The 576716-nt window shown below is 41.2% G+C and overlaps 1 protein-coding gene across 1 annotated transcript; it reads right to left on the reverse strand.

The window, feature by feature from the left end:
• Window positions 1-1834: 1834 nt before the first annotated feature.
• MYO16 (myosin XVI) lies at window positions 1835-426803 on the reverse strand. The gene is made up of 35 exons (XM_082675412.1): window positions 426683-426803; window positions 403524-403787; window positions 362649-362719; window positions 351616-351759; window positions 321993-322101; window positions 315201-315325; window positions 307321-307446; window positions 295900-295975; window positions 292447-292600; window positions 277533-277683; window positions 271137-271247; window positions 262413-262478; window positions 255724-255851; window positions 250587-250692; window positions 244786-244903; window positions 234516-234663; window positions 199430-199541; window positions 196266-196383; window positions 195439-195510; window positions 192771-192912; window positions 173002-173074; window positions 155861-156013; window positions 154133-154333; window positions 135619-135694; window positions 130834-131009; window positions 128035-128115; window positions 127539-127744; window positions 91663-91765; window positions 73707-73803; window positions 68804-69050; window positions 66639-66910; window positions 56905-57936; window positions 33662-33820; window positions 20373-20458; window positions 1835-2407 (listed from the first exon to the last, which is right to left on the reverse strand). Exons 1-35 carry the CDS (start codon window positions 426708-426710, stop codon window positions 2180-2182), a joined length of 5559 nt encoding a protein of 1852 aa, XP_082531538.1. The 5' UTR covers window positions 426711-426803; the 3' UTR covers window positions 1835-2179.
• Window positions 426804-576716: the final 149913 nt, after the last annotated feature.

Here is a 576716-nt window from a genome sequence, read left to right on the forward strand (position 1 = left end):
TTGGAATACTACGTGCAAAGCAACTAAAAGAGTCACAGCAAGTGCTCAATGCACATCCGGAACAAGTTCTCACAAGTCGAATGCCTGGACGGTTCACTTTTCATTCTGGTCTAAATAAAAACACCATGTGTGTTAGCAGGAGAAATCCAGTTCCCACTTCTAACGCAGCCAAGGTCAGTGTGAAGGCTTGGCCACGGAAGCAGGTGTCTCAAGGGAATTGGTGTTGCGGTTACTTAGGGACTGGGGTTAGGAGGTTGGATGTCGGCGAGAGTGCGAAGAAGGAGCAGGGAGTGAGGCCGGGTGGCTGTCCACGCGGCCCCCCCGAACTTGTTGGGTGACATCAGTCCTGTCGCCACTTAACCATGTCTCAACTACGTCTTTTAATTTGCTGCATTCTGACGCTTCCACACCTGTCCCTGGCTGAGGCTGAAGGAACTACCCCGCCCAGGGCTGGCCAAGTCCCAGAGATAGAAGACAACCCCGACCCTTCCAGAGCCCACAGCCCATCCACTGCCTTCGTCCACCTCTCCCACTCCAGGCCACCATCCCCCTGCCAGGGGCCAGCAACCAGAGGACCAGGGGCAGCCTCTGTGCCCAAGAGGGGCTGAAACCATCCAAGCCCGTCAGTCCACACATGCACACCCGCCTCGCCCGTTCCTGCCCAAGAAACCCCAGGAAAAGCTCCAGCCCACCAGCTCCCCTGCTTCCTCTGCCTCTGGCCGCACCCAGGTGCTTCTCCGTGTGGCCCTCCCTGGCTCGGTGTGGGATCTGTGAGCGTCACACGCCGTCTTCTCAATGGAAGTCCTCTCCTGATTTACTGGCCTATTAGTTTTCCTAAATAATTGAATAATTGACATATTTTTCCTACAACTGACGTAGGCCCACCTGGTAGTTATGTAGGAATAACCATAAAAATCTTTCTTTCAAAACAAACCGTAGATCCTAAAGTTTGCAAGATGCTGTGAGAAGAACACACGAACAGAGGTCTCCTCGCCCCTACTGATCTGATCCAGGAACGGAAGTGTTTGTGGAAAACAACAGTGGCACATAAATAACACCACAGAAGAACAGAGTTGTACCCTTTTATTGGCACAGTAACTTTGCCAAGGCTGGTATGAAAACAAAGTTCCAAGGAGCAAGACACCGTGGTCTGAGGCCAACAGAAGCACATGGATAAGCAAGGCGGGTGCATCACAGGAGGGTTGAGGACATAAAGTGGGTGAGACATGCAGTGGAGCTCAGAGAGGACAAGCGTCTTGTGGGGCAGCACCACGGCTCGGACCAGCAAATCTCAGCATGCTTATTGGTACTGCGTAGACCTTTGAATGGATACGCCCCCTGCACACCCCCAGCTATGACTCTGAAGCCATATGCATTTAAGGGGGTGCTGCATCGTTTCCTGTAACCTCTACTGAAGTCAGGGGATGAGATTTCAATAAAGAGCTCACAGTCCGTGCGCCTGGAAACACAGGGCACAGGAAGGAACCGTCTCCTGATCAGTGAATGAAACACAAGACATCGGACTCCAGCCGTACGTTTGCAGAGGTTGGAACGGTGAAGCTAAAACAGCAACACAGCCTCGGGATTTTTCGGTACTCTACATTTAAAAAAACCAGGTATGTAGGAAAAGAAAAGTTCTAGAAATGATTTTTTAAAGTCTGTATTTTGAAGAAAGGGAGCACCACCGATTGCATAAAATTATAAAATACAATAACAAACATGTAAATCATTAACAGGATTGTAATTCCAATAAAACGCAAACACCTACAAAGAAATAAAACCTAGGTCCTGGAGAGTGTATGAGAGTAAAATGACTGGAGGGCAAGATGCAAGTGGTCGGACCCTATAAAAACAACTCTGCGGTGTAGGGGTCCCCCTCCTCCATCATCCTCTCCCTGCTCAGCCACACTTTGTCCGGCCTTTCTCTCGCTACCTCGGGGTAGCACGGCCCTAGGACCACAGAGCCTGAAGATCAGAGTGCATCCCCGCAGAACGGATGAGAAAACACAGACACGCACACAGAGACACGCACACTCACACACTCAGGGAATCTTGTGTATTTAACTGGGCTGTCCTGTGCTTTTCGTGTAGATGCGGACAGAGCCCCTAGCATGTACCAGGGGCAGCCTCTGTCTGTGAACCTGGCATCTCCAGGCAGTGAGTCTGCAGTCGGGGCCCATCACAGGGTAGTGTCCCAGAACTTGGGGGGCGGCCTGCCGCAGGAGCCCCCCTCGGGCTTCTTCAGGAGCGTGGGCTTCTTGCACGGAGGTGGCGGAGGTGCCCTGGGCTCCGCGTGGTGCAGGATCTGTGGCCAGTCTCCTCTCTCCTCGCAGAGTTTCCGCCTCCAGTCCAGGAGCTCCCGAAGGGCCACGCTCTCATTCTCGGACAGCCTCAGCTGATGGATTACCTGGGGGACGGAAGCAGGGGGTAAAAAGAGTAGCACCAAATACTGTGAATGAATGAGAAGTATAAGAGCAACACCTGGACGCCAAGGCTCTGATGGGGTGGGAAGAGAGCTTGGACATCCACTCTAGAACCTCCTGGCTCTGCTGCCCTGGGAAGCGGCATCCAATGCAGGTCGGCTGTGAACTGCCGAATTAGGACGATGAATGGAACTTGGAAATCAGTTAGGGTAAGTACCCTGGGGAACAGGCGATGTACCTCCAGTGGTACAGGAAAGACTCACATGTCTGTTTGCCCTTTGCCCTCTCTGTTATATACATTCTTACGACATCTTGGACTTTTTCTTCATTGAATATAGGACGATTGTAATTCTGTCTATAATAGATGTTTCTGGATTTCTTCAGCTGCATCCCACTCCAGGATCCACCCCTCTGTCTACGCACAGTTACTAGTCAACACCTTTTAAGGTCATGTGACCCCAACTCTGACCATCATGCATTAGCCCCAGGAGTCCACAGACATGGGAACTTCAGGGGTCTTTGCAGGAGGGCATCACCGCGTGCAAGTGTATTGGCTGCTCGGTCTGGCTTCCTTGGGGTCCCTGAGGGGAGGCAGAGCTTGCCCCCAGGGACAGCTAGGGCATGTGGCAGGCTGCAGGCTGGGGGCTCTGCGCTCTGCCAGCGGACAGTCATCTGGAGCAGCTGCATGTGGCAGAAACCAAATTGGCCGTCAGTTCCGTAGTGAGTACGCTGGTTTCACAAAATGAGATTCTGGACATCAGAACGGGACCACTGGGGGGAATTCAGAGGGAACGAGACGGCCTCAGGGCACCTACTACTTTGTTCCCACATAACTTCCATCCTTTCCATCAAGATAAATGGGAATAAAACAAAGCAGGGCATGGTGGTTGGCTTATGTGAGGAGAGTCACTTGAAAACAGCAAGGCCATCCGTGTTCCGTACAATTCGAAAGCCAACACCTTCACCGGGACACCCAAGCCTCTTGTTTACCTGAGGAAGAAGATTTTAAAGCCTAGAATCACAGAAATGGGCTGACTGTCAAGAAACGATGTTAAAACACAGAAGCTGGGGGGTCAAACCCATACCTGAAGTGCATAACTGGATTTCTGGGCTGGTTATTAGCAAAAGGAATTTCTCCCAATTGAAGCCTAGACAAACTGTGCAAAACAGGCCTGTGACCGTCCAATCCCCAAAGCAACCTCCAGGCACTGAGAGAAAGTGAGTGGCCAAAGCAGTATACCCCCCCTTACAAGGGGGTTGCTCCCTAGTCTCCAGGACTGCACCGGAATGACCTGGAAGTCAGAATCCTCCTGCTGGGAGACTCTTGTGGAAGCCAGATTGCCTCTACTGTCAGGGAAGTGAGCCAGGAGAGCCGGGTGGAGGGTGTGCATAAAATTAGTTATTTAGTAGACACTTCAGAATGCTAAAGATGCGTCACTACTTTTCTAAGCGCCTTACAAATATTAACTCACGCAATGCTCCCAAGAGCTCTACAAAGTGGAGCTAGCATCTGGCAGGTGAGGAAACTGAGGCACAGAGAGGTTAAATCATTTGCCCAAAGTCACACGGAAAATGGTGGAGCCAGGCGGGCTGGTTCCAGAGTCCGTCTTCCTATTACCCCACAGTGCCTGTCATTTGCCCAACAGCCGGTGTCCAGGACCTGATATATGCCAAAGACCAGCGTCCCTATATCATCTTCCTCTTTACTTCTTTTTCTCATTGGGATTTGCGTGAAATCTGTGTGTTTCTTTCACTAACATCTCTTAGTTCCTCTGTTTTCTCCACCAGTGGATGCTGTGTTGAATCGCCTCAGGTAGAAAACATCATCAGTAGTGTTGGTTTACACACAATGCTTAGCGTGCAATTAGAAATTACTATACATGGGAAGAGACGAGGAAATCTACCCCAAATCAAAAGATAAAACAGATTCACAGATGATCCAGGTTTAGAGTTAGCAGATAAAGACTTTAAAATACCTGTGATTAAATGTTTAAAAGAACAGAGAAAAAGATGGACAAATAAAGAAATAGAAGAGTAGACATAAACAGAAAAGGAGTAGCAGAAGTACTGATGGAAGAGATATAAAGAAAGTGGCAAAGCAATATTCAGAGATAAGTTTCCAAAACTTATGAATGGCACTTACATACATATTAAGAAGTTTGGAAAAGGCACGATAAATACACTCCACCACCAACAATAAGAAAAGAAGGCAGATCATATTAAAAAGGCCAAAGGTCAATGACAAAAAAAAATGTTTTCAAAATCTACAAGAAAAAACGCAATACCTTCAAAGGAGCAACAATGAGAATGGAAGCTGACTCCTAAACAGAAACACTGGAAGCCAGCAAACAATGAATCACAAGTTAAAGTACTGAAAGGAAGTAATTCAACCTGTAGGATTCTAGACTCAAAAAAAAAAAATCCCTTAAAAATGAAAGTGACACAAAATGTTATTGGACAAACAAGAACGAGGAAGTTTGCTATCACAGGTCTTGACTATTTTTTTTAAGGTGAAGAAAATGATCCTAGATGGAAAAAAAAAAAAGGAAATTTAAGAGAGGATTAAGGACACTGGAATTAAATCCATGGGTAAATACAAGTTATGCGTTTGGAAAACGTCTTATAGACTTTAAGTCATATGTAGAACAACGCGCCAACCCTAACTGCAAAAGTCAGGAGGGGTTACATGGAGTTCAGAGGTTCTGAGGTTCTAGCAGTATTAGGGAAATGACAGAAGTAATACAATTTAAGAGGAAAGAAATCAAGGCTTCATGCTTTATTCTCTAGGCACGTACAAAAAGAATAATGATAGGATGTGTCATTAACAAATTATTATGAAATAATAAATTTCAATTCATCTAAAAGAAAGATGCAAGTATCTACATCTGTATCTATAAATGGAGGTCAATTCCGAACAAAACAGTGAAGCGTAAAAACGGAATCCAAACCTCCACCCTGCAGTTGATGCTGCTCGTCTGCAGCCGGCTGGCACGTGCTGTATTTATTCTCATGCTGTCGTGACCACACGCTCTGTCCTCTTATCAAGCACAAAATACACCTATGCTATAGTTATCCTCAACCCTAAACTCTTTTCAGCAGCTTTTCATAATGACCAAAACTATACACTAGGTGTGACCCTCTGCTAAGACCTCCGTTAACAGGAAAGATTTAGAGATTGAGTCACTCCACAGAAGCAGCCCGATCTGCTGAGAGTGACTTTCAGCAGCTGCTGATCTGAATTAGGCTTGTGGGGAGCGATTTTGACATAAAATGTCCCAAATCCCCTGAGTCACGGCTTCGCTGAAAAAAAAAAAAAAATGCTCTCTATCCTTTCAAAGCTTCTCAACGTTTACTAAAAGTATCTGAATTCCCAAGCACATTATAAAAGGTGAAACTTATACACACAAAGCATTAGAAAGCACTTTCTTAATGAGGGTATTGATGTCCTGAATAATGTAGTGGGTAGAGAACACCATCTTTGAATCCACCACCAAGAGCTCTCCAAGCTTCCTTGATAAGCAAAAATTTGACTGATGTTTGCAATAATCAAACTAATGCTCAGAATACACTCTCCTTTTGAGAGATCCCATGAAACTTTGTATTACAGAGATTAATAGGTATTGAGTAAACTCTAATAGGTATAGAAAGATAGTTGCTGGAACGGCATAAACGAGATGCTAAAATATTAACATTATTGATCTCCATTTTAAAAAAACACAAATCTTCACAGGTTATGCTTTAAATGAAGGTTAAAATTCTGTGTAAGGATATTTGATAGGTCACTACTTTCAACACAATGAAGTTCAAAAGGTAGTTTAAAAAATTGATCTGTGAGACAATAAACGGATCAGAAGATGAAGACAGGATGCCCTGACTAATGATGTTTAATCTGCTTTATTTAGGTTTATTAAATGTATCAGGTTATAAGGCACAAGAGTCATATTTGTCACAGGCAGTGAAAGAGTTTTACTATTTTAGAAGAGCGATCAAATACAACTATGAATGTTTTTTAAGTTGTGGTCAAGTAATAAGTGAGGAATAAAAAAGTATCTGCGATATTATCTAGCACGGTAAAAACATCTAAATCAGTGTTTTGTCATTCTTTAAATTTCATGTCCTATTTGTAGTAACAAAAACCATTACAGCTTCCCTTACCATTATTTGTTATTTCACAACAAGTTAAATATTATCATTAAAAAGGCAATAATGATTTTGTAACACAAAATAGCTTTGGTATCAAAAGGGAACCATTTCTTTTCATAAAGAGAAGTGACTCTGGGGCTTAAGGATGCCGCTGGCAGTGTGGGTCTGGAGTCAGCTGGCTTCACCCAGGTCTCATTGATCCTGATTTATTCGGAGATTAAAGGATGTCTTATTGGTGTCTTTTAACTTAAATCGTGCTCCCCATTGCTTTAAAAGGTGTGTATCTACAGCCCATACCACCACTTCAGATAGTTACTTCCTTACTTATTTTCTTTTCTGGCATGTTGTATAGACCAGTGTTTGTACATGAAAACATTCTCTTTCAGAACCAGACGGCAAGAGCTGTAGTTGGGAAAGTAAGAAGTGTTCCACACCTAGGAACCCCTGGGTTCTACGTGGTGCTACCTCTGTGTGCCATGAAAATGACTGAACCCTGCTTTTAAAGGAATTTTTAGACATGCCAATGACGTCAGTGCCTTGACATGCTGCACGGGGCATGGAGATGGGGTAGGTCCACGAGCGGGAGGTTTTTTGAAAAATTATTTTTCACTGTTTACCTGGGGAAGGGGGCTGTATGGAGGAAGGTCTGGAGAGACTTCACAGAGGTGGTAGCTGTGATGTGAATTTTGAAAAATGAAATGGGCCCCGGGTAGAAAGGGGGAGAGAAGGCACTTCCACGGGGCTTGATGTAGACAAGCACCAGGAATGACACTGAACTTCATTCTCTAACAGGGAATCACACACCCACGGGGACTTTGATTCTGGTGTGAACAGGGGTGGGATGGTTGACAAACCAGGACTCTCTAGCCAGGGCGCCCGGGCTGGGATCCTGAATCTGGCACCTAATGGTTGTGTAACCTTGAGCAAGCCCATCAGCCTCCTCACCTGTAAAGTGGGTGCACGGTGATCATCTACCTCAAATTGACGGATCTGGGCTACTTAAGAGTGCCCTAAAAATGTAACGAGTGCTCTATAAATGTGGGCGATTATGATTGCGTCATGGTTAACTCTTTGACTTGAGAAAATCCCTAAACATTCTGAACTATGATTATCCTGATGACTCAATCAGATAATGTTAAAGGAAAGTACTTCTCACAATTTGTGGCCCTATAAAAATATACAGTAGTCTTTTCCTTCCTTAGTAACGAGAAGATTTCAAAATACTGAGCAACACACTAGACTTATAACATAACTAGGATTTATATATGATTTACAACTAAAGAAAGTTATGCAAGAAGAAGATCTAGACGTTTTTTGAATTTCAGAGTAAGATATAAAGGGCAGTAGTGAGTAGTTTAAATAACAGTTAAATGTTTTGGAAACTGGGATTTGTATATGTATTTTCAGGGGTCCTCAAGTTCTTGGGACAGCCTAAAATTTTTTGCTTTTTTATTTGTATGTGCTTTGGATCACTTGAATACCTACTTTTTAAGCTAGCGCTCAGTGAGATTTAATTTTCTGACTTCGTATGTTATTTACAAGCAGATTGACACAGGTAATATTGTCTATATTGTTTCAGGTTAATGAGAAAAAGGTAGATGGATTTGATATTCAAATAAGGCATCTTCCTCCAATAAAAAGCTAAGTGATTTGACATCGTAGGGTAGGCTGCCTAGCAGTTCAAATAGAAGTGATAGACTGGGATTAATCAAAGGTACAAGATGGCAGATCCGTACCAAAGTTCATGGATTTGAGTCAGTACCAGATTCATATTTGCAACAGTAATTCATCTAAAGAAAATCATACCTAACATAAATGCTGTGAATTTTAATGTTTTCTTGCTTTTGTAGGTTTTTGTTTCACTCAATTTGTAAATTGGCTTTGATTTTATAGCTGTAGTAAAAGCTAAAAGGATAAAGAGATTTTACAGTAATGACATGTGTATACACTTAATTAACATTATAGTGAAATAATTTAAGAAATGTTAAGAGTCAAGGATGAATTTTTATTATTTAAAAAGGGTCATATATATTATAATATGCAAGTGGGGGAAAAATGCTGATCTAAGTGGGTAGAATTCCCCGTGAGTAAAATTAGTCCCTGTTTGACAAGACTATGGGTGTCCTTTAGAGTCTAAAACTGGTAAATTAGTAAATTAATCTCTGCCCAGCACAGTGCATTCAATGCACTTATGTAGAGGGTCTGGATGGAGTCAGTGTATGAATGCCAAGATGCATGTTTGAGAAAAGGGACAAATGTCATCACAGTGTATCAGACTTGTGGTTTCACTTTTTTGTAAACTTGGGGGGCAATTGAGCACCACACCTCCATCAGTTCCTGGGAAGGGAAAGGAAGAGAGCGCCTTTGAGCAATGCCAGATGGACTGTGGATGAATTCTCAGACTTGAGATGTAATTCACATCTCACGGATTCAGATAAGACCCTTTCAAACACTGTAAAGCCCTGGGAATGTACTCAAAATGCTCTGCTGCTCTGAAATCACACAGGGTGTGAGGCGCCCCGGACTCATTAGTTACTCTGAATTCAGACCTGCCTACATGGGTTTGAATGGTTGGTGAGAGGGGTCATTGAAGAGCGTGGGACAGTCACCCTAGACTTCAGGGTGGCCAAACGATGCAATGCCTCGAGCCATCAAACAGGCTTATCCTATTCTACTGTCTGAATGTGTGTCCCCCAGATTCACATGTTGGGGTCCTACACCCAAAGTGATGGTATTTGGAATAAGGCTTTTGGGAGGTGATTGGGTCATGAGGGTGGAGCCCTCATGAATGGGATTAGTGCTCTTATAAAAGAGACCTCACAGAGCTCCCTCACCCCTTCTGCCCTGTAAGGACACAGCCAGAAGTCTGTGACCTGAAAAACAGACTTCACCCAACCACTCTGGCACCCTGATCTCAGACTTCCAGCCTCCAGAACTGTGAGAAATAGAATTCTGTTGTTTATAAACCACCCAGTCTGTGGCATTTTGTTACAGCAGCCAGAATGGACTAAGACATCTTATGCCCAGAATTATTATTTTTGGGTGTCATGGGGAAAATGGTACTGTTCTATAACAGGTGCAAAACTCAGGCTTCTAGAAAAGGGCGCACACTATCTGTCAGCTTAAATGTCTTTGAAAACAAATGGTTTGGTGGAGGATCTAATAATACACTTGGAAATTATTCTGTGGTTTTTATTTGAAAATTTGACACCTGGAAGAGATCTGGAAACTTCAGAGCTTAGGGTCCACTTGGATTAAGTATTTCCTGGGAGCTGGGATAATGTGACTCTTCCAACACCACTGGAAAGCAACACCTGAGGCACTGCAGGTAGGCTGCACTTAAGGGGTGGTCAGCATTTTAAATTGACACCCTCCTGTCAGTTTAGACCCCCTAAAACGTGGCCTGGCTTGCATATATAGCCCCACTCTCTCCCTTCTGCCCTTATGGAAGGATCGAGCAAGGGAGAAGCTAAGGCATCCATGTTCAGTAAACAGGCATGCCTCTCATCAGCCCATGTCAAGCTCCCAGAACATGTGAACAGACACACAGATGATCACAGTCTGAAGTCAATTCCCTATGGGCTAGGATCCTCGTCCTGGAACAAAATCCCTTCCTTTCAGCAGATTTTTAACGAGAAGATTCCTTCATTGAAATTAATCCTTAGAAAATAGTGTTACTTAAGACACCGGTGATTACGACCTGAACAACTCAGGATGGGGTTAAAAATAATGTGTGTTTTTTCCCCCTGTTATTGAGAAAAGTCTTGTTGATTTGGTATTTAAAAGACATGAATCTAGACTCCATCCTCTTCACCACCCCCCAACTCCAGGTTTGTGAACTCTTTTGTGTCTTCTAACGTCTAGGAGACGGCAATTAGACGTGAAGATAGAATTTGACTAAGTGACCTCTTGCAAGTTCTACATCCCTAAGTGGGACTTTTATAATCTGTGCACTTACCTTCAGGGGTTAAAAACCACAAAATCTCTCACAACCCAGAGGGAAGCACAACATTATGTAAAGGCTTAATGAGGTTTATTACATATATATCTACTTGCTAATTTTTAATGGTTTTCTATTGTGTCATTAACAGAGTCCTATGACATGAACTAATTAAAAAATGAGATACAAATTTTCTTCACTTCCTGTGGTTATGCATTTCTATGAATAATATTAATAAATGTAAATTAATAATTTGCTGCTGATTTTTACCTTAAGTCTTTCCCTTCTAGGATAAAAATAGTATTTGTTAAATAATTCATATGTAAAATCATGTTGCTGTTCATTTGTCACAGCATTGATTTTTCTATTGACTATTCACCCAAAGGTGAAAAGAGGCATTTACTGACATTTATGGAAATTAAAAGAAGACAGCCTCTTGGCTGACTGAATAGTGAATATCAGTGTTTCAAATGCAAATTCCATTTCCACTCATGCTAACAACATGTTGGAGGAAAAGCATTAAAAAATGAAATTTGAAAATCAGTCTATAAAACCGAAGTTTACCTAAATAGATCCCAATGACATGGCTTAAAATGAAATTTGATTCAAAAAGTCTCTGATTAAAGCGTTGTGTATCTTTAGAAAAAAAAATCAAGAAAATGATCTGAGAGCAAAACAGCATTTCTGGTTTAGGCAGAAGAGAGTTGATCCCTCTTAATTCAGAAATAGTCATTTAGACAGCAATCCAATTAAGTTCTTTCTTGCTATTTTGTCTCCTTTTTCGCCTACGGGTTAAAAAAGGGAAAATATCCCTTAAAAGGAACAGGTTCTATTGGAAACAAGAGTATATCTGGACAACAGGCAGTGAGGGAAGGAAGAGAGGATTTTAATTTTTTCACCTTATCTGTGCAAGTTGATTTCTTTAAAAAAAATTAACCACCGTCCTTTATTTTTATAATAAGTAATATTATATTGGAGCACATTTAATATAATTTAAATGGACAGCTATTTGCATTTTGAGCTGATTTTAAGTCCATAGCTAAGAATAAAAATCGAATCTGATGAGTGGATGCATGTTTCTTCCTACCGATGGAAAGTTATAAAATAGAAATTCATGATTGTGCATCACATGACAATTAATTTGTGACATTTCAGGATACGGATTTTGTATGAGTTCTGGTCTCTTACCTCAATTCACTTAAAAACATGGCAGTACCAGTATTAGTGACTAGAAGATTGTAGCAAAAACTAATAGCATATATTTAGAGTACATTTATAGTAATGACATATTACATTAATGGGTTCAAATACAGAGAATACATGGAAAATATAAATCTATTATAACGGAAACATAGAAAGTAAGAGTATTACAATTCCTTTAAAAGTATTTTTCTTGGGATTATATGGGAGGCTCACTGCAAATACCAGGAGGTATTATTAAGGACAAATAATCTACTAGATTTTCTGTCTCTCAAGAATAAGTCTGTTTATAAAATTTGCTTGTTCAAAAATCTTCAATGCTGCTGCCTTGCTCTAGCCTAAAGAGTCAAGTCCACACACCTTAGCATGTTACAGAAAACCCTGTATTTTCTGACCACAGTAATTATTCCAGCTTCATCATCACTCACCCTCACATAGACTCTATACGTCAATTCAATCAGATGTACCCAGAACACACTCTGTAATTCTATTTATCTTCTCTGTAACAGTCCCAGTTTGTATGCCCAGATACAGAAAGCTCTAAGGTTTCCAGAGCCCATTTCAAGCATCACCTTCATGATCTTGTTTCATATTCTTAAAGCATTGTCACAGGTTATTCTAGTAAAATCTCATAACCATGTGAAATAAGCAGGTTAAGGATTATTAGCCTCTTTCCATAGATGCTGAAATTCATCTTTAAAGCCCAAACTCACTTGGCTAGTCAGTGGTAGAGTCTGGATTCAAACCCAAATACATTGAGTTTAGTCGACCTTCTTAATCACGTTGACTTCCAAGAAGTTTTTCTTGTCTGCTAATCAATGAACACATGTGCTTTCAATGATTATGAGACAGAAAGCGCCGTGATGGGGTCCATGGGACTGAGAATCGCGCGGTATGACCTGCTCCCTCAAGAGGCTTTCATCTGAGTATGAGCAACAGGACATAAAAACGTAAAGAGTCAGATGAACAAACAAGCTTAAACAGGATGTCAGCACAAAAACTTCATGAGGAAGCACAGCATTAACTGATTAATAAATTACAGACGCAATGACTGTTGTTGGGATACAGAGGAGACATGACGCATTTCAAAGTCAGTACGGCCAAGAGATTTCTGTTGGGCTGTGGGATTTGTTTTGGACTAAAAGGATGAGTCGGACACACAAAGAAGAAAGGCAACTTGGGTCGAGTGGGATAAGGAATGGTGTCCACACTTTTGTTCACGTCTACATCGACAATGACCGAAAAACAAAAGAGAGAGAAAACACTGTGCCATGTGGTATACAACTTGAGAGTTAGCTTTGAACTAGTAATGCAGATGTGAATAAGTCAGAAAGGAGATAAGATATAGGTATGAAAGTGAGGAAAGCAAGGGTCACGACCATGGCAGATAAGCACTCCACAGCCTCCAGAGGATGGAGGGTCCAAGTCCAAGGATACTTAACCTCACTGTCCAAATGGCCAGTATCTTCACTTGCATTGCTGTGTAGGGCACAGTTTACCTGTTAACTTATTCATTCCTCAAAATACTTATTTCCGGAAACAATCACAATCTGTGTTATGGTATTAAATATAATTAAATAAGAATGAGGAAAACCACTTCGTGAAACTGAATGCTAATAAAACTATGAGCCCAATCCAGATGGATTTTAAGAATCAACTATATTTAAGAAAGGGGCATAGTTTAGCATGGGGGAAACATCTTCTCTGTCCTCAACCTTGAGTCTCCTCCGAAGTTTAGTTACCAGTTAGAGCCACCTGCTTGAGAATGAGAGATAAGAGAGGCAATTCCTTCTAATCATTAAATGCACAAATAGGTCCTAAGAGTATTAGATAATTTCTTCAGGATGCCCAGTTTATTATAGGGGTCTCACTTCATCCCTGAGTAAAATAAATTCTATTGATTTGGAGGGATTTCTGTGTGACCAGTTGTTAAGAATTACAAGCTTTGCTTTTACATATTTATGACTCAGTGGGAGCACCAGTGATCATTATTTTGTATTAAAATGTCTGACAAGCAACATTCCAATAATCCTATCATCAGAAGACATGAACAGGCATGATTTTTACCACCTTAAAGAATAAAGATGGCTAAATAATAATGGAAGCTAAACTTAGTGAATTAAGGACTATAAATAATGCTCAGTAGCAACCCCTGAAACATTAGGCCAAATAAATGAGAAAGGGTAGCAGTTTACATTACCCAAGATGCTGTAACAGGCAAACCACAAATACCAGTGGATTGACACAAAATCCACCCATTTTAGCCTTGTTCATGTTAAGGCTAAAATGGGTGTTTCTGATCAGTGGATGGATGACCTCCACGTTGTCACAATTGTACTCTGCATCTTCCTGGGTCTTGGAGTATTGTGTATCCAGCTTTCGGATGGGAAAGGGCATAAAGCATTCACAGTCCAAGGGAGGTTTGCATGGGCCAAGGCTGGAGGGAGCTCACATCAGTACTCCTGCTCCATTGGCTGTATCTCAGTCACATGACCACTCCCAATCACAAGCATGCTGGGAAACGTAGTCTAGCTAGGCGCTTCCAAAGAAATGGATTTGGTGGGCACTGTGTCTGCCAGGGGTGGTGCCTAGGGGTCAATGACTGTGTCTTTAAGACACAGTCATTGCAAAGCATGCAGGTACAAACGCTAGAGAAAATAGAGAAAGGAAAAGAGATGTCAGGAAGCATTAGAAAGGAAAATAGACAAGATTCTGCCAAAGTAGGCAACATACAAGAGCAGATCTTTTTAATCAAGACTCCTTTCCCAAAATAGATATTAAAAATCACCTGCAAGTGTATACAATTAATTTAAATCCACTTGGGCTTCAAAATCTAGGCTTTTTATGTCATTGACTTTATGACACTTCTCCCAATATCATAGTTCATCTGTTTTAGAACCTATTTCTGACTCTGTCAGAAATGACAGTTTCAAATAATAGTGTAATCATAGAAATCAGAGAAAAATCAGGTCTTGGAGGTCTACTAAGGTCATAAAATACATTCCTTTACCAAGGTTTGGCTAGATTACATTTCAGCACCATGGAAAACTTTCTGTTCCTTTAGCCTAAATTTTTCTTTCAAAGTTGTCAGGCCCCATTAATGTACAGAGTAGTACACTTAATAAGTCAGAAACTCTGGGGCCCAGGTTCCCAGGTATCAATCTTCCAGTTCTCTGTATCTGGAGCAGGAACAGAGCTATTTGTCTTATATTTTCCACTTATAAAAAAAGGCAAACCTGGTTAACGGTTTTGAAGAAAGACAAGGTAATACAGTCATAACTGGGATTTTACATTTAGCCTCTTGCTGTCGTTTATAACTTAAAAGTTCCCTTTTTCTAGAATTAACACTTATAGCTAATGGTAATTTCTACTGCTCTTCAAGGAGACATCTAGCCATATTGCAGAATGGAGTTACTCCATTCCAGCCACGCTGGCCATCTTGCGATCCAGGCCGGCTCCTGTCCAGGGTCTTTGCTCCTTCCCCACCTGGAGTGCTCCCCTGACCTCAGCCTGCAGAGATATCACAAGACCCTTCTCCTTTTTAAAAACATAGTCACCATGTATACTTCAACAAAACAAACAAACAAAAAACACATAGTCACAATTCTGCATTCTCGTTCCTTTCATATTTCTTAAAATTGATTTTTCCTCATTGATAATAGTCATTGTCGTCACTGGAAAAACATTCTGCATTTAAATACATTTAGGATACACATATGGTGCAATTCTATGAAGGAAAACATACAAACTATAGGATTTGTCTGTGTTATTTTCCAAGCTTCTATATATCTATACAGGACATGTCCCTTTCCTGTTGAAAACACGGCCATTTAACTCTTAACCATAAAATTAATTTACTGCCTTCATTGCTTGCCCATAATATGGAAGTCACGAGTGGTGCATACTGATTTCCCGAAACCTCAGCTGTGGGAAGAGCTTTCTATGATAGATCTCCTTCGGTTTGTAGCTTACAAGTGAAATACACATATTTCCTTTGGAAATGGTTATCTAATTTCTATTCCCCATCATGTGTTTTAGAATTACCCCCTTAACATTAAAGGAAAAGTGTCTACATTTTGTTATTTTATCTAACACACTGTTTCTTTTCCATGCCACAATATAGTTCAAGCAGTCCATGTGACAAATAAAATGAATACAGAAAGAAGGCATTGGGTTTATTGAGTGCTCTGCAAACTCTTCATTTCTTTGATATGTGACATTACCAAAAGGCTCCTTTGATGGTTCAGTAAAACAAACCACATAACAATTCGCTTCTTGGTGTGGATCGACTGCATATTGATTCTGTTAGGGCTTTCACTGGCGGCTGTGACGGAAGGGAGTAGATATTTATTAAGTTCTCAGGCCCTGGATTGCCACTATTTTATCAGAAACCATCCATGATTTCTTACGTTGAATATTTGAATATTACAGATATGAAGAACAACTTTTAGTGCTCTTTTAAAAAGCCAAAGAATATTTTAAAAAGTTTGGCAAGAAATACAATAAATGGCCACAACGAAGATCGAAGATTGTAAACCACACGATATTACTGGGCAGAACAGATAGATGAGAGGAATAAAATGTCAGGAAGTGAAACCTGGTAAAGTTAAAATGAGAATGTAAATACAAATTAACTATGCTCAAGTAAAAAGTAATCTCATTTTTCAATGTCAAGTGTGGACCCCTAAACAGATGTGTAAATAGCGATTTTATGCCGAGGGCAAGCACTGAGCGCTTTATTTCATCCATCCTCTCTGCTGCCCTCTTGCCTTCCGGCCTGCCCTCTTCTGCTCTGCTCAGGCTTTTGCTCTATTTATAATCCGTGGGCTCCCTGTGTCAGGTTACCTGGCCCCCTGAGTCAGCATTGCAGTCTCAGCACAAACACAAATAGGTCCCTCTAGGCTGGTGGGTGTGTTCTCAGTATTTCATTCAGTGCTGAGTCTCTTCTCCCCACTGACTTACCTCTAAGGGACTGCATCATGCCAAATGGTATAAACTTAAAAAACAATGATTTCACATGTTACAAAATGGCAAGTAGATAAATGGCATGGTATTTTTATAAACACTGTCTAATTCAAAAACCAACATGCAGTGGCTTCCTCAACCTCTGCGATTCCAGTGTTGAGAACTGGGAAATGCCACAAAACCCCCCTTCAGGACTAGGATGTGGGATTCCACGACGTCACACCTTCACTGCTGGTTTACCTGTGCCCTGGGGTGCAGAAGGACATGAATAGTTCGCCGCGGTTCACGGCCTGGACCTACCAAGCCTTCTACATAAGGAGCATAAGTGATCACAGCCACGTACTCGATCCGGCTAGTGTCTCAGCTTCTACTAGTTCCAAATATTTTAAGCAAAATTGATTTTTACTACTTTTACATAAAGTCCTTACAGTTTGCAAATTGATTTTAAAAATACGATGGAATAGAACATAAACTACATTTTCTATATTCTGTACCTTGAGAAAAGAAGCTATTTATGGAGGTGCTACCCCTGTTAGAAAATTGTTTACATCTACATTAAGAATAATGCACGCTCTATGTAAAACTTGAAAGATGAATGGATAAAGAAGATGCGGTACATGTATACAATGGAATACTACTCAACCATGAAAAAGAACAAAATAATGCCATCTGCAGCAGCATGGATGCAACTAGAGATGATCATACTGAGTGAAGTAAGTCAGAAAGGGAAAGACAAACACCATATGATATCACTTCTATGTGGAATCTAAACTATGGCACAAGTGAACGTATCTACAAAACAGAAAGAGACTCACAGATATAGAAAACAGACTTGCCGTGGCCAGTGGGGAGAGGCAGAGGGAGAGGGGGATGGACTGGGAGTTTGGGGTTAGTAGATGCAAACTATTACATTTAGAATGAATAAACAACAAGGTCCTACTGTATGGCACAGGGAACTATATTCAATATCCTGTGATAAACCATAATGGAAAAGAAAATAAAAAAGGAGTGTATATATATGTATAGCTGAGTCACTTTGCTGTACAGCAGAAATTAGCATAACATTGTAAATCGACTCTACTTCAATTTAAAAAAATAGAGAATAAAATTTTTAAAAAACCCTTTGATATAAAGTAACTTTTATAGATAATAACAGTAAAATCAGATTAGTGTGTCAGTCAAAATTCTTCTTTGCAAGCAACAGAAACTAACTCTAACAGGTAGAAGATTTATTGGAAAGCAAAATAATTGGACGTGAAGTTAAGGACAGGTTTGGCACATGGGCTGCACCCAAGGTGAACGCGGTGACCGGCGGTCACAGACACAGGCTAACATCTTTGGTCACTGGAGGGAACCACTGTGGCCAGATGACACCCCCATGGCGACATCTATCCTCGTCCCTTCCATCGTATGTCTCTCAACCCATAACCCATGGTGGATAGACAGAGTCCATCTCACATGCATTTATCCAGCTCTCAAAGGAAGGGAGGAAGGTGAAATCTCTCTCCTTATATTATCATGGTGGTAGGCCAGAAACTTAACTATGTGGCCAGCAGCTAAGAATACAAACCACAAATGTCCACTGCAGCTACTTAAGATTTTCACCTTGACCAAAACTTCTTTAAATTTTATGTAAAAGTTGGATGACTCCTCCATTGCTTTTAATGTCATGGTAAGCTCACTTTCAGAAACAAGACATAGGAGCTTGACATCCATTCAAACTGTGGACACTGCGTTTTCCCTATGACCTCTGGCAAATTACTAAATCTATTTCTTGTTTTCTTTATCTACAGTAACACCCAGACATTTTATCTTCCTTAAAGGGATTTCACTAAAATCACTGATGATGCTAATTAAAACATAGACATCCTCAAATAGGAATTCAATTTTTAGTCAACATTTAATTTTATTGCTACATGCCCAATCAGTTCAGGGCTGATTTTATAGAATTCTTATTTAGTAGCATTACTAGAAAGTCTAGAATTCAATATGCCTGTATGTGTCCATATTTCCTATATAAATGTCATACAAGAAGCATTTATGCTGAGAGATGTGTGGCCATTCAAGGCATAGTTCCACATAACTGTTATAGGTCCCCAACACTGACACGTGTGTCCTGCCAGGAGAATGCCCACACCAGGCATGGAAGAAAATGAGCCTGGTTTTCCATTTCCTTGAAAATATGCCCTGTGAGATAACTGGAGATTGTTTGCATTTGAAAACAAGCCCTCATTGAAAACTGGGAATGGAAAATTATTCCCGGTGGTCTTTCCCATCTCTCTTTGCATCTTAGCCAAATCCATGAAAGATCAGAGGGAAAGTTCCAGAGATGCCTATTTTATGCACCTTCTTTCAAAATTAACCCTTTTCTCTATGAACCCTGGAAAGGCTGTATCTATCACTGTGCTCTAACGTATAGGAGACGGTCCTATAATAAAAATCAAGCCAATGTTCTCTACAAGCAGGTTCTCCCGTGAATTATCATAGATAAAGCAGCTGTAATGCTTACAAGGTAAAGTAAATGCATCTCTAAGGAACAGAGGGGAGATTAGGACAATCTATTATTGCAAGCAATCAGCATTTTTTTTTCTATTTCAATGCCTATATATCAGCGTAAGTGATGTCAGCATATTGTCTACTGTAAGATTTATTTTTAAGATTAAATTATTGATTTTTCCCACTAGCTCATCAGTGTTATTTTAAAAATCTCAGCTGATAATATAACCGTGCCTATATAATGTCAAATGTTCAGATGAAAAAAGATCTTTGGCTGGATAATTGGTTTCATGAAAACATCTGAATACTTGACTGAGTTTTTAAACGATTTTAATGTAGATATTTGACAAAGCAAAAGTTGTGCTGTAACTTCATAAAAAATAATCTTGCTGCTAAAGCAATAATCTTTAATATATTGATAATAAAATCTTTGATACATTGTTGGTTGTGTACCACCTTCAAAGCAAAGTCATATTTTTTGAAGATACTTATTGAAGGCAGTATTTTAAAACTCAACATAAAAAGGACACTAAACTATTGATATGAATCCTTTATTCTTTCTACAAACACCAGAGTTTATTTTAAAGTGACAATCCTCTTTATTTTGGCAAAATTTTTGAGGCCAAACACATTGCACATACACGTGAAATTACTGAAGCACATCAGAAGAGTTTTGTGAACTGCAATCTCATTTTGATTTTGCAGTGTTCTGATCATATGATAGTTTACAAATGAATTTGGATTACATGGAATTTGAGGTGGAAACTGAGAGATAATGGCCATGAAACCACAGGGACTTCAAGCATTTTCTTTCCATGTTGTCCTCACTTACAGCCTTCCTATTTCAGCTGAGGTCCAATGCAGGAAATACTAATGCCATTCAGCAGATGCAATATACCCTTCACCTGACAGTGACTTTAAAATGCCACTACATAAATTATGTCAGAACAGTTCATATGAAACCATCTATTAATTTTTATTTGTTTTGAATGTTCTTCTTTTTTTGAAACCAGCAGAAAATAGAGAGCGGTCAGCTGATACAAAGGGAAAGAGAATGTTGAGGTGAAGAAACTCACAGCAGAGTTGAAAATAACTGTGTTCCCTAGTCCAATAAGAACAAACATTCTTGGTCACACCTTCGTGAATCTCTTGTAGGCATTTAACATCAATTACCATAGCAAAGGTAAGCATTGAGGGGTCATTACCTGAGTGGTGTGACTCTCTCTATGTCTCTGAAGGGAGGAGGTCCCACTCCCAGACAACCTGGAGAATCCATCGTCTTCAGGTAAACCTATGGAGGTCAACACAAAATAGCCGTTAAGTTGTGTGTTCTTTCCCCAAACAAAGTAAGTCGTGTACTTACTGAACAAATTAAAATGGTGACATTTCACGGATTGAAATGAAGGTCCGTAAACACTCATTGAAAAATAAATTTCCCAAGGCAGCATGGTAATACCAAGTATTGCTGGAGTTCCATCTAATCAAAGAGGAAATGTACTGACAAAAAAAGCTGAAATGATCATGAAGAAATATGTCATAATAACACAGACGTGGGCAAAGAAGTACTGGAGGGGAGAAGGAAAACTTTTCTAGAGGCTGCAAATAGTCTGATGAAACACTGATGGGGAAAGAGAAGCCTGTGGGCAACGAAGGGTAAATGGGTCCCTGGGGTGACAGTTTGCTTCCCATTTGTGGGGTAGCAGGGTGGCTGAGAAGGGATGGAAGACAGATAAGACACCATCAAGTCTACGTGTCAGATGAATTGTATTGACTATCGTTCATTCTACACCCAAAGGAAAGGAGGAGATTGGGTGAAATTCCACGCAGAAAAGGTCAGGGTAGCTGCCCGATCACAACAGACCAATACATAACCAACCCTATAGGCTCAGTGGCAGGTCTGAGGCAACTTATATCTCCCACGATACAGAAGTGCCCTCGAGGCTCCAACAGGTTATAGTAATTATCCCTCGTGACCCAAGCAGGGTTTTCAATCGTCAGCCTGGCTGACGTTTTGGGCTGTGTAATTCTCTGCTGGGGGTCTGTCCTGTGCATCTCCTACTCAGTTGTGGCAACCGAAAATGTCCCCAGACATTGCCAAATATCCCCTGGGAGGCAAAAATCATCCCTGGCTGAGAAGCACTCTGAGAGAGGGATCAATCAGGTGACTTACTGATAAAAATGAATGGACTAAAGAGTAACAACTGTCCAATGAAAGTTCAACCTAGACAACTTTAGATTCTGAAGTGATTGCTCCTCTCATCTGAAATCGTAATTAATCAGTATGGTATAACGGATTAAACATGTACATGATTCCTGATTTAAACATCATTAGAAAATCACTCATAGTTTTCCAGTTAGAGAGTTAGTTCTGCAGAGAAGTCCACGACATCCTGTTAACACATAAGAAGTCGTCCCAGTTGATCTTGATATATATACAAATACCTTGGCGTGGAAGGGTTAGTTCATTGAGACTGGGCAGGAGACAGCCAGTATCTAGGAAGAGATAGACATACGGATGTGTGGTCATGGGGGGACTGGGTCTTGGTCAAAAGTAATAGCAATGTCTAAAGTTGCCCAGGGGAATACTGTATCGTGATCCGGGTAGCAGGTGTGGGGAAGGGTCCAATCAAGCAGTGAGTGTTAGAGTGATCGGAATCAATACAGAGGAAGGGTGGGTGGAAATCCAAGATCACACACAGGTTGGCGTTCCAGGCAACTAGATAAGCATAGTCACAATAAAATGTATGTCCAGGTAGCAGGGCAAAGCTAAGAGTTTGGGATTCATGGGAGACGGGGATGAAGGGCCCATTGACAAGCAAGACAAATGTCTGCTGCTAGAGAATCCGGTTCACTGGACGTCTTACAGAGACTAGGAACCTGGGGAAGGAGAAGAGTGCTGTGATCCGTTTTTTAAAACGAAATGATCAATTAGAAGATTGCTCGCTGAATCCGAACAGAGAGTCAGCTTAGTGCAGATCCAAACTCAGAGCCAAGTCATTAGCATGAACTGCTCTACACAGTGTCAACTAAATAAAATTAGGGAATATCTAGGTCACCCTCTGAACAAGGCGCTGGGAAATGCGCCAAGACTCAAGAAAAGGTCTGCCTCCGAGGATCTCAAATCTTCACGGTAATGCTTCTTAAGCAGAATACACAACAGAATGACTTAAGGGTTCCACAGGGCACAGGTGGCGTTGAGATGGATCTGGAGAAAGCAGGGATTCACTCTGGGTGAGGGATTAGAGGAAGAGTGACGGTGGAGATGCCAAAGGCTGTGGACCTTCCAGGATGGGGAGGATTTTGAAAGGTGAGCGAGGTTGAGGAAGGTCAGCCTGGCCAAGGGAACGGAAGCGCTGAAACATCGTAACATGGAACACGAGATGTCTCCACGTCCTGGGGGTGGCCTGTAAGATGGCCGAAGTAGGGGGCCTGGAGGGTGTAGTCCAGAAATTAAAGGCGTCACCTAACACTTCACAGAATCTGGCGATATCTGAAGGCAGTGGGTAACACTGTAGACTTCTGAGAAGGGCTGTGGCACCAGGGTACCGAAGTGGTGGGTGCAAAGGCATCTCTTACCTGTCGACTAAAGAAGGGTCAGGACAGACAGAGTCAGTGTCGGGGGTGGGGATGGAAGGCTGGGTGGTGACAGAGAGAGAGTGACAGAGAAGAAAGGGGCACTGGAGAAATTCTGGGAATGTCATTTCCTCTTGGTGATGCAGGAGGTGAGGGGGCTCCAGGGGAAGATGACTCTGGGGCAGCACTGACCCTGAAGGTCATAGCAGGGAGGGGAGAAAGCCCGGTTATGGCGAATACGCATGGGAGTGTGAACCCGGAGGCGCAAAGGAGTAGCTGGAAGCACTGAAGGTGCAAAGGAGATTAGAAAAGGCAGCGTTTCTGTTTTTGGCCAACAAAACCTTTTATTTTGTTGCCATATTAGAAGCAGTACTTTTTAAAGGCAAATGATCTAAAAATGGCACCAAAGACACACGCCATGAAGGAAAAGAAAATGTATCAATCCTTCTATTCGAACCTTAAAAATAAATATACTTTAAAAATATCAAAAAAGTAAATTGCAAATTAAAAAAGAACAACATAGAACATTTAAATACACCAAATAAAAGGCTCTATTATTCTTAAAACATCCTACAAGTCAAAATAAAGGACCTACTTTCATATTTTAAAATATGGGCAAAGGCTCTGTACAGCAAATGAGAGACTTTAAGTGACCACTAACTAATAAACAAGTTTATTTTCATTAAGTATTCCAAGAAGTGCACATAAAACTACAATAATTAACCCATCTTATCTATCAAGACAACAAATATCTCAAGACTTTATTACAGAAATTTCGTACATATAAAAGCAAAGGGAATATGGAGTGAAACTCCATGGACCCATCGCCAAGCTTCAGGATTTTCAGTATTTCAGTCTTGTTTCATCTACTTCTCATTATCTTTTTTAAAAATTACAGAAATTATATTATTTCACCTGTAAATTCTTGAACTCGTGTCCCTCATGTAGCTAAGGGACATTGTTACACAGAGGCATCAGAAGAACCCCAGAGCCTTGGGGTAGAGAATCCCACTGTGCTTTCCCACGGGGTTGAAGACCCCTGATTGGTGCTGGCAGCACATTCAAGGTTCATCTGAAGCCCCTTATTTGTTGACTTCCATCGGAAGTGGGGCGTCCATCACAGAACCATTTCTCACACATACTTATAAACCTGCTCTAGTTTTCTCAGGGCACAGCCCTCTCCCAGACCAGACTCTGGGGCAATAATTCCCAGCAAACACTGTTCTACGCCCCTCCTTCCTCGTACTCTTTCTGCGGCAGCAACAGTGTGCTTCCCTTCCCTTGAACTCTACCCACATACCCCGACTTCCATTCATGCCAGAGGCTCCGAATCATAATGTCTGAACACCAGTGTAGACCATCAAAATGACCTGCGTGTTTGACTATACACACGTGGGTACTTGGGTCTATGTGTAAACGAGTTATAAGGCATTGATTCTAGTATTATAGCCTGTGTGGTCTTGGAGGAATTAATTCACTGCCTTACACCTCATCTATGTCATGTACATAATTCTAGTTTTTATTGGATAAATCCTCAGGGATCTTCTAGCTCTAAAATATCTAAGCCTTTTATGATATCTGTGTATAGGTAATATTTATTATTTATTTAGCTAATTTATTTAGCTAATATTTATTTAGCTAATTTTAGCTAGCATCATCGTACTGATACTAAATCCTCATAACAATCCCACAGGGCAGGTCCTTTGATTGTCCCCATTTTTAAGCTGAGAAAACTGAGAATTGGAGAGGTTAGGTCATTTTCTCAGGGTCATGGAGTTAGCGTGCATCAGCCCTGGGTCCGAGCCCAGGCAGAGAGGAGCCGCGCGACACCGCTAGGAAATGGCAGAGTCAGCAGTTCCGCCCGCCATTTTCAAGCCGACTTCTCGACGACAGTGGAGGACACTGAATTAAATGAAGTCCAAAGTAGAAACTATTCGGTATGACTTCAAAGCATCCTTAAGGAAACGGAGGGGCGGAGCAGGGCTTTCTGAATGCCTGAGGAGCTTGCTTTCTTGACAAACCTACGTTCTGCTGCTCAAAATAGATAATTGCACCAGATTCTAGATTGTCAAGTGAAGACTTGCTTCCCCTGGCGGGTTGGCTCTGAATCAGAAAGCAGTACGAATTCCAGAGAATCTACACAGTTCCTAGAAAAAAGATGAGGTTGTAAAACCTATATTTGAATACATTTCATGGATTCTAACCAAGGGCTCCTTCGCTAGGGGTCTGGATCTTTCTTGAGCATGAGTGGAAAAAGCCATTCTCCAAAGTTCCCAGAGTCGATGTGGTTTGGTTCAATAGCACTAGGTTCAATGTGGCCTTGGAGTCTATACGAATGCAGAGCTTCCGGTCTGGTAAATGGCCTCACCCAGTACTTTATCACCATAGATTATCCTTACAATGCACTGAGGACAAACAGCACAAATAAAGAAAGACAATCTTCAGAGAATGGTAAATGGAAAATCAAATGTAATGACTGTATTCTTTAATTGTCTTTTTTTTTTTTTTTTTTTTTTGCGGTAAGCGGGCCTCTCACTGCTGTGGCCTCTCCCCCCGCGGAGCACAGGCTCCGGACGCGCAGGCTCAGCGGCCATGGCCCACGGGCCCAGCCGCTCCGCGGCATGCGGGACCCTCCCAGACCGGGGCACGAACCAGCGCCCCCTGCATCGGCAGGCAGACCCCCAACCACTGCGCCACCAGAGAAGCCCCTTTAATTGTCATTTTTTCTGAGGCCCAGCCATAAAATGTGTAGTCATCACGCAGCAAGAAAGAAAATCATACTGAACATAAAAATGGCCTGGATAGAATCTGTCATATCCTTACTTCCCCACTAAACATCTTTAGATTCACAATATTTTGTCTGCTATAACTACAACGTTCTAGCACTAAAAACTGTTCTCTAATCTAATGATAAATAACCACAAGTCCAGGGAATAATTAAATATACAAAAAAAGATCTAAGTCTGTGTTCGCATCAGTAAAAGGATGGCAATTAAAGTAAGTGATAGCTATAATTACCCACACATAACTATATTTCAGCAAATGAACAAACAGATAATTATTTCTGGGAAGCAGAGGTAGCACGCAGATACTGGCATTCCAGAGAAATCGTTTCCTTGAAAATAACACTACTTCTGATTCAATGAAAACTTCAAGTTATTTTAAACATTTATTCCCATCTCGTGCCTTTATTTAGTAAGCATATTGACTATACGCTGTGAATTGGGAACCAGTACAACTAACCGATTTGAGTTATAATGACCATGTATATATCATGTGCTGTACATATATAACATCTGATCAGTTTTTATCATACCGACCAGGAGAGGCTTTCTGACTCTGGTCCCGGCATAGGACTTACTGGTTCTTATGAAATAGGCAACATGATTCCAATCAGTAAATGCTGTTACTGAGTGCCTGCCTGAATACCCAGAGCATTGTGCCGGTATTTTAATAGTCATGGGAAGGTTTCAGGAGCCCAGAAGCTCATGGTGTCCACACAGGTAAATCAAAATAAACATGTCGTGTTGCTTTGAAAGACTGAAATCTCAATTGAAATAATTTTCCTTTTGTGCGCATAACTCGAGATTTTCAAGTGATCTTCAATGAACAACAATGCAGAACTAGCTCTATTTTAAAATCTGGTCTCTATGAGCATTTAAGGGATAACGTGTAAATCTCTGCTTCAGGGTTTGAACATACGCTATCAGTTACATACTGAAGTTTTGAAGCCTGATATTCCTAAATATTGAATTTTATATGATTAATTTCAGGCAACATACTCCACAAAAATTTCCATTTGGTCTAGAGGGTTTTTTGGTTTGTTCTGTTGGTTTTGGGGTTTATTTTGATTTTTAGAGTAAGACTCAGAGTTTTTTGTGTTAAGTTTTCTAGGACCATTTACCAAGCCATAGCTTTTGGCTTTTGACTCAAAACACAGACAAATTAAATATTTTGGTAAAGGGGAGTGCCTATTTTCTCTTTCCTTGTGGTAGAATAAGATCACCCAAGGTGAGCTAGGGAGGATGGCGGGGAGTAAAAATTTAATAAAAATGAAAGGATATATGGTTACCTTTTTAAATGTTTTTGCATTCAGTTTTGATCATCCAATACATTTTAAATTCCCTTATTGTTTAGCAGCTATCATTAAATACTCCAAAATTGAAAATAAAAAATGAATTAATTACCTTCTTACTAGATACATGCAACCTTTGTGAAATATTCTCTTATCACATACTTGTTGACTTACTGCTATCACTCAAATTCCATTGTTATTATTTTAAGAATATTGAATTTCAGTATAAGGGTATACAATGTTTTTGTTATCCTTTTTGTAAAGGGTTATCATCAGAGATTTCAGAAAGCAATGGTTTTAAAAGAAAGATTATATCTCCATATTTCCATCTAAACACACACACACATAAATCTGAACGTGACACATTAACATGGAAAGTTTTACAAAATGTCTATTTTAATCAAGTTGGAGTAATCCATCATAAACACTCAGTTTTATTTTAAGGATAGAAAATCAGGAGGTAATTCTAACATCCAACAAATAGGGCTGGGTTATTTTAAATCATGTTCGTCCTATCTGATGAGATGCTATGCATCCTGTACAATTAACGGCCAACTGTAAGCAATGCAGATCTGCGTTTGTTGACCTAGAGATAGACCACGTGAGATTTCTAAGGGAAAAAAGCAGATTGTTAAAACCACATGTACAGTATAACTCAAGCTTTATAAAAACAAAACCAAACATCTTATATAAACACACACATATACTTGTATGAAAAAAACCAGAGTTCTACACAGTGGAATATTAGACACGTTTTGGGTATTTCTGGGTAATACAAGGAATGGTAGGTTTTACTCGTTGTTTATTCTTTCCTGTATTTTCCAAATTGTCACATAAAACATGTACAGCTTTTATAGCCTGCATAAAATTAAAACGCCAGATGAATAGTAATATGTTGTTGAAGAAGAGAGGAGAAAACTTAGGAAAGACCCATGCTCTGGGAGCCTGGGAACCGGTACGTCTGTCTGTTCTTGGTAACTGCAGCTCCTTTCCCTAGAAATCTTTACCGCAGGTATAAAAATCCTTCTGTATCCTCCCAGTGTCATTTCCTCCCATCGTACCAAAAAGCCTCTGTCTTACGAGCCAAATACTTCCAACCAATCGTTACATGGAATCCCTGCTTCATATGGGGGGAGGGGAAGCATTCAGAAACACTTTGGGGCTTTTTCTCTGTGTGTGTGTGATGAAAACAATCCTTTTCCTGCGTGCCAACAGAACACTCCCGCATTACCCTGGGGTCCTTGATGCTAAGCTTGAACAAGCCCTGCCCTAATCATCTATCCACCCCATGACTCCTTCCAAGTAAAGCGCGACTTGTGATGAGAATCGCCTGGCTAGATCTTCCCCAAGACCCATTCGCCCCCTCCTGCTGGGCAGGTCAGCAATGAACATTCTTGGGTCAGCAATGAACATCCTTGGGCGAGCAACGTGCTCAGATGAAAAACTACATCCCCCGACCTTACTTGGACCTGGAGGGAAGCCAGAGATAGGATGGTGAAGCCAGAATCTCTTGACGGCCATGGAGTACCACCATCCTGGCTACCTAACAGCCATTCTGAAATACCCTCCCTCCCTCTTTCTCTCCCATTTTTTTTTTTTAAAGTGAGGAACTGTAACTACCACACAAGTCAAGAAAGAGAACATTGTCCGTTACCCAGAAGCTCCCAACATTCTCTCTCAAATGGGTATTGGCTCTTTCTCCTCTGAAGGAAATCCCTGCCCTAAGCTTCCTGGTGATCCTTTCACAAAGCTCCGCCTCCCGGTCAGCCAGTTCTGAAATTCTATAGGGTCTGTAGTAGGATCACGTGGCGGTTTTAATGTGCATTTCTCTAATTACGAATAAAGTTGGACATCATTAAAAATGTTGACATGCCTTTTCATTTGTCCTTTCTGTTTTTCTGTTCAGTAGTTTTTGTTTGTTTTTAAGTAAACTCTGAATATGGCCCTTTGTTGGTTAAATGTGTTGAAAATATTTTATCCCATTACATACATATACATATATATATGTGTGTGTGTGTGTATATATATATATATATTTTTTTTTTTCCTTTACGGTTAGCACTTTTTTGTATCCTGTTTAATTTAAGAAGTCCTTTCTTTTCCCATCTCTGAGGTTAAAAAATTATTATTCTATATTTTCTTCTATAAAGCTTATTTTACATTTGACGTTTAGATCTAAAATCTACCAGGGATTGTGTGTGTATAGTGTAAGGTAGGGGTCAAGTTTCATTTTTGTTCCTCACGTGGACAGCAATTGATTATTCTTCCTCCAATGCCAATTCTGTCATAAATTAAGTGGTTATTTATGCAAGCTGGGAGAGGTTTCTGCTTTAATTTTTTTTCTTCTCCTTCTTCATTCTTATTCTCTGGAAGAGTCTGTATAACACTGGAATTATTTCATCCTTAGAATTTTGAGAGAACTTACCAGAAAAATCATTTGGGCCTAGAGTTTTCCTTGTAGGAAAGTATTCATTTACAAACGCAATAATTTAACATTTACATTACTATTTAGCTCTCCTATTTCTTTTCTCTATTTTGGGTTAGTTGTAATTTTTTTGGAGAAAAGTATTCATCTAAATTCACAAATTTATTTTGCCATAAAGCTGTTTATAATATAATCATTATCATTTTTTTAATTTCTGGAAGATCTGTGGTGGGTCCCCTTTTTCATCACAGAATTGGCTACTTGTGTCCACTTTATTTCTCTATCACCCTTGAAAGAGAATTCTCAATTTTATTAATGCTTCAAAGATTTTTTTTTCAAAGAATTAACATTTGACTTTGTTGCTTATTTTATATTTCAGTAACTTAGGTTCTTGTCTTTCTTGAATCTATTGATTACTCAGCAATGTAATTTTTAACTTCCAAACAGAACTGTTGTTGTTTTTAATATGTGCATGCTGTATCTTTTCCTTTTCTATCCCTCCACATTTAAATTTTCAGCATCCTCGTGTATTACATGTTTTCAGAAACTTTAAGCTTTAAAATATTGTATTAATTGATTTTTAATGTGAACTTACACTAAATAAGAGTCTTTTAAAGTTTAATGGAATTCAATTGAGTTTAAATTACTTTCACGTATGCGTTTTTGTCTACCATCCGAGACTTTTCAATTTGTCGTACCTTGAAGATATTCCTATTCTGCCCCTTTTGCTATCTTCTAGGTTGATTGACTTTTTATTATTCTATTTTACTCTAATAGTTTGGAAATTATACACCTCTCTACTGTTCTTTCAGTGGTTACCTTTGAAATTATAACCTGTTAATGTGATTTATCAGTGTATAATAGTAAATATTATTTTTACCCCCTCCTACCTTTACTTAGTTTTTTATTGTTCATTTTTCCTTCTTTTACCTGAGCATGCTGGGTCTGCCCATGTTTAATTCTTTCAGTTTTTGCTTTGTTTTGTTTTGATAAGATATCCTTAACTCTCTTCATTCTTACAGAAGTATTTTACTGTTTGTAAAATTCTAGATTGGCAGTTACTTTATTTGAGCATGTTAAATATGTTATTTCATTGTCTTTGGACTTCCACTGCTTCTTTAAAGGTAATTTGTCTTTTTTTTTCCTTTTTAACCTCTGGCTGCTTTTAAGATTCATGCTTGCTTACCAGTGTCTCACTATGATATGCCTAGGAGTATTGTTCTTTGTATTTATTCTACTCAGGCTTTTTTTTTTTTTTAAACAAAAGTGACATTTACAGAAAGAGAGATTCACCTTTATTCTATGCACCTGCCTATAAATTTATAGGAACACATTCATTCCTGTTTGTCAATACCACCACATGCCCCTCTGTGGTCTGCTGTGGTCTGAATGTTTGTGTCCCCCTAAAACTCATATGTTGAAGCCCTATCCCCCAGTGTGGTGGTGTTAGGAGGTGGAGCCCTTGGGAGGTGATTAGGTCATGTGGTGGAGGCTCCATGAATGGGATTAGTGCCCTTATAACAGGGACCCCGGAGAGCTAGCTCCTTCCTTCCACCATGTGAGAGCAAGCAGGAAGCTGGCAATCTGCAGCCTTCAAGAGGGCTGTCATCGGTGTCGGCACCCTGACCTTGGACTCCAGCCTCCAGAACTGTGGCCAACACATCACTGCCCTTTACAGGCCCCCCGGCCTGTGACATTTTGTTACACAGCCCAGCTCTGGCCACTGCACCCAGCCTCTGGCAACCACTCATCTCTTACTGTCCCTGTAGTTTGCCTTTTCCCAAATGTCATATAAATGCAATCATACTTAGAGTCTTTTGATTCTTTTTTCACTCAGTGCAATGCATTTGTGATGCATCCATTTTGTCATGTGTAATAATGGTTCCTCCTCTTTTATTGTGGAGTTGATCCATGCACTGGTCAGCCTGTGAAATGCTCCTGATGGGCCCACCCAGAGGCACTCACACCTCATGTAACCTCTTCCCACGATTCGACTGGACATATGGCCTGAATCCAACAAGCCGGATGAGGTTGGAGTGCTGGCTGTCCCTTCCAAGAGCAGCCGTGCAGTGGGCGTGGCTTCCATCCTGGGTGCTCTTCCTTGCTTTCCCATGGACCGCTTGCTCTGGGGGAAGCCAGCCGCCCTGTTGTGAGGTCTCCCTTGTGGAGATGCTCCTGTGAGTGATGTTGAAATCAGACCATCTTTCCAACCAGCCTCAAGATGACTACAGTTTTGACCGATAGCTGATCGCTTCCTCGTGAGGGACCCTGAACCAAAGGCACTCAGCTCAGCTGCACCCAGATTCCTGACCCACAGAAACTACAAAACAACAGCCTCTAAGTTCTGGAGGGTAATTTTTACACAGCAATTAATAACGAATACAGTCCAGTCACCAACTGAAGGACAATTCATTTATTTCCAGTTTTAGGTGATTATGAATAAAGGTAGGATACACATTTGCATACAGGTGTTTATATGGACGCTGTTTTCATTTCTCTTCAGTAAACACCCAGGCTGCTGGGTCATATGGAAAGCGTATGTTTATGAGAAACTGCCAACTTAAACCTGTTTCTTAGTGCTTTCATCAGTGTTGGAGAATTCTCTCCCATTTCTCACCAGATCTTTTCTCTTGCCCACAGAGGAGAATTCTCTCCCATTTCTCACCACATCTTTTCTCTTGCCCACAGACTCTCTCTCCTTTCCCCAGAATTCCAAAAACAGTTCTCAGCATATCCTTCAGGTCTCTAAACTATGTTACTGGAATATAGGTTCTAAACCATTTTCTGGAATTTCCACTCTTCTGCTTCTTTGCGTTTCATTCTTGATATTTTCTGACTTGTCTTCCACTTCCCTAGGATTTTTTTTAATGGCTGTGTCTAATTGACTTTAACCTCATCCTCTATTGTACTTAGTTTTATGACTGCATTTTTCAATTTCAGAATTTCCATTTAACACATTTTCAAGGTTTCTGATTTCTGCTGAGATTCTCATTCTTTTATCTCCTTAGGCCTAGTAAACATACTTATTTTAAAGTATATGGTTTTGAACTCCAATCTTTTGAACCCCCATGGATAATACACTGCAATGGATTGCTATTTCTGCTTGTAATTTTCATCTGCTTTTGTGTCCTCATGTGCCTGGTTCTTTTTGATTATGTGTTGAACTTGGTATTTGAAAAATGGTTTGTAAGAACATTCTGAAGTCTAGAATACTGTAATTGTCCTTTGGGATAGATTATACTTTTTTTCTCCCAGGTACCTGTGGGCCCTGTCAATCTTGGAGGACCTCATTCCTGCCCCAGGGATTGAGAAGATTCATAGCTGAGCTGGGGTTCCTGGTTTTTCTTCTGACTCTCAGGATGGACCCTTCAAGGCTTCACCCCAGGGCCCTGGCAGGTGCTGGACTCAGCCTGTCCCCACAATCCTAAAAGGCACAGCCAAGCTTCTCAGCTACCTCCTGTGGACTCAGTGAATGCCCCCAACGTCCTTCAGAGAAAAGCCTAGAATATAGGCTTCTTTGCTTGGCCTTCATTGCATCCCATGCCCACCTTCTCAGTCTCTTCAAGAAAAGATTGGTCTGAATTTTCCCTTCAGACAATACTAGAAGCCCTGGGCTTCTTCTAGTGTGGGAGGAATAAGCTACTTGTTTAAGCCACTATTAGACAGGGTTTGGATACACACAGTCAAGCCAATTTCTACAGGATACCTTCACTGATACACTCACATCGAACACCTAAAGCCAGTGTGGTGTTTACCATTCCTTCAGTATTATTTTCCTTCACACTTTTGAGGAATGAAAAGAAAAAGGGGAGGGGGGAGGGATAAATTAGGAGTTTGGGATTAAAATATACACACTGCTATATATAAAATAATAACCAACAGAGACCTATTGTATAGCACGGGAAACTATACTCAATTGCTTGTAATAATCTATAAGGGAAAAGAACACACACACACACATATATATATACATACACATATACACACACACATATATATCTGAATCACTTTGCTGTACACCTGAGACTAACCAACATTATAAATCAACTATATTGCAATAAAAATTTTTTAAAAAATAAATAAATTTTTAAAAGAAATGAAAAAGATATATTTTTCATTAAAAATACTGTTAGAGCATCCATCGCCTCCTTCTGCCCAGTATACCTCTCATTTTATACTGGTTTCCACAGACCAAATACGCCATAAAAATCTCTGAAAAGTCAACTAATACCGAATGCAATTTGAATTCTTTAACTTGAAAATAAGAAGTTGACAACACACCCTAGAGTGATATTTCATACTTTATACCCTTTTCCAGTTTTTAAGCCTACTTCATTTTTGTTTTAATTCCATTCTCCCTAGAAAGTTGATACAACTTAGAACGTATATCTACTTACTTCCGGGTGTAACGAAGTGCTTACCGTTTGCGACGGAATTTCCATTTTCGGCAGTGATCGCGCTGGAGAGTGAATTAGATAATTGAATCCCATGGTTATTCGCATTTCTATCTTGGGTCTCTGATGCGATTTCTGATGTACCAAGATCATCTCGGCTAGTAAGGTTCATGTTAGTTTCAAAACCTGAAACAAATTGTAAAAACAATTCTTCTTTTCTGATAAAGTGTACTGAGCAAGTTGAATCAAATAGTGGAAGGAAATAATAAAACTTATGAAAACAAACATTAATTATGTTTGAAACAGTAAATTAATAATCACCCTTAATCAAACGTATAGCTTACAAAATATTCACCAAATTTTGACATAATACTGTTAAACATAATGGGATGCATTCAGTGGCAATAATGAATTTCATAACTTGTTATTTTCAAACATTATTATGAAATCTATAAAGAATTTTTGATGTCATACGTCTAATTACTTGTCATTACAGAACTGCCTATCTTGGGAAGGTTATCTCCTAAAAGAAGCATAGCAAGTTATTCATGTTTCAGAAATTTTCTGAGTTTTTAAATGAAGTGGAGCTGAGGCAACCTTATAGCTTTGAAAAAAATGTAACAGATATATTTTCGCTACTGTTACAAAGTTTATTATCCACTTAGGAATACTAAACTTCAAAATCCTACTTCTGCATTCTCTACAGTAACAAAATTACCTAAATGTTTAACGCATGTGCTGTACTGAGTTCTCTGAGGTGAAGAACACAGACGCCACTGTCCAAATTAGGCTGAAGAGCTGAAAGACGCGCTCCCACCCTCTGGGGAATTTCCGTTCACCATCAGGGATTTGCCATGTTGCTTCTGCCCCTTGTCTGCGGTGCTTAGTAGGTTCTGGGTATCTCTTAGTCAGACTGTTCTGAAGTTTTAGGCCAATACATGATTCAAAAAGGATCATAAATGTAATATGCCTTATTATATTTTACGGATGGAGGAACAGTTCACCCACCGTGATGGCAGAAGGAAGCAGGGGGCCAGCCCCCCCCAGAGCTCATCTCCAAGGCTAGGCTTGACAGCATCCTAGCTCTCCCTCCTGGATGCTGTCTCCCCTTGCCCTTGAGACTTGCACTCAAATAGCACCCAGGCCCTCAGCATTTACCCAGATGCTCACACTGCCACGTTCTGATGCTTGGGTTGCGCATTCCCTATGCCTGGGACCCCTCTCCCCGCTCAGCCCTCTGCCCTCCCCACCATAGTAATCTTGTTCAGAGCATCTTCTGTGCAGCGCAGTGGCCGCTCCTTTACAAGTGAGCGGGTCTGGTGTGCCCAGACAGGAGGCCGTTCTGGGGCTTAGAGAAGGAAGAGTTGGACAGATAGAATGAGGGCAAAATGAGCAGGGCTTTGACAACCAGGTGGAAGAGGTTCTATTTCCACGACCCAGAGAGTAGCTCCAGACTCCTTGCATTTAAGAAACAAGTAAAAAGGCTTTGGCCAGGCCAAGGCGGGCATCGCAGCCAAGGAGAGGTCGGGGGAGCTTCACCATCTCAGCTCTTGATGGCCAGAGATTATTGAATGGGCTGGAACTGAAAGAGTATCTATTCAACTTGGTCAACTCTATTTTGCCTTTTTAAAAATCATCTTCTGAAAATTAGTAAAACAGGTTTGGTGTTAAAGCTATCTCAAGACACAGACATTCACCTGCTTTTATTTCTCTTTAAGCTTTTTTTTTTCACTCTTTAATTCAGTTGTTTATTGAATGCTTCCTCTGGCCAGACTCTCTCCACTAGCTGGAGGTCCAGAAATGAGCAGACAGGTAGCTTGGAGCGTCGCCCGCGGGACCGTGATTGACAACAAACAAGCAGAGGAACGAGCAAGAAGATGAAGGAACTTGGTGGGCTCCCAGCTGGGTGGCAGTGGGTCAGGGAACCTTCTCCAGGGGGTCTTGTTTAGGCTCAGAGCCTGAAGCAGGGCGGAGCACCTAGGTAACAGGGACGTCCTCTTAGGTCTGGCAGTACAGGACCCAGTACTCTGAGACACTGTGTGAACTCCTGGTACGAGTATGTGATGCTAGCTTCCCCCAGAATGGATTTCTATCTCATAAACAACTGCTATATGTAAACTATAGTCGAACCCTCCATTTTTGCTATGAAAGTTAAAAAAAAAATCTTCATATGTCCAATCAGCAGGTTCACTTGTAGCCAAAAAATGTTTGAAAATGTGTCTCAAAACTTAGGCTGTGATCCTTACGTTATCTACTAACATTTTCTCTATGTTTTTATCGTAAGAGCGCACGTCTGTCTATTCCAAGGATGGCTCTGGATTGGAATAAGGGAGCGAGTCATTCTTAAGATGGAAGAATAAGTGGTCAACCTGATGACAATTATTCACACTGTTCTTACGGTAATTACCATCTCCTGCACGTTTATTATGTGCTAATCCCCTGCTAGAGGTGGGGCTTGACTTACTTCTCATTTTCATAACAATTCTGAAGAGCTGTCACTCCCTCGCCTGTTTTTGAGATGAGGTCACTGAGGCCTGAGGAGGTGAATTTACCCGCGAACATTTCACAGTGAGCCGGTGTGTTGCCGCTGGGTTTAGACCTAGGTGTGCAGGGTTCTGCCGTCCACCCACACCCATTCTTTGGCTTGGCCCCTTCCGTAAAGGCTTTCTTCCTTATTTCCTTTGCTGATGTAAAGAATAAACCATCTTCTTTTCTGTGCCTTTATCACCCATGCCTCAGTGGTAATGAACTGGGAACCCCAGCTTGAAAAACTGTCCTCTAGACACTGAAATAGAGTTGCGACATCAATCTCGACATCGCCACTTTGGGGTTATGCTCATTCACGAATATTAACCGAGGGATTCTTGGTCACTACATTCTGTGTCAGCCTCTTCTCATAACACCCTGACTCCACGCTGAACCCGTGCATGAGAGCCTGTGCCCCAACTTGTTCATTTCTCGATTCAACCCCAATGAGGTTCTGACTCTCAAAAATTTGATTTTGCTGTGAAGTTGTCAGTTTCATGCAAGAACGGTTGCAACATTCCTCGTCAAAAGGACACCCATTATTTAAACACCAAAGGAATTGCAACGGCATCCCGTCAAGAGGACCCTGGCGTGAAGTCTGAAGAAGGCTTGGCTATAAAAGTGCAGGTTCAGGATGCAGATTTTGTGGAAAATTTAAAAAAACAACACAGATCAAATACAGTCATCAGGTTTGTTCATGCCTCCAAGCCGTGGTCATCAGGGTTTTGAGGGTGAAGAAAAGTCACACCAAAAGAAAATATTTGAGATTCTCGATGAATCTAAGCAAACAAGTAGGGAAGTGAGGGCTGGAAAATCCCACATAGAGATTTAAGGGTGTGTCTGAGTCTTTTATGTATCTCTGCGTCTTGTGAAATCAGTGGCCTGTGTATTTCAGGGGCAGCCTTCTGATGGGCGCATCGTAACATTAGCTAATTCGAATTCCTGTGGAATTTTCTTGCAGCCTGTGAACAGGGTTTCTCTGTGACCGCCCCCTGCTTCCTGGTGCTGTTCTCACAGGTACAGGAAAGATGAATCACATCGGGGGATGTGACTCAAAGATACAGTCTCAGTCTTCACATTAAGATATGATGATTGAACACAAGTACGCAATGAAGACGCATTCAAGTTGAGTATGAGTCGAACGAGACAGTTCTACCAAATCTCGAAATATGCATGCAAAGACAATTCAGTAGCCTAGTGCTAGCTTTTATATAACCAGAGTATCAGGCTGGGTGGGCGTGATGTTTCGAAAACTGTGGTTTTCAATAGGAGATGATACTGCACCCCACACCCGTCCCCCCCACCTACGACCTCTCCAGGGGACATTTGACACTGTCTGGAGACATTTTTGGTTGTCACACCGGGGAGGTGGGTGCTACTGGCATCTAGTGGGTAGAGGTAAGGGACACTGCAAAATGTCCTACAATGCACAGGACAGGCCTCCAGGATGAAGACTGGGGGACAAGACACCTGGCCTGGGATGTCAATAGGGCCGAGGTTGACAAATCCTGCTTTAAAAGCTAAGTCATGGGATTTCCCTGGTGGTCCGGTGGTTAAGACTCCACGCTTCCACTGCAGGGGACGCTGGTTCGATCCCTGGTCGGGGAACTGAGATGCCAACGTGTCACGTGGCGCAGCCAGAAGAAAAAAAAATTTTTTTTTAATTAAAAAAAAAAGCTAAGTCAGTTCACACCATTTCCCACTCACATCTCTCCACCGGTTTCTTATTTTGCTCAGATCACGATCCAAAGGCTTCCTGAGGCTGAGGGACCCTCCAGGACCCCGCTCCCTGCTCGCCTTGGACCTCATTTCCAACTGCCCATCTGCCGCACCCGTCCCCAGCCCCACCGGCTTCTCTGCATCCCTCCACTCATCCTCTCACTCTCCCGGAGCGAAGCCAGGGGCTCTGCGCTTTGTTCAGGGCTCCGCGCAAACCACCCCGAGCAGAAAGGCCTTCCCAACCACCTTCCGGAAAACGGCACCCCTCCCCCTTCCCCAGGTCAGTTTCTGTCCTCACAACTTGCTTTAGCTTTCTACACGGTCCTTCTCATCACATGACATGTTACGCTTCAAGCGTTTGTTTTCTGTCTCCACCTTCCAGAAAATCGACACCACGAGCTCAAATGCAATCTTGGTGCCTCCAAGGGTGCCTGCACACAGTAGGTGCTCAATAAGTATTTGTTGAAAGAGAGAGAAAAAAGAATGAATAATAAATGAATACAACATTGCTATAAAAAATCCACTTTCTTAAAGAAACCACACTCTGTGTAACTGCGAAATAGTTGACAAGTTCACCAACTGAAGAATTCATGTGAATTATTACAGAGAACTCATACACCACAGTAATCATTTCTCCCCATTCACATGAGATTACTGGAAACATATAGAAGGATTTCCACTGTTAATGATATGCCTTGAGTTCTAATTGCCACTTATTTAACATTTTAAGGTAAGGAAATTTCAGTGTGTGTGGTAAACACGTTTTACTCATTCAAAGGGCCAGAGCTGTTTGCTTTCTGCCTAAGAGTGTTAAACTGGACAAGACACAATAGCCAAGATATGGAAGCAACCCACTGATGGATGAATGGATAAAGAAGATGTGGTACATATATGCAATGGAATACTACTCAGCCATAAAAAGAATGAAATCTTGCCATTCGTGACCACATGGATGGACCCTGAAGGTATCACGTTAAGTGAAATAAGTCAGACAGAGAAAGACAAATTACTGTATGATTTCACTTATATGTGGAATTCAAAAAACAAAACAAATGAACAAACATAACAAAACAGACACAGAGTCATAGATACAGAGAGCAAACAGGTAGTTGCCAGAGGGGAGGGTGGCAGGAGATGAGAGAAATAGGTGAGGGAGATTGAGAGGAGCGAAGCTTCCAGTTACAGAATAAATGAGTCACGGGTATGAAATGTACCGTGTGGGGAATAGAGTCAATAATAATGTCATAGCTTTTAAACAACAAACAACATCAAAGGGCCAGAGCTGTTTGATTTCAACCTAAGAGCGTTAACCTGCAGAAGAAAACACTTGTGAGTATTGGAAATCTATTCCTGACCGACAGTAGGAAATTTCATGTTTTCACTATTTTCCCACTAATTACCACTGATAATTATGTCATTATTGTCCTACAAATACACAAGGTTCATGCATAGTTGCTTTTTTTAAAAGTCTTACTTTACATGGTTTTACAATGTCGAATGTCAGGAAATGATAATCGATTTGGTCAGTGTTGACTCCTGGAATCTTGGAGGCTGGAGACGGGTGGAAGCCGGTTGACCCCAAGTCTACAGGGGAAGCTCCAAACCACACGCCACTTTCAAAGACCACTGCTAAGGCCCGTGGGAGTCGAGCAAAACACCCACAGTTAACATCTGGGTGCCTGACAGCTTTTTCTGACAAAATTTCTACAGCAATATTGTTGTAGTATTTTTTTGTTACTTCTTTCTTTTCCTTTCAACAGATCTTTATTGAGCATCTAGTGTGCGCAGGCACTGTTCTAAACACAGAACAATGAGTATTTTGCTTTGCTTTATCTTCTCATTTTAAATAAATGTCCACTTTGCTCCCTAAATTTTGGTCATTTTTATTCTTTTTCTTAAAGAAGTTTCTCCTGCCCCCAATTGCATAAGTTTCAATTTCTTGAAAACAAAAAAACCCAGAACCTGTCCCAAACATAGAGGGTCCTGGCAGCAATGCACCTGATCCAGTCCTGGCTCCTAGGACTTGACTCTCGCTGGGAGATGTCACTGAATAAGGTGACAAGGGCGCATGACGTCTGGCTCTCACTGATACTCCGTGAAAGCTGGCTGCTGTGTTATGCGATCCTCAGAGCAATGTCCGAGCAGAAAAAGCCTAACTCTTCACTGGTCACAGGACTGGAGTGCAAGTTCACCTGGGAGTTAGAGGAGTAAGTTCACGGAAGGGGACATGTCTGGAAGAGGAGAGGAAGCAGGGTTTTGCTGGGAGATGGAGGCTAAGCAGAGGAATGTCTCTCAGGAAAGGGATGCAAAGATTTTCAGGGGAGGAGAGAAGCTTCTTACTGGGGAGGAAGATGACTCCTTGAATAAGTTTGGGGCGCTCGAGAAACATGTGAGTGCGAAGAGCGACTCAGAGAACTCCCTCCAAATCTACAGCCAGAGGAAAGTGGCAAAAGGTACAGGGGCTGGTCCATCCGTGGGAAACAGTGAGATGCCCTTGAGCTGGCGGCCACTCTGGGGGCTTTGTGTGAGCGGAATGCAGAGTGATGAGCCGTGGGCCAACACGTTCCTCCTCTACACCACGAGGCTTCTGCAGGGATGGAACACGTAATTCTCAAGTCCTACACAGTTCAATTGGTATGCAAAGAATTCGCCAAGAGCTTTTAGAAATATAAACTAAAAGAAATGATTCCTTCAATGCTCCCATTCTAGAGGGGTGATAAGACACAATAAATTACAGGAATGGATGGAAACAATTGACAAAGTGCAAGAAGAAAAAGCACGGATGACTGTCCAACTATCTTGGGGGATGTAGGGATGAATAATCTGTGATCGTCATTGTGGGATGCTCATTCTACTCAGCTGAGTTAATGTTGGCTGGGTTTTGTGTGTGTGTGTGTTAAAGCCTTTGACACTTAAAATGCCAGCATGTACAGGAGACCCAGGGTGCATCCTAACAGGTGCCTCTTCTCAGGCTTCTAGATGGCGACTCGACACGCAAGGTGATCAACTCGAAGGTGATCGTCTCCAGAGCACCTTCAGCAGCAGACCAGGGGCAGAAAGGAAAGCCGTGCAAATGCCCAGGGATCCACAGGAGAGGCGGGGGCTTCAGTGGCCAGGTGAGCCCCGCAGGGCGGGCATGGGGAGAAAACACTGGATTTGCAAAAGCAGGGACAGAATGTGGCGAGGAGGAGGGAAAAGGAAGCCACAATGTCGAGCGGCAGAGTGAGCACCTCGTGGGCTCTGCCCCAGCTCTGCCCTGGGGTGTGGGAGGAGCCTGGACCTTCCGGGGCATCACACGGGGAGTTCCAGCAAGTATCCGAGTGAGGGTGTGCCCGGAAGGAGGCTGTATCTGTAAAGTGTTATTCATCCAGCAACAAAGGTGTACAGCTGACCAGCTTCGAAGAGAGACTGGAAACGGAAAAGCAGTGAGAATTTAGACTCGGGCAGCTAAAGGAGCAGTGCAAGTGGGGTTTCACCGAGTTACAGATCCCTGGGAGTCGGCCAGGACCAGCGATGGGGATGCCGTTAGGGCTGCGAACGTGGACTCGGAAGTGACAGCCGCCTACCCAAGGGTTAAACCGAGCGGCGATGATTTGAACAAGAGCATTTGTTAGGACTGAAAAGATAATGTCTAGGGGAGACTTAAAAATCTCTCGGGGGCTTCCCTGGTGGCGCAGTGGTTGAGAGTCCGCCTGCCGATGCAGGGGACGCGGGTTCGTGCCCCGGTCCGGGAAGATCCCACGTGCCGCGGAGCGGCTGGGCCCGTGAGCCATGGCCGCTGAGCCTGCGTGTCCGGAGCCTGTGCTCCGAAACAGGAGAGGCCATGACAGTGGGAGGCCCGCGTACCGCAAAAAAAAAAAAAAAAATCTCTCGAGAGGGAGGATCTCTTCCAGGAAAGGTGACATTCCTACAAGCAGAGAGGCAGACGGCAGAGCACACGTGATAGTGGATACGAACGGTCAGATGTAAGCATGGAGGGGGGAGAACGCGGGACGGGAGGGTGGGTGGCTGGCAGAGGGGAAAGGCTTCTGGAAGCAGGGGGAGGCTCACGGTACCAAATGCCACAGAAAGGTCAAGGAGAATGAGGAAGGACTGAGCGATGGAGTGTTTCTTTAGGAAGAATGCTTAAAAACATCACTTCTCTCTTGGTTACCTGGATTTGAGATAGCTTTAGGGTGTATTTTGGAAACGGATGAGATTAAGATCCAGGTTTCTGGAACGCAAGAGAAAAACAAACTATAGCTGTTCGACTGATTTAAGGTTGAGAGTGCTATGCAAGGCATAAAAAATGTGAAAATACATTTTAAACTCATTACTCATGCTGGCTATCATTCATTCTGCAACTCTATAGGAAAATTCCTCTCCAGAAAGGCTACTGCAGGGAGGAATGTGCTTGTTTTTTCCTATTTGGCATTAAGGAAAAGTACAAAGTCTGAGACAGGAGCCTGGCATGGTCCTGCTGCTTCTCAGCCTCTCGTTTCTAAAATTGAGAAGTCGCAGCTCGACTCTGCTGACAGACACACATAGATGGTGTGTCACTACGCATGGGCAGGACCGCTCAGACCCGAAATCGGCATCCAGCTTGTGTTAAACCATATCTACTTTGAGTTCCAAGGAACAATGCCTTTTAAATCTCTTATTTCTCTGAAATCTTACATTATTGCACAAGAGGAAAAAACACATGCACAAAAATAAGGATCTAGAGATCACTCCCCAGGCCCCCTGCACTCTGACAGGCTTCTAGGACATGAATAAGACTTTTTTCTTATCCATGAGAGTATAACCCAGACGTTTGGCAGATCGCCTCAGAGAAAGACAAATGTCAGGGGTAGGGATTCAGGTAGACACAGTGGCTGGTCCTAAACTCAAACAGGAAGAGAGATTCCACGTGTGGCGTTGTGTAAGGAGATGTCAGATGTCAGCAGAGGGCACATTATCAAAGAGGTGTGGTCAGGAGGGCACACGGAAGAGGCGTGTGTTTTGAACAGCAGGCGTCTAACTGACCTTAAGTGACGCGAACCAGACTCCATCACCCCTTTGCTAATAGTCCCAGAAATGGATCAAGAGAGGGCTTCCGTGTCTACGGGTGCTGGGGACCACATGAGGTCCCCATGCGATGACTCCCGTGGCAGCCGCATTCCACAACATGGTCATACGGCTATAAGAACTGATTACTCAAGAAGCAGAAAAGTACAACACTGCGGCGACTGGGAAGGATGGGTGGGTTGAAAACACGTATTAGCTGGACTTGCTTCTTACCCTAAGAGGCTAGAGCCGGCGCCCCGGTGTTCCTCCCTACTTTTAAAAAACCCCTTATGAATTCATCATTCTTGAATAGATCAAGATTGCTCTTGACCTTGTATGTTGAGCAGTCTTCTGCGGCAGAAAGTGTCACCAAGACGCATGCTTGGGGTTAAGTCGGGTGGAAGGAAAGGGCTTCCTTGCCCACCCCGCCTTAGCTCCCGCCACCCACTCCCCTGCCAAGTCTTAGGAGATGGTTTGTGCTAAAAACACCAACCGAGGCAGGAAATAGAGTGATATCTTCAACAACATATGTGCTGAGCAGGGCAAGAATGTACCCATAGTAAAGCTAAAAAATGACTGTCAGTATAAATAAGGTTTGCAGAACCCAAAAAGGCACAGAGAATTATGTTGTGTCAACTTTCTTTTCAGTTTGACGAGCTGTGGCTCCTTTTGGGCCCAACTCTCCGGTCCCTGCCATCGCGGGAAGAAGCATGGCCACCCCTTCCTTTCCCTGGAGCTCGCCTCCCCTATAATGAGCTGAATATGCAACATCTAAACAACAAGCTGGCCTGGCCTGGAGACCCGTTCCTCGTGTCTAATCTCATGGGTCACGCGGGTATTTATATAGCTGGTATTTTTACACTTCCTCAATGCCAGGTGGTAACATAAATCCAGGAAGCCTGGAACGCCACACCTGCACAGCTGCACAAGATTGACAGTGTATGTCCTGGTTTAGGTGTGTGTTTTCTCCAGAAAGCAAAGATGGAGAGGACGATATTCCTTTTCTTTTATTGGGAGCTTTCGGTATTTGTTGACACTGGTATGGTGTCACATGGATGGGAGACTGGTAATACCTACTATCGGAAAAAAACAAGGAAGGTACCCCCAAGACACCTCCTTTCTCACGGGAACAACCAACACCCAGCAGCAGATCCCTTTAGAATAAGAACTGGTTATCTATGTTTTCATTTCCATGAGAATTGTATTGACTTTATTTTGTCTCTTGGTATTTAACCACCTTTATTTTTTATTTTTATTTATATTTTTGCCGTACGCGGGTCTCTTACTGTCGTGGCCTCTCCCGTTGCGGAGCACAGGCTCCGGACGCGCAGGCTCAGCGGCCATGGCTCAGGGGCACGAACCCATGTCCCCTGCATTGGCAGGCGGACTCTCAACCACTGCGCCACCAGGGAAGCCCCACCTTTATATTTAGCTCGTCCTGGAGCCCTTCTTGGATTTTTAATGTTTAGCTAAATTGTTGAAGAGCAACTACTTCAATCCTTGAGAAATATATAATCTACGTTTGCTCCATTTCAGGGACACCAGCTTGTGCTCCCGTCACAACATGCTGTTCTAGTGCCTCCTGTCCATCCCCTACCTTCACGACGTGAACCTCAGAACAACCAGAGAGGTGGCTGAATCACTTACATGCCATACGAGACAGACTCTCATTGTTGGCATTCATTTCACTGATGTAGTTGCAGCCGGGTCAGAGAGAACCAGTAAAATGAGCAAAAGTTAAAAGCCAAAACGCAGTGGTGTAAACTGAGTCTTTTCAAAATCCTTGCTCAGAACTAATTATAAACTTTATCCACCCCAGATATTTAAGAGCCCCAAGGTCACAAGCCAGGACCAATAAAAACAGGCAGGAGTCACAGACCTCAAGCCTCTGCCTGTGGGCACAGTTCACGAGGAGGACACAGGGCAGGCCTGGGGCAAGACCTCCGGGGCTGGGGCTTGGGAGCCCCGGAGGGCTCAGGACGGCAGTGATTTCCACTGGTGCAGAGACATGGCCACATTTTAACAGCCTGGCGGTGCCCTGCACGTCTGTAGATCAGCCCCGCTGCCCACCCCGGGTGGCTGCTACGCAGCAGCTCTGAGGCCTTACATAACAAATTAAAAATATCTATACAGACTTAAAGTCTTGTCAGAATTCTCCCCAAGCCACGTGGCCTGTTTCTTTGATGGTTCCCATGATTGGGTCCTTTACGGAACTAGACGGGCGGACACTACTAATTCCTTGTGCCTTCAAACCCTATGTGCCTGTGTGACTGAATGTCCCCGGAGCCGTCGCAGTGGCAGTGTCACATCACAGAGATGTCGGCCACCCAGGAAGGATGGGACACTGGGAGGGACACTGACGGAAAGGCTGAGCTGATCTCAATGGCTTTCATCTCACCCAGAACTACAGGAAGAAAGCCCCTCGGAGCCAGTCAGGAGGTGGCGGTCCCATCCTCATGTGCCCACAGCTAAGCATTTCTCATCCTTCACTTTTAAAGAATATACGTTTACAAGTACATGAATGTAGAAAAGCCCTTTTCACACACCCTGGTGTAGTTCCTCCAAGACATCACTTGGTGGCGCCATCGCGTCCTTGCACAAACCCTCCTCTTACAGTGCGAGACGCACTGGTCTCAGCCTGTTTCTCCCACTGCTTGGGTTTCACTCTCCTCCTTCCCTCCAGATAAATCCTACCTTCCAGATCAGTGTTTCAAAGGACATATTTATGGGTTGGAAAATCAATTTAGTGGGTCACGATAAGCATTTAAAAACGAAAGAGAGTAGAATGAATTGAATAAAAATGTAGCATTTCACAAGCATTAAGGGTAAGCAGTTTGAGAAGCCCAAGCAGCATCTTCCCGGACAATGTTTCTTGCAGCCTGGGTACCTCGGATCTCTCGTGTTTCCCTGCTGTGAGCTGCTTCTGAGCAGATCCCATATTTTACTTCTAAAATCCATACAATTTAGCACAACGCCCTGCACAAAACACACCCTCAATGCATGTTTTGAATGCATGAATGAAGCCCGCCCTTCTCATGTAACGATTTTTCCAAACCTCTTTGAAGACTGGAGTCAAGTAGCAAACAGCAACACAAATATTGTTACTCATTGAATCATTTTGCCTGAAGTTAACCTCCGATTTTTTTAATCCTGAAAAGGACTTTGTGTCTTGGGGGCGATGTCATAGAATGATTTTATTGTCTGAAAAATGGAACCTTTTCCCTAAAATCATTACAGAGGGTTCCTTAAGATGGATTCGACCCCTGCAGCAATGGAAATGCTCTCTGATTAGCAGCTGGACCACATCGCTGGGTTTCCTAATGATCATCAGGTTAAAAAGACATTTTTATAATCCCTCATCACCACACAGAAGCCCAGTGCCTCTGCCCCGTGTCGCTGTCCCAGCCTCTGGAGATTAGACATGATTCCCAGCCTGGGTAAGTGAACTACATCAGTGAAATGAACGCCAGCCATTAGAGTTTTACTGTCTCGTGTGACACGTATGCAATTCAACCAAATATCTGGTTGTGCTAAGTTTCATGTGGTGGGTAGGGGATGGACAGAAGGCACTGGAAAGCATGTTACGACGGGAGCACAAAGGAGTCCCTTAAATGGAGCAAACGTAGATTACATATTTTTCTCAAGGACTGAAGTAGTTATTCTTTCTTTCAGTCTTTTAAAAAATTTTTAATTTTTTATTGGAGTAGAGTTGATTTACAATGCTGTGTTAGTTTCAGGTGTACAGCAAAGTGATTCAGTTATATATATATTCTTTTTCAGATTCTTTTCCCTTGTAGGTTATTACAAGATACTGTGTAGAATTCCTGTGCTGTACAGCAGGTCCTTGTTGGTTATATATTTTATATATAGTGGTGTGTATCTGTTAATCCCAACCTCCTAATTTATCGCCCCCCCCTTTCCCCTTTGGTAACCATGAGTTTGTTTTCTATGTCTGTGAGTCTGTTTTGTAAATAAGTTCATGTGTCATATTTTAGGTTCCACATATAAGTGATATTGCATGATATTTTATCTTTCTCTTTCTGACTTACTTCACCTAGTATGATAATCTCTAGGTCCATGAAGTAGTTATTCTTTTTTTTTTTTTTGCGGTACGCGGGCCTCTCACCGTTGCGGCCTCTCCCGCTGCAGAGCACAGGCTCCGGACGCACAGGCTCAGTGGCCATGGCTCAGGGGCCCAGCCGCTCCGCGGTATGTGGGATCTTCCCAGACCGGGGCACGAACCCGCGTCCCCTGCATCGGCAGGCGGACTCCCAACCACTGCGCCACCAGGGAAGCCCTGAAGTAGTTATTCTTAACACAAGTTTCTATTAAAAATCCAGGAGGGGCTCCATTACAAGCTATACATAAAGGTGGTTAAATACCAAGAGACAAAATAAAGTCAATATAATTCTCATGAAAATTAAAAACAACTATACTCTTCTGCACTAGAGAATCCGCTGCTGGGCATTGGTTATTTACTTGAAAAAAGACATGTGAACTGCTAAGGGTATGGCGCGCGTTCGGCTACTTTAAATGGATGTAAATGGATGTAAATGGGTGCCCTCCATCCTGCTTCTAAAACCAGCCTGGCCCCTGTCCGGCTGGTGATCTCACCTGAGAAGGGGAATTAAGCAAACATAACTCCGACAAACAGATGTGACTTCAGGAAGTAACTTAAGGGCTGCAAGCTTTGGTTCCCTTTTCAGTAACATGGAAATGCCTGAACAGGGGTAGTTTTCACCCACTGCTTTGCTCAAGTCTTCTGTCTCTTACTTACTCCTTCCTGGATCTTTCCACATCAAAGGAGAATAGTAAAACTAAGATCGAAAACATGCCTATTTGCTTGGGAATTACCCTGTTGTACCTACAGTGCATATATGCCAATTCTTCCATTCTTTAAAATGGACATTTCGGCCAGGGGAGCAGGGGGGAAGAGTATGTTTGATCATGAGTCAGAGTTTTGGGTGTGAAGAAGCTCTTTTGTAGGTTTTGCAGGACTTTGGTAATACACACATTCTCAGGTATGCTACCGTGAGTGTTCCACTGTAAACGTGTGTCACCTGGGCTCCAGTTCATGGCTGCCATGCTTTGGTCCCTGCATATTTTAGGACCGAGTCACCTGTGTGGGGAGGAAAGCGAACTAGATTGTCGTTGATTTGACTTATTACAATTAACATGTATTAGTGAATGTAAAATTGCAATCGCCCGGCATATTGTCAGTGTACAATGTCTAAGTATGAACATTTCTGGTTTCAAGGAGAAACCAGAAGAAGAAAGAAGTGAAAACCAGCATAGAAAAAGGTCTCAGAAGCTTCACACACAGCGGGTGACTCATGGGATAGGGCAGTGGGTAAAATGACATTGAATATAGCTGGCTCTCAGGTGGTGAGGAATTTTCTAGGCTAATCTGAGAATTAATCATAAAAATGATTCAAGTCAGCCTAAAGAACCTAAACACTCTTAGGTAATTAAGAAACATCTTTTTCTCTTCCAATCCTCTTAAGGACAGAGAGAACATGGCAGCGGTCCAGCTCATCTTTAGGGAAACTTTCCCTGTACCCTGTCACTTCTAAGAGTTTCTTCACAAAAGGAAGAAAACCCCGGGATATTGTATTCTGTGGCAATAATGAGATGCGGAGAGCCAGGAAGGTCTTTATTAACTTGCTTTGGGAGGGTTGCTGAGTGGCTTAGAGGATAAAGCACTGGGTTTCTCTTTGGAGCCCCCAGTGGGCATTTAATTCAAAATCTAGTCTAGAGACCCCCAACACACAATGGCTGCTTGCTTTAACGGCTTGATGGTATGAAAAATATTTACTGGTTAGGAAAGATAATCCACTTCTGAAAAGACTGCCCTCTCTTCCAGAATTCCAGGTACAAAAGAGTCTCCTCCCACTGACTGTGCCTTAGAGAACAGCCGAGCTGGGATGGCTTCGCTGCCTCTTCCGGCTCATCTCAAACATGATGAACCATTTGTGCGAGATGCCTATCTCTGGTCTGAAGGCATGCTGGCAGCCGTAGACTCACAGCCAAGACATTAAGCTCATTTCCCAGGATAATTCACACTATTCGAAGGGTCACTTTTTGATCAGGTTGATCTAAATATTTAATTGTCACAACTCTCTGGTTGGTTTGGCTCCTGGGTTTCAAGGAGGAATGAAGCAGCTGTGCCTAGTGGAAGTCCCAAGCTCAGGACACCTCTGAGTTTAAGATTCCCCCAACAAACATTTATTGAGGGGCTCTGAGTACGGGCCTGACACTATTTTTTTTTTCAGCCACGTTTCTAATGTTGCCATTATCTATATTTCTGTCTCTATAGCCACGTAACTTAGGAAATTAAAAGTTGCCATAGAGACACAGATGAGGAGGGCTTTCTTGGGTGTGCCTTTCTCCCGCCCCAATCATGCTGGCTGTTGAGAACCACTTCTGATCATCTGTGCAGCCCTTAGCGTGGCCCTGGGACAGGGTGAGAGGTCACGACATCTTTACCTTTTGGCTGGTCCTGAGCAGGCATCTGAGACGCTCCACTCCCAGGACGGACACTCACATCCCACAGAGTCAGATACTTCCTTAAGGAAAGATGCTGGGTGAGCGCTTTGCAAGTGAAAACAACTGCTGTGAGTGATTGCTCACCTGTAACTAGGAACTGTTCCCAAGCAAAGCCTCACAGAGGCTGAGTCAAAGGGAGACAGAAAGCGAGCCAGCAATCCTTTTGAATGTGAGGAGCTATTCCGGCCCCACCTGTGTGCTGTGGGTCCCTGACACTAGGGAGGGCAGTCTGCGGGACCAGAGAGTAGAAAGGGTTTTATCAGGAAGGTGAGGGCGAGGCGAAGGGGCACTCAAGGAACACGCCCTCAGCTCAAAACCGACACTTCCGTGTCCCTTAGGAACATTTCCAACAGTTTTATGTGGCCTCTGGCTTTTGTGTTTTTTACAAAAAGAAAAGTTTTATGCGTCCTCCTCCCATATCTTTTCCTGGTAAGGAGTTTATCTTTAACTTCAGAAGGGAATTACTTTCTGAGACAGGGACTGGGTATCATTTTTACACTTTAATTGTTTTTTGGAGACTAAGAATGCCACAGTAGAAAAGACCCAGGGTCTGGGAGAACAGAGACGTGTTTGATTCCTGACTCTGGGACTGATCAGTTTCTGCGATTATGGGAAAATCACTTCATCCCTCAGTCTACGGCTGCTCATTGGTGGATGGAGATGCTGACACCTGCACCTCTGGCTTCACAGACAGGACCCGGGGAGAAGAGGCACGTCGGCATGCTTGGCCGACAGGAAAGGGCCACTTATAAGCATTAGCTATTAACACTATTAACAGAACACCATGACCAATGTTCCAGAGCGTTTCTGAGTAGTTCCCATTCTCTGAGGTCACAGGCACATACCCAGAATTGCTACTATCGGTTTGGTTCTCTTTCTTCCTTTGGCTCTTAATTTGTAGGGGAGATCCCAAGGGTTAATGCTGAATTCTCGCGGGACAGAAGAGGAATGTTGGAGATGCTTCCAGGCCTTGTCGTGGAGCTTCCAGGTGGGAAGCTCATCCTGCCCTGCTTCCGTGCACCCTCTGTTTTCTCTCTGTCTCCTTCAAGGCTCATGGCCAGATGCTAAAAGGACCAGGTACCCTGAACTCACGTTCAGAGGCAGGGCTCACCACACATGGCTTCCTCTGGCTGCCATACCGGCTCCCCTCTGCACCTGGGAAACTAACTCCACACCCCATCATTGTCCCCATCACCCTTCCTGCCCACGTGCCAGCCCTGGCGTGAGGCTCTCCTCGACTGCAGCCGTCACGCACTTCCCCTCTGGGCTACCGGGCACGCCAGCTGTGCACATCTGCAGCAGCGGCCCTGCACCGTGCCCTGCTCACCGATACTTTGTGATGAAATCTGTGCAACCTCTCACTAAATGAGGTACAAACAAACCCCTGAGGTTCACGGGCCACTTGGGGGTTCAGTCACAGACCCACTCATGGTTTATAGCCTCCACGTAAAGCCTCTCACTGAAATGGGGTGGACCCCCCTGCCACCTGCACTGCCCGGACAGGGCAGGGCGCACGGATTTCTTTCTCTCTACTTTGGATTCCCTGTGGCAAGCCCCGTGCTCACATTAATGATGACTACAAGGGAATTAGCTCTACAAGTTAATACAAGTCCTGTTTATGGGCCCCTGGTTGCACCATTTCCCTGTGTGAATTCTTGGGCATTTAGAGAGAGAAGGTGCCGTAAACTGGGAGAAAAATGTCACCACATTCACAACCAATATTAGGCATTTTTTCAACAGTCCAATTTAACATAGAAGACAAGGAGCTTTGTGCTCTTCACATAGGTATGTTTGGCTACTGATCAAAGCTCATTTCCAAGCGGAGATAGACAAAGTATTATTTCTATTGGACATCTGGGGAATTAGAGACACTGCAATGTCCGGTTGCCAGTCCCAAACACAGATACTCTCCTTTACTGCAGCAGGGCCAGGAACTGGGCGAAAACGGCCTTTTCTCACAGAGAGATCTACTCTCCTTCTGTGCAAGCTCAGGTTCACCGATACGGCAGGGGGAGCCATTTCTATAGCTCATCCTCGCCTGATAGATGATAAATGGACAGCTTGCTTCTCTGGGGATGTGAAGCTCGTCTTCCCGGAGGACTTACTCATTTGGAAAACGAGGGAAACTTAGGGTTGATTTAAAATGGTTCCAGAAGGCCGCGGAATTCCTTCCTTTCACAGGAGGGAGACCTTTATGAGAGGCAGGAGTGCGCTCAACTACACATCAGTAAACTATGTGCTTGCTCTCCACGCCCTTTATAATTTTCATGAAGCCTCAGGCCACCACCGCTCACAAATAAATCACCATGGAGAGAAAGCAAAGCGGCTGGGGAGCGAGAAAGATTAACAGCTCGGCACGGATAAACTGCTAGTAGAGGCTGCATGGAGGCAAGAAGCCTCCGGGATGTCAAGCCCTGCATCCCATGATGGGATCTAGACATCTGCACGAGGAGGACCAATTCCGTATGCCGCAATTTCATCACAACGCATCACAGATTAAATGAAGATGGTGTCGAAACTTCTGTCTCAAACACCAGGAGCAGAGAATGACAATTTACCAATACTGTCCTTGAGCAGGTCAGAGGTTTCTGCCTGTAATTCTGTGACAGCTCACTGATTTTAAGGCATCTTCTTGTGGCTGAACAACGCATAAGTAATTGTACTTAATTTGGCAGTGAGGCGTCAAAACCTCACACCATGTTGATTTAAGATGCAACCGTATGTCTTTTGGGACCTTGATCTTTCATACTTAGTTCTGTTTGATGCGATATTTAGAAATCCACACTTGTTGTCGTAGCAGAAAAGTTGTCTGCGCAGCTGCGCACGTCTGGAGCTGTGCTCAAAGAACCTGTGGAAGATCTCGCAGGCCGGTGTTGTTTTGGTGGAAAGCTAACTCCTGAGAATTATTTTGGTTATATCATGAAAAACGAGTCTCCGGCATCCGGAGGCGGCTTCTGTCCTGAGCAACAATCTTACATTCATGAGGCTCAGAAGGATTGACTGGTCTGTACTAATTAAAGTGACTTAAGAATAAACCTTTTGTTTTCTAAAGGACTTTTCTAATAAAAGGTTTATAAACATTTATTAGTAAATTGATTTGACCTTGGGACATACTTCCAAATAATCCATTGATGGTGGAGAAAACTGGAGATGAGCTAAGACTGGCCACAGAGAGAGTTCATTCATCTATTCTCTACTTTTGTATGTTTGAAATTTTCCATAAAGCCGACTTTAAAAATAATTCTTTTGAAAATAAATGGCCCTATGGAATCAAGTATCATGCTGTAAAAATTTCATTTAAATAATATTTTGATGTAAAAACTCAAAATACTCTTACTTGGAGTGTTTATGCAATGAAATGAAATATTTGAAATTAAGAGTAATTACCATTTGGCTTCAGTGGTTCTTATGTGTAAAAACGCCACAAGGGCCACAGGTTTAACAAATATACTTATATGTAAAACTGCTTTTTCTTCTTTAGGTAGGTTTTCATCAAATGTATTTAATGAACACCTATTATATGCGAAGAAATATTGTCTCTCTATATTTTTGGTTGTCAATATAATTTTTAACTACCTATTTATATCATATAAACTAAGGATGCACAGTATCAGAAAGTAACAAAGTAATGTTTTTTCACAGAATATTCTGCAAATCAGACTCCTCCACATTCTTCTCCAGATTTCTGAGGTGTACTGCGTTGTTGTCAAAGCCCTATCATCTGATCTTTTTCAACGGGTACAGAATAACATGCTCACTTTACTTCATGCTCTAGATAAACAACCAGCTGCCACGGAGCCATCTGGAACGATGGCGCACCCTCGTGGCCCCAAGAAGCCAATGACTCTGCCCCTGCATTTGAATTAGGTCTCATAATTTTTGAAACTAGGCAACTATAAATAATTAGCATAATAATATTAATCATATTATGGCATCAGATGAAAAACACCTTGTGAATGAATGGGATAACCAGGAAGTCACAGACAATTAAACATTTAGTCATTCTTCATTTTAAGGGCCCAGTGGGTATTCCACAATTGTTTACATCCGCGATCTGTAAAGTACATGTTTGGAATTTTTGACTTTATGAAACCGTTTTCTTCGTCCAAACTGTAGGACTCTTAGTGGTTGCACCTCAGGTGAGCAAATATGAATTTTTAAAGGCTTATCCTCTGTTTTTTTTTTCCTCTGCAGTCCTGGGCAGGTAGCCAAGACAAATGCCCCCGGAGCCAGAATCACTGCATTCAAGTCAGGCTGTTTCTCTCAAAGGAGGAAGACTTTGAGAAAGTTTAATCTCTGTGCCTTAGTTTTCCCATCTGTAGAATGGGGATGCTAACAGCAGATACATTTTAGTCTTGTGAGAACTAAACAGGTTATTAAAACAATGCCTGGAGCATAGTAAGCACTGCAGCTACTTGCTGCTGATACTACCCCTCCCAGACTGCAGTCACATCTGTCACCTGCACAATCACATTTTGTCTATACCTGCATCCCGGACTCTTAGAATTTCTGTGACCTGTGTACCTCAAATTGAAGATCCAAGAGTCTATAGAAAATGAACTATTTTGAGGGACATGATATTTATAAAATCCCACGTGGATATTAAGTCTATGGAGTAGTGACGTTGTAGAATTAAACACCAAAGGACCCCCTTTTCTATACGCAACTCACCATCCTTTATATTTTAACTGGAAATACCTTTAGCAGGGTAATAAGGAGCAGTTTAATCTCTTCAAGGTCACTTTCTAAGGAAGCGAGGGGAATATTTTGAACCCTTCTGCAAATCTGCAGTGCAGTTTCCCCATATCACAACGGTCCAAGAAATGAGCTGTAATTAATTCAGGTGCATTGAGGCGGAATTAGCCGCCCACTGGATTATTTGGCAAGGAAGCTATTTCAGGTGAAGAGAAGAATATGTTGAAATATAAAAAGGGTAAAGAAGAAGATTTAAAATCTTAAAGGAGAGAAGTCCCAGGACTCCAGTAAATCACGAATACCAGCCATGCGATTCATTCAGAAGACGACGGATTACTGGCTCCAGGATCACATGGTGTAAACCCTAATAATCATATAAGCAGCTCCAGTGATTAGCTCCAGCATCAAGACTATTTTTTCTTCCAAGTCTTCTCTTTAAGCCCCTTTGACATCCTAAAAGAATAGCCTGTACGATCTCAGGAGGACACGTCCTGCACGCTGGTCAACGTGTTTGCTACATCACGGACCCTCGGGAATCACACCGGTCTCAGATGCACCGTTGGACTCCTTCATCTGGTGCAAGGGGACGAGCCATCTCCTACTGCAGCTTCCTGTTATTACAGCCACTGTGCTGGGGCAGAAGCTGCCAATTCATACATTTATGAGAAAGTCGTAAGTGGCTCAAGACAATCTTTTCAAAATAAAGAGTGTTTTGTAAAAGCCCACAGTAGAAAAATAGATATTTTATAATTTTAGAGTTGCACTAACAATGTTGTGCTTGAGGTTTTGATACATGTTCCCAAATACCGGTTAATGTTACCAAGGGTAAATATTAGCACATCCACGCACCCTGCCTGGAGGCCTCACTGGAATCCTCCCCTCAAGCCCTAGACTTAGGGATTTCCAAATGATGACGGCCGTCTACAAATTCATTAATTTCACTTCCTTGAATACAGCCGAGAAGAATTCATCCAATTCCCATCTATAGTAAAATTTGGTTTTAATAAACTTTTAGTTCCGAAAGCAAATAGTAATTTGTTCATTTAAGGCTTTTCTCCTAGAGTCCATTTTGTTCCTTGGAATGAAACATATGACTTGTGAAATTCAAGCCATCTCCTACTTACAAGGACAATTTCATTTATTAATGGCCTGTAATTAAGAAGAAATTGTTAGCTAAAAAAACAATTAGCTTATCTGACTGAAGAATAAATGGGGGGGGGGGCTTCCCTGGTGGCGCAGTGGTTGAGAGTCCGCCTGCCGATGCAGGGGACATGGGTTCATGCCCCGGTCCGGGAAGATCCCACATGCTGCAGAGCGGCTGGGCCCGTGAGCCATGGCCGCTGAGCCTGCGCGTCCAGAGCCTGTGCTCCGCAACGGGAGAGGCCACAACAGTGAGAGGCCCGCGTACCGAAAAAAAAAAAAAAAAAAAAAGAATAAATGGGGGTTAGGTTATTCACTCATTTGCTAAGTGTTCTTAGTCTTGACCTACTTTTCACTTATTGATAATGTTTTCTAGATTTTCTAGAGATTTTGGACCTAATCAAATGATGAAAGCCAATATATTTATGTATTTTCTTTAGGTGAAAGAGCAGGTTAATGCGTACATAAAACGTCACATCATAAGCTTTTATTTCCAGTCCTACCACCTGACCTTAAGGAAGGTGTTTAACCTCCTGACCTTGAAGTTTCCCATCTCTGTAAAGTGGGGAGGCTAGTAGTTGCCATCGACATTCGGGTTAATGGCATCATGGTCGAGGGACCTGCTACAATTTCCTTAAAGAGAAGATGCTTTGTATTCACGTAATTCCCCTCCCAAATACAGAACATTGGAAAATATTTTGGTTCTGTATAAAAAGATGTTTTTTGGAAGATGACTACATTCTCTGTGATTATTAAGAGAATCTGTGCCCAAATGGCGCCTCTGGCTCAAAGGCAACCTCGTCTGAATGAATTAGCACATGGTGAGCTACTTACAAGAGATTAGCCACAAATTCTTAATGAGGGCTTTTTGTGTTTTTGGCTTTTTTTTTTTTTTTTTTTGCTTTGCTAGCTACCTTCTGCTTTTATACGGACACAAAATAAATACTTTTTAATACAGGCAACAGCCTCTGGCTTCCGCAGCTTAGCCCTGAGCTCACTTGACTGGTCTGTCAACAGCTAACTAGTTATGAGACAGAGCTGCTCAATGAGAAGATGCAGATATAACAGAACTGAGTTAAAATTTTCCTTGGGTGGCAAAGGAACAGCACAAAAATCATTCATTCAGAACAACATAGCGCAAGTGGTACTGAGTGAGTGTAAGAGAGTAACTGAACAGGTAACCGTCCCAGATGCCGGGAGTGGAAGTGAGATGGACAGCAGGTTGGAGGACACTCGGGTTAGCCGTGAGCTGTAAACCAAAGGGGCATCTCAGCATAATGTGACAAAAGTGCCCCTTCCATGTTGCAAGTGAATATTATCAGGAAACGGAAATCAGCGGCTCAAGCCGAGTCCTGCTCTAATACTTCTCAAGTCACAAGGGTGTATTAAACCCAGTTTTAGCGCTGTGGGCTGTTGTATCCTGAACTTTTACCTACGAGACGGAAAGATTCATTCTTACCTACCTGGCCATATTGGTTGCATAAGATGTTTGTTTTTAAGTTGGTACCTGCTCTGAACGACCCCGCAATGACCTCAAGCGTTCCTTAAACCGTATCTACGGCACATCGGCACACATCCGCGTCTGCAGCTACGCCTCTACCTCCGTGTGCGAAATTCACCTTCGGCTTCGCGGATCCTCCGGCCCGCCGCCGACCTCCGGAGCACGCTCCTTCCCGAGCTGAAGAGGCTGGCCAGCTCGTCCAGGGGGCTGCCCACAGGCCTGCAGTTCGGGGGGCTGTAGGCGGCCGGAGAGGGGGCGCCGGGGGCGGCCTTCCGGGGCTCGGCCCGGGTCGCCTTCCCGGGGGGGTGCGGGCTCCTGAGGCCGGGGCTGCAGGGCGCGCCCGCGGGGGCCGAGGTGGGCCTCGGGGGGCCCCGGGGCGGCTCCGCCGGCCTCCCCGCGCCGGGGTCGGGCGCGGAGGTGAAGTGAGCGGGCGGCCGGGGGGCGGCGGCGGGCGTGGGGGGACGGGAGGCTCCGTGCGGCCCGGCGAACGCGGGCCGGTCGCCGTCGCCCTCGGGGGCTTTGGGGTGCTGCGGGGACGGGGGGCCGGCGCCCTCGGGCTGCACGGGGTACCTGAGGCTGGTCTCCAGGACCGGCAGCCTCTTCACCTCCAGGGGCGTCAAGGGCGACTCGTCGGACGCCGGGGAGCAGGTGACCGGCGTCGGGGGGAACACGAGGAGGGGGGGCCGGTGCGGCAGCAGGTCGGGGAAGGGCGCGGGGATGTCGCACGCGTCCCGGCACGGCCCGCCGGCGTCGCCGTCCTCCGAGGGGAGGGGGCTGCGGCCGTCGCGCGGCGGAGGGGGCGAGGCGGACGCCGAGACGCCCGCCCCCAGGCCGCCGCCCTCGGGGGGCGCCCAGTACTTCATCTCCTCGTACACGGCCTCCGCCGGCTCGGGGCTGCCGGCGCGGCCCAGCATCTCGATGTACACGGGCTCGGGCTCCGGGGGCGCGGGCGGCGCGGGGATCCCCGGGGCGCGCTGCGGGCCGCTCGCCCTGCGCCGCGCACCGCCGGCCTCCGCCGCCCCCGGCCTGGCGCCCGAGATCTCCTCCGAGGAGCCGCTGAGCTTGGTGTGCGGGCTCCGCGTGGGCTTCCGAGGCGGCATCTTCTTCACGGCGCTGTAGTCGTCGCTGTGCGGCCGGGGCCGGCTGAGAACTGGGCGAGGGCGGAGAAGGGGCGGCAGTGTTAGCGGGGGACCCGGCCCGAGCCTCGCGCAGCGCGCGGAGCTGCCCCGGCGCCGCGACTGGCGAGGACCCGGCCTCCATCCTCCAGGGTCCAGTTCTCCCCCCCCCCTCCACCGCGGGGTCTGGGTCCCTCCACCCTCCAGGGTCCAGTTCTCCCCCCCCCCCGCGGGGTCTGGGTCCCTCCACCCTCCAGGGTCCAGGTCGCTCCCCCGCTGCGGGGGTCCGGGTCCCTCCACCCTCCAGGATCCAGTTCGCTCCCCGCTCCAGGGTCTGGTTCTCTTCAACCTCAGCTTCCCCATCTCCCCACCCTCCTGGGTCCGTGTCTCCCTGCACTTCACACGACTGCCAAGGGGAAAAGCCAGTTTTTGATCTCGGAGGGGGAGGACAACTGCCACCAGTCAAGGAAGAGGTAAGGTGGCCGGTAAGGAGGCCCAGGATTGCCAGCCGCCTGCAGCGGGAAGGGCTGGGATGCAGCGGGGTGGGCGCCTTCCATCTGCACTGGCACCTGCTTACGCCTGGGTTCTGAGGGCCTGATGCACGTGTGGACTAAGTACTGGCTGAACTGCTTCTCATGGCTTTTAGAGAAGAGAAAATAGGAGCCTGGAGAGAACCAGTAAATTAGCGGGTTGGTGCCCTGCGGGTGTTTCCTGTAGGAAATACCTAAGCTGGATTATTTAAATGGTCTAAAACGAACACGACAGAACACCATTGAAAACAACTACATGCATGGAAAGATTATTTTCCTAAAAAGAACGTTGTTAAAATGATGCCAAGGGCTTGTTTTACAGTTAATTAATATATCTGAATCCTAACACACTTAACAGGGAAATCAAGAGTGTTGTATTTCACTAAGAACTTCAGTGGCAACTTCGTAAATTGAAAAGAAGGAAGATATTTAGAAAAACAGAAGAGCATAATATTAGCGAGAACTAATTTTTAAAGAGGCAGAAAAACTACTTAAATATGACTCAAAACATTTATTAAAGTTTAAGTTAAAAAATTCTAAAAGACTTATTTTTCTAATGTTTTTTACTGTAAATTATAGATTTTATTAAATATAATTTCTCTGGAGGCAAGATGTTAATTTTAGAAAATTACACACAGTTTTACTAAAATATCAAAACTTCTCAAATATCTTGAACTATTTTACCAATTTGGTGCTTTGCTAATCTGTAGGAATTCTTGATCTGAATAAGCACATCTAATTTTGCTGAGTTCCTGAGTTTTAAGGCAGCCAGGCTTTTCTCTCATTATGACTGCATATATGAGAGTGTCCGTCTCCACTTTCGGAGTGCCAACTCCACTTTTAGGGTTAAAATTAAAGGCTTTGGAGTCAGCTGGGCTTGGATTCAAACCCCAGCATGACCACCCTTTCATGCTATCATTCATTTAGTCGTGCATTTAACCAGTATTTATTCAGAGACACATTAGTGAATATACAGTAATTGTCCCCTTCCTTCCTCTGCCCTCCTGGGTAAAGTCAGACAATAAAAAAAGTAAATAAAACAAATGAGTTAATTCCATAGCATGTTAGAACATGATACATGCTATGAGGTGGGAAACTACAGGCCATAATCGTCACAGAATTGGGTCTGTGTGTGTGTGTGTGTGTGTGTGTGTTTGCGTGGTGGCATCGGTGCAAATTATAATTTTAAAAGAGGTCTTGGTCACATCTCTCTGGGCTTCAGTACAGTCATGCCTAAAATGGTGATATCACTAATCATCTCAGAGGAATAAGATAATGCATGTAAAGTGCTTAGCTCAATGTACGTAAAGTGCTTCGCAAACATGCAACAAATGGGAGACATCCAGATGAGAATGGAAAAGAACCAAGTTAATTTTCTAACTCAATGGCTATCTTTGAAGGCCAGTATTGTACAGGGTTCACCAAAGCAGCCAACTTTTAGGAGTAGAAAATACCCCAGATGCACAATTCTGCAATTAACGAGCATTATCGCAAAGGCTTTCGATGTACGAAAACACAGCAACGCATAAGCTTCTCCTGGAAAGCTAATGAACCGACAAAATTTTAACATCAGTATTATAGAGTTGTTCTGAAGATCTGAATAAGTTAAAGGACTTGTGGCAGCTTGTATTTCACAAAACTGGCTTCAACAATATTTCTAGTCCTTCATGCTCTTCTAGAACCTTGAAGCGGGAAGGACCTCTGTGACCGCCCCATGAGTAGAACATGGCAAAAGCAAGGCCGCCTGCCTGCTGAGGCTGGGTCAGGGGCAGTGCAGCTTCTGGCCTGCTCTTCCTCTCTCGGGACACATCTCTTGGTGGCCCTGATCTCTATGTGAGAAGACTGCTTACTCTGAAGCACCCATGCTGTGGAGAACATGTGGAGAGGCCACACAGAGGTGAGAGAGATGCCAGAGGACCCCATCTGCTCCAGCCCTCAGCTGTCCAGGTTTCCCCAGCCCAGACACCAGAAATGTAATGAACTGAGCCTGCGGACCATCCCAGGCCCAGCCGCTGTCTGACCACAGCTGTGAGAGAGCTCGCATGAGAAGGGCTTAGCTGATACCCAACTAGTAGAATGGGGAGAGAGGGAGACAGAGAGAGAGAGAGAGAGAGAGAGAGACAGAGAGAGGGAGGGGGAGGGAGAAGGAGAGAGACAGAGAGAGAGGATAATAAAACCTTTGTCATTTTAAGCTACTAAATTTTGGAGAGGTTTGTTAGATAGCAATGGACAACTAATACAGATATTGGTACTGGAAGTGGAGTGCTGCCATAAAGCCCAAAAACCCAAACTGTAAAAGGCTGGCAGTAGCCTTGGGAAGTTGGAGGAGTTTGTTGTCTTTTGGTTTTTAATATTTATTTATTTATTTATTCATTTACTTATTTTGGCTGTGCCGGGTCTTAGTTGAGGCAGGCGGGACCTTCGTCGTGGCATGTTTAGTTGTAGCAGGCGGACTTCTTAGTTGCGGTACGTTGGGATCCAGTTCCCCGACCAGGGATCGAACCCGGGCTCCCTGCATTGGGAGCGTGGAGTCTTAGCCACTGGACCACCAGGGAAGGAGGAGAGGTCTTGAAGAGACTGTTAGCAGAAGCGTGACGCCCAGGAAAGCTCCTGGTGATGTTTAAAGGAAAGTAAGGAATACGCTGGACGCCGAGGGAAACATAACCCTTTTTATACCTTTGTGGGAAGTTTAGCAACACTGTCACCTGCGGTACTGCGGAAACCAGACAACACACTTAAGGCACTGGATGGTCTAGGGAGGGAGATCTTTAGACCAAGTGTACAAGCAGCCTCCTGGGTTCTTCTACTTCCCTGCAGGAAAATGAGGGTAAAGAGATAAGCTACAGAAAGAACAAACGATTATCTATAAAGGAGCCTGGGCTTTCTGAGTTTGAAAATAAAATAGTTTCTCACTGGGCCATCAGGATAGTAAATAACTCCGAAGTTAAGAAATGACTTGTACGCAGAGATTGAATCTGGGGCATTTTCAGGAAAACGGGATCTAACGCTGAAGCCGAGGTCATGACTATGAACCCCTTTATTAAGACCTCAGAAAGATGTCAGGTGGTGCTTCACTGGACCTTTTCAAAGAAACAAAACCACAGGACTTCTAAGGATGTCAAGAGTACTGCCCCACAGAAATCTTGCAGAAAAGAAAAAGTCAAGAGGAGATTATCTCAAGGAGATTTGTGGATGTGGCTTTTGACTAAAGGGGTAGATTATAAATTGATTCACAGGAAACTCGCAAAGCTTTTAAAGGAACTGTATCGGCTGCGTTGAAAGAGGTACGATCAATACAAAATAAAGAGGCTCTGGTGCTTCAAAAGTTTATGAGCAGGAATCAGGCTGAGAAAACGACCGGCCCCAAACGTGTCACCTCTTGTGGACGAGGAAATAACATCCAAAGGTGAGCCCAGATTCTGTAGCACGGACCTAATGGCCATGGAAAATAATTTCCGGGCACCAGGACTAAAACCTAACCAAGGCACAAGCAACATGTTAGTTGTGTGGAGAATAGGCAGCTTGTCTTCGATAGTTAGGGACAGTCCTGGAGGAGCTGCCCACCTAAGGAGCCTTACCTGAGCAGCCAGGATACCTGGACCTGACTTAGATGATGGGATTTGGGGCTTGGACCTGAGCCCGATGTGATGATGGGATAAGGCTCTGGGGAGCATGGGAGAGGGATGAGTGCCTCTTGCATGTGGGAGGGATGTGAATTGTTTGATCCAGAGGATGGATTAAGGCAGCCTGTATTTTCCAAAAATTGGCCACAATAGTTTTCCCAGTCTTATCAAGAGTTAGAGTCTATTTCACCTTCCTCAACCTGGATGCGCCTCTGAGACTGTCTGGTGGCAGTGGTGGAAGTGATGCTGTGTGGCTTCCAAGGCTACTCGTCAAAGGTAAGAGAGTGACCGCCCGGCGTTCTCTTTCCTGGAGCAGGCGCCGGGGACACACTGATTGTCCACGTAAGAAGTCCAGCTACCCTGAAGCAGCCAGGCTGCACAAACTGGGTGGCGAGACCACCTAGACACAGAGTTGGCCAAGCAGTCCCAGTCCTTAGACATCTATGGGCACCAGGCATGCAAGTGACCAGCTTACACATGGCGATTCCAGCCACCACATGCAGCTTCATGGAGGACCTTGAGGGACAGCCACTCAGATGAGCCCAGTTGACACCCAAAACCTGAGACAGTAATAAAATAATCGTATTTTATTTAAATATCCAAGTTTGGGAGGAGTTGGTAAGCAACCATAGATAGCTGATATGATATTCCCTCAAGGTTTGCTTTAGATGCAGAGAAAAGCTTTTTTGAATTAAACGATGATAAATAAATGTAGCATGGGTTATCGGGAGGCAGTTGAGAGACTGGCCTCTGGAAGCTGACTGCTTGGGTGTGTAGCATGGGACAGGATACACCACTGTTCCCCTGACTCAACATCCACATCTACAGAGGGGTCACAGTGACAGTCCCACCCCATCAGGTAGTTCTAAAGCTTGAAGATACTTAGCATAGGGCTTGTCACATGACAAACAATTGTAAGTGTCAGCTGTTACCATCAACATCATATTATTACTACAGAACCAGAAATCAGTCATGAGTCACAGAACAGGGTTCTGTAGGGCGTGGTCTGCAGTTCATCACTATCAGATCACCTGGGGTGCTTTACTGAGGATGTAAAGAGCACAGTTCCTGGCCTTGTCTGTAACTACCAAATTAGAATATCTGGGCCGGGAACTGGAAAGCTTCATTCTTCATAAAGTGAAATTAGAATACCACAGTTAGAGGATTAAGAGTCTAATTTGGTTTTATGGTTATTCCTTTGTGTGTGTGTGTGTGTGTGTGTGTGGTGTGTGTGTGTGTGTCCACACAAGTCCTTGCTAATAGTTCATTTGCAAATAAGGATTTAAGGGCTGTTAAGAGTGAATTTATATTAAGAGTTTTCTTAACAATTTTTTTAGTCCTTGAATTTACGGATAAAAGTGAGATGGGATCAGGGAGACATTTCATGGTTATAGATCACCTTGAGGGCAAGTCTTAGTGTCCTAACAGTAACTTAAGGGATAAATCCCACATTCTCAAGCCCTCTCATTTTTTCTTAAACTTGACTCTTATCTGAGTTACTGTGCAATGATCTAGAGACTCGTGTCATTTTTAGATTCTGTTAGGAGGTAAACATTTTCTTGTACAAAATAGTTTCCCTTTGAGTTTTTGGCTAAGGCATGTCGGTGACTTTGCCTCAAGACACAAGTTACTTGGCCCCATTCTCACTGAGAATAAGATGCCTACATGTTAAATCTATGAGAAGAAAGAAATGAGAAGATCGTTCATCGAGAAAATACCTGTATCTGTGTGTGTTGTTATCCTCTGTTTTCCAACTCTTCCAGTGTGATTTTGCCCAGTTTCAGAGCAAACTATGTGCTCTTCTCAGGACCTAAGACATGAAGGATGCCTAGATAAAGCCAGTTCCCTGGCTGGTGGGCCTGTTGCATACTTGAGTGAGGTCAGTATCGATCTGCAACCAGCTTACAAACTGGACAAGAAGGGTTTCTACTGAGCTGCGATAGATTACAACCTTGCTAGGTCATTTCTTTGAGGGAGGAGTCTGTTACCTTTGCTCTCGGCCCATCTTTCCCCACTGACTGCCCTCCACGTGTGTAAGGCCTCTTAAATGTCCTTCTCGACCCCTTCCACAGGTCCCAGTGAGGGTTAGCCCCTCCTGCTCTGTGCTCTTTGGTGCCCTTGCTGTTACTCTGCCTCTCTCATAATTTGTTTGCCCATTTTCCTAGCCCACTGGTCTCTAAGGCCCTGGAGGAGTGGAATACACTGAATTAACATGTGTTGAATGGACAAATGAGCCATAAGTTGTGAAACATAATTATGTTCTCCTGTTATGCCCCGTCACACATTCTCAGGGCAGCGTTCACGGAGGACCTAATTTTCATCAAATTTCAGGTAAGAGAAAAAAATATTATAAAGGGGATTCTGTTAAAAATAATGCTGACAAAGTCTGACAAATCTCAAGGGTACATGTTGAAACTTGCCAAATTGTGCTCATTTCGATTTACTGATAAGAAGCTAGTTCCGCTTTCACGAAAGCAGCACAAAGAAATATTTTTCTATTCTATCGATTTATTTGTTCAATAAGTATTTACTGAGTGCTTACTGGGTGTCAAGTGCTATTCTAGAATAAATTTATAAACAAGACAATAAAAAAGGGAATGACATGTAACGCTATTTCCAAATGAAGCCACACAGCTGAACCATTCTCGTGTCTATACATATAAACTGTGTTTTGTTACAAAGGGAAGCTGTACGGCAATTCTAAGAAATACGGATTCCTCGGGTGTTATTTCTAAGGAGCGGGTGGCTGGAGTCTGAGGGAGGCTGGGTATGCATCTCACATCACCAGGCGTAAGTGGTGGCGCCTAGAGCTGCCCCCCAAAACCTGTCCTGTGCTATTTCACCATCCAGGGGTCCCTGTGTTGGGGAGAAAGCCGTCACATTGGGTTTAGATACTCAGTTCTTCAGCAAAGCCCTCAGCTGGGAGCTTCCCTGCAAAGAAGAGAAGTCGCGGCTCTGTTCTTCCTTTCCTAGTCTCTGTTTGCAAAAAGCAACCCCGAACTTTTAAAAATCACACTTTCAAATAGTTGGCTCTCGCTTGTTAATAGTTTGCAAACGAGTGTTAAAATTTACTGGCCCATAAAATTGCTTCCAGCTTTTCAGGCACAAAGGTAGAGAAGAAAAACGAGCCCTCTGGCCGGCCTCTCTTCACTATGACCGTATATACTGGATGAAAACCTCTAGGAAAGGCACGTGTTAATAAGAACAGGACTGGGCATAAAAGGTGTTGACTCGGGGCTTCCCTGGTGGCGCAGTGGTTGAGAGTCCGCCTGCCGATGCAGGGGACACGGGTTCGAGCCCCAGTCCGGGAAGATCCCACATGCCGCGGAGCGGCTGGGCCCGTGAGCCATGGCCGCTGAGCCTGCGTGTCCGGAGCCTGTGCTCCGCGGTGGGAGAGGCCACAGCAGTGAGAGGCCCCGCCAAAAAAAAAACAAAAACAGTTAAGCTATTCCGTGTATTTATTTGTTTATCGTGTTTACCATCTGTCTCCCCACCAGAATGCCAGCCCCATGGGGGAAGGTAACGTTGTTTTATTTATTGTGTACCTTCCTGGGCCTAGAATAGGGCCTCATATTCATGCGTGATAAGTAAAATCTGTGAAGTTAGTAAATGTTCTGCCAAGAAGGACTTCCTCTGCTTTTCACAATTCTAAAAATTAAAAATTAAGCAATAATATCACATGAACTAATCTATGAGGGAATTAATTGAGAATAAACTGTGGTTTTGCATAAATACGTCTAGACCACCGATGCAGAGACCTTTGTTGTCTAGTCCCCAAAGTTTCACTCACTGAATTTTGCTGAGTCATGATTCTCCTCTGCATGAATCGTTTCACTTTACTGTGTGGTGATAAAGCAGGCTTAATTTTTAATTAAGTTGTGATAACAGGGAAGCCAGATGAATCTTTTTAGCTTTTTAATTCACAAAAGTTTACGTGGATGAGCAACCGACTCTCTGAATTGTTCTGGTTTGAGGCTCCTCATTCAATGTGGAAGTCGGGAGAGGAGTTAAGGAAATGATATATAAGTAGCTTTTCCCTAAGAGGCTTAGAGATTAGAATTAATATTATTTATGTTTAATGATTAAAGGGCCCCTGGTGGGCTTCCCTGGTGGGCTTCCCTGGTGGCACAGTGGTTAAGAATCTGCCTGCCAACGCAGGGGACACAGGTTCGAGCCCTGGTCCAGGAAGATCCCACATGCCACGGAGCAGCTAAGCCCGTGCGCCACAACTACTAAGCCTGCGCCCTAGAGCCCGCAAGCCACAACTACTGAGCCCGCGCGCCTAGAGCCCGTGCTCCGCAACAAGAGAAGCCACCGCAATGAGAAGCCCGTGCACCGCAATGAAGAGTAGCCCCCGCTCGCCGCAACTAGAGAAAGCCCGCGTGCAGCAACGAAGACCCAACGCAGCCAAAAATCAATAAATAAAAATTTAAAAAGAAAGGGGGGGGGCCCTGGCAAGCCAACAACGGATTTAATTCTACTAAAAATATATTAGGGCAAAGTACTGCTGCGGCGCACTCAAAGACCGGAAATCAAGCATCAGTAACCCAACGGGGGTCGGGGTCCCCCTTCCCCGAGGCTAACCTTCATTGGAGGAGTCCTTGGTGACAGCCCACAGGCAGGCGCTCACGGCCTCATAGGAGGCGCTCAGCCGCGTGGTGGGGTCCCTCTTTGGCTTGGGCGGAGGCTGTTTCCGTGGTGATGGGAGGCCGCTGCTGTCATCCAGGCTGAGCACCGAGTGCAGAGAAGGAGACGGGGTGGATGGGCCAGCCTGGGACTGGACCAGGCTGTCTACCGCCATGGACACTGGGACGAAGCTGCAGTGGAGGCGCCTGGGTCCACCCTTGTCTTCAGCTCTGGGTGTGCGTGGGGAAACAAACACAAACAGCCCCGCCAGAGAGACCCAGATGCATTATTCAGATGGGAACAATGAACCGGCTCAAGCAGACGTAATCACAGCTTTTTGGTAAACAGCCTTCCCGCCGAGGCTGGAGGATGCGTGCAGCGCTCTGGTATCCAGCGCATCCAGAGGAAGCCACTTCATCCTTCCAGCCTTGCTTCGTGATAAATAAACACGTTCGAGACTCTTCATTATTACTTTAGAAAAAAATCTCACCGGAACCCAAGATGTCGTAAGGAATGCCACATTTGCTATCAGGCATTCGCTGAGTGAAGTTTTCACACCCTGATTATTAAGCAAATCAAAAAGCCAGGATTTCAATCTGAATGATAATTTCTGGGAAATCCATCTTAATAGAGAGTTACTGATGCATCAGATGCTGGGAGTTATCTCTGTTTGCCCTTGCAAAAGAGCAGATGCTTTACTTAAAACGATCAAAGATTTTCATTTTCCCTGTCTCTCTCTCTCTCCCTTGCCATTTAAATTCCATCAGCAATTATTTAATTATGTGCAGAATTGTTATTTTTCTTCTGTTATTCCATCTGGTTGCCCAATGCCAAGTGAACTGCTGGTTTTCAATAAATAAATAGACAAATACTTCTTCACTTAATTTTATATCAGGCAAATGAATACATAATGAAACTGAGAAATTGGGGTGGCTGTTTAGCTCCAGCAGAGAAAATAATAAATATTATTCTGGAAGTCCTATAAAATTAATAGTTATCTGGTTAAAAACAATTCCTTCTGGCTTCACATGTCAATGGAATCATGTGCCAGGGAGATGCCAATGCATTCATTTTACCAGGAGTCTCCGAGCATTTGTTTTTATAATTATATCTTTGTGTGGCAGAACACCAACAGAGCTGGGATCTACTGCCAGGCAGAGCCAGACGCCCATATAGGAAATGAACTAGCTGAAGACGAAAGCGTGGCACTCGGTGGATAATTTGTTTTCCCTGTAATGTTTAATTACAGTTTTCCGTACAAAGGGAATTTTTTCAGTATTTAATCACTGAGATATTTGAGGCTAATTAGGGAGAGACACACCACCACTTCCACTTTAATAAAAAATCATTCCACATCACAGTCAAGGCAAAGAGGGGTCACTTTCAGGGAGAAACAACTAGACATTACTAAGTTCCTATGGAAAAACAAACATCTCCCTGACAGCAAATTAGGATGGAAAGACCCAGGGAGGATTGTAAATCATGGGTGTCCTCGTCTGTCACAGAGAGACAAGAGTGGAAAAGTGGAGAAGGACTTAGTTTTCTTCACATGTCTATTTCAAGCTCAGCGTCCAACGTGAACTTTAAAATAAAAATCTTTCCCCAGAGCTTTCCTTTTTGGCAAAGAAGATGTGACAGTTTCCTAAGGGAAATATAATACAGGCAACCATTCATTGATTTCACTGCTCTTGTGTTTTTAGAGTGTCTTCTCCATTTGGGGGGTCAGGTTTTCAGAAGTTTCTAGGAGTCAGCCTTATTTATATACGTGACAGTTGCATAAAGATGTCGAGAACCAAGCTATATATCTTTGCGAAGACGTAAAGGTTAGATGCCTTAAAACTTTGTGCTTGAGATGGTCAGTGACGCAAGCACGGTAGGTGAAGCAATTATTTCATGGGACCTAAACTAACACGTAGAGCATCTATTTTGTGGAAGGAAAGCCCAGGAAAAGCATCTTTTCAGGTGTCAGGAGGTTTCACGTAATGCACTGCGCATGCATACGTGCTTGTTCCTCTCCCTACGGTCATAAGTGATTGAACTTTGCGTTAAGGGCTATCGGCATTTTCTTGACGCCCCAGGATCAATCGCGTAGGTCACCGAAGTTGCACACTATCTGCCTTTACCTTTTGGTTCCTTCCTCTTGCTTGTTCCTGGCCTCCAACTTCTCTTTGTGGAAAGTAGCGTTCATTACGTTCCGGAGCCGGTCATTCTCACGGGCGATGTCCGAGGCGTTCTGCACGACCAGGGCATCATAGGTCTTAAGCCCCAGGTCCTCTGTAATCTGCAGGAAGCTGTTGATGGATGTGACCTCTTGCTGCCTAATGCTCCTTTTCTGATGCAAGTGCTGGCGTGCTAAAAATCCTCTGATAACTTCAGTAAAAGAACAAAGTGATGGGTCAACGAGAGGAGCAAAAGCAAAAAACCCAGATGTACATCAACAAGTCCAAATACATTATGTTGGAGCAGCTCTAAAATAAAATATATTTAACCCAGTCTAGGACTTTACTAAAACATTCTAATCTTGCATTAAGAAAGATATCTACATTCAGTAATGTTAACAGTGGAGGCAAAAATCCTCACCCTGAATGAGATCGTGCAGGTTATTTTCTAATAAAGCTTCCCTCCTTCTTGTGGTAACACAGGCTGAACACTGATGGAAAGAACTAAGTCCAAACCCCAGAGAATTCTGGGTGTGACTCTCATCAGACTGTTTTGGGGATGCACCAATCACATTATTTTATATCAGATTATAACAGAAACGTCTGAGGCTCACGGATGTAGTCTTTGAAAACCATGCACATATTGCTAACAGGATTGTGACTTAACTCCTAGAAAAACTAACACTGCATTTAAGGCTCTGGAAAGAGACTGTGTAGAAATATGGGTCATCCTTCTGCTTTCTGGGGAAGCAGGGCTAGAAAAACGTGTAACAATTGGGGGAAACAGGTGGATGAACACACTTTGAAATCACTTATGTGTCAGTAACAAATGTAAGACTTGAAAATAAAAGTCACGCCCACCGTGTAAAGGCACTGCCACGTGCTAGGCGCTCCAACCCATCTTTCAGTGCCCAAACTCGATGGCCATTAATGTACCAGTATCTCCATCTTGTACCCCAAGAAAGAGAAGCTCAGTGAGGCTGAGAAAATTCCTCTAGGTAAACACAACCAAAGAACGGTAGAGCGGGGATTCAAACCTCTGCCCTTATGAGGCCAGACTCTACCTTGCAGCCACGTGGATGCAAATCTGTAGCTCTCCAGAGAGCAGGTCACAACAGGGAAGGTGCAGGAAGCACATCTGGGATCAATATGAAGATGGCGTTTTAACAATGAGCATAGGTTGTAAACAGATCAGGCATCTCATGGGAGAGAGTCGGCTCCCAGTACCCAGGCAAGTTCAAGAAACAGGATGGCCCCCGCTCAGGGGTGTTCTGACAGATGAGTGGGAGCAATGCTGATTTGATGCTAGGATGCGTCCCTTCTCATTCTGAGTTTCTGTGATTAGAAGCAGTTGTTCGGATCATAGGAAGAGCTATAATTGTAGGGAAAACCAATGTGGGTAACAAAGACACTTTCTTCTCCTCCTATAAAATATTAAGTGCTTTAAAATATTCCCGGCTATAGGAGAATAAATATGTGGGTGTCTATATATGTCTAGGATATTCACTTAGATGCCTTTACTCGATTAGAAGATGGAAGGGCGAACGCAACTTTCCACAAGTATGGCTTCAGAGGCAAATAATATGCAGACGTCTAAAATGCTCAAGACTTTTTCTCCGATGGCAGTACTAAGTCTTTAGTGACTTTGGAATGCAGTGTATTAAGATAACTGTAAAAACAGTCATGCTGAACTAATCTAAAAGAGAAAAAAATTAAACAGCTCAAGGTACAATCAGACTCCCAGGAATCAAAAATGCGGAATAAAATGTAGAAATTTCAGCCACGTGACAGGCACAGTGAGAGAGAGAGGCAGAAGGCCTGCTCTCTGTTCATTCGCTCATTCCTGTTACATTAAACAAAATCTAGACATTGACAATGGGAGGGTATATTTAAGATGTTTAATCTCTTGGAATAAAGGGAAGATTAATGTGGACAGGCCAGACTGCTGACCTCCAACTACAGCAGGACTGTTCGTTGGATCCACGAACAACGTGGGAATCCACTGTCCTGTGTCCAGACCCTGTTTTCTCACACTTTGCACTAGCAATCTTTGAAAATTAAAAGAAAAAAGTTTATACTAGTTGCTAAAACATGGTACCTTTACTAAGAGACAATTCATACAAATAAATTTGGCACAAATAGATCATTAATACTTGTCTCTTTCTGACAATTTCATGCAGGATAAAATGAAGGTATATAGTCAGAGGAAACTTCTGTTGGGAATAATTTGAAATTGAAATGATTAAATTTAAGACTGAGGTGTAACTACAGCTCTCTGCCACCCAATATTTACAAAGAAAAAATGAGAACCCTTAAAAAACTGGAAAGGACTCCAGATGATATAAATGCTGAATGAATTTCAAACTAGCAAAAAGGACTGAAGCAATGGTTCTAAGAGATGTAAAAATAAAAATCAATAACTAATGCTTTGCATTTAAGAGCCTGTAATTTAAAAAAATGCTTTTACAGCCATTATTTCATTTATGCAATAGGAAATTGTGGTTTGTATCCACTTTTTAAAAACCATTCTCAATTTTTATCATTAGGGGTGAAGAAAGAACTACAGTTCTGCTAATTCCTTCTGTTTCAGGTCCATAGGGCACAGCGACTTAACATTTGTAACCAACCAGAGGAGACATTACTAGCGGGCACCCCCGATGGAAGACAGAGTACGCCGCCTTCTAATTACATGTAGGAAAAGTTCCAGGAGAAAGTGATACCCGCTCCATGTATGTATAAACGCGGTATTAAATGGAATTCTCGGTTGGTTCCACAGCCCGGGGGGTAGAGCACTGGTCTTGTAAAGGGGACTCTCCCCGTCCCACTTTCAGCCTGAGGCTACAAATGCAGATTCTGATTCAGGAGTTCTGGGGCAGGGCCTGAGACTCTGCATTTCTAACCAGCTCCCAGGGCATGCCTGGACTGACCACACAGAAAGGAATTGCAAAGGCGACAGAGTCAAAAGGAGACCTGTGAGCCCAGCCCTTCCCTACCCTGATGAGGGACAGAGAAGGCCAAATGACCCTATAACCCAAATTACCCTATTACCCTATAACCCTATATAGGTATAACCTATACCCTATAACCCAGAGAGAAGCGAGGATTGCATAGGGCCTCCCTCACCCGGGGCTCCCCCCGCCGCCCCTGAACACCAGGCTGGTGACAGTGGCCTCAGGGGACCAGCCAGAGACCCTGCCACATGGTCTGGAGTTTGGAGGACACAGTGGCCTGGGAGGCCGACGCTGCCAGGGGCTGAATGCAGGGCGGCTCTACGGGGAGAGGCTCACTTGTCAGGGTCCCCAGCTGTGCTTCTAGGACACCAGACCTTGCTTATCGAGACAGAGACGCCTGCCAGGAGTCATTTAAAGAGACTTCCTCTTGGAGAGCACCCAGGCCCACAGGCAGTGTCAACGGGGAGTTCCAAGTGGCACCCAAAGGAGAGATTTTGCGGTTCCCAGGTGGGTAGCACAGGTGAGGGCTGAAAGGCGCCCACATATGCAGAGAGCCTGTTAACCCCTGCCTGCCTGCTGGCCAGAGAAACCCCAGGCCAGGTCACGTGGGTGTGGGTCAGACTGAGGGGCGGCCCTGTCCCCTTACCTGTTCCCTCCCCCCCCCGGAGGGCACCTAAGTAAGGGTGGGAGCCTAGAGGGACGATTTAACTTGGAATGAGATTCTGACTTTTGACCTTCCCGTGGACTGGACTTACTAAATTCTGAACCGAGTCTGTTTGAGGGACCAGCATATAGCAGGACTTTTTATCATCAGAAAATGATGGGACCCATCAGAGGTTTCAGCCAGGGGTGTGCCTGAAGGAATCCCCCAGGGGTTCGCATAGACAGAGGCTTGAACAGGGTGAGGCAGTTTTCCATGTTCTCTGAGATGCACTTGTTTTTAATAGTTTCAGATAGATTAGAGAGCTAAGCTCATCACGGCTGCTTCCACCAAAAGTTAGCCTGTAGATTAATTTCTCCCCTTTTTACCTTTCTTTAGAGATATATAATACAATTAAACTATTAAGCAAATTAAAAATCTATTAAGTATGTATGTTTTATGTGAGGCATAGTTACTATTTTTAAAATGCACCTATTTTTGGCGGTCACTTGGGTTTTGATAGAAAAAAAAAATCTAAATGGACTCTCAAAGTTAACATGAAATAGATGCTATCTGCTCTCAAAGTTAACAGTCCAAATATTATTATCCCTTCACAAAGGAAAAATAGTCAAGCATTTATCCAAGGCGTACATGGAATTACTTAAATTACAAGGCATACATAAATCCAAGGCATACTTTGGCTAATTGGCTGTGGCAGTCCTCCAAACTCTAGCATACCAAGGGGCGCTGACTGGCGTGGCCTAGGAGTCTGGCTCCAGAGCTGCGCCCGAGTGTCACATGGGTTGTGTTTTCTTCCCCACTGTGGGTTCAAAGGCACACTCTTCTTGTCCTGTGCTTCTTGGAGGATCAGCAAGCATGAATATTTTACAGGTGAGGAATGCATAAATTACAAGGTACGTATATCCCCTCTTCCAAACTATGACTTAGGTGAAAATGTGATGCAGAATTACAGATAGAATGATCATGAGATAAAGCACGAGCTGTGGCCGCACACTCTGATCTAGAGACAAGTAAATAGCCAACTTAGCTACAGTGCTTCTGAAACTCCTGAAACCTATTTATTTGCCTGAAGGTAGCGCCATGGGATGGATGGACATAGGGCCATGGCAGGGTCCACTCTAATATTTAGGTTAACCTAAATGTTAGGTTTCCCTAACATTTAAACTTGGGGGTTCACTAAATGGTTTTGTATTTTCCGACTCATCAAAGTTCAGAAATGTCACTGAACTGTTACTGTGACGTGTGTAACTGTTACCTTTTTGGCAGGTGATAATTTTTCTCTGCAGCTGTAGGCACAAATCGTTTAGCTGGTTGGCATGCCAGTATTTCAGAAATACTTTTCGAACACCGATCTAAAAGGCAAACAGCAGGGAAACATTTAACAGCATGAAGATGCCAAAATAACAATGGGAAAATAATCAGGCAAGAGGTTTTTCCAGAAAAGGATTTGAAGGAGCAAAGCTCACAAAAGTTATCCCAGTGCATCTGCCGTATTCTTGCAACACTTCTACATTTTGTGAGAATCCCCAAGCTTTTGTTCTAATAAGTATGTTTGCTGTGTGTATACATTGTCACTAATATTTGCAAATACCCATACACCACAGCTGTCGTGGTTGCCCCCTGCAGCACAAAGGGAAAACACGGGCCTTCACTCTTCATTGGAAGATACAACCGTTCCCATGAATGAATTCCCAAATCCCAGAGCTAAACCCTTATCTTTATTTTATGATCCTTTTCTTTCTGCAACTCAAAGCAGGGAGGTTGCGTCTGTGAAAAGGAAAAGTGAACAAACAAAAAGACCAAAAACAAAAACAACTTAAACGTGATGCACAAAACTGTTTCATTTCAATGATTTTTTTTCTACCACACCATATGTTATTATAAATCAAATGTTTATACAACTGCAGTGATAGAACCGCAGCACAAAAGTAAAAAGTCTTCACGTCGTCATCTCTGAGCAATAATCTTCTAGACGCCTGCCTAAACAGTAGCTATACAATGAACATTTGTGTCTAGAATTTTAAAAAAGGAATTTCAGCATGTTACCGAATCAGCTTCTAGTAAAAGCCCTGGTGGTGTGCAAGCCAGTCCAAATGTTCCACTATTGATGAGAAGCACTGTCAAAGAAAGTTCTGAAAAACACATAACAATAAGCCATAGCCACGCGTCTTCAAAATAATTTTCTGGTGTGTTGTGCTTATTTTCTAAGAATTCACAGGGCTGTGGTAGGTGTGAGGAATGCCCTTCACAATGGAAACGCTCACAGTGGAAATGCTCAGACGTAAATAACTGCAGAAGAGCCTGGGAAATACTAACTTGAAGAGCTGTGGACACACAGAGGTGACGTCCTGTTAGATCCGGAAAAAATACAGCTCAGGCAAACCTTGTGATACGTTCATAGTCGTCTTCTTAGCACTTGAGACAAACACCGTGAAGATGAGAGACCAACACGTGTGCTCCCAAGCATGGGCTGCGGACACTAAAATGCTGACACCACCACTTACCCCCGCAGCCTGTGTCAGACGTCAAAGGGGCACCCGAAGCTGGTGCATTTATACACACCATTAGGTACCAAAAAGGCTGACAGGTCAGACTTGCCATTAGAGCGCTTGGCCAGAGGTAGCTTATGAAGCTTTTCACATGGAAACGGAGTTTACTCCGAACATCTTTTGCCACTTCCCATCTTATGTAGCTCTCCCCTTAGCCAAGATTTGTCGTCTTGATGAAGCAGGCGGTTTTGCAAGAGACTGAGACTCAAATCTTGCATTATGGCAGTCGGGCTAGCCACTTGGATGGACAGGACAAGCCCTCAACCGCTCTCCTGTTTCAGAGGCCCCTGGTTGACTAGATGTCCTTCTTCATTTAGTTTTCTTTAAATTGGTTGAGATTCGAGGCGGGTACTTGAATGGGTGGCCACAGAGAATTGTCACTTTTTCCCCCCATTGTAGTGCCATTCTCTCTCCCTAGTGATTTTCCATAATTCATAGAGTTTTTTTTTTTCTTCCCAACTGCTGAATGATTTTGGCAGTCAACAGGAAGAACAGTTGGTACTGTCTGTGAGCACCACAGAGCAAATCTGTGAGGCAGGCTTTGGGAAGGAGGGAGCGTGTCATCTTTCTGTTCATTGTCGACTGTGGTATGTAACTCGCTGCAGGAAACTCAATCCCCGAAGCAAAATTCACGCAAACTTGGGTTCCGAAATGAAACTCCCAGAGAGTTAGAGGCAGCGATACTACAGAACGGGTAGAAGCAGTAATGACCACTCTGGGAGAACTAACGTATGAAGGGAGCGCACCATGGGGACAAGACCTCCGGATGGTGGTGGAAGAGCTGGATTCTAGTTCTACTCCCTTCATTCAGTGGAGACCCCGGGCAGGAAGACAGCTGCATGGGATGACTAAGATCTCTTCTAGCGACTTTTTTTTTTTTGGTCTTGGATTGGATTTTGGTTTATTTTTACTCCTTACCCTGTTTTTTTTTTTTTAATCAACTTTTATTTTATTTTATTTTATTTTTAAAATTTTTATTGGAGTACGGTTGCTTTACAATGTTGTGTTAGTTTCTACTGTACAGCAAAGTGAATCAGCTATACGTATCCATATATCCCCTCTTTTTTGGTTTTCCTTCCCATTTAGGTCACCAAAGAGCAGTCAGTAGAGTTCCCTGTGCTCTACAGTAGGTTCTCGTTAGTTATCTATTTTCTACAGAGTATCAATAGTGTATATGTATCAATCCCCATCTCCCAATTCATCCCACCAACAACCCTTTTCCCCTTGGTATGCATACATTTGTTCTCTACGTCTGTGTCTCTATTTCTGCTTTGCAAATAAGATCATCTAGTGACATTTCTAACAGCCGTTCCAAAAATCAAAGTAGGTTTATCTTGAGAATTGTGCTAGATTTGGGGATATAAAAATTTTCCAGGGATGATGGGAAAAGATGAATGTGGGACAGAAAAACTAGGCAAGGAACAGAAGACGACAAACCATCTCGAGGTGCAGCCCTGTGCAGTGTGATGAGGGAAGGGGCTACACAGGTAACCGGTGGCCACATAGTGAAGAACAGACATTTTCCTGTGAACACTGGGTATACACTAAAAGATTTAAAGAGGATCCCGTCTAACTTTTATGAAAATAATTTTGGAAACTGTATTCAAAATTTATAAAGTTCCTGCTTAAAACTGGCCGGAGAAATGGGTTGCTGGGCTGGGCTGTGAGCAGGACAGTATAATGAAATCAGTTCTTTGGGTTTGGAAGATTCTACAACGGTTGCTTGTCTGTTGGCCAACTTCTATTTACCTTTTACTCCACCTCCAGGAGTGGATTTTTTTTTTTTTTTTTTTTTTTTGCGGTACGCGGGCCTCTCACTGTTATGGCCTCTCCCGTTGCGGAGCACAGGCTCCGGACGCGCAGGCTAAGCGGCCATGGCTCACGGGCCCAGCCGCTCCGCGGCATGTGGGATCTTCCCGGACCAAGGCACGAACCCGTGTCCCCTGCATCGGCAGGCGGACTCTCAACCACTGCGCCACCAGGGAAGCCCCCAGGAGTGGATTTTTGATATCCTTTTCTCCACGTCCAGTAGGGCTTGGGTGACCTTCATTTGTGTTCCCACAGCACGCTATGAATGACTTTTTGTTTCACTTACTGTCCTGCATTAGGTATTTGCCATTGCACATGTATATTTACATCTCCTGAAGAATATGAATTCTTGCACTTCACAAGTGGTGGGGTTGTGGGGAAGGTGGATTCAGATTAGAAACAGAAGACAAGGAATTCTGAGGTCTTAGGATAAGATGAGTCACCGAGACAGATGATAATGTCCTCAAGGATGAAAAGAAGGTATGATGGACGACGAACACGTAAGCCAGGCCCGGAAGTCATTCATCAAGCTGGAAATAAGTCCTGGAACTCAGTAGGTGATAGGATAAACCATGGAGGGAATAAAAGAAAAAAAGCATAAGATAGAACGTCGGGGCAATGATTCAGCTGCACTGCTCTCCTCCACCAAGACAAGGAAGATGAGAAAAAGTGAAACCTCGTAGTAGAGTATTTTCAGGAAATAGGCAGTTGTCAGGTCACATAGGAAAGCTAAACTTGAAGGGGAGTAAACATGGATGAAATGGATTTTCTCGCAATGATTAGGAATTTCACAGGACTCAATAGTGGGTAGTTAAGAAGTGGTCTGAGTGTTTCACATGGCAGATCTGCCTGTCAGGCCAGACTCGGAGGCAGCAAAAAAAGGAGGTGTTGCTGGGATCCACGGTTTGGGATAATGAGGAGAGGATGGGAACGTGAGTCACAGGACACGTACGAGGGAAGGTGGGATGCTAGACAGGCAGACACAGGGAAGGTGGGAGCCAGAGGACGGGGCCGCTCCCAAGCTCCTGGTGAGATTCTGGTGTGGCTACACTCATGGAAATTCTCCCTGCGCAGGTAAAACCAAGGGCTTTGTGAGTGAGGAGGGCTTCTGGGTTTCTGATCCAGTGGGAGGGGGGGCGGAAGGGAGTCTGAATCCACACTGCAAGTGTCCTGCTAAGACACAGCTGAAGACTTTGTGCAAATGGCTGGGTATTGTACTGCCATCGCATTCAGATGATTTAAAAAAAATTTTTATTTAGCTAGTTGGGTTTACTTTACAGTTATCCAATAGGTAGATTCATTCATTCTTTATTTTTATTGCTTACCACATGACTTATGTCGCCTATATCTGGAGATGCTCGCTAGAAATTTTAGCATTTGTTTGGCGGTGCTGGTCTTTTAGTAAATGTTTCTTTCTCCTTAAAGAATGAAATTAGCTATTTAGTAGTATTTCAGATTCCTTCCTCAGACACCGTTCTGAATAATACATTTTAGTCCTTACGGCCTCTGCTCTCACTGATACTGTGGATTAGTGGGACATAAATCTAGGAATCTATCTTCATCAGGAAAAACCCAGACAAGATCCCAACATTTTCAAGGATTTACACTATTAATGACACTGACTAGGAGAAAAGTGTTGGCCATTTTAATTTTGTCTCCGTGATGAATTCATGTACCGTTTCTCTGTAATCAGTGCCTTAGTATGCTATATCAAATCCAACAAATTAAGATTCATCTGAATGAGACCAAATGTTCAGATCACCTACATTCTTGATTTTGGCTGCATTCTCTTATAAAAAGATGCTCTCACAACCAGAGAAAAGGAGAGGTTGACACGTCCTCCTCCTGAGTCCTCTGCTTGTGTTCCCTAGATGCAAAGTGCAACTCCCAGATGCGTCATCTCCTATGTGAGATGAAAATGGTAATGTCATCCTGACTCCTGTAAAAGTAAACCACCTGTGAATTAGAGTCTTCGCTATTTTTATTAGAAAACCATTAGGTTTTTTGTTTTTTCTTCTTTGAAGTGACAGATTTTAAAAGATTAAACACAATTGTCATCGATGACTTCGAAAGTTTCGATTACCGCTACAGTTTCCAGGGATTGTTTTAGAGGTGTAGGCTGTAGGAGGACAGACAAGGGCCGGATGGGCGGTTGCCATGGAGTGTAGGCGGACTGGACGCTGCAGTAGAGAGAGATGTGGAGGCACCTGTGGGGTTCCTCCCCTGGCGCTCCGTCCCTTCACCATCATCCCTGATTACTGCTTTCAATCACAGAGAGGCAGACGCAGAGGAGGGCTGCCCTTCTCGGGAGCGTAAAGGGACCCATACTTCCCGTTTCCATGGCAGGATGCGCACAGCACTGGCCTCACCTTTTTAGGGACATCCCCCATCTGACCCCCCCTCACTGATTGGCAGACCACTGGCAGAACTATCTCCAGAGTGATCTTTCTAAACATCAATCTCGCTATGTTACTTTCATGCTTAAAATTATTTAATAGGGCCTTCCCTGGTGGGGCAGTGGTTTAGAGTCCGCCTGCCGATGCAGGGGACGCGGGTTCACGCCCCGGTCCGGGAGGATCCCACATGCCGCAGAGCGGCTGGGCCCGTGAGCCGTGGCCGCTGAGCCTGCGCGTCTGGAGCCTGTGCTCGGCAACGGGAGAGGCCACAACAGTGAGAGGCCCGCGTACCGCAAAAAAAAATTATTTAATAGCAGGTCATGATTTTCAGGATATTGCTCAAACTCTTTTGAAATGTTTGTTAGACTTTCTGTAGTAAGATCCTTTTTCAATGCATCCAAGTTTATCTATTCTCAAACTATATCATAGTTCTTACCATTCCAAAAGGGGAACTTGTTTCTTTCCTCTGGCTTAACGTCTACTGTGTATTTGTCTTCATCTCTCTTTGAATCATCTACTCGATAAGCCCCTGTTCATCCTTCAAAACCCAGATGGCTTCATGAGCTCTCAGTCTAGTGTATACTTTATAACAATGAATTCATTACAGTAGTGTGTCTATGTCACTAATGTACCTTGAAGATATCTCTAGAATACCACTGAATTCCCGGTTTTGTCATTATTGGTACACCTGTCTGAATGTTCAACTTGACTGTGAAGTATTTGTGGACTAGAATAATGTTGGAAAAATATAAAGGTCATAATTTAGACATATTGGGTGAAGGAAAGTAGATGGAATGACAAAATGGAAAAAGCAGAATTTCAAAGAAAGTGATTTTCAGGGACATGAGCTACAACATGAACTCAGATATTTAAAATTTAATTTACTTCAAATAAATGAATCTTTAAAAAATTATATCTGTTTAAACTATATGAATTCATTCATTTTATAAAAATGCATCTCATGCAGTTCAAGAAACAAAGATGTTAAGTTTCATACTTCTGGTACCATCACATTCTGGTATAATTGTAAACCAAAATCTAGGACCTATTTCATCCTCTAATTCTTTACCTACTCTTGGACTCACCTTGCCCACTGCCTCCAGTTCATTAATATTCCAGAAACCTTCCGTGGTTTTATGTTGCCTCTAAGCTAAAATGCATACTTCAGGGTTTAGTAGTCAAAGCCTTCCATAATATGATCTTTATTAATCTCTGAAGATCTAACACATTTCACTCCTCTAAAAGAGATGCTATTGACTCTTATTCTAACTTCCCACATACTCCCTGAGAGCAGAAACCAATTCAAGGCTTGCGCAGACAATATCAAGGGCCTACAGCATCTGAGCACAGGGTTCTTACTGAATGGTGTCACCGCTGCTGCCATTGTTATGTGAGATGCTATCTCGTATGTCTCGTATGTCATATTATTGGAAGGTTTTTTATTAATAACTACCACATATAATTACCAGATTATATTTTAATGAGAAATAGTTTATTGTGGATGCTTATATCTTTGCTGCAAAATGCTTTATGCTCGTATTACAGACAAAAGATTATGCTTAAAAATTTTAATCTCCTTTGCTCTAAAAACATTAAGCATTGTTCAAACAAATACTTCCCATTTAAAGACAAGATATATCATAGCTAGATTAAAAGTAGTCAACTTCTTTTACTGTAATATTAGAATTTCAAAAAATGCCCTGGTATCTATCTCTTAAAGTGCGCTACCAATGTCAATCTGTTCAGTTTTTAAAATAGCTTTATTGGCAATCATAAGAACAACACACTTTTTTATGTGTTTTGATGTCTGTGTCTCTCTCCCATCAGGTTTGTTTTTCTTCCTGCTGATCTGAGAATGTCACTGTGTTCCTTTAAAACACACATCTTTCTCCTTTCTGTACCAGGTAATCTCTTTCAAACAGAAGCAGCCTCCCAAACCCCAGCATTCCCACAGGCATGCTATGGACAGTCCTTCACACATTCCTGGTTAGCTATCATTTTCATGTAGTACCTAGGTGCATTGTATCTCATATCTTTTCCTGGTTTTCCTGCCTCACATTTATTCACCCACCTATCCTACCATCTGTCTGTCTTATCCATCTATTCACTCACCATTCGTCCATCCACCCCTCTGTCCCTCCATCCATCTCCCCATCCCTCCATCCTTCTACCCGTCCCTCCATTCATCCTTCCATCCCTCCATCCTTCCACCCATCCCTCTATCCACCCCTCCATCCTTCCATCAATCCCTTCATCCATCCCTCCATCCCTCCATCCTTCCACCCATCCCTCCATCCATACTTCCATCCCTCCATCCTTCCATCCATCTACCCTTCTGTCCCTAAATCCCTCCATCCATCCTTCCATCCCTCCATCCATCCTTCTATTCCTCCATCCATCCTTCCATCCTTCCATCCCTCCCTTAATTCCTCCATCCATCCTTCCACCCCTCCCTTAATTCCTCCATTCTTCCATCCACCCCTCCATCCTTCTATCTATCCACCCCTCCATCCCTCCAGTCACAAATCAAACATGTGCCTAGGGCCTTCCTAATACCAGGCACTGTGCCAGCCTCTAGGACCACAAGGATGGATAGAATCTGCTTTATCCTTTGAGGAAGCTCAGTAAAACAACCATTTAACTAAAAGCCATCTTTTTCAGGCTGAATTCACATATTTCCCCCGTTTGCTTCTTTGATTCCTTAAGTTTCTACAGAAGACCACTATTTTGCATATTTATATTTATTAATAATACTACAGGATTTTACATTTTCATGCTGGCTTTGAAAAACTACTAAATATAAATATTCTAATGTTCAGTCTGGCTCTGACTGTACTTTTAAACATCCTCAAAGGATACATTTGTACTAAAATACAAGTTCTTTTCTCTTTGTTATAAATAGACTATTCTTGAAGTTTAACTTCAATGCAGAAAAGATAATTACAGCTACACACATCTAAAAGAGTACTGTATCTTCTGGTATTTGAAGAAAGTGGTTTGGCTCAAATTACATATAATTACAGGTTAAGAAAAATTAATGACTCTCACCTAGAACAGTATGACCTGTACAGCAAGCAGTGATGAATGAAAACTACTATTTTGTGCTTACGAGTGAATTACGCACTATGTGATCCTATGTACTATTTCATTATGGAAATCGTACCAGTATGGTCAAGAGTGCTTCACAGAAAGAACAAATCTCTTCACCCCATAGCGACACGTTGTGCAAACCAAACCAGTGCCAATCCCAGACGAGGCTGATTAGCTCCAAAACCACAGAGGAAAGTGCACGGGGTAAGTTAATGGATTCACTTAGGGAGCACCTTTAGTCTCTGTCTTTTTGACAAAATGGGCTCAATGATGTCAATAATATTCACCTGCCCTGTGGAATGTGATGTTATAAATGATTAACAGCAGCATAAACACAATCGGAGCCATTGTGCTCACCGGGGTGGGTACAGACACAAACTTGGAGCATGGCCACCGCCAGCAACAGAAACGTTACTGCCGTTTATGTACCTGGATGTCGGCTTTACTTCTAAAAATGTGAACCCTCATAGCCCTTCATCCTCATCATCTTCTCTAAGAGTATCTGTAGAGTTTTAGATTTTTGAAACATTACCGAGCTTTCCTAATGTTCTGTGGTGTGATCACGCTTGCTTTGAGACTCATCTATGTTTACTTTCATGAACTGTCTTCTGCTTTCAACTCCAGCAGGGCCAGGTCCTTTCCACCTTTTTCTATAACTTTTATTGGAGTCGAGTTGATTTACAATGCTGCGTTAGTTTCAGGTGTACAGCAAAGTGAATCAGTTAGACATATACATACATCCACTTTTTTTAGATTCTTTTCCCATACAGGACATTACAGAGTATTGAGCAGAGTTCCCTGTGCTATACAGTAGGTTCTTATTAGTCATCTATTTTATATATAGTAGTGTGCATATGTCAGTCCCAGTCTCCCAGTTTATCCCTCCCCCTCCCTTTCCCCCCTGGTAGCCATAAGTTTGTTTTCTACATCTGTGACTCTATCTCTGTTTTGTAAATAAGTTCATTTGTACCTTTTCTTTTCTTTTTCTTTTTCGATTCCACATATAAGCAATATCATATGGTCTTTTCCATCTTTTGGAGCGCCACACATATTTTGTGCAGCAAATTCACACCTGCACAGAAGAGCTGGAGCCCATTCCTGACCTAAACTAATGTGCCGGTTTTAAAGGAGAGTTCACTCTTTGAGTCAGTTAAATGTGATAAGACTGTTGTCTGAAGGTCCCTGTGAGGTTCCGTCCCTTCTCTGCCTCAGCTACCGTCTCTATCCGTCTACCTCTGCTCTGTCTCACGTAGGTCACGACCTTAAGTTCACTGCCTGGCTTCCCAGCTCTAGTCTTGCTTGATACGTTTTTTCATGTTTAAAGCCTAAATCAGATCATGTTAACACCCTCCTTAAAGCTCATCAGTGGCTTCACGTTGAACTTGAACACTGTGCTTTGCTCATACAAGTCCCCCTGGTTCTGGCCCCTGTGTCCCTCTAAGCGTCCATTCTCAGCAAGGTGGATTCTGCCTCAGAGGGTGACGTTGGCTTCTGATGGGCAAAACCCCGCTTAGCTATGACAAGATTGGTGGCATACAACAGATGCTTAATAAGGGCTTATTGGATGACCACCTCAGTCTGGAGTGGGGAACACTAGACTGATGCAGAAGAGATGGACTTGGATGGGGTGTAGGCAGGACCACCATTCTTTCAGTAGTTGTCAAGAACCAAGCTTGTCCAGGAAGATTGATCCTTGAAGGGCCACAAACTACTGTAACAGCTAAGATTTTGTCCTCCAGTCCCATTCCCTCATTCATTTTTTTCCATGGAGGGGAGCAACAGTGAAATAACAAAGGCTGAGAAACTCTGCCCCACGGTGTGGTCTCTCCCCTTGTCACTGGTGGGTGTTCGGGGCTCCACCATCCTGCTCCCATCTGAGTTCTTCTCTTGGGCTGCCCTCCCCTTGGGACAGCACAGAGGGCTCCCACCCCACCCTGCTTCCTGCCCCATCACGTGACTGGCTCCTTGCCAGCCCTCAGGTCTCAGCCTGAACGTGGTGGCTGTGGAGATGCCTGTTTTGATGGCCGCCCACCTGAGCGGCCCTGGGATTCACCATCACAGTGTCCACCTTGGTTCCCTACCAGTGAGGAGTTACAGGACCCTAACCTGTAATTATTTATTCGTTCACTGCCCACGGTACAGACCTCCCATCCCCCTCCAGACTAGACTGTAAGACCCCTGTGAGGGGGACAGGCCATTCCTCCTTAACATTGCATCACAACTGCCTGTGTAATTTCAGGACACAAACGATGCTCAGTAAGGCTGTTGACCTGGAGTTACAAGAAAGTAGATTGATTCCTAAGACCTGAAAATGGCATTAGCCATAGGCATACCCTGTTCTCACTTAGCAACGGTTGAGTGCCAGATATTACACTGAGCCTTTTGCTTAATGAGGCTGAGAGGGAAAACATAAAATGACTTTAAAAAAGGACTATCACACGTATCAGCCAGACTCGATTGTGGATACTTCCATTTCCAAAAGAAACGTGATAACAGGTAGGAGATTCGTTCGTTCATTCATTCAACAAACACTGGTTGTCTACTATGACCCAGACCCCAGGAGACGTGATCGTGAAACACACACACACACGTGTGTGTGAAAATATATAAGAAAAAAAGAGATGCAATATTTGTCCTCAATAAAGTTCAGAGTGAAAAGGGAGACACACTGTCCAAGAATCAAACATCTGTAATGTTATTTTTAAATACTGAGTGAATACACACCAAGGGTTTGGAGTAATCATCTTTAGGTAGTTCAGTTGTGGGTGATCTATATTTTCTTCTCTAATTTTCAAGTTTCTTATAAAGATTGAACACTATAACAAAATTATATTCATATATATGTGTATACGTACGTGTTTAGTACACGAGAAAAAAGGAAACACATATACGTGCATATATATAGTACTTCCCAGTCACAATGCACATAGTACCAAGAGAGACTCTTAGATCCCTAATTTTGATTATTTTCAACATTAATAATGCCAGAGAAAGAGGAGGAATATGAGAGAAAGAGTAATTTTATAGGCTATTTTCTAGCTTGAACTTACGGTTGATTTATGAAGTGCCCCTCGAGTAATAAAACAAAGGCTATAAACCATTAATTTATTGTCCTAATGAGAGCCAAGGGCCCTTATACAATGGTCTCGTCTTCAAAGATGTACAGAAAGTGGAGCATGTTTAAAACTTTTAACAGTTTCTCGCTCTTTCTTTTATCATCTTTTCTCTACTGGACTATTTGGGATTAATGAAATAATCACTCCTTCATCCAATGATTTTATTTAACGTTACGTTAATCTTGTAATTCTTGGTACTGTCAGAGTGAATCCTTCCAAGGCTGTATATTTTAGAGAGACATGCAGCGGAATCTAGGCCATGCCTTACATGAGAAGATATAAGGAATGAAAATTACATTAAAGGATGATGATGAAGAAAATAATTATTATAATTGTTTTTAATTAATTAATTTATGGTTTTGGCCACGCCACTTGGCATGTGGGATCTTAGTTCCCTGACCAGGGATCGAACCCGCGCCCCCTGCAATGGTAGCGCCAGGGAAGTCCTGTCATTGTTTCTGTTAGTGAATAAGCACAAACAGGAAACGTGTATTTCATTGAATGTGGAGTCTGCCCTTTGTTACTTCCTTCAGATCTCTCTTCCTTTCTCTCTCACGCACACAAGGGCGAGAATCATATCAGGTGGGTCGTTGAGGTCAAGTTCAAGTTCTAATTGCGTTTCTTACTTCCTGTCTGTACCATCTTGAGCGGGTCACCGGCAGCCTTCCCGTGTCTCACCCCCGATTCGTACAGCCTTAGAGGGAACGTGAAGTCCCTCTCAGGTTATCATCAAAATCTCTCCTTCCACGCTGTCCTGCAACAGGTGTCACACAGGACACTCTGCTTGTCCGCAAAGCTCCTCTCACCCCAAAGTTCTAGAAAAGTCTGGAACGACAGGGCAACCTATCCCTGTGAAAGCCTTGCTGAGTGGGGGTCAGCCATCCCCCAGCCCGGCTCCCCCTGGGCCCTACGAGTGCTGGGGGCTGCACGGCACCCCTGGCACCCATGAACGGGCTCTAACAGATTTGTTTCTCTCTTCGTCACCCTCCAGATGGCTTTAAAATGAATATAGCATTCAAATAACTTCACAGAAGAAAGCATCCTCTAACCAGTTGATTCATATAAAATGTGTGAAAATCAGATGATACCATTTATTTTTCCACTTAGAATTAGTTTCAAAAGTTTTCCCTTTATATAAATGACATAACATGGCAAAACACGCATGTTTCACGTGAGCCAAAGTGCCTGCCGGTCGCTGGTCTATGGCTGGGGGAAATCAGGGCAGAAAGTGTTTGATTAAATGTACACAGTCCGGAGGGGTTATTTTTAAAGTTACCCTTTAAAGTGGGACTGAATTAAAAATGTATATATTCAAATAAATGAAATACCTGAATAATTTAAAAAACACCAAATAGTAGAAGGTTAATAACTAGCAGCTTAATTTCACTTGTTTTCAAACTGTGTAGATTTTTTTTTTTCACCACAAACAAAGTACGCCACAGGCTCTTTGTTTCATAAAGAAAAATATAGCTCTGGTGAGACAGAATACAGTCCTGGAAGGCAGTCATGTAGAGTCCACTCAAATCATTTCAAGAACCTTCTACTTCTTTTTGAGCAACTTAAATTCTGCCTTGAAATAAGGATAAAGCTCTGATTCAGCATATTTTTAGCATATTTTTAAAATATGTCATTTCATCAACATGAACAAGAAACCACCACCGAACAGGATGCTTTTCCAACCATCACTGCCTCATGATTTTTCTCCACTTTTCGTTAAATTAAAACCCCCTTCTGTTAAAACGGTGATGCTGAGTACGTAAAGGGAGTAATGGCCTGAGTGAGTCCGCCCGAACTTGTGGGGACCAGTTCGAATCCTGTGAAGATGCCTTTGAGAAGAAAGGGCCGGGGGTGTAAATTATGCAATAGGTTAATTATTATTTGGAAACAAAACTGCTTTAGGGAAAGCACTGTCAGTGTGACTTACCGTTTTTTTCATAAAAGCTTAAAATAATTAAGTTGACCCTATACAATATTCCACTTAAATTGTACTTAGGGAGTGGCTACAAATTTTAAAAGTCATTTGTAATTACAGGAGTAATGCATAGATACATGTACCTTCTAAACATAGATACAAGCTAAAAATTCCATTTGATTCTCATTCCAAAACCATTCCCCAGATATGAGCACTGTTAGGTTTTTGTGAATTGTTCCAGGTTCTAACAGGTTCCAGGTTCCAGGTTCTATATGTCTGTGTATACTCGTATCTAAACTATAGGCGTAGGTTTGGTGGCTTCTTATTGACACAGACTCACTTATTGGCCCTGCAAATCTGCACAGTGTCTGCCTGCATCTTTCCGTCACCTGTGCTGGAGACACAGCAGCAAACCGGGCAGCCGCGGCCTCCAAGGATGCACTTCCTCGCTGGTGGAGGACAGACAGGCAGCAACGTGGTCGAAGGTGGGTAACCTCAGGAGTGAGAACAAGCAGAGGACACGGAGGTGGGGGCTCGGTCGCGAGCAAAGCTGGCAACCTGCACGCTTCAGCAGGGCTGTTCTCCACCTGCCTTTGCCCAAGGGGTGAACCGAGGCGAGCGTCCCCTAGACTCGCATCTGGCCTGAGAATCGTCACCACACCTGCTGTTTCCTCCGGATGCCCGGAACATCTAGGTCTCCGCTCTCACACTAGAGCTGACATTAAACACTGGACAGAGTCAAACACTTCTTCCCTTGAGTCCAATTCCTTCTTTTCTCCCTTTCTCCTTCTCCTCCTTTTCTTTGCAAAATGCAGTCAGGACCTAGCCTCCAAAAGCCCTGGCTGCTGAAGGGTCAGTGGGCTGACGCTTGCATAAGAAACATTCCGATCAGAATCGCCAGCAACGGGAAGCAGCCAGCTTGTTTTACCTCCATCTACTGGGCGAATCAGAAACAGAAAAAAGACACGAACTACAGGAAGCAGTCTGCTCAGACTCATAAACGAACCTACCAGTGCCTCTGATCGGAGCTCAGACTCATAAACGAAGCTACCAGTGCCTCTGATCGGAGCTCAGTCATAAACGAACCTACCAGTGCCTCTGATCGGAGCTCAGGCCGGGACGCATAACCCATGCCTTTCAAGTTCTGTAGTCTGAGGAAAGGGGCTTTCGGTAGCTACATTAAAAGGGGCAGATCGAGGCGAGTGCTGTGGAAAGAACACAGCACAGAAGACCCGGGTCTGGTCCCAGCAAAGGGGCCTCCCCACCGAAACGAAATATTCTCCGCACCTTGTATTTTGATCAGTACGCCTCGCTCTAAGACGACCTCCTCATGTCTGAAATGAGGTTATTCCTGTTCACTGCCTACCTTCCTTCTTCTGCATGGAATTGTTATAGGGCTTAACTCAAATAAGGCAAACAAAACAAACCCTATAAATAGTTGTAACAAATTCCAAGGATGAGAGGAAGCGTTACTTATGAAATATCAGGATTTCCAGGGCCTCACGTACCGACTCCAAACCCACGGCTACATAAACAATAAACAGCACACGTGGATGGGTAAACAAACGCACAACACTGAAGGGAAGACGTCTCTCCTCGTCTGAAACAGAAGGAAATCCCGGGGTTCAGCACCGCTGATGGATTGCTGTAACGCGCAAAAGAGCAGGAACGATGGGGCTAGAATGCCGCTACGGATGACGCGGAGGCTTTCCTGCACAGGCTCTGATCGATGTCTGGGAGAAAGGAAGCCCTCTCACAAGATCCCCAAGACCCATCAGGGCCACAGTTAAAGGATCATATTTTTAGCTAAGAGAATCGAATTTCTAGCTAACACTCTACGCAGATTCACGCAGCAAAGGATGACTCCGATCCCTTTATGTTCTAGCATCGCTTCTAAAAACCTTGGAGAAGAATAGCTATTGGGCTTCCCTGGTGGCGCAGTGGTTGAGAGTCCGCCTGCCGATGCAGGGGACACGGGTTCGTGACCCGGTCTGGGAATATCTCACATGCCGCGGAGCGGCTGGGCCCGTGAGCCGTGGCCGCAGAGCCTGCGCGTCCGGAGCCTGTGCTCCGCAACGGGAGAGGCCACAACAGTGAGAGGCCTGCATACCGCAAAAAAAAAAAAAAAAAAAAAAAGAATAGCTATTAATCTCACGCTAACCACCCAGCCAAAGGATGAACACGGGCGGCTTCACAGGAAGTGTACGTTGGACTCAGCAATTTCAGATCTGCCCATACAAGAACCACCCGTTACGACCTGCTGTTGTTTCAAACAGCTCCTAGTTAATCCTCGTCTTCATTAACCAACCAGAAGATAGCGCCAACAACTCTGCCTGTAACTATCACTGCGTTTCGAACAAATGCTTTGTTTCTGAAACGGAGGGGTCTGCCTTTCTAGGTCAGAAATAAATAATTTTTTAAAAAACTTCATTTGCTGTTTGACTAGCACAAGAGTGAAACATGAATAAGCTTTATTTCTGTGAAGTCAGTGATTTGCCTTATAGCATCAAGTATATGAAAGGTTACATCTTGGAGAAGCCGGAGAAAGCTGTCTTTCCTAACTATTCCGTAGGGAACGTATAAGCAAACATGATCAGCAAATGAATACCTTTCTTTTTTTTCTCTGTCTTGTATTTTTGGCCTCCTTTGGGGAGATAAAGAGTGAGGGAAAATAAACTAGTGTAATGAAATGGGAACTCTTCTGCATTTTGATGCACTTTTTCGAAGTCCCAATGTATGTGGGATTCAGTGTCATACCGTCCCCAGCTGCACTGTCAAGTGTCCTAGCACACGCGCACTGGCTTGCTCCCCAGCCCCCTGCCGCCTCACGTCTGACCTCACACTCTACACAGGTGTCTCAGAGGAACGACAGCTGGTCAGGTGTTATGGTCCCTGCTGGTCACTCTCACAGTGGAGAATTCTTCCAGATTCCCTCACTTTGTCTCGACAAGTCAACCTTCTTTCTCAACATTAATAAAGTAAATTATTCTTATCTGTGTTTTTTTAAGGAACAAAATGCAACGAGAAAATCTTCGTGTTCTATATTCAGGAAACACTAGTGTTCAGGTACTGGCTTAAAAGTTCTGACAATGAGTCAGTTGAAATAACTTCACCGCCTACAGGCTTGTGGAACAATTCTGCATGTGAGCCCACATCTTATGCCACTGACTGGAGCGGGGCTAGCTGACATCACTCTGTGTTAGCAAGTCCTCCTTCCTCCTTTTTTTATCCAATCTTTTGGCACAAGTGTGCATTCATGCCTACTACCGACTGTGTGAGCGTCCTCCTTCAGACCGCTATTTGAAGCTCAACTCCATTATTAGGTAAAAAAAGGAAAGAACAGGGGACAGGATAATAAAGAAAGAGGTTGGGTGGCACAGACGATGAAAACGTTACTCATCGATGCTAAAATGCGAGGTTCTTAGTTCTTCGTCTTAGACAGATAAGGGTGTTAGTGTCAATCCAGGATTCAATACCTGTCTTACCCACATGGGGCCGCTTTCAGACACGTCAGCAATTCTGAACCTTCTCTTCATGTCATTTCTGCACTGAAGTACTCTTTTCTGGCCTCATCAATTATCATGCATTTTCACTTGAAGATGCTCTATCTCCCTCTCATTTTTAAAAAATGAGATGTATGTCTGCTCTCCAGTAATGCTTATGTTTTGCCAAAGCTATTGGCCACCAAGCTCTTTGCCACCAATGCACTTGCAGATGTTTTATATCTAGGAACCTGCAATAATTCCTGGTGTGGTGGACTCTATTCTATTTCCTGTTATTGCTCTAACATTACCTTCTCAGTTCTTTTCCTTTTCAAATTCCTCTTTCTCTTCCTAACCCTAGTCACGGTGGCATTCTGAGTTGCTTCAGGGATTAAACAAAATCCAAACTGTGCCCTAGTGTTTGTGGGGAGCATCTCCCTGCTCTTCTGTCTCCTGTTCCTTCCTCCTTCTGGGAGCCTGGCTATCCCTCCAGCAGACCCCTGAGCTCTTCCAATCCCCCCCGTTTTGGTTCCTCCGACTTCTGCTCCCTTTCAGACGCTCCAGAAAGCTCTGGTACCAGCACTGGGGTCTGGGATGTGGGCAAACTTAGTGGGGCTTCCGGACTTCTCCCCGCACTGTAAACAGAGGCTCCGAGCTTCCTGCATCCTGCGTTTGCTGATGAAACCGGTGAGTCAGAAGGACTGATATGCTTCCAGGGACTACACTTAGCATCTCTCTTTGCCAAACACATCACAGCAATTTGTTTTTGCCAGTGAGACTGAGGCAGCTCCCCGTGAGGACTCGGCCCCGCTACTGGAAACCCCAACTGCTCTGGTAGGAGCTTGTAGATCACTCACCTGCCAGCCTGGTAACGGGCACTGCTGCAGAGCCAGCCGGCATCTCTCCTCGGCCGGCAGCATCCTCTTGTCGTCCGGGAGGGTCTCGGCCAAGGGCTTATACCTGCAAAAAGCAGTGGGGACAGGAAAGCCATGACTGAATTGGTCATCAAAGGATTAGCTTCAACAGGGTTGCCTTTGTTACCCTGTTTCTTAAACTTTTCCCATTCTTACTTTATCCTACGTGCCCCCAAATCTCCATCCATTGTGCATTTCACATTGGACCACTAGGAAACAGCCCTTGTCCTTTACAAGGAAAATGATTTTAAAAGGAACCAAATATATCTCTCAATCCTGTAATGTACCTTTAATATTATCAGGAGCGATGCAAACCATTTATCAAATGAACCTTCGAAGAGGAAGAATATGAATCTATTAGTTCTCATTTAAATTTGCAGAATACTCTTAAAATACCCCTTTGAAGGTGTTCCCACACTCTCTGTTGGTGTTCGAGAGTGAATCTAGAGGTAGTTAGTATCTATAATGAAGGGACACCAGAACACCCGAAAGTTTTATTTAAGTGAGAGGTAGAGAAGCTTCCTCCCCATGGAGTAGATACTGAGTATTTTAAAAGAAGGACATTTTATTTTTGGAAAGTTCCTCAGAATAATTAAATTTCGCTCTTTGGCTGAAATTCATGACTATATAAAGTTTTCCTATGGGTTTCCAAAAAAAATGCCTTTCAAAATTATATGACCCATTAAAAAAAATCTATGTGAAATTTTCATTTGCACTTATGGCATTTAGCCTGACATGGAAGCCAAACCACATTAGGAGGAGGAGGAGAAGGGGGAAGAGCAGGAGGGGGAGGGGGAGGAAGAGGGGGGGGAGGAAGAGGGGGAGGGGAGGGGGAGGAGGAGGGGGAGGAAGAGGGGGAGGAAGAAGGGGAGGGGGAGGAGGATGGGGAGGAAGAGGGGAGGGGGAGGAAGGGGGGAGGAAGGGGAGGGGGAGGAAGGGGGGAGGAAGGGGAGGGGGAGGAAGGGGGAGGGGAGGGGGAGGAAGAGGGGGAGGGGAGGGGGAGGAGGAGGGGAGGAAGAGGGGGAGGAAGAAGGGGAGGGGGAGGGGGAGGGGAGGAAGAAGGGGAGGGGGAGGAGGAGGGGGAGGAAGAGGGGAAGGAAGAGGGGGAGGGGGAGGAGGAGGGGGAGGAAGAGGGGAGGGGGAGGAAGAGGGGGAGGGGAGGAAGGGGAGGGGGAGGAAGAGGGGGAAGGAGAGAGACAGGAGAAATGAGAAAAAAATCTAACTGCATCTGGTGTGTTTATGATCCTCACACGTTGGGCTGCCCTGGGAACTCAAAGGTGATAATTAAATCACCTAAGTTTTCTGTTATTTTCTGTAAAATATCTCAGCTTTTCATCTAAAGTTTGTTGCAGCAAATTTGGCATCTTCTCAAATGAGTCCTTTGTTTCCTGAGGACATCTAAGGAAGGCGGTGTGTCGCCTACACACCCGGTTCACCACCCCCATCCAGCCGGGCACTGAGAGGGCTGGACGAGTCCCACTGGCGGCCACCGCACATCTTTATCTCTGCAAGTGAGGTAGAGAAGCGAGGTTGGAGGGGGAAGCGCGGCAGGAACTGTGGGTCTGGGGTATAACATGAATCCTGAGAAAATACACCTGTGTGACTTTTTCAGTAGCAGACTTTCATTTCCCCTCTAAAATCCTTTTAGCATACTGTCACCGAAAACTTACCGTATTATTTGTCCTGGATTGAGAATTGTCATGATATTGCTCGCCGTGAGTCAGACAAAATAAATACGGCCGCATCAGCAACACCCTCCCTTCTCACACATAGATTTTCGCTCATGTATCAACTCAGGGTACAGGAGGGGGTAAAAATAGCAAGCAACAGAGACTGAACAGGAATTGTAGCGCTAGAGGCACGGCTCTGAAGAATCCTGCTCATCGTTTTGAGCACACTGAATGGTCTCAAATGATCTATAGATGATGGAAGTATTCAGTGATTTTTTTTTTTTTTGATAAGAGGCAAGAATATGATTTTCTACTCTGCAGTGTGCGGAAGGCCGGGAACCGGGAGGAGAGTGTACGGGGGCAGTGGAGGGACCACCCGAAGGTGATGGGCATCCCCAAAAGATGCTGGTACATGACATCGGAGCATCAGCGGGCAAACAGGGACTATGGGTTATAATGTTTAAGTGGTTCAAAGGTGATAACTGACATAACCGTGCAATGCATGTGAATAGGAGAGAAACTGGATTGGGGATCTAAACCAAGATTCAGGTCCAGCTTTGCAGCAAACTTGCTGTGAGGCCCTTGGCAAAGCGCTGAGCAGGTAATCTTCCCCTCTCTCAGTACCGCACGTGTGTGCGACCCAAATTCTAGGTTCTGTTGTAATCATTAATTTAATTTGTATCTGTCCTCAAAGTGTGCGAGCTTCCCCAGGGCTCGGGGTCATCTCTGCACATCCCATGGTGTCTGCTCCATTGCCTATGCGTGTAGAAAGTATGCATACATGAAGAAATTGGGCTGGGAGAGTGGAGGATGGGGAATGACACTTCTTGAGCACCGAATGAATGCAGGGGACTTTTCATTAGTCACTTCGCACACTCCTCCAAGACGCAGGGGGCACGGATGATAATCTCCTTTTGATGGTGAGAAGTTGACGGTCACAGAAATTAAGTCACTTGCCCAAGTTCACACAGATGATGTTGAATTGTGTCTCCCCAGAAGAAGCGTGACCTGACTTGGGAACAGGGTCTTCGAAGATGTAATGCAGTTAAGAGAAGGTCTGCAGGGTGGGCCTTAATCCCACAGGACTGGTGTCCTTATAAGAAGAGAAAATGTCACGTAAACACAGAGACACAGGGAGGATGCCACGTGATGATGGAGGTGGGGTGACGCAGCTGTAAGGACTGCGGGGCCACCACCTGAAGCCCAGAGAGGCAAGGAAGGAGTCCACCCAGAGTCTCAGGGGGTCAGGGCCCAGGCGATGCCCTGATTTTGGACTTGTGGCCTCCAGAACTGTGAGAAGTACATCTGCGTTGTTCGCAGCACCCCTGTTTGGGGTGCTTTGTGAGGGCAGTCCTAGGGACCTGACACAGATGGTGGAAGGGTCTGGGATTGAACCTGGGGCAGCCTGACTCCGGAGGCAATGTCTCCACCACCATCGCTCCGGCTGAGGCGGGAAGGAAGCAGCCCCGGCCCCAGAGAGTTCCAGAGTGAAAGAGACGAGCTTGAGCATTCAAGTTCCAAACGCACAGTAACCATCAGCATACGGGACAGGCAGAGATAAGAGCTCTTGGTTCTCTGACCTTTGGGTGACTGAGCTTTTCTTTAGCAGTAAACTAAACTCATAATGACATACAGACTCATTCAAACACTCAGGAAAATCAGCGCGTTTCCACCACTTACCCAGAGTCACACAATGCAATGAAATCACTCAAATTATCTTCTCATTCTTTTATAATTGTCTCATTCTGGAACTTTGCTAATTATCACCAAGAAGTGAATTGACATAATTCAAGTATCTGAATACAGTATTAACAAGTCAGAACAAAAAACCTTAACACTTGGTGCCTTTTTTTCTCATTTTATATTGTTCTTTTGACACCTAAAATGGTATAATTCTGACATTTCAACCGAAAAGACAAAAACGTCATCTTAGACAGGGTGAGGTACTCTATTTTAGTGTAATTAAAAACATCTTGTCTTTTGGAATGTGAGTGTCATCTCTGGGTGGTGTCACGGGCCCATCACTGCACTGAAGCATGATCTCATAGAAACTTCAATTTCAGACCAAATGGAAATAACCAGCCCGAGCCTGGAGCTGCACATGGTCCTGAGAGTGCTGGTGTGACTGGAGAAGGCACTTCTTCGCTCTCGTTCCCCACACCCTCCTGGCCTCTGTTGCCCAAGAGGTGGTCACCTCCATCCACTGACGATTCCCTATCCTCAGGCTGACACCTGCCCTGCATCCCAGATAAACCAGCCGACTCTGAAGTCAATGTTACCTCTCCCGGCTGACTCACTCTTGTCTCATCCTGGTTTGGCGTGAGGGGCGTGACTGGCACCTAGTTCCACGTCCAGAATCTGGGTCGTGTGGCTCATTCACTCGGGCTCATTCAATCAATCAACCAATATTGACTGAGCACAAAATAGATACTGGGAATGCAGCAGGAAACAAAACAGATCCTTATACCCCTTACATCCCATGATGGAGAGAGAGATAATAGAAATGTAAATGAGGACGGATGTCAGATATGACAAGAGAGATGGAGAAAAATAGAGCAGGGAAGGTTTCAGGGTGAGCAGATACCTGCTGGTGAGGAAGGAGGCATGGCTCTCTCTGGGGAACAGGGATCCAAATTGAGGGCATGGGGTCTGGAAGCCTGGGGGGGGATGGTACCTGCTTAGGGAATCAAGGAAGCAGGCATGGCTGGAGCAGAAAAGAGGGAGGAAAGATGGAGGAGATGGACCCACAGAGGTATCCACACAGGGTGAGGACGAAGACCCCACCGGTGATTCCAAGGACTTTGGCTTTGACTCTGAGAGTCCCGGGGAGCAAGGCTTTGAGCAGACGAGTCACATCACTTGACATTTAAAGAATCGTCACAGCTGTGAGGCTGAGAGCAGGCAGAGGGAACAAGTGGGGGGCTGGGGAGACCCTCTGTACGCTCTTGCCACAGCCCAGGATGGAAGCAACAGGAATGGTAGGAATTGGTTGAACTCTGTCCATATTTGAGGCAGATCCAATAGGATTTCCCAGTGCACTGATGTGGATGTGAAGGGAAGAGAGCATGACGTCATTTCTTGACCTAGGAGACTGAGGATGATGTTGACATTTACTGAGATGGAGTAGTCTGGGAAGAGTAGTTATTTCCCTGGGCCAATGCTGCATAAACCGAAGGAAACGGTCAGTGCAACTCAGGAGAACCAGAAACGGGGAGTGGAGGTGAAACTCCCAAAGGAGGTATAGACCAATGTCACCAACACCCCCGAACCAGACCTAGTGCCTCCCTGGTTGTCAATTCCTCAGCCAGAGTCAGTCTCTTCTCTGTCACGACCTTCTGTCTGACCGAACAGGACAGTACTTACCATGTGGGAAACTGGTCCTCTTTCCATTACGGTTCTGAATACTCAGGGTTCTCTGTTACTCGGGGTAACACAGTTGAAACCTATAACTGTGTTAGACGCTCCATTTGCCTCACTTCTCTTGGGAACGTGTCTCTGACGACTTTCATCCTCCCCTTCCTGCCAGTCTACATCCTAAGTTGCCAGTATATAAGTGTGGGGTTTCCCAGCAAGTCCCATCATGGCTACTGAAAAATTCTATAACACACACACTCGTCATTAAGTGCTCTTTCTACATCAAGGATTCATGAAACCTCTCCTCAATGCACTCACAGAATCAAGAATATGATGACAATAGAAGAATAACAGACATGACCACACCTTACAAAACTATAAGTGAAAGAACCTCATTACTGGTCCTTTTCATTTTGGGGTCTCTGTATTCTAAGATGGGTAGATTGAAGTTGAAGAAGCAGAGAAAAAGCTAACAATTAAGAAATGTAAAGTACAATAGAACCTAAGGAAAGTGAGGAAATAAATACTCCTCTTTTCAAAAGTGGTTGTTCCTTCTAGTTTCAAGGAGAACCTTGACATTCTATCCCTCATGGTCCCAGAGACCAAAAAAAGGGGGCTTATGCAGTGACCGTAGACGTCTGGTTAAACATTGTAGTGACTCTTAGTTGACTATCATGAAATTGTAGAATCATTGCCTTAGAAAGATGCAAGGGATATATATTAAGCTAGTGCTTTTAAAAAAAAAACTTAGATGCAATTTCTCTGAAATTGTTTCTGTTTGCTGAATATGGACTTCATTCTCAAAGAAAATTATGTCGTGACAGTTTCAATCCCGAAACCACTTAAACAAGAAAACCAAGAAATAAGAAATTGAAATAAGAAAACCAAGACCTGATGACATTTCTCTTAGTAGGGACATATTTTAATTACTTATTTGATAACAACAAAAGAATGCCTGAGGATTCCCGTTAACCTCCTTCTACCTGAGACAGGCCTGGATAATCCACAGAAAGAGGAAGATGGAGCATGGAGGCAACTCTCCGTCGGAGGAAGCATGGAGAGGGACAGCAGGTGAAGGCAGGTGCAGGAGGGGGGGAGGGGCAGGTGGGGCGGGGACTGTGTGATTTCAGAGCAGCCCGGGGAAGGCAGGGTGTGAGATGGGGTCCACAGCACTAACCCTCGTGGAGAGGTGCGAGCATGTCAGCACTGACAAGGGGCTGCTGGATTTGTGATGGAGGACTTGAGGCAACGTCCAGAAGAAACCAGAATCCTACGGATCCAAGACATTAGCAGATGGTGGAGAAGCCCGAGGACCGGGCTCTCGTGGTTCATGGCATAAATAAAGAAAAGGTCATCAGCTTCAGCATGAAATAGAATCAAGCAAAGTTTTGGGGGTGTTTTGCTTTTCAGCGGCAAGGAAGAATGTTCAGACAGCATGGGCAACACTTGTAGAAATCTACGAGTCCTACATTCTATCCATGCTAATTTTTGTGTATTTGTTTTCCTCCAGGTTATCTCGCTCATTAAGGTTTAGTTCTGATAGGATGAGGACACAGTTTCTTCTCTAACCATTCCCTTGAAATTTTCCCACAGGGCCCTGGGTGGTTTGTCTGCCTGGCGTGTAGCACGAACGTAGCCGTCTGGCTATGGTTAAACGGGGATGCATTTTACCCCTTCCGCAAACTTGCCTGGATTGTCATTGTACTGTTCATATTCCTGCTCTCAGGGTAAACGCAGTGCAGGTGCAGAAGGGTGATTTTCTAGCTATCTGGGGCCAATTTCCAGCATTCAGGATGCTGAGTGGTGGGTTGAGCGTAACAGCCGCCTAGCAACGGGACTGACATACGTCATGAAGATGCTGAGAAGTACGAAGAAGCAGGAGTACAAGTGGGCTTGAGAGAGAAATAGAATCTATTTCAACGTGGAGGTTGGGGGGAGGACAGGAAGGAGAAATGAGACACAGAGAGAGAGGATTTGCACAAGTGCTTTTCAACTAAAGAGGATCCCTTTCCTTTCCTTTTAAAGAAAAGGATGCGAAAGCAAAACGTCCAAAATCCTCTAGCTCACACAAAAATCCATTGTGTTAAGTGTTACCCATTCTTTGTCTTCTTCCGTGAGTCTTAAGGTTTAGAAATCCCAGCTAGGGCTGTCGGTGGGTCTGGGTGTTAGCCCCCGGAGCTGACGGTCCTGTGATGGGCGGGCTCTGCTCCACCCGCCCCGCCCATCTCCTCCGCGGCAGAGCAAAGCCTGAGTTGCTCAGAGGACCACGTGGAGTCTTCATCACAGGCACCTGCCCGTCTGCCCCCCCCAACATCTCTCTGCACCTGCTGTGCCCTCGTCAGCCTGACAGTTTCCAGTGGGTTCACCTACATCCCCTCCTCAGTAGGCACGCCCTTTCCCTATATATTTACAGGAAGAACTGGAAGGGGACGTTCGCTGTCTTTTGCCATGGGCTTGGGGTCTCCTGGAGTGTTCAGAACTGGAATTTGGTCTTGAGTTTCCTTTTGCATCTGTTGGGACTATCATTAAGCCCCTCTACATGTGACTCTATTAAGGGGAAAAGTCTTTCCATCGTTACTCTGACAATTCCAGACCTACTGCTCACGCCACTGTGCAAGACTCAGTTCTCTTCTCTTTCCAAATGATGGTAACTAGGCTGCTGTCATCTTTCGAAAATGGTTACACCATTCAAAGGCACTGTGGCCTTCACATGCCCATGGGTTTCCTGGTTCAAGAGCCCCCTAGGAGCAGAGTCCTTGGGAAGAGTTGCCGGCGGTGGGGGTGGGGGAAAGGTGGGCGGTAGTGGTGGAAGAGCTGCCCCATTGATGTCACCCCAGAGCTGCACGCCCACGTGACAGTTCTGTCCGAGGCTGGGTGACTAGCTTGGCCAGGGTCATCCCTAACTTCTACATGCAATTCTATGGAGTTCAGAATGGGTCAGGGGAGAAGCAAGGTGGGGAGAGAGAGATGGAAGGAAGGGAGAAACACCAGGGAAGAGTTATCCAGGGCCTAAAGATTCCAGGTATGATGATGGATCAGTCCGTATCATCACTGAATTCTCACAGCAACCGCAGAACGACATTTACAGAGATTACATGATAACTGCAAAAAGTTACAGCAAAGCTAGGTTCTTAGTCTAGGGTATAGAATTCTGAGTCTAACATGTCTCCTACTAAATGTGTACGAGAGATGGGACAAACACAGATACTTGCCCCTTTTGTTTTTGAGCCTGAAAGGATGAAGGTAACCGTCATACAGATTAATGTATAAATGAGGACTATTAATAAAACAGGACATGTAAAGAGCAGGACCCCACGCTACTGCCTTGAATTCCACACCTCCTACGGCAAGATGATATTCCCCTTCTCTGTCTCCTTCTCCTCCTCCCTCATTATGCTGGGTGTGTGTGTGTTGCTTTTGTTACTGTTATTTTGATGCCATTATTATGCTATTATTTATTGTCATCACAGCCACATTTATTAGGCGTTTATCTGTTACGACTCTAAAACACAGCATCCAAAATTCAAACTCAGTGCCTGGCTTTTACATCACTGCTGGTGGAGATGCAGACGCAAGAGAAAGGAGATAATACAGAAGAGTGAGGGGGGGCTTCCCTGGTGGCGCAGTGGTTGGGAGTCCGCCTGCTGATGCAGGGGACACGGGTTCGTGCCCCGGTCCGGGAAGATCCCACATGCCGCGGAGCGGCTGGGCCCATGAGCCATGGTCGCTGAGCCTGCGCGCCCGGAGCCTCTGCTCTGCAACCGGAGAGGCCACGACAGTGAGAGGCCCGCGTACCGCAAAAACAAAAACAAAAACAAAAAGAGTGAGGGGAATCCTGGACCCTACTTCCTGGGCCAGCTGAGAGGCCCTGGAGAAGCCCTTTTAGCCTTCATCTGAAAACCCCCGGGATGATTCTGTGTGAGCTCTACCGAAGGTGTGCTGTTTCCCTCGGCTGTGACCGCTAACGTGCCAACCGGCTGCAGCCTGGGAGCTGCCGGCACGGTGAAGGCGGTGGGTGCCGAGGACCACACGACCAAAACGAATCCACTCACGCCGTATGGTACCTTCCTCGGAAGCATCTCAGTCCGGAGCCCGCGGCCAAGCAGACCGCCCGGGGATGCGGCCTTAATTGTGTGGCATTCATTCAGGCACTTCATGTAATTAAGCCGGAGGCTCTCATCCCAGACAATATGGGAGCTGAGTAATAAAAAAGAACGCGAAATTCTACCTTGGCTCCTGGGGTTAGCCAGTGCCACTCTGCAGATAAACAACGGACTCAGAGCACCTGCCTAGAATTTACATGACAACGCTCTCAAGTTCTCTTACTTCAAGCCCGTCCCACCATTTCATTCTAATTGTGCAACGGAAGAACGTTCGAATGATTCAGTAAACGCATGGAGGAGAAACACTCAATTACAAGTGTCCTGGCGTGAAATATACACAGAGTTCCATTTCCTGAGCCGCCTTTGCAGCACGTAACCTGTTTCTTGGCCAGGGTTGTACTTGCTTCTAATCGGGCCGGAAGATAGTTTTCCACACAGAAATCCCATCCCTGCATGTACGGCACTGCAGGGCCATCTACTGTGGGGACATTTCAAGGCTGGGCCCTCTCGGGGGACTGAATCTGCGATAGAGCTGAGCTAAGGGTTGCAGGAGAAGGACCCAGTGCTGCTGTTTTCAGATCCCGTTACACACGCCCAAGAGGATGCTTGGCGCAGTCGGTGAGGACGTGGAAGCTGACGTGCTCCACCCTTCCCCCTCCACACTTTGCAGAATTTACTGGCTGAGCCATAGCCTGTATTCTTCAGGTACCAGAACAGCTTGTTTCCTTAAACTGAAAAGAACAGCTGTTCATTTGTTGTTTAAGCCTAAATGAGAGCCCTCTCTAAGCTTTGTGGTTTCAGTAACATTATCCTGTTCCTAAAGCAATTTGCTCCCTAACCAAATACCCACTGAGGTTAGTCTGACCTCCTATCTTTGAGTAGGAACAGGAAACCAAGGCAGGTTGATTTATTTGTTGGAAAAATTTGTTGTTCCAGTGTTTTCTCTCCTTACTAAACACAGAAGACACTTCTTCTCCAGGTAAATGGCTAAAACATTTTATGAAGACTGGTGGCTAATGCCAGTTATTTTATGATTTCAATACATTTATGTCGATTTCAGATATTGAATTGAGTTACTTACAACCATAGGAACCTGCTATTCTGAATATCACTGTTATTAGAATTGGTTAGCAGATCATGAAGAAGAATGAAATTATTATGAGCTCTGAGGGAAGAGCCTGGCACTGAAACTAGATCTCCCGATTTGCACAGTGATGAAATTTTCTTTTGAATGTCTACTTCTGAAAATGTGTGACAAGAGCTGAATGAAGAGTTGGGGTTCAGTATCTGAACCCAATAATGTTTGTTAATTTTGGAAAGTATTCATTATTTAAAAAAAATGCTTTATGGAGGTGTGTCCATATTTAAGCATTCAAGTGGATGACTTTGGAAATAACTGTACCTCTGTGAAACCATCACCACTATCAATGCCATAAACGTAACTATCACCTCCAGAAGTTTCCTTCTGCCTTCTTTATTTTTAGTTATTTACTTATTTATCTGTGATAAGAACACTTACATAAGATTTACCCTCTTAGCAAATTCTTAAGATAACAATACAGTACTGATAACTATAGACACAATGCTTTACAGTGGACCTCTAGGACTTACTCATCTTGCAGAACTGAAACTTTGTACTCTTTGACCCTCACCTCCTTGTCTTCCCCTCCCCCCACCCCCTGGAAACCACCCTTCCACTCCCTGTTGCTATGATTTTGACTGTTTAGAGCCACATATAAGTGAGATCATACAGTATTTGTCTTTTTGTGTCTGGCTTATTTCACTTAGCATCATGTCCTCCAGGTTCATCCATGTTCGCACAAAAGGCAGAACTTCCTTCATTTTTAAGGCTGAATAATATATTCCATTGTATGTGAATACCACACAAAAAGCATTAATTTAAAATACCGTCATCCGATACTTCCATTTTTCCAAAGAGGAAATGCAGATGGGCAACAGGCACGTGAAAAGATGCTCAACATTGCTAATCAACAGGGAAATGCAAATCAGAACCACAACGAGGTATCACCTCACATCTGTCAGAATCGCTAGCAGCAAAAAGTCTACAAATAACAAACGTTGGTGAGGATGCAGAGGAAAGGGAACCCTTGTGCACTGTTGGTGGGAATGTAAATTGGTGCAGCCACTATGGAAAACAGTATGGAAGTTTCTCAGAAAACTAAAGACAGAACTACCATATGACCCAGCAGTTCCACTCCTGGGTATATATATCCAAAAACACAAAACCATTAATTTGAAAAGATACATGCACCCCAATGTTCAGACAAGCACTATTTACAATTGCAAAGACATGGAAACAATCCTAGTGTCCACCGATAGATGCATGGAGAAAGAAGATGTGGTACATACCCACCATGGAATATTACTAAGTCGCAAGAAAGAATGAAATTTTGCCATTTGCAGTAACATGGATGGATTTGGAAAGCATTGCGCTGAGTAAAATGTTAGACGGAGGAAGACAAGTACCATATGATATCACTTACATGTGGAATCTAAAACATGCAACAAACTACTGAATATAACAAAAAGGAAGCAAATTCACAGATATAGAGAACAAACCCTTACCAGTGGGGGGAAGGGGCAATGCAGGCATGGGGAAAGGGGAGGTATGAACTATTGGGTAGAAGATAGGCTCAAGGATGTATTGTACAGCACAGGGAATATTGCCAATATTTTGTAATAACTGCAAATGGAAAGTAAACTTTAAAAATGATGTGAAAATTAAAAAAAGAAAAAGGGAAACTGGAAAAAAAGACAAAATTGACCTTTGTATTGTGGTGAGTCATGGAAAATTAGCAGCAGTAAATTCTAATGTCAGTTAACTGAGTTGTCATCCAGCCAAGAAATGCAAGGAATGAACATTTTTAAGAACATAGGATCAAAAGGAAAAATTTAACATCTATTTTTTTTTCTCTTTTAATGAGACACTTTAAATACAGGTAATGTTACTCTTGAATGATATAACAAATAGTGAAGGGTAACTAACATTTTTGAATTAGAACCCAGTACACCCATATTTTGAGGGAAAATAAAATGTGCACATAATTGTCATATTAAATATTGATTACTTATTATTACTATTTGAAAATATTGGCTGGAGAAGTCCAAATGATGTAAGATGCGTGCTATTTGAGATATCTTGGAAATTTAAGTATATCACTCACCATTAGGTACTGAAGCCTCTAATGAAAGTTTTAATTCAGAGAAGGCATGATTAAAGTTAGGATTGACTAGAACCCTAGAGGAATTAATAATATGCAAAATGCTCTGTCTCTTCATGTCCAGTAACACATATACACCTTTGGCATTGCACACACTTAAAAGCTCTGGTTCTAATCATCTCTAGCTTTTCTATCACTTCTCTTGACAATTACCATTAAGATTAACGTGTGTACGACACTTTGCTGGATACTGGGAAAAATGGTGAACAAGATATGGTCTTGCCTTTGCATGTCCTCTCAAAAGAATTCTGGGCATTGTCCAGTGGACCCTTGGGGATTACCGAATTCTATAGAGGTATAATCTTTGATTGCTTTAAACTCAGCTGTTTTGCAGCTCTGCTGTGATAGAACTTAAACTACAGAAACTGATGACATGCAGACAGTTTCTGTCCAAAGCAACACAAAGGACGTTCGTCATGGCGGGGTAAATAAACTTTGCCCCTAGAGAATATAATCTCTGTAAATAAATTCTTCACTTGTAAATCAGATCTGGTTGTAGCACCTTATTAGTCTCCTCTTTACCTAAGGAACTGAATAAAATCTTTGAGAGGTGTTCGTAACACATTTGTATGACAGTCATGATTTTCCCCTTTTGAAAGTTGTGTTTTACCACAATGTGATGTGGTAACTGAGAATTAGCAAGGGGTGGGTTAGCACTGGAACAATAATCGAATCCAATTCTCTTCTTCATCCCAATATACTCTCCAACCTCTGCAATCCACTTTCCATTTTTGTGCCCATCATTTTATCGAAACCTCATATGTCAAGATAGCTAACAAATTCTCTACTGTCAAATCCAATGGCTGCATTTCAGGGCTTTTTTCTCCTGCGATCCTTTCTGTTTTCGTATAACTTGACCTTTCTGTGGCATATGAAACCACTGACTCCTTCCTCCTTGAAATGGTCTCCTTGCCATTCTTCGAGGCTGCCCCTAAGCTGTCCCACAACGTCTCAGCCTCCTTTATATACTTCATCCCCTCCATCCTTCTCATCAATACATGTGCTTTTCAGCACGTGCTTCTTGCCCCTCCTGGAATTTCTCCCTGAGCCGTCTCAAAACCCGCAAGGCTGTAAGCATCCCTTATAAACTGATGTTAAAATTGTGTGTCTGTGAGACACAGTAACCACTTTCCTGAACTTCACACCAATGCAGCCCCTTGCCTCCTGGACAGCCAGTGTGGATCTCCCACGCACACCCCAAGTTCCACACTCCCTCCTAATCCTCCTATGTGGGATCTACCGTCTTTCCACCTCCTCACCCGGAAACCTGGACGTCTCTAAAGACAGGTCCGTCAACGTGTATTGATCATTTCACATCCTAAACATCCCTAGTTTCTGTCCTCTTCCTCTCAATTAAGTTCCCGCCGTAAAGCCTCAGCTACTGATGTCTCAATTCCTGGAATCGATAGTCTCCTACTGCGCCTGCTTTGCCCGTCTTTCCAAATCCTCACACCGTTTTTCTCAGCATTTTTCGGGGACTCCCCACCTTCAGCATGCAGTCCTAGGTTTTTTTACAGGCTTTGTGTTTCCCTAGTTAAACATCTCCCGGCCGTCAGGATCACGCACTCCTGCCACGTTGAATTTTACTGAACGCACAATTGATCCTTATTGTTGTGCTTCTGCACCTGCTTGTGTGGACAACTGTTCATTGATTTCTTTTCTGGTTAATCCTAGGTGGTCTTCAAGCCTGGGGTCAATGACATGTACTCCAGGAGACTTTGTGAACCCTCTCCCTGGAAACCTACCTGCCTGGACTAGACACTGCATGCATCCTCCTCTATCGCATCACTCCCTTTGTCATCCTCGGGCTCCCTAGCTTCCGAGGCAAAGGAGAATATTCTATGCATTCCATATGTTTCTCCCTAAAGTACTGCACAGTATTTATTATGTTGAACACATTCCACAAGCTACTGCTGGCTGAGTGACTAAAGGAAGGATAGGAAGAAAAGCAATGAGAGGAGGTGGGAGAAAATAAAATTTTAATGGTTATTTAAATGTTATTTTATATAGTAAGATAATTAAATCTATAATATTTATATAGAAGTATAGCATTTATAAAGTAAATGCACTTAAATAATATTTAATATTATTTTTATAATAACTCAGGGATATTGCTTTGCTGGTGACCATCCCCTTATGGAAATATATAAAAACCAATGATTGTACCATCACATCGCATATTAGACATCAAGTGAAAGCACAGTTTCATAGTCACTTATTTCTTATTTGTATTTGGAACATGTATTAAGGGGAATTGGCCATTTTTGTCTAGCTGGCGCATGGTCACCATCTCCGAGGTGGAATTCACTGTCCACCTTTGCACGGACTCACTTCATAGCAGCAAAGAGGTGCTGGTTACTTCAGCAGCATTGGGGACCCAAGCCGGGGAGCAGACGTGATCATGAGGAGAAATCAGCAAAGATCTTTTCTCCTCTAGGCCACTGTACCTGCACAAGTGCTACCTAGCAGCACACTTTTTCTCTTATTCATTGGATCGTTTAAAACACTTTTCAAGTCCCCGTTGTTCTTCAGATGTGTCTTCTTCTATACCTTCTGACTGGGTGGTATTAAAAGCAGCCCATGGCTGATTTATTTAAAACCATTTTTAAACTATCCCCAAACCAGCTAAAAACAGGACTGCTGAGTGGATCAATTCCAGTGAAAATGACAAAATGGATTAACTTTAAACCTGTGTTTACATGTAATACATAATACATGTGTTGCTCTAGAAAGCTGTGTAGTGCACACGTGGCCCTAGATATGTTACGAAAGGAGAAAGATGCAAGCTCCGACTTCAGTTGCATCCCCAGACAGTTCACCTCTTTCACACACTCTTGCCAGTACCCGGTGTGATGCTGCTGCCCGTGAAAACCCTCTCCTGCCGTCACAATTGCCACCTGCCAAGTGCGATGTCTGTACACGCTAGGAGTTAATTTATAAGGAACCTGGCCTTATACAACATTTAAGCAAAGTGTCTTGCTCACCTACACTCGTCTTGGGAAGGTTTCAGGCCACGTTAAGTGCTGCCTCTCCTTACAGTGTTCCTTGGAGGCCATGGAGCTCTTGACCTTCCATCTCTTCTTGTCTGGCCTCTTCTCATTCTATCTTTCAAAAGTCCTGGACTCTCAGCCACAGCTCAATGTACACACTCTTTCCTCTGCCCGGCACCCTCTGTGCATCTCTCTCTCACACAGAGATACAGCAGACAACCTGTGCTCCTCGTCTGGTTCTCTCTGCTGCAGAAATTCCTTTGGTCGCAGTTCCCAAAGGCTTCATATTCTCATGGCTTTGCTGACGCTGCACCCTCTGGTTTTCTTCAACCCTGACCACAATCTAGTGACATTCCAATACACCTCGTCTGCCAGAATTTTCTCATATTCAGCAGGTTATTAGCTTTCTTTAACCCGAGCACATCAAGGTACCTGAACCTACTGTGTCCGAAGCCAAACTCATTTCTTCCCTCTGATACCTGCTTGTCCCTCTGTGATTATCTCAGTGAAGGACACCTAACTGTGACCCAAGGCACCGGACCGAGCACCCAAGCCAGACCTACAGACGTCATCCCTGATGCTCATCTGCTTGAAGCCTCGTGTTTATAATCACTAAGTGGTGCTATTTCCACATCCAAAATATGTTTTTTTCCCCACATCTGTCTTTTCAGTTCCCTCAAATTCCTACTGTTTCAACTTTAGCTAAGGTCATGTTCACTAAAACCTAGCTACGAGAAGCAGTTCTTTTTTTTAAAAAAATTATCGAAGTGTGGTTGCTTTATACGGTTGTGTTAATTTCCGCAGTACAGCACAGTGACTCAGTTATACACATAGATACGTCCTTTTTCATATTCTTTTCATACTCTTATGGTTTATCGCAGGATATTGAGTATAGCTCTCTGTGCTCTACAGTAGGACCTTGATGCTTATCCACAGAGACAGTTCTTAACCCGAAGTGGTTTTGTCCTCCAGGGCACATGTGGCAATGTCTGGAGACATGTTTTTATGTCATGAGTGGGGAGGAGAGAGCTCCTGGAATCCGGTGTGTAGGGTCCAGGGATGTTGCTAAATGTCCTACGATGCACAGGCCAGCCCACCATGACAAACAATTATCTTGCCCCAAAACAATGATCTGGTCCAGTGTCAGGTGAAGAAAGTGTGCTGGAGAAGTCTAGCTCAGGGAGGGACCAGCTAACTTTTACTGTACAGAGCCAGACAGGAAATATTTTAGGCTCAATCTTGCCTTTGTAATGTGAAAGGAGCCACAGGTAGCACGTAAACAAATGGGGTACCAGGTGCCAAAAACACTTTAATAAACAGGCTGCCAACTGGATGTGGCCCGTGGGCCATCGTTTGCCAACCCCTGACCTAGCTTGAAGGGGAATGAAACCACAGTATCACATGGTTTTAAACATTTAGTGCCTATTAGCTACAGGATAAATTCCAAGTTTGTACCTAAAATACACAGCTCTTGCCTTCCTCTCAGCTGTCGTTTTCCCTAATGCACTTAGGCTACTGCAATGAGAATGTCTTCCCCAGACGCCCTCTGATGCTTCTTCCCTCCTTCCCTTTGTTCACATCATATCCTCAGGTCTCCCTCTAAGTCTGGGATTTCCTCCGTCACCTCTGGCAGCGAGCTTGTTTCCCATCATCGCTCAAGAGTCCTCTTGGAATTCCTTCTGGGGGGGGGTAACGGGCTTTACTTATAGGCTCTGACAGCACCCCAGTACCATCTCCTGCGTCTCTTCCCCCAACTTACCTGGGAGGAACTTCAGATCTGGGCAAGACTCATGCATCTTTCTATCCTTAACACTTAGCAGGGCCTCAGGTCATTTGTAGGAACTCAATACTAACTCTAATGGAAAACCGTTTTAGAGATGTGTTTGAGCATTCAAGCTTGTAGGTCTTTAGAGAAGTCCTGGGTAAGATTTAAGGCAAGAAATAAAATAACCTTCAGGGGAAATGAAGTACAGGCATCATGTAATACTGCACTTTGTCAGGTTTCATGTGTGATTGCTACGTTTCTTAATTTTAAATACGTCAATGAATGATGTACCTGCAGCTTCACGTGAAGACTTTATTTTTTTAAGTAAATGAATGTATAACATGAAAATCCTGAGGAAAGAATGTACAATACTCATTTATTTATATATATATAAAATAAATACACACACACACACACACACATATATATATATATATATATATATATATATATACCTCTCAAGGCCTGTCTTGATTAGGTTTTTTGTTTGTTTCTTTGAAACAGATCAATTATTGTTAGTATTCTATATATTATACTATATATGCTACATATGTATGTTTATATATTCCCAGACCACTGAAATGGAATGGCAATAGTACACAGTAAAGGCCAGAGGCATTTGCTTAAGTCTTAACTTTTTGAGTTTTACTCTTTTTTTTGGTGGGGGGTACACGGGCCTCTCACTGTTGTGGCCTCTCCCGCTGCGGAGCACAGGCTCCGGACGCGCAGGCCCAGCAGCCATGGCTCACGGGCCCAGCCGCTCCGCGGCATGTGGGATCTTCCCGGACCGGGGCACGAACCCGCGTCCCCTGCATTGGCAGGCAGACTCTCAACCACTGCGCCACCAGGGAAGCCCTGAGTCTTACTCTTGATCTGATAAATGCTTTTAGCAATATTTTCAGGTAATGGCTGTAAAGATTTCTGAGATAACATGAGAAATGTAAGTGAAAGGTATCTACCCTTGTCACTTACTAATTTTTGAAATACCTTAGGATCTTTTTATGTCTCAGGGTTTCCCCAGGTTAAAGCACTGGTAGATCATCAATGAGAGAATGGGAGATTTCCTGCTAACTCTCAAAATTCTACTGTGGGCAAAGCAGGTGGAACTTTTTTCTTGAGTCAAAATCATTTTATTTTTTGGCACAGGGTGTCGGGTAGAATGTTCCTAAGTCTATTCAGGGCCGTGCACATAAATATGCAATTCTAGCCATTTTGGTCATAGAAACTTCCAACCCATGAATTCTCTAAGAATAAGAAAAAAGTCATCAGCTTCCTGGACAATTTGTAACATGCTTAATTTTAGCTTAATTAGAATCCCAGGCACATTCAAGCAAATATAGTATTCACCTCCACTTCCTATCCAAACTCTTGCCTAGAATCATCATTTTATAAAATACCAGCTGCTCTATGTTAATTTTTCTACAGAGATACAAGTCTGTTTAGGAAAAGTTGGTATACATAATTGGAAGATCAAAGGAGAAAAGTCTACTATTACCCAGAGTATCAAAAACTACCTAAAAAATACAAGCCTTCAAACAATACCATTCGTTTTAGGAAGTTCTCTGTTGTAAGAATAGATTATAGGTGCTCACAACCTAGCCCAGGAACAATTTAATAGGTAAAAGGCCCATCCAGTAGGAATCCAATATAAAAAATCAATTTATAAATTTCTGCTTTCAGTCAAGATGGAGGAATAGGGACTCGTTTTACTTGCCATCCTCAAACAATTTAAAACTGGACAACATATGTGAGGCAATGATTCTCAGGGCCCTGGACGCCAGACAATGAAGGTCAGTGATCCTTGAGAGACAGGAAGACAGATGAGTTAGGCCCTGAGAGTCCCCCAGCTTACTTCATGGGGGGAGGCTCCAGGCTGTGGTTCAAAGAGGAATCCCAGGTGAAGGCTGAGGCTCTCCCCGAGTGGAGGAGATGGTGCTGGGACATGAGGGACGCCAAGGCAGCCTGAGTTCACAGAGCAGACAATCTGAGAAGACAGAGCTGTACCGAGAGAGGAGTCCCGAGATCCTCAGAGCCCTCTTGAGTCTCAAGCAGAATACTGACCACCACATACATGTGAATAAACCACCAATGTCCCAGGAAAGAACCACCCAAGTGGAGGAGAGGGAACCATCCTCACGGCAAAGACGGGAAGAAGGTTGGGCTATTCCCATCAGCCAGAGTGAAAAATTCCACAATTCATGGGGCGCTGGAAAGAGAACTCAATTGTCCTGCATCAGTAGGATAAAGTAATTAGGCTCAGACTACATACTGGTTTGGTTCTAACTAACGAAGCGTGCCAGGAAAAACTCAAAACAACAAACTTTTCCAAGTGACTTACTTGTTTCTTAGTCAAAATTCAAGAATATTTACAGAAATACAAAAATACGTACCCCTGAAAAACTAACACAATATCTGGTATGTAACCAAAAATGACGAGGATGCAAAGGAGGGGAACAATATGATTTATTATAAAGAGAAAAATTAACCAGTCAACGCTGACCTGGAAATGGCAGATAATGGCATTAGTAGACTAATATATACTAAAATGAAGATGAAATATGTTAAAAGCATGAAGGATTTTTAAAAGATCCAGGTTGAACTTCTGAAGATGAAAACTATAGCAACTGAAGCAAAAGCTACATTGGATTGGATTAAGTGTAGGTTAGACACTGCAGAAGGAAAGATTAACGAACCTGAAGACACAGCAACAGAAACTATCCAAAATGAAACACAGAGAAAGAAGATTGAACAGAGACGAACATCAGTGATCTGTGGGACAACTTCAAGGACCTACTACACACGTAATTGGAGATTCTAAATGAGAGGCAATCGTAGGTGAGAAAGAAAAAATCCTCCATGAAAATATGGACAAAATTTTTCCAAATTTACTGAAAGCTGCACACTCACAGATACAAGAAACTCACAGATCCAAGGAGCTTGCTGAACCCCAAGCACAGGAAACGTGAAGAAAGCTTCTCCAAGATGCATCATACTCGAATTACTCAATTAACTTGTAAAAATATCTTTGAAAAATGAAGGTGCGAACGTACAACACCAAGAGTGAACCATGTAGACCATGGACCTTGGGTGACAATGATGTGTCAATGCAGGTTCATCTATTGTGACAGATGTACCACTTTGCTTGGGGATGTTGATAATGGGGGAGGTTGTGCATGTTGGGGGGGGGGCAGGGGGCATAGGGGAAATCTCTTTATCTTCCAGTCAACTTTGCTGTGAACCTAAAAGTGCTCTAAATATAGTCTATAAAAAATAAATTGAATGGAAAAAAAAAAGGGAAATACATCTGTGATCCTCACACACATAGCTTGGAGGTGAGCCTTGGGTTCTTAAAAGGCTTTATTGTGTCACCTTCCAGGGCTCCCCCTCCTTCCCAGTCTCACTAGCACTTTCTTGCTCCTTGAGTCTCCCCTTTCCTGTCTTCCAGCCTGAAGTCTGGGGCTTTATTATCCCCTCCATGGTGCATCCCTTTGACTGTGCCTGCATCTGGGGCTGAGCTGCAGGTTGACAGGAAAGAGAGGAGATCAATAGGGGTTCATCCCACCCTCCTGGGAGCTCTTCTGACTGGGGAAGAAAGTTCCCCTCCCTCAGAGAATTAGCTGCCTATGAGCCTTCTGCCACAGGCCTGCTTGAGATGAGGCATGAGAGATTGGAGGGGATAAAAACAGTGCCTTTCCACATGCTTGGATCTTTACTAGTTTCATGTCCTGCCCCTTGAGCCTGGAGTAGAGGGCTTCTCCTGGAGCTGTTTCCACTTGCACCAATACCAACTTCTGGGTTTATAGCTCCCTGGATTCCAGGCCAGTGGCTACTGGAAGAATGTGGGAAACTCATCATCAGCTCAGTGATGATATTTCGACAAGTAGAGGGAAATTCATATTAAATGCTTATATTCAAAAAGAAGAAAGATTTCACATTGCTAAAGTTCTACTGTAAGACTGGAGAAAAAAAGAACTAAATAAACCTAGAGCAAGCAGAAGGAAAGAAATAATAAATATAAGAGATGAAATCGGTGGAAGTATTTGAACATAAAATAATAATCAAAATCAAAAGCTAGTTCTTTGAATAAATAAAATTGATAAAACTTTAGCAAGACTGGTAAAGAAGAAAAAAAAAAGAAGATAAAGTTATCAGAATAGAGAATATTGTCACAGACGCTGTAGATATCAAAGGTGTAGTAAGGGAATGTTACGAACAACTCTTTATAGATAAATCTGATCAATTCCTTAAAAACTACAAATTACTGAAATCCAACCAAGATGAACTAGGCAGCATGAATACCCTGAGAACTATTTTTTTTTGACAATCTAAAATTTTACTCATTTTTAAAAATTAATTAATTAATTAATTAATTTTGGGCTGTGTTGGGTCTTCGTTGCTGTGCGTGGGCCTTCTCTAGTTACCCTGAGAACCATTAAATAAATTGAATTCATACTTAAAATCCTCCCAAATAAGAAATCTCCATGCCTAAATGGTGTATCCAGTAAATTCTACCAAATATTTAAAGAATAATTAACACCAATTCTATGTAATCTTTTTCACAATGTAGAAGACAGGACACAATCTTAGAGAAAATGTGTGCCAATTAAATGTTTAATATATACGTGTCTTCAGAACCTATAAAGAAGTCTAAAAATCAATCAGCCCACTGAAAAATTAGGCAAGACATTTGAACAGAAAATTCACCAAATAAAGTGTATGGATAGCAAACACGTCCATGGGAAGATGGCTGACATCATTAGTCATCAGGGAAATGCAAAGTAAACCCACAATGAGATACCAGCTTATACGCATTAGAATGTAACAAATGACATGACTGATCACACCAAGTGTTAGAGAGGATGTGAGTAACTGGCACTCTCATACCCTGCTGGTGGGAATACACAATGGTACAACCATTTTGGAAAAGAGTTTGGCAGTATTTTTAAAAGTTAAACATATGCTAACCATATGCCTCAGCCATTCCACTCCCATATTTTTACCCCCAACTCCACCGCCAAAATGAAAACATGTCCATGTAAAGACTGGGACACAAGTGTTCATAGTAGCCGTACTGGTAATAACCAAATACTGGGAACAACCTAAATACCTATCAACAGGTGAGTGAACATTAAAAAGAAATACAGCCCAGCACACCGCTGATGACACACAACTACATGGTTGAATGTCAACATTACTATGCTGAGCAAGAGAAGCCAGATAAAGAGGACACAACTTATGATGCCATTTGCAAAATATTTCAGAAAATGAAACTAATTTTTAGTAAACAAAAGCATCATTGATTGTTTGGGGATGAGGAAGCAGGGATGGGTAAGAAGGTGAGGCTACAAAAGGGGCAGGAGGGATCTTCTGGGGCCGATGGACAGGTTCACCATCTTGATTTGTGAAATGGTTTCTGAGATGTAGGTTTAGGTCAAAACTTGTCATTTTTTTTTAAACGGAAAAAACAGGTGCAGCTTATTGTACGTCAATCATAGTTTATTAAAACTGTTAAAAGTTTTTTAGAAATAAATAAATTCATCTTCATGAAAAGAACTCAGAGAAACTTAACAAAAAATCTGTTCTGGACGCCTACGATAGAAACCAAAGTTCTCGCTTCTTCTGATATTTACTTTGTATGTAAGTAAACACCAGAGGAGTATCTCCTCTTGATGGAAAAAAAACAAGGAAAATGGATTTGACTTTGGTTGTTTATCTAAAATTTAAATTTAACTGGGTATCCTGTGTCTTATCTGACAACCTTACCTACTGCCCAGGCCCCAACACAGCTATCTGTACTTTTTAAAAGATTTAAACCCCAGTGAGTCTACTGAGCTGCCATGGTTGAGAGGTACTGATTTAAAGAATCTGGTCTGACAAGTGCTTGGTGTGCGTACGTGTGTTGTGTGTGTGTGTTTAGTGACACAGAATTTATAAACGTTAGTGGAGGCATAAAGAGGAAGAAAATTCCCTGCAAAATGGCTTGAATGATTTATTAATCACTTCAATAGCAACAGCATAGTTATTAGCCACCAGCCTCGTACCAGGCCCTGTGTTAGGTGCCGGGGACACAATCTATGAGAGGACACTTGTATATGTCACTAAGGTTCCATCTAGGTAAGGCTGTAAGGCGATATCCTGGTAGAGTGGGAAGACCAAACTCCTTTATTCCAGATCTTTTCTATTCCAATACTTCCTATCCCAATAAGAGTTGGGATGGGAGAAGGTGCCTTTGACACTGCATTTCTAAGGTACTTTACAGCATGGCATGAAGAAATGACCCATTCTCAGCAGGCGTGCACCAGGAGTGTATTCACTAAGCGGGTCCAACCCATACTATGAAACAAGAAACACAACTAGGACCCAGAAGCTGCTGCTAGATGAGGCTGTCAGTCAATTGCCATGAATAAGGGTGCTGGGCTAAGCGTTGGGGGAAATGCAGGTCCTGTTATCAGCAAGTGTACGCTTTATTTGGAGTAAGGATCAAAACACAATAACGAATGAGAAGTCACCATATAAAAGTACCTAATGAAACAATGCTCAGATGTTCAAGTGCAGGAAGATGACTGCGCTGTCTATGCTGGTCTTGACAGTGAGGTGTATCGGGCATAGAAAGTAAATTCTCTTGCATCTGTACCTGCTCCAAATACATCTTTCACTGGGACAAGAGCAGCAGAGTTTTAAATAGCCATGGAATGACTCCTCTTAATAAGTCTCTTCCTGATAAATCTGTAAAACTCAATCTGGAAATGATGGGTAGGTGATCTCTAATGGGAAATGTATAGATATAGCTTTCTTGTTTTATTATTTTGTTAAATAATCATTGCTTTATTAAACCTAATGTATAAATGACTACTTATATTCCTCAGCTTTGTAGAGATCTAATAGAAGTTTCTTCAAAGAAAGGGGAGGGCGTAATTTTGCTGAGTGCCACATTTGGTATTCTAGTTCTTGAGTGGGACTCTGATTTTTAGTGTCATGATGATCAGAGCTGGAAAAAAAGTCACACTGCCCCATCTCTAACCATCTGTCAGTTGTCGAGAAGGCTTTTCATTCCTATTAAAATCTTTTTCTTCTTGAGTCCCTCACTATGTGCATTGATAATTTTCAGGTCACTCTGCATGATTCATTTTCCTGCAAACTTCATTGTTTTGAATACATTATAAGTTCCTTCCTAATATAAGTTATCCCATTTTTGACAGCTGTGAAGAAAATAGCTGAGAATGATGTACAGAAATACCCTGGGATTTTTTTTTGGTCATAAGTGGAGAGAGATCTGTAAGAATATTAGTTTAAAAACACAATGTCATCACCGTACTTTTAAAATCATGGATTAAAAAATAGTAAGGATTTCCTAATAATAAACCAAATTACTTTTATCTCAAAATTGATTTCTACTAAATGTAGAAATCTTTATTTCACATAATTTCAATATTTATTAACTTGCCACAGAAGTAAATTTTCAAGTTTAAGTAATAGGGTCTCACAATAAAGTAGTTGTAGTGAATGATTCAAGTGAGTATATGTGGAAATAGTATTAAATGGGTCAGCCCGACTTGTAACTTACTCTTAGTTAGCAGCAGCTTCTCCCCTAAACATAGATCATCAATCCAGTGTCTATTGTGATGTTTTTATTCCTAAAAATATTTTTACTGAATAAATTGATCCTCCCCTTGCAGTAAAACAGAGAGTACTTTCAGTTAACAAAGCATTTCAAAGACCAAAGAAAGGACCGTCAACTGAAAGCCATTTAAAAAATCAATATAGAGCACGAATCCATGAATTATTGTACAGTCATGGCTAGGAATTTCAGAGAGTGACTCAGGGCTTTTTGAGGAGTGAGAATATTATTAAACTGTGACAAAGGCAAGACTGGGATCATTATCTCACCCTAACGTTTAAATGGCTACCCTAAAATGGAAACGTTTAGGGACTTCCCTCGCGGTCCAATAGTTAAGACTCCGTGCTTCCACTGCAGGGGGCATGGGTTCGATCCCTGGTTGGGGAACTAAGATCCTGCATGCCACGTGGCACGGCCAAAAAGAAAAGGAAATGTTTAGGTATAATGAAACCATGTATTTTAAGGTAGTTTGAAAGTCAGAGCTGGTTTGAGTTAGGAACACATCATAGGTTATCAATGAATACTACATCTTGGACACACGATGTAGAGCTCAACTATAAAACTATACAGAAAACTAAAACGTTATTAGCTTATTGAACAAATGCTTGTTGGCCACCTATTACATGCATATAGTGGAAGGTTTTCCTTAACAGGGCTTATAATCTACTGGGAATGACAGAGATGAAAGATTCCTGGTAATGAAATGCAGTGAAACTCATGAGAAGGTTAAGTGCAGGGTACAGATAGTTCGGGTGACCAATGTCCTGGTTTGCCAGGGACAGTCCCAGGTTATACCTGTATTTCTGTCAAAATTATTAACAGTGGCCCCATTTCACTCTTAAACATGCCCTGGCTTGGTCAATATACTATTATGATCACCCTTGTCTCTGGCAACACAAAATATTAGATTCTAGAATAATTCTTCCTGTAATATTCTGCTCTAGGACTAGGGAAATAGTTCTAAATTTAGTGTGTATGTTAGTTCTAAATTTAGTGTGTATGACATTGGTATCCAAATAACCTTATGGTTAGTATTTACTCACTGGACTTGATGTGAAATTGATAAGCGATTTGGCAGTGATATACACAACAAATGAGATCTAAATTAGTCACATCATTAAGATGACTACTACACACTGAATGTTTCTGTCCCCCCGCAAAAAAACTCATATTCTGAAGCCCCCATACCCAATGTGACTGTATTCATCTATAGGGCCTCTAGGAGGTAATTAAGGTTAAATGAGCTCATAAGGATGGGGCCCTAATCCAACAAGACTAGTATCCTTGGAAGTAAAGACACCAGAGAGAGTTTTTCTGTCTCTCTCTGTCTCTGTCTCTTTCTGTCTCCATGGCACCTTGATCTTGGACTTCCAGTCTCCAGAACTGTAAGAAAATAAATGCCAATTGTTTAAGCCACCCAGACTACGGTATTTTGTTACGACAGCCCAAACAGACTAATATAATGACTAACTGCTCAGAATGTTACACTGAAGAGTCCCCAGCTCCATCAAGACATATGGAACCTTTTTAGCTAAGTCTGAGCCAAGTTAGAAAAATGGAAAGAATGCTTCTGAAATAGTAATTTCATATGCATATGGAATTTTGGACATTTAATTCAGAAAGTCAAGATAATCAGGTTTGGGATTTCAATTCCTTTGCAACTGAGTATCTCTGGACTTGAATTTATAAGACGTATTAATCTTTGAACTTTCTTTTCTCACTGGGAATTTAACAACGGAAGAAGATTCGTAGTCAAGTTTGGGAATATTTAGGCCACTGGGATTTTATATTTGAGTTGCTCTTTTGTTTTAATATTTTCATTTATTCTGGTTGCAGAATCCCTGATGGGCTCTGTTGGACAATGTGTCAGGACGGGCTGGGGATGGGAAATAAAATTCATTTATAGTCTTGAATACAGAGTGGCCTTGAAATCAATTAAAGTAATGCACTGTTGGCCCACTGCAGAATCTTTGGGTACAAAAATCTATATTGCTTCTCAGTGGTCCCAGAAAGATCCATCAGAAAGCAGTGGGTGCTCATGAAGATGGGGGAGAATATTCTGAGAGACTCAGACGTCCCCCCAAGAGCAGGCTTCCTGGATGCGTCCTCTGGTTCAGAACACAAAACAATGCAGAGGGCGGTGCCTCTTCTTTTCTGATGTTTCCTTAGACATGGAGGTAGGATGACACTCTGGGTCACTCTCTAATTCTTCACAATCCATGAGGGAAGGCGAAGTGACTGACTAATCTAACTGGTAATTCTGGAGAGAAAACAAAACAAAACAACAGGGGATTCTCAGCTGTTTGCGAACAAACTGCTTGCAAAGGAATGCTTGTCTTCCTTCCCTTCTCCAGCCTTGCCTGAACAGCATCCCTCATTGGGAGGTCTGCCTGAGCCCAAACTGTCCGTAATTGGGGGTTGTGTGTGCAATTCTGCCTAATTCTGGGGTTCTATTAGCAGACACTTTGCCTCTCACACCAAGCAGTGTCCTTCATCCTAGACTTTATGTGCAAGAAAGATGACATTTTGATGATTTTTGTCTTCTCACTTTGGTCAAGAACTGGGTAAGAAAAATGATACGAATCAGGTCCCCTCAAAAGTCCTAATGATGACCTGAGCTGCTCTGTCGACTCCTGAGTTATGAGGACCATTTAGATACCATGAATGAAAACTATCATATACTAGTGATCCCACTACATAACACTGTTGCCCGATAAACAGAATTAAATGATTTATAATCATGAAACAAGCAACTTATAGGTCATTATTTAAAACTGGTTTGGCCCCCGCAAGCAACGTCATCTTGCGATTACGTTTTCCCTGACATAACTTATAATTTAAAAATTAAAGGCATAATGGCATTTTGATTCCACAAAATGCTAGTATAAAATAAGAGTGAATGAATAACAATGAAGAAGTGAATGGTGAAGGAATGAGTGCATGAATGCTGTCATGGCAGACCATCCAGCTTATCAGAGTAGAAATTAGGATGGAAGCCCAACGATGCATGTACGAAAGCAAACATCGTCACCTTTCATCATCTGTCCCCCTTTCTATGGAAAAATGTCCCCCAAATCTATCAGAAAGAGGAGGGGTGGGACTAGATAAAGGGTTAGGTACCCCTGGGTCAAAACCACCCACCTCTGTTTCTGCCAACAAAGTTTATTGGAACCCCTCCTCACCCGTTCGTTGACCTGCTGTCTATGGCTACTTTCTGCCATGAGGCAGAGTTGAGTATACGTAAGTCAGCGACCTTGTGGCCTGTAAGCCTACCATAGTTACTATTTGGTCTCTTAAAGAAAAAGTTTTCAGATGTCTGGAGTGGATCACGGGGTAATTTATGATTCCTAATCCATTGAACAGTATAACAAATTCCCAATAAAGATACTTAATTATGTTTAAATTGAAATAGCTTCGAGAATCTATTATACTTCTCTTTCCTATTTTATATTTCATTGAAAAGTAGCAGGCCCTCTTTCCTTCCAAATGTCATTAAACCTTAGACAACCAGCCAGCCCTGCAGAGTGGTTTTAGCAGGAAGAATACGTTGAGACTTGGCAAAATTACCCAGAAGAAAATGTATCCTTTGCCAGTTGAATTAGAATATTTAACAGCTCTCGAACGTATTAACTCACGTTTCTATTAAAGATGTATTAAAAAAAAAAAAGATGTATTGACAGTAACTGACATCACTTCCAAGGAACAAAGAAAACTTTTCGATGATTCCAACCCAGATCTGTAGCTGTGATTCTGCTGGGCTGGGCGGCTACTGTCCATTAGTTTAATCCAATCAGCTGAAGTGTGTCCCTTCATCCCTCTCCCCGCACCCAATTTAACATCATGGCTACGTTCTTTCACAGCCTGGCCTTTCAGCGACAACTGTGTCATTTAAACAAGCTAAATGACTCCTACTATTTCTGCGAGGGATCTCATCCAGTAACAATCTCAAAACAGATCACGTGCCCTCACCTTGCCAAGCATAAGACCAGTCCCTGGGGTGCTTTTATTGGACCAGCCCTTCTGTCTTTTCCACATAAGGGCGCCTCATTAAAGGGTCAACCTCTCCCCGTGGTGATGCTGTCTTGCTCTCCCCTGCCAACCACAAAGAAGTCCACAGATGAATGATGTGACCCTTCCACACTTGCCACCCAAGACCCACAGCTAGATTCCAAAAGATGTCCCTTCTAAATCTGGAAAAAGACGAACATTTAGAAGGTTAGCACCCGAGAAGAGTAGAGACACAAAGGACTAATATCTGGCCCAGGCTTGGATGACCATTAAAAAGCCATGATAATTATAATGTGACAAGCATACAGGGTGTTGAAGAAAGCTTTGAAAACGGTGGTACAGTGCCATGCAAGGTACCAGGCATGGTACCTTACCTTTAAAGACACCTCAAAAGTGTTTCATCATCATTGCCTCACATTATTCTTTCCCTCAATTCTATAGTTTGGAAAAAAAAAAATTCTGGTATTACAGTATTCAGCACACCAAACGCACATACACTTACTGGTGAAGGATGATATAATAGCAATTCATAGGTATAGGCATGACTATCGAAATTTTTTTTGTTGTTCCTGAAACCGAGCAAGACCCTATGGGGCTCCTGGGCACGGGAGCCTCTCTGTTCGGCCTCCATGACCTTCCCTGAGTTCCAAGGGGGAGGTTCAAACAGCTGCTAATCAGGGAAGGGAGGGGATGCAGAGACAAGTGGGGAGCAGTCAGGAATCAATAGCACAGGCTTGGGGCAGGGTCCTGGTTCCGCCTCAAGGGATGCACATAACGGTATCTTTGAGTGCTTTACAGAACTAAAACCCCCAACAAATGGAAGATGTTAGCATTCTTCATTCCGGATTAAAGGAACCTCACAAGCCCATCAGGAGATCATCTGAGGCCAGATTAAAGGAATGCAGGCCCTACACACCCTGCATCTTACCAGCAACCCTGCCCTTTGACTATTGCTATAAAACTCCTCACCAAATCCTCCCAGGTTGGGACACACAGTTTTTGAGGGGCACAAGCCCGCTGTGTCCCTCTTTGCCTCGCAAAGCAATAAAGCTATTCTCTTCTACTTCACCCAAAACTCTGTCTACAGAGATTCGATTCAGTGCCGGTGCACATAGGCAGAGCTTTAGGCATCATTCTCAATTACTTGCATGTTCTCCCTTCAAGAAGACTTGGTAGCCTGTCCCAAAGTTGGCCACTTGCTTGCTTCCCAGTGAAAATATCTCAGCTGGTCTGCAACTGATTTGACCAATGAAATACAGGGGGAGTGATGCTGTGCTAGTTCCCAGCCCAGCTTGTAAGAGGACTGCAAGCTTCCTTCCTTGCCCCTTGGAACCCTGAGCCACCAGGTAAGAGGTCCAGATTATTCTGCTGGAGAGAGAGACCACATGAAGGAACAACCAGACACCAGACACAGGGATGAAGATGCCGTCTTGTCCATCCAGCCCAGCTGACACCAACCTCTTGCTGTATGGCTGCAATGGATGGAGAAACCCAAAGCAAGAAATGCCCCCCTAAGCCCAGTTAACCCACAGAACTGGGAGAAATAACACATTGCTGTTTTATGCCACTAAGTTGTGGGGCAACTGCTAACCGAGCCAGAAGCGTATACACCCCTACTCTTTGTTACGTGCTCTGGGGTACTTCCCATGAATAAGACACTTCTCCACCCCACTGATGTTGGCCTGGGCCATGTGACTGCCTTTAACCCATGGAATATAAGAGAGTGACAGATGCTGCATCTCAGCACAAGTTGTAGCAGCCACTCAGCCATGTCTCTTCTCCCCCAGCACAGAAAGGGCATGTCCTAGATCTGGGCTATTCCTGAACCCTGGGGTGCATCATGAAAAAGAGGCCCAAATCAGAGCTGATTCGAGCTTAGGTGTGCAACTCCTAAACACAGTCAAATATAATGTAGAAGAGAAAGGAACCTTCGTTGTTTGCAAGCCACTGACTTGGAATTTTATGTTCTACAGATGGTATTGGTGAGAGTTTGTCTTTTACAATGCCATCAGAAAAATTCTCACAAACTGAAGAATCCGTCCAACATTAGAGACAGTTGTTGAAATGGAAGAGGATGTCAGATCTTTTTTGTTCAGTTCCATAGAGTTTGGACCCAGAAGGATGACGGCTGGTGGGCATTATGTTAGCATCTGCACAGGCAATAATACCTGCCTTCATCTAAGGAGCATATGGTCTAGGACAGGGGTAGCAAGTTGTTTTCTGTAGAGGGCCAGAGAGTAAATATTTTAGTTTTGTATGCCAAGAGGCAAACTTGAGGAGATTACGTAGGTATATATAGAACCATTTAAAATTTGACAATTGAAAAATGTAGAAGATATTCTTAGCTCTCGGGTCATACAAAAGTAGGTGGCAGGCCAGATCTGATCTGGTGGCTATAGTTTGCTAACCTCTTCTCTAGTGGCTAAGTGGTTACATATTCACATAAATGAGTATTTCCAGTGAGCAAATAATAAGTAAAACACTTAAGGCCTTTTTGAAGCTTAGAGAAGAGACACAAACCAATTGGGGATTTTATAAATGACTTTTCAACAGAGAGGATGCTTGAGTGAATCTTAAATATCAAGTAAATGCCATTGAGTAAATAGAGAAAGAGATAGAAAGAATATGATTCCATGAACAAAGACACAAGTTTTTTAAGTCACATGACATGTGCATGTAAACTAGACTTCTTCCCATTAGCGCAAGAGTAGCACATAATACGAACAAAGTCCCAAAAACTTCCCAGCATAACTTGTCCAGCTACGCTACCCATTGAGACCATATCAACACACACCTACGAACACAGGTATTCGCAGCCAGCTCAGGCTGCCATAACAAAATCCCACAGACCTGGCGGGTTAAACAACAGGAGTTTATTTTCTCACAGTCCTGGAGGCTGGGAAGTCCAGGATCAAGGTGTGGGCCAGTTAGTTTCTACCAAGGTCTCCTCCTGGCTTGCAGACAGCTGCCTTTCCACTGCATCCTCAGATAGCAGAGAAGAAGGACATGCTCTCTGGTGACTTTTCTTATAAGGACACCAAACCTATTGGATCAGGACCCCACCCTTAGGACCTCACTTAACCTTAATTACCTCTTTATAGAACCCATCTCCAAATACAGTCACACTGGGGGGTACAGCTTCAATGTATGAGCTTTTGTGGAGGGAACAATTCAGTCCACAGCAATAGGTGATCCAATTATGTATCATGATTTGCACATAATAATTTACTTCTATTGCTCCTTTCCTTCTTCCTCATATACCCAAACTTGTGAGGTTTCTTGCCATGGAGATAGGAACTTGCATTTTTACTACCCCATTCAGAAACTATTGATGCTATTAGGGAAAAAATTCAACAAGCATGCTTCTCATTTAATCAAAATAGGATTTCTCGACAAACACAATTCTCCGGTTTTGATTAGGAAGACTCAGAATGATGGACAGTTATTAAAGCCAGGATACCAGGAAGCGAATTTGCAATACCATCACGTCCACCTACAGATTCCGCAGAACTGCCCATTATCCACATTTACTGTCATGTTGGGTTTCAGAAGCGATAAATGCTGTTGAGATGAGTAGGTGCTGGTTTCAAAACTGGACATATTTTTCCTCTTTGTCCAGCATTTTTGTGGTAACCATATTCCTCTTTGTAAACTAAACAAAGTAATTTGTTTGATTGGTTTTTATTCTCTAACAGTTAAGACAAGGTGATACAAACAGAAAAGAAATGTTTTACATAGGAACTGTTATCTGATATTTTGGCAACCAAAACTATTAAATCGCACCTCGAGGCTGTGTTTATACAACGAAGCTTGATTGCCCGGGGGGATTTCAAGGTTCTGATGAGCTTTCTGAAAAAATACGTTACTTGTTGATGTGACAATGTGTGGATTGTGTTTTATTCAAGTTCTGTAGAAGCTGATAATCTCTCTACAGATCAGTGTTTTTGTGATAATATTCCAGATAGGCATCCTTTATGTAAGAGTGACGGTGACAAATTCCCACTGAAGTACATTAATAATTCCATTTCTACTAATGTGCAATTACAAATAAAGATGATAAATTGAAATCACATCTCCTGTTGCGTAAGGGGCTGGTTAAAGAAAAGCAGAGATTTACCAAAAAGTATCATTTCCCATCCCCACTATTCTTTTCAACAAACATAGTGCATCTATCGTCTCTGTTATGGAGAAACGTTACTTTACACTGAACAGCTATTAATCCCCAATGCCAGCTTCATTCCTAAAACATTGACCAAAACCCAAAACGCACAGGTATTGTGACTGAATAAGACGTGGCCTCTGCCTAGAAGTCAGAGTAAAGCAAGAAATGCATATATATGGAAGACTGTACTTAATTTTAAAAGATAATCATTGCGTACACTATTGTAATAGAGATAAGAAATTCTGGTAGGTATATATGTATATATGTCAAACTAGACAAATACAAATAACAAAGGTAAAATTATTTTCTAATTATTATGATATATAATATTGGGAACCTGCACACACATGTACATACATGTACACACATGTACACACACAGCCATGTTCTCCACCCTTTTCTGGGAAAATAGGACAATTCAAGTGACTGCCTGTTGGAGTAGCTGTAAGGAAGATCCATGCAGCTACTAAAGATTATACCAGAGAAACTCTGAGGGACACTTTAATGCCAAGCTTCTTTGATTCCATGAGTCGAAGACATTCTAACAAAATAAACAGCAGAAAATGCACTGAATGCACTTTAAAAAATATTCATAGGGTGAGATTAACCCTATTTAATATCCAGTGCAGGAATCCACTCACAGTGCTTCTGAAACTGCATCCGGATCACTTGGAAATCTCAACAGATTTGCAGATTTTAATTCAGTAAATGCCTGAGATTTTGCATCCTCGACAAGTTCCCTTTGCTTATCAAGGCATTCACCTACTTTCAACCCTTGTCTGGGGAAAAACAAAACCAAACAAAGATGTAATCCCCAAGTGAGTAGATGTTCTAGGGCAGTAGTTCTCAAAAGGTTGTCCACACACCAGCAACATCAGTATCACCTGGGAACTCGCTAAAAATGCTGATTCACGGACCTCACCTAGACCGACTGAACCAGGAACTCTGGGGCTGCCGCCCAGGAATCTGTATTTTAACAAGCCTATGATGGACACTAACGTTGCAGAACCATGATTCTCAGCACGGCTTGGGAAGGGAGTCAGCGCTGCTGAGTGAACTACAGTTTATCAAGGCTGGTGACCCTCTGAGACCGTATGATGCCAGCAATAACAGCACCACACCCCTCCCCATCAGACAAACCAGGGGGTCCTTGGACCCCACTCTCTGTTGACTGTCATTCAGAAGGTCCGGAGTAAATGTGGGAATCTATTACTTTAAACTTGTTTATGGGCAGGTTTTAAACTCATTGAATCGAAGACCACTTGGACTTAAAGGGGTGGGAAGGCTGACTTTTAATACTTAAACTGTAAAGTGTGAGAAATATATACTCATAACAGACCAAACATTTCTGGAGACTCTAAATGGACGTCCACTGAGGGAATAGAAAGAGGCAGATCAGAGGTGTCCCTACCAGACACCTCTTAATGTACAATAAGCAGTGATGTGACACCACCATCCCTACTCAACAAAAGCACAAATTAATTCTTATATTCAGTACATATTAATTCTTAATGTATCCCTGTGTAATGCCCAACTTTGCAGTTTTCCCCTATAAATAGTAGACAGTGTGTCTATGAGCTCATGAATTAGCATCTTTTAAGTTTTTAAACACAATTATCTTGTCTATCTACACGATACATTCTGCAGGTTAAACATATTCATTCTCCAGATACTTTACCCTGAAATGTGGTGGATTTTTATCTCCTCCCTTCTGAATTGTCTATCAGCTCTTTGAGAATGAATGGCTCATAGGATGTTGATTTTCTTCTTTGTGTCTTTGTGAAATTTACCAAAATACACAATAAACAGATGATACTTCTATCCTCCGGAAAAACAAGTGTGATACAAATTAAACGTAGAATTTTAGTCATAGTTTAAATATCAAACCCTTTGTCCTGATTATTTCCGACTTGCTGATTTCAGTTTTTTGGTTGATTTCTTTGCCTGAATTGAGCAGCTTCTTCAAACCAGTGGCTCAAATGGAACTTCTGGTCAACAAAACCTTAAAATCTCTTTTTTTTAGCTGAATGGTTTGCCAAACACATTTGTCCATACTATTTGTACAGTTAGTTTTTAACCATAAATGCTAGATTTTATACTTGTAATATTGATATTACTTTATGTCAATGTTATTTTTAAATTTCATGGTTTTATATAAGATGACCAAATACTTTCTTGTTTCCTTTTTGCCCATCCTCCCTTTTATTGTTTGACTGCCTGAAAACAGATATATCCTCATTATTTTCACTGCCTGTATTCCAATAAAATTTTATTTACAAAAAATAGGTAGTGGGCTGGATGTGCCCATGAATGCCGTTTGCCGACACTTGACCTAAAAAAAATTTGTTCATACATATAAAAGGAGAAAATAATCACATACTTAGTTTCTTATATCAAATTATAATTTTATGTCAATATTATAAGCAACAATTTTATAAATGTTTAAATCCGAGGAAACCTAAATTTAAGGGAACACGAAAATTGTTTCCAAGCTATCGGGTCTGCAGTAAAGTTTAGTAACTTTTTTTTTTTTTTTTTTTGTGATACGCAGGCCTCTCACTATTGTGGCCCCTCCCATTGCGGAGCACAGGCTCCGGACGCACAGGCTCAGCGGCCGTGGCTCACGGGCCCAGCCGCTCCGCGGCACGTGGGATCTTCCCGGACCGGGGCACGAACCCGCGTCCTCTGCATCGGCAGGCGGACTCCCAACCACTGCGCCACCAGGGAAGCCCAGTAACTTTTTATATAAGCTTTGTCAGCGTATTTCATTGCTTCCCACAGTATTTTGTCTACTCAGGGTAAAAGAATATGAATAATAAAAGAAATGCCAGAAAAGAAAACAGAAGATCCACGCTACAATATCATCAACATGGTCCTGGGAACAGTGGACACAAGAGCAGAACCTACCTTGACAGGAAATCCGAGAAGGAAAGGCGGACAGGGTATCCGTGTCTGATGATCTTCACCATCTCCAGGACCCCAATATATTGCAGCTGAGCAGACACGTAAAAATTATCAAAAGTATCTGGTAGCCTCGAGTTATTGGGCTTGATGCAATGAATAAAGTGTGGAGTGCACTTCTGAAGTTTTCCAGTAATATCCGTCAGAGTTTTCTAAGGAGAGAAGTAAAGCACAACTGATTCCCCAAAGAGGACACCGACTGACAAGGTAAAGCAATTTTTAAATAAAAATCTTTATCTTCAATCCATGATTCTTATTTATTATGCATTCACTTGCTTTGTGTGTGTGTGTGTGTGTGTGTGTGTGTGTGTGTGTGTGTGTGTGTGTATGCTTACTTTTTGGAAGGTCCTTAAGTGCTGAAAATGGAGGAGAATTCCATGTAAACCCTCTACAGTTGATATAATCAAAATGGAAGTTTTTGAAATCTGAAAACTTCACTAACCCTGAGTTGCGATGCAATGGTGGCCGGGCCTCCCCGTTCTAGTCTTTGAAGAAATGTAGAATTTCCTTTCTTTTTTAATAACTGTAATGAAAACAAAAGGAAAGGGTGAGCAGGTTTATTTTACTAAATTCCAGTTTAGAGGGAAAAAAATGAACCCTCTGATTCATATAAACTCACTTACAGGCAGATGTAGATTTAAAACAGACTATAAAAATCAGTTTTTTTTAAAACAAATGATTTTCTGTAATGGTACCACGAGCTAGAAAAATGGGCAACTACATGTAAAGTAACCATTTCTGTAGCCTTTCAAGTCCATGGCTGTCACGAACCTGCATCTACTTTCATTTGAGAATAGACAGAGGTTGACTTGCTTGGTGGTACAGTAAACTCCCCCGGTATCCTGATTGTATTACTAATTGTGCATGTTTATCATGGAATGTAGCTTACTCTGCGGTAAAAGGATACAATTGATATTTTACATGACAAAGATTGGATGTTTTAACAATCACTGGTTTGTTCCGTAAGTTTAACTATAATCAGTGTCCTACTCATTTTTTCTTTCCCTTCCTTTTCTTTTTCTCTTTTTTAATGACTAAAAGGGGTTAGTAAATTACTTGCCTGTGAAAAATGACAGTAGACTGTTTTCTTCGATAAGCAGTTACATATAGCTCTTAAAAGAAAATAATTCATACGTAGCGAAGCTTAAATGATAATGCAGATAAAAGAAGTCAGTGAAAATGAAGCCAGTGGGTGAAGAACGAAAGGCAGAAAGTAATTAATTAAATCCCACCAGGGGTTAAAAGAAACCTCAGCCACTAATGTACTATTACATTTCACGAAATCACACAGACTGAGACCAACAGATCTATCGATCCAAAATCATTTATCTTAAAATAAAAGGTCTCGATAGAACAAAAAATTTGATGAAACATCCTTGTCAATATGGTGCTATTGCTATCATGGCAATAGCTCACTTCCTTCCGTCGAGATGAACTGTCAAGCTGAAAAGATCAATTGTAACTGACAAGGGAATGGAAAACGAAGCGACTGGTCTAAGATCAACTTGTTTTCTACAAACACAAAGCCGAACGTGATGCTCAGTTGAAGGGTGGGTAGATGGCTACCCTGCTGGTCACAGGGATGGGTGTGCAGGGGTGAGGACCCTCGGAGGGAAGAGAGGAATGGAACACTTAAGGAAAAATCATAATAAATAAATCTTCATCCCTTGAAATTGAACACTCAATTTCCCTTTCCGGGTGGAGGAACTGCTGTGAATTATCTCGCTTTTGCAGTCCTTCAGGGAAAAGACTAATGGCATCTATGCCTGGTAATGTTTAATAATTAAGGTTAAAAATTACAGTTTGGAGGTGTGTGGCGATTTCTTGCTCATGGTTTCCAGGGTGACTGCGAAAGGAAAGGCCAGAAGTTTCAGCGAAACCACCAGGAATAGAGATGGAGCTTTACAAGGGGAACACTTTGTCCTTTTTACGTAAAAGATGCCATTTTATATGCAGTGAGATTGAATTCCTGTGATGGTCCAGTTCTGGAACAACTATATCAAAGGACCCTTAAATCTAGGGTCTAATGGCTAAACATATACACACACACTCAGGAGGACACACACACACACACACACACACACACACACACACAGACACTTCTAATACGCGACACACATTTCTGCCATTCTTCTATAATACAGTTGACTTTAATTATGCTTTTATTTTAATTGGTAAGTTAAAATGCAGTTCAGCAAGCTACAGTGACTGAATTTCTAAGATTGATTGTCCTGGACACCTTCCCAACCATATTTCTCATTTTTTCAGAGTTTTTATAAAGGCAAGCAAAACAAACTGGGCTACGACTGGGCACTGAATTCATAAACATAAAACATTTCAGTCTGAAACAACTCTTCACTGTATTTTTTGTTCTATTTTACAAATCGTCAGAATCTTTAGGTTGTAAGTACAACCACGCTGGTGTGGGACAAATACCCGTTAAATGGCACAGATGAAACTGTTTGCGGGGCAGGAATACAGACGCAGACGTAGAGAATGGACGTGCGGACACAGGGCAGCGGGGGTGGGGTGGGATGAACTGGGACATAAATACACCACCATGTGTAAAACAGATAGCTAGTGGGGACCTGCGGGACAGCACAGGGCTCAGCTCAGTGCTCTGTGGTGACCTAGAGGGGTGGGATGGTGGGGAGGGAGGTCCAAAAGGGAGGGGATCTATGTATACATACAGCTGATTCACTTCGTTGTACACCAGAAACTAACACAACATGGTAAAGCAACTATACCCCAATAAAAAATTAGTATAATGCTGAAATAAATTAAAAATCTACGGAACTCTAGGACCTGAAAAATACACTATGTCTATATGAGAAACTACAATTTATTGTTTAGAGACCTGAAGCCTCTGAAGTGATTAATATCAACAGAATAAGGTAGCTCAGTTTATTCCCTTTAATCCTACTGTCCCTGAAGTTACGTCCCATTCATCAAAAAGACAGTCACAGAGATGAGATGTAAAAAGGGTGCTGCACAGACAACAACTAAAATGACTGATACTCTATTTGCTGTCAAATTTTCACTCCACTGCACTTTCTTATAACTGTCCTCTCTCAGAGGGCTGTACTTTCGGTAAGCAGGCTTTCCTTTAATGTTTTCAATTAAAATATCAATTTATTTCCATGAGCATTGAGGATTGTGCTTGTTTTTCTTTAAAAGAAGAAGCAAATGTGCTAATAAGCAAACTTCAAAACAACCAGACACGAATCATAAACACTCCTACCTTACTAAGTTCTGGATAATTCCTGTTTTCTCCAATCATTGAAGAAGCTGTCATTTTCTTACTGAGCCAGGCAGATTTATGTCCTCTGAATTTAAAAGAAGGAGAGGAAGGTACGAGGGCTCCTGTTGGTGACAGTTTCGACTGGAACAGATGATTGATCATGACATTTTCACTAGCTAGGAAATAAATAAATGAAGATTGTAAGCGGCATTAAAATCGTAATTCATGCAAGCGTTAAGCTCACACGTCATCCGAGCGTTCTAACCACTAAAACATTCTGAGTGGGGAGGGAATTTAGGAGTCTGCCTTTCCTTTTGCCTCTTTTTCATTTTCCCCACTACTCATCACGCTGTTTGATGAATTCTGACCTTTTTTTGCCCTTGGGCCAGATCCCATGCTCTCCCGTCCCCCACCTGAGCCCTGAATCCCTTGCTCTAGAACTGAGTGGCTCTTACTGCTCTCCTAACAGCCAGACCGGATCGGACCTGCTCAGACCTAAGGGGCCTCAGTGCACTTGACCAAGTCATGAAATGGTCTTGGTCAGCAGCTCTCCATTCCAGGAAAATAACTGCTGGGGACACACGTCCCCAGGAAGAACCTCTCTCCGAGTGGAATGCAGACATTGGGGAGCCCCTGTCTCATTCAACTGTCTCAGCTGTTAGGGGGAAAAGTGCCTCTTTTTCTGATCCAGTTAAGCTGGAAAGGTGAAAGCAAGTTGATATATTAGGTGTTAGGTTATAAAAATTCTGGTAATTCTGGGTCCATATGTCTTTCTTGACACCTCAGGGAGAAATGGGCTCATGAATGGATGGACACATTTGAATAGCAAAGTGAAAACCATGTCTGTGACAGTTAAGGATCTAGAAGGCATGTTTCTTGGGTTACTTCTATCTGTATGTAGACAGCTTTTAAGCCTTAATTTCCTTTTCTGTGAAATAACCACCCGAGTACCTACTCTGTGGATTCCCGCAAGATTAAAGTGTGATGTAACACGCATAAGTCATTCATCGGACAGCTGGCAGCGTTCAGGAGCAAAGTGGTTTAGTTTCCACCATTTCTGCACTCAGATTATTTTGTTTGCCCAGCTAATGTATTTATTAGCAGTGCCTTGAGTGAAAAGTCGCTATATGAATAAACAAATAGGGAGCTAGGAGGAGGGTCAGAGAAGGGAGATACAATTATAGATTACAGGAAGGCAAAAAGGAGCCCTGTGGTGTTGGCTGGAAATTATAGGTATCACGATAATATACTGCGATATATCTATCCATATCTATATCTATATATACACACACACATATCTATGCAAAATCTATGCCTATATCTTAAATTTCCTAGTTCTGAAAGGATCTAAAAGCAATGACACGCCAGTAGCAATGAGCTCACCCTGCCCCCATTTCTTAGTGTTTCTTAACACCATTCACTTCTAAAATAAATCAAGTCTTCTTGGATAAGTGGCCAATTCTGGATCTGAGGCAAGGTAGAAGATCCCAGAACACTTTGGAAAGCCAGAATGTAAGAAAGTACCCCAACAGACATGAGAACCTGTCAAAAGGACATAGGAACTAGCTTGGAGGGGTTCTCACTGGCCAAGTCTTGGGCAATTTTAGTATCAAAATAATGACCAAACTGGGCTTCCACTTCTTAAAATATTAATGTCATGAAGAAAAAGGAAAGCTGAGGAAATGTCCCAGCTTAAAGAAGACTGACAAGAAATGGCAAGTAAACTCAGCAAATGGTCCTGAATTGGGAGAAAAATGATGATGAAAGACATTAGTGGGATAATTGGTAAAGTGTTACATAAACTCTGAATTAGATATTGGTATCATATCAATGTTTAATCGTCTGATAATTTACTGAGGATATCTACGATCATGTCCTTGGTCTTAGGATAGGGACCAAAGTATTTAGGCACAAAGACACTTTTGGCCATTCTCCAGTGGCTCAGAGAGTGTGCGTACATACACATGCACGCACACACGGAGATGGAAGGAAGGAGAGAGTGAGAGAGAAAAGGAGAAAGGAAATGAAAAAAGTCAATCTGGGAAAAGAGCACACGGGAGTTCCTTGTACTAATTTTGTGACTTTAAGTTTGAAATCATTTAAAAACAGTGAAACAATAAACATATAATACCATGGCCTATGTAACTTAATTAAAAATATTATTTATATTTCTAGCTAGTCTGTGGATGGACGGGACCACAGATAAATAGTGCAACTTGGTACTCCCATAACTGCGGAAAAAGGCTTTACTACATCTGTAAACACTAGACATAACTATGAACCGAAACATGTAAGTCACCTGTTTCTGTCCTTTCTCTGGATCACACACCCAGGCTGCATGAAGGTAAAGCAGGGGTAGCATCCCCCTACGATGGAGATGCCATCAGGCCTCACCCCTAACAGCAGAGCCCGGCCCATAAGCTGAGCCAGTGGGAGGTGAGAGCAGGTTCCTCGGCACATTAAAAAGAGAAATTCGGCCATCGTGTTGCCACCTAGAGCCTGAGAAGGAAGTCCCTAGCGAAGAGACAGCTTTGGCCTCCCTTCCCTATTTCTAGGAGTCACTTGCTGCAGGCATTTTTCTTCATGTCACCCTGTATACACGTTGCAATGGGAAGCATCCCTCTCTGGGCTCTAGACACAATGCACTGGGCGCCTTTCTGCCCGTAAAACGGGTGCCCACAGTCTATGAACAGGTCTGCAGAAATGCCAACAGCATCACCGACAATAAATAGTAAAATCTCCTCTACTCATAAGTAGACTTAAGAGTCTGGACTGTACCTGCTTCTTTCTGAGTCAAGTGGACTTGATTTCCCATCTTGGGCATCAACTGAGGGCACTGTCTGTGTGAGCTGTGCCACCCAGTTCCCTGTCTGCACTGGTCAGGGGTGTCACAGACACAGCTGGATTTGTAGGGATCCTGCCACAGACCCTGCCTCCTTCCACACCTGGGAGCTTTTGGATAATATGAGAATTAAATCAGATGCTGTAAGCAGAGTACTTAGCAAGGTGCCTGGAGACAGGAATTACCACTATTATCTATAAATTACGCTTGCTTTTAATAACTATTTGCAGTGCCAAAGCATTCCATAGATTCATAAAATACTATCACAACCATGCATCTTTGCTTGTGTGATAGAACGGGTAAGCAACTGTGGCCTGTGGGCCAAATCCACAGGCCACAGTTTTTGTAAATAAAGTTTTATTGAAATACAGCCACATCCATCTGTATTGTCTACGGTTGCTTCCTCATTATCATAGCAGAGTTGAGTAGTTGCAACAGTGAACTTACGGCTCGCAGAGTCTGAAATATTTACTCTCTAGCCCTCTGCAGAAAATGCTTCGCACCTCTTATATGAACACATAAGGGCACGTTGCAATTTTTGTCGTCTTGCTCAGATGTATGTATAGTCTAAAATATTTAGAATAAAATAAGATACGCCTGTTTTCTCTTGGCACTTGTTAGCAAGCATACACAAAAGAATGACTTTAAGATATAGGGACTCTGCTAAGATGAGCAGAATTGCAGTAACTGAAGCCATCATGTTCTCTTTCTAAATACATATTCCGTCACCGTGAAATACAAAAAAAGGAGGCCTAGTGCCAACTTTGAAAACATGCTGTATATTAGTTCTTCATAAAATACATGGATTTTATGTAAGTTATACAATTTTAAGTATGTTATGAATGAAAGTCCAAATATTTGAAAACTAGAAGGAAGATATTTCCAGTGATAATCAAGAAGATCAATTATCTCACTTCTTTCTTTTTACACAGTATTATTCCAAGTCCATGTTTTTATCATTAGTCTCAGCCTTTAAGAGAACTCAATAACCATACATTCTGAGAGGCAAGCAGAGTCATTCCCCATGAAAAGCAATATACTGCAACTCTACTATTTGATTTAAGGTAAATATATTCCTCCAGCCGGAAGTGATATGGATGTCTTATTTCCAGCTCAAAGGCATCCAACTATTTCATGAAAGGCTATGATATGCTTCTTTTCCCAGGAATGATAAATGGCTCCATCTCACTTAGAGCAACTTAAAGCACAAAGATGATACATTTTAATTCGTTGAAGAGGTTAGTAAGAAAATGTGAATCACTGCAGAACTTCTACTAAGAAAATAATTACTAGAGGAGATAGAACTATACATATACGTAAATTTATAGCTCTATATGTAAATACAGAGACATATATAATTATACCACATATAAACCCAGTACATCGTTTTACATATAGTATAGAATTATAGAGATATGTATAGAGATATGTATATAAAGTACTAAGGTTCACTAAGTAGATGTCACCTATAAATTTATATGGATATATACATATATGCATGTGTGTATGTATATATCAATTTGTACCCTCATTTTACTTTGTAAGCATTAGTTTTTTATAGCTGAAAGTACACAAGAATAAAATACCACCCTTAGCTGTGCTCCAGAGTCATCTTAAGTAATGAAACTCACGCTGCTGTGGGGAAGCCATATGCATCTCCATCAGTCTTCACACGGGAGCTTCTTTATATTCACACGTCAAACTGGTGAAGGTGTTTTATATTTCTATCCGCTAAAAGCTTAGTTAAATTATGGTTTCTACTAGACTCTAACTTAAATTGTAACCAGTGTGTAGCATGGCAAGCTCCATTCCTTATTATTCTGGGCATTAGAACACGAAAGATAGTTCAATTATCCTTAGCTGGTGGCATATTTTATAGGGCCATGTTCAGAGACAGAGACATAAAGAATGTGTGGCATTTTAACCGTACGGGGAACACTTACTTTTCATTACAAATAGAAGATTCTGTGAAAGGGAGTCTTTATTTTTTTCAATCGCTCCAACAATTTCATACATTACCTATAATAAAAGAAAGTGGTATAATTACTAATGGTTAAACATGACCACGAAAGTAATTTCCTTTAAAGAATAAGTTGACTCAGCGGCAGTTTTAAATTATTCATAAGAGCAGTGTCTTCAGGTCTTAGAGTTCTCGCTACAGGCAAGTTCAAAGCTCCCATTCCCAGGCTCTGATCGCCGGGGCCCTCCTCCAATCGCGAGTTTAGGAGAAAGGGGTGCTGACTCAGAGCCATCATAGCCTGTTTATTCTGAAAAACCCTCACCTGCTCAGAAAACTCTCTAAACCAAGTAGGAAGACTTCATGACACCTTGGGAGGGAAGGAAATGAGGCGTCAGTTTGAGAAACGGAGCGCTGTCTTTATTAAAAAACTTAACATAGAGCTACCGTATGATCCTGCAATCCCACTCCTGGGCATATATCCAGAGAAAACTCTAATTCCAAAAGATACATGCAATGTTCACAGCAGCACTATTTACAAGAGTCAAGATACGGAAGCAACCTGAATGTCCACTGACAGGTGAATGGATAAAAACGATGTGGTATATATATACAGTGGAATACTACTCAGCCATAAAAACGAATTAAATAGTGCCATGTGCAGCAACATGGATGGACCTAGAGATTCTCATATTGAGTGAAGTAAGTCAGAGAAAGACAAATATTGTATGATGTCACTTATATGTGGAATCTAAAATAATGATAGCAAATGAACTTATTTACAAAAGAAATAGACTCACAGATGTAGAAAACAAACTTATGGTCACCGAAGTGGATAGCTGGGGTGGGGAGAGATAAATCAGGAGTTTGGGATTAACAGATACACACTACTACATAGAAAATACTAAACAACAAGGACCTACTGTAGAGCACAGAAAACTATACTCAATATCTTGTAATAACCTATAATGGAAAAGAATCTGAAAAAGAGTAGGTATTGAACAGATATGTACATATATATGCATGTATGCGTAACTGAATCACTTTGCTGTACACTTGAAACTAACACAACATTGTAAATTAACTACACTTCAGTAAAAAAAAAAAAAGCATTCCTTTGGAGCATTTAAGCAGTGAATAAAATCTGAAGTCCTTAAAACAAAGAAAACTCAGGAAACAATTAATTCTGGATTATTCAAAGAACAGTTTTTTTTTCTGTCACAGTTTACTTACGAACATATTTAAATGACTTTATTGTCTGGTTTTGCTGGTATTCCCATCTGGCCTGGGAGACTTGATTTTTGAAGAGAGACGTGGTTTTATTGTCTCTCTCAGCCTCAGCTAAGTGTGAGCTCCCAAGTGGGGTCCAGAGGGTCAGAACAGCCACAAGGCTCATCGGGTTCAACAGCTGTTGCTGCTTCGCCACGGCTGGGTGTCACAGGCTGTCCTTTACCCCGCGTAGACCAGGACTGACCCCAAGGAGGGCAGCTGGTCAGTGATGTCTCTTTGTCCTGCATCACCATGAGGGAGTGTGGGTGGTTAGACCAGTGAAGGTGCTGGTCACCCGACTCCTTGGGGAATTTTAACTGGATGGCCCAGAGGAGATTGTCTCATTGGCAGCAAGATGGAACTAGACAGAAAGAATCCATGAGAAAGAGGCTGAGTGCCCAGTGAGAGGAAGCAAGAAAAAGGCCAGATGACCCCCAGTGAGTCTTGGTTCCTAGCGGGTTTTCAAGTCCCAATGCCTAACTGTGTCATCCTTACAATAAAGCCTTGCTGGGATTTTATTCTTTGCTGTCACAAGAGCCTAAACGGCACAGAAATCCCAAGATACCCTGCAGATTCCCAGATTTTCCAACATGAATTTGGATCAGAAGACTGCTTGAGCTAAGAGCCAAACAACTAAACAACTTTAAGATACTTCTCAATCGTTACCTAATTATCCTGTTTGCCCCAGGCCAGAACATGGCTTGCCAATATTAAAATGTAAGCTATATATCATGTTACATATTACACATTGTTGAATATAAATGATCTTTACATCATCTAGAGCAGTGGTTCTCAACCAGGGATGATGGTGACACTTTCAGTGCCTGGAGTCTTCTGCGTTTGTCACAGCTGAAGGGTTGGAAGGACAGGGATGCTACAAGCGTCCTACAGTGCCCTGGACAGCTCCACAGTGAAGAAGTATCTGGCCCCCAATGACCTTGGGAGTGGGGTTGAGAAACCTTAACCTGGAGTTTGGCTTCTACATGCCTTCCTGTATTAGAGACAGCAGTGCCCAGAGACCACAGACACCCAGCTAAGCTGCTCTGCATCTATATGGACTCTGGCAAGTTATTTAATGTCCCAGAGCTGAGCCTGCAGTGTAGGGTCCTCCTCTGTATGGTTCCAATTTATAATTCTAGCCTCTTCTTTTCACGGGCATCTGATGATTCTGAAGTAAACACACACACACACACACACACACACACACACACAGTTGGACTACCTGCTTTTTCTAAGTACATCCCTTGCCTGTCTTTGCTCCTGTCGTGCCTTGCTTTGTGATGGGCCTTCCTGCTGTACCTTGAGGGAGTGACTATGGATTGCTCAGCTCTGTCTCTGCAGCAACAAGCAAAATGCTGTGTCCACTGGGAAGATTCATTTAATATTTGGTGAAATGAACAAAAAGGTTTCGTTATATTGTGACCACATATAGCATAACATCGAGCTTCCCCTTTTTATTTAAGATTATGTTGATGAGTCTTTCATTATCACAAGATCATGTGCTCTGGGAAGTCCTCATGAATGGCGTCCTGGTTGTACTTGGAGAGTTAGACAAAAAGCTAAAGGTCTCCCATTAAAACTAAAGTTCAAAACCTCCCAGGTGGAGACACCAGCTAGAGAAGTTACGTGGAAAAGATATTTAACAAAATCCATACAAGTGCAAACACTCGAGAAGGGCAGTTTGGTGCTTGTAGGAAGCATGGCGTTGGGCAAAAGTTTTTACTTCATATAAAATTAATAAGTCTTGAAGCAGGTGAGCTTAATTATTTTGTGACAATGGGAAAACTGCTTTAGCTCTTTGAGTCTTTCTTTATGTGTTAAATTAATATTCTGCAAAGGCATTCCAAGTTTAAGAGCTTCTGAGCCTATTCCTAAGACAGGGATGATTACAGTACTGACAGGATTTGAGTTGACAGCTCAACAGAAGTATTAGACATTACCCCCCAAGATAGCTTATTTTATCATAATTAATACAATAATGCTAACGACTCTGTGTTACATAAACTTGGCATTAGTGGAATGCTAATAACACATGGTTCCATATCATGTTTTTTTTTTTCCTGGTCCCAAATCTGGAATCAAGTATTTCCTCAAGGAGCCCTTTCATATTCTACAGGAAAATTGTAATTAGAGACCTAGAGGTGCACAATAGCATAGTATTATCAAGCTAGTCAGTGTTTCTCGGACTTTTCAGGGGACGAGCTGAGAAATACATGCACACAGCACACATATGTGTGCACATACATCTGAGATGGGATTATTTTTTCTTTTTAAGGGTAAAATACAATCTGTTTCCAGACTTGGTCTTTTAATCATGATGATTTCCTCAATCCAATAAAGTTTGGTATTGGCCTTGTCAAAGGCAACTAGAAAATCTAAATAAATGATATCCACTCATGCCCGTTTATTATGTCCATAGATAACCTGCTCCCATCCCCTTTAAATACTTAAACTTTTAATTTTGAGATAATTGTAGATGCACCGTTGTAAGAAGTAACAGCGATAGAGCCGGTGGACCCTTTACCCCATTCCCGCCAGTGATAACATCGGACAAAACCATCACCAGCAGGATATCGACATCAGCGCAGGGAAGACTCAGGACTCTATTTCATATGTGGTGAATTGAGGTCATTTGTGTTTTCTGAGGAACTGGTCCAGTTCATCTAAGTCATCGAATTTATATGTGATGGTTGTTTGTAGTATTTATTCCCTTTTGATCTTTTTGTTGACTGCAGGGTCTGTATTCATATTTCCTGTTTTATTCCTGCTATTAGCAATTTGCGTCTTTTCTCTTTTTTCCTTGTCATTCCTTACTAGAGGTTTGTCATTTTTATGGTTATTTTAAGAGAACCAACTCCCTGTTTCATTGATTTTCTCTATTTTTAAAAAAATTCCACGCATTTTGCTCTGGGTTTGCTCTTGGATTGCCTTTTGTTTGCTTGTTCTGGGTTTGTTTTACTTTCCTTCTTCTAGGTTGTTGAGGTGGAAGCTTAGATGACTGACTTGAGACTTTCCCCTTTTCTAATATGTGTATGTAGTGCTATAAATTTTCCTCTTGGCACTGTTTTAGGCCTGTCTCAAAAGTTTGATATGTTGTATTTTCATTTTCATTCAGTTCAACATATTTTTGGATTCCCTTGAAACTGCATTTTTGATTTATGGATGATTTAGAAGGGCATTTTTTAGTTTCCAGGTATTTGGAGATTTTCCTGTTATTTTTCTCTTCTTGATTTTTAGTTTGAGTCCACTGTGATAGGAAAGCCCCAGTCTGTATAATTTCAATCCTTCGGAATTTTAGGTTTGGTTTATGGCCCAGAATATAGTCTTTCTTGAAGCATGGGCTTGAGAAGCAGGAGAATTCTGCTTCTCTTGGCTACACATCTGTAAGTGAGCAGATCCCATCAGTTGGTGGTGTTGAGTTCTTCTGCATCCTTTCTGATTTCCCACAAAGCTGTTCTATCCATTGAGAAGAGGACGTTGAAGTTTCCCACTTAACCTTCTGGTTAGTTGACTCAGCAGGGGAAGAGAGGCACAGCCTCATTACTGTCAAGTGGAGAATTCGGGGTCCCCGCTCAACCTGCTCTGACACAAAAGAAGAGGGGATTCTCATTGCCGCTGGGTGGGCAGGAGTCCTGGGTCTCCACTGGGCCTCCAGGCACACTGCCCTGGCTGCAGGGTGAGCAGGTGGAAGGGGTTGACGTGCCTCTCTACTGCCACCCCATTGGGCTCCTGGTGATTCAAAGGGCAGTGGGCCTCAGAGCCTAGTTAAATGGACAGAGGAATCTGTATGAATGGGAAAACAGCAAGGAGAAAAACTCAATGTACCCTAGGAATCACCCTAGCTCTGTGAGTCTGTGATGCCAGGGCGACAGATCAGGCCTGTCCTGTCTCAGCTGTGCCACTCGGGAGGGACGTAGCGGGCATTACTGGAATGGCAGGAGCAGGTTTCAGGCATGGGCCTTTCTAGGTCACTCAAGACAGCTCCTCTGTTCTCAGCCCCACACCTCCTTTTCCTGCTGGTTTATTGTTTGGGGGATGAAAGGAGAAAAAACCTGAAAGCACAAAAGATAGAGGCCAGGATAAAGGCTCTTTTTCCCCCTCTGTCTTTACATAACTGAAACTCAGGTGTTATTTTTTTTTCCTCTTAAGGATTCATGCTATAAGTGACAGCATCCCTCATGCATGTAACAGAGAAATTTACATGCATACAGGTCCATACAAATCTTAAAGGGAATTGTCATGTAGTCAAAGATTTCCTTTGGAATGATTCTGTTCAATAAAATGGCTCCAAAGGAGATTGAGCATTTTCCTCACGTTTCAGCAGTTAGCACACGCATCTAAACGCTTTGGTGAGGATGCCCAGTGAGAAGGGTGTAAGCTAGGGACCGCGGCCACGCGCTCCCTTTTTGGATGTACTTGCTGTAACGCTCCGGCACTGCAATACATACAATTAAAAGAAAAATTACGTTCGCTGTATATAAAAACAGGGGTTATAAAACTTTCGCCATGGGTGTGAATCACAGTCCATCAAGATACTTAGTCTCCCGGGTCCACAAAGAAAAGTTACGAAAGGCCAAAGCACATGCGTTGTCTTCCCAACTGGAGACTGTCAGGCTCAGGTTTGGCTCGTCTCCAAGGAAACTGAAGTGCAGGCGCGAGCGCGCTCCGGGGAAACGGCTCCATCCGCCATCTCTGATTTGAATCCCCTGAATTAAAGCGAGAGCAGTTGGCTTACTCCACGTGGGTAAGCAAAGCATGGGGCCTGCCCGAGCTGGGGCCTAACATCCTAACGTCTGTGGTCTCATCAGCCCCGCTCCAGGCGCTGGCACACGGGCGGAGGGCCATGCGAGGTCAAGGAAGGTGTGCCAGTCTGCCGTGCTCCCACCAGCTGCCCTCAGCTCCACTCCCCGTAGAACAGTCTCCTCCCTTCCCATCTCCAGCCTCAGAGGAGGCAGCTGCTTCACACGTCTCTGGGTCACCTCATCGTCTCCCATCTGTCTCAACTTTTCCTGGGGAACCGAATCCCTGTACTCCTTTTCTTCTGCCTGAAAATGTGGAGCAGTTTCTTTTTCAGGCTAGACCCCGGCTGACCTCCACCAGCCCCAATTTCTCGCTCTGTCTATTCCTGTCTTGGTGCTGACAGCTCAGCTGCTTCTACCTGCTCTGCAGCTCAAAAGGACAAGGAGAGATACCGTGTTCATCACTGTTCAGAACACCTGACGAGAGATAACGAAGCTCTTGAAGGTAGGACGGAAAGCCAGGAGAGCAAGGCAGTCCTAGAAGGGCGGAAGGATGGATGCAGACAGAGCGATAAAAACTACTCGTTCCGAGAAGACTGAGGGTGCAAGGAGATGGCATCGCAGCCCGTGAAATGAACCACGTGCAGCGAGCGGGGGGGTCTCAGCGTACCTGCAGCGAGGCCTCACAGGTTAGAGAAAAAGAAATGGAAACAAATAGAGCATGTCACTGTAGGCTAGAAACGTAAATGTCACAACCAACTCTCCATTCAGGCCAGAATCAGGAGGCCAACAGGAAACCACCTGAGTGGGAAAACAAGGGTGGAGAATTCTTAGGAATTCGCTACCTAGACTTCCTGCGTCTTCTTTGTCCTTCCTTCTCCTACTGGGCTGAGACGTTACCCATAGTAACATATAAAACACTGCATTAGGATGAGAGCCTTTTCCAGAGTGGACACTCTACCTCGCAAGGCAAAATGTAAAGGACAAACTGAATTGCTAATTATAGTATCACCTAATTAATGTAGTTCCGATGTGGAAATCTGTATTTCCATGTGGTTAAGTGCTAAAAGTTCAACTTCCTCTAATGAAGCTACCCTCCGTGATAACTGAGGCATTTCAGGACATCCCAGACTACAGCATGGACAGCTTACGTGTGCTTCTGGCGGCATTGATATTGCCTTTATATATGTGTGTGTGTGTACATATTTCTCTAAGGACGGTATTTGACTTGGACATCTCTGTCTATCTATGGGTCTATGGACCTATTGCTCTCACACCAATTTTGAGGGCAGAGCAGTGATTGCTTTATACAGCAGGCAAATAGGGCCATAAATACTTTTACACAGTTTCTTCCCCCAGCACCTAAACCAAGAGGGAGGAGACTTCATGGAACGCCCTCACACACTTGGACAATGTCCCAGCACTTAGGGAGACACTGGGAACGGGTGATCGACCCCCACTAAGTAGCACAAAGTCAGAAATGGGCAGAAGGATGGGGTGCGTGTGAGGGAAGGCACAGCCCTGCTGCAAGAGGAAGGGCCGCTGTGTGTCAGCTCCAGAAAGTGGAGAGCAGGACATATTACGTTTTTTGATGAACTACAAAGGGTGTGATGAAGTTTCCTCATCTGGTCCACAATCCCAAGTTGGGTTACATCCTGCCCAAGAGGCTATATGTGAGGCTGAGAGGAGTGGGGTCCGGTGGAAAGCGTCAGAAACCAAGGCCCCAGGAGAGCAGCCAGCTGGGGGGTTAGGGGGGGACAGCATCACCAAGGGCACGGCAAGGGCCTCAAAGCCCTCCCAGGGGAGCATCTCAGGGACGCATGGAAGCACCCAAGCCAGCATCAGCCCTAAATACCGAAAGGAGCTGTGTGCGTGAAGCCATATTGGGATGAAATGAGAGGACCCAGCACAAGAATAGACAGAAACAGGATGCTCCAGGCCACGGTACAGTGTCTCCTGTGTGGCTCAGGCTTGACGGGACTGGACGGTCAGCTAAAGTTCGTGGTTCTGATCACTACACAGGACCAGAAACTCCTCGTCTCTGAGTTGAGTCCGCGAGCACCAATGAAAGCAAATAAAGGACTTTCTATTACTTAGAAGAGACCAGAAATATCGCTGGAGCTGCCTGGGTTTTTTTCTGGTTAAAAGGAAGGGTTGTCCCAGCTGAATATATTTTAAAAAGTGGTGTGAACCCAAAACAAAAATCGAATCCTGATTACATCTCCCGAGTTGTGCATATTCAACTACCAGGTACACGAAGAACGAGAGTGTTAAAGCGATCTGGAAGATCTGATTTTTAAAAGAGAAACCAGAGTTTATTCTCTACCAAAGGAGGTAAACTGGGAGGTAAAAGTATGGCAAAGAAGGCAGGCGTCACCGCCACTGTTTCAGGACTATTATTAACAAGTCAAATCAGAATAATCACATTTAATCCTGGACAGTGTCAGCAGGGAAACAAGAAGATAAATGAAATAAAAGCAGTTCATATGCCTTTAAGTAAAGAGATTCATTCATCCCTTTATTCATAATTCGCATTTCTTCCATCAGTTAGTGTTAGGACACTGTTGAAGGGACCCAAGAGGGGCAGGTGATGTGACCTCGGGCGCTGGAATACAAATGAGGGCTATTTGGATTCTAAGGGTAGGTGGGGAGAGAGTAGCTTGCATTTGGTAATTAACTGGGTTTCTGATTTTACCATGAGTTGAGAAGCGGGACAAATACGGCAAATCAGTTTTATCTACTTTTTTGAAGTCAGCTGAGAGAGTGTTTGGGAATTTAGTTTAGTTAGCCACTGGATCTGTTAACGTGAAGACGCCACTCAAGCAGAGATACTAAAAAGTAGACCTGTAGGTGTGAAGCCCACAGAGAAACAGACTGGAGAGACATGGGAGCCGTGTCATCTACGAAACTGAATCATGAGAGCATATAAACTCCTAGAAAGAGACATAAAATACTCTCCTGGGAATCATCAGTATTTACAGAATGGAAGTAAATTCACTCATCAGTCAAATTCATAACCCCCTTCTCCACCATGCTATTTACATGATGCAAAATATAACCCCTAGGAAAGAGGTGGGATTCACAGCTGATAAGAATGGGCAACTTTTGAGATAGACTCTTGAGTTCACTATAGCACATTAGAATGTGTGTAAAGACTGGATTTTAGCAAAAGAAATAAGATCGTTTTTGGTAAATATAAATGGGTCTGATAATTTTTCATGCCTGGTTTCAGCTTTCTATCTGAGGTCTGCTGAAAAATGTCTGGATTTCATGCGTGGTGGTAAATTGATCTCTCTCTTGCATCAATATTTATAAGCAGAGGCTTCTGTTTTTTACTTTTCCATTAAGTGATTCCATCTAATAGTTTTGCTTGCCCTCATTCTGATCCACTTTAAGTTGATAAGTACCAATCAACAGAGAAAGTTATTAGAAGCACATAGTATTACTGTTAAGAGTCCTTATCTAGATATCTAGATTCTGGATATGGGCATTGAATTAAAATCACCACAACTGAAATTTATGAACATGCTTCATTGGTTCCTTTTAAGGAGAAAAAATACCAATCAACTTACAATAAGATATCAGTATTCTAGGAACTCTAGAGTTCCCTATTTATAAATGTCTGTCAACCCATGAAGATAAAAGAACCAGTTAAATCTTTGGAAAAAACGGTAAGATTCCCTAAATAAGAGCCTGCATTTTCTCTTCCTAATAAAACTCTGGATAAGGAAACATTTATTAAGTCTACAAAAATGTATTTATGCCAAAGGTGAAATTGATGGAAGAAACGGAGCACAAGGGGCCTGGGGGAGTTAATTTTTATTCTTCTAAAAGTTTGCCCAAGAGGTGAACAAATACAGATGTAAATTAAGCTCTCTTTGTGTGGGTCAAAATATCTCTGTCAAATAACCTTTAATAGTATCAGTTTGGCTTGGACCAGACAGGTTTCATTGTTATGTCTGGGGATTCTGCCTGGAGAAAAGAAAGAGGGAAATAAATGGAAACTTCCCTATTGATGAGTTCATCTCCTGTTCCCGCTGATTTAAAGGTTCAATTTCAGAGTCTTCTTGGGAACACTGTGTCCCCCACCGATCTCTGGAGATGAAGGCCAGGAGACAAACTACAGAAGGTGTTCCTGACACAGGTGACACAGGGAAATTGAAGGGACCGAGGTTTCACCCACATACATGTTATGTAAATACATCTGAGGACAGAGAGGTCGGCTTTCATCCCTCTGTCACCTAGCACGTTCTGCAGCCTCAATGAGATAGAGATCTCTGCTTCTCAGACGTCTGGGCAACACCGTAAATCTCAACCGACATACTTCAAACTTCATTTATTCCACAATAGGGGGAGATCCTTTTCAAGGAGAAGGGAAGAAAAGTTCAGGTATTTTATAGACTGGCCAGAAGTCAGTCTCTTCCACACATCACTCCTATCAGCAATGTTTTAGTAATTGGGTTCCCGGAAAGGTCTGTGGAAATCAGTGACATGATGATGACGATCAGGGTCTACAGTCTGGGATTAGGACTTCATCCGCCTCACCAGGACGTGACTTAGGAGGATGGAAAAGGAACCTTGATGAATACAAGCAAACCCCACCCCTGTAAAGACACACCCACGAGCACATTGTATAATGGGCTATACATTCTCCTTCTGTTGTAAATTACATCTTGTAATATGTATGTAAATTGCAGAGAGCGCTTCAATTTTCTTAAGGAAAGTGATATTGAAAGGACCTTTAAAAATCTGCAGTAAAACTTCACACACCTGTGTGCTTGATTAAACTATTAGCCATAAAGCTAAATGGTAAAGAATATAATTTTTTACGAAAATTCTCTTTAATCAAGGCAGCGTTACCCATCACAAAAACCACCTGTATAGTCAGTGAAAAACAGAATGTCACATTAACATAAGGTGAAACATTTATCTAAATAGTTTTTCTTTTAATATTATAGTTTCCATAGCTCGAGACAATCTCAATTTCCTGCGCTTACCTTCCACTGAAGTCTTTCAAGTGTGATAGGAAGTACAAGAAAATACCGTACTATAACTTTGGTGCTTATGTCTTCCTTATCATCTGCTAAAGCGCTATGAATAACATCATGATAAATAAAAAGAGATATTCTAACACATTTATAAAACATTTATTTATGCAACGTGGGCACATTTATAACACATAAGAATTAACAAGTATCTTTCTTAACTCATCAAGGACATTTACCAATGACTCAATTTGAGAAAGTCAGTTGGGCCTCTAGTATTCTCAATACAGCCAGCTGATTAGGTGATTCCCGAAATATTTTCAGGACTTCGATACTTGTGATTGATGAGTTTAAAATTTTGCCAGATATGGTGGTATTCCTGCCTGGAAAGACCTTCAGCAGTTGTTGGGGAAATAGGATTCGCATCTTTGACACAACGTCTCCAAACAGTTGTACCTGCACTGATTGCTTGCCCACCACTTACCCTTTAGAACAAGTTTACGAGGTTCATAAGTATATTCCCCTTAATTACAAACCCCATGGGTATGCTAGCTGAGGGTCAGCGTATCCCTCAAAGTCACAGCAAGGGAGCCCCAAGTGCCCCAGTGCGTCTTCTCTGTTACACAACACAGATTTCATGACTGAGATAATAAACACTAAGATTTCAGCACATACCATGGTGGAGAGAGAAAGATATGGGAGTGGGGGGATGAGAAAGCTGAGACACTGTATTGTGACCTACTGGTCTGCAGTGGGTTGAATGGTGTGACCCCAAAATTCATGCCCACCCAGAACCACAGAATGTGCCCTTTTATGGAAATAAGACCTTTGTGGAGGTAATTAGTTAAGACGAGGTCCTACTGGATGGGAGGGGACCCTAAATCCAATGACTGGTGTCCTTAAAGAAGAGAAAGGGACACAAAGACACACGCAGAGAGAAAACCTCGTGAAGATAGAGGCACAGACCTTGGTGCTGTGTCTACAAACCAAGGAACACCAACTGCTGGCAAGCCCAGAAGCTGGAAGAGAGGCTTCGAACAGAGTTCTCTCGGAGCCTGCGGCGGGACCCAACCTGCGGACACCTGATTTTAGACTCCGGCCGCCAGAACTGTGAGAGAGGATACGTTTGTATGGTTTTAAGCCATGCTGGATGGGGGACTTCGTAATGATGCCCCCAGGAGACTCACACATACCTGTATAATATTTGGTGAACCACTAAACTCCACCAAGGCTTACTTCACTGGAAAACTGACACAGTAATATTTACAAAGACGGTTGTGGTGAAAATGTTTCCCAGGCACTCTGCAAATTGAACACTGCTAGGTAAGCATCAGGTGTGCTTATGGATGAGGGAAGAGACAGAGCAGGGAAATTCGGATCAGGACAAGACCTTGGCCTTGGGAAGATGGGTACGATTTGGAAAGAAAGAGGAAAGGGGCATTACGGGTGAGGAAACCATGTGAGCAAAAATAGAGATGGAGAAATGCAGGAGTCATTTTCAAATGGATCAAATGTGTTAAAAGAAAAAAAAAAAACTACAATGCTACGAGTTAAAACTCCTCACTGCTGTTCTAGTCTGTAAACATTGACCCAATGAACACGTGCATTGGCTTCCTGGGGCTGCTGGAACCAGCACCCACTCTGGAACCTGGCATCCCTGCCCTCCTTGCCTGCTTCGCCAAGCTTCTGCTGGCCTGTGGCAGCATCACTCCGGTCTCCGCTTGCTTTTCTCTCTCAAATCTCCCTCGGCCCCGCTCTTATAAGGATACTTGTCACTGGGCTTAGAGCTCAACAGATAATCCAGGAAGACCTTCCTGTCTCAAGATCCTTGACTTAATTACATATGCAAAGGGCCTTTTCCCAAATAAGATCCCAGTCATAGGTTCCAGGCATGAGCCCGAGGGCCTGTCTTTTGTGGGGGGCAGGCACCGTTCCATCCACGACGATACTTATGGGTTTGGAAACAGAAGGAGGCTAAAACACAGGCACATCACCTTAGGTAAGAGCAACACCACCAGGATGATTTGTATCAACATCAAGGCCAGTCATACAATGGGACGCTTATCTGAGATCCCCAAAGAATCACTTCATGCCAAAAAAGAAATGATCATAATAAACAACGTTCAGACAAAGACCTTATGAGCAGACACCAAAGAAGGTCAAATGTGTGTCATATATTTTATAGCTATTAATCTTGACCTCTGTTTTCACGAATTTAACTTTTATTACTTCAGATTGCTTTACTATCTCTTAATCGATTTCCTTTTCTCGTGCTAAAATGTAGGAACTTCAGGGCTTCCCTGGTGGCGCAGTGGTTGAGAGTCCGCCTGCCGATGCAGGGGACACGGGTTCGTGCCCCGGTCCGGGGAGATCCCACATGCCGCGGAGCAGCTGGGCCCGTGAGCCATGGCCACTGAGCCTGCACGTCCGGAGCCTGTGCTCCGCGACGGGAGAGGCCACAGCAGTGAGAGGCCCGCGTACCGCAGGAAAAAAAAAAAAATGTAGGAACTTCAAAATACTATTTCCTATTAGGGTTTAGGAATCACCTTCATGGAAATTCAACTTTCCTAAGAACCAACGTCTTTTGCCAAATCCTAATTCTTCTTTCCTTCAAGATTCTTAATTTTAAAAGCCAATAAAATTAGACACACTTCTGGATTTAATGCTTATCCATCATTTAAATCACTAAAAGAAGTTTAAGAGCAATTCCTAAAACAGGTAACCCCATATAAGGTTTAAAATTTGCTAAAACAAATAACAACGATAAAAAACACACAACTCACAGCTTCTTTAATTCAAATTCATGCTCATTAGTGAAACCCTGTTAATATTTCATGTACAGCCTCATCCCATTTACTTTAAAATATTTCTGTAATGGAGATTGGAAAATACACCACGCTCCTATGAGTAATGAAAAATTCAAATGTGTTTAGGGAAGATCGTCAGCTATAATTTAAATAATGTTGCTTAAACATTTCTAAAAGGACTTCTGAGCCTCTGCCCCAAATGAGATTCAGAAACATGGCAGGGTCTCGCAGTCAGAGCAGAACAGTCAGGTGTGTGGGTCTCTGGGGGCAGGAGGCTGGATGTCAATATCATCACCAGCAGTAATGATTGTTCTTCCTGTGAGATACGGCATGTTTTTACTAACAGAACTAGGTAAACCAGGCATGGAGGGGCAAGTGATGATAAGAACTCTCTAGCACATCCATCCGGACAAGAGGAGACTACGAACAAACCCATGAACCCCAAAGCCATTGAGGTCTCCTCTGGGATCAACTTGATCATCAAAGAGCTATTCAGGATGGCTCATCCTACTGTCCAAACTAGACCCTGCCTGGTGACTTTAAGCCAATGAGCTCTTTGCTACATCTCCTGATTTATAAAATGCAGAAAGTGCTGCTTTCCTTGAAAATGCAATAGCTCAAAATTTAAGTACACAAAGTTACGTCTGATGATTAGAATGGCATATGGTTTGACATATTGCCACAAATTACATAGGATCTAGACTTTACCATGTGAATGAGTCCTCAGGGAGTCCTTGGGCTAAGACTCTTCAGTACATCTCAGTGAAATGAAAGACTTTTATAAAACCGCAAAATTGACTCCAATTATGGAAAATCCTGCTTTAAAATATAAAGGTGCTTTTACAGGAAATGTCGCGATTCCACAGGGCTTTGGCTACGTGGCAACTAATCAACTGGCTTTCTCTGCTTTGCTTCATTGCTATCAGAACTCAGTGAAATGATTCCATTCACTCAAACTCTCCATTGTTTTTCCCCAGATTTTCTTAAAACCATTGACACTTTACTAGGTGCTTGTAGAATACTTTTTAAATGCAAACATACAATAATTAGTAAGCAAAATTTTATTCCAAAGCTTGGTACCATTCAGTTTAATGCAATTTTCACTTACTGAACATCTAGTATATCTTCAAGATACAAGACGAACAGACTTACAAAGCGGGTCAGGTATATACCGACTGAAGATAGCTTCCACGAAACTTACAGAAAAATAATTTTCCAAAATCATTAGTTATACCTTATTGTAATTTTTCAACTAAATCCTATGAATTCAATAAATTATTTTTTAAGTATCAAATAATTCATTTATTCATCAAATATGTATTGGTGCATTTTATGTGCCAGATACTCTCCCAGGCACTGGGGATTATCAAAGAATATAGAAACAGAGATACTTGCATAATAAAATGTCCATCAAGAGATGAATGGCTAAAGAAGATACGGTACATATACACAATGGAATATCACTCAGCAATAAGAAAGAATGAAATAATGCCATTTGCAGCAACATGGATGGACCTAGAGATTATCAGACTAAGTGAAGTATGTCAGACAGAGAAAGACAAATATCATATGACATCACATATGTGGAATCTAAAAAAATGATACAAATGAACTTATTTACAAAACAGAAATAGAGTCACGGACATAGAAAACAAACTTATGGTTACCAAAGAGGAAAGGGGCGGGGGATAAATTAGGAGATTGGGATTAGCAGATTCACACTACTATATATAAAATAAACAACAAGGACCTACTGTACAGCACCAGGAACTATACTCAGTATCTTAGAATAACTACACTCAATATCTTAGAATAACCTATAATTCTGAAAAAATATATATATATATTTATGTGTAACTGAATCACTTTGCTGTACACTTGAAACTAACACAACATTGTAAATTAACTGTACCTCAATAAAAAGAATTCTGACACAAAAGCTTTCGAATTGAAAAGTATTCTAACATTTGAATTGAAAAGTAAAATAACATGTTATTTTATTATGCAAGTATCTTTGTTTCTATATTCTTTAGTAAATTCTTAATATAAAGAAAATATAGATTAAAAAATCTGCACATAAGACTAAAAGATTGCTACTGTTATAAAAAAAATGTAAAGGCTAAATCTCTCAACTCTAAAGGATAGTTGATAATTTCTGAGAATATCTATTATATAAAACCATCCACTGACTTCCGCCCACATCCACTAAGCCATCACATGGCACCGTCCCACCAGAACTTCTCACAAAGCTGTTCCTTGGCCTAAGTGTCCTGTCAAGGCTCACTTCCTGTTGACCCGGACGTCTCTTTTCTCTTCGTTTCTGTGATACTTTTCTTTCCTACTAACATCTTTCTCCCTCTTCTCCATGTGCAATTATACACATTTCCCAAACTATGACTAGGTTTCTAGAAACAGCCAGCCTCCCAGTGTCAAGTATTTTCAGCATCTCATGGGAATTTCCATTAAAAACCTCAAATTCCAAACATCTGAAGTGGAATATCTTTCCTTCCAAACAGCCTCCTTCTCCAGGATTTCCCTTCTTGGTTGGCCTAAAATAGCCTCCATCAGTCAACAGGGTGTGGCCCTCGGGGTCATCTCCAGCTGTGTCCCCTCCCTGGCTCCACACATTCAGTCACTCACTCTTCCCTGGGAATGCCACCACTCTGTCCTGCCGCTCTGGCTCAAACGCAGTCCTTGTTGGAGTGTTTCCATATCCCCCTTCCTTTCTTCCCAACCTACCTACATCATGTCCTCTGGTTTTCTCACTTCATCCCCCACCCTGTCTAAAAACATCTGATAAGTTAACACTGTCAAGAGGACAAAGTCCTGAGGTGTACATGCATATTTATTCATGATTTCACCACAAACAACCTTCCTAGACTTTTCTCCTACCAACCTCCATACACTTGACCAAACGTCTGGTACCATTTCCCAACTACGATGTGGTTGGAAATGGCGGAGTGTTAGGTGTAGCCTGGTCACTTCCTGTCCTGCAGATGTTGGAAAGTGCGAATATTACTTCTCCCAGACTCCCTTGCAGCTAGGGTTCGCTCGTTCTGCAGCTTCCACTTGTCTGAACTACTGCCTGAGATTTAGAAAGTTGAAGTGGCGGAGGCTGCATTTCTGCTGTGTCTGTGTTTTACCTGGTGAGCACGTCCAGGAGATGTTGGTTTTCTCCAGCACTGAAGGCTCCAGGCTCAGCCACTGACTCTTCCTTGTTGAGTGCCGGGGAATGGGCCTCTTACTGGTTTAGGTGACAGCAGTTACTGGGAGTCAGTACCTGTAGCAGCAGTTTCTCAATCAGGCTGCAGGCTTCCTGATCAAAGATGTGGCCCTAACTACCGAGGGAGCCCTGTCCTGTGGGGTGGTTTTAAGGTCATTTCTGCAAGTTCAACTTAGAGTCCCCCCAACAGTGATTTTCTGCTTGAACAGCTACACGGGATTCTGTCCTTTGCAACCGAATCCAGATAGACGCACGGTCCATTCATTTTCACAAGCCCTTGTCTTTACTGGGGTGTTCCTGCCTCGCAGTCTCAGGCAGCTCAGCATCCCCTTAAACGCCAAGGTCACGTTTTACCTCCTCTTGAAAACATTTCTACACTCTTTTTTGGAGCCAAATAAATTCTTTCTTCTTTGTGGTAACAGAGAATTTTGTTAACATGACTAATATTACTATGAGCAAATTATAGCGGAAGTATTTGTTAACTTTCCTTTTCCTTACTTGACTGTGACACGTTTGAGGGCAAGAAACACGGTTTATTCATCTTTGATTCTCTAGTGCTCTAGGTTTGGCATATAGTAGAGTCTCAGTAAACACTGGCTGAAGTGAACTGAAATACACGGAGAGTGAGAGAGTGACTAGGGATTTCACCCCCTAATAATGGTATTTGTGCTACATCCCAAACAGGGAGGAAAGTCTGGCGGCTACAGATTCAAAAGTGGAAGAATTAACTAGAGATGGAAGCTGGATTGGAGATTAAGTGGGATGTGGATGTGAGCATTAAAAGATGGATAAAATTTGACCTCGTGAAGAAGACAGGGAGGATATTTCCAGCTTGAGTGGGAAGAGGCGTCACGCGTGGGGGGCGGGATCCGCAGGAAAACAGGGAGTGCATGGGAAAAAAGAACCTGAACAGGGGTTTTGCAGAGGAGAGTTGAGGCAGGTAAGCCTTGGAAGAAGTGACAGGGACCAGCTCGGAGAAGCCCAATAGGAGGCTGGCCTCAGGACTGTTTTAGGCAGATAAGAGTCGGTCCTTGAAGGATTTGAAGAAGGAAGCATGTTTTACAAAGCCGGTTAGGCAATGGAGAGGGATCGGAGAGTTGCTTTCTTCCTTAGGTTTAGGAAAAGTAATTTAACACTAACAACTATATTGAGGGTAAGTAAACTCAGATGTCCAATGTTTCTTTCGATTTTGAAAATATCCCAAATTTCACAGAAGAGCTCTTGTATTAAATCCAGGTCTCTTTTGCTCGTATTAACTTATAAATATGGAAACATCATGAGAAGAATCATACCACGTGCTTCATCACCCACATTCTGAAATGCTCAGTCCTTATCAGGCTTAGGAAAGAAACATTTTGTGGGTTGTTCACCCAGTTTCAATGATCAAAACTCTAAAATAGCAAAACCTTTAAGGCTTGTTCTTAAGACCTTTGGCCCATTAGCGCGTACCATAAATTGCTCCGTTCTCTGAACTCACCCGTCCTGCGTAGTGCATAACGGTGAAAGCTGTGCCTTGGTCTTTGAGGGCGAGGTTCCCATTCCCATCCTTCATGGGGGAGTAAACTGCATTTGTGTTTGAGGATTCTAGAAGACTGTGTAGCTTTTTGGGCAGACTTGGTTCCATTGACCAAATCATTTGACTTTCTTCATCCAATAAAGAGAGAAATCCAGAAGGCTTCTGAAAGTTAAGAAGAGGAGTTTTTTCCTTCTATTACTGAATTTGCTATCTTTGTTATTGCTCATGCATACCATTTACATCCTCATCACGTTCATACAAGCACTGAGAAAATAAATTAGTCTTTATTGTCAATACATGTCTATTTTTGTTCATTGCTGTATCCGCCCCACCTAGCCAACCTCTGATGTCGTGTTGGTTCTCAGTAGTATTTATTGATTAGAGGAATTGAAAATAAGTAAGTGTCGTTTAAGGTCATTAAAACACTGGCGTTGTTAAAATATATATTCTCACCTTAATAAAATTTCCAACTACAGAAAAGTTGTATGTTTTCTTTCTGGTATATAGACCTACCTATTTATAGGTAAAAATGCAAGTTTCACCCTATACTTGGTATGTCTTTTCATTTCATTTTGGGGGGTATCAAAGAGGAGTGGCAGCAGAAATATCCACTGACATTTCCAGTTCATACTGACGAGGTCCCACTATTGAAATAACCATTCCAACGATGAGACCCCAAGGATGATAACCAAAGAGACAGAAATAACTTCATTCTGCTGGCCACGGTTTAGCAGTCAAGGACATAGCAGCAAGTGAGAAGTGGGGTAGTGGGTACCCAAGGCTTCCCATATACAGGTAGGTATATATTACTGTCAACCCATCTTATAACCTTAAGGAGGTAAACTGTATACTATGTGTGTCATGATGAGGGAGGGCTTTCTGGAGGAAGAGAACTTCTTCTGTACTTAAAACAAGGAATGTTGACAAGTTGGTACCAGAAACAAGAACATTGCACATATTCGGAAAATGAATAAAGTAATTTGTAAATATACATTTATAAAAATAAAGGGTAGAAAATTATATACTATTCTCCTCAATAGCTAAATGGTATCAGTTTTAAACAATGTTCAAGTGTTTTAGAAATATTACTGGTGAATCTATATAAAGCCTTATATTAGTAGATAGAGACTGATGTTTGTGTGATAGAGTTTTGTTTTTATGATGGCGATATTGAGGCAAAGATTCTTGCTTTGTAAGGTAGAAACAATAAAGATAAGCATAAACACCTGCAGAAATACTAAGATGATATGTACGTATATATATATTTTTTTCTGCCAAGGTTTTCCATATTCAAACTTAGAAATGTGGAGACAAACAAGATTCTGCTGAGTTTGTTTTATGGTCTTGCTAGTCTTAGAGTTACTTTATAAAATATTATATTTGTACAATGGGTATTTATAACTATGCCAAGAGGAGAGTTTTAGCGACATAACTGCAGCTGAATATTTTTTATAACAAAATGATCTGATACTTGTTGTCTTTTTAATCAATTGGTAATCCTTCAAACGCCCTTTCAGAGAAAGGTCGTGTGCCCCTCAATCAACACTGAAAGATTATAAGTAAATTAGAAATTGCTGAGTCTCCCATAAAGATATCCTCAAAATAAGGCCCCGTAAAAGAAAGTTCTTTCTCTCCAGTATATTTAAATGCATGCATCCTGTAAAGTATCTAATTATATTATGTGAATACCTGGAAAAAAAAATCCAAAACTCCAGTCTGGTTACCAAGAGAATAGGCCGTTTCCATGGTGACTCCCTCTTGTACACATTCTGTTTGCTCCTGTAGGAAAAGCACTTCATTGATATAGTGGTGCATCTTCTCATTGGTCATGTTGACACAGAGCTATTGTGGGGAAAGAGGAAACAGTTCACAAGATGATTCGGCATGCAGATCCATGGTTCCAGGAAACATCTCAGACCAGTGAAATGTTGACTCAAGAACGGTCAGCACAGTTAGTGTATCTATAGATGCCGCACCACAGTCGTCCCGAGAAGCCAAAGTAAAGAGCTTCACTTGATTCTGTTGACTTCATACGGTCTGATTACGCAATTGAAGATGAGCACGTTAAAAACAACAAGAAGTATAATTACAGCATTAACTTACAAATTTGGGGTCTAAAATATATTTGAGTATTTAAAAAATATTTCCAAAAGGAATATATATTGGGGCTCTTGTCAGCAAAGATTATATATATATTTCTTTATCCATTCATCTCTTGATGGACACTTAAGTTGCTTCCATATTTCCATATCTTGGCAATTGTAAACAAAGCTACTATGAACACTGGGATGCAGGTATCTTTCCGAATTAGTGTTTTTGTTTTCTTCAGGTATATACCCAGGAGTGCAATTGCAGGGTCACATGGTAGCTCTATTTTTAGTTTTTTGAGAAATCCATGGTAGCTGCACCAATTTACATTCCCACCCACAGTGTGGGAGGGCTCCCTTTTCTCCACACGCCACCAACACTTGTTAACAAATGTGTTATTTCTTACAGTTTTAATTTAACTTAAAAATATCTTAAGATATTAGAAAATAAAATAAAATAACACAAATCTACCCAAGATGCAGTCTTGCTTTCCCCCTGGGCTATTCTCCTATATTCTGCTTTTTTTTTTTTTTTAATAACAAAAATCTCAAAAGAGTTATCTTTTCTTCTCTCAAATTCCTGTCCTCCCCACTATTCAAACCCCGCCAGTACATTTTTGCCTTCACTGCTCCAGCAAAATGGCTTTTCTAGAAGTCACCAGTGATATATGCATTTCTAAATCCAGCGTTCAACCCTCCGTGTTCATTTTCCTTGACCTCCCAGTGAAATCTACAGCCGATTCCTCTACTTCCCTGGGGCACTGCCTCCGCTGTCTTCCAGGACATCCACTCTCTTGGTTCCTACCTCACTGGCCACCCCTTGTCCATCTCCTTCTCTGACTCCATCCTGGAGTGGTCCAGCACTCCGCCCAGGGCCTCCTGTCGCCCATCTCTACACCTACTACCTTTGTGAGCTCAGGAAGTTTCACAGACCATCCTGTTCCCCCATCTGCATTATGTTATACTAGGTAGAATCCAAAGTCACTTAGAAATATTTAGAATTCTGTAACTCACTGAAAATAATTAAATATGAATAATTTATATAAATCGAAGTTACTGATAAAGTGTTTGTAAATGGAAATCAGATCTCATTTGCAAAGGGAACAATATTTAGGATTATGTTTAATGTGAAATGGGATGTATTTATACAAAGTAAATGCCAAAGTTATTGTAAATCGCACAAGACTGGAACAGTCAACCGAAAAAAGAGAGACCGCCCTGGGTTCCTCTTGTCCCCATGCCCAAATTCTTCCCCAGGTCTGGTATCATCACCACACCTGCTAAGTAGGACTCCTCTCAGACATTCCTGTCCCTCTGCTGGGAGTTCATGGCTTCTCTCCTGGACACATAAGAGCAGCCCTTATGTGGTGGTCTAGGCATGCCCATAAAGGTGTGGCAATTAATAAATTAAGAATAACACATGCATAGTTTTCCACTTTCTCACTGACCTAGCTATTTGGGAGGATGGGCATTCACGAGATTCTAGGGACACAAAGAAATCTTAGAGGGAAATTTTTTCAGAGAAGAAAAGAAGCAACATATTGGAGTGCAGGGCATGGGTCAGCACACAGAGGGAGTTCGTCCTGAGGCTGGAATGGTTTGCTGAGAAGTTCTATTCTTTAGTTCTTGCCGGGACCAGAATTTTTGGAGTAAGTAGAGGCAGCTCAAACATCTTCAGAAACAGGGTGATTGGAGAATAACAGGATTGCAGACGCGGGACTACCCTGATGGAAGAAGAAGCTGGAGACCTGAAAATGTAGAGGCTCTTATGACCTAATCTAGTCACGTTATTTGGATGATGAACATACATCAATATTTCACTATTAATATAGTAAGTGCAGAGTATAGTAGAAATATCCCAAATACGATATTTAAATAACATATTTAAATGAGATCTAAATACCATATATTGACACACGAAGAAAAACCAAAATAATTCTTAGCTCCAGGTCAAAAATGATGGCCCAGGGCGACTGCCCTTGTTTCCAATATTTTTTCTTGTTTCTCTGTTTCATAGTAAAAGATGGTTTCTGTAAATTTGGTGATCAGCGAATGTCTGTAGACTGAATAAGTTTCCCTACTGCATTCTATTACAAAATAAGATCTTCTGTTTAAGAAAATTAACAAGAAAGAGGGAAACTTGTTATCTGTATCTGCCATTCCCAATTAAATAGCTTGACATAAAACAACCAAAAAAAATGTGTCTGTCCGAATGTCCCCTTGATTGTGCCAGCCCTGGCCAGTGCCTGTCTGCAGCAGGTGGACTGCAGTCTGAGGACCCAGGGAGCTGGGTGTCCAGGGGCCTGGAGGGACCGGTGGTCACTGGGACCTGGTTCCAGCTATTTATTTAGCAGGTAGGGGAAGGGGAGGGCCCCAGGGGACTTGTGCTTTCCGGTGACTCCTTGCCCCCGCCCTGTCGGGCTTCATTCTTGTATATAATTAACTAAACCCTCCTTTTTTAAACCTGAAAAAAAAGTTAAAAATAAAATAACTATGCCACATTGCTGCTGTCTTGGAAGCTATGTTAAAACCTGAAGACCTTGAGTGAATTTGTTCAAACTTGCAAAATCCCCCTTTTTTTTTGCATCGTCTCTTCCTCTACCACTCCATCCACGATCTCTGAAATTTTTTTAATTTTCTTCCTTCTATCTGATTTGGCCAGTGGCTAACCAGAGCTTTCCCCCTCTGCTCCCTGACAACTAGATTTCATGAGATATATGCAAAGCTGAAAGTTCTTTAAATTTAAAACTAAATGTTTCCTAAATAAACTCACACTTTTGTGGATCAATTCCCTGAATATAAAAATATTAAAAATATAGTCACTTCATTTGAGAACATACCATATAGGACATTTAACTTTAAATGCTTGATTGTTAAGGCAAAAAGAGTTTGAATACGGATACAGACCCATAAATTCTGCACATGAGAGCTGGCAAAGGAAGGGCTGGAATTCAGTAATTAAATATCATCTGAAACATATTTCCTTCCTTATACCTGATACAATCTAGCACATTCATCCCCTTAAATTGTCCCATCAAAACTGACTGATATCACATGAAAGGATGCTCAACATCACTAATCATTAGAGAAATGCAAATCAAAACTACAATGAGGTATCACCTCACACCGGTCAGAATGGCCATCATCAAAAAAACCTACAAACAATAAATGCTGGAGAGGGTGTAGAGAAAAGGGAACCCTCTTGCACTGTTGGTGGAAATGTAAATGGATACAGCCACTATGGAGAACAGTATGGAGGTTCCTTAAAAAACTAAAAGTAGAACTACCATACGATCCAGCAATCCCACTACTGGGCAAATACCCTGAGAAAACCATAATTCAAAAAGAGTCATGTACCACAATGTTCACTGCAGCTCTATTTACAATAGCCAGGACATGGAAGCAACCTAAGTGTCCATCAACACATGAATGGATAAAGAAGATGTGGCACATACATAAAATGGAATATTACTCAGCCATAAAAGGACACGAAATTGAGTTATTTGTAGAGGGGTGGATGGACCTAGAGTCTGTCATACAGAGTGAAGTAACTCAGAAAGAGAAAAACAAATACCGTATGCTAACACATACACATGGAAACTAAAAAAAAAAAAAGGTTCTGAAGAATCTAGGGGCAGGACAGGAATGAAGATGCAGACATAGAGAATGGACTTGAGGACATGGGGAGGGGGCAGGGTAAGCTGGGACGAAGTGAGAGAGTGGCATGGACTTATATACACTCCCAAATGTAAAATAGATAGCTAGTGGGAAGCAGCTGCATAGCACAGGGAGATCAGCTCGGTGCTTTGTGTCCACCTAGAGGGGTGGGATAAGGAGGGTGGGAGGGAGACGCAAGAGGGAGGAGATATGGGGATATATGTATATGTATAGCTGATTCACTTTGTTATACAGCAGAAACTAACACAACACTGTAAAGCAATTATACTCCAATAAAGTTGTTAAAAAAAAAAAACTAAGTGATATCAGTAGATCAAGATCTATGTTAATCTTACTTATGGTGTATTAATCTCTAGGAATGATTCTGGAAAGACAAGTCATTTTCTATAAAACTGTGTGGAATCTGTCCCTAGTAGTAGCCCACTGTGAAAGAATACATTTTCTTGTTGCTGTCACTTTAATCATAAATGAAAAACAGAAATTTCTGAAAATTGTTGTTAGGGTAAAAATGAAAAATTTTTTAAAATATTCTATTTGCTTAAAAATTAATATTTTGAGGTGTTCCTCCCATCTAATAATGTGATAAACTCCTTTAGTCCTGAGATAATTTCTTTACCAAAGATTAAGAAATGCTATAAAGAAATTTCTTCAATTTGGAGTGAAATATTTACAGTAAATGTACAGAAAATAAATGACTCCATTATGAAATGGAACCACTGGAAAAGATTCTCTTTGATTAGATGATACACACAATTGTAATTTTTCAAACTTTTTGACATTAAAATATGCACTGATTCATTTAAAACAACACAAATAGATCTTACATCTCAGCGGTTTGATTTAAAAGTAGTTATGGAAAGTGTGGCTAAATGTTATATATTTTGGGAAATAGGTTACTCAAGAAATAAACGGAGAAGCCATGAAAATAACATGATGTCTGTTACTGCAGGAAAAAATAAAAACGTCTGATAAAGGATTCTGAAATAAGACCACCAATGGCTGATTCTCTACTGTAGAAGAAATATCCAACTTATGTGACACTTATCTTTCCCCTCATTTTGAGATGCTCTAATTGAAAATACCTAGGTAGATGTGGATGTCTCAAACACATTAAATATAATAATTATTATAAAATTATTACAAATATAATAATTATAAAATATATAATTTTATAATATTATTATAAAATATATAAACTATTATAAAATCTATAAAAATATTATAAATATAATAATTATTATAAAATATATAAATTATATAATATATGATTTCTATAATATATAATTATATATTTATATATAATTAAAATATATAAATTATATTGTAAAATATAATTCTCTTACCATTTTGCATTCAGGATAGAGCTCAGCTCTGCAGTTACAAAAATTATTTTTGATGACAACTGACTAAATCTTCTTGCTTCTGACTTTATATCTGACCATCTCTGTATATAAACCTGGCTGTAGTGTTTCAGCTGACTCAAGCATTTTTATAATAAAAACTGGACATTTTAATTGGTTTTGTTCCCTAATATTTTACTGAACTGAATATTGGCTTCACTGAATTGATCCACTGTTTTAGTAAGAAAGGTGATGTCAAGTGTGAATGATGATAAAGCCGCAGTCACGAGAAAGAGCTGGAAAAGGCCTTCTAGTCTTTTTTTTTTCCTACTTTTTTTTTTTTTCCAGGAAGGAACGTCTACAGCAGAGTACCAAATTTTGCGTAACAAAAAAATGATTTGGCCTGTGCTTCTGAACAGAGCAACTCAGTTGAATGCTTTCCTGGTCAAAATGATTCATAAAACATATAGCTTCCCTCCTGAGTTTTACGTTTTAAGTAAAGCTTTATTTTTAAGCTGCAGTGTCCGGTGGGGCTTGGTGACATGGGCTGATCCTTACAATATATCTGAATCTTTAATTGTACATTGTGTTCTTTGTATTCTGGGGAGAAATAAGAAGTCATTTATTAAAATCCCAAGGAAAAATCCAGCTAGATGTGTACAGCTGAGCAGCCTGTGGAGTGATTTTTGACTCGTAGCTTTTTGGACAGGGGTGCTTCCTGAAACTGAAGGTGGACCTGCATTTCTAAGAGAGGCGAGCAAAGCTGGGTGTTAGAGGAAATCACGGGGAACGCGTGGAGTTTGAAGTAGGCTGTTTTTCAAACTCACTTTGAAGCAAGGTGTACATTAAACTTTTTTACTAAAACAGTTTGCTTTTCCCTGCTCTAAACTGTTCAGAGCACTCACTGTTTGAACAAAAGTTAAAATATAAAAGAAGTGCTAATAGCATGAACTTCAGAACTACCAGGAAAGGTGGCTAAGGGGACGAATGCGGGCATATCGCCCTGTGGCAGCCACCTTGCTGGCAAGTGGAAAAATACATCCCGCCAACCAACTGGTGGCCAAAATCAGGACAAAAACTTGCACGTTCTTGGTTTATTTTCACTGAGCTGTCTGTGTTGTGTGTGCATATGCGGGTGTGTTTAAACACCATCAGAGAAAGATAGAATGAAAGGTTTGTAAGGCAAATTAGTTTATGTATCTGGAAGCATGAATCTCCATCAGTAATTGAGTATATCACTGACTTCAATGCAACACGATCATTCTTTTTACTTTTTAACTCTATCCATCGGAATTATGTTGGGATTTCATTAAATTCCCACGGATTCCTCAGAGGAGACTTGAATGTGGGTAAAAGGTAGGTATTCATAAAGGATAATGAACAGTTATTAAGAGCTGTTTAATTAGCATGCGCCTTCTCTGATTCAAATACATGCTTTGTACATTAGGTGCCATTGCTGAGTGGTTTAATAATAAAAATCACGCACCCTTTGAAAACACTCTTTAGTAACAGACTATCATTGCTTATCCAGATGGTCTATCATTTGTATTAATGACAAAATTAATTTCTTGAGTAAATTTTCACCAACTGTTCTCCCTTTATTTTCATTACTCAGTGAAATTTATCTGAAGCAAAAATATAATAAAGCATGATGTATGCCTCACAGAATTAAAGTGGAAATTAATTGAAGCTCATTCCAGTTGAAGACAGAGCTCCAGGCGTTAGACAGGGATTCGAAATCCTACTGAACACTAGAATTCACCGGGAGCTTTTAAAAAAGGCTGATGTCTGGGCCTGACCCCAAACCAATTAAATCAGAGTAGGGCCCAGGCACTGATAGATTTTGAAAGCTTCCCAGGTGATTCTCACATGGAGACATGATTGAACACACGGAGATAGATGATGGCATACACAATCCATTACCTGATTTCCTCATCCGTTTATATATACATACACACACACACATGCATATATGCACATGATACATATATCATACAGTTACACATTAAAGGACGTTTGTTCCTGTCCAAAATGTCCTTCAGATATCTGGCCGGTAAGACCTTTGGGCCATGCCAAAAGGTCCTTGACATTTGGTCCTGTCCAAAACCTTTTGGCATAGACTAGATATACTCAAGGACACTTTGGATAGGACCAAATGTCAAGGACCTTTTCATGTGAACTAAATGTCCTATGGAGGTTTTGGACGAGACCAAATGTCTGCTAACCCATTTTTATCTGATGGGGCAGGAATGAGGTCAGGCTTCAGATATTCGGTAGTTCTCAGATACGTTCAGCAGAACATTAACTGCATGAGACGTCAATTACTATCGTCTAAAAAACAACACAAGAGAAGCCTGTTAAACACTAGGCCAAGCCAACAGTATTCTCTGCAGGGCCCTTTCTGGGGCCTTCATTGTGTCAAGTGTACTCTGCATCTCCAACTTACTCTTTTGAAGAACGCCTCTTTGGGTTTCGAGACTACTGTATATAGTTTCCCCAACCAATCAGTCATTCCTGATTTCAGCAGGGGTAGGGGTGATGAGGGAGGAGTATGTCTCCCATCTGTTTCAGCCTTAAACTTCTATAGTGTATTTTGCCTTCTTTGAAATTCCTATTATTGTAGAGCCTTTCTTCTCTCCATCCCTGTGTGGGAAAGGACATGTTCCCTTTCTCCCGGCACCGTCTACCTTGACTCGACACGGATAAAGACCCTGATGTTATTCCATAAATACAGGAGCCTGATGCCTGGGGAACGCGGCGTGGAAGGGCTGCTCCCTTGCTGGAGTCCTGTGTCAGGAGCCTCATCCCCAGATCCCGGGCCCAGGGCACTGTGGGGACCTGCTTCTGCTCTTGCTTGTTTTTTGGTTTTCCAAAACCAAACTACCTTCCACCCCTTTTTGGTATTTTACTGTTCCTTAAAGGAACCAAACACCCTTTCCTCCCCTGGTTTCTCTTTGAGGTTTTTCAAATCAAACTCTGTGCAATAGGTTTTAAGCTCATAGAGGCTACTTCACAGGAATAAAGACGCTGGTTTTACACAGATTAAAAAAAAACACTTTCTCTCTCTCCAGCATCTCTTTTAGGGATTCTATTACTCAGTGCAACATAGATTCATAAAATAAATCCAATATTCTAATGCGTGTAACTCATGCCTATCATCTCCTTTAACATAAAAACCACCACTGTTCAGGGATTTGAGGGATTGACTGAAGGGGTCAGCCAACAATAAACCTATTGGCTAATTTTCTTGCCATTTTCTACGTAACAATCTGCTAACGTCAGATTGAAAACTACAAATGCTACTGAAATCATTGTCTTTTTCAAAGAGCTGTCATTATCCAGGATTAAATGCAAAGCCTCGAGATACTGAAAAAAAGCACAGACTGCAGAGCCCTGGTCCTGAGGTGTCAAAGGAAGAAAGAAAATGGCACAAAGAGCACTGATTTGGGACCAGATGGAGTTGCATCTGAATTCGCACGTGGCCCCGCAAAGGCTTCTGGGACGTCCCTTAGCTTTTTGAGAAGGTTGCCGCAGGAGCTAGTGATCATACAAGAAAAGCATCTGACTCATAGCAGGGGCTCTAGAAATTGTAGCCACTGGTGATTATTAGCAGAAAACTAAATGGAACCATATTCGTAGTCAGCACATTGGGGACTTTGCACCTGCACAGCCACTGCTGGAAAGCTGAGCTTCTTCCTGGTTAGTTGTCATTAAAAGAACTCGATTCACTCTTCTCTAAAGTGACCTGATATACATTTTCAAATCCATATATTCTCCTTATTACATTCTGTAACACCTCGTTTTAACCACCCTGGTGCAGGCAGGCCTCAGAGATAGTTCGGGTTTGGTTCCAGACCATGACAACAACAGGAATATGGTAATAAAGCGAGTCACATGCATTTTTTGGTTTTCCAGCGCATATAAACGTTACGTTTACACTATACTATAGTCTATTAAGTGTGCAATAGCATTATCTGTGAAACAATGTATATACCTTAATTAAAAAAATACATTATTACGAAAAAAAAGTGCTAACCATCACCTGAGGCTTCAGCAAGTTGCATTAGTAACATCAAAGATCACTGATCACGGATCATCATAACAAATATAAAGTAATGAAAACATCTGAAATATTATGAGATTACCAAAACGTGACAGTAGACTTGCTCGATGAAAGGTTGCCCCCAAACTGTAATTTGTAAAAAATGCAGTGTCTGTGAAGCTCAATAAAGCAAAGTGCAATAAAAGGAGGTCAGCCTTCACTTTACAAGGAAGAAGATATACCTGCATTCTCTAACTTATTTATTCGGATTAAATAAATGCATTTGGTGAAAAACTCCACTATGGAAAAAAGAACAATATCACATAAAATTTATTCAAAGTTTATTGCTTCTATATTTAATAGAATAAATAATATTGTGTCTTCAGAGAAATACAAAAAATATACTTATGAATGGGAAGCAATTAAAGTTGAGAAAATTTACAATAGTAATAAATCTTTAAGTCTAACTTTCAAAGAACCTTTGAAGCTGGAAATAGTGCAGATCATTGGTTCTGGAACCAGATCTTGGTTCTACATGTCCTTCCCTGAGTTACTTAAATTATCTGAGCCTTGGTTTCTTTAGCTCTAAAATGGTGATATTGTTTAAGTTAAAAGCTTTCAAGAAAAAAAGTCATTAAATGTACAGTTTACATGGTCAAAATTGCTTTCTTCTACTTTATTTTTTATTTCCTCAAAACAAGTTTTCAGAAATTGTTAGCCTGAGGACCTCTAACCACACTATTTTTAAACACAGAATCCAATATTATTATAAGAAGTACATTAAAATAGCATCTCATTACTTAATTACTCTGTGTAGTTTTCTATAGAAACCTGAGTAGCACTACACTGGGGTTCTGCTATGTAAAAAAACAAAAAAATTTCCTTATTCATATTTTTCTTAAACTGTGTTATCAATAGCTTGGTGAGTTCCTGAAAAGATTTCAGAAAATTCAATATCAGAGAGCAGAAAATGTGTTAAGACAGAGTTAGATATTTAAGGTACGCATGATTTGAGAATCTGCATATTTAACAATAAAATATTTTTATATTTATAGATCAATTCATTGAGCAGTAAATAGATCATACTGATATCTAATAGCTATCACTATCAGAACATGAGCTACGATTAAATACTAAAATGAGGTATCACCTCGCACCAGTCAGAACGGCCATCTTAAAAAGTCTACAGATAATCAGTGCTGGAGATGGTGTGGGGAAAAGGGAACCCTCCTCCACCATTGGTGGGAATGTAAATTGGTGCAGTCACTATGGAGAACAGTATGGAGGGTCCTTAAAGAACTAAAAATAGAGTTGCCATATGCCACTCCTGGGCATATATCTGGAAGAGACAAGAACTCTAATTTGAAAAGATGCATGCACTTAATGTTCACTGCAGCACTATTTACAATAGCCAAGACATGGAAACAACCTAAGTGTCCATTGACAGAAGAATGGATAAAGAAAATGTGATATATATACATATATATATATATATATGTATATATATAAAATGGAATCCTACTCAGCCATAAAAAAGAATGAAATAATGCCATTTGCAGCAACATGGATGGACCTAGAGATTATCAGACTAAGTGAAGTAAGTCAGACAGAGAAAGACAAGTATCATATGATGTCACTTACATGTGGAATCTAACAAAATAATACAAATGAACTTATTTACAAAACAGACATAGACTCACAGACATAGAAAACAAACTTACGGTTACCAAAAGGGATAGCAGGGTGGGGGAGGGATAAATTAGGAGTTTGGGATTAACAGATACACACTACTATATATAAACTAGGTAAATAACAAGGACCTGCTGTACAGCACAGGGAACTCTACTCAATATCTTGTATTATAATAACCTAAAATGGAAAAGAATCTGAAAAAGAATATATTATATATATATATATATGTGTGTGTGTGTGTGTGTGTGTATATATATATATATATATCTGAATCACTTTGCTGTACATCTGAAATCAACACAACGTTGTATAAATTAACTATACTTCAATTTTAAAAAAATACATGGGACTTGCCATACTAGGAATGAAAATAGCAGCCTCTTCCTCATTAAGGTTTTCCTAATCCTTCTCCCAAGATATCCAATTAGAATTGGTCCTTCTCATATTTGTACCCTACCTACCTCACCATAATGTCCGTACATTTCTTAGTGCCTAGTACAGGGTCTGGAACTTGGCACTTATACAAAAACTACTTATTGAATGAATGAACCACAGAGTACCCTGATGCAAATGAGCCAGAACAAATGCATCCTTCTAGGTACCGATAAAACACATTCTTACAGAGAGCAGAGACCATAGCACTCTCAGTTTTCCTATCTATAAAATGGAATTATCTACATCAACAGTACGTGGTATGAGTTCAACCGATGGTCGTTAATATGTTCTTTGATTTATCTTTGTATCATATCTAGGATAGTGATTTCACAGCTAAGGATTTTATGGGGTTTTTTTGAGGTTGAGGCTGACACACTATATAATCTTATTTCGTAGAACTTTAGAAGTCAAGGCATCTGGCTTTTTCCAAACCACTGAACACTTAGCCCAAGCTTGTCCTGTTCGCCAGGACTTTCCAGGAAATCTCACTCTTTAGAAAAGAATTTGTAGGCAAGGAAATGTTTCAAAGCTTTTACTTTGAACAAATGTGTTCTCTTTCCAAATTCTCTGCAGTCTTATAGTAAATTGTTGATAGGCAATTTTACTAGATTCCATAGCTTCAAATATTTCATTATATGTAGCTGCATGTTATGTGTCTAATGGGAAACTGGGGGAAATTATTGAATATTAAATCATTAGTTTCCACTAGTTTGTTCTTTATGCCTTCTGTGAAGATCTGTAGTCTGCAGAACTTGGCGTTTTTTTACAACTGTTGGGAGAGAACATATTCTAGCATTTATTAAAATAATAATTATATAATCTCAAAGTTTTCTCATTTATTTTAAATAGCACAGGAATATACCTTATTTTTTTGTGCTTTGCTTTACTGTGCTTTGCAGCTACCGTGTGTTTTACAAATTGAAGGTCTGGAGTAACCCTGGGTCGAGCAAGCCTACCAGCGCCATTTTCCCAACAGCATTGATCACCTCCTGTCTCTGTATCACGTTCTGGTAATCCTTGCAATATTTCCAACTTTTATTATTATTATTATATCTGCTACGGTGATGTGTGATCAGTGATCTTTGATGTTTAGACTAAGACTTGCTGAAGGCTCAGAGGACGGTTAGCGTTTTTTAGCAATAAAGTCTTTATAATTAGGGGATGTGCATTTTTTTAGACGTAATGCTATTGCACACTTAATAGACTACAGTATAGTGTAAAAATATAATTTTCATATGCACTGGGAGACCAAAAAAATGCACGTGACTAGCTTTATTGCCATATTCCCTTTATTGCTGTGGTCTGGAACCGAACCTGCGAATCTCTGAGGTGTACATGTATATTACGGATAATTTTAAACATATTCAACAGTGAAGAGAATAATGTAATAACCTCATCTGCCATCAACCAGCTTCAACAATTATCAACAATTACCACCTCACGGCCAATTCTGCTTCATCCATTTCCATATTACCCTCAAAATTAAATTCATTTGAAGCAATTCTCAGACATTGTGTCATTTAATTGGCAAATATTTTAGTATAATTCTCGAAGCTACAAGGACTTTAAAAAATATATCCATAGTACCCTTATGTCACGTAATTTTTATCAAGGATAATTTTTTAATTTTGTCCAATATCCAGATTTCACATGACACTAATTAACTCATAATTTTTTATACTTAAGCAAATCAGGATCGACATAACGTCCATACATTTATTTCACTGACTCATATGTCTCCTAGATCTCTTTCAACCTACCAGGCACCTTGTTCTTTTACATTGTTATCCTTGCATTTTATATGTTGAAGAGATCAGGTCATTTTTCCTGTACTGTTTCTCACAGTCTGGAGTTTTCAGAGTGAATTCTTGTGGTTTAGTTTATCATGTTTCTCTGTCCTCAGTTTCTGTTAATTAGTACTTACATCAATACCTTTCATTATATTCAGGTTTTCTACTTTCCTTCCTCCTTCTTTCCTCCCTCCCTCCCTCCCTCCCTTCCTTCCTTCTTTTCTTTCTTTCTTGGCAGGAACACTTGATATGCATCTGGTATACTGTCACCCTTCTTGTAATGTTAGCTGTGATTGGTACTCGTTGCATAGATTCATTACTTCTTAGGAGCTGTAGAACTGACTTGCTCTAATTCTGTCACTCATTCTTCATTTATTTGTAGTGAGACCGCATCAGGTTATATTTATAAATTAACTTAGGGAGAATCAGGATCTTTGTACTATCAAGCCTTTCTAGGAATGCAGCATATCTTTCCACGTTTAACTGTAATTACGCAAACTTCGGGAGTATTTTAGTCCTCATTTAGGCTATTTACTAATTTTTGACTATGTGAATGTTTTCTTCTTTTCCTCTATGTCTTCTGATAAACTAGTTTCAGAACATATAAAAGTCTTTTGCATGCTGATTTACAACTGGCTACTTTATCAAATTCTCACCTTGTGTGTAGCCATGTTTCATTCTTTCTTTTCAGCTTTCTAAATATTAATAGTCTCTGGAACTAAAAGTATTTTTGCCTCTCCTTCCCACATTGTGCCTTGAATCGCTTTCACTTTTCTAACATCATTGGCACTGTGATGTGTAAGGGAACTTTTGTCTTGGTTATTTTCTTTCTGATTATCAAACATCGTAAATGGAATTCCCTGGCTGTGTCAAGTTGAAGAGTTGATCAGAGAGGCTTTTCTTTTAGGGCATTCGGAGATATGTTCACAGCGCTAGATACATAATAAAGGAAATGAGAATTCATGAGACGTAAGCATCACACGGCAGAGAGGACCTGGTAATGATGTAATTACATAACTAATCAGGGCGACAGATTCAGAGTCTCCCGAATTGTACTTTGGAACTCAGATAATTTAGCGCCCCCTCCACGGAACCATCAAACTGCTGTTGAGTTATATATTATATTATATTTTTTACTCTAAAAATTATCTTTTTATAATGTATAAATTAGTTCTGAATAGAAATGACTTATTACAAGTCAGAGAAAACAGGACTAGCATTTCCTATGAGCTGAAACAAATTCTCATTTAAAGTATCACAAGCTTCCATCGAACGATTTAGAGCTACTTGGGCAAACTGAGGTTGGACATGCTGATGATTTGGAGTACTTCTTAGTCTCTCCTCAGATTGTCCCTGTCGAATTTCTTATGGATGAATGATTGTCAAGCAGTATACATCTATTCCTGAGCAAGAGAAGCCCCTAGCAAATCCACTAAAGGCTTTCTCCTTACGAGTTTACTCTTTAAATTTCAGTTGAAACGCATCTGTTAAGCTCGTATCATATACACAGTGCGGTACCACGCCCAACTGCAGCCCTGTGGGCGTGGACGTTCTACTGAATAGCCGATAGCGGCACTAATATTCTTCTGGGTTTGATTCTGAATATAATATTGATCTGCTAATCATTCTGTTGCAAGTTTTCAGTGGAATAAGAAATGAGGAAGTTCGCCATTCTATTAGCAACTCAAGAATCTAGAACATATCATTCAAACCAATGGCCTTTAAAAAGCTCACAGGCAAATGGAGGAATTTGCTAACTACCCTGTAAGATGAGATTTGGACTAACCACAAAGAAAATCATTTTATCCTTCTAAATGGTTCCTGGGTATATTGCGCCCAATAATTAAGCAAACCTGCTAAACGTGCGTGACAAACCTGCCAAGCAAACTAAAGGTATATCTTTAAAAATATTTATTGTTTCTGTAATCAAGGTCTAAAAGTTGGTCTTGAACTTCTACCCATAAGCACCTAAAACTAGCTCTTAGTATTTAACAGAGACTTGTTCTTTAGAGTTGAAAAATCTAAAATCTAAAATGCCATTCTTTGTTAATAAAAATCTCAGGCCATGAATATATTCTAAAATATATAATTAAAATATTTAACAGCAAGAAAGAATGATAAGGGGTATACGTAATTATAGTAAATGAGGAAGTTTTAATCAGGAGATAACATAAATGTTTTGCACATTTCAGCTGCCGGCACAGACTTGATAAGATACTGAGTCTGGGTCTGGAGCAGGAGGTTGGGAGCCCAGCCCTCGCAGACACGCTCCCACTTGTGATTTCTGCCTGTCACTTAACCGGGAGATGCAGAAACCGTGAGTCTCACTAGAGAGCCGAGCCTGCATGTTTTCTAAGGCAAAAGTGGACGGAATCAATAAGACTGCCAGACAACATTCAAATACTTGCACTGAGAAATCCGTCACCAGAAGCAGCCTGCAGACCTATGCTTCTCGTTGGACATCCTGCTGGTGACTCTTTCAACTGCCCTCTTCCTGTGTTCATCACTATTTTTCTTAACAATAAGCAATAAATAAACAGAACCACAAAGTCCTCCCTTTTCCATTAATCCGTGGACACAGCATCATGAAGGGAGGAGAAATCTTCGGTCTCATTGTTCTTATTTTAGGCGAGATTTCCTGTAAAGCTTTGTAGAGAAATGATTCACGATGATTCACCCTAGATTAAGTGAGTCGGCACGATTAAGATCTACTCAGAGGACCCTGAACCACTTTTTTAGAGGAAAAAAGGCCAAATCTGAAAAGGTTTTCAGGTGTTCCCATTGACAGCAGCGAAGGTAGCTACCACCATTTCTTACGTGTGTACAGTGAGCTGGAAAATGACACCAGAACCTCTATAACAGTCATCTTGTTCACTCTCACAGCTCCATAGGTCTATCACCATCTTGATTTTACAGATAAGGAACCAAAGCTCGTTATAGATTCTTCATCTTGGCCAGGACAGCTCTGCTAGTACAAGTCGCAGAACTGGGTTTCAACCTCATTCTATTTAATCCCTTACCCAGTGCCAGTAACCACTCTAAACACTGCATACTTGAAATTCTTCGTGTAATTTAATGCAGCATGGTTTTCTCTCCTCCCACCTGTACCATCTTACAGGTTTAGTTTTCCTTCTCTGCTAAAGCAACTTTTATTTCTACCCTTAACACTTAATTTTTAGATATACTTAATTCGATTAAACTATTCATACTATATTATTAAGATACCTAAAGAATTTAGTGCTTTTACAAGTGCCCTAAATTGTAAATAGATTAAAAATAATCAGCACCTCTGTAAAGTACTTTTATGAGTTGGCCATAGTCATATGTACGCATGTCACGTAAAGTTGAAACTACAAATAAGAACATTTAGCATGAGAAAGTATTTCCATCCTGTTTTTTGGCTGGAGTTTCTAAAGACCTTCAAACTGATTTCAAATAGACACCCTCCAAGTCTCTGACCCTGCTGAAATGGCATTTCCATAAGCACAACTCTGGTTTCATCTAACGCCATCTTTTAAAACAAGTGCCTCTGTTTAAAAAAAAAAAAAAAAGGATTATGCCAGTTTACAAGACCACATAAAAATGATGACTATGTCAACAAACCAGGAACATTAATTTAAAACAGGACTGCAGAGTCCTTATTTCCTTATTTTAATTACGTATTCCCAAGAAACAGTGCAAACAGCCTTTACTGAATTAACGAGAGATAACCTATTAGTTGAAAAAACCATTCAAGTTAACAAAATTTCAAAAGAAACCCACTTACTTGTTCAAATTCATTCTTTTGAAATTCTTCAAAACCAAAGATGTCCAATATTCCAATATCCCATGTCTGCGAGCTGAAATGAAAGAGGACACAGTGAACAGGCATCCTTAACGCTTCCCACTGCTACTTTAGGTTGGAGAAATCCAGCCACATAGCGTGTCACTGGCAACTTGAAGTAAAAACACAAATGATTATCTTAATCTGGTGGAAAACTGAAAATTAGGAAGAAAAAGTGTTCTTTTAATGCTTTGATTCAAACACAAACTCATTAACAAAAATGCACTGATTTCTAAGTATAAAATGTAATGATATATGGGTAGTTTAATATTTACTTCTCTGAAAGCCTCTCTGTCTGTCTCCTTCAAATAGACCTGCTTTCTCTGAAGGAATTTGGACCGACCTGTTAAGTGGGTCTCACCAGCAGTAAATCAAGCCATTTCTCCATTACACATAAGTACAATACAAGTCAAGTTACAATTAAGCCATGTGCATGTTTTTTGATAGATCAGTTTGAGCCACTCCAAAAATTATGACTTTCCTAAAGGAGGCCCTATAAATAAAGAACAATGAAGATGATGAAACTCGGGTGCGAAAGGGAAAGAAATCCATCTAAGTAACGACTTCTCTCTTCCATGTAAACTATCGCTCTTGGAATTTGCTACAGTCTTGGATGGTCAAATCACAGATGTCGGAACACACACAGTAAGTGAGGAAAGGAGGAATGAAACCTCATGTGACCCGGGAACCCTGACAACCTGGATTCTGTGGGATATGGGAGCGGCACGGGGGTGTGTGCACGAGGTGCTTGTTGCAAAGAAAGCCCCAGATGATTCTGGAACGCTGGTCACCCCACCCCTCCCATGTCTCTGGTCTAGCGCGTCATCAGGAGGACTGCTGTCTGCATTTTCTGCCAGTGGAAGCGATGATTCCTCATCACGATGGTGCTCGTTGTTTCATTACCAGTCTCCCTGCTGGTGCAGATGTTTTGCTGTTGTTTTCACTCAATTTGATGTACCCAAACTGCAGACCCCCTTGGCCACCAACTCCCTTTTTGTACCTATATTGTGTTTTCACAAGCAGGATGTAATCACAGTACATTAGGGGCTATAATTTGTCTCTTACATGGCCACTTTTTTCTCTAGAAAAGGGCAAGCTAATGATTCTGTGATATCCTTTCTCTAAGATTATTTGTTGTAGATGGTACAAAATATGAACGTCATAAGTAGGAAAGAGCATTTTAAAAGCCCTTGATACAAACGTCACATGGCAAAGAGTGTAAGTCAGTGAGGGGAGGAAAGAAGCATTCATTGGATGTCTCTAGGTAATCGATTCAGTATTTTAGAAGAAAAAAATAAAGTTAGCTTTGTATCTCACCCTGTGTGCCCAAATAAACTCTACATGGATTAGAGAGCCAAATGTTAGAACCAGAAACTGCAAACACGTACAGGAAAACAAATGTGATCATTTTTTTTCTGCTTTCAGTTCTGGGAAACGTCAAAAGAAAATACTCAAAAACATGATTATGCAAAGACGAAATTCTTTTGCAGGATAAACTGTAAAAATAAAATTAAGTTCTGTTAGAGGTAAGTATTATTTAAAAACGCATTGTCTCCTTCATTTTCATAGATTTTTCTCAATCTACTAGACTATGTGTCCAGCCATACATCATCTTCCACCCATCCACGCCTCTCCCCATCCCACCATCTTTATAATGTGCACAAAAAGACATCGGGAATGATGTTCACTCGGTGGGAACCATGGTGCTGAGGGTTAGGCTGATTTGTTGCTCTGTTGTGTGTGTGTGTGTGTGTGTGTGTGTGTGTGTGTGTGTGTGTTTTCCATGTAATGTAATGTGTTTTCCATTCCATGTAATGAGCTGCATCGTTTCACTTGTAGGAGCCTAGTGATGAAGCCTGTCAAGTTCTGGAGTTGTTCCGTCTTGGTAGGAATCCTGATTGAAACACTTTTTAGTTGGATAACTTTGGGCAAGTTACTTAAATTTTCTGAGCTGCAGTTTCGTCATTTATAAAACTGAGATAACAAGTCACATGTATCCACCTAGATATTCGCTACAATTAGAAGTAATGTAAAGAAAGTTCTAGGATAATAGCTGTTACACAGTGTGTCTCCAATCACTGAAAGTTGCTTTTAAAAATAGTTGTTTAAACTTGCTATAGAAATACAGAGGGTGGCTAAGAGTAGAAATATAAATGGCTAATAGGCATATTAAAATGTCAATCTCATGAAAATTGCAAAAGAAATAAATTTTTAAAAATTATGATGGGAAAGACATCCCCATACACTTTTGTTGGCAGTTGAAATTGGTAGAGCCTTCTTAAAAAACAACATGCTTATGTGGCGCAAAGCTTTGAAATATTCATATCATTTGCACCAGGACTTCCATAAGCAGGAACCTATACTAAGGCAATTATCAGAAATGCAATTAAAGACATGAATAACGATGTTCATTGTTATCTTAATTATAGTAAAACAACAAAAAGAAATAACAAATACCCTACACTAAAGACACAATTAATTAAACAGCATCCATCCTAGGACGGATTAATTTAGAGAAACTGTCAAGTTAATAGAAATCAATTTATAAATTCTGTATAAATAACCCCAATTACACATCCAGAAGACTTAGACAGAAGTGCAGTCAGCCCGAGAAGAGGACCTGGAAATGTCTCGAATGGTAGACCTAGCGGTGATTTATTAATTTTTAAAATGTTCTGTAGTGGGTATTATAGCACTCTCCATCTTTAGCCTTTATTTAAAACATACATGACTAAACACACGTTGGGCATTTTCTGAGTTGGTGGAGGAAGGACAACCCTAAGCTTCAGGGCAGAAACAGGAAAGTGGAGCCCCGCTGACACGGTAGAGACAAGTGTCTGGTTTTCCAGGGACGGGAGGTGCAGCAGGGACCCGAGGAGTGCAGAGGGAGCAGAGGGGCTTCCTGAAGGCCACGTGCTGGTCCAAAGCATGAATGCTCCTGCCAGCGTGTACCAGGACCTCCCTCTCAGGCCCTCAGACCCAGTTCCCCTGCCTGGTTCCCAGCTGCCTTGGCAGCAGGGGTCCTGTAGTGACAGCCCACAACACTGACAGAGGTCAGGGGTAAGGAGAAGAGCTATGGGTGGCAGGACCTCATGACATATGTCCTTCCCTTTCTCATGAGGATTGTGGCTTCGTGTGGACCAGCAGAGGATGCTGAGGCTAGCCAGCTGTGCGTGGGTGAGTAAAATGTTGAAAGATTCTGGTTTAGGTTGGGGACAGTAAATTAATTACTAATTTAGAGTAGCATATATTTGGTTGAAAGAACACTCCTTTTAAATGATTTTTTCACATTTCATACACACTGGATTCCAAACTATATTTGGTTACAAAATAAAAATCTAAAAAGGAAAAGATGGGAAGAAAGGAAAAACCATTGTCAGGAAAACATTTAATGCAGGTTTAATGTATTTTAACGATTATTTTTGCAACTACTGACAGATATAAGGTGTTCATTTTTTTCAAAAATCTATTTCATCTTTTATGATTGAGTGAAATATGTGACTGTTATGGCAATAGCAGCCTTGGCAGGAGGGTTCTAAGAACATGTAGCCAGCAAAATGCCCATTCTGTCATTTCTCTTACTGCTATCTTGACTCATACTACACAGGCATTTAACTCAACATCCAATTTCTAGGACGGAGGAGCAGACAGAGGTCATCAGATGAACCGGGATTCAATCCATTAGGCAAAATTAACATATTAATAAGATGATCTGTTTTAGTTCAAATTCTGCCTTAGAATTCTCCTGAGGGCTTTCCTGATGGTTAACAAAACTCTAACCCACATTAACTCATTAGTAAAATACACCACCTTCTATATCAGACAAAATGTTAAATGCCAAGGCATCTGTCTCATTTTGATTTGCCTTCCAGGTTTGTGGGTATGAGAAAGGGGAAAGCCTGAATCAAAGAGACTGTCCACTTTGGAACGTGGATGAACTAATTTTATTTGGGCAGAGAGGTCCGGGGATTTGTACACATCAGGTTTTGTCCTCGATCGTCCCCAGGCGAGGAGATGAACTAAGTGACTAAAAGTCAGTTTAGGGAAGAGCTGAATCCTGTTTGGCACAAAACCCTCAGATGGAGCCAGAGCTGAATCAGCCTCTTTGGCTGATCACTGACGGGTCAGACTCCAGATGGGGTAAGAGTGAAATATAAAAGCATTCCAGACTTGAGCAATCTGGCTGTCCAGACACACTGCCCTGGGGACCAGATGGCCTTGCGCAGAGGTTAGTGGTGCAATGTCCCTGGAGAAGTTGGGCTATGCTATGGCGTTTGCAAGCTCTACTACCAATACGCTGAAGAATTTGGTTAAAATAAGCTTTGTTTGTAATCGGCAAAGCGCACGGTGGCTACCTCTGCCCACACAGCTTATCTGACTCTGCAAGGGTCTTCTCTAGTCTTAGGGGAACTTGGGATGGAGACGTGGCTCCAGGATTGCGTATTTTCAGAAGTTCCTGCCTTTTATTCTTCGACGGAAGAAAGTACCTGAGACTTACCATTTTCTGAAAACACCTCAGAAATTAGGGAAGAAGTCTGCAGTTGCTGACAAGTTTCATTAGAAGCTGGGTGACAGGTGGGGCTAGTGGTTACCAAAGCAGCCCTCTGCGTCCAACCAGCCTATGGCTTCATGCATACCAACGTTGTTCTTAAACCCGTCCTCCTTTGTATTTTTCCCCCCACTGGAAATACAAGTTAGGAAGTTAAAAACTGGAGAGCCCTTGAAGTGAAAACTGTAGCTAATTAGCCTGGATGTGCACAGAAATCCTGGCATGACGGTGAAAACCAGAGCTAATGTTTTATTGATGCAGTATCATATAAAGCCACTTCCAATTGCTGGTCTTATAAACAAAGCTAGTTCTGACCTACAGAGAAACCAGGAAGGGAGCCCTTTCTAGGGGTAGTAAGAGCACAAATAATAAAAAAAATCACTTAAACCCTTCCTATCACTGAAAGCTACAACTCACAGCTGAAAAGCACCAATACTTAGTACTTTTAATAAACCTATGTCCTCATTCACTACAAGCTGCTTTTAAAACAGTGAGATACACACACACACACACACACACACGTGTATTGTTAACAAAAGCATCTTTAGAAACAAGAATAACCTACCACATACTTTACTTCTTTCAAACCACAAATGATATTTAGTTTATATGAACTCTTACCTTCCTAGTCTGAAATAACCCTCATTTGAGAATAATGCAGACCATTTAACTAATTTATGACATCATTGCTCCTCCTAAGTATTCTGTGGTTATTAAAAGCAATAGTTATGAAGATTAGATAGAAATATGGATAAATAGTTACCACAGTGAAAAAATCCAGATGCAAAGCTGTATGTACGGGATGTGGAGCAACTGGAACCCTCACACGATGCTGGTCACAGCTTAGATCTGAAATTTGGAACATGGTTTGACCTCGTCTACTAAAGCTTAATGCACATCTACTGAATGACCCAGAAATCCCACTCCGGGCGGGTATCCGGGGTAATGAGTGCCTGTCCCCTAGAAGTCATGCATGGGAACATACATGGCTTCTTATCTACAGAGCCCAAAACTGGAGACAACCAAAGTGTCCATCAGTAATTGAATACGGAACTAACTAGTGGTATGTCCACGCACGTTTTTACAAAAGAACACTACTCGGAAGTCGAATAAGGATGGGTTACGGCTGCACTCAACGTTGTAGATGCATCTCACATGAGGAACATTCAGCAAAGGAAGCCAGACGTAAACCAGTGGGCAGAGGAAGAGTCCACATCTAGCTCTGTGGGGGGGGGGGATATGCCAGGTTGCATGTGTAACATCGCTGAACTCTACAGAATATGTGCACTTCAGCCTTGTTAACCCTCAATAAAACAGTAAGAAAATGGTACGCTCGCTAGGATCACAGCTATGCACAGGGACGGAGAGACCTGGGGCTGAATATTTGTTAACTCAGAAGCACTCAAATGCATGCTTGCTTTGGTACTGCCCCGTCCGCCATGATGTTGGAATAGTGACCCTTCCTATGGCTGGCCTTGGCTCCCACAAGAGCCATTTATTAATATAAAGACATGAGTAGGCAAGAAAATTACAAGCAAGATGTCTGAGTGACCCTGAGGTTGAGATGGAAATACATTCTTCTAGCAGTTGAATATAATCACAGCAGCGTTTATGCCGCTATCGTTTCCATGTGTGTCTGAGATTTGTATCTAACGTCCTCCCATGTCTGCTGACTCTTCGAAAGCAGAGTTGTATTTCTTGGGGATGCCTTCAGACTAGTGCCCTTAGTCCCTCCAACAAAAATAAAGAGAAGTAAGTTCTTGTGTTCAACCAATTCTCTGGATAAGTGAGTCAGAGAGAAGCTAGAGGGAGGTTCCGTGTTACTGATGTATGTAGGTGTAAGGAGGGGCAATGGAGCTCCTTCAGGGACACATCAACCAAAGAAGCACACCATGCCCGAAAGGTTTTCAAAGAAGAAAAACAAAGCAACGACGTGAAATCAACTCAGCTGTAGGTTACTTGCGCATTATCCTTGCTGTTTCAAAGTCAGGGACCAACCATATTCTATACGCCAAACAATAACAAGCGCTGCTACCTCCATATGCCTCCAACCTAGGACCCTGTATCATCGCTTTTGAACGACCTTTTGTAAACTGTCAACTGTCAAAATAAAAACCTATACAGAGATGCGGGAATTCTGTAGCTTATTTGTCTTTCCCAGGAAATGTATATTTCAGTCTCATATCAAGCAGATATGTCTCCTTTCCTTTTGGTCTGTGTCAGTTGGTAGATGACTGCAAGACGAAATACAACAGCAGGATTCAGAAGTCAGATCAGGTTGACCCCGGGTGTTTGGGAGATCCACGCCACCTGACCCAAAGGAGGCATCAGGTAGAGGACAGGCTTGGAAGAAGAGTGAACTCTGAAGGTGTATCTGAAGGTCACGTTTTGGCTTTAGACAAGCCCGAGGTTCACAGGGGAGATTGTGAGTCAAGGTATGTGGCCAAGGTCAGGCAGGGGATGCTCTGGATAGACGCAGGGAAACTCAAAAGGTATAAAACCCAATTGGGTGGGTCTGGTTTGGAAGGCAGAGTAAAGGCAGGATTCCATAGGGGTGGGTAATCCAGGTAAGTTGGGTGGGAGTAGTTTTCAGAATGCCATCAAAGTACTTCATCTGCAGTTTCTGTGATCTTTAGAAAAGGGATGATTACTAATTATGGGGAGGGGAGTGCCCCCTACGTGAATGTCCTATGTGAACGGGTGGGCAAGTGCTAGCAGGCACACACTGTTCTGCAGAGAAAGCCAGCCATGCGTTGCCACAAATACTTGTGGATGAGGCCTGCAACACAGGCAAAAGTCTTGACCCTCCCTGGAGTTCCTGACCTTCTCTGGAGCCTGGTCTTGTTAGGCTAGAGCCACTGGAAGAGCTGAACTAATCCAGGCATGGTTGTGAGAATTTGCAGGTGTGATCTGATCTGCAGCCTTTAAATTTCACCTATTAATAGTGGTACTACCAGTTCTACTAAGACTCAAGGATCCATTGAATCTGACGCATTTCAGCATAACCTGTGTTGGAGGGGGCTGACTCAGAGTTCACCCCCGGGCATAAAGCAGTGAGCCACCAGGTATCTGGATGTGACTGACATCTTCCAAAATACCCTGACCAGGAATCACAGACTCACGGGTCCTGAAAGCAAAACCAAGCCAGAGAGATGAGCCAAGGCTCCATTTGTAAGTAAATGAAATGCGATCATCACAGTTTCAGAGACTGAGAAAATTAATATTCACGAGACATAAAGGTCTTACTAACAATTTCATTAATGTTGTGTCAGGCGCAGAATAGAAATCCAGATCTCTTGATTTCTATCACCCTTTTAAAAAATGAAAACACAGCTAAAAGGTAAATTTGCTGTATTCATAAATTAACTACCATGTACTTGAACATACATACACATACACAAAACATGAGACCTACATAACATTTCAACCCACTAGTTGTAAGCTACAGTAAAAAGTGCTGTTTCATTTTTCACTGATCACGCTTTTCTTTTTTTTCGCCAGCTTCACTAAGATTTAATTACATACAATATTGTGTCAGTTTAAGGTATACACCCTGCTGATTTGCTACACAACTGCAAAACGATCATGCTTTTCTTAATAGGGTTCCTTTTCTCCCTTCATAAGAATTCTCTTTGAATACACCGCCCTCCTCCCCTTTTTATGAGGCTTCTGCTATTTAAGATTTTAAAGAGCACTTGAGGATACCTTTGCAATTTAATAGCAAGGTTTGAAAATCATAAATTCTTATTACCCAAAGGTTTGTGACTTTACTGCCCCCCCAGAAGATGATGGAGACAGAGTGTGAAAGTACTGGGATGGGAGATCATCTCAGAATCCCTCCGACCACCTATGAAATGGACACCTGTCTTTCCAGCAATCACCTTCAAGTATACGTGCTCACAACTTGTGGCTCAAAGTTAAATTAAGGAGATAGTGACTTGTAGCAAGTGGATATTGCTGGGTTACCAGCCACCCCAAAACTCAGCACCCAAAAACATGAAGTACTTATTATGGTTCTAAGTCCTTTTGTCAGTGTGGGTGGCCTGGCGGGGGCGTTGGCAGGTGCAGGATAACCTCCTCCGCTCAATGCCTTGGGGTTGGCCGGCTGTTGGCTGGCTAACAGTGCCTCTCACTGTCCCCAGGAGAGCCCGGGCTTATGCGCGAGTGGCAATGACCGGGACCTTAGACTAGTGCGAGGCCTTAGAGCTGGCACACCATCATTTTTGCTGTATTCTCTCAGCTACAGCAAGTCACAAGGGCAGCTCAAATTCGAAGGAAGTGAAAACGGACCTAAACTCTTGATCAGAGAAGCGTCAGAGCTGTATTGGACAGGGCGTGGATGCAGAGAACGAGCAGTTGGGGCCACTTTTGCAATCTACCAACACTGCCTCACTTGAGAATGGCTTTGAACTACTTCATTAGCTCACCCACCTTTTGAATGGATAGGTACTGAGCACCTACTTTTGCAAAGCACTCTGCCGGGTGCTAGAGACGCAGATACAAAGAACAGAGGACAATCGCACCCTCAGGGCCATGTCGATATATAGATATGTTAAACTTTAAATAATAATTTTGGAGGGAAATAAAGAAACCATTTATATTTTTTTAAGGTAGCTTTACAACGATGCTTTTTAAAATCATTTTCTGACGATTTCAATGTGGGAGACATTTTTGGAAAAACTCAGGTGTCAAGTCTGACATAGTGGGGTTCATACTCCAAATCGACCACTTCTTCCTGGCTGTGTGACTTGGGCCAATTACTCAACCTCTCTGAACTCCGGTTTCCTTATCTGAAGAGGGGAGACAATAACTCCTTCCTCATGCCAATGTCAATATTAAATGTAATAATCTCCAGCTCGAAGCCCGGCTCGCTTACAGGTATCATCCAGTAAACAATAACCACAATAAATGCACCTTCTCCACTTCTCCCGTCTGCTTGGAAAATGTATTTTTAATAAGACTGTACATGAAGAGAGAAAAGTTAAAAGCGTGCAGCTAACAAAAACTAAAAATGTCCTTTCGTTGAAAAGCCCATCCTTCTCGATGAGAAAATTATATTAGGAAAGGCAAACAAGATTTAAATTGTGGGACTGACATTTCCTTCCTGGTGTTTTCTTCAGGGAGCGGCAGGGTCACCAAGACCCAGAATGGGACACCCTCCTCTCATCTCTGAGCTGCATGGCGGCGTTATTTATTTTGGCAGAACTGCCACTACACTCAAATGACAGGCACAGAAGAGCATAATAAATACAGATTTGGTTAACTCTATCCAGCAGGGCAGGGTATCAGGGGGTTGAAAAGAGGCCAAATGCATTTCCCCAGTGAGAAAAGAAACAAGAGTGTGGGCACGGCCAGCAATGCGATGAATTTTATCCTTTGTATAAAATATACAAGCTTTAGCCTCTGCACTCTTGGCTCAAGAAAGAGCTAGAGAGGAATGCTCGCGGGTTTGTAGTAGCCTTATAAATCACTGAATTTCTTACACACTATACTGAATCTATTTGACTCTCAAATAACATTTGCAAATCGCATAACAGCCATTATCAAAAAGGAAAAACACTACTGTTCGATACTAAAAATGCCATATTCTCATAGATCTGAAAGAAATCTCTTTTTTTCCTCCCATCGCCTAAAAATGTGCACTTAAGGGAAAAATACGTAGCTCTTCACTGGTTCAATAAGCTGCACTATTCTTGAAACAGTTTATCACATTATCATGATTAATATTTATATTTAACCATTATTGTGTCCATAGTACGTGGTAATTTTTATAATAAGCGTGGTAAATTTTTAACCATTATTTTGTATTTATTATGTAATATTTAATTTTTGAGTAATATAATATACATCTACTTTGGTTAGCCTCTCATATTTTTTATTTCTCTGGATCCTTCTAGTTGAAAAAAAAGTATCTCACAAAAAAATGAAAAGCAAATGTGCAATTACAGAGAAAAGGTTCTTAGCTCTTTAGGAAATCATTACACATATGGGTGTTTTGGTAACGAAATGAAGCAGAAGGAGAATTATTTAGAAAGCAGGTTTTGTCTTAGATATTTCGCTAAATTGTGTAGTTTTGGTTGTCATGACAATAAGCACCATGATTTAAATGTCTACGCAGAAATAGAAGTCACTCGTACCATATTCATAAGAATCAAAGCAATATCATTATTTAATGGGAAAAAGTTCCCCAATTTGGATGAAGGAGGGAAAAACATGGTGTGCAAAATTTATTTTCCTGACAAACTGCTCGTTATTTCATCTCTGAAACAAAAATAAAGACAAAATATTTAGAACTAAACAAACGAAGGAAGTGCTACATATAAATCACCTGGAATGCACCAAGAGGTACTCAGGAGATACTTCATAGGCTCAGGGTCAACGTAATCATCAGAAAGTATGAAACAAACATTTCAGTCAGGAAGTCAGGAAAAAAAAAAAGGAGAAAATTTCAAAGAAAGTTAAAATAGGGTGTCCTAAAACTGCAGAGCTTAGTAAAAATAAATAACATAAACATGAGAAATGACAACAAGAAAAATAAATTGATTTTTGAAAATAAATAATTCTTACAAGCAAATTTCAGGCAAGACTTATCAATGATACTGGAGCAAAGGCATAAATAAAGAATGTCAGGAATGTAAAGTTGTCAAACTAGAATTATAAGAGCTATTGATTGGAGGATTATAAATAAAACAAAAGTGTGATTTAGTTGGTGAATACATTTAAAATCTTAAAGTGGACGACTGTCTAGAATATATATGACTTTAAAAAGAAAGAAAATAATCTGATTAGACCTATAAATTTTAGAATAGTATTCATAGGTGAACTCTCCCTTCACCTCCCCAAAAATTTTCAGGGAGAATTCCACCAGGCATTCAAGGCATATATCATCTTCATTTAACACAAACCATTTTAGAAGAGAAGAAAAACAGAATTGCTCTCAGCTTACTCTTTAACATAGACGTAATAGCAAAAGACTGTATAACAAATAAATAAAATCTTATCGCACTAATGAAAATAAATGCAAACATCCATAATAATGACTAGAAAATTGAATTTAGTTCATCATGACCAAATAGGGTTTACACCAAAAATGAAGAATTATTCGACATCAAAAAACATACATCAATAAAATTTGCCACATAACCTAAGAAAAGGAGAAATAATCTTAATAGATAAAAGAAAAACATTCAATGAAACAGCATACATCTATGGTTGAAAACATTTAGCAAAGATTATCTACTGGAACTCTACATAAACAGATTACTTACTGACAAATAATTAGAGGTATTACATTAATTGGGAAACAAGACAAGAATATCTACTAACACCACAAATTTTCAACATTGTATTGGCAGCGCTAGCCAATGCAATAAAATAAGAAGAAATAGAAGACATAAATGATAAGGAAGACAAAAAAGATAATTATGATCATTCACATTATTATATTCCACAGGAAAATTATTAGAACTAATAAGAAAAGTCAGCAGGGTTTCCTGATATAAGATCAACATATGAAACTCAAGATTGAGTATCCCAATAAACAAATTAAAATATAATAGAAAAATAGCACTCATCATAGCAAGAGAAAGTACAAAGTACTTAGAAAATAATCAAATAGAAGTGTGCAAGAAATTGATAGAAAAAACACAAACATATTTAAGAAATAAAAGAATGTATGCAGAAAGAAATATAGATCATATTTATGGAAGCAAAGAATCAACAGTCTAAAAAGGCCAATTCTCCCCAAATTAATCTATAAATGTAGTTCTCATCAAAATCTCAAATGAATTTCTTTTATGGACTAAGTCAAAATGACTATAAAATTCATATGCAAAAATAAAGATCCAGAGAAACCAAAACAAATAAGAAAAGTAAGAACTTATTATGAGAACTTATTAAAACAATATATTATTGATACAGCTTTAGTCAAATAGATTAAACATCAGGAGGAGGTGAAAAAGCATTTCTAATAAATGGGATAGGAATAGTTGAATATCCATTTAAAATATAACATTATATCAATTTCTCATATAAACAAAAATAAATTCCCGATGTATTGAAAATCGAAAGGTTTAGGAAAAAATGTAAGATGACCTTGGAATAGGGCAAGAATGTCTATGGTAAGTCCCTGAAGCCAGGTCATTGTATATAACTGAACAAATATCACCGCACACATATGAGCACATCACCACCGGGCAGTGTAGAATCTGCATTGCCATGTACAACGTCACTTGTAATCAGGGAAATGCAAATTAATATTCTCCCCACAATTCTGCTACTAAATATATACCCCAGGGATAATTCTAAACATATATCTCAGGATGTGACACTGTAATTGAAATGAAAACAGACGTAAGTGTCCATCTAAAAGGAAATAGATGAGGGTATTGTGGTTTCTCTTCAGGGGAATTAGTGTAGCAGTTACAAAGAATCAATTAGCTCATTACGCATCAATATAGTTAAATCTCAAAAACTATGTGGGGTTAAAAAGGGAAGTACAGTGTACAATGTACTCTATGATACCATTTCTTTAATTCTTTAATGACTCACAGTGTTATATACTCGTTATGAAACACCAATATCTAGATTAATTTTTAAAACTGGAAAATTTACAAAATATTGATAATATTGTTGTCTCTGGGCAGGAAGGAGAGGAATCGACTTATGTAGATAAACGAAAGTAACTTCGGCTTTTAGCTGCAATTTTCTATTTCTTTTGCATTAAAAAAAATCGGAAGCAAAAGTGACAAATGTTAATCGTGTTAGATAATAGGTAAGACTTGCCTATAACCCTTTGTACTCTTCTTGATTATTAAATCTTTCACCCCCCCAAATACAGTTAATGAAGAAAGATATCACACAATAAATGGAAAAATACTGAATGTCTATTTTCATTTTCTCACAAATGCACAGCAGCTGTTTTAGTATTTCTATAAGGCATTTGGGAATTAATGATATAAATTCATTTATTAAGAATTAAGTACTTTACAATTAATAAGGCAATGTACAAAATATCATTTTACCAACTCTTAATTACGTATGGACTGTTGGTATAGATTATTTTTCTTTTCGACTTGTAATATCCATCAAAGAACTTAAATCTTTATAATCATTTTAGTAAAGTGCTAAGGGGGAAAGTTGAAACTAATAAGTAAATATTTGGGGTTTAATCAGATTTATTTACACATTCAGTCCCTCCTTCAGGTTTCACTTTGTACTTTTGTGTCTGAAATGAGGACAGATAATCTCCATGACCTTTTTTGAACTTTTAATAACAGTTTACAAAATATATATCGAATGAGAGACAGAGAATGAGATTTTACTTAGGATTCTCAAGTGATGTTAAATATATCGTATGCTCAGATGTTTTCTTTGGGAAATTAATTTCCAATTTTCTTATCAAAATAACAGTGAAAAAAACACATTTAATTTCTAGACATTTTCTCCACACTTCACTTTCTTATCACCCGGCCTACCATTTAGATAGTTTCTTAACCTATTGCAGCCCGTAAAATCCCTCACTGAGATTCCTTGAATGGACTGGGAGAGCGGTGTGTGGTTTGGAAAAAGTATTTAATTTTGATATCCCTCTGCTTTGCAGTGGTCACAGGGCCCCACTGAGCCCCACCCTGAATTAACGAGAATTCATACAGACCAGCTAGTCAATGATGCGGACAGTCGCAGGGAGTAAAAAATACTTAAATCTGGAGTTAGGTGACAACTACACAAGTTCCATTACAGATGTGGCAGGGCGGGGTTGGGGGTAGGGGCATGCAGACATCTGACAAATCGCGTGGCTCCTTTTCAATAAAATCTTTCCTCACCGTCTGACTCAGGAAGGAGGGAAACATTGCTCACCTTAACCCTTCCTGTTGGAGAGAATGACGGCGAGCCCTCAGCTAAGGCGAAGGTGCCCATCTATAAGGAAGCAGGGCGGGATTCGGGTTGGGGGGCTTAAGCGCTTAGGTCGTTTGGAGAATTTCAAGTCCCAATAATGGGCGATTTTCATCACCTGGGATGCGCCCAATGACTGCCACCATTGGAGAGGATTAATCCTCAAATTTTCAACTCAGAGAGTTAACCTGACGGACCTCATTTCCTTGCAAAAGATAAAACAAATTATACTTTTGTAAGAACCATTTATAACTATTTATGGCTACAATCTAGTCCTTTTAATAAGTCATAGACGGCATCTGACTTTTTTTAAAAAGCCTTCTGGTTAAATAATTTAAGAAGAAAATAATCACACACACACACACACACACACACACACACACACACATCCTTGATTTGAATTTCAGGCTTTTTCATCCTGGGAAATACGAGATGGTACAGAAATCATGACAAATCCCCCTGCACAAAAAGCAAAAACAGCCTATAGATGGAATTCGAAAACTGTCCTAAGATGCTAGGTAAAGTATTATAGGTGATCTATGCAAACGGTGTAGGTATAAACCATAATCCAGGAGATATTTTTGATGGTTTGCCTGCAGTGCAGAGGACGATGCTCTATCTTCAGGCCCCTAGAGCTTCATAGAGTAAGATACTGACTTCCTGTCTCTAATGGATGAGATCCTTGACAAATTCTCAGTTAGAGCTGCAAATCTAATCCGCTGAAAAAATCTTAAAAAGATTAACATCCTTACTGTTATATTAGTGTAGTAAAAATTACGTTACTCGTCTATCAGGTGGTATCTCTGTAGGTTTTTAAAAATCACAGATTTTATCTAAAATTAAAAAGATAATTTTCTATTTAAGAAAAGGTCAACAACAAAGTAATTACAAAAAAAAAAAATTTGACTTAAAAATCCTCAAGAACTACCAGGGGACTATGAACCACATTGGCGGTATTATTTCAGAATTTATTAACCTGTTTAATCAACAAATTGAGAAGTGAATACAGTCCAGGAACATTTATTTCTTTGAGGGGAGAGTCTATAAGTCCCCCAAATTATATGGAAAACTGTGTGTGAGTTTATGCCATTCATCAGATTCTCAAATTGGACTTCGACCTAAAAAAAGGTCCAAATACATTATAACATTCCGTAAGTACATTAAGTGCTACCTGATTGCATCAATGAGAAACAAATGGAAATCATAAGAAACTTGGATATCATTTCAATATAATATACAGCAAAACACTCTCTTCTGTTTAAAATCCTTGGAAATTCAACAAACGTGCATACACACCACTAACTGTTCATAACTAATAGTGTACAAACTGAATTCTCAGTAGAACAAATCTAAGGAGAATTCCCAAATGAAAACTTAAGCCGTAAATCCCCTTAACCCGGCTAATTCACCTTACATTCATTTCAGAGCATCAAAGTAGAGATCAGCCTTCTCTGCCATTCAGGAAGGCAGTATTTAGACCAGATACAGACTACCCAACAGATTAAACGAGGCTTCAGATTCTTCAAGGCTATCCTTACTTTTTCCCTACAGAAAACATTTGTCGCCTCTAATTAAGAGCGAACAGCAAGTCTCGCCTATGAAGAAGTGTCATTTTTCTGAATATGAAACTGATGGTTCCGATCTTATTAGTGCAGATTCGCTACATGCATTCTGATGCATCTGATGCTGTCAGATGCTGGAGAGGACCGTGCTCGCCTGACACCCCGATAGGACCTTACATTCACATCCTACTGCACACGCACTTTTGTCTCATTTCAGAGAGTGAGTTGTCAGTTGTGAGACATCAGGCTCCACTATTAACATCTCCATCCTTTACGATGACTCAGCCAGATTGCTGTGGAACACCCGCGCCACGTGGCAATAAGTTGATGGAAATCTTGCTGGATGCCTAGGACATTCCATACTGACTTACAAAATCATTTTCTTATAATTAAACCATGTGAATTTAGAAACAGGATAAGATGCCAAAAATATCCGACTGATGATTTCAGGAATTAAATCACTGCATTGATATGTGAATCTTAAAACAAAACTACCCAGCAGTGTACATGCGTAGCGGCATTCGTATTCTTAAAGAACAAATTATTTCCTTTATCTGCTATTCTCCAAACAACCGAGATTACCGAAGCAACAGAAAACGAAGAGACTGGACTGTATCTAGGGTTTCTACCATGGCCTCCTTCTGCATTTTTTCTCAGTCCTCATTTCCCCAAAATAAATGGCCATAAACTGGGAAGTCTTCTCTCCAGCCACGACCACAAAGATTTTACCAGGCGCTGTGCGGACAGCCTTGTGTGACCTCTTTTATCCTCACATAGTCCTGGAAACCAACCAAAGTTCTTGCAATCAGGTGCCGTCCAAAGGAACAGGCTTGGACACAGGAGAACTCAGGATAAAAATGAGTTGAAATTAATCGTAGGGTTTGGTATCTGAAGACAGTTGGAGAACTCTCCCAAAGTTCCTATAATTCATTGAAGCGGAATGTAATTAATCATAAATTACTAACATGTTTATGTTTAGCTCAACTAAAATATCAAAAGAATGTAATATAGTATAAGCATATGTAAGACCCCGAAGGCTCAGTGACAAGCAAAAAAATCTCCGTATGTATGCCTGAAACTCAGTTTATTTACTGTATTATATTTGCATGCCAAATTGTGCTCTCCAAAAATGTGGATTTCAGATCATTCAGCCATCAATGAATAAATGAATGAATGAATGAATAAAGTATATCTCCAATACCCCTCTAGCGAGTTACCTCCTAAACTTCATCTGTTTATAACCTTCAGTCTACTTATTGTTAGGGTGCTTCTATGATAAAAAGGGGATTGTTCCATAGGTTATATTTCTCAGGTGTCCCCGTATATATAAACCATTGCAGTCAGAACTCATGATGCAAATGAGTTAAAATAAACTGTAGGTTTCTGTGTCTGAAGACATTTGGAGACGTCTCCGGAAGTTTCCACAACCCCTCTGCCTGTCCAAGACTCTCTTAACTTACAGGTGCCTCTGAAATAGGCGAGTTTACACCAAATATCTACTGAAGATCTCGATTCAGGAAAAATAATAATTTCAAATTTAACACTGATGATTCGATCCTGGGAATGTAAGTGCAGCAATTGTGAAACAGGTCCTATTTTAGGAGATGCAAAAATTATTTATCATTTGAACATTTTTAAGTTATTATTATTCGCTACACCTTAGTAAGAATCTCTATCTCATTTCACAATCACAAGGATGATAAACCTGTTTGGAAACTAGGTAGAAGAAGTAGAATTTTTTTTAATGTGTAACATTATTTATATTGTACCTATTTTGCTATAATCCAGAAAATGAACCCAGCATTCCAAGAACAAACATGTCATCTGCTTAAATTTCACTTGTCTTCCCTTTATACCTTGTTAGAGTATATCCTATTTATATTTATTCCCTCTTGCAAATTTTACAAAAATTACATAGTGTGAAAAATATTTCCCATCAACATCAAGGGTGCCTGCCCATGTTAACCACAGGAATATATATATTTTTTAATATAATCTTTTCTAACGCAATTATAAAATTTCCAAAAGAAACTGGGGATTCATAAACAATAAAAGCCTATTCTAAGTTTATCCAAATGTTGAGACTTCTCTGCGACTTAGGAAATGGGTCCGTAAATCTGCAAATCTTTAAGCTTTCCATGAATTTCCGTGAATTAGAAATACTGCAAACATAACCTTTCTTTGCATTATTTTTGGATTTAAATTCAGGTTTGGGTGACCCATGGGAGAAATAGAGAAGAAAACATGGGAGTTATGACTCAAATGAGAAAACTGTCTTTTAGGAGTTAAACTTACGATACATTAATTCACCTCTAATTTTCCAATAATCCTTGTCCTTATTCATTTGCCTAGTAAAGAATCATAAAGACAAGACTCATATCATAAATTTGCACACTGACACAATATTCCCACTGAAAGGGAAGTAATGTGTTTTCCAAGGTTTATGTTTTCATTTTCTCTGTGTGCAGTCAAAAATCTTGACTCTGTATAAGTTTTCTCATTTATATAATTTAAGGCTCTGTAAGATTTAAATGTCAAATGGAAATTTTCTAAAAGTTTTTACGTGCAGCTGGATTTATTTGTTAATTTTTTCAATGTCAACTTCAGCAGAGCTGCCGATGATTTTATACAAGATTAATTTGGTAGTCTTAGCCGACTAGTACTGTTCTGTGAATAATCTTCATATTTAAAGGGAAATCACAAATTGAGAGTAAGAAATAATAAAATCCAGAATCCTCACCACATCCAGTATCAATGTATATCTGCTGAAACATAGGTAACGCTATAGCGACCCTCAAGTCACAGGCTATATATTGAACATGCTGATCAACGAGCAGTGGATTTTTTAATGTGTATATTTTAATGAGAATTTAGTACGCCTTTGTCCTTGAAATCTTCTGAGATATCTGTATTTATTTAAGAACTTTCCCATTAATACGTATTAGTCCTAATGTTTTCCAAGTGACCTCTAAAAGGAGCCGTTTTCAGGAATTTGGTGACGTCTGTTTGGACAACAAAGAAATCCTCAAGAGGTTTCATTCAAAGACCAGCATACGTGTAAAGACTCCTGGATGCAGTTTTGCTCCCAATGGCCTGCCCTGCCCAAGGTCATTATTGGAGACAAGAATACTAACAAAGTTTTCCACTGACAAGATGCCAAGAAGATCTATCATTTTTAGATGATCAAACAGCCCTGAAACACTACTCCTTAAAGATGACTAAGGCCAGGAGTCAAGATGGTTACCATAGAGACGCTTTATCAAATAATCCACAAAACAAGTGAAGAAAACAGGAGGAACTGCCGAGCTGAAACACATCATCAAATTGTTTCTGGAGAGACATGGGCTTCTCAACGGACTGAAGTGCTTTAGATATTCTTGAACTGTCTTCTTCCCAGATTTATACATTTTTTATACTTCTTGGTGATTAAAAGGCCATAGATGCCTTCAGTCCAGAGAGAATGCATTTGCGTCTCTATGCACGAGGGATGATTTGATTAATTTATCCAGGGCTGTACGTATGGGCAGAGGGGGCTTGAATCCCTTAAAATTAGTCAGTCAAATCCTTGAAGTAAAATCATCGCGCTAAAATGAAATGTTTTAATGATAGTTTAACCTCTGGGTGACACTGGATTATGAAGCATCTTTAAGAGCGAGCCTAGTTAAGTCGCTATTGTGGGAATCACCGTAATCGTCCATCACACCTACCTGCTGGGCTCCTCTTGACTGTGAAGGTAACAGTTCACCGTATTCACCAAAAAGCTGAACAGACGACTGTACAGGGACTTGGCCAGGAGGTCCCGGTAAAACTCAGCCATCTCCACGGTGTGTCGCCGTGTGATCATCTCTCCTGGGAGAGCAGGAAGGGGAGGAGGCATGAGCACAAGACTTTCCCTCGTTCAGAAGCCACCAAGCTGTGTCCTCCTAGTTATCCCTCCACATCCACGTGCAACAGAAGATGTTCAAAAACATATTATGACTCTACTAAACAAAGCCTCTGCCGGTGATTACGAAAACACATTTCTCTAAAGTGAGTGCCGTGCACACTTCGATCTTGTTTGCTGCAAATGTTGACCACAGCTTTTGGCCACAGCCTGGAGGGGCAGGCTGCATCATCTCCCTTCAGTGAGGGAACCGACTCTGTGCAGGGCCCTCTTAACAAGCTTTCTGATGACGGCTCACTGCATTGGATACGGAGTCCTCTTCAAGGACTGGAAAATTAGTTATATTTTCAATATTTTCAAAGAAGTGATCCTGCTAACCAAAGTGGGGGTCAGGAGGTTGAGAGGAAGATCGGGCCTTAAGGTAGAAATTTCTATGTTATTCTCAAAGAGCTGGTGATTGAAATCTTGAGTGATAACCTTTTGAGTGGCGAATAGACTAGAGAAGAAACCAAGAAAAAGATAAGTAAAGATGATTTGGGATTGAGGCTAGGCCAGCACTTATGCTGGAGAGTTGAGAGGGAGTGAGCATCTAGTTCACATTCTATGGCTTCGGCCAACCTGGGTACCACTGCAACTCAACCCACAGGGAGTCCGGTAATAGGATGCTGACCATGGGAAATGAGGACTTAGTGAGCTGTCAATCAACAGAGGCACAGGTAAAGGAGAACCGCCTCTGAGGTAAGCTGAGATCAAACAAACAAATGAACAAAAAAGCACCAGCAGGTCGTGAAGAGTCAAGCGGCCATGAGTTCAATGCCGCTGAGACGGAACCTCACGAAGTGGCGGTGAAAGCAGGTGTCACTTGTGATGTTATAGGATGGAGGTCTCTAGAGCCAACGTGACGGTGGGGTTCTCATCCACATGGCTGGGGAGTAAGGAGGGAGGCCTGGATATATTAAATTACAGATATTAATGGGGAGTTCAATGTTTCTTTAAAAAGTCATGAGGGGGCCGGGAGAGGGATGGGTTGGGAGTTTGGGGTTAGCAGATGCAAGTTATTACATATAGGATGGATAAACAACGAGGTCCTACTGTAGAGCACAGGGAACTATATTCAATGTCCTGGGATAAACCATAATGGAAAAGAATATGAAAAAGAATATATATAGGTATAACTGAATCACTTTGCTGTACAGCAGAAATTAACACAACCGTGTAAACCAACTCTACTTCAATTAAAAAAAAAAAAAAAGCCGTGAGGAAGAATAATGCCTTTGGAGAACTTCAGGAAAGTGTATTTCCTGATGCAAGGTCACTGGCGGGAAAACGGCTGAGGATGAAGCATAAAAGTGAGGTTTGGCCCCAATAATAAAGGCCTCTCAGGACCTCCGAAAGGGATGATATTTACTCTAAAGGAGTGGGCGCATCCTTTCAAGGCTGTCATCCATGGATGAAAATCATATTTGCATCTCAGAAAGCTTATTCCTGAAGAGTCATCCATGGATGAAAATCATATTTGCATCTCAGAAAGCTTATTCCTGAAGAGTGCGGAAGGAAGGTAGAGTGAGATAAGGCCAGGTGGAAGACTGATCAGATTCTCTTGCCATCACCTGAGAAAGACAGTTTAAGGGAGTGGGGATGAAAGCGAAGGGACGAGAGTGAGAATGGGAAGTATTTACGGGGTAGAACTGGCTTGTGGCTGATCTACTCAGTGGAGAAGGAGGAGGACGAAGTGTCAGGAATGGCTTTTGGGTAACTCAGTGGATAATGGGGAGATCCATAAAGCTTGGGAACGTGGAAGGGGAACTCTAGGGATGAGGCAGAATTTGCAAGCCACATGCCAAAGTGTCTGCAAGTAGGGCCACTGGGAACAGAAGGTAAGAATAGCAGTGATTTTGAGAATAAACAATATCAGATGGACGCTGAGTCCTCAAAATTACAATAAAGAGGCAGTTTGGTAAGGCGATGACTTGTAGTGGATGAGTGAAGAGCATTTAGGAAAGACACCCTCTTGCCACTGAGTGGAGATCCTACAGCACAGAGATTCATCTCGAGAGTCAGAGGGCATTAGAGTCTGATTCCAAGCATGCCATTTACTGGTGATTTCACGTCCAAAGTTATCTAGCCTCTTTGAATCTCAGTTTTCTCATTCATTAAAATGGAAATAGTTAAGCCCACCCCTTAGCAATTTGGAAGAACTAAAAATTCCAACATTCATAGCACCTGCCACAATGCCCTCCAGTTCATAAGTGCCCAGTAAATGGCAGCTCTCATCCTGACTGACGAGCAAGAGGGAAAAGGGTGCTCTTCGCAGCGGGGCACCGCACACACTAAAGCATCCCATGTTCCAACTGAATAAATCCTCTTGGATTGATGACTTTATTTGTCTAAAATGAGTCACTAGCTGAAAAAGGTGACCAGCTCATCAGAATGGCCTCTCAGCAGTGTAAAGATTCTCACAGAGGTGAAAGGCAAAGTACAGAGAAACTTACCCTTAAAATACTGGATATCAGTTGTTAAAGCAGATGCCAGTTCATCCGTTGATACTTGCAACATTCCAGCCACTAAACGAAAGCATAAAGTTAATACGTATTTTTGACAGCGAGAACATGGCATTTTATAATTGAGGAGTTTGTATAGACCCATTAGAAAATGTGTGCCTTAAAGAAACCAAACTACCACTGCAATTGGCAAATTCAGCTAGAGAAACAGTGGCTTAGAGGAATGGAAATGTTAATGAGTTCTCAGGGCTCCTGCATTAAATCACTGCAGGATTCTTTCCCTCCTGCCCTCACAAATGGCCCTGAATGCTTTTTCCCAATTCCTGGTTAAATTACTTCGATATGAGGCAAAGATAATGCTGGTCACAACAACCTGTGGCTTTAAGGCGTTTTGAAAAAACCTGGGAGTGACTGACAAGGTAATTTCAAGGGAGAGAGAGGTTTGTGACAAAATCTTTAAAGGGAAGTAACTGTGTTCTGTTTAAATGTTCAGCTAATAACATGCTCCCCAAATATACGGGATGGCACGGGGCGGGGCGGAGAATACTTAGAACGATATAAATAAACCCAATTATGTGCCGAAGCACCACCGCTGTTACTGTGACACAAACGTACATCTTAGTCATTCACATAACCAGAAAGAAGAAAGAAGAAGAAAGAGGATACAGTTCTTTTTTTCCCCTCCGCCGCCCTCACTGAATCCCACTCCAGCAAAAAAGGGTTGATTCCACCTGACTTTTCTGTACTGTGTCGCCATCCACTGGCCAGTCTGCAAAGCTGCACATCGATGAGGTTACTGCTAGATCTGTCCCACTGACCTTGTTCCAGAAGCTGGAGGTCAGACACAAAGGCGGAGTCGGCCTCGGTCAGAGCAGTGAACCGGATGTCTCCAAGGTGTAACGTGGCCGCTAGAATCACACACACGTTCTCCACCTCCTACACGGTTGAGAAATAGAGGAGATGAGCGGCGCTGCTCAGAAGAAAGATTCAAAGACCAATCCTTTGAAAAACCTCCAAGTAGGTTTAAGAAATGATGTGCGTGCTATGGGGGGGGGCTGTGATTTTTCAGACCCAGAATGTCCCGTTAGAGAACTACCGATCTCTAGCTCAGAATCAAAATCGGGAAACTCAGTGTTCCTTCTGCAGCCGACTTTTCTGTTCCTTAAACGAGAGACAGTGAGGACGTGACGTGTTCTGATATAAATGAATGGTTTCCGGATAAGTATCAGGATGAAGCATGAATGGTTGTGTAACCATGGTCTGACTGGCTGGACATCACTTATAGGGTCGGACTTCACACGTGTCCCCCCAGGGCTGGCAGAACAGTTACCGGAGGCTTAGCCGACTTCAGGGTCACGTGGCTGCTTCCCCAGAGAGCATCAGAGTCCATCCCTTAGTTCTCTGTTTTGAAATAAACTGCTATTATGCTTACAGAATTTTTCATTTCTGCTGGAAAATTAATGGAGGTCTGATGAAAACATCCATGGCGAAATAAACAAAATGCTAATTTTTAAAAGTATTTTAAGGAAAACTCAGAAAAAAAATGGACGTTAGCAGGAAGGATGAGAGTGTTTGCTGAAAGAATATCCGAGAACCTGGAAGGCTGCATAAAGAAAGAAATTAGACCTCAGATTTGGCTTTGGACAGTCAGTTGGGGTTAAGAATAAGAAGTCAAGGAAAAGCTGTAAGTTAAAAGGTACTTCCCCAGAATCACAACTATTTAGTGTTATGCTATCAATAGCAAAAGTAGTTGAGTCTCATTTAGGGCAAGTGACATAACCTTTTAAATTCCCAGTTTCCGCATTTGTAATTTGGGAAGAAAAGCTCCTGTCTGTGGAAGTTTTTCTAAGAACAATTCTCATTTGCTTTATAAATACACAGTTGACACGATATGGTCATTGGGACTTCTATGAATTTCCTCCAGAACTTTTAGTTTTCAGGACAAGGTAGTTTTATGACCTTAAAATGAGAGCATTGAAAAGGATAATCTGTAATTTTCAGGTATAATACTCTATGTTTGTGGCATTACTTAGAAATGTTTTTGGTAACCTCCACATCACAAACTAGTGTCTCTAATTGTATTTACTTGTGCTTGTCTGAATAACATTTTCCGAGCATCTTAACCTCCTTGACACCTCCCTCTCCCCCTTTTTTAAAAAAATAAATCCAGTAACTCCTCATTAAATGTCCCAGTGCCCTAGGAGAGAGGTACTTCTGGATACAGACAGCAAGACTTCGCTGTGTCCTCAAGTATCATCCAGTTCAGTGAAGTAGGCAGAGCTATGAAAAGTAGCCCGAACATGGATTACAGCGTGGTGATGCCACGACAGAGGCAGGTGGAGATAAGCTGCTCAGGGGGCAGGGGCAGGGGCTGCTTCTCTGTGTCCGCGATGGAAGACGGGCGGAGGCTCCTTTGTGGTCAGCTCTCCTAGGACCACAGTCATAAGTTTTGATTCAAGGGTCTTGCCAGCCCAGAAGTACCTTCCTCCCAATCTTATGGGACATGATATTTTCCTCCTGTGTGGACCAAGTTGTCACCGTCCCAGTCACCCCAAAGGATCAAGATGAAGTGATTACCTTCACATCGTTTGCTTAACTGCACACAGTTCTTTCACCAAAAAACTTAAATTCTCTACTCGCTGCCTTAGGTGGAAGGTATAATTTGCTTGCCCTGCCTCTGAGGATCCATCATGGAGTTTTAAAGCCCTGTTTCCAAGCAACTGATATTTTGGTGGAATGGTTCCTTACCCATGTCTATACCCCAGTTTCCCATAAGGAAGCAGAGATTTCAGACACTTAGGAAGGGAAAAACGATAAGAAAAGAGCACAACAGTAGCAAGTGCAAAGACAGAGAAGTACAAACGGGTAGGAGTCAGGGAAAGACAGTAATACAGAGATTGGATGAGCAGAGCAACAAAGAACAAAGGACCATATGATCGCACGTGCCTAGAACCCCATCCAGTCTCTGAATGGGTGAGGCCGGGGTGAAGGCCCCGAGCTAATTCATTTAGGGTGAGTCCCTACCTCCTTACCCTCTCCTTTTCGCCACCTTCGCACCCCTTCCACCCACTCCCTGCCCCATGAGCCACGTGGACAAGGGAAAAGACAAAGACCCAAATCAATCAACTTACTGGTTTAAGGAAAAAAAAAAAACATATTTAGATCTGTGACTAAAACTGGGCTCCTGAGCTACGGGCATACCTAAGTTACCCCCACGCGATCTTACACTGATCGCTAACGAGGAATTGGCTGTAATTCAGATTGACGCCACGTTGAATGAGGGGACACAGAGAGGATGTGTGAAGGAAAGAGACTGGTGGGAATTTGAGAGGTCTCGGGCTTAGGTCGTTTCCTATCTCTTATTCTCTAGCCCTGCGCCGTTCAATTCAGGAGCCACGAACCACACAAGACTGTTTCAATTTCAAGGAATCAGAGCTAAGAAAAATTAAAACTCCATCTCCCCGGTCCCACGTGGCCAGTGGCTGCCATATCGTACGGCACAGACCTAGGGCATTTCCAGAATCACAGACATTTCCACCGCACAGCAGTGGGTTTAAACCCTTTAAGTAGTACTTTTCAGCTTTGTAATGCTGGCAGGTGTTTGGTAATTCTTTAAGAATGAAAAAACTAAATCATGTTGTTGAAGAAGAGAGTTTAATAAGGTGATCAGATTACTTGTCAAAGTGATTCTTGGCAGTAAACGGTCACCAGGATCTGCCAGTCTTCTCTTGAGTCAAAGCAAAGTTCTTTGATGTGTTTTGCTCACATGGTTCCAATGGGCAAAGGTCTCCACCACCTCCTTGAAGACGGCAGTCCATCCTCTGCCTGTCTCCAGGGCACCTGTGCCCTGAGTGTACCCTTGTTTATGTCTATCCCGCCCTAGCATGTGAACTCCAGGAGCACAGAAGTGTTCTGAATGAATGATTTTTATAAATTAGTAGAGGGTTGATTTTCTCAGTGTAATATTTATGGCATGACTCACCAAGTTACTGAAGCCAATTACATTCAGGGCTTGTTTCCAAACAGCGAATTTCTCCCTGTTCAGAGAATGCTCTGCTGTTGATACTTCTTCTCGAAGGGTCTTGCTCAAATACCTGTGAGGGGGAAAAGCACAGAGCTTTATGGCTAGGTGCGTGGTCAAACCCCAGTGGTTAAAAGTCACTTCAGCCATATTTGGTCTCCAGGGTAATGGAAATCACCTGGACATTGTGTCCCCATGTGTTTATAAGGCTTTGGTCCATACTAGCACATGATGTTTCCGGAAGGAAGAAAAGTTCTTGCTGTACCAGAACGTATTCACACAGTCTTACTTAGTTCTCCCTTGAGCTGCACCCTTTCCCGGAGAAGGTCACAAGTGTTTTGTGTATTTCATATAGAAATCCAGCAGGTTCTATTGTATGCTTTGTAATTAATATCTGTAGTCAGGATTTTAAATTTAGAGCCACTTGTTCTTTCTTTTTGTCAATATCTTTTAATTACGAAATGGTTGATGAATGCATTGATTTATTCCTTTCATTCAATAAACGCAAAGGAATCACGTACCAAATACACAATACTAGCAGCTGAGGATAGAAGGATCAGGAAGTCATCGTGGAGTCTCAAGAGCAAAGATAGTGTGTCCGTGGGCAGACGCAAGGGAAGGCACAGCTGTGACGCAGCGTGGAAGCAGGATAACAGAGATGAACTTGGCCTGATTTTGAGAGTGTAGGAAGGGGACAAGAAGGAAAGCTAGGGGCGGGGAGGAGGCTTCGGTTCCAAGAGTGACACCTGAGTAAGGTTTTCCCAAGCAAATCCAAGACTCAAGGGTGTCCCTGGAATAATTAGCAACACCTACAAAGGCACAGAGGCTGGAGCACGCGTGATGTACGTGGGGAACTCGCGTAGGTCAGCCAAATCCGAGCCTCTAGTGAGAGGGGCCGTGGGTGATGAGGTCGGACAAGTAGCCAGAGTTGTGTGTATCTTGCAGAAGAGTTTCCATGATGTCTTGGAAGGGATGGGCTGTCCCGAAGTTCTTGAAACAAAGAACAGGTATGAGCAGATTGGAGTTTCAGAGAGAATATTCTCGTAGCCCAGGGAGATTCCCTGGAAAGAGATGAGGCAACTGAAGAAGCCAGTGGACCCAGTGAGAGACCAGCAGGGAAGAGAGGCAGAGGAGATGGAGAGGCAGATGGCTGGGAGGAGGGGCCTGGCTGGTCACAGGGGAGGAGAAAAGAGAGGCGTCAAGAACGCTTTGCAAGATTCCGTCTGGGGAAGCGGGGTGTACGGGGGCCTCATTCATCCAGAGAGGCGTCCCAAGGGGAGGGCTGTGGTTTTGAGAAACGTTGTATTTTACCACAGTCGTGTTCACTTTGAACAGCTTGCTGAAGTTCAAGCGGTGTTCCAAGAAATAATTGGCTATAAGGACCTGAAATTCAGAAAAGACTAGAAAATAAGGTCTGGAAGTCATCAACATGCAGATGACTAAGCCATGGAAGTGGATGAGCTCCCCAGAAAGGAGACGCTAACATTTTAGGGATGAAGAAAGAATTAACAGCAAGGAGACCATAGGAGCGAGGGACAGGATGGTGTGGGCTCGAAGCACACTCCGTCGGTGTGGATGTGGGGTCTGGGAGGACTTCTTTGTCCTTGACCGTGGCTGGGAGGGGTCTAATGAAACAGCCCCGTGGAATAGGCGGGGACTGCGAGAGACTTCAGGAGCTTATAAGCTGAGGCAGAAGCACAAGAAGACTGGAAAAAACTTTAAAAGAAACGGAGAAGGAAGTTGCAGAGGAAGGAAGAGGGTTTGGACTCGGAGCACAGTGGAGGGACACTCACTGCCTTCTCCACATTTGGGTCAGGGGACTAATATGGTCCAATGGCCAGAAGCATCTCAGGGAGTGGGGGAACCACTGCTTGTGGCTTCGGTTTTTTAGGAGAGAAAGTAGTTGAGGTTTAGATGACGAGGCAAAGTGGCCTTGAGGAAGGTCATGAGAATCTAGGACACTGGCTGTGGAGAAGGGACATCACTGCCAAGCAGGGGGACACAGGAGGTTTAGCTGATGCAGCCGAGGACCAAGGGGGAGTTGAGGACCAGCTCCTGGGGGCTTTCTCTTTCCCCAGAGGATGAGTGAGCTGGGGTTTGGGGCCATGGAACAAAAGGTAAAGGTCAAGGGCAACCACATTAGCAAGGGGTTGGGTTAGGATGGTCAGAGCCATCTTGCCTAAAATTCACGAAATTCTAGTGACTAAAACGTCTTAATGACAAGCAGTTCTAATGACTCTTAATTTTTCTTGTTCTCACAACAGTTTTCCATCCATCTTCCTGGTGTCATCTTTTCTTTCCCACTTGTTGATCACAACATAGGTTAGACTTCCATTCAGAGTGGCCACTTGACATCTTGCAAAGAATAATTAGCTCCTGGTAACATTACAAAGTCAAATATGCAAAACACCATGGTTCCTTTTCACATTCTTAAAGTTAATCAATTAACAAGCTCCACCTATGGGGAACTCAAATATTTCTTTAAACCTCAGCATATGGTGGGAATTTACAGCAGCTCTGACCTGCTCCCGTGAAGCAGTGTGAATGTAACAGTAAAATTCCGGGCAGAAGGAGCCATGGGAAGTTAATCTGGGCAATTTAGACAGGGCTATTAAGTCTGTAATGGTTCAGGAGAAACCCAATCAAACTAGGGGATTTTAGAGGGCAGTTGGCCTGATGGCAGGAATGATGCTTTAAGATTCACTGTATTTTCCTCTGTAATCAGAAAACTTGTTGGTATGAGGATGATCCAAAAACACAGACCTCAATGTCTCCTATGCAAATTTTACATTTCTCCCACTATTCAATAATGTGTAGGTTGATTTCACTAGAAATATAGGTCTTACCGATCAGCAAAACTGTATCTTAAAGTGGGAAAATTAGTACCAGAAAAAACTAAAAGTTTACTTTCTGGAGATGAAAAGTGCTTGTTTTCCCTCTGAAATACATCACCTAATAGTGAAACCACACACAGGACAAAGTAATCCTAGAAAAATAGGCCTAGTAAAATATTACAACCAAGAATCTGAGACAGAGGTGAGTTCTATTTGACCCTTTCTGATGACATTTTAAACTTTTATCTTAGTATCTATAAAATGGAGTAAAAACAGATTAAAAGTGAAGTAAACTCTCCATTTCTAGTTCATGAGGATTTTATGATAATTCAATAAGGATGAGCTTTCTATATTCAGGTTGCAATGTGCGTGCAGAATTAGAGCACTTCCTGGAAAAAATATATCTTGCATATGTGGGGAGCTTTAGTCAATGTGCTCTGTCATTAACAAATCTCTTAATCAGATAAATAACTAAGCCAAATGAAATAAGGAACATTTTGAGAAATTATAACCCATGCTATTAACAATGTAGAATTGTTTAAACTATAAAATACGCTTGTCTGTTCTGAGATAAAAGGAGTAAATAGATAGAAGAAAAAGTTCATAGCTCTCACTTTTTGATTATTTTTTCCCATTGTGAATCACTCGAAGGTTTACAGTCACACGTGCATTTCCACGTTTTTAACACTTGAAAATTGGTAAGAATGACTGTGGCCCATGGTTTATAGACATCCCTGTAGACTAGCCATGCTCCGCTGATGTTTCCCCCCTAACCTCAACAAAGTGGTCGAAACCCACCGAGGTGAATCTGTACCAGTGTTTCATCTGACAGTTTCCAACTATGTCACCTATTAATTAATGGTTCCACAATTCCCAGTATTCAAATCTTAGAACTCAATATTCAATGTCTTTTATATTATCTTTCATGTCTCAAAATCATACACTTATAGCTCAAACAATCTGTTGTTTTTCTTTATCATCTCCTTTTAACTCATACATAACTCGGAACAGTAACGTTTGGCCACGTATAGATAATCTCTCAGTGTCCAGAGCCAGAAACATCAGAGACTTAGCATTTGTGGAACCAAGAATCGTTGCTGTTTTGTTTTCAAAAGATTTGACACATCAAGGGATGCCCCAGATGTTGTTTCCACCATGGAGTAGAAGACTATAACAAACAGGCTGTGCATGTTAAAAATCATAGACGGATTAATGCTGTTTGACTAATTCTACTCAAAGGGAAAGGTGGTGAGAACTGAGAATGTGTCAAACACTCCACTGGATGTTTTAGAAGCACGTACCAGTTAATGGTCACGTGGATCCTGAAAAGCAGAGCTATCATTGTGCCCATTTAAGCTACAAGGGACCTGAAGCTTGTTTAAGATTTCCAAGCCGGGAATTGGCCAAGGGACACACACTCCATCCTGACCCCTCTGGGCCTCTCAGCTCAGTCACAAGTCTCCCGCAGAGGGATGGGAGGAGGAAGAAAATTGCATAGCATCACAAGGCATCTTCCTCAAGTTAAAATTTTGCTTAAAAATGCAGGGGGAAGGTAAATAACAAGTGGAATTATTATTATACATGGATGTGTTTTAAATAGAATGCAGTTTCATGAGGTTTTAAGATCTCATAGGATATTTTATGATTAAGTTATTCTCTTCTGACTCAATTCTATACTTGCACTACAGGCATGAAACAGAGTAGCTTGTAACCAAGCAGGACCCTATGGGGCCTTCCTGGGACAGACTCCCTTCCACCACCCCGGCATGTCCTCCACCTGTCTCTTGTTCATGGAAAACTTTAGCTTCCTAGGTCTTCCCTGAGTTCCAAAGAATAAACATAATCAGAGAAGTGAGAAAATGCAGAAGCAAAGGAAAACAGTCAAGTAAGACAAAATAATAATAGTTTAACCATTAAACAAAGTCAAGGACCTTTAGCTTCTCCTCAAGGGCCACAGACGCTATTCTGAGCCACGTTCTTTGAGCTGCTTTGCAGATACGGAAACCCCCCACAAATGGAGAAAATTAACTAGATGCTGCCCACAAACACATAGACCCCAGACTGGCTGGGACCAGAGGGTTGATGATGTTGATGCCCAATCACCTCACCACCAACCAGTCAGAAGAGTGTCCATGAGCTGATCACCCTGCAACCCTCTCTCTCACCTTGTCTTCAAAAACTTTCCCTGAAAGCCAACGGGGAGTTTGGGTCTTTTGAGCATGAGCTGCCTGGTCTCCTTGCTTTGGGCCTGCAGTAAATGCTGCCCTTGCCTTCACCACGACATCGTGGTGCAGACTGGCTTCACTGTGTGTAGGCAAGCGGACGCAACTTTGGTCCGGTAACAAACTCACAACTCAGCAAAGCTTCTGAGAAATGCTTCCGAGCACGTGCTGAGTCTCTGGGCAGGGTCTCTGTCACCATGGGGAGGCCTCCAGGAGAAGCGGGTGCGTGGTTGAAGCATCTTTGACATTACAATGGAATTTTGTGATGGTTGGTTCAGTCACACTCCTGCGACTTGAGGAACGAACTTAGTAGCTCTAGAAAAGCTTTTTTTGTTCGTTTGTTTGCTTTTGATAGGTTCCTTGGGTCTCCCCCCAACTTTTTTTTTTTTTACAAAACCTGAAGGTGATTTATTTTGAACAACTAAGTTTATAAATCTCATTTTTAAAGATCACTATGAGAAAAGCACACCTGCACCAAATATACAAATAACTTTGTTTTCACTTACATAAAAAAACAGCAAACCAGACGAATGTATATTACAATTGAACAGTGCAAAATTCTACTTGGGCTTTGAATAAGAAAAGGTTTTCACTACAGTTAAATTTATTTAAAATAAGTCAGTAACAACAACTGTTGACTTGTGCTGTTTCTAGTCAACTGTCCCATTGTTCCAACTTGTTGATTTTCATGACAACAAACAGCATTCCAGGAATACATCTTCTAAGGTGGGTCAAATTTACAGTCAAAATCATGTGTGTGTCTGTGGTATATATGCCTGTGAGTGTGTGATTGAAGGTGTTGGGGGGGGGCACGCGTGTGTTGATACTTACGCTTTGTGGCAAAGGAAAACAGATCCTGGAATAAAGTTCTTCTGTGTAGAGGGGCAAATTAAAAATGCTAGCTCCCCAGCATAAGGCACCCTTCGGACAAGAGGACTGGGATTCAAGGTGGCAGTGATTTGATCTGAATATCACATACCAACAATGACCTTTTGCAAAAGAACAAAACTTCAAGGGCCTGGGTCCCCCTCCAGGCACCCATACCCTCCTCTCTCACAGCCGAGCCGGACGTATTAAAACTGCAAATTTGCAATTGGTGGATGACTAAGTCTGGAGATGTAATGCACAGCACGGTGATTGTTATAAACATCAAAGTTCTAAGACACTGGATCTTAACAGTTGTTCCCACAAAAAAAGAAACGATAATTATGAGAGGTGATGGAGGTGTTAGCGCTAGAGTGACACCACGTTTCGATACATGAAAGTATCAAACCAACACCCTGTACACCTTAAACCTACACAATGTTATATGTCAACTGTATCTCCAAAATTAACTGATTACTTGAAGAATAAATGAACAAACAAAAACAGCTGCCCTGCCTGTGCTCACCAGGCACCCTTGTTAGGCCGACAGGAGCTGACTCTTGTGGGGCTGCATGTGTGCCTAGGACACATGGGGAATGAAGGCTCAAATAGAAATTAAAAAAAAAAAAAAAAAGGAAAGAAAAAAAGAAAGAAAAAAGCTCACTACCTCAAACCATGTGCCGGGCCCATTCACGGGGTCTGGGCTCTCAGACCACAAACACTATCTGTTGCTGGTGTTTGATCTGCCGCATAAACACAAAAGAACAATGTCTTCTCGACCACGGGCAAAGCTGCCTTCTACTCGGGGAAGTTTAATATGTAAACAGAAACCAGATAAGGCAAAACCAAGCAGTTGGCATCAACAAAGGCAGCCCTGTTTACTAGTTTATGAAGGAAGATGGTAACCTGCTGCTTCCTGCACCCCGACCCCACCTTTCTCCTCAAAGGAAATTCTTTTCTTTATTGTTTTGAAACTATCTGGAAAGTATTAACTAATTTTAAATCCCCCCTCCATGGAATATGAATAAGATTTCTTATTAACCACAGGTTCAGATCTATAATTCTCCCCCAATGAAAATGTTAATATATTAGCCGCAAACTGTTTAGTTTGGAGAGAGGAAAGCCTGCCAGTGGTCTTCAGGAAAAGAACAGAATCCATTTAATAAATCACGCATTCAGAGCGACTTCGGGTCTTGTGACATTCCCGGAATAGTTTGTCCATATTTTTCTAATCAGTTGGAATATTTCTTCAAAACATCTGGCGGAACAAATTCTAAACTCTTACCATCTTTCCTGGTAAGAATGCCTCTGTGCTTCTGATGAACTCACTTAGTTCTTGAAAACAAAGGTGGAGACATCAGAACAGAGTGGCTGCCTCCCGCCCAAAGGGCCCAGGACACGTGCTAGGGGGCCAACCCCAGGCAGCACCCTGCTCTCAGCCTTGTGTCCGGCAGGGGCCCCTCCTGCCAAAGGAAGGGGCGTCTTTTCCTTCTTGCAGAGACACAGAGAACCAGCAGTGATTAAATGAGTGAATCAGTGAAACGCGGAGAAAGAGAAGTTTTTGCTCAGAGCAGGTGGCTGGGCCTGGCCTTCATGTACCTGTTTAACTGGCCAAGGCCTGGGGGCTGCATCTGCCGGGTGGAGGAGGGGCGTTCTGTATTCCTCCCCGAGTCCAGCTCACCCCAGGCCAACTCTGGCTCTGTGTGGGAGGAGGGGCAGCAGGTATGTCCATATAAATAGGCCTTGGTCAAGGCTGAACAAGCGCAGAAATCCTGCTCAGGGGAAATCTCACCAAAGGGCCTTGTGTATAAGATCACATCCATGGCACCCGTGATGAGGGATAAACCCAAAGGTAACCCTGTGTCTTAAATACTGAGCGAGGTAGACACCTGCACCGAAACGTCTGTAATCTGTAAATGTTCCAGAAGATGACATTCCCACACGTGACCATTTAGGGACAGTTACTACGGATGCATGGTTTCCGGCTTCTCCTGGGACCCGCCACGCACTCGCATGGGTGTTCGTGCAGCGCTAACTACGTGAAAACTCCACGCTGCGTGTAACCTACCAACATATCAAGTAAGCTTTTTCAAGTTGGCAGGTCTAAAGGCAATTTTCATTTCCTCTCAAGGGAATTACTTCTATTACCCACCCTATTCTGCCCTCCTTCTTTCCAGTCTCACTCATCAGGATAACCACCATGTCCAAATCCTCCTTCCTCCCTTGCTGGGTGGAAATCTGACTACCAGGGTTGACGTTTCATTCACAGTGAATCTGACAGACGCACCTTCCTCCAGGATCCCCACAGTCTCCAGCATCTGGAGATCAGCTCAGCTCACCTCCCCCCACTCCCCAGGGTTGGTGGGAGGCGGCTGCAGGGTCTCCATTCCCACCCATTCTAATTATCACCCAAGCACTGCAGGAGCCTCTGTCTCCAATCTTACGTCCAATCCACTTTCCTCCATGCAGTCAAGGTGGAAATTTAGTGAACTCTCTTCCCAAATCAAAATGCGTAAATGGCTTCCAGTTGCCTTTGCAATACTAACTCCCTAGTGGAATCCATGCCCTTCTCCAGCTGCCGGTCTTGACAAAGTCACCCTCGTTCCCTCTGAGCTCTCGCCGCACAGAACTTCCTTCCCTCCTTCGTACAGACCCCGCTCTCATCCATCTCTGTGTCCTCACTCACCCTGTGCTCCTCACTCGGAACATAATCCACACACATCCGAAACCCAGGACGAGTCCTGCTTTTCTTCACACGCCACTGGCTCTGGGGAGTCTTGGAGGCTGGATGTCGTTCCTATGAGCTCTGCAAAACTCTGCACCTCCTTCACAGCAGTGCTTCATCAGACCCTATTATAACTGCCCAGATCGGTATTCCCACTAAAAAGGCAAGGCCGGTCTTCACATCCCACCCGTAGGGAGCAGGCCAAGGAGCTGTCCGTCTGGATTGGAGAGAATGAGTGGACACGTGTGCTCTCCATCAGATCGATCTTCCCAAAGTTTACTTACTGCCATCATGTCACCTCTCTGCTTGTATGTATTTCACCTGCATAATAAATCCTACTTGTTTTCCACAACTCCCCGTAACACAGCTCTGCCCCATCAGACTACGCTTATTCTGTTGCACTTCCTGTGCTGCACCTTCCTCTCCCACTGCAGCTGGCCACCATATAACTTGACCCTGACCCACCGCCTGTGCTTTGACACAACCCACCAGGGTTCTCTTCCTGCCAGACCCCTGTGCCAAGGCCAGACCAGGCCACACACCTGAAACAAAACCCTCTCTGTTTTAGCCATACTCTCTGCCTTGTTTATGTGTCAACCTGGCGGGGCCACAGGGTGTCCACATATTTTATTATTATTTACCATTATTATTCTGGGTGTGTCTGGAACGGTGTTGCTGGATGAAATTAACACTTGAATTGCTGACCTGAGTAAAGCAGACTGCTCTCTACTTCGATAGGCCTCATCCAGCCGGAGCAAGAAGGCTGACCTTCCACAAGTAAGACGGGACCCCTCGCCTGACTGTCTGAAGCCAGGACGTTGTCTTTTCCTGTTTACAGACTCAAACTGAAACGTCAGCTCTTCCTGGGTCTTGAGCCTGACTGCTTCTGGATTGGAACGTATACTATCAGCTCTGCTGAGGCTCCAGCTCACCCACTGCAGCTTTTGGGACTTCTCAGCCCCATAATTGTGGGAAATCAATTAGATACACACACACGTATATATATGTATGTCTATATAAACACACACACACACACACATACACACACACACACACACACATATATATACACACATAGAGATTTGTTCTTCCCCACTTATTCACACATTCACACACTTAAATATTTAATAGTTCTCATTTAACATATACAACTTACATGTCAATAATTTGACTCTTTTTCGATAGAGATCATGTCAACCATGTTCCTGATATAGATTTTCCTTTTTTTTTTTAAATAAATTTATTTATTTATTTTTGGCTGCGTTGGGTCTTCGTCGCTGTGCACAGGCTTTCTCTAGTTGTGGCGAGCAGGGGCTACTCTTCGTTGCGGTGTGTGGGCTTCTCATTGCGGTGGCTTCTCTTGTTGTGGAGCACGGGCTCTAGGCTCACAGGCTTCAGTAGTTGTGGCCCACGGGCTCAGCAGTTGTGGCTCGCGGGCTCTAGAGCGCAGGCTCAGCAGTTGTGGCGCAAGGGCTTGGTTGCTTGTGGCATGTGGGATCTTCCCGGACCAGGGCTTGAACCCATGTCCCCTGCATTGGCAGTCGGATTCTTAACCACTGCACCACCAGGGAAGTCCCCTGATATACAGTCTTATAAAACCTAAATCAGTACTGATTGTGTGGTCGTTTTCATATAAACCTGAACGTTTCCATACGTGTCTCCACATTTTCAGATGCCCCTGGCTGGTTCTGCTTTACCTGGTAGGTTCCCAACGTGCCTGAGAGGAGCCAGAGGTAGTTGGTTGATAAGTCAGTTGTGAACACAAACTTTACTTTTTCTTTGACCAAAGTAGTTGGTAGTTGGTTGATAAGTCAGTAGTGAACACAAACTTTACTCTTTTTCTTTGACCAAAGTAGTTGGTAGTTGGTTGATAAGTCAGTAGTGAACACAAACTTGACTCTTTTTCTTTGACCAAAGTAGTTGGTAGTTGGTTGATAAGTCAGTAGTGAACACAAACTTGACTCTTTTTCTTTGACCAAAGTAGTTGGTAGTTGGTTGATAAGTCAGTAGTGAACACAAACTTTACTCTTTTTCTTTGACCAAAGGTTGGCAAAAGTAAGAGAAAAGTCGATGCTATGAAATTCAATCATTCTTTTGCCAAAATAAAACCAAAACAAACAAAATCCCAGAAATACTACAATGAGGAATTTCTTTGGGAAATGTTCTAGTGAAAAAAAGCTTAGTATAAGAAACAAACATGCAAATATGTGACCAGAGGTGATAAACCTGCCTTAAATTCTTTAAGGAGTGGCAGGAGGGAAGTATGAGAAAAAGGAGGGGAGGGGAGGAGTGAGGAAATAGCAAAACATTTCTAAAGAGAAAAATAAATTGTTCACTTAATTAGTTTGATGGCCTTTCTGGATAATGTAATTAGACAAATAGCAAACTTAACCTTTCTGGAAAAAACTGCATGTCCACAAGCATGAAGGGAGACACAAATCCCATGTACAAAAGCTCACAGCCCTGGCATCACGATAGCATCCAAAGATTATGCTAGAATGTCTCTGTCATATTAGTAAGAAACACCAGCATCTCCATTTTAGCAAACTGGGATTTTTTTAAAGAAGTTAAAATGAGTAAAATAAAAATACACTACATCTATAATTTTAAAAAGAATTTGAAAATAAAATTCAGGAAAATGTCAACCACAATACTTTATTAAAATGCAGGTAATATCTAGTAAAGTAATCCTGTCCAAGGCTAAGTATGCAAATAGATGATTCCAGAAATGGAATATTAGAACTGGTTATTTCAGGAGAGATTCATAAATGAAACTAAATATCCCAATTTTTTTGATAAATATCAATTCTCATTGAAAAGCCAAATAAAATTGATTGTTAGCACACACAAAAATACTCCTTTACTCATAATTGACCCTGATGACGTCAAGAAAAAAGGGATGGAAAATGTGGCTTCTGCTCCAGGACCTGCTATTCTATTGTACCTCTTTTTGCTATTTTTGAATATTTTCTAGAAAAATATGTCTGTTGGACCTGTCCCTGTGATTATAAATGTGCTACATATTTTTGATAAAATTATATATTATATAAAAATATAGTTCACATATAATATTACAACACGGAATTTAAAAAATCAGAGCCAAGATAACCTAAAGGAAAAATGACTGGAATTAAGCCATTCGCACTCAAAGTGAGCTCTTTGCTGATCCTCAGTTCCCGTTCTAAACTTCTCTGAACTACGCCAATATTTCCACCTGTATGCTAAATCTGAACTACTTATTAATAAAAACAAAACACTACTCGTGAAGTAACTGAGTTCAAATAAGCGTTCAGATAAGTCCAAATAAGTGACCCCTATGAGCTCACCAGTGTTGCATTGTGCTTTTAGGTCAAAATCCTTCTACATAGAAAAATAACATGTACAGAAAAGGCCCAGGCATGTTGCCTGTCATTTTATCTTTACATTTACAAATTAACGGAAAGTCTAACGTTCTGAAAACATTATTGTTGAAGGTCAGAATGTTGTGCTCCACATGTAACAGTCTAATTGTGAGATGATAATATGAGAAATCCAAAAAGTTACACAAGAATATTAAAAAACAACCAGTTACATAGAAAGGTACAGAATCAGTAAAAAAAATGTTCAAAACTAGTTTTTCCAAAGATGGATTCTGGAATCTTCAAGACCAGTAGTCATGACTATTTTGGTCTTAATATGTTCATCCTTCTGGTGGAATAATTAACATTCTGTTTTAACTTTTCCCTCCAGTACTGAGGAAATGAAATGATATAGTGACCTACCAGAAATCAGGTCCCTCTTTCACTATTACTACCACTATTACTGTTTTGTCATTCTTTGTAGAAATAAATTTATAGTTTTCTAAACCAATTCCACTCTTGAAAATGTTAATAAGTAACATTTTAAGGACAAATATGATGGAGCTCAGATGCATCTTCACTGTCAAATTTATTTTCAATTTTCAAATGTACAAAACCGTACACTTCCTTAGAAATGAACTGAAATGGATATTTGGTACTGCGGATTCTTTAAACAGGATAGAAATCCCTCTGATAGCTTCTTTCTGCCCGATCTGCTGCTTCTAATAACTTTAGTGTTTATATTTCAGGTATTAAACACTTCAAAGAGTTAAGCCTAAATCTTAAATTTTATGAAAATAAAAGCTTCTAAAATTAAGAAGATTAAAATCAGTAGCTGTTCACTTCTCATTTGTTAGAAGACAGACAACTTAAAATTGGGGGGGGCGGGGCAAAAATTAAATTACACAAATTAACTAAAACCGCAGTTGTCATGATTTTTAAAAATGAGAGGGATCATGGCCGATTTCCCCGATGTGATGAATTTCGGAACATTTTGTTAATGAGGTAGGATGGCCTCTTTCTCACTTTCTTTCTTTTTTCAGCTCCTCTCCCAGAATGATGTTCCTGTCCTAAGCACCGTGGTAACAGAGGAGAAAGAAGTCCAAAGGAGGCACAGCACAAAGAAGAAAACATCTAGTCGTAGGTTTTATCTCTTCTGTGCTTTGTTTTTATTCCTCTGGCTTCGAACCTTAATCAGCTGATTTTGCTACCAGCTCTAAATCTCCTTCTCACTTCCCACTGATCTCCCTTTTCAGATAAGAGATCTCTTCCTGCTGAAATTGAAAATCTTCCACTAAATGGAATCAATCCCACGTTATCAGCCAAAGAGAAATCAAGATCCATCTGGAAAGGTCAGATACGGCAGGACGTTTAAAATGTTGACGACACCACATTAAACAACGGTACTGCGTCTAGATGATGATCTAGAGCAGGAAATTGCTCTAAGGTTTAATGACATGCTGCCATTTTGCATTTCAGCAACCACTGTATATTATGATGTGATCCCAGTAAATAATATTCTTGTAGTTACAGCAGAAATTTAAAGGCAACATTTTATCAACCATAATTTAATTTACCCAGCGTCCGATGCTAAAAATACAGCGTTTATGTTTGGACAACAGGTACTCATATAAATGTTTTTATACTTTTCCTTTTGGGGGGCCAAAATGTTCGTTTCTATCACTGGATGGACATTCTTATCATCACAGCAAATACGCTGAGTTTCGTTCATGCATCAGTTTATTCACTGTATCTTCAGACGTTTAATTTAATACGAGTCACACTCTTACTGGGGCCACAGGCCTGAATAAAGCAGGTTTCCTACACCCTCGTTCCTCACTAATAGAGAAGGTTTCCAACAAAAATTTAGACGATCAAAATTGCTCTGTTAGAGATAACCCTGTTGCTGTAGGTCTAGGCTCCTCTGGTGACCCAGAAAAGATTTATAAAGACAGACTGGAACAAATTATATGCTCGTGAGAGACAGAGCCCATGTTTTTGTTATTATCCACTGCTAAGTTAAGATAGTAAGGCTTTAGCCAAGTAAATGAAAATACTGAGCGTATACATGTGTCAAGGATTGCGATGACTGGGATTCAAAGATGGAAGAGACCAAGTTCATGTCCAGGAACATTACACAGTCAGCAGGGGAGACAGAAGCACACAGATAAAACTGTAGCAGTGTAGTGACACATTACGTCATACAGAACACTAACATATAGAATAGCAATGATGACTTACTAAGTCTGGAAGGCAAACCGATATTTGAAGAGGTGAACATTGTGGTGTTTTGAATCCTGAAATGCTCCTGCATGTTTCAATCCACCATCGGCTGGATCAGAAACACTCAATGAGCATTTCAATTAATAACGGAGTCAAATGTTAGCAATTCTGTAAATGCACTTACTCTCTCAGCATATTGTCTAAGAGGCTTTATAATCTTGGGGATTCTTCAAACATTAAAAAAAAATCCCTTGTCTAAGGGAAGCGAACTTAGAAGTAATGCGGATACTTAGAGGAAATGTGCTTGTAATAGTAATTTTATTATGCAAGACAAAGAAAAATAGTCAAAAATAGAGTTACTATTTGAAACAATAAGAGAGGATTTAAAAAAAACCAATCTCCAGTCAAAGAAGAGATAAAACAAAGCACTATTCATGAAATGCAGACCTGTTGGCCTCGCTGGTATTCTCTGGAAGCTAGGAATTGATTATACTACAAACTCAAAACACGGTCTATTTATGCCAATGAAGCCACAAAATAGATTATTCTATGTATGCATAATTAAACTGACTTCTAGATATTAAGGCAAGTTCAAAGTTAATTACACAAAATTAATTTGATTTGAGACAAGGAGGAAGATGTGTTTGTAGTACCCAAAGCAGTAAGACAGGATATGCTAATTTTGAATTAATTTGAACTTTCATTGCTGCAGTGAGCTTTCCATAGCAATGCCTACAAGAAAGGGCATTTCTCTCAATGGAATCAGTGTCTGGGGAACATTCTTTAAGAAAATAAAAGGGCAAATGTGTATGCTTGTCCGTTTTGTGGCTACTTCATGCATCTTTGCAGCTCACTCTTTCCAAGGTGATCCTCTCACATGGAGTAGATTCCTTCTCTCCAGATGCTTTCCAAAGAGGGAGGGGGCAGGGGCTCACTGTCTGTCCATCTTCAGGTTCTGTCTCCTGCCATTGACCTCTGAGGACCTCTCCATTCTGGCTGCTTCTTACTTGAATTGGGTTCAGTCCTGCAGATTCCACCAGAAGCATTCCTGCATCAGGCACCAGCGGCCAGTCCTCCGGGGAAGCTGTGTGTGTGCCGAGCATCTCCAGCCGCGGCTCCTACCGAGGACCCAGGACAGAGTCCCCATCACAATCGGGAGGGGGCTTGTGTTCAGTAGAACATACAGCAAGTAATCCTTCTTGTGAAAAATAAGTAAAAACGGTCTTCTGTGCAACCTACATCAAACTAGTTGAGTTTTATTTCATTCTTAAAGGATTCACTGTGAAGAACAGCTCAATGTGATAGCAGATTTATATCCGATAGACCTCATTCACTTTAATACTTCAGTCACGTGTGTCCTCTGCTGTTTTGAGTGTTCAGGGTCTCTTTTTATTACTAATGCATTTCACAAAGGTTATCAGCAAGCAGCAGATTCATGGTGAGGGTTTACAGATACAACACGTGGGTGATTTTCCCAAGCTAATGCATTTGATGTAAGAGATGATTGAGAAATAAGATGAGTCGTCACTGCACGATGTTCTGTTTACCATGAAATGCTTAAACAGGTGAGAGTGCGCAGCATCCCAAGGGCAAGCTCTTCTATACCTGGACACCACACACACACACATCATATTATACATGACCCAACCGGTTGTCAACAATAGCACAGCATCACCATGTATCATGCCTCCTGTTGATATTGATGTTTTGAGTACTTTATTTCCTATAAAAGTGTTAGATGAATCTGTCTAAAAGCTAAAGCTCTGGACTAGCTAGCTCTAACAATACTCCCAAAATAAGTACAGAAGTGTTTAGGATTTGTCCAAATATTTAGCTATAATCAAATTTAGTAATATCCATTTCCTGGGTGAACGTAAAGATGCTTCCAGTCACACACACACACCTCGACGCGATCTATTCTACATGTATAGACAGCTCACATATCTTAAAATAACTTAAAGCCACTGTTCACTCTGGATCTCTAGTGAAGAAAAAGAGTCTCTTCATCTCTCCAAGACAGAAATATATCACTAGGGAAGTGCACTTCTGGGACCGTGTGGACCAGAGAAACTGCACACATGAGAGTAAAGGAGCAGTCCCTGGGTTGCCCAGAGGCAACCGTGACCTGAACCTTAGGGTTTACAGGAACTTTGGTGTATTCTATTAACCAAGGGGCTAAGGTCCACACAGGAAGGAGAACATGGTTTTGGCCCTAGAAAGTACATAAAGCTAGACAATCAAAGGGCTTAGGGAAGAGATACCTGCCCCACAGACACAGACAGGCAACTCACTGGGGAAACTCACTGGGGGGGATTCTGGGAGACAAGAGTTATACCCACAGACAGCCCTTTCTTGGTTTTAGAGGTTTAAACTCAGACTGCATGTGTGTCCTTAGGACATTTTAACTAAAGAATTAGCATAAAAATGGTCCCAGGTGGGTAACACTCCCTGAGCATCTGACCAAAGGGAGAGAAACCCTCTAGAGGGTAACCCTTGACTCAGGCCACGCAGGACTCTCCCAGCCTGGCCACCAAGAGGCAGCAACTCACACCCCTAAGGACAAACACCAGGAGAAATAACGTTCCCTGAGCAGCTGTCATCAGACGTAATAGACAGCAAGAGTAGAAGCCTGAGAGCTCCAGATAATACAATGACTGGTTACAGACGGTATGACAAATATGTTTAAAACAAATTAAAGAACTGAAAATATAATACGAGAAAAGAACAAGAAACCGTATTTAAGAAAAATCAGATTTGATTTGAAAGAACAAAGTAGAACTCTTAGAAATGGCAAAAAAGTCACCGAAATTAAAATGCAAAGTATGCATTGAACATCAGATTAACTGCTGCTCCAAACAGAGAAGTAAACTACGAGAAAGCACTGCAGAAATTACCCAGAACGAAGCACAGAGAGATACAGAGATAGAGAACATGAAAGAAGTTAGAGGAGGAGAGAGAAAATGAAAAGGAACAGCATGCATCTAACAGGAGTTCCAGAGGGAAAACGGAACATTCACAGAGATGATGGCCAAGAATTTTTCATACTTGGTAAAATACATGCCTCTGATGATTCGCAAATCGAAGTCTCAAGAAGAATAAACAAAGCAAAATTTACACCTAGAATCACTGCTATAAAATTAGAAATCTATACACACACGCGCACACACACGCTCATAACAATGTTTATTTATACATCCATTTAATCGCACACCTATTCTGTGCCAATGATGTTGCCTGGATCTAGAGGCATTAAGTTGATTAAGTCATGGTCTCGAGGCTTAGAACATTTGCTTCTTAGGGAAAGACAGCGATGTAAGCACACAATATGTAACCATGATGAGGTCCACAGTAGAGATAAGCACAGAACGTGGAGAGACTACCTGTGACCACTAAGGACAAAGGAAGGAGTCAGGAAAGCGCCAAAGGACAGAGGGACTCGAGATTAATGTTTAGAATGAGTGTTTTCCAGGTGCAGGAGGAGAACCCAGGCAGAAGGAAGAGTGTCAAGGCTTTCATTCATCCACTCATTTACCCACTCATTCATTGATTCATCCACTCATTCACTGATTCATCCACTCATTCATTCATTCACTCATTTACCCACTCATTCATTCATCCACTCATTCATTCATTCATCCACTCATTCATTCATTCACTCATTTACCCACACATTCATTCATTCACTCACTCATTCTTTCATACACTAATTCATTCATTCACTCATCCATTGATTCATTCACTCATTCACCCACTCATTCATTCCCTCGTTCCCTCATTCATCCACTGAACACGTTTGGCCAGATTCTTTCTGCAGGAGGACAGAACGCTTCATGGGAACGGGGAGGAGATTAGCGTGGCCAGGAACAGATGGAGATATGCATAAATAATTCTTAGGCAGACTAGAATGCTTGAGAGCAATGGTTTTAGAATTTTTTTCCATCATGAAAACTTTGAATACTAATCTTAAGGGATTCCAATATATAAAACAGGTAAAACAGAGATGCTCAGTTAAAAGAGGAGGTGTGTATTTAAGTGTGCATGGGTGTAAGTGTGTGTGTGTGTTCACAGTTGGAGCCCTATGATTCCGAGGTCCCTGTTTTCGTGACTGCATTTGAGGAGTGAATGTCTCCATTAGGTCATTCTTATTCACAGAGATTTCATACTTCAGCAGCACTCTATTAAACGGACTACTTCTGCTCATCTATTTTATCTAAGTGGTTACGGCTGGTACATGTGTGATCTTTTTATTTTTGCATATGTTTGTTTTGTAACTCAAAACATTACTGAGATATATTATTAGAGAAAATACTCTGCCACTGATTTACTGGATTTTCTAGGTGAGCTTTCATTTTACTTATAATGGTAATTTTGTCTTATCCTTGATAATGTTTATTCCTCTTAATTTTCTCCTCTGATCACAATGATTACAACTTTAGGATCAATGCTAAAAAGAATCTGGATTTATTTCACAACTAAATATGATGTCTTGAGATAAATAATTTTTTTCATGTGAAAGACTCCTTTAATTTCTAATTTAAAAAAAGATGTGGGAGTTGAATGTTTTTGTCTTTTGGCACCTACTGAAATGGTCAATTGATTTTTCTCTTTTTACTTATTGATGTGATGTATAGTACTAATAATTAAATTTCTTCATATTGATCACTGAGTAGCTTCTAATGGATTGCTAGATTCTATTTGCTAATATTTTATTTATGCCTGTATATCTACAAGTCAGATAATTTCTATTTGTTTCTTTAATCGGTAGTTCTTTTGATATTTATCATAGATATTCTGGATTTAAATTTCTTTTTAAAATTTTGACACTGATAAAAGTTTTAAAAGTGGAACATACAGATAGCCAATGGATCGTTCTTCAACGATGTGAAAATAGCAACACTGTGACATATTTAGTTCAAATCTTTGTTTTTTACCAATAAATTTCACAGATAAAGTTAACATCCCCATCTGTCCATTTCACCCTTCCTTATCAGAGGAAATCAGTATGATCAATTTTGTGTCTATCTTTTCAGTGTATTTTTTTTAATTAAATTATAGGGGCTTCCCTGGTGACACAGTGGTTGAGAGTCCGCCTGCCAATGCAGAGGACACGGGTTCGCGCCCCGGTCCGGGAAGATCCCACATACCGCGGAGCAGCTGGGCCCGTGAGCCATGGCCACTGGGCCTGCGCGTCCGGAGCCTGTGCTCCACAACGGGAGAGGCCACAGCAGTGAGAGGCCCACGTACCACAAAAAAAAAAAAAAAAAAAAAAATTAAATTATAAATGTATGTATCTATAAAATATGTAATATTATTGTATTTAAAATTATATAAATATTATTTATATGTACCATTCAGCAAATTGCTTTAACTCAACTTTAGATTTATAAGATCTATTCTTACATACAGTTTAGGTTCATTTACTTACATTATTTTAAAATACTCTACCATGACCACCGCCTGATTAATCTATGCATTTCCTCAGATCCCATCATTTCTTTTCTTTTCTACTTGTGTATTTGCGTCTTTGCAAAGTGTGCCGGTGAAGACCCATGTCCATGTTTTTTACGCACATGCGTGGGTTTCCCTATGCAGAGTTTTTCCACCTCGGGGCTGCTGAGCTCTGCGATCTGATGACTCTCTGCTGTGTGGCCATCCTGGGGAAGGCGGGGCCGTTCTGCAGCTCCCTCTGCCTCTGCTCACGAGGTGCCAGTAGCACCCCCTCCCCAGGCTGTCACAGCCAAAGATGTGTCCAGATATTGCCAAGAGCGGCCTGTGGAGTAACACCCACCTGCCTTTGTATGTTATACACGTGTCCAACTTGACCAAACACTGTGCTTCGAAGTGGCTGTACTAACCTAAACTCTCATCGGGAGCGTGTCAGAATGCCTCACCCTTTGTATTATCTGATTTTTCTTACTGTTGCAAATATTTTCATTGTGGAATGGTACCTAATTATTCTTTCAGTTTCCATTGCCTCGATTACTCGTGAGAATGTGCATCTTTTCATGTGAGTATTGGAACTCTGGGCTTCTCTTCTGCATAATCTGCCTTCTGAAAAAGGAACAAAGAATTTTCTCCAGTCGCTCATTTCTGCAATGGTTTAAACAATTGTTTGTTCTCCGAAGGTCTGAAAGAACTCGCTTAGGAACTTCCTGGGTGTGGCTTCTTTCTGGGATGGAAACCAGCTAGATTCCTTCTATGGTTCTCATCTCATTGGATTTTTCATTTCTTTTAGAGTCAACGTCAAAGGATTCTTATTTATTTCGTGTCACTCCCTCCGTGGTTATACCCTTTATTTCTATTACCAACGATCAATATTTAGTTTTCTAGTGACCTTTTGTTTGTTTGCTTTTACTTCCATATTTTGTTTCTAATTTTATTACACTGTAGACAGACTATAAACCCTGTACAATTTTGGAATTTGGGAATTTCTTAAACTTTACTTTATGGCCTAAGATGTGCTCAATGTTTTAGTAAGTATACCATAAATGCCTGAAATATAGTGTTTCCATGAAAAGCACAGACTTCGGTACAAGCTTCCACGTGCTTTTACCTGATACACCCCTGCTCGCCATTTTACTTTAGGTCATTTCAGTTCAAAAGTACAGCTCCAGGCTCTATGAATTTTCATTTTACAGAAGTGCTGTTTGTGTGGTCCCTCACATAACCTGTGTAAGCTGTCCACACACACTCCTTTTACCTAACCAACTACACTCCATTCTCCTTTCAACTGTTTGTATGTTCAGTTCTTTACATGTATCATGCCGTTCTTTTCTTATATGTTAACATCAATGCAACATGATTTTCTAGACGAGTGCCACATTGCTGCTCAAATATAAAGCATGAGAAATTAGGTACTCTTATAAGGTTGAACTCTTTAGTGTATGTCTTCTTAAAGCTAAATAAAACTTCAATGGCTTAGTAAAAAAAAAAAAAAAGAAATTAGGTATATCTGTAATCATATTATTACATATAATTATATGCAATATTTTGTGTAAGATTTACCTAGAACATGATGGATACAGTGTAATCTCACGTAATTGTTGACAACAACTACCTTAACGCATATACTGATGGGAGGTGTGAGGACATGTCTGGCACTTGGATGGGCCACCTTGCCCATCATCCCACCCTTCCTCGCCTCCAGGCTGCTCCCCTGCTCTCCTCACTTCTTTCCCTGAAGGCCTCAGGAATCCATCCTAGCTTCCTCTCTTGTTCAAGCTTCTCCCATCCCTCTTTCCTAGGCATCCTCCCTGGAAGGCTGGGGAGAGGAGCAAACACAAAAGGCGAGCACGGGCAGTGTCGCCTTCAACCTTGGGCTGAGCAGAGATGGGCTGGGGGATTCCTAACACGAGAGAAAGTTCTAGAAATCTCACTGAGGGGCTTCCCGGGCGATGCCTGGCACTCTACGGAAGATGTGCCTGGTGGAGAGGACGGTGGCAGTCAGAGACAGCGCAGCATGGAGGGCAGTCGCACTCTGGGTCTGAAGGTCATCCTGGCTTCAGACTTTCCAGGGTTCAGGTCCCTCTGAGTTTTGTTGATTTCCTTATCGTTGAGAAGGCAGGAAAGGCTGCCTTGTGGGGTGTGTGAGAACTCAGGTAGCCTTGAATTTCCGTGATGTGCTCAACCCTTTCCTGCCCTGGCACCAGGGAAATATTAAGTCCATTTGTTTCATTGGATTCCACACAGCAGCATATTTGCCCTGCCCGGTTTGACCTCATCTTCAAAGAAAATTTTTGAAATTTCCAAAGTCTTGTAAAGTATAAATACATTTCCAGATCAGAAGGGCCTGTCTGTGAGTCCATTTCACAAGCTGGACTTTTGTTTAGGCGTCATCAGGGACCTCTGGACGGCCGGCACCTGCAGAGCCCTGATTCACCCAAGACTATGGCTCTCCTTAGGGCACATTCGAATCCCAGGGGCGAGTCTCAATGCCAGGCCACGCCCCAGGCCAATAACATCAGAATCTCCAGGAAGGGTCGAGCATAGGTAGGTTCGACATTCCCGAAGGGATGCGGGAAGTCACTCAAGGAAGATCAGTCTCGCTGTTGTGCAGAGGAGGGCGTAAGAGAAAGAGACGCTCAAGTACAAATACAGTGCATCATTCCTACTTCCTCACGTAGGAAGATCACTGGTATTTGGGCAAGACACTCATTTTCTCTAAGTGTCCTTGGGTTCTGTTATTTCTGCATCTGGGACCTTCTCTATCTGGGGAACACCTGCTCCTCCGATCACTAGGGCATCGTGCTGTCCAGATGACGGCTGAGGTCCACAGCTGAACCTCACTTGTCATATCACAGGCTAAAGTCCACCTACATCTGGCTGTGGTTCTTTTTCACAGGAGGACCCTGGAAATTCAGTCACAGGTTACCTTACGTCTTGGTATTCTTAGCCTCCAACACAGTGCCTGTAACCCGGACAGAGCTACAATCTGCAATAAATTATTTCTCTAATATATTTTTTTCTTCCAGTTTTCTCAATAAAACTCTAACTGACATACAACACTGTATAAATTTAAGGTGCACAGTACAATGATTTGATGTACATACATCATAAGGGATTATCACCGTAAGTGGAGTGAACCTCCATCACGTCAACTAAAAAATAAAAGAAATAGAAACAAATGTTTTCTTGTGATGAGAGCTCTTAGGATTTACTCTCTGAACTTTATATATAAAAAGAGCAGTGTGAATCCCACTCATCCTGGTGCACATTAGATCCCTGGCTCTTATTCATCTTTTAAGTGGAAGGTTGTACCTTTCGACCACCTTCATCTAATTCCCCTTCCCCCAAACCCTCACCTCTGTAAACATATATCTGATCTCTTTGAGTTTGTTTGCTTGTTTGTTTTTGAAGTATAACTGACCTTCAACACTATGTTAGTTCCTGTTACACACCACAGTGATTCGATATTTCTCTACATTTCAAACTGATCACCATGAGAAGTCTAGCTGTGATCTGTCACCGTACAAAGACGTTACCTAGTTATTGACTATCATCCCCACGTTGCACATTTCCTACCGTGACTCATTTATTTTGCAGCTGGAAGCTTGTACCTCTTAATCTCCCTCACCCACGTCTAAATGTTTTTGGCACCAGAAATTCAAAAGGTGTCCTGATTACGAATTGGATACAGTCCAGAGCATCTGCCAATGTGAAGGGCGTGTTCTCTAGGTGAGGAAAGAGCCTGTCTGGGGTAAGCCCACCTGGGAGCCTTCGTCTGTGGTCTTGCTCCTATTTCTCCCCAGAAAGCGCACTAGGAAACACCAGTCCTGTTTCTCTTCTTGTGGCCCTTGGTCTCTAGGTGCTTGTGCTGCTCTCCCGTCTCCACGGACATTTAGACTCAGCCGGCACCTCTGCTTCTCTTTCTAGTGGCACTGTATCCACCTCTCCGTCCTCAGCCCCCACTTCTCACTCTCCCCTCAGCCCGGCCACGAGGCCTCCGCAGCTGCTCCCGGAGACGTGTGCCTCCCGGGGACGAGGGGGCAGAGGCTGGGCTGGAGGCCCCGCGGTGGGGGGAGGCAAGAGACTGCAGTCCATTCTGTCCTCCAGGGAAAAACGCTAGGAGGTCTTAAGGGATGCGGGAAGGGCGGGATCTGACTGCTGCTTCCGAAAGAGAGCGGGGCAGGGATGGTAACGGGGCCAGTCGGTGTTGGGAAGACTTGAAGAATGTCAGGTGAGAAAGGATGACAGCCAAGCCCAGGGCGGCAGCAGGAACACGGGGAAAGGAGGGACAGCCAACAGGGCCACTGGTGAGACTGGAGGAAGCCACGATGGGGGGTCAATCCCACCCACTCACCGCTCCTTCGATTCAACTTACGTGCTACAAACCCTCAGGACACCTCGCACATCTTAGCAGGGGCGTCCAGCGGGGCGGATGGACGAGCCAGCATCCTATCCAAATGAACTTTTCTCTCTATAAACACAGAGACGACTGGGTATATTTAAACACAAGTTTTGACTCTATGGCCCTAAACTGACGGTGAAGACAGCAGAAACCCTTTGCTTCCTCCAAGGTTCTCTAAGAAGTTTCATGCAGCCGAAAGAGTTCAAACTGCAAAAGAGACAGCCGTGTCAGAACAGATACAAAGTCTGAAAATAAACACCCTCAGGATGAGTGCTGGAAAGCCCCAGGTTACGGTAAATAGTAACCCAAATGAGGAAAGCCATGACATCATTTTGAAAACCTTCTTTATCTTGAGCGCAAGCAATAACGGGGGGATAAGACATTCTCAGTGACTTTAGTTAAACAGATACTTTCATATGTGCCACAGTTAACAAGGACTTACTCAGAGCCTATTCTGTGCCAAGAGCAATTCCAGCCACTTTCAACTGGTCAATGACTCAGATGAACACCTACACCCTCATGGCGTGTAAATTCCCGTGGGGGCAGACGAGGCACGGGGGGTACCCTGAACAAGTCAATCCTGGCGTGTGTTAAGGTGCTGAGTTCTACGGAGGGAAGCGCGCAGAGCATGAAGAGGGCTTGCGGGTGCCGGGCTCGCTGGGAAGGGGAGATGTGAGCCAAGCCTTGAAGACGTAAGGAGGGAGCCAGGTGGAGTCTGGAGGAAGAACATTCTGGGAAGAGGGGCCAGCGGGAGCAAAGCTGGGTGGAAAGGCTCAAAGCGGGACATGGAGGCCACGGTGTGGCCAGGCAGGGAGCCACGGGGAGACCAGGGAGGTCAGTGCCAAGGGACCAGATCACAGAGCCTCAGGGAGACCAGGGAAGTCAGTGCCGAGGGACCAGATCACAGAGCCACGGGGAGACCAGGGAGGTCAGTGCCCAGGGACCAGATCACAGAGCCTCGGGGAGACCAGGGAGGTCAGTGCCGAGGGACCAGATCACAGAGCCTCAGAGGCCGTTGCTGGCTCCCTACCCTTAGGGGAACGAGGAAAAACTGCAGGGCTGGCAGAGGAGGGCTTCAGAGAAGCCTTCTGGCTGTTGCCTTGAGGACTGGTCGCTGACGGGGACCAGGGACACCTGTGCCGTCATCCAGAGGAGACACGCGGGTGACACCTGGGGTGGCGGCAGTGGGGAGTGGGAAGTGGGGCCAGCTGATGGGTCGCCTGTGGTTGTGAGAAGAAGGCCGGCATTGCCAGTGGAGGATGGAGCAGGTTTGGGGGCGGGGGGCTGGGCTGATCAGGAGCTCAGACGGAACACGTCCAGTTGGAGATTTCTATTAGATGTCCATGTGCCCAGGGGGGCAAGTATAGCTTCATATCAGAATCTGATTTATGTATTAGCGCCAGCATGCAAATGTTTAATATGCTAATTCCTCTTAAGCCAACCAAGCCATAAACTGGTGGTGGAGGACAGGAGAAGGGCTTTGCTTCTTCTGAGGTTCTGGGATGAAGCTGCAGCTAGCTGAGAGAGTTCATTGATGAGAGAGCCCACTGTCCCCACTGTCCTCACTGTCCCCACTAACAGACACAGCGGACAGCTTCACACCCGGGTTCTGAGATCAGAGTAAACTGTTGCTGGGTGGGGAAGGTGTGGCTCAGGGTAATTCGTGTAACCATAAAATCTGATTTTTTTTTTTTTTGCAGTATGCGGGCCTCTCACTGCTGTGGCCTTTCCCGTTGCGGAGCACAGGCTCCAGGCGTGCAGGCTCAGCGGCCATGGCTCACGGGCCCAGCCGCTCCGCGGCATGTGGGATCTTCCCGGACCGGGGCACGAACCCGTGTCCCCTGCATCGGCAGGTGGACTCCCAACCACTGTGCCACCAGGGAAGCCCATAAAAATCTGATTTTAATTAACGATGAGGTTAACACAAAGTCCTGGGGTGACAGAAACCTTCAAACAAGCAAGAAACAAAGGACCCCAAACTGCTTGGCTTGAATTCTGAGAATTCTGAATCTGCACGAAAGAGCGGGCCCAGAGACTGCAGCAGGTGAGGAAAGGCTGCAGACAGAGGCCTGAGAAGCCTGGGTCTTGGGGGAAGGGAGAGTGGCCGTGGTGCTGGTGGACAGGTGGTCTGGGGCAGGCGGGGCGGGGCCAGACAGGCCAGAGGTCCAGTTTCTCTTTCCCTCTCCATCCTCACTGGGAATGAGACCTCACAGCCCTCAGCAGTCGCCCCGTCAGCAGTCAGCAGCCCCCTTCCTGTGCGGTGATCCCGCCGGAGTTGGACACCCTTAGACACTCATTTAGCTGCCCTGTCTTCACTTTATCACCAGTTCCTGTATCTCTTCATTCTTCTCTGTGTCTGAATTCGCCCAGTCTGGACCACATTTAACTGCATCCTTTGGTCAGCTGGCATCCTCCCAGCGGGCTGCCGGGTACCCGGACCGGAGGAGCAGCTGTGATCTGTGCCCTCGGGGCCCCAGCCTCCCCTCAGGTGTCAGAGAGCCTTTCTCCGGGTAGCGTGGTCTTTTGTGGCTCCTTTTCAAACATTTCTGCGAAATCGTTCATCTGTTATCAAGACATCAGGGTTTGAGAGGCAGAAATGTGAGGTGTTTAAGAGAGACCCTTATGCTCCTAGGATGGGACCTTAGGTGATTCACTCAGCCTTGTGTCAGGCTGGGCTGTGGATAAAGTGAGATGATAAACATCAAGTTCTTAGCACAAGCAAATGTTGGTTATTTGATTTTAATTATTCCTCCCACACGCTTTCAGATTCCCCTGTGGAGTTACAAGAATAAACAGCCTTAGCTTCAAAATGCTGCTTCTTATCACGGCTTGGAATGTAATCTTAGGTTTGTGTACACACACGTAAACACACACCTTTCACCGTAGGATTCCACATAAATATCCACATCGTGTTGTCAGTTTCAGAACCCACCCTGTAATACGCACAACGCACATCTGGTTTGAACTAGCCGAATCCACTTGAGGGGACAGATTATTGGGAACAAATCGTGCATTCCGAAATCTTATTGAGGTCATCATCATCTCTGATTAAATAAACGCAGGGTTTTGAACTTAAAGAAAATCTCTATTTTTTTTTCTTTCTACTTCTAGCTGGTACAGAAAGGCAAAGCATTTGAAGCACCTGAATTGATTTTCTGCCACAGGGAAAATGTGAACAGGAAGTTCTCCAGGAGTGTTCAGGTTCTGCCTAGGGTTGCACTTTCCCTGGTATCTCAGTAACAGTAACGAGGTGCTCTCTGTCGGAGAAGCCCGGCCGCGGGGCTGATGGGAGACCCTCTGATTTCTCAGCCCATCAGCACCCGCTGCGGCCATGTTCCCCCCCACCCCCCACCCCTGTCCTCCTTCCCACACCTACTCTCAGCCGCCCTCACCTCTTCAAAAGGGCTGTGCTGATTTTCATCAAAAGATCCAATTACGTTTCGATAACTGAAACAACTAATTCATCACAGTGACCACAGACTCAGAGCCCGACTCACACAGCAGAAGTTGGGGAAGGTCCCTGGGCCCAACTGCATGGGGGCAGAGACACAGGCTTGGAAGAAGCCTTCCCCAGACCCAGAGCTCCTACAAGAACTCAAGTTCTGACACTAGCTTGTCATCTTTTTCCAAACAATTATCCCTTCAACTGTCCCCACGTGACTCTGATGGGAAAGAGCCTCCTATAATAATATCAACAACATTGCTGTTCCTTGTATGCCGCCTTCTAGGACCTACTCGAGGCAGCCTGTTTAGTCCTCACTCACAGCAGTGCTCCGAGGTGAGCCCTTTGTCACGGAGGAGCAAAGAGAAGCAGAGAGAGGTTGCCCGATTTTCCCAAATTACCCAGCCGGCAAGAGGCAGGTTTAAACTGTGTCATTGGGACTTCCCTGGTGGCGCAGTGGTTAAGAATCCGCCTGCCAAGGCAGGGGACACGGGTTCGAGCCCTGGTCCGGGAAGATCCCACATGCTGCGGAGCAACTGAGCCCATGCGCCACAACTACTGAGCCCACGTGCCACAACTACTGAAGCCAGTGGGCCTAGAGCCCGTGCTCCGCAATAAGAGAAGCCACGGCAATGAGAAGTCTGCACACTGCAACGAAAAGTATCCCCCGCTCGCCGCAACTAGAGAAAGCCTGCGCGCAGCAACGAAGACCCAATGAAGGACCACCACCGACTGCATCCGCAGGGCAGATGTGGGCGGACGGAACTGGAGACGCGTCACAGCCGAGCGCGGGGTGCCGTCTGCTACAGTCACAGGGTTTGGAAAGGAGGCATATTCACACACACAGAACTGGAAACAAGTCTCTCCAAAATGGCAGTGGAGTCACCAGACAAGCACTTGGGGAGACTGTGGTCTCCTCTACAAGCTTCTGCAGCCTGCGAAAGCCACGCCCCCATTTACGCTGGATTGTTCTCTACAGCTTTGCCTGTTTAGCATCTCGACACAGTTCCTCATAAAGTAGAATACAATACAGCAATTTCTAAGAGGAAATAACTTTAAAGGGAGAGAGACAAAGAGAGACTGAGAAGGAGGGAGGAAGGTCACGGGAGCAGATGTGAAGGTCATTTTCAGTGAGTGCTTGCCTTGTGGTCCTGAGGTCGGATGAGTCTTCCTTTAGGTGAGAAACGATCACTGCCATGTTTTCAGACCTATGCAAGATACACTACACAAGCCGCAACTGCCCTCATCCTAAACTCTGGGGAAAAAATACGTTCTTTATTCATGTGTGTGTGTGTGTGTGTGTGTGTGTGTGTGTTTATTTATTTGTATACATATGTAAATATATATATTAAAAATTAGATCTTTGGATTTTTGGAAGTTTCTTTTCTTCAATCAGCAAACAACTAAGTTTTCACCTGACTGATACTCACCTCCACTCCTATAGGCTGAGCAACTACAGAGAGAACCTCGAAGAACACGTTAACAGCCCCTTCCCCTAAATTCCTTGAGGCCTGGTCGGCTCTGCTGCCTTGCAACAAGGCCAGGAGACTTCACGTGATATGACAGAAAAGCAATATTTATTAAAGACTTTGGAGCTAGGAAGTTTATAGTTAAATTGGAACTTATCCAATGTTGATCTGCCCTGAGTGTAAGGGGTGGGATTGAAGAGGCACACAGATGAGAAGCTGTGCAAACGAGACACAGGCCCAGCCTGTGCTGGGCGCCAAGGTGGCGTCTTTGAGAAAGACAGCTTTGCTTTCCGTCCGGGGTTCCTGAGATGTGGAAGGTTAGGGCTGCCTGTGTTGGATTCTCCCCCATGTTAGAAACACAAGCCAACAAAAAAAGACGTGTGTGTGAGAGAGAGGGAGAGACAGAGACAGAGAGACACAGAGAGACAAAGACAGACAGAGAGACACACAGAGAGAGAGAAAGGGAGAGACAGAGACTGAGACACAGAGAGAGACAGAGAGAGACACAGAGGCAGCACTTGAGTTCCTGGGTCTAGTTATCCCACCCAAGCATAACTTCTCTTTTCTCCAGTTACGTGACCCTCTGAGCCCTTCTCCTTCTTTCTTTTTTCTTTTTGTTCTTAAGTGTGTGAGAGTTGGGCATCTGACACGAGGAATCAAGCAATTCTGATGAACAGAAAACTGGAAGCCACGTATACCTGGGTTTGGAAGCAGGCTCCCTCACTGCCTACGTTTACCAGCTAAGTGGCCTTGAGGAAGGCGACGAGCTAAGTAGCAGTATCTGTGCTTTGTATTTATTACCAACACAACTCAGGTTACCGCGCTCCCCTTCACTCTTCCGTAGGGTTCTGAGGACAAGCTAGAGGCCGAGGGCAGTGCCTGACTTCTGCGGCTCCTCCGTCTGCCCCCTCCGCTGCTGGGTGGACATAACTCACGAATGGAAGGAAGTTAGAGAGCCGCGGGCCCTGACCTCTTCCTGCTGGCTTTTCACAAGTGCAATTTACCTGCTCATTGGCAGGGGTGATCCAACCCTCTTTATATTGTCAATGTAACCTTCAGCTAGCGTAATGAATGCACTTCAGAATTTTTCTTATGTTACTGCTGGAAAAAGAAATGACCCAGAACTGCTTTTTATGGTAGTTAGAGGGAACAGACTCTAGCATGTCCTAAGTTAGTTTTGCTGAACCGACTGTAAATAAAAACACACATACAGGCTGACCTGGTGCTTCCCCTCTCATTTTCTTTCAAATCTCTTTGATGCAAAGGTGCAAAGGCAGCTGGTGTTATTTATAGGCAACGTTGCTGCAGAGACAATACAGGGTTGTGGCCAAGAGTCAAACTGGGCCCCTGGTTGGCCTCTCCATCCTCATGTCCTGGGCCATCCAATGAGAACGCGGTCCTGCACCTTCTGCTTACTTACCGGCGAGGATTCGCCGAGACAAGGGAAAACTAGGAGAGGGACCGGCCTATGCTAAGCGCTCCGTAAGGTGCATACATTACGACTGTGATTATCATTTAGATAATAATTAATAATAGAATCAGTTAGAAATAGATTACAGATTGGCATACATACACTAATATGTATAAAATAGATAAATAATAAGAACCTGCTGTAAAAAAAATTAAATTAAAAACAAACAAACAAAAACAAGACCTAGCCACAAGCCTCATAACTACTGTAAATCGAAAGCAGTGAGAGTGTAAATGACACTTGGAGACATCTATAACCACCGTAGTGTGAAATGAAAATATCTGTGATCTCTATACTCAATATTATGTAATAACCTGTAAGGGAAAAGAATGTGAAAAATATATATATACATGTATAACCGAATCGCTGTGCTGTATACCTGAAGCCTACATGCTACTGTAAATCAACTACATTTCAATAAAAAATTTTTTAAAGAAGAAAAAACATATAATACCTCCTGTCTCAAATCTTTGTCTTGGGAGCACCTACCTTCAAGGATGCATGCCTAAAATGTGTACTGAGTAAAGCTTGTATTATATGACAAGATCATCCTCAAAGAATACTTAAGTTTACCCTTACCTTTTTAAAAATTATGTGTCTTTCTCAACTGAAGTTCAATGCACGTAATAAAGCCTCAGCAAAAACTGAACATTCGTTGAGAGTTCATTGCTGCAGCATCTACTGCGACAGGTGTACCCCAGCAGCACTTACAAGTTCAAGTACCCAGTGAGTCAGAGTTTCCTTTCACTAACACACAAGGTTAGAAACAGGTCATGCACTGAGTCAAACATCGCTTGCTCTCAGCTTGTAATTCAAAATCTGACCTTTGCTGAGAATGTTCTTATGTAGCACCACAATCATTTCCATCATTAATCAATATGAAGGGAGATTCGGAATAATTTCTTTGTATTTCAGAGCCCAACTGTTCTGGGACTACATCCATAAAAGCTGTTTAAAGTAGGTTGAAGATAAGCAATTAATGACTATTTCTAACTTTCATTAAATCTCAATTCCCAGAAACATAAATGACATTTATTGCCCCGATGTAATGTTAGTATTTTTTTGAGATAAAACTTGAAAAACAAACATCCAGGAAAAAGAAAAAGTAAATCATAGGAAGAACCATAAATAAAAAAGAAACCTTTAATGATGGTTTTTTTTTTTTTTTTTTGCTCCTGTCTAACTTTGTGGAGAGTTTGCCATCTAGTGGGAATTCTCAACCAATGCACCCTTACTGCCGCTGCTCAAAATGCTGAGACCTATAGACATTTTTCTTGTTGCCGTTGTTTCAACAATCTGTCCAGGAAGATTTTATGCAAAGTGTTATAAATATTGTTTGCGTTCAGTTAAGCTGTAGGAGCTGATGTCTATATCTGTACCATTTCTATTCCATAAGCAAGAGTGCTATCTGCTTGTTCTAGATACTGTTCCAATTTTACAAACAAGGAAGTATTTTTAGGTGCATTTAACGCTGAAATAAACCTGCATAAATTTTCATGTGAGACTTTGAAAACTTTTAGCTCCAAAAACAGAGTCAAAGTTAAAAGAAAAACAAAACACTTTTGTAGCTTTAATTACAGTAGCGTTAGTTACAACAATACTTTCTTCTCTCTGGAGTTCTAATCATGTAAGGACACGTGATAAACATTGGATATGCCTTCAGCTCGCAATTCCTGCTCCATGCCTATTTTATGTTTCATGTGGGTAATGAATTGGTAGTAATAAAGAAAAGATGTATTTGAAGGAGGCAGGCTTGCAAAATTTTGTAACGTTTGCTTTAAGACTCAACATACTTCATCAAAATTTCAAGACAAGCTATATTATGGAATAAGTATTGAATAAGCAAAGGAATATTCAGATGGTAATCGAGGTGCTGATTTGCTCTATTTAATAGACATATCGACATCTTTTAAATAAAATCAGATAAGTAGGTGTGATGATAATATTGTTTATATATAAGCAATATTATATATTTATTTATATTATGTTTATACAGATTTATTTATATATTGTTTATGTTTATATTTTTATATGCACAGTGATCTACTTTACCTATGAATACTGATTTCAAGGAGGAAACTCAGAAGGATCATCAATTTGTGAAAGGTTAGAAGGCTAACAAGTTCAACTTTATACTACTGATTGTAAACCAGCCAAATAATTTCCAAAATTGTGGTACCTAATATGTGTAATTACTAAGCAAAGATGATACCCCAACCCAAATTCAAATATCATACACATATTAGCTCCTCAAGCCTGACCAGCACTGTAAAAGTGAGAAAACCCACGAATACTGTAACTGTTGGAAGGTCCATATATCACAAAAACACTGGGATGTACAATGCGTTATAACTTGCAAAGCAGCTTGTCTTATTATGAAAGAATATTTTGTCTGTGGAATTCTCATTGTACAAATGTTCCAGTGGATATGGCTTATGAATCTGGAGTGGCGGTGTACATTTTTACTGAGGAATGCTGTTTTGTGCCCATTAGATATTTATAATTCATTTTAATAAAATAACTTCTTTGTTCAAGGGACTTGAATTATTCATGATTTTTCTGAGTTCTTTCCTGTCGGAGCTTCTCACAAAGCAACCCCTGACGTTTGACTTTCTAAATAGCCTAAGTGATTCCAAACCCTCTTTTGCAAAGAGAAACGGATGTTGGAATGGAGGTCAATAAAGAAATGCTTGTTTTCTCCTACACGCTCTCACACTTCAAAAGAGGGGTCCAAGCCACAGACCAAGAAGCTGAATTGTCTCTCTGAATGCTGGATTAGATTGTTGCCTTTTGTTCTTCAGTGGCTCCGCGTCTGCAATGCCAAGCACACGCGTGTACGTGCACGCGGGCACACGCATGTACATGCACTCACACACACGCGCGGACGCACCGAAGCCAATGGCCTGCTATCAGCTTTGAGCTTTTGCTAATAAGAAAGATCAGGAACACAAAACTCCAAGACTTTTCTTCCTCACAGGCTGCCCTGAACACCTACCCCACGGTCCCCAATCTGAGGCTTTTCCTCCCATTAGAGATGTGCGATGTAGAAAAACAAAAAATGAATTCCAAGTAATGGGGTTTCTCAATACTGCTGTTGTATAATATATTCACTTCGGTATAGACCTCCTTATGGTTCTGGGTTTGATTTTCTCCTTCGTGAAATGAAGGGATTAAAAAAAAAAAAACACTTCTAATGCTCTGGTAGCTTAGAATTTCTATTTTTAAATCACTTTCGTCTGGGCAATCATGCTTTGATATCGGTGTTTTCTTCTTCTGAATTTCTGTTGTTTTGGGGGGGACAGTAAATCTCCAAATAGTCTCTTACTTTGAATAAAAAACAATTTTGATGAGGCCTTCTTACCTCATGTCTCCTGTTTGACATGATAAAGTGTATCTATACTGCTGGATGTAATATTTTCAAAGAAACTGAATAAGAGCTGTTAATCATGTAACAGTGACTTCGAATACGGCCAATTCATTCCCCTCCCCCGGTCCCACGCCCCACATCATTCACCCCCCGCCAACCCAGACAATGGCGACCACAGATATTGTTGTCCCTTCTCGGACAGGTCTAGGGGTTCCACTCCATTAAGACCCCATCGCCCCTGGAAAATCCCCCATCTCTCAGCTTGCATTTGACATCTCCACCTACTTGTCCAATCAGCTCTCCACCTTCAACTCTCAAACAACATGATTGGTCCTCAGGCCATGATCCGCCTCCCCAAGCATGCTTTATTTTCTCTCACAAAAGTTCTCATAAAATCATGACCACTCACACCATTCTTCTCGAATCCAGTAACAATCAGGAAACAATAAATCAGGTGTCAATAGATATCTGAAGTAAATCCACGTCTCTCTCAGAGGCCAGCTCCTCCCTGCTTTGCCAGGAATTCACTGCTGTGTGTGGACCCGCACACCCAGCTCCCTCTCTGTCCTATCTCTCACCCACTTCTCCTCTGAATGGGGTTTACTCTCCTTATTGGCTCGCTCCCATCCTATCCAAATCCGGACGAGTCCTTGTGGGAAGACACACCGGATCAGGCAGTCGGCGGACATGCACACATTGCAAAGACACCCCTCAGCTCACTGTCTTAAGAATTCTCCCCTCCGCGGCCCTCCTGTGACCAAGGCATCCTCATTTTAACAAACACTTTCCTCCTCCATTGCAGAAAATCAGCCCCCCAGTTTATGTGTATTGTTCATCTGAAGCCATTATGTAACCTCATCTGTTACTAATGAATCATAATTGCTCAAATATTATGTCCCATTATTTCAAAAGACTACTGAAAATTCGGAATGCATAGCTAATGTTATATCCAAAATACGGCAAAGGAATATAAAAGTTTATATGTGCGCTAATTTTTTATTCTGATCTGAAAACTAGGAAAATAGAAACACAAGTTAATACACATACACAAAACTTCACCTAAACACTCAATAAACGGTAACAGCCCTGTTATACAGATAGTTCTAATCTAATAGTATATCCAACTATTCTCCTAAAAGAAGTCACCATTTCTTCTCTGAAAAATAAGAAGAAAATTTAAGACCGCTAAAGTGCAACCACAATTTGAAGGCAGAACTACCAGGCTGAAAATGTATAATCACTTACCGATGGGCACATAAATTGTTAAGGTGGAGTCCATACTTCTCTTCAGCAGATAACCCATCCATCAACAAGGAGAAGATGAGAAAATTGCTCTGGCCAAGAGGTTGTGAAACAAGTCTGGATTTCTCTAGCATATATGTATAAATTCTGGCTGGTTAAGGAAAGAAAAGGGATTCTGTCAAATGGCATTATGAGTTTCATTTCCATAAATTGACACAGATTAATTAGAAGAAATAATAATGCAGCTTCTTTCCCAGCACAGACCTTTTAAAAACAAAATAACAGACTTTATTTTTAGAGAAATTTTTTAAGTCCAGAAAAATTAAGCAGAAAGTACTGAGTTCCAACATACCCTCTCTCTCCCCTCCCTCACACGCTGTTTACACTATTATTAACATCTTGCGCTAGACTGGTACATATGTTAAAATGAATGAACCAATATTGATACACTATTATTAACTAAAGTCCGTAGTCTACACTGGCATTTGCTCTTGGTGTTGTACAGTTCTATGGGGTTTGAGAAATTTGCATGTCATGTGTGCACCATTACAGTACCATACAGAGTAGTCTGCCCTAAAAATCAGTGAACCACCTACTCACCCCTCCCTCGCCCCCAACCCCTGGTAACCAATGATCTTTTTACTGTCTCCATAGTTTTGCCTTTTCCCGAACGTCATATAGCTGGAATCACACAGTATGTGCCCCTTTCAGATTGGTTTCCTTCACTTAATAATATGTATTTAAAGTTGCTTTTTGGTCTTTTCATGGCTTTATAGCCCATTTTTTATTAGTGAATACTATTGCATTGCATGAATATACTGCAGTTTGTTTATCCATTCAGCTATTAAAAAACACCTTGGTCGCTTCCTGTTTTTGCAATTATGAATAAAGCTGCTATAAACATTTATGTCTACATTACGTGCAGATGTGGTTTTCAACTCAGTTGAGTAAATGTCAAGGAATGTGATTCCCAGATCGTATGGCAAGGCTATGATCAGCTTTGTAAGACGCTGCCAAACTATCTTCCAAAGCGGCTGCACCATTTTGCATTCCCATAAGCAATAAATCAGAATTCCTGTTGCTCCAGATCCTTGCCAGCACTTGGTGCTGTTGGTGTTTTGGATTTTAGCCATTCTAACAGGCGTGCAGTGGTATTTCATCCTTGCTTTAATCTGCATTTCCTAGATGACGTATAACGTGGACCATCTTCTCACGTGCTCAGTTCCATTTGTCTGTCTTCTTTGGTAAGATGTCCGTGCAGATATTTTGCCCATGTTTAAAACTGAGTTGTTTTCTTACTGTTGAATATTAAGAGTTCTCCATATATTTTAGACAATTTTTTATCAAATACGTCTTTTGCAAATATTTTCTCCCAGCCTATGGCTCATCATTTCATTCTCTTCACAGTGTCTTTCACAGAACAGAAATTTTGAATTTTAATGAAGTTTAGATTATCAATTATTCCTTTCATGGATTGTGCTTTTAGTGTTGTACCTGAAAAGTTATTGCCGGGCTTCCCTGGTGGCGCAGTGGTTAAGAATCCGCCTGCCAATGCAGGGGACAGGGGTTCGAGCCCTGGTCCGGAAAGATCCCACATGCCACGGGGGCAAGTAAGCCCGTGCGCCACAACTACGGAGCCTGTGCTCTAGAGCCCGTGAGCCACAACTACTGAGCCGCGAGCCACAACTACTGAAGCCCGCGTGCCTAGAGCCCATGCTCCGCAGCAAGAGAAGCCACCGCAGTGAGAAGCCCGCGCACCACAACAAAAAGTAGCCCCCGCTCGCCCCAACTAGAGAAAGCCCGTGCGCAGCAACGAAGACCCAACGCAGCCAAGAATAAAATAAATAAATTTATTTTTTTAAAAAAAGTCATTGCCAAACCCACAGTCACGTAAAATTTCTCCTCTATTCTCTTTTAAAAGTTTTACAGTTTTGTTTTTACATTTAGATTTATGATCTAACTGAGCTATTTTTCATGATATCTTTGTGCTACATGCGTGGGTTTCTTTGCCTGTGGATGTTCTGTTTTGCCAGCAAAATCAGTGGAAAAGACTATCCTTTATTGAATTGCCTTTGCTCCTTTGTCAATGATTAGTTGACTACGTTTATGTGGGTCTATTTCTGGGCTCTCTATTGGTGTTCCATTGACCTATTTGTCTATTTTTTCACCAGTGCTACTGAATCACTGTCTTGATTACTGTAGCTTTACAGTAAGTCTTAAAGTTGGGTAGGGCCAGTCCTCCAATGTTGTTCTTCTTTTTCAGTGTTGTGCTGGCTCTTCTGGAACTTTTAACTCTCCATACAAACCTCCTGTCGATATCCATAAAGTAACTCAGGGATTTTTATTGGAATTGTACTGAATCTATAGATCAAATTGGGAAGAACGGACATCTTAACAATACTGAGTCTTCATAGCCTTCCTATCCGTTGAACATTGAGTGTCTCACCATTCAGATCTTCTTTGCTTTCTTTCATCAATGTTTTGTAGTTTTCCTTATGAGGATCATGTGCATATGTTGCTAAATTTATACTTAAGTATTTTTGTTTCGGTGCTAATGGAAATGGTGCTGTGTTTTTCATTTCAAATTCCAGTTGTTCATTGATGATATATAGGAAAGCGATTGACTTTTGTATATTAACCTTATACCCTGAAACTTTGCTACAATCACTAATTAGTTCCAGGAGCTTTTTCTTGTTGTTGCTGTTGATGATGATTCTTTTGGATTTCTAAAATCAGATCAACAAAGACAGCTTGATTTCTTCCTTCCCAATATGTGTACCTTTGTTTTTTCTTTTTCTTATTACATTAGCTAGGATTTCCAGTATGATGTTGAAAGAGAGTGGTGAGAGGGGACATTCTTACCTTGTTCCTGACCCAACGTATACTTTTGTGCACAAATATAATCTGAAACAAGACATGTCCTTGCCTATAACAAAGCCACCAAAATAAGTATTAGAATTTTCTTGATTAATGTCTCAAAATTTGCAGGTACATATTGCTCGGGTATATATCAGTAGACATTGATTTTAAATGCTCTGCTGTAGACGTTAGCAAGTATTACTGTCAAACAGCTCAGAAGGTTTTTATAGCTGCACTATTAGGACAAGAGATACAGACAATGGTCTCTCACTGCTGGAAACACTGGAAGAAACTCACTGCAGCAAAGGCAAATACTATGTGAATTCATGAAGATACAATTTAATATACAGAATGGTAAAGGTTTCAAGACCTAATATACTGGAATTATAAGAGGGAGCTAAATCGTGGTTTGTAGTGCAGTGATAGATGATGATACTGGTCCTTCAACAATAAAGTTTACATTCTAGTCAGGGAGGAAATAAGTAATGTGTCTGTAAGTAATGCAGGCACAATGTGAATAGTGTCCAGTCATCTTCCTGGTTTATTGTGACCTCACACGTATTAGGAGGACTCATATCAAGGATTCACTATTTGCTCCTCTGCCTTTAAACATTACAAAAGCAAAAGAAAAAATAACCCACATCGTAAATACATGTTGAAATTTCGTTCATAGTACGTGAGAAATGACGAAAGTATGCAATTTGGGAATCACAATCCCAGTTTTGCTTCAAAGATAGGACTGGAAATTCAGAATCTAATGTTAATCAGAACTTAGGACCATATATTTGGCATGCTGAAAATCCTACTGTTTCTGGAGTATTCTTTGTATTTGAGCTTAGGTCTATTCTTATCACTATGAACGGTCAGTAAACAGTTCTGTACTTGAATTTTAAATGCAACTGTGAATTACTATAGTTTTCCACTTTGAAGTAAGAACTCATGGTCGATAATTTTGGGGATCAAAAAAATAGCAGTTTTAGGAAGGAAGATCAATTTAATTTTTCCCTCCATTTGAACTATAAACCAAATTTTGTGTAACGAGCCTACTGTTAATTATTCCAGAGTCCAGCCTCTGAAAGCAAAACATGTGAGGTCTCCCAATTTGGCTTTTACATAGCAAATCTACTTGAACAAATGGAACCACTATCGCAGTGCTTTATTCCTAAAAATTTTGTAAGTGGTCAATTTAGTCAGTCAGAATGGTGATCAGTGCTTAAAAAAAAATCTCAAAATTAATAAACCTTATTAAGAAAGGTTGTCTCATTAGACACCTTCTAGAGAAGTTATCAGAAGTGCATAAAGAAAAATTCTTTCAAAATATCCCTTCAATTAGTGGCATTAAAGCCCGAAGGTGATGGCAAAATTAGAATGAGGTGGTGTGGTTTCTTTTCCATTTCTCCATGAGTATTTAATCAGGAGGTAATTTCAAATTGAGGTCTTAATTTTCTTTCCTACTTTTTCCTTCTTAAGCAAAATGCTGAAAACATGTTCCATTTGTTATGGATAATATTAACCCTGAAGTAATTAACTGCTCAAGAGAATATTTCTAAACATCTGTACCCATAGGAAATAAACTGTCATAGCTGTCCCCACTGTTATTTTCTGGTCACCAACTAACGGAATATCAGGTGAAAATGGAGGGCCAAGTGGTGACCTTCTGACCATCAAGCTTCTATACTCGGAGAAAAGACTGACCTTATGCCCACTTGTTCAAGCCAACACACAAGCTTAATTTAAAGCAGTATTCAGAACTAATCAAATTCCACATCATAGAGTGACTTCAATACCTTTCATCTTTCAAAACCAGTATCATCCTAGTTAGCTCATCTCCAGCAGTGAATAAAATTGCTGTGGATTAGAAGAATTTCTGATCAGTAGGATTTTTTTTAAGAAGTCCATCTTTAAGGAGATTTTAGATGGAAGAAAACCACCAAAAATTCAGAACAACCGAAAGTTCAAATTTCTGTGAGACTCTAATATTCTTCTGAATGGGGAAAATGCAGGCCTTTCTGTTGTGTTTAAAATGAAACTGGAATAATGGAAGGAAAGTGATAGGTTTTGAAGTTAAAAATGTTTCTGACTCATTCATGCAAGTGTCCATGCACAGAAAGTTTCTACGAATTTCTTGATTTCTGAAGACTTGTACATTTTAAAAAATACTTTATGTCAGAAATATTCTTGACTGGAAGTATACCTGTGATCCTCCATCTTTCCAGAAATCTATGTGAGCAGGTCTTCCAAAAAGTTTCGCTACTGAAAAAATATATATGTTTGCAGATTATATGTAACATAATATGCAGTGAAAGGATTTTATAGAGCTATACCCATTTTCGTTCAAGATGAAAGGAGGTGGAAGACATAAACCTCCCTCTCCTTCAAGAAGGTCAAGTGCTCCAGCTGCCCTTCCACTGGCTTCCAGAAACTTCCAGCACCCACTCTCACTCTGCCCACCCAAGTGGTCATCAGTATATGACTAATAAGATCTCTTCCCAGAAACGCCCGGTCCCCGGTCCTGAATCTGATACTGGCATCTACATGTCCCTCTCAACTTCACTTTCCCCATCCGTTAGTGGGGACAAAAAGAAACAAAGATCCCAGGCTTCCCGGATCCCAAGAGGAGGAATCACCATTTAAAGTACCTACTGTGTACCAGGCGCTGTGCTAGGTGTTTTTCCAACTTTGCCTCATTTAAATCCTGCTGCAGGCCTTTTCACATTTAAACCCAACTGGCTTATCTCCAAAGCCCAGGCTGCTTGCACTAAAAGATGCTGTTCTTCAAAGGAGATGCAATCAATTAAAGCACGCTGAAATATTCTTTTTATTTTTTTCACATAAAAAAAATTATTTTTTAAATTTTTTGACCACACCGCATGGCTTGCGGGATCATACTTCCCCAACCAGGGATCAAACCCAGGCCCTCGGCAGTGAAAGCGTTGAGTCCTGACCACTGGACTGCCGGGGAATTCCCGGAAACTATTTTTTTAATCGAAGTATAGTTGGTTTACAATGTTGTGTTAGTTTCAGGTGTACAGCAGAGTGATTCAGTTTTGTATATATATATGTATATATATTCTTTTTCTGATTCTTTTCTATTACAGGTTATTACAAAATATTGAGTATAATTCCATGTGCTATACAGTAGGTCCTTGTTGGTTATCTATTTTATATACAGTAGTGTGTATATGATAATCCCAAACTCCTAATTTATCCACCCCCTTCCCCTTTGATAACCATGTTTGTTTTTTATGTCTGTGGGTCTATTTCTGCTTTGTATATAAGTTCATTTGTATCATTTTTTTTAGATTTCACCTATAAGGGATATCATGACATTTGTCTTTCTCTGTCTGACTTACTTCACTTAGTATGATCATCTCTAGGTCCATCCATGTTGCTGCAAATGGCATTGTTTCTTTTTTTATGGCTGAGTAATATTCCATTGTATATATACCACCTCTTCTCTATCCATTCATCTGTCTATGAACATTTAGGTTGCTTCCATGTCTTGGCTATTGTAAACAGTGCTGCAATGAACATTGGGGTGCATGTATCCTTTTGAACAATGTTTTTTTCTGGATTCATACCCAGGAGTGGGATTGCTTGATCATATGTTAATTCTATTTTTAGTTTTTTAAGGAACCTCCATACTGTTCTCCTTAGTGGCTGTATCAATTTACATTCCCACCAACAGTGCAGGAGGGTTCTCTTTTCTCCGCACCCTCTCCAGCATTTATTATTTATAGACTTTTTGATGATGGTCATTCTGAAACTTTTCAAAGAACCGAGAGTATAATACTAAGGATAGTTGACGATGACATCAATGAAGATGAAAACTATTTATTTGTTTGTCTATTTAAAATTAAGGTTTGAAAAAATGAAGTGCCAACATCTTAATATATTTTCCATCTCTTTGTGTTCACTCTAGGTTTTAACTTTCCCAAGTAGATAACAGCCTTGGCATATTTATTGGGAAACACCTCTGACTGTTAGTAAATTTCAATTTCCACTTCAATAAGCCTGGGTGTCTTCAAGACACAGAAAAGACAAGGAGCCAATTATTCTTCCCTTCCCACACGTGGGTTCTGGGTCCTCCTACCTTTGTAGACCTTTCAGCACGTTTGTTTTGCCAGTCTCCACACTCAGGAAGCAGATAATGGTTCTACCCTTAGCACACACAAACTCTCAGTATGAAGAGAATCGGCTCTATTTACACAAAATAATCCAGAGTTAAATGCTGATAACTTTCCTTGACTATTGGAGACTCTCGATAATAGGTGTTCTTTGCTGGCATGAATGAGTTCCCGAGGCGTTTACACAGCCCCCTCCCTGAACTGAACGATGGCTGCTCCGCTGTGATCGCTCCCCAGTGCCACTCCTCAGTCTGTAATCCAACAGATACGGAACGCAGGCCTACTGTGCGCCCAGACAGACAAGCGCTCTGCCATCAGCAAACCTGTATCCTAAGAGGAGTCACAGACAACAACCAGACCAATGGGAAAGGGCGCTTTCAGATTGTGACAAGTGCGGGGGAAGAAATAAGGGGGACGACTTGGTCTACAGTCAACAGAGCTGGAATCAGGGGAGCACGTTAGAAACAGGGGCTTGGGGAACTTAGAAAGATTACACTGTTAAATAAGTAATCAGATGGGAAAAAACCCTGGACCGAAAGCCTAGGTTAGAATGTTCTTTATTAATTAAACTTTCTTCAAAATAAGAAACAATCCTGACTTTCTGTAGCTGATGTTTCATAAAACTGAGACTTGTATTTTCTTTGTTACAATTGGTGGTTGCATCCCTGATCAAGGAGTTGGCATTAAATTATAAAAGTATAAGCAATAATGTCGATAAAGGAAATATACAGCATCTATCAACCTTAAAAGTAGTAATATAACATTCCCGGTACAATAAACTCCTTACAACTATTTTACATGTTGATAATTTAAGAAAATCTAGACTACCATGAAGCATGAAATCAACCTGTAACCTACATATATTTTACCTAATTTGAGGTGTAAAAACCTTAGTCCAATTTGGTTTACTATTTTAGTGAACACTTAAAATTCAGAAGGCTTTTACACAGGACTAATTTGAAGGACTCAGCTGTCTTTAAAAAACATGTAAAGTAATTTATATTGATACTTTTTAAAATTTTTCTTTCAGAAAAGGATATATCCCATTGACGTACAGCTTCTTAAAGTGTTTTAACAGTGCCTGTTTTTGGAGGTGGTGATGATACGTTTGCTTAGACTGAGAATAATTTTGAAAAGTAAAGACAGACACAATAGATCTCTCCTTATTCTCTGTCATGGGGTGAACTGTGTCCCACAAAAAGATATGGCTAAGCCCCAAGCCCCCATACCTGTGCACGTGACCTCGTCTGAAAATGAAGTCATGTGCCAGGCGGGCAGCACACTGATGCTCACAGCTCTTTCACAATCCAGAGGGCGTTTCAGGACCTGGAAGTGCCTCAGATCCATCTGTATGAATATTTATTGTCACCCTGTCACAGTGTGCAGCCTGCAGAGGCTGTGTGAGAGGTGTCTGTGGGTCTGATTAGGCTGGAGCTCCATGGGGCTGCCTAAGGATTCACTGAAGGCGCCACAAGTAAGCCGTCGCCTCCTGCTTTTACGCAGCGTACATTTATTTTCTAAATTAACGTTCCTGAGGAGGACATGTTAAATTCTATCCAGAAGAGAAAGTAAACAAAATTAGGAATGGGTAAGACCGTCAGAAGCCACTTATCTTCGCCTTGGTAAAGGGACTATTGAATCAAGAACAAGCTGTATCAGTGTCAGGTGTACAACAAAGTGATTCAGTTATACATATACATGTATCTATTCTTTTTCAAATTCTTTTCTCTATGTGGTTGTTACAGAGTTGTTAATCAACTGCATACCAATATAAAATAAAAGGTTAAAAAAATAAGTATAAACTTTACAACCACAAAAAAATAAATGAATAAAATTATTCCATCTTTTCCATAAAAGAACACGCTGTATCTCCTCAGAGCCAACTGTGCATAAGCCGTAGCAGCCGGCTTCACTTGGGTTGGGCTAGAACCGTCCCTCTCAAACTTCAGCGTTTGTCTGAATCACCAGGGAATTGCCAGGAACTGTTCAAGTCCCAATCCTGAGGTCTGCAGTGGGGCATAGGAGGTTGCATTTCTAACAAGCTCCCAGATTACACAGTGTCCTTAGTTATCTTCGGGTCCCCCTGGAGTAGCAAGGGGCTCGGACGTGCAACCTTCAGAACCCCCGAATCTCCCAGCTGCTATGGCTCCAACCCTTGGTGCCGGAAAGCTCAGGGGAAATCATGCTCACAAAATGAGGTGGCCAGGCTGTGCCCTCCACTTGGAGGCATAGTCTCACTGGGGTGTTACAAACAAAGATGTGAAAACCAGAGTTTGAGGCTCAAGACATTTCTCCTCTGAGGTTTTCCTAAAATGGTAGATCTTCAAACAGAGCTCTTAGCCACGGAGTGAGAAACAAAACAAAACAGCCTTCCTTTGCAGAATTTAAGCCTCTAACATCAACATCTAAAATTATCTTTTCTGACTCTCTTTATGCATATTTTTTACCAAATTTCATTTAGTACTAATGGGATTTGGACATACCTCACTGCAAAATACAGGTTATTTGTTTCTAAACTATGGTCAAAAGTGACTTTTGTTTCCTGAAGGGAAGATAGTGTAACTTGAAACACCAAATAAAACTGATCTCTTTCAAAGATAATTACAATTGTTTGTGTGCTAACAGCTGTTACAAAACTTTTGAAAAGACTCTATTCCTCCAAGTAGATTCAGGCATTCTAACTACAGTTATAGTCATGTTATTAATTTGCATGGATAATCCGTTTTGATTTGAAAGATGTAAAATCCCAAGTGAATTCTAAACTAGTTGAATTTCAAATAAGGGGTTTTCATGAAGTACACATTAAATATTTAAATCAAATAAGAAATAGTTCAGTTTGGGTTTAGTTGGGTGATCATTTTGATTTTTTGATTTGTTTTAATTCAATCATTTTAAAATACAGATTCAGTTTTATTTAAAATAGATTTCAACGTATCTTGCAAGAAGGAATTATGTACTCAAGTTACACATTACTTTGATATTTAAGTTTGTTTCTGTGTTCAGCAAGTGTGATTCATTTCAGCTCTTTTCGGTTTGGTTTCGTATTAGTTTACACAAAAATTGCCTTGAAAGGTTCACCTTGCATTTCAGAATATTTTTCAATTCACAATAATTTTAGAACTCATAACTTGACACCTTGGGTGTGCACACTGATACACCCACATGTGGGTGCGCGCGCACACACACACGCACACGCACACGCACCAGTCACTGTTGCCACGGTGCTTGGTGCTTCTCTGCCCCCTTCTGGTAGCTCCAGAGATCTCCTTTGTTAATTTTACACTTACCTCCAGTTAAGTGTTTTTTCCTCTCACAGAATTGTAGTTCAAAATACTTTATGAAGCAGCTGGACAGGTCATTAAGAGTGGTCTTGGCATGTCCAAAGGCTTCTAAGATGCTCATGACCTGTAGCAAAAGGGAAACGTTTATTTTTTTTTAAAGGGAAACATTTATTGAGTTACCCATCTGTTTAAATAAAATTGGGTAATAATAGCAGAGAGACAGGAATACTCCCTCAGCTAAGAGGTTCTCCATTGTTCATACAACACCATATTGCAATTTTAAGGTCATTCTTTTCTCAAATGCAAACTGCTAGCATTCTCCCTCTCAAACGGTAGCTAACAGTAACAGGAGAATTATGCACAGAGTACATGACTCCCTTTTTTTCACTAGCCTCTCAGTGTAACACACACACACACACACAGGCACACACGCACACAACTCAGCACATGCTATTTGGGCTTTTTAACTTGACTAGAACAGTGGAAGTGCTTCTGTGGCTTTGGAGGGAGGAATTAGAGTTAATATAAGCAATAGTCAGAATTTCCTTTAAAAATAACGAATCCACGTAAACATTTGTTTATAACCTTCTTCCGAACCCGTATTTACTTTGCCACATACTCTTTTGCACCCCGAGTCCCTAGATAACCCTCCCATACCCTGTTTTTGCTCCATAATAAGAATTCTAGATGAAGCCACTGGATCCAGTGTATCTTATCACGAGGTGCTCTTGTAGAGATGGGTGCTTGCAGCTTTAAAATGCTCTTAATACAGCTCCACGGATCAACCCTGGCATCTGAAATTCTTCACGTATTTCCTTAAAGATTGACTATAGGATGAATGTCATTTTTTTCTCACAACCGATTGTGCCTGTGACAATGATGATGGCCAAGCAATTCTCCAAAATGTATGAAAATCTGGAAGGTTCAAAGGTACTTTTCTGTATCTTTCAAGATACTGACATCTTAAATGTAGTTCCTGCATCAACCACAAGATGGGCACTATGATACCTTCTTGATACACTTGGTGGTGGCTTACAATTTCTGATGATAGTATTTTTCGAGACTTTTATTCTAAATTAGAAAAAAAAAAAGTTTGCTGTTGTTTTTTAACTTTCTGGATGCTGCTCTACTAAGGCACTCAATTCACCTGGAAGTATTTCATACTTTGAAAGATTATAAAACAACACTTTGATTCTAATCACAAGTCACAGAGCTAAACATCGTGGAAACAGCGAAATATATTAAAACGTCTGTTTCTGAAGTTCGAACTTTTGGAGAGAAACACTGAATCTTTACAGAAACCCTATGATTTAGGTCTCTTTACAATAACCTAATTTTAAAGATCATAATAGTGCATTGATAGTAGTAATGGCAGAAATGTTTCTGAAAAATAATTTGAAACAGTATTTATGAAGGTCCTACGTTTTGCTTCTTTTCCAACAACTTAATATGAAATAAATATATAGCAAAATTAATAGTGTAATTATATCACATTTTAAACCTTTATAATATGACAATAAACAATTGTTTAAAAATTCATAAAAAGGAATAAAATAACATTTTTAAATATTTTGGCTTCTAGTTGGTTGGCGTTGTATCTGATAACACACTAATTTCTTATCATAATAGAAAATGAATATAAAAGATAATGAATGACCCAGGCCCAGACAGGAAGTCCAGGATAATGAATGGCACGGCACGATGCATGTGCTCTGCCCCCCCTTTCCCGCTCTGCTAATGACAAGTTCTACCACCGTGAGCAAGTTTCATAAATTCCCAAACCTCCTTTCCTTTACTCTAAGCAGAATAACCCCTTCAGTGGTTATCAGAGTCCAGCGTATGAAGCGCTCAGCTGGGCGCCTGGCACATGGTAAGCATTCAACAAATAGCAAAGATTCGTTTTGTTTTTGTTAATAATAGTAGAAAACATTTATACTTCACTTACTATGTGCCAGGAACTATATATATATAAAGTTATATATAAATTATATCTAACCGTACACACACATTCATATATATGTACGAACGTATATGCGTGTATATGTATAAATAACTTCTTTTAATTCGCACAACTACTGTCTCCATTTTATAGAAAAGGAAATTGATGGATTAAGTAAATTTCCCAAGGTTCAGAGCTTATAAATAGTGGAGCTGGGATTGAAACCCGAGCAATCTCTTGCAGAATCGGTGTGTTTAATCACCGTATCTGAATAATGATAAAGACATATAAGGCAGAAAATTAGCATAAACCTAAAACTACTGAACAAATATAAATACATGGCATTCTTTCATTGTGCACTGCTGGTCCACGATTCAAGATTAAACTGAAATGAGGTGTTCTTTTTTTTTTTTTTAATCTTTAATCATCCATTTGCCCAATAGGTGGCGCTAAACAAATGTGTTAAGAGAAATACAGAAAAAATGCAAAACCAATACTGTTCTGCTGCTCAACTTTAAAACAAAATAATGAGAATATTGTGCCATAATAAAACTTTAAATAAAAATACAGGCAAAGGGAAGTAAGTATACATTTCCTCAGTATTTACTGTTTCAAATTTTATTGGCATGATTTGTTCTTATTTTACGTTGGAACTTTTCTCTATAAAATTTTCTTAGTTCTGCCACTCGAAGTTACGCGCACTTATCCTGGTAGGAGTTAGTCAGCTGGATTTTCTCAAAGTAAAAACTTGTAGCCTCCTCAATAAAAAATAAGGGCTTAATCAAGGTGACCCCCATCACTCTGTGAAAGCAGTTACTCAATAAACATTTATTTAATTTAAATGGAACTGAATGTCTTAAAGTTGAAACTCATTTGGGCCAGAATTAGTGAAAAGTCCCAGGCAATTGTGTTTTTTCCCAAAACATGACTTTTATGTTCCAATAAACCTACTGCCATGGAAAGTCCCTGCTTCCACAGTTTGAAATTCAAATAATGCGACTACAACCACCCACCCTCTTAACCGATCTCAGCTGTTTTGAAATTGTCCAGGGAAACAAAAGCAGTATCTACAGTGATAGGATTCAAACCCACCTGCCCATGGGGTAAAGCTCACTCTGAAGCCCATCGCGAAGGCAGAACATAAACCTACGTAGACTTTCAAGACGGACAACTGAAGTATAAGATTAAAATCCAGAAAAGTTACAGCTGTGTGTCCTTTAAAATATATGTGCATTACCTGCATAAAATTACCAAAAATCATCTCTGGGGCTCACCTTCAGATACCAGTTAAATCGCTTTCTCTCCCTCTCTGCACCCTCTGTGGAGAACACTGCTCACCGTGATAGCACGGAACTTAGAAATGGCCAGCTTCCTCCCAAACCCCTTCCCTTTGTGTTTCCCACCCCCCACCCCAGCTCCGGATAATAACCTTTAATTTATAAATCTTTAATTCTGCCATCGATGTAAGCCACAAGGAAAATGTTCTCTACGCCTCGGTTTCTGCACGATTCGGTGCTGCAGACCTGCCGATATGTCCTTCCCGTTATGTTGCTACCGTTCCTCTACTATTTATTCTTTGGAAACTGCTCATCAGCATGACCTTCAATGACTGTGCTTCTCTCACATATGCTAAGATGTAGGGCAACATGACTTGGTCCAGACTCAACCAGTATCTCCCAGTGGAAGATACCATGTGTCTGTTGTGCACGTGGCCCCTCGGGGCAGCATCTTGCACGTGTCTGCCCCGTGGTACCTCCAAGGGGTTGTTCCACCATCTAACTCTGCTCACTCACTCCTCTCTTTTCAGGGCCACCTAACGAACCTTCTTCCTCTCATCTTGCCCTGAACATAAAGCCTTCTACTACGTTGCTCTGTGTATCAAGGATATTCTTTTCTACTCACCTCCTAAACACAATTTTTCTTTCATGCAGAAAGTACTGGCCCACCTCTTAAACAGACATAATTTCAGTGAACACCTGTGATGTTATAATGATCTGCAGTCAGTTCATAACTTTTTCCAGTGCGTGTATTTTATGACCGCACAGCACACACACTTGGATGCTGGGCAAAGACTGTGGCTGGGTAATTTTCAAGAACGTCTTGTACACTGAATAAATGCATGTGGATGATCATTTAAAGGGAGACCGAAAAAAGCATGATGGACATGAAGTTTAAGCCACACTCAAACCTAAGACTGGAAATCACTTATTTATGACACCCTCAATTTGCCGTGAGAAAGGAGTAAAATGAACAAATGAATTAGGAATAGTTTCACTTGAAATTTGCATTGACATTATAATATGGATTCCCAGATGCTAATTGATTTGGAAGAGTTGTATCTATCTTATCCAAAAAAATGCAGCTTAGAATGTATTCACTACATAAAGCCAATTTACATAAAGTAACCCAATTTACATAAAGCCAATTTACATAAAGCCAATTTACATAAAGTAATCTAGAATGCATTTTAGAAGTCACACTCTGCTCTTTCTCAAAGCATTGTTTTAATAAATGAGTGCTTTAGTCTATAATTTACAGAGACTACGGTTTCTTGTCATTACAATTAAGCCAGCAGACCCTGTTATTTTATTAGGTAACCCGAGTCTACTGTATAACCGCATTGCTTTATAGATTCTCTAATCCTTAAGTGTCATTAGTAAGCATATTACAATATCTGAACAAAGAGTTTACACTACTTTTCCCAAGTTGACCCAAAATGTTAAATTACTTTGAGCTGTGCTGTAGAATTCTGCACATGCCCAATATATAGCTCGAGTTTAATAGATGGCTATGAATTAAAGTCATTAATGAACACATACAATACCATACATGCATTGTAGAGCTGATTTATCATATATTCTTTGTAAAGAGAAGAATTGAAAAGAGAGTTTCTCCTTCTAATCCGCTGTGGCCTGGAAAACACCTGTTAACAGAACAGTGTGAAAACATCCGTCTACTTGCAGGTGTCTCCTTGAGTCAAATGTCTGAGTTTTATCGTGTGAAGTTTGACCTTTCCCTTAGCTGCTAATAGGACTTTGTGGTTCCTCATTCAATCCTGACAGTATTTTAGGTCTATGAAGTAGCAGGATAAGGTGTCTTCATATAAAAGCAAATGTTACTGCATATAATTTAAAATCAGTCTTAATTTGGGTGAAAGGAGCCAAAAGGTACAAACTTCCAGTTATAAGATAAATAAGTCCTGGAGATGTAATGCACTGCATGGTGACTACAGTTAATAATAGTGTATTGTATATTTGAAAGTTGTTAAGAGACTAGATCTTAAAAGTTATCATCACAAGAAAAAAAATTTTGTAACTATGTGTGGTGATGGATGTTAACTAAACTTATTGTGGGGTGATCATTCTGCAATATACACAAATATCAAATCATTATGTTGTATACCTAAAACGAATACAATGTTATATGTCAAAATACCAATTTTGGGGTTGAAGGTTTGTCACCAGCCTATTAATGTCATCAAAGTTGACTGTTACCAGTTCTTTTACATACATTGAAACTTTATTATCACCTCTCAGTAATCCCCCCACAAAAGTTGCTTATCTGGCCAATCCCACCAAAGTGTCCCTTTCTATGTAAACAACGACAAACTCTAACTGTATTACGTATTTTCAATCCAACTGTTCAGAGCAAATACAAAAAGAGTATGACGTTCAAAATATTTTAAAATATATACAAGAAAATAAACCTTGACGTGAACAATACTCATTTGCACCGGTCTTTTTTTCTTTCTTTCCACAAATTTTGGTCAACTTATGGTTAAACTGATGGCCTATTAAGATGCCCCCTTTATTTGTAAACTGCATTTTTCTTGCTTCTCCATAGTTTCTAACCCAAGCAAGAGACTTACATGTTTAAATTTGGAATCGAATATAGGCCTGCTGGAACCAGACCTACAGGCGAGGTGTCTCATTATTTGTTTGCTGGCTTCAGACTTCCCAGATCCTCTTTCTCCACTAAAATAAAATAGAAAAAAAAAAAAAAACCACAAGTTTATGGTTTTGGAGAACAGAGTAAAAAAATTAAATAACCAGAGACAATTCTCAGGCACAAAGAAGGTGAGGAAATGACCTAGTGACTTTTAATGAGATGATGGCATCATTTAACACTTCCATGTGATTCACTCCTTTGCTGTACTATATACACAATAAATAAATACGTGTGTGTGTATGTTTGTGTGCCTCTGTGTGTGTACCTGTGTACACACAATATGGTGTTTTCGATGCTGGGACTATAAATGAATAGGATGCCACTTCTGCTCCCCAGTATCTTACAGAGTAGAACCACATGATGCAGGTAAATTATAGCAGAAAGGCCTTAGGCTGGAAAGAAAGACGCTTCCACCTGTCCCGTGCTTTGTGAGTGCAGGTGAGTGGGGTGGCCGCCAGGTGTCGGTCCCCTACAGTCGAGATGCGTATTTGGTAGGGCCACACGTCTGGCCTGATTAAATCTTTGAGTCCTCCAGGAAAGACGTTACATCTTCCTTGGAAAAGTCATTCAGTCCTTCTCAGCTTTCCTCCTCCTTCCTTCAAAGTGAACATCAAGCATGCAGCTCCTACAACTAAGTCGGTAAAGATGGAGGAGCGACCAGGTAGGTGAGGGCCCGGCGCCCAGCAGATCCGAAAACGGCCTGATGCGTCTCGAGGCTGCTGTCAGTTTGGACATTTCGTGTTTTCCATTTTCCTTTAATCTAGGAACAGGCACCATCCAAATATGTCCCGCACGAGGACAGTGCTTTTGGTATGTCCCAGGCATACTTCGTAAGTGATATAATTCCTATAAATAATGATTGTATTATATTCCTGAGACTAGGCAATATAGGGTTAACATAAAACTCCAATACAATAATTACTAAACCAACGTGGTCTGATAAGAAATAAGGCTTTTACTGCATCTAGATGGAATACTCGTGAAAACGGTGTTTACTCATCGATAGCCAAAAGTGGAAAATACATATAAAGCTCTTTTGCTAGGGCTTTCTCAGGTTTCTCCCTTGAGCACTTGTTCTAATGAATTTGATTAAAGGGTGTTTGCCAGGAAAGAAACTGACACTTAATTCTCTTATTCACGTCTCAACTTGTTAATAAAACGTCTACTCCCCTCATCTGTGACCATAAACATTTTAACCACTTTTAGAGCGACCAGCTTAGCAGCCTCAGGGGAGCAGGTGACAGTGACCTGCGGAAGATACGAAAGAGCTCATTTTCTGGGTTCAAAGACCCTTCCTTTTAACCTTCTAATTGCAGAGCAGAAACAATCTAAATCTTTCATGATGGAAATTTAACGTCTACAATTATATTCCCTGTTAAAAAATTCTATTACCCAGCAACATAACTTGATGTGTCAGGCGTCTCGTTTTTAGAGAGATTTTGCTTGCATTCACTCAGGGATCAATCTTGAAAATACCATTTTCCTTTTCCAAATATTGCCTGTTCCTTCAAATGAGACTTACTGAGGGCCTACTACGTGCTGGAGTCTGTTAGTCTTCAGGGTAAAAGAGGTGAAAAGATACCGCTTCCTGCACCATGGGCTGGGGATACTCTCGAGGAAGGAGTAGGTACATAATTAAGGTACGATTATAACAGGTGGGCACAGCTAGCAACGAGCCCATGGGAGAAGGGGCAGGTACATCTCTGGGAAGAAGCCAGGGGAGACTTCTGGGTGAGGTAGTAATTGAGCTCATTCTTGGAGAAGGGGCAGCGTAGAAGGCAGTGCTTATGCAACATTAAACACTCAACCAACACTCCCTGAGCATCTACTGAGCAAGTCGAAACAGGGGCGGGTCTCGAGTCCCTGCGTATCTGGAGACACAGAGCCTGGGAGGCTGTGGGGCTGACCCAGTGGTCACGTGGGTCCCTTTTCCTTCTCCCCACCGTTGCCCTCACCCTGTGACCACACGTAGGGAAAATGATCAACTCTCTCGGCTAGCCAGAATCACATGGCTTTTTGCCATCTCATAAAATCCCACAACGAGCACCACATTTCACTTTGAGTAAAATACAAAGAAGTCTTAGAAAAAAGAAAAAATGGATATGATAGTCTTGGCCTCATAGCATATCAAGTTGAAACAAAAAATTCTAGTTCAACGTGTTCGAGAAACATTCCTTGATCTGAAAATCCACGTCTACGATTAAAGCAGACATTGACCGAAGATTTGGGGCGGCGCTGATGGGTCATGGACCCAAAATGTGAAGCTTAAATATGAACAGCCTTGTCTGCTAAGTCTGCACACGACAGAAGCAGACCCTATGTTGCGTGTTCCACAAGTTAGCTGCACATTCAGCATAAAACATTAATTTAGGTTTGCTCAGCGTACTGTTAGGATAATGGATATTTGTCGTACATGCTCAAACAGTTAATTAAAACCATCTATCAAGGCCTTCAGAAAATTAAAGCAAAGGTAGAACTGGGTGGGCTCCCAACTCCCAGTTCTAGCCCAGGACAGAGATCTAAAAATTGTTAAAAACTATTCCTTAGGATGAAGCCTAGTGTGTTACGGGAGCCCATAATTATGAAGAAAATGAGAAATAAAATGAAAATTTGAAAATCAAATTAAAAATCCTCTGGCCTGGTACTGTAAATCACCTACTCCAGGAATATTTGAACTTTGATCTCCAAATCTTCAATTATTCTTTGTAAATGCTAATCATGGGACATAATAGACACTCTGTAAATGATCTTTACACAAAGTATTTAGTTGAATTCTAAATTGACTCATTTTAATGTATTAGTATAAAGGCAGAAAGCCTGTCGTAGTCAAGACAATCAAGGAGGCTGAGAAGCTACAGGCAAACACCAATTCCAAAAGAAGACAGACAATAGCTAGTAATAAGTCCTTATGATCATGGACTGGTCCTTCATTTCTTTTTTTTTTTTTTTTTTGCAGCATGCGGGCCTCTCACTGTCGTGGCCTCTCCCATTGAGGAGCACAGGCTCCGGATGCGCAGGCTCAGCTGCCATGGCTCACGGGCCCAGCCGCTCCGCGGCATGTGGGATCCTCCCAGACCGGGGCATGAACCCGTGTCCCCTGCATCGGCAGGCGGACTCTCAACCACTGCGCCACCAGGGAAGCCCTGCTCTTCATTTCTCGAAACGTGAATGAAGGAATCGTTTTTTCAGAATAAGTGGTTGATAACACGGCATTATTAGCCTTTAAAAATGTCCCAAAGGAATATTAGTTCTGCAGAATATTAACAAATCTTACTATTGTTAGCAAAACAATTCCATGAGCAAGTACATGTAGAAACAAAGACAAACAGGTTTCGTCACTGAAAGAACATGCTAGGCATTGTGAACTCTGTAATCGGTAGGTTCCCAAAGGATAGGGATTCATTGGCCCCTCACAGCTTTGCTAAGGTCCAAAGTCTTTGACAAGGATTAAGTGGACTCAATGAGAATTCAGTTAAGTCCGTGGATTTGTAACCATCATTTTAGGTGAGTCTGGGGGGACCTCTGCAAGCCTCCTTAGGTTAGCGGCACTGGGCGAGCCATGCTCTAGAGTCTGGCTGTGAGTGTGGATAACCTTCACTCGGGCTCAGAAGCCAGACTATTGGGCTCACATCCCAGCTACGCTAACTATTTACTAGCTGGGAGACCCTGGACTAATTAGCTAACCCTTCTAATACTCAGCACCTGATACATAAAATGACAATAATAACAATGATGATACCCATCCTACGAGGTTACTAAAGCAATGAATCAGATGACACATGGAGAGCACCTAGAGGAGACGCTGGCACTCAGCAGGTTCTCAATAAATACGAGTTGTTATTATTGGCAACACTATTACACACGCCCCACCATCTCACGATTTTTAAAAAGTTTCTCTTTTTGTGTAAGTGAGACCAGGAAACCCAACAGATAAAGCAGGTGAAAGCAGAGTTGCTTGATTCAAGAATGCCCGGGTCCCCCACCCCACCCCAGGGGACACTTCAGAACAGGTGTAAAAACCACCATTTGCACACTATTTTGAAAACCAGAACACTAAAGTTTGCAACCCATCGATGTGACCCTCCATGGAATTTTTGATTAAATTCACAACGTAACAGTATATAAAGAAGTGCTTATTTAAATATTTAAATATTATTTGGGTTCTTTCCAGGTTTCCATAGTTACTCAATATTTAAATATTATTTGGGTTCTTTCCAGGTTTCCATAGTTACTCTTGTATCTCACTTGGACTCAGGTCGTGCAAAGCTTTATTCACACATTCAGTTTGCAACCAACACTACTGCTGAAATCTCTGCAAAGCCAGGGGTACTTATGAAAGTCTCCCTCTTGCGGCAGCGTGGTCTGATATAAAACACAATTCTCAACGCAGATCTGATTTTAATACCTAAATATTTCTTTATTCCTCTATCAATATATAATCACATTTCATCCCTACTTCTTGTGGGACACTTCTTTTTGACGTGAAGAGTTTTTGCTCCAAGCTAAATGCTCCCTCCTGAGCATCTTGGTATTTATGAACTAATATTACCATTGCATTTCACTAAAAAATTAATTTGAGTGTATAATTTTGTTGACATATGAGCAAAGGTATAAATACCTAGAAGCGGGTGGGAAATCCCACATCTGCAAGGCCTTGCATGGTATTTTGCTCAGCACCACATTGTGGAGAAGGGTGGTACTACTATCGGGTGCCTCTCTTTCCCATGTTTTCTAAGGTTTGAAAGCAAGACACTAGTTCTAAGCTGTAAACCTTCAAAATGAAGAAAAAATTGGATGACTCTCGCAGACATAATGTTGAATGGTTGAGATGAGTTTCAGGTTCAGTTTGTTGATATCGATTCAGCTACACTCAGGGCCATTTCTAACAACAAAGGTGTTTCTCCTTTGTAACGAGTCAAGCGTACTCACTGCACACTTAGTGGACCACGAACTGGTGAGGGAGTAAATAAACGTAAACCAGAAGAAATGAGGACGGTTTTACCGCCAAGCCCTCAGGGCAGAACTGAGCCTGGAGCTGGGGTGAGGGGCAGGCTCACCTGAGAATGAAGCACTGAGGTCTCTGCTCCTGGAAAAGCTGGTGGAAGGCTCTCTCCGCACAGGAGAAAATGTGAGGTGGCAGAGAGGGGCAGGGCTGCCCCGCACTGCCCAGGTACAGCTGGGAGACCTGGAAAACAGGGCAGCACACAGGCAGGAATGTCCGTGAAAAGGGTTCAGGATCCTCTACCTCACGATGCTACTGACATAGTTCCCATACACAGAAGCACATAAATCTCTAATTCTGAGTCTCACTTGTAAACACAAAACATTTGCACAATGCTGCCCTTCTCGGCACATTTTAAGCATCCGTAATGACAAAACGGAGACACACATCTGAGCCTTATTATTCGGCTTGCAGGCTTTAAATCACTTGGCTGTCTTCAAAGAGAGCAACTCCCCAAAATCCAGTTCAGTAGCTCTCCATGAAGTAAGCTGAAACGGCGGCAACTTATATCAAATGCAATTTCTCTCAGCAACATTTAATTTCAGTAACATAAGACGGCAAAGGATATTTAATTTGAAAAGAAATCAGTTGCATCTGAAACATATAAATTTACAAATTTCTCGGAAAAAAGACAAAATGAACTTGATTTCAGGGCAATGGTGATTTTTAATGATCGCCACGGTGACTCAGTGCTAGTATTTTTAGTCCTTGCGAGTTTCGAGTGAATTGAGTTATATTCGAATCAAAACTAAATGATAGGAGGACTTGTGAGTCATGAAGAAATATCAGACACACTTAATTTTTATTCTGCCAAATAACTGGCTTGTATCTTCAAAGATGTCAAGGTTGGAAAGTTCAAGAGTAGACTGAGGGACTGTCCCAAATGGAAGGAAATTAAACGCCCAGGGGTCAGCGCACCCTGTGATGGTGGACTGGATCTTTGGTTGTTTGGGCATCACTGAGACAATGGAAAAGACTTGAACGAAGCCTCCTGATTAAATGGGAACGTAATTTCCCAATTTTGATGACTGTATGGAGGTTACATAGGAAAATGCCTTTGTCTGTAGTAAATACACAGTACGTGTACTCAGGGTTGACGGGGCAACATGCCAGCCAATTATTTTAAAACGGTTGAAGGAAAAAAGCTGTTTGTACTAATTATTTGCAATTTTTCCGTAAGTGTAAAATTATTTCAAATTATAGGGGAAATAATTTTTTCACGTAGAATCAATGATCTACAGCTACAAGAAAAAATTGGGTGACTCTCACAAAAATAATGTTGAATGGAATCTATCAGATACATATGAGAACATACTAGGAGATCCCATTTACAGAGAGCAAAAAAAAAGCAGGTGAAACCAATCTATGTATGCTGTTAGAAGTCGGAGTGGCGGTACTTTGGGCAAAGGGTTAGGGATTGGAAAGAGCAAGTGTGGGCTCTGGAGGCTGGGAATGTTCTACCTCCAGTGCTCGTGGAAAAGCACAAGTCGTGTATGCATTATATCCCAATAAAAACATCAAAAGCCTAAGTCATTAAACATTGTGTTTCTGGTGCAGAGAGAGAAAAAGGAACCGCTGGAACAGACTACAGAACTCCACTCAGGCCTACTCGGTGAGATGTGGGGGCCACAGGGGCTGTGTCACTTATCCTTAAAGGAAGCTGTCAAGAAAATTGATTATTTGTAAAGGAAACAAACATCACTATCTCATGCCATCTGTAAAAATAAATTCCAACTGAATTTAAGTTCCAAATATGAACAGCAAAGCTTAACACATTTAGAAAAGTATGTAAAAACAGTACTCTTATGATTTGGGAGTAAGGGAATAGGGGTCAAAAACACGAATTGTATTGGGAAAAATCCTACAACATCATAGCTAACAACTCCTGTTCAACCACAAACAGCACACATATAATAATAAAAAAAACTCAGGCGAAGACAGAGAGGAAAGTAAGCTGGGCATACAATCAATAAATCCTCAGCATTTTATAAATGACTCTCACATATCAATAAGAAAAACTGGAAACAAAATAGAAAATTGGGCAAAGAGTGTAAGCGGAAAGGAAAGGCCAATCCACGTGAGAAAAGATGAAAAAACAGCTCTCTTCGTAACCAAGGAAATGCTATTTCAAACAATAAGGTGATACAGTGCGTGTGAACTATTGGTAACGTTATCAATAGCAGCTTAGTAACGATGGCGCTGGCCTCACTTGCTCTATGCCTGCTGCTCTTCTCAGCATTTTACACTCACTCATCCAATTCTCCTAGAAACCCGAGACTTGGATATGAGGATGACTGTCCTGCTTACAGATGAGGAAACTGATGCAAAGAAAAACGAGTGACAGGTCCAAGGTCACGTGGCAAGTTAGTGGTGGAGCTTGACTTCGAAATGAAGTTTTCTCTAGGGCTGAAAAACACATGTATAATACTGAGTGTTGTTCTAAGAAATTCTACGTGTAATTTGGCAGAAACTCTAGACTTAAGGAGGTAGGTTTGACTAGCGATCTCTCTGTAGAAATTCTCAAACATGAACCAGGAACTACACACCAAACAATCCTCAGTACTCTCTGTAAGAGCAGAAAACAAGAAAGTAATTCTACGATAGGGATTAATGAATAAATATAAATAATTGTGTATTAAAACAATAAAACACTATAGGGTATTTAGAATGAATTAGCTAGACCCGAACCTTTTATCATGGAAAATTTTTTTTTTTTTTTTTTTGCAGTACGCGGGCCTCTCACTGCCTTGGCCTCTCCCGTCGCGGAGCACAGGCTCCGGACGCCCAGGCTCAGTGGCCATGGCTCACGGGCCCAGCCGCTCCACGGCATGTGGGATCTTCCCGGACCGGGGCACGAACCCGCGTCCCCTGCATCGGCAGGCGGACTCTCAACCACTGCGCCACCGGGGAAGCCCCATGGAAAATTTTTGAAAGCATAATGATTAATGACGATTTTTGTTGTAAAAGAATATGGTTAGTATATTCTCCGAGTAAATTAAAACAGAAAATAATGGCACATGCAGTTTTTATTACATATATTTGTGCACGTCTACAGAATGAACAGACAGAAGACTGGATAAAAGGATAACTTCGGTGATGTGTATGTGTAGCCGATTCACTTTGTTATAAAGCAGAAACTAACACACCATTGTAAAGCAATTATACTCCAATAAAGATGTTAAAAAATCTATTAACGGATAATAAAGAACAGTACATAAAAAAAAAAAGGGTAACTTCGGGTAGTGATTGCCACCTTTTGTGAAGAGGAACAGGCTGAAGTGGAACTCAGTCTGTGTTGACATTACGCAGTGTCACTTAATCTCAGATACCATGTAATTGAAACGTACCTTTACTTTCAGTACCACCCAGAAAATACCATTACAATTAAACTAGCACACAGTGTCTTGGTATCACGTCTCTAAAGCTGCATCCCAACCTCAGGAGTGCGTGTGAAAACATAAGGCACGTTTCATTGTAAATTTTTAAGCGATAGGACACACGTGTGGGGGGTGGGCACACACTGCCTATTACGCTTGAACTTTTTGCATTTTGAATTATTCCAGAATTTAAAATAAATATAAAAGATATTTGAATGATAGTGACGTCTACATGATAATTCATAAGCCAGCTAGGAAGGTTTAGCCCACCTTTGTTCTCTTGCAGGATGAATTTCTATTTGGGGTTTGTTTGGGGTTTTTTAAACTTGCACTAACACTCTTTCACTTTCTCCCCAAGTCCAACCTGGATCTAACCTAATTTTGACAAAATGCTTTTAAACTCCATTTGTTTTTGTAAAGTCCTAGTAAGGATTTCGTTAGATGTTATCAACACAGTGAGACCCAAGAGATCCAGGAGCATGCCTGAATCTATGTGTACGTGGGGTTCACCTCACATTCCTGCTGTGTTTCTTCAAACCTATTTGGAGTTCGGTATTCTCCTTAGGCTAAGTTTCACTAACATTAGATGTGGTAAAGAATCGTGAGTGTCCAAAATTTTTTCATGATAATCAAACCAATAACCTTTCTCAGTTCCCTTTTCCTGTAAAGCTTCTTCTTTTCATGCCATGTTAGAGTTTGCATTGTAGAATACTCCATTGCTACCACCTGGTAATACTTTGCTTGATGCTAATTCTACACTTAAGAAGTAATGTAAATATGAAATAATAATTTTAATAGAATAGCATTTTCCACTTATTTATATTGAACCTTGAAGGTTTTCACCAAGCCGTTCTAGTTTTCTGAGTGATTGACAAACCACCGACTTTACATTGGTTACCATGATCGTTACTAATAGTATTGCATGTTCCCATTTGGTCCAGAAAATATTGTCAGGGTCAGACCCTTCCTTTCCCACAGGCCATCTCTCTCCATTTCACCTTATTCTCTCCATGTCTGTATCATTTGGGAACAAGAGGATTTTGGTCCGTGGGCATTGTAAGTGCTCTTTCACAAATGAGATGGCATCACATAAGCTTCATTCGGGTTATTGCTAGTCTTTGCTGGACTCTGTGAGCCCAATAAGTAAGGTCCTTCTTTACGGATCAATTCCCTCCTATTTTCCACTGTGCATGATACCTGTCAATAAACATCCAGGAGATTCGCAGGATCCTGCCACGGTCTGATTTCTGAAGCCAGCCATGCAGCGTGTAGCTTATGAGAGTGCCATTCACGGGCCCCTAACATCAGGGTCCTGGTAATCTGTGGAACCTGATGCCAAGGGCTCGACGGGGCGTGGCTGCTGTTTTCACACCATAGTATGAACATGTCACTCTACTTGCCCGATTGGATTTCCCACTCATTATCTTATACCTATATATAGATGACACACCCTGAAAAAAAAAGTTTGTTGTACACAAACAGTCACATACAATGACTAGTTATATGTCTCTGGGCTCAGCATTTGGGTCCCTGAGAGTAGTCTGTCCTGCATCTGCTCTGCGGCTACAAGACCTGGATTTACATTGTCTCTGCCACTCATGAGAGAACTTTAGAAAGCCTAGTTGATCTCCTGAAGTCTCAGTTTATCCATCTGCAAAGAGGGAACGATAACACTTACACTGATTGGGTCCCTTTGGGGATTAAACGTGGTAGCATACGTAAAGCCCTTTGCGGCAGGCCTGCTGTGTGCTAACCCTACACTAAACCCAGGAGAGCTCTCCTTCCACGGCTAAGAAGCCCAGCCACCCTAGCTACTCGCCAAACCCCAACATGCCGGCCATGGGGACATCTGGAGGCCCGCAGCATCTGGAAGTCAATGGAATGTGAAAGCAGAGGAAGCCCTAGGCCTGGCCTCCCACACTAGGTGTCGTGGTACACTTTGGAGGAGCTGAATCTCATCTGTAATTCGAGGATTCAGGATGACTGATCAGTCTTGTACTGCGTGTAGTCAAAAATAGGACCTTGAGAAGTCATCCCCGGGTATTTGTCATCCTTTTGCACACTGAGATCTCAAGGTGATATATCTCTGGTTTGTGAACTCCACAGTAAAGGTTATGGTGAGAAACAATCGAGAAAAGTCTGATACTGAGTGTGAAGAGCCGATGCAGATTCACTGCCCAGGCATTTATTCTCAGACGTGTGCCTGCGCGTTGGTTTTCTGAACCCTGCTTTGCCAATGCCGTAGGCTTGGTCCTTGAATGACGCCATCTTCCCTGTGATTGTTACCTCCCCTCCCCCTTCTCCTCCTTCCCCTCCTTTTCCTGCACCTGCTCCTGTGACAGAACTCCCAAAATGATTATGGGTACCTGTAATTCCTTTTGCCCTAGTCGGTCATGCTTCCACACACACTTAGCCCAGGGATGAGGCTGGGGTAAGAATGGGTGGGCAAGTTCCAAGGCAGTTTTAAAGCAATGGTGGAATTGACTTTTGGTAAGAAGAGTGGAAGGTGGGGTAGTGGGAGGTCCTCTCGTACCCGGGAAGCATCTCTGTAATAATTCTTAGTAGCGTCCTCTGGAGTTTAGAGAGAGTAATCTCTTTCTCTCTTCCTCTCTCTTTCTCTCCCCTACCCCATGCCCCTCCAGCATCTGCGAGTGCATCCCTGCTTCAAGAACACACGTCTCCTCCTTTTATCCCCTGCTCCTAATTAGGGATTCTGTTTCGGACTGGAAGCAGCCTTGTGGCTGCACAAAACACAGAGAGCTCCCACGACAGTGCGTTTGATCCAAAAATACTAGGCAAAGAGATACGACAATATGCTTCGCTATCCACAGTGATGTGGACAACACAGCAGAGATCATGCTGCGTCTTCAGCTGCCTGGAATGATTTTCCACAAGCAATTTCTTTTTAATTTTGAGTCTCATGATTCAAGCTGGAAAGTCTTTTAGAAAAATGTATAAACGCAGTATCATATCCTTTCTTATTCCATTGCTTTAACATCATAACACTCTTCTGAAAGCGGTCATGATGTTCAAAGACCTCTAAACCAACTGACCTTGAATTAATCAAAAATACATGGGAAATAGAGTTAGTGTAACATTTGATTTTAGACGTCTGTCTAGTGACTACAATCGTAAGAATTTCGCATTATAAGCGCAAAGAAATCTTTTGACAAAATAACATTCCTTGTCAATATTTTCTCAGAAGAAATTAAAGTCACTATTATCTAACCATTCAGTGTAGGATTTTCTGAGAAGCTTGATTTTACTTACTGTTTCGGTTTTTGCTTCTTAATCATTTGATACAAACAGGCATGTCTAGTGAGTGTTACTCTACATTATTAAATGATATTTTAAATTTTATACTCACCATGGTGGAATAAATTGGAATCTCCTTGAATGGATTAACAAGCAGGAGGATGTCCCCAATAAAAGTCTGTTAAAAGGAAAGGATATAAATAGTTATTGGACCATATAAATAGCACCTTTAAAGTTAAAAATTATATAATTTTAAAATCACTGAGCAAAATATAGAGAATAAGTCAAAATCACACTTTACCACTTTGTGAATTGTTTTAACAGTTTGTAAATAAATAGAAAATTCAAATAAAATTAAACCAATAGGCTTGTTCCACTGAACACATAACAAGTGAAATGACTGAATTCTAAGAATTTCTTATCTTAAAGGGGTTTTATAATCACCAGTTGAATAAAAACACACAGAATTAAAACACATGGCCAAATGGAGTGGAGGCGGTGAATGGGGTATGAATTCTATGTTGCTGCATAAGAATAATAATAAAATGTATAACAGAAAAGTTAGTAAAGCACAAAAAGCAAATAAAAATAATTTTAATTAAAAAAAAGACAAGTAATGAGATGGCATAAAGAACAGATGGACCAAATAAAAATCAAATAATAAAATGTTAGATTTAAACCCAAATACATCAGTAATTATGTCAAATGTAAACTACTAACTAATTAAATGACAAAGATTATGAACTGGATTAAAATGCTAACTCAAATATAAAGACTAAGAAAACTTGAATGTTAAAGGATGAAGCAAGATACACATGCAAACAGTAATTACTGCAAGAAACGTGGTTTAGCAATATTCAATTCATAGAAAATAGACTTTAAGGTAGGAAGCAGTACCAGTGATAAAAAGGGACATTTCACAATAATAAAATGATAAATCAGGAAGATATAGCAATTCTAAAATTCTATGAGACTGAAATCTAGCATAAAACTATAAGGAGAGAAACATGAACTCACAGTGATAGTGGAGAACCTTAACAATTTTTTCTTAGTAACTAATGGAACAAACAGACAAAATTTTGAAATAAATAATTACCAAGTTGACTAACTAACTTATATAGAACACTACTACCAAGAACCGTACAATATACATTCTTTTAAGCTGAACACCGACCAGTTTCATTATATTCAAAGTTTGAGTCACGTAGAGTATGTTCTCTGATCATGGGAGAATTACGATAGAAATTAATAATGGATATCTAGAAAATCACCAAATGTTTGGAACTTATACATCTGCAAATAACCTATGAGCCAGAAAAGGAATCATAATGCAAATGAGAAAATATTTTGATTATGACATAACATGTGAGATGCTACTAAAGGTATACTTGGTATGAAAATTATTGCCTGAAATGTGTATGTTAGAAAAGAAGAAAGGCAGATCATGATCTAAGTATCCATTTCAAGGAGCTCATCAAATTACATCAAATTATGCAGAATTAAATAGCCAATATAAGAGCAGAAATTAAAGGAATAGTAAACAAATGCCAAGGAATAAAAAACAAAAGCCAAAAGGCAATCTTGAAAAATCTAATAAAAATATAGTACCCTAACAAGATTGACTGAGGAAACAAGAGGAAATGCACCAACTACCAATATCCCAAATATGACATCACTACAGATACCACTGACATGAAAACAGATGAAGAGGATATTAGGAATCATATTTTAGTCACTAAGTTTGGATATTTAGATGATGTGTACAGCAATCCACCATCTTACCAAAACAAATGTACCAAGGTATAGGAAATCTAACTAGTATTATTTTTTGTACAAGAAATTGAACCTATGTCTAAAACCTTTCCACAAAGAAAACTAAGAATTCACCAGTGAATTCTTCTCAATGCTGATGTACAGATAAACAAATGTTATACAAATTATTCCAGGGCTTCCCTGGTGGCGCAGTGGTTGAGAGTCCGCCTGTCGATGCAGGGGACACGGGTTCGTGCCCCGGTCCGGGAAGATCCCACGTGCCGCGGAGCAACTAGGCCCGTGAGCCACAACTACCGAGCCTGCGCGTCTGGAGCCTGTGCTCCGCAACGGGAGAGGCCACGATAGTGAGAGGCCCGCGCACCGCGATGAAGAGTGGCCCCCGCTCGCCACAACTAGAGAAAGCCCTCACACAGAAATGAAGACCCAACACAGCAAAAATAATAAATTAATTAACTCCTACCCCCAACATCTTCTTTAAAAAAAAAAAAATTATTCCAGAAAACAGCAAAGAGGGAACATGATTCACTTCATTTTAAGAGGCCTCAATAAACTGGATATTAAAAACCTAACTAGTACCTTGAAAGAAAAGAAAATTATAGCTGGTCTCTCTCATTAAAAGACATGTTAAAATCTTGAGAAAAATGTTGACAAGTTGAATCCAATAAGACACTCAACAGATAATATATTTCCACCAAATTGCTTTATTCTAGTAACCCAAGGTTGGCTTCATATTAGAAAATTAACCCTTGTAATTCATAATACTAAGGAGTCAAGACCTGAAGTTATAGGATCATCTCAATAAATGACAAAAAACATTTAATAACATTCAATTCCCACTCTTGATTAAAAATAACTTTGAAAACTATTAATATAACGGAACTTCCTTAATCTACAAAAAGTGATTACACCTACGGCACAGCTACTGCTAACAACTTGCTTAATGATAAAACAGAGATTTTAATAATAAAAAACAGATTTTAATGATAAAACACAGATTTTAATAATAAAACAGCTTTACTCTGGGATCAGAAACAGGAGTGTCAATTATTGTCACTGCCAGTCATCTTTTTATTAACAGCCCTATACCATGAAACAATGCAAGAAAAGAAAGTAAAGAAACTATCAAGATTTAAAAGAGACACAAGAAAGTCGTTATTTGGAGACTACGTAGCAGTGTGTGCAGAAAAGCCAAAGGAATCTCCACGTAAGTTAATACTTACACATGGGTATAGCAAGTTTGATGAATAAAATGTGCTTACAAAAAATCAAAATCGTATCTCTATATTAGCCATAAACAATTAGAAAACACAATTGCTTGTTATTTTCAATAAGAAAATAACATTTATTATAGCATCAAAACTTGAAAAATGCCTAAAATAGATCTAATGCAAACAGGGCTTCTATACCAATTTTTTTTTAATGTTCCAGAAAAATTAAAGATGACCAAAGGACGGATAGTAACGTGCCATGAAACAAAAAATCCAATATTGGAAAAATCTCAATTATTCTCATCTAATCTGTACATTCAAAGCAATACCAATGAAAATCCAACGGAAATTGATAAGTGGACTTGAAAATATGTATGAATGTCCAAGAGTCATTAGCCAAGACATTTTGAAGAACAAAGTCAGAGGACTTTCTATATATCAAGATTTATTATATAGCTATAATGATTAAGATATTTTAGCACTGGTTTACAGACAGACTAACAGATCCCTACAACAGAAGACCAATTTCAGAGAGACTCACTCCCTATGGCAAGTTTGTTTATAACAAAGGTCTCACTGCAATGCGTGGGGGGAATCCACACGGGAAAATATTCGTCTTGACCCTCCTCTTTTACCACTGTGAAATCATTTCCACACTGGTAATGCACCTGAAATGTTCAAGTTAAAACAGCCAAACTGCAAGAAGGAAATATAAGAAATATAAGAAAATATTTTCAGGACCAAGGCCAAAATTCTTTAAGCAGGACACAAAAAGTACCAACCCTAAAGAACTTTGTAAAAACCGCAAATTTCTCTTTATCTAAAGACACTTTAGAAGACTAAAATGCAAGCCACAAACTGGGAGAAAATGTTTGCAATAAATATATATCTATATCTGTACATATCAGACAAAGAAAGGATATCCTGAATATTTAAGAAACCCCTACACATCAAGGAGAAAATGTCAAGCAACCCATTTATTTTTAAATGGCAACATAATTTGGAGACACTTCACAAGATAAGATAATCAAATCAGCAACAGACACCTATTGGTCAACATCATTCGTTATGTGGAACTAATTTTAAAAACCTCAGCTAAAGCTGGACTTGTAACAGGCCTGGAGGGGGTGATTTCACACCCCTACCATGCATCCTTAATTACCCCAAACAGGAAGAGCCCTACATCTATCTATAACAGAAAGATGTCTCTATTTCACTGACCAACAGAAAGAAAAAAACATCTTTCAGCCTGAGGACAGCCTAGCCCATCAGAGACTGGAGCAGCCCAACCAATGAGAAGCCTCCATGCTCTGGACTGCATGCTTCCTCCAGTGGATCCTTTAGTTATTACAGCCCCTCCCAAACCCTCTCTTTTCCCTATAAAAGCAAGCACCCCTTCCTTGTTTTCGGGATTTGCCTGTGGTCTGCCATAGTTTGCACAAGCCGAATTTCAATTCCTCTGCTCTTCCTGAATAAACTTGCTTTTGCTGGTAAAATAACCGGCTATTATAGTATTAAAGTTGACAGTTATCAGGGAAATGTAAGTTAAAACCAAAATGAAGTACCACTGCACAACTGCCAGAATGGCTAGATTTTTTTTTTTTTAATTAATAACACAAATAATACTGATAACATCCAGTGTTGGTCATGACGTGGAAACCTAGATGTCCGTATTGGGCATGTAGCCACTTTGAGATACTATTTGGCTGTATCTCCTGAAGCTGAACACACCTGATGATGCTGGCACTGTAGTCCTAGGTGAGCACCTCACAAAAGACGTGAGGCTGTGTGTTACTCCAAGAGCTACTTAATATGTGTGCCCCCCAAAAGGCATAGCATGGTTTATAACAGTATTATTCATAGTAACCAAAAAGTGGAAACAACTCAAAGATTCCTCAATTGTAGAGTAAATAAATAAAAGAGGATATATTCATACAGTGGCTTATTGTACAGTAGCTTACTTACAGGGATAAAAACAAATAATTGCTGCTACAAGCAACACTATAGATGAGTATCAGAAACATAATGATGATGAAAGATGACAGACACAAACAAGAATATACCGGATGATTCCTTTTCTACAAAATTAAAAGAAATTCAAAACTAATCCATAAGCGTATATGCCAGAAACTTTTGTAATGATTACATTAAACTGGGGAAGGAGCTTCTTACACTCCTTTTCTTTATGAAGCTGCTGGTTACATAGGTGTGTTCACCAAATAAAAACTCATGAAGCAATACTTTCATGAGCTGTGCATTATTCTCTTTATATGTCATAATGCATGACAGCATTCACTTAAAAGAAGGATTGGCCAGTATTTTATAGCCAAGTAAAGGAGGAAGGAAATAAAAGTGAAATAATTGAACCAAAGGGGAACTTTATTAGTGAAGTATCTGAAAATTAGTCTTAAATTCCAGAGAAGAAAAATGAAGATAGAAAGTAGATTGAGGAAGAATTGAGAAATCTGTTAATTAAGAAAGATGAGGAACATTAAAATAAAATAAAAATACCCTAAAATGCATTTTTTATGGAGATATAATTTGGGGGGGCCTAAATATTGAAGGAATCCGGGACTATCTGAAAATATATTTTGTGATAAAAATAGTTTATAAAACTATTACTTGAATGTTAACAATGTTATTTATTCTGTGCACTTCCTGGTGAGTGAATATCACATTACCTGCAATTCACTTTCTGTTTGATGGTTCGGGAACTTCCTACTCCTACAGACAGGAGGGAAACTTCCCAATCTGATATCCAAATGGGAGGCGATACACTCAGTTAAAAGAGCAACTTGCAGATTGTTCCGAAAGATCATCTTATATAACAAATCAGACTATAGGACTATAGCAAAAAGAGATGAAAACCCTGGTTGAACAGTTAATTCAGCTGCAGTGTTTTCTCTTGGGCGCTGATGGGCCCAGATAGCAGCAGCAGAGGTGGTATGCTGTCTGCATTTTGAAGGCAGGGCTGACGAGATTGGCAGGAAAATCACATGTGGGGTATGTAAGAAAAAGAAGCACCAATACTCTTCCAGTCATTTTGGCCTGAAAACTGAAAGAAAGAGGTTGTCATTAACGGAGATGGGAGAGGCATGTTGGGAACGGACAACCAAATTTGAATATTTTAATGTTGAAACATCTACTAAACTAGTGCTTTTGTATTTGTGGGGAGGGAACACTTTTATTTCCAATTCACTGTGGACTAATACTTCCGCAAAACATAATAAAAAACTCCTGGAAAAATGAAATTGAAAAAGACAAAGACATACAAAAAGCAAGGCTTGATTCTTATGAGATTCAACAGACAGAAATTAAACCATTAAATTGCTATAAGAGTTTCTAAAAGCTTACTCTGAGGGCAGACTGGTAATAAAAAGTTCACATATCCAGTGGTCCAGAGACTACACTGCGAGAATCACCTATTACTATTCAATCAATAACGTTTAAATTGCTTGTCTATCCATTAAAGGCAAATTCAAATACCATAACTTGGAGCACTCATTACAAAATTGATCCTAGGTAGTGCAGCTCTTCAATATTTCAGGTCTACAGAAGAGGAAATCATGCCTCACACAGTGAAAAGTTTATATCCTCAAAAAGAAAACCACAGGCCCAAAATAGAGTCCCGTATGCTAGGCCAGGCTAACCGACAGGGGCGTAATACCTAACCTAACTGAAGCTTCCACCTCCCCCAGAAATGTGGTCTTGACCAGACAGTCAGGAATTTTCCGTTTGGTACCAGTAAGGTAATATGTCACATGCCCCTCTCCATTCCCCAAAAGATGATGAGGTAATCGCTACATAGACCCCTCTGTTCCCCACAGGTAGTTACCTAAGCCTGAAGCAATATTTTTTATGACTTCCTTATCTTGCCTTTAAAACCCTTCCCTTTCTGTGGCCCCCTGGAGCTCCCCTCTGCTAGCTAGATGGGGTGTTGCCCAATTCATGAATCATTCAATAAAGCCAATTAGATCACTAAAATTTACTCAGTTGAATTTTGTTTTTTAATAGTATTTTATATGAACTTTAGCAAAGCAGGGAACCCTAATTCTGATTATCCAGGTAGAGAGAGAAACCCAGTAGAGTTAGCAAAGAGAGTCTACGAAGGTGGTCCACTGTGTGGGGTCTGCGACATGACTCCGATAAACAGGTGGGAAGTAGTTGTCATTTCAGATGAGGAAGTGCAAGACCAGCAGGGGTCCTGTTCCCCCTGAGCTCAGAGTCTAGCATGGCAGCAAGATGCTAATCAAACCACCACCGAGGTTTATAATCACAAGCGGTGAGAAGTGTGCTACAGAAAGATGGTCCACAGAGACTTAATCTGGAAGTTCTGGGAAGGATTACTTAAAGACTGAAGAAGTATTGAGTGGGAGTTTATAAAACTATGTACTATGTGGAGGAAGAAAGAGAACTTTATGGAAAAAAAGACAGTCTAAGGGGAATCCCTGATGCAGGAAGGTGGGCAGCGACCAGTGACTAGAAATCATCAATGATAGTGTTTAGGGACCAGATCATGAATAAGGCTTGTGGCTGTCCTTCCAAGAAAAATGACAAGCCTCCGAAAAGTTTTAAGACTGGGAGTTTCGAGATTACATTTGTTCTTTACGAAAATTACTCTAGTTCATTATGAAGTTTCCACTAGAAAGTCAGAAGGCTATTGGAGAAAAGATGATGAGGATGGTGCCCGCTAGGATGCAGAGTAGTAGATATTGGGAGATAAAAAGCCACTTGAAAAGCATTTAAGAAATAAGAGAAATCAAAACTATTCAAGCAGTGGTCTGCTGATAATGTGATTAAGAAGTTAAAATGAAGAAGAATCAACACGATGCTGGAAAAGGAGAGACAAGAGAACAAAAATAACACAAAAGCAACAGGGCAGTAACAGACCAAACTAATCAGGCTTCACCACTTTCTGCTGATGACTCAATTCCATTAATTTTGATAGAAGTATTTAATTTTAAGTGTGTTTACAGTGGCGGGCAATTTATCCCGTCATTAAGACACTGCATTGAATGTTCATGGGTTAATCAGCACCTGACAATTTATTACTTGTAAAGACATCTCTGATTTCACATTTACATAAAAATCACTTCATCAGTTTCTCAGCAGAGTAGGAAAAATAACGGGTGTTATCAAAAAGGGATAGCAGACATATGCATAATCAGATGTCTCTGTAGACATTCTGATTGAATTGCTCTGAGATGAATTTAACAAAATCAATGAGAGAGAGAGAGACACTGAGAGTGCATAGTGTCAAAATTGATATACGTATTGGAAGAAATAGCACATATAAACCAGAAGAGAACCACAGCAAATCAATTCTCCGTGCTGTTTGCCATCTAAGTCATACATTTGTATGCTATTATCAGAGATGTGTATATAAATTATTTACTAGCCAAAGACATTTCCTGATAATTTAGAAGAACAATAGTTTTTCTTTCATGCAAATAGAGAGGCATCCCTCACGCACACTTAGCTTTTCCTCTTTGGCTTCGTTCTCCAGATCTAGGAGGCTGAGTTAAAGCAGATGAAAGAAACAGCATTTTTATAAGTGATCTGCAGATCCTGCTGGTTCTAGCAAGATCTTCTTCTCCAGCAAACATGACAAGAGGAAAGTTGTCTACCCTCAGGGCTCCAACTTTCTCTTAACAACCCTGAAATGTGAATCTTTGCAGAAACTGCCTTCTAACTGAATCAGAAGAATTGACCCAAAAACTCTGAGAAATCCACCTTAGGCTTTCAGCATGACCAGAAGTAACAATGAGCCCCTTCCTTGTCGCATTTGCAGCACTGACGGGTGAAAATACGCAGCAAGACAAAAGCAGTGCAAAGGCAATTTCAAGGGCACTTACATAGATCTGATTGTTCCCAAAGCGCTTCTGAATTTCGTAAAGCAGGCTGCTGTCGGTAAGCTGGCTGAGCGTTGCCAGGTCATCGTTCGGAGCGGGAGGTATCAGCTTGACCTGGGGGAAAAATAGGTAAGATCAATCCTAATTGCTTTCCAATCAACTGTCTTCACAGTTGTTTGTTCCATTTTCAATTACATGTCAAAAGTTTACAGACCACATGAATTCGAAACTGTTATTAAAAGATGAAATGGTTCACTTGTAAGGAACAAAAAATTCAACGGTCACAGAAATGTATTCAGGTGAGAATCTCTGTTCTATACCCACCAGCCAGGGCACACACTCATACACGCACCTACACACACAACCTGCATGTGACCCCACGTCCCTCCAATCATGAAGTCTGATTAAGACAGCTCTGAACTGTGCTGAGTCCTTTTTAAGACCAGCTGTTGAAAGCTCACGTTTTTCAGTGTTTCCAAAGCTAAAGGAAAACTCCTACCACGAAACTGGAATGGGAGGAAAGCAGTGTGCCTGGACTTCAGTTTCTGAAGACATGGAGGGAGGCACTGGAACTTAAAAGTAGCCTCTCTAGAATTCTGGCTTGTGTATCTTCTTCTGTTCTACATTACTCCTAAGTTTCATGTAGTATGAGATTAAGATGATTCTGTCAGAAAGAAAAACACTGCTTTCCTACTCAATTTTATATTGAGTGACAGAGTTGAAAAACTGGACAATATTTCAAAAAAAAAAAAGGTAAATCTGAAATATTTAAATTAGATAAAAATCTATTATTTACAAGTCAGAAATGGGCAATGTTTAGTTTTATTTATATAGACAAAGGTCTCTCGCAAGTTGGCATACGTATTGAACTCCCAAAGCAATCATAAAAAGGAGAAAAACCAAGAGCAGGAATTTTTTTTCCTTCAGAAGGAATGATTTACGCTAAGATAATAAAATTCCTCGTATATCCACAGCTCTCAGAAGCTCAAGGCAAATTTCTGCATGCACGTTAAAAAAAAAAAAAGCAGGAACTAGCACTAACAGAAGTTTCATGTTTGTTCCAACAAGGCTGAAAGAGCTATTGCGGCATATCTTTGGAATTCTTGAGGGTTTTCATCTCCAGTCACAGCTGCTGCACGGGTTAGAGAAAGTACTACTAGGCTGACAGTAAAAGTGTGAAGACTTCCCAGCCTGCTTGGAGTAACCAAACGTGAAAATACAGCGTTAGGGTAGATCAAGGGAAGAATTCCTTGTAGTTAGCATAACAGATTCCAAAATGATCAGGAATGAAGCTTTGATAATCAGTCTGAAGCAAGGGGCACATTCTTTCTAAAGATTCCTAAAGCGCTGTGACAGCTGATAATATGTCTGTGAATATTTTTATGTCATAGTTGTAGACTCAGTCGTGTATGCTACCAGTGTCTCCCAAACAATTATGACAACAGTCAAAACAGAGACGGGATAAATATGTAAAAAACAAAAACAAAAACAAAACTTAACATCTTCGCTAGGATTGATCATTATGGTTCTTATGAAGATATACAAATATCCAGATATATACATACATTTCTCTCTATATATGTATACATTTCCAAAAATAGAAATCTGAAACACAAAACAGACATAATTCAGAATAGAAAGTCAGGAAGAAATTAGAGAAACACTTTGAGAAATGTTTCAAGACCCAAAAGGAATTTACACCTTGGAAATACTCTGAATTCACTGATTCCTCGTCTCCACTTGCCAACACTGCTTTCAGTGCTGTCAAATTTCCTGTTTTGTTCTGTTGTGTTTGGTTGTGTTTTCTCTCTCTAGGACATAAGTAGTATATGTCCAGGAACCAGAAATTCAGTAGGCAGACAGAAGGTCTGACAATTGGGATAAGAGCAAGAAGATTCTGGGGAAAGGCTGTTTGCAGGAAAGAAAGAAGTAGGCATGAAAGAAGAGGAAAGAAGAAATTAGAAAAGAACGAGCTGACCAGGATGGTCCTACAGGGAAAGGGGTGATGATCTGACAAAATATTAAGCTTCCCGGGCTTCCCTGGTGGCGCAGTGGTTGAGAGTCCGCCTGCCAATGCAGGGGACACGGGTTCGTGCCCCGGTCCGGGAGGATCCCACATGCCGCGGAGCGGCTGGGCCCATGAGCCAATGGCCGCTGAGCCTGCGCATCCGGAGCCTATGCTCCGCAATGGGAGAGGCCACAACAGTGAGAGGCCCGCGTACCGCAAAAAAATATATATATATTAAGCTTCCCAAAGCTGAAGCCCATCACCGTGCCTGCACAGCACCTTGTTCTTACCTGCTTTGCATTCTATGAGATGTTTCTTAGAGAGTGCAATATATCAGGTCCTTTGTTTGCTGAGAATTTACACTTTTGTGTACCTGGATGCTGGTATGTCCAAGGACAACAGAAAGAGAACCATCACCTATCTTCAAACTCCCTATATGCACATGCAGCCATGGAACACACACGTTCTCTCCTGTGCACAGAACTGTCACAGGGCAGCAGGGCTCTGGGAAATGAAGCCGGAGCTTGCTGTCGTGTCTCCAAAGAGCACTGGATACAGCAGAAAAGAAACACTTGTGACTCTAGGCAATTTGTTTAACTTTCTTGAGTCTGAGTTTGGTCGGTTTAAATACTCAATTTGAAACTTGAGAGTCAGTTAACTAGCAAAAGTGAATTATAACTTGCCCACAGTAGAATTTTGGGGATTAATGGGCAGAAGACATTAAACAGACATTTCTCCAAAGAAGACATACAGATGGCCAAGAAGCACATGAAAAGCTGCACAATATCACTAATAATTAGAGAAATGCAAATCAAAACTACAGTGAGGTATCACCTCACACCAGTTAGAATGGGCATCATCAGAAAATCTACAAACAACAAATGCTGGAGAGGGTGTGGAGAAAAGGGAACCCTCTTGCACTGTTGGTGGGAATGTAAACTGATACAGCCACTATGGAAAACAGTATGGAGGTTCCTTAAAAAACTAAAAATAGAATTACCATAAGACCCAGCAATCCCACTACTGGGCATATACCCAGAGAAAACCATAATTCAAAAAGACACATGCACTCCAATGTTCATTGCAGCACTATTTACAACAGCCAGGTCACGGAAGCAACCTCAATGCCCATCAACAGACGAATGGATAAAGAAGATGTGGTACATATATAAATGGAATATTACTCAGCCATAAAAAGGAACGAAATTGGGTCATTTGTAGAGACACGGATGGATCTAGAGACTGTCATACAGAGTGAAGTAAGTCAGAAAGAGAAAAACAAATATCGTATATTAATGCCTATATGTGGAACCTAGAAAAGTGGTACAGATGAACCGGTTTGCAGGTCAGAAATAGAGACACAGATGTAGAGACCAAACATGGACACCACGGGGGGAAAGCGTTGGGGGGCAGGTAGTGGTGGATGAATTGGGAGATTGGGATTGACATGTATACACTAATATGTATAAAACAGATAACTAATAAGAACCTGCTGTATAAAAAATAAATAAAATTCAATAAAAGATATTATAGGTGAAAGCATTTGTCAGCTCTGAAAGGATTATTTTATATTATTTTTTTAAAAAATAATCTATACTTTCATTGAAAAAAAGAAAACCCAGTGTCGACTGGAATTACATGAATTAAGAGCAGATAAATTAGTGGATAGAGGATTCAACCACTGTGGCAAAACCTTACAGTCAGTCAATATAAATAACAGTAATAAAAACAATAAATATGTCTTGCTGAGTTTTTGTTTGTTCTTGGTAATTGTGCTGTCACCTTATAGCCTTAGTCTTTTGTCATCTTCAAAACAACCAAATAAGGTGAGTACTATGTTCCCATTTTACAGATGGGGCTTAGTGAGATTAAGGGGCTTCTAGAGTCACAGAGCTCCAGAAGCAGACCTGAGCCAGAGCAAATCTGCCTGACTCCATCCTCCTGTCTCTTTACTCCCAGGAAAACATGGCTTCGCTAAATGGAATAAAAATTTGACCTGAATTTTAAGCTGGAACCAAATTTAAATAAATATACTGTGAAAGGAAAGAAGAGAGGGAGGAAGGGAAAGAAGAAGTTAAGCAGTTAGGAAATTAGGAAGAGAATGGAAGAGGACAGGGGAGAGGAGGAATGGGCCAAAGACAGAACAAAAGGTGAAGAGAAGGAAGAATGTCGCACGTTTTTAAGCCTCTTAAGAAAAATTCTCCATTCTCAGAGATATTATAAAGCGAATATGAATTTTGGTGACTATCAGAACCAAAAAAAGTTTAAATCAAGTCCTGAATATTCATGTATGGAGTTACCATTTGATAAGGCCTACATTTTCTAAAAATCTGAAAGGAGAGATGCTGTGGGTTTTGTTTCAACTTGAATTCTACACAATGAGTTTCTCTTTAAAATGTGAACGGGAAGTTTATTGCTTTGACAAGGCTTTTCTAAAGCCCTCCTGTGAAGTGTGAGTGAGGACAGCCCTGCGGAGAATCCAAGCAGCTCATGACCAAGAATGAATGACAGCACGATGCACACAGTGGGAGATGTGAGTGAACGTTACACAGATAATATATGCTCATGAAACCTGAATACTAGCCTCTCCTTGTTTAAAACCAGATCAATAGAACATGATTACAGCTGCTTTTAATGTCTAGGATACAATTATAAAGAGCTTACATTAAAAACTGAAAAGTCATTCAGCAAGGATTACACTTGATGTTATGCTGTGAATGTCCTCTCATTTTTTTAAAAGATATTATTTTTTAGAGTTATTTTAGATTCACAGCAAAATTGAGAGGAAGGTACAGAAATTTCCCATATACCCCTGGCCCCACTCATGCATAGCCTTCCCGGTTATCAACATCCCTCGCCAGGGTGGTACCTCTGTTACCACTGACGAGCCTACACGGACACATCATCATCCAAACCCCATAGTTTACATCAGGGTCACTCTTGGTGTTGTACGTTCTATGGATTTGAACAGACGTATAATATCACATATCTACCCCTACGGTGTCGTACAGAGTAGTTTCACTGCCCTAACAGCTCCCTGTGCTCCACCTATTTATTCCCCTGCCCCGACCCCTGGTAACCTCTAATATTTTTACTATCTCCATGGTTTTACCTTTTCCAGAATGTCAAATAATAGAATCATATAGTATGTAGCCTTTTCAGATTGGACTCTTTCACTTAATAATATGTATGTAAGTTTACAGAAAGTTCATAGGACCTTTAAAAAAGTTAAGAAAAAGCTTTGCCTTAAATTTCACCTAACACTCAATTGCCTACCACTATGGACTGAATTGTGTCCCCCCAAATTCATATGTTGAGGCTCTAACCAGCTTGTGACACTGTTTGGAGATGGGGCCTTTAGGAAGTCATAAAGGTTGAATGAGGTTATAAGGGTGGGGCCCTGATCCTATAGGATTAGTGTCCTTATAAAAGACACCAGATAGGTTGTTTTTTCTCTCTGTCTACCATGTGAAGAGAAAGAAGCCATCTGCAAGCCAGGAAGAAGACATTCACCAGAAACTGAATCAGCCAGAGCTTTGATCTTAGACTTCCAGTCTCCAGAACTGTGAGAAAATAATCTCTGTTGTTCAAGCCACCCAGTTTGTGGTATTTTGTTACGGCAGTCTGAGCTGATGAGTATACCTACTAAAATTTAAAAGTATTTCGAAATTACAAAAATAATTTGTTATTTGAAAATAACAAAAAATAATGAAATTTAAATTTTGAAAAGAGAATCTTTAGAAAACCTCAATAAATTGTCCTTAAAACATTCAAAATTAGACACAGTGAAACAAAACATTTTCAGGGATTACTGTGACATTCAGAAAATTACTCTGCCATTTATAAAACATGAAACATATAAAACTCATTTATTTCTGTGGGAATGATAGCAAAAAATATATTAATTTCTAAAGCTCCTCAAAGTGCTCTCTGATCATCTGGACACTGGGGCACACAGGCACACACACACAAAACACCACCACAGTTGCTTTTAAGGATAAGTGACTCAGTGACTGGTTTGTCCTTCTTGTTACGTAAACTGTCTGATATTTGTAAGAAACAGAAAACTATCTACATAATAATCAAAATGATGACCAATGACATAAGCGGAAATATTCAGGAATTAACGTATTGGCTGAACTTCCATTCCTGGTAAATCAAGACTATAAAATTCAAATCCTTATAAAAACACATAGCAGTTAAGTTTGTTAATGGTCAGTATAATACCATAACAATTTATGTATGGCAATTTCAAACCAAATATTAACATTTGCACTCATTAATTTTTATTTGAATTGAAATTAGTAGGTGTTTGTTTTTGAAAAGTTGGACTTTAAGGCATGATGTAATAGGATGCAACACTAGCAGACCTGCAATAAGGGTGTAGTTACCTGATCAGGTTTGGTGGGGCCATTCACGGTGGTATTTTCGGGAGTACTGTCCTGAGATTGTCCCTTGCACAGACCTTTCGTGGCATCTTTGAACATAATGTCTTTTTCCAGCATACTGTCTTGCTTGGCAATTGGCAATGCCAGGGGGCTGCTGGAGGAAAAAATCAATGCTATGATTAGTCTTCTAACATTGCCATATCAATCAAAAATTACCATGACTGGACAGCTGATTATAGAAAGTTGTTTAATTCAGATAAGAAACGGTGTCAACACTGCAGGTAGAATCAATGAGAAATCTGTAAACTTTTCTATTAGCTCCAGATCTCGTTCAATTTCACCTTTAAAAGAAAAAATATATTCATTTCAACCTGAGAAGAAAATGTTTATGAATGGATATATGACTTAACAGACAAATCAATGAGCAATTGAAAAGCTAAGGTGGAAATGCATGATTGAACTAAGCAAAATATTTAAATGTGAATGAATGCAAACAAGTGAAGGCAAAATTCTACAATTAAGTAAAATACTGTTCATACAGGATTTTAATATGTTATAGAATCATGGACAATAGTTAAGAGTTTGTGAAGAAATGATAATACGGGAATTAAAAATAAACGACGTGCTTAAGGACTGCAATGTTACAAACAATAAGTTTTATTACTCCTTTACAGCTCAGGCTAGGCAAAAAAATAAAATAAAACCTACTTCATTTTTTGTTCTTCCATAGACACTGTTGCCAAAAGAAAGGCAAGTTCATAAAAAATAAACGCAATCCGAATGTTTAATTTGTATTGTAACACTTTAGTACAGTCAAATTTAAAAATGTACTTTCCTAAATGTGACCATAAAGCAGAAATACATACATATTTAATCAAGTGCAATATATAGAAACATAATTATTTCATGTATCTTACAATAGCAGTTGTGATTCTAATTAAAGCTTAATGCATTTTGTCGTTTTTTTAAAATTTCAGTTTTATGGAGGTATTTACAAATAGTAAAATTCACTCTGCAGATGTACAGCTGCATGAGTTTTGTCTACATACACATAATTATATATAGTTGGTTATATATATGTATATACATTTGTGTAACCCACATAATCGGCAACACATAGAATTTTTGTCACTCCCGAATGGCTCTTTGTGTGTGCCCTTTGAAGTCAATTATTTCCCCTAACCCCCTGCCCCTTGTAACCATGGCTAATTATTTCTTTCACTATAGTTTTGTTTTTTCTAAAATGTCATGTGACAGAAATCACAGAGCATGTAGCCTTGTGTTCCTGGCTTCCTTTACTTAACATGTTTTTAAGATTCATTCATGTTTCTGCATGTATCAAGTTTGTCATTGTTTATCACTGGGTAGTGTCTTCCTGTGGGATCCACTGCACTTTGGCTGTCCGTTCAGCAAACATTTGGGTTTGTCCAGTTTTTGTCAATTGTAAATGCAGTTTACATTCACGCACAGGTGTTTGTGGTGACGTATGACATATGCTTTCATTTATCTTGGCTGCGCACCTAGGAGAGACTCCAAACTTTCCTCGGGGTCTGAACCATTCATTGGTGCTTCCCCAGGCGTGGGCTGGAGTCCTACTTGCTTCACATCCTTGACAGAACCTGTCTTTTTTGTTGTTTTTGAAATCCATTCCAGTGGGTGTGTTAGTGGCTTCTCCCTGTGGCTTTTATTTGCATTTCAGTGTGGTTATTGACACAAGAATCCCTTCTTTGGTAAAGTGTAAGTTCAAATCTCCTTTTTTTTTTTTTCTTTACTGGATTCTTTGGTGTCATATTATTGAGTTTATATATTTTGGATTCGAGTCCTTTATCACATACACATGTGGCAAATATTTTCTCCCAGTATGTATCTTGTCTTTTTATTTTTTTAACAGTTAAGTTTCAAGGAATATTTTTTCTCTTATGGTTTGTGCCTCTTGTATCTTATCTAAAAATTCTTTCCCAAACCCCAGGTCAGTAGGGTTTTCTCCTAGGTTGTATTCCAGAAATGTCATAGTTTTATGCTTCACACTTAGGTCTACAATTCATTATGAGTGGCTTTTTTTATATGGCGCTGCATATGGGTCGAGTTTCATTATTTTTTCGTATTGCTGTCTAAATGTTCCAGCATCAGTTCTGAAAAGAACATCTGTCCCCATCCAATTACCTGGACACCTTTATTGAAAATCAACTGACCATATATGTGCAGGCCTACTTTCGGACACTCCATTGTATTCCACTGATATAATAGCCTATTCTTACACCAACATTACATTTTCTTGAGTCATGTACTTTCAGAGTAAGGGTTGGAATCAGGCAATGTGAGTCATCCAACTTTGTTTTCTTTTTCAAAATTATTGAGGCCATTTGAGGTTTAGCATTTTCATATACATTTTAGAATCTATTTGTCAGTTTTTATAAAAATTTCTGGAATTTTGATTAGCCTTGTGTTCAAAATATAAGTTAATTTGGGGAGAATTTACCTAGTAACAATGTCAAATTTTGTCATCCATAAACACAGTATATTTCTCCATTTATTTTGATCTTCATTAACTTTCTCATCAGTTATTTTGTAGTTTTCAGCATTAAAATCTTGCAAATAATTTGTTAGATGTATTCTGATATATTGCATGTTTTATGCCACTACCAGTGTCTTTTTATTTCAATCTCTGGTTGTTAGTCTATAGGAATACAAATGATTGTTTTAGATTAACCCTGATGGGGAAGAAGGGAATAATTTGAAGGACTTCCTTCAGTAACCACAAGCCTCATTCACTGCTCTGCAGCCCATCTCTGTGCCACCTGCCAGCCATGCTGGAGTCTAGGAAAATGGGAATAAAGACAGACTAACGAATTGGCTGAATTAGGTCCAGGTCTGAGGCAAAATCGGGAATAGCTGAAGAACACGTTTACAGAAACGTGAGGTCAGTTTACTTCCTCTGAACTCTGGATGACGATGTTTTGTAGTCAATGACGGTATTTTCAAGTAGGCAACAGGGCAGGGGATCATATATTAAAAAGAGGCGGCATGGTATAGTAGAGCTGCAACAAACAAACATTTTTGAGTCAGAAAAACTACGAAGTTTGATGCCTGGCTCGGCCACCTCGGGCTGGTTACATAACCATTCTGTAAAAGCAACTGAAAAACAGGCCGGGAGTGACGGGTTACCAACATAATGCGCATCAAGGGGTTAGCTCAACGACCCTGGTAATAAGCAGGCAACAGTATTAGCTTAAGTTTCTGGGGATCTACTTACAAGCTAACAGGTTAGCCTATTACTCTTGTATGGACAGACGCAGAAGACGAGAGGTGCTGGGATAACAGACGGAGGACTTACTGCTCACGGCAGACAGAATCCACGCTGCCCATGTGCACCAGTTCTCCTTGCCCCCTGTGCCATGGGGGGCGGGAACGGGCAACACAGATGGAGCTAAGTGGACGGCTACACTTCGTGCATCGTGTCGCGTTGTAGGAGAGAAAACTGGGCAAGAAGCAAGAACTCTTTGAGCAAGCAGCACACTGCCCAGTAGAAGAGAAGCCAGGGCCGCGGCGCTGCAGTCTCCTCCAGCCATCCAGCAGCTGGTATGACTAACTGCATGTGCCCTGCACAGTGACCAACTGGGCAAGAAGGTGGAGGCGGCTTACGGCCCACGGTGGGCATCCCTCCCAATGCTATATTATTCATTTTAAAAATTCACTATAGGCTTCCCTGGTGGCGCAGTGGTTGAGAGTCCGCCTGCCGATGCAGGGGACACGGGTTCGTGCCCCGGTCCGGGAGGATCCCACATGCCGCAGAGCAGCTGGGCCCGTGAGCCATGGCCGCTGAGCCTGCGCGTCCGGAGCCTGTGCTCCGCAACGGGAGAGGCCGCAGCAGCGAGAGGCCCGCGTACCGCAAAAAAAAATAAAATAAAAAATAAATAAAAATTCACTATATAAAGGGAATGCTTAAAAATGCTCACATCCAGATCTGCTTGAATACCATCAAGTAATAAGGTCTTTACAACCTTCAAAGAGGCTGTATTTCTTCCTGAGCAACGCTGGAACAAGACCCCTCTACTCATCACACCTGGAGCTCCAGCAACACGCCTTGTGCCTCTTCGACTTGAGAGCCCTTCCACTATTTGAAGACAGCTGCGGTTCTCTGATATTTACTATAATTTGAGGAAAGCACTTGCAAATCACCTTAATAATTATATGGCACTGAATGTATGACCATCTCTGTTTAAGTACTACACACACATTAACTCTTTAACAACAATACCATAAGGTATACATTATATTTATGCCCATTCTGTAGATGAGTAAACTGAGGACCAGAGAGGAGAACATGCTCTGGACACACAGTGAGCAGCAGCGAAGCTGGGACTTGAGCTTCAGAGTCTGTGTTCTCAACCACCGCGTCACACTGCCTACATCTAAAAGTTCACCCTCACACCTACCGAAATATTTCCTTCCTTATCTCCCCTTAGACCAACCGTCTCCCTTTCCTGCATTGCCAAGAAATTAAAAAGCAAACAACAACAATAACAAAAAAACTAAAGAGAGGTTTTGCAAATACTGAATCTTCTGAGTGTACAGCAATTAATAAAGCAGTAGTTAGATTAGTCAAGGTAAAAACTAGAAAGATAGTTTATAAAATAAGTAAAATCAACTATAAAGGATTTCTAAAAGGAAGAACTGGTGAGTCTCCTAAAACAGCTGAAATACTCCTTTTGTATCCCAAACCTAATCTCAGTGTTAATAGCAGGCTCCTTGAAAGATACACTTGAAAAGAAGATTGGTCCAGGAATACAGTGACCTCATTCTAAGTCAGTTTTTTGTTTGTTTGTTTGTTTTTTTCTGCGGTACGCGGGCCTCTCACCGTCGCGGCCTCTCCCGTTGCGGAGCACAGGCTGCGGACGCACAGGCTCAGCGGCCATGGCTCATGGGCCCAGCCGCTCTGCGGCATGTGGGATCTTCCCGGACCGGGGCACGAACCCGTGTCCCCTGAATGGGCAGGCGGACTGTCAACCACTGCGCCACCAGGGAAGCCCCTAAGTCAGTTTTTAACCTCAATTTAGCTACTACCTGACCTTCTAAGAACTTCAAAATCTCCCCACAGTTCCACCTTTGCTAAGTGTGGGAACTAGAATATCTAAATGTGTTTCAGGTCCTACAGTTCTATGATGCTAACACATAATCTCTCTTTACATGCTTTTTCACCTGCATTTTAAAACACCATGTATACTCGCTAATGTCATACGTTATACCCTCTAGGATCTACTACTAACAATAACTGCAAGCAGCTGGTTACAAACACTCTCATTCAGATGGAACTTTTTCCTTAGGTTTCTATCCTAATTTTTACATGAGACACATTTCATCCATAATCATTGTGATTAACAATAGCATGCATATGTTAACTTCTATATATTTAAATTATCACTGATTATCCATTTGTAGAATATAAACATGTATTAAAATGCTATTCTTCTAGAAAAAGGAATACTCTGAAAGGAATCATTGGTATTTTAATAATCATTAAAACTTTATCAATTATGGCAAAATATTTATGATATAAGATTAATTTTTTAAAAAGTTGTAATTATATAGAAAGAAGAAGAATTCAACTTAATAAACAAGAAGAAATATATATAGGATACAAAGAAATATGTCCAATGAATAGACAGTAGTTGCACCAAAAAGGTGGACTAATGCGGAAGGAGGACTAATCTTAACTGAACTTTAGACAAGCTTCTCTCCACGCTACAGCCCTGACCTCTCCCTTCTTAGACAACTTACTTTAAAGAACTTACAATTATAAATTGTTTTCTCCGCCCCTTTGAGATGTAAGCCCCTCCCAGGCTTACAACCCGGGGATTCTCTCTCCAGGACCTGAGAGCCACCCTTTTGAGAAGCAATCACCATGAAAGATGGAGCGCTTGTCTCCCAGTCTCTGTGGGAGGCCAGGAGCCTAACTTCCATAAACACCAGTGAGCAAACTCAGGCCTCATCACTCTGACCAACCCCTGGATGATTTCCTTCAGCAGTTTTCCTCTAAGCCCAGCGCTGACAAGCTTTCTGGCCTTTAGTTTCAGGGAGTTGAGCTCAGTATTTCTTCCCTACTGCTATATTCTTGAATAAAGTCTTTCCTGTATCTTTAACTTTTCTGGTGCAATTTTTCTTCGACACTAATGAGAGATTATTTTCATGCTTCTAGATGTTATTCTGCACTTTCCACATTTTCTTCAAGGAAGAAAATATTCTGATTATTAAAAAAGTAATTATTAGGGCTAGACATTTATCAGCAAGAAAGAAAAAAAACAGGATGGAATAGTATATTTTCTAAAAGAAGGCTTTTGGTAAGGCAGACTCCATATACATGAAGAAAACGAAAGAGCTACGAAATCTAAAGGGTACCTTAGATTAATGCAAGTGAGACAATTTTAACTTGATGAGGAAGAAATCAGATGGACTATATCAGCAGACACCCGATTTCTAAACTCCACTGAATGTATTCAAGACTTACTTATTTCTATAACATAAAAAGCATTTCATGCAGAGCAAATGTGCCTGTAGGAACTAGGATTTTATTTCGGAAACTCGAAACAGGAACATAATAAAACTAATGAAGGCGACAGTTATGGCCCATTATAACTAAAGCAATTTTAGAAAACTAAAGAAAACAAATAAAATTGACTCTATTGAGATATATTAGGCCAATCAGGGAAAAAAATTTAATAGAAACAAACATGAAGAAATGGCATATGTGACTCAGTTATTTTGGTGTTTAAAGTAATGGGCCAAATAGACAGTTCTCAATTTTAATCCTAGGAACATAGGTACATAAATTATTTATTAAAGGGAATTGGGGTTTCTCTGCATCAATAAAATAAAATTATGATCCAAAGATTTACGTTGAATGAAACAATTCTTAGAGTTTTGAATTAATTGCTATCTTTGCCCCCCCCAAAAAATGACTTTAGTTTTTGTAAGAGAAAATACTTACAATTTAAAAAACCATTTTAGTAAACTATTACTTGTCTTTAAAACATAAATTAAAACATCAACGTGTCACTTGTGGTTCGATTGGAAATTATATTGTTTTTAAGACATCTCATTCATCTTAGTAGTTTTCAACAGATATTTGCAAAGAAATTTTTAAAAATCTCTAAATTAAAATAAGTTTAATCCAGAAGCTCTATGCATTACGAAGGGAGTCTCTAAATATGTCAAGAGTTACATTTGCTAGAAGTGACTCGCTAGCATGCAATTATTTTGCTGAATAGGTACATAATGAATGATATTTACATGAAATAACGTTATCATTTATTTAAATCAAAGAGATGTTTAATGATATACTGCATTTTTCAGACATTGTTAATAAGTAAATTTGATATCATTTGATAAAACTTAAGTTGGCAGCACAAAAGCACCAGAATACACACACACACACACACACACACACACACACACACACACACACACACACACTCACGCTCAGTCTATAATATAAGAGAAGAAAATAATGAGCGTATGTGGCAGTGGATGGAACAAGCCACCTTAAAAGGTAGTGCGTGCTCATCAGTGGAGCTGTTTCCAATGTAGAAAAGAAATAGAAATGGAATGTCTACCCTTTCCCTCCACCTTCACCCAAAGAGAGTCTACTTCTCAACCAATATTGGAAAGCTGTCTAATTGCCCAACAATGTTTGAGGGATAGTGTGAATGGTTTAAACTGAAACTAGATTAAACAATTCTCAACGTCTCATTATGTCCCTATATTCTGACATTTCTCTGTCCCCTACTAGACTATAGAATCCCTTTCTAAGCGTAAATTCTTAGGGAATCGACTGACAGCTTTAGCAAAACTTCGTAGCTACATTCTTCAGATTTTCAGCAATGTAGTCATAATATTTGATTAGGAAACAGGTTGGATGTCTTGTAGAATTTATTACTAAAAGAAAGAATTTTACATATATCAAATGAGGTTTTAGATGCAAAAGCCCTTTATACTCTAAAGGGCAATATGAATTAGCAGTGTTGAGATAACTGTCCATTTAATTACTTTCTTTAAAATATTAATCTGAAATGAAAGCACACAAGAAATTTTATCCCAGTGTTCCCTGATTCTACATAAGTAGAGTATAAATTGCCAATCAGGACACTTTTAAGCTGAAAGAGAGCTTTATTGATAGTTATGCTAGGTAAGTAGGCATTCACTAGTACTGGACCAAACCAGGACATTTGGTCACTCTATCCATCTTCCTACATCAGAAGTTATAGGAAACTTCTGATAGTGTTGGATTAAAAAGTCGTTAAGGTCATAAAAAGCCACAGGGAACATTAAGACACACTGGAGAGTCAGAGTATTATCATTACTACAAGTTTTCTGAGTGGGGCATGGGACCCCAAGTAAGGCACCCCAAGGGTATAATAGCTATGGTATCAGGCAGTACTGCATTAGGCTGCATCAGTCTGAAACTAAGGCTAGTATCGTAAGGAAATGAAGGGTTATTTTTCTCATAAAACAAGAAAGCCAGAAATACACAGCTCAGGAATGCTAACCACCTCAAGGAGATCTTCCAGGACCTTGATTCCTTGTAGGTTCCTGTTCTGTATCCTCAGCAAGTCATTTTCATCCTTTGGTTTCAGAAACACTTGGCGTCTCCAGGTAACACATTTATGTCCCAGGTAGGATGGTATTAGAAGGACACAAAACAACAAGGCTGAGCAGATAAATCCGTCCCTTTACTCAGGAGAACAACAGCGCTCCCAGCGGCCCTACCCAGTTAGACTCACTAGATTTAGCAAACAAAAGGCACTGCTTGGGGCTTATTAGTAAAGGGAAAATTGGATAATATATGAGTAGCTAGTATGGTAGCCACACCAAGAAGCGTGTGAACCTACTTTCTAAGGAAGGTGGATCAAACTGTGCCAAGCGCTTTGTTTTGCTGAATTGGTCCAAGTAACACAGGAATGTGTACGGTGGGGCGGCGGGGGGGGGAGGGGTGTCCCTAATTACTACAGGGCCTGTGCTCTGCCGAGAGGCCTTTGCACGTTTGGTCCAGAACTGAGGCCTGGACACAGGAACCCGAATAAAGCCCTGGGGCTCCTCCTCCACATTCTCCCAAGTGATGCTCAACTTTGCCACTAAAAAGTACTGATAGGGGACTTCCCTGGTGGCGCACTGGTTGAGAGTCCGCCTGCCGATGCAGGGGACACGGGTTCGTGCCCCGGTCCGGGAAGATCCCACATGCCGCGGAGTGGCTGGGCCCGTAAGCCATGGCCGCTGCGCCTGCGCGTCCGGAGCCTGTGCTCTGCAACGAGAGAGGCCACTACAGGGAGAGGCCCGCGTACCGCAAAAAAAAAAAAAAAAAGAACACAACAAAAACAAAGAACAACCCCACGAGACAGTTACCATCCTCAAAACCCTGCGCTGAACTGCAGGGCGTTTCTGACACGGACGGACCACCTAGAGTCAGCACAAAGCCCGCAAGTTCAGGGCACCGTCCCCAACACGGCTGCTCTACTTCAGATGTCAGCCACAAGTCTGGGCGTCCCCAGACCACCTGCACTTCTGACCAATTAGCTACAAATTCAGGGGCTCCCTCAACCCTTCTCAGGTTTGAGCATTCACTCAAATGATTCACAGAACTCAAGAAAGCCCTATACTTACCATTGCAGCTTTATGGTGAAGGATACAAATCAGGACCCGCTAAACAAACAGACACACAGGGCAAGGTCTTAGAGGGTCCTGAGCTCAGAGCTTTGGTGCCCTCTTCCCATGGAGTAAGGGCACATGGTCCTCCCAGAATGTTGATATGTTTACCAGTCAGGAACAGAGGTTAGGCTGCCTCAAAGCTCCAGTCTGAAGTCACATCATTGGTTTTTAGACAGAGTGAGCAAGGTCAAATGGCTGGATGGATAACTTAGTGGACAGACAGAAAACAGTGGCCCCGTCTTTTTATTTTATTTTATTTTATTTTGGCCACACAGTTTGTGAAATCTTAGTTCCCCGACCAGGGACTGAACCCCGGCCCTCAGCAGTGAAAGCACCAAGTCCTAACTGCTGGACCACCGGGGAACTCCCCCAGTGGCCCCATCTTGTTCCATTCCCGTGCGCAACTCTGACTGGAAAGCAGATTCACAACGGATTGTACTGCGAGTAACCTTCTCACTCATCACTTCTGTGGAAGGGACATCTCTTCCTCATTCCGCACTGTCTTCTCCAATTGTCATACTACACGCGTATCCTAAATCGACAGTGTTCCACAGCTAACGCAGACGAACCATAACTGAAACTCAGATCAATCATTTCCTCTTTAAAGACAAGCTAGAAATGTTAGAATTACCAATGAAAATGACCTCCTCGCAGAAAAATGTCAGACTGAATACACGGGTGTGACGTGAGTCCAGTCACTGAAGCTCTGAGTGTCGGACAAGGATGTATAAAACGGAGAGAGAAATAAAAAGTACCTCCAGCTGTTGTTTTGAGGATTAAATGGAATTATCCCTCTGCACAAGTGCTGATGCCCGGTAACTGCTCAAAAACTATCAGTTGTTATCATTGTTTATATTAGTAATAAGTGAAAACCCACAAGTGTTTAGTGAACTACTCTACTCCACGTAGGCACTGTGCAGAATTTTTGTGTATTCCAACTCAAGGACTCCATGGAAGAGAATATCAGAAACAAAAGTGGGCATCTATCAGAATGTCTCAGCGATTAAAAACCCTAGGAGAGCATTTCCATGTTCAAACCCCAAAGGGCACGTTCAGCAGCCGCTGTTTCATTAGCAGCAATAACAGTCAATGAGGCACTGAGATAGCTAAGGATGGAAAAGACAGCGTGGAGAGGAGACACCCCGTCAGCAGGAGGAAAAGAACAGAGTGGGAGGGGCAGTCACGTGTGAGAAGAGCTGTTGAGGGTTTAAGAAAGAGAGAGGAAGCCTAAAAGCTTTACAGGTAGTAGAGACCCGATGGAGAATGCTATAGTTGGCAGGACCTCTGGAGTTAAATCTAACCTGCTCATTTTAAGACAAGAACTTGAAACTCAGGCAACTAATAGACACCTTAATAATGTTCACTGGATAGGAGATGTCTTAGAAACCATGAAATGTGGGATAACCCAATAACAGAGGAATTTCTTATTGATTCAGTGTTGAACCAAAGATAGGCAGTTGCTACAAACCATGCAGCACAACTGGGGCTAAATCATGATTTACGGCACAAAATGCTTGCAGAACAATGAATATAAGTTGACAATGGAAAGGGAATTTGACTTGTATGCTGAGATATTAGAAAGTAAACCACTCAATTATTTTTTAAAATTTTAGCAAAATGCGTTCAGGGAAAAGATAAAAGAAACAAGTCAACTTTGTAATGCAAAAAAAAAAAAAAAAGGAAGCCGGGGTTAAAAATAATGAAGAAAGATGGGCAACTGTAATTCAGATGAGGTTTTACATGTTAAATCTTCAGAATGAGGACTAGAGATAAAAAGTGGGAAAGGTTATCGAAGAGAAACAATAGATTATACAGAGGAGAGGAGAAGATGTTTTAGGTTCTTTCTAATTCTTTGCTTCTCCTATCAGTTAATGTACCCTGTTCTATCCTGGGCAAAATAAGGAAAGAGGATAGGCAAAAAGAAGAGTCTGCAGAAAATTGCAGAAATGAGGAGGAGAGAAGAAACCCGAACCCTCCCCAAACATCGGATATAACCACTGACTCTCACGTAACTGGTTTGTGAAGAAATGCTGCTTTGTAAGTAACGCCTAAGAGATTTCTTTTTAACTATATTTCTATTTCCTGTCAATCATGGCAATTCTCTGATTTACTTCATACATGTTCTCTATCAAAAGAAGGGCATTTCTGAAAATGTCCTGATATATCTCAGTAAACTGTTGCCCAGATCAATCAGCACCGTGATACTATGATAAAATCAACAAGTGGTTGTTGTTTGGTCGGGTTTTTCTCCAAAAATACACGAATTTATCAGCTTTAAAGAAAGAGTTGTCCTTTGTAATGTCTGTGGATTTGTTTATAGGGGAGACCTCAAATATCCCCATTTTTCCTTCTTATACTAAAACAAGGTCTGCAAGTCGATTCTAGAAATTAAGCTTTTCTGCATTAAAACATAAGTGTACCTAGTTGTTTCATCACGTCTCTTTGCTCCAGTTCCCATTTGTTAATAATTCTATAAAGATAAAATCATAAGTGATAAAAGAAATTTTACAAAGTTGCTTAGTTGTTAAACTAAACAAGTCTACCTGTCATTTTTTTTTTTTTTTTTTTTTTTGCAGTACGCAGGCCTCTCACTGTTGTGGCCTCTCCCGTTGCAGAGCACAGGCTCCAGACGCGCAGGCTCAGCGGCCATGGCTCACGGGCCCAGCCACTCCACGGCATGTGGGATCTTCCCGGACCGGGGCACAAACTCGTGTCCCCTGCATTGGCAGGCGGACTCTCAACCACTGTGCCACCAGGGAAGCCCCTGTCATTTTTTTAGAGTTAAAAAAACCTTAACATTATAATGAGTTGTTCTTTAATATAATTTTCAATTCTATCCTGAAGAAAGATGACAGCAGACTTCAATGAAGAGATTACATTTCAATATAAACTTATTTCAAAGTTTGAAAGCTTTGCTCAGTGTCAACAAGAGAAAAATGTTATTAAAACAATAATACTTAACTGCGTAGAGCAAATAAGCCACTGATTAATCCGTTTAAAACGCATGGTTCAATCAAAATATAAAAAACAGTAAAAAGTACTTTTTTGGGCGGGTCGGTTGCTTTGGTTTCTTTTATTTTTTTAAAGCAGAAGAAACCCCAAACTATAGACACAGAGATAAGTTAATATTTACCCAAAATAACTTATTATGAAAGAATTTGGTTTTAACTCACAGTTTGATGCTGTTTACATTTTAATGTCTCTTCCCATGGAAGCCCATGACATAATCTTAAAAGTAAAATGGAACATATCGGGTATGGATTTTAATATCAACATCTGGAAAGTAAAATTCTTCCATAGCAAGTATCTGTATTACTCCTCTCGTTCCAGTGATATCAGGAATAGAAAAATGTAAAGAGCAAGGTCAACATAGTCTAATCATTAGTTCCAGGCCACTTGGAATGTATCTTATCAGGTAACCATTCTTGACTCCAACTTTTGTTTCTACCTATGGCTTTCTCACTTTCTCTCCCACATAAATGGGATACTATTTTTTTCCCACCTGCGAACACAGGAGAGGGGTTAGGTGGTGTAGGTGTAGATGATCTGGGCTCCGATTGCTATAAATCCTGACCTGTCATTTCTCAGCTCTGTAACCTTGGGAAAGTGAGAAAATCTTAACGGGGCTTTGAAAATGGACTAAAATAATCCATGAAATTCTTAGCACGGCGTCTGACACACGAGTGAAGCTCCTTTTCCACACAGTTGAAAACTCAAATCCAGTAACGAATATATTTTAGTATTAAGTAGAGGTCAGTGCATTTATGCCTGACTCGAGCGTCTGCGTTACCTAGAGAGGTTTTAAATTGAATGTGTTTCTGATGCCAGGGATGGGACAGGCTCTGAAATAAGCCTCTTCCCCTCGGCTCACGGCCTTGTGATGCACCTGTTGGGAGCATCTCTTCCGTCTCCTAGGAAGGGAAGTCGAGTCATCCTGCCTCTGGGCCTGCCTCTACACCTGGGGAGTGGGACGAATCCTCTGATGGATGAACTGGGGACGAGTCTCCTCAGCCCCTCCCTTCTCGGAGCGAGCCTCCCTGCAGAGACCACAGCTTGTCCTCCTCCTGCCTGTCCTGAGCCTTGTCTGGGGGACTCCTCACTTGGGAGACCTCATCTGACTCATAGGTGCCTTGGACTTACTTGGCCAAACTGCCTCATGATGGGATAACTTTATAAACCCCTTCAGCCACCACACGCAGTCACGTCCTCTGATGCATCCTGCATCCCTGATCGGGGTGATCTGGCCTCCGTCTTTACTGTCTGATTACCTCTCAGATGGTCCAGAACCCAGACGGTGCTTTGTATTCAGGGAACCCTCAAATGCTCCAATGTTAGACGTAATCTCCATCACCAGGTAAGACACAGGGTCAGAGACAGGAAGTACCTTCCTCAAGGTCCCACTGCTTAGATACAGCAGATTTTGGGCTTGACCTCAAATGTTTCTTTCTTTATGTATTTATTTATCTCACTGAGACATAATCTACGTAACACGAAATTCACACTTTCAAGGTGTACAAGTCAGTGCTTTTCAGCACACTCACCGATGTGTGTAACCACCTCATCTCCTTCCAGAATACTTCCATCATCCCCCCAAAGAAACCCCATATCCACTCAGAGTCATTTCCCATTTTCCCCTCACCTCATTCATCCAACCACTAATATACTTTCTGTTTCTATGGATTTGCTAATTCCAGACATTTCACATAAATTCAGTCATACACTGTGTGGCCTTTTGTGTCTGACTTCCTTCACTTAGCATAATGTTTTCAAGGTTCATCTCCTTTATAGCATGTGTCAGGATTGAGGCCATATTTTAGATAACAAGAAATCATTAGTTTTATACTTAAGAAAGAAAAAATGAATATTTGTATTTCCTACTTGAGGAAATTTTGTTACGATGATAGTTATTGGAAACCATATATATCAGTTTAGTTTAAAACATGGAATGTGTTTAAAATAGTATCTTTGGTCTCGTGATGACAAAGGGAAGGAAGAACTGACATGGTCAAAATCAGAGGGTTTTCATGCCTAACTCCTTGCCGTCCACAAGATCTTTGGTAAATGTTGATACGCAGCTTCAATCTTCTAACTTTTGGTTGAGAGACAGACTTAATACTGATTGAAAAATGGCTGGTGACTAGAAAGGGTGACAAAGGAGAATAACTAACTCCTCAAGGACCAAGGTCTACGACTTTATCACTAGGGAGAAGGCACTTACAGCTTGCTGGGAAGGGCTGGAAGGTCAGGGATGATCTCTTCATAGGGTTCCTCTTGGGCCAAGGTCTGAACACAGGAAGACTCTTGCATTCTTCCTTCCCAGGCAGACTCGGCTTTCAGCAGCATTTCCTCAATAAACTCAGACGCGGCAACATCTACGAGTAACAATAAGGCGATCAGAGCCAGTGAGTGGGAACATCCCACAGAACTATTTACTTTCAAGAATTCTGATATGTAACATGCTAAAATTTATCAACCCATGAAGCAAAACAAAAAACACTAAAAGTTTATGGTGGGAATAAAATGGCAGTGCTACCATTTTTAAAGACTATTTTATGTTACATCAGTGGCATATTTAATTACATGACATAATATAAAATGACATAATATAAAAATAATACGCACTGAGTGGTCACAGGTAAAATGTGAAATCACTGAGAAGCTAAGCTGGAGAGAACTGAATGTCGTTTTATTCTCCGTGAAAGTCTTCCTTCAGCCTGATGAATGGGAATCGAAAGAGGAAAACAGGGGCTTCCCTGGTGGTGCAGTGGTTGAGAGTCCGCCTGCTGATGCAGGGGACGCGGGTTCGTGCCCCGGTCCGGGAAAATCCCACATGCCGCAGAGCGGCTGGGCCCGTGAGCCATGGCCGCTGAGCCTGCGCGTCCGGAGCCTGCGCTCCGCAACGGGAGAGGCCACAGTGAGAGGCCCGCGTACCGCAAAAAAAAAAAAAAAAAGAGGAAAATAGCTATACCTTCCCAAGGACTGGGCTCTTATAAAACATGCAGTAAGCATTCTATAAGCATTCTACTAACTGGGTAGCTGTACAAATAACTACTCAGTTGTGTTTTTAAAACAGTGGGTCTGGCCTCTCTCTGTGATCTGGGGGGATTTCTTTTTCAATGTGAAATAAAAATAATTATATTTCCTTACAAATGACATGTGAACAGTGACATCTGAACGTATTTGAGCAGCAATACAGCTGTGCATTAATCAAATTTACACTTACTCACAACTGAAACTGAAAATCAATACGTCCTGAAGAAAAATCACATGAATAGCAACTAAGAACCTAACGGCTGTGGCTACTCCTTTCCAAGCCCCACGACTAAACTGCGCGACCTCTTGTGTCCGTGAACTTCAGTTACGTGGCTTCGTGGGCTGAGTGAGGTAATTCAGCCACCACAGGAAGATATCGACGCCAGGATTTTATCATCATTTGCTTTAGATTAAATCATATCTACGTAATGAGTAGGAGGCAGCTCAGCGTCCTCTTCTTGGGGGATTATTTCCATACCAAGCAACAGCTATACCTCAAACTGCTTTTATCCCTCAGATAATTTTTTGTGTGTCCACTTCAAATTCAAGACGCGCAAAATAACCAGAACATAATATAGTATTACTCAGCCATAAAAGGGGTCATTTGTAGACACGTGGATGGACCTAGAGACTGTCATACAGAGTGAAATAAGTCAGAAAGAGAAAAACAGTTATCGTATATTAACTCATATATGTGGAATCTGAAAAAATTGGTATAGAGGATCTCATTTACAAAGCAGAAATAGAGACACAAACGTAGAGAACAAGTGTATGGATACCAAGGGGGAAGCGGTGGTGGGATGAACTGGGAGATTGGGATTGACATACATACACTATTGATACTTTGTATAAAATAGATAACTAATGAGAACCTACTGTATAGCATAGGGAACTCTACTCAGTGCTCTGTGGTGACCTAAATGGGAAGGAAATCCAAAAAAGAGGGGATATATGTATACGTACAGCTGATTCACTTTGCTGTACAGGAGAAACTAACACAACATAGTAAAGCGACTATATTCCAATAAAATTTTTTTTAAATATATAGCAGTGATGATGATTTTCATGTGCTCGGCCACAATATGGGTGTCTAGTTGATTGCTTTCTGCACTATCATTTTAAGTGGTTCCTTCTTCTTGGTGTTGGTATATCCTGCATCTACCTGAAACGAATCAACAAATGTTTACTGAGAGCCTACTGTGGTCCCATCACTGTGTCTCTCATGACCAACATGGCGTGGAGAACTGATTATACTGATGCTAGGCTTTGTGTGACCAACGTGGGCAAAATTGTCTAAGAGAGTCATCAGACACTAGGCCTGTGGCGGCCAGGGCGGAATCTAGACCAGCCGCTTAGTCACGCCCGGAGCTCTGGGACTGTCATTGTCAATTGCCTTGAGTGTCTGTTTTGGTGAAATTGACCCTAGACTTAAAAGGTCAAAGTGTGAGAGACAGAGTCCATGCAGTCCAGGGTCAATGATATATTCCATTCTCTGGGAAAAAAGCCAGAAATACGATCTGGAAAAATGTGATCTCCTGTTAGATCTAGAGTTAACAGAGGACGGGGTTTATATGTACAATAAAAATATTTTTGAAAAAAGATAGGAGAAAGCTACAAATTTCTATGTACTCTTCCAATATTTACCATTAGGCAAAGTTTTGTAGATAATAGTAAGGTCACTACCCTATTATTAAAATTAGCGTGGTTCTAAAGTTTGAGACTATTAAGCCATCTTATAGTTTGTTAAATCTTCAATTTATTTTCAGCAAATAAGATCAATAAACATTAAGCAATGATACTTAATTCCAATAAAAAATAGAGCAAATCTCCCATTCTGTCTTAAACGGGAGGTTTATCGGGTAATTATACTCGTAGAAGCGCGTGAAATAAGAAATCTCAGGTGTGAAGTGCTTTCAGGTTAGTAGAGATACAAAAACAAAAAGAATAAGTGTATTTACGTTATTCAGATCAATTAATACCTTCAACATTTTTACATTATTTTGTTACTTATGCAAGACTTTTCTCTTTGTTACTTAGAATTCTTATTTTTAATATACCCAAAGTAACTTACAGGTAGTAACACTGTTGTCAAGTTTTAAAAACTAGAAAATGAACGTAGTACCCACTTTTTAAAAGAGTGGTAAAAAGGACTCTAGAAAATTTCAAAAAGATATTGATTAAAAAATAAGTAACATTAAGATTTTCAAAGTTTTAAATTAGGTTGAGAATGTTAGTCTCTATTGCTTGCAGTATAAATATCTGCACAGAAAAAAATACTTTTCCCATTTAAAAATACCCTAATGAACAAGCATGTATTTGGTATGGTGAGAAACTAGTTAAATAACAGAAAAAATATATTTTAAAGTAAGTGACACCGCAGGAATCACTGGCCGGGAAATTTAAAGCCCAAAGAGCACATTGCAATGAAGTCCCTATAAACTTAACTGCTCTCTGACAGGTACTTGTAACGTAGCAGTGCACAGGAGTTTGTGAATCAGGCTTGAACTGGGCTGGGTTTCACAGAGCATCTCAGGAGAGGCTGACTCACTTTGGAGCTGTGTCAGAGACGGGTCAGCAACGTCAATATGATGGGAAGAAGACAGTAACTGCTCAGGGGTCCGGGATGCTCACAACCTACCTGAAGCCTTCTCCTCGTTGCAGTTCAACAGGTGTGGATTTGCCTGATGCAGCAAAAGAAGTTTCACCAGGTTTGCCTGAAACATTAAAGGTAATTGAAATAGGAAAGATTATGCTGGATACTTAAGATTCATCAGTAAAGAATCCAAAGTTGCTATCCTCCAGGGGCACTGGTGGAATGAGAATGCATTAGCGTAACCTGCTATGCTAAATGTTTCTTACTCTCTCCATTTCCTGGTTTTTCTTTTAATGACATTCAAACTGTTTTATCAATTAATGCATTCAAATAAAAAATTACTCATCAAGTGGGTTAAGTCGTTGAGGATTTGAAAAGGTTCACTTAACGCCTTTCACATCGATTTTAGGGCACCTAATGGGAGGAATCACATGTTACAGTGTGTTTTGTTTTAATTTAACAATTCATGAAAGTCACACTTCTTGTTACTGCCCATCCATTTACAGCATCATGGACAATATGAACCTAAGGTCTAATGGACAATTAGAAAAACTTCATCTCAAGTTATAAGAATAAAGCAACTTGATGAGAGATTAATATATTTTTTAAAGTTTATTATAAAATACATCGTACATACAAAGCATATGTATAAGGGATAGGTACCGTTGAAAGAGCAAATAATGAAACAGAGTCCAGTGCACCCAAGTTCTTTAAATGTCATTCATAGTGTGTTTGTGTGTTCTTTTCCCAAATTATCCCTGTTCCTACTTCCCAGAGTTGACCACCGTCATGAATTTTATGTTAACCAATTACTATGTTTTCTTTGTAAGCTTAGACCTTACTTAAGAAGTATCCCTAATCAACACATCGCTTTGGTTTCATCTGTTTGTCTCATTTATAGAAGTGAAATCCTGGTGTATATATTCTTCTGTGCTTTGCTTTCATGAATTAACATTTCATTTTTGAGGTGATGGGTTTAACCGAGCTCCATTTGTTTGTTTGACTGCACAGAACTGCATTGTACAAATACATCACAATTTACCCACCTTCCTCTCAGTGGACATTCAAGCCATTGCAACCATTTACCTATATTTAAGAATAATGTTGCTATAACTATTCTAGTTTATATCTCTTAGTGTACACGTTCAAGAATTTCTTCAGGATAAATGTACTTAGGACTGAAATTGCTGGCATACAGGTCTGGTCATGTACAACTGATGAGATAGCTCCAATTTTTTTTTCAAAGAGTTCAAGTTTATACTCCCACTGCCAACCAGAGTTCCTTTTGTTCCACATTCTATTTAATAATTTTATGACCAGCTATTTACATATTGCTAGATTCACATCCTCCCTAACACTTGATATTGTCATTTAAAAACATTGAGCTACTATACTGGGAAAGAAGTAGTAGCCCAGTACAGTTTAGCTTGCATTTCCCTGCTGACAACGACACTGCACATCCCCTCATGTGCTTTATTTCCATTCTTGTATTTTCTTTTGTGAAATCTGTTCAAGATTTTTTTGCCCATTTATTACTGAAGTATTTTTCTTTAAATTATTGATCTATATGTTCTAGATACATTTGTCAGATATAAGCATTACCAATAATTCCTCCCATTCTATGGCTTGCCTATTCATCTTTTTAAAAATGTCTTTTGATGAACAGGATTTTTAAAATTTGTTTTACTTCTGTTTATGCATAACTTTCATATATATATATATTTTTTTTCTTTAGCTGTTAGTGCTTTTTAGGTTCAAATAACTCTTTGCCTACTCAAAGGCCATGACAATATCATAATACATTTCCTTCTAAAAACTTTATAATTTGAACTTTTACGTCTATGGTCCATCTCAGGTGAATTTTTGTAAGTGGCACCTAAAGGTACTTAAGGTTAATTTGGGTCCAGCATCCTTTGTTTCTCAGCAGTATTTGTTAAAAAGACTATTTTTTCTTATTGAACTGCTTTTGAGGCAGTCTTGAAATAAGTAAAAAAAACTTATATTCTTGAAAAAAGTATCTAATGTTTTTCTCAAGATAATTTTGTCTATATAGGTCCTCTGCATTTCCATATAAACCTCAGAATGAATTTTCAATTTCTGTGAGAAAGGCTGTAGTATTTTGATGGGGATTGCGTGAAGTAAACAGATGCTAGATTAGCTTTACACGGCTGCCATAAAACATTACCACAAACTTAGCAGTTTAAGCAATAAATAATAACTATCTTACACTTCTGCGGGTCAGAGGTCTGACGCCGGTCTCACTGGGTTCAAACCAGGGCATTGGCAGCACTGTTTCCTTCCGGCCCCAAGGGAGCATCTGTGTCCTGACTCTTCCAGCTTTCGGAGGCACCCACATTCCCTGGCTGGGGGCCCCTTCTTCATCCCCAGACCAGCAGTGTCGCACCTCTCCGACCATTTCCATTGTCGCATTTCCCACCAACCCTCGGCCAGGAACGGGTCTCTGCTCTTAGGGGCTCAGTGATCACAGTGGGCCCACCTGGAGATCCCTTCCCACGTCCAGACCTTTAACTTAGCCACAGCTGCAAAGTGCTGCCTTGTCAGGTAACATACTGATAGGTTCTGGCGATCAGGGTGTGGACAGCTTTGGGGGCCACTATTCTACCTTCCATAGGTACTATTCTCAGCAAAACCCACTGGTGTCCCGGGGGGAAAATTAGATGGAACCTAGGGGATGAGATAACGTCTCACCTCTTCTTCTGTACGTAGTCTAGCTTCACTGGCTCACAGGGAGCCGCGGGCAGAAGCCTCGCACCCAGCCCTTCAGACCAGAGTTCCTGGGGCCAAATGGCTGCACCCAGGACACCTCAGCTCTGAGGGCCGTGCGCAGAAGCACCGCCCACCACACCTTGTCCAAGATGGTGGTGGTGGGCCGTGTGCAAAAATCTGCACCCAGCACTGGAGCTGTGAGCAACGAATGCACCTGTGCTACCCGCCCCTGCACAGAACTCCAACCTCTCCCACTGAGAGATCCCTATAGCCAGCCACACCCACACCTCTCCGTTCTCCAATCAAAGAATAAGCTTCCCCACAGAGAACCATATTCCATATCCTGTAATAAACCACAACGGAAAAGAATATGAAAAAGAATATATAGATCTACAACTGAATCACTTTGCTGTACAGCAGAAATTAACACAACACTGTAAATCAACTATACCTCAATAAAAATTTTTAAAAAAGAATAAAGCTTCCCTGTGCTTCCAAACCCAACTCGGTCCTGTTCTATTGGTGTCAGCAGGCCAGGCAGGAGGACCCTTGTTGGGGCCCAACTTGAAAGGGTCGGTAACAGGATCTTAACAATAGTCACTGTCTCAACACGTGAATATGGCTTACCACCTCATTTATTTAGGTCTTCTTTACTTTTAAATTATATTGTTTATATTTATATAATACGGTTGTATAGTTTCCAGTGTAGAAATCTTACATGTCTTATGTAAAAACTATTCCTATATATTTTGTTTTCAATGGTATTTTTCTTTTTAATTTTGGAGATTCCTTTGGAATTTTTATTCTTTCTCTTTTCCTATGTTTGTCTTTCCATTTCTCGGTTTATTATATTGACTAGAAGGGGACTGGCTTTTCTGATCTGTGGCTTTGTTGTTTCTGTGACGTTTGTCAGTCATTCTCCACCCATGCAAGCACTCTGCTCAGACACTCCAAAGCATCTCCCCAGCCATCAATCACTGCTCTTGTTAGTATTCTCATTGTAAAATTAATTAGATTTTAAACAGTTTGTGCCATTGCTAGCTTTCCCACAAGTCCACTGCAAATCAGTGTTTGGTTTTACAGAAAATAAAATATATCAATAACACTTAAATCATGTCACAGCAGACTGCTTATATTTAGGGTTTATTTTTATTTCCAAATATATACAGTTTACTAAAGACATAGATGTTCTCTCGAAATCTGAGAGACAGAATATATAGAGCAGGGTCCCAGGACATCAAAATGGGTATAGAAAGGAGTTTTGTTTTGTATCAAAAATTTGAGAGATTTGCTTGCTTTTCAACCATAGGAAAGGAAGGGAAGAAGGGAGGAAAGGATGGAGGGAGGGAAGAAGGAAAAGAAAAAAGCAGGAGGGAGGGAAAAAGCAAGGAAGGGAAGGATGAAGGGAAGAAGAAAAGCAGAAAGAAAAGAAAACATGCGAAGCCAAGAATTATGTAAGATTGCCCTTGTTTTTCACAATTTTGGAAAAAAAACAGCAGTACCTAAAAGCTTTCATTTTATGACAAAAATGTCCGATTGTAAGAGAATCTAACAATTACTTTGCATTTCTAAATTTAATTCACTCTTTACAGAACTCCAAAGAGAAACTTGGGCAATCTCTCTGCAAATCACCTCTCTCCACAGCTTCCCCTGTAACTGCAGAAAGCACTGGAGTGGTCAAAGCAAATGGTTTCCTACATGAAAATCTATGACCACAAAAGGACTTCCATTTTCTTTGGGGCCTGTAAAAACAAACATTCATGTGTGGAATGAAGAAGATTCTCTCACTTGGGGAGTTCCATTTTTCTTCAAGTCAGTATTTCCCACGTGCTTCCAGTTAGAAATCAGTGAGGCGTGCCCCGGAACTAAATTAAGCAGGGCAAGTACTGATTTCAATTTCAGAGTAGTCTGCAACGTTTGTTTTAACCTCAGGTAAGATCTTTAGGTAAATTACTTCAGTGTGAGTAGGTAAAGTGTGAACCCAACAAAGATTCATCACCACTATTACAAGAACTTTATAATCACCAAAACTATCAGAGGGTAAGGTGGCTGACATTCTGTGTGTGTGTGTGTGTGAGTGTGTGTGTGTGTGTGTGTGTGTGAGATTCGGGGTCTCTGTGTGTGTCAAAGGAGGCCCTGCGTGGCTGACAGAAAATATATTTAAGCTGAAATTTAAACTCACACAAATTACTGGCTATGGACTTTGCTCATTCTTTGGACAACTGTATTTCGGTTTGGATAAATTCAGCAAAATTAATTCCTTGATGGTCATTTAAATTACTTCTTTAAAAAGTAAAAAAAAGAAAAACTGAGCATTCAGAGATAGTCAAATTCCTAGTCCAGAAACTAAAAGAGATTGTTTCACTTAATAAAGAGAAATTATGTTAAACGTCTTTGGGAATTCAGAATTTGCATATCCTACACTCATCGGTTCATACTCTACATCAAAATGGGTAAATGCCTCTAACTCAGAGCCATCTGAAAAATTTCAGATCTAAAATATAAAAAGATTCCTCTGATGAACTCTTCAGACTATTAAAGAGGTGCTGCCCATCTTGTTTTGCCCTTCATTGAACTCCCCCTCCACCGTGCGTGATCTCTTTGAGTCACCTATCACAAATCTCTATGTCCAGCGCCCCCCAACGCCCTGCTCATGCCCAGGTACTCCTGGATATCTCCTTGAGGATTTCTCCTGTTGGCCCACCACTCTCAAGGTGTGTGCTCACCCACTGTCTCTTCACACATGTGTTCAGTGATGCACTGAGACAGACAAGCATCTGCTAAACCAGGACATTCGCTGACTCTCTCATGAATAAGTAGTAACTGAGTGCTCTGTGCCAGCCCCGTGCAGGTAAAGAAATAGACATTGTACCTGCACTCAGTTCTCACAAACTAGAGGGTCAATATGAACAAGTATAAGAGATAATTCCAGCATGTGATAAGTGATGTGGTATGGGGGATACAGGTGCTACGTAGGGTGCATGACGGGGGCATCACACTGGGATCCAGGAAGGTAGAAAAGACAGCCAGTGAACTGACAACTCAGGGCAGTCCTGCAGGGCAGGGAAGATTTAACCACTCAACAATTTCAAGAAAAGCAAAGAACATGAAAAGGATGTACATGGTGGCATATTCCAGAAATCGAAACAAGTTCAGTATAGCCATGTCCTCCAACCTGGTGGGGGGAATAGGAGAAAAACAGCGGTAGAATTAAGCAGAATTCCTGGCCCATGGGGACTCTTGTGTGATGGAGTAGGTGTTTCATATCAGCAGCAATGGAAAGGATGGTGGATCGAAGAGTTCTATTACATTTACATTTAGAAAGCTCGCTGTAGCCACGTTGTTGAGAGTGGAGTGGAGGAGGGGGAGAGGACTCTATTAGGAGGCTGATGAGCTGATCCAGAGGCAGAGATGCTGATGCTCTGGGTGAAGGCAGAGGCAGAGAGGATGTACAGATTAATCGGTTGCGGTTATAACTCATACAGCTCAAAGCTATTCACTAGGGAGGAGTCTGTGGGCTCAGTGGCTTCTTAGTTACGGGAGAGGCAGGAAAACGACAATGCCCAGGTTTGTGACGAGTAAATGGTGACACACAGAAGGGACAACAGACTGGGGAAAAGAAGATGATAATTCCCTTTGTACCCAAGTTGGGTCTGAGGGCAGACTGATAGAGATTACCCACCAGGCAGTGGTCCTCATGGGCCGGGAACTTGAGAGAAAAACAAGAAAGGGCTTTGGGGGCTGTGATCATGTAGAGCATTTGAAGTTGCAGGTGTGAGATTCCCTAAAGACGTGTAAACATTGAGAAGAGAGGGAACCTAGGATCCAGCACTGAGTTTATCAATAGCTGATGCTCAGCGGGGTACCAGAGAGTGTTTTTTGTTTTTCTCAATGGAAAAAGACATATCTAAAGAATAAAAACTCTGAATATATCTCAATTCTTAGGTACTTGGGTAAAATGTATTTAAGAATACAAACGACTCCTTTGAACATCAAGATATGCAGGTTGTGTGACTCAAGATACTTTTGGAGGGAAGGAGATTTAGATTTTAGCATTTGTACAATTATTTACTTATCTCTTGTTGTAGCATTGCCAATCCTATTATAAACACCGAAAATATGTACAAGGCTAGAATAGAATTTTATTTTACGTACAACTCGTAAAAAGTTGTAAAATCAAAGGACTTACTGCTCACGTAACTTATTCAGTTCCTAGTTTTAAACGAGAACAGGCATCTCTTTTTTTCTCACCGGAGAAGTTAATATATTTATAAAGGCAAGTTTTAAAATATGTATGCATGTCAGTTATAAATCCCAGTATGCACGTCAGTTATAAATACTGTTATAAATTATGGACTGCCTTCTCCAAAAGGCATTTATACCTGTAAGATATTTATAAGAAACTGAAGTTGCGATGAAGGTCTGTAAAAATGCCATTAGTCTCTCTAAAATGTTGGCATTTCTAAAGTTTTTTTCCCTGAACTGAGGTGTATTTATTTACAGTAAATTTCTTTAGAGAATTATAAATCTCCCATGCCTATAAATTGATACCCAAATAATACCTCTTTCTAAAATATCATTTCCAAAATGAATAGGAAATGGTATTTTTACGGGTGAACAATTTTTAAAAACAATTCAAGACATCCTATGGTATTTTCTGGACAAAATAATCAAGATACAGTTTACTCAAAATCCTCTATTAACAGAAATCTCTCATTGTTTTTTGAGTCTAAATCGAGGAAGAGTATTCTGGGTTTGGTGTCATGTGTTCCAATGGAAAAGCCCCACTCTCTCTTTCAGTGTTAAAGCTTTGCTTCTAGTTCTTGGCTGGTGGATTTGTCCATTCAAGCCCTTCCGCTGCTCTGCTGGACACCAAGAAAGCATGCTGGGCAACACAGGTAAAGTCTCTGCTGTGTTGGAGCTTACGTTCTGGTGGAGACCCCATTGGAGTAGGTTTAATGGAGCAAAGTGGAAAAGACATATGATCTTCAGACCCTCTCCTTGGCACTAAAATGTTGAAGGATTTAGAAAATACTCAATTAATGGCGAGTCATTTTCTAGAGAAGCAGAGGGTAAAGGTGAGATTGGTTTTTAAATCTGCCTTATCTGTACACTATCGGTGGCCATTTCTGGAAAACTGTGTGTTGGACATCTGTCTCTGTGAATCTAGCAGCTGGATCAATTGACCTGGACACATGGGCACAGATGGTCTGATGCATTTACCTCCATCATTCTCACCAACCTTCCAAGCTATGTAAAAATCCCCTTTTAACAGAAGTTGATGGTTCTCAGTGATTGAAGACCCTGGGGCCAGGCTCTAGGGAGGAAGAATCAGCAAGGCTGGTTAGGCTCCTACAGCCAGCGAGGGCTGGCTGGTGCTAGAGCCAGTGCCGGGCCATGGAAATCCTCAGAGCAAAGCTGGTTGAATCCCCGAGATGTGCAGAATGACCTATGGTGTGTATGTGTACGTGGGAGGAGTGTCTGGGAAATAGAAGACAAAGTAGGAACCCCCCTAAAATTATGTTTTTTAAAAGTTGGGGTCAGATATTGTGCAGCTGGTTTTGAAAAAAATGCAGCAATTGGGAAGTGTTTCTTCATTAATTTACCATTAATCATTAATAAATGGTAAGCGCTGGGAATGTAGCTGGTACACTGGGAATACGGTAATAAAAACATTCACCTTAATTGCTCTGCATTTTGCAAAGTCAATGCAGCTTTTGAATCATATTTCCCATATAAGTTCATGACTATGCTTCTCTAGGCTGAAAACATAGTTTCAGAAAACCCAAAGTTTGGGAAATTTTTGGAATGTGACAGGTAATGGCGTGGAATACCGATATCCTCTACCTTATCCATCAGTGATTCTTCTATCTTACGGCTTTTGTGTGACAAACGTTCCAGGAAGCTTTATGAAGGAAGTAGCAGTTGTATTGGGCTTATGTGCCTTACATCAAGTTTTACAGGTCTTTCATAAATAAGTAATTTTTGTAAACAGAAGCAGTTGTTTTAAAACACACCAGCTTAGATTGATTTCTTACTGGTCCTCTCTGCTAATTATAATAAACCCTGGAAATAACAAGCAACCCAAGAAGAACTCTGAAAAGTCCAAGGAGAAAGGCGACTCAGGACCCACAGAAGGGTGAAACCATGGACGGGCAGGGTAGCCTACGTCCTTACACCCAATAGAAGAAGGCAACCCTGGACCCAGTGTTTCCCAGCCCAACCCAGCGACAGAAGGGGGCCCAGGCAGAGGCATCCCTCCCCCTTTTAAACCATGTCTCCCTGACAATATCAGGTGAATACAGCACCATGACCCTGCTAACACTAAGCGTCAGAGCAGGCACTCTTTTTCCACTGAGACCGAGATGCCCCTCCCCAAAGAGAGACAAGGGTGGCTGGGGAGGGGATGGCACCTGCAAGTGGGGGGGGGGCGCATACTCCAGAGGCCTCCAGCCCTGAAAGTCCTTTGTCCCCGTGGAGATTCTCCTACCCCACCCAGAGACATGGGGCAGCCTGGCCCGAGGAAACGCCTTCTACCCCTTTGGGGACACCAGAAGAAACCAGCAGGAACTCCAGGGGCACCAGATAAACCAATCATACCAAAATAATACCTGGAAGGGTCTGAAAATTAAACTGTCATTGGATCCACCTCCCACTCAGGTAGACTGGAACCTGAACGCTTAACCTAAGCAGGGTGACTGCCTGCTAAAATAGAAGATGTATATAGGACCAAGATTCTCCTAGCAACATAGCCAAAATGTCCAAGAAGCAAATAAAAATCTCTCATCATGGTCACACCAAAATCAGAAAATCATAATTTGACTAAGACAATTAACTGACACCAAGAGCAGGATGAATCATGCTGGAATTATTTGATGACGATTTTAAAGCAGCCATCATAAGAATGCTTTAACAAGCAATTACAAATTCTCTTGAAACAAAGGATAAAATAGAACACCTCATCAAAGACATAGAAGTTATAAGACAGAACCGAACGGAAATCACAGAACTGAAAAGTACAACAGCAAATAAAATGCATCAACTCATACCAAATATTTCATTTGACCTGCAGTTAAATAAAACAAAAACCATACACTGGGTCCTGAAAAAAACCATTTAAATGTCTGGTAACAGAAAAGTGACATATTTAGTCCAAGGCATGTTTTTAAAAAATTTTTGTTAAATCTAGTCCTATTTCCCCTGAGTCGATTCTCTTACGAAAGTGGTTAAAGGGAAACAATTAGCTCCTCTTTGCAATGATACCCGGTCCAAAATCTAAAAGCCCAGTCAGTCAAAGTGAAAAATTGGTTAAAATGATTCATTCAAGTTTGGTCGTGTTCTGCTACATTTTACCACTTTCAGATTTAGCTCCTTCCAGAAGCAATCTCTGACTACAAGGGGCACATTTTGATAATTTACTGATTACCACCTCATCAGCACAGGCCAGTAAGTTGTGTTCAAGGAAAGAGGACTTGCTTATATGTTCACTTCTCTATGTTTTACAAATGACAAAACTTCTCACCCAGTGTATCCTGGGATGCTGCTGTGCTAGCATGGATTACTAATGTCCTGATGGTATACTTTTGATGCCCCGATACTCCTGGGATCCTAGTGAGACCTGGGAAACCTGGACTCCTGAGGCCAATGATTTCAGCTACATCCAGCCGTATCTCATGAACCCAACCATTCACTTATGCACACGCTCACTTGCTAGAAGCACAGATTTGGAGTTGTCAGTAGCCTGAAAAAAATATTTACTGAATGAATGAATCTTTTTTCTACAGGAAACGTCATCAGAACAAACAACGTTCTTATTAGTTTGGAAGACCTTCCCAAGCAATATGCTTTTCCTACGATGCTTGAGATGCAAATGCTTTCAATTTATTCAACAGTTGCATGACTCAAATTGTATGATGGATATTTTGCACACTGGTTAGTATCTAAGGGATTTAACTTACTATAAATTCTGTGAGTGAGATTGTTACCACAAGCTAATGTTTGGACATCAACAAGTTTAGCTTACATCTCCATATATATGTAACCTGAGTTATATTTTCTACTATTACCACTAAGACTTTCTCTAACATAACATATTATGTATTTTTTGTAAATCAATTGTAACATTAATAAATTATTATGAACACCGCTGGATCACATTCACCCATATAAATTATTTAGAAGTTAAAGTTTGCTTCTTCTTCATGGTATATTAGTATCTAGTGAGAAATTAGTTTGTGCAGTAGTAACTCAAGATATGTTAGCTACAGCCAATCATCAATTCAGAGAAAGAACTCTGCTACCCATCCTTCATTCATTAAAATGAAATATAATTTATAGAAAAAAATAAAATATAAAATGTAATTTTGCTTTACATCTACTAACTCTAGAAAACAAACACAATTACCCTAGACTCATGAAACTGTACACTGATAAGAACTATATAATATTAAGAAAATAGTATTAAGTCCATTCTATAAAGAATGTTTCTAAGTTTTGATTATTTCTCCAATGATTCTGACTACAACACGCAGAGTTCTGAGGAATGTAGGCTATGAATGTGTCCTTCTAAAAGTAAATGTTTTCTTTCAACCACAAACATATTTGTTTAGTAAGACGAGTCCATTAAAAGTCAAGTTACATAATGTTAGTACATAATCTGAAAACAAAACAAAACAAAATATGAAATGATGCATTGATCATAAAATAATTCTTTAAAACTAACCCAGAACATTATTTTACCTGGCCGTACTTTGCTGCCAAGTGGAGTGGGGTCCAGTACTGATTATCTGCTACATTGAGATCCCCGCCATGTTCCAGGAGAAGACATACCACTTCCTTGTAGCCACTTGCACATGCCATATGCAACTGCAACGAAGAGATATTTTGTCATTTAACTTAAAAAAGCAGGGACAGCAATGTAGTTTATTCAGTGGTTGAAAGACACCCATTTAATAAAGTATCAGATCTAAAACACAGAGACCTTTTAAAAAGAACACATATGTAATTTTATTGGGTACGAGTGGATGTCATCATTCTTTGAAAAAAGGGTTATAGGTTAATTATTTATTATTTTCCTTCTGACCCTGACAATGTGCACTTTTCCATGTAATTCCTATTTCCCTCTCCAGTGCCCCTTTCTACTATAATCTGAATACTTGTAAATACAAAATATAATATCTCAGTGATTTACCACTTCTTGTCCCAAAGTCACACGTGTACTGACTAGCTCTAAAATTCCAGCCCTGTATTTGGTGTTACAGGAGGGGGACTCAAAGATATAAATGACCACAGGAAATGTGATCATTGCCATGGCTACATACATGTAAAAGGGACAGGAGGGGCTTCCCTGGTGGCGCAGTGGTTGAGAGTCCGCCTGCCGATGCAGGGGACGCGGGTTCGTGCCCTGGTCCGGGAAGATCCCACATGCCGCAGAGCGGCTGGGCCCGTGAGCCATGGCCGCTGAGCCTGCGCGTGCTCCGCAACGGGAGAGGCCGCAACAGTGAGAGGCCCCCGTACCGCAAAAAAAAAAAAAAAAAAAAGGGACAGGAGCAGTAGAAAGGATGAATTAATGCCAACAAGCTCTAAAATGATTATGTAGCTATCATTTTAATATTCTCCCAGTTGAGTTTCTCAATGCAAACTGAAGCTTAGAAATGAAGCCTCAGGAACTACCATGATGAGATCAGGGTTTGGAGGAATTTTTCAAATTTTCCTATGGGGGAATTCCTGTTTCTTGGCAACAGGTTTTATTTGTAAGTAAATTATCATCATCCTCAATTGAAACTAGGTTATTAAGTAACTACATGGTGCAATTTGTAATCATAATAATTAAGAAGAGGAATCTATAAGGAAAGGAAAAAGAAGAACTAATTTTAAAAGTAGTAAAAACAACTTCTAGGTTTTGTAGCATGGAATCTTGTAGCTCGACTCCTTGCCATTTTTATTACAAAGACAAGATTACAATAAAGTCAAAAGGGCTTATTCAATATTAATTTTGATAAAATTCAGAAAAAAGTTTGCTTTTCTACCTTTGGACTTAATTATGCTCTTCAATCTACAGTGACGTTTATATATTTATGTTTTGTATGTACTTTCAACTACATTAGAACAACAAATAATTCAATCTAACTTGAGGTATAAACATTAAGAGATTGCCACACTTGGTTACACACAGAATTCATCTCGTTGACATTCCAGCAAACCATCCCTAGAATGATATATCCACAGCTATTTTAGAGAAATATGATTTTACGTATTTTCCTAAAGAACTCATCTTTCTCCTGCTTCTAAATTTATTTCATATTATTTGAATAATCAGTCAGTGACTGGCAAGTTACCCTGCTATATGCACTAACATCTGGATTTCAGATGTTCACTTGTAGCATAAGCCTGCATGAAGAATGGGTCCACTGGTTGGTTAGCGCCTCATACTAAGATGCGAAGTTCGTAGGATCAACCCCTTCGTGAGTAGATTTGTTTTCCATGTGGCAAAACTCCGGTTCCACCATTCAGAACTTAGCCCAACTCTCACCCAAGTCATCCCCTGAGCTACTCACGAGGTAAAGACTAAAAGGAAAACCATCTTGGCTAACTTAGCAGCAAAGCAATACAAAGCAGGGGCTACCAGTGACATCTAGGGCAGCAGGCACATTTAATCCTCGGTTATCTCAGAATAAAAGCAAAACACCTAACTTTTTTTTTAAGTATGGTTGATTTACAATGTCGTGTTAGTTTCAGGTATACAGAAGTGATTCAGTTTTATTATTTATATATATATATATGTATATATTTTCAGATCCTTTTCCCTTATAGGTTATTATAAAATACTGAACATAGTTCCCTGTGCTATACAGTAGGTCCTTGCTGTTTGTCTATTTTATATAGAGCGGTGTGTATATGTTAATCCAAAACTCCTAATTTACCCCTCCCCCTCTTTCTCCTTTTGGTAATTAAGTTTGTTTTCTATGTCTATGGGTCTATTTCTGTTTTGTATTTAAGTTCATTTGTATCATTTATCATATGGCATATGTGTGGAATCTAAAAAAAAGGCACCAACTTTGAGTCACTCCACTTCATCACAAGAGATAACAGAATATTTAAAAATCATCCTAGTAACATATCAGAAGTTTAGAGCCATTACTTTGATTCTACTGGCAATCAAGTTCTGTATCCTTAAGTCACTAGACCTATGGGTGGGTACCGTTTCTCATCATGGAAGTTCGACTTCAAGTTAAAAATTTTTTAAAGTGTCTATTTTCTGGGCTTCCCTGGTGGCGCAGTGGTTGAGAGTCCGCCTGCCGATGCGGGGGACATGGGTTCGTGCCCCGGTCCAGGAACATCCCACTTGCCACGGAGTGGCTGGGCCCGTGAGCCATGGCCACTGAGCCTGCGCATCCGGAGCCTGTGCTCCGCAACGGGAGAGGACACAGCAGTGAGAGGCCCGCGTACCGCAAAAAAGAAAAAAAGTGTCTATTTTCTGAAATGGAATTTATAGTCCTGCCTTGTCCTGACCATGGCTGGACGGTATCGGTGCCAGAATGTGTAAGTGTTGATCACATGACATCTTAGAATACCCCTCTCCTGCTATGAGAACCACAGAGGCAGTGGTTGTTCCCGTAGAGAATTAGCAACAGCTTTTTGGAAGCACAGTCCTCATGGAAAGTTATCGCAAGCTGGAAATCACCTACCCAGTTACAACACAGAACAGGACGTTAAAGTGGTTTCACAAACGTCCCGCATAAAAGTTCTACATTATTTCTTCTCTTCAGAACAACCGATGGGACAGTCACCCTCCCAATTTTGCAGCTGGAGAAGTTGTGGATTAGATCACTGAGGTAACTGACCCAGGGAAGCAGGGCCACCGTGGGCTGAAGCCACGTTCCTCTGCATGTCCAGCACTCACATTTTGAAACAGCAAAGGCGAGTGGACATCCAAGTTGGCCGGGCTACAAGGATAACGCTGCAGTGTGAATGCTCCTAACAAACGTTGCATTCACTCCACAATTTATTTGTTTAAACATGCAAATGTTCTTCCTGCAAACCTCCCCTGCCTCACATACCAATTCGGTATTATAATGTGCGTCTCTAGAACACGTGCACAATTTACACACTTGCTTGTTTCCCCTGGCACACCAGCGAGGTTGGCATGGCTGTGTGTGTGAAGCGTGGCTTATTGCCACCTTGCATACTAATGATGCGAAGCTCACAGGATCAACCCCTTTAGGAACAGATTCGTTTCCATGTAGCAAAACTCCAGTTCCACCATTTAGAACATAGCCCCACTCTCACCCGGTCATCTCCTCAGCTGCTTATGAGGCAAAGACTTAAAGGAAAACCCTCTTGACTTGCTTAGCAGCAAAGCTAGCCACAGCAGGAGCTACCAGTGACGTCCAGGGCGGCCGGCACATTTAATCCTAGGTCATCTCAGAACAAAAGCCAAACACCTAACTCTGAGACATTCCACTTCATCACAACAGAAGATTTTAAAATCATCCTAATAAAAAATCAGTGAGGCCTGACTTCATGCAAGTTGGAAGTTTTCATTATTATATAGGTCCAGACACTCTAATCTCTAAATCGAGGCTATGTACGGTGACAGAAAGTAACCACAAAAGCTTTATTCCCTAGATGTGACCAGAAAACTGATGACACTGGCTAAGTCTTCTTCCAGAAGTAAGGATGAAACAGTGCTACCGAAATTTAAAAATAGGAAACGAAAATAAAATTGCTTGATATTTTGCACTTCATGGATAATTATTTTCCAACAAACCAAGTAAATATGGCTCAAGGCCAGATGTGATATATCAAATTCTGTGACAAGACAGGAAAGAACCAGCTTCTTGATAACATATATACTAGTTATCAGTGCTTTCAAAGAGTATTTATGAACCTGAACTCAGGAACTCCTTTTCATATGCTCTGTAACGTGGCTTTTTTTGGGGGAACTCTATCCTTTTCTGAAGCTTTTGTTTTCTTTTAAGAAGAATATTAACATAAACTAAGAGATGTTTTTAAAAGAGCTATCTTGGTGGTGGGAGGGATAAATTAGGAGTTTGGGATTAACATATACACACTACTCTATGTAAAACAAAAAACAAAGTTCTCCCGTGTAGCCCAGGGAAGTATACTCAATATCTTGCAATAACCTAGAGCAGAAAAGAATCTGAAAAATAATATATATATGGATAACTGAATCACTGGGCTGTACACCTGAAACTAATACAACATTGTAAATCAACTATACTAAAAAATTTTTTTAATAAAAATTTTTAAAAAGAGCTACCGGGCTTCCCTGGTGGCGCAGTGGTTGAGAGTCCGCCTGCCGATGCAGGGGACGCGGGTTCGTGCCCCGGTCCGGGAAGATCCCACATGCCGCGGAGCGGCTGGGCCCGTGAGCCATGGCCGCTGAGCCTGTGCGTCCGGAGCCTGTGCTCCGCAACGGGAGAGACCACAACAGTGAGAGGCCCGCGTACCAAAAAAAAATAAAAATAATAAATAAATAAATAAATAAAAAGAGCTACCTTATATTTGGTTTTTTTATTGCATGTTCCTAAAAAAGGAAGAAAAAGCAACATAAAAACCATCTTACTAGGAGTTGATCCTCCTTGAGTATTCTGTTAACAGTTTCACCTCTTTTGCACATACAGCGTAACAGCGTGGGGCACTGTGCCTGATTTTGAACCACAACTGACATTCCAACTCAGGATGTGGAAATCCGTCTGCGGCCAAGACTGTCTTCTTATCATGATCAGCAACAACAGTCAGGAACACACCATCCACATGCCCTTTACAGAAAGACAGCTCCAGGAGTGGCAGCTATTAACATAATCGACCAACCAACTCAGACAAAAGAATCAAAGAATCTGCTATTTGCCAAGTGCTGTGATCCTCAGGGAAGGACTTCCCGTTCACTGTGACTTTCTTCGTACAAAGCGTCACAACCTCAATAACAAAACAAGATTTAGTTATTACAGAATAATGATATGCCACACTTGTGTTCTCTGTTCAATAAAAAAAGTGACCAGGAATGTCAAAATTGCAGATGGTTGAAAATGATAGCAATTTATTGCTGTGTATTGATTCTTTTAATAGCTTATCTTCTGAGGTATGCAGGTCCTTTTATTGAGCGGGGATTGAAGCCCATGTGCTGTTTTTATTTAGCTGTGATTTCCAAAAACAACAACATGAAGTTGTAATATCTTCTGCCAAACAAAGAAACACAGACTCCACTGGGTTTTTACTACGCGTTAGATGTGTTAATTAACGTAGTTCCTGCCTTAAATGAGCTGTTAATTAAATAGCCCACTCTCGTCTGGATTTTGACCTCACTGTTCCACCAAAGCCGTCCCGATGAGAAGACCGAGGACGCCCAAGTTACCAAGTCTGGCAGCTGAGTCTCCACCTCCGTCTCCTTGACCTCTCAGCAGTGTTACCTTGATAGTTAATCATCCCTCCTCCTCACGCTTTCTTTACTGGGCTCCCGGGACATCTCATATACTCTCGGTTTTCCTCCCACCTTGGGAGTTCCTCTTCGCATCTCATTTCTGGATCTTCCTCTTTTCCTGCGCTCCATGGCTCAGTCCCCAATCCTCTTTCCTTCTGTATCAAATCAGTGACTTCATGCAGGGTCAAGGGCCTCAACAGTACGTACGTGCTAAAGGTCCCCAAACTGCTTGTCCAGTCCAGGCATCGCCCAAATTCCAGACTCCAGTATCCAACCACAGACTCGGCACCTCCATGACGTCGGCCAAGAGGCACTTTTAACTTCACGTTTCCAGAATCCACCCTGATCCTCCCTGCTCTGAGCCCGGTTCTGAGCCTTCTCTATCTCATTCGGTGTCAACTCCATCATTCCAGTTGTTCAAACTAGAAATACCGGAGTCATTCTCAAGTCTTTCCATCCTCTCTCATCACATTCCGGTCAGGAAATCCCAATGGACCTTCTTTCAATGTAGACTGAAATGAGCCCCTTCTCATCACTCCAGCATCTACCATCTTGGTCTGAGTTGCATCATCGCTTGTTAGATTAAAGCAAAAGCCTTCTAACTGAACTCTCAGCTTCACCCTCGTCCTTTGACAGTCCATCCTTATCACAGCGGTCAGAATGAGGGATCCTTTTAGAACAGGAGTAGGATCCTCTCTTCAGAGCTCTTCAATCTATTCTCATCTCACACAGCGTAACTGCCACAGTCCTCGCACAGGCCCACAAGATGCTGTGTGATCTGGTCCTGGTTACCCCTCTCCTCCTGTTTTCCCTGCTCACCCACACTAGCCTCCGCGCTGTTTATCAATCACACCATACCTGGCCCTGCCTCAGGGCCTTTGCACTTACACCATTTAGCCTGGAATGCTCCTCCTTCACACCTACAGTGTGTGCAGACTTCTTTCAGGCCATCACTCGGAACACTTCTCGAGAGTGAGAACTTACCTGTCTACCTACGCAAAATGTCAACTGTATACCCAGCATGCCCTGTCTTGTTTTACTATTTCTCATTTGCATTTATTATTAGTAATATGCTATATATTTAGCTCATTTATGTTGTATATTACCTGTCTTCCCCCAATGAAATGTGAGCCCATGACAAGAGGACTTCTGTGGTTTTGTTCACAGGTCACGGTCAGTAAATAGTTCCTCAATAAACTAGTTGGAATGTTTTTCCATTTGAATGTGTTATTTTTCAATAAACTCTAAACATGCTCTCTTTTCTTTTCCTACAGCTTAGAGTTACATTTTTGATAGTCGTCTGAAATTTACATCCCAAAGGCCAACATCAGTATCTAGGAAGATGATTCTATCAAGAAGTCTCAAGGCACTTACTTTGCACTTAATAAGTCTATAAAGCTGTCAGGTGTCACACAATTCATATCCATTTGGTTACGTTGCTTTCCTCATCTACCGTGCTCAACCTCACACCATATTTTCCCCATGTTGTAGAAACTGGACCACTTTCTAAAATTGGTTCCTACCAAATTCTATGCACCCCATGCTTCAGAGCTCATAATCCCTTCTGCTGCCCTAATTTACTTTCCTGAAACTTAATACATTTATGTATTTCCACAATCATTCATTTTAACCCCAGCATGCCCAGCCCAGGTAATTTTTATGGGTCAATAGGACCAAACGTTCTTATTTTGGTGATTAGACATTGTGTTTACATTAAAATTAATCCAAATTTAATTGCTGTGTGTTTAATTTTCTGCAGCTGTGCCTGATAGCAAAAAAAAGAAAAGGAATGACAGGAGTTTGCTTGAATTTAGAAATTCATTCATCAGAGTAATTCAGTTTCTTTTGCTTAAAATTAAAATGAAAACATTCTCCTGTAAGTTCCATCTCAAAAATCACATTGACAAAATAATGGATAAAAATTACTCTAAATTTGTAGGAAAAACATGCATACAAGGAAGGCTTAAAGAGAATATATCAACAGATAAACGTTGGGTGATGGTACAAGTGATTTGCATTTTCCTCTTTGCAAAATTTCTGCAATAAATATGTATTACTTTTAAATCAGAAAAATAAAAAACATTATTTAGAAGTTAATTGTGTATAATTCTATGTTTTAGAAATCAACGTACGTTCTTAACTTAAGCAGTGTCTCCTAGTGAAGCGTGGAACTTACCAGTGTTACGCCATCATTATTTTTCTCATTAACATTTCCTCCACATGACAAGAAGTGTTTGACGTCTGTTAGCATACTCATTGGTCTCTGAAGCTTCATCTGCCGCAGTGATGTCAGATCCACTCCTAGGGGGGAAAAGAGCCTTTTTCAAACAGAATGTACACTGCTCCTCAGCTGCAGGGGGTAAAAATTTAATTTTATCTTATATTTTTCAACGTGTTCCTTCCTCTTTGAAGCTCCTCTTCCAATTTGAACTCTCACTCAAAGCATCTGTAATTGTTTCTCTTGGCATGCAATCTTATTTCCAGCTAGAGTCTTGAATAATTTTCCTCTTATTATATCCCAAAATGTGATAGGATGCCTTACCCATGGCAGGCTTTCAGTGGATTTCTGTTTTAGTATAAATCATCAGCATAGACTGCCCAAAGTATGGTAAAGTACCTGCATTGAATTGAAATGAGTTGTAAAGACATACTTTCTGTTCCCTATGATTTTCCTCATTAAAATAGCTGCTCCTAAAAGCAATGCAGTGTCCTGGAATAGAAAAAGGATTTAGCGGGAAAACGGGAAAATTCTGAATAAAGCCTGTAGTTTACTTAATAATATTGTACCAATGTTAACTCTTAGTGTGGGTGAATACAGCACGGCTGTGTACATTTGTAATGCGAGGGGAATCTGCATGAAGGGTATCTGGGAGCTCTCTGTACTATTGTTGCAACTTTCCTTCAAATTATTTTTTAAAGGACGTTCCAAATGATGGTTTCATGACTCTTACTGTTAATAAGGAGAAATAAACTAAAATTGAGTGAAGACTGATAGCCCGGCTTCAATGAGGTGGGTGGTTTATGCAGAGAAGACTCAGTTCAGCTCACCTGCTTATACCTCTATCCAGTATATATTTCATCCTGAGCTTTCATGGTGGTGTAATCTCCATGGTAGCGTGTATCTCTGCATTTCTGCATCCCCTGTTCCTAACGTTGGCTCCTGGACATAATAGGTGTTTACTAAGGGGAAATAATCCACCTCATTCCAAGTGAAAGTAATAATAACGTCATAGTGAGATCAATGATGCTGATGGAGATGATTCTGCTGCTGCTGAGGAGATGACACCTGTCCCTCAGCAAGTGTCTGCTATGAGCCAGCCACACTTCGGAGCAATTTCTATCTCTTATCTGATTGAGTCCTTGCGACAAACATGGAGAGAGAGCAGTGGGCTAGAGCAAAAAGGCTGCAGTGATCCTCCTGGCTGTGCCTGGTCTGTGGCCGACCTCCCCAGGGTGACTCCTGGAGAGTGACTTAGCCTGACTGTCTGTATCCTCCGTCACTCAGGTAATACTACATATCCCAAAGGAACAAAGCTATGGGCAGCGTTTATAAGACCTGTCTGCGTGGCACAGCGCAGCACGGTGCCCATCGGCTGTCATGTCCCCCTAGAGCGCACCACGCCTGCCTCCCTGCATCCCTTGTTCTCCCAGCCTGTGTCTTGCACTTACTATTTGTGCCAGTGGGGGCAGGTAACTTATCCTCTGCCTCAGTTTCCTCATCTGCAAAAGAGGCTGACAGTTTATTTCACCAGCTGTCGTGAGAATGAGTCAGAACACATACAGCATATAAAACAGGATTTAGCTTGCAGGAAGCACTCAATGAAAGGGACCTGTCATTTCATTATCAGTCAGCCTTCTGGTACATGGATCACCTGCCACACATTCAGGAGTGTTTTTCTTTACAATAAGGAGGCAGGGAAAAACCAAACAAAATAAAGCCAAATGCAGTATTTGAATAGTGTAGCTTGTTTCAAACACTCAGTTCAAAGCAAACCCATTTTAGGTGAAACATGAATGAGAAACACCAAAGCCACATCTCAGCTTCCTCATCATCAGAAGCCATTGCAGAAGGACTAACAGATCTCCCTAATAGGCACGTTGGAGGTTTCTAAACAACCAGCTGAAACTGGCACTCTATTCCTATTTTTAGGATTATGGAATTTGACACGTGAGTCATATCTGGAAAACACTGTTTCTCAGATGTCAGTGTTCAATTTTGCATATGCTGAAGTAGCAGAAAAACCTAATGGCTGCCCTACTCTAAGGCCATATTATTTTAACTTTTATAATATTGTGTGTTTACTGAAGTGGTATGCATCTTTTAGAGAATTATTTAAACATGTAATTAAAATTGAGTGATAAAAAAAGAATAGGGCTCAAAGATGAAAGACACAAATTAAAAGAGATTAGCTGTCACTCATTTCAGACTCATGCACATTACAACATATTAGGTGGAAACAATCTATTTCTGGTGACTGTTGTGAAGATATGAGGGGAATATTATGACATTGTACCCCATTATTTTAAAACTTTATTTTGAATCAAATATGATACCGATTAAGATGTGAGTTTTAGATTTTTTCCGACATGTTCGGGGAAAAAAAACCCACAGATCTATTTTTGGTAAGACAATAGAATGGAAATTCCCTCACTTCTTGGTCAAATTTCTTAAGATGTTTCTGGAAAAAAGCCAAACAAGATGACTACAGCCCATAAGAAATCTATTATTTTGTAGTGGATAACGGGCCAATTCTCTCTTTCTGAAAAGAAGTTCAGTTTTATTTTCATACTGTTTCTTGAAAAAATTAATACATGCCCTGCTTAGATTTACTATTTTGAAAGGAATTTAGTAATTTTTTGTTTAATTTCGGACATAAGAAACCAATCATTTACCTGAAATGCACAAGTTATTACATGTGATACTAATTACTGCTACCTGATTACATTTGATTATATCAATAAATGTACATTAACATCTCAAGTCAATCTGAACCTTATCTTAACCTTCCTTAACTGACCCTCTCAAGGTAATATTGTTTTGTAACAATTCAGCGTTTCCTTTTCTCCATTATCCATCCTGTATCCGGGGTATTCTGTGCCGCTATCACAGATAATTTTATCACTATGCTATGACATGACCCACCCCATGGTTGTACCCTGGGGTTCCCTAAGCTCCGAGAATTGCATCTAATCTCAATTTTTGTCACTATGGGAAGCTTCCGAGGAGATCCAAGACTTGACGGGAAGCAAAAAAGTTAAGCAGGCTAATGATGAAAGTTGTTCTAGCAAAAGAGAAATAAACCAGTTTAAGCCAAAATGGTGTTGTAACCTCTACCGAATCCTGTTCCCCAACTCTGACCACAGGCTTAATGTGGGACTGTCCCAGGCAAATCGGGATCACTGTCACCCCAATAATGGGATGATTCTGAAGGGGTTGGTGACGGAACAGCATTTTGGAAGAACTTTGTTAAGCAGGAGAAACCTTCAAGGTCATTTGCAGACTGATGAATCTGGGAGTCTCTGAAAAATGCAGAGGGAGGGCTAAGTCTGGAGTTAAGAAGACCATTTTCCAAGGCTCTTCCAAAATAGAAAGACTGGGGTTTTAACTAGGGCAGTAATAGCGTGGCTGGTGAGATATGTGGACTTCTTAGAAAGATGTCAAGGAAAGAATCTGTAAGATTTGGTGACAATTCGACGTGAGGGATTCAGGAGAAGAAAAGTGATGTTCAGATACTCAGATTTCTGGGTGTAAAGGTAAAGAGAATACAGAGAGAGTGTGAAAGCACAACATGAAGGTCCACACTGGACACGTTATTTCAACTCGTCTGACATACAAGTCAAAGACACAAGACACGTAATGAAATTGCAGGTGCAATGCAGAAGGTCTTGAAAGATATCTAAGCTGCAAGAGTAACCCTGGGGTCAGGTAGCTGCTGAGGACACTAGGAAGAGGGGAAGATGACCAGGGACAGTGTGTAGAGAGAAGATGCTCAAAGACAAAGCCTTGCGAACAACCAACTACGTAAGTGGTGCCTCCAAAGGAAACTAAAAGAAGGGAGAAAAGCTATGGGAAGATCAGAGCAGGTGAGCCTTTTCATAGGAGAGTGTGATCAAGGTCACTGAACGTCACAGGGAGATGATGCAGGAGAGCAGAAAAGTGACAGCTGGATAGACAGCCGAGGGCAGAGGCAATCACCGTAGGGACGTGTCCAGATCGGTAGGGGAGGAAGCAGAACTTCAGTGGGCTCAGGAGAGGAAATTAGGAACTCAGAAGAATTATGAGCCCTTTTTCTCAAAGGATGGATTTGAAAGACAGGAGAAAGGGCCACGGGTGATGCTATATGAAGGGCAAAGTAAAAAGGGCTTGTTTTACTCTTCAGGGACTTGGAAACATAGACCTATATGTTGTTTTCCGTGGTGAGCATCTTTCCTGGACACCTTGAGCTCTCCCCGCAGCTCTCCCCTTTCTCTGCTGGCTCATTTAATAATCAGTGGCTTTCCTTGAACGCCAGCTGGCTTGTCGTGCACCGGAGATCTCATCTGCATCAGATGCTTGATCAGAACTCCTTGCTGTCTTGTTTTCCGGCCCAGGAAGCCCAGGCAGTGAGCTGAGGTTAATTGCCGCGACCAGGGGTACAGCGTATGCCGGCGGTGACAGTACAGTTAGAACCTGTGACCAGCGATTTTCCATGTAATCGGCGTGCTCGCTACCTGGCCTGTCTTCTCCCACATGTGTCCTCGTGTGACAGTGTGATAAGTACTCCGATCTGAAGCTGAACGATGCAGAGTGAGAATTCAAGGTTTTCCCCCGCCCAGTTAGAAGAACGCAGTGCACCAAGTAATGAAAATCCCATCTTGGAACGTTAGAAATTTCTAACAGTATCAGCCCATGCTGTCACAACCGATAACTCTAAAAGTGCACCAACGGGGCGGGGGAGGATGCAGAGAATAAATTGAATTAGACAGTATTTACTGGAACTACGGCAGCTGATCCAGATAAGGAGGAAGGATGTGGGCAGAAATGGAACCAGACTGTGAATGGGGTGAAAGAGGTGCAGAGGGATGAAAGGCAGAGGCCAGTGCAACAGCAGGGACAAATGGAAAACAGAATTAAAAATGTAAGAGATATTAAAGTGCCTTTGTTCTGGCAAACATGTATCTCACAAACGGATTGTGACAGCCATCGTCGTGACAGATTTTCTCCTAACCATTCAGAGTCAGTATCTCCTTCTCAATTTTTCCTTAACCTTTTTTTTCTTCTTTTTTTTTTTTTTTTTTTTGCGGTACCCGGGCCTCTTACTGTTGTGGTCTCTCCCGTTGTGGAGCACAGGCTCCGGACGCGCAGGCTCAGCGGCCATGGCTCACGGGCCCAGCCGCTCCGCGGCATGTGGGATCTTCCCGGACCGGGGCACGAACCCACGTCCCCTGCATCGGCAGGCGGACTCTCAACCACCGCGCCACCAGGGAAGCCCTCCTTAATCATTTTTAAATCAGCCTCTTAAAGGAATACACTTATTTTTCTTTATATGGAATAGTAACACTGCTCTTGCAAACACTCAGCGTTCCTAGCAAACAAAATGCCCCCATGAGTTGGAAATGTGAAGAAGTTCATTCTTTTGCAAAGAAAGATACTTAATTTTAGTTTCCAAAGGGAAAGATACATGACTGTAGCCATTACAAATTCAGAACAATGAGAACAGGAAACGATCCCACAGAACTGGCCCAGATAAATAAGACAGCCGCGTTCCTCACTCAGATTCAGAATCGCGCACTCCAAGTTAAGTTTTGCAAAGATCCAAATGATAACCTTCCCAGCAGTGGAACAACAAGTCACAGCTGACGAGATGCGAGAAAGCACTACGTCCCTCCTGTAGGAGTGGGTACCAGGGAGTGACTCTACCCCACGGCCTGTCACCCGGGGCCACGACTTGGTGACCCTCAGAACCACGGCACAGCTCACAGTTTCTCCAGTGAAGATGACATCGCTTACCTTGCTTTCAGAATTAATGAGACAAGTTTTTTTTAAGAATCCATGGCTGCTAAGCACTAATTATTATTGTTCTAAGCCCTCCTGAGAATAAACCTTTGGAGACAAGTGATCTGGAGCAGGTACAGAGCACAGAGAGCAAAGAGGCAGACGTGCAGGCTTTTCTTAGCGGCAAGAAGGACAGGGTCTCAGGCACGACATGCCTCTTAAATCGGTTGACCTTTTTCTCTGACAAAAGATCATACTTGAAGGAACTGGAATTTCTTTGGTGTTCTTTACACCTGAAGAGCTGAAAGAAAGAAAAATAAACGACGGGGCATACTCCCTTAGTTTAACGCCATATGGGGCTCAGGATTCCAAACGCCTCACACTTCGCCAAGGCTGAACTCACTCGTGAAATTATACCCTCAGGCTGTGCAATTAAACGTTCTTTGTCAGCGAACACATTTGGGGGCCCAGCCTCATAGTTTCAGCCGGCACCATGACCGTGGGGCTCTCTTCTGACAAGGGTTGAGTTTTCATGTGTCCCCAGGAGTGGATGTTGGGATGCTGTGCAAACTGCCCTTGACTTTGGTCCTCACTCACCTGAGTGGGATTCTTCGGAGGCAGGATGCTCCTAAGAGAATACACTTCACATGACCTTACGCTCATTAACTTAAAATTCAGTTGTGCTGCTTCCCTTCCCTTCCCCTCCCAGTGGAGAACAGATTATAATTACAAACCCAGTCCGGCTAATTATGGACTTTGGATGCCTGTTAAAATGTCCCTGCACGGTTGGTCTCCAGATTTCTGCCAGCTTGCAAAACTGCATTGACTAAACCAACTATGAAACGCTGCACAGAACAAGACCTCATTTCACACAATCGAGGGAAACGACGTCCGTCTGAAATCATGTAAGCACACCTAAAATATATACACTTAAATTCTACCGCCCTACCTCTTCTTCTATCTTTCTATGGTTTTTCCAAAGCATCTGCCTACCATTTTCATCCAGGTAGGTCAACAGGATGGAGCTCGATTCTGTCCCTTCCGTGGCATAGTCCAGTGGGATATTTCCATTGACGTCCTGGAGAAGGACATTAGCTCCAGCCTGTAAGTGAAACCGAACAAATTTAACATTATATATACCGTTAACATAGAAGGCAGATCCAAACTTTCATTTCTGTCTTATTGAGGAAACAGACCCAGAAAAGTTTACATTAGATACAGCCGGCAGGATCACATAGCAAATTGGAATTATTTTTTAAGACAAATTATATTACATACTTTGTGAGAAACTCTCATGGTCCAAAAAGGTTCAACTGACCCTTGACAGGCAAGACCCTAGCCGCCAGTACACTCCTCCCTACACCCCTTGCCAAACCCAGAGTACCCAATCCCTGGCTGCTAAACTGGGCACGCCTCTATGCTGGCTGCCCTAGACATGCCTGGTTGTCCTAACGCAACAGAAGTGGCCCTGCCTTCAGAGTCTGAACGGAGAACTCCTGTATGAACTTTGGTCTTCCCCAAACTATCCTGTTAAATCTTCAAGTTCCTTGCTTTCCACAGAAACTCATTTGAGAGCTGTTCTCACACGAGTCGTTTTAATAAAGGCTGAGCTAATGGCTTCTGGTTGGTTTTCCTCTTTCCAAAAACTGTTTTCCAACAAAAAGCATAATCTGTAGACATTAATGGATGGAACGTATTACATACGACTATCACACACCTTTTAGCTTCAAAGGGCTCTCCCTCAAGCACCTCTGAGCCCACCGCTTGACTCTTTGCGCATCCCAGCCTAAATACAATGATAGACGCGCTTTCATTCTTAAAAATGTAGTCACATCAATTGTCACCCTTGCTCTACATTCTTTAATGAGCTCCATAAAATTTATCAGGCAAGATTTCCCGTATGCCTCCTCCCAATAACCTGTCACTAAACTCAGGCCAAACAAATGAAAGTTTCACCCTATCTTCTTCCTGAATAGGAGTCTGTATTGCAATGTGGATACAGTTAATATGGTTCATATAATATCCAAATTCATAACTTTACATAAAAAGGAACATCACATTAATAGCTTTATATATTAAAATGTGGGGTTTTGCCGTGTGTGTGTGTGCGTGTGTGTGTGTGTGTGTGTGTGTGTGTGTATGTGTGTATCTATATACTGCTTTCCTATGCCTTAGCAAGTCTGCACAGGTTTTCCAAAAGACTGCTGTAATATAGTAAAAAGAAAATTAAGAAGGTCAAAGTGGTAGCATATTCCCTCCACGTAAGTTGTAGCGCTCACCTTACCATCCAGAGTGAACCACATTATATTTTCTAGAACCACATGAAGATACTTCTTTATTTGAACAGGTCAAGTTCGATATTTCAGATTTCCCTTACCTAAGGCAAACGTCATTATAAGGTCCTAAAGATTTCAGATTATCTTCCTAGTGCATTTCATTTCGTTTCAGTTATTCAGAGTTTGAAAAGAAGTTACTTGAGGCGATAGTCTTAAGTAGACTTTGCTGATGACTCCTTTCCTTTCGTCTCCAGCCAGGACAATAACGTTTTGCATATTTACCCAGCTTCACTGGTTCAAGAATCAATTAAGACACAGAACTACAGGGCATCCTTGCTGATTTCAACACTAAGAGGTGGGAGATAATCAGGTTACTCTTTTTTGCCAAGGCATAGACGTTTCAGAGAGAATCTTATCTATATCAAACATCTGGGCAGCAGATGACAGTGAATATAATTGAGTCACATATTATCAATAACAGCAAAAATAAACAGGCGAGCAACGGATGCCCAGGGAGAGGGGGCACTGGGGGAGAATATTTTCTAGTCTTTCAGGAGTAATGAGGCTCTTTCAAAGAGAGTGTGAAACTGAAATGCAGTGCTGAATATTTTAGTTGGGTTCATTCACTGAAATTTCAACCCATTAATCCCCCACTGGTCTGTGCTGCTGAATGACCAGGTGTTATTTCCTGTAGAGACCTTCCTGGGGGGGTCGGGAACTTCCCTAATCACAGATCACATCTCATTCCTCTTTGCATGCCCAAGGGTGCCTGGGACCTATTAGGCCCTAAAAACAATTGACTGAAACAAACTGAAAAATAAGCAAACGTTGAACTTAAACTAATTACTAAAAATTGAGGCAAAGAATTATGTTTTTCGTGATAATTATTTTTAACTAAATTTTCTGACATTCATTTTTAAGAGTATATACATGAAATTACAAAATCACTCTATGCATACTTAAGTTTCCTGCCTTCACTCTTTCTAGATGGATGACAATTGTGGGAGACTTTTTCTCCCTCTTTCCCCTTTCCATCAGTCCCTCCCTCCCTCCCCTCCCTCCCCTCCCCACTCCCTCCCACTCCCTCCCCCTCCCCCTCCCCTCCCTCCCCTCCCCCCTCCCTCCCCCCCTCCTTCCCTCCCTTTCTTTCTTTCCTTGCCACTGGACAAGGGTGAGACACCCCAGCTGCAGTGGCTCTACCCCCACCACTCAACTATCTGGTCTTAGTAGATGTCCCTAGAAGAGCTGATTCACGTGCCACAAAACATGTATCTACATGATCCCCTGAAAAAGCTGTATTTCTTGACTCAGAATTCTGAAATTGTACATACATATACAAAAACCCCATTGATAAGATTCATGGCTGATTATTACTCTTAGTCTGACTAACTCAGAAGGTAATGTGTTGTTAATGGGTCCCTCTGGAGCTAACACTAAGGCACGTCCTTCAGTTGTGGCTTCAAGAAAATAAATCACGTCGTGATTGGTTTCATCAGGGAAGTAAATGTTATATTATGCAAAAGCAAACTCCTCAAATGCTTTTGCAGTTGAGGCCTGCACAGTTCCTACTGGGAGCCCTGAATACATTTCCTTTCTCATTATGCAAGCTGGAAGGCCACCCCATCTCCAATTTGTCCTACACTCTGTGCCTGGAGTATTGGAAATAGAACTCAAATGCCTCATTCTTCTCAAGTAGGAATCTTATTTACTGCATGTCAGATGACATATGAACAAATAAATGCACATTTCCTGTAAATAAATATTTTATTAGTTTACATAGCAATTTAATGTCAATGAATAAACTTGCCAATTGTTTCATTTAGTAATAATTCCCCAGCACATTAAAACTGAAATTTTAATGACAGGTACCTGGTGGACTTTTAATAAGCAAATACCACTTTTTTAATATAAAACTTTATTGGAGTGTAATTGCTTCACAATACTGTGTTAGTTTCTGTTGTACAACAAAGTAAATCAGCCATATGCATACATATGTCCCCATATCCCCTCCCTCTTGAGCCTCCCTCCCACCCTCCCTATCCCACCCCTCTAGGTCATCACAAAGCACCGAGCTGATCTCCCTGTGCTATGCGCCTACTTCCCACTAGCTAACTATTTTACATTTGGTTGTGTATATATGTCGCTGCTACTCTCACAATATAATCCCTATCAAACTACCGATGGCATCTTTCACAGAATTAGAAAAAAAATTTTACAGTTCGCATGGAAACACCAAAGACCCTGAACAGCCAAAGCAATCTTGAGAAAGAAAAATGGAACTGGAGGAATCAGGCTCCCTGACTTCAAATTATACTACAAAGCTACAGTAATCAAGACAGTATGGTACTGACACAAAAACAGAAATATAGATCAATGGTACAAGACAGAAAGCCCAGAGATAGGCCCATGCACATATGGTCACCTAATTTATGACAAAAGAGGCAAGAATATACAATGGAGAAAAGACAGCCTCTACAATAAGTGGTGCTGGGAAAACTGGACAGCTACATGTAAAAGAATGAAATTAGAACACTACCTAACACTATACACACAAATACCACTTTTTATATGCAAATAATTTTAGTAACTTTTTATTTTGATATAACTTCAAGTTTACTCCAAGTTGCAAGAATAGTACAAAGAAGTCCTACATATCTGTTATGGGTTGAATTACACCCCCCCAAAAAGCAATGTTGAAGCCCTAACCCCTGGTACCTGTGAATGTGAACTTATTTGGAAATAGGACCACTGTTGATGAGAATAGCTAAGATGCAGTCATTTTGGAATAAAGTAAATGACAGGTGTCCTTACAGAAAGAGGGTTATTGGGGACAAGACACAGAGGATGAGACAGCCATGTGAGGATCGAGGCAGAGATTGCAGTGACACTGCCACAAGCCATTGAGTACCTGAGACCACCAAGAGCTCAAAGAGACACAGAAGGATGCTTTCCCATAAGTTTCAGAGGGAGCACGACCCTGCCAACACCTCGACTTTGGACCTCTGGCCTACAGAACTGTGAGACAACAAGTTGCTTGAAACCACCCAGTTTGCAGAACTGCATAATGGCAACGCTAGGAAACCCTTTACCCAACTTCACCAATTATTTACACTTTTCCCCTATTTTTGCTTTCTCTGTTTCTCTTATTTTTCCTGAATCTTGTAAAAGTGAGTCACAGGCACCAGGTCCCTTTACCCCTAAATATTTTAGTATGTACATCATGAAAACAAGGATATTCTTTTGCGTAAGAGTTATCAAAATCAGAAAGTCTGGCATCACTAAATTCCATTATATAAAGCACAGTCCACATCCAAGTTTCATTAATTTTTTCAATGACATCCTTGATCGCTATCACCCCGTGGCTCAGGACAGAATGAGGGGTTACCTGGGGCATTTTCTTTTCCTTTCTCTTTAGCCTTCTTCCACTTGAAACAGTTCTTCTGTCTTCTTCTTTAAGACCTTCTCTCATAGGTCCTTCCGATGAGATTTTTGGCAGGCAACCACAGAGGGGATATTGTGTTCTTCCCATGGTGACTTTTCATTTAAGGCCCACCCAGATCTCTCTCCCACCTCAAAATCCTTAATCACATTTGCAAAGTCGTTTCTGCCACGTAAGACTAAAGCATTTTTACAAAAAGGGAACAGTGCCTTTTTCTTCCAAAGGGTTCCTAACAGACTATGTTACTGTAAGTTATACATAATCTGCTTCTGGAAGTTGGATTTTACTCCTGTTAGTCAATTCTTCCCTATAATTAGTATAAATGAGGTTTTATTCTTAGTAAGATTTAAGGGACATTACATTGGTGATCTGACTGGAAGATGAAGATGGAGAGGGCTTTCTCCCTCGTCCTGGAATGAGTGACAACCATGGGAAAAATTTGCACACCAGGATCAGGGCAAGTGGTGTAACTATGATGTAAAGGTGAGAAGAGCATGTAGTAGAAAGTATATTGACTTTGGACCACAACCTGTATTTGAATCCTAGCTTTCCCATGAATATTGTTACCTCAGGAGGTTAGGGTGTCTGATCCAGTGGTATGTGGTCTTTGAAGAGTTTTTGTTTTTTAAATAAACGATATAGGCAGCTTGGGGAAAAAAAAAAAAAAGGTGCCAGAAGACTCTTGATGTTCCTTGATCCCGGTGGTGATGAAGGTAACTTTGATCACTTGGTTGAGTGATGTTTTTAGACTGTCAAGTTGCAGCTGAGAACCCATGGGTTCATACTGATATCAGTAACAAAATGAATCCCTGACTACAGGGGAGAAGAAAGCTCTTCCTTGTGATAGAACACCAACTGGTACATGTAGCAGGAATGATAAGGTTAGAATTTAGCATTCATTAGAGTAATAATTCAGATGAGAGTCACCAGGGGATGCTAAAACTATTGGAAATACTGGAGCATTGGAAAGGTCAAAGTTTGGGAGAATCGCTGATGAGGAATACAATATTTACAGTCTGCAAACACCCTGCCACAAAATATTCCATTTAAATATAAAAATGCTGGCATCAAACATGATAGGGAAAATAGAAAAATGTGAGTGGGTATTTGGTGCTTTTGAGTTGCAGAGAGTTTCTCTTCTTTTTTTAATTGAAGTAGAGTTGATTTACAATGTTGTGTTAACTTCTGCTGTACAGCAAAGTGACTCAGTTATACATTCTTTTTTATATTCTTGTTTATCCCAGGAGTTTCTCTTCTTTGAATAGGAAATTTTTGTACTCCTGTGCTAAGGTAAAGGTTATCCCAAACTAATATATAACACACACGCAATTATTTTAGGACAGAGAACATGCTATTGGCATCCTGTAAGCTTTTGTTTTAAGACACTGGGAATTGTATTGTGAGACCAGAGAGTGTCTCTAATCTCCCTCCATCTTCCAAGTGCCACGTCGTCTGGACCCCATCGTCCCTCCAACCCATTATTTCCACCGGCCTCTGGCTCACTGCCCTCCAGCCATACAGGCCTCCTTCCTGTCCCTCACGTAATGCCCGGCTCCCACTGACTTCACCTGCTGGTCCAGCTGCCTGGAACGCTTTCTCCCTTGGGCATCTTGAGATGGCTGTTCCTTTATAGCTTCTTCATCGAATCGCTGTTTAAAGGTCCCCATCCCCCAATACTTCATCACTTCACATCACCTTACTCTGTTCTAATTTTCTCACAGTGATGATTATGATCCAATGTCTTAAGCACACACATACGTACTTATTGACAATATCCCACACTAGGTTTCAAGCTCCATGAGAGAAAATACTTTGATATTTCTATATCTCCGGGATCTAATAAAGGCTCTATGTGCTCAGAAAACAATTATTAGTAAATAAATGAATGAATTATTAAAACTGTTAAATTATGTATTTATATATATTTTTTCTATTTATATATTTTTTTATTTTTATTTTATCACTGACAATTTGAAATGTTAGAACTTTCATTTTGTTTTTTGTTCTTATCAAAGTTTCATTTTGGACACTGAAATTTGAATTTCACATAATTTTCACAGATCACAAAATATTCTTCTTTTTTTTAAAATAAACTTTATTTTATTTTTTGGCCACACTGCGCGGCATGTGGGATCTTAGTTCCCTGACCAGGGAGCGAGCCAGTGCCCCCTGCAGTGGAAGCGTGGAGTCTTACTCACTGGACTCTTAGGGAAGTCCCTCTTCTTCTCTTGATATTTTCCACCATTTAAAAATGGAAATGTTAGCTTACAGGCCATCAAAACAGAGAGTGGGCCGGATTTGTCTCATGGGGCCTACCTAGTTTGCAGACCCTTGGAAAAGAATAAAATATAGAATGTCAAACACAGAAGAATACAAGCTCTCAAAATCTTGTTTAAAATTTGAGCTCCATTATTTGAATTTATTTTCTTTTTTTCCAGCTTTATTAAGATATAATTGGCATAGAACACTGTGTAATTTTAAGATGTACAACGTGATGATGTGATATAGGTATATATTGTAAAATTGTAACTTTTTAAAATTCACAGTTTTAATTCTAAGAAAAGCTATTGCTTAACACGTTCATGGCTACTGTATCCCTTTTCTAAATAATCTATTCAAGTGCTTCGGCTATTTAAAAATTGGGACTGTATTTTTGTTAATATTTTAAAGTGCTTATAATATTTTAGCACAAACTCTACGGAGGAAAGAGCAAAAATTGTAAAAACCAATCTATTGGCATAGTTACATATTCAGGCATAATAAACCATAAAAGGCTAATACAACTTAATTTGATTTTCATTATGTTTTTCGCAAATATAATCATCTGACACATTACATAAATTGTTTGATTTAAATTTGACTGCAAACTATATTGTAAAATACTTTGTACTATAATCCATACCCTATAAAATTTGGGGGTACATTTAGCTTATCACCTCCAAGAAACCAGTTAAAAATTGTCCCCACATTTTTCCAATTCATTTGATCAAAAATACCCTGTGTTTGGGAAATGCCATAATATTCACTGCTGAACTATTCATGGAGTCTCATATTAAATAAGAAAACTTTCTATCCTACAAGCAATGCACACTCAAAAGAAAGGGAAATATTTAGATAAAAACAAGAAACCTAAATGGGGTTTCTTACACAGAAGAAGTCTGTAAATTTGTACGTCTGTATTGTCCACTATTTTGCATTAATTAAGGTAAAAAGTTTGGTGAAACTATTACAAAATGGAACGTTAGAACACAGGGAGCTGCAACACAGGAACACAAAGGATGGGGAGGTGTGGGTTAGAGGTGGTGGAAAACGGGAGAAATGGGGGGAATCTGGCTTGGCCTCAGGGAAGGCTGGCTCTGAGTGCCGGGTTTCGGCTCACTGGTTTTGCGACCAAGGGCAAACCACCCAGTTCTGTCCTTCAGTTTGCAAAGTGGAGCCAACTCTTAGTCTATAATGTGTAGGAGAATTATCTTCAGTATAAGCCTATGCGGTACCCAGCCCAGGGCCAGGCACTCCACAAATGGTAGCTACCCTAATAATTAATTGGAAGAGGAAGAATATCTTATTATATATATTATTTGCAAAGACAACCATTAGATCACCCATCCTTCTCGGCAAGCACAGTTTTTAGCTAGGTTTAAGAATTAAAATCCGGAAAATGGGACAGAATGAAAAAATTGCGAAGACATAGGACCGTACAGCCCAGAGCTCTTTGAAATATTAAAGATGGCAGGTTTGGTTTGGTTGGATTTCTCTCTTGCACCCCGCTTACTTTTTTTTTTTTTTTTGAATTTATTTTTGGCTGTGTTGGGTCTTCGTTGCTGCGCACGGGCTTTCTCTAGTTGTGGCAAGCAGGGGCTACTCTTTGTTGCAGTGCGTCGGCTTCTCACTGTAGTGGCTTCTCTTGTTGCGGAGCACGGGCTCTAGGTGCGTGGGCTTCAGTAGCTGTGGCGTGCAGGCTCAGTAGTTGTGGCTTGTGGGCTCAGTAGTTGTGGCTCACGGGCTCTTCAAGGAATTCATGGAAAAGAGACTGACAAGTACGGGTTTCTGGTAACTGACTATACTGCTGAACTGCATGAATAAGCATTTTCAGAACTCTAATGGAAAACTGATGAATTCATAAAAGTGCTAACAAAAGATCAAGATGAAAAAAAATTAATTACATGGGACTGAGTGAACTGATGAGGATGATGATAATTTTTGTGACTTTCTGTTTGAAGTAAAAAAAAAAAAAAAAGACAAGCAAACCCAAAGAGTCCCCCAAAATTGAAACCTAAAATCATGAAGAAAAAGGTTGGTAGATAATCACCCAAAAGGACAAGCAGATGCTGTCAGAAATGACAAATGCTCACGTTTCTGTGTAGTACCTGCCCTCTCTACTCTGCTTCATTGTATACTCTTTATTATTCTTGAAATAGACAGTTGGCAAGAATGCTATTTTATTCTGAATATTCAAGCCACCAAAAGGAACTGGTGAAGAAACACTTAAACCTGGCTACCCCAAGCCTTTGAATCGCAATCTCTTTCCCCAAACCTCAGCTGAGACATCAGAGTTGAAATCCCTGCAGCAATCAGAGGGATGCTGTCAGGTACGGCGTGTACCAGCAGAAACCTGTAAGAGAGTGAACTAGCCCTGACAGCCACCAGTGAACAGGGCTGAGAAGGAAGGACTCATTGTCTGGGCACAGGCCTTCCTGTCCCTCCTGTTACCTGAATCAGACCAACCAGAGGACTGCTGAGCTGCTACCTGCCTGAGATCATGAAAACTTAGTGAACCGAAGCAGAAATTTCATGCATCTCTGGTCCCAAGCAGAGACTTTCCCACCGGTTTCCATTGTTTAAGCAGCGACAGAAAACTAGGAGCACGTCATTTTCCTTTGGATTCTAGATTTTGGGGCAGATAACATAGGAGGTGATACCGCTGGGGAATCCATTTGTTCATTAAGGAACTATGCATTCAGCGCTAATTATGATGAAAGTGTGCTTTGAGATTTTAATGACTGCAACTTTTTATGGTAATAAAAAATTAAAAACCTGTGTTACAAGCATTTAAAATTTTACAACAGCTGAAATTATACTGGAACACATTTTACAGCCCCCTCTGCAAACATCCTGAGGTCAGTAATTATTACTTTGGGAGCACATAAATATTTATGTGTAGCATGGCTGCCATGCTAAGTAACAAACCACGCCAAGAAAAGAAAACCTGTAAGAAAGAAAAGGTAATTGTAGAATTCCAAGGGACTGGGGTGTGAATGGCATTTACAACGCTAAAGAAACCTCTAATACTAACCTGACAGAAGTTTGCTGTGATGAAAAGGGGAAGACGGGCACATGGGCAGAATGGGTGTATCCAGCGGGGGCTGGGAGTGTCACACAATAGCTGAATCCCTGTCTTCTAGACTGAATATGAAAAATCAAGGTGTAGCAATATTAACATAGTTATTTAACACGAAATACATATAAAAGTCAGAGGAACCATCTAAAAGAGTTGAAGGTGGTTGTATTTGGGAAGAAAAATTCGAAGGGTAGAGCTGAAGGGAACGGCTGAGTTTTACAGAGCTTCCAACAAGCCTTGTAAAACTATCTGGCTTTTAAAAACATGGGTACGCATGACAGGTAAAAATCTAAAGTGAAAAAAAAATTGAATGGCCTGCATAAAAATATGTGATGAGCGCTCCCCTGGTGGCACAATGGTTGAGAGTCCGCCTGCCGATGCAGGGGACACGGGTTCGTGCCCTGGTCCGGGAAGATCCCACACACACACGTGTAGGGAAGAGGGAGAGGGGAGAGAGACTGATTTAAAAATACATCAAAATATATTCTATGTGATGGAATTGTCAGTGATACTAAATCTCTATACATCTGTGGGTGTCCTTCAATTTTCTACAATAAACGTGTGATATTTATGTTGAGAAAACTGTGTTTCAAACTAAACAATGAACAAAACTATGAAACAAGATGAAAACACATGAGCATTCTCTTGGGGCCCTGGCAAGTTTCAAATCTACTAAATTCCAAGGTGAGGAGTAAAACTTGAGACAAATTAACAATTATCCAGTGACCTGGCGCACGTAACATTTGAATCAATTCATGGCCTGAATATAAAGGTCAGCCATCCAATTAAAAGATACAATTTCGTAAGCAAGCCTGTTGAATCTGCATTTCTGAGAAAGAAGCTAAGAAAAGAAATCACGGGTTCTAGGGTTAGTAAAGAGCCCGGTATGGTTCGGGTAAGTTCTCAAGGCCCATGCAAATATCACGTTTCCTACTAGGCCTCTCATTTCTTCCTATAGGAGGTTTTTTGGGGACCACACAAAACTTAGTAAATACTTATTGACTAAGACCTTATATGAAAGAGCCAGGACCCTCCCACCTCATTCATCCTTTACAGAATCATTCTCCAATACCAGTCTGATGTTTACTCTGCTTTTTAAAAAGTCTGTTTCACTAATCTGAACACTTCATACCTGCTCTGAGAACATATAGCTTTTTTCGGGTCTGTTTACCAATAAGCTGAAAATACAGGCCTTTCATACTTTCTGTCCCTTAATTTTGTGCTGCTGGCCTTCGTGCGTGGTGTTTATCTCCAGTGCCTTATGATGTCAGCACCTCTCTTTTTCTTTCTTTAGTCTAGAATATTCTATTACAGTTTTCATGTTCCACACTGTAATATTTAGGTATGTACACAAGGGAAACCACGTAAGGTTTAATATGTTTTTACATTTGATCTAGGGATGCAGTTTGCAAATTTCTTAGGTTTGCTTCTCCATGTTTGAATGACTAGCTTCCCCTGTAATTAGTACAGTCCCCCCAACGCCATAGGGAAGCTCTCAAGGCATTTTTCCCCTTGACTTTCACGACAGTGCAAGCTTCTGGTTTGCCTTCTAAATCTGGCTTCCCTTTCTCAGTCTTCCTTGCAGCCTCCTGTTTCTCTCGGAATCTTTTAATTAGCTTTCTTTGGACCCTTTTTCAAATGTTCTTTTTTTCGGACTTCACATTTTCATGGGTTGATCTGATTTACTCAAGGGCTTCTGTTACCCTGTGCATGCAGATAAGACTTTTCTCTCTCTCCTGAGTTCCAGAACCAACTGCCTCCTAGATTCCTCCAGGTGGATGCTTTCCGTGGGTCCTGAGCTTCATATATTCAAAAAGGCATGCATGGTCCTTATGTAGAAAGATTTTTCCGCTGGTGTTTGCTTTCTTTGTAATTGCACCCTCCCTCCCAATTTCCCCAAATCAGAAAGCTTGGGTTCATTCTAAAATTCCCTCCCCTTCTTTAATGCCTACCTTTGAAAAATCAACATTACTATTGATTTCAATTCAAAATATATCACCACTATTTCCTTTGTCCTCATGGCTCCCACCCTCAACCCGCAATCCCTGACCTGGGATTTACGAAATGTTCTCCCAAAGGCAGTGCCTCCAATTAGATGCCCCTTCTGTCTACCCCACTGCTGCCCAGGCCTTAGACCAGATCAGACACTCCATACTTGAGTTTCCAGAGTGCCCTTTACTAGCTCCTCACAGGACTCACTGAAAGCTAAGATTTGATGCATGACATGCATAAAAATATTTATGTAAACGTATTAATAATTATACACTAAGTAATGAATTCGTGTTTAATCTCATTTTGTACTTTCCCTACTATTCTCAGGAGCAAGCCCAGCACCTGGCCCATAGCAGACCCTCAAATAAAGAAGATGTTAAAGGAAGGAAGGAAGGAAGGAATTGATTCTCATAGTAAGTCAACCAGAGATCATTTGAAAACAGTGTTTCCATTATTATCCTGAGTTTGAGAGGAAAATGTGTGCCTTACAACTTATTGAGGACCGATCTCTTTTTCTAAAGCAGTCATTGGAATTTATATTAATTCAGAGAACAGGATCTATGAAAAGCAGGTAAATTTGACCGTCACGGGAAAACATTAAATCCCTCAGGATTCAAAGACCACTGCAGAGCAGATCTAGCGATGGTGTTCTGCCAGGTGAAGAGATGGGTTCCTCTCCAAACCCGGCCCCTGACCACTGCCATACCAGGGACAGTTCAAGTAGCTCTTTATATGAGATCATGGGACAAGATCCCTGCCAAACTCTAAAAGCCCATAATTCTATGTTTTTGAGGTCTCCTTTTGCATTTTAGTGTCTGCAGTTCTCAGATGAGGATGTAGAAGTGAGATAAAAAGTATAAGGCAAAGAAGCTAACTTCAAGGTGTTTACAGGTGACCTGAAGAGTAAGTATTCACCACATCATCCCCATCAGCGCCAACCAGCACAAAGAAGACGGTAGATCCAGAGAGACGGTAGAGACAAGGACAGACACGGAAACAGACAAAGCCCTGTGAACCCCAGCCCCGAAACTTTACTGGCTCTGTAAACTCAAGGAATAATATCATTATGATCAGGTGTCATCCTCACTTTGGGATGAGACGCAAGTGGATGCCTCTTAAAATGTTTTGTTGAGATTTTCTCATTATTGGTGACTCTCCAATTAATTATCCCTAACCTCAGATTGAAACTCTCAAACATTCTATCCTTATATATTCTCACTACATGTTCATCTCTGGTAACAGAGAAGGTGACATTGGATTGTGGTAGAGTGGACTCCCCACAAAGCAGGGGCTCTTTCGCCTGTCCCCAGCTTCACTGATAAGTTTCAGCAGCTTTTATCTACATTTTACGGCTCACTACACTTGTAAGAATGTTTTTCTGGGGTGTCCACAGCCAAATGTGTTTGGGGAGCCTTGCACACTCTACTTGGAACTTCAAAACCCATCACAGCACTGGGAAGCCTCTGTATGTTGGGAAGGGTCCTGCTGAGATGGGGACTAACCTGTCCTAATATTTTGGGCACCGCTGAGCCAGACAATGAAATACCAGGCCCAATCCGGAAAGATCTCATTGGGATGCACCTGGACTGAAGATGCATGAAACCCTTTTCTGTGATACCCCCTTTCATTTACCGTTTTACGTATTTAAGAATGGGAGCAGGAGATGACTGTGTCGCCATTGAACGGGGGCAGCAGGACAGGTGAGTATCAGAATTAAGGAAGCAATCCTAGAACTGATAGTTGCTGATTCTGAAAACCAGCTGTAGGGAGGGAAAAGAGCACGTTAGGTTGGACGTATTTCTAGCAGCCCCACAAGAGGAGAACTATATGTTGGACAACCTCACAGCTGTTACAGCCGTTTTTTCCCAGCAAAGTCATCTGATTGCTGCTACCGACCTTATGGTCATATAAATACGACTATCAATGTCTTTCTTGCCTCTGTTATATTTAGAAATTTAACTTACAGATTTATTCCACTTCCACTTCTCCTTGGCTGACAGAAAATCCCTAATGGTAACTGGGTTTTCTCCGGCACCATCTTGCCTTGGCTTTTTTAAAAATTTACTTTCTCAGGCCAAAAAGAACCATCATCTTACCTTTTACTAGATATATTGTTTATTCATGTATACATTTCCACCTGACTTACAGTCTTTAAAGTTTTAACCCGAAGTGTTTACTAAAAGTCTTCTATTATTACTGGAAGAGGAATAAGCACTTTGGTCTATCAAATTGTTCCCAAACTAAGTTTCCTTGTGTATTCTAATTCCTAAGGCAGTCAAACTGAATTAAATTCAAATACATTTCGTAGTCGTATGACACTTTTCCACATCATTTCTTTCATATAACCTTCTTCATTTTCTCAGTTTCCAGGTAATATATATATAGATTGCTGCATTTCTCCTGGGTCTTAACTTGCCAGTGATTTGACAAAGAGTACATAGCAACATGTGCCTACCAAACAAATATCAAAAGTACAGAATAGTAATAAAAACAAGGGCATAACGTGTGCATTTTATGAAACAGTAATTCCTGCCTCATCTACATAAATGCAATTAACTGTTCACACTTTAACACAGAATTCTGAAATTCCGTTAAAATATCTGCAAGTTATACAGTTCTCAAAGTAAAAATCTTCAGAAGGCTTAGATGTTACTATTTTTTTCCCACAGACTATAATCATTAAGAGAATATAGCCTACAAAATCTGTCAAAGAGTGATTTTCATTTGGCAAGTCCCGGCTGGAGATTTCTAAATTAACTTATTTTAAAAATATGGATCTCATAATATCGTCCTTGAAAATGATAAAATATCTGAAGTATAAATGACCTAACATCCTATTAATATTAAAATACCCAAATCTTGCTGTGGTAATAGATAAAATATTGAAAAAGAAATAAGGGTGTCGAGAATCACAAATGGAGACAAAGATATTACACTAAAGCATCACTCAGTAATATACACTGTTCTTGGTCTGATATTTCCGAGTTGCCCCCAAATAAGTGAGCAGTTTACACTACAGCGGCATAATAAAGTACTTTCCAAATGTGGTTTAAGGATTCAGTGTTTCTTTAAATTTAAATGTGAACAAGTTTCTGATTTTGTGCAGCTTTATCTAGTAACAGAGATCACACTCGGCTCCCTGGGACAAGTGCTGAACTGAATAAAGAAGAGCAGTCGCCCACGTCCGACAGCGAGTGAGATGGCGGGGACCTGCTCCCCTAATGGAATCACAGGATGAAGGAATGAGCTCTGATGATGGAAATGCAAAGACCACTGTTTCTGCATTTGCTCGCACACAGGGGAATGAGTTGATCCCCTCCTCTTCTCCTTAGCGGAACGGACTAGGAAAACCAAACAGCCTCAGAGCTAAGCGGTCCTGATAACAGGGGTCTCCCACAGAAGTGGTTCACTACAAGTCATCGGTGGGAAAATATAAACTTACAAACAAGCTCTACCTGGAGGACACACAGCTAGGACAAATGTGCATGGGACACCGGTCGGCAACCTCCAGGGAATGAAAATTGAGAAAAATACAATTTGAATGCAAGGTCAAGCCATCGAAGCTTGGCTATTTTAGCAGGACTCAGGGATGTGGCATTTCCCTTGTGTTAAACACCTGTGTGTGCTCTGAGGGTGCAGTGCCTATGAAAGTAGCACTAAGTTGAATACTGAAATAATCACACTTTAATTTTATCATGAAATCAACCCCAAGTGTGACGTTACCATCTTAGATGACAGATATGTCTGACCTATTTACACCTTCCAACCATCAGTAATGTGTTGGAGACTCCTATTATAAATTATTTTCCTGCATTAGGAATGGGATATTCTGTAAACAAAGACTGACATTTCAAAGCACTGCTCTCATGCTGAATGTATCACAGATATAATGTGGTTGCAAGTGAGTAGGCACTTAATTGATACTGGTTTAATGTTACACATTTCTCTCAGAACTGTCTTGGCACTAATCACATTAAAATCCTTTTTATTTAATGGGCCACGTTAAAATACACAATTTTTTCCCAATAGGTAGAACTCACTTTTTAAATTACAAGTTTCTAGGAACCTTTGAAGTTAATATTAGAAGTTAATTTTATTCTTATATGTATAGTAATCACTGTTTCAGAAATTTCCAAGAATCTCTAAGGCACCTGTTAGGGCATCCTATTTTAATATTCTCATTGTAATTTAAAGCATAAATAAGCAAAGGGCTATGTAAATTTTAGTATACCCTTGCAAGTTGTCATATTACACCATCACATATATTTATTGGGTTGCAAAATAATACAAATATGATGATATTGGTTTTATAAAAATACCTACAGTATATCTATATACAGTTATAAGTACAAATACCCATATATATATGTGATCATATGAATATATTATTTTCTCTAAAACAGGATCATATTATCTGTCTGTTTTATGACCATCTGCCAGATGTGTTCCATTGCTCATGGCCATCATCACTCCAGCTGAAATTTCCACCTCCTCTGACCTAAGCTACAATAACAACCTCACATCGCTAACAGGATCCACTAGGGCCCTCCAATTCTTTCTCTCCTGCCCATAAAGGGAGATCATTTCCACATGACAATCTGGCCACGTGCCACGGATTCTCACTTAAAACTCATCAACACATACACACCTAGGACATCATCAAAATGTTACCACCGATTTTTCTCTGACCAGTGGGCTAATGAGTGACTTCTTTTTTTTCTGTATTTTCCAATGCTTGTAAAACAAACATTATTTATGTAATCAGAAAAAGAAAACACCTTACTAAAAAGACATTCAGAAGTCAAATTAAATGCTTTATAATATTAATGTAAATTATTAGATTTTTTAAATTATCTTAATTAAAATATAGACTAAAAATATTATTTATCATGAAAAACACTTGAAAAGAGGGAGTACAGTTTACCAAAAAATGGGAGCATAAATAATCAAACAGGGTAAACCTACGAAACTTTTCCCTAGACCTTGAGCACAGATAGTGGTCTGTACTTCCCAAACTTAATAAACCCATGTTGCTATTAGATGTACAAAATGTATGTATTTTTCTGTTCTTCAAATAATTTTATGTAAAAATTATAGAAATGCCATGAAGCACACATTTTTCAGTTTACGCTTTTGTATTTAAAGAGTAAGTATTTCTTCTATCGGACATTAGTCAGAAAAGAAAAATCTTCATCATCAACAGTGGAAGTTTCTGAAAAGGCTGACTAGTGACAACAGTATGTTATGAAAAGTCAAGTTAACATGTATGATATGTGCAAATGCAGGTCTTTCATATTCTTGTAGAAACAATTCCTACTGTGTAAAAGATGCAATCAGAGAACCCTGGGAGCAGCAAAAATCATGCTCGAAACCAGACAAACTTCATTTCCAGGGACTGTGAATCTAGTGTTAAGTTTTGTGCCATAATCACAGCTGTGGTTGATTACATTCCTGCACGTTTCATCTGTCTTAACAGAACGGACCATTTTACATTTTGATCCAGTATTGATACTGAACACCCTGAGGTGTCATTAAGCATGGGCTACTTCACTCAGTAACTTAAGGAAATACATGTCGACAATCATGAGAAAAGTGGCAAAAATAAAGTTAAAAGAGAGAATTGAGCAATACTGAATTGAAAAATCCAGGCGTTCTTCAAAAATAACTTGTCAGTAATTTACGTGACAGTCCACTGCCACTGCAGGAGGAACTGTGGTCAGAACCATGAAAAAATTTCCCACGTTTTTGGAGTTTATTTGTAATGAAGGAATTACCGAAGTCACATAACTAGTGAGAGAACTAGTCAGGGCTTATACTTGAGGTCCTGACGCTCAAATCGTTGCCATGATGCTTTACGCCTACGTTAAGACCAAGGAACCATTCCTTCTAATTCTTTCTTCCACTTTAAGCCTTTAAAATTCTTGGTATATTTATACCTATGTTTGTGACCACCATGGTCAAAGCCTTTACTAGCAGTTTTGTCCACACTCAAAAAGAGTGTTCAGTGTGTCAGTGCCGCTTTCCATCAGACATAAAAACTTTTTTACATAAAAAGTTGAGTGATGCCCAGAGCTATTTACATCAATAACCTATCAGGAATTTATTCTTTCTGATTGACTAGGTCCAGCTTGTAAATACTTGTTTCCTTCCCTAAGGAAGTTCTTAGATGTTTTCCTTACTTCTTCTTTATGCTACACCAGGGAAGGATGTGACAGCACAGTTCTAACAGGACACATTGACGTTCACAAGAAATCCTTGTTGATATTTTCACTTAAGATTATTTATAATATAAATACAATTACTGTCCAAGAAGATGACGTGATGCCTGTAACACCAATACACAGACTTCATCAACTACATAAGCTCTGCAGCTCTCAAAATACAGTTTCTCTTTTTTGAATATATTTTGTAGCAACCACTCAGGTGGCTAAATTTAAAAGGAGGTGACTCTTATTACCCTTGTGCAAGTTGATGGAGATCCTGATTCTCTCCCAGTGAATTATCACTTTATAGGTTTGTTCTGATGGCCCAAAGAGGACTCATTTTCAGAAATGTAATTTCAGAGCGTAGGCAGGCTACAGTGGCAGACTGATCGTTTCTATATTGTCTTAGAATTTAAGAAGCTAATGAATTTCCAGGATCCTGCTTTTTATTGAGATCTACTTCAAAATCCATTTTGCTTCCTTGACTATATATATGAGTTAAAGATATTACAAAGAGTAGATCTCTTGTAGAAGCCTCCTAATGGTTTTGGTTAAGGGATGATTCAATAAAGACATTCTGGAAAAGAAATAACTCCAAAGAGAAAGACTATTTAACTAATACAAAACATATAACCTTCCAAAAAAGCAGGATTACGTATCATTGCTGCTAAGCCTCTTTTATTGTTTGTTTTATTTGACAGTATTGGTGTACTGTCCCATTTCTTACACCCCTTATATCAACCTTTTCGATGTATTTAACTGTCTGATGTAATTTAGTGTTTTAATGAATTTAATGACTGATATATTTATTTTAGAACCCAAAATTGAACACTGCTTTACAAAATTATTTTCCTCTACAAATTCAATTTTTTTTCCAAATAAAATGGAAATCTCAACCTCAGATCAAGCTTTAACAGCATACGCTCTCTTAAATGTCACTGAGCAGTGGGCTAATGAAATCTCTTTTACAGTTTCTGCTGGTTCAGAATGGCTGTAACATTTGCACTTATAAAGTTCCCACAGGAATTTTAATATTCCTGTCTTTATCACTACTTCATGAAATTAAGTCTACCCTTTGTAAGAGTTTGTCCACCCTACTGACAAATAGATATCATCCTATGTGATAAATAGTTTTGTGGGGACCTTTTATAGGAAAACTTGGTGTGGAATTTTTTTCAGGAAAAGAAAAAACATTATGCCTCCTGCGACTTCTGATCCAGCCCCAAATCTTAGCTCTGACTGGCTGGATTCACCTGTCTCCCGGGTTTTGAGGTTAATAGGATTTTCCCTGAAACTTCAGCTCTCTGATGGGTCCAAGAAAAGTTACTGATTTTCAATTGGTTCAACTTTTTCCTTATTGCAAGGACAGCAGTCTGAGCATGTCTGAGCTGAAACCAGAAATCCTCCACATGCGTTTTTCGAATGACACTTTATTGCTTGTTTTCTGAAATCTACTTTTATGGTGTTAATCACTGTGAATAAGGAGTAAGAATTTTCACCATAGATAGGATGAATTTTTACCGTCGATTTTAGTGATGGGAAAGTTTAGGTAGCAATAGGTTTAAAAAAACACTACTTAAGAACAACAACAACAAAAAAAGGTGGACTGATAGAAACAGAAAGTAGAATGGTGGCTACCAGGGGCTGGAGGGCGGGGAAGATGGGAGATGCTGCTGAAAGGGTACCAACTTTGACTTATAAGATGGGTAAGTTCCAGCGATCTAATGTACAGCATGGTGACTACCGTTCATAATATTGTATTATACACCTGAATTTTGCTTAAAAAGTAGATCTTAAGCATTCTCACTACAAAAAAAAAATTAATATTAACTCTGTGAGGTGTTGGAGGTGTTAATTTACCTGATTGTTGTAATCATTTAACAAAATATACCAAATCATCACGTTGTAAAATATATACAGTTTTATCAATTACACCTCAATAAAGCTGGAAAAAAGAAAAAAAAAAAACCCTCTTAATGTTCAATGGTCACTTACAGGGCTTAGGAGCCAGAGTAGCTTCCTTCAAATTCTTACTCCGATTAGCCCCAAAAATATAACCTTGGGTAAAAAATTGGACGTTTGCCCCATTTCCTTTCTTGACAAACTTGGCTTTAGACCTAGTGAGATACATTAAGTAGGATAAACCATGAAATGTGTCCACTGACCTCATCACAAAAATGTCAAAGTATTCTCGGCAAAGGGCCATTTTGAGGGGTCTGAGTGAAGAGAGACCAGATTGTCTGGATGGGGCGACAGGGGCCATAAATTGGGGTCAGAAAAAGCATATTGTCCTTCAGAGAAGTTTGGCTACGAACATGAGAGGACAACAGGGTGACAATCCGAGGACAGAAGTTTGATCAGGCTTTTTTCTTCTTCTTTTTTAACTAATAGAAATCACTAGAACATAACCATGAATTAATTTAAAGGAAAAGGATACAGGAATGACTACGAAAATGAAAACTCAATAAATGATGAAGGAGAAATCTTTGGAGAAGGGGCCAGTAGCAGAATCTAAAGAGGATGTAGAAGGAGTTAGCTTAAAAAGGAGAACAAACACCTCTTTAAGGATGGAAGAAAGCCAGTGAATATATATAGGGAAGAAATCAAGAGTTTTTAGTAGGAAGTTGAAGGCATTCAAGCCCGAAGACCTCAATTTTCTCAGAGAGGTTGAAGGCAAGACCAACATCTGAAAAAAAGATTAAATACAGCGTGCATGTCCTCATTTACATAAAAAGTTGAGTGATGCCCAGGTGTTCTGCCACAGTTCCTATTGGAAAATCAGACTTACCATGAACTATTCAGTTTTAGCTTATTTTCTGGGGAGGAGTACAACGTTCTGAAACAGCAGAGTACCCTGTGTTCTAATATTTAACAAATCAAAGTGATGGAAAGGGTAATTTAGAACTAAACAATATAAAAAATTTTATACTAGGATTTAACCCGGAAACAGTCTAAGCAATGAATGAGTGAAGTTTTGGAACAATTTAATTTTGATCTATCAACTTGGCCACCTGACACAACGTGAGCAATATGTGTTTTTGAAACATCATTTGCTATTTCATTTAGGGCAGAATTGCTAGGTTCCAGCAGTCAGTCGCCTGCAGCACCCATTATAATGATCTAGTCCCACTCTGCCCATTAAACACAGAGCATGACACACTCCAGCCAACAGGCAGAGAAATTACTAACATCAGATGTTCAAACACAAAAGGCCAAGGATGAAGAAAACATTCACTGCAATTTCAAGTAATCATTCCACTGGTACTGAAGTGAAACGATGATAGTATTAAAATTACTGAGCCTCACTTAGTAAATGACTATTGATTTGCTAATATCTCCTCCTACACGTTCTGATTTCAGGGAGTGAAAATATCTTAAAAGATCTCCTGGTAATACGTAATACCAATAATTCAGCAATTCACCATTCCCTGTCACCCCTTAAGAAAAATAAAACAATTAAATAACATTTTGTCCTTCAGTTATTTATTAGTCATTTTTTGACATGTATTATAGATACCCTTTATAGTAAGGTTTATTAAATGGTTCTAAGACATGTGAAGTATCAAAGCATTTCCTCCCAAAATTTTCAATAAAAAAGAGGAAAACCTGAGGTGGTTAGTCAGGAACATAGGTAATCATTTTACCCCAAAAGAAGCATCATTCAGTGTTCTAGTCAAATAAATTATTTTCCTTCTAAAACAATTAACACCAATATAAAAATTAATTTGTTTCTTGTGGTCCAAAATGCAATGGGCTGTTAAAACAGGCAGATTTGTCACAGCTTTAGAACTGCTAACAGGACAGAGAAGCTTAGCAACTGTGGCCACAACGGAAAATGAAATGTGAAAATTCAGATCTAGCATGCCACGGATAAATGTAACCCTGTAATCCAAAGTCATATCAGTAAATAAGTGAAAATTGAGCAATGCTATTAAGAAACCATCCTCTGTGAAATCACATGGTACAAACTAGCAAAGAAAAGTCTATTGTTCCTCTCTCCACGGGCAAGTGATTGAGCAGATTCTGATATTTACAAGTATTGATTCAAGGCATAGATGCACTGATACAACATGCCAGAAATATATATGTATATATACACACACACATATGTATATATTTCATATATTACGACCATGTTGAAATAAATAGGAAGTCAAAATTTTAAAAAGACTGGTTTGAGTTAACCACTTTTCAGCCTTTGTGATTTCCTCTTGGATAACAGAAAAGTTTCTTAAAATCTGAGAAATAGCAAATTACTATAGAATTATTAAAAAAATACTCTAACAAATTTTGAGTTATAGAGCATTGGTGTTCAAATATGGCACTGGTTAGAAAATATTTTAAACACTGGATAATGTAGAATGAAAAATTTAAAAACTTACATATGTGAGATACTCAAATATTCAATAAAATAAGGTAAGTGAAAATTCTGTGGTCAAATTTTGTTTAATAGAATGTATATTATATAGAATTATATGAATATGTAATTCTACATTAAATATAAAAATATTAATGCAGTAAAATACTTTACTGGGAATGAAAACATTTAGATTTGAGATTTTATTCTACTACATAACCTCTCTGATATTAGATTTCTTTATGTAAAAATAGGGATAATATATTAAGTGCATTGCTTTTGTCATAGATGTGCTCCACATACTCAGTGAGCTATCTATGAAACTTCTAGGAAACTGCAAAACCCTGTTCAACTATGTGATGGAAATTGTGAAAATAATAATGGTACTAAAAAGTCTAAATTTTGAAAATATACTGTAGAAATCCATCATTTTTTGAGCCACCCCAATTCCTAAAATACACTGGGTTTCTTTTTCACAATTAAAATCCTAAAATCGGTCAATTGTTTTACTTAGTAATAAATTCAGTCAATCCTCATTGCTCATGGATTTTATATTTGTGAACTTGCCTACTTGCTAGAATTAATTTGTAATCCCAAATCAACACTGATGGTACTTTGCTGGTCATCCGTGCATATGCCCAGAGTGGTGGAAAATTCTAGCCACCCAAGGTGCCCATTCAAAGCTCAGGTCCCATGAGGCCTTGCTCTGCCTTCTTGTTTCAGCTCTCATAGTGTAAAAAAATGGTCTTACTGCAGTCTACTCAGTGCCATTTTTCATGTGTTTGAGCTTTTTCTTGGTGATTTCACTGTTTCAAGTGGCCCCCAACCGTACTGCAGAAGTGCTGTCTAGTGTTTCCATGGGCAAGGAGGCTGTGATGAGCCTTAATAGAAAATATGTGCGTTGCATAAGCTTTTTTCAGGCCCGAGTTATAGTGTCACTGCCGTGAGTTCAAGGTTTATGAGTCGACAACATATTTTAAATTAGGTGTCTTTAAACAGAAACACACAAAAAATAAAGTTTGTGCTAAAAACACAGTTGTAAAAAAATAAAGCTGTACAGATCTGTTGATGAACATGTTGTGAGCAGAGGCACGCAGGAACCTAACACTGTAAGTCCCCTAGGAGCCTGGTCTTGTATTCACTAAGTCAGTGTCTGTGATGACTTTATAGAACAGAACCCCCACGAATAATGTATTACAATGTATCATAATACTTCTTAACTTTCCTCCCATAGTCTAAGTACTCAAGTTAGAAAACTGTGTTTTAATGGGAAATGTATAATATTGCAATAGAAATAATGATCTTATTTGTCCACTTTGGGGACTTGTTGCTCCATGTGAATTCTATCATAAGCAATACGGCAGCACATCAGAGCGGTCAGGGTTCAGGTTCTGAAGCTGGCCTTCATGGGATCAAATTTCGCCTCTACCACTATCAACTGGCTTTCAGCATGTAGATTAGCCTCACTAAGTTGCCTCACCTATAAAAAGTAAAAGTGGAAAAAGCTAGCACATACATACAGGATTCTGTGAGGACTAAGTGAATTAATAATTATAAAGCACGTAGAAAAACACTCATCATATAGGGAGGGCTGTATAAAAGTTAATTATTAATATCTGCTAGAGTTTTGTAGATCTGGCAAAAGTACTGACAACATTCACAGTAGCTATGTCTACTCCAAAACATGAAACCATTTGTGATTCAATTAAAATAGCAACGATCTAATGCCGTTTAGCATATGATGGTGACGCACACATACATCTCCACTTAACAAAAACTCACAATAAACAATTACCTTGCAAATCAATGAAAATTTCTACAGATAATGCTTTCCTGAAGAACTTGAAAAAATGTGATTCAAATACATTTTTCATTCCTTTTTAAACATAACCCCATACCCCTCACGCTATTCTAAACACCTTCTCCATTTCAGCAAACACAGATTCCAACCCTGCAGTTCTCAGGCCAACAAAGTGGAGGCCCCCCGACTCCTGCTCTTTTCTCAAGCCCCAAATCCAATCGCACACCAAATACTGACAACTCGACCTTCCAGATACTCCCACTGTCGGCCACTTCTCACCACCTGCACCATGTCTGGCCCGGACAGTGGGACAGCGTCCCCTAAGAGTTCCCCCCGCCCCTTTGTGTATTTTCAACAGAGCAGCCAGAGTGGATCTTTTTAAATGGATGTCATATCACGTCACCTCTCCACTGAAAACCCTCCACAGGCCCCCTCATCACCTGGGGTAAAAGTAAATTCTAACGTCCAAGCAAGGGGCTTGATGAGCTCCTGTCGCCTCTCTGACTTCTCGTTCTGCCCTGCCCGCGTCCACTCCATGAGAGAACTGCCTGGGTCTCCTTTGCTCTTCTTCTAACACGAGCCACTGCCCCACAGCTTGCCCTCACCCGTTGCCTCTGCCCAGCCCACGATGCACCCACAGTCCACAAGGCTCACAGCTCAAATGTCACCCCTCCATCAGGACATCCATTAAGACTCTCTACCCCTCTCTCCTTGCCCCTCCAACATTTCGCTTTAGTTGACATGTTGTACACTTCATCCACTTAGGTGTTTTTTCCTGTTTCTCCCCAGTAGAATGTAAGCTCCAAAGAGGCAGGGATTTGTGCTTCTTTTATTCACTGGTGACCCCCTCAGTGCAGAACAGAAGGCACTCAAATATGTAACTGCACAGTGTCCCTTACTCATCAGTTTGGAAAATGGAAAGAAGACTGGACATGCAGCACTGAACAACGTACGATGACATTTAGTTCTGGAAGTAAAATAAATCTTTCTTTTGAGGTTGTTAGCGGGAACATATTTCTATAGTAATTACGATTTTTATGATGATGTATTTCACCCACATTTACTTGAAAGCAAATTATTTCTATGGACGGATGGTGGGCTAGTTATGACATGGTGGTAATGAGGCTACTCAGATTTGCTGAATCCATTAGTCAAGTTACTCAGTGGTTACACGTACATTACTTGCTTTGGTTTGTTTTTGTCATTGTTCTATAATGTAAAATGTCTTATTATTCACTGTGTAGCACCCAGAACATAGTAGTCACTCAATAAATATTTGCTGAATGAATGAACAAACAATAACTTCCTTGACGGCAGGAATTATGTTAAAGATAGTTGGTGATCAATAAATATTAGTTAATGATTAAAGACAGTCATCAGTAAATGAATAACAGCAACGGGCAGATATATAACTTTGCATATGAGGCTGGGTTATTCTATGGTGTGAGAAATAGGGCATTGCAGACCATGAAAATGTTAATAACCCTCTTCCCAATTATAGATTTAATTCTATGTTTACACATGAAGTAAATCCAGTTTCTAGCTCTCAATTCCGCCTGGTAAAGAAAAGCAATATCATCTGACCTTGAGATCATGTGTGCTGAAGCAAGCACTTCTAAATACAAGTGTAGAATGAGTAGGATGAAGAATTCTAGAATATGGAGGAAGATGAATGTGGCTATAAGACAGGGTTTTTTTAGATATAACATGAGTTAATAATGTCAATATTAAATTCAGGCTGACTTCCAAAAATTGGCCTGCCATTCTTTCAGCCATTTGTGTATGTATTCAGCAAGTATTGATATATATACATTGAGTCGCTATAAAGTGCTGGCACTGTTTTAACAAACAGCCGTGTATGCACCAGCTAGTTACTTCTGTGACTTGCTGGAAGCTAATAATTTAGGTAATGCCTAACTTAGAGCTCCCTAATGAACACCACTGATATAAGCTCGATAAATAATTAATGAATATAAATCAAATTGTTCTAGGCAGAAGAGATATTTATTATAAAGGCAACTGGCCATTAATAAAATTGAGTTATTGCCAGGGGAACAAGTAGGAGTTACAGAAACTGTGTCACACGAGAACAAAGGGAAAAGTAAATCGTATTTAAACAAGCACAACATACACGATAATGTGAAAGAAAAAGGAGCTCAGGCAATATGCTGACGATCCTAGCAGCAACTGGGGGGAAATGCCAAAGAATAGGGGAATACAATAAAAGTACAAAAAAAGGAGTGTAGAGAGCTCACCTCATCAAAATGGAGCTATCATTGAGTCTGACAATGACATGAGGGTGTCCCCGTTCAGGACAATGATTTAGTACTTCTTCAAACTGTTGTTATTTTTCTAAGCATCTGTTTTGGGAAATGGGACTGGTGCCAGTGCTTATTGATTTTCCTAGGAAGACACTGTTTAACCTCAACGGGAGCAAAGCACATGTATATCTCCTCAGTTATGCAAAGAGTCACAAGGAAGACCTAAGTAATTTGCCACTATATGGCTAACTTATTTCTATAATTATAGTGTAATTGACACCCCAGGTACCAGTCCTCACGGGCTGCCCTAATCCCAGCTCTGGTTATAAACATGCTTCATTCCTGCCGTCTGGGTGGTCCAAGTTATTTGCTACTTCTAGTCTATCAGTGGTATTTCTGATACCCATGCTACTCCCGGCAACAGTCCCTATATGCTGAAGGGGAGTCATCTGCAAGTAGTTATAGCTTCTGCACCTTGAAATCACAACCCTGCCATGTACTGAGCCTTTCTCTTGGCTGTCCCTGTGACATTAAATTGTAAGAATCCTATGAGATGCCTAGACCAGGACTCAGCGCAGACACTACAAAGAAGGTAGATCCTCTTACTCTGTTCCATCAGAAATAAGAAACAGATATTCTATAATGAAGGAAGGAAATCTTGGCTGGCAGTGAAATTAAGGGCTGACAAACTCTCTGAACTCAAGAAGGGGAAGTCTTCATCTAGCAGTGTACACTGAGGAAATGGAAGAAGGATTTTAAGAATTCAAGCTCAGTCGCATGAATATTGGTTCCTGAGAATTGCATGAATGAAATGAAAATAGAAAGCCTAATTTGGCAAAGGTTTGGTGTAACTAATCATAATTACTGAGAGAAACTAAATGGAGACGGGCCTTGAAAAAGTGACTCTCAACTAATATTCTGAATCTCTCGACTAATATTCAGAAAAAAAAATAAAAACATAGGAAAACCACAAAAGCTATGAATCTAACTCTTCTATCTCATTCTCATATAATTATAGCCCAGCTTCGCCCAAGTCATCCAGTGGTTGAACTACCCAAAAAAAAAGTTTCAAACAACTACTATAGACCAAGCCATTTCTTTAAAAATCTAGCCTGGTGTCCTATGAGTTCTGAGAATTCCAAAAAGTGCACAGTTGATGATTTCACAGTATCACTCAAAAGACCACAGGGTTCCCTTCTGAGATGTGTTTTAAATTTTCCTTTAATACTAAGCAAATACTAAGTAGATCTCACTGCCTTTGTGCTGACTTGTTAGTTTAATTCCTCTTAGGCTCAGGTTCTATAAAGTGAAGATTTGTTCTTATAAATGAGTTAAGTACTTTTTCATGTGTTTTCCTGTAGAGTACTAGTTCCCCCAAATGATTCTATTTCAAGCTAAATTGTCTTTATTTCCTTTACCTTTCCTTATTTATTTATTATAGCTGCCATCTTCCAGGAGTTGAAAGGAACACATTTCTAGTGATATAATACACTTCTACTATAAAAACAAAAAAAGTTTACAAATTCTTGAGGGACAAATTAGACTAAACTAGACCAAATTAAACGTCTTACAAGATTAAGGAAATCTCCATTCATGGTCTTCATCCTAAACGACTTCTGCTTAGGATTTTAAAAAGGGGGAAGAAAGCAGTGTAGTGGGATTGTGTTTTTTAAAAAAGGATATGTTCAAGTCCTAAGGCTACTATCTGTGAGTGATCTTCTATGGAAACAAGGTCTTTGCAGATCAAGGTAAGATAAGGTGGTATTGAGTTAAGGTGGACCCTAAACCCTACGACTGGTGCATTTATAAAGAAAAGAGAGGGGTATTTGGACACAGAGACACAGCGAAGAGGGTCACGTGATGACGGAGGCAAAGACTGGAGTGATGCATCTGTAACCAAGGACCACCAAGGACTGCAAGGGATCATAGGAGCTAGAAAGAAACAAGGAAGAATTCTTCCCTAGAGCTGACATGGGGCATACAGCTTTGCCGACACCTTGATTTCAGATTCCTGGCCTCCAAAATGTAAGAGAATAAAGTTCTCTTGTATTTAGCTATCAAGTATGTGGTAATTTGTTAAGACAGGCAGCATGACACTGGGGAGAAAGGACAGACTTTGGACAATGACCTTAAGTTCAGAGATATAGTTTGTTTTTTGACCTATGGCAAGTTGCTTAATATCTTTGAGCACCAATTTGCTTGTATGTGAAATTTTGAGGGCTCGTGTGAAAAGCCAGGCACATAATACAAAATCATTAAGGAATTATGCAATTTTTATTAATAAAGGGAAAAAAAGCAAATCATTCATTCTTACTCTTATGTTCTAGTATGCTTTCTAAAATATCCTGCATAATTTCTTAAAATCTTTGTTAGAGATAAACTAATCAGAAAGAATCTCAATTCTAAAATAATTATAGTACGTGCGAGGACCCATGTCAGGGTCTAAGCTGTAACTCAAGACAATGACGACAAATAACTCCAGTGATTTTTATACTTAGAGTTTTCACTTTCATGTAAACAAAAGTTGTAGACACTTCTTTGCTAGATTTAAACAAGAGAAGAAGATCCAATATAGGCCACATAGCCTTACAATCATATACCTAGTCTGGCTAAAAATTAGGAGAATGAATTGAAAGACAAAACAACAATTATCAAACCATTTTAGTTAGCACTGACTTGCGAGGTATCAAGACATATAATTTCCAAGAAAAAGGCAAGAGGAACAGAGCTTGGTGTGACATCTACACAATTTGTTTTATGAACTATGTGGTGACCCACAACCTTAGTCTCTAATTATCTTGTAATTCCAGGCAAATAAGTGATGACATATACACACATTTTTTTTCTCACCTGAAGTATTATATATTGTGAAGTATTATTGGTTAAATATGCAGACTTTTATATGCCATCAAATCTTCAAATGGTAATAAACTGAATTGCTTTACTTACTAATACAAGCAGTAGGACAACATCAGGGTTATCACATGCACAAGCAATGTGCATTGGTGTCCAAAAATCTTCGTCCTGGTGGTTGACATTGGCCCCTCTGTCAATCAGGATCTCTGCAATGAAGACATTATCATACCGGGCACACTGAAAAAAGAAAAAAAGAAATAAAAGAAAGTATACTATGATAACAAACTATGATAGGCTTATTTGGAATAAACCTAATCCAAATTTCCTTTCCATAGGTAGACAACTTCAATGCCAATTTTTGAACTTGGGAGGTGGAGCTAAACTGGGGAAGAATGTATTCATGTTCCCCAACTAACCTACAAGGAAAGAAGCACATATAAGACTGAAAGGAAAATTGAATCCATGGACAGGGGAAAGAAAAATAGACTAGATATTATAGAAGACAAGATTAGTCATTTGAAGGCAGTAATATAAATTATACAAAATGACACACAGAGAGAAAAATGACAAAATAAATGAACGGAGCCTCAGTGAGTTGTTGGAAAACTTCAAACTGATTGATAACCCCTGAGACTGACAGCACAGGAAATGGGTACTACAGAGATATATGTATGTTTTGTTATTATTTAATTACCTTTATAATTAGTCGTTAGAAAACAGCCCAATTTTAAAAAGTAGGCAGAAGATTTGAACTTTGTCAATATTTTATAATAACTATAAAGGGCGTATAACCTTTAAAAGCTATGAATCACTATACTGCACACCTATAACTTATATAATATTGTACATCAACTATACTTCAACTTAAAAAAAGATACATGAATTGTGGTTCACAATTATAACACAGTCATTGAAGAATCTCTATATCTTTCTTCATTCGCTGGTACCCTCAAGAATGTACAAAAAGGACAATGCAAAATCATGGTGCACATTCCATATGGAAGGAGATTTGAGGGGTGCCACTTTGGGGACACATGGAAGCACTTGGGGCAATGGCAAACACATGAACTTTGAAGGATTAGCTTCAGTTTTGAACTAAGATATCTGTGTATCTGATGTTCCATGTCATGTGTAGCAATAACAAATAGTCCCTACCATCAGGGCCTCATGATATGAACCACGACCCCATCCACACTCACTGCAGGTTTGGGTACAAAGACTGATAAGGTGAGGACCAGAGAATAAAAGCTAATACATCCATTTTAGAATTTGGGGCCTGGACCCAATTTCTTTTAAGAAATTCATATGCAAGTAATTCCTATTCTTCTCTCTTTTTCATTTTGAAAGCTCCCTGCATAATCAAACCAGATGTGACCTCATCCTTCTGTGCCTGTCAAGATGTCCTCAACCTGCACGTCAGAAATCCACAGTGATGATTCAAAGATACCTAAGGTTTAGCTTTCAGTCTTTTACCAAAACATAGTTAATTAGATACCGTGTTTAAAGTGATACCCGCCCTCTCAAGTGACGTAAGTTTTAGATTCACATTTCAGAGGATCGTGAATAATAATTTGACAGCAATAAGTACCTTCTAATCACACTTGTCTGCAAAGATGATGATGGCTGAATATTCCCGGTACAATGTTCTTACAGTATTATTGTTAGATAGTAAACTTCATTCTCCCTAGAAAGAATTTTCATCAAGCTAGAAAATCTCCCTCCCAATTCAGGCAGTTTCTCACCATGTTTAGCAATTTCTGGGGACACTTTATGGAACCATAAGAATGGCTGAGGCCCCGCTCTGTCACCCTCAACAGAACTCAGACAACATCAGTTATTTCCACCTGGAGACAAGTCCCCAGCTCCTCCTGTCACTGTCGTCTCCTTCTTGAAGTACCAAGCAGGACTAGCTACGTAATTTATGCAAAATGAAAACAGAGGGCCCTTTATTCAAATATTCCTAAGAATTTAAAGATGGCGATAGCAGAGCATGAAAGCAAGCTTGGGCCCTTCTAAGTACAAGGCACACGCCATGAAGCCTGTCCTGAATTTTGAAGCCCCTTGACCAACCTGCCTCCCAGGCGCCTCATGTCCACACACTCTTCCTTCTACTGGACCTCTGGAACAGTCCATTTCAAGCAAACGTTCCTCATCTGGAAATGTCCAGAGAACCTAAGTGGAAATCTATCTCTCTGGAAACACCACATCTCTCCTGGAGCCTTCCCCTGTGCAGGTAAAGTTATTCCTTCCTAGGACCCTGAAGAAGCTGGATTATTTTCTCAGCTTATCATTGATTCTTCTAGATCACTGCATGTTCACCTTCACGTGCTTCTTTCTAAGATCCACTCTGTCCTTACATACAATGCTCTTCCCCCAACCTGGTCCAAGGCTTCATCAAAGGTTTAGGAACCATGACCACGGTCTTTGCTCCACTTTTGAGCACCACCAAACAATGAGGCATCAGGTACATTGGGTCACCCACCCTATACGAGAGTTTAAAATGTCTTCCTTCCAGTACTCAGGAATCTTCACCTATATTGTACTTTAGTTGCCCATTCCTCATGACCAAGATTAGCTCCACGATGAAATATTAAATTCTGCAGTCCCAATCCGTGACCAGAATATTCCATTCTGCCTCTTAGGGTACACTTAGAAAACAACATGGCCGATAGCTCCTTCCTCTGAGACGTTCATGGAATTGACCACAGTTAGAAAGTGACCACTTACACTTTCAACACCAGCTCAGTAGTTCACAATTTCTCTGGCAATGCATCCTTTCACTCATTTTTAAGTTTGTAAACAAAGGTGGTATTTCTCAACGTATAAAAACCCACTACAATGCGAATTATCGATTCAGCCCCAAAGACTCTGAAAACTATAGAAACCAAATCACAAACAAAGACAATTTTAAACTTCAAATGTGTTGTCTTTTCCCCCCACATTATCATAAGGGGTATTTTATATGTTTTAGTTCTGGTTGGCTAGGGAGCAGTATGTCCTGAAAGACCCTGAAATCTACCCTCAGAAAATCAAAAATTCGATATACACTGTGTTCACACACTAAATCCTAGGGTTCACAACTGTAAGTTATCTGTTGCCAGTTTGTTTTTTTTTAAACTGGAGTCAGATCTACTGTAACGTAAGCTTTCTCGATGATTATCTATTTTCCCTCCTCTGTGTTGATTACAAAGCCGTTGGGACAGAGGAGACCAGCAAAGAGGTACTAGGACAACAACCAATTCGATGCAGATTCATTTATTGAGTGGATACCGTGTGCCAGGCGTCGTTCTAATATTAAAAACTGTATTTCTGCACCGCCTGGCAGCTCTGGGGGGAGGAGAAGCAATAGGATTTACACAGTCAACTTGGATTAGCCAAGTTCCATTTTCTTGTCCTGTGTTTATGGGTTTTTAGTGGTTCAAAAACATTTCTACGATCAGAGACAGGCAGAGACAGAGAGAAAGAGACAGAGACAGAGAGAGGGGAGAGAGAGAGATACAGAGAGGCAGAGAGGTAGAGATTTATATCAGTAGCGAAACGAATTCAAATCTGTTGCAATGTCCAAAAGTTTTGACATCACTCTGGAACTTCCATATGGTCCTGTGCATTCAGGGTCAATCCCATGGGCCGTCCTTCTCAGCCAGTGCTTGGATCTCTGCCAAGTCACTTCCATTTCTTTGCCACTATATCACACTGAAGGATCATATTCCTTACAGTGTCATCTTGAATATACTTCTTATCACTTTTGCTTTGCATGTATCTTCTCTCTGGTAAGTATTTATACTCCAGATGACCTTGCCATAGATAAACTATCCAGAATACTGCATTGAAGTACAGTTATTATTTCTACCGGCATTCCAAACAGCACAGCTTCTGGACAATGGGACCAGACCCTAATTATGGAACAGGTCGTTGCTAAAGGGGTTCAGATGTACCCCTGATGCACATCCTGAAATTTTAAACTCCTAATAACACTGGTATCCTTTTCCGTGAACGTAAACTCTGCTCCTTCAGCTGCAACACTGGTTTGCTTCGCTGTGAATCGCCAAGATTTTATTAGGCAATGCTGTATTCCAGGCACTGTGCTGACAATGTATCCGTAAAGGACCATGACATGGTAATTACCCTTGAGAAATAGACAGTACAGTTCAATGCGATGGAGGGTGTACAGAGCATTCTACAGAGTCAGAGGGTCCCCAGCTGCCTGGTAAGAACTGGACAATTAAGTATGGGAACACGAGGATTAAGGGGCAGGGGTTGAGACATTCATAACCCACTGATTAAATACGTATCCACTGAGGACCTGCCACATCCCCACCATACGCCAAGCCAGAGGGTTGGTATTATGAACTAGATGTCCTCCCTAATCAACAGCTTACATTCAAGGGGGCAGTCAAAGGAGGCAGTCAAAAGAGAGAGAAGATGCGCAAGTCCAGTCAGCCAGGGAGCTGCCTCAGAGGAGAGCCCAGAGTAGGAAACAGTCTGAAAAACACTGAGGAGGGATGAAAATAGGCATTCGTGGGATTTCATGAAACCTGGCATGTCTAGAGAGTCAATTAAATGATTGGAACTGTTTGCTTAAGGAAGGCCTCTCTGAGTGGGGGAGTTTCATACTTCCCTAAGGGAGAACCTTTCAGGATGCGACACTCCAATTCTCCTAGAAAGACCCACACCAGTGGTTTCAATGCTGGTTGATTGAAAATTTTGTTGGAGGGGAGCACAGTCCCAGGAATTCTGTGTCTAATTGCCCTCACCCTGTAAGAAAGGGTTCTGATTCTTGACAAATAGAATTCCATTGTTGCACAGATAAAACAAAACAGAACAAAACAAAAATCTCACCAGTAATTTCACTTGGGAATTTTTCTTTTTTATAATTGATGTTGAATGAACCAGTTCTGTGTGATCTATTTACTCAAAATGGAAAAGTCACTCCCTTCAGTTTCTGACGGCCTTCCAAGGATCTCCACAGCTTGCTCTTCCATTGCTTTTTCACCCCCTAGGTCATGCACGTGGGCCATCACAATAAAAATGCACCCACAGTTTGCAGAACAAAGGTATGATTTTCATTCAGGATCCAGCTGGATACTGATCTACATCCTGGACTCAGACTTTCCAGTTATGATGCCATGATTCTCATGGACCAAAGAGACGTAGGATTTTTTTTTTTTTTTTTTTCCGGTACTCGGGCCTCTCACTGTTGTGGCCTCTCCCGTTGCGGAGCACAGGCTCCGGACGCGCAGGCTCAGCGGCCATGGCTCACGGGCCCAGCCGCTCCGCGGCATGTGGGATTTTAAAAAGCAAAGCACAGGGCTTCCCTGGTGGCGCAGTGGTTGAGAGTCTGCCTGCCGATGCAGGGGACATTGGTTCGTGCTCTGGTCCGGGAGGATCCCACATGCCGCGGAGCGGCTGGGCCCGTGAGCCATGGCCGCTGAGCCTGCGTGTCCGGAGCCTGTGCCCCGCAACGGGAGAGGCCACAACAGTGAGAGGCCCGCGTACCGCAAAAAAAAAAAAAAGCAAAGCACAGTCGGGAATTTGAATCTTAAATCACATCCTTGAAAAAACATAAAGGGGTCATTGTTCACAGCCAATGGCAACTCTACTTCCCATTCCAGGACCTTGCAGCATCCTGCAGTCTCACCAGACATCAGAACGGCCCAGCTCTCTTTCTCTCAGTGACATCGTCCTCTCACTTCCATCTTGCCTCTTCGTTTGTCTCTCTTTCTGCTGCACTGTCCTGGATGGATGTCCCCCCCATTCCACCTCCCCCAAGGAACTCCCCAGGAAAAGCCCCTGGAGAGGGCATGTTGTCTTCTGGTAGGATTCATTTTTTTGCTAGAAGGTACCCCTGCAACCTTTACCCTTGTTTTCCTGGGAAAGCAAAGGAGTTACATGGTCAATGCACAGGCGCTCTGGCAAGCAGGGCAAAGTATGGATAACTTCCACGTAGAGACTCTTTTTGTTCTTTAATACCTAGGTGGTTTCTAAAGTAAGATATTCCTTTAAACATTGTCTCCAGAGTCCTAATATTCTGCTTCTTTTCATAGCATAATATTTTCTGCTTGATTTTAAAGATATGAAGCCATTGAACTGCTGCTGCTGTAGTAAACTGCTAATTATCTCTGCTTCTTACAGCTCCTGAGACTTCAGAGAAACTTAGAAGAAAGCCCGAAGAACAGCCCGATTCGGAGACCCAGATATTCTTGTAAGAATAGAATAGTGATCGAAACTTTTAGAATTTAAGCTTCTAAAGAAAACATAGTTCTAACAAGTATTTTGTATTAATTTGTTTCATTTGTTTTATTTTCATCTTTTTTTTGGCCATGCCGCACAGCTCGTGGGATCTTAGTTCCCCAACCAGGGACTGAACCCCGGGCCCACGACAGTGTAATTTCTTTCATTATGTGAAACATACATGCTTATTATTTAAAACATTCAAGCTATATGTAAAAGAGTAAAAAATGAGATCTTGTCTCCTCCCCAACCTGTCACTGTTAAAAATTCCTTGTCTATTCTTCAAGATTTTCACAGCTGTTGAAAAGATTCTCTGCTCTCCTCCCTGCCACCATGTCTACCTGTCTTGAGTGTAACATATATACTATTCTCTAATCTGCTTGTGACATTTACCAAATATCTTGGGCATATTTGCACATCCATTGCAGCTTGTTTTCATCAGAGATGTGGAACTCCACTGCTTAAATGCCTGCCTTTATGTTAAAATGAGAATTCACCAGGTAAAAGAAAGAAGATTTTCCTATTTCTAATGTATTTCACTTAAGCTTCACTATGGTCTCCTGCTGTCACAGCACAGAATCAAAAGAACTCGCATTTCATACTCCATGCAAGAGGGTTTCCTTACAATCAGGAGCTCCTTCTTCATAGCTTATGTATGAAAAGTCATAATGTAAAACCCTGGACAGCATTTTAGCAAAGTTCCATGTGATTCTGTTTTCAACTCCATACATAGCATTGTTCCTTCCAAAGAGTTACAGCTGCGTTTTTTCTATATTGCCCTCACAGAGACTAAAATCTTAGGGTGCAGATATTGTTACTTGTTGGCATTATTTCCCCTCTAATGGTACCTGATACTTGCGATACACTTGATTCATAAATTATTGAATGAAGAGTAGATAAACATGCAAATTCAGACTTACTGTTGAAAGTTTATTTTAAGATGATAAAACTACAGATTGTATATGATGAAAAAATATTAAAACCTGTTTGTCAATTGTCTACCTTTAATACAGAGGGAATTATTAATCTCCAACTTAAATGTTACTGTGGCGTTTCTACCAGGAGTCTTCCCAAGACCTCCACTCACAGTGAGGTGCTCAGTGAATAATAATTGAGTTAAACAAGCGAAACTCTGGGGAATCTCAACGACTTCCACAGTTTATTCCTGATGCCCTGCATGCGCATACGATGCCACTTTCTCAAAGACGTTGCTCTAACGTTATACAATTAGAGTTATACAATTAGAGCTTCGGCGCTGATAAAGCCTCAGGCTTCACACTGCAGGATGCCCAAGAGGTGGGGTGAGCACAGAGCTGCTCACACTTTACATTTTTGAGGGCGAAATTGCCTTTTTCAGTACCTAAGGAATTTTGAAACCCTGTAATTTTGTCTCTCTGGCAACCTGCAATTTTTCGTTTTTTTTAAAACATCTTTATTGGAGTATAATTGCTTTACAATGGTGTGTTAGTTTCTGCTGTATAACAAAGTGAATCAGTTATACATATACATATGTTCCCAAATCTCTTCTGTCTTGTGTCTCCCTCCCTCCCACCCTCCCTATCCCACCCCTCTAGGTGGTCACAAAGCACCGAGCTGATCTCCCTGTGCTATGCGGCTGCTTCCCACTAGCCATCTGTTTTACGTTTGGTAGTGTATATATGTCCACGCCACTCTCTCGCTTTGTCCCAGCTTACCCTTCCCCAGTAATCCTGGGAAAAGGAGGCTCAGTGCTGAGCCCACATTCCTGTAGCCGTCAGGAAGTTTACTTACATGTATTCCGGTTTCAAAGCCACTTTATCTTAGTCTCACAAAGTCTAACAGTATAAAAATGCAGTGTGTTTGCATTGGACCCAGAGCTAATGCAGCACTTCCCATCTACCTCATCACCTTCATCTTCTCATTTCTTCTTTCTTCTGACTCTACTGCCTTTAGACTCGGTTACCTGGACCTTCTCATTAGCCAAAAAGATCCTTATATTCTGACAGTTCATCTATCCATCCACTCATTCATTCATTCATTTATGATGTGTTGAGTATCTACCATGCATCACATGCTAAGGATATAAAAGTATCTAAGACATCACAGTTTCTGAAAATTCAGTCTAGCAGCAGAGAAAAAGGGCACATCCTCCATTAATTACAATCCACTGTGACAAGATCGACAGCAGAAGCAAGGATCATGTGTCGTGAGACCTTAGATACAAGAGTAATTCAGTCTTATCAGGAGCATGAGAAAAGGCTTCAGAACTACCTCTGAAGGTGGCCAAGTGGTTTCATCATTTTCCTCTTTCTCTATCACCTGCTTATCCTGCTTCCAGGTCTGCTGTAATCCATGGTTTACTTTTCTTTCTCCCTCAGAAAACTAAACTCTGTTAGACTGTGTTTTGCATCTTTGCGCCCCTAATATCTATCACAGCATTATATATTAATTAAGTAAGTAGTTAACGGGTTCATGTGCCTATCAGACAAATCTACTGAGCACCTACTAAGTGCCAGGCGCTCTCCCAAGTGCTGCAGATATAACAGTGATGAGAGGCCAAGTCCTAGCCCTCCTGGAGCTGACAGTCTGGGAAACAGAACATAATCACCTGAGCCTATGATCTGTTTGGTGGCAACTGTGTTACAAGGAATGAGACAAACAACCGGATAAAAGTTGAGCTGATGGTGGGGTGGTGGGAATGGGTTGCCGTATCCTTTGGGACAAGCCCTGGAAGGTTGTTCTGTTAGATGATTTTTGAGCAGAGAGGCGAAGCAAGCGGGGGAGTGAGACATGCAGATTTCGGCGAGGGAATGTTCCAGTGGAAATAAGGGTGAAAGCACATGGGCAGGGGCATGGTGGGCATATTAAAGGACCAGCTAGAGCAGGAGGGTTCCCTGGAGATGAGGGCACAAAGGTGTGGGCACGTTCCACGCGGCCGTCGCAGGACTCTGGCGTTTGCCCTGAGTGGGAAGGGAAGTTCCTGGGGCATTTTGATGGAGTGACACGATCTGGTTGCTGTGGGAGAAACAGACTGTAGGGTCCACAGGGACGGGGCCGGGGAGGTGAGGGAAGAAGCTGCTGGTCCCGGGAAGAGGGAGGGTGGTTTATCCAGGTGAAGAGGGACGGCAGCATTCTGGCTGTATTTAAGGTGAAGGAAGCAACCGCTGCTCGGCTGACTGGGAAGATTGAGGTTTAGGTGCTCATTAAAGTTGGATACATCATATACTGGGTTGGCCAAAAAGGTTTTTCCGTAAGATGTTACAGAAAAAGCCCGAACGAACTGTTTGGCCAATCCAATATATGAAGAAGTGGCCATACTTCTCTTCCTTTCTCTCTCTTTCTGTCAAACACACACACACAGGGTAAGAATACATTACATTTCTGGTTAATACCAACAATGAACTGACATGATTTGTTCAAAGCAAAGGTCTGTCTTCCACTAGCCCAACTGGAATAATTTGCTGTTTGAAAACTTAATCCAGGTATCACTGGGGAATTTACTGGGGAAAGACTACAGTATTTATAGTTAGATGGTCAGAGTTTAAGCTCCAGTACTATCTACTACTGTGTGAGCTTAATTCTTCTATTTCTCAGCTTCTTACCTAATAAAGTACTGCACCTCCTGGTAAGGATTCCAAAGAGAGTGACCAAGAGGAGAATCTTTATCTATGGAAAGCTGTTCACAGCATGTCCTTAGTCTAAGATTGCTTGTCAAAACCAAACCTAGGATCCAGGACTAATGAGCCCTTGAAAATGTCACGTAAGCTATGTAACGATCGGAGGAGAAAAGAGAGAGGTTTCAAAACCAAAACACTCCAGAGAAGGAAAAGGGAATCCAGAAATCTCTCTTTCCATCTCAATCAATGCTGGAGAGAAATGGCTGACGTTCTTCTATGGTGTTCCCCATCAATATTCTGAGTTATTTTTCCACTCCTCTGTATGCATATGACTGCCTGCACCCCAGATGCCTCCAGTCTTGGGCAGACACAAGGTTCTCTCGTTGGCAGTGGTTCTCAACCTTGGCTGTAAATTAGAATCACCTGGGGTAGCTGTGCCCCACCCCGATGTTCCATCTGCATCCCAGAAAAATTGAGTCAGACTCTCCAGGCTGGGGGCGGGAGCTGGGAGGCAGACACTGACATCTTACAGCTCCCAGGTGACGCCAGGGGGCAGACAAGGCTGAGACCCAATACCAGATTAGGGAGCTTCCATCAGATCGATGCGTGACCTCCTTTAACATGGATTGCTCTAATGTGAGGAAATACAGCATTTTTAAAATATTGGTAGACAATTCTCAATTAGGCTTTTATGTTATGTTAATTTTGGCATTTTTCAAAATCAAGTTTTAAGCTTTAAATTAGCCCTGAAGACCACTAAATGGAATAATTATTGACATCCCCTTTTACTTCATTTTTGCCCTTAACTGAATCAGCAAAAAGTTCTTGCATGTAAAACTACTGTATTTATTTGTTTATGTGGTTACTTGTTTATTCACTTAATCGTTCCCTGCTTGTTTCCAAAAGAATGTAGTAAAGTTTTAGTCACATTTATACGATCTGGGCCACAAGCTCATTGGATCAATAAAGAAAGTGAAAGAAAGGATGTCAAAGTAAAAGAAAGGATGGCTGCCTGATGCTCTATAATTGATACAACATTGTTTTGCTTATTTGTTGAATACTATTCATGTTCAAAAGCATCTTCTTTAGGGCAGAGGCTTGAACTCCATTATTTACGAACTATAATGTGAGTAATTAACAAATATTAATGTATCATTATCCAAGCCTGTTAACTTGAAACACATCATCGTTCTGATCATCATCAGTTACACGTGCATTTTGCTACTGAGTCTGGAGCCCCTAATTGGTTCCCCTTCCACTTGGTGTCACCCACGCTCACCCGGTCATCACAGCTCTTACCAGATGGAGCAGGGTCCCTCCTGAAGACATGGGCATGTGCGGGTCGGCCCCCTCCTTCAGGAGCCGCAGCGCTGGAAGAATGAGAGAGAGGAGAGTTACATGGCATCCTTCTTCAACATCCTGAATCAAAAGGTGCAGCACTTCATTAGTATCTAAATCTCAAATAGCCATGAAAGCCAAAGGAGATGCGCGAATCGCCATCTGACCTTTGTGTGTATTTAAGAGCGGCCGTGTTTCTGTTCACATTGAAACTTACTTGTTGGTCTGTCAGCCTCAGGACCCATTAATTACAGCCATGCAAATTACTCAGAAAGGGGAACACACTTTGACATTTGTTTTTTTGAAGTGCCTGGCTTGTGCACCCTTTATAGAACACAAATAAATAAATAAAAAGAAAGAAATGACTCCACTAGGCTCATGTATGCTTTATTCACTTCACTTTTTTTTTAACTCATTAGGACTTATTGGCTTAAAACAATAAAAGTTTACACTTTGTTTAAACTTCCCTTCCTGCAATTACCCCTTAGCCCTGTTTCCATCATTCTCCCAAAGCCATGTGTATCTAAATTAGTAATGTCAGACAAATCAAAACAGATGTTACGCATCAGAATAAAAGCACAGCTGGAAAGTGACTTATGTTTCCATTTGAACAGCAAAGGTGGATGGGGTAGGACATGGAAAGCCCTTGGGAGATGGATTATGTCTCATTCTCTGCAAATTGCCACGGGCTCCAAGAGGTCCATCCATTCCCCAAGACACGATCCCAGTTTCCACGGTTAACGGCAGTATTGTAGCTTTCATAACAAGCCATTCATGCTTTGTCCACAAATAACTAAAGCAAAAGTTCCTCTTTTAGTCCCTTATTACACAGAACGGTACAAAATGGTTCGGATTCAAACTCATACCTCACTGAGCATACTGTTTTTCCTTTAACTTTCTCCATAATCCGCAATGTCGGCAGAACACATACCCTTTTCTACGTCACCCCAAATCTTCCCTGTGTTCCGATCTCTAGTTTGTCACCATCTTCCCAGCTCTAACTGTACAGCTCAGAGGGCAGAGACATCTCGTTCCCTCACATACTTTTACCCTTAATTTTAAAAAGTCTGTTCGTGACAACAGAAGGTTCATTAACTATGTTTACCAATGGTTTTGTCAGAATCAAAATAGCGCCTTTACCCTAATAGTTATTTGTTTAGCAAATGAAATCATTCATCTTGAACCAGCTGATATCTATTTGGTGCTCTGTATTCTTTACAGCAAAGAGTCTGTACTAGTGTGATCACAAATAGAGAGGAAGATTATGTTATATAGTTAAAACATGACTAAAATGCTGTCAGATTTCTACGTAGAATCCACCATGCACACATGTGGTGAATTACACCTAATATAGATCTGTGACACGCTGGCCTTGGGGTTAGACAGATGTGAGGCCGAGCCCCACTGGGAAAGCTAACTCTCCCTCCTGCCACTGCGGAGGCTCACTAAATGATTCTTATTAGCATAATTACTATAAGTCATGAAACCCATAATAATGTATCACTGAACACATATCTTAAGGTTTACTCTAAATTTTCTCAAAACCTTTTGATTATTAAATGTTCAATTTAAGTGTAGGATATAAGCAACACACATTTACCAATATTCATTGAAGGATGAGTGTACAATTTGTAAGGCAGGATAAAGAGGGTGAAGAGGACCATGCAGGGGATGGTGGGAGAATGATGAGTAAGGGGCAGTGAACAGTCCCTTAGGAGTGGCAGACTGTGTGTGACTTGGAGGAATTTGTTGTGGAGGATATTTTACATCACACTACAGCAGTTGGAAGTCATTCTGTGGCCAATGAAGAGGATCACAGGATATTAAGCAAAGGAGGAAAAGATCCCTTAGGTAAGTGCTATGGACTGAATGTATGTGCCCCCCCGCCCCCCCGCAAATTCATATGTTGAAGCCTAATCCCCAATGTGATGGTATCAGGAAGAGGGGCATTGGGGAGGTGATTAGGAGGTAATGAGGGTGGAGCCCCCATGACGGGATTAGTGCCCTTATAAGGGGATGAAGAGACTAGAACTCTCTCTCTGCCAGGTGAGGACAAAAGAAGAAGGTCATCTATAAATGAGGAAGCTGGGTACCACCAGAAGCCAAATCTGCGGGTGCCTTGATCCTGGACTTCCCAGCCTCCAGCACTGTGAGAAATCAAAGTTGTTTTTAAGCCACCCAGTCTCTGGTATATTTGTATATTTGTCAGTCTGCAGCCTGAGCAGACTAAGACAATAAGAGAGGTCAGCACAAAGGCTAGAGGGGGGTCTCTTGCTCCCACTTGCAGTTTAAATCCTGAATAAAGGTTCAGGCTCAGATGAGGGGGGTGATTCAGTGCAGCTTGAGGGTTCATGGCTCTGTGTCAGAGGATGCAAAATGGACTAACCAGCCTGGGACACAACAGGGATCGGAGCCACCACTGCAGAAAGAGGGGTCTGTGGCAGCACTGACAGCCAAGGTGGGACTGAGCCATCTGGTTCAGGGAGACTACTTACAAAGCACAGAACATGCATGGGTTATCTCCACAGGAGCAGGTGGGCCACAGTGGTGTGCTTGTGGATGCTCAAGGGCAGATGGAGATGGAGATGTTTAGATGATGGATGGATGGATGGATGGATGGAAGGAAGGAAGGATGGATTGGTGGGTGGATGGATGGATGGAAGGAAGGATGGATGGATGGGTGGATGGGTGGATGGAAGGATGGATGGATGGGTGGATGGTTGGATGGATGGATGGATGGATGGATGGATGGGTGGAAGGATGGAAGGATAGATGGGTGGGTGGGTGGATGGGTGGATGGATGGATGGATGGATGTATGGACGGATGGATGGAAGGAAGGAAGGATGGGTTGGTGGATGGATGGATGGATGGATGGATGGATGGAAGGATGGATGGATGGATGGATGGATGGGTGGATGGGTGGATGGGTGGATGGGTGGGTGGGTGGATGGGTGGATGGATGGATGGATGGATGGAAGGAAGGAAGGATGGGTTGGTGGATGGATGGATGGATGGATGGATGGATGGAAGGATGGATGGATGGATGGATGGATGGATGGGTGGATGGGTGGATGGGTGGATGGATGGATGGGTGGATGGGTGGATGGGTGGATGGTTGGATGGATGGATGGATAGATGGATGGATATGCACTTAGGAATTTACTACACATTTTACTGCTATAAAGGCTGTGCAGCCCACAATTTATTGTAATATCCATATAGCCAATTGATTCTTACAGAATGATTTAGATGATTTTTACTAAAAATTCCTGTATCCACAGCCAATCTATGGTTACAATTAATGAATGTGACCTTGAAGTTTTGGTTGATATTTTCATTGACATTACTGAGTATGGGCCAGAGGGCAGGAAACTATGAGTGGCAGAGGTCAAATGCCACCAGCGTATAGCCCTTGAACTAAGAACAATTTCTGCATCTTGAAGGGTGTGTGAGGAAAAACAATAATTAAAAAAAAAAAATGTCCAGAAGAATGTATAACACGGACTGTATGTGACCACTAAGTTTAAAATATTTAATATCTGACCCTCACAGAAAAGATTTCCTAACTCCTGAGTAAGATTAAAGTGAAATAATGAAGGATGTCAAAACGTCATCCATCTATCAATGACCTGAGCGACATCTTTGCTGAATCAGATATTAGTTTCTGAAAAACGTAACCATAGTTTACCACATTTTTGGTGGTGTTCACAGTACAGGGGCTACTGACACATTTTTAAGTATAACCTGCATCATTAACATTTCCTCCATCACTCCTTTAATTCTAGACAATCATGAAGATAAATAAATCAAGCCCTGGTTTGTGGCACTGGCCAATTCTCGGGGTGTAATTCTCCCACCGTGGTTGATCTCAAGCTACCAATGTGGCACCACTGAACCCAGGGTTGGGAGGAGATGTGACCCAGCTCACAATTTTGTGGCATTTCTATCACACACACAAAAGAGATGTAAATAACTTCAAGCGCATAAAGAAGAGAAAAATGTAGTGAACTGATTAGGAAGTGATGTGCTTTGAGCTTTACCGTCGTTTTTTATTAGAATCTACTTAATTGTAAGTTTATATACTTTAGTTTTTATTTATTTTTTAAAATCCTGTGGCTTTTTCTTTTTTTTGCGGTACCCGGGCCTCTCACCGCTGTGGCCTCTCCCGTTGCGGAGCACAGGCTCCGGATGCGCAGGTTCAGCGGCCATGGCTCACGGGCCCGGCCACTCCGCGGCATGAGGGATCTTCCCGGGCCGGGGCACGAACCCGCGTCCCCTGCCTCTGCAGGCGGACTCTCAACCACTGCGCCACCAGGGAAGCCCTATACTTTAGTTTTTAATACAGGCTTTGTTTAACAGTTTTACAACCAATTCATGAACTCCTGACATTTCAACAGTCGGCTCTCAGGGTCTATGAGAGTAAAGCACCAGCACAGTACGGGGAGTGGCCCCGAGGTGGATTAGGGGATTGGCCAAGAGCGCCCAGGAAGGGCTCTGTACGCAGCAACCGCAGAGCTCCCTTCCTGATGAATAAGCCCCAGCCCTTCCTTCACCCAGCCAGACATCAGCCTCAGGAGGAAAGGAGGGGGAATCTGGCATCTTCTTTTCCTAGGTAGAAGACTGTTTTCTGACAAATGGTTCACACTATCAGATAGAACTAAGCAGAACCGGAGACTGGATACAGACCGGTATTTGCCCCCAAATACCATGGGTGCAGCGCAAGAATAAGACAAAATCAACTTTTGACTAAATGAGGAAACGTGTTCTTCACATACACAGACTGTAGACTGTGCTAAATTCTATGTCTCTGCTAAGGATTAGAAACGGGACATTGCCTAAGGTACCGAGATGTAAAACTATATTGAAGAAAATATCACTTGCATAATAAGTACACACTGAGCTTTTCTAAGTACGTAAGGTCTGATACTGCTCTCAGTACTTTAGTACAAGAATTACATCGATTCTCCCAACTCTATGATACAAATACTATAATTGTATTAGTATCAATACAACTGATAAGGAAACTAAGGCTTATAAATTATGCGAAGGAAACTGAGGCTTAAAAATTATGAGATGGTCGCATGGTGGATCTAAAACAGTGTGGCAGTGTGACTCCAAGGACTGTGTTCCTAACCATGAAGAGCATCAGGACACTTTGCCTCTCATGTCACAAGGGAGTTGAAAGGTCACCTTCAACTCAGCAACCACAACAGGAATCAAGATCTATGTTAGTGTCCTCACAATAACTAATTTTGTAGGAAACTGTCCAAATTTAGGTTAAAACACTTTCTCCAAAAAGGTATGGGTTCACAGCGACTTTGGAACCACACGGTTGGAATCGACGGTCAAGTGAAATGACACCACCACGACTTGGGAGTCTTTCCATTACGATAAAATCTGCAAGGAAACAGCCTAAGGAAAAAGAGCCATCTGGGGACCAAACAGAATAATGAAGTTTAGGCTCCTTTTATAGGGCTGCTGCTTGGAACTGATTCAGCATTTATTGTATATTTGTGGCTTCATCATCAGGCTGCCACAGAAACTCTGTCGAAATGTCTGTGTGGGGGGCATGATTCGATATTTAAAAAGAAACATTCAGTCTTGAAATCTTCAGCTATTGGGGTAAAAATGGATGAAAATACATCATCATTAATAGAATCTGCAGCTGTCTTCCCCGATGTCCCCACCATCACCAACCATAACCAAACCCAGCGGTCCACCTGATAATTATCACTTTAAGTGTCTAGATATGACTGTGATGTATCTGTGTTGATGACAACCACTGATGATAGTAATTTGATAGCAACTTGATGACAGTAAAAGCGCTTTGGCGATCACAGGAGCTGCGGTGGACATCTGAAAGCACAGCAGTCTATGACTGCTCTCACACGATTCTCATAACAGTGGGTCAGTATTCACGAAGATTTCATGTTTGAAATCAACAGATCCAAGGAAGAGTGAAACAAAACATAACCATGGGCTCTAAATTTTGTCCTCATTAGAAGCCCTGCAAAAAGGCATTTTTTAGACAGAGGGAAGGACAGATCACGTGGCAGAATGTTAGCAAACAGTCCACCTGGTTGAAGGGTACATGGGCTTTCTTTGTATGATTTGTAAGTTTAATTTCATTTCTAAATAAAAAGTTACAATGAATAGCAACAACAAAATAAGCCAGTGTCATTTTTTCCTTGCAATGATAACAGAAGCATCGGTGTCAGGACTTCTAAAAATGTAGGAGAGAGCTTCCGTGACAATTGACAGTCTTCCGAGAGATGCCTGCAAAAGTTCATCTGATGTTATATGTCAATAAAGAAGGGAAGCAAAAAAGAGGAATAGAGAAGCTATGTTATCAATGCCACAGAAATGCCTATTTGCACAGAACACTGCTTAACATGCAGATTACCTGCCCTACAGAGAACTCGAATTTTAGGATCTCTAGGAACGACTTGAGGATGGTTTTTTGAATCACTTTTCACGGTTCAGTGCTTTCCAACCTACTTTTCATTATTCTCTCCCACTAAGTTCCACCAAGAAATTGTAAAACCACATACGTTCTGGATGTCTGCTGTGTACTGCAGACCCACAAAGGTGACAGACCCACGTTAAAGTTAAGATATTTCTCCCTCAAGAACCGACTTGTCCACCTCTGCGGGCTATTTCTTCCCCCTTTAGAATCATACCCTTGTCCACCTCCAGTTACTCTGCTTCAGTAGTTTAGGGATGAAATCAAAAACTCTGCATTTTAAAGAAACGCTCCAGGAGATTCTGGTGCCAGTGTTCCCCTAAAGATGTTCTAAAGATGTTTCCTAAAGGAAAAAAAGACGGCTAGGATTCTACTACCTCAGCAAATTACCTCTGAATACCTCAACTAGAGCAAAGGGATTAATTAGTAGAAAAGTGAACAATTCATGGCAGTTTTTTCCCCATGAATTGGCCATTGAAAACTTGGTCCCCACTGCTGGGTGAGCCACAGTATTCCTCAGAACACGGAATTTTATTCTCAATAAATACATAGTTATCCAAGCCTACCTAACATGAATCTTGGGGGCATTTGGAGAGGAGAAGGTCAGGGTGTTCATGGATGGGGGGCCTCCAGTCAGTACACAGCCTGAGCCTGGGGCAATGATTCTCAACCCTCACTATGCTTTAGGACAGCTAGTAGAACTTAAAAAAGATATAAATGCCCAGGTTCCGTCACCAAATTCTTAAGTCCAGTCGGTCAAGGATGTGCCCATCTAACCATATATTTTTAATGTCAGGGCATCTCAGTGATTATAATACTGGGAAGAGAGGCAGCAGTGGAAACCAGTATCCAAAAGACTGTGTAGCTGGTTTCCATCCCAGCCTGGCAATAATCGTAAGAGGGCCTAATGGGTTTTGAAGATCATGGTGAGTATCTGCCTCGAATCCATTCTCAGGTGAGTCGCTCAGTCACACCTTAAGTGGTTGTTTCTGATTTGGGTCAGGTCCACGGGCATCACCAGGACACTCAAGGATTATACCAGCCACTCTCTTGGAAAAGGAGACCACTGAGGTTGGGGGATGGGGTCGGGGCTGCAGTAGGGTTCCACACTTAGCAGAGAGCTACAGACTCATCAGCTTGGTGGGCCTGAGAAGCAAGTGGGTGGAGGCCCACCTAAGCCACACTCACCTACCAGGCTTTGGGCAGTTAAGACTAATTCCATATTATTTGCAAGGGGCTTAAGATTTCTGCTTTCCTACCCAACTTGGTTAAAACTGGATCTGACTAAAAGGCCAGAGACTGTAAGCATGAGATCTAAGATCCCCATTGCCAGGGTGACCCAAATCTCCAATCCCAGCCCAGTCATGCAGCTGTGACCAATGCAACAAAAATCCAGTGAGTGTCTTTTATGTGCTTTTATGTGCTATGTTAGAAATTGAGGTGTGGCAGGGGAGAAATGGGAAAAAATCCTGCCTTCACAGAGCTTATCATCTAGTGGACTGGTGGCTGGAGAAGACAGAAGACAAATAAGAAATAATTAGACACTAGAGGGATTTGCAGTCCTTCCAGAATCTGTGGCTGAATATCTTGAATCTGTTTTGGAAAAGCATTTGACACTTATTTCTTCACATGTTGTTTGTAACCCATTTCCTCCGTTCCTCCTTCAAGGACCTTGCTGACATGCAGCTGAAAAGATATTCAGAAAAATGCTATTATCAAACTCACCTGTTCTATAGAATTCTAGCATATATTACAATGTTACAGTATATATGTCTGGTGGGACTCAGGAATGGCTCCTGTACCTAAGCCAATCCTAAATCATTAACTCTCAAAACATTCCAGAACAGACCCAGAGAGACAGCTCATGACAACATGATTTAAGTGCATCATACTTCTTCAGACCTTGATGTGGAAACAGTAAATCCAGAAGGCACACAGTATACATACACGCTGCACTTTTTATTTTCTTTCTCTATAACCCACTGTCAATTTCTATTACATAACTTGGAGATGCTCTTTGCACATGCCATTGCATTGTACTACATCTTCGTAGGAAATCATATGATTATACATGTGTGGGCCTCATTCTGGACTCTATTTTATTCTTTCATCTACTTGCTCACTTTTTGACAAATCATAGTTGCATATTTTTGCAAAGTTTACTGTGCTTTATTTCACACTAAAAGATTTTAATGAAAAATTTCCTATATTACTGTATAAATAATAAATACTAAAATTTAGAAATGTTGGTTACTAAGTAGTGACTATTCTTCGTTAAATTGACCCACTAAACTAATAACAGTGAGAACAAAACTAAAGTACCTCTTCAAGGGAGAAAAGAAGATATGAGATGGCAAAGTCCTCCTTCATTCTCCAGGACATTTTCTTATCAAAAAAGCCAAGATACATCCCTATCAAAACCCATAGCTTTTTTTTTTTTTCCTTTGCAGAAAAAAGAAAAGCTGATCCTAAAATTCATAGGGGACTCTAAATAGCCAAAACAATCTTGAAAAAGAAAGAAGTGGAAAAGAAAAAAAAAGAAAGAAACAGTAAGTTGGAGGACTCACGTTCTGACTTCAAAACTTACTGCAAAGCTATAGTCATCAAAGCAGTGTGGCGCTGGCCTAAGACAGACATATGGACCAATGAAATGTGACTAAGAATTCAGAACCCATAAACCTATACATTTATGTTCAACAGATTTTCAAAGATAGTCCAAGATCACTCAATGGAGGAAGGAATAGTCTTCCACAAATATAGTTGCTAGGATGACTGGACAGCTACAGTAAATTGTAAAAATAAAGAAAAACAACAAGTATTGGCAAAAATGTGGAGATGCTGGAACCCTCATACATTCCAGGTAGGAATGAAAAAATGGTTCAGTGACCACGGTAGAAGTTTAAATCTTCTTCAAAATGTTAAACATAAATAACTATATGAGCTAGCAAACCCGCTCTTACATATAAGCCTCAAAGAATTGAAGACAGGTATTCAAACAAATACTTGTTCACACATGTTCATAGCAGCACAATTCACAACAGCCAAAAGATGAAAACAACCCAAATGTCCATCAACTGACTGATGGGTAAACAAAGAGAGTTATATCTATACAATGGAATATTATTTAACTATGAGAAAGGAAAGGAGTATGTGTTACAACATAAATGGACATTAAAAAGCTAAATGAGAGAAGCCAGACACAATAAGCTATATAGTGTGTGATTTCACTTATATGAAATCTCAAGAATAGGGAAATTCATAAAGATGGAAAGCAGACTGGTGGTTGTCAAGGGCTGGGGGGAGAGGAAAATGGAGAGTGACTGTCTAACGGATACAGTATTTCCATCTGGGGTGATGACATGTCCTGAAACTAAATAGTGGTGATGGACGCACAATACTGTGAATGAGGTAAATGGTACACTTTAAAATAATTAAAATGGGAAGTTTTATTTTCGATGGATTTTATCACAATAAAAAGTTATAATCCTTCTACTGTGATGCTCTTAAACTTTATAACCTTCTTAAACCATATACACTTTATTATAGTCATGTTTTATAAAACTATCTATACAGAAAATCTAATGTCAAATACTTTTATTTGCATAAATCTTATTTGTGTTTTTCAATAATTCTGAGGCAGGAAAGGAACAGTTTCAAGGGATAATTAAGCTTTCTTATCTGTATAATATTCATTTGGAAAATGTTCCGCCAATGTGCTGAAATATATGTTTAGCCTCAAGAATGAACATTGAGAACGCTTTCGAATTCATAGTTTCTGGTCACTCAGAATGACGTAGCAGAGCTGCTCAAGTCCTATCAGCTCCCTGGACCCCAGTTCTTACAGTTTTCAACTCAGCATCAAATAAACCACATGCTCTTAGTTGTTACTTGACTCTGATATTTCCCAGGTTACTATTTCACCCCTACCTTTTTGAGTCTTGTTAATCAGTACATTTTTCTTTTTTATACTCTGACATATGCCCCATTAGGCATTTATAACTGTTGTCCCCAGAGAAGCTCATGTAGAAAAATATATACAGGGTGATACATTAAGGAAGAGAGATAAATGCTGCCCCTTAGGAAATGATCAATTCCAATTTCAATACCTGCCAGAGGCTTTAGCATTCAACAAGATTGAGTGAGCCCGCCCCCTCCCTGGTGCTCATGACCACAGAAGCTGCCAGAAAAATCTATCAGCGTTAGGTCTTCGCACTAAAGAACTGCCCCACAAATGCAAAATCAACAGTTTTTAATGTCCTTGCATGTTGCACACTTTAATTAACCAATTTCAGTTTGTGTCTTAAACACTCTTCGAAATTCCGTGTTACGTGCACAGGCTCAATTACTCTGATGAATACCAAATATCTCTGTTAGTCCCAGAACTGCTGAGGACATTTCTGTCTCATGAAAAATCAAGGAAACATAAGGCATGAACGATGGATATCATTCCTTGGGGAGTTGGTACGGAAAAGGAATCTGTTCCTGGTGCCCAAGACTTTATTTAGCTTAAATCTATACTGAGCATTTACATTTGATTCACGATGTTCTATGTTTTAAAAATCCATTATTAAATGGGAGGAGAAAATTTAAAAAGGCAGAGGCAAGGGTACAATGAGTCAGGCTTCAGGGATATTTCAAAATATTGTCATTGAAAGCAGTGCCTTTTAACTTAGAGACACAAATAATAAATCTGCTTTTAAATCTTTCTGAAAGGGGCACTTCCTGGGTTGTCATCTCGTCTGCCTCTAAACAAAGGTCTCTTCCCATGTAGAGCATGCTTTCCTGAAAGTTCAGAAATGTGACAGTGGTAATAGTATTGGCTCTTTTTCTAGCCCATTCATGTTCATCAACTATAAAACTAACTAGTAGTGTGGACTGCAAAAGTCACCCCTCTTCAAACCAAAAATAAAATTGATTTAGCTAGATATTAGAATGGCTAAGCAAGTGACAGGGAGTACTGAATAAGTACGTCCTCCATCAATTTGGACTCAAGATGAAGTTAATCCTTATAAAACATACCAACAGTAAGCACAAACCCAAATGATGAAATGGTCTGTGCTAGGACTTCTCTGTTTCTCTCTCTCTCTCTCTCTCTCTCTCTCTCCATCTCCACCACCCTCCCCTACTTTTCTACACTACTCAGACAAGACCATGAGGGTTTTCTGCTTTTCCTTCTGTTATTTAAAATATCATCTAATAGGTAAAAAATTGTCAGACCACATATAAGATAGATTCTTTCTGTAAGGAATAAATGAAGTAAAGTCAAACACTTTCCTAAGCCTCACCCTATTTAGATTACATAAGCATCTACTGTGGCCCACAGTTATCTGAAAACATGCAGAAAACAGAACTATGCCAATATTTGGCAAGTCTGTGGTAAACATTAAAGGTTGGCTCTAATTTGGACATGTGAGAAACTAAATTGAAAAACCTGTGTAAATAATTTGTTAATATTTTTCTGTGTTAAAACTAATCAAAATCTACAATTACAATAAGAATCATCATTTTACAAACAGGAGGGAATGGTAACCCAGGAGATATAAAAATGCTTAGTTACATTAAGTACAGCTGTGATTGGGGTGTTGATAAAACGTGAATGAGAACCAGTGTAACTGAACTGAAACTCTCCTGGCCACCAGTTTCCATACCTATTCAGAATGTGTCGTTTGGGGCTGTGATACTATTCGTTAAATGGTGTTTTCTTTCAAAAACAAAATAATTCCAATAAAAGTTTTCACTCTTTTCAAAAACATCGTATGTTATGAATATTATTGGGTTGGCCAAAAAGTTCGTTCAGATTTTGCTGTAACATCTATGGAGAAACCCGAACGAACTTTTTAGGCCAACCCGATAATTTATTAACACAGAAGTGGAATGAGTTGACATTTCGCAATTTCTTTTTCTAATTTTTATTGGAGTATAGTTGCTTTACAATGTTGTGTTACTTTCTGCTGTACAGCAAAGTGAATCAGCTATACATATACATACATCCCCTCCTTTTTGTTTTTCCTTCCCATTTAGGTCACCACAGAGCACTGAGTAGAGTTCCCTGTGCTATATAGTAGGTTCTCATTAGTTATCTATTTTAGACATAGTAGTGATATGACATTTGGCCACATTGATGCTGCGTGTTACGCAAAATAGTCCTGCTATGGACTATTGTTATGCAAATTGTTATATAAATCTGAGATTCACTGCCAACTTTGAGATAGAAACTTAAAAATATTAAATCGTATTTATTCTATTTTAGGAAAACTCTGCCCTTCGCAAAAGGAAATCAGTTAAACCTAACTATATTTAAGTGTCTATTTTTTTTTATAGTTAACTTATTAATTCAGCTGCCTCTTAAGTCCATGGCAGGAAATAAAACTCCCTGTGATTTAAGGCTCTCTTGCCCCATAGCATTCTCATCACTTTGGTGGCTATGCAGAGGCATGTCGGGTAACACACAACCCAGAGGAACTCACAAAAATCCAAAAGTGGAAGAAAGTTGTGCTTTGAAAAACACCTGTAAGAAAATCTGATAAAACATGTTCTCCCTTTCTTACCTTAAGTCATCCATAAATGTTGCTACAAAATGATTTTTTTTCAAATTAGCCCATTATCCAGCCCCATGCGTTAAATAATCTTATCTCATTTTTCTTAGACGATAACAGTACATTCAGTTCTAACAAACGCCGTTTTATAATTACTTAAATAATGTTCAGAATTTTGGCCTGACACATATATTGCTCATCACTGCTTCAAATTTTTGTCTACTGGATTTAAACTTTAGTTCCCAAGGTTGTAAGAAGTTTCATTAGACTAGACTAGACTAGACCCCTGTATTTTCAAATCATCAGAAAGTATTTTTAGATCATCATCACAGACCTGAGGTTAGGGAAAAATGATTTATTTTTTGAAGCATAAAATATATTTATTGGAAGAGTACTAGGTAGCTGACAGATTCAAAGGTGACCCTGTTGAATGAGGCTTGTCGAGGAACCGAAACTGGCAATGCCTTGGCAAAATTCTGCCACTAAAATAGTCAGCTTGGAACAATGCAGCTGGCTCTTCAGCCCCAGGAACTTTCCACTGAGGAAAAAGGGATTTATAATAAAAATTCATAATAAAATATCTATGTGTGTAATAAAAACATTTAAGCTCCAAACTAAGAAAAAGATGATGTTTTCTATTTTTATTGGATCCAAAAGACTTAGTAACTTTGAGACATGTAATACATTGGAAGCTTTAGTCTAGAGTACAGTTGACAGTAAAGATAGGCAGCTAGCTAGAAGATTAAGGGATTAAAGAGTGAGTTAAAAGAAAACAGACAAATGACATCCCTACGGAATGAAGGGGCTGAGATGACTCCAGGGAGGCAATAAGATGTAGAGGTAGAGAAAATGCAAGATGGTACAGCTGTTGAGCAAAGTGACGGAGCTCCCAGATTACAGCGTGGAGAAGAAGAAATGCATGTTCCATCAGCAACGCTCTAAGATCAAGCCTCCCTCCCCCCCCACACACACACAAGGCCAGACACACATGGTATTTTAAAGCATGATTATGTGAGTGTGAGAGTGTGTGCGTGTGTGTGTGAGACAGAGAAAGAGATCCAGTATTTTCTGCTAATATCATTATTTTCATTTCACTGATTACAATCAACCCTGATTATCAGAGCCATCAGTTCAAGTAGTTTAATTTAAAAATTGGCTTAATTATGTAGAACAAAATTTACAGAACACATGTAGGAAAAATTTATGTAGAACAACAGGTGATTATCTTCTGTTATACAGATATACTAATTGGTTCAATGTATTTCATATGTCAAGGTGACCCGTGGAACACATGTGTAACATTCTAGTCTTATCTAACTAGCCTATTCTTTAAAATGTTTTTAATTTTTTTCTTTTTCCTCTCAAAGGAGTTTTTGTTTAATCTTCTAACTTGATCTCACAAAGAGTATCTTCTAGTTACTCTTTTTCAATAGAACTATTTTCTTTGGTTTTATAATAAAGATTTTAAAAAGTAAAAAGGTGACTTAGAATCAAGATTGAAAGGACAATTAAGTTAAAATATATTTGCAAAATAAGAATATAACCCACAGCATGGATAAAAGTTTGCATGGAAAATAGAGAATACTTGTAAATTCTTTGTGATGAACTGAGTTAACTGTCTGATTTTAAGTTTTCAAATTACGTATCACTACTGAAATAAGAAAGAAAAGAAGTTATGCAGTGAAGACCATGATTTTGCACACGGGGGTGACATATATCGCCAGCAGAATTCTCCTTCAAAGTCGACACCGTGAACATTTTGTAAGAGTTTAAATGCTGTGAATTGTAGTTAATCTGCTTAATTCTGAAAGGTCCTTTTAAAACTATTTACCAGTTAAGGTCATTTAATAGAAAATACATTTAAGGAATTTTATATGAAAAAGAAGGTTTAGATTAATGAAATAATTTAAATGAATCTCTTTAGGGACGTGGAATTCAAGTGATCAAGGAAGGTCAGCGTGTGTGTGTGTGTGTGTGTGTGTGTGAGTATGTGAAACAGAAATGGAGAGAGAACAAGAGACAGAAATACAAACATAGGTCTTCATTACCAGGCTCCAATCATGGAGAAGACTCAGCATCATGGATGGAGACAGCCCCTAGGGTGCTCCCTGTAACCCAACGTCTGGGGTTCATATTCTGTTATGACGCTCTCCCCTTGAGTGTGGTTGGGCGTGACAACTTCTAACCAAAGTGCTGGGACACTGGTTCCTTGACTCCGTCTTGACCACAGACTCACTCTAGAGATTCTGTTTCAATCTGGCCTCTTAACCGACTGAGCTGGGAGCCCACGTGGCTAGAAGCTAAGAGGGGTTCCAGGACCTGAGACATCCCGCAAGAGGCCAGGGCCCTTAGTCCTAACCCACAGGGAACTGGATTCCGCCAACCTAGTCAGCTTAGAGGCGGGTTCTTCTCCAGGCAAGTCTCCAAAAGGAGAACACAGCCCCCCCTCACCTTGACAGCAGCCACCTGAGACCCTAAGTAGCAGCCTCAGTGATGTCACAGCCAGACTCCTGACCCACAAAAACTGAGAGATGCCAAGTGTGTGCCTTAAGGTGCTAAGTTTATGCCAATTTGTTAAAGAGCAGTAGAAAACTCATAAAGCTAGCCTAAAGCAATTCATGAAAACAAGTCTACAAATCAAGGAAAAAATAATTTCACAATTTTTGAATATATGGGGGACTTTTTGGACTATGGATGGGAAAAGAGAGAGGAAAAGAGAGGAAAGTAATGGGACATTTTGGAAGGTTTTTGGTTACAGAAATTTTATTTAGTGGGGGAACACATCGGAGGTTGAGAGAACAGAAGAAAGCCTTTTGACTGGAACCAGTATCATGAAGAAAGCTGGGAAGCAAGAAAATGCAAGAGGCATCCGAAGAATCCTGGAGAAAAGAGTTAGAGCAGGTACAGTGTGGAGGCTCCTTAAAAACTACGAATAGAGCTACCATCCGACCCAGCAATCCCGCTACTGGGCATATACCCTGAGAGAACCGTAATTCAAAGAGTCATGTACCACAATGTTCATTGCAGCTCTGTTTACAATAGCCAGGACATGGAAGCAACCTAAGTGTCCATCATCGGATGAACGGATAAAAAAGATGTGGCACATATATACAATGGAATATTACTCAGCCATAAAAGGAAACGAAATTGAGCTATTTGTAATGAGGTGGATAGACCTAGAGTCTGTCATACAGAGTGAAGTAAGTCAGAAAGAGAAAGACAAATACCGTATGCTAACACATATATATGGAATCTAAGAAAAAAATGCCATGAAGAACCTAGGGGTAAGACAGGAATAAAGACACAGACCTACTAGAGAATAGACTTGAGGATATGGGGAGGGGGAAGGGTAAGCTGTGACAAAGCGAGAGAGAGGCATGGACATATATACACTACCAAACATAAGGTAGATAGCTAGTGGGAAGCAGCCACATAGCACAGGGAGATCAGCTCCGTGCTTTGTGACCGCCTGGAGGGGTGGGATAGGGAGGGTGGGAGGGAGGGAGACGCAAGAGGGAAGAGATACGGGAACATATGTATATGTAAAACTGATTCACTTTGTTATAAAGCAGAAACTAACACAGCATTGTAAAGCAATTATACTCCAATGAAGATGTAAAAAAAAAAAAAAGAGTTAGAGCAGGGACTTGTGCTGTAGTGAAATCAGATGATGAAAAACAAGGCAAGATTAAGTTACACAAACCTTGAAGGTACACAACATGGAAGAGGGTCTTCATCCTTCTGGGAAAATGGCAGGCAGTTTTCTGAGAGTGGGAATGACATAATCACTAGGATCTTCTAGGAACAACACTAATATATCGGTGTGTGTGAGGGTTCGGAAGAAAGAAACACTGAAGGTAGAAACGCCCGGTAGAAGATCATTACAATCATTCAAGAATAGTTCAGGTCGGTAATAACTACGGCCCGGCCAGCTCATTCCAGAATAAGTGTGGCCCAAACATAAGAATGATGACAATAAGCTGGCGGTTCCTAGATTATTTCAACTTGTCATTGATGTTCATTAAGTTATGACTGAAAACAAAGAAATTAGTAAAAAAGAGTCAAGGGGGTTATCAGATATCCTGCAAGACTGATTCTCCACCAAATAGAGGTAGATGAAAAAGAACGGACACCGGCTAAAAAATGAGTCCGACATCTACATGCAGCCCTTCTTCCAGTTCTTGGGTGGGAAGTGAGTTTGGAAGTAGGGGAAAAAAGATGTAGATAACTTGTCAAATAAAATAGCAAGGATTTTTTTTTTTGCGGTACGCGGGCCTCTCACTGCTGTGGCCTCTCCCGTCGTGGAGCACAGGCTCCGGACGTGCAGGCTCAGCGGCCATGGCTCACGGGCCCAGCCGCTCAGCAGCATGTGGGATCTTCCCGGACCGGGGCATGAACCCGTGTCCCCTGCATCGGCAGGCGGACTCTCAACCACTGCGCCACCAAGGAAGCCCGCAAGGATTTATTTTAATTACTGTTGTGCAAAAGAGCAGGAAGAAGGAAAAGCCGAGAAGAAGAGAGACCTAAGTAAGTGTTGAAACACTCCATCTCCCAAAGCTACCCCAGAGACTGAGCATTCACAAAAGCTCCGATAAAAGTGCATTTTTGTTCTGTTTTGCATCGTATCCATGTTCTAAGGCACTAGGCTTGACCTCTATATGAACAGAATTGGACTGTATCTTGTGGAAGGCTCTGGGCTTGCTAAGCTGAAAAGTGTAGGTTTTAAACAGCAGTTGGAGAAAACAGCAGAAAATGAGCCGCAAGCTGGCTGATGGACAGACTTGGTGAAACCACGCAGGCACATCCGTAACTCACTATACTCTGTGAAACTATAGTGACGTTCTCACTCCCCACTGCAGGTTGTTCAATACTGACTTTCATTTTGAAGATTGTTTCTACATCATGCTAGTCTCTCTGTTCCTCAATTAACTGGTTCTTTTCTCCTAGAAATGAGGCACCTAGAACTATGTTAGCTGTGGTGGTTTTTCCAAGTCCAGGTGGGCACTGTGGGGACTTTAACTTCTTCGCTGCTACTGTTCTTTTTATCTTTCAGATTTCAGAGATTCTTTGTACTTGTGCGTTCATGCACTTTAGAAGAAATGACCGCTAATAAAAAGAGAATAGTCAAGGATATAGGTTATTTGTCTGGGTTTAACAAAGATATGTTTTGACAATGAAAATTTATTGAATTCTTATGAAATAGAATCATGCCAAAGATAATCAAAAATGGCTATTACTCACTAAGAAGTCTTTATGAGGCATTTCAGTGAAATAAGTCATCTTTACTACTGTATAATAGTCTCATGATAAAATTTGGGGGTCTATTAAAATTGTTAACTTAATTAGCAAGTATGATACAAAATGTCTGACTGTGACATTTAAAGGCAAATACATACACATTGCAATAACTAAATTTACAGTTATCCTCAATATCGTTTTGTAGGTTATTTGTGATAAAAATTGTAATATAACATAAAATTTTAAAAATTAACTCACCAACTGTGACATGGTTAGCAGTTCTGAAACCCATTTAAACTATGAAAATAAAATTCAGTTCTTCAAATGGCAAATCAACAATCTATGCTCCTAAGGCTTATAACCTAAAGTTTTAAATTCGTCACAATATTTTATGGCAATCTAAAACAAAAACGGTTCTGAAGAACCTAGGGGCAGGACAGGAATAAAGACGCAGACGTAGAGAATGGACGTGAGGACACGGGGAGGGGTCAGGGTAAGTTGGGACGAAGTGAGGGAGTGGCATGGACATATATACACTCCCAAATGTAAAACAAATAGCTAGTGGGAAGCAGCTGCATTAGCACAGGGAGATCAGCTCAGTGCTTTGTGTCCACCTAGAGGGGTGGGATAGGGAGGGTGGGGGGGAGACGTAAGAGGGAGGAGATACGGGGATATATGTTTATGTATAGCTGATTCACTTTGTTATACAGCAGAAACTAACACACCATTGGAAAGTAATTATATTCCAATAAAGATGTTAACAAAAAAATATTTTATGGCATTATTTTAATCACATTTTCCTTGTAATAATTATGAGTTGTAATAAGTATGACAAGATACATTTATAGTGATCCCTCGATAGACGAATAATAAGAAAGCTACCATTTGACCAGTATCTACCTAATGTCCAATCCTCACAAGCTTGTAAACCAGTATTACCTCCATTTAACTGGTAAGAAACTTGAAACTCAAAGACGTTAAGTTGATTTGCATGATGCCATCAAGTTAGATAAACATGCACCACAAGAAAGATTTGTGACGCACACTCCGCTGATTCCAAAACTTATCACCTTTGCTAAGATATACTTTCATAAAGCACCTTAATGAAGTTATACAATTTTATACCCTCTTCCTATGGCCCTTCAAGTACCAGCCTGCAAGGAAAGTTTGGGGAAAAGAAAGGAAGAGACAGGAGGCTGTTCTCTGCCTAAATCCATTTCTACTTTTGCACCGAAAATAACTTATATTTGAAGTTAAACTCACGAGAGGTTTGATCCTGAGGTTTTCAAGGATCCTAGAGCAATCTGACGGCAGCCTACAGCTCTGATTCAAGAACGCAATTATTTTCCTATGAAAAACCTATAGAATCACACTATAATATCGAAATTTTAAAGAACAAGCAATCCAAGTATGCACAAAATAATAACAAAAGGCTACTGATGAGTGGTGTCGCCTCTAACTAACAAGACTAACTATACTAACAAGACTACAGGCTGACACTCACACTGCCTACAACGTAGGTACTATTATCGCAGATGAGTAAACCTTGGCACTGAAAGCTTTTAGTTAATTGCCAACTTGCTCGCCACCTACCAAGGCAGTTTCTTCCGAAGACTTGAAATCACTTCCTTACGTGGAGCTGACTTCTGTTTTGAAGCCCTGGCCTTCTCTACCCATCAGATCCCATAGTGAACAAGTCTAAGTCGCCAGAAGAAACAGAAGCTGTAAGAGTAAGTTCTATGATGCAAATTAAAACCACAGCGAGGTACCACCTCGCACCAGTCAGAATGGCCATCATCAAAAAATCCACAAACAATAAATGCTGGAGAGGGTGTGGAGAAAAGGGAACCCTCCTACACCATTGGTGGGAATGTAAATTGATACAGCCACTATGGAGAACAGTAGGGAGGTTCCTTAAAAAACTAAAAATAGAACTACCATATGATCCAGCAATCCCACTACTGGGCATATATCCGGAGAAACCATAATTCAAAAAGACACATGCACCCCAATGTTCACTGCAGCACTATTTACAATAGCCAGGACGTGGAAGCAACCTAAATGTCCGTCAACAGAGGAATGGATAAAGAAGATGTGGTACATGTATACAAATGGAATATTACTCAGTCATAAAAAGGAATGAAATTGGGTCATTTGTAGAGACGTGGATGGACCTAGAGACTGTCATACAGGGTGAAGTAAGTCAGAAAGAGAAAAACAGATATCGTAATTAACGCATATATGCGGAATCTGGAAAAACTGGTAGAGACGATCTTATTTACAAAGCGGAAATAGAGACACAGACATAGAGAACAAAGATATGGATACCAAGGGGGAAGGGGGTGGGTGGGATGAATTGCGAGATTGGGGTTGACATATAAACACTAATATGTGTAAGATAGATAACTAATGAAAACCTACTGTACAGCACAGGGAACTCTACTCAGTGCTCTGTGGTGACCTAAATGGGAAGGAAATCCAAAAAAGAGGGGATATGTATACCTATAGCTGGTTCACTTTGCTGTACAGTAGAAACTAACACAACATTGTAAAGCCACTCTACTCCAATAAAAATTAAAAAAGAAAAAAAGAGTAAGTTCTGTGTGGCAATACTTCAAACTGAGCTATTCTGTCCTATCGGAGCTTCTCTTCTCTAAGCCACACACCCTGAGTCCCACTGCCTCTTCCTCGTGTAAAATGGTTTTAGGTCTCTCCCTGTTCTCATGGTCCCTGATGGGCTTCTCTACATGTAAATGCACCAAGGCCCTCAAATTAAATTATATCACTCAGGCCTTCTGCTTCCCTTGTTTTAGAAACCCTGCTTCTGTTAATGCAGTCTTCCATTTTATTAATGGACTCGTATCACATTGTTACAACAAACCACAGCTCCCAAATTAATGAACTGATATTTTGGAATCTACATTTGCCCTTATTAATTTTCCTATTGGTGGATTAACTACATTGTTCAAATCCATCAAATTGTTTTTAGCTTCTCTTTCTACATTCAAGGTCTTTGCCATTCATGCCAGCTATGAATTTAGGAAAAGTGCAGCTTGAACATAATTGGTTTACATGGACAAAAGCTCCTAGGAAGCTGCAGGAATTCTGAACCTTGGAGACTGTGTAAGAGCACAGAGACTGTGATTCTAGGAAGAAGTGACCAGCCTGGCACGGTTCCATGTGAAGGGAACATCTGCAGGGAACACACAGAAGCGTCTGTGTGATTACTGCAATTATCTAGGACACCCAACACCTGAGGCCAGAGCAGGCCAGGGACTTAACTCACTTCTGCCATAGCTGTTTATCAAAGTAGGACACTGCCCTTAGTCTACTAAATTCTCAGAGGAGCTGGATTTATATTCTAATTTTATTTTGCTGTGCATATGTTTATGCTTAAGGCAACTCCTTAGTTAACTGCATAGTATTCTTCCAGAGTGTAGACTCAGTCATCATATATGCACTTGTGTTACCGGACACAGCCTGAAATCACATAACTCACTTTAAAATTTGAGAAGAAGCAACTAAACCAAGGTTGGACCATATCAACTTGGCAAGTGTTCCTGGTGAAGGACAGCTGACTATTGGAATTTCACAGGATCACCAATAGAATTGGCCGTCCGTGAGATCCACAAGTAAGTAACAGGACCGGTGGGGGCAGATGGGATACACAGTATCTTCCTAAGATGCTACCTGACCTTGGGCGTTCCTCCTATCTCACCGCACCACCCACTACATACGACCTCCATTTCCTTCACAGAAAGTTAGTTCTATTCCAGGAGGCAATTCCAGCCCACAGTTATATACCATGCCTTCCCCCACTACCACTGCCGTCAGGCACTTGAATATCCAAACCACCCATGACAAATTGTTATCCGTTCTCTTCCTGCTCATTTCTAACATTGATTTTGTAAAATTTCAGGAAGTTAGGACTTTACCATAAATGAACATTAAAATTTAGGGAATGATTCTGATGCACACATTTCATTGTATCTTTAACTTGGTTCTCTGTTTGGTTTAGGCCGTAACCAGTTTTTCGTAATAATAACTGTCATCCCTTCTTTCTGATTCTGATTTATAATACTCAGAATCTGAGGTCGGACTTTACTCGTGTCTGCCCATGATGGGGACACGTGCTATCTCACTTTGCTTCACCTTACATGCTGATTGCAGTTCCTACCTTTACATTCTTATCTGAATCACTATTCTTGACGGGAGTCTTTTGGGCTTTTATCTTAAAAATCTCTTGTAGTTCTTTTTAACATGTGACAGAAGGCTTTACTGTGTCCAAGGAAATGTCTACTCAGAACTCCTGCAGAAGGAAGCATGACGGACAGATGGTCCCACCTGCTGTGCCCACATCACACCAAGGCCACTGTGCTCATGGTCTGCTCCTAGCAAAGTGACCATGTGCAGCAGGGGTACTGATGCAGGTCTGGTACTGCAAGATGCACCTCCCACACAAGGACAGATCTGACTGGAGAACTAGCTGTCAGCCTCTTAGAGAACTTTCTTAGAACCATGAGGCAAAATCTCCCACCAATTCCTCTGCTTCCTTCTCTTCTTCACTGATGTTATTGCATCTCTCAAAATTCATATGTTGAAGTCTTAACCCGCCAGTACCCCAGAATGTGACTGGATTTGTTGACAGGTAATTACCTTAAAGAGGTAATTAAGGTTAAACAAGGTCATGAGGGTGGACCCTAATCCAATACAATTGGTGTCCTTATAAGAAGAGGCGATTAGAATACAGACACACAGGGATGGAGGGATGACCATGTGAGGACACAGTGAGGTGGCCAACTGCAAGCCAGGGAGAGTGTCAGAAGAAACTAAACCTGCTGACCTGTTGATCTTGGATTTCTAGTCTTCAGAACTATGAGAAAATACATTTCTGTTATTCAGCCACCCAGCCTGTGGTCTTTTGCTATGAGCACACTAACACAACTGGGTCACACTAGCATTGTGTTCTGAAAGCTCTTCCAGCTTCCTCTGGGTCCTTCTCCTTTTCTTCTTGCTGGTGTTTTCCCCAAAACCTCTTGCACATCTAATTTCATCTCGGTGTCCACCTTCCAGTGGGCCAAGAACAAAGACAGCCTCCTTGAAACAAGAATTCAACCAAAATACACCTTTGTGAACAGAACTGTGTCCTCCCAAAATCCGTATGTTGAAGCCCTAATACTCAGTGTGTCTATATTTGGAGGTGGGGTTTTAAGGAGGTGATTAAAGTTAAATGAGGCCATAAGGCTGGGGCCCTGATCTGATAGGATTGGTGTCCTTATAAAAAGAGACACCACAGAGCTCACTTTCTCTGCAGGCATCGAGGGAAGGCCATGTGAGGACACAGGAGAAGTCAGCGACCTACAAGCCAGGAAGCGAGCTCTCACCAGAAACCAAATTTACCCCGTCTTGATCTGAACTGCAAGACAATTAATTTCTGGTGTTTAAAGCACCCATTCTGCAGCATTTTGTTACGGCAGCCCCAGCAGATTTATACAACACCTTTCCTCCTTAAGACAATCCCACAAGGTGAAAAAAAGGAAAAAAGTCCTCCGCAAGTTGCACCTCGTCATCCAGTTCATGTACCCTTTCTGTGGTTTTGAAGAAGGCAACTCATCTTAACTCCTGCAGAGTTTCCAAAGGCAGAAAGCATGCTGCTCCCTACCATTTGTCCCACTTGGATAGGAAATTCAGAGGATGAACATCGAGGGCCTGAATTCTCAGGTTTAACATCAAGCTTTATCTTTCTAAAATTCAACTTGGACATCAAATTGTGTTTGTGATCTTCAATTTATTAGAGCCAGAAGGTAATCTTGTTTTCTTATAGAATCAGTTTCAATTGAGAAGGAAATAGAGGCAATTGAGAAATCTATGTTGCCCCAGGGTATTCACAAATGGCTTCTAGAATTACACAGCTGGAGGGAGGTGGAATTATAGCTTCTTATATCATGCGCCAATTCTGCATGAAGCGGTTCACTTATCAGACACAGATTTCTTGCTTGTAGCTGCTTCCCATGAGAGTTTGGTCATGGATTGTAACGTGTGGGTTTTTCCTTTTTTTTTTTTTTCCCCCCCCGTATTTCCAGACATTGCTAAACAAGTCAGTAGCACTCTATTCTTGCCCTCAGGGGCTACTACAAGGAGGAAGGAAGGGAGATGGTTTCTACTCTAAACCATAATGCCAGACACTGCTTGGAACAGAAAGTCACTGAGGACATAACCTTGTCCTGAGTCGCAGAGAAGAGGAAAGATAAGGCATTTATATGAAGAATGATATTAGAAGGCAGATATAAGTAAGCGAATCTAGATCCATGAATAAAATGCAAAGGAGATTGCTTTTTGGGATTGCCAAGGAGAAATATTACTATTTCAGCTTAGGAAATCCAGGAAGATTACTGAATTCAAGCCTTGAAAGATGAATAGAATGTAGACATTTGGAGATGGAGTTAAAAATAAGAAACAGAGTAAGGAAATTAAGAGAAGCAGGAAGCCAGCCACTATACTCAAGACCTGGCAACATCTTTGTTAGACCAGGTTCATCATGCTCTCCACAGGGGTGATGGGGGCGTTTGAAACAGGACAATTATCTGTTTGTCATTGCCCCAAAGACTGTGCAATGTTTAGCATCTCTGTCCCCTGGACAGAGAATTTCAGTAAGTCCCAAGACTAAGTGTGACAAACATGCCCAGTTGAGAACCTCCAGGATCAAACGAAAACTTCAGCAGGCAACAAAATCCCCTGGAGGGCCTCTTAAAACACAGCTTCCGGCCCCAGCCCAGAGTTTCTGATTCAGCAGGTCTGGGACGGGGCCTGCCAGCCTACGTGTCTAACAAGCTCCCAGGTGTGGGCGATGCTGCTCTCCTGGCACCACTCTTGGGGTAGCGTGTCAATGGTGCACAAAACAGAGAAACAGAGAATAATATCAGAATGACGCAATCACGGAGGGCCATGAATAGTAACAAGGTTATAGGGAGAGAGAGTCTCTGAAATGCCTATAACTGAACTCCTGCTACTCCACTCAAAACTTAAAGGGAAGGAAACATACAGCACCTGGATGGCTTTAGAAATTTCTTATGAGAAAACACTATATATATATATATATATATATATATATATATATAATCCTATCGCTGTGGGACTGCATTACACTTACTGGCTGAGTAATAACAGGGAACTCACGTTCACATTCTCCATGAGAGGAAAGCAGAAAGCTGAGGCCTATTAACAAATCAAGACTAAGGGGATGGATTCTCCTTCTGGGCTGTTGCTCCATCAGTCAAGGACCCCGCCTACTTTTGCTCACTCTTACCTGCCTAGCATCTACCACTCTCCTGGGTATCTATATGCAATGAAAAAAGTTAACAAATGAATGAACGAATGAGAGCTGGTACAACACCAGAAGTGAAGAGCAGGCAACAGAGCAAGGGGAAGTGATGTAAAAACTGTAAAAATCCTTTTGGGCAACTGAACAATATGCAGGTAGGGGGACAGAACCCTTTCCTGAAACTCACTAGTGGGATCTGGAAAGTGGATGGTAAAGGCTCATGTTCAGTTTAGACAGGAAACATCAAACACAACTATTAGGTTTCAAACTGGAGATTCGGGAAAAACCCATGACACATTGACAAATGGGCATGTAGAGGGCGGGGGAGGACATTCCTGTGAGCAAGGGAACGTAGAGAAACAGGGTGGCACTGTTGGGTGTAAGTACTTTTAGATGCCTGTGTGGCTTTTGATTAAAAATGCAAGAGGAAAGATTAGAAGAGTGACCAGACTTTGGAAAATCTAATTTGGAAATTACCCCATGAAAGAGACCAAAGGCCATAAAGACATTTGACACTTTTCATTCAGAAATACCATTGTCAGGCTTCCCTGGTGGCGCAGCGGTTGAGAGTCCACCTGCCGATGCAGGGGACACGGGTTCGTGCCCCGGTCCGGGAAGATCCCACATGCCGTGGAGCGGCTAGGCCCGTGAGCCGTGGTCGCTGAGCCTGTGCTCTGCAACGGGAGAGGCCACAACAGTGAGAAGCCCGCGTACCGCAAAAAAAAAAAAAAAGGTATTAGGAAGAGACTTCACTCATTACTTATTCACTAAACAAATGTCAATTGATTATCTACTTTGTGCAAGGCTGTGTTCTAGAAGCTGAGGGAACAGCAGTGAATGAAACAAAGAAAGCTTTTGCTCATGTAGTCCTACATTCCACTGGGAGAAGACAGACACAAACAAACAAGGAATTTGTTGCATGGTGATAAGTGCAATGAAAAAGAAGGAAACGTGGTGAGTGGAGAGGGTGAGAGGGATGGGGAGAGGCTGGTTCAGGTCACAGGATCAGAGAAAACCTCTCTGATCAGGTGACATTTTAGCAGAGGGCTGAAGGAGCTAAATGAAGGATCCATGCAGAACTAGAACAAGAGGTGGTGCAAAGGCCCTGAGGTAGGAGCATGTGTGGCATTTTGGGGGAAAGATAAGAAGCCCAGAGTGGCTCAGGAGGAGAGTGTAAGAGGAAAAGGGGAGAAGCTGACATCAGAAAATTGACTGGACTGAGGCAGGATGGGGGCTGACGCTGTAAGGTCTTCTTGCCAGTGGGAAGGGTTTTAGATGTCATTTCTAAGTGAGCGTAGAAGCCACTGAAAATGTGTAGGCAGAGAGGGGCCCTAAAATAGTTTAAGTGTTAGAAGGATTATTCCGGCTGCTGGAAAAATAGATTGAAACAAGGTGATACTGTAGGAGGCTACTGCAATGATCCAGGCAAGAGATGAAGATGGCTTAGAGGAGAGTGACCGCAGAAGTGCTGAGAGGTGGTCCAATTATGAAAGCCATTCAGAGGTAGAGGAGGAGAGAAAGAGAGACATCAAGAAAAGATGCCAAGAAGTTGGCCATGAACACCTGGGAAAATGGAGTGATTCACTGAGTTGGAAAGACGGGGAGGAGGCTGTCTTGTCAGGGAAAACCAAGAGTGTGGGATGGGCAGGTTGTACCAGAAGCCACAGGATATTCTGTAGGAAGTCTGACATCCAGGGAAGAGATCTTGGCTGGGGATAAAAATTAAAGTCCACAGAATACACATGGCATGGAATGTGATTTCCTAGAGATGGCGGGTAGAAAGAGAAAAGCTCTAAAGTCTTGGGGAATTATGGAGTTCAAAGTTTGGAAGGCTGAAGCGTCATCTGCAAAGAAGCCTGAGAAGATGGGACCAGTGAGGTAGAGAGAGAACCGAGGAGACAGAAGAGGTCTAGAGGCCCAGTGAAGGGAGGGATGACGGAGGATGGCATCTGCTGCTTCTAGATGACCTTGGTGGGGACTTAGAAACCTCCCGTGCACTTGGCAACAAGGAGGCCGTTGAGAAGAGCAGGTACAGGCTTGGTGGGATTGCTGGGAGTTTGGGTCAGAAAGTGACCAGTGAAATGAAGGGGACGTGGCTTAGTTCAGTTTTCTTTTCTTATCACTTTGGAAAATATTACAACATATTTTTTTCTAGGCAAATGATCCTGTGCTGTGGATAATGAAGGGGGACCTGGGAGAATGATGACCTTGAGAAGGCCAGAGGGAGTGGGTCTCCTGGGAGAGTTTGGACTTTGCGGCCAAAGAGCTGCTTTACAAAACAGTATTTATAAGTTCTGATTTCCTAGAAATTGCCTGCATATTGAAAATCCTCAAGAAAAACTCTGATAATATATTCTGTTCTGTCCATTCCTGCATGCACTAAATGACTTCTCTGATCTTATAAATGGCAAATCTACATTTTCCCTGTAAAACATTTTACTTTGGAGCGTACAACCGTCATACTGTCAAAGCCAAATATGATCTACAGATTGTCTGGTGCCCTCAGCAGCAGACTGGGACTCTGACAGATTGTGCTCTTTTCCTACGAAAATTACCAGTGATTTTTTTTTTCTTTTTTCATAGACTTTTCTGAGCACAATGACTCAGAGAACCCTTGGTTTATACCAGCGGCAGCAATACTATCTAAAATGTGATGGATTGAAGACCACAGCCACAGCGTTAATTCAGTGAACTAAATTTTTCTTTTTCAGTTTCAATTTAATTAAAACTTGAGAGTAGGCAGAGTAAGAAATTACAGATTTCGGGTTCTGCCACTAATTCTCATTAGACATTGACCTTAGTCAGAAGAGAGCAGGTCTAGGAAGTAACCTCATATGGAACAAGACACGGACATACACTAGTGAGACTATAAAACTATAAGACACGATTTTACTGCACATACCAGAATTCACTACTGCCTTCTTCTTCGCTAAAATATGAAAACTACTGGGTTAATTTTTTAATGTGCTTTTAAATCCAGTATTTCCCTTTTACAGTTTTTCTTATATTCATGAAAGAAAATGATTTTTTTAAAAAAAGGAATGACACCTAAAAGAGCTCATGCTGCCATGTTGATGCTCTTGCCGCCATGCTGCCATTCCTTCGGATAACCAGGAAAAGTCTTAAGTCACTGTCCTGGGGGAGGAAAGTGGTGGCATTGTGCACACTGGGAATGTGAAGATTCATAAATGTCTCAAGCGCTCATCTGCCATTAAACACATTTGGGTCAGACCAATATCCCCTGTCTCGTCTCTTCCACCTCCCAAGCTCTCTGCATAGCGCTCATGGTCTCTGAAGACCAATGCTAAGCTCCCCAACCCCAGTCATACTCAAGTGCCTGTAGTTCTGAAATTTTACACTCCTCCAGGACTTCAGGTCTTGGACCAATTTTAGTTTTAGCTTATTTTCCTGCCTCAGAAGAACCAAGAGATGCCATTCCCTTTGTCCCCTGCACCTCCCACTCCACCCTGACCCCACTGTCCCACTGCCCAACGACCCTCCCCTGCAGACCTTAAGCACCGATGGCCTCTGTCTGCTGCAGCGTCTCTCCTTCCGCCAGGCTGCAGAGACGAGGCTCCATTTCTCTCGGCATCCCCAATACTTAGGCCACTGTTGGACACACTTGAAAGAATAGGCCCTTAATTTTGAATGAATGAGTTAATTAATTAATTCAATATGTTGAACACTGATATACTCAGGTTACCACTCACTAACTGATATTAAAATCTCTTTGTAAAAACTAAGAGGAGTAGGATGACATCTGCTGAAGGTGAGGAGGCTGGTTTCAACCGTAAGAAAAAGGTCCTGATGTTTCATGTATAATATCACACAATATCATCAGGAAAAGCAACTTGCTCTTCAGCTAATTATTAATTCGAAACCCTTGTGCAGACCTCCAGGGCAGCCTAGATCTAGGAGCTCTACTCAGCCTTCCCTTCTCTCCCCAGATCCCTGGACTCTGGCTGATTCTGTTTAAGCAACTCTAAGGTTATGGACATCTTCTACTGATAGTTCATTCCAGAAACAGTCTGGCCCCCAGAGAGAAAGATGTCCTGTTAAGCCACCCATCATGCTGTCTGCTCACCCCCCTCTGAGCCCTCCCACCGACGAAAGTTCCTGCTAGCCCTGATGACTCCTCCCTATAAAAGAAATGCCTTTTTCTATTTGATTTTGAGATGTCAAAGGTCCTGAGGTCAGAGTGTTCCACCTATTTCAATAGCATCTATTAATTCCCTTTCGAATCATAACAGCAGCTGCTACTTATTATGTAGGTAGTGATACACGACGGATGTAAATTCTTTGCATGTAATATTTAACTAATCCTCACAACCACTTATGAGAGATGTTCCCCTCTGCCCCTTAACCTTATTTGCAGAAGAGGAAGGTAAGAATAGGAAAGTGGCCTGTCCCTGACCTGGGACACACAGCTCCTAAGTTCTAGGTTGGGATCCAACCCATCCTCCAAACGCAGAGTTAAAACCCTTGGTGCTAGCTTCCGGCAATGCTTCTACCATGATGCTCTCCTGTAAGAAACCTGCTTTTCTCTGCCTCTGTTCCTGCGCTCAAGCTGTTTTTCACAGCCAAAAAGTCCTTTTCTCTCCTCTTACCAGACTCTAAAAATTTCCCAAAGAGAAGAGTTTCAGATTCACCCATTCCTCACCTCACCCCAACAAATGCCCACTGCAATTCCTTTTAAATGGATAGACTTCTGGTTTGTTTTTTTTGGTTTTTTTGGTTTTTTTGCGGTACACGGGCCTCTCACTGCCGTGGCCTCTCCCGTTGCGGAGCACAGGCTCCGGACACGCAGGCTCAGCGGCCATGGCTCACGGGCCCAGCCGCTCGATGGCATGTGGGATCTTCCCGGACCGGGGCACGAACCCGCGTCCCCTGCATCGGCAGGCGGACTCTCAACTACTGCGCCACCACAGAAGCCCTCTGGTTTGGTTTTTAAAGAACAGTGTATCTTTCCACCTAGATTATAAGTGCTTACAAAGCACATTTTTTCTCTACATTTTTTCAATCACTCTCAGTACCCAGTAAAGTTGTGACTTCATAGCAGGCAGTTAAAATAATTAATAATTCTCAGGAGTATGAATTCAGTATTGGTAAAATATTAAGCCACTCATTAAATTCATACAGAATCCCACAGAATGTAAAGGCACTTAATTTCCAGCTATTTATGATTTTATAACCAGTTTTGAAAAGGGCACCTTTAATTACCCAGCAGCTGTTACCTTCATGGAAACAATCACAGTCCAGTGAACATAGTTCTGTGAAATTCAAAACTGCCTGGGGTTGCTGGATTCAGCATGGACATAAGCTATACACACTTAGCCTTCCAGATCTCTGATGCAGACATACAGCTGGACCTTAAAAGCTCACCCTTTTCTCTAAAATCTGTACGTGGTCCTTTTGTTCCTGTGTCTGCCCCAGAGAATATCTTATCTGAGTTACATCTTCCCACATACCCCCACTCCCCTTCAAGTGAGAGGAACAGGTTCATTCTCAGCTTAGCTTAGAGGGTGTCTGTTCCCATATCACCGAGAAGTTAACAAGACAGGGATGGTTCTGATAAATTCCCCATTTCCTTCACTCTGCCCAAGCTTGGTACTGCTTTAGAACACGGAAGATGCAGACAACAGTATATTGTTATGTCTTTCCACTGGGAATATTCTTTCTCCCTATTTCTTCCTTAAAGACAAGAGGGTGCTTTACATTTTCTTTACAACCCCAAATGTCTAATACCCAAGTCATTCCTATTGGTTGAATCCAACTCTTTTGGAGAACGTCTACCTATATTCCATGTCAAGTATATACTCCTTTGAGTTCTAGACATATTTATCCTTGTAGAGTACTCAACCACATCACACCTAATTATGTTCAGAATGAATACAAGTAGGGAACAAGGGTTGGGTACCTACTTACTGGATTTGATCACTATTCTCAAGGTGGCAGAGTCTCAGTATCAATTTCTGTAGGTATCAGCTTAAATTTACTGAGGGACTGTCTTATTTTCTACCTGCCTGTTTGTGCAGCTGGTGATGGAGAGGTTAGGAAAGAGAGTGGGGCTGCATTTGGTAGAAACCCACAGCCTCCACTGGGGAAACAGTGCCAGAGCACATGTGTCATCTTCATAAAGCCAGCATCGTTAGATGGTAGTGGTGAAAAATTATAATTAGTTCTTTCTTCATTTATACTCTAGATACTAATAAATATAAATGCTATATAAATTTTAAAAATTTTAAAGTTAAATAAATTTATGTGGTAGCCAACCGCTTCATCATTTTAACTTCCGTGCCAATCTAGTAAATGTAGGGAAAGGGCTGGGCTAAGTACTCATGAGCTTTAAGTTAACCACAGTCTCATTTAATTTTTCATATATAAAACACTTAAGGAATATACGAAATCTATTCTTTGACCCAAGGCTTCACACTTGGTCTTAACGATTTACTTACAAAATTCTAAGTGGAGCCTCTCAGGAGATCATCCAACATATGGTAAGAATTCATTGCAGTCTAGGCATATTCTTAGAAGGCTCAGGATAATATACAGATATCTGATACTTCTCATAAATTATTCAGGGGAGGTACAACCTTCAGTACTTTACAAATGTGCATCTAAATCAATGTGACCTCCAGATTTCTGGGCCATAAGACCAAGGGAATGGTGGTGACATTAACTGAAATAGAAAACAGAAGAGAAGTTTTGATTTGGGAAATACATGGAGATAAATACTCGATTTTGAACGTCATAAGTTAGAAATGTAAGGGCATCAGAATGGTGGCATCTGGAGCTGACGAGAAAAGTCTAGATATGATTTGGGAATCACCAGAGTAGGTGAAATGTGAGACCCTCCAGGGAGGATGGGTAGGAAGAGAAGAGTTAAGCTCGGAGCTTTGACCATGGACCTTAGACCATAGCCCTCCAAGGAACTGTGGACCAGGGGTTGGAAAGACAGGAGAAGGAAACAGAGTCTCACATTGCTTTAATTTGATAGTTTCCTCTTTTCCTAAGTGAGGACTCAGAATTTTCAGGAAAATGGAGGTACAAGTGAAGTTTGACATTACAGGTCTGTAACTGTGCTGGCAAGTGCTTTGTGTATCTGGAGTAAAACAGGCCCTCGGTAAATATTTGGTACCTAAATTAATAAATTATCTTAAATTGTAAAAAGAAAAAAAGGGAGGGGAGCTGATCAGGGAAAGAGGAAGGAAAACACCAGAGCATAAAGAATACCTGTCCATGCCTTTGGCCCCTTAACAGTGGACGGAAATCTCCACTAGACGAGAGAAAGCAAGAATTCCAAATGGCAAATGGAAGGAAATCAACTTGTGAAGTGGATGATTTAGCTCATTTTAGCATCAGAAATAAGCTTGAGGGGTGATATATTAAGTGCTCTTACCACAAAAGAAAAAAAATCTAATTAAGAAAATGAAGGGGGTGGGAAGAAACTTTTGGAGGTGGTAGATGTTTATGGCCTTCATTCTGGTGATGGTTTCTCAGAGGTAGACATCTCCAGACTCATCAAGTTGTAGATATTAAATGTGTACAAGTTTTTGTTGTCAAGCATACCTCAATAAAGTGATTTTAAAAAAAGAAATCAACGTGAGAGACAGTGTAGTGTTATGAACAAAAACATGGCTTCTCAACTCGTGTAGACCTGAGATGGTAATTAGTTCTTGTAAGGCTAATTATCCTCACCCATAGCGGGGAGAATATCCTGCCTACTGAATACGGCTGCTGGAAGAATTAAGTGACTAAAATCATATAAAGCACAGACAGTGTTGAAAACATCTGTAGAATGCTAAATAGTAAAAGCATAATGAAGTCACTCCATTGCCATTTATATTACTTTTAGTAAAAACGTATCGTGGACTAATTAGTAAAACATGATATTTGGGAGTAGCAATTCTAACAGTGGAATTGCATTCTCATTTAAATATTCTCTGCATATAGAGAAAATTTCTCTCTCTCTCTCGCTCTCTCTCTCTCTCTCTCTCTCTCTCTAATGTGGTATAACTCAAAGACAGTTACACTGAAACCCCTAAAACAATTTAGAACAAATTTTCCTTTCTAGATGGAAAACAATTATTGAATCTAAAATGTACTCCATTTTAGATTGATGGAGTACATTAAAATGACAGATTTCACACTAAAAAATCACCAGCTCTCAGAAGAGAACAATAAAGTGTCGAAGATACTAAATTTACACTTTCAAAAATGCAACATTTAGAAAGTTAAACAAAAATCTGTGAATTGCTTGTTAATGAGATACTATAAACCTTAGCACAAATAGCATGTCGTCCTTTGAAAAAGTACATTTGATCCTTTACACTCAGCAAGCCAGTGAAAGAACTTGAAAATAAGAGATAAAATAATTTATACAAATACACACTCTGTAAAGTTTTTAACAATAATTTAAATGGAAAGAGTTTTTCTTATGGCAATATTTTTAACTTTCTCAGTTGTATAAATGTGTACATTGGGCTATTTGGGTAGCTTAAGAATAAATGAAAATATGACTACCATGACTAAACGAAAACTTTGTCCTGGATACATTTCCAGAAAAAGTAAAACATGTGCTAGAGAGGTTTTAATGCCTCTGAAGAGATTACTCACCCCTTCAATGCAATTTAATATCTTCCATTTGCAAGGAATTAATATTTTTCCTCTGATAAAGTGAGGTATATTGGTATTCAGGTGGAATTTTCCAAGGTAGACAAGAGACTCAAAAGAAGTGATAGATATAGATAGATATTTCATTCTTGGGTCAGCTCCAAGTATGAAATGAATATACCATCTGTTACAGACTAAATTTTTGTGTCCCCCCCAAATTCATATATTGAAGACCTTCAACGTGACATTAGGATTGGGGGGCCTTTGGGAGGTTTGGGTAAGGCCATGAGGATAGGGTTGCCGTGATGGGATTAGTACCCTTATAAGAAAAGAAAAGAGACAGGAGCACTCTCTCTCTCCACCATGTGAGGATAGAAGAAGGTAGCCACCTTCAAGCCAGGAAGAGAGCCCTCACCAGGAACTGAACTGGCCAGCATCCTACTCTTAGACTCTCCAGCCTCCAGAACTGTGAGAAAGAAATGTCCGCTGTTGAAGCCACCAGGTCTAGAGTATTTTGTTATGGCGCCCTGAGCTAAGACAACCTCTGTGGACAGAAATTTTATTTTATATTGCAATAATGTATATACTTAAAATGTTAATCATTTATTACAAATTAAAACTCTTGCGGAATTCTAAGTCATTCAACTATTTCTTCACCATTTGATGCTAATGCTGACCTCAGTTACTGAACATCATCTTTGCTTCCATCAGTAACAGAAAGTCTTTCCTGGGAGAAATAACTTTATGTAAGTTGTATTGGAGGACATTCTTCTCTAAGAATCTTCAGAAAATGCTTGTGTTTTTCTGCCCTAAAGAATAAACAGGGTAGCGTATAGGAAGGGTTTATTACAGTTCGTCGTGCATAGCAGGAGTGCAAAGAATATTGTGGTGTGTGTGTGATTTTTTTTTTCTGTTTCCTGTTGTTCCCATCACTCTGAATACCGTACATGGGTCACTAGACCAAGCAAAACGTGGAGCTACAGGAAAATTTTAGGGTAGTAAATCAGAGAGTTAAGAATAAAAACTAAGAAATGGAGAGGCCGTGACAACCCGTGATCTTTCTTTTTTCTTGTTCAGATCTAATTTTACCTATAAGTCCTTTTTTTATACTGTCTCTCTCTGGTCCATTCATCCCCCCCACTCTTCCATGTTCCGCTCTTTCCTTAAGCTCTAATTCCTCCTCCCCAGCCCCACTCTTAGCTGACAGCCACAGCTCTTCCATCAGCAAGCGTATGATGCAGGAAGAGCCTCCATGAGCACCCGTCACCACATCCTTCCACCCAGGACCCTAGACTGGAACTTCTCAACCCTCTCTGGGCACCACGACACCTGAGACGTTTTTGAAAACTGCCTTCGCCCCACTCCAAACACACTGAACCCGAATCTTTCCGGGTAGGGCCTAGATGTTGAAATTAAAAATATAATCTCCCCAGATGACCCAAGCATGCAGCCAGGGCTGAGAACTACTGCTATCGTTGGTCTTAGCTAAAGCAAACCCTCCACCTAGGTCTCAGATCTCATCAGCATCTGCAAACTCAGGGACCTCACTCCAGCAATTTTCTTCCCTATGCCGATGCCACGGGTTCTCCCCTCTCAGATGAATTATTTTTTTCAGCATACACACAAGCTGTTATTTCTCCCATCATTAAAAAGACCCCTGATTTCTCTTCCCTCTGTAGGGGTCCCTTATCATTTCTCTCCTCAGGGATATATTAGTTGAGGATAAATATATACACACTACTAGATAAAAAAGAGATAACCAACAAGGACCTACTGAATAGCACAGGGAACTCAATATTTTGTAATAATCTATCAGGGAACATAATTCGAAATATATATATATATATATATAGATAGATAGATAGATAGATAGATAGATAGATAGATAGATAGATATGTATAACTGAATCACTTTGCTGTACACCTGAAACTAACAACATTATAAATCAACTATACGTCAACTGAAAAAAAAAACTCCTTTAAAGAGCTCTGTATATTCTCCATGTCCATTTCTGTTTTCCCCTCTGTTAGAACTCAGTCCTTTAAGATCTCTGCTTTTTACAATGCACCAAAACTAATCACCTCCGTATTTCTAACCATAGTGGTCAAGTCTCAGTCTTCCTCCCATGGGACTAAGCAGGAGCGCTGGAAATAGCTGATCACTCTTTCCTCCTTGAAAATTTCTTATCATTTAGCTCTAAGAAAAAAGCACCCTCACCTCATTTTTCTCCTTTCCCCTTCTGGCAGTTCTACCTCATCTCACTCAATTCTTAATATTGGAATTCCCTGGGACTCAGTCCTTGTTCTTCCTATAATGTTATCTAAACTCATTCCCTAAGTGATATTATAGAATCGTTGGGCTTACATGTTCCTGTGTCTCAAGTTTGTATCTCCAGCCAACACGACACCGCCTTTCTTATTCTCACTTCCTAGAGGCACCCCTAACACAGTTAAGAGCATTTAGCTTTTCTGATTGTTCAGGGCATAACAAACTTGATATTACCCATGAACCTCTCACTCCCTGTGGCAGGCAGGATTTTATTTTTTAATACATCTTTATCGGAGTATAATTGCTTCACAATGCTGTGTTAGTTTCTGTTGTACAACAAAGTGAATCAGCTATATGTATACATATATCCCCTCCCTCTTGCGTCTCCCTATCCCACCCTCCCTATCCCACCCCTCTAGGTGGTCACAAAGCACCAAGCTGATCTCCCTGTGCTATGCGGCTGCTTCCCACTAGCTACCTATTTTACATTTGGGAGTGTATATATGTCCATGCCACTCTCTCACTTCGTCCCAGCTTACCCTTCCCCCACCGTGTCCTCAAGTCCATTCTCTATGTCTACGTCTTTATTCCTGCCCTGCCACTAGGTTCATCAGTACCATTTCTTTTTGGATTCCATATATATACCTTGGCATACAGTATTTGTTTTTCCCCTTCTGACTTACTTCACTCTGTATGACAGATTCTAGGTCCGTCCACCTCACTACAAATAACTCAATTTCGTTTCTTTTTATGGCTGAGTAATATTCCATTGTACATATGTGCCACATCTTCTTTATCCGTTCATCTGTGAATGGACACTTAGGTTGGTTCCATGTCCTGGCTATTGTAAATAGTGCTGCAATGAACATTGTGGTACATGTCTCTTTTTGAATTACAGTTTTCTCAGGGTATATGCCCAGTAGTGGGATTGCTGGGCCACTATGGAGAACAGGATGGAGGTTCCTTAAAAAGGCAGGTAGGATTTTGATTCCAGAATTTTGCCCTCTGGTATTATGCATGTGAGTATGTTACATTATCTGGAGAGAGGAAATTAAGAGCGCTAATGAGCTGACCTTAAAAACAGGGAGATCACCCTGGATTATCCAGGTGAGCCCAATGCAATCACAGGAGTCCCTAGAAGTGGAAGAGGAAGGCAGAAGATTTGGTCAGGGAGATGCAAGCAAGGACAGGAAAGAAACAACAGTTCGAACCATGAGCGGCACTCAATCTACCGTTGCTGACTTTGAAGATGGAGGACGAGGCAAAGATTTAAGGGATGCAGGTGGCCTCCAGAAACTGGAAAAGTCAAGGAAACAGAGTATCCCCTAGAAACTCCAAACAGGGAGCAGCCCTGATGGTACCTTGATTTCAGCCCAGTGGGACCCACACCAGGCTTCTGCCCTACGGAACTATATAATAATACATTTATGTTATTTTCAGCTACTAAATTTGTAGCAATTTGTTATGGCAGCAATAGAAAATTATTATACTCCCAATCACCAGTTCATTAGCATTTCCTGTCAGCTCTATTCTAAAAATATACCCCCAAATTGACTATTTCTCACCACATCCTTGTTCCATTTTGGTCCAAGCCACCATCAACTCTTGCTGAATTTATCAACAGAGCCTCCCGACCGGTTTCCCTGCTTTTGCCTTCAAAATCCTTCAATCAGTTCAGAATGTGGCAGCCAGGCTACTTCTGTTAACTCCTAAGTGACACCAGGTCTGATTTCTGCTCAAATCTCCCAATGGCATCAGCAGGCACTAGGGACAACAGCCAGAGTCCTTTTGATGACCCTCCCAGCCTCCCTGTGGTCTGGCTCTTCTCCTTCTGCTCCTACCACCCTGCTTTCTCCAGCAGGGGCTCTGACCTCACCTGAAAAGCTCCTTCCCTGATATACCTTCAGGAGGTAACTGTGGACTCCTCAGCATTTATCATTATTTACCAAACTACATGTTCAACTTTATCTTTTTATTTGTGGTCACCCACACAAGACAGCTGAGCATCGTGTAGGTAGCAATTTTGTCTATTCCATTCATAGCTGTCTGGACCATAAGAAAGACTCAGCAGATATCTGATGAATGAGTGTACTTTTCCCATGGAATATGACTGTTGGGTCTGTTCTTTTGCCCCAATTCCCACTGCTACTACCCCAACCAAGCTCACTCCATTAACATTTCATCAATGGATTCTTCGTGGGTGTCTTTGCTTCCGGTTCTCATTCTCACCCTTCAGTGCATCCCTACGGGTATTGATCCCTGGTTAACCTTTGCTAAAAACCATTTGTAGCATATGAATTTTCTTCTCAGGTCTATACGATCATTCCCATTGCATTCTGCTTTAAGACCAGACTTGAAGCATCCCCACTGAAGTTATCTACTTTAAACCACCTTTGCAGCTAATATCTTCACTTTCTACTCCTTTCAGACAGACCCTCCTTGTGTGGGACTCTCACTTCTTTGCAGCTGTTCACCTGCACTGCTGCCCAACGGTTTTCTTCTTTCCTTCCTTCAAAGATCTAAGCTCTAAGCAACCATCAACATCAGAGTTTCTCAAAAATCACAGTCACCAAAAAACTTTGCCTAACTCCTCCACTTCCACCAGACTTCATTTTTACTCATTTATTGTTTTCTATTTTATCGAGGTTTTTTTCTCTCTTTGTACTTGGACTGGAGTCTTTCTGAAGATAGGATTCATCTCTCTTCCTGCTCTTTGGTCACCCAAGTGACAGCCCAGTTCCAAGCCTATAGCAACTCCTTAAAAAGTATTAACTCAGATTTTATGACTTCTGTGTCTTTGCAAAATATTATAATACATAACACAATATAATATACAATAGATTCCTCTTGTTCTCTGGGCTTACTATTTTACTATGCTTAATTTCTTTTTAACACTAACTTAGGTGTTATTCTTCTCCTGTAGTTATTTTACACAGAAGTTTTTATAACTTTGTAAATATTTTCTTGTTGTTTCTTTACTGTTAAATCGATACAGGGCTTAAATCCACCTGCGTTCTAATTTAGGATTCCTCCGACAGTTAGAGACAACAATTAGTTTACCTCTGGGTAAACTTGCTCACTCTTTCCCTCCACACTACTGGAAAGTCCTGGAAGGGGCAAGGGGTGTGGTGAACCTGACAGACAGTCCCCTGCCCCTCGAGGGGCTTATAGCTTCACAGAGCAGATGGCCATTCAACGAAGGGCTATAAGTGAGAAGAGAACAATAAAATAGGAGGTAAACGTGCTCTGGGACAGCTTTCTAGAGGATGTGGTACCTTGGCTGCATCTCAGTTCCTTCACGTATAAAAGGAGAGGTTGTACGACGTGATCTCTTAGGTCCTTTCCAGCCAGGAGATTCTCTGCCACTCATTCCATTTTAAGAAAAAAAAAATCTCAGAGCTTCTCAGAGTCTTCTAGTTTGACGAGCATGCCCACACAAAACCATAAAAAGAACTACTTTTGTCTTCTTATTATTGCTATTATTGTATAGGATGGGCTGTCAGTTTTCTTAGATCCACAATTCCTGTTGAAAGCTTTGGGACCCATGTTACTAAATTTATTATTTTTGCAGACTGGACAGGTTAAAAATATAAATAGCTCTGGGACAACTTTGCCACTGTCACCCAAGTTACAAAAAAAACCCTTGTTTTTCAGAGATTTTGATTTTGAAATGTAGTTCATGGGTCATGGGTCTGTACTCTTTGCATATCTGCTTTCGATTAACTCAACCAGTAATTTTAGAGCCAATCAAGATAAATTAACATATATTTGCTTCTTTGAAGCTTTCTACATTTATACCTACAGCTGGAAAGTCTCTCACATTAGAACTTTGGAAAGTACATTCTAAAAACAAACAAACAAAATTCATACAAAAGGATACACAAAAATCAAGAAACTTCATAATCTTGTAAAGGCAACTGAAATTTGGATTGAGTATGCTTAATAAAATTTGATACAACAAGCCAACCAACTTTAAGGGATAAGCCGACTGATTCTTCTCTCTTAAGAGTTTTGGGGGGAAGTGACTTCACCACTATATATAAATCCAGGTATGAAATAATAAATTTCACAACACGATCTCATCATCAAGGAAACAATTTCATTGGGAAAAAATTTCATCATCGATTTGAATCAACAACTTGCTTTTCAGGCAGGTAATTCTTTAAAAACCATATACAACGATTTTACGAAAATTTCGCCTTTTTTTCACTTTTACGAGGAGACTTGGGACTTTTAACTATGTTCACTGAAACGAGTAATTTTTTCTTGAATATTTCAGACAGTTAAAAGAAACCTCTAATATTTAAAAGAAATTCTATCTCCCACTTCCCCACCAAAAAACAACAAACCAAAACTATGAAGCACTACATCAGAAAACGATTTTCTTGTCGTTACCTTCTTTGTCATCATGGTGGATAATCGCATCCTGTATCATGTCAGCAAGGTTAAAATGAACTTTTTGATTCCTCCCACGCTTCAGTTTTTTCAGGAGCCCCTCCTGCTTCTGAAAAGCCTTCTCTCTTTCATAGTAGGCTTTGACTTGTTCACAGCGCATGCGTTTTACCAGCCGCTGCCTTTGGCCCAGGGGGAGGGACTCCAGCAAGCACTGGTCAATTTCCATTTCATGGGATCGAAAAATGTTACATAGCTGAAAGCAACCTGAAAGAAACACAATGGAAAAGTCACTAGACCTACTGCTACAGCCAACATAGCAGCACTGCAAGCATTGCCCATCACTCAAGCTGGAAACCCATTCAGTCCTCTTTGTGCTAGACAACTAATACAAACACTTTTTAGAGATTGCAGGAAAAGCAAAGAGAGTTGATGTCCTACCCAAGACTGCATAGTAGTAAAACAGATGACACAGATATAGATGGGTAATTTTGCTCAACATAATTACTAACAATCCATCCTTTCCTGTTTCTTTAAATCTCTACCAAAGGCTTAAATGCTTTACCATGGCACTAAGCCCCTTCTAACTGAATAATGCCAACTAAACTTTACATGCTAAATTTTGGCAGAAAGCCATTCCAAGTTTTGGAGAACAGCCTCATAAAATTGGTTTTCCATGTCGTGATGACTGTGCTAACCTAATGTAACAGAACATATGTATGCCATCAATTGTTTATATGACACAGTGATCATTTTCCACAATTTATTGCTGAGCCTTTTTCCTTGTCATCAGTGACATGCATTCCTAAAAGACCTAATGATGGTTAAATATAAAGACTGTGCAATGGAAGAGAGATTTCTCTCTTGGCAACTCAAAATTGTGTGTATGGAATTGTTGCTGTCATAGTCTTTGTCTTATGAATATAGTGATTAGCAAAGTGAGTTGTCTGTCCTGGACCTGAAAATCATCCCTTTCTGTTTCCTATAAACACCACCCAAAGCACCTGTAATGGAATTGTACAAACTCGTATTGAAACTGGACAGAACCCTGTGGGGCCCTACTGGGTACAAAAGCCTTTCCGTGTCCCCTGTTTCTTGTTTGTAGGAAAGAGGTTTCAGCCTCCTAGACCTTCCCTGAGTTCCAAAGGGCGTTTCAAGCAGTTACTAACTAGACGAGTGAGGGAATGCAGAAACAAGGGAAAGGCAGTCCAGAAAGAACAGTGCAGGGATGGGGCAGGGTCCTGGTTCCTCCTGAGGGGATATACAGAACAATCTGATACGTATCTCTGAGATCTTCTACAGGAACTAAGCCCCCACACAGAGACGGAGGATGGCACCTTGAGGCTGAGCACAGGCATGTGGAACCCACACTGGCTGGAACCTGAAGGCTGATGCCTGAGATTCCCGAACACCACCCTGTTACCTCCCCACCAAACCATCAGAGGAAGGTCACACAACCCAGCAGACCTCCCTGCAAGTTTTGCCTACAAAAACTCTTCCCTGAAACCCACTGGAGAGTCTGGGTCTTTTGAGCACAAGCCACCCGTTCTCCTTGCTTGGCCCTGCAATAAACACTTCGCTCCTCCAGCTCTGACTTGTTTGGCCTCACTGGGCATCAGGCACACAAACTTGGGCTTGACAACACTATATTTACCACTACATTAAAATTTTACTATTGGCAGAAAATAAATGTTGAACCACTGAACACTCTAGAATGTGGCTCACAAATACAGGTTCAGATAACCGTGTGTATGTTCTTCTCTTAAGATATATCTGATGTAAGTCTCAGGCAAGTAAAAGTAACTCTGCACGCACAAAAATGTGGCTGATTGAAAGCCACATCTGGAAAGATCGTACCATGAGGGTCTACTTCATCTTCGGAAAGATGCTCTATTCCTTTGACAGCACAGCAAATTGTGACAATGCTATTTTCATTTCTATTTCGCTTGACACTTGGCAAAACTTTATTCTCGCAAACACCAGGCATAACCATCCCTGTTTTGTAGGCAAAGAAAACTACGTTGAGGGAGGCTGTGACTTGTCCAAGACCATGATAAAGTTGTAAATGTCCCATAAAGGCTCAAGACAAAGACAAGATAAAAGACAGTGATTCTTGAAAGCCAGATTTTACATATATATGTGTATACATATGGAGAGGGGAGAGCAGCAGACTTGGGGAACTGTGTTTTCATTGTTCATTAGCATTTGACAAAAGCTCAGTGTTTTAGAATCATATGTTTTCATAAAACTCTTCAGCAGTCTTTGCAAGAGTGGTGTTAGAAGCATCAGACAGCTACTCACAGAACGTTCCCTTCCCAGTGACCCGAACACAAAGGGACACCAGGGGTTCTGAAATTATGACAAATTGCTGTGGAGTATGACTGTCTGTGAGGGCTCATTAATAATGGAAAGGAGATACACTCCACTTTCAAACCTGTTTAGAAAATATCATTGGGTTTGATTTATTAACTTGAATGCTCAGGAAACTGTGACTTTCCAGGTTTGTCAGTGGGCGCCCAGGGAATCATTGGAGCCACTGAAAAGCCTAAAGAGGTAAAACAAATGACATCGCAGGGCATCCTGTGCTTATCAGCGTGCAGTCCAAGAGGGAGGTTAATCTAATAAAGCCAACAGGCCTCTCGCTTTTCGCTCTTAAAGAAAGGTCTCATGGTGAAATTTTCAATTAACTTTTGAGGCGTCTGTGGATATAGCTGGTGATTCATTGAGCAATCCCTCTCCTCCCTCAAACAGAAGTACAGAGGGTTGTTCCTAAATTAATTTTCTTATGATCTGGAAAATCAAAAGCCAGGGCTGTCAAATTTCAAATCCATACATATATAAAATATTGATGTTTAACACACTGTTGGTTAAATAATTCCACATGCTTTGATTTTAAATGGTCTAAACTTTGATGTATTTTATATTCTGAAAATGCACTGGGCACTCTGACTTCCTTTTGGCTAATTATGGGTGGATCAGCTATGTCGTGTATATGTGCTATACGGATCTCTAAGACAGCACACTAAAAATAGCAGAGTTATGAGAAATAGAGTTTTGAGGCAGTCTACTCAGTCTACAGAATTTCATCACCAGGGCACTAAGAACAACAAGAACTAATTCCTCAGGTGATAATCTGGACGGCCCAGGCGGAGGACAGGCGTCTGAACTGGGCCAGGCTAGTTTGCTCCTGGGACAGGAGTTCTGGGCAGGCACTGGTTTCCAGCTGTGCGACGGGTTGATGGGGTTCCGCCTGCCCAGTTACTGACCGGGGGCTCTCCCTGCTGACTATCCTACTTCTTATCCCACTATTTTCACTCTCTTTGCCTAGGAAAAAACACACATGAACTAATACAACTTCAACATTATTCAAACCTCTTTCTCACAGTAATATGAGTTCATTAGTATGACTAAGACACATGTATTAGGATAGGGCATATTTTCATTGTCGTGCAGACTGACTAGCTGAAACCAGTTTTCTCTTCTCCTTAGATGTGAGTGGACTTCATTTTTGAGCTTCCCAGAGCAGGCTCATGAAAAATGCCCAAATACATGCCTTTTGCCACGTTCTGTCACTTCTGCCAGCTTGGTGCCCAGGAGCTTGCTGCCTGAGGGAGCCACCTACCCAGATGGTGACGGTGATGGAGCCTTGGCTCCTCCAAGTGCCTTCCACGCATCAGCCCTTATCATAACTTCTTATGAGCAAGAAACTAACTTCTACTGTGTGTAACCACTGACATTTGGGGTTTTAACTCTGTGACAACCGCAGCGCCCTACCCAGAGGATGCTGTTGATTGAGGAATTATTTTCTTCACAGTGCTACGTGGTGATGAAGAAAACATTAAAATGTTCTAGAATTTTGAATGAGAAGACTACTCCATTACTATTTACCGAGTGGAGAGCTGGTGAATTTTTAACAATCAGCTCTGGTGGGGTGGGAATGGAATCTCTGAATTATCGTGCATTTGCCTAGCATCATGGTACAAATACTCTGGGCATGGCCAATTAAAACCGACCACGTGACATCACTAAACTCAGAGATGGGACCCTCCAGAATCAGGGCAGGCCGGCTTCAGAACACCACTGCACCTTCCCCGCGTGGGAGAATCAAGGGTTGTATGTGCATCAGAAAAAACAAATACTTGGAGAAAGATATTCCAGCATGATTTCCAAGGCGTGATTGAAGCAAACAGCATCAAGAATTACCCACTTCTCAAGAGAAAATAACGACGTATATGTAATAACCTTTGCTCGGGATGTTTGACTGATTTAACCAACTTGTAGTTTGAGTTTCCATAGGAAGTAGATAAACACCCATACACTTTAAATGGCTTAATCATCAAAATCAGCTGCTCATAGATGGCAATGTTACACAGTGCAAAAACTAGTGAAATTCAAACTGGATTCCAATCTTAGATACAGCATTTTCTATCTATGTCCTGGAGCAAAGTACTCAAGACTTCTAAGATTTTTCTTTTAGTATATAGAAAGGAATTAATAAGTCAGGCTTTCTGGGATATTTTAAAACTAGGAGAAAGTTTGCAAAAAAGCAATGTCTGGCACAAAGGACTCAATGGATGGTAATTATTCCTGTTAGGAATATATTATGAGGATCTATGCGCCCCAATTATTGCATACACGGGATGTGTAAAGAGAGTCAGAGAGAGGTAAAGGCACTTCCCACAAAGCGCTTCAATGATACCTCTCCTCTTTATTTTCTGGAATTCTCCAGACACAAGGTCTTTGCATTTCTCTTCCCTCTGCCTGGAATGTTCTCGCTCTGACAGCTGAAGACTGTGCAGTTAGCACCCTCTGTCCCCCAGGTCTGCACTCAAAACCCCCTTTTTCATGAGGCTCCCACAGGCTCCCACTTTACATCTATTTGCAAATGTCCCCTGATAAAACTTCCAATTCCTATTTGCTGCTACGTTTTCCCCTTTAGTACTTATCAGTCTGAGTTACACTTCTACAATAGCAATTATTATACTTAGAATACATATTATACTCATACCAATACTAACGCTGTCTACTAAAAAACATACATATTTTCTCGTTTATCTATAAGCACCACAAAGTCAGGAACTTGGGGTGTTTTATCCACCGCTTATTCTTGAGTCTCTGGAGATGTTCAATATTTTTGCTGTCGTTAAATGAAACTGTTTAATGGGCCATTAGACAGTTGGCAGGAATATCATGTATAATACTAGGACCAGATCCAGAATTCAAGGTGTAGTAGATAAATGCTTATCACTTCTATTCTTACAGAAGGGCACACTGACACCATACTTCTCATCTAATTGTTTTTACACTGACACCATACTTCTCATCTAATTGTTTTTCCTCACAAAATTATCTGGTCAGACACAGTGTAGCCAAGTTTACCACGTATTGGATTTCCTGCTCTACAATGTGACTTTTTTGGGGGTGAGGGTGGGGAAGGAGAAGCCTATACATGTGATTGCCCTGCAATTCTAGATAAAAATGTACAGACATGTATCACAGCCAGAAGTCCCCACTCTGCAAATGTGCATCTCCATATGACAAACGTTGAGAGCCAGCAGATCAAACACGTAAAGGAAAAAGCCAAGATCTATATTCAGAAATAAATGTGCAGTATCTATTAAAAACTTTAGTAGCCCCGTGCTTTGGCTTTGGAGGGTCCCACACAATGTGTTGACTTCAGGACTTTATATTGTAGCAAACCAAAAATATAAAAAATAAGTTAGGGGAACTAGGAAATGAACTCCTGAAATGATTCTACTGTACAACTACCAGAAATGCTTTCATCTCAATTAGAATCAAAATCTTCACGTGGCCATGGCACACTCAATGTGGGAGAATTTTGTGCTTCTCTCTCCATGACTGCTCGATTCAACAGGCAGAAAAAAAAATGAGTAAAGGCATAGATAATTTGATCTAAAGGACATCAGTAGAAACATGCATCCAATTTTCAGGGAAAAAAGTTTTTTTCCAAGAATTCATGGATGATTTACAGAATTGACTATGTCTTAGGCAGCAAAGCAAAGCCAATTTCAACAAACAGTGAAGAAGTGAAGTTAGACAGGCATTTTCTTAACCCAGCTGAGAACTCCATCTCAACCACAGAAATGAAGCCGCACCTCCCATTAAGAAACTTGAAAGCTGATTCTAAATAAAGCATAGTTTAAGTAGAAAAACATGATAGAAATAATACATTTTTAGAACCAACCACTGATGAAAGAAAGTCTGTATCAGATTCATGGATGAAACTAAACTAGCTCATATAAATAAATCTACAGCTTTAAATGTATATGTCAGAAAAGAATCCAGTCTTAGAATCAATGAGAAAACTATCTGATTCGTAGTTAGAAAAGAACAATAAAAGAAGCTCAACAAAAAAGAAGAAAATAATTAAATGAGGATATAAATGAATAAAACTGAAATAAGGAAAGAACAAAGATAAGACAAGACATGAGAAATGGACAATATCTAGAAAAATATAACTTATCAAGAATGACTCAAGAAGAAATACAAACTTGAATAGATTTATAATCATTACATTAAATCGTTACAATCTAATCAGCAAAAGAAAAAAACTAAACAAACAAACAAACAAAAACCATGGCCCAAATGATTTACAGCCCTTTAAGGAATGGGTAGCATGCATGTCTCCTCAACTCTCCTAGAGGATGGAAAAGATGGAAACTGTCTCATTTTCTGAGACTAACATACACTTGATATCAAAACTAAATGAGGACATCACAAAAAAAGGGGTATATATCAATCTCATTATACACACACATGCAAATAGCCTGTGTGCACATTAGCAAAGTGAACCCAGGGGTGTGCAATTTGTTAATGGAATGAAAGGATGGCTAATCTTAAAACATCTATGAATGCATGTTGCCACTTTATCTTCTGTTTCAAATTTAGAAAAGGGAGGCCCTCTATCATCGCTTATATTCTACCACAAAATGAAGGTTTTACTCAACATAGAAAAAAAGAAAAAGAAATAATGGACATAAAACATGGATAAGAGGAGGAAAAAATCAGTTATCATTGTAAACACTGCTACCTACACAGAAAAAACCCACACATTCTATGACTCAGCTATTAGAACTGATAGTTCAGAACTACGGTCAACACGAGTCAGTACTGGCAAAGAAGAAGAAAGCTACACTGCTCCTGGTGCCCTGTCCAGGTCCCCTTCCCTGGCTGGTACACCTGTATCCTCAGCTGCTCTGAGTATTGGCTGGTCCTCTTCCCTGGAGAGTTCTCTGCTGGGCTCAGTCTCCCAGGGAGTGGAAGACTCTACCCACATACCATGAGCCATAGTCGCTGAATGCCCTCCACAGAGGTCCAAAAACACGTCCAGCTGACCCAAGGGGAAACGACCCTATGATGTGATTTACACCCTAGAGAAAAGTGAATTGAGGTGAATACAGACTTTACACAAGACTACACGGCTTTTCTACTCTTGTCTGCTCCGTGCCCTGCTTCCCTCACTCCCTGACGGATTCTCCCTGCTGAGCATTCCCTCAACAGACTGTGATGTGCTCCTGAATCTCCCCCTCAGAATCTGCTTCTAGGGGATGCAATCTAAGACATATGAGGCTTCCTATATTTACTTTAATTTTCTATTAATTTTTGTGGTTTACTCCAAAAGGAAAAAATTTTTTCATAGATACAGAATCTATACACACTGAGCACACTTAATGATGTACGTGTTCAAAACTAGAAATAATAGCGGCACAAAAAATAATAAGACACACATGCAAGAGAACAAAGTTGGAGCCTTATTTTTCAGTACATACGAAAATTAACAGAAAATGGATTCAAGGCCTAAACGTAAGACCTAAAACTACCAAATTCATTGAAGAAAAACAGAAGCTTCACGACATTGGACTTGGTGATAATTTCTTGGATGTGACACCAAAAGCACAGGCAACAGAATGAAAAATAGACAAACGGGACTAACAGAAACTCTTACACAACAAAGGACACAATCAACAAAGTGAAAAGGCAACCCACAGAATGGGACAAAATGCCTATAAATCATGTACCTGATAAGGGGCTAATACCCAGAATATAAAAAGAATAAAGAACTCTTACAGCTCAACAGCAACAAAAATCAAATAACCAAATTTAAAACTGGGCAAAGGACTTGAACAGACTTTTCTTCAAAGATGATATACAAATAGCCAAAAAGCAAATAAAAAGATTCTCCAAATCACTACTCATCAGAGAAATGCAAGTCAAAACCACAATGAGATATCACCTCACAGCCATTAGAATGGCTATTACCAAAGAAAACAAAACAAAGCCAGAAAATCAGAAGTATTGACAAGGATGTGGAAGCAATTAGCAATTGGAACCCTTGAGCACTGCTGGTGGGATTGTAAAATGGTACAGATTCTATGGAAAACAGTATGGAGGTTTCTCAAAAAGTTAAAAATAGAACTACTATATGATCTAGCAATCCCACTTCTGGGAATAAAACGACAAGAATTGAAAGCAGGATCTCAAACAATATTTGCTCACCTATATTCACTGCAGCACAGTTCACAATAGCCAAGAGGTGGAAGCAACCTAAATGTCCACCGGCAAATGAATGGATAAACAAAATGTATATATATGGAATATATATAAGTATATTCCATGTAATGGAATACTATTCAGCCTTTAAAAGAAAGGAAATCCTATCATAGGTTATAAAATGGATCAACCTTGAGGACATTATGCTAAATGCAATAAGCCAGTCCCCCAAAGACAAATACTATATGGTTTCATTTATATGAGGCATCTGAAGTAGTCAAATTCATAGAAACAAAGTGAAACTGAGCAGAACCCTGAGGGGGCTTCCAGGAGACAGACCCCTCCCCCAGTGTCCCCCACCTCTTGTTTATAGGGAAGCTTTAGTGCCATACGCCTTCCCTGAGTCCCAAAGAATAAATTTAATCGGAGAAGTGAGAAAACGTAGAAACAAAGCAAAACAGTTAAGCAAGACAAAATAATAATAGGACCTTTAGTTCCTCCTCAAGGGCTAGAGATAATATATCCTTGAGTTGTTCTGCAGACACTAAAAGCCCCACCAGGTGGAAGAAGTTAACTGCATGCTGACCACAAGCCCGTAGACCCCAGATTGGTTGGAACCAGAAGGTTAATGATGTTAACTCCCAAAATACCACCCAATTATCCCACTACCAACAATCAGAAGACTGTCCACGAGCTGATCACGCACCCTGAGATCCCCTCCCTCACCTTGCCTTTAAAAACCCTTCCTTGAAAGCCACTGGGGAGTTTGGGTCTTTTGAGCATGAGCTGCCCATTCTCCATGCTTGGCGCCTGCAATAAAGGCTATACTCTCCTTCACCACAACCTGGTGTCAGTAGGTAGACTTTACTGCACATTGGGCGAGGGATCCAAGTTAGGTTCAGAAACAGAAGTAGAATGGTGGCTACCAGGGGCCTAGGGGAAGAGGGAAAGAGGGAGTTGTTGTATAATGGGTATAGAGAATCAGATTTTAAAGACGAAAACATTTTGGAGATCTATGGCACAGGAATGTGAATATGCTTCCACTATTGAACTGGATACTTTAAAATGGTTAAGGTGGTAAATTCTATTTTATAGTTTTTTTTAACCACAATAAAAGAAGTAGAAAAAGAGAGAGAGAATAAGATGACACAAAGCACTGCATCACAAGAGATTTAAAAACATACACATAGTTTAAGTATTTTGTGAAAAATTTACTTGCAAACTTATTGTTGATTCCACTTTACACAAATGTTTTCTACGAATTCCAGGAAGGTAGTTGCCTGGGAAGGAGATTAACATGCTTACACACAGGTGTTACACACAGACACACATACATACACACACACACACACACACACACAATTACATCTATGCACCCAACAACCCTCCTAGCAGAAATTTCATTCTCAGAATCAATTGTTATAACATGCTTCCAGAGATATCTTTACTGCATATACAATGACAATGAAACAAAGGAACAGTGAGGATTTTCAAAGACAAGAGTATAATCAATTTCAACATACTCCCCCAGAACCCTAAAAAACCACCCTTTTAAAGCTTGGAAGTCTTTTTAAAAGTGCTAGATTTTAACATCCTAGTAATCAAGCTGCAGGTCCATATCGCTCTTTGCAGAGCAAAAAATAGTACAAAGAAGTTATATTTGGGGAAGATATAGATGTTATGCCCTAAAATATCTCAGGATTTAGGTCGACAATGCCTGTCTCATATAACCCTGCACTGAAACACTTCTCTGAAAAATGGAGAAATAAACTTAAATAATTTAAATTCTTCTCAAGAAAATCAACAATACCTTTCATCTCACTATTTTATGTTTTAATTTATGCATCAAGAGGCCATTTCTGGGGTTTCCATCCAATTATTAAGGCATACTTTTCTAATGAAAGAATGTGAAAAAATGTTTTCTCTTTAAATGAAAATGGAAATGAAGCAAATACACAGGACACAAAAATTACTGCGCACTCTAAAGTATATTTATTTTTTACACACCAATCTATACTTTTCTACTTTTAATATTTTTATCATATTTCTTTAATAACAAGTGATTTGATTATGATAAATAACTTTTCAGTGGAAATAGGTTTACAGTCATAATTCTCTTCAGGATTTGTTCCAGGGAAATAATAAAACTGAAGATTGTCACCCTAAGGTGATGATGTTCCTGGTTCATTATCCAAGTGGACCTGCATGTTTCATCAAATCCATGGTTCATGGAGGGTACCACGTCATGAATTCTCTGTCCTGTGTCATCAACGGTTCCGCAATCATGCCCATGGGCTGATACCCAGCACATTGGTTTACCCTGATACCTAGAGCACTGAATGACCAGGCTTCTTTTCAGAGACAACTCAGCTACACTCAGGATCTTCAGAGCCAGGTGGCTTACAGCCCCATCTCTGGCTGTCAACTCTTATCATATACACTTAATGAGAACTTCTCTGGGGAAGTCTAGTCTCTTTAAGATCAGAACTGCCTACTGACGCTGTTCTCAGAAGCCTGGAACGCCCTGCCATACTGCTGAAAACAAACCCTGTCTTTTCCTGAATGTCCCTGCCACTGGATTTCTCCGAGATTTGGAACTGAAATCACTGCCCTAACCCTTCCAAGAAAGGGCAATGCCGTGACATTAAAACAGCCTCAGAGAAGGCTGAATGCCTGTGTAGCCCAAGAGAGAAGCTCTCTTTGGACTCATAATCAACACAATAGATTTAGACCCTTTACCCCCAATTACACATTTTGGGGCCCTCAAATTTTAAAAGTCTTCTGCTCTGAATCCACACCTACACATTTCATCCTTAGTCAGTATCTTCAATTCTGGTCGGAAGAGGCTCAGCTCACTCTATTCCTGCCAGGTGATATGTTTAATAGACAAATTCCCTGGTGTTCAGACTGTCTTAGAATGGGATTCCTGCCAATTTCAACACACGAGTTCCCTCCTAAGGAAACAGAAGCTGTGACTGGCTCAGGGACCCCACCGGTCAGTCATGCAGCTTCCTGGATGCCCTTAGTCTGAGTCCTGAAACAGCACTCTAAAATGAACACTGTGTACTTCAAGGTCAAGATCAATGAGCACACGTTATGTGTGCTTTAGTAATGTTAATAGCTCCTCTTTAAATTTCTTTTTTTTAATGCAAAAGCTTGTGTATGTGTCCATACAACTCTAATTTCATGGCTGTAAATAATTTTTTTTATTTCATCATTTTCCTGAGTCTTGCAAATTTTTCTATTTAAAATGTTAGTTTGATGTAAAATATTTGATATCTGACATTATTTTGGTATAAAATAGTTTCAACCCTGAAATATGAGTTTCACATTTAATATTTAATTTTGGCTTTAATAGAGTCTGGTTCTCCCCTTTCTTTTTAAAGGGAAAACTTTAGGGAAAATTCGGATGCTAAAATTTCTATTAACCTTTCTAGGCTAAGTAAGTTTCTAGGTTATATTTTGTGTTTTTAAGTGATTACCACTGCCCTTCACGTTAATGTGTAAGACATATACAGATGAAAGAGATTCTTCAATGTCAGTTGAAAACCTATGTCAGAACAAAGAGTACAATTCATAAATAAACATCCGTGTGTCCAAAATGATCACTGCCCTTGTCCCAAGTCTTAGTTATCACATTAAACAACCTTGGCTTTGGTCACTCACTGCTCCATCCTGCTGGAAAGACTTTTCAAAATTATGTTCATCTCAGAACTAACACACAATAAGGGTATAGCTATTACAACTAGTCAAAACGTATATACCCATCATCAAAGGCTCCACCTCGCCCATGGAAGATTACTACTAATTAATGCCTTGTACAAAATTAACCCCAGACTTTTACATACCTTCCATCTTCATTTCTGTCTTCTGGCTACTCCATTATATGAAATCTGAAAGTATCATTAACTACCTAGCGTGGCCCATCATTTCTTCTGGGAGCCCTCCTTCTGGGCTTCAACTCTCCTAACTCACTTCATGTGGTCCTAGTGGGGAATTAAAAAGGTTGTCCAATTTAACTGCCCACAGAATTGAAAACATGACCTAGGTTGAGTCCATCACAATGGCCGCTACACTGAGGATCAGTGACTGTTCTAGTGTGGGGATACGGTCCTAGAGGGACAATTCAGGATCCTTCCATGAGATTTGCTAGATGGACACTCGGAGATTTTTTTTTAAAAAAAAAAAGACCCAGTCATTGTTTTAATATCAACTCACTGGAAAGTAGGTATACGGCTCATATTTTCTGAGGCAGAGAAAGACAGGCAAAGACAGAAAGAGGTGAAAAAGAGATAGAGACAGAGAGAGTCAATAATAGCAGTTAAATCCCCAGATCCCAGATCCAGCAGTACCTGAAGCCACTTTAATTTAGACTTTCCAGGTATATGGGCCATTTTCCAGATATGAAAGCCAATGAATTCCCTTTCGTACTTAAACTATTACGAGTGGATTTTCTGTCGATGGCAACCAAGAGACGCATAAAATATACTAGTCCGTGAAGATTTTTTCTTCCTTCCTGATAAACGATACATTCCTTTTACCCATACACTTCCTTTCTCTTCTGCCATGAATGTGCACCTTATTTCCACAGTAGAGGAAAGGTTCAACTTTATATTATATTGGATATTTATTATAGATTATTTATTTTACAATAATATGTTTCCAAACTTCAGAAAGCTTCATGGTATGTGCTCCAAATGTGCTATGCTCAAGATGGAGAACAAAAATTCCCTCACATGTGCCACTAAAACCCAGATAAAACAAAGCAAACAAACAGAAAAGCCCCTCCTCTTTCTAATTTTCTTCTTTCCTTTCATGGAACTAACATTTTCTCCTCGTACAGACTTGGCATCACAAACTGGGGATTCAGGAAATACATGGAGCCCTGGACACGGGTCACGTACAGTCAGCCTGAGTCTTAGGCAGAGCGGCAGTGAGGCTGGGAGTGAGTACTCGACCTTGGAAACACTCCTAAGAAGGGCTTCCTGCCTCCTCTTGAACCCTCAGATCCCTGCGCCCTGTTCAGTCTGAACTCGGAAGCCTAGAGTCTCTGATTCTGCCTTTCCTGTTCCTCCATCTTCACGTGGTCAGCAGGGGTCAAGGTGGAGGCATGCAAGGACTGAGAGGGGATAAAGGGTGAGATGGGGAGTGTTGGGTTCCACTGTCCTTTGGGGCTGAATCCCGTCCTCTTTGCTGCTCCCAGCCTCCTGAGCTACTGTCCTCCTGTGATCCTGTCCCTGTGGGTCTTTGTTCTTTGTTACTTGGTGTGTCTGCACTGCAGAAAGCTGGAGGTCTTTCCCCCAGAATTACTGTTGGTAACTCAGACAGTGCCCCGTATTCTGTGGGAGGTTTGCTGGTGAAGGTAGTATAAGGAAATCTCACCAAAGGTGGGCAAGATTGAGATCCCTGAACGTCAAGAAAAGCCCAAATAAGGGGCGTCCATACTAAACCTCACAAGGTTTGGAGGCCATTTCAGCAGAGAAGACTGTTGTGGATACTGGGAAAATAAAGACAAAAATTGTGAAAACATGGCTTTGTTACAGAATATTAATGACAGTCATTATGTGAACTGATTACTACTGATCACTCATTTTCATTTAACAAATATTACTGTGTCATGAATATGTGTCCAATATTATTAATGTAAGTTTGGTTTTAACCTAAACCAGGTTTGTTGTAAGGATCAGTCTTTTGTTGCCTGAGGGCCTCCAGATCCAGCCTAGACCTGGGGTAGGTAAGCCTTGACCTTGACCGAGGGATGTATGTACCCAGTACCCAGTGCTGACAGCAGAGATGGAAGAATGCGTGATGGACAAATGAGTGAGTGCCCTGGGGAAATGGTGTCAACTCAGTCCCCCCAAAGCTAACCTAATAAGTAAAGTTATTCAGATAAGTAACAATGAACTAGAAATTTAGGAAACGATTCAGCCTCCAAATGGTTTTCTCCCCTCAGTTATGCTCCACAGAATTGACTTAATTTTATAAGATTAAAAGAGGACGCACCAAGAGGCACCCTTCATCAATCTCATATTTGTTCTCAGCTCACTTCAGTGAGCGTTTCCTCTTTTATTACCTGATTGAAGAACAGTCAACTGATTTCCACAAAACCATTCATTAATTCGTATCTGTCTCTCCTGTCACTCCTCATTTCCAGATAATAAATAATTCAAGCTTCTTTCATCTTTCCTTATTCAAAAGACCCTGAAGCTTTTTTGCCTCTTATTTATCCTTCCCTCGACCACATCCTAGGAGCAAAAGACCTTTCCAAGCTGAACTAAACAGAACTGAGGGCCGTTCTAGAGGGGCTACTGATAATTTCCCTTTTGCATTTTATCATCTCGCTTTATGATGCAGGGAAGCTCCTGAGTAGCCTTTTTAACCACAACTATCTGTGGAGATAACATATTTACTGAACTGTCCATAAGCAGCTGTGGGTAGTTTTCTAAAGACAGAAGTCAATTTAAAACCCAACAGTGTAAGAATCATTTAAATGGACTCTGCAGTTGTACGATGCTTTCTCCTTAGAAAGGAAAACATAATGCAACTGTGGTTTGGAACAGAAGTTTTCAAAGCAGGGCACAAAAAGGGTCCTTCTCCTGTAACAATCAATGATACTATAGGTACTATTCTAGCATGAATTGATTTATGACAACTGATGAAAAAACAAAGTTTCCTTTCTGTCAAAGCTCTTCTAAATCTGCATTGCCATCAACCTTATTATTGTTGTTGTTATCATTATTTTCATTTCTCAAGCGATTAAACTATGCCCGAAGATTTTAAAACACAAAACAGCCCCAACACATAGCCTTAATGACGGCAAGTGTGGAGGCATAGATGGATTTGAGTTTACCAAGATGAGGAATTAGATACAGTGAACTAAAACCTACTCAAGTATTTCCTATCTTAAAAGCAAACGACTTTTCTGAGACCACATCTCTGTCCACAAACTGCCTTTTCTATCCTTTTCCTTTTAGAGGTGACCATCTCTAACCTCCTAAGTCTTCCTGCATTTTGCGCTCCTGAAAGAAAGTATCCTTGTAACTCTGACTCATGCTGAGCTGAACTAGACAAATATTCTCAGATAAATGGGGAAGAAAACAGAGAGTTTGACATCTCAATGCAATGATGGTATGGAAGCTAAAATGCAGTAATTGGGTGGCAAGACATTTGAGAGGCAGACACAAAGAACTTTTTTAAGAAGTTTGGAAGTAGAGGTAAGTGGAATTATGGGATATTAACTTGAGTAGATAAGAACATCAAAATAAATAAGAACATTGAAAGTATTTATTTCTAAGTTTGGAAAGTATTAATGAAACTTTAAACAAAACAGTTGATTTCTGAGAGCCTAGATTCTCTGAATCAACCACATGAACCACGTTCATCCCTGTCTCAGGGCCTTTGCACCTGCTGTTCCCTCTGCTGGGCACACTGTTCCCACACATCTTCACATCCCACCTCCTCACTTATTCAATCACTCAGAGGTCACTTCTTGAGAGATGTTGTCCCTTAACCACCTATTTAAAATTGTCCCTTAAAATTGTTCTGTTCTCAGGCCACCCATGAGATCTTTAAACTTTTTAATTTTCTTCACATCAGTTGCTGATACCAAACTTTTTTTTTTTTTTTTTTTTTTGCGGTACACGGGTCTCTCACTGTTGTGGCCTCTCCCGTTGCGGAGCACAGGCTCCGGACGCGCAGGCTCAGCGGCCATGGCTCACGGGCCCAGCCGCTCCGCGGCATGTGGGATCCTCCCGGACCGGGGCATGAACCCGTGTCCCCTGCATCGGCAGGCGGGCTCTCAACCACTGCACCACCAGGGAAGCCCCCAAACATTTTTATCTACATCTGTTTACTTATTTACTCTCTGTCTCATCACTGGCATGGGAATTTCAAAATGTGAGGGATGTGAGCTAGCTCTATTCTCCTTGTATCCTTAGCCTTTAGATCAGTGCTTGGAAAAGTCTAGGAGTTCAAAAATATTTCTTGAATTAATTAATATCTGAATTACTGAATGAATAAGACAGAAGGAAAATGAAAATAAATTAATCCACCCAGCTCAGTTTAGGTGCCAGAGCACGCTTATGCCCCTCAAGGACACTAAGTGCGAGTCAACCATTGAAAGTATAAAGAGTCCCCTTTCATTCACCAAAGAGCCTACAGAAGGGAACGTATCACATTAGCATAACAGATGCCGGGTAAGGACGTGGGTGTGGAACCCTCCAGACATAATGACAAGCCTTTAATAATGCAAGGTCAACACTGCAGAAATGCGCAAAGATATATCCTGGATGGACCGGCAGGGCACACGGAGCCTTGACACTCCTAAGAGTCTGTATAAAAGTGGAATACGTGAACAGTACAGTCAAATGTGGAACAACAGATATATACTATACTGATGTATCATTTTATACATAGGCTTCAACTCTGGTTTGTTACTTCACAACTGATGACACAGGAAGGATAGATATAGATATAAAAGGTAGATGATAGATAGATAGGTAGGTAGGTAGAGAGGTATTAGATTTGGATACAGACAGAGAGAGCTTACGCTAAAGATTTATCTTTAGCGGCACATTTAGTGATTTCTATCTTGTTCTTAATTGTGTTGGTTTTATGAGTCCTAGATTTATCACTAGATGAGAGCTTTACTTATTTTATTTAAAAAATGTTTGATAAAATAATGTTGAAAAAATAATGAAATATTCTTACACATATATAAAATAGTCATATAAAGATTATCAATACACTGTTCTAAAGGTAAGTTTGGAGCAGTTGTGTTACATATTGAAACTAATTGAATTATAGATACTATCGATCTACAGACCTTATTCTAATACACTATTACATTTAAACTTCTGAGCAATTTTTTTAACCTGATCAGGGATTTTTTTAAATTTAAGACAGGTTGAATAATTTTAATATTGAAAGGAAAGGTAAATATTTGAGAATATCTAAGAACGGTATGAAAAAAATCAGAAGGGACTTGCCTTACTATATATTAAAGTTACTATCAAGACACAGTTACCAACAGGGTATGGCCAAGAACTAGACAAATGGATCAGTGTAACGAGAAAAAAGTGATCCTCATCTTACATCACACAAACATCTTAATTTTACAAGGATTAGAATAAAAAATGTAAGAATTCAAGTTTAGAATAACATGGAAAAGATCAATCACTTAGCTTCAGTAGAAACAGACAACCCAAAGAAATAAATAAAACCAAAATCTGGAATAGACAAGAGAGCCATCGTTTCTATACAATGACAAGAAAATTAGATGCCAACCAAGACAAAAGAAAAAAATAGGAAGGCTCTCTTCAGCACATATCCAGAGAAATAAGAATATTTCTTAATATAAAATATTATATAAAGTTGATAAGAAAAAGATAAATAATTCAACATAAAAATGAAAACAGATATGAAGAAATAAGCCTAATAAAAATGGGAGAAACTTTTTCATTATCAGTAGAATAAGAACAGAGCCTTGTCAGAAACTGTATTTCCACCGTGGAGTTGACAACGTTTGAAGATAGACGCATCTTCAACCAGCAGCATCTCTGGTTGGCAAAGATGCAGAGATGCACATTCTCTGCTAGTGGTGGCAATCTGAGGTGCTATAGCTACTTGGAAAGAAATCTGGCAGTTTCTACAATACTTAAAGATCCACATGCCATTTGGTTCAGCAGCCCTGCTTTTGTGAATCAATACTCTAGTAATATAAGCCAAAAATACTAAAGTAAGTTTTCATGCTTATCGAAAAGGAAAGAGTTTATAAATAAATGGTTTAACAAATGCTAAAGAATGTTACTTAACTATCAAAAAGAGAATGCTTAGATATATCTTCATTAGCCAGAAAAGATGTCCATGTTGTTAAGGAAGAAGGGGGGACATCTGAGTTAAAGGTACATATTTGAGAAAATATCGATGGTGTTTAAACCACAGGAACGGATGCGGTCACCAGGGATTTTGCAAAGTGTCAGGGCCAAACTCTAAAGAGAGAAAGCTGGCAACGGGGCAGAGGAAAAGATGCCAGGGACTTAGGGGAAAAATCCCAAGAGCTGTAAAACAAGAAGTAAAGCCACGTGAGAAACTGACTCAGGCGAGGAAGGAGTAACGTCCGCGGGATTTAACCACATCAAGGTGGTTTAACCAAAGTGGATTCAGTGAAGTAATGAATGGACCAACTGGGAGAGTAAAAACACTGATGAGGGTCAGAGGTCATATGTGTCATTTCTCTAAGGTGTGACCATGAAAACAAAGAAATGAGGTGGTGGCCAGAAAGGAACAGGAGGTCAAGGGGGACTGTTCAATTGTTTGCAAACTGATGGAAATGGCGCAGTGGAGAGAGCTCCGTGATGCAGGAGAGAAAAGGGTAAATGAAGGAGGGAGGAACCAGGTAGAGTCCAGAGCACACTGGCTTTGGGTACAAGGACGAACAATTCAGGACTACAGAACAGAAGTGAGCAAAGAGAAACTCACACGCTGGCACCTTTGTAGACATAATGGTGGGAAGACGCAGGAGTTAACATCTGACGGTTTCTGTTTTATCAGGGTGGGCGGTCCAGGGAATCTCTAGGTCTGAGCAATCATGCCAAGCAGGGAAGCACGGTAAGAGTGTGGGAGGATCTCGTCTGTCTAGAACTAAAATGAGATTTGTCTGCCTTTGCTCTGACATCAAGGATCGTCCACTGCTGTGGTATAAGGACAGACAAGTTGGAAAGCTGCGTTCGACCTGGGTGAGGCGTTTGTCCCTTGAGTGCAACAAAGGGAGGTGAGGTCGAGGGAGTGGAGGGGCTTCAGGGATGGACCCTGGATCTGGGATGGGCAGAGAGCAGGCTGAGGGAGACAAGGCAGGCATGGGAGCAGCACGGTGGTGTTTCAATGAGCTGGAGGTCTTCAAACAAGTGAAGAGCACGGACAATCAATGCAAGATCTGGGAAAGCGTCTTAGCAGAAGTAGCATTTACGAGAATGAGTGACCAGAAAAACAAAAATGAGGTGACCTTGATATATTGTAAAACGTGTTTAATATGCAAAATAGCATCCTTTCTGGTCTAATTCCTCCTCGGCTGCTGTGAGTGAATTAGAAGTTCTGGGGTCTATTCATTTTAAATAACTTTAACCTTCCTTCTACCACAAAGAGGGCTGCTCCAACCCCACATACTTAGAGAAGAACTGAACCGGGAGAGAGAGAAGCCGGGTGCAGTTGTTCCAACACTTTCATTCCCAAGCACAGAAGGGAATTTCATGGGGCACACCTCAAGCTTCAGCTCCAGTTCGTTAAGAGGAAACCAGAAGTGTGGGCGCAAGGTTTCACAAGGCACTAGAACTCTGGGAGCCCATGACTCCCTAGAGCTCATTTTCTCCTTAGTTTCTCATTTCTGCTTGGACCTCAGCTGAGGTTTCCGGCCAAGTTCACAGGTCACCCTCACCAGGCACAACTCAGAATCTCACTATCTCAGTATCACTGTAGACCCATCTGAAGATCCTTCCGGGCCACAGAGACACAGGAAACACCAGCACGTTTTGTTGTGGTGTTCCTAAACCTTCCTGCTACGACGTGCTTCCACAATACATTTTTAGACTCTAGTTTTGAACATTTCTCTATAAGATGTATGGTACACGTTAGAATAAGGCCAGGTCCCATGGAGTCAAGAAGGACTGTGGGTGGTGATGTGAGTCTGACCCACTTCTGTCTTTGAATAGTGTCTCTTATACTGTCTTAAAGTTTTGTTTTCCTGATTGTAAAACATGCCCATTGTAGACAGTTTTTAAAATATACAATAGTTTAGTAAAGTAACTGATAATTATAATTATCATATAAAGAATTTTATATTTAATTAGTCATAATTAATATATAAATATTTAAGTATAAATGTTTAACTGTGATTATTATTCTGATGGCTGATTCTAAATAATTGTAATTATAATAACCAGTTATAATTATAATTACAGTTTATTAAATTGTAATAACTGATCACTCCATAAGGCAGAGTTAGCAGCTACTGTTGAAATTGGCATTTAGACCTTTCGGTATATACCTGCTTTAACATTAAATGATGACTGATGACTACCTCCCTAGATGATTAAAAGTTCCCTGGAAGGGCTTCCCTGGTGGCGCAGTGGTTGAGAATCCACCTGCCGATGCAGGGGACACGGGTTCGTGCCCTGGTCCAGGAAGATCCCACATGCCGCAGAGCGGCTGGGCCCGTGAGCCATGGCCGCTGAGCCAGCATGTCCGGAGCCTGTGCTCCGCAACGAGAGAGGCCACGACAGTGAGAGGCCCACATAACGCAAAAAAAAAAAAAAAAAAAAAAAAAAGTTCCCTGGAAGCACTCTTCACTGGTCTCCCAACATCCCACCCTAAGGCTGCCTTCCTAGGATCCCATGTGGCTCTGTTGCTGAACGTTTTCAGAAGCTCTGGCTCCTTCCCTGGAACTGATCCACTTCCGGTACTGCTGCCCATCTTGGAAGTGGACACGTGATACGGCGACCAACAAGGGCCAGGATAAAAAAGACAGGCCCGTGGAAGACACAGAGCTCATGCGAGGAAGGAATGGAGTGTGAAGAACGGCGCAGCCAGTTAACCTCGCCAACCCATCACCCTAACATCAAGGTCAAGGGGACAGAGTATGGTAACATCTTCTGCATCAGGAATAATGATTAAACTGTGAATTATGATCCTTATCAATAAACATTTCTGATGCTGTAAATGCCCTCATTGTTCCTTCTATGTTCTGTTCATTCTTCAAGACCGAGGTCAATACTGCACAATGTCCCTTGACTAGTGGCACAGGATGACATATCATGTCTGAACTCCTTTCAGCACGCCGTACCATTCCACCTGAGGAGAAGTTAGCGTTTGACAATATTCATGCTTCTTTTCCATTTTATAGCTATTGCCAAACACAGAACTTAGGACACAGTCGAATCTTTAGTAAGAAGTTGGTAATCACTCTGATAAATTCATCAGGTATTTGGATCATGTCACTATTCATTAATTTTAGATTTCATCTGGACTGCAAGAATTCTCTCAAATGCTTCCCTGGGTCACACATCATCACTTCTTCTAATTTTCTGACATTCTAAACTCAAATACCTCGGCTGCAACGAAAGTAAGGCAGGAAAGGGCAGTCTCATGCTATATTTGGCAACCAAGTGCTCCCTGAACCTCCAAGTTCATGTCACCCTGTCCCTTTCTGCTTCGGCACATGCTTCGCGGCTGCCTCCCACCAGGTTTGTACACGCCGCCTAGAAGCACCCAGGTTCCTTGTAGAAATGGTGCAGAGGGTTCCGGGAGTTTCCTCTGCACAAGCACAGAGAGGAGAAATAATGACATTCTGCTGGTGCAGTAAAACATGAGGGCCAACACAAAACCAGCCAAGAGTGCGGTCCTAGGTACATTTCACCACGACGAGAACCCCTAGATTTCTGGGGTTAAAACAAAGACTCCTCACAATTCCTAAATATGCTGCACCTCGTAACAAATTACTCTTATTAATTAGAGAGCTAATTTTCAAACTTACAAACAAGTGATTTTACAAGGGAATTCTTTTTGGAGTCAAAATTGTCCTGCAAGCCAAAAACATGCCTCTCCTGGGTGTGCTGAAGAGCAAGGAATTTTAATTTTCATTAATCATAGAGTTTTTATTCCTATATGCATTCCCCACAAAAGACAAGAAAAAGGGGAATCTTGTCCCCTTCTTGATTACCAAGGTTGTTGTAGGTTCCCTTTTCATGCACAACTCAAGATCCTTTCCAAACATGTGTTCCCTGAATGATGTTACTCCAAGGTAACATTGTTATGTCCTCTGCCAACAAAACCCTCATCTTAGGAGGGAACCATTTTCTACCAATGTCACCTGTCACATTAAGACAATGACATATATGTACAGAACTTTGCAGAAGTGCTACAGGAGAAAAAATGCATCTCTAGCGAGCCATTTTTACCAAAAATGTCTCCCTCTTCATTATTACCATCCAAAAAAGGTTTAGATGCAGCTTTTGTCTAGCTCAGAAAATCCTGTTAAAAATTCAGGCATTGAAGAAATCCTTGATGGACCCATGAGGAAAGCCAGTGCCAAACTATTTTTCACCATACTGGCATCAGTGCAGAGTATTTGGTACAGATGTCACCCCAGTCCCTGATCACGGCAAGGTGACTGATGCAAGGATGAAAGTTTACAGTAAAGGATAAGCCCAGAGATGAAGCTTACAAGTTGGGCATTAGGCATAGACACAGGCAGTAAAACTCGAGAATAAAATAATAACTGAATGGCCTCAGTCATATATTAATGAACTAAGTTTGTATGCAAACACTTCATTAACATGTGCTGACACCTGGAGATATCCTTATCAAATTCTTTTTTATGGATTGTTTTTAAAAATTGCTCTGGGTGTGTATCTTTTTCTTAAAAAGCCAGAGTTCTAAAGATTTCTATACTATCAGCATTTGGATCACACTGGAATTATTTCAGAACCCGGTATTAAGAGGAAATTCGTTTAGCATGTAAAACACCTTTCAAAGTCACCGTTCTATGTCACGCACGCAGATGTGGCATGCCAGCAGACCTGCCTTAAGGCTGGCATCTGCATAAAATAATATTTTAAGAAGACAAATAACCATCTGAGCAAAAGAGCAAGGTTACTTACAGCACTTGATAAAATGATAGTGAGACATCTTTCCATCTCAGACAGAAATCTTGCTACAGGTTCCAGCATTCTCTTCAGCTACAACTGTCGTCCCCAGGAAATGCATTATTGAGAGCTTCTCCTCAGGTAACAGTTTACCTCGGGATGCATTATTGAACCGAGGCTCTGTTCCACGGTTGTGCAAAAAGCTTCAAACTCATTCTCATTCAGCAGCTGGAGTTCAGATCAGCCTCCCCGTGGGTCTGCAGCCACCACTGCTGCACGTGCTATTGTAGCCGCTTGACTGACAGGGCTCCTAGCGCCACAATCCCGGGAATAGTGCCCTCTAATTGGCGCTCACACGCACCCACCTTCTGCCGGCTCCGAGGTGTGCTGCAGTGCGGCTCTCTCCGAGTCCTGCCTGTTAATGGCTTTTCAATAGCTTTCAGATGGCAGCAAACTAGCTAATTAGGGGGCCGGAGAGAAGCGACTGAAGGAGGGACCCTAAATCTCATTTCTGCACGTTGTCCCTGAGCCGAATGTGACCAGATTCTTAGCTGGTCCCCGAGCCGATTATTTTTAGTTGCCACCAGTTGCTGTGTGTGAATAGGAAATTGATAGCAGGATCTCAAAATAACCACCTCTTAGAATCCCAGGTCTTAGGATCTGCCCCTCGTAATGAAGAAATTACATTATCCTTCACAATACCTCTTTTTGGTTTTCTAAGCAGAATGTAAAACTTAAATGCTCCACAAAAAGCTTTTGGTTTGCAAAGCTTTACAAATTTAGATTTCTGCTACCTCTGCAGACTGCAGTGAATTTCACTGTACAAGCGGGCAAAGTAATTCTAACCGAATTGGAATCAGAAAGAAAGAAATGTACGGTCTGCAAGCGTTACTGCAACAAAAATAAGTACACTCAACAATGCAACAGCCACGTTAGCCAAAGAAAAGGTCATAGGTAAGTCGCTTATAAATGCAAGACAATTTTTTTTACACACTGATACTTTTTAATGATGATCTAAAAAACAAGTTGACATAGCCTAGAAGTTGTGTTTCAAATTTTGAGGGCATTGGAAAGATAACTATGAACACTGTTTTAACCATGTACATCCTTCTAAGATAGAAGCCTAGGTCTTAGCTTCCCTTACTAAGCAAAATTCAAAAAGAAATGCCTTTATTAAACCCAAAGATTATAAAATTCAAACCTATGTATTGGGTTGGCCACGACTTAAATTTTAACCAAGGCGTCGTTCTATTTTTGCAGTATGACGTAGAACAAGTTCAAGGTTTGGACCAGAATGGCCTGAGTTCACATCTAGATTCTATCCCTCACCACGGTGTCTAACTGGACAAGTGAGTTAGCCTCCGAGAGCCTCAGCTCCCTCACCTACAGATGGCAAGTGCAAGTCCTAACCTTTAGTCTGAAGGTTAGAAAAATGCATATACAAATTCTAATTGATATCGTTGGTGTTCCACAAAAAGGTACCATCAGCAGTAACAAGGAAATGATACTTAGCTGTATATCAAACGACTGCAATAGACACCTTGACTTGTCTTCCCAAGAATTAGAATGAGGACTTTCAGCCATTATCAGCAATGCATATTCCTCGTTTAGTCATTCATTCCACAGTCAATTACTGACAGTCATTGCTATCAAGTTGCCATTTTTAAGTGCTTTCCAGGAATAAAAATATGTCTAAAACATACCCCTTAACTACAAGGATTATAGAGTCTATTGTTTAAGATTTCCTGTGTTTTGAAATGTTTCCTAATAAAACCATGAGACAACTAATTATACCTGCTTCAGAAAAAGACAACAAGGCTCTCTCTTCCTACCTCAATACAAGTCTTCACAGATGCACACAGTAATGATGACTTTATGCGAATGCTGTACAGCATCTCTTGGGGGAAAGTCCTATCCATCTAGGTACACCTGTCCCCTCCTCTTAACACAAAGATAGGTACGTTATCTATATACCTTCCTTAAATACATGTATTTCTTTGTTTACCACACACCTCTATATAATTCATACTCAACAAACATCTTCAGACAAGTGAGTTCTATGACACCATTTACGCATGGAGAGGAAAATAATAATGTTATGAGTGTCAGAGAAGCATGACGTGTGCTTGGCAAAGAAAATACGCCATTGAAAACATGATTGATTTGAGCCCGAAAAATCTACTATGAAGTAACTTAAACCCTCCTCCTGTAAGAACTCTTACCAAAGTCCTTTGTGAGAATTCACATCTCTCCCCATACCTCAAGGGCTCATTACAAAAGTGTTTATTATTCATTCATTGCATAAACATTTGGTAAGTCTTTGACTCTTGCTACTGGAGGTACACTGGGAAAGATGCCTTCACCCCTGCCCTCAAACTGCTTATAGTCTGGTGAGATATAGACAAAGCTTAGCACAGTGTAGTGTGATAAAAATTATAGAGCAAGGACTGTATATAGAAGCAACATCCAATCCACTTTAGGGTTAAAGGAGGCTATATCCCCAGAAAGTTATTCTTAGCTTTATCAAAATACTTAGAATCTGGTTCATATGCATGAACTGTATATGCATATAATTGCCCCAGATTAAGAGTTTCTCTCATGTTTTTGTCTCTGAAAACCACATACTCATGCTCAAAACACTGGAAGAACTACATTTAACCACAAAGAAATACATCTTTATATTTTCCATCATTATCAAACAAAAAGTAGCTTCTATTGCAGGCATTATTGAGGGAAAATAATTTTGACTCTATTAACTCCACTCCCTTGATAAAGTAGAAAACTAATGGTGATTTACAATTGATTGTAATTTCTTGATCTCTGCCCAACTCTACCAAACTCAGCTCAGTGTTATGACATCACATGGACCAGTTTGGGGTCCTCTGAATCTGATACTTGAAATATAACATCAGAGTTGGTGATGATGGTAGCAATAAAGACCTAGATTGGATTAGATATAATGTTAACAATTTTTTTCACAGATTATGGTCATTAAGTGCAAAACGAAATCACGCATTTGAAAGTTGTTTTTCATTGCTACATAACATACACACTAATAAAGCACAAAGATTTGATTATCTTTCAGAATTTACAATGAACAATTGTTCTCACTGAATGTCACACACAATATTTCAGAAGCAATTTGGAATAATAAAGAAATTCTTTTTTCTCTTTTGTACACCAAACAGCTGCTCACTATTCACGCTAATTCTGATTAAAAACACGATTTTTTTCTTTTAAAGGTTAGCATCGTTATACACCAGATTTTTTCAAATAAGGCTGAATTATTTCCAGAATGGAAAAAAAAATATGAAACTGGAATGATCCTGGTGACAGACAAGCACTGATTATTAAATATCTTTAAAAATGGAATGTGGGGCTTCCCTGGTGGCGCAGTGGTTGAGAATCTGCCTGCTAGTGCAGGGGACGCGGGTTCGAGCCCTGGTCTGGGAGGATCCCACATGCCGCGGAGCGACTAGGCCCGTGAGCCACGACTGCTGAGCCTGCGCGTCTGGAGCCTGTGCTCCACAACAAGAGAGGCCGCGATGGTGAGGCCCGCGCACCGCGATGAAGAGTGGCCCCCGCTTGCCACAACTAGAGAAGGCCCTCGCACAGAAACGAGGACCCAACACAGCAAAAAAAAAAAAAAAAAAAAAAAAAAATGGAATGTGCGTGACACACAGCTTCAAAATAGTTTTTCTAGTGAAAGCTCACAGGTGAAATACTACTCCATCTCAACCCCTATCTGGGGGGAATCTGTTACGTCAGTCTTTTGATAGATAATTCCCAAACCTCACAGTTCTGCATTTTTTCAGAATTTATTAAATGATGGAATTAAAACTCAACTTTACAAACACCACCAGTTTAGGTAGGGTGCTATAAAAATTCCAAATGAGGCTATAAATCACATGCACAAATTGCTTGTAAAGCAACTTCAAGTCGTGAGACAAAGTAGTCTTTGCTTCTGCTCTGGTGATGGGTTGGGGCCTAGAAATATTAGACTTTAATGAAGAAAATTACATACAGGTTGAGGGACCTTGATCCACCCCAACCCAGAACGGCTGGAAACTAAATTTATAGTATCGCCTATCACAAATAATGAATGCTTCTGAGTAGATAGAGTCAAGATCTTCTCTCCTGAGAACAATAATCTGGTTTAATCATTGAGACTCTATAAGGCTTAAATGGCCCTTTCCTGAAGGCTGCAGAGAAGGACTGATCCTGAGTTGTCAAGAAGAAAAGGTATAAATAAAGTCAGTTCTTGCTAGACTTGCAGCCTCACTAGTCATCCTCTGGTGCCTCAGAACCAGGATCAAGCCTGCCTTGCCTGACTGATCCCATCCTGGCCTCTCTGATCACATCCCCTTTCCACAGCCTGCTGCCTGTTGGGGCCGATTTGGTTTTCTGCCAGACTCTTCAACCTCTGGTTATCAGATACAGGACTCCTCACCTTCAAACAGCCTCACAAGTCTCCTTCCAGAACAAGTGGACATTTAACTTAGATGTAGACGATTGGGGGGCTAACAGAGGAGGGAATTTATAATATTGATCTGCATGGCTAGAAAGAAAGTAGAGGTTAATAAAAACCACCCTCTCCGTGTCAGCAGAGCAGGGAGGGCACTCACTCAGCTGAGCACTGCTTTAGTGCCTCAATGTGAATATGTAATATAAGGGTCAGAAAATACTCATCAGCATTTATACTAATATTTTCATAGAACAGCAATGTAAAGTAAAAAAAAATGCAATTTTAAATTTGTTCCACAAAAGTTTAAAATTACTCTTTATGCAATGCAAGATAGAGTAATATAACATATGCATGTATGTGTATCGATACAGAAATATATGCATATATCCAGATAGATAGATTGATAGACAGAGATGTCTCCATACACGCAGGCTATATGGGACGCTCTCATTGCTCCATAAGGGCATCTGGTTACTCACATTCCTTTTGCAAATTTTTTTCTCTCTAATCAAAATGAAATGCTTTGAATTCTAATGAGTATCAATGAAATTGGGTCTCTAAGAAAGGGAATTTGTAAAATCTTTGCAAATTCATTCACTTGAATGGTAACAACCACTTTGAAATCTCTCCAGCATAGGTTACAACTATCTAGGCTGACTCACCGATTTTCAGATACTGTTTCGCCTCACCAAAGTCTGACCTTGCAAACAAGAGTTTCATACCTTCACTGTAAGTAAGCAATGGACAGAACTAGTGGATGTCTGTGTGACTGCACCTACGTGTGTGTGCATATGTGTAATATGGGTGCTTGTATGAAAACAGTGAAGTATTCTCCGCTTTGTTCTTCAATCCATTTGAAGGACTACGCAGCTTCCTGTAACTGGTGGGACAGACACATGAATGACCTTCCACCGGTGATGAAGGTTAAGTACAGCGATCAGTGATGGCCTAAGAGAGACAGAGCTTGGAAACGAGATGGAGCTGGGAAACAAGACTCTGATGGTTGGGCCGATCTATACACACCTGTCAACTAGAAGACAATTATCTGAAGTATTTCAATGACCTAACACATAATGTCAATTTTCCTGAAGAGGACGAAAGGAATTTTGAGTCAATTCAATTTGGAGGCTCTCCTTCATACTTTCCCATTCCCATACATTCCTTTAAAATAATATGTCTCTTAAAAAACATGTCCTTATCTACAATCTAACCACCCATACACTTATCTACATACACACTAAGTTACTTACGCAGTTTGTATGCATCCTTTGATATTCATTTTGAACCCGTTTAACCTACAAACTCTTCTGGACTAATTTTGGCCTAAATAAGTCCTAGCCTGCACTGAACCCTCTATTCACTTTTCCATGTACCAGTCAATCTAGCATCTGATAATACAATGCTTTAATTTTTCTTTAATCGTATCGCATGAAAAGCCTCTTTTTAGTAGATAATTACTTACTGAGGTGTAGACTTTCTACTTTTCTCATTCCCTATGAAGTCCAAAACATTAGTGAATATTCAAGGGTCATCAAATGAAGAACCCCTGAATTAGAAATACTCTAAAACATCTTCTGGGGCACTACACATAATGTCTGGAGGAGTATTTTATTAAACGCAGGGTTATTGAACAATTGGGAAAACAAAATTTACTCTACTTGAAAAAGAAGGAAAAGAGACAAGTGATGGAGTGGAAGATCAGCCTTCTTATCTGAGTGCGTAGGTGCAAGAAACGTATTCATTTGCCTTTTCAGTATTCCCTACGAAGGGCTCCTTTAATATGCTTCATAGGACAACTTGGGGGCAAGTTTAAACACTAAAGATTTTCTTCTTCTAAATGAATTCCCTGGTTCCAGATTTCACTTTGGACTTCAAAGGATAATGTACAGTCTCTAAATTGGAAGGGACGAAATGTTAACAGCATTTTAAAGTGATTTGGAAAAAGAAATGTACAGTGAAATATACAAATTCATAAATAACATTAAATTATTTCCCAAACGTAAAGGCTACACATTCTTGGAGAACTTGCAATAGCTCTCATTCTTGGGGGACAGGTCTCCGTAACTATTCTCACATGTCTACACAGTCTGCACCATCGGGCAAAGAGCACTGGCCACCCTGGCTTAAGGATGATTGTGTAAAAACACGCCTGGGCGGCAAGAGATAGCACAGCTCTGGGGAGATCTTGAAGAATTATCTCCTCCCCAGACTCATCTGGTTAACTTTCAGGGTGACGGAGCTGGTGACTTTCTCCTCTCCTCTCTGGAGAAGGTTTGCATTCTCCCCCTCCCCTCCCCTCCCCCTCTCCCCTCCCCCTCCCCTCCCCCTCTCCCCTCCCCCTCCCCTCCCCCCTCCCCTCCCCCTCTCCCCTCCCCCCTCCCCTCCCCTCCCCCTCCCCTCCCTCTCCCCCTCCCCCTCCCTCTCTATGGGAAAATGTGCTAAGAGCCTATAAGAGCTTAGAGGTTTCTAACTCTGTTCCCTCTCCTGTGCCCGCTGTAATATGAGGCTTTCACTGCACTGTTCTATGGGGACTGAGGCTCAGGAAAAGCCAGCACTAGGATGCTCTGTGAGGAGAAAGTCTGTCCTCTGATCCATAATCCATGACCCCTGGTATTTCCTGTCGGAATCTCTCTCTCCTCTCCTCTCCCTACTTCTTCTTCCTCTTCTTTTTCTCCTTCTCTTCCCCTTCATCCTCCTCTCTCTTCCTCTCCCTCTCTCTCTCTCTCTCCTTTTCACACCTATGGATGACTGGAAAAGCTTCTCAGAGTTAAGCAATAAAAACAGGTCAATTCTGCCTATACTGCGTGAGGCTAACGAAACCCTAAGGTGATGATACATCCTTTTCATCACCAAGACTCCTCCAGTGGGTGACCCAGAGAGGCAAAGGTGGAGAAGGTGGGAAGGTGGGTAAAACGAGGTGGGGACATAAGCGAAAAAGAACCATAGGTGCGTGACCTGCCGCCCCTTCCCTGCCCCCCACCCCTTTGTTCTTTGCTTAGGTGCGCTGCACTGACTTATTGCTGTGATGCCTCCTGATTCTGTATCCTATTAAGGTTTATTTATGTCCAATGTGGGCTTTCTCTCAAAATGCTAATATGATGCTAACACAATGATGTTTACTCTTACATCATGGCAGACATTGCAATGTGAGGTCCGTCAGCCATAAACGTAGAGAAGTGTTCCGAAAAGATTTACAGATAGAAAGTACGATTTTATAGAGGAAAGAGGGCTACATTTTTATATATGGGAATTAAGGGGGTAGAGGAATGAAATTTTAGCTTCTTAAGAAGCAGCTAAGCTGTAACAACTTTAATAGAATTTTTTTTTCAGTTTAACGGATATATGCCGGAAATCATACGTAAGCTGTTAATATCATAGAATTATTTCCAGACCACAGAAGAGGTTGATACACATCTCTAGACCCCAGTATGGAGGTGTTAACTAAGCGGTTTAAGGTAGGTTACAGTGTGATGGGTGTGAAGACACATCAGCGAAATAAAAGTCTCACATGAAGCTGATGGGGGGTTATTTTGTGGGTGTCAAATTATGGCTCTTCCTTTACATGAAGTTCAAGAGCAGGTAAAGCTGATTTATGATGATAGAAGTTTTTAAAACTGGAGTATTGATGGGAAAGGGGCCCAAGGGAACTTTCTAGAATAATGAAAATATTTCCAATATGATCTGGATGGTCATTATACAAGTATAAATATATAAAAATATAAAGAAATATAAAGATTTATTGAACTGTAAGATCTGTGCGTTTTACTGTATCCAAATGATATCTAAGAGTCTATCTAATTACATCGAACTTTTTAAGTGTCCTAGAAAGTGACGTAGTTCCTAACACAGCAGCAACAGGTAACAGCAAAAGAAAGATTTCCAAGGTGTATAAAGCTAAGGTAACTCACTCTACACTTATTCATTCAACAACCGTGGACTGACAGGCTACATATATTATACAGATGCATATACCTACAAATACAGAACAGTCGCTGCCCTTAGAGTGATCTCCTAGCATGGTAAATAGGCAGTCAGAATACAATAAGGTCGATGAAAAGGTCGACTACACACAGGGCATCATCAAAGCACAGAGGTGCATGTCATTCACGGAAGAAGGGTCCTCACAAGGAGCCTGGAAAAGACTGTTCGCATACGGGGACCCCCCGGCACAGGCATCATGCATTGATGCCGCTGTAGAAGCCAGTTAGTATTCCGGGGGCACCTGCACTGCAGATAAGAAGTGGCTGGAGTTGAACCTGTAGAGATGGACAGGGGCAAATCACAAAGGACATCACAGGTGGTAAAAAGAGCTTCATCATCTTAGCCAGGCTTATGTAATCTGGAACCTCATAAACTCCCACAGAATCTCGGGAGAGGGTGCACAGCTTTTCAAAGGGGTCCCTGACCCTCAAAATAAAGACCCCTCTTGAGGCTGATGGAGAGTGGCTAGCAGAGTTTAAACAGATGAGTTCAATCTTGAAACTCTGTGAAGGGCAGATGTGAGGGAGATAAGGTGAGCAGCAGGGAAGTAAATTAAAAGCTCTTATCATAGTCCAAGCCAGACATCGTGAGGGCTTGAAATAGAGTCGTGGTAGAGGGGACAGAGCAGATTTTCAGGAAGCAATGATGTTGAGTTGCCAGGATGGGAAGGGAGAGGCAGCAGCAGAGCAGGGAGGAAAGCCTGGCCACCAGTTTCAAGGGGCTTGGCTGTTCAGTGAGGTCATGAGTGGGATCAGAGAGCAGAAGAGGGAGGAGTGGTTGGGGGGAAAGTCAAGAAGTTATTCTCTGAGGATGAAAATGTAAACAAGCAGGACCCTAAGGGACCTTCTGGAGACAGACCCACACCTCCATCCCCACCCCGCCACGTCCTCTGCCTGCCTTTTTCTGTAGAAAAACTTTAGCTTCCTAGGCTGCCTCCCAGTTCCAAAGAATAAATTTCATCAGAGAAGTGATAAAATGCAAAAAGAAAGGAAAACAGTCAAGCAAGACAAAATAATAGTAGGTTAGCCATTAATCAAAGTCTAGGACCTTCGGTTCCTCCTCCAGGGCTAGAGGTGCTATTCTGAGCCGTGTCCTTTGAGCTGTTTTGCAGCTACTCAAGCCCCCACCAGGCAGAAGGAATTAACTGTATGCTGACAACCAGCATGTTGACCCCAAACCAGTTGGAAACAGAAGGTTGATGATGTTGCCTCGCAATCACCTCACCACCAGCCAATCAGAAGAGCGTCCAGGAGCTGATCACACACCCCACCACCTCCCTCCATCACCCCCTCACCCTGTCTTTAAAACTCTTTCCCTGAAAGCCCCGGGAGCTCTGGTTTTTTTAAGCACCAGCTGCCTGGACTCCTCGCTTGGCACCTGCAATAAACGCTACACTTTCCTTCACCACAACACGGTGTCAGCAGACTGTCTTTACTGCACGTGGGTGAGTGGATCCAAGTTTGGTTCAGTAAGAAAATCTAGGTAACTTTAATTTCCACAATACCATAAAAAAGTACATCTAGGAGATATTCAAAATGTCTTCTCCTTTGACCCCCATAAAACCATCATTTGTTAATTCAGTAAATATTGACAGTGTGTCTGCTGTGCACAGGGCCTGTGCTGCTGCTGGAGAGAACACAGGATGGAGTAGATATGGATTCTGGCCTCCACTCGTGTCTTCCTTTATTTATCCCTTAATAACTACTATTATGGGGTCCAGACTATGAGGCGAGGTGCCAGGCCCTGAGGTACGAGCACGGCATAGATAAAGCCCCCGCTTGTGAATGCCTTTCAGTTTAAACGAGGGTACTTGGACATTTACAATGATAGATGGATAAGTACATAGAGAGAATGTGTAAAAGTACAGAGATGCACACTGAAGGCTTCTGCCCAGTCCAGCAGTCATTGAAGGGAGTTATCTAAGCTGAATTCTGCAAGATGAAGAGAGGTGAAGCAAGGAAGGAAAGGGTAGGAAAGGCTCATCCAGTCCTGTGGTTGTCATGTGGTCCCCAGACCAGCAGCATCGGCATCCCCTGGGAACTTGTTAGAAATGCAGATTCTCTAGTCCCATCCCGTGTACAGAATCAGAATCTCTGCGTGAGGGTCCAACATTCTGGGGGTGTCTCATAGATGATTCTGATACATATTAAGTGTGAGAACCTCTGCTCTAGGCAACAAACAAACAAACGAGCAACACATGAGAAACAGTACATTCAAAATATTGTAAGAGAAACAGAACAAAACCAGGTTTCATTCAGTTGCTGAAGAAGCTTAGGCATGGCTGGAGCATGGTGAGTGGGCTAGTGAGAGATGACACTGAATCTAGCCAGAGACCAGGTGTAGGGTTTGGATTTTATTGGGGGGATAATGGGGAACCATTCGCATATTTCAAGCATTTGAATACAGTGAACAGAATCGCATTTTAGAAAGATCACTTTCTTGTAGTGTGAAGACAGCACTGGGGTGGGAGCACATGGCGGGGCACAGAGATGACCCAAGAGGGGAGGTGTAGCAGTATGTCTACAGAGAGGTGATGCTATCCTGAACTTCGGTTTTGACACTGGGATGAATAATATTAGATGACATTATTTGGGATTATTAAGCTAAGGGTATGCAGATCCTATGATGGTCTATGAAATGTGTGCCTAAGGACACCAGGACAGGGGTTCTAGAATGATCCTAGGCAGATTGTTTGCAGTGGCCTCAAATGGCAAATGCATCAGTTGTGCCCCAGTGGAATGGACAAATACTGATATACTCAACAAATGTATACTATTCAACAGAAGAGTTAATGAAACGGAGCTATACAATAACATGGATGAACTTTATATCTTATTAAATAAGGTTCAATACACAGAAGAGTACATTGAGTAATGTAATGATATAAATTAATATAACTTTCCAAACAGGGAAAACTAAACTATAAACTTTTCTGGGTTTTTGATATTCACATTCAAAAATATAATTAAAAGGAGAAAATTAGGCAGTCTCAAATCTATTCAGGAGGAAGATTTTCCAGAATTTGATGGATTCCTTGACGGTGGGTTGAGAGATCACAGAAAACAAGATCACCATGCCTGCTTAGGACACTCTGAGGACCAGGTTGAGGGCTACAGACATCAGGATGAGCTCAGTTTCAGAGATGGTCAGTTTTAGGGTTGCTTCTTGAACTTTCAGGGAAGCATTCCAACAGGAAATAAGTTATTTGGATCTCCCAAGCAAGGAAGAAAGATGAGGAAGTCCAGATTTCAGAACAGTATAAACAGGTCAGAAAAGAGGGAAATGCATGTTTTAATTTTATAACAGATTGCCCAGTATGGATGTAGATAGTTGCAGATTGGGTTATCTGGAAACTAAACCCAGAACAATCTGAATGCCTCTGGTAACCACTAATGTCCTTTCCATCTCTTTGGATTTGCCAATTCTGGATATTTCATAAATGGAATCATACTATATGTGGCCTTTTGTGTCTGGCTTCTAGACTTAGCATAATGTTGTCAACGTTCATACAGTTTGTAGCGTGGAACAACACATATTCCTTTTTATGGTGGAATGATACTCCATTGTACGGATAGACAACATTTTGCTTACCTGTGTCAACTGACGGGTATCTGGGTTGTTTCCATTTTTTTGCTATTATAAATAGTACTTCTATAAATGTTTATGCACAGGTTTTTGTGTGGACATATTTTTTGAGTTATCTTGGGTAATATGCCTACTGGTAGAATTTCTGGGTCATATGATAACCCTATATTTAAAATTCTTCATAGCAACCAAACTGTTTTTCAAAGTGGGTGCACCATTTAACAATGCTACCAGCAGTGTACTGGAGCTCTAAATTCTTCACAACCTGGTCAAGATTTGATATTGTCTGACTGTCTGACTTTTTGATTTTAATCATTCTAACGGATAAGCATATCTCATTGTAGTTTTGATTTGCATTTCCTTAATTATTGTAATGTTGAGCATCTTTTCATGTGCTTATTAGTCATTTGTATATCTTCTTTTGAGAAATCTCTATTCAAGTTCGTTGCCCATGTTTAAATTGGGCTGTTTGTCTTTTTATTGTTGAGTTATATATAAAAGTACTTTATATATACTAGAGCAAAGCCCCTCATCAGATATATAATTTTCAAGTATTTTCTCCCAATATGTGGGTTGTATTTTCATTGTTTTGATGGTACCCTTTCTATCACATAGTTATGCATTTTGATGTAGTTTAATTTACCATTTCTTAACTTGATTTTGGTGTCATATCTAAGAAACCATTGCCTAATAAAGTCACAAAGATTTACCCCTATATTTTATGCTAAAAATTGTATAGTTTTAGCTCTTACATTTAGGTCTATGATTTATTTTAATTTTGTATATGGTGTGAAGTATAAGTCCAACTTCATTCTTTTACATGTGGATACTCAGTTGTTTCAGCACCATTTGCTGAAAAGCTTATTGATTCCCCGTTGGATGGTCTTGACACCCTTGTCAAAAATTGGCCATAAAGCTAAGGGTTTATCTCTGGACTCTTCATTCTATCCCATTGATTTATATATCTAGCCTTACGCTACTACCACACTGTCCGGATTACTGTGGCTTTGTAGTAATTTTGAAATGGAAAGCATCAATCCTATAAGTTTGTTCTCCTTCAAGGTTGTTTGGGCTAGTTTGGGCTCCTGGCATTTACATATTAATTTTAAGCTCTGATTGCCAATTTATGAAAAAAAGGCAGCTGTAATTTTAATAGGAATTGCATTTAATCTGTAGGCCAGTTTGGGGAGCATTGTCATCTTTTCAACATTAAGTCTTTTGATCTATAAATGCAAAATGCATTTCCATTTATTTAGGACTTCTTTAATTTCTCTCAGCAATGCTTTGTAGTTTTAAATGTACAAATCTTGCATTTCTTTTGTTAAATTTATTCCTAAGTATTTTATTCTTTTTGATGCTGTTTGTAAGTGGAATTGTTTTTTAAATTCATTTTTGGATTGTTCATTGCTAGTTTATAGAAATACAATTGATTTTCATTTACTGACTTTGTATCCTGTAAATTTGCAGCACTCATGTATTAGTTATGTGTGTGTGTCTGTGGGGGGATTCCTTAGGATTTTCAATATGCAAGATCATGTTATTCTGAGAATAGATCATTTTACTTCTTCCTTTGAAATTTCAATCCTTTTTATTTCATTTTCCTGCCCAATTGCTCTGGCTAGAACCTCTAGTAAATTATTGGATTGAAGTGGCTAGAGCAAACATCCCTGTCTTGTTCCTTATCTTACGGATAAAGCTTTCAGTCTCTAACCTTTATATATAATTTTAGCTGTGGGTTTTACACAGATGCACTTTAACAGGTTGAGGACATTTCCTTCTGTTGAGTGTTTTTATCATGAAAGTTGTTGAATTTTGTCAAGTGTCTTTTCTGAGTCTGCTGAGATGATCATGTGGTCTTTGTCCTATGTTCCACTAATGCCACATTGATTGATTTTCATGTGTTAAACCAACCTTGCATTCCTGGGATAAATCCTACTTGGTCAGGGTGTATAATCCTTTCTATCTGTTTCTGGATTTGGTTTGCTAGTATTTTATTGAATCTTTTTCTTTTTATATTCATAAGGGGCGTTTGTGTATAGTATTTTGGAATGTCTTTGTCTGGTTTTAGTATTGGGGAAATACTGTCTTCATAGAATGATTAGGGAAGTGTTTCTTTCTCTTCTATCATGATGCTAAGTTTTGAGGGTGTTTTGTTACACATTAAAGCTAACACACATGAACATGATCGGCAGGCATGATAACTATCTGCATGTCAAGAATTAAAGAGAGGGAAGGAGTAAAGATGAATTTTAGAATGTCTCAAGAATATACATAAATGAGGACACATTTGGATGCAATCATTCATTTACATATTTCCAATGTTTTTACAGGCAGAATGTCAAATCCAGAAAAATTATGTAGATTTTCCCAGACATCCAAATGTGTCCTACTATATTTAGAAAAAGCTGAAAACAAGTAGTTTTACATTTTCATCAAATTTAATTGAACTTTAGCCATTCTCAGACAATGCGCCCAAATTACTTTCTTGACCTTTAAGTGTGTCCATCATCAATCCCACCTTTCCAAGCTGTAAACATTATTTTACAACTTTAGTCAAGTTCACTTGTGGTCCCTTTCAGCTCCACTCCCTAAATAGTGTATCACCTTCAAATATGCAGTCCTATTTCTTGCTTCAGAGTCTGTCTTGGAATCATCCCCTCTCCTGATCCTGGCTACTTCTCTACTAGTTGCATCCTAGTTTAATTTCAGGACCTAGTTAAAATAAGAGCTAACTTTTCTTGGTTTCTTCTCTCATTCAGCAGGAGAGATAGGGTCTACTAACAGAGGAGCAAGAACTGGTTGAGAGTCCGCCTGCCGATGCAGGGGACATGGGTTCGTGCCCCGGTCCGGGAAGATCCCACATGCCGCTGAGCGGCTGGGCCCGTGAGCCATGGCCGCTGAGCCTGTGCGTCCGGAGCCTGTGCTCCGCAACGGGAGAGACCACAACAGTGAGAGGCCCGCGTACCGCCAAAAAAAAAAAAAACATGAAACATCACTTCCGATGACCTACATTACATGTCCCACAGACTAAGGAGGAAGGGAGAATGGAACTGCAGAATCAGCTGTCATGGCTCAGTGCCTACCCCAGTTCTCCTCACCCAACCAAACTCGCTGCCTCACGCCTGATAGGACTCCTTTCTCTAAGCTCCCCTGTGTGTGGTGTAGGGATAATCTTGGCATCCATCACTTGACATGCCATTTATCTGTTTGCTTGGGAGTCCTCTGTGAACTCCACATGGACAAGGACGATGTCTAATTTGACATTTTAACCTAACTACAGTGCTTGGTGCATGTTAAATGTTAAATTAGTAAATAGCAAACTAGAGTTCTTAAAAATTAAGGTATTCCTCTGTCAAAATTGCACAGAGAGTAACTAGAACTAACTCAGTATCTACCGCCCAAATATGCCATATCCCGTAGAGTCATATATTTTAATATAATGATCAGCTTCAATAAAACCGTGATTCAAGCATATTAGTACTTCTTTGTCTGGTGTCAGCAGCTTATGTCTGTTCCCTTTTTCTTCTCTTAATATCCCTTCTTTCCTTAGACATGCATTCACTCATTAAACAAGCAATGTACCAGACACAACTGCAGGATGAATAAGTTACATTCTGTGTCCAGGGGGAGCTTCCGAAGAATTAACTAAACGGCCACTTAAAACACTGTAACATTCAGTCATATCCATAAACTAAAACTTACAATTGATTAAAACCTCTATATACACATACCTGCCTGTGTCTAGGTAAAAAGTAAAGCGTATACTTTATCAGCATATGTCACCTGCTTTCTATACAGCTCACCTGAATATATAACTAGAACAGGAAAACTTGGCAGACAGAGATATAGTCTGTTCCATGCCGCTTGCCTATTTTGCTTAATAAGTGTTACGCCTAAAACCAGCAGTTTAGAATTGTGGGTTTTGATTCCGGCTCTGAGGCATTTTTCAAGTGAGATGAGTGTCACTTAGTTGCTTGCTTTCTCCCAGTCTCTGTTTGCTCCTCTGTTACATGGGACGGAAGACCTTTGCTAGACTTCTGTGAGGTTTGGTAGAGGGCAGAAGTTCAAGTGGAATTTTTGAGCCCCTAATTCACAGATGTGATTTATCTTTTCACTGATCGCTAATTACTAACCTCAGTTCCTGGACAGGCACCAACATTATTTATTCTGGTTTCGCGTTCTTTAAATGGCCTTTAAAAAAACTGCCCTCATATGGGAATCTCTAAAGATTGTAGTATTGAAATTTTACAAGGCTCTTGGTGAAGCAGATGGTAAAATATAAAAGTTGTTCTGATTTTAAACTGAACTGAGTCCAATACTGGCTACATGTCATTTCTCTAGTTGTTCCAAATTAATTCCTTTCTTACTTGTTTCAGTGTGCTTTTCCAACTCAGAATTTTTAAATGATTAATTTGATTCATTGAACTGGTGCTTTTTAAAGTGTGTGCGTGTGTGTGTGTGTATGTCTCTTTTCTGTGATTGCACGCAGGTGAAAACTAATAGATGAGGTCCACCACCCAGGTCTTTGAAACTAGAAGTCTATAAGATTTTACTATGTTCGTGTCTCTTTATGTTTTAAACTGTTTTATTCTTACTTATGGAGAGCTAAGTTATATGGATTTTTAGATCACTGAAATGATACTTCTTTCAAATTGAGATGCAAGATACAACATTATTTTCAAAATGACATATGTGATACCCAGTGGATATCTTTAATTTTTAAAGTTCATGTAAGAATTCATCATTCAAAACATCATGGCTTTTGTGCCACTGCAGACCTTTCCTATCATCTTTTTTTATTAAAATAAGTCAACTTAATTTTTTACTGAAGCATCTGGAAATGAACTTCCAGCAGATCTTTATTTACATGGAGGAAAAAATAATACTCTAATATAGTCAAGGTAAAAGAAGAGGCAACCATCTACTCAGCTCTCTCAGCTTTTCTCTTTCCTTCTTTCTCAAGGTCACCTGTGCCTGTGAGGATAGCACAGCCATTTGCGTATCAGAGCTTCTGCCAGATGCAACAAAACGGAAGCCAAGAGTGAAGCAAATATAGAAGAGGAGGATTCGCTATTAGCCGCAACGTGAGTGCAGCTGAAACTTAAATGCTTACACGATTCCAACACAGAACTCTCCCATCAGCATCTCTCGGTACACACTTGGAATCTTCCTTACAGCATCTGCTGCTGTATGGAAGTGCTCTGCACGATCACTCATAAACCACTGCTGAGGCCTTATCTGTCTGTTCCACAAGGTGAACCAACACGTGGGAGGATTACAAAAAGAACACAAGCGCACTCTTCCCTACAAAACACTCACAGTCCCAAAAAGCACCATTGTGAGGAGCAGTCCAAGAAAACAAAAAACTTCTAGCGCAGCATAATCATTCAAACAGAGTCCAGAGAGAGGAAATGGCCCAATCAGGGAAATGGTAGTAAATGCGGTACATGAACAGAAAGGCCTGTATCTAGTACCACCCAAGAGTTATCATACGCACAACATTCTTAAGACACAGGTGCCAGTCGCTGGGTTAAGGCCTTTATGTGCGCTTTCTCTCCTTTTATCTTCACTAAATCCCTGTGAAACACATACTCCATTTCACAGATGGAGAAACAGCGCCTAGAAAGGTTATTGTTCAAGGTCAAACAGAGAAGAAACCCTGGATATCTGTTTCGGGCATAGCAGTGTGTCCCAAAGCTTCACATGAATTTTATTAGGCTTATCCTAAGTCCTTTCCTACTTCTCCCATCTATTTTATGAATTACGTTAATGACTTTATTTGTGAGGACATAAGTGAACCCTTCCATTTAAAATACACAATTTTCTGGCATGCTATGCGATTTCCTTTCAAGCCCAGTGTTTTTCTCCCCAGAATTCCTTCATGTCTATCATTTGTCATTTCCGATTACTATTAGTGGTGTTAATTCTAACCCATCTGTTTAATGATATGATGTAATTTCATGAGACTTCTCAGATGAGTATTTATCTGAGAATGTCCATCAGCATTCCTACCTTTTTTTCTACAGATGGTAGGGGTCATCGTGGCCTGTGTTAAAAACAGAGAAAGCATTTGTATCAGATTCAGTTCAGATTTCACACCATATATATATTTGAATTTAAGACAAGGAAGAAGTGACATTTCCATCTGAGCAAACACAGCCGAAACTTGACTCCTGCTGTATCCATCGTGTTCAAGTCCTTCTCTGATCTCCCTCTAGTGTCTCAGTTCAGTACTGTAGCCACTCAAGTCCACAGCATAATGACTTCAAAATTGCTCTTTCATTCATTCATCAACCAACACCACTGGGCACCCTCTGCCCTGTGGAGCCTGCGGTCTCCCACCTGGACGGGAATTAAGGACCTGGTACCCAGGTCCTGAGGGCATCCCCGGACATCTTTTCTTGGCCAGGGGTCCCTCTGTCTGTGCACCCACTTGGGGCACTTTCTCCCCAATGGAGAGACCCACAGCTCAGCTGTTTATATCATAGAATCAGAAGCCTGACCAGGCCTGGAGGGGACACAGCCCCTGGAAAGGACACCCAGGAAGGCAAAAGAGGCTCCTGGAACTTCAGGAGGGCAGAGCAGGAAACAAACAAGACCCGGAGGCAGTCGGGAAGCTCAAGGTCTGCACGATCAGAGACACAGCTCTCGGGCTGGCCCAGGGCAAGGTCCGCACTGCCTGGCTGGTCCACAACTGCTTTCTGGGAAAATCAGGAAAAACAAGGCAGTAAGGAAGAGGGCTGGGGAGGAGTGTGCTGGGGCCACCCATGGACCCCTTTCAAGGTCCTTCACTACATGAAGATAAAGAATTCCTTACACAGGTTCCATTGCTCATGTTGATTTTGGGTACGAGGGAGTCATTTTATTTTTTAATTTTTGAATTTTATTTATTTTTTATAGAGCAGGTTCTTATTAGTCATCCATTTTATACATATTAGTGCACATATGTCACTCCCAGTCTCCCAATTCATCCCACCACCACCACCCCCTACCACTTTCCCCCTTGGTGTCCATACGACGAGGGTGTCATTTTTTAAATGCCGTTTCCCGCATAGAATAGGCAAATTGGCGCAAAGATTTATTCGGTTTATACACAGGTAAGTAGGTATGTATTGAGATGAAATTTGTGGAAAATACTATAAAGGTCAAGAATAGGAAACAGGAAAGAAAAAACAAACAGAGAAGCTGTAGCTGGACTGGACTGTGTTGGGGAGGGGCCTCTGGCCAGGCGGGGATGAGAGGTGGCTTTGGGATGAGATGGGCTTGATGCACAGGTGGGAGCGCGGCGTGAATTCCACGGCTGCATAAGGCACGGGCAAGCGGGAGGATAATGGCAAATTATTACTAGAGAAGCTGAAAAAACACCAGGGCAGCTGCAGCGGGAGAGGAAGTAAGATCCCTGTAGGTTCCAGGCCAGTCATGCAGGAACTGCAAATGCCTGAAAATAGGCACCTAACGGATTTCAGTAGATACAAGGTCACGTTTACACACTGCCTTAGGCTGCCTCACAGGACTGGAATGTCAAAGGGAGCCTCCAAACCAGCAATGGAAGCTAACATCGGAGCTTCCAGAAATCTGCAAAACTGAAAGTGATAATTATCGATCATTACAATTACAAAGTGCTGTGGGAAAGAGATCCTGACTAGCTGAGAAAATCAAGGGAAGCTTAATGCTGTTTACACTGCCTGCTATTTCAAAACTGGGCCGTTTTTAGACATTCTGAGATGGAGCTGAGGAAGAGCGCTTTCAGATCAGGGAACTGTGGGCAAGGCAGAGGAGGGAAGAAAAGGGTCCCACTCACATGAGGACAGCCAGGAGGGAAGGCCTGGTGGAGCAGAGGCCACGAAGGACAGAGGAGGGATACTCGGGGTCTGATACCACTGCACTGTGGACCAGAGTAGGAGGACACGCCGGCATGTTGAGCTCAGTTCCAGAAAGTTCCATGGGGGACAGTGAGGGCGTGGGGATGCTTTTTCACGCCAGAATCACACATCTAGGAGTCTGGGGACCAATCCTCCGTCAGACATTAGAGCACTGTGGGACAGTGGGGTTCTAGAACATTCATAGGGATTTCTTTTCTGCACATAGAGCACATCAGATGACAAGTATTCCTATTACATAAACAAAAGGAAATATTCTCAGACATATTACAACGACAGCCTCCTTAAAAACATAGGGAATTATGTTCTTGGCACTGATGGCTATATTTAGCTGCAAAGTGTAATTCTTTCACAGGAGTCTATACTGCGTCAATGAGTAGGTCCTTTGAGAAATGAGATTAATATGTAACTATGATATAGGACCATGATTAAGGATACAAGAGATTTGATTAAAACCAGAACCCTAGTACTACTACCAGACATGATTTCTTTTCCACAGAATAGTCCACTGATAACCCGTGAAGAAGTAGAAACGTTTATACGTGGATTGCATGTTTCAAAAATGCATTGTCCTGCTGAGGGCTTCCAAATCCACGCATCCATCTAGATGTCAACCAATCCACCCCTAAATTCTAACTTCATTTCCTCATCCTTATTGCTGCATTCTTCTTCCATATGTTACAGTTAGTATTTTAACTCCTCCCTGACCTCCCAGAAAAAGTCTGAGTTAGCTCCTTGGTACGGAATCTTTTCCACCAAAATATTTCTAGTATTCCTTAAAAAACTACACATAGTACAGGTAGGTCTTCAGTACACTCACTGAAAGTAGCTGTTGTATCAGTCAAAAATCCATAGTGATTAAGGAAAAAAAAAAAACGATTTGGAAAAGAGGAATTTACTAAGGCTTGGGTTAAAAACAAGAAAATAGCATAAAAACAGATGTCAAGTTTAGTTAGAAGATTGAATAACTGCTTCTGTCCCTTTAATCCTGTTCCAGCATAGCCACTGAACTGCTAAATATCGCAAATTATAGCCAGTACTGTGCAAAATAAGCCATTCAAATGAGCTTAAGCTGAGAGGAAATTAACACATTAATCCAAATCAGTTAATAGCATGATTTAAAAGCAAAGGATGATAAGTAGTTTCAAGTTAAATTTAAAGACATTGACCAATCCAAACATCAACAGAAGTGACGGTCAATAATTCAAATAACGTAAGTAAAAAATTCACCATCTAAAATAAATAAATAAAATAAAATACAAAAAACAAATTCAGGGCTTCCCTGGTGGCGCAGTGGTTGAGAGTCCGCCTGCCGAAGCAGGGGACACGGGTTCGTGCCCCGGTCCGGGAAGATCCCACGTGCCGCGGAGCGGCTGGGCCCGTGAGCCATGGCCGCTGAGCCTGCACGTCCGGAGCCTGTGCTCCGCAACGGGAGAGGCCACAACAGTGAGAGGCCCACGTACCACAAAAAAAAAAAAAAAATTCAACATTTAAAATAAATAAATAAAATAAAATGCAAAAAAAACCTTCAACATCTAACATCACAAAAAGTAAAACACCGAAGTTGTATATTAACTACAGGAATAATATTATAGATTAAGACCATAAAATCTTGCCACCCTTGGCACAGTTTAGAAATAAAATATAAGTAATCTCAGAGCCAATAAGCATTCAGAACACATGCAGTACCCCTATTAGGAGGAGCAGTCCATTGAGGGGTTCAGAGATTGATCACAACGTTTTGCGATGATGTAAGTATGTCCAGGATTTTCTGTAATTAGGGAAAATAACTCTTTCTCCCACCTTCATCCCCAACACGTGACACAAACCATTATTAACAAATAAGACCAGTCCCCAAACTGAGTTTTAGGTGACCATATGATTTACAGTTCTCTAAATACGGAAGAAGTCTTCCATATACATATATATGGGAAAAGTTATATATATATATATATATATATATATAGCCCAAAGTTATGTGCCTACTAGTTTAAAAAAAAAAAAGACTATGGGGATGGAACCCATTGAAAGCTCAAAGGATTTACTCTTACAAGGGTGTGTAACCACAATAAATAGCAAAAAAATTCTCAAACTTTGGTTTTAGGAAGCTTTCTAATTTTCCACTTTTTCACAACACAGTCTGAAGTCCATCAAATACTCATTTCAAAAGCTTATGATTCAGTCGGGCTACACATCTCCAAAGGAAAAATGTGTGTTGAATGGAAGCACACATTCACAATTATCTCTGACCTGCCTCTCAAAAAGTGCTCCTTTTTTTTCTGTAGATTTTTATATGGGTCAAAACACCTACACACTGAGTTCAAAGTCATCTAAGAAGAGCCGCTCAAGTAGAAAAAGATCTCTTATTCCTTTTTTTCTCTCTCCATATTTCTTTCCATAACGAAAAAACAAAAAAAAAACCTTATAGTGAAAAATGTATCACAGTTTCCCAGTAGTCAAAAAATACCTTTTTTAATAAGACCTGCTGTTAAATATAGAGTTGAAAATGCTGACTTACTTATAAAAACCACAGTGAAATGAGTAAATGGTCAGCATTTAAGGTAAGACCAATTTCACCATCAGAGATCTGTCATGGGCTCCATGTACTGAATGCTCAAAGCAGTTAAATGAAAGAAAAAAATGGCACTGCAGTTGATACGGTGGTTGCTGAGTTTCAAAGCATTTCTACTTCAAAGTACTAGAATTTCTAACAGAAAGGCAAGTGGTCCGATCATGATGGGAATCTAATGGACCATTTTTTCTCCACCACGCACACGTATATTTCCAGTTTCGCTACTTCATTCCCATCTAAGGAACTATTTTTAAAGGTAGTAAGTTTGATAGTAGCAAACATTTCTAAAGATAACATAGAACTTCAACAAGTACAAAGTCTTCAAGTGAATCAGGGCTCACAACAGGGGTATGAATAATATGGCAACAAAAGAAAGTTATTGGCTGCTTTTGAGGCACTAAACACTGTTCTATGAACCTTTCATGCATTATGTTCACAGCCCTACGAAGTAGGTAAAATGTTATAATTATCCACATTTTATAGGAGGATAAAGCTTAGAGAAGCTCAGCGAATTAACTAATGTCAAAGATCAGTAAACATCAGAGCCAAAGTACAAACCCAGTTCTGTCGGACATCATTTCAAACTGTTGAGCAACTTTTGTTCCTCAATCCGCAACCCCACACTCCCAGGGCAATGTTGCCAAAATTTCTGCATTAGAATCAGAGTACTAGAAAATGTAGTCTTAAAAAGTCAAGAATTAGGGTAAATAGGAATGATTGGAGAAAGCCTAACTTTGTTCACTTGAATAATTTTGTTTGTAAAAGCAGGTCCTTGGGGGGGCGGGCATCTGGACAGAGGAGACTGCAAATGGATGGGCACATCACTGCACAGAAACACTGAGAAAATGTCCCCAAACTTTGAATAAAGTCTGCTATAATCACAGATGCATTTTCTTTTGTTGACCTTTCCATCCATGATGTACAAGAGTATGAGAAATCAAAGAAAGAGTCTCATCTCATTTCTGAACCCTCCTCATACAAGAGTGGGAAAACATGCATAGTTTTGTGAGACAATCAGAAAATGTTAGCCATTGATGTGAGAAGGGGTCTTGAACCAAAAGGAACCATAAACATTTTAGTCCCCCAGGAATTCATAGAAATCTCTAGGAAGGCATTTGATTTCCTACGTCACTGAGGGGGATTTCAGTTCATTTTATTCATTCACCGATGCCAAGTATATTCACTGAGCACTTACCACATGCGTGATGCTCCTCACGTGATACACGTCCATCTTAGGCATAAATGGACAGCGTCCTATGATGGACATGAGGTTACAAATCAGTAACCTAAGCACAGCCCTTGTTGCTTCCCAAGGTCACTATAAGAACGAAATGGCTACATGAGGAGCAAAGAAACCACAGGGAACTTGGTTCAATGATCCACTTGATCACGTAAACGATTTCCTGCTCTCTTTCTCAAGGCAGAGTGTAAGTCCGGCCAGCAATACTGTTTTAGGTTCCAGTGAGTAAAAATACTGTGAGTGGAGATCACAAGCGCCTCTTCAAATCACATAAGAAATCAAACATACTTGTCCATTCCTGCCTATTTTGCCATGAAAACCATTTCTTTAATGAAATAGCAGGTCCAGCAACAAAAATGGATACTGACAAGTCATATAAGATAGGAACAGTTAAAGAAGACAAACAAAATGTAAGAAAAATAACCTTAAACAATCACTTTAATAGCAGCCTTTAAAAAATTTTTTTCAACTACAGGAAGACAGTTCAATTTGGGTTTGTTATATAAATTGGGAATTTAATTTAAAAATGTATAGAAACAGAGACACCTTCTGAACCAATTCATTGATACAAGTGAGAATTTTACTATCCCTGTGTTAGAGATAACACAACTATTATTAGAGTAAAACAAAGTTATTTGTACTCTATCAGCATTCGGTAAAAAACCAAAAGTCACAGCTCACAGGAGAACCTAAGCAAGCTCTAAAATCTCAACGAATCTGGATGGCATCCTAGCCTAAGTTTAATACACACACACACACAGTCCCTCCGCTATTTTGCAGAATGCCTCAATTTGGCCACACTAGAGTATCATCCCCTTGAAGTCCGGGACCTGTGTCTGATTTATTCTTTGCCTTATTGCGGTGTCTGGTGCATCCTAGGTGCTCCATAAGTATCTGCACAGTAGATAAATGGAAGTGACACCGATATTGATCACGGCTCACCTTCCTCATTTATCTCACTGATACAGCTGTCTCCAAAATACTAGTGACGAGCCCTGCCGGTACTGAGAGTAGCACTGAATAAATGTATGGTATTTTCAAAGGTGGAGCAGCTGCATCTCTGGATAAGGAAACAGTGGACCCTTCAAACGAGAAACCATTCTAAAATAAAGAACGTAGAGGGCTAGTAAAAAGGAAGACTTCATCTTTCACACTGTGCGTTCCTACTTCTAAACACGTTTATAACATCATAGAATACGCCTAATATTAATTGGTCGTCCGTAAGTATGGGAGTCTTAACAATGGTTATGAAAGGCAATGTAATTTTAGCCAAACTGAACATGACCATATGGAACTGCCATCTTTATAGGTCAAAGGCCATGGCATGTCAGCAGTTTCATATGCTTCAAGCCGATCAAAATTAAGGTGTGGCTGGTAGAGACTGGAAAGTGGGGGAAGGGATGACAGCTCGTGAAAGGGTGAGAGAACTAACAACTGTATTTTATAAAATGGGCAGTTAAGAAATATTCTCTATGGCCGACAGAACCATAGATGCAGGTTTAAGTATGTTTTTTTGAGGTTACAATGATAACTGACCAGGAAAGAAACCAAAATTAACCATCTATATGGTTAATTTTAATGTGCACACACACATATTTATGTTCAGTAATAATATATATTCAGTTGAATATATATATTATGTATATTTATATAATATATATATACACTCGGTTGAATATATATTTATATTAAATATACACAATATACACAAATATTATACACAATAAATATACAAAAATATTATACACCATATAAATATATATGTATTTACGAAAGGGAGCTAGAGGAAGGCATAAAGGAAGGTACGGGATGAACTAAACCCTCATCCATCACAGCTGGTATCAACAGACAATGTCTGAATAAAATCACTGCCATATTGGTACATTGTTAGGAATCTGGAAGTAACTGCGTCAAGAACTGAAAACAAATAAATATGGTTGTCTCTGGGGTGCAAAACTAGATGAACACACGATGGGGCCAGAGACGACAGATTTTTATTATGAGCCCTTTAGTTGCATTTGGTTTACTTTAACCATGGTATGTACGACTTTAATATAAATATATTTTAAGGGAGTAACAAAAATGTCTAACTCATGAGTTTGTTGTGAGTATGTAACGAGACAATGCATATGAAGGACTAGCAGAGCCTGGCACATAGGAAGCGTTAATAAAGGGTAGCTATTACTTTTTTTTAAGTCATTTTCAAGGTTGAAAAATTCAGACAATGTAGATGCTAGAATCCTACAAAAACTACACCATGTTTTGTGACAACAAAGACAAATGTGTGTAATTTTAAGTTGCACTATATACATTACAGTGGCCTTTAAAATGTACGTTTACTTGTTCCCCAAGAAGAAAAGTGACTATTTGCCACTACAAGCTTCAATCTTAGGTTACACATAAGAATTTGCCAAAGCATTTTTTACTGAAAAAATCACCTTCTTTCCTTCTGTGTCTTTCAGACCTTTGCCAATAACTCCTTCTTTATGTATGATTCCCTCAGAAAGACTTTCAGAATTCAGCTGTTATTCTGAGTTTTAGGTAGAGGTAAGATTTTCAAGAAAGCAATTGCATTAAACTATGCTGAACCTAACTATCAAAAAAGCAAAAGCAAAAACAGAAACCAAAACAAACAAAAAAGTTTGAGAGTGAAATACACACATTCTAAAGTTCAAATAAGGGACTTAAAAGTAGCTTGTGGAAAATGCAGGGTTAATTCTGCACAGGTTTTCCCTCCTCTCCTAAAAGGAAGCGTGAACTAGAGTTGACCCACTTACCACAGTGTGGATGAGAGGCTCCGACCAGAAGGAAAGCACAACCTTTGCAAATCTCTCCTCTGCATTTCCTTAGTCTCCGCATGCAGATCTGGTCCACATTTGAGGTCTGAGACTGCCCTCCCCCACACACCCCACCTCCCTGCCTCCCTCCGGGCAGCCGAAGAGGCCCATCCCTGTAAGTCAAAGCCTGAATTTTTTTTTTAAGTCATTCTAGAAAACAAAGCAGCTCAGGTTGACCTAAGGCAGCCCCACCTTCAACCCACAGCAGTCGGCCACTGTTCTTTTGTGATTATGGTGCAGATCTTTAAATAACAAGAAGAGAAGACTTAAGTGTGCCCAAGGTAAGAAAAAACATTAAAGCCTTGAATTTGGCAAAGGACTCTGACTTGAGCACTACTTTTTATCTCTAGAAACACTCCAAGGAGCCAGCCTGATGAACATCAAAATCAATACAAGAAATCAAGTTAAAGGTTTACCAGTAAAACGAGTCAAGCAGAATGAACCCGAGGGGAGTTGGAGGGGGGAGGTGGATGTGTGACAATCAGCAGCTTTATTTGCTGGAGGGATCAGAGGCTGCCCAGGGCCAAGTCCTTGTTCTGTGTCAAAACACTCCCCAGCAGGTGGAGAGGGGCTTTGACAGCACAGTGATTAGAGCCCAAGGCCTGGAGCATCTGTGGGGCAGCAGCGCTTATGAGACCAGATGAGTTTCCACTGAAAGAGTGACGCCACCTTAACTGCAATCGTCATTTTAATCCTTTGCGAGCATAACCTTGTATAATATTCAGAACTATTTTTGAGGAAACTTTAAAAAAAAAAAAAAACTTAAGCGCAAGCTCTGAATCAGATCCAGACTTTTCTCTAGAATGTCAGGCTGGGGAGATTTGACCTGATTCCATAAATCCATTCCATTTTGTAGAAGGAATTAAACAAGCCTATGAGACGCCTATGAAAAAAACAAGGCAAAATTAATAATAAAATGTGAACCATCGTTTTCCAATCTGACCATCCAAGCTTCTGGTCACTGAAAGAAAGAAATATCTACGTGTAAAATAATTAGGGTTGATTAAAAAGGAGAGATGAAATGTGCAGGAAGAACAAATTCTCAAGAAAAGTCAAGATGTGAATTGTTCACGCAGTCAAGATATCCATGAAATATATAGAGTGAATATATTTTAAAAGAGCTCAAAATCTAGAAAAGAATAAATTATTTTCTGATATATACGATCTAGAAGTCACCCTGGCTCACCTTTCAGCAAAAGCAGTCCATAACCGATCACAAAGAAGCAAAAAAAGATTCCTTTTCCTCAAGGAAAAGGAGTCACAGTATCACAGGAATCTTGATTTAGAAGGGCGCTCACTAAGGACTGGTCCAACACTGGTCCAATTTCCCAGCACAAGGATCCCGTCCAGCCTAGGACTGAATATTTCTAGGCGCTCACGACTGTCATATATTAGACAGGTAATGGTACAGGAATGGTCATCTGCTCCGCAACACAGGGCTGGTGGAGCCTAAGAGGACCAACCCTGCTGCACGCAGCGGGATGGCTCAAGCACTGCGTCCCAAAGCTGTGTGAAAGTGATCAGCACCCAAGTGTCCCATCGGGGAACAGGGAACGGGGAATTCCCCAGTGCAGATTCCAACACGTCTGTTGGAAAATGGCGGGGCACTGATCACGTGGCTGGGAAGAGTAGAATAAACCAGCTGGGATTCAAGAAGCAACTTAATTAGCCAGAAGCCGAGGGAAACAAGCATGTGTGAAGGTGGGGAGAGAAAGGTGCTGCCCTCCAGCCGGGAACCCCAGGAATTCTCCTGAAGTTGAGCAAGTTTGGGTGGCGCTCACTGCACGGAGGGGGAATGCATGCCCCATGGGATTGAGGGGCACCTCAGTAAGAAGGACTCATTACACTATTGGGGCCTGCATTAGGGAATTTTGAAGTGGGTTCCAGGAACCGGGGCTTTTCTCTGGATCAGATGATGTCAGGACATTGGGTTCATTCTATGACTGGTCTCCAAAGTCTTATCCCTTAGGAGGGAGGACTGGGGCAAGACCAAAGATGTGATTGCTCTAGAAGCAGCATCACTGATATTGACCATTGTGTGTGTGGGGGGGGTTCATTCCTGTGGCTTGAAGGATGCTCATGTTTTTGTCTGTATTCACACAGGATAGAGGAGGGACCTTCTTTTTGTCTTGCCCACGACAGATGCAAAGTGTCTGATGTTGATGCTTGGCAAAGGTGTTTATGTTCAGCAGAACACTGCTGGCTCGCGGTGGGTGCCGGGCAGCTCCCGAATGGCGGGAGCTCCTTTATCTTCTCAGAGGCTGGGAGGGGCTATGAGGTAAGCTACTTCTGCTGGGCAGGAGGCCTGGCTTGCTGTCCAGTGCTTGGTACCTGAGTGGGAACCCAGCAGACACCCCCGGGGAAGTAACACTCTAAGCGTGACTTCATCCCAGGTTTGAGGGGAAGTGATGCCCCCTGACCTTGGGGAAGTCATAGGTAGGGTCTGAGGAAGACAGGGGCTGGGGCTGGAGTTAGCAAATCCTTTGCTAGTTGGTCCAGCCCACGCTTGTCCCGTGTTCTGGGTAACTTCCCAATATCATGGGTCAAAATTTGCCACTAGGTAAACCATAGTCTGACGCCTCACTGTTAAATACACACGAGAACTATTTATCTGCCAGGCTTCAACTTGTCAAGAAAAGATCATACCATCCTGCCCTTAGTGGTGTCTTTGACGGGTCCAGATCAAGGATTCTCAGCAGCACCTCATGTCTGTCCCTAGAGCTCTGCCCTCAGGAAAGAAATTTCCCAGAATCTGCTACCAGGACTCTGTTCTATTGGATTAAACCAACTCCAGCACCCCTTCGGCACCTGTCATATAGCTTCAATCATGAAGTGTTGAATATCATGCTTTGACATTAACTATTCCTCTAGAACAGTTCCTTGAATAGTTTATTTTAATCTCCCTATGTGTCATGCTTGTACTAAATAACTGCTAACCGATCCCCCCATTGTGAGTTGTCAGTATTTAAGCATTACAGTCACCCCTACTTAACCACTGTTCATTTCTCCATAGATTCAAGAGAGAAAACATTATCCTATTAGATAACACTGAAATGTTAGCGTAAGAATAAGTTCAAGTTTCCATACGTTACAAAGTGAAAGATGTTTTATTCCACCCATGTTCACAAAACAGAGGTATCACCAAACTGGTTCAGCTTAAGCGTAACTCTATGGAGAGAGGGGGTGTTTTATTCTGAAAGATTTCTGGCCATTACTTCCTGTGGAAAAGAGTACAATGGCTTACAAATTCAGAAAAATAAATAATTACATAAAAGTCTTTTGTTTCAACAGCAGCACACTTTGTGTCTTTGTTAAAAAACAATCTTTCAGGACTTTCCTGGTGGTCCAGTGATTAAGAATCCGCCTTCCAATGCAGGGGACATGGGTTCGATCCCTAGTTGGGGAACTGGGAATCCCACACGCCACGGGGCAACTAAGCCCGTGCGATCTAGAGGCTGCGCGCCACAACTAGAGAGCCCGAGTGCCGCGACTACTGAACCCGCGCGCTCTGGAGCCCAAGCGCCACAACTAAAGAGAAGCCCGCACGCTGCAACGAAGAGCCTGTGCACCGCAACCAGAGATCCCACGTGCCGCAACTAAGACCCGACACAGCCCATAAATAAATACTTTAAAAAGCAGAAACAAAAGAAAACACACAGTCTTTGGCCATCAAACCCTATTGAGAATGATCACACGCTGGTAACAAAGCATGGAAGGTAGAAAGAATCCTATGTAGTGAAGGGTAACACGGTAAGCCGCCCCAGAACATGACCGCAGTTCAGGACGTGTCACCCCAAAATGTGCCTCTGTGCTCTGTCGCTTGTTTTACAGAACAGCAGCTGCAGGTGGAGGCTTTCTCTAAACTCCCCCGATCTGCCTCAAGACAGATCCTCCAAGGGAAACTCACCTGTCATAATAAATCACCCCTCACCCTCCAGCCCCAGGAGTTTCATCAGCCAGAGAAGGTGGATCCCACACTCAGACAAACTCTGTCACAAACTATCCCACCTCCCACTTCTTCTTCTAAGGCCCATTCCTCTTTCCTAAGAAAATCACTCTCCCCTGTGGCCTCCACAGGCCACCCCCCTCCCCTTCCCTTGTAAAATGGTATTGAATCCTGAATTCTAAGCCTCCTCTTTGGGTTGCTAATTTCCCTCTGGTGCATAAAAGAGGTATACAGTTAGTAAACTTCTGTTTGTTTTTCTCTTGTTAATCTGTCTTTTATTACAGGGGGTCTCAGTTAAGAACTCAGGAGGGGAGAGGGGAAGTTCTTTTTTCTCCGTACAGCAGCTAAGTACATGTGTACACACACACACACACACACACACACACACACACACAGGATTTGCTCCCTTAAACATTTGTTATCCTATGTCTCAAAAAGTGGGTAAATATCTTTTATTTCTTATTTTTTATATTTTACGTCAAACACTTCTATTCATAGAGTGCAAATATTGGCAAGTTTGCTGCTTTCCCTTGGAGCTAAAGAAGTTCCCGTGAGTGGACCAGTAAAAAAGAAGACAGGAAATGCTCTTTCTTTTCTCCACACTCAGCCACGTTACACTCAACATCAGGACCTTTTCCAAATTTGCTAGAAAAAGACAGAATCAAGAGCCAAATAAAAGCCTATTTAACTTCTTTTTATTTGAAACTTCAAAGTAGGTCATTTACACAAGTGAGAATGACGAGGAAGAAGAAAGAGAAAGCGGTGAACACACGAACGAAGGCTCAACGACAGCAAAACACAAATCCAAATGCTCTTTTTTCCCTACAGCACATTGCCCAGTATTGTCAGGAAAAATAAGTCACACAATTGGTTTTGTTGCTATGTTTCCTTCCAATCATTACGAAAGGCCATTGACTGTAAGGTAAAAAGGAAAAAGAAAAGAAAATAGCCTAGCACTCAAAACGCAAGGCTGGAAACATTAACCATTTACGAACCTGAAGGCCAGACTTTCATTTACAAAGCAAGTGAATCCATATTTTCTGTTGAACTCAGTTGCGTTTTTTTTGTTTTTTTGTGGGTTTTTTTGCGGTACGCGGGCCTCTCACTGCTGTGGCCTCTCCCGTTGCGGAGCACAGGCTCCGGACGCGCAGGCTCAGCGGCCATGGCTCACGGGCCCAGCCGCTCCGCGGCATGTGGGATCCTCCCGGACCGGGGCACGAACCCGTGTCCCCTGCATCGGCAGGCGGACCCTCAACCACTGCGCCACCAGGGAAGCCCTGAACTCAGTTTTAAACTATGTTTTCCTTTCTGTTTAGGAAAATACACTGTTCTTATCCACTAAGTCCATTTCCTGGAAGACTGAAGATCTTAACTCATCTCAGAAATGATGTTCTTGGCTACAGCAACCAAGCTCACGCTTTGGGGCGCCTCCTTTCCTCCTCAAGGCAAGGCCTCTCAAACCACAGTGTAGCAACACAAATCACGCAGGGGTCTTGTTCAAAAGCTGATCAGCTTCCAGAGATCTGGCTCAGGACCTGCACCAAGCCCCAGGTGATGTCGCCGCAGCTGGCCACCTAATGCAAGGCCTGGAGAACCAAGTAAAAATTCAGGAACCCGCGACCCACACCCGGGACTCGGTTTAGGTACTTGGATGGTAGGGACTGAACCTCTTTATTTTTAATAAATTCAACAAGTAGCCACAGTGCACTGACTGTCTCAGTTTCCCAGTGCTGCTGTAAGTAAGCACCACAGCTGGGTGGCTGACAGCAGCAGAAATCCATGCCCACCCTGCTGGAAGCGAGAAATCCAAAATCAAGGTGTTGGATACCCATGATGCTAGGGTATCACTTACATGTGGAATCTAGAAAAATGATACAAATGAACTTACAAAACAGGAACAGACTCACAGACTTGGGAAACAAACATGGTTACCAAAGGAGAAAGGTGGGGGCAGGGATAGATTAGGAGCTTGGAATGAACAGATCCACATTACTGTATATAAAAGAGCTAAACAACAGGAACCTACTGCCAAAGATGCACAGGGAACTATATTCAATACCTTGTAATAACCTATAATAGAAAAGAATCTGAAAAAGAATAGATATATGTGTATGTATAACTGAATCACTTTGCTGTACACCTGAAACTAACACAATGTTGTAAATCAACTGTACTCCAATAGAAAATAAACATTAAATTATAGAAAAACAAAGTCAAGGTGTTGGCAGGGTCATGTTGCCTCTAAGGACTCCAGGGGAGAACCGCTCCTCCCTTCTTCTAGTTTCTGGTGTGGTTGGCAGAGTCCCTAGTATTCCTGGGGTGGTCGATGGACCACTCCGGTCCCCACATCCATCTCTACGTGGCCTTCTTGCTTCGTGTCTCCTCTGACTCTGTGTCCTCACATGGCATTTTCCGCTCTGTGTGTCTCTGTGTCCAAATGTCCCCCTTCTTACAAAGGTGCCAATCACTGGATTAGGGCCTACCCGAATCCAGCACGACCTCATCTTAACCAAGTACATCTGCAAAAACCCTATCTCCAAATAAGCTCACATTCACAACAGGTACCAGGGGTTATAACTTCTACATACCTTCTTGGGGACACGATTCAACCCAAAATGTGTGCATATCACACCAAAGTCTGGGATCTGCTAAAACTGTCTCTCTCCACACTGATGATTCATTAGAATCCCCTGGGGAACTTTCACAATTACGCTCATCAAATCTGACCCTCCGGTAAAACCAAGCCTTCCTAAGTCTTTAAAAACTCGGGTATTTCTAGTGCATGGCAAGGGCTGAGAACCACTGCATAAGACTCAGATTGCATAGCTCTGGGAAAATGTGTCATATTTTTAAGTGGAATGTTTACACTTTTTTCTTAGCATGAATTGAGAAAAATATACTGGTAATTTAGTCTATGCTAAAAATACGCTGTTTTAAAAACAGAGGCTTTTTGATAATGCTCTTCCAGAACCCAAAAGTTTCTCATCCATATAATTATAGATATTTGGTCATTTCTTTAACATGGGCATAATACAGGTTATGAAATAGTTACTCCTATATCTAGTCATTACAGACATTTAGAAATAAAAGTACAGGGTTAAGGAAGAAAATGCACACGAGAGAATTAAAATGAAGAAATCTGAGCTTGGGAAGTTAATCTGACTACATTCGTGATATCCTAACACCGTTTTCGAGTCTTACCCTAATTTTGCTCCAAAGGGACTACAGGACAAAAGTGAATTTAGACTCTTCCCTCTAAGCTGTTCCCAATTTTCCAGAGTCACGATTTCAGAAAACACTTGGAATGACTTCTAAATTTTTTAAATAGATTGATGCAATTTCTGGGTAAAAGACAAAAAAAAAAAAAAAAAAGAGAAAAGAAAAGAAAGAATGAGGTATTCAATACATATAGCCAGTCTGAAGCTCTAGAAAATACTTTGGAAAAGCTTAAATGAGTAATATTGGGTGTCATTTTCTTTTCCGGATTGAAGATAATCCTGTATTGGTGGTATCTGCTTCGTTGTTACCGTGACGACTGGCTACACAGTAATAACAATTTTATGAAATAATGAATTTCACGGTTTTCCTTACAAGATGGCGAAAAGTAAGGAGCCAGAGAAATACTGGTATGTAATCATCCAGAGGAAAAGGGCATTAATGAGAACAGCAGGGGCTAGAAACTGAAAGAGACAGAATAAAAACGACACGTGAAGAGTACTAACAGGGACGTGTAGCCAAACAGATCAACCAGGTTGATAGTAATCAACAAGGCACACAACACACGCAACAAGAACAGGTATTGATGAAGAGGTCAACGTGTGATGTCCGTAGAACCAGGACATAACTCAACATCCAAACCAGGACGCTGGAGAGGAGACACGGTTACTAATAACAATGACAATCACCCAGGGACAAACAGCTACAATGAGGGACTGTCCCGCAAACCCGAGACGGGTGGTGACTGTTTTAACTGTCTCCACCGCAGTGCCTGGCTTCACTTAACCTGCCACTGCCTTAGCTCTGGAACACCTTTCTTAGGTCTCTCCATGATCGAATATGAAAGAGGGCACTTTTAGTCAATACTTAGGCCAAAAGGTCATACACAAAACCCATAAACACTGAATCATCTTATGAGTAAGAATGGACAAAGTCATGCTGTGAAATCCACGCCAAGACACAGGACACTTTCTGTCTCATCTCATTTGTCCAAATCCGCCACCTGGGGCCACCCACCCAACCTCGAAAGGCCTAGGAAGTGCAGACCTACTTTGTGTCTGGAAGAGGTGAAATGGAACTGTTTGCAAAAAAATCATTCATGACTACCATAAAAATACCTTCCTCACTCAGGATCTTCCCGAACCTTGCTCTTGCCATAAAGAGCTTTCTAGTTTGAGGTGTGTGTTGTTTTGGAAGAGAGGCTGTCTGCTCTCTTTCTTTTCTTAGGTATGTTCTTCTCTCTGATTTCTGTCTCGCTTTGTATTGTTTTTATAACTTGCTAATAAATGCAGAGAAGTCTCCTCTCGTTCCAAGAACGCTGCAGCTCAAGCCACGTTGTACACGTGCCAGTTTCTCCACCAGCCCCTCTGTTTAACACTCAGCAAGCAGTGAGGTGTGTCTGCAGTCTCTGTGATCAGGACCGCCTGGAAAAGAGCCACATTTGTCAAAGTACAAATTAGGAAAACATCCGTTTCCCAAACAAGCAACTGCTGATTGTGCAGGTGGTGCTCCTTTCAAGACATGGACTCTGAGTAGCATTTAATCAGAAGAACACACACAGAATTCCATATACAGCTGGACCCTTACCATGTAAACGTAATAGGCATGTAAAATACATAAGCTCTGAAAAAGAAGTTTGAAAAGTTGTCATTCCTGAGCGATGGTATTGCAGGCCATTTTTTAAATTTATTTTTCCTTCTTTAGATAGTTTGTTTTCCAGATACTCTGCAGATACACTTGTATTTATTTAAATTGTTAATTTAGAAAAAAATTTTTGCATGCTTCAGGTCCTGGCTATATTCACATGTATCTGTCTTTCTCTGAGAAGGCTGACCTCAGAGCTCAGATGTTAATCTTTGCTCACAGGTATGTTATGGCTTTAAGTTGTATTTAGAACGACACTGGATTATATGGTTACAATAAGCTGGTGTTCTAGAAATAGAGTTACGTACTATGGGAGGTCCACTTTCAAGAATCTTAACATGAAAAGTTGGTTATGTATGTATGGTGTTTCACGGTGAACAAAAATTACATGTGAATCATTATTCTCAGGGGCACCAAAAATTAGCAAACACTAACCTCACCTTATACTCTGTCATGAAGGGCACCTTCTAAACCTTAATTAAAATCCTCTTCCTAAACTATGGAATATGGTATCTAAACATGTTGCTAAAATTTGCTATTCAATTCAAAATGTAGAAACTTTTGAAACACAGGTAACCCTTCTAACATAACAACGTCTGCTAATTTCAGGTAAAATTATCAAATTTCCCTGATAACTGAGAGCCTTAAGCAGGACCTTAATTCATTAGTTATATAATTGCTATTACTTGAAAAAAAGAGTAATTATTCTATTGAAAGAGAATATTTGCAATTTTGTATTTATTTCTAGGGAGAGAGGTGAGAGTCAGACAGCATGAATCCAAAACCCTACTTGCTGTGTTTCTTTGGATAAATTACTTAATCTTCCTGAGCCTCACCCTGTCAAATGCAGTTTCAATAGTACCCAGCTTATTTTCTTATAATATTTTTTAAAGTTAAAATGTTATAAAGGTGAGAAACTTTTATAAGCAGAAAACATTTTTTTAAAAAGCTAAAAATATTTTTTTAAAAAGCTAAATAAGGAAATTTCATAAGAAAGGTTATTTCTTGATTAGGAACCAAGATGGTGGAGTAGAAGGACGCACTCTCACTCCCTCTTGCAAGAACACCAGAATCACAAATAGCTGCTGGACAATCATCGACAGGAAGACACTGGAACTCACTGAAAAAGATACCCCACATCCAAAGACAAAGGAGAAGCCACAATGAGACGGTAGGAGGGGCTCAATCACAGTAAAATCAAATCCCATAACTGGTGGGTGGGTGACTCACAGACTGGAGAACACTTATACCACAGAAGTCCACCCACTGGAGTGAAGGTTGGAGCCCCATGTCAGGCTTCCCAACCTGGGGGTCCGGCAACATAAGGAGGAATTCCTAGAGAATCAGACTTTGAAGGCTAGTGGGATTTGATTGCAGGACTTCAACAGGACTGGGGGAAACAGAGATTCCACTCTTGGAGGGCACACACAAAGTAGTGTGCACATCGGGACCCAGGGGAAGGAGCAGTGACCGCATAGGAGACTGAACCAGACCTACCTGCTAGTGTTGGAGGGTCTCCTGCAGAGGCAGGAGGTGGCTGTGGCTCACCGTGGGGACAAGGACACTGGCAGCAGAAGTTCTGGGAAGTACTCCTTGGGGTGAGCCTTCCCAGAGTCTGTTATTAGCCCCACCAAAGAGCCCAGGTAGGCTCCAGCATTGGGTTGCCTCAGGCCAAACAACCAACAGGGAGGGAACCCAGCCCCACCCATCAGCAGACAAGCAGATTAAAGTTTTACTGAGCTCTGCCCACCAGAGCAACACCCAGCTTTATCCACCACCAGTTCCTCCCATCAGGAAGCTTGCACAAGCCTCTTAGATAGCCTCATCCGCCAGAGGGCAGACAGCAGAAGCAAGAAGAATTACAATCCTGCAGCCTGTGGAACAAAAACCACATTCACAGAAAGATAGACAAGATGAAAAGGCAGAGGGCTATGTACCAGATGAAGGAACAAGATAAACCCCAGAAAAACAACTAAATGAAGTGGAGATAGGCAACCTTCCAGAAAAAGAATTCAGAATAATGATAGCAAAGATGATCCAGGACCTCGGAAAAAGAATGGAGGCAAAGATTGAGAAGATGCAAGAAATGTTTAACAAAGACCTAGAAGAATTAAAGAACAAACAGAGATGAACAATACAATAACTGAAATGAAAAATACACTAGAAGGAATCAATAGCAGAATAACTGAGGCAGAAGAACAGATAAGTGACCTGGAAGACAGAATGGTGGAATTCACTGCTGTGGAACAGAATAAAGAAAAAAGAATGAAAAGAAATGAAGACAGCCTAAGAGATGTATGGGACAACATTAAATGCAACAACATTCACATTATAGGGGTCCCAGAAGGAGAAGAGAAAGGGAAAGGACCAGAGAAAATACTTGAAGAGATTATAGTCAAAAACTTCCCTAACATGGGAAAGGAAATAGCCACCCAAGTCCAGGAAGCGCAAACAGTCCCATACAGGATAAACCCAAGGAGAAACATGCTGAGACACATAGTAATCAAACTGGCAAAAATTAAAGACAAAGAAAAATTATTGAAAGCAGCAAGGGAAAAATGACAAATAACATAGAAGGGAACTCCCATAAGGTTAACAGCTGATTTCTCAGCAGAAATTCTACAAGCCAGAAGGGAGTGGCATGATATACTTGACATGATGAAAGGGAAGAACCTACAACCAAGATTACACTGCCCAGCCAGGATCTCATTCAGATTGATGGAGAAATCAAAAGCTTTACAGACAAGCAAAAGCTAAGAAATTCAGCACCACCAAACCAGCTCTACAACAAATGCTAAAGGAACTTCTCTAAGTGGGAAACACAAGAGAAGAAAAGGACCTACAAAAAGAAAACCCAAAACAATTAAGAAAATGGTCATAGGAACATACATATCGATAATTACCTTAAACGTGAATGGATTAAATGCTCCAACCAAAAGACACAGGCTTGCTGAATGGATACAAAAACAAGACCCATCTATATGCTGTCTACAAGAAACCCACTTCAGACTTAGGGACACCTACAGACTGAAAATGAGGGGATGGAAAAAGATATTCCATGTAAATGGAAATCAAAAGAAAGCTTGAGTAGCAATTCTCATATCAGATAAAATAGACTTTAAAATAAAGAATGTTACAAGAGACAAGGAAGGACACTACATAATGATCAAGGGATCAATCCAAGAAGAAAATATAACAATTATAAATATATATGCACCCAACATAGGGCACCTCAATACATAAGGCAACTGCTAACAGCTTTAAAAGAGGAAATCGGGGCTTCCCTGGTGGCGCAGTGGTTGAGAGTCTGCCTGCCGATGCAGGGGACGCGGGTTCGTGCCCCGGTCCGGGAAGATCCCACATGCCGCGGAGCGGCTGGGCCCGTGAGCCATGGCCGCTGAGCCTGCGCGTCCGGAGCCTGTGCTCCGCAACAGGAGAGGCCACAACAGTGAGAGGCCCTCGTACTGCAAAAAAAAAAAAAAAAAAAAAGAGGAAATCGACAGTAACACAATAATAGTGGGGGACTTTAACACCTCACTTACACCAATGGACAGATCATCCAAAATGAAAATTAATAAGGAAATAGAAGCTTTAAATGACACAAGAGACCAGGTAGATTTAATTGATATTTATAGGACACTCCATCCAAAAACAGCAGATTACACTTTCTTCTCAAGTGCGCATGGAACATTCTCCAGGATAGATCACATCTTGGGTCACAAATCAAGCCACAGTAAATTTAAGAAAACTGAAATCATATCATGCATCTTTTCTGACCACAATGCTATGAGATTAGAAATGAATTACAGGGAAAAAAACGTAAAAAACACAAACACATGGAGGCTAAACAATACGTTACTAAATAACCAAGACTTCACTGAAGAAATCAAAGAGAAAATAAAAAAATACCTGGAGACAATGACAGACAATTTCATTGTCAAATGACAATGAAAACACGACGATCCAAAACCTATGGGATGCAGCAAAAGCAGGGAAGTTTACAGCTATACAAGCCTACCTCAAGACACAAGAAAAATCTCAAATAAACAATCTAAACTTACACCTAAAGGAACTAGAGAAAGAAGAACAAACAAAACCCAAAGTTAGCAGAAGGAAAGAAGTCATAAAGATCAGAGCAGAAATAAATGAAATAGAAACAAAGAAAACAATAGCAAAGATCAATAAAACTAAAGGCTGCTTCTTTGAGAAGATAAACAAAATTGATAAACCATTAGCCAGACTCATCAAGAAAAAGAGGGAGAGGACTCAAATCAATAAAATTAGAAATGAAAAAGGAGAAGTTACTACAAACACCACAGAAATACAAAGCATCCTAAGAGACTACTACAAGCAACTCTATGCCAATAAAATGGACAACCTGGAAGAAATGGACAAATGCCTAGAAAGGTATAACCTTCCAAGACTGAACCAGGAAGAAATAGAAAATATGAACAGACCAATCACAAGTAAAGAAATTGAAACTGTGATTAAAAATCTTCCAACAAACCAAAGTCCAGGACCACATGGCTTCACAGGTGAATTCTATCAAACATTTAGAGAAGAGCTAACACCCATCCTTCTCAAACTCTTCCAAAAAATTGCAGAGCAAGGAATACTCCCAACCTCATTCTATGAGGCCACCATCACCCCGATACCCAAACCAGACAAAGATACTACAAAAAAGAAAATCACAGACTAATATCACTGATGAATATAGATGCAAAAATCCTCAACAAAATACTAGCAGACAGAATCCAACAACACATTAAAAGGATCATACACCATGATCGAGTGGGATTTATCGCAGGGATGCAAGGATTCTTCAATATACATAAATCAATCAAGGTGATAAACCATATTAACAAATTGAAGAATAAAAACCATATGATCATCTCAATAGATGCAGAAAAAGCTTTTGACAAAATTCGACACCCATTTATGATAAAAACTCTCCAGAAAGTGGGCATAGAGGGAACCTACCTCAACATAATAAAGGCCATATACGACAAACCCACAGCAAACATCATTCTCAATGGTGAAAAACTGAAAGCATTTCCTCTAAGATCAGGAACAAGACAAGGATGTCCACTCTCACCACTATTATTCAACATAGTTTTGGAAGTCCTAGCATCAGCAATCAGAGAAGAAAAAGAAATAAAAGGAATACAAATCAGAAAAGAAGAAGTGAAACTGTCACTGTTTGTAGATGACATGATACTATACATAGGGAATCTTAAAGATGCCACCAGAAAACTACTAGATCTAATCAATGAATTCGGTAACGTTGCAGGATACAAAATTAATGCACAGAAATCTCTTGCACTCCTATACACTAATGACGAAAAATCTGAAAGAGAAATTAAGGAAACACTCCCATTTACCACTGCAACAAAAAAGAATAAAATACCTAGGAATAAACCTACCTAGGGAGACAAAAGACCTGTATGCAGAAAGCTATAAGATACTGATGAAAGAAATTAAAGATGACACCAACAGATGGAGAGATATACCATGTTCTTGTATTGGAAGAATCAATATTGTGAAAATGACTATACTACCCAATGCAATCTACAGATTCAATGCAATCCCTATCAAATTACCAATGGCATTTTTTTACAGAACTAGAACCATAAATCTTAAAATTTGTATGGAGACACAAAAGACCCCAAATAGCCAAAGCAGTCTTGACGGAAAAAAACGGAGCTGGACGAATCAGGCTCCAGGACTTCAGACTATACTACAAAGCTACAGTAATCAAGACAATATGGTACTGGCACAAAAACAGAAACACAGATCAATGGAACAAGATAGAAAGCCCAGAGATAAACCCACATACCTATGGTCAACTAATCTATGACAAAGGAGGCAAGGATATACAATGGAGCAAAGATAGTCTCTTCAATAATTGGTGCTGGGAAAACTGGAGAGCTACATGTTAAACAATAAAATTAGAACACTCCCTAACACTATACAACAAAAATAAACTCAAAATGGATTAGAGACCTAAATGTAAGGCTGGAGATTATAAAACCCTTAGAGAAAAACATAGGAAGAACACCCTTTGACATAAATCACAGCAAGATCTTTTTTGATCCACCTCCTAGAGTAATGGAAATAAAAACAAAAATAAACAAATGGGACCTAATGAAACTTAAAAGCTTTTGCACAGCAAATGAAAACATAAGCAAGACAAAAAGACAACCCTCAGAATGTGAGAAAATATTTGCAAACGAATCAACAAAGGATTAATCTCTAAAATATTAACCTCCAAAACAACTCATGTAGCTCAATATTAAAAAAACAAACAACCCAATCCAAAACTGGGCAGAAGACCTAAATAGGCATTTCTCCAAAAAAGACATACAGATGGCCAAGGAGCACATGAAAAGCTGCTCAACATCACTAATTATTAGAGAAATGCAAATCAAAACTACAATGAGGTATCACCTCACACCAGTTAGAATGGGCATCATCAGAAAATCTACAAACAACAAATGCTGGAGAGGGTGTGGAGAAAAGGGAACCCTCTTGCACTGTTGGTGGGAATGTAAATTGATACAGCCACTATGGAGAACAGTATGGAGGTTCCTTAAAGAACAAAAAATAGAATTACCATATGATCCAGCAATCCCACTACCGGGCATATACCTAGAGAAAAGCATAATTCAAAAAGACACATGAACCCCAATGTTCATTGCAGCACTATTTACAATAGCCAGGTCATGGAAGCAACCTAAATGCCCATCAACAGACGAATGGATAAAGAAGATGTGGTACATATATACAATGCAATATTAGCCATAAAAAGGAACGAAATTGAGTCATTTGTTGAGACGTGAATGGATCTAGAGACTGTCATACAAAGTGAAGTAAGTGAGAAAGAGAAAAAGAAATATCGTATATTAGCGCATATATGCGGAACCTAGAAAAATGGTACAGATGAACCGGTTTGCAGGGCAGAAACTGAGACACAGATGTAGAGAACAAACGTATGGACACCAAGGGTGGAAGCGGCGGGGGGGTGGGGATGGTGGTGTGCTGAATTGGGCGATTGGGATTGACATGTATACACTGACGTGTATAAAATTGATGACTAATAAGGACCTGCTGTACAAAAAAATAAATTAAATTAAATTAAAAAATTTTTAAAAGAAAGGTTATTTCTTCACTTTCAGTGTAAAATGGTTACTTATAAACATTTTTGCTCATTTTAATTTAGTTCAAATCTATGTATTGTTCTTTATTCATTTACTATAAATTAGCATATTTTAAAAATAATCTCTTCTTAGTATATCTGGGGTATGTGTGTGTGTTTTAATGTGTATATCACATATGCAACTACATAACTTATTACATTTCTTAACTGTAGTATTATTTAAGATAGTGATAACTGAGTGTTAACTCTGTTCCAGGATCAATTCTAGAAACATTTCTATATTAACTTATTGAATCCTCCAACAATTCATCCAGTTTACAGTTTACAGTTTGAGTCTCAGCAAGTTTAAAATAATGTTGAAGATTAAGCATTATTATAAATAGCAAATGAATTATTGCTGCATCCTTTAATTCACAATAATTTGGGGAAAACAATTGTTTAGATTTTTATCTAAATATAAATCTAAGCTCAAATAAATCCAATTAATAACAACCCCTAGAATACCTTCCTAAGGGTTCACTATTACTCTCAGTTCAAACATAAACCACAAGAGAAAATGAATGTCTTGCTCATAACTAAATAACAATTTATTACAGAGCAAAGGAGGGAAAACCCATTGAATTTGAGACTTCACCTTAAATATACTGATAAATTATACCTCTACTGGACAAACACTAAGACTGGAATTCAATTTATTATTACTCTTTAAAAATATTAAACTTGGGCTTCCCTGGTGGCGCAGTGGTTGAGAGTCTGCCTGCCCATGCAGGGGACCCGGGTTCGTGCCCCAGTCCTGGAGGATCCCACATGCCACAGAACGGCTGGGCCCGTGAGCCATGGCCGCTGAGCCTGCGCGTCTGGAGCCTGTGCTCCAAAACGGGAGAGGCCATGACAGTGAGAGGCCCGCATACCACAAAAATAAATAAATAAAAATAAATAAATAAATAAATAAATAAAAATATTAAACTTAAGTCAGGAGTAATGGTAATAACTGTTATAGCTGTAAGTCGCTAAATTTAGTCTAAAGTTGCTCTAACGAACATATACCAGACTTCACATAATATTTTATCAGAAATCATAGATAGTGCAAACAACTTTATCCAATTATATGCATTAAAATTGATTCAAAATTGATTTTAATAGAGAATAAATCTCAGAGATTCACTCCTTGCTTTGAACATTAATTTGTTATGTTCCAATAATGTTTTCTCAATAGGATTTTAAAGTATTTTTAATTAAATCAAACAGTACAATAAATGATGTGAAAAAGCAAGTTACCAAAAAATGATTCAATATTTACATTATCTAATGTATATCTTATATGTAAAATAATTTTTTTTAAAGACTGGGTGGATAAGTACCAAAAAGCTAGCAGTTACTGTGATACTGACAGTGGTTTTAATTCCTTCATTTTTCTTACCGTTGTTTTCCAAGTTTTCTTCACTGTGCCAGAATCGGCTTTGCAATTTAGAAAAATTACAGGGGAATAAAAAACCCAAAAATGAGTAAATTATTATCATTCATCATCCCAGCACTTTGTCAACAGATCCATTTTCATTCATTAAATCTTCTTCCATATTTACCCAGGTAAATGCAATAATATAGGCTATAATTTCATTTAAAATAATTATGAAATTAGTCTCTGTGAAAAAGTAACAAAAAGAAAATATACCACCTTCCTAACCATTCAAATATAATAATATATCACTGGATTATAATATTTCAAGTCCATTTTGCTTACTTGTGATATTCATACTGAAATACAGGCTTCAAATGTACGATGCACTAACATTTAAATTTTAGCAACCCAAAAGAATATTCTAATTATGAACAGGGAAGCTTTCTGTCTGAGTAATCTCTCTTCTAGAACACTTTGCATCTGAATACAGGAATTCAAGGGAATATGCCTTCAACCTTGTCAACTTGACCTATGGGTCCTTTTTCCATCCCCAGGATAATTTACAGATATGCTCCCAAAAGTAGCTCTTGTATTACATCCTAGACCTTCTTTGATCAAAAATATGAAGAAAATAAATGTGTGCAAAAGAAAAATCCTACCTACATTTTTGCAGAAGCAAAAATGAAAACAAAACAATCATTATTGCTCCTATCACTTTGTTTAAAATGTAACAGCCAAAATACATACCATACAATCTTCAAATATTATTTCTCTTTGAATGTTTTCTTCAATATTCCAATATTTACTCTTAAACTTGACTGATAAAATTTTCTGAATCTAAAATACCACCATTAAAGCTGAACATTATAAAATTATTGCAATTTAGTGGTTTTTAAAATAATTTTCAGGACTTCCCTGGTGGCACAGTGGTTAAGAATCCGCCTGCCAGTGCAGGGGACATGGGTTCTATCCCTGGTCCGGGAAGATCACACATGCCGCGGAGCAACTAAGCCAGTGCGCCACAACTACTGAGCCTGCGCTCTAGAGCCAACTACTGAAGCCCATGCGCCTAGAGCCCGCACACCACAACGAAGAGCAGCCCCCGCCCCCCACAACTAGGGAAAGCCCCCGCCCCCCACAACTAGGGAAAGCAGCAACAAAGACCCAACACAGCCAAAAAGAAATAAAATACAATAAATTTATTTAAAAAATAAATAAATAAAACGATTTTCTATACATGATCCCATTTGGGGTAGATGACCCTATAATTCTAGAGATCAACAAAGAAGGTAATATTTTAATCATTCTTCACTCAAAAAATCCATAAACTTTTAGGCAATGACTCTGTTCACCATAATGTTGCTTAAGGCAAGCCTGTCTTCTTTTTGGATGCAGGACCTTGGTCTCCACCCTGACCCCATCCCCACCACACACGCTCACATCCTTTATTTGGCCCGTCCCTCTTCAGTCCTCAAAATTCAACTCAGCCTTCACATGACATGGAAGCAATCTCCCAAAACCGCAGACATACAAGAACGCTTGGTAATTAATTGTCCCTGCTGTCTGGTCCCACAGCACTGTTTCCTAATATTTACACTATGAATTGAAATCTTCTGCTTAAATATCTTCCTGGTTCCCCTGACTGGGTTTGGGGATGGGGCTGGGTGATGAATAAGTGTGTCCCTCTCCTGGTTGGAACAACCTCCTTCTCCTTAAAAATCCTCAAGTGTGGGACATTTGTCTATTTCACTTCGTACTCCCAGTATCTGTGCAAATGCCTCGTGGAGAACAGGCTGAACGCATAATTGTGGGACCAGACAGGACGGAAACTCACTGAGATGCAAGGTCAAGAGTAAGGCACAAACGACGTAGCGGGTGTTTTATCACTGAGTTCAATATGGCTTCACCACGTTCTGTCATCTCTTTGAATCTGAAATAGTCACAAACCTTCAAGAGCAAGTCCTGAAAACCAAAGCATCATGACGAAAAGTACTGGGGAATCGGAACGAATTTACATTAAAAAAATTAGGTAAAAACTTTAGGTCTTCATCTTATCCTGGAATGGCCTTAATGGTACACAGAAAACATACTGAAACTACACTATTGAATGTATCTAAATGATTTACAGTCTCTCAAACGGAAACAATGAATATGCATTAGTTCAATAAACACATTGGGAATGCTGGAAGCATTTAACCAGCTTCACTTGATTCTAACCGTGCTGACATACTAAAGCCTACTTTGGAATGTTGCCCAGGGCTACCCCATGAGAAAGGGCAGAAAAAGAGTAAACCCTAGTGGGAACATGATAATAAGAAATACAGGCATTATATACAAAAATAAGCAAGAAGAAAGGTTTAGGTTTATAGGTAGAAAAAGGACACCTCAATTACTGGAAAACGTCTTTGAACAAGAATTAGAAAGTAACAGAGTTTGAATATTTTCGTTCAATTCAGCTTGCATATTATACGTGGTATGTCATCTGTGTACAACTTAGGGTCCCAACAGTCCAAAAGAATTTCAACCAACATCTCTAATGATATTCTCATTAGTAGGATGTGATTCTACTTTTAGAAACGTGTGTTAGGGAACATATATTTCATTTTCGCCACATGACTCTAGTGAATCATAAATAATCTTAATAAGTTCTTGTGTATCTTTCACTCACCTGAAATAGGTACTCAAAAATGATGACCTAAAAGGATTACATTTATTGTATTAATTGTATTTATCAAGATGCAATTATATTTTCAGCCCATGGAAGGTTAATTTGATGAAAATACCACTCACATCTTCTGCCATATAGAAAAGAGAATTTTAAAATGCATTTTAGAAAAAAAATGTGTGTTAAATACGTTCACGTTCATCAATATTCTTAGACTGTCTATACAGCCTCCATGTTAAAGACATTTATGCATTATTTTCTGTCTGGCTAAATGGTGCCAAACAAGTGGCTACTCTAGAAGTTGTTAACTGGTCTCCCTTCACGGGATGGCCCCCTGCCCTCTGTGAACCATCCTCATCCACGGTTGCGGCACCCTAACCACCGTCCGCCTGGAGAGACGGGAGCTCGCCAAGAGTGCATGACCTAGTCCCAAATACGGATGTGCTTTTTGTACCTGTTATGGTTACATCATTTAACTAAATGAACAGATAAACTGGTACTAATAGGGGTATCATGATGAAAACTAAGCTTAATACTTTGCAAACACAAAGCTGCCGAAGTGAATACTGTCCAGTTAGTTGGAGGTCAAACAACTTTAATGCTTGAGGGGAAATTCACATAACCTAGAAAGACTCTGCATTCAAACTGTTGCATGTGTGTCTTTCAGTTCTAGACTGACCTGAAGAATTTTTTTTTTCTTTTTTTTTTTTTTTTTTTTGCGGTACGCGGGCCTCTCACTGCTGTGGCCTCTCCCGTTGCGGAGCACAGGCTCCGGACGCGCAGGCTCAGCGGCCATGGCTCACGGGCCCAGCCGCTCCGCAGCATGTGGGATCTTCCCGGACCGGGGCACGAACCCATGTCCCCTGCATCGGCAGGCGGACTCTCAACCACTGCACCACCAGGGAAGCCCCCTGAAGAATTTTAAACCTCGAAATCACAGGGTATGTAATCTGGGTATGATTCAGTGAAGACAGGCACCTGGGCTGCCAATCTGTGCACTTGTGCTCAGGAAAGCCCTACGTCAAAATGTTCATGTATACAAATCAGTATACGCAATTTATAGCCTTCTCTTCTTTGGAAGAGACCCCGAAAACTTGCCTTCAGTATTTATTCAGTTAGCCACATGAATCCTCCTAAGTCTAAGGTGCATAAAGACTGGCTTCTCTTCTAGGCTCCAACTGACTGCCCTTTGGGATTATCCTTGTAGATACTAAATGTCCAATGGCTGCTAATTTGAGTTCCTGAGTTTGTCTCAGAGGCAATGGTGATTGGTGGAAAGACTTCAGGCGACCCAGGCAAAAGATACAAGTTAGGTCCACATCAATGTGGATACACAGTCTTAACTGCAAATAACGAATGGCATGGGGCATGGGCCACCACTGTGTTCCCAGGTCCCAAGATGCCCAGCAGGTCCCCTTGGACCTCTCTCCCCTTTACATCTCTAATGGGCTGTGTTATATCACCTGTGCGTTTCCCTAGCCTCCCAGCTCCCACAAGTAACTATTCTGGGCGTCATGACTGTACTCCCTGCTTCCCAAAAACAAGTTACTGAGGGAGAATAGCACTTTCCTGAACATTTCCTAATATCCCCCCAGAAAATCAACCCTCAATCTCTTAGGTGTTGCAGCTCTTCACACATGGCAGCACGAGCTCTCCAGACCCATCCCAGCAGACCCTCAACAGTACTTGACTCAAGCCGTTGGCTTTGACGACTTTCTTGGACATGATTCTCTTCACTCATGAGCGCAGTGACCTCCAGCCCCAGTGAAAGATCCTAACCTCTCCCTCTGCCCCTGCCCCACGGAGCATAAGAGGGTAAGAGAATCCCATCAAGCACCCCTCCAGCCCCATGACGTAAGTGGTAGAGACAAGAGAGGGTGGATGTGTCGGTCAGCGCCTACCGGGAGACAGAGCCACACCAGCTGCTGTCTCCAGGCAATCAGACGTAAAGGACTGGTCACGAGACATCCAAGGACTGAAAAGATCAAAAGGAAATACTAAAGTATCAAACAGAGGTAGCAACAGCAAGATGCAGCTATAACCCCTAGAACTGGGGGAGAAGGTTGGTAGAGGGCGCTGGTGCTGAAACCAAGGTCACTAGACAGAAAATCCTGCCTGCGGTTGCTAGCACGTTGGAAGGAGTATGAAAAACTGGAATAATGCGTTATAACATGCTCCTGGAAAGAGCCGCCAAGACCAGCATTTCTATGTCAAAATCAACCACGTGATTCTTAAAAGAATATTAACACTTGCATCCTAGGGCATCCACTACATAAAATTTTGTAGCCAGTGCCTGTGGAAAGCTCAGGTGTGTGTACCTTGATTTCAAATACGTCCTCGTAACGTTATTTAGCCTCTAAACCGAAGTATCTATATCACAGCAGAAATGCAGTTTCTTTGCAGCTTAGAAACATAAATTAAATGAACGGCAATTGGAAAGTGATTTAAACTGGATCTTAATCAACTGACAGATGATGTTATCATTTTTGATCGAATGTGTTTTCTTGCCACATAGATTAATTACATGACTTCCATACATGCAAAATTCTATACATGCAACTGCAAGTGAACATGTACACCTCTCGATTCCGTTTTCTTAAAAATGTCAATTTTGCTCTTATCCCCTAAAAACAGAACCTTGATTCTTCCTTACATCCGCAATCATACACACACAGCCAGCGTCCTCAGTCTCTAGTATCTATACCGCAAAGCTCTCTAACAGTTTCCTTGCTCTAAGACGTTCGCCATAACGGTTCCAAAATAATTTTTTGAAACTCAAATTGCTTATGCCACAGCTTCCAGTGACCAAACTCTACATCAAGGGCTGGAAAACTTCTTAGGTCAAAAGGCAGACAGTAAGGTTTTTTGGATTTTGTGGTCTACCCAGTTTCTGTTACAAAATCAGAAAAGCAGCCCTAGACAATACCTAAATTAATGGGAGTATCAGCTTGCCAGTAAAACGTATTTACCAAAGACAGACGAAGGACGAGTTTCTCAATTGGTTAGTGTAAGCTCGGCCCATGGGCCAAATCCAGCTCAGACCCAGCGCTGTCTATACTGTCTACATGTGTTGTTTATCTATTTTATATATAGTAGTTTGTATCTGTTAATCCCAAACTCCAAATTTATTCTTCCCCCACCCCCTTTCCCCTTTTGTGGCCATAAGTTTGTTTTCTATGTCTGTGAGTCTATTTCTGTTTTGTAAATAAGTTCATTTGTGTCACATTTTAGATTCCACATATAAGTGATATCATACAGTATTTGTCTTTCTCTGTCTGACTTACTTCACTTAGTACGATAATCTCTAGGTCCATCCATGTAGCTGCAAATGGCATTGTTTCACTCTTTTTTATGGCTGAGTAGTATTCCATTATACATATGTACCACATCTTCTTTATCCATTCATCTTTCCATGGACATTTAGGTTGCTTCCATGTCTTAGCTATTGCAAATAGCACTGCTATGAACACGTATCTTTTCAAATTAGAGTTTTCTCCAGATACATGCCCAGGAGTGGGACCACTGCATCATATGGCAACTCTAGTTTTAGTTTTTTAAGGAATCTCCATACTGTTCTCCATAGCGGCTGCACCAATTTACATTCCCATTGTAACTGGACCAAGAGTCCAAACTTCAATTCTCCCTTGATTTCTCTACCTATTTGTGCAAACTGTGACCTCTGTCTCCCCTTCCCCCAAGCCCCTCACCAGGGGGCATAAAATCCTATCCAGCATTCGATATCCAGCACAAACGTCACTTGGAGTGATACCTGCCCCCCGCAAGGCTACCCCTGAGTGGAATTTAAACCTGCAGATCCGAGACTACAACTAGAACATGTTATTCTGTAATTGTGTGGTTACCTCCACACTGTGGGCAGTTGGAGGGCAGTATTTTGCCTTATCCTGCTTTACTTGTTTTCTCTACTGACTCACATCACAATAGTTACTACCCCAGAACTGGAAGGCAGGGGAAAGAAAGAGGGAGTGAAGTGAGTGGTTGGTCCAGGAGGATGGAATGAGGGAGGAGCAAGGCGGGTGGGAACGGGGGAGAGGGAGAGGGGGAGAGAGAGAGAGAGAGAGAGAGAGAGAGAGAAAGGGAGGGAGGGAGGGAGGGAAGGAGAGAGAAAGAGAAAGAGAGAGAGAGAGCAAAATGAAAGGTGAAGGAAGGGGACTGGGGTCAGGTGGAGACAGGGAGGGTAGAGGGAGGAGGATGCAGAACTGGGACCAGGAAGCAGTGTAGCTGAGAAAACCACTCTGAACCAGCAAGTCAGGGAAGCATGACAGAGATGGGCTCGAGCCGCTAACATGATCACTTCCATAATTTACTGATAAATAATACCGTATTCAATGTTTTACACACGACCTTGCCTTTTAACCTTACAGTAGTTCTGAGAATGAGGTCTGGTCCCCACCTCACGGTTGAGGACCTCAGGCTACAAGAGAAAAGTGGCAAAATCGGTATTCAAACCCCTGCCGTTAAGTACAATCACGCTGCCTCCAAGAGAAGAGTGGTGGCAGAGACCACACTCGCTTTTCAGATGGTGACAGCCCTTGTGCCCCTGTGCACAGCTGCCCCATCAAAACCACACTTTGCAGCTCGCCTTGCTGGAAGATGTGACCACGTTACGACAGATGGGGCAGAAGCTGTGGCGATTTCTAGGGCCTCCCTTACTCAGTATCCGGTTTCTGCTCTTTGCCCGTCTGTCTTCATCCTTTGTACACCCTGTTCCCGGGACTAGGGCCACATCCTGAAGACAGCGTGGCCGTGAGCTGGAGAGATATTCCCTGAGGACCGTGGCTCTGAGTCAGCGCTGCCTCTTCTAGACTTGCGTGTGACAGAGTCACAAAGGTCTGTCCTGGTTAAACCGGGCTAGTTTGGGGCTCTCTACCACATGCTCCTGAACCTAACCCTAAATAATGCAGAGGGAGGGAGGAAAGAAAGACGGATCCCTAAAGAAGGTAATTTTATAGTTTCCTCTTCCATCAAGGAACTCCTTCAGAGAAAGCAAAACAGCTCTTCTATACGCTTTTGCTCCATTTAGGTTGTATAGATCAGCTCCTTCTTTAGTCTTACTTATCGATTTTCATCACGCGGCTCTTTTTTTAATTTTAGGAATTCGGTTGCGCAGCAAAAGTGGATGGGGTCAGACTGCTTGTTAGAAAGCCATGGAACCACCCACATTTTTAGGTTCTGGCTTTATTTATTATTGTTGCATGTTTCATACTAAGGGAGACCCCAAGGGAAATGAGACTTTGGTTACAAAGAGTCCTCAGAACTCCAGGAAAAAAAAAAAAGTATTATTAACCCCTTTTGAATTTACCATAAATCCTACGTGCAATAAAACTTTAGAGATATGATTCCTCAGAAACTACGTTTGCAACGTTCTGATGCTGGAATAACAAACATACAATGAGCTGGAAACATACACCTAACACACACAGTCAGAAGGATAATCGTGCCAGGGGACCGAGAAGAAAGCAAAGGAGCGGGACTGTGAGAACATGACATGAAAGCTCACAGAGCTCTCAGTGATGAACATCCAGACCGAGTAGCACCCACATTCTGAGGCTGAATGTGAAAAACTGCACGGACGTCAGGATGCCAGAGGTTTGATCCAAGCAGACGTCTTGGTAGGAAACTTGAAGCACTTCTGGATGATACGAGCCCTGGTGGGAACACTGGCAGCTCTCTTAGAAAACGAATGCTTTATAACGGAACCCATCCCACAAAGAGAGATACGGACGTACAGGTCACGCACCTCGTTGATAACATGTCTTTTCTAAGTGGTCATTTCTAGTCTCAAAGTCTTCAATGGGCAGCTGCCTTGATATTTTACTCTGTGTAATAATTCCCATTTGGGTTTAAACTGTTAAATGGACTGCAGCTGGAAAGTTGTGATAGAAACGAGTTTCTCACTGTCTAGTTTCCACTTTTCCAATGGCAGTTACATGTAGTCTTATTAGTATTTTAATTCTTGAATTAAACCTGTCTCTAGTCACAGACATAGCACCTGCTGTGATTACACACTATGTTTAACGAACTGGGGAAGAAGAAATTCTTGAGGGAAAAGAAAGAATCTTTCATTCTCTCTCTTTTTCATATAATAACATTCAGCAGGGCCCAACTTCAGGAAGGGAGAAGATTTAACTTTAAGGCAGCTTAGAAATACTGATGACTTTCTGGCCCTGGACATTTTAAGTTAATGAATTGAAACTTTATTGAGAATTAAAGTGATATGGCTCTTTCTGTCGCTTAAGAGTTACTAGAAAAGTCATCTAGCCCGTCAGAATTTGCATCCAGCAACAGAGGAGACACTGTCTTCACTAAGTATACTTAACCTTAGTTTAGTGGGAGATAAAATTTCTTTCTTTCTTTTAAAGTTTATTTCATGATTTCCCATCAAGGAACCTGCATGCTCAGAGGAATACTGATACCCCAGGAATGCTTGGTTCTTGCAACTAAAACTTTCTCCAGTTCAGTCAGGAAGGAAACTATAGACAGATGTTTTACAAATATCAATGCAAAAAAATTCTCAACAATTATAAGCAAATGAAATCTGGAAAAATATAAAAAGGATTATATACCACGATCAAGTAGGATTTATCCCAGGAATGCAAAGCTGGTTTGACACATGAAAAGAACACCACGCAACACACCATATTTTCATAGTATAAAGGACAAAAACAACAACAACAACAAAAAAAAACATGATCAGTGCAACATACAGAGAGAAGCATTTGATAAAATCCAACAACATTCCGTGTTAAAAACTTTCAACAAACTAGGAAGAGAAGGGAACTTTCTGATAAAGAACATTTTAAAAAAAACCCAGAGCTAGCATCATACTTAATGGTGAAATCTTGGAAGTTTTCCCTCGAAGAACAAAACAAGACAAGGATGTCTACTCTCACCACTTCTATTCATTGTAATGGAGGTTCCAGCCAGGACAATCAGACATTAAAAGGAAATAACAGGCATCCAGACTGGAAAGGAAAAATAAAACTACCTCTATCAACAAAAGACATCATCCTGTATATAGAAAATTCTAAGAAACCCATACAAAAAAAATCTTTAAGAACTAAATAATTGAATTCAGCAAGTTTGCCGAGTACAAGATCAACGTACTGAAGCCAATTACGTTCTTGTGCACTAATAATAAACAAATCAAAATGAAATTAGGAAAGGACATCTATTTACAATAGCAACAAAAATAATGAAAACACTTAGAAATAATTACACAAGAATTTGCAAGTAGCCAATTTTGTTTTCAGAAACAAAAAAGCACTAGATACCTTACTTGGTTTTCTTTTGAAATACACAAACCTCTATGCAGGTGTGAAGCTAAAACCTACATGCTGCACCTCTTCTATTTTTCCATGTCCTGAACACTTGAAATCTTTTAAAATATGTTTCACTCTCGGCATACGACTAACAAAAACCTTAAATTATAATTCCCCGCAACACTCCTGATTAGTCTTTTATTATTATAGAAATTTCTCAAATCAGTTTCAATATCATGACTTAAACATCCGAAATGCTTCCCAGCTTGGCACTGATTTTATTTTTTCTACTCTCCGCAGTTCACCAACCTTGACAATTTTGTCTCTTTTTCCTCCCAGGGCTAATCCTCAGTTCTGAACCATCCTCTGATGCCCTTGCTTTCATCTTCACTGGATCCTCTTATCCTTAACCGGTGAGCCAACTCCTAGACTTCCACAGCTCACAGAGATTCAGTCATCAAAGAAGTATTTTCTTAGGGCCTGAAGAAAAAAAATAATGGGAAATACAGCACAAACTGCTTGCCTCGTTATATCTTTTTTTTTCCCCCTTTTGCCTTAGTAATATTAAAACCTGAAATAATCAGATCTGGACTTACTCATATGTACTTACAGCAAAAACCAAAATTACAATAACCTGTCAGTGTCACCTTAGACCTCCTTAGAATGTTTTTTATAAATGCTTTGTCCTCAAAGACAACTTTAAGCAAGTGACTAATAGACCCAAGAGATGTTTTAATTCAAAATAATGGCCCTCTCAAAGGAAAGCCCTAATCTCGGTACAAAATCACTGAAAAGCTTAGCTGCAAAACAGAGTAATGGATACAAGATCAACAAAGAGGCAAGGCTCTTAGCCATAACCATGCCATTTACAATCATAAACAGATGTGAGCATTCTCCATGTATTTTTTAAATTTTCACAAAGTCCTCAGTTAAATAAACCCTGCCTATATTATCATCTTAGACATATAAATGGACTTGGTGGAACTTACAAAGTATTTCAGAGTCTTGTACCCAAAGTAGGCAAAGAGATACAAAAATCTAGCCTTAACTGTTAGCTTCCCAGGCCCATCTGGCTTCATTTGGGAATTAGAGCAAACATTTAAGGGAGAAGTAATACCAATTCTTCACAAAAAATTCCAAAAAATGAAAGAAGAGAAAATGCTTCCCAACTCATTCTATGAGGCCAGTATTACCAAAACAAAGTAGACATCACAAGAGAAGAAAACTACAGACAAGTGTTTTAAGAATATAGATTCAGGAGAAGAAAACTACAGACAAGTGTTTTAAGAATATAGATTCAGGGCTTCCCTGGTGGCGCAGTGGTTGGGAGTCCGCCTGCCGATGCAGGGGACACGGGATCGTGCGCCGGTCTGGGAGGATCCCACGTGCCGTGGAGTGGCTGGGCCCGTGAGCCATCGCCGCTGGGCCTGCGCGTCCGGAGCCTGTGCTCCGCAGCGGGAGAGGCCACGGCAGTGGGAGGTCCGCGTACCGCAAAAAAAAAAAAAAAAAAATATATATATATATAGATTCAAAAAATCCTCAACAAAATATAAGCATATGAACTTTGGAAACATATAAAAACGATTATACACCATGGTCCAGTAGGATTTATACCAAGGATGCAAAGTTGGTTTAACATGTAAAAAGAAATCAATGCAACACACCGTATTAATAGTATAAAGGACAAAAGCCATACGATCATTGCAATAGACACAGAGCATTTGACAAAATCCAACAACATGCTTGTTAAAAACACTCAACAAACTAGGAAGAGAAGGGAACTTCCTCAATCCGATAAAGGACATCCACAAAAAACTCAGAGCTAGTATCATATTTAACGATGAAAACCTAAAAGTTTTCCTTTGAAGATCGAAACAAGACAAGGATGTCTGCTCTCACCACTTCTATTCAACACTGTAATGGAGGTTCCAGCCAGGACAATAAGACAATAAAAGGAAATAACAGGCATCCAGATTGGAAAGAAAGAAGTAAATCTGTCTCTAACAACAAAAGCTATCCTCTTGTATAAAGAAAATCTTAAGCAATCCATACAAAAAAAAAAATCTATTAGAACTAATAATTGAATTTAGCAAGTTTTCAGGGTATGAGATCAGCATACAAAAATCGATTACATTTCTGTGCACTAATAATGAACAAATCAAAATAAATTAGGGGAAAAATTATTTATAATAGCAACAAAAATAATGAAAATGCTTAGAAATAAATATAACAGAAGTCCAAGATTTGTACAATAAAACCTGCAAAACATTGTTGAAAGAACTTGTAATAAATGGACATTCCATGTTCATGGATGGAAAGCCAAAATATTATTAAGATGGCAATACTCCCCAGATGATCTACACAATGATTCAACACAGACTCCATCAAAATTCTATCAGACTTTTGTGAAGAAATTGGTAAGCTGATCATAAAATTTATATGAAAAGGCAAGCGACCCAGACTAGCCAAAACAATCTTAAAGAAAGAACAACGTTAGAGAGCTCACATTAGCAATTTCAAAACTTACTGAACAGCAACAGTAATCAAGACAGTGTGGTACTGGCATAAGGACAGACACAAAGGTCAATGGAATATAATCGAGAGTCCATAAACAAACCCTCACATTTATGGTCAGTTAAATTTTGACAAAGGTGCAAATAGGAAAGAATAGGTTTTTAACAAATGATACTGAAAAACTTCGTATCCACACACAAAAGAATAAAGTCGGACTCCTTCCGTACACCATACACAAAAATTATCTCAAAATGGATCACAGGCTCATAGAACTGAATATAAGAGCTAAAACTATAAAACTCTCCGAAGAAAATGTAGGCATAGATCTTTGTGGCCTTGAACTGGACAATGGTTTCTTTAGATATGACACCAAAAGCACAAGTGGCAAAAAAAGGAGATAATTTGGACTACAGCAAAATTTCAAACTCTTGTCATGTAGTTGATACCATCAATAAAGTGAAAAGATGACCAACATAATGGGAGCAAATATTTGCAAAACATATAAGGGACTGGTATCCAGAACGCTATAAAAAGAACCTTTACAACTTGACAATAAAAGGGCAACCCAAGTAAACAATGGTCAAAGGATATGAATAGACAGTTCTCCAAAGAAGATACACAACTGGGCAACAGGCACATGAAAAGACTCTGTACATGATTAGTGATTAGGGAAATGCAAATTACAACCTCAGTGAGGTACCACTTCACACCCAGTAAAATGGGTACGATTCACACCGTAATAGGTGTTGGTGAGGATATGAATATATTAGAACCCTTACCCATTGCTAGTGGGATATTAAAATGCTGCTGTCCCTTTGGAAAACAGTTTGGCAGCTCCTCAAATGTTAAAATCGGAGCTACCATATGACTCAGAAGTTACAGTCCTAAGTACATACCCAAAAAAACTGACACCCTACATGCACAAAATCTCATACATGACTACATATAGCAACATTATGCTTAATAGCCAAAAAGTAGAAACAAATGTCCATCAATTGGTAATTGGAGAAGTCAATACGGTACATCTGTACAATGGAATATTACTCAGTGTTAAAGAGCAAAGTAGTTCTGACACGTTACAATGCTACAGGGATGAACCTTGAAAACATTGTAACATTATGCTCAGTGAAATAAGCCAGACACAGAGAGATAAATACCGTATGATCTCACCTATAGGCAGGATCTAAAAAAGTCAACCTCGTAGAAGCAGAGGGTAGAGTGGGGATTGCCAGGGGCTAGGGGGAGGGGCAAATGAGAAGGTGAAGGTCAAAGGGTACAAAGTTTCAGTTCCACACAATTAATTTCTGGAGATCTACTCCACAGCATAGTGCCTACAGCGAACAACAGTCTATCGTATGCTTAAAATTTTCCAAGAGGATAGCTCTTATGCTAAGTATTCTTACCACACATACAAAAAATGGTAACAACAGTAATAATAAAGGAAGCAGGAGGACACATTGGGAGGAGATGGATATCTCTATGGCCTTGATTTTGGTGATGGTTTCATGGATGGGTACTTATCCCCAAACTCATAGAGCTGTAGACATTAAATATCTACAGGTTTTTCCATGTCAACCATATCTCAATAAAATGGTCTTTAAAGAGTGTGGTCCTACTAACGTATGCAGCTCACACCACCTGCAACACATCACATAGGCTCAGCAGTACCCTACGTGGTCCCTACTGATGAGATGACCCCCCTGACCAGTCCCCTGGATGTCACAGCAGCGTCACACTGTCTGAATATTCCTAAGCACATTCTGTCAATGCCTGTACTTATTACAGACCAATAACAACAACAGCAACAATAAAATCCATGGGTCAGCATTACTGGTCCCTATAAGTATGCCAAAATACTATCCCAGTTGTCTAGAACGTCATTTCTATTTATTCATCTTTTATTGTTCTAAAGTCTGTATTGAATTTGTTACAATATTGCTTCTGTTTTCTGTTCTGGTTTTTTGGCCGCGAGGCATGTGGGATCTTAGCTCCCCAACCAGGGATCGAGCACGCACACCCTGCATTGGAAGTCGAAGTCTTAACCAATGGACCGCCAGGGAAGTCCCTAGAATGTCATTTTTAAATGCAAGTATCTCAAGCAGTATACACAGTAAGTCTCCCAGAAATGGAGCTCATCACTAATAAATTGTCACACCCTTAAAATCTGCAGCAAATGATATGCCAGTGGGTGCCGTGACAGTGATTTCAAAATGAATAATCCCTTATTCTACACTTCCTACCTCTCCTTATGTTCTCTGACAGTCGGGGTACCTTCCATGAAAAAGCTTACCTGGGCAATTAAAACTAGAAGGTTGATTACAGAGCCCAGATTCAGAAAGGCTATCAAGACATTGATGGAGTGAGGTTGTATATAGAAACATTTTTCTTGTCTCCTGAGATTCTGTTTTAAACAGTGCTTACTTACCACCTTCGTACCAGAAAATATACCATTATTCCCAAAGTAACTTTGTACCAGAGGATTTATTCGATTTACCTGCTTGAATGGCTTGTCTTATTTAGTATTTTGAATATGCATTTTTCCCCTAAGTCTGGGTGCTCAAATGTCTAAATGGGTTTACACACAAGAAATAGGTAATAGCATTCATATGGGAACGGATACACGTGTGTCAGTACAAAGTACAATTTGATGCACCGCATCACGTTCACGTGCCAGTGCTTTCATATAAATATCAGTGTTGATCATGAAGCAAAAGGGAACACATCTGATAATACCTCACCTCAGCTTGAATTAAAAAACGCTTGTATCTTTTCATAAGGAAAATCAACGGCTCCACATGGAACTGTTAGAAAGTCCTAATATTCTGACAGCATTGTTTTAGTTTAGACAGTTCCATTTTATCGCCCAAGGGGAAATGCATCGTCAGCAAGGGTTTTGCCAGGATCTGGCGCACGTTGCCCTTGGAAGACTATGCAGAGAAGAGAATAAAAGAGAGCAAATATTGGTTTCTGTTACGTAAACAAGTCATGCTCTTCTGTTCTCCAAGTTGAACTAATGGGAAAGTAGACAGCTCTTAGCATGAACCGGGCCCCTGGGGTTAGACATGTTCTAATTTCAAATTGATCATGCCTGATAAATATATTTTGTTAATATGAACCACATTGAATAAAGGCATTTCAGTAATTACCACATCACAGATAGATCTTGCTCTGTTCTGTACAGTTTCTGCAACCTTACGGGGAGACAAAGCCAAGTATGTACCATAAGTAAGAAATGAAAGGAAGCAAACCACGTCTATTTTATCAGATTACACAAAATAAAGCATCATAAGGATTACATGGACCAAGTTCAAGACCTACTTCATACCTAGAATAACACTATATTAATAACTGCATGCTGAAAATGAGTGTGAACACAATTCAGTAATATGTCATGTGAATCAATTATTTTTATAAAACCTTACCATGGGCTCCTTAAGTACTAAAATAGCAAACCTTTTATTTTTCACTGATTTAGACTACTTATATGTTACACTGTTCAATGTAAAATGGAATTTACGCTTTACAGATGTTATCTAAAAATAAAACCATACAGTAACAACTTTCATTTACATTTTCTAAAGTCATTTCTCTAAACATTTTCATCTAAAATGAGCAAATAAAAGCAGTTAAACATCAAGGATACATAACTTAAAAGATTCATCTCAGATGTAAAATTCTGCTTTAGCTATCCAAATTTAGATGAATGAAAACAAATTCAGTGTTGTCTGAAACAAGTGCAGAGCATATATAAAGAGCATAAAATTTCCATAGCACACTTAATTTTCAAACACCATTTTACTAGAATATCCGAGGTAAATATTTAAAATCATATTCATCATGTCTATATAATTGAAAATGCAGTTGCCTACCAGAAATGCTATCCTGACAAATTTGGCTTGAGCGTATTCCTGTGTGCAACGGAATCAATTTCACACGTACTCACCTCCCTGTCTCTGGGAGGTGGTCCATTCATTGGTTTGACGTTGCTATGGCAACTGCAACATGGTAACAGGCCAGCCAAGCTCTGCTGTTCCAACCCCAGTAGAGAGTGAACTGCTTCCTGCAAACAGCACTGCCGCGCCTTTCTAGAAAGATGGGTCTTTTACACTCACTCTTAGCCTGATATTTTAATACCAACTAGTGGTAATTCAGCACTAGGAAAGCAGATTTAAGGTTAATTCTTTTTGCTACAGAGTACATTTCGGTGCCTGTCTAAAATCTTCTAAAAGCCCTAATGAAAAGAACATGAGCTAACTTGTATTATCATTGTGACAGGTGTGAGAGGGTCTGTAGTTTACCTGAACAATGTTTCAGTCACTAGCATTCAGCTTGAATCACAGGTCACAATATTAAACTTTCAGATAAAAGGCAGTTTTCTAAAATGATGGTGGTACCGCTCCTTGTTTTTCTTACAGAATCTTCCCGGTATACGTGTTTTGTATTAGTTTCCTAGGGCTACCGGAGCAAAGTGCCACAAACTGGGTGGTTCGAAACAGAACACAATTCTCTCACAGTTCTGGAGGCCGGAAGTCCAGAATCAAGGCGTCGGCAGGGCGGTATACTAGCGGAGAATCTCTTCCATGCCTTCCTCAGCTCCTGGGGGCTACCACCAATCCTTGCTCATCCTGGGTTTGCAGCTGCCACTACCCCATTCTCTGCCTCTGCCTCCCCAAGGCTGTCTTCCTCTGTGTCTGTGTCTGTGTCTCTTACAAAGGCGGGTCACGTTAGGGATGCTCTAGCTACTTACTTCTTCAAACACTCTACTTCCAAATAAGGTCACATTCAGAGAGGTACGGGGATTGGATTTCAATGTAGCTTGGGGGGGGCACAATTCAACCCCCCATGGTGCTATTGCGGGAACGTTTATGCAAAGTGAAGAAGAATCAAATGTCTCATCAGCTCCCTGCTTCATCCGCCCGTGTGGACAGGCGGCACAGGACTCAACTGTGCTCTCACCAATACAGGAACAAGTGAGAAAATGATTTAGCCCATGCCAAGGGACGGAGGTGACACCTGCCTTGGATTCTGCTTCATCCTCTGGCACATTGCTGCGCTCCAAGGCATCATCCTGAGTCTTTGAAGCAGGTTCCCACCCACGTGGGAGCTCTCCAGTGGGGGGCGGGGCAGAGGGAGGAACCAGCTCTGCCAGCTGGTGCTGGGAAAACTCCCTGAGGGCAGAGCATCTACAATCCAGCCTGGAAGCTGGGTGGGCGGTGTCTTTGGCAGGACAACAAAGAATGCCGCCCCCCTTCACTGCCCTCAGACACACATTTCCTCTGCAAACACCCCACGGAGCAGAGCCCTCCACTCTGCGATTCTCTCCAATTCTCTCCACAGCTGCTAATTTTCTTCGAGAAGACCCTGTTGAGGGGCCCTCCCTCAGGATATCAGGCAGCCGTCAGCAGCTTTGCTGCTGATTCACAGTGGGGGCTCAGGAAGCAGGACCAAGGATGCTCACGCCCATGGGAAGTTCTCTCCCAAAGGCAGAGGGCAGAAGACCAGAGACTTTTCCAAAAGCAAAAATCAGTGGGAGCCTGGAACTCAGCAGGAATTGCCAAAGCCAATTTGACCTCAATATAAAACTGGCGAACTTGGTACAATGAACACCTTGAATAGAAAAGGAGGGAACCCACTGGTTTATGACACCTGCCATCATTATCTTTGCTAGGAGAATAATTTAAGCCCTCTTTGTGGAAAACTGAAATCACAGTATTATTATTCTTTTTATTTTACTGCAGCAAGGCTCTTAACATTTGGAATCCTTCTTTAAGAAAAATGAAAATAATGAGACTTTAATAAAAGATTGCCTTAATTATTCTCAGGGGATACTTGATGCTAGTTGCTAGATTCAATCCAATTATCATGTAGCCCTACTAAGTGATAACATGCGTGTATGTGTGTGTATCTCTCATCTGCCTATCTACTTATCTACCTATATATTTATATATGGATATACAATTTTAGACATGCTTTTAATCATTATTTAGCAATAAAGTTAAATGAGAGGAAATGCATGTGTAGTACTCAAGTTTTTACTGGCATAATCCCTCTTGCCTTTATAAAGAGATTGCTGAGTGAGTAAGCATTTCAACTCCTTCTCCTGAATAATTTATTTACATATTTTCACCCATTGTACTTATATAATAGAAAACTTCTCTTCTAAGGTTTTAGAGTAAACAGACCATTTCCCACTTTGAGGACAGAAATCAACAGCTAATGTAGATTGGAGAAGCCAGTGGAATCTGGGAAATATTAAAATCCTCCCCCAAGCAGACAATAATGAGAACATGACTAAACTTGGATAAGATGGCAAAATTAATCAGTTAGAGTAGGGAGTCAACACCGCGAAGGTAGCAACTCAAGGCAAAAGAATGGAAGAAAATTCTGTGACAGGTATTTATAGAAAAGATTGGGAGATAAGCAGGTACCTCAGATTTTTGCTTTAGTTAAAGAAAAGCAAAACAAAAAGCCCCAGGGAAAGAAGCGAAGAAAAAAAGAAATCAGAGTAACATGACAGGGTAGGATCACAGAAGTCAGATTACAAGCATTTCAGGAAGGAAAAGTATCGCCAGACCGTTGTACAATTTCTATAATTGTCGGCAAGTGAAGACAGCACTGATCTTGACCCACGAACAGAGTATAAAATAAAAGGAGACTATTTGCCACCAAACGAAGAGACCCTCCAAGGAGCTTCAAGGCACGTGAAGGAAACCGAAGCTACAGTGAGAGAGCACAGCTGCTCTGGGACCCTGGAGGACAGGTATCATCTCCTTCCTCGGGCACTGGAGTCGTCGGCCGCAGATGACATGGGGGAGCCAGGCGAGGGCAGAAGCGCGGTGGCACCTTCCACGGGGCAGCTGAGAGGACTGTGCCGTGAATGCACGTGAGACACCTCTCGGGATTTCTTAAACTGTTGGGGGAAATCACAGTCTTGAAGTGGAACCAGAATATTTGCAACTGGGAGTGGGAGGAAAATACAGAAAGACCGTTAGTTATCCACCCCACACCTCATATTTCCACCCCGGGAATAACTCAGCCTGGCGTAACTCAGAATACCAGCAGACACAAGGCAAAATCACTGCCCAAGGCTGTTCCAGTGTAACGTGACAGAACGAAGCGGTAAGCATGAAGTTACAGTAAACTGTGATTAAATACTACAGCAGGCGAAGAGAAAGGAAGCATTATCTCCCGGACTTTTGGTCCGCAATGGAGGCTCACGGAAGCTTCTGAAGGGAGGAGAAGCAAGATCAGGCCTTGAAGGGTGAATGAAAATTAGCCTGGAAAATGGAAGGCAGCTAGATACGACAGGAGGGAGGAGCGAGGGCCTGGAGACACATCATCGTGCGAGGCTGGAATGGTGTAGTATTGGAGCCTATGCATTTGAGAATGAGTTCAATGCTGCTAGAAGGACAAGACACACAAACACATTGGACAAACTCATAAAAAGTATTCAATGGGGCTTCCCTGGTGGCCCAGTGGTTGAGAATCTGCCTGCTAATGCAGGGGACACGGGTTCGAGCCCCGGTCCGGGAAGATCCCACATGCCGCGGAGCAACTAGGCCCGTGAGCCACAACTACTGAGCGTGCACGTCTGGAGCCTGTGCTCCGTAACGGGAGAGGCCGCAATAGTGAGAGGCCCACGCACCGCGATGAAGAGTGGCCCCCGCTCGCCGCAACTAGTGAAAGCCCTCGCACAGAAACGAAGACCCAACACAGCAAAAATAAATTAATTAGTTAATTAATTTAAAAAAAAGTCAAGCACTTGAAGCCCTTTAAAAAAAAAAAGTGTTCAATGTAAACTGTAGGTAAGCTGGCATTTTGAGAGATAAAGGCAACATGCAGGGGATATGTTGATTACAGGTATGTGTAAAGAGGAAAGTGCAACACAGGCAGAACCCAGGAAAGTGTTAGTGAGACGTGCCAAAGACAGACGGAATAAATAAAAACCAGTGTCCAGAAATAGGAGTACTGCATATAGATAGTAACAATGGCAGAGCTACACCGTGATCTTGTCCCTTCCGGGCTGACAGCTCTGGGCCCCCCGAAGGTGGCCACCCACCAGTGTCACCGAGTATGCTCCCCTTCCGGCCTCAGTGTGCTCTAGACCCTAGAAAAGCAGAGATAGCCCACGTCTGACAGCAGGCTGATGAGCAAGCCACACCTGTGGCCAGGTGAACCTGTTCTCCAAAACCGGAAGCCTGTGGCATCAGCCCAGGGCACCTTGTATCCATGGGCTTAGCCTTCAATTCAGGTGCATAACCACATCATCATCATCCTCTGTGTCCCAGGGCTCAAGTAGTACGTACGGTCCTCTGGCTGCCCGCACACTATCCTATCCACATTAACACACTCATCTCTTCCCCCCCGCTCTTGCTGTGTGTTTTAAATTAAGTTAGTGACATTTTAATTTGGAGTGTCAGCTTTTATGCCCTGCAACCTCTGGGATGGCCTGGCTAGCAGTGCATTTGGAAGCTACCCTTGCATCAGGTTTACTCCCCAAACAATAGTATCCATGAGGAAACCACAGTGTGCTTAGAATAGTAGATGTTATCTGGGAAGTCTAGAGATAAGTTGAGAAAAATAGACAGGGATCAATTCATAAAGCTTAAGGGTGAAGAATTTGTCCCCTAGGCTATGAAAAAACATGGGGAGATTTCACAGAGCAAAAATGGGATGCTGTGTGAGATACTTCTGGAATAACTATAGAGAATGAAATGGAAGGGAAGCAGACTCAAGGTAGAAGGGACAGTTAAGATGGTACTGCACAATTGCAGCGGGAAGTAAAGAAGGCTAAGTGACAGTCTTAACTGTAGGACTGATGACAAGAAAACAGACTCAAGAGATGGCAAGTGAGCAGGACCAGGTGATGAGAGAACTGAGAAGGAGGCATCAGAGTTACAGCCAGGCAGGGCTAGAATAAAGAAGCAGGAGTAGATTTGGGGGGTCAGGGGCTACGTGATGAGTTCAGTCTCAGACCCCGGGAGCTGGCCACAGGACAGAGTCTACTAGACTCTTGGGTGGATGGGTCTGAAACTTAGGAGAAAGACTTGGGCTGAAGAGGAGATACGGAAGTTACCTGGTATAGTTGCAAGATGAAACCAAGGGAACAGATGCAATTATCCAAGAGGATTGTGGAGTGTGAAAACAGAATAAAGAACAGATGGCTTTTTAGAACCCCAATATTTAAGAAAAGTATGGATAAAAATAAGCGTGTGCAGGGAAAGAAAGGAGGAGCTGCTCTATCACAGGTGACAATGTGATTTTGGTATTTATACAAAAGGCAAGGAAGAAGTTTCCATAAAAAGGCGCAAGGCACAATGCCAAGTGCTAAAGTGTGGACATCCTGACGTCGTATTTATCAAATGTGTAAAATATTAGGTTCATTTTTAGCCATGCGTTATGGCTGTGGATACAGTATTTCTCTTTAAGACACATTCTCAAAAAGCAAGTTAACTCTGCTGGCAAAGAAGAAAAGAGAAAAATAATGGGATGGTTTTCTCCCAAATGCAATAATTCATTTTCAAAGCGTTAGCAGGGGTTCAATAAATGTTTTTTAATTGAAAAAGCAAATTTAGAAGGGAATGATAGCTCTGGTAAGCAGAATAAAATAAAGACAAATGATGATCATTACTTTCCTCTTTCAACTTAGTTTATTTCTATTACATATCCACTGACATTATAACTTAAATAAACCTCTAAGTGCTACAAATGATTCAATATTATTTGCCTTAGTTAAAAATCATGACAACATAAATGGCAGATCTAACAAAAGCTTGGCTTTTCTATTTTACATTTTGTTTGTACTCTAGGCAGGTGAGAGGAAAACTCTTTTTATACTTTCGTTAAAGAACTCAAAACTCCACATTCAGGTCCAAGGTGTTAAGTCTAAGTAAAGTGTCAGCATCAGCTGGAGGATAATTTTCGGACATCGCTCGAGCGTACGTGCTCTGTGTCTTTGCCCACAGGTTATATTTGAGTTAAAAGCTCAAAGGCACAGTGGAGCTGGACTAACAGGCAACTGCAAAGACTTTTGTTCTTTCCAAGACTCTTGTGCACAGCTGCCAACAGGCTGACGCCACTGGAAGAGGCACCCCTAGCATCTCTGTCAAACAGCAGACGGGGGAGGCATGGTGTCGCCAGTGGCTGAACCGTCCCTGAGGTCGCCTGTCTCTCCCCACGGCTCACATGCTCCACTGCTTGCCCATCGGCAGTGTAGGCCGGGGCTGCACAAAGACAGTGACACGGTCTGCCAGCCAACTGGCCCCATCAGAGAGATGGACACGAAACAGAGCTGGATTCAGTTCCAATCTCATGGGAGACCGTCAAAGACAGAAATTCAAAGTCTCTTGCCCAGGGAGGGACCAGAGAGTCTGCACCAAAGTTCCTGCAAGCAACGTGGGCTCAGGGTTGTTGCTCCTGCTTTACACCATTTCCAGAACTAGCTTTTACTTCAAGTCAGATTTCTTACTTTTTGTTTTTAAATGAAGACTCTAGATTTTTAGAGCAGCTTTATTTATTTATTTGTTTGTTTGTTTGTTTATTTTTCGCTGCACCCTGTGACTTGTGGGATCCTAGTTCCCTGACCAGGGATTGAACCCAGGGCCTCAGCAGTGAAAACACAGAGTCCTAACCACTGGACCGCCAGGGAGTTCCCACAGAGCAGCTTTAGGTTCACAGTAAATGTGAGGGGGAGCTACAGAGATCACCCATGACCCCACTGCTCTCACAATGCATAGCACCTCCTCGTTATCAGGAGGGGGGCATTTGTCACAATGGATGAACCTGTGCTGATACATCATAATCACCCAAAGTCCATAGTTTACGTTACAGTTCACTCTTGGTGTTATACGTTCTATGGGTTTGGACAAATGTGTAATGATGTTTATCCATGCTTATCCACCACTATAGTTTCACACAGAGTATTTTCACTGGCCTAAAAATTCTCCTTGATCTGCCTATTCGTACCCACCCCCAACTCTTAGCAACCACGGAACTTTTTACTGTCTCCATAGTTTGGCCTTTCCTAGACTGTCATATAATTGAAATCATGCAGTACGTGACCTTTCCAAATTGGCTTCTTTCACTTAATAACATGCATTCAAAGTTCCTCCATGTCTTTTCATGAATTGGTAGCTCATTTCTTTTTAGAGCTAAATAATATTCCATGATCTGGATGGACCACAGTTTATTTCTCCACTTAGCTACTGAAGGACATCTTGGTGGCTTTCAAGTTTTGGTGATTATAAGGCTACTGTAAATATCTGTACGCAGGTTTTTGTGTGGACATACGTGTTTAACTTCTTTGGGGCACCAAGGAGGGCAACTGCTGGATCGTATGGCAAGAGGATGTTTAGTTTTGTAATAAATGCTAAACTGTCTCCGGAAGTGGCCGCACCTTTCTGCGTTCCCACCAGCAGTGAAGGAGAGTTCCTGTTGCTCCACGTCCTAAAGTTTTTTAACCTTTAATCACTTTGTTATGTCTCCTAGTGTAGTGGAAGGGTTTTTTTGTCATTTTAATATTATTTCCATTCTTTCAATATTCTGGAAGTCTCCAGTCTCAGATACCTACCAGCATCAGTCTTCTTTCTCTGTTCCTCACTCACACCACCCCACTAATATCTTCTTCTTTCTATCCCCTAAGCAAGGACTGACCTCCTCTTATGCACTTGATATGAAATCTAATATGTCCATCATAAGCTCCATGCCATCATTCATTTACTTCCACATCAAATATTTACAAACTCTCTCCTCTATATATTTTGTATTGGTTTCTCACTGTTACTGTAACAAAATATTACAAATGTAATGATGCAAAACAACACAAACTTATTATTTTATAGTTCTGTATTTCAGAAGGCCAAAGTGGCTTTCACTGGGAAAAACTCCAAGTGTCAGTAGTGCTGTGGTCACTCTGGAGGACACAGAGGAAAGTCTGTTCCCTTGCCTCTTCCAGCTTCTAGAGGCTGCCTGCATTTTATTTATTTATTTTTTTTTTTGCGGTACGCAGGCCTCTCACTGCTGTGGCCTCTCCCGCCGCAGAGCACAGGCTCCGGACGCACAGGCTCAGCGGCCACGGCTCACGGGCCCAGCCGCTCCGCGGCACGTGGGATCTTCCCGGACCGGGGCATGAACCTGTGTCCCCTGCATCGGCAGGCGGACTCTCAATCACTGCGCCACCAGGGAAGTCCTGCCTGCATTTTTTGATTTCTGGGCCTTCTTCCATCTCCAAAGCCAGCAGTGTGGTATCTTCTAATCTCTCTCTCTCTGACACTGCTGCCTTCCTCTTATAAGGACCTTCAGGATTACATTGGGATAATCTAAAATAATCTGCCCAGCTCAAAATTCTTCATTTAATCATTTATGCCAAGTCCCTTTGCCATGTAAGGTAACATATTCACAGGTTCTGGGGATTTGAATGTGGAAATCTTTGGAGGAGCACTGTTCTGCCTACCACATATGGCAATCTAACAGCCGAAACACTCCTCAAATTCCTGTCCTCGGGAATAGTGCCCTCCAGCTTTGTGACCACCTAGAGGGGTGGGATAGGGAGGGTGGGAGGGAGATGCAAGAGGGAGGAGACATGGGGACATATGTATGGACAAATTCACCCATGATGTGACCCACATATTTATCATAATTTACTGCCTTTTGAGAATTAAAATGCTTCACACATCTGCCTCTTTTATCACAGAATAAGCCCCAGCAATTCTTCATTGAGTGCGTTTAGTGCAGAGAGAATTAAACAGGGTTCTGAGAATAAAAAGAGACACAAGAAATACATGGTTTTGAGTCAATAAATAATATTCAAAAATTAATTTACAAGGTTTTCAGAGGCTGAAAACCCCACTAATTTCATAAGTAATAAAATGACTGCATTCAGTTAAATTATTAAGCTACAGCTACTACAGAGCATAAGAAACTTATGGATCTGGGTTTTGTTTGGTTTTGTTGTTGTTTTAGACAATACATCCTGACCTACTGGGTTACTGTGAGAATTAAATGAGATAATATTACAAGGATTGTCTGACCCCTAGTAAGCTCTTAATATAGGCCAGTTTTTCTCTGTCTTGTGCATGCAGAAAATTCACTGGATCCAGACAGAAAGGGCAAATACCTTCTAAGGCCAGAAGGGAAGAATGATTAGGAAAAGAATCCTGGTGAAGGGTCAAAGGAGAGTAGAGCCTGTGGCTTTGGGAGCTTGTATGCAGGAAGGCCCGGGCCTGTGAGGAGTGGGGAGTCCTGGCGCAGGAAGCAAGGCAAAACCTCAGGGTTCCTGTGGGCACCACCCAACTGAAAAGAGACTTATTAAAACTTGTTCAGGGAGGAACAAAGATGTCTGCTAAATTCTCCATGAGTCCCCAGTCTGCAATTTCTGCTCTAGAACTTATTTGCTCAGGGACAATTATAATAAACTTAAATATAAATAAAGACCAATCATGAAAACATCTAAGACCTTGTGTGAAAGCAGAGACGTGTTTGGGAGGAGAACGGTTCGGGAAAGGGAAGAAGCTTGCCTATCTTTCATTTATTCAAGTGTGTTTTGATATAAGCTATAAGGATATATTGTACAATAAGGGGAATATAGCCAATATTTTATAATAACTATAAATAAGAGTGTAAACTTTAAAAATTGTGAATCACTATATTGTACACCTGTAACATATAATACTGTACAGACACTATACTTCAATTAATTAATTAGTTAATTAAGTAATGTATATTTTCAGTGTTTATTATGTGCCCCGTACCATTAATGGCACTGGAGATCCAACGGTGAACAAAACTAACAAATTCTCTCCTCAGAACATAATTTTTTTATGGAAACAGATGATAAACAAATGTACTATGCTCCATTGTTTTTGGAAAAAAAAGTTTTCACAAAGGTGTAAACGAGTATGTGTATATACACATAACAATACATTACCAAAATCTACGTGAGGAAAGTTGCAAACACACTCCCGACAGACATAAAAGTAAACTTGAACTAGTGGAAGTGTACACCATTGTTTCAGGAATTTTAGTATTGTAAATCCTCTATAACACTGAAATAGCATTTTAAAAAGCATAAAATTATAGGCTTACTTATATACTATAAATTACATAAGATAAAATACTATTATACTAAAGATTATATTACGTAAAATATAATTGACCATGAGTTATCTTATTCCTCAAAATATAAATAAAGAAACTTTTCATGCTGAGGTCTTCCAGGCCAAGAGAAATGATTTTTTTGGCATGCTAAATGTTTTTAAGGTAAGTAGATGAGCTAAAATTCATAATTAAAATAAGTAATATTTAATTTCTTGTTAATATCTATAGAACTCTTGGTTGATTTGATCCCAGAAACACATATCAGAATTTACTAATAGGCAATATTAGTTTCTCAAAACAGCTCTGACTTTCCCAGCAAGGCTGGAAATTTGCGTGAGGAGAATATAAAATCTGACCAAACAAAAACCAGCTGACAGCAAATAAATTGGAACCAGTAAGTAATCATCATACCTTATCATTTAATCTTTGCAAGAAAGAAGACAGATATTCTGAGCCATTCCTAGCCAACAAAAGCAAGCATTTAAAACCTGATTTCTATTATAGGGTGTACTTGGCGTTGGAAGTACTGTTGTGATGTATCAGTCAATGATTCTGATTGATTACCTCTTTACCATTCTCCCCCAAATGAAATGAATCATTGTTGATACAGTGCCTGTATGTAAGTGTGTGCACGCACACACACACTCATACACACACAAGCTCACACACACAGCGACACCAGGTACACACATCTCCAACAGAAACTGGCATCACTTGTGGAAGTAACAAGGATATAATTTAGTCTTTTAAAAGTTTCTGAGGGCTTCCCTGGTGGCGCAGTGGTTGAGGGTCTGCCTGCCAATGCAGGGGACACGGGTTCGTGCCCCGGTCCGGGAAGATCCCACATGCCGCGGAGCAGCTAGGCCCATGAGCCACAACTGCTGAGCCTGCGCATCTGGAGCCTGTGCTCCGCAACAAGAGAGGTCGCGATAGTGAGAGGCCCACGCACCGAGATGAAGAGTGGCCCCCACTCACCGCAGCTGGAGAAAGCCCTCGCACAGAAACAAAGACGCAACACAGCCATAAATAAATAAATAAAATTTTAAAAATATGTATCACCTATAATTTAAAAAAAAAGTTTCTAATGAAAAAAGGTAGATTTTCAAAATTGTAGTTACCTACAATTTTTAAATGAGATTGTGCTAGGGAATGAAAATAAAGTGTAATCATTGCATAAAAAGTATAACCAAAGTTCTTATTTGGTAAGAAAGACATGTGTAGCTCTTTATAGACATAAACTTACTACAGACATTAAATACCATCCTTCTGCACCTTAGTCTCTCAACCACATTCTGTTTATTTAGTATTTCTTGTGTCAGGCATGAAACCATATTAGGAATGGTAGGAACAAGTTATATGTAAATATTCGATAACTTTTCTTTCCTACAAAACGTACTTTTTTGTATAGAATGGAATCTCTTTTCTGATAATTCCCTTTTCTTTCTTTTTCATCCTACAAGAGTATTTTAACACACCAGTGATGGCCAAGGCAAAGAACAGACAGAAGTACACTAAGTTGGTGAATCTCCAAGTTCTATATGAAATTAAACTGCAGTTGGCCTGATGCCACCAGAGCTTCCTCCCAAAAAATGGAGAACAGGACCTTGGTAACTGAGCACCAGGAGAAATGCATGCATTGGAATTCCTTGACCATTTTATTTTACTAATCTATACTAGTGCAACTAGTTACAATAATTAATGAATTCACAAGAAACTCTACTTGCTAATTTTGAATCTGAAAGACTGAAGTGGGCAGCCAGAGTGAGGGTATTTATTAAGATCCCCATCACCGTCATCCCCATCATCATCCCCGTCATCATCATCATCACTGCCACTGCCTTAATTATCAACACCACCATGCTATCACCGACATCATAATCACCATCTTTATACCATCTTCCTATGTTGCAGCAGCAGGGACACTTCTAAACTTATTTTTATCCTTTGAATATATCATTTTCCCTCAAAACAAGCTTGCAAAAAAGAAAACCAAGATTTTTTTTTAAAAGACTACCTTGTATATTTCAAATATGAAGACAACTTGGGCTCAGATCAGTGAAGACATTTAGGGACCTGCCCAACACCTTCTATTTGAAAGTAATGAATCAGTTTTTAACCTAGACTTTTTGATGACTCAGCGCTCCTTCCTCAAAACCACGCTCTCTCTCAGAAAGTATAAATGAAGTGGTATCTGAAACTAGAAGGGATGGTGACAAGCTCAAAGAATGATCCACGTTAGAAACAGAGGATAGGAACTGCCCTCGTGACTCAGTCTGCACACTGGAGAGGTCCACTCGTTTAAATTCTATTAGCCAAAGCCCTGCTCATCCAGCCCTGAATGACCTGACCCACCTTGGCATTTGTATGGCAACTCTTGGACAACCAATGCCTAATGGTGTCATGGTGCACCTTTTATGCGTCCATTTACCAATTTTATTGTAAGCTCTTGGATGACAGATACTGTGTGTGTATGTTCTGCGTCTTCCTAACTGCTGTAGTGCATTGTGTTGCTCTTGGGAATAACCTAATAAAGATCCAATGAGTCACTGACTGAATATCCAAAGAGGTGTGTAACTCTTCCCAACTCCGTGTTCAGTGACATCATGTCAGTAGCTCGAAACTAGCCATGGTAGGACTATGAGTACCTCAGAAGCTGGGAAATGCTACTATTAGTGTCCCCTCTCCCCCCAGAAAGAGCCAATAGTTAAGCATTATGGACACTGCTGCTTGTAGACACAGGTGAGTTGACAGTGGCCTTCTGTTCAACAGTCCTGAATTTTGTTCTGAGCCCTGACATATGCGCACTAAGGGATTCTGAACCAGCTCTTATATCTGCTCTCTGCCTTTATTCTGGACGAGGATATGGTTACCAGTTACCAACCTCACGTGAATTCTCTTGAGTGATTGGAAAATCAGCTTTGAAATGGGTACCACAAACACAAAAGTCTATCATTTTGATTATACTGAAAAATACAAACGAGATGAGAAGTGGAAACACAAGTTCCCACCTCCATCGAGGGGTCTGTATTGTACTGGTATTTTAATGGGAGAAACACAGACTCTGACATCTTGTACCATTAAGCTCTGTGGGTCTCAGATATCAGTCAAATGCTCTGGCAGTGAGGATTATCTCTGCTAAGCATTCAGAAAGCAAATGAGGGAAGTAAACATTTAGCACTGGTAAGTGCCCGCAAGCTTTATAATAAGCTACATTTGGGACCGTGTGTGTGTGTGTGTGTGTGTGTGTGTGTGTGTGTGTGTGTGTGTGTGTGTGTGTGTGTGTGTGTGTGTGTGTGTGTGTGTGTGACAGAGAGAGAGAGAGAGATCTAAGATAAATCTGATATTACACTACCAATTTATACACTTTACAAGGTCTTCTTGATGTTGTTTTAAATACACTAAAACTAAATGCCCTTTAGAAAAGCCTATTTTGAGAACAGTCCCCCCCAAGTGGGCAGTTTCAGTTTTCTTAAAACGAGACACCAGAATAGAAGATGGACAGCCGCCCGCTGGGAACTAGGTGCTCCAGATGCAGCCCAAAGGGCTTCTGGCCAGCAGTGACCTCTGCCTCCCCTAGAACTGTCATCCAAATGCCGCTACTCCAGGCCGCGTCTAGGCGACCCCTGACCTCACTTTTGTCTGTACCGCCATTTTCACACACAGAACACAGTCAGGCCTGGGTGTCTTGTCATCAAGCGGTTCTGGGCTCACGCAGAGCAATGCGGGCACAGCACAGCTAGAAGGAAATCGTATCACGACGGTCAAGGGCCCAATCTCAACATCACGGCAGCCTTCTCCGTCAGTGACTAGGGCATAAACTGAAAGATTATTATGTGGCAGACACTGTCCACAGATTTTCACATGGGGTCCCCAGGAAACTGTGAGGTAGATGCCTCTATTTCACAAAAACTAAGATGGCCAAGCACAGGGAAGGAGGCAAAACCGGAACCCAGACTCGGTCCTGACCCCACGTGTCAAGGTCTTGCTTGCTGCCAGGTACTGGCCCAAGGTGGACACCAAACTCTGTTCCTGTTCCACTGCTGCTTTATCTAAAATATGACCCAGCAAGTCCTTGTATTCTCATCTAATAGCTAAGGTTTAAGATGACTGGAAAATTTCTGAAGACTTGTGCCCAAAGGAAGACCCACTGAGGGTAAGAACTCACTTCTGCATGCTTCCTGCAATAAATTCGATCACAAATTGGAATTTTAATTTAAACATATTAATACACACAAGTGCCTACAAACCATTGAAACCTAATATTGTATAGCATGGGTTGTAAAAAAACCAAAAACTAAGGAAGGTATCATTCTCTTTTGTGATAAAAAGCATTAACCAACAGCAAACAATGTGCCTGGTACCTTTACTTTGGTCAAAGAAGAGAATCCGGGATTCTATTTTGCTCAAATAAGATCTTATTTTATAAAAGTATATTAACCTTAGAATATGCTGAAACTGTTTACTGGGTATTTTATGCATTTTACAATCACAATAAACATAGATTATGATAATTAAACCTTAAACACTTGAAGACTTCTCCTTCGTCAAACAAACCTTTCTGAGGAATCATTCTTTATTTTATTCTTTTAATAATGAATTTGCTTATCTTTACCAAATATTCATTTGATGTTTCCTGTAAAGAGAAGCTTGTGATATTTGATACTGAAAAATGCTTTTTATTAAAACAAGTAAGCATGATATTTTAGGATGAAATCAAACATCTGATTTCTGGGGTAGAAGACAAAACAATGTTTTATCTGTCCACAACCATCTTTACGATACGTGTTAATGTATCGTAAAGAAAACACCACATCTGTTACATAAAACCTTAACTGAACAACTAATGGCTTATTTAAAAATTAATAAAGACATAAAATCCAGATGAACTTCATAATTTTCCCCAATTCACACATTTACTCCAGTCATAGAAAACTCTTTCTCAAGATATTATTAAATTTTTTGATATTATTTAAAAATAATCTGAAATAATCAATTTTCTCTTTAATACTATGATGGGAAATATTCCTATATCTTGTCAAAATATCAGTAGTAACATTTATATAAACTTCACTCTGTTTACTACTTTCTGGGAATTTGTAGATAAGGTTTTAAAATGAAGACTTATCCCAAGGATAAATCTGTATATGTAACCCATCTCAAGGAATATTACAGGATTTCAGGCACTGAAGAAAGTCATGGAACCCAAAACCCCAATAGCTTTCTTATTAAGAAATAAATATTAATTGTTGAATCTAGAGTATCAGAAGATTTATTATACTATTAACTCTATTTTAATGTTTGTTGGAATTTTTTTCATGATAAAATGCTGAAAAGGAAGATGAAAGAAAATGTTGAATCCATGACCTTTAAAGCATAAAATAAAAAGTATGGAACAAAATAGCCTAGTAGCTAAATCGATTATCTATTGAATATTACAATGCATAAAAAATGCATTCTTTGTAGAATACTGTGTATATGCCTGTATTCATTTTAATATTGACACAAATATATATGTAAATATGTATAATGAATCAATATACACAGCAGAGATCTTTAAAGTCACTTAAAGGACCTGTGTGAATTTTTACTTCAGTTTCCCAATTTTGATTTGAATTATCCTGTGGAAAATAGCCAGTGGTAAGGAGTCATCTGAGGGTGCTGAGGAATTTCCAGTTACAAGCATTCAATAATGCCAATTCTCCTTTGGAAATCCTGTGGTCTTCTTGGCAAGTAAAGTCCCAGCTGATCTCAAATGAAAAAAACATACCCTCTATCTCCGTATGTGTCTCACCTAAAATTTCTCCTAATCTTCAAATTTCCACTTACCATGTGTATTTTGAATAATACAAATAAGCTTTATTATTTTTAACTTGTGGAAGATTAACATTTTGCTTAATTTTGTTATACAGAACTTTCTCCTCCGTGGCTAACTGACTTGGAGGCTGCTTTCTTACAATAGTTCTGCTTCTGGAACAACACAAAGCTTTATATACTTCTGATCCAACTAAGCCATTTCATTTTACTTTCTAAGAGCGGCTCTTTGGAAACAGACTCTTTACAACTTTCCTGTTAAGATGAATATAGAAATAGGTGAAGAAACGGGAACGGTATACTCCTAACTAAAGAAGTTTTACTGCAACACAAAAATTATTATATGTCTCTTTTATGTGAGTGGCAAAAAAAAAAAAAAGCTCCAATTCCCTAGCCTTTAATAGAACTGAGGTTTGAACATAACTGTTTAGACTCATACAAATTATAAATAATTTCTTTCTTGTGGGGAGGAGCTGTCAGTTATAATATAGACTACGGTCTGTCAAGGTGTTTCTTGGTCATGCCGAGCTCATTTCTTTTGGATGACATCTTCAGGCACCATTGTTAGTAAAATAAAGGCTTCTTCCAAATGGACAAGAGGAAAGTTTTCCAATATGCTCATTTTACACACGAGTTACTGTTATTTAATCGTTCTTCAAAATACTGGCTTTGCCACAGAGTAAAATCCACAAAAACAGGCAATCCAAATTTACATCGCAAATCCCTTGGCATTTCTGCCATTCATGTTGACCATTACATGACTGTGAATACATGAAGACGGCATCAAAGATTTTCCCACCTGTGTCCTTTATTACAGTCTCGTTTATGTAGAATCTAATTCAAGAGTTGTATCAGAAAAGGGATGAAGCTAGTCCTATACATACAGAAAACAAGCTGATCATTGTTCCTAAACTTTTGAATCTTTTTCTTAAGAAGTTTCTGTTGATGATATATACTTCCCCTGTCACAGTGCTATTAATCTGAATTTTAGTGATAAACACTGGCTGCATCTTCTTGGCATGGAGCTATCATCTTACAATGACACAAATGATCTAATCCTCTTTTTCCAGCCCTACACCTCCTTGAAAATTATTCAAGTGTAAAGCAAAAAAAAAGCAAGGAGAATACTTGTGTATTTCCTCCCCCTACATGGCCAGTGACAAAAGACAAAATAAAATATTGATCTACTCTTTGGACTGAGCCTGCTGAGGTCTGCAACCATCTCCTTAGCCGTGGACAGAGCAAAACCCAGAATTGATTATCACTCACTTCTAGATCTGAGCTTCATGGATCTTCAGCGGCTGACTAGTTAATTAAATATGGTACCAGAATCGCAGATTAGAACTTTCTTTTTAAGCAGGCCATTAATAAACCCATTTTTCAATGTAAGAAACGTCTGCACGTAACCACCATAATACTCCTTCTTAACCACAGCATTTCATTCACTATTTGATGGATCAGAAGTTATTTGACCCGCGGGGAGACAGATCATCAATTCTCAGTTCCTTGTCCTGGTTTCCTGGATAAACCATGATGCTTAATATGCATTTTAGTTCATTCATCGTTCATTTGCTCAAGGGATACAATTGCCGGCTCACTCAGAACTGAGAACTGAAAGAAGGATCCAAGCAGATTGCTGTTTGACCAACACCAGGGAAATGGGGGTCTGTTCTCCTTTGCAATGTGCGTCGGTGAGGACTTAGCCTATAAAAGAGCTTGCTCTTCTGCAAAACAGTTAATGAATATTATTTGTCTGTGCATCATTTAAATTACTAACGTCAAGAAGGATATTTTCTTAGAAAGAGAGTCTTCGGCAAACACTGATGAAATCCATTCCTCTTAACTGAAGTACAGAATGTGGAATACTGAAAAGCCATTTTTCTGATAAATGACACCTCAGCATAGTGTATAATACTTTTTAATCTGGTCATGTAGCAGGAAAGCTGTAGGTGATACACGTAGGCTGGGAAAACACCAGCGTGAAGACAGAGGGGCACAGAGGGGCATGAGTCAGGACTTGATGGCATGTCCTTTCCAGTTGAAAGAACCGAAAAAATGAACATTTAAAACGAATGTCCATTCTTGTTGGAATTTAGATCAAATATTCTTACAGACACCAGGGACCACATCCAAGCTTGGGACTGGCTCCTGGGATGGCTCAAAAACCAGCTTTATATTGAAGTGTCATGTGAGACCTTCTTATTCCTTCCACAGAGAGATTTTGAGTGTTCTAGCCACTGTGCTCAGCTCTAGGGATAAAAGGATAAATAAGAGGCAGCAACTATCCTTTCACACCTTTGATGGAGCTGGACAGAGGCAAGTGCACCAACAGGAATCAAGCCTGACAGGACCTCGCCAATTCGTAGACCCAGAGTGATAGGATCCCATGGAAAATGTCACCCTTACTGTCCTCTAGCTCCTGACACTTGCTTCCCTTTGAGGCCTTCCTTGAGGACTTATCCCTACGTGCTGTGTCCCCTTGATCACCCCAATGGTCACTCGTCCACCCACTGAATTCCAGCTCTGTCTGCCTCCACCCCACAACTACACCTACCACCAATGACATTTCTCATGCCAAACACCAGGAAGGAATTAATTGGCAAAGTAAAGGATTCCGCTCACTTCTCACCAAGGATGATTTGCCAATTTTAACACTGATCTTTCTTCCCACAACACTATACTTTCCTGGTTTTCTTTCTAAATTCTTGACTAATTCTCCTCTACTTTATAGATTTGTTTTTATTCTTTCTACTCTTAAAATATTATTATTTCTTCTGATCCTATCTTGGCCCTTTTCTCTATGACACTATCAATATTATTCTATCTACCTTCATGGACTAAATTATCTCCCATATACAATGACATTTTGAGCCATTAGAAAGAGGAAGGGCATAAGAGTTAACATCAGAAGTCCCAGGAATGTCAACATGCTATTTGTGATGATGGACTTGCGGTTAAATTTACTTGGGATTCCACTCCACCCAACCACTCTGTACCTTTATCATCCAAATGAAAGGTTTAGATTTTTAAAATTTCTTACTTCCTTAAGTTTTATAAGTGTTCACTGCGGCACTGAATTATTGATAAATATAACAGAAAAAGTGAAAATCAGACGTGTGAAAGTTACAAAATCGAGTGCATGTTCCAAGTTTTCAGTTTGCCTTCATTAACTCCTCCTCCAAAATTATTACCAAGTAGTTAACTTAACCGATTTTGTAGCTCGGATTTTCATTATTAATAAGGCTCTGAATAATACATTCATTGGCCCCATATGTGGATGAGAAAATCAAGACAGAGAGAGACTGTGGGACCAACGTTGCCCAGTCTGTTATTGTTACTGTGGAGATTCAAACCCTAATCTGACTCCAGAATCCATGGGATGAAGCTTCAAGAAACAAAAGGATTCCACTCGTTTTATATTCTCAGGTGTTTGCTGTCTCTTGAAGGCCGATTTTCGAATTCTTCTCCTCCTCAGCTTCAGTAATTTAATAAACTCCTCCTGCTATGAAAGTCCAGTGTGGTAGCTGCAAAACTAAATCTCTAAGCTATAACAAGGCAGCTGTAATCTTTTGATTACTGATCCCAGAGAGGTTACAGTAAGACAAATGGTTTCTTGGATTGACCCAGTTGCGGCAAAACGGAGGGAAATCACTAGGGAATTAATCAATAGCTTCTCTCACTCGGCCTACACCGTATATTCTGATGCCATTGGTTCTTGTAAATTGCTGAGTCTAGCAATGTTCTTGCACTCAACAAAGGTACACACACACACACACACACACACACACACACGTGGTAAACACACAGAGTTCCACAAAAGTGAGGCTTTGCTGTACTTGCTTGACATCTCTAAAAAGGTTCTTACTGCAAATGTTCTACAGAGAGGGTATCAAGGCAAATCAAACCATTAATCCAGCATCACGTAAAATCCTGAAGTGTGCTCAGTGTTTTGCTGGGAACCACTGGATGTACAGAAAAAAAGAATAAGGCACAGCTCTGGTCTTCAAAAACCGAAACTCTGGTGAAGTAATTCAACTCTGGAATACGGTACTGGCTTGCTACATGGCCACCTAGAACAAAGACTGTCCGTCCCACTGTCTTTTGTGGCTAGGTGAAATTCCGGACTAAATTCCACCCATTGGGATGTAAGAGAAAATGATGAATACCATTTTCAGGAGGTAGCCTTCTGCCCGGCTTGCCTCCCTCTGGACAGCTGAAATGCAAGACTGATCGCTGGAGCTGCAGCCACCATCTTGGACGATGGGGACCCACCAGATGAGGGTCCTGCTCCAGGATGATCTCGGGACCACCTCGCCAGGTTTGACAATTCATTAGAGGGACTCACAGAACCCACTAAAACATGTTATACTCATGGTTACATTTATTACAAGGAAAGCATACAGATAAGAACCGCCCAAGAGAAGAGGTGCACAGAGCAGAGCCTGGGAGGATTCTCATACAAGCTTCCACCATCCTCGGGGACACCTTACATGGCCAGAATCCACGTGCAACACATAAGAAGTACATGAGGAGAACCCAGGAAGTTCACCCAAACTTCGGTGTCCAGAGTTTCACTGAGGCTTCGTTGCAAAGGCACTATCGATACCTTATTGCCCATCTGGTTGAACTCCGTCTCTAGGTGAACTAATCCCCAAAGCCCCTAGCACAAACCAAACGGCGGTCTCTCTGGCATGGCCAGTCCCCACCCAGGGTCTGTGTGGTGTGGCGAGTCCCACTGTGGTCATTCAGTAGCATAAACCGTCAGGTCTGGCTCATGGGGCCACCGAAGACATTAAAACCAAGACACCACAATCTTTTAGGCAATTCCAAGGGTTTAATGGTTACATCCCAGGAGTCAGGAAAAAGACCAGACTTTTCTTTGGTCCAGGCCAAATTTCTTACTGTATAAGTTGCTCATATCTATGGAAGCCCCCTCCATTGCAAACCTTGGGTCCCCCTCACCAGCATACCCAATCACTTTCACCGGATAACCATGCTTCATCATTTAAGAGGAAAATGGGGCTTCCCTGGTGGCTAGTGGTTGAGAGTCCGCCTGCTGATGCAGGGGACACGGGTTCGTGCCCCGGTCCGGGAAGATCCCACATGCCACGGGGCGCTGGGATCTGCACGTGGCGCCGCTGAGCCTGCGCGTCCGGAGCCTGTGCTCTGCAACGGGAGAGGCCACAACAGTGAGAGGCCTGCGTACCGCAAAAAAAAAAAGGAAAATGGAAGCATCAGATGGGAATCCCCTCACCTTTCCACCAACAAATCTGTAAACCAACCTGCACCTTCTTTTTCTTCTTCTTTCTCCTTCCATTTATAATGAAGCAAGAATCTCTCCACCAATCATAGGCCGATGGTCCTGGCCTCTGCTGCTCTGAATCCTATATCTTCCATTTTTCCAGGGACCTCACTTTCTAAATTAGGTCCTCTTTACCTTGCAATTTCAACCTACTCCTTCCAGTTGGACCTGTCCTTTTGAGACCAAACACTCTTTTGAATCTTTTGTTTTGGGGCCTCCCTGGTGGTGCAGTGGTTAAGAATCCGCCTGCCAATGCAGGGGACACGGGTTCGATCCCTGGTCCAGGAAGATCCCACATGCCGCGGAGCAACTAAGCCCGTGCACCACAACTATTGAGCCCGCGAGCCACAACTACTGAGCCTATGTGCCACAACTACTGAAGCCCGCGCACCTAGAGCCCACGCTCCGCAACAAGAGAAGCCACCGCAGTGAGAAGCCTGCGCACCACAACGAAGAGTAGCGCCCGCTCGCCGCAACTAGAGAAAGCCCACGTGCAGCAACGAAGACCCAACGCAGCCAAAAATAAAATAAATTTTTTAAAAACTGTAATGGACTCAGTTCCCAAGGAGTAGACTGTCACTGTAGTGAGGTGTTTACTCTAGAGACACATGGAATACGAGGAAATCATAAAACAAGGAGCATATTTTGGAAGTCCATGAATAATTAGGAAAACCAACACCCTCAGTTTCAAAGAATCTTTTCACTGGCGCACTTGTTAACACAAAGATTTTAGAAAAACCGACTGAAAAAAAATTGTTTTTAAATAAAGCGGACAAAGCAAACAGGATTATTACTGAACTGATTCCTATGTTAATAATCCTTACAAATGAAATGAATAAGTAGTGAAACTGCCCTCTCCTGTTCAAAGAATCCTTTCTGTGACATAGACTATTATCACGTAGATGTTAGAGCAGCCAGGCTACCTAGATTGATGACTCATATACAGTATAATTCAAGTTGCCAAACAATTTTGAGCTCCTGCAGGAATCTGTACTAAATGATCTCTCTAGTGAGTGTGTAAATGGAAAACTTAAGCCCCATATTCTTTGATTTGGTGTTTACTCTAAACTATAACTGAAGCCAGAGGCTACAGGCCTTAATTAATAGTTTCGAAAGGAAGCATTAAAAGAATTGAGAGAATATTGATACAGGAAATTTGATGAAACAAAGCACACATTATCTATTACAGCTTATTGAAAAATAAGAAAAATGTTGTCAAAATTTACTTGCTGGTTAAACTCAAGTTGACTCTACACTTAATCTGTCACTTGCTATCGAAAACTTGAATTTCTAAAGAAACTCAGTTTGTTTGTAATGGGAAAAACAGTTTTCCCATAGATACTGAAAAATAGGTTTAGATAGTTTTAAAGTTCCAAGGACTGTATTTCTGGTTGCTTGTTATAAGAAGCTATATTTGTTAGACATTTGCCTTTGAAAGCTGTACTTGTTCACTTAAAGTTATGAGCCATTTTGGCATAGAAGGTTGATTTTATTCCCCAACCTCATGATAACTAACTCACCATCTGTGATCTCACAATATTTTGTCACCCCATCCAAATTTAATAACTTGACCTTAATTGTCAGTGAGAGAACAAGACGACACCTTGTAATGGCTTTTTCTGAGACCAGCCTGTTGCAGAAGGAAGATTTGAATCCAGGCAGTTTGACAGTAAGTTCGTGCTTTTAACCCTGACACTATATTGCTTCCTCATGAAAGAAGTGAAATATTAGAGGGAATGTTAACAGTAGAAATTAGCAGCATGGTGACTAGGGAAGGCAGGCAGAAGTGAAATAGAACATTCACAGGAATGTCCAATGGACCAGTTAATGAAACACTGACCAAAATTCAAATTTGGTGCATTGAGGAGTAAACGGGAAGCGAAAAACTGGAAATGGTAGGTGGATTACATTTTCAAGACTATAGTATCCTTCCTTTCAACTATACAACTTAAGTTAAAATAATTTCATTTATAAGATTTATTAATATAGTAATATAAGTTTAGCAAAGATCCTGTTTATTTTAACCATCTGCATTTTTTGAAACACTCTACTTCAATGCAATTAAACCATTAAGCAAGCGATCAGCATTTGGAGGGGGGAAACGTCTCCCCCAAAAATGTTGCCATGAACACAACACATGTTAAGGGTCACTTAGATATTATTGAGATCACTCTTCTTCAAATCCAATATAAATGGAAAGATCATACTTCATCTATCTGAAAATTTTCTACTTTTAAGACATAGATGCTTCAATACTAATCCAGTATTTTTTTGAAATATATTTATACGTTTGTATTGAGCAGAAATTCAAGCACTCCCAAAATGTTAGGAATTAATAAATTTTAGAGTGGGTTTCCGAGGCAATTGCATGTACAGTTTAAAATTTTCATTAGATGTGGCATCTGCAACAAAGCTTCCAGTGTCCAAATCCCCCCAAATTGCAACATACGCTTCGGAGAAAGAGAATAAAGTATCCGTTCAGTTACTGGTAATCTTAAAAGGGCAGGAACAGCTGCCCACATCATCAGAGGTTGGTAATCCATGTGTGTCTTTTTTTGAGGGAAACAATCTGTAATTAATTCTGCATTCACCAGCTGGTGTCACTCCTGTCCCTCTCCTCCCCCCAGAAAAATCAGTCGTAGGAAGATGAAGACTAGTGTCTGCGGCCAGACTTTTAAAAAGGGGAAAAAACTGGCAGCATTTGCTCAATACACACAGAAAATGTGTAAAATGAATAAAGAATAATTAATTCTCCATCACGCGTTACATGCAATCCACTCACTGAAGGAATTATAAACGTGTGGATTTTAGTTTCAGGATTCTTGTTAAAGTCTCTCTAATAAGATAAACTTAGGAAGCGCGCTAAAGCGATCGCGAGGTGATGCACTGAGCAGGTGTCCTCCACAAAGGAGCTGGCCGCTCAGTGTAATGAAAGTAAGATTATGGAGTTGGTGCTAATATCTGGATCAGTGGTTTTCAGCTGAGGGTGATTTTGAACCCTAAATATCTGGCAACGCCTGGAGACGTTTCTAAGACGTTAAAACTTGGAGGAGGCAGTTGCTTCTAGCATCTAGGGTAGAGTCAGGGATGCTGCTACAACACCCAACAATGCACAGCACTGCACCCTAAGCACAGAATAAGCTGGTCCAAAATGTCGATCCTGCCAGGTTGAGAAATCTGATGTAGGTATCCTAGATGCTAATGAATTTCCCACCTTATGTTTCTCTAGGGATGCTTCTATAGGATCAGAAAACACTAGTTGGATGGGGGTGTGCCTGAAAGTTCCACAGCTGGCCAGCTGGTGGCAAGGCCAGGACTGGAGGCTAGGAGAGCCTCTCTCTCATCCTGTGGCCTCCTTAGATGGAACGTACAAACCATAAAAGGCTACTGTGAGACTGGGACAAAACACCGTTCAAACTCAGGCTCAAACGAAATCATAAAACGTGACGACTTCCCCATACGGTCCAAGGACAGTGAACAGAGCACAACTTTCACACGATTCAGTCAAAGGTGTTATTTCATCCAGTTCATGACTTCCATTATAAACAAAAAAATGCCTAACGCTGATTACTTCAAAGTTAGCTGATCCAAATAAATTAGCTGTCAGGCTGTTTCCTAACATATATGTTAAGTAACGCTATTTTTGAGGCAACGATGCTCCCTGTGAAATGTATCGATGAGATAAGTGAATGGAGTGGGGAAGCCTGGTTTGCACCACCTGAATTCATTCCCATTCTATCTCCTGGTGTCCTAAGGTGGCTCTGATCAGGGCTCTCGATGGGACCTAGGGGTGCTGTCTATGCCTGCTCTGTGGGCACCCGTGGTCCTCACACTGGACCTCCCCTCTCTTATGATTTCATGTCTGTGCTTGGACTAGTCATATTACAGCAGGTTGACTTTTTCACTTAGTTTTAAAATTATAAACTATAGGGCGATCATTTGATCTTGAAATCAGAAATCATCCAACACAGGCAAGTTGATTCTCAAAATCACCTTCACACTTTCAAAAATAAATCATACATAAAACAGTCACCCTTCAACAAAAACTTTACATCTACATGCCACTTATTTTATTTTCCTATATTCTACTACCACCTCAATCTTTAGTCCATCATTCCATTTATATTGGTCATTTGTCCCTCCCTGGTCACCACGGCACAATCCTTGGTTCAGGTGCGATGATCTGACTGCCACAGTCATTTTCCATAGTGGAAGTAGCAGGATAGCCAGGACTTGAATGATGGGGTGAACACCAGCAAGGGAGAAGGTGTCTTGAAAGAAGACAACTTAACATTGGTATAAACAAAGAAGCAGAAGTGGGAAAGCACAGCCACATGCTTGAAACGGTCCTGAACAGAGGTCAGCTGTGTAACGGCAAAGTTCCCAGAACTAGGGACAGAAATAAGGCAGGACCACTCAGCTGGAATGTTGTCAAAGGACGCATGCACGTGGTGGGGAGAGGGTAAATCCCCCGACTTCTGAAGGCCACTCCCAGGCTGAGCCTCCTTAACCCAACCGAATGTTGAGCTGAGAAGTGTAGGCTGAGGTCAGTCTGTGAAAAGGTTTGACTTCTTACTGGGGTAAAGAGCTTGAATAAGATTGGTAGGTAGTGAGAAGACATGGAAGGTTTGGGGCCTGTAGAGTAATGACCCAACTGGTACCAAGCTGCTGAATCAGGTAGTGAGGTACAGGATGGATGATGAAGGGAAGATGACAAACTCAGGGGTATCACAGGAGACCACCAGCCACACCAGTTCCACCATTCTGGAACTAAGGCCTGACCCGGGGCAGTAGCAGTGGAAATGGAAGGGAGGGAAAAGACACAAGTTGTTTATGAGATTCCTGGTCTAAGTAAGTATAATGCAGAAGCAAGAAGACCCAGATTCCACTGGTCCATGAATGGAATTAGGGAATCCGGGAGCAGCTGCAAGTTTAGTTAGAAAACTGAGCTTCCTTTCAGAAAAGGTATGTTTGAGGTTCATGTTCACCAGACGAATTCCTACACATTCTTCAACTCTCAAATTCTATCTCCTCTGCAAAGACTTCCCGACTTTCCTCAACCTGACATGACAGCTGTGTCATCATTATGACCACTACTCCTGAGACTCCCGACATCCCAGTATTCATCTTACTAAGTCTCACGTTCTGCACTTAATCTCATCTTCTGTCTCGATGATTCCTACATAGAAAGGATGGGGACCTTTTCGGACACACTGTTACGGGCTGAATACAAGAACTGAACACTCCTGAAATACAGTTTTAAATCCATGGAGAAAAGACGTCACAGATATTAAATGTCATTTATTTATCTATTCATCTGTTCATTCATTAAACAAGTAGGAGTACTCTTGCCAGGGGCAAGAGTTACTTGGATCACATAGTTCAGAAAAGTCACTGATTTCTGGATAGAAAAGAAGTTGATCATCTTCAAAATAATGGCCCAGTTCTGGCTACATCAGAGCACACAGACTAAAAAGACCATCCTTTTACTATATCATCAGTATGAGTATTAGTATTATATTAGTATCCTTGTAGTACGTCACCAGTAACTGTGCAACATAGTCTCTGTATGTGTTTGTTTTCTTCTCCCCTTCGTGACTCTGATTTTGCTTATACATTCTAAAAATAATTAATAACCATTTACTTAGCGTCTTTTGTATACGGTGCTGGGTATAGTCTATTGAGAAGAAAGGTTGGAAAAACTACAAAGAAACATTTATCAAAATCTGCATCACAGTTATGTTCTTTGAGATTAATAATCGTGAAATTGTGTTTAACGTACATCTAGACCAAAGTAGAAAATATACACAACGATAGGAACATTTTTTGAAATGTGCAATGCTCACATTTCTTTCCTTTATTGTGTCCACATTCAAATTCAGTTGACTACTCACAGAAAGGAAACACCATTGTGTTTATATGAAACAGATCATTAAATATAATTACATTTATGAGCAAAACTACTTAAGGTCCCAAATACCAGGCTCAGAGGCAGATTATCAGACATAAAGAGGACAGTTATCAGTTTGAATTGCACTATTTACCAGGCAGCTGCACTAAAGGTGATGGGAGTAAAGCAGCCTGCAGACACCTACCGCATTCATGTTACAGCCCATTATGTGTAAGATGGAAGAAACTGAAAAACAAGACTCTCCTAGAAAAGACAGTTGTGCTAGAAATAAGCCTTTCAGACAATTAAACTCAGCAGGAATCCTCTGTGAAAGGTTTCATTGTTTGCATTACTTGCATCCTAACACTGAATTGCATAATAGAGTTGGTAAATGACAATATCTTATCATGTAACCCTTACTTTTTTTTTTCTTAACATCTTTACTGGAGTATAATTGCTTTACAATGCTGTGTTAGTTTCTGCTTTATAACAAAGTGAATCAGCTATATGTATATATTTATCCCCATATCCCCTCCCTCTTGCGTCTCCCTCCCACCCTCCCTATCCCACCCCTCTAGGTGGTCACAGCACTGAGCTGATCTCCCTGTGCTATGTGGCTGATTCCCACTAGCTACCTATTTTACATTTGGTAGTGTATATATGTCCATGCCACTGCCTCACTTCGTCCCAGGTTACCCTTCCCCCTCCCCGTGTCCTCAAGTCCATTCTCTACGTCTGTGTCTTTATTCCTGTCCTGCCCCTACGTTCATCAGAACCTTTTATTTTTTTTTTTAGATTTCAAATATACGTGTTAGCATACGGTATTTGTTTTTCTCTTTCTGACTTACTTCAGTTTTATTAACCATGTAACTTAATTCTATCTGTCCTTCACGCATCTCGGGAGACCCACAATACTTCCAAGAAGTCTCCCTGGTCTCTTCCAGTCTCACTGATCTGCCCTTTACCTGGGTCTCTCTGGCACTCACGATCTACCCCACTCTTGTTGGGACACATCCTCCTATGTTGCCTTGTTGTTTCCTCTGCTCATTTCCCATCCCTCCGTATACAGTGTGAATTGCAGAAGGTCAGAGAACATGCCTCGTGCTGGTTGGAGCTCATAGCTGGCACGATAGGGCTACAGGCACTGGATAAATGAGAAAGGGAAGGAAAGAGAGTAAGTGGAGGAAAGGGGGAAGGAGGAGGAGAGAGGGGAGAGCAGGGAAGGGAGAGGAGGGACAGCAAGATGAGGACGGATGAGGGATCAGAGATGAGGGCGGGGGAGCACGCATGCAACAGGGGATGCACCCATTGCACAGAGGAAATTGAGTCCATCGGCTCAGATCCTGATCAACGCCAATCCCCTGCTGACTGGAAGAGGCGTGTCAGAGCATCTGCTGCCAGTGATCGCTGGAGAGAGAATGCTTACAGCCTCTGAAATAGCTTAACTTCTGAAAAGACACACTTTTATCCGGTTGAAGTTTCATTTGTCTTCTTTTTTATTGAAGTATAGTTGATTTACAATGATTCAGATATACAGCAAACTGATTCACATCCTTTTTCATTGCAGGTAATTACAAGATACTGAGTATAATTCCCTGTGCTGTACAGTAGGTCCTTGTTGGTTATCTCTTTTATATATAGTAGTGTATATCTGTTAATCCCAATTTCCCAATTGATTCCTCCCCCCCCAACCTTTCCCCTTTGGAACCATAAGTTTGTTTTCTATGTTTTCTCTGGGTCTATTTCTGTTTTGTAAATCAGTTCGTTTGTATCATTTTTTTTAGATTCCACATATCAGTGATATCACATGAAATTTGTCTTTCTGTCTGACTTACTTCACTTAGTATGATAATCTCTGGGTCCATCCAGGTTGCTGCAAATGGCATCGTTTCATTCTTTTTCATGGCTGAGTAGGATTCCACTGTATGTACGTGCCACGTCTTCTTTATCCATTCCTCTGTTGATGGACATCTAGGTTGCTGCCATGTCTTGGCTATTGTAAATTTGTCTTCTACGCTTATGAATTGAACGTGTCCATACCACAGAGTGTGTTAAAAGTTTATCGACTTAAACGTATCTGAGACTGAGGAAAGTTTCAATGTATATTACAATTTAATAGAATTGTAAAAATGTATCATATTCTCAATAGATTTTTACTAGCTAAGTTTTCTCTTTGACAAACACTGATTTTGTTCAGTGCGCCATATTTGATCAATTCAAGGCATTGAGATCATTAATTGCCCCACATGAGTGCTTACTGGCAAGGTTCTTAAAAAATACAAGAACCTCAAATTCACAATGCAGATATAAAAAATAATTAGAATATCCAAATAATAGATATAGTCTACTAGTATCTTTATTCACAAACACAAATTATATTTTCTTCAAGTAAAATGATCTAGGGATTCATTATGATTATAACTGCATATTTTTACTCATAGAGATATATAATAGTAATAAATATAGATAGGTGCATACATAGGGTGCACATTATAGTTTTGAAAATGACTTTCACATGCATCATTTCATTTGATTCTCACTAAAACTGAAGCAGACCAGACAGATCTTATGATACGCACTTTCTGAAGTAGGACACAGTCACACAATGATATTAAGCGACTCGCCCCAGGTCACACAGAGATGGGGAGAGAGGGAAGAAAGGAGAGAGGGAAGATAGAAGAGAGGGAAGGAAGGAGAAATGGAAAACTAGTGAAAATGAATATGTTAAAGGCTTTATTCTCACTTACCTTATTTCCCCAGTGACAATGTTCTCAAAATTCTAGTAAGGTTCTACCTTGTAAACTTATGGTCCCAGAGTCATAAACTCAAGGACAAAAGGTAGGCTTCCTTTAGATGTGGTTTATTAAATCAAATTCTTTATTAAAAACAGATTTGTGCTAAAATGTACAGATGCTCAATTTTTCACAACTTGTATTTTTAGTTTATTTATGTGATGCCAATATTGCCAGTTCCTTCTTTTAAGGGAAAGAGGAGAGAAGAGAGCCTTTCCCTAGCACATTTTCTTTGAATCTCAGAAATGGTCTTCCCATTATTATTTTTACATAATGTCCATTTATGATATAGCTTTTATTAACTATTAAGAAACGATTTGGCCTTTGGGTAAAAGTTGTTTTGTTTTGTTTTTTTTCCTGATATATGTGTGTGTGCGAGAGGGAGAAAGAAAGGCCAGGGGGGAGGAGAAAGATTTTACATATTGCTTATTTTGGCCAAATAAATCTTATTTTTACTACTTTTTACATTGTTGAAATTTGTATATGATATCCATTTATAAATTCGCTTATATATGGAGTATATTTACCCAAGCAAGAATAAATGAAGTGTAGTTAAATCCAGAGCTTGGAAAGAAGAAGGAAGGAGGGGAGGAAGGAAGGAAGGGAGGGAGGGAGGAAGGGAGGAAGGAAGGAGGGAGGGAGGGAGGGAGGGAGGGAGGGAGGAAGGAAGGGAGGGAGGGAGGGAGGGAGGGAGGGAGGAAGGGAGGGAGGGAGGAAGGAAGGAAGGAAGGATGGAAGGGAGGGAGGGAGGAAGGAAGGAAGGAAGGAAGGAAGGAAGGAAGGAAGGAAGGAAGGAAGGAGATAGATTTCTTTCTCACAGAACAGTCACCAGCCTGTTTCGTCTTTATAAAGCAGGTTGCATTCCGAGGAGAGAGCCGGCTTCCTTACAGCACTATTGATGTGTTACAAATTGTTATTGGCCACTGACCCGGAGCCATCTGCTGTGCAAGATGAAACTCTTCTGTGCTCACCAGTGCGAAACCTGGACTTCTTGCCTCTGGAAAGATGATCTTGAGGCAGATTTGAGAAACTTACTATGCTACTGATATCTTGAGAATATAAAAATATTTAAGCAATAGGATTTCTTTTTCTTTCTATTTTCTTGACACTTTTGAAGCAGCATCTACTCCAAACTGCTTAGGGATAGTGTTTCTTGTTTTAAGTACACCAATTTGAGGTCCCATCACTAAGTTCATGTCCATCCTTTGACCTGATAGAAATATGTAATTCTATTAAATTGACTTAGAAAAATATTCACCTTCGGATCACCAAGATCCAAAGCATCTTGGATTCTGACACGCTGGTTTCTCAATACGGACCCCCTCCACTGTAATTCCTACTTCTATCAATCAAGATGATCCTGAGGTAAGTAAGACAGAGTTCTAAAGAAAGTCCCATAAATGGTTATTCCTTTTGGAATACAATTTTGCACAACTTTTTTTTTTATGTGTCTATCCTTAGGGGTTGCTTTTTCCTTTGTTTTGACTTTATCCCTTTTTCAAGTAATAATTATTCACAGACAAAACAGGTGCAACTGTCTCAGTCACATTACACATAGTAAATGGAAGCTATAATTCAGGGGTAATAAATACCTCTCTGTTCAAGTTGTAGAGAAATGCTTTCAGCAGGATATTTAAGGTTGCCCAGGATTTCCCTGATGGGGGCTGTGAATTTTTCCTGCCTCTTTTGACAGGGAGATATACTGAGAAGACTTTAAAGAGTCATCATCTAAATTCAGGACGTCGAAACTTCTAGGGAGATGCTCTTCCCATTTCGGTTTGAAACTTTTTTGATAGCGAGCTCCCTATGTTTGAAAATTGTCTTTTCCTTTCCTTGGATTTAGTAGAGCTCATATTTACATTAAATGATGAGGCATGTGGAGTATGCCTTAATACAATCTCCTTCCATCCTTTCCATTGGTCCAAGGTTGACTACCAAGAGATAACAAAATAGGTATAATAATAGTTTTTCTACAGGAAAGGTACAACATTCTCCCTGCCCTTTTCTCGGGTAAACCTTCCCAGGATGTACTTTTCCATTGCTCTATACAGGTTTGACCAATCTGGCTTATTTCCTCTGTACATGTTCCAGCTTGTCAAATCCTTAATTATATAAGACCCCCAGCAATGAATACACTACTCAGAATGTGAACGCATCTACTTAGGACATTAGATATTAGTTTCAATTTCTATAGCACATCTGCATTTATCCTGGTGACACTGGGCTCATATGTTGAGCATTAGACAACTAGCACTCGCATATTTATTCCAAATGTTCTGTTGTCAGGACATGTCTTTGACATTCTAAACTTGTGCCATTGATATGTTGAATCCACCAAAAAGGCTTACAATTCTCCCTGATAAATTCTCCCTTGTCAACCTTGGCCCCAAATATCAACTACCAAGATGTTTAAAATGTTTATCTAAATCATCTGAAATATCCATTTTTATAACTCAGCCCTTCCCTCCTAGGTATACATCATCCATTCATGTAGGAGACATGCCAGGACTAACCATTCATGATATACCCAAACTGCAAACTAAAACTCCAAAGCCCAGCAACAGTAGAATGGATAAGTACGTTCTGGTATATTCCTAAGAAGACTTATATCCATCAGTGAAATTGAATAACCTACAACTCATGCAACAAACATCAATGATTCTATTCACATAAAGTTCACAATCAGTCTGAAGAAGACCACAGTGTTCAGGTGCGCAGAGATGATAAAACTCTACAGAAGAGAAAATGAAATAAATACCATAAAAGGACGGACAGTGAGCAGCGGAGTTGCTTACAATAGTTTATTTCTAGATACGTGAGTTTACCTTATAATAATTTGTTAAGTATGTTAAATTTGTTAATTTGTTATACTCTTAATAGATGCATTTTCTCTACAGTGTTGTAATTGTCAAAATATATTAAGACTACATTAAAAGAATTAATTAGAATGGTCATTCTTTTATAACCCACAAATATTCTAGGTCAGAGGTAGTATGTGGTGAGGGGTGTGTTTCAGGTGCTGTTTGATCATGGTGTAAGCCCCTTTCTCAGCTCATTCAAATTCTGCTCTGTCTTGTGGTAGCTTTATTCATAGGCTATTTCTGTCGTGATAGCAACAATGACCACAGTGGGATAATGTGTGTCCATGGGGGAGAGAGGCTGGGAAAGAGTCTGGGATTGGGGGGGGTGGGGGTGGGGCGCTTGCTCCCAGTAATGGAAGCAAAGTCCTGAGCCACACTTGGTTGGATCACATTCTTAACCCTGGAACACCACCAGAGCAAGCGGAACACTGTTATTAGTATTATTATGCTGAGAAACCAAAGCCAATCATGGTCTACTTCCAGAGTTTGATTTGGGTTAACTGTACCCAAACCCAGTGCGTACTGTGCAATGGAAAAAAGAGTGAAAGGAATGGTGATTTACATGCAGTCACGTCGCACACATACACGTATACATAACCATACACACCCATACATACAGAAAACGTTACAGAGGGGTACACACCAAGGTGTAAGAGTACATTTCCACACAGTACTGTATATAAAATAGATAAACAACAAGGACCTACTGTAGAATGCAAGGAACTATATTCAATATCTTGTAATAATCTACAATGGAAAAGAATCTGAAAAAGAATATATATATATATATATAATGGAAAAGAATCTGAAAAAGAATACATGTGTGTGTATATATATATATATTATATACATATGTATAACTGAATTACTTTGCTGTACACCTGAAACTAACACAACACTGTTAATCAACGATACTCCCATAAAAAAAGAGTACATTTCCATAGAGTAGAGGGAATATAAACTATTTCATTTTTTTCTTTTGATTTACACCGACTTTGCGGTGTTTATCTAACAGCCACATACCTGTGTCTCTGGTTTCTGCATTAGTGTGACTTCTGCTCTTTTCAGGTTGTACGTGTGTCTTACGAGTGATGTTTGTCTGGGATTCCACTTCCGTTTCCGTCTCCTATTCCTTAATGATCTGACCTTGATCAATCCTCTACTTAGAATCTTTCCTATAATTATCAGATCTCTCCAACTATGTCTCATTAAAGTTGATTTCTGATTGCCCAGAGCTGACACTAGTCAATTAACTATTTTGCTCTGCAGGCAACCTGGCTCAGTTCAACCTCCCTTACCTCACCATGGTCCCCTGTTCACAGATAAGGGCCACAGTCGATCAGGGCAATGATGCCTTCTGTCAAACACAAGAAAGTTTTCCGGATGCCCTGTTAAAATCAAACTAAACTCCAGTCTATACAGTGACATTAGAAAGACAGTGACATTAGCAAGAAGCCTCAGCCCTTATTCACCCACAGAGACACTGGCTTTGACAGAATAAGAAGCAAACTTTGACAGGATTTCATGAAAAAGAGTGACCCAAAAGTAGCAGGAGATTTCAATATCTGTGTGATGGTTAATTTTACGTGTCAATTTGAGTGGGCCACGGGGTTCCCAGATTAAACATTGTTTCTGGGTATGTCTGTGAAGCTCCTTCCAGATAGGATTAGCATTTTACTTGGTAGACTCAGTACTAAGTAGATGGCCTCCCCAGGGTGGGTGGGCACCATCCAATCCCTTGAGAACCTGAATAGAACCAAAGGCAGAGGAAGAAGGAATTCATCCCTTATTCCTACATACCTGTTTGAGCTGAAATATCTCATCTTATCTCCTCTTGCCCTTGGACTGAGATTTACACCATCTGCTCACCTAGTTCTCAGGCTTGCAGACTAAGAACGAATTACACCTCCAGCTTTCCTGGCCCTTCAATTTGCAGACGGTGTATCATGGGACTCTTTGGCCTGCAAATTGCATGAGACAATTCCTAGTAAAAAAATCTCCTTTTCTATCCCATTGGTTCAGTTTCTTTGGATAACCTTGACTAATATATCCCCACTTTCAATAATGGCTAGAACAACCAGACAGAAGACCAACAAGGAAAGAGAGCACTTGAACATTATAGACCAATACATCCTAACAGGCATATACAGAACACTCCACCCAGCAAGAGCAGCACACACATTTTTCTCAAGTACACACAGAACATTCTCCAGAACAGATCACATATTAGAACATGTTAGACCACAAAACAAGTCTTACAAATGTAAGAAGATGGAAATCATACCAATTGTCTTTTCTGACCAAAACAGAATGAAACTAAAAAATCAATATCAGAGGAATAACTGGAATATTAACAAATATGTGGAAATTGAACAACATACACTTGAAATACCAGTGGGTCAAAGGAAACATCACAAAGGAAATGAAACTAAAAATCAATACCAGAGGAATAACTGGAATATTAACAAATATGTGGCAATTAAACAACATACACTTGAAATACCAGTGGGTCAAAGGAAACATCACAAAGGAAATTAGAAAATACCTTGAGACAAATAAAAGCAAAAACACAACATACCAAAGCTATGGGATGCATTAAGTCAGTACCAAGAGAAAAGTTTATAGCAGTAAACACCTACATTCAAAAAGAAGAAAGATCTTAAATCAACAACATAACTTTACACATCAAGGAACTAAGGTGAAAGAAAAGCACAAACTGAGCCAAAAATTAGCAGAAGGAAGGAAATAATAAAGATTAGAGCAGAAATAAATGAAATAGAGAATGGGAAAAAAAAGAGGATTAATGAAACCAAGAGTTGTTTTTTGGGGACTTCTCTGGTGGCGCAGTGGTTAGAAATCCACCTGCCAATGCAGGGGACATGGGTTCAATCCCTGGTCCAGGAAGATCCCACACGCTGTGGAGCAACTAAGCCTGTGTGCCACAGCTACCCTCTAGAGCCCACGAGCCATAACTACTGAGCCCACGTGCCACAACTACTGAAGCCCACATGCCTAGAGCCTGTGCTCCACAACAAGAGAGGCCACCACAGTGAGAAGCCCGCACGCTGCAGCAAAGAGTGGCCCCCGCTCACCGCAACTAGAGAGCAGGCCTGCGCACAGCAACAAAGACCCAATGCAGTCAAAAATAAATAAATAAATAAAAATTTATGGAAAAAAAGAGTTGTTTTTTGAAACGATCAATAAAATTGACAAACCTTTAGCTAGACTAAGAACAAACAGAAAACTCAAATACATAAATGTGAAATGAAAGAGGAGATCTTGCAATTAATGTCACAGAAATTAAAAGGAGTATGAGAGACTACTATGAACAGTTACATGCCAATGTTGGATAACCTAGGAGAAATGAATAAATTTCTAAAATATACAACATGCCAATACTGAATCATAAAGAAACAAAACATTTGAGCAGACCTCTACCTAGTAAGGAGATTGAATTAGTAATCAAAAGCCTCCAAACAAAGAAAATCCCAGGACCAGATGGCTTCACTGGAGAATTCCACCAAACATTTAAAGAAGAATTAATGCCAATCCTTCTCAAATGCTTCCAAAAAGTTGAAGAGGAGGGAACATTTTATGAAGCCAGTGTTACCCTTATACCAAGCCAAAAATACTACAAAAAAAAGAAAACTGCAGACCAATATCCACGACAAATATTGATGTAAAAATCCTCAACAAAATACCAGCAAACTGAATTCAACAACACATTAAAAGTATAATAAACCATCGCATAAATGGGATTTACTCCTGAGATGCAAAGATGTTTCAATACATTAAAGTGAATTAATATAATAACTACATTAACAAAACAAAGGATAAAATTCACACGATCATCTCAAATGACACAGAAAAAGCACTTGACAAAAGTCAACAGCCATTCATGGTAAAAATGCTCAACAAACTAGGAACAGAAGGAAGTTACCTCAACATAAAAAGCCATATATGAGAAGCCCACAGCTAACATCATACTCAATGGTGAAAAAACTGAAAGTTTTTCCTCTAAGATCAGGAAGAAGGCAAGAATGTCTATTCCTATCACTTCTATTCAACATAGTACTGAAGGTCCTAGCCAGAGCAATTAGGCAAGAAAAAGAAATCAGAGACATCCAAATTGAAAAGGAAGAAGTAAAATTATCTCTGTCACCAACAAGTTCTTATTTATTAATCATAATCAAATCCACCATAGCACTTCCTCTCATTACTTAGATTTTACAACAATAAGCTTGTTAGAAGGCAACTCAAACTTTTTTAAGTAACCTAGACTTTCACAGAATGAAACTTTCCGCAGAAGTCTTAATATATTAAAGTCTTCTCCACAGCAGGCTAACAGCACCTGCAGTTCACGAAGTCCTGCTTGGTGATAAGCCCTGAGCTAAGGAGATACTGACATTTTTATCTAATTTAATCCCACGTTTAACCCTACAATGCGGGTGCTTTGCTCATCCCATTTCACAGATGAGGCCTAAAAAGGGTTTTCACATGTATACATGGTCCCAGAGAAGTAGAAGTAGAATTGGAATTCCAACACATGCTTGTTCACCTCAAATTCACCCTCTCACTGACCATTTATACTACATTGTGATTTCGTGCCTCAATGCCTCTGTTACCCCCTATATTAGAAAAACTCTACTTACCATCCTTATTTGAACTGTCATGTATCTATAGCTTCAGCAAACCCCTTCCTGAGAAATCATGTATCTCAGGTCCACTCTGAAACACTGTTATTCCTTTCTACATGCTATAAAGTGAAAATAGCAACCTAAAACCATATGAAATATTTCACAGTACTCTGCTCAACTGAATTTCTTTCTTCCTTATGTCAAAGTTCTTCGGTCTTGCTTTTGCATTTAGTTTTAAATCACTGAAATAAATGTAAAGTGAATGACTTGCTGTTCCAAATTATGAAGATAAAAGGCATATTAATACACTTTTTAAAAGAAGATTTGGGAGTTCATGAAATGATTTCTACCCAGGGACTCCCAATCACATATTACTGAGCTGCTTATAATCAAGAATCTAAATTAGAAAGAAAATGAGTAAGTCTGAATAGGACTTTATCATCATAAAGGGATTATTTAGTATTTCAAATGCGTTCATTAAAGGCACACAGTGCCACAGGCTAGAGGCTTTAACCTCCCAAGCTTATTTTTAATTCCAGTAATAAAATGAAAAAGAATGCATTCAACACTTTATTTATAGAAAAAGGGATATCCACATGCCTACTTTTTATGTATAATTCAATTCCGCTTATAAGAATTTGAACATCAAACTCACCCTTATCCATACCTACAATCATATTTTTTAACCAAAAATGCCCACAGTGATTCTTATAAGGACTTATCTGATTTAGCAACGTTACTTAATACTAGTGATGCCTATCATGGTAGTTACTCATGGATAAGTGAGAAGCATCAAAAGCTGAAGAAATAAATACACGAGCTCAACCATCTGAATAAGGTATGGGCTATGCCTTCATTTTTTCTTCTTAAAATTCAGTAAATCAACTTATCTTAATGTGTCTAGTTTTTCCTGGTATTACAATGATTTACCAAAGTCAGTTTCCATATAAATCTGACTAATTACACTTCAGGTCCCATTGTTCCTCTAGAACAGACACTGCAAAGATTTTCTGCAAAGGGCAAGATGGTAAATATTGTAGGCTACAAGGGCCATAGGGTCTCAGTAGGTCACACATCATCCTTTGTTGCCTTATTGTTTTTTGTTTATTTGTTTTTACTATCCTTTAAAACATAAACAGTGTGTCCAGCTTACAGGCTGGACACAAGCAGGACACAAGTTATATTTGGCCCTTGGGCTACAGTTTGTTGCCCCTGGCTGTGATGGTTTCCTATAAGGCACTTGTTAAAGAGGAAAAAAAAATTTTTTTTTCTCTTAAGGAGAAAGAACCTGGATTTTTGCTGACTGATAAGAGCACAAGGTTTAATAATTAAACTTCTATACAACTTGATCTCCCACAAGCCAGCGGTACAACTCTGAATAAATTACTCAGCCTCTCTGGGTTTTCTTTTCTGATTTATCTGTAAAATGAGCAGATGATTTTCATGGGAGGGTGAAGGAGACAGAGAGTCAGAGAGATCAATGGGATGTGGGGTGATGGGAGAGAGGAGAGCTGTAGTAAAAAGTGGGATGAGGGTCCACGTGATCAGAGCTTGGGCGCTGTGGGAGCTGGAATCTCCAAAGGGTGTTTTTAGGCAGCCTGCCTTCTGCCACGTGCAATGCTTATACCCATTCACGTAACATCCACAAAATCTAGACACTTACACAGAGATGAATAAGGAAGTCTAAATCACAGCACAGCTGTGAGTCAGACATTCAACCAGAGTGGGTAGCACTAAGAGTTACTGTTACCAAGTCCAAGTTCCTACTGCTCGCCACAGGACAGGCCAACAAATCGAGAGATGAGTTGCCAGGGCAAGGAATACCAACTTCATTCGGAAAGCCAGCCGACAGAGAAGATGGTGAACTGGTGTCCCAAAGAACCATTTTGCCTGAGATAGAATTCAGGCTTCTCTTATACTAAAAGGGGAGGGAGTAGAGTCAAACATTTCCTGATCAGTCTTTGGAGGGGATGTGTTAATTTCTTCCTGCCTGCAGCCATTCACAGGTGAGCTTGGTCAGGATGTCTCCTGCGAGCCAAACAGAGGTATCTTAGCTTAACGCTCATTACCTGGGAGACAGGGTCCCCGGAGACGGGCCCGTAGGTAGAATTTAAGCTTACAGGCAACATCCCTTTAGTAATGAACTTGTAACAGAATACAAAAGGTTCTTCCCTATTACTTTAGCACAAGATGTGCCTAAGGAGAGGTCAAAAGAGGGACATCTCCGGCGGGAATTTCTGGGGGAAGATGTTCTGGATTTGACTCCAGCTGAGCAAAGAGAGAAGCAGCGCATTCCCAGCATGAATCAAGTCTGTGCATTAAGAAATGCTAAGTTCCACGTGGAGGATTACAGGCAGCTCGGTGCGGTCCCGGTAGGGAACGTGAGTCAGGAGAGTTGAGAGGAGGCTGGAGGGTGGGCAGGATGGAGTCATGAAGGATGATGTAGGTCGTGCAGAGGAGCACACGCGCCGCAGGGTGGGTGACAGGAAATCACTGAGGTCTTTTCAGCAGGAGGTCTCAGGGCCAAACTCACATTTATGGTAAACCACCCCGGCATCTGTAAGACTGCATGTGAGGGGACAGGCTAGAGCAGGAAGATGAATTAGAAACTGACCCTTAGCCCTGGAGGGGCACGACGAAGCCCCGGCTAAAAGGTCATAAAAGGTCAGAATGGAGAAGGTTCATCTCAGCAACACTTACAAGATAGATTGTAAAGACTTGAGGACTGATGTGGGAAGCTGGGGGAGGGAAAGGGAAGAGCGAATAAATGAGGAGACTGTGGACGGTGCTTCCACCACTGGGGCTGGAAAGAAAACCCAGGAATCACAGAGGCGGGCATGGAGACAGTAAGCGAGACTGTGGACTCCAGGGTGGACACGTGAAGTCAGATGTGGTGTAGAACACCCAGGAAGGATGAACATCCGGGTAACGTGTCCTGCAGGCAGACCTGTGTCTCAAAGTACAAAGAGAAGTCGGGATCGGGGCTGCAGGTCTGGAGCTCGGCCACACGCACGTAGAGAATGGAGGAGAAACCTCGTGCAACATGGAAAGTAGGAGAAACAAAGGTCCAAAGGGAGAGCGTGAAGGCACCGTCATGAGGAGATGGACAAGGAAAGCAGAGCCAGGGAAGGAGACACGGAGGAACCAGGGGCAGCAAAAGGTGAGACTCGGCTGTCCAATGCTGGCCACTGCGCGGGACAGAAGCGGGGGCACACGTTCGGCAGCATCGCCTCTATCGAAGCTGAACGGCAAAGGGTGGAGGGATGAACTCTAATGGGGTGGAGTGGTGCCGACACTCATCCCCAGTTTCTTCCACATCCACAGAAATAAACACGTTGCAGAAATTATAAAGACCAGGCTATTTAAAAGAGTTCTTTTTAACACGATTGTCCATAAAGTATTGTAATCTTGTGTAACACCTAAACTAAATCGGTTGATAAGATCCTGCCATCCACAGTTCATAATCTCTTCAAAAATACCAATATTTTTTTATGCACACCTTTGGCTACAACTAGATAATGTGAATCTAAACTTCCTTAAACCAAATAGCCTGGTTTATTGGCAAGTCTTCCCAGTTACTATGATCAAACATGAAAGAAACCAAGTAAGAAAATCTTGGCAGATTCCTATAGAAGGTAAGGAAGAGGTGGCTCTAGCAGGTCGAGGAGACTCCGTGTGAACTCCTGAATGACCACTGTGCCGTGGCTGGCAAAGGCAGTCGGCATGGAAATGCCTCGGGGCTGGTGGGCAGAGCCCTACGTCCCACCCCAGACTCTGATTCTGCAGGTCTGAGGCTGGCTAAGGAGTCCACTCTTACAGGCACCTCTGGGGGATCCAGAGTTAGCACGTCACCCTAGTCCCTAGGGGTCCATGACCTTCCTTCCTAAGTCAAGTTACTGTGTACGCGAGAGGCCGCGCATTCTCAGGAGACATCACAACAAAACTGTTAATAAGCATTTACCACTTTACTTCGTCTAAAAATCACTGACTTTGAAAAAAGTCCACGCTTCAAGAAGGCAGCTGAGTATAAACACCCAGGTTAAATAAACTCACCCGTTCAGTATACTCTAAAGGCACTGACTGAATTCTTATTGAGGACCACATCCCAGACCCGCGATTGGGACAGGAGGGTGAAAACAGAGCTGAGAACGGCAAACTTACATCATAATTGCCCACCTGTAGGTGAGCTCTGGAAGAGTACCTCTACAACGGACAAGGAACGCTATTCAGAGATCTGCAATAGGAAATGCAGAATCAATGACCACGCCCACCGCGCATCCTTCCAGGGGCAGTTGTGAGGATCCAGGGAGATCTTCCGCGGAAAAGCTTCCTACAAAACCATCAGATGTTATTACCACGAGTATCTCAGTTTCTAAGGGAGAAGACACTTTACTTCCTATGACTGCTTCCTCACCTCCATGCATTTCAGGAGAAAACTGCCCTATTTTACCACTTGGATTTTGTGTTTGTCTTTGTTTCTGGCCCACATGGGTAAACTGTGTGCCTTTTTAATCTAAATAAATAATTTTCATTTAAAGGTTTCCTGTTCTTTTGACATGCTCACTCTTTGCTCTCTGGAATTCCTACAGAAGAGTGTGTTATTCCTAGTACAGAGAAAAATACAGAACAAAGGAGTGGCCAGAAGAAGGGTTGGCAGAAGGAGAAACACACGGCAAAGGAGTGAGGAGAGGAGAGGGAGATCACTGATATAAACACTTACCACCTACAAACGCCCTACCTTCCCACCTGACGGACACTCCTGTTCGGTGGAAAGAGCAAAGCCTAGTAACCTTGCCAAGATCGAGTTCCGTGATCTTGAACAAAATGACCCAAGTCCTCTGGGCCTCCTGTTTTTCATTTGTAGTACTGGGGCTTGAGCAGGTCATCTTACAAGTTCCTTCTCACCCGGCGTTTTCTCATTCTATAAACATGAGCTGTCAATGGCCAGGATTTGCCCTGATGATAAGACCCCAAAGGGGCAGATACGCTTGAGGTGCTGAGCTAACTACAGGCTCAAATTCAAAGAAACATCATACTCAAATATCCCAGTTCTACTGCAATATCTTTTGTCACGTATGCCAATGTTTTAACAAATTTAATGATCTGCAAGTCACGTACGTACATATAGGTTCGCACATATACGCATGTATAATATACGATCACATATGCACTATAGGTGTTACGGTTTTACTCAACAGATTTCATTGCTTGATTTCTTAAGGAGGAGGAAAGGTTTCTACTTTTGTTCAATCCCCCTCAAGAACGTTCATACTTTGCAGTGGGCTTATATTCAGTGGACACTCTCCTTTATCTGCGGGAGTGCTGACTTACCCATAGATCACGTTAATGGCCCGGCCCAGTGGCTACTGGAGCTGTTATCTTCAAGCATTCTCAGACCAGAGGAAACAAATCTTTAAAGTATTAACTGCACATGCAAAATAAACTAGCTATTTCAGATTAACATATACACACTACTATCTATAAAATAGATATCCAACAAGAAGGCCCTACTATATAGCACAGGGAACTATATTCAATATTTTATAATAATCTTTAAGGGAAAAGAATCTATCTATCTATCTATCTATCTATATATATAACTGAATCACTGTGCTGTACACCTGAAACTAACACAACACTGTAAACCAACTACACTTCAATTTAAAAAATACTTTAGCTATTTTAGTGTGTACTAAATAAATCATTTCACTCCCCCAATTTTCACAGGACACAGATAAGTTCAACCATACTATTATGCGCTTTAGATAAAATCGTACTGATTAAGCTCATTTTTCCTTTAATAAATAAATAGCACACTCCGAATGGTTTTTATAGCAAGTCATATATCCCTGGGGCATATCAGTACTGTCTTTAAAGCAATGGCATACATTCTGGTTTCCCAAAAGTCCGTCAACTCTAACCTCACATGCGCACACAGGTGGATCACGTGATTAGGGACCATGGCAGCGAATGTTAAGTACATGTCGCATATGCTTGTATAATTTGAATAAAGTAAACAACTTCACACAGACCAGTAGACCTGTTCTGGAGGACCCTTAACCCAAGGATGACAAACTACCTTCAAAGCCTTTAAACATATCCAAAGCAAAATTTAATTTATTCTGGCTGCTATGCAGTAATCCCATAAAGAGGCAGGTGGGTCTGTGGTTGCTCCCTTCCCAGTCTCAATGGCTTTGCTTTCAGGATCTCACGGACAACTTTGGAGTCTCTTGTTCTTCCTCTTGATTCTAAGGCCATCACTAGGAAATTCGTGGATGGAGTGTAGCGACTTCATAAATACCCCCCAAGAACCGAAGGCAAACATGTGCGAGACATTCTCACTTTCACCTGAGCAGAGATTGCAGACATCTCACGAGCTTCTCAAAGAAAGCCACCACTCAGGGAGGATCAGCGGTTCCCGGAGAGTTTGCACTTGGGAGGATAAAGACCGCCCTGCGCGCCTGCCTTTCTGCCCATTGACTGCTCTGGCGAATTCACAGCAGCTAAGTTTTCCTGGCCCTGCTGAGCAAAAGACAACCCCTCCTCCCCCAATGCCTAAACAATTCTTCCGAGTGGCAAACGCTGAACACCCAATTTAAATGCCCTTGGGTCATTCCCCCCAAACAGAGGTCTGAGCCACGAGTGAGTAGCTACAGCTTTTCGAGAAACGACAGAAACGCTAAGAGAACTTGATGAAAATCATCTCCATCACCTTTCGGGGGTATACCAGGGACCAATTAAACCCAGCGCTTTCACAGACCGCGTTGGTTTCCCCCAGCCAGGGAAGATGGGGCGGGAGCGGCGGGGGAAGCAGGACCCACGACCGAGAGCCCGGGGCGGGTACCGCGCCACCCGCCGACTTGGCCCCCCCTGTCGCCGCCGGGCCTCTAAGACAATGGAGCTGACACTGTCCCGCGGGGGTCGCGGCCAGGGGTCAGTAGATCAGTGGAAGAGGCGACAGCCTGGGGGCCCTCTTTCACTCCCACATCTTTGTTCTCTGAAGTAGTCGCTCTTTTTCGTCCCCGAAGAAAAAGAGAAAGAGGACGAACCCCCGCCGCCCCCCAGGAGTGGCCGTGTAGGGGACCGCGCCGCCCCTCCCATCTCCCGCGGCGACGAGAGGCTTCCAGCCCCTCTCAACTGCCAGGTCCTCGTCCTTTCCGGGGCTGGGTCCAGAGTTCTGAGGGTTTCTGCCCTCAGCCCGCGGCCACACACCGACCGCCAGCCTCCTCTCCACGCCCCCCGCTCCGCCCTGGGACTCCGGCTGGGGACCCGGCGACGCAGGTGCCAGCAGCCCGCACCCTCCTGGAGTCGCCCCGCCGACCTCCGGACCCGGAGGCCAGGCTGCCGAGCCAAGGGCCCCGCGCCGGCGGCCACGCACGGCGCCTGCCGCCGCCCTTACCTGCTGGAGAAGGGTCCGCCGGAGCCGCGACCCCGCGGCTCGGCTCCTGGGCGCCCCGCGAGGGTGCGCGGTGCGGGGGTCCCCTGCGCCCGGGGCTGCGGCGCGCTCGGGGCGGGCGCGGTGCGCGCAGCCCGGCCGGCGGGGCCCGTGACCACTGCTCTCCGCCCGGTCGGCGGGGGCGGCGTAGCGGTCGGAACACGGCGTCCGCGGCCACGCTCGCCCCTCCCCGCGCGCCCGTCGGCCACGGGCTGCGCTCGGGCTCCCGGGGGCGCCGCTCCGCCCGCCGTCGCGCTGCGCGTCTCTCACGCCTCCCTCTGCGACCGCCCGGCGGCCCCTCCAGGGCGGCCGCCTCCTTCCCACGCTCTCGCGCGCTGAGGCCGCGCCTCTCTCTCCTCTCCCAGCCCCTCCGGTCCTCCCCTTCGGGCTCTCCCGCCTCTCGCTTGGCTGCGAATGTAAGAATGCGGCTCACTCTGCAAACTTTTCCGTCCGGACTTTCCAAGAAGCGAGGCAGCAGGAGGGGAAGGGGGTGGCCCGGACGCGGGTCCCCTGCGCAGTGGCCCAGAGCCGCGACCTGGCGCGGGCATCCCCCTTGGGCAGTCCAATCGAAACAAAGGCCACCTCGGGGACTGTGGCAGTTGTTACCAGAGGAGATGAGTGACCCTTTTTAAAGATACAGAGGCCATAACAGCTCTTCTCCCTCTGGTACTTGAGAGCCTCTGAGATTCTCCTGAAATCTGCTCCAAAATACGAACTGCAGCGTGGGACGACGAGCACGTGCAAGGAAAAGGCTTTCTCCAGGCAGCTGCTCTCAGGTGTAGTTTTCATGACAAAATAGAAAGCTTCCCTCCCCACTCCCCAAAGTCTTGTTTTTGGTTGGTTCTGTAAACATGTTTCACTGCCCACATTTTGCCGTGAGCGCTATATTCTATATTAATTCTAGGGTTAATGTGATATATGTACACAGATATATATATATATATGTGTGTGTGTGTGTGCATACATAGATATACAGATATATATGCATATGTACAGATGTGTATGAAAACATATGTACAGATATATAATAATACATAATAGCAAAGGGTCTTGTGTATAACACATACTCAAGAACTGTTTATTCCAATGAGACCGTAACCGTGTTCATCATTAGTTATTGGATATATTTGCATAAATCATATACATGGGTGTATGAAGAATAGAAGACCTAGAGATCTCTGCATGGAATGTAAGTTTCATTCTTAAATGACATTATCCCACTGCACGTTCAGGAAAGGATTAAATAATGATTCTGAGACACCGATTTAATTTTCACTCGTATTTCATATTTTTCTGTTATTTGAGATACAGTGTTTGAATTTCAAGATTGGATCAATGAAATGAATTCATTTATCTTGTAACTACATGAGTCTATCTGGAGATGCGTTCCCTGTATAATGTGACGAGATTAGAGGCCCGAGTCAGGTTTAATTCTTACAAAAATAATTTACAAAATCATTGAACTTGTCAAAGCAATTTAACAACAGTACTAAGAATAACGTAGACTAGTAAGAATGAATATGAATTGAAAGTAAGATATTTCAGCACCTAATTGTTTTCTTGTCCTTTTATGCATTGGCACCAAGAAACAGAAGTGGGCTGTGAGGACCGTTCCCTATTTCTATGTTTATTGTGTTGTATAATATGTGAAACCATTCCATTTCTCTCCATATGGTAAGATTTGTATAGTAGAAAACCTTCCCCAGAGCTAACCTACCAAAAGTTAGCTCTGGTAACTAGCACTTACACTCTATACACATCAAATAAGAGGGGCCTATTAAAATACTAACGTGGATTCAGCATGAGCGTTTATGCTCTGTACGGCCAACACCCACCCTTACAGTTCTCAAATATAGGCTATATGTTTGTACCTATCATATATCTGTTTCTACATTAGCAGCTTATAGTTATAAGAAACTAAAAGAGAAATATGTACATAAAAACCCATAAATCGTAAACAAGATCACATTTGTATTCTAGCCATTCCCATCACATTCCACATCATGTAGTCATAACAGTGGCTTCAGATACACAACTGACTTTGTTAAGGTTGTAAAAAATGATTTTGCTAGCCAAGCATATAGGCAATATATTATTAAGAATGCCAATATTGGTTCAGTTCCCAGAGGTAATTTTTCTCTTTAAAGTGAGATATAAACTCTGGTTTACCATTGGCAAGCACTGTGTTTACAGGGAAACATCCGATTCTAGAAATAGCAATTCTTTTGCTAGCACAGAAGCGGGCATTATCCAGCTTTGCAACCCCAGGAGGTACATGGTAGTGAAAGAGGATTGCCTTAGACAGAAGCCCCGACACAGCTACTTTCACATCCTAATAAGTTTTTGTCACTTTTCAGAACATAAATAATTAGCTTCATCTTATGGAAAAGTGTGTGCGGTGAATTCTTTGTATTTTATTACACTCATATAATCCACTGTGCCTCTTACATACCTTTGTCAAATGAACTGGAAACTTAAAAATGGAAATTTGCCAATTCTTAACATTTTGGGGAAACAGAGATATTCATTTCCTGTAAAACAACATGTCTAGATTAAAGTTATGTCCCTAAAAGTATGCGACAGCAAAAGGAAATTTTCATATTATTGGCAAACAGCATCATTTTTAAATCAACGCACAGTTATAATTCCTGCTTCGCCAATTTGTATGAAAGTCCAGTTTCTCTATTTATTTGCTATGAACTGTTTGTGTGCCCCCGAAATTCATCTGTTGACATCCTAACCCCCAAAGTGACGGTGTTCGGAGGAGGGGCCTTTGGGAGGTGATGAGGTCATGAGGGTGGAGCCCCCAGGAAGCTATTTGTGTTGAGGAGAAACGGGAGAGCTTCTTGCTCTCTGCTGTCTGCCACGTGAGGATAAATGAGAAGAGAGCCCTCTGCAACCCAGAAGAGGTCCTTCCCCCAGAGCCCAACCATGCCGGCACCCTGATCTTAGACTTCCAGGCTCCAGAAATGTGAGAAATAAATTTGTGTTGTAGATAAGCCTCCCAGCTATGCTAATTGGTCACAGCAACCCAAACTAAGACATTTTTCTAACAATTATTGAGGGAGGGGTATTGAAATCTCCAACTATAATTTTGAATTTTTGTAGTTTTCCTCGCAGTTCTGCCAGTTTTTGCTTCATGCATTTAGAATTTCCGTTTTCAGTGCATAATGTTTAAAATTGTTATATACTCCTGGTGAATCGATCCCTTTATCATTTTGAAATGATTTTTTTTACCTCTAGTATTCTTTGAGATGAAATCTACTTTTTCTGATATAGATATCTGATATCTCTAGCTTTATTTTTTAATTAGCGTTTGCATGGTGTCTCATTCCATCTTTTGACTTTTAAACTATTTGTGCCTTTACATTTAGAGTGTGATTCTGTGGGAAGAGGTCATGGAGAGGATGTGACCGCCAGTTGACTCTGGAGCTCCACTCGAGGAATCGGGGGCTCCCCACCCCCTCCCCTCCCCTTGGAATGTCCGCTCTGCCCACCGTTCAGGCAGTGGGAGCCGTGTTCAAGGATGCAGTCCTGAGAGCGCTGTGTGGCTGAGACCATCCTGATGGTACACGTGCCTGAACCCCGTTAAGGTCTTTCTATACACTTTTATGATTCTGCTGGGCAAGTGCGGAGATCCGTTCATCTTGCAGCCCCCAGGACAAGCCTTGTAGGTAAGTCTCCTTGCTTATTACACCTGCCACCTACCAGCCTGGAGTGGCTGCCTCTTTCTCAGTCTCCTTGCCCTCCAGGAGGGTGTCAGTTTCAGCTTTCGCCTGGGGAACCCTTGAAGTTGGGAACCATAATTAAGGTACATTAGTTACCACGGAGACACCGATGTCATTTGTATATGCAGAGCTTATTGGCAAAAAGATGAGGCTTAGAAAACTTCAGACCTTGTGTCATGGTTATTGAGACCACATATGTGGGGTGAAATCTATTTATAAATCTCTGAGTTGTTCATGAAAGTGTTTACAATTTTATAAACATACGAATGATCTGGAAACATTCTTAGTTTTAAAATATTTAAAATACTTTCTGAAGTATCATTGTTTTGATTTAAATATTTTTCTTCAAGTGGTAAGAACAGATTTTAATCAGTAATATACTATTACAGGAGCGAAAAGAGTTCCACTACAATTTATACAGAGGTGTGATTTAAATATATTTAACCTTTCATTTATAATTACCCATGAGTTTTATACCATCACTCCTTTCAGTTTCCAGGAGTCAGAATAGGGCAGTGGTCAGGTGGTCCTGAAAACCCCTGAAGTAAAGAAGATACTGCATTTTCTGCTAAATTCCCTGATTAGAAAAAAAAGTTAGCATTGCTACAAAGTATAGAGTTTACATTTAAAACTATTTCAGTTACATCAAAGGGTCTAAGATGTAGCTACTTTTCACTTTATCAAACAAAAGGCAGTTTGCTTTCCTAGTGTGAGTACGAAGCGTTTTGAACTGTGACACCATTTGTGTGTTTGTCACATGAGCTCTGCAGTCTGGATGTTTCTCGTAAAGTGACTCCTTTTCCTCCAAGGGTCCTCGTTCTGTCCTACATACTCATCTCCTGGGTCTTGCTACCTTAGACTCAGTTCCATCCAGGCTTTATGACCACACAGACTCTGATTCCAGGTTCATTACTCCTTCAGTTACCCCAATCTTTTCATAGGCATATTTTTACCTGCTGACCTAAAATGAAATGCATTTCCCAAACCAAGACTCTGAATCATGTTTTTATTTCTAGTAAAACTTCCTTCCCAGATCAGTGTCGTTGGGTTGAAATTGACTCTGTCTCCATCTTTCCGAAATCCACTTAAGCTATAACTCTGTGGTTCATTTCTGCCCTGACATGGGTATTTTACTTATGACTGTATTGTTAATCCACACCAAACAGCATGGCTCTTTTCCACATCTCATCGGTGAAAACCTCGTATTTTTAAACATATGATTAAATGACCAGGATAAGTGAATATACAACCCTATTACAATTCCAACAAGTCTTGTTGATTGTTCACGTATACTGACTTGATTATTGCAAAAAACACTTTCAACCAGCTGAATCTGACAGATCTAGTGATTTACGTAGATATTATTGCGTTTCATGCTCATTAGACAAGAAAGGTAAGACATTCATCTAAACTGTTGTAATTAAAATTATTTTTAGTAACCAAACACCTTTCAGTTTCTCTCTTGCAGTTTTTTTTTAAATTACAACACTTATAAATGAGTTCAATAGGGTATATGGTTTATGACAGATAACCACCTTCTATTTAAAATTCTGTCATCTAGAGTTTAAAAGGCAAAAACAGTTTAGATATTTATTCTTCAAGGTCTTGAGTTCTCCTGTTCCTAACCTACCTCTCACCATGATCTTAGAGTCTTCAATGATCTTAGAAGCTCATCTGTGAGCGTCTATCCGACCTCTTCCTGGTCCCCCAAATACATAGCAGACAGGCACTTAAACTACCGCTCCTGCTTTCTCTGGCTATGTCAGGTGTTTTAGAAACTGTCGAAGCTGAGATGGTAGGAAGGGCATGCCAGGAAAAGACAGCATTCTTGCTAAGCAACACGAACGGGAAGCAAAGGCACCAGGCAGCTGAGAGGCATCCTAAGATCTGGTTCTGAAATTAAACGTCTCGGGGGCTTGGAGAAATGGCTTGGGAGGGTCATGTTTGGAAAGCAGAAGAAGGAAAGGTAAAGGGAGGCAACAAGACTGTCTCAGCAGTCTGCACACCTTTCGGATTCTGCTTCCTCTTTTTACGGAGCCTTGAAAATAAGTAAGTAGGGTCAGTGTCAGGCTGGTCTTAAGTACGATATGATCTTAAGTAAGACCATCACTCTTCTCCGACTAAAAAATGTTTACTTTCATATTAGTTGAAATTTCTTAGTAAGAAATCAATTTCTTCCAAAAGTAAACAGAAGATATTTAAAAACAAAAACGTTTAAGGGCGTTGGAGCCGACAGAGGACAGGAAATTCACTTTGAATCAGTGTAAATGATGATTCAATGTCTTTTCCATGTTGGAAATCATGAGATACCCCTTGGGGCAGGTGGAGAAGAAAAGAGACCACTGAAAAGTGGAAGCAAGCTGAACAAAGGCTAGAGATTCCCACAGCCAGTTTCTCTGGTTCTAGAATTTTCCTGTTTGTTCTTAGTCAAGAGACTAGGGCAGAGAGACGTTCCTCCAGAAAGCATCTCTCATCTACAGGAGTCTTAGAAAACCACCTCCTGCCTGAGGGCTGATGCACCAGAGGCCAGCGAGACTCTTAACCAAGGTCAGGCATCTCTTAACGGTCCTAAAATCTTACATGTGAAAGCCACTTAGCAACTGGGGCCCCGTTTGTCTCAATGTTGAAATCTCTGTAATCAATCATTTTGCTTTGTTTCAAATCAACTGTGTAAATGCCATCACCTCTGGGCATTTTAGAAATTTCTTTTGTGCTCCAAGACATTTGCCAGAGAAAAACTGAGGCCTCATTTCAAATAAATCCCTAGAGACCAAAGTGGTTTGTTTTAGTATCAGATTTTCATGTGGTTGCTCTTTAATTCCTGTATTATTAGAAAATTGCTAAGAATAAAAGCAAACTATCATAGGTCTCTGAAACCACAATGTTCAAAACTCGAATTTTTAACAATTACATCTTGTCTTTTTATCAATACCAAGTACAATTGTGATGTCTGATAATTACTTAACTAAACATTCTCAATTTAGTTCCATCATAAAATGCATCTTAAAATCTATGTTTTATATGTATATAAATATATACATATTTATATATTTATAATTACATTTATAAATATATTTTTATTTTATAAACTTATAAATCTAATTTATAAATTATAAATATATATGAAATACAATTATCTCAAACATAACTTATGAACTTATGAATATCCTGAGATATCTATTTATTTATTTTTATTCTTCTCCTTCCAAAAGGACATCCGATAGCTTACAAGGGGAAATATTATAAAGTAGAAAGAGATGAATAGGTTTAAACTAAAGGCAAAGGCAAATAGAAGCAAAACCGTAAGAGGAGAGAAGTTATTGGTGCACAGCCCTGTGTACTGTAAAGTTTTCCGAATGGCAATTGTAATGCATAACTGATTAATAATATAGTGAGCATGAATTCCCACTAAAACTGGTCGTCACTCTTAAGTCTAAGCAGTAAAGTGAAAGTAAATATAGTCTGTGTCAACATTTGCATTTTTCACCAGATACATGTGTACTATTTGCTGTAGAGAAGGCACACTTTCTTTTCCTGTTATTTTGGTCTGGGAAAAATAACTTCCATGGGGGCATTTTATTTAGAGACACATGTAACCAGGTTATCTAAGGGGCAGTGTTTAAAAATGTTTGTAGCAGGGACTTCCCTGGTGGTCCTGTGCACGTGCCGCAACTAAAGGTCCTGCACACCACAGCTACACATGCCGCAGTGAAGATCCCGCACGCCACGGCCAAGACCCGGCGCAACCTAGATAAATAAATAAATAGATATTTTTTAAAAAAATGATTGTAGCAAACTTTACCCGTAGTAGCACCCAGGTTTAGAAAATCTCAAGTATTTCAAGATAGAAGCAACAGAAATAACAATTAACATGTGTACATCCCTAGAAAGCCTACAGATCACTTTTACATATGACTGGTCTTTTAATCTTATCATTCTTGAAAAACCACGGTTATCATTACTCCCATTTTATGTCTGAGGTCCCTGGGCTTCAAGCTTTTGAGCAAGGGATCTAATTGGGTGAGGGAAAGATTTAGGACTCGAATTCTTGAGTTCCATGATTCTAAATTCTAAATTGTATGATCTTTTCATTCACCTCTCCTGAATTTGAGCCATGAAGTTATCCTTATATTCTAAACCTATCATTTATATTTTTAATTTACATTGAAAAGTTTTTCTTCTGAATTTTGATCAGAAGTAAGTATATCTCAAGGTATTGAGAAGAATTTTATTAGCACATAATTTATCCAAGAAATTCTCTTGAGTGTGAAAAGCGAGCTGAGCGTCTCCTTTCCACCAAGGTGATTTCGAAGACTCTTCCTCAGTCATGAATGTGCACGTGAATCACCTGAGAATCCTGTGAAAATACAGAGTCTGACTCAGTCAGTGTGCGGGAGGTGACCTGCCTCTAATACCGTCACGTTTTCCATCGCGCCCTGTTGATCTCCAGGACTCCCCTACTCTCAGCTTGTGTAGCTCTTTTCCATTTACAGATTAAAGTGTCTCCTTGGGGAATTTCAACCTTCTTTAATGCGCATGCTGTGCATTACTGTTATTAATCTTAGTTTACCAATAAAACAGAATCGCTCAAGGTCAGTGGGCGCTCGCAACCATTCAGCTGGCTAGAGAGGCGATGATAAAGTCACACCAAGGGCTGGTTTCCTGATTCCAGAGCTCTTTCCAGAGTGTCACGCCAACCCCGGAGAGAGTGCTGCGACCCCTCGTCATGCACTAGGACACTGGGACACCGCATCAGCAGGTGCGGGAGGTGGCGACCCGGTGGCGTTGTGACCCAGCCTGGCTGGGAAGACTCTCCCGGCCTCTGCTCCAGAAGTCCCCTCTCATCCCCTTACAAGACAAACTTGAAAAGAACCGCTTGGTAAGTGCAGCTTTCTGGACTGTGCTCTCCGCCGGGACCCCAGGGTGAGATAGACTCCGCCCAACTCCCTGTTCTGAGCCCGCTTCCCAGGTCACGGCCAGAGTAGTAGCTGTTCTCACTGGGCTGCCCGCGTTCTCTCTCCGGAGGTCACTCTTCCTTTAGCCTGCGTTCCTGTCCATCTCTCCCCCCCACCCCACCCCGCCGCTGCCAGTTAATGACAATCTCCACCCTTACTTATCTCTTCTATAACTTCGACTTCACCTTCTTTCCCTCTTTAAAGCTACATAAGAGGAAAATTTCCAGTAGGATCAGCAAAGTGGTCAAAAATACATTCTGAGGTGCTTATTTCTTCTTGTGGGAAAAATGCAATAGGTCAGAAGGGTTTTTTTAATATTTTTGTCCGTTAATCTTCTAAGTGTTCCCACCTATGTGATTTTTGTAGCAGATTGTCTTCATCACAGTCAGAAGAATATATTACATTTGACTGACTGACTCTCAGCAAAGTGCTGCACCCCAGGGTCCCATCCTCCCGCGGCACGGCTCATAAATGTTGAACGATAGTAATGATGCTTACAGTACCATTTTACAGTGAGCTCAAAAGGTGCGGCTGGCAACTACCCGTAAGAGAAACACTATAAATTTCCGTGAAAAAAGCTGTAATGACAATGATATACAATGATAGCAAGGTAGTATTCCAATCCAGGATCCTCTGGTGAGGACCTAGTGATGTCCATAATAATATAATGAGCTTGCAAATGAGGCCTGTCATTGCCAAAGAAGGTTTAGAAAGGAATAGTGCATTCTGCAAAACTGTCTTTTTTTCCCCAGTTAAATCAGTTTGCATAACATCCTCGCATGGAGGATACGAAAAAGAAGAGCACAATTCTCGGCCCAAAATAAACTTAACGGAATAATTTTAGCAAGAGCGACTATATACATTTTACATGTGTACGTGTGTATGTGTGATTGTGTATACATATACATAAGATGGAATAGAGCAACGATATATATAGTTACACACATGAATGTTTTAAAATATAGGTGTTATTATTATCATCCAGGTATGGTGAGGACAATATTTCAGGAGATGACTCGTTGAAAAGATAAATTGTTTTAACCTCAGGTCTCAAGAAGAGGGGGCACACTATGCCAGGAAGAGCCACAGAGGGAAGCACCTGGGTTGGTCAGAAGGCATAACCTTGATTGTGGATTCTGCAGGAAGAAATGGAGGAGGCCAGCAGCAGGTTTAGGATTGGCTGGTCTGAATAATTTCAGCATCCTCTGGGGTGTAGGGGCATCCTTACTTGTCTGCTGTCTGGCCTTGGAGTGATTAGGGCAAAGAAGGAGGTGGTGGGGTTGTAGGTTCTGGATTGGCTGATTTGCATATGACAGGGACAGCGCAGACTGCAGGGGAATCCCTGCGATCTCCAGCAATTGGCCAGCCCTGGGGGGAATAGTCCCTCGAGGGTCCTCAGGACCCCCAAATCCCAAAGCATCAAAAAGACAGAAAGTAAAAAGGCACGATCAATACAGTATATAGCAGATTAAAACATTTATGTAAAAGGTTCTATCTTTCATTGCATATAACCACAATAAAAGATGTTAAAAATTATGCTTATACAACAGAAATATAGATCAATGGAACAGGATAGAAAGCCCAGAGATAAACCCACGCACATATGGTCACCTTATCTTTGATAAAGGAGGCAAGAATATACAGTGGAGAAAAGACAGCCTCTTCAATAAGTGGTGCTGGGAAAACTGGACAGGTACATGTAAAAGTATGAAATTAGAACACTCCCTAAAACCATACACAAAAATAAACTCAAAATGGATGAAAGACCTAAATGTAAGGCCAGACACTATCAAACTCTTAGAGGAAAACATAGGCAGAACACTCTATGACATAAATCACAGCAAGATCCTTTTTGACCCACCGCCTAGAGAAATGGAAATAAAAACAAAAATAAACAAATGGGACCTAATGAAACTTCAAAGCTTTTGCACAGCAAAGGAAACCATAAACAAGACGAAAAGACAACCCTCAGAATGGGAGAAAATATTTGCAAATGAAGCAACTGACAAAGGATTAATCTCCAAAATTTACAAGCAGCTCATGCAGCTCAATAACAAAAAAACAAACAACCCAATCCAAAAATGGGCAGAAGACCTAAATAGACATTTCTCCAAAGAAGATATACAGACTGCCAACAAACCCATGAAAGAATGCTCAACATCATTAATCATTAGGGAAGGGCAAATCAAAACTACAATGAGATATCATCTCACACCGGTCAGAATGGCCATCATCAAAAAATCTAGAAACAATAAATGCTGGAGCGGGTGTGGAGAAAAGGGAACCCTCTTGCACTGTTGGTGGGATGTAAATGGATACAGCCACTATGGAGAACAGTGTGGAGGTTCCTTAAAAAACTACAAATAGAACTACCATACGACCCAGCAATCCCACTACTGGGCATATACCCTGAGAAAACCATCATTCAAAAAGAGTCATGTACCAAAATGTTCATTGCAGCTCTATTTACAATAGCCCGGAGATGGAAACAACCTAAGTGCCCATCATCGGATGAATGGATAAAGAAGATGTGGCACATATATACAATGGAATATCACTCAGCCATAAAAAGAAACAAAGTTGAGTTATTTGTAGTGAGGTGGATGGACCTAGAGTCTGTCATACAGAGTGAAGTAAGTCAGAAGGAGAAAGACAAATACTGTATGCTAACACATACATATGGAATTTAAGAAAAAAAGAAAAAGGTCATGAAGAACCTAGGGGTAAGACGGGAATAAAGACACAGACCTACTAGAGAATGGACTTGAGGATACAGGGAGGGGCAAGGGTAAGCCGGGGCGAAGTGAGAGAGTAGCATGGACATATATACACTACCAAACATAAAATAGATAGCTAGTGGGAAGCAGCCGTATAGCACAGGGAGATCAGCTCGGTGCTTTGTGACCACCTACAGGGGTGGGATAGGGAGGGTGGGAGGGAGGGAGACGCAAGAGGGAAGAGATATGAGGACATATGTATATGTATAACTGATTCACTTTGTCATAAAGCAGAAACTAACACACCATTGTAAAGCAATTATACTCCAATAAAGATGTTAAAAAAATTATGCTTATAAAACACTTTTGCAAATAATTCCTCACTTGATTGATGCAAAATCCTCCAGTGAAAATAGAAAAGTGTTATTCTAACTTTATAGAAAAAAACGTATAATTTGTTTTTCTTTAAAGTCTAATCTCTCTAGTGCAAAAATACATTCCAAATGGGTTAAACATTTCACCGTGAAAATGAAATCATAACAGAAGTAGGAAAAATTATAGGTGAGATTTTTACAATGTTGAGTTTAAGGATTTGTTAAGATAACCACTGTTTATCTACTGATGCGCCACAGATTTCCCCAAAACTGAGCAGCTAGAAACAACAAGCAGGCACCATCTCCATTTCTGTGGATTAGGAGCTGGGCATGTTACCCTGGTGGTCCTAACACACCTCACCAGAGTCTGCGATCAAGGTGCCGGCCAGGATGCGGTTATCTCAAGGCTCAATTTGGGGATGGGAACTTCCAAATTCACTCCCATGGAGCTCCCAGCCTCTCCATAGAGCTTCCTCCTGGTTTTTCCTCAAAGGGTGGAGGAAGAGTAACAAAAACCACAGGCATTTTGTCATATAATCTTGGAAAAGACATCCCACCACTTTTCCCATGTTCTGTTCATCAGAAGTCCGTACGTTCAGCCCGTATTCATGGGAGCGGCTTACACAGGGGCAGGTTTAGAAAACGTGTGACATTTAACAGGCTGCAAAAATAGAGGAGTTGGCAAAGAGCTTGTTAAAGGTCTAAATATACAAACAGCTCTTAAATTTAATAAAAATAATTAAATTTTAAAAAGAGTTCCTAGGAAATCAAGAGCAGTTCAGAAAACAAGAAATTCACATTCCCACCAAACCTATGGGGAAAAAACTTTCAACTCTACTAGCAATGAAAGAAATACTGATTAACATGTGAGATTATGCTTTCCAACATCAGATAGTTAAACAGGAAAAAAAATAACATCCATAGAAGACATACACGACTAATGGTAGTAGAAATTGGTAAAGCTTTTTGAGAAAGCAGGTTACCTATAAGTATGATAAGCTTTAAAAAATGCTCATACACTTCATATAGAAATCCTCATTCCAGGCCTCTGGAAGAAGAAAGTTGAAAATGTAGAAGCCGGTTTAGTCATAAAAATATTTATCGTAGGGGCTTCCCTCGTGGCCAAGTGGTTGAGAGTCTGCTTGCTGATGCAGGGGACACGGGTTCGTGCCCCGGTCCGGGAAGAACCCACATGCCGCGGAACGGCTGGGCCCGTGAGCCATGGCCGCTGAGCGTGCGCGTCTGGAGCCTGTGCTCCGCAGCGGGAGGGGCCACAACAGTGAGAGGCCCGCGTACGGCAAAATATATATATATATATATATATATATATATATATATATATATATATATATATATATATATATATATACACATATATATACATATCGTAGAGTAACTTGTATTGGCAAGAAAGTGAAAACGCTTTCAATATTCAACATTAGAGGAATCCTGTAAATGGAAAAGTGACACACACACCCCTCATCTAAATAGGAAGTAAAAGCAGGAGGATTTCTAAATAAGTGTTTAAATAAGAAGTAAAAGTGGACGGATTCTCTCCCAAGTCAGAGAATGTTCCAAGAAGGAGCCACAGCTCAGCTGAAGGAAAGCTACTGTCCCAAAGATGAACTGTTTTCCTACAGGAAAAGGGAGACACTTGGTGTTGGTCTGGAGAGAAAAGGGACAGAAAAGTAGGTGAACACACAGAAAAAGCAAGGAAAGGGGGAAGAAAGAGAGATAAGTGCTGAAACACTGAAACATAAAGACTGAAACTCGAACTTAAAAAAAGTCCTCAACCAGGATGTTTGTTATGAGCAGTGACTTCTGATGTCAGGCATCAGGTTGTCTGCATTATCCCAAGGGGGACCCCTCCAGCTCCCCAAATCCTCAGTCAGTCTCACACACAAATGCTTCCTCTCATGTTTTTATTAAGGAAAATACCTGAAATTCATATCTGGGTCCATGTGGTACAGAGCAGATCTTATGGGAGACGGCAGGAAGATTCTCAGGGGGAACTAATTTAACTGAAGAGCCTGATCAGAAAATCTACAAACAACAAATGCTGGAGAGGGTGTGGAGAAAAGGAACACTCTTGCACTGCTGGTGGGAATGTATATTGGTACAGCCACTATGGAGAACAGTATGGAGGTTCCTTAAAAAACTAAAAATAGAACTGCCATACGACACAGCAATCCCACTACTGGGCATATACCCTGAGAAAACCATAATTCAAAAAGAGTCATGTACCAAAATGTTCATTGCAGCTCTATTTACAATAGCCAGGACATGGAAGCAACCTAAGTGTCCATCAACAGATGAATGGATAAAGAAGATTTGCACATATATACAATGGAATATTACTCAGCCATAAAAAGAAACGAAATCGAGTTATTTGTAGTGAGGTGGATGGACCTAGAGTCTGTCATACAGAGTGAAGTAAGTCAGAAAGAGAAAAACAAATACAATATGATAACATGTATATGGAATCTAAGAAAAAAGGAAAAGAAAAAGAAAGGTCATGAAGAACCTAGGGGTAAGACGAGAATAAAGACAGACCTACTAGAGCATGGACTTGAGGATATGGGGAGGGGGAAGGGTGAGCTGTGACAAAGTGAGAGATGGCATGGACATATATACACTACCAAATATAAGGTAGATAGCTAGTGGGAAGCAGCTGCATAGCACAGGGAGATCAGCTCAGTGCTTTGTGACCACTAGAGGGGTGGGATAGGGAGGGTGGGAGGGAGGGAGATGCAAGAGGGAAGAGATATGGTAACATATGTATATGTATAACTGATTCACTTTGTTATAAAGCAGAAACTAACACACCATTGTAAAGCAATTATACTCCAATGAAGACGTTAAAAAAAAAAAGATGTCGTGTATATACACAATGGAATATTACACAGCCATCAAAAGGAACGAATTTGGGTCATTTGTAGAGATGTGGATGGACCTAAAGAGTGTCATACAGAGGGAAGTAAGTCAGAAAGAGAAAAACAAATATCATATATTAATGCATATATGTGGAATCTAGAAAATAGGTACAAATGAACCGGTTTGCAGGGCAGAAATAGAGATGCAGATGTAGAGAACAAACGTATGGACACCAAGGGGGGAAAGCAGGGCGGGGACGGTGGTGGGATGAATTGGGAGATTGGGATTGACATATATACACTAATATGTATAAAATAGAGAACTAATAAGAATCTGCTGTATAAAAAATAAATAAAAGAAAACAAAACAAAGAAAGAGAAGAGCCTGAACATGCATTTGGGACGGATGGTGGGAAAATCACACCCCTAGTGACTTACAGAAATCCTCGTGAGGGCATTGAACTTCCTCCCGTCCGTTATGTGGGGATTTTGAGCCGATCTCATACACAGCTTAGAAAGCGGGCTGACCCTGATTGCTCTTTCGATTGCCCAAATCATAGAATTCTATGCAGCCCTTATACATGAAGCTCCAGAAGAATGTGTAATAGAGAGAAGGGTGTCTAACGTGTATTGCTCAGTGAATAAGCAAGTGCAGAGTAGTATAGTTAGTGTTGTAATCTAATCGTATATACATTTTGTACGTGGAGAAGACACCCAATATACGAAACATGTCTGTAGAGGCTATCTGTGGGCAGTGGGGTTAAAGTGATTCTTATCTCCTCTGATCATCTGTATTTTATACAGTAAAAAGCAGTGCTTGCTTTCTGAGACAATCAGAAAGATTGAGAAAGCTGTCTGTGTGTTTATGTGTCTTAGGTCAGGCTCCCAAAAAGGCAGAGCCTGAAACAGGGGTCCTTGTTTAAGTTATTTACAGTTTCTTAGCAGGAGGCAGTCTAGGGCAGGCAGAAAAACTAAGCAGGCAGGTTTAGACATCTCTGCATGCCACAATATTCCCATTTTCCCTTAAAAAGTAATCCTTACATGGCTGTTAAGCTCCAACGTTAGAGGACTTAATTTACAAAATGAATACGTGCTCATGTGTAGTTTAAACTGTTTTGAATTTTTTTTCTGTGAATTTTCTGTGAGTGGTAATTTAAAGACTAAATGGTAATTTGTGGGGTGGGAATCGTTCAAGACTTAGCCCTTGTTCGATAATGTCTGTTATCCAACACTGAAGGAAGTGTCCAGGCCAGTCAGATATTAGGTTTAATAAAGCAGACGTATTTTCCATGAAGGAATGAAAATACCGTGATCCATGTCTACCTTTGGTGCTACCTGAGCATCTCAAACCTCTTCAGTAACCCAGGCTTGTTTAGTTTCATCTCTGGTCTTACCATCAAAGTACAGGGCAACTCTCTTTTTTCCACTTGCTTGGGCCAAATGCCTGAGAGTAAACCTGGGGTCTTTTCTTTTACACATGTAACCCAGGGGCAAATTCTGTTGGCTCTCCCTTCAAATCGCAGACAGAATCTCTTAAGCTACTCACATCTCATCACCTAGTTCAAGCCGAACTTGTTTATGCCTGGGGCTGTTGAATTAGCCTCCAGACTGGTCTCCTAATACCATCATTGGGAATTAGGTCTCCACATGTGAATGGAGACAGACATTCAGACCTTAGCAGTCTCTAATGCTTGTTCTTTATTTCAACCTTAGACAACTGCTTGCTTTTCCTGAAATTCATCTTTGATTATTGCCTCTATTTCTCACATATTCTCTTTCCCTTCCTAGAAAGTCATTGCCCACTTACCAAATGTATAGACATTTACTGAATGACTCAGTGAAGCTGGGGATCACTGTGGTTGTGTGTTACTTATTGTTCTGTACTCTGCCCACAGTGTACTTTGGGTCAGGTCTTCATTAACTGGTATATACTGGTGATGGGGTCTGTGCACATTTTCAGTAGGAAGGTAATCCAGCTTCTGTCCCCCCTAAAGTTCCTGTGAAGACTATAGTAAACACATCTAACATGGAGACAAATCCAGTGTAAAACTAAATTAAGTTGAAACTCATGCAAGAGCATGTTTGAATTTACATTAATGAACAAAACAAAATGTAATGTAGCTATTCTTTCCTTTTGGTCTTTAATTCCAGTGAATTTTTAATATTTCTAGCATAAACTTACATATACACACAGTTACAACACACAGATGCAGGCGTATATTTACACTGATACTAACCTGGTGTTCAGGCTCAGATACAACGTTATCTTGGTCTTTATTATACATGAACCCGATCTTATCTTCCCATTTAAATAAAATAATGAAAACCATACATCCACTAGAAATGTGCTGTTTAGGGTTTTGTCCTTGAATGTAAAAGAGGCAGGACAATTGTTAAAGATGGAATTGTGTCCCTTGCCTCTAAATTCATATGTTGAAGCCCTAAACCCCAATGTGACTGTCTTTGGAGATAATTAAGGTTCAATGAAGTCATAAGGGTGGGAATCTAATTCACCAGGACTGACGTCCTTATAAGAAGAGGAAAAGACACCAGAACTCTCTCTCTCCACCATGTAAGGACACAACCAGAAGGTGACTATCTGCAAGACGGGAAGACAGTTCTCACCAGAAATTAAAATTTCCAACACCTTTATCTTGGATTTCCAGCCTCTAGGACAGTGAGAAAATCCATTTCTGTGTTTAAGCCACTCAGTGTGTGGTATTTTGTGATGGCAGCCTGAGCGGACTGATACCATGATATAAACCTACTGAGAAAAGTAAGCTGTAATTTAACTGCGACCCTTGCTGTATAATCATCCCGCGGGCAGATGGCATTTTCAGCTTTCCTCAGGAATCCCCTCGGCGGGCATATGAGGAAGGTGTGGGGTGAAAGGGTTAAGTAATGTTTAACCAGTATGTATACTTAGTTCTTTTTATCTCCCTGGGGCTTATTAGCACTCAGTATCAATTCACTAGGAATGAATAATACCTTGAATGACATCAGCTTCCGCCAACATGTAGAGGTTACTATGGCAATGGAGAAAGTTTGTCAGAGCACAAAACAAGGACCATGCTTGATATATTAGTCAGCCAGGGAAAGCAGTCACATATAAGCTGCAGCATTCATTCGATGAATAGTCATTTATGCAGCATGCATGTCAGCAATTCCGCTGCGTTTTTCTGAACATCAAAACTTTGGCAGTTGTATTGAGAATCTTGGCAGATTTACAAAAGTGGTAACACTCATTTTCTGAGCCTAGTTTTTTGGGTTTTGTTTTTTCGTTCTTTATTTCTTGAAACCCATATTTTCTAAAGGTTCACAGGGTTTCGAATCCAAATGCCAAAGTGAACGTTTTCCACTAGGGTTCAACACTGCTCTTCGCTGAAAATCAGCATTGTTTTTCCTTCTAGTCATTTGGAAATTACTTTTATTTTATTAATTATATTTGGCCTTTTTTAGTGCAATGTTTTATTACACTGCTATTGTCTGGTCCTATTAATGATTCTTAAATTCCCCTTAATTGCTCTTTTCAAAAAAGGCTGTAAAAAAAAAAAAAGAATGAATGACACAAGTACAATGACCTATCTGATCTCATAGGGTAAGATGTAGATTTGATTTCAATATGTAGAGAGGAACAAGTTCCTTCCCCAGGAGCAGATTACTTGAAAAAGGAAGTCATCATTAAAACCAGAACCAAAGCAAGTTCTCTAAAAGCAAGGTGTACAAAACTAACATCACTTCCTTTCTTACTAACGTTATTGTACAGAAAGTGAAAGCCAAAATCACGTAGTATATCTTGACTTCAGCAAGGCACTCAATAGTCTCTCATGTGATTATTTGGCATGAAACCCCCGAATCCTAGTTCCGGTAGGCATTTCTACTCTGAGACATTTGCAGCAAGTTGAAGCTGAGGTTTGCAAGATCCAGGCCATATATTGGATCTGCAGTAAGAGGGCCAGAAAGTCCGTAATACCGGCAATATGCATAATAGCAGCTGGGAGCACCTGACAGTGACATCAGACTGGCAGGTGTGCAGAGCAGAGCTGGATCTGCCAGGTCACTCCCTGAATACGCCACCCCCCTGCTTTGGACTTGGTGATCATTCCCAACTTGAGGGGATGCAGAGTCTTCTGCATCCCCGCTGAGCTGTAGCTAATGGTTTAGGGAAGGAAATGGACCTAGAAAACCAGAGATGAATGTCTCTGAGCAGTCTCAGGACCCCCCTTGAGATGGATATTGCTGGATTAGAGAGGGGACCATGCAGTGACTCTTTTCCTTTACAAATTTATTTATTTTGCAATTAACCAGTTTCAACGTTTTTTTTGTTTTTGTTTTTGTTTTTGTTTTTGTTTTTTTAACCTCTCACTGTTGTGGCCTCTCCCGTTGCGGAGCACAGGCTCCGGACAGGCAGGCTCAGCGGCCATGGCTCACGGGCCCAGCCGCTCCGCGGCATGTGGGATCCTCCCGGACCAGGGCACGAACCCGTGGGCCCTGCATCGGCAGGCGGACTCTCAACCACTGCGCCACCAGGGAAGCCCAGTTTCAACGTTTTTGTCAGGAATGAGGAAGGGCCACCGCCTTTAGACTGGAGTCACAAAAAAAAACGGTGAGTTTCAAGAAAGAATTCATATAATTATGTGTTTGGACTCCTCTGAATTTTTTTTTATCAAAATGTAAAGAATCGTTCTTCTAAAGTGATGATCCACTTGCTGAAGCCATCAGACTCTTTCTTCTTTCCGACTGATGTACCCAAAGTCAGCTCAGTTTTGCTTTTACTGATCATTTACTTTTTAATGTGGGACACTTTAAAAGGGCTTTGGTGATCCAATTATTCTGATTTTAATTTCACAATGATAGAACCCATTATTCTACATTTATAGACAAAAATCATTTGGGGAATGGGCTACTTGTTGTTTTCAAAGATGAAAACAAATGTAGCAGAGTAAAATTTTAAACAGATCATCAGGCATGTAGGTTAAAGACTTTCTTACAGTTTTCAGAACACGTCACTATATTCAACTCAGAGTAGAAATAAGTAGAAATAGCCAAACCACAAAGTCTGGTTTCAGTTCCAGGGCTGACCACGAGAACAGCTCAAATGCAGCTAAGGTTACTTTCATTCAGCGTTATAATCAAACTGGTTGGTGCACAGCATGAAGGCTCCCAGGAGATCCAGAAAGCGTGGGCTCTGTGTGAGCTATCTTTGGCTCCTACATTCCTGACAAATTCTTACCTGCTGCAGGGCCTGGGGTCCACACGGGGTGGGCGATCCCCCAGCTCTTTATTACATGGAACCTCAGGATAACCTGGGGCTCACAGGCATTGCTGCCTTTTAAGTGCTGCAGCTGCAGTTACGGGGAGAGACGGCAGGTGCCCAGCAGTAGCTGGTGGGCATTCTTTGCCATATGGGCACACCGGCTTCCTTCTGTATTTCAGTTCTTACTGCATCTTCAGGCCTGTTCTCCTTGTCAGAGAAAAAGTTCTGGATGTGGCCTGCCTTATGCATGACACTCTGAGAAATTCTTCAAACCACTATTCATTTAAAAACTGAGAAATAAACTATTAGTCATGAAGCTGTCAAGCTATATGGAAGGGACAGACACTATCAATTGTGCGGTGGAGGAAAAGCACGGCCGAGATTTCCAACTCTCAGAAGAAAAATAAGTAGCACAAGAGTCCAATAAAAGTCACGATGCCCCTGGGTTAACCTGTATAAAAATAGTGCTTGTAAATGCATGCCTTGAGCTGCAGGACACTGGTCATGGCATGCTCTGTGGTTCCACACTTCTGCTACTTAAAATCAGAGTGTCCCTGTGCAAGTACCTTAAACACTCTGTGCCTCGGTTTGCTCAGCTGTAAAATGGGCATGATAATGGCAATTGCCTTGAAAGTTTGTTAAGAGAGCAAATGAATTAATACCTGTAAAGCCCTCCTAGCATGTCTGGGGCAAATTAAGGATATAAACTGGTATCAGGATTACTGCAGGATTCTTGGACTCTCCAAAATGACCTTTAACCTCTACAAACTCAGGTTGAGTTCCACTGCTGCCGATTTATCCACTACTGAAGATACTTCATTTCCACTGGGATAGTCTCACTTTTCTAGCTCTCCCTTTTTGAAATATGATTTGGGTGAAAAAGACCATTTTGTTTCCTACTGAGTCTTGGCTGCCATAGTCTCTACTGGCAGAAGAGGTAAAATCAGTGAACAGGTGCAGATCTGGGAACTTCCTGAGGCGAGAGAACGGAAATCAGAAATGAGACGGGAAATCCTTGATGTAAGTGCAGAGGAATGGCCCTGGTCACATGCTCCTTGACCATCTAGTCAGCTCTCAAGATCAACGGCAGCTTCCTAAAGAATCAAATCATGGTAAAGATGCTAATCATAACACAACCACAGAAGCAGCCACATTACCAGGCACCGGTACTGTTCTAACTGTACCAACAGATGTGCCCCATGTTTAATCCTCTCATTAGCAGCCACTGTTGCTAATTCTCATTTTATAATAGAAGTCTGACACAGAAAGAAGTAACTTGCCCAAAGTCACACAGCTTCAAACTGGGCTAGTCGGACATCAGGTCCACACTCTTAAATAATACCCCAAACTGATAAACACAGAAGGAGTTTTATTAGAAATCCTAGAGTCATTGATAAAAAAAATCTCAAGATGCAGCGCTTCTGTAGACATGGCTTAACCTTCTAAACAAGATGTCATTTGAAAGTGCATTTAGCCCTGTTTAGAAGCAATAATTTCTGTCATGCTTTAGCACTAGTTTCATAAAAAGAAACAAAAACGACTATTAGAGAAGTTTAGAATAGACTTGCTGTTTCAAAGTAAGATTAATGCAATTGCACACTACTGCTTTCTCCATCAGCATCACTCTTAAAATACATTATAAAAAGTACTGCTACTTTCAGGACTCTAAGAGAAGCTGTTCATCTCTGAATCATAAACAATCCTCCCCTAGAACTTTATTCATAATTCCATTTCCAGATCAATACAAGGTCTTTTGCCTCAGACTGACTATTTTCATTGTGGCAAAAATAGAATAAGATTTATACTGCCCAGATCGTTTACTTCAAAACCAGTTTTCTTTTTCTTGTTATTGAAATTACTTTTCCAGTTAAAAGATTAAAGTAATCCAGTTATACATGAGATTATGAGAACAGATTTTAAATATCATTTCTTCTTTCATTAAATAGCTATGTAATGAGTTTGTAAGTCCTTATAAGAGGTAGACAAGTTGCCTTCATAGAATAAGCATTTCAGTGGAGGAGAGAAATGAAAGAAAGAGAGGAAGGAAGGAAGGGAGGAAGGAAGGAAGGTTAAGAATTTTTAGGACTGGAAAAGAAGGCAGTTATGATTGATAGATCAGCAGAGACCTACTTTGAATAGGTTTGTTAGGGAAGGCCACCTCTGTTTGTGGTTTAGATTTTGAAAAACAATTTACATTTCTCAACAAGAAAGAGAAATTTCATTCATGTCATCTAGTTTTTATTTACAAAAAAAGTAGTTTTCAAGCATCAATAATTTCCAGACAGTCTCCAAAAATAGGACTCAACCACACTGTAAAATACTTCCCGCTTTTCTTCTTTTTCTTCTCAAAATGGCTACAAGAAGCTAAGAGAAACCCTGTCCACCCACTCAGGTCCTAAAGAAGCACTGATTTATTCTTTGGTTTATGTTGTGTGTAGTATTCATGAGAGCAGCTTTGATTCAACATTAAGTACTTTTCCGGTTTCTTTTATTTTAATAAAAATTTAAAGAAAATTTTAAGACTGAGCTTTGAAAAACCAAGAATGCTAACTTGAAATTGGTTTCATAGTTTTTATCTGACGAAGAGCTTCTCCCTACTAACTTAGGCCCGTGGTTCTGACCTTACCTATCGATCATTCAGGTCCCTGAATAATATCTATGAATATTTTAGAGACCAGCTAATCATGAGAAGAAATGGTATTTCCTTCTCTTCTGTCTGAAAAGGCATCTGCTTTCTTTTCTATAAAACACAAGCCCAGAAATCTTCTATTTACTTGGTTTACTTTCAGTTACAATCTATTAACTTGGTGTAACTTTTCAACTAACAATCCAATGTGCAGGCTAAGGAATAATTTTGAAAGTTAAATATTTGATCACTACAGGAAGCCTAGAAGATTTAAAGATTTTATGCTCTGGAAGAAAAGCAGCCGCATGGCACAGGGAGATCAGCTCAGTGCTTTGTGTCCACCTAGAGGGGTGGGATAGGGAGGGTGGGAGGGAGACGTAAGAGGGAGGAGAAATGGGGATAAATGTATATGTATAGCTGATTCACTTTGTTATACAGCAGAAACTAACACACCATTGTAAAGCAATTACATTCCAATAAAGATGTTAAAAAAGAAAAAAATTGGGGCTTCCCTGGTGGCGCAGTGGTTGAGAATCTGCCTGCCAATGCAGGGGACACAGGTTCGAGCCCTGGTCTGGGAAGATCCCAGATGCCGCGGAGCAACTGGGCCCGTGAGCCACAACTACTGGGCCTGCACCTCTGGAGCCTGTGCTCTGCAACAAGAGAGGCCGCGATAGTAAGGGGCCCGCGCACCGCGATGAAGAGTGGCTCGCCGCAACTGGAGAAAGCCCTCGTACAGAAACGAAGACCCAACGCAGCCAAAAATAAAGAAAGAAAGAAAAAAATAAAAGCAGCACCAGGCTGCTTTCCAGATAATTTTATACAGTAAGTTGTATGCCCAGGTTGCTTCCTAAACTGGGCCTATTTATTCCCACATATTATGAAAAATGTTCATTATTTTTCTGTGTTATTATGAATGAATAATGTGGAGAATTGGAAAAAAAGTTAAAATATAATCTACCTATATCTTCAACACCCATAAATAATAATTGTAAATATTCTGACATGTATTTTACAAATGATTCTCTTACAAAATTGAAGACACATTGCTCTTACAAGATGCAACATCGGTTTTCACTTTAAAATATATCATAAGAACTTTCTTATGATATATTTTTATTTTTCAATATTCTCTAAGAGGATAACTTTTAGTTGTTTAGTAAACATTTCTAGAATAAAAATACCTGACTGCAGAATGAATACCCCATCACATGATTTTACCAAAACTTATATTTAACCATATTGTTCCATTGTTTGACATTTTTGCAGCTTCCAAATTTTGTAGATAGAACTGGGGTTGACATCCTTGTTATAGAAGGCCCTTTGTGTATCTCTAATCATCTCCTTGGGATACGGTACAAGTGTGATTAATGAACTAAAAGACATAAAATTTATAGTGCATTTTATACATATGGTCAAATTATAAAAAGAGTGTCTCAACTCACATTCCCACTGGCACAACAAAGAGAATGCTTCCCCTCATCCCTTTTGTAGTGACTGGTTGTACTTTGTTGAAATTTGAAGGACATGTAGCATTTGTAGGAGAGGAAGAGAACTATATTTGGTATGTAACAGAATTTTAAGATGTGAGTAAGCCACTGCTCAGATGAAATTCATTGACCTAAACATTTATGTCATTAAACAATAATGTATTAAATTAAACTAAGGCATTTCCTGAAAATTTAGGAAAAGTATGTTAGAATAAAACAAAAGGAGAAGATAAAAGAACTAATGAGGGCTTCCCTGGTGGCGCAGTGGTTGAGAGTCCGCCTGCCGATGCAGGGGACGCGGGTTCGTGCCCCGGTCCGGGAAGATCCCACATGCCGCGGAGCGGCTGGGCCCGTGAGCCATGGCCGCTGAGCTTGCGCGTCCGGAGCCTGTGCTCGGCAACGGGAAAGGCCGCAACAGTGAGAGGCCCGCGTACCGCAAAAAGAAAAAAAAAAAAAAAAAAAAAAAGAACTAATGATTTAAAAACCAAAGGCAGTAAATTGGAAACTTAAAAGGAGGTAAAACAGAGAAGGAAAACTAAGAAAGGCTTCTTTGACAACTATGGTGATGATTGTCTCTCATTTCTTCCCCTGAGCTACCAGCTCGTTCTAAAAATCTTATTTCCATTGCCGAGGAAAATTGGGGAACTGCATTCTCCAGTATTTTCTTCCCAACAGGATTTTCAAGCTTACCAGTTAGAGGGTCTCACTCTAGATATAAAAGTCCAGGGAAAAACAAGGGAGAAAGAGAGACGATTATTTCACCCTGGAAGTTTCTGGCAACACAAGGGCTGAGTGAGGATTGAAGAAGCTTCTACAGCGTGAAAAAGAAAGCACAGCTACTGATGAATATCTTGCAAATAAATAGAATACAACATACATGAAAAGAACAACGGCTGCCACAAAAGGGATTTATTCCAGGATTCAATCGTAGTTAAAGATTACGTAAAATACTGCTATCAATCACAATGAAAATACTGTCTTTTCATTTCAGTTGACACAGAAATGACATATGAAAAATTCCAACTCTGTGCCTGATTAAAGAAAAACATTTTTATGAAATAGGAGCAGTTAACTATTTCCTTACTGGATGAGAAGAACACATGGGAAATCACACGCTGCTTCCTACTTGAAGGAGAGGCTAAGAGCAGTTGGTTTAGGCCAGATCAAGACACCATCACTTAATAGTCTTTTCAGGAGTACTAGTCAATTCAGAGAGACATGAAAAGAAAAAAAAATGTAAAACTAGAAAAAAACGTGGCCAAGTTATCTTTTGCAGGTGATTTAATTCTATACCTTGAATGCAACAGAATGAAATAAAAAAAAAACTATTAATCACAAATAAAATAAATACAGTAACAACTCTTACATCCAGGTCAGAAAGTGGTTGGTTCGATTAATATACCCAAACAAAAACACTCTATACTGCTTTAATTGAAAGAAAAATATCAGATTTACAATAATACTCCCCAGAAGGGAGGTTAAAATATCTTAATGAACTTAGCAAGAAATTTGCAGCACATGGGGGGGGGATTTTAAAAGTTATACCCACTCTCACAGATAAAAGACAAAAACGACAGAAATGAAGAAATATTTGCCGTTCATATAAGAGTAAATGGTAATTTTCTTATAATTAAAAGAACATTCAAAAATTGACCAAAAAATACGAATAATCCAATACAAAAGTAACAAGGGATTTGTCCAAATAATACAGAGAAGAAGAAATTAAAATTCCAATGAACGTATGGAAAGATTCTTCCCTTTACTAGTAGGAAGGAAAATACAGTTACGTAACAATGCGATATGAGTTTTCACTGTCAATAAAAGTTTAAAGAGAAATCAAATCCCAGATGGACAAAGCGGAGAAGCAGGAACTCACAGCCCCATGGTTGCTGGCACTGTTACTGTGAACACAAACATCAGTAAAAATTTCATAGAAAAAATTGAAAACATAATTACCAAAGTTTTAACTATGTTAATTATCATTTATAATTATAAATTTTGACCCAATCTTGCTCTTACAGATGTCCAACATGCATGATAAACAGGTCACTGACCAAATGTTTGCAACTCACAAACAGTTTTAAAATGACTTGGTTCATTGAACCAACAACCAGCCTTTTCTGCTGTGCAGGCAGGTCTCTTTCTGCCTTTGGAAAAGCTGTTGGGAAGAGCAGTGTTGGTCTCCTAGTTGTTCTTCATTAAATTCCGCACTGCCCTGTGCAAAGCCAAACAGGATGGGTACTGGCCTTTAGAAAAGCTGATGACCTATCCTTCCCAGAGCATCTTATTCCTGTGGTCTCAGTCAGCACCTCCTCCCCTCCCCAGAAAGGAAATGGCCTTTCTCTCACCTGAATCAGCCCTTTCACCCTCAGCATCCTATTCTCCTTGGGGTCTTCAAAGTCATCAGTTCATCACGTATCCCATTTGGGCCTGCTTTTCAACACTTTTCTCTCTACAACTCATTTTTTCTATCAATATTTTAAATGACTAAGGTCTTTCCCTTCTTTTACAGAATAAAAGGCAGAAAAGAAAACTGCAAAGTGTTCCCTTTAACTTTCCTGCTTCCCAAGCTACGCAGCAGGTAAACTGGAAAGAGTCATCTAATCCCTCTGGTTCTACGGTTTACCTCCCAGTCCCCCATTTACTGAAATCTGGCCACTTCCCCCAACACTGACTGAAGCTGCTCTCCCTCTGGACGCTGATGGACTCTCTCTTGCCAGTGGACTTTTCAGGTTTAGCTTCTTCACTTCTCTGCAACAATAAATATTAGTAAATTCTGTTGCTTCTTTAATCATTTAATCCGGGCTTCCGCTTCGGGACACTGCAGTCTCTGGAGACGCTTGTTTATTCTCTTTCACGGGCTCCTATTTTCCTACACTGCCCTTAGAAGTTAACCCCAGGGCTCTCTCTTTCGGGGCTCTCCCTGTGTGCCCCCATACATCCTAACTGCTTTCTCTACTAAACATAAGCTGAGGATCCCTAAGTGGGTAACATGATTGCAGAATCCTCTTCTGAGCTTCTGAAAGACTTAATTTTTCATGTCTCCATCTATAGACCTATAATGTCCTAGAGTCATTCAAACTTAGTAAGTTCAAAACTGAACTTTCAGTTGATTCCCCAAACTGGTTCCTCCTCTGTTGTTTCCTATCTCAAAAAAAGGATACGATGGCACAGACAACGCTGTGTGTAAACTGTTTCTTTTTCCAACTCAAGACAAAGGAAGGCCCTATTCTCCAGTCCTCCCTGCACTGTGGGTCCTGAGACAGTTCTGGCAGAGGCCCATGGGGAGCAGTTTCATAGGCTCCACGCAAGCCTGGTGCTAAGGTTTTCCCCATTACCACACACACTTCTCACATGGCCACAGTGAAGAATTCTAGAAGGGCCTGTTATAGGAGAAAAGACACAGCCTGATGGAGAGTTGCCCCACTTGTGTTAGACTGTATGCTAAATGAGTGCTAAACAAACAAAAACTGTATCATGTTGAGCCCTGCATTATTAGACTTGTTTGTTACTGAAGCTTTGGTTAATTTCCCTGACTGATACAAACACCAAGGTAAAAACCTGAGAGAAACCCTTCACTTCACCCCTCCAGCCAGATCCAATTACTACTGAGTCCTCTACTGCCCTTCATCCTCAGACCAGCAGCATTCCAGGTCAAGCAACACTTTCTGGAGTCTGAAGTCCCTGCTACCCCCACCTTTACAGTAGATCCTGCCAATCAGCTTTCATGGTGCAGCCAAAGTGGTCTTTCTAAATGCAAATTTTTTCTGCCTTATCTGAAACCCTTCCTTCATTTCCTGTTCCTTCAGGATAAAATTCTAAGTCCTTAGCATAACATATAAGGGTCTTAATTATCTGTTCCTTGATTCTTTTTCAGGCTTAAATATTACCAACCTCTGTTCTCATTTGACTCAGGCAGTCCACAGATTATTATACATGCAGTTTGCTATTCTCACGCCTCCAGACTTGTGTACGTTCCACTCGCAGCTATAAATGACCCCTCATTCCTTACTTTTATCTAATTCCTTTTTTTTCCTGGAGGATGGGGCCCATATGTCGCCTCATGGAGAAATTTCTGTCCTTCTCACTACCCCTCCATCATCTGAGCCACCTTGCCCTCCTAGGATCTCTCCCAGCCCCAAGGTGTGGCATCCTGCGATCACAAGACCATCTCACTGCATCCTGATGGCCTATTAACTTGTCTCTCCATTTATCCACTGCTGCTTGAGAACAAACCTTGCATCATACCTGCTTCGTGTTCTAAGTCCCAGCTGCAGTACCTGGTACCTAGTAAGCACAACATAGATGTTAATTGAATTAATAAAGGAATGATGTTTGGATTCATTTACTATGGTCAGTATTCACTATTACTGAAGACAATAGCCAAGCATAGAAATGTGTGTTGACTCTGTAAATAATCATAATCATTGCTTAATTATATGTGAATTATATATGATTGTTCCCATGTTATGTATGGGAATCATATGATATGAATTATAACAATATCATACAAGTCACTTCTCTGATTTTTAGTGAGGTCACGAAGATATAAATGTACTACGAGTTTTTTAAACTTCCCTAAATTTGCTCAAGTTGTTCCTCTGCCTGGAATTCTCTCTCCCGGTGTTGCTGTTCAAAATCCCTTCTTTCCCCTTGAGGAACGCCAGAGTTCCACCTCCTCTCAGCTGTTCATCCTCATTCTCTAGTCAGCAGTGATCACATTTCTTTCTGGTTCCATAGGCTTTGTTTCTTTACATTATCTTAAGACTTTACATCATTTTCATATATGTAAGGGCAACTTCCATGGGCTTGTAAGTTCTTAAAGAGCAGGGCGTATACTGCTTTCCTTTTTCTATCCCTTCAGAGTCTGGTAGACTTCTTTGCACAAAGTAGGCACTTCAGGAATGTTATTTCAATTAAATGTTGGGGATTTCAACCTCAGAATCACCGAGTTAATAGAAGATTCTTGACCACAACGGTGCTTTCCGGTACAATGTTTCAGGAACCGTGCTAAGATTTTTACGTGTTAACACATTTAATTTTCACAAGAACCTTGTAACTAAGTATAATTAATATCACCATTTTGTAGATTAGAAAGATAAAATAATCTGCTAAAGTGTACACAACTGATAAACACATAGCGTTATCTTAACCATTATCCTACACACTTATGGTAGTTACATATTGGCAATGGATTTTTCTCTGACATACTAATCTGTTTAAAAGAGAGAGAGAGAACTATGTTTTCCTTTAGTTTCTTTCATCCACATATTTTTAAGAATCATCGTTAATTGGATTGAACTTTCTATATATGAAATATATGTCTGTGTATGTACACACATACACATGTCTGAGTATACATACATATGTGTATATACTATATATGAAATGGATGTGTAAAATATAAATATATATTATAAAAATATTTCCAACTATATATAAAATATATGATAATTAAGTGCATGTAATTATCATAGATGTGATAATTTCAAGGATCCAAAATACGGACTGCTGCTTAGACGTGTAATTACACGTACTGAGTAGCTGTAACTCTTTGAAATGCTTATTGCCCTTCACTGATGTGGTTTTGATTCTAAGAGCGATCAGGCAGTTACCTTTCTTTACAGATGGTTGGTCAGCTTATCTTCCCTAAGAAACAAAGGACCTGTCTGTTATTCTGATAAATCCTTACCAGGGCCCTCTCATTCTCTGTTTCCTTTGAGCTAATTATGGGATCTACAGACGATAAGGGGCCCCTGCATTCTAGGACACCCTCTTACTTTGGTGTTGTCATAGCAGTGCTCTTTTCTTGGCTACAGAGAAATGCCTGTCATTTTGTGCGATTCTCCCAGGTTGGCTGGGTCTGGTTTTTAGCGCTGTCCCTGCGTGACTGGAAGGTGCTACAAGATGAGTCAGTGATGGCGCCCTTGGCAGCTGTGACAGGGCCCTTTCTGCTCACTCCCCCCTCCCCACAGGCACAGCTGACCTTTCGCTTTTCCTGATCTGATGTACAGTTGAATCCAATGTTGGGGACGGCTGTGAGGCAAAGGGGAAATCAGCACAAAACAGTGGATATCAGAACCTCCCAGGGAGATCCTGCAGCTTAAATGATACATCCTAGGCTGCCACAAAAAGTATGACCACCCAGCTCCTTAGATCTATATCTGCCTTACAGGGATATTTAAATATGCCTATTTAAATATTTAAATATGCCTTACAGGGATATTTAAAAATACTGTATTCATTGATAACAGGATTGAATACCTTTCTTCACTCTGGGAGCTGATGAGAAAACCAAGATGGTGGCCAGTGTACCCCAGGGTGGATGGTAGACTGACCACCTCCATGGCCTGATTCTCCAGTCCTTTGTAGCATTCTCCCATTCTTGGCTAATAGTGTTTCGCAAAGTGACGCAAGTAGAAGTTTGAAAACCTCAGTGTATCTTGCTAACATCTTCTGCCACCACTCTGAGCATGCGCCCAGCTTGTCCACTGGAGGGCAGGAGACAGGAGGGGCAGTAATTAGTGACTCCAACTGAGACCATCCTGGGTCAGCCAAGGCCATTTGACTCCAGACATGAGCAAGCCAAGCTGAGACCAGCCTAAACCAACCTGCCAAGTCATGAGCTAAATGGATACTAGTGACTTTAAGTTACGGTGCTCCAGAGTCACTTGGTACTCAGCATTGTCATGGCAGAGACCCTTGATATAACCAGGATTGCCTTTAGCGCAAGGATTTCCTTTTATCAACTTCTCTCAAGTTCACCATACAGTAATTTCTTTATAGATTATTTTGCATAGGGACTTCCCTGGTGGCGCAGTGGTGAAAAATCTGCCTGCCGATGCAGGGGACACGGGTTCGAGCCCTGGTCCGGGAAGATCCCACATGCCGCGGAGCAACTAAGCCTGTGTGCCACAACTGCTGAGCCTGTGCTCTAGAGCCCTCGAGCCACAGCTACTGAGCCCATGGGCCACAACTACTGAAGCCCACATGCCTAGAGCCCGTGCTCTGCAACAAGAGAAGCCACTGCAATGAGAAGCCCGCGCACTGCGATGAAGAGTAGCCCCCGCTCGCCGCAACTAGAGAAAGCCTGCGCACAGCAACGAAGACCCAATGCAGCCAAGAATAAATAAAAATTTTTAAAAATTATTTTGCATGGAAATTATGTATTTCCTTGTGTATCTCACTAGATGGGAAACTCCTTAAAGACACAGATCCTACCCAGTTCACTGTTGTGGCCTCAGTGCTTGGCTGTTTAATATCACTTGTCTCTCCAGATCTTCCCTTTCACTTTGGCAGCCTATTTGGACATTGTCTGACCGATGGACCTCAGTTCCACTTTCCTTTTACCCTGATTTTACTAGTCTTGTCCTCACTATAAGAAATACCCCTATCAGTATTAGTGATGTTAGTAAACTTTCTGCTGAATCAAGAAGGGCCAAAACCAGCTGTTACCAAAGGCAACATGATAGAAGAGGAGACGGGCAGCAAAAAGCAACATATGTCCAGGGCAAGAACATGGCTCTAGACAGGAAGAGCATCATGTCCAAAAGGCTGAGACGGGAAAGTGATCTGATCAGTAAGCCATGGCATAAGGTGTCAGCCGCAGGTCAGGATGTGTCATTCATGGCACTGTCATCCTTTCTACATCCATAGCCTACTTTCCTGTTTAGAGGGTGAAGTGGTTCTCTTAATCTCCAGGCTTGGATTTTGTCATCTATAGATGGATTTCACAACAGCGACCACCCTACCTGGCCATACCATCACAGCTGAATAGCGTTCCCTTGCTGTGTCGCGCCTGCAGGAATGACTGCCCAGGGGTAAGGTCAAGGATGGCTGCCCCTGCCCAGAGCCTGCTGCCCTCTGCCCGGAGCCCTATTCTCTGCCAAGCCAGCCACTGCCAGTCCTTACCTGCTGTTGCCAAGTTATTTTTTTCCTCATTGACCCTGTCTTGATTCCAGTAATCTCATCACACTTCACAGTCTGAGTCTAAGTAGCGACGACTTTAATTTTCTGGGAAGGACCTATCCAAGAAAACTACTTCATTGTTGAAGAAAAAGTTCATGAGCGTGTCTAGCAAGTAGGTGAAACCTACTCGGGTGACAGATAATACCCCAAGTTTCCCTTCTTGCCTCAGCAACAAAGTAGGACCTCTATCGTTTCTCTGTATTTGTGGTCATCAGGATACTGGTAATTAAGCTTGCCAAATATTAAAGTCAGCAACTGTACAGCTGATTTTTGTCTCCAATTTCCTTTATTTTCCCATTAGAAAAAATATGAAACTTATATAAAATAATACACAAGAGTCAAATGAATGCCTTCTATTTGTCATCCCGTTGGAACTATTATTAATATTTTTCTAGTCTCACTTTCTGCCTCCCACATGGAAAGCAAATAGCAGACATCGCACTACTTAATCTCTGATAACCTTACCATCTTCTTAATGTTCCAAATAAATTGCTTTTTATAAATCTGTATTGGAAAGATGATTAGAATTAAGAAGCAGAGTGGAAGATATTAGGCTTATAAGGTTGCATATCATTTTCCACGTAAAAAATTGCGTACAGTTAAATTTTTTTCCCCTCTACAGTCTTCAAAGATAACGGAAGCCCTACAGAATCTGCTTATTTCAAACCTTATTCATTTCATTATGAACGAAGTAATTAGGAAGGTTTTATGCTTGGCCCTAACTGACTGGATCAACTGTATTTCAAAAGATTTATAAGGTGAGCCTGTTAACATACAGTCAAGACCATAAAATAAAGGCAAAACATAATAAACTTCTGTTTCTAAAGCTCAAAGTTCTTACGTGGCCCGAGGCCTTAACAGGGGCAGTAGTTCTGGACTTGGGACCAGGCCTACTTCTCCGTAAGAAGGTGTCAACCTTGTTACAGCATCTCTGTGGAAACGTCTGCCTTAGTTTGCAAGGGCTGCCATAATAAAGTGCACAGACTAGATGGCTTACACAATAGAAATTTTATTTTCTCACAGTTCTGGAGGCTGTAAGTCCAAGATCAAGGTGTTCCTTTGAGGCCTCTCTTCTTGGCTTGTAGATGGGCGTCTTCTCACTGTGTCGTCACATGCTCTTCCCCTGTGTGTGTCTGTGCCCTGACGTCCTCTTCTTATAAGAACACTGATCATATTGTATTAGGGTTCCCCCATACCCTTATTTTATCTTAATTACTTCTTTAAGACCCTACCTCCAAATGCAGTCACAGTCTGTGGTACTGGGAGTTAGGCTTCAACATATGAATTTGGCGGGGGGGAGACACATGGCAATGTCCTAGCTGAGTGAGTTGTTAAGAGAGTTAAGTGAAAGAGAGTTTGTGAAAGTTACCGGCAAACCATAAGGCACTACACAGTATGTGTTCCTTGTTTGGTCGTAACGCATCTTTTAATCTACCAGAATTTAATTATGTGCATCCAGTCTATTGAGTGCTGAGCGAGCTGCTCTCAGAATCCTTACATTTTAGGAATCCATCATCTTAAAGAGAAATCAAAATGAACACATGTTAAATGAAAAGCATATGAACTGGTCAGATTTTCAGCAGGTGCAAACTTGAGTAACCCAGTCCAAAGAAGGGCGCTCTGGTCAGGCCAGCAGGGTGGTGTGTGAACAGTATTTTGGAGGAGAATTAGGATTTTATACGGTGGGATGAAGATGTGAGAGTGACTTATTGTCTTCTGGGTATAGAATAAAGTATGGCCAGACCCTGCACTTTGCTGAGAGGTCGTGGAAAACAAAGTTAAACAGGTTAAGACAGGGGAAGATTGAAAAAGACTTGAAAAGCCTAGCTGATGAGTTTTGGGATAATGAAGAAAATTATATCTAAGCCATGGATATAATTATTTCCATATCAATGTATTCATTCTGGATTTAACTATTTCCTAATAATGAAAACAGACAACCCTAAAAAAAGAAGCCAAAAGGAAACTCCTCAGTGGGAGTGATTTTATTGATTATAATAAATTGATTTATTAAAAGTGATTTATTAAAATATGGTTTTATTGATTATGATTTTATTGATTATAATAAATTGATTTATTGAAAGTGATTTATTAAAATATGATTTTATTCTTTATTTTCTGTTCAGAATAATCTTGGGCCAGTGTATTAGTTATCTATTGCTGTGTAACAAATGTGTCCCTGAATCTTAGCAGCTTAAAGCAATGTTTATTATCTCACGTCATTTCCTATGCTCATGTAACCGGCAGCAGCTAAACTGGGTTAGTCTGGCTCAGAATCTCTCCTGAGGTTGTAGTCAAACTGTCAGCTGAGGCAATGGGGTCCACTAAGACTGGAGGATCTTCTTCTAATTTCACTCCCGTGGTCATGAGGAGGCTGTCTGTGGTTCTTCACTAGCTTTGGCCAGAAACTTGTTTCCTGCCATGCACTTGCCATGTACTTACAACATGGCAACTGCCTTCTTCTACCACATTGAATGGTTTGAGAGAGAGAGTGAGAGAGAAAAGAGAGAGAGAGAGGCAAAAGACAGACAGGAGGGCATTCTGCTGACCAAAGAGGGGCCCACTTGGAGGCTGTTTGCTGCAGCCAATAATAAGGACATGCTTTTAAAAATAACAGCTTTTGTCAATACTGCATTGAAATTTGCTCTTTATATTATCAAGGGGGAATGAGTTCTCACCTGTTTCTTTTCATTCTAAAAAAATAAATCAGGGTTAAAATCCTTCAGGAGTTTTGCTGTTCTTCAAATACCTTCTTTGGTGAATTAATTCTAAGTTGAACATTTGCCTTATCTTGATGTTTATCAACCAAACTTAACTACTTTTGTAACTCTGTAAGTAAAATTTCAGGTATAGAATAAAGGTGAGGAGTAGATTCACATGGGTTTGGGGGTTAAAGGAAGTCACTTGCAGCAGTCAAACAACAGATGCAGAGACATTGGTAAGATCCTCAAGAGTGTTGTACTGGAACAGACTAAGATAGAGGCGTTATTTAAAGACTATTCAGCACACAAACTGAGATACCTAAGGAAGTTTAAGCACAAAATAACACTCTTGGTAATGCAAGTGATGCTTATTATTTCTGGAGCTCACGAGAGGAGCAATCTAGCTGGGTGAGCAGTATTTTGACTGTACTGGTAGGAGGTGGCCGGGAAGGTTAGTTCAAGGGGACAGCTGGAGAATTCATGACTCCGTGAAATGAAGTGGAAAGCAAAGAATCTGCAGCACTTGTCGCTTTTAACTTTTTGGATGTGAGATCTGAATTGGACATCAGACACACACTCTAGCATCCAATCTAAATAAACACTTTTTCATGAAAAAAAAATGATAAATGGCATCTCTCGGAATATACAAGGAAAGAAACAAGGAAAGAATAAATCTGAAGGTTCTTGATTTGTGAAAATTAAGAAATAGAAATATGAATAGAAAACCATCAGTTCTCTGTCACTGGGGTTTCTGAGAAAGATAAACTGTTGGAAACTCCGGAATAAATACCACTTGTAGGTTCCCAGCATCGGTGATATACGTGTTCCATCAGCCTTAGAAAGGCAAAATCTACATACTTAGGGCTGGAACCATCCGATTCATGTGGCTAGGGCAATGTTGCGTGAGAAAAATGTGCTGTCTGTATGTGTGTGTGCATGAGAGCACAGGGAAGGGTCAGTTGAGGCAACTTCAGGACCCTGAAGCCAAATTGTATGTAAATGTGTAAAACAATAAACCACGGAGTGACGTACACTTATGACGTGTCTGTAATTCTGAGGCAAGATTGTTAAGTCAGAAGTAACTACTTTCCAAAACAAAATGCAGGTATGGATTTCGACCTTCTATACTATCCATCCAATGTCACTGTCATGAAATTCTTAATCAGATTTGGACAAGGGGCCCCTTATTCCATTTTGCACTGAGCCCTGCAAGCCATGCAGCTATTCCAGGCCCCTGGTTTCACGTTCTTTCCATTGTTGACACAGCACAGCCTTAAGAAAGCCACTGGCTCCCCCTGGTGCCTACGTGCCTTGGGTGAGAGCCTCAAGAGGTTCTCTGTACCTCTGTCTACTCACCTCGAAAATGGGGCTGGTGACAAGCCCCACTTCATGGGGTGCCCTAAACTAACATGGGCCTAGCGCTCGTCACTGCCTGGCATGGGTAAGGGCGTGCACGTGTTAGCAGCCCTTTTTATTGTGTTTAGTTGCTTTTACTGTGGAACTGGTAAGGGAAAAAAAATCCAGTCCAGACTGCTAACCACCCTGTCGGACCAACACTCAACCCCTACTCCCTAGCTGCATGTATAAAAGTGATATAACCAACCCATCAAGGGCTCAAGGTCACTTTGTACACACTTGCAATGAAATAACTAATTTGGCCAGTTGGTGATATAACTCTTAGATAAACCACACACACACACACACACACACACACACACACACACACACACATTACTATTTAAGGCTGTGTGAGAACTTAAGATTAGTCATATCACTGGAACATAGATGGGCTTGTTGTGCTCAAAATAAATTCTAACCATTACAAAGAGACCCCTTATCCAATTATGGCCTATCCTGAACAGAAGAAGGAACAAGCCCTGAGGGTTTTGGGGGAAGGGTGAGGTTGCAGTGGGAGACGACAGGGGAACAGGAGAAGCTGGCATCTGGTGGTGGGGGACAAAATCGCCCTGTGTATCCTTCAGCAGTAATATTTTTGTTCAATGAATCCGTGGACCCACGATCCCACTGAATACCCCCATGGGAGTGATCCAGGTTACCCCATTTCCCTCATCTCTCGATTCCAAAGAGACAGCATTTCACAGAGGTAACCATGTCTTTTGAAACAGTGAAAGAGTAAATTCAAAGTCCTTATAGATTCCCCTGTAAATTAATAAAGAGTTTATGATAAAAATGCCATGCCCAGTATGAATACATAAGAAGACATTACTTTTTGCTTATGTTTGAAGGGCAAAGCTCATTTAGAGTTTATATTCTTCAAATACGTTCATTGTCAAGGTGCTGGTCAGTAAAAATTAACATGGTTATTGGATGCACTCTGAACCAAAATGTAGGGGGTTGTGAGTCTAATTATTATACAAGATATTTTTAAAACTTTAACTAATTTGAATCATAATGTTAGCTAATTTGCACACCCATGACATGATCCTTCCCTGGTAGAGAAGAACAAAACAGACAACCAGGCTAATGGAAATGCTGCACATAATGAAACTGAAGGAGGGTCATGGGTCCCCTGGGTGACAGGTGTTATTAAAATTTGAAAGGACATTATTGTTACAGTTGGGCAGGGAATTTCGAATATTGGCATTGCAGGCCATTAAGGCCATCTGTCTTGTACAGTGTGCCTGGTGATGTTAAAGAAAACAGGAATAAGCTGCGATATATTTGAAATAAGGCACAATACTTAAACCACTTATCTTGAAACACAGGCATTCTCAATAAGACGCCATTTCTGAATTTCAAACTCTGACACTGCCAATACACAGAGTCGACCCGTCTTCCTCCCTGTTTACTTCTTCCCAATATTTTCAAGTGGAGGCTTCACGACTAGAGATAGGAATGCAAATTGCTCATACCCTGAGTCAGAATCTATCATTTGCATGCAATTAGATGATTCGCATAATATTGTGCTCCTGGGAAAAGATTGCCTGAAAAATACCTTCACTATTTCTTCCACCACACAAAAAGTATGAGGCTAGAGTAGTCATGTAGACACTGTTCCTTTAAAATATCTGCTAAATGAGTTCTTTTCTGCCTCTGATGTTCACATTTCTAGATCTTCTCAAATTTGATCACATCTTTATGCCTTCGAGGTACACTGAATGTTGCAGAGTTCATTTCTGTCTACTTAGACCCTTCCAGCTTCACTGGTATGACAGACAGAAGAATTATAATACCTCAGGGTACAATGATTCCTTGGTTATGCCTGAAGTCACCCTGGATTTGCCTCTCTCTGATTCAAATCCCTGTCTATTTTGCAACCTAACAGGTCTTTCCCAGCACTACTGCCCATGACCTTCTAAGCACTTACCCTGCTGATCGATGGTGTCACGAATTGCTGGTCTCTGGATCCATTAACTCAAATTATTCAGGCTAAATGTTACCTTGTTATTTCCCATATGTATGTTTAACTTCCCTTGTTCCCTTTTAAATATTAGATTCCTTTCCTTGGTGGTACTTACAACACTTACCAAACTGGGATCAGTTCAGAAGAAACAAAGGCATTGCTGTTTGTCCTTATTTTCCAGCCAAAAATAAAGATGCATAACAAATTCAGTACAGTGTTAATCCCCGTAGGTCTTCAATAATAACATGTCTTGAAGTTAGTACATCATAATTTCGTTGAATTTGTCAGTATTTGCCTCTTTCATAGCACATAATTTTGAACTAATTTCATTTCTTTATCTTCTTACACAGAAGGAGATAGCTTTGAACAGAAGAATTTTGTTTTCAAATTACAAGGTACTTTGTACCACGTTTTTGGGAAATATTGAAGCTTGAGTTCAAAGTCCTTGCAGATTCCTCTGTATATTAACAAAGAGTTTAGGAGAAAAATCTTGTGCCAAAAAGGTACCAGTTTGATCTGCCTTTGTGTTCACTTTTAATGTTTTGTCAAGAAAACAGGTGCTGAGAAGGTATGTAATTAAAAATACTCAGTGGGGTCTGTAAAGAGCCTGCAGTAATCAATGCACAGGGATTTCTGTTCTGAGCTACTCCACGCTAAACCCAACAGGCTGGGTTGTGTCCAAAGGAGGGGGTCCAGCTGTGGGGGGATCTGAAAAGGGGGCTTTACGAGGAAAGGCTGAAGGAAAGGAGAGTGCTTAGTTTGAAAGTTAAAGCTGAGAAAAATGTAATAATTGCCTTGTGTATGTTAACATGTCATGCTTTAGGAAAGGGATGATGCTTAATTGTGTTATTTCACGGGACAGAAGAGGAAACCCAGGTGGTTGTAAAATAAAGCGGGGAGGAGATCTAATAGCTAAAGATAACGAAACTGGAATGGGCTTCCTGGGAAGGTCTTGAGTTCTCTGCCATGAAAAATCCTGCAAAGGCTGCGTGGAAGCTCCTGAGCTCCTTTTTGCACTGGGTTGTTAAGGAGTGTGTGTGTGTGTGTGTGTGTGTGTGTGTGTGCTGGGGGGTAATCTCTGGGTGATTCTCTATTGTTTGTCTTCTATCTGAAATTTAGAAACTTATAAATAGACATGGAATCCATCAAAATAGGAACACTGAGAGTGGCAAGAAATTGATCATCGACAGAAGGAAGAGGAATCGGGATGCCTCATTTGAATCTTTCCCATGAATTGTATGTTTCTGCTCTTGGCATCCAAACCTCAAGTACGGAGACCCCAGAAGTCATTTCTAGGGATTAGTGTATATTAAAGATGGTTCTGATCACCAAATTCCAATGTGTGTGTGTGTGTGTGTGTGTGTGTGTGTGTGTGTGTGTGTGTGGAGGGGGGATGGGAGGGTATTTTCCCCACCCCATCAAGCAATTTCTAGCAGCATCAGCTCAGTGTCGCGCAATTCAACTCGATTCAACTCCAGGACTCTATCTACCTGGAGACAACCTCAGGTTCTTCAGGTTAAGGGCTCAGTCTCCACTTCAGATGCCAATCGCAAACCCAGGGTCCCACCTGCTTCTGACCAACCAGCTATAGGTTGGAGGTTCCAACAGCCCTTTCCTTGGGTTCGATTAGGTTGCTAGAGCTGCACACAGAACTCAGAGGAACGTCTTACTGACTAGATCACCAGTTTATTATAAGAGAATGTAACACAGGAACAGCCAGATGGAATAGATGCATAGGGCAAGGTACAGGGAAAGGGCACTGAGCTTCCACGCTCTGTTGGAGGGTACTGCTCTTCCCAGATCTCCACCCATTCCCCAAGCCAGAAGATCCCCGAACCCGGTCCTTTGGGGTTTTTATAAGTCTTCATTACCTAGGCACAACTGATTAAATCAATGACCACTGGTGATTGATTTAACCACCAATCCCTCTCCCCTCCCCAGAAATCAGAAGTTCTAACCCTCCATCGATGGTTGGTTCCCCTGGCACAGGTTAGCCCTTAGGTTAGGTCCAAAAGTCACCTCACTGACCTAACAAAAGACACCTTTATGGCTCTCAAGGCTTAGGAAGTTCCAAGGGTTTTAGGAGCTCGGCGCCAGTAACAAGGATGAAGGCCAAATATATATTTTTCCTTATAAATCACAGTATCACAATGTGTCATAGACCAGGCATATGCTCATCTCTGCCTAACTCCACTCCCCTTAAACCAGACCATGGTTTTAGGTGAGTTGGAAAATGCACTTAAAACTAGTTGGATGCATCAGCGTGATGTAGGCTGGACCAGGATTAACAGCACCCGGTCAAACTGTCAACCACAGAGGGATGTGTGCTTAGGATGTATCTGTAACCCTGAGGAAAGACTGATGAGTCAGGAGTAACTACTTTCCAAAACAAACATGCAAATATGGATTTCGACCTTATATACTACTCATCCAATTTTAAGAAAGTGACCTGTTGGGCTTCCCTGGTGGTGCAGTGGTTGAGAGTCCACCTGCTGATGCAGGGGATGCGGGTTCGTGCCCCGGTCCGGGAAGATCCCACATGCCACGGAGCGGCTGGGCCCGTGAGTCATGGCCGCTGAGCCTGCGCGTCCCGGAGCCTGTGCTCCGCAACGGGAGAGGCCACAACAGTGAGAAGCCCGCATACCGCAAAAAAAAAAAAAAAAAAAGAAAGTGATCTGTTAATAACAAAAAGGGCTTAAAGGCAGTTTCTAATGGTAATGGCCACTATTAACTCCTCTCCCTGTGATGCCGTTCCCTCTGTATCTGGGTCAAGTGAGTGCCAGCACCTGGTGCTATTTTCTGAGTTGTCACGACACAAAGGGACCCTGTAACTAATTAGCCACCCAGCTGGCATGGTCTTTAGCTCAACTCATCATGAAAATGCAAACAATGGTGATCAGACATGTCTTTTGGCAAAGTTTGATGGGGACCATCTCAGAGAGTTTGCTCTGGATCTAGACTGATTCAGTTACTGGTTCTAGCCCCTGCATTTGTAGACTGAAAGTGAAACGGAGTAGGGCCGTATGGTCTATGCCGCCCATGTCCTCAGCCTGCCTTTTGTCTGTGGAAAAACTTTAGCCAAAGAATAAGTTTAATCAGAGAAGTGAGAAAATGCAGAAACAAAGGAAAACAGTCCAAGGAGACCAAATAATAATAGTTTAGTCATTAAGCGAAGTCAAGGACCTTTAGTTCCTCCTCAAGGGCTATAGATAATCTTTTGAGCCATGTCCTGTGAGCTGTCTTATAGACACTGAAACCCCATCAGGTGGAGAAATTAACTACATAATGACCAGACTGTAGCCATGACACAAGCTGCCACAACTCTGAGAACTGGCCCCAAGAAATGAGAACAAACCAACCTTGGAACTGAAGATTAACTGTACCTAAAACAATCACGATGACGCTGGTCAGACCACCAGTGACCAATATCAAGATGACTGTCAGAGCTGACTGTGCTGTTTCTGCATGTAGCCCCCTGCCTCAGTCTATAAAAGCTCTTGCCCCGTGATTGTCAACGCGGGGGAGTCGGCCTTTGGACAGGCATCTGCCCTCTCTGCAACCGTTGCTGGCTTCTGAAATAAAGCAAACCTTCCTTTCCACCAACATGCCTTTTTTTTTTTTTTTTTTTGCGGTACGCGGGCCTGTCACTGTTGTGGCCTCTCCCGTTGCGGAGCACAGGCTCCGGACGCGCAGGCTCAGCGGCCATGGCTCACGGGCCCAGCCGCTCCGCGGCACGTGGGATCTTCCCGGACCGGGGCATGAACCCGCGTCCCTTGCAACGGCAGGTGGACTCTCAACCACTGCGCCACCAGGGAAGCCCAACCTGGCTTCTTTATTGGCTTTTGAGCAGCCGGACCCCGCTTTCGGTTACAAAAGCAGCCATAGACAATACACAAGGCTATGAGCATGGCTGTGTGCCAATGAAGCTTTAGTTATGGACAATGAAATTCAAACTTCATATAAATTTCATGTTTCATAAATTCTTCTTTTAATATATGCCAACCATTTAAAACTGTACAAACCATTAATAGCTCATAGGCCATGCAAAAAAAAAAAAAAATTGGGATTTGGTTTGTAGGCTATAGTTTGCCGACCCCTGCTAGCATGTTATAAAAACTACTGCCTTAATCCCACTACCGGGCACATACCCTAAGAAACCATAATTCAAAAAGAGGCATGTATCACAGTGTTCACTGCAGCACTATTTACAATAGCCAGGACATGGAAGCAACCTAAGTGTCCATCAACAGATGAATAGATAAAGATGTGGCACATATATACAGTGGAATATTACTCAGCCATAAAAAGAAATGAAACTGAGTTATTTGTAGTGAGGTGGATGGACCTAGAGTCTGTCATACAGAGTGAAGTAACTCAGAAAGAGAAAAACTAATACCATATGCTAACACATATACATGGAATCTAAAAAAAAGAAAACGGTTCTGATGAACCTAGGGGCAGGACAGGAATAAAGATGCAGACGTAGAGAATGGACTTGAGGACATGGGGAGGGGGAGGGGCAAGCTGGGACGAAGTAAGAGAGTGGCATGGACATATATACACTCCCAGATGTAAAACAGATAGCTAGTGGGAAGCAGCCGCATAGCACAGGGAGATCAGTTCGGTGCTTTGTGTCCACCTAGAGAGGTGGGATAAGGAGGGTGGGAGGAGACACAAGAGGGAGGGGATATGGGGATATATGTATATGTACAGCTGATTCACTTTGTTATACAGCAGCAACTAACACACCATTGTAAAGCAATTATACTCCAATAAAGATGTTAAAAATAATATAAATAAATTTTTAAAAAACTACTGCCTTATTTTAAAATATTTTTGGGATGTGACATGGCCACTCTCAAAATTGGGACAGAACTGTCGTGATTGTGATCCTTATTGTTTGTGCTGTTTGGAAAGGTGACCTTTCAAAGCATTTGCACAGAGCTTACAGAAGAGTGCCATTGCTGGTTGCTGTCACTGCTGTGCAATCGTCAGGTCTCGGACCATACTATAAGCTCTAGGCTCTCTCTTACAGCCTGCTTGTGTGTGGCACAATGGTCCTGGCTCCTGGAGATGGCTGTGTTGAGCACAGGCACCTGTGGGGTGCAGTTAAAGACAGCATAGTTACATATGGGAGAATGGAAATTTCCAATTTGCAAAGTCCAATTTAATTAGAGGAGTGGACCCTACCTACATGACAACAAAGAAGGCTCATTGATTGCTCTTGATCCCACAGAAAATCAAGACTAGCTTATCCATCTTGTTTGAATAGAATCTGCTGAGGGCAACATGAGAATGGCGCGATTCAGTGTAGACACTGTGTTTGCTTCCCTGGTATTGGCATGACCCGTGAAGGGCAAGGATGGCTCTCACATATTCATAACTATTTGCAATTGGGTAATGGAAAGTGACAAGTTTATCTGAATACAAATCCAATGTGGGCTTAATCTCATTTGGTTGTAATAGAAATTTCAGCGAGGAGCGGGTCTGCTTGAAAGATGCCTTTCTCTGGCACCATGGCTTCTACTCCAATCTACGATTCAAGTATCAAAGAGACAGAAATTAACAACCAACTACATGTATAGTAGTACATAGTTACGTTTCCAAAAGAAAATGCCCTAGGTGAAAAAAATGCAGAAACTTGGCAAAAATACAGAGCAGCTAGCATTCCTTAGCCATCGAGAGAAACTTGTGATACACTTGAAAGCCAAATAGAACCAGTGGTTCATGGGCTGACAAATCAGTGGAGTCCATCCCAGCTTCAGGATGGGCATGAGAACCGAATCCTTTCACAGACCATTTATTCAGGGCCAAGTTAGACCCGAGCCAATATAATTCTATCTCAAAAGATGCCAGTCTTCTGTAACCATGGCAGAAGTCCCAGTTGAGCAATATCCCATTTCCAACCACAAAACAGCCTGGTTGAGAGAGATGCTTATTAGTTTTGTCCTGAATGCTTACAGCCGTAGCTTTCCTAACTTCTTACCAGCATCTGTTGGCACTTATTACCAAGTCTCTCCCTCTTATTATAGTCTTAAATTGTATGCTTCTGTCTGACTTTATATTAAAACAAAATAGAAACGTACGTGTTTTACTGATGAATCAGATGTGGGCTTTTCTTTGTCTTGAGAAGATATGCGATGCGGTGGCCAAGAAGTGGATGATGAATGAGGCAAATATGGGAGCATGATTACAGGAACAGTCTCTGTCGTCCAAGGAGAGGTGTTGAGCCACTTATACACAGACCGTCGGGGTACACAAGATTTATTTATTTATTATTCTAAAATGTATTGTATTGGAGTATAGTTGATTTACAATGTTGTGTTCATTTCTGCTGTACGGCAAAGTGATTCAGTTATACATATATCTACATTCTTTTTCATATTCTTTTCCATTATGGTTTATCACAGGATATTGGATGTAGTTCCCTGTGCTATACAGGAGGACCTTGTTGTTTATCCATCCTATATATAATAGTTTGCATCTGCTAACCCCAAACTCCCAATCTACCCCTCCCCCACCCCCATCCCCCTCGGCAACCACAAGTCTGTTCTCTATCTCTGTGAGTCTGTTTCTGTTTTGTAGATAAGTTCATTTGTGTCATATTTTAGATTCCACAAATAAGTGATATCGTATGGTATTTGTCTTTCTCTTTCTGACTTACTTCTGTTAGTATGATAATCTCTAGGTCCATCCATGTTGCTGCAAATGGCATTATTTCATTTTTGTTTATGGCTGAGTAATATTCCATTGTGTATATATACGACATCTTCTTTATCCATTCATCTGTCGA

This window comes from Grampus griseus (genome assembly GCF_964374135.1).
Source record: "Grampus griseus genome assembly, chromosome: 18".
Classification (NCBI taxonomy): domain Eukaryota; kingdom Metazoa; phylum Chordata; class Mammalia; order Artiodactyla; family Delphinidae; genus Grampus; species Grampus griseus.

Excerpts from the sequence above, each read along its gene's own strand:
- MYO16 (XM_082675412.1), bottom strand. The coding sequence starts at position 426,710 with ATGTCTCACTATCATTTTATCAAGTGCT. Across the intron at positions 262,479-271,136 it reads TTGGGAACAATCAGATCTAT|ACTTTTATTGGGGACATCCT; the intron begins GTAAGTGCCCTT and ends TCCTTTTAACAG. Across the intron at positions 66,911-68,803 it reads CAAGAGGAAGGAACCAAAAG|AGCTGAAGACAAGGGTGGAC; the intron begins GTAAAGGCAGAT and ends ACGCACACCCAG.